The sequence below is a fragment of the Myodes glareolus genome, chromosome 6 (genome assembly GCF_982192425.1).
Source record: "Myodes glareolus chromosome 6, mMyoGla1.1, whole genome shotgun sequence".
Lineage (NCBI taxonomy): Eukaryota > Metazoa > Chordata > Mammalia > Rodentia > Cricetidae > Myodes > Myodes glareolus.
Window position 1 is genome coordinate 60,970,994 of NC_142031.1, and position 576,716 is coordinate 61,547,709.

The 576,716-nt window shown below is 42.4% G+C and overlaps 2 protein-coding genes across 5 annotated transcripts; one reads left to right on the forward strand and one right to left on the reverse strand.

Moving 5' to 3' along the window:
- Nucleotides 1-124,279: 124,279 nt before the first annotated feature.
- On the reverse strand, nucleotides 124,280-430,231 carry Nbas (NBAS subunit of NRZ tethering complex). Of its 4 annotated transcripts, none has more exons than XM_087907244.1 (52): nucleotides 430,097-430,231; nucleotides 428,094-428,148; nucleotides 426,442-426,478; nucleotides 424,945-425,022; nucleotides 424,573-424,620; nucleotides 418,556-418,599; nucleotides 404,596-404,729; nucleotides 402,193-402,326; nucleotides 401,071-401,169; nucleotides 377,617-377,755; nucleotides 370,785-370,853; nucleotides 365,399-365,527; nucleotides 359,453-359,516; nucleotides 355,422-355,615; nucleotides 353,920-354,177; nucleotides 352,617-352,742; nucleotides 350,741-350,892; nucleotides 349,914-350,054; nucleotides 349,201-349,279; nucleotides 344,186-344,290; nucleotides 343,706-343,842; nucleotides 325,847-325,930; nucleotides 321,693-321,846; nucleotides 316,715-316,900; nucleotides 315,501-315,674; nucleotides 311,487-311,620; nucleotides 307,083-307,145; nucleotides 305,172-305,294; nucleotides 294,627-294,729; nucleotides 291,199-291,428; nucleotides 286,061-286,173; nucleotides 281,980-282,093; nucleotides 274,946-275,059; nucleotides 269,056-269,213; nucleotides 268,222-268,308; nucleotides 254,662-254,829; nucleotides 249,973-250,086; nucleotides 249,588-249,672; nucleotides 239,370-239,446; nucleotides 238,896-239,033; nucleotides 226,077-226,306; nucleotides 218,617-218,727; nucleotides 208,004-208,254; nucleotides 206,483-206,817; nucleotides 178,516-178,734; nucleotides 175,511-175,713; nucleotides 173,276-173,365; nucleotides 160,617-160,812; nucleotides 144,915-145,054; nucleotides 141,475-141,613; nucleotides 135,113-135,241; nucleotides 124,280-124,677 (listed from the first exon to the last, which is right to left on the reverse strand). In XM_087907244.1, exons 1-52 carry the CDS (start codon nucleotides 430,208-430,210, stop codon nucleotides 124,402-124,404), a joined length of 7,074 nt encoding a protein of 2,357 aa, XP_087763370.1. In that variant the 5' UTR covers nucleotides 430,211-430,231; the 3' UTR covers nucleotides 124,280-124,401. The 4 variants fall into 4 exon arrangements, with proteins under 4 accessions (XP_087763370.1, XP_087763368.1, XP_087763369.1 ...); XM_087907242.1 differs by having other exon boundaries at nucleotides 141,475-141,619; XM_087907243.1 differs by having other exon boundaries at nucleotides 249,588-249,675.
- A 25,378-nt stretch (nucleotides 430,232-455,609) lies between these two features.
- On the forward strand, nucleotides 455,610-484,203 carry Ddx1 (DEAD-box helicase 1). The gene is made up of 26 exons (XM_048439726.3): nucleotides 455,610-455,714; nucleotides 458,366-458,417; nucleotides 458,693-458,756; nucleotides 459,467-459,496; nucleotides 460,472-460,568; nucleotides 462,135-462,182; nucleotides 463,548-463,631; nucleotides 463,819-463,902; nucleotides 464,426-464,502; nucleotides 465,259-465,331; nucleotides 466,547-466,623; nucleotides 466,730-466,844; nucleotides 467,546-467,684; nucleotides 469,730-469,790; nucleotides 472,211-472,309; nucleotides 473,415-473,504; nucleotides 474,249-474,437; nucleotides 475,062-475,113; nucleotides 476,631-476,777; nucleotides 478,539-478,630; nucleotides 480,506-480,578; nucleotides 480,654-480,726; nucleotides 480,804-480,846; nucleotides 482,535-482,630; nucleotides 483,048-483,168; nucleotides 483,877-484,203. Exons 1-26 carry the CDS (start codon nucleotides 455,699-455,701, stop codon nucleotides 484,005-484,007), a joined length of 2,223 nt encoding a protein of 740 aa, XP_048295683.1. The 5' UTR covers nucleotides 455,610-455,698; the 3' UTR covers nucleotides 484,008-484,203.
- Nucleotides 484,204-576,716: the final 92,513 nt, after the last annotated feature.

Genomic DNA, 576,716 nt, shown 5'->3' on the forward strand with positions numbered 1-576,716 from the left:
AAGGGATATTTGTCCCAGAGGGACAAAACACTGCCTCTGGATAAAAGGAGACGGCTGTGACGCCTAGGCTAATGGCAGTTGATAAAGATAAAAAAGGTAAATCCCATATTAGATTGAAGTGTTTAATTTTGATTGGACAGGTTAATTAGGGCAGTCACAAGGCAACTTTAGATTGTTGGACTCAATACTTGGATATTTGGACCTTCATAGTCAGCCTCCAGAGGAAGAAGTGGCCAAATAAGGAAATCGACCTTGGTGACTAGCTTTAGGAATGTAATTAATGGTTTTTAGCAAAGCAGAGGGGATGGAGAAAGGGGCAAGGCCTGCCAGAGCCCTGGTTGCTACTCCTGGGCTGGCTAAGGGTCCTTCATCATTGCTACCTGCCGTTTTCTTATTTCATGTCCTTGCTTACATTTTATCATTCCTAAGCACACAATGTAACAGGCACAGCAGCAGGGAGCTCGCTTTCTTTACCATTAAACTCTAAGCATCCGCACAGGACTTGATTGCTAGAGGGAACTGATATCCTTATGAGTCTCGGGTGTCAGGGGGAGTCAACATGGTATGCTTTGAGCCCATCACCTAGAGCCTGGTATAAAATGAAAGCTTAGAACACAGCTCCCAGATAAGGAAATGAATGTTTGTTGATCTTTCCTTGGCTCAAAGAAGGATTCATAATAAAGAATTGTTGACTTAAATATTCCTTTTGAAGGTTGCGGAGAACTCAGAAGACTAGATAAGCCTGGCCTCATTAAGCAAGCTGTACAGGGAGGAGATTTCTAATCACATTCTACTGGAGGTGTGGCCACCCATAGAACCATGGCAAATCCTTTAGCAAAATGAGTTGGACATGGTCACCTGGTTCAGACCTCTGCCTTCAGACTGGCTCACCTTCATTATCCTTACTGTATAGATAAAGCTTATCAATAGCAGAAGAAAAAATGAACTTGAATTAAGAAAGAAAGATTAAGAGAGAATATATAGGAAAAAAGCCAGAGTGATTTCAGCAAATCACTCAGGAGACAGAGAAAAAAATAACCTGAAGAATCCCTATGGTAGAACTCAAAGCAAGGTCCTTAGTGTCTAGAGGTAAGAGGTGTAGGGGGTACGGGGTGCTGACACTGCCCAAAAGATTCCGGCTTTTTATATGCCGTGTGTTCCCGTAATGACTCACAAGATGAGGTAGCTGAGGGGTAGGGAGGGAGAAGTGAGTAGAGGCAGTGAGAACGCAGACAAGGACAACGGAGGAGCCACTCAGGAAAGAATGGCACGCTGGGTGGAGGGGATGAGTCACCGTTCTGTCTCCACCCTGAGTTTTGTCCACATCAGATGAGGACTAGAGAGGGCCAGTAATTTACCAACCCGCCACACACAGAGCGAAGGAGCAGGCAGGACACAGATCTGTCTTCCAGTCCAGCTGTCACCAACTGCCTGACTGACTTTGATTGCTGCCACCCCAGCGCGTTCTGCCACACAGAGATGGGAGGTTGGGAGCATCAGGTACCTGTGATGTGCACTCCCAAGTCTAAACAGTTCACTCTTCTCTCAAGTGAGAGCTGAAGGGTTCAAGGATGACATGGCTCAAAGGGATCCTTCTTTAAAAAAGTCAGTAATTCTTTTTTCAGAAAGTCTTCTGAAACGGAACTTTTTAGCATAAAAAATAATTTCAGCTCCCAGACTCCAAGGCCCACCGGGAAGAGGCTCATCCTTGTGCAGTTTCTGCTCTTAATTAATTTAAGCAACTGTCTATTGTCTCCAGAAAAAGCATCCTCTGGGAGAGAGTGGAAATTGATCTTTTTGAAGCATACTTTTTCTCCTCTAAGGAGCACATAGGCTTGATTCAGATGGATGACACCCGGACATACATAAACTGCTAGTGTCCACTGCTGTTGGAGGGTCATCATCATGTGAGGCAGGTGACAGAGGCAAAGAAAAGAAAGGAAAGTAGAAGCAGAGCAGGAGAGTGAGCCCAGAGTCTGCTCCTGAGGGCTCGGTCCATGCTAGGGTGTGCTCTCCTCCTCCCAGAGAAAGCGCGTCAAAGTGCAGAGCCGTCCTTAACCTGTGGGCCACGGCCTTCAGAAAACACGTATTTCCAATGGTCTTAGGAAGACACCACTGAGCAGCAAAATTACAATTATGAAGTAGCAATTATGAAAATAAATTTATGGTTGGGGGTTCCTAAGACCATCGGAAATCTGTTTCCCAGTGGATTGAGAACTGCTGGTATGGGAGCTCAGAACCACAGCTTGAGACAAACAGAGGGCCTCGGCAAAACTGTACTGGACTTCAGTAACAGATCTTTGAAAGAGGGAATAAAAGAGGCGGGAGGGGAGGAGGGAGGGAAGGAGGGAAGGAGGAGGAAGGGACTGTGCAGCAGCCTTATAAGCAAAAGAAATGGTAATCCTGGGGAATCGTTTCTTCTCTGAACACGACAGGAGCCTTTCATTAAAAATAATTTTTCAAGGCTGGAGAGATGGCTCAGTGGTTAAGAGCTCTGGCTGCTTTTCCACAGGACCCAGTTTCAATTCTCTGTACCCACAAGGCAGCTCAGTAATGAAGATTCCTTTGCTGCCTCGGGAACCTGCTTTTCTTGTCTTCCATGCTGGGTCTCTAGAAACACTGCAGATCTTTGGTGCCAGATTGGGAACCACTGGGGCACAAGCCTCAAGGACTGAGAGAGTAGAATTGTCAGGCTCTCAAGCAGATGCACCAGGGCTGGACTAGTTCAGCCATACTGCACAAGTCTATTTACAACACACTCAATAGAGATAGATAGATGGTAGACAGACCTTCAGACAGATGGACAGATGGATAGGTAGAAAGACAATGAATAATACACGCATAGGTAGATAGATAAATGATAGATATAGACATGATAGATAGATAGATGGATGGATGTGTAGGTGGGTGGGTGAGTGGGTGGATAGATCGATCGATTGATATATAAATGATAAATACATGTGGATAGATAATAGATATATGATAGCTAATAGAGATAGGTAGACAGATAATAAGTGATAAATAGATGAATAGATAGATGATAGATAGATAGATAGATAGACAGACAGACAGACAGACAGACAGATACAGACAGATAGACAGCCTCTAGAGAACCCTGAGTAAAGCACTTTCCATTTGCTTTTTCGTCTTCTATTTTATCTCTGTTGCTCTAGCACTAGAAGACTGCTCATCTTATTTCTCTCCCACTCTTACCCTTTAGTAGCTAATGACTTCGTGAGCATCATGCTGTCCTTGTCCATTTATTTCCTAAAATTATTGGAGTTCAGTGATTTTTTTTTCATTTTGATTTTATTATTTCTATGAGTGTTTGCCTTCATGTATGTCTGTACACTATGTGTGTGCCTGGTACCCTAAGAGGCAGGAGAAGACTCCAAATACCCTGTAATCGTAGTGACAGGGGGTATGAGCCACTGTGTGGGTGCTAGAAATTGAACCAGGATCCCCTGAAAGATCAGCCAGTGCTCTAACTGCCGAGCAAACCCTGCAAGCCCTGAAGAGTGTTTTTCGTTGGCTACTCCTGTGCCTTCATCATAGGCCTATGCATCATTTTTCCTTGCTTCCAAAGAGAGCAGTTGGCTCTCAGAATAATGGTAGAGATTGAGCCCAGCACCCTGAGTATGTGGACAGCTGACTTCTACCCAAGCTCAGTCGGAAGTAACAGCATCTCAGCCCCATTGCAACCTAGGGCCACTTGAGCATTGTAATTACATTGGCTGAAAGAATATGGGTGGTTAAACAAATCCATCTCCCAAAACTGAATTCCAGTGTGCCATCACCAGCGCAGAGACAAGAAATGTGGGCACTCAGGACAATATGAGACCTCTGAAAATTAGTAATGCCACAGTAATGGACTTGACTTCTCCTCATTACTTATGGTGAAGGGTAAGAAAAGAATGTGAAGGCAGAATTTCTAATAAAAGGAACTAGAAATTAATATTTAGGAAATCCTCAGCCTTTTTATATATAAGTTTGTGATAAAGCATGGTTGGTAGTGATAAGTCAGTGGCTTGGAGAACTTTTGGCAAGGAGAGGCTCTCAGGTGGACCCACATTCTTCATCATGCACTCCACTGGGACATTTTCAAGTTTAAATTGAAGGGTTTGAAGAAGAGAAGAAATACAGAAGATTTTTCATGTCAGACAACACAGATCTCCTTCATCTACAGAAATACTCTCTGTTCTTCAAGATAGGAAGGATTCTCTGAGGCAACATGAAGGGCAACCTAGCCACCTTCTTTGGTATGCAGGAGGTGAGAAGACATCAGCCCCCTTGTAATAGTCTCTGCCCAAAGTCACAGACTCCAAGTTGCAACAGTCTTGGGAGCTTGAACCAAGCTAAATCCTAGGCACTGGACATTTGCCTGCCAGAGCTTTGGGAGATGAATTGCCTCAGTGGGCCTGAAAGAGAATTGTTTCCAAGACACAAAGTTTAATGCCTTTACCCTAGTAGAGTCCAGGCTGACTTAGGGCCAACCACAGCTTCCTGCTTCTTTCTCAACCATTTCTTCTTTTGGACTGAAAATGTCAGTCATACCTCTGTTTCCATCATTGCCTTTGGGAAGCACATCGCCAGTTTGGTTTCACAAACTCACAGCCAAAGAGCTATTTGGCCTCTGGATTGTGTGCTTTGAGTCTCACTCATAGCTGATGGAGGTGGTATTTAGATAAGAATTTGGATTTTAGATCTCAGAGCTGATAGAGGAACATGATGAGATTGGCAGAACTGTTGGAACATAATGAATATGTTGGGGGGGGGCAAGGAGGATATCGACTTGGGGTTGGGAGAGTATATTATTGAATAAATATTTATGTGCTCCCAATTATGTATGTTTACTTCTAATATTGAATATGTTCATATTTGAAGGTAGAGTCTTGGAAGTCAGTTAACACATGACAAAGAAGCCCTAAAATGGGACTAAGATCTTTAGAGGAAGCAACAGGAGAAACTTCATTCTCCCTAGTCTTTCATGACGACTCAGAGCTCTGAAGCCTCAGAGAGAATTCTCAAGAGAACCCAAGCATCTTAGCACCTGAATCCTAGATTTCCAGGGAACTAAATTTCTATTGTTTATAAACTACTTAGTCTCTGTTACTTTGTGATAGCAGCACAAACCTCCACAAACCATATAGCAAAGGAAAAAATTCTACTGCAAGGAACATCACTGCAGCTCCCAGATACAAATCCATGCTCCCATCATATGGATAATTACAGCAGAACTCCTGAGTGCCTACTCATTATCGTTATTTTGTTATTATTCAAATAATATATGAATGCAAGCACTTGTTAAACATTAAGACAATATTAAAAAATTACTGTAAGTCTTCTTTATAACCTCTGCTACTCCAGTCCAGGCCTCAGGGGAGAACCCACCAGCTTGAGAGTATCCATTGTGCTTTCCTGTGTTATATATAGGCACCCAGAATCAGAAAGCTTTGAGGGTTTTGTTTTTCTGTCAGTGGGAACTCACAAATGATAATGCTCTATTTTATTTTTATGCTTAATACAATTATTGTGAGATCTTCTCCTGTCAGGAAACACAGATCTTTAGTTTTAATGGATTTATAGTCTTTCGTGGTATAATTGGGCCATGTATTGCCTTACCCTGCTGATAAATATTTAGGGTTTTATCTTTCCAGTGTTTTATTCATAAGCAATACCGCAATAGAAACTTCTGTAAATGTTTCAGAATTTACATATGCAAATGTTTTCCTTGGGGCAAATAAAGAGAGCGGGATTGCTGGATTCAAAGTACATGCACATTTTAAATTCAAGTAGAAATCACAGGCGACACATAGAATCCTAGCCTTTAGGACTCTGAGGCAGAAAGATCATGAGTTCAAAGACTGTTTGAGCTATTTAAGAAGACTCTTTCTCAGAATCCAAAAGGAAAGATTTAAAGAAAGAAATTATGAACTTTCCCTCCAAAAACCCAGTTCGTATTCCCACTAACAATAAGAACGCAACTCTAACACTCTCCCGAAGACTTGACAATGTTGATACTCTTTTTTCTCATATGCTTTCTTTTTAACAATCTGATTTAATTCTCATTTTCATGATTACCAGAAGCCTTGAGCCCCACTCTTTCTTGCCTCCTTTTCTTTTATCAGAACTTCTGAATACAATTTGCAAAAGCAGAGACATTTTCTGGGTGACAGTACCGGGTGGCATCTTAGTCCCTTCATATTCATGACCTCATTGAGTCCCTCAACTTCTCGCCAAAGCATTCATTTTTACTTCCCATCTTGTAATTAGAGAAACTGAAACCCAGAAAGATGAAGTAAATCCTCAAGTCCATGGAGATCATAGGCCAATGGAAAATAAGAGTCCAGGCAGGTCTGACTCCAGTCCACTTTGGCACTCCCAGATCTTGGTGGCGTGCCTTTTCCATGCACGATGCTCCAGAAGGTCTCAAAATCATTCACACCACACCAACTCCAGGCCTGAGGGAGGATTTGGAGCAGATAATCAGCGGAGGGGCATCTGTCTCCATAACCACCAACATATAGCTCTCCAAACCCTTTCTCCTCTGCTGCACTCGGAAACACAAGGCAGATCTTTAGGGAGGCAGGGCAAGGTTTCTTTGGACACTGTCAGCCTTGACTTGAAATTTAGAACCTGACTCAAAGTTAGCGAGCAAAGCAAGATCCAGAAGATGTAGAAGCTGCCAATTGTCCAAAAGAATACTTCTGAAAGATGCCTACAGGCTGGGCATGCAAGGAAAGTTCTAGAAGGAGGAGGACTCAAGGAGGGCAGGGAACAGAATGACTCATGGGTAGGGGTATGGGAAAGAAGCACATTTTCTTGGTTAATGCTTGGTGTGGGAGGGCCCGGTCCACTGAGGGTGTCACCACCCTACGGCAGGTGGTCCCAGGTATATAAGGAAGGAGGCTTGGCAAGCCATAGGGAGCAAACCAGTAGACGTCATTCTTCCGTGCCCTCTGCTTCATTCAGTTCCTGTCTCACCTGCTTTAGATGACTGGTGGTGGTGTGGAAATGTAAGAGAAAAAGACCTTTTCTTCCATGGAGTCTACCACAGAAAGAGAACGGGCTAGCACAGAACTCCCTCCTCTTCTTTCAGGAACCATGAAGTCCTGATCCAGGACCTGGGGAAACAGGCTTGTAATCTCAGCTACTTGGGAGGTTGAGGAAGGATGCCTTGGCTATAGGGGGAGTCCAAGATCAGGCTATCAATTTTGTGAGATTCTTGAAATAAAACAAGTTAAGAAAGAGAATGAGAAGGGAGACATAACTCAGTCACGGGCATGTTCCTAGCATGCTTCAGCCGAAGTTCACGTCTCAGTACCACTACATGAATTAATTTCGGCTCCTGACCCTGCTCAGGTCTTGCATTCAAGGAAACCCACAAGGCAGAGCAAGGCGTTTCTGGAGACGCGGGCAGGATTCAGGTCTTAGTCTTCTGTGCATCGTCTCATCTCCAGCCTGTCTCCACCCCGAGCGCTCTACAGTTTACGCAATAGTTCTCTGGCCAGAGATTGGTACCATTCATCTAAAAACCTGAAAATTTTACCTCTCAAGGGGTCTTCTACTGGGAGGGGGACAAAATGACAAAATTTAAATCAAGTGGACAATTATGTGGAATTGGGGGTGAAACATATATAACAGAACACCTAAAGCAGAGACACATAGTAAATACCATAAAATCCAAAAAGCCACATAGCCCTCCTGTCTCTGATTATCTACTTGAAACGCCATAATCTTCCTTCCAGTCTGTGGGACTGTGCTTTTATCATCTTCTGACATTAAAATGATTTGTTAGATTTATTTTTTGTGTAAACAGTCAATGAATACCTCTGTCTTTCTTCTAAAGGGGTTGACTAAAACTTAGTTTTAAATAGTGGTGTTTGTAATGGTGAAACCATGGGGAATCTATGAGCAGATGCACCTGCAGTCTGTAGGACTGTTAGAACAACAGCCCTTCCAGCAACTGGGGCTGGGGCCCAGCTTTGGCTGAAATATGCACAGCGGTGTAAGCGTCTGAGATTTCCCACTTCACATGGGTCTCGTAAAGCAACCAAAGTGTGACAAATGGTTATGAAGCAAATAGCTTAGACATGCATGTGAATGGCATCAGTTATTTTCTTAGGTAGGGAGAATTCCACTGGCCTTATTAGCGGAGAAGCAAGCATGTCAATTAAACCATGAATACCTCATTATTGAAATATATACTGAAGATAGTGAAGTCTCCTTTGGCCAATCTCAAAAGATCCATAACCACCCCACTTGCCTGGCTTGAGAAAAATATGAGGATGCCAGATTGCAAGGACAGCCTGTTCCTCAACAGCTCCACATTCAGAAGCTTGCAGCTTCCTTAGGCAAAGTCAACAGAGAGACCAGGTCCTGTGAACAAATCCTAAGAACTCACTCCACAGCTCAACTTCCTTGACCTCATAGTAAACCCTCTACTCTGGCTCTAGAATCAATCCAGAATCAATGAAACAGACATCTGTAACAGCAACTGACCTTGTGTGACTACAGGCACCATGGGAGCAGGTAGATCTAAATTCTCACACAGCCCCTGACCTTTATTAGACTGCTGTCTTTTCATAAGTCACTTGCTTAAGCCTGAGATTTAGTCTCCCAGAATGATGACCAAGGGGGTAAATGCACTTATCTACAAGCACACCCACACGCACACGCACTAAATTAAAGCTTTAAAATTCAAAGAGAAATTTTGTTTCCTAATCTGAAAAATGGAACTCATCACGCGATGCTCGGAGGCCATCATAAAGATGCTGACTACCCACCTCACTGCGGTGGGGGAGGAGTACACAAGGGGAGGTAACTACGCAGGCAGCCCTCTGCCTCCAGTCATCCTAGAAATGATGGTCCAGCATCCCCACAGACGTAAGCCAGCGGGGAATTGAAAGAAATAATTGCAGGCAATTTTTCACAGACGAATCTATGCGGGCCAAAGAAGACTTAGGACTTCTGGAAATTCCCAGACTCGTGACTTCAGATCCGATCCCAGAAGTCCAGGTGGCGAGGGGTGGAGACTACTCAGTAGTCTGTGCACAGGCCAGGATCCCTAAGATAAGCATTGAGGGAATCAGAAGGATTTCCAGGAAGCTGAACTTTATAGAGTCCAATGAACCCCAGAGTTCTCTCTTTAGCCCTTTAAAAACTCACTGGCCTCTTCTGAGCGGTGAGGGGCGGAATAACCCAGTCCCTGAGTCAAAGCAAGTTCTCCTCTAGGTCAACGGTTCTCCACCTTCCTAGTGCTGTGACCCTTTAATACAGATCCTCATGTCGCGGTGACCCCCAACCATAAAATTATTTTCATTGCTACTTTATAACTGCAATTTTGCTACTATTAGAAATCATAATATAAATATCTGTTTTCCAATGGTCTTAGGTGACTTCCCCCCACCACCCCAACAAGAACTCGTTACGCACAGGTTGAGAAACACTGCATAGTCCCCGGAGATTGTGGGAGTTCACAGGGCATCCCTGGAGGCTGGTGATTCCCTGACTCCTGGCTTCTTTCCCTCTGCCTGGAGCTCTACTAAAGGTGAAGAGGTGAAGAGGTGTCTGCACTTAATGAGAAACAAATTAGCTGACAGCTCAACTCTTGTCACAGGTCACTCGGGTGGTGATGTGACTGATGAGTCTTCAAAAGGGTGATCCATCTTCTCAGTCTCAGAAGGGAAAGGCAGATCCTGAGAGAGGAGGCTGAAGCAAGGGTAGAATCAGGAAGGGATTAACCTGCACTGACCCTGTTCAAGTGGTCTCAGAAGTCCCATAGGGCTTGGAGTTCCCCCAAGGAGGAGGATGGTAATGGGCAAAGGAATTCTCTCTCTCTCTCTCTCTCTCTCTCTCTCTCTCTCTCTCTCTCTCTCTCTCTCTCCCTCCCTCCCTCTCTCTCTCTCCCTCTCCCTCTCTCTCTGTCTCCCTCCCTCCTTCCCTCCTTTCCTACCTCTACCCTGTGCTATGTGAGCATACTTGCTACCAGCCCGACTGTTCCACTGTAAAGTGTGAAACACATCTCATCTGATTCTTCCCACCATCCAACAAGGAACATACTGATATAGGTGGGAAAACAGGCTCGAAAGTGACCATGACTCTCCCTCCATCAAGTACAGCATGATTCACTTCAGAAAGGGGCACGCTCTGGTTCCCACGGGGCTTTGGAGAGTTTTAAATGTGTGCATATGGAAATGAACATACATGACCCATCCCAAACCCTGAGAAGGTAGGATAAACATCCAGAGTTTTGGAGAAGGATGCTGAGAAAATCTGACTGGAAAAACACCCAGGGTGGTCTTGCACTACTAAGTGACAGAACACTTGGCACCAGCAAGTCCAGTCTCCTGCAAACTAATCAGGCAGGCTTCAATAGTGAACCACTGGCCTGCTGGAAGTCACCCTCAGGCATCCCTTATCCCAGCTCTTGCAGTTGACAGTAGATGGAAGGCTCCAGAACACGTGGCCCAAGCCCTTTCCTTTAGCAGATGCGGTACCTACCACCCTGAAGTTACTAGTGAACTCAAGGTGATATGTATGTTTCAAAGTCGCATATCCCTGTGAGTGAGTAAAGTTGGTCAGAGGCCGAAACAGCCTAGCTGACCACATGCAGCAGGGACAGCCAGAGCTGGGGTCCACTCAGGACAGAACTTTGGTGTTCTCCGTCTGCTCAGCAGATGAATGGCTAAGTCCTGAGCAAAGGGGAAATACTCCTTCCCAAGTCTAGTTGCTCAGCGGGAGTTTCCACGCGACTCCATAACAATGCAGGCACATCTGGGATGCTATTCAGTGAGACCCACAAACTGTCTCACTTTCATGGGCTCTGCCTGGACCTAGACCCCTGTTTCCCTCCTCTGACATTGATGGAAACAATACTTGAGACAACTAGGCCATCTTTAGGCTCCAGAGTGCCTTCCACCACCGACTTCAGAGCAGTGAAAGGGAGGTGAGAAATAAAGGTGATTTGTACCGGGCTTCACGTTTCGTGGTTTGCTTTAAACACAGGCAATGTTTAATAGCACGAGCCACGTCTAAATCTTCCTGATATTTCTGGAGCTGGAGACTGCTGGAGGCTTCACATAAAAACTTAGTCCAAATTGGTTTCCTTTGTAGGAAAAGGAACGGCGGGGAAGAGGTGAACCTGGGAGGCGGTGGCCTTCCCTCCGCTCTTTTCTGACTATAAATGTATAATTGCTATCCTTGGAGGCTAGAAAATGCCAAGGGATTTGAACCAAAGAAATGACAGTGTCACTGCTGGCTGGAGATGAATGCTGGGGCAATAATGACCATAATTTAGTTGAGTTTCCATTTATTATTACACAGGTTGTTAATTGGAATAGAGAGGAGAAAATCGCTGGGAGAAACAAAATTACTCCAGGAAACTGGGAAGTGAGTGAATGGCCAGCCATGAGGTGAAAATGACCACCAGCTAAAAAGAGGGGGAGAGGGAGCAAAGTAGCCGAGCATTCAAAGCAAGCCTCGGGCTATGCACCTGTTTGAGTGCCTCCTGAAGAGGCAAGGCCCAGACTCCAAGTCCCGGGGAATTCACAACAGGTGAGGAGTTTGACTGGCTGCAAAGCCACTAGGCCCTTCCTTAGGAGAGACCCTTCCAGCCCAGGGCTAGGGGAAGCCAGATTCTCAAGGGTGCCCTGACTTCTGCACAGCAGGGGTTGAGCATAATGAAGGCTATTCTGGAATCTTCCACCACCAAGCGATAATTAAATTTGGCATAGTCCACGACTTAAATCAGAAAGTAGTCTTGAGCTTTTAAAGGCTGGCTAGTAGGTATTCCAGACTTGGAGGGCAGCAGGGTATCTGGGGCTGTGAATCAATTTCACCGCGGCAGGAGGAAGTCAGCTATGGGCAATGCATGCACAAAGAAGTCGGGCTGTTGGCTTATGAAAACAGGCAGCAGCTGCATTTCGTCTCTGGACCCACCCTAACTTGCCAACCTCTGCTTTAAAGTATAATAGCAAGCCCTCTCTCTCCGCATCCTCTATTTGCACATCTTCCATGTTGGTTTCATTACTGTTTGATCTCAGTAACATGTGAGGAAGACAGTTAGTAGGGGAGCCCCAGTCGACTTTGACAAAGAATTCAGACTGGGCTCCCGAAACCTGAGTGTCTTATCCAATACCCCACAATTTGTGGACAAGCAAAATCCAGGGCGGGATATCCTTGTGTCTTGGGCTTCTACATATCTGACAATCGGACTCTTGAGCCTGCACTCTACCTGCCAAGGGAGCTTCCTTGGACATGAGTGTCAATGTCTGACTCCAGCTTCTTACTTGGCTATCACAGGAAGCATCCTCCCAGAATTCTGTGTCCTCTGACTGAACAGCTGCACACACTGAAATCAGTTCAGATTTCTGCCATGTCCAACTCTGCTAGAAAAAAAAAAAACAAAACCTCTTCAAGATCTCCTGTTGGCCTGCAGAGACCATAGTCTCTCCTGAGTCCCAAGCCCGGCCCCAAGTCCACATTCACACCAGGATTTCTACTAGGACCCCAGGGAGATGGGAAAGACTTACAAAATCCTCAGGAACTATGGAAACCCAGGTTGTAAATCTGGCTCAGCCAGGCCCTGGTGGCCCTCTACTGGCCAGAAGAGTCTTCCCTGCTCAGCTCAGTTGGGCCATGTGGACAGTGCCCCTGGCTCTGCCCCACGCTAGGCTGCAGGACACCTGGGTTTTCAGAAGCCCTACAGTGTCTTATCTGCCTCTGTGTCCTCTCTGTAAACTTGAGCTAATCAGGCAGAAATCCCCCCTTTCCTTTCTGTCCACACAAAGTGACCGCTTCCTGCTACAGAGCACAGAAACAATGAAGGTCGGTTGACTGACCGAACAACTGAATGGAATTCTTTTAGTAGTGATTTTGGAAATATGGGGATTTTCTTATAATACATATATATTAGTTTTCTTAACTTTTGTTACAAATATCGAATAAAAGCAACTTTAACAAGGAAGGGTTTGGAAGGGCTCACGGTTTGGGGGTGCAATCTGTCATGGTGGGGAACGCAAGGCATCAAGAGCTTGAGGCAGCTGATCCCACTGTGATTGCGAATTCCTGTAGTCAGGAAGCAGAGAAATACAAATGCTCGTCTTTCTTGATGCTTTTCATATAGACTGGGACCTCAGCCCATGGGACAGTGACAATCACCTTCAGGATGGGTCTCCTCATCGCAATGAACACAATCCGCAGATCCCTCATAGAGACAGTGAAAGCCCTGTCTCCTGGGAGGTTCTAGATCTTATCGACTTGACAATCAAGATTAACCCTCACGGGAGGCTTAGACTGAGGAAAGGATAAAAGCATCGGCTATGACACAGAAATCAAACTAGTCCCCGGTGTGTGCTGACCCGGAAGAAGTAGTGTTCCTCATTATCGAGTTTCCAGATGACAGAATCAGCATGCCCTAAGACCACCTGTTCACGTGCTGACACTGCATGGGCCTGGGGAGGGGCAGTCCTTTACATGACTGAATTCCCTCCAACTGATGAAGAGCCGGTGACAGCTGACTTAACAATAAACTCCCAGCCCAGAATCCCCACAGCCAACTATTTCAGCTATGTTCAAGCCTATTGACATTGCACATTCAGAAGAATAACAGCAAGGCTCTATTAATGAGGGTTTCCATGAGTCAAAAACATAAAGGCAAACCACAGCACAGCATACTGACAAGGGGCTCCACAGAGAGAAGCATATGGAGAGGAGCAAGGTTATTTCCTAATGCAGCCAGGAAAGATAAAAAAAAAAAAACCTCAGAGTTGGATTCAGGAGGCTTGTTCTAATTCAGAGGTCGGTCAGCCATTTACTTACTAAGACTCATTTTTCTTACCTATGCAATGGGTGTGGTCATCTTTGAGATATATATTGTTTGAGATATATATCCGTCTCAGTTGGGTTACTATTCTGGGATGAAACACCATGACCGAAAATAAGTTCAGGAGGAAAGGGCTTTGCACTTCCACATCTATAGTCCACCACTGAAGGAAGTTGGGACAGGAACTCAGACAGGGCAAGAAGCTGGAGGCAGGAACTGAGGCAGAGACCATGGAGGGTGATTGTTCAGTCTTCTTTTTTATAGAACTCAGGACCACCAGCTCAGGGATAGCATCACCCACAATGAGCTGGGTCGCACCCCACTGGAATCACTAAGAAAATGTCCCACAGGCTTGCCTACAGCCCAATCTTAGGGTTCCCTCTGATGATTCTAGCCTGTGTCGAGTTGACATAAAATTAGCTAGCACTCTTGACCCCTTGTCAACTTAACACACAACACTTTTTAAGACATAACCTTTCCCCTTTATTGGTTCATCTCCATGATCTCAGATTTTAAAATGTCACAAAAAGAAAAAAATATTACAAACTTACATGTCCCATAGTTTTTACCAAGTCAAACATTTTCAACATTCAAGCTCCCTAAAATTCTAAAGTCTCAATTTAAGATCTAAAACCTCTTTTAAAAGTTCAAAGCCTCTCAAGTTTAGGCTCCTAAAAAATAAAATGTTAAACTAAGTTAAAGAGTTTCTCCCTTCAAGAGGAGAGAACCAGGGTGCAGACACAATCTGAACCATGCAAACTCCAACAGTGTAAATAACTCAGTGTCCAATGTCTGGGATTCACTCACCATCTTCTGGGCTCCCCCCAAGGGGCGTGAATCATTTTTCCCGCTCCACCCTCTGCAGCACACACTCCTTGTCTTCCGGGCTCCAGCTGGCTCCACAGCTGCTGCTGTTCCTGGCAGTCCTCCCCGGTGCCACAGTCTTCAGAAAGCTGGAGTCTTCAGCGGCAGCTGGGCTGCACTTTCACCGACTGCCTCTCCTGGGCCTCTTGCAGTGCCAAGCCTCAGCTGCTCTCCGTGACCTCTTCATGAGTTTCAAAGCAGCCTCATCTAGGTGACTCTTACACTACCAAGTTTGGCTGCCAGCAGGAGGTATAATGTTTGCCACCTCTGGAGCACAGCTTTTGTGTGCTTACCCTGAGGAAACACTTCTCAGATGACTCCATCTCAACGATGCCCGTCTCTCCTTAAACACAGCCGCTTCTTCAGCTCCAGCTGATGGGCATCCATCAAGTAAAACATAGATTTTACTTTAGTGTTTCTGGTCTCTTGTTAATCACAGCTGTCTCTTCATCACAAGCTGACTAGAGACCACAGATTCTTCTCACAAACGGGCCTGGCAGAATCTTTGCTTCCCTCTGCAGCTTCACGAGTCAGGCCTCTATCATCTGCACGACTTTCAACATTCTTATCCTCCAAGTTCCAACTGAACTCTCAACACTCGATGGCTCTTGTAGCCCAAAGTTTCAAAGCCCTGCTAGGATCCTCCCCAAATCACGGTCAGGCCTGTCACAGCAACACCCCACTATGCACGTACCAACTTGTCTTAGTTAGGGTTTCTGTTACTAGGATGAGACGCCCTGACCAAAAGCAAGCCAGGGAAGAAACGGTTTATCGGGCTTACACTTCCACACTGTAGTCCATCACTGAAGGAAGGCCGGAGAGGAACTCAAGCAGTGCAGGAACACAAAGACAGGAGCTGCTGCAGAGGCCCTGGAGGGTGCTACTTACTGGCTTGCTCCCCATGGCTTACTCAGTTCCGTGTTACAGATCCCTGGACAAGTTTTCCAGGGGTGGCCCCAACCACAATGGGCTGGACCTTCTGCCATCCATCACTGATTCAAAAAATGCCCTACAGTCTTGCCTGCCGCCCAACCTTATGGAGGCATTTTCTCTACTGAGGTTCTCTCCTCTCTGATGACTCTAGCCTGTGTCAAATGAACCTGAAATTAGCCAGCACGCTGTCTTTCACACTTTTGTCCAACCCTGCAGTCACATTTCACTGGAGGATAGTTTGTTCTCCCCCACGCAGAAACAATGCTTGAAGCATGAAGCCTTCTATTTGGAATGAAATACAAATGGATTTGCTAGCACCAAGGCAATACTCGGAAAAGGCTGACACGTAGCAATGAAATGTCATATGCTAATAGGAGCTCCCTGAGGGACAGTGTATCGAAATCAGATGTCAAAGGAAAGGGCCTATTCTGCACAATTAGCAAAGACTGATCAATTTCTAAATATTATCTTCTCCCAAAGTAAATATCAGAATCTCAATCATGTATTTTCCAAAATTCCTGGAGCATTCAAATTAGACAAATCAATCCAGGGAGTTCTAATTGACTGCCAACATTATGTTGGGCCCTGCGTTGGGAGCTAAAAATACCATATGTTACGATCCTGAGCTCATGGACCAACAAGCAGTGATTGAGAAAATAAAGCACTCCCAGTGTGTGAGAGACGCTAATGCCAAGTCTGAGCACAGCACTGAGGTAGCAGAGAGGAAGGCCATTCTTAGTCCCTTGTGCAAAATTTCCAACACCCCCTCCCCAGTGGCAAGCTGGACAAGGTGCAATCGAAATGGCCTGGAGAGATTTTACGTTGTTATCTGAAACCGTGCCCAGCTGCCTCGCTCATCCCTCTCCACTCAGAAATGCCTTTCCCAACTTGGAATACAAGGTCCTGAACCCTGCCCCCTTCCATGGCTGGGCTTCACGTCCAAGGGTTTTTCCATCCCTCCAAGATGGGGTCTCCTACACAAATTTTTATCGCTATGATAAAGATGACGACCAAACGGAGCTTGGAGAGGAAAGAGTTTATTTCATCTCACATGTCCCTGTCCCTGTCTTTCATGAAGGACAATCAGGAGAGAACTTGGGGACCTACATGGAGGCAGGAACTAATGGAGAAGCCATTGAGGGGTGCTTCCTACTGGCTTGCTCCTCCTGACTGCTATTTTTATACAACCCAAGGGTAGCACCACCCACACTGGGCAGAGACCTCCCATATCAATGGGAAAATACCCCATAGACCTTGCTACAGGACAATGTGATAGAGGCATTTTCTCTGTTGAGGCTCCCCTTTCCAGATGAGTCTAACGTGTCACGGTGAAAAATAAAACGGCAAACAAACAAAAACAAACCCAAGATGCTAGAGAAGGAAATATGAGCTATTTCTTCAAGGTCTATTCTGAGACTGACTTCATCTTGCACTGTGTCATCTGCTTTAGCTCAGGAAGGCCTCAGGGAGGCGCTCTAAGGCATGTGACATTGATATGGTTACAGAGGCCCTGCAGCTTAGAAATTACTTTGCCAGCGCAGCTCCTCTAGCAAATCACAGACATTCTGCCCCAAAGCCCAAATCTTTGCACGCTCCACAGGAGCTCACACGGCAAGCCCTACTCAGAGGGAGATGCAGGCTCAGCGACACAGAGATAGGCATGTGGTCCCAGTGGGAGTGGAGATGGGGATTGTTTCCTGATAAACTAGTAAATAAAAAATGTATATAGTTAGGGTGCCCATCATGATGAAATCATCGCCATGACCAAGTTAGTAAGCACATCCCCTGCCTCGTAGGTCACCTCTTTGTGTATGTGCTAGGACATTAAGTTATAAATTGGTAAATTTCACGTTCGCAACACTGCATCATACCCGCAATCACTATACTGTAACTGATATCCCCAAAACATATTCATCCTACAAGTGAGAGTTTGCATTTGGCCACATCTCTCCTTTTCCAACCACTCACATCTCAGCCCTTAGATAACCACAAATTCTGAAATTTATTTATCTTATTTGTGAAATTATATTGTTGGCCTTTCTCTGCCTGGCTTATTTTGCTTGGTTGAAGGTTATCTTCAAGTATCACATATACTAACAATCTCCTGAACCAAATGTAAGCTTGACTCCTCTGGGTCCACCTCTAGACCCGGGCCCCAAGCTTAATGAAGCCTATGCTACCCTACCCTAGAGGACAGCTCATCCTTGATGTCTGATCCAATTTCCCCTCCTCCATTCCGATGTTTAAATCTTGTGAACCTTCTCAGGCCCATTCAGTGAGAACACACATACCTTGTACATCACTTTTCTGTTAATAACTTCCCATGCATAATAGTCTCAAAGTCAGTGCCATTTGGACGGGTTCCAGAACCATTTTCTTTACCGTAGGCCCCCGTGTTTCTGCATCTACGTAGCTGTGCACATGTGTGCACATATAGTCACATATCAAAATAAGCAGATGCTGAGAATACAATGTCCTAGTCTAATCCAGCCACACAAGTGTCACTCCAATCTCTTCCCTTTTGCCTATCTTCTTCCTCTAGCAAAGGAAACTCCTACCTGCCACTCTTCACGGCTGAAGAGCGCTGTCCCTGTCTGCTCCCCTATTGTTGTGATGAAACAGTAACCAAAAGCAACTCGGGAGAAGAACAAGCTCATCCTGACTCAGAGGCGCATCATCTAGGGAAACCAAAGCAGGACCTTGGTGGAGACTCAAGCAGAGACCATAGAGGAATGCTGCTTACTTGCTTGCTTCCAGTCCCACATTATCTACCTGTTTTAGGGAGTCCAAGCCCACCTGCTTACATGGGTACTACCCACAGGAGCCCTCCTACATCAACTGGCAATCAAGAAAATGTCCCCACAGACAGGCCCACAGATCAGTCTAGTGAAGAGGCAATGCTTCCACTGAGACTCCCTTTTCCCAGGTATTTTCAGGTTGATAACCAAGATTAGCCATCTCTAGTACCTATTTGCTTAATACTAGTATACACATTCCCTGTGATTTACCCCTCAGAACTGCTGCAGTGAGAAGTTATTTGGCCTGTCTTCTCTAAAATCCTGGTAAAATGTTGTCCGGCAAGCTTTCTGAATTCTGCTGCTTGCTGCTTTCCCCCGCCTGCCTCAAGACATCAGGTTAGACACTGTAATACAATTAGAATATTTCCTTCCATCTCCACTGGAGCCGAGGACCCCCAGCCCTCTTTCTTGGGATTGGCACATAACGTCCTATCCTCCGGGAACAGCATGGCTCTACACTCCCTTCCTCCAGCTGCAGCAGGGGATGCCACCTGTGCTGTGGCGGGAGATGCCAGTGCCCAGCCTCACAGATCTGCAGATCTGCAGGGAGCTGCAGTGGAGATGGGGAAGGGAGAGTGGCATTTTGTTCTAAAGCTCCACTGCCATCTTCTCATCGCGTCCATACCCACGAGGCTCAGGGAACCTGTACAAAAAGACTTTCAGCAGTTCCAGGGGCTTCTTTCTGTCACATTAGCCCACACTCAACCAACACCAGTTTATTGCGGCTTCTGGCTGAACTCCTCCCACCCACAAGTGGCTGCCTGAGTGAGCACAATTTTCTTTCTCCTGACATCAGCCACTGTCTCTCCATGAAGTTTCCTCTCGTTGCTATTTCTGCAGGCTCAAAGACAGTCATGGCTTTGAACTAGTCCCAGCTCCCTCCCCTCCCCCCATTGTAAGGTACCATTCTTCCCCAGGTTTCTGTATCCTTGATGAAGCTCAGTTTGGGATATTTTTACAGCTAATGTTTATTTTAGCTCTTGAGGCTTAATTTGAATGGGCTAAAAACTCAACTGAAGTGTCTTGCTGAAATTCACATAAATCCTAAAACTTTTAAAAATACTTTTAAAATTCTCACCATAGATCTGCAAAACATCTTAACTGCTGTATCCATATAGTTATGGAATTTAAGGGGACTGTCACCTAAATCCAACACACCCTGAGCCTTCCTTTCGGCCCCTGCAATGCTTATAATGAGGATAATTTAAAGGGAGGCAGAAAGAAAAGCTCCCTTCAGAAACCACAAGAAATGTTGTGATGTGGAAATGGGAAGATATTCTATTTTTATTATATGTCCTTTCGCCAGCTTAATGCTGAAAGAGATTTTATTTCCATTGATTATACAGAAGATCATCTGGGTGAGCTCAGGCAAGGGAGGAAGTGGTTTCTCTACCTAACTTGGTACTGACTGAAGTGAAAGTGAGAAGATGGGTATTAATTAATGACCAGTAGGTCAGGAACCCCAGACCTACTCTCCAGAGACAGAAGGACTCTACCATGGCACTAGGAAGTGAGGTGGCATCAAGGTTTGCCCTGCACGTTACCGGCTCCTCTTCCCTTTGCTAACGACCACCACCAGCCTTGGTCCCAAGTCAAGCACAAATTCCTGTTCCTTACAAGATCAGACTGAGGGTAACTCAGCTCAACAGCCAGACACAATCACCAAGTGACCAGGCTGTGTCCCCATCTGACCTGCCATTGAGTTCCAATGACATGGTTCTTTCCTCATTTCAGAGACGAGCCTCCGCAAGCAAAGTATTTGGATCTGAACCGTCCCCCTGAGGAGTGGTTCAGATCTCTGGGGCTGCATGAGCTCCCATAAGAATGGGTTGTTTGAAAGTATATTTAGCCTCCTCAGATGACTCTCTCCTGCATCCTCCCACACAGGTGCGTTTTCTGTCTGTGGTTGGTCCCCTTTCTACTTCGCAGCCTGCTGCGGCACAGCTAAGGGAGGCTCTTGCCAGATGCTGTGTTGTTTAAGTCAAGTAAGCCTTATTTCTAGAGGAAATAAGGAAGAGGAGGAGAAAAGGATGGGAGAAGGAAGGGAAGAACAGGGGAAGGGACAGCAGGTAAGGAGAAGACAGAAAATGAGAGTGAAGGGGCAGTTACGGGAGGACGACTCAGGAGGGAGGGATGAAAGGAGTGCATAGCACAGGGAAAGATGGTGAGAGAATAGGGAAAGAGAAGAGAAGGGGATGGGGAAGGGACATATCGGAGGAGGGGAGAGGAGAGGAGAACAGAGGAGGGGAAGCAGAATGGAGAGGGAGATAGAAGGATGGAGAGGGTAGAAGAGAGGAAGGGAGGAAGGGAGAGAGAGATGGGAGGAAAGACTCCCAGGGGCCCTGTGCTCAGGGCTTGTTCACTCGCCCATGGTATTACTGGCAGACGGCAGAGCTTTAGAAGGTCAGGTCTAGTTAGAAGGGTTGTACTTTTGTAGGGGATCTGGGGGTCGCAACCCCTACTTCCAGCTACCATGTTGTGGGTAAATTTTCCCTGCCACATAATGTTCTGCTTCAGAGACCCAGAAGCAAATGATTCCAGCCAACAATGGACTGAACCCCCGCGCAGGAATGAACCTCCTCTCCTCCCTTCTAGATTGTTTCCCTCGGGTACTGTGTGACAGTAGCATCTGGCTAACACACAGCTCGTCAGCCTCCACTCCCTGCCCTGCTTAGAGCTCCGTTTCACAGGGAACCTCAGCCCAACACTGCTTAGGGACTGACCTGCTCGTTAAGATTCAGTTGGACAAGCAACTTTACCTTCCTCCACGAGCCTACTGCCTGGATCAGTTGCAGCTAAGTATGCAACACACTAGAAAAAGTGTGACAGAAGATAGATAGATAGATAGATAGATAGATAGATAGATAGATAGATAGATAGATAGATATAATAGGTAGATAAGGTGAGGCTATAGTACACAGAGGAGAGAATCCCCAACCCAAACACCTGGAGCTGGGGACAAACTGAGAAACTTTATGGGCAGAATCTCCAGCAGGAGAGTCGACCCTGTGCAGAGGTTTTGCAGGTAAAAAGGAAGTAACACATACCACAACTTAGAGCTTCCACCGGCCTGCCAAGAGCTCAAATTTCACCTGCTGCCAAGTTCAGCCACCTATAGAGCCTTTCCTGCAGGGCCTCTCACATACCTGGCTGCCTACACATACTGCACCTCCACCCTTTGTCATTCTTTTCTTTAGGCCTTTCCTGCTAAGTCCCTCGGGTCACCAGCAGCCAGAGATTCTCTGTTGCCAGGCTGGTGCTCAGTAGCTTCCGGCTCCAAGGCCCTGAACCCCAGAGGTGCTGTGACAAGGAAAGGAGAGAACCATTTGGAATGTGAAGGTACCAGCCTTCCTCCTCAGATGTCAGTCCCACAGTCTGTTCATCTAAAACAGCCTCTCTCTCTCTCTCTCTCTCTCTCTCTCTCTCTCTGAAGTGGCACTGGATGGCCAGTCACAGGGGTGAGGAGAACTCAGAAGAAAGAGTCTGACAGATTCATGAGAGCTTTGGGGGCTGATGGCAGGTGAAGGAGACCAGTATGCCTGCTGCGTCTATCATGGGGACTGCAGGTCAGTCACGCACCCCTGCCTTCAGCAGCTGAGCTGAGGGAACATGGTGGGGGAGGGAGGAGCGGCTTGGAAGAGAAGCTGGCAACATGGCAGCTCTGGGCAACCCAGCAGGAACCTACGGAGCTGAGGAACTGACAGAGGGCAACAGAAACAACAACAAACAAAAAACAGACCACGGTTTTGTTTATTGACAGTGTGCGTTCATTTGTGTGTCACCCATACTGTAGCTGTGGGGGTCTGCTCGTGGCTACCGCAGGCATCCGGTTTCAACCAGAGCTACACAGCCGCAGATCGAACTGGATGTGTGACTTCAGGCAAACCCTCCTGACTGGGGATTGGTAACATCATCTTTGAACTATCTGGAACTCTTAACTTCTGTCTCTCAAGCTGGCTCTGGTTTGGATTGCATTTAAACTCAGGAACTTTATCCTGGAACCATATTAAGGGACCACCATACTAGAACCCGGTCCACCTCCTCTTTCTAACGCCATCCCTCTTTCTTAGGCTTTGAAGCTGCACTTCCTCTAACCAGACTGTGTCTGCAACAGGTTCATAATCTTTTATTCAAAGCCCACAGAACTTCAAAATTGAGGTTTTCATGGCTTCAAAAGGGAATGGGGATTAGGAAGATGGCTCGTTCAGTAAGGTGCATGCCATGCAATCATGAGGAAATAATTTTGGTCTCCTGAACCCACATAACAAAGCACTTGTGGGAGACAAGAGGATCTCGTGGGTTCACTGGACAGCCAGCTTGCCCAATCAGTGGGCTCCAAAACAGACTGACCCTCCCTTAAAACACAAGGTGGATCAGATATTGAGGCTGAACCTTCACCTCCACACTCAAGTACAAACGTGCATGTACACAAAGCATACAGATGAATGTACATGTGCATGCACACAGACAAATAAATACAGAAGAGAATGTGGCTCATATAAAATACATCATGTAACATCCAACAAGGCCTTAGGGAACATTCCATAATCAAACATGTTCACATATTCCACAGCCAAGTCTGCGGATGTGAAAAAGAGGCCAGAATGGGATAAAGATGCCTCCGCTCAGATTTGAATGGTGGATTGGGACTGCTCCACAGAGTGCCGGAAGCAGAAAGTGATGAACACGGCTGCATGTCACCTCTCTGTTCAATTCACAGTGATGTGTGAGGACCACACCCGTGGCTGACAACAGGAAAAGCTGCAGAAACACCAGATATTACCAAAGCGCCCAGGACAGGGAGAGCAGAGTCAATAATGTTCATTTCTTCACTCTGAACTTATACACACTTACCCTGGAATTCTTCCCCCAAATGCCCCAGGGTGGGAATGGCATCACGCAGTGACTGTCATCTTCCACCTTCCCCTCCATGTTAATCCTTCCTCTTCCTACAAAAGAAAGGCATGACCCCCTCCCCATCTGAAATGCTCCCAGTTTGTTCCGCCTCCAGAGCACCTAACCAACTCTCCAATCACTAATGTTGCTGACCTCTGAGTCCTGGCTCTCGAACTCCCCCTCCCCATCTCATCTTGCAGAGGCCTAGGTACCAATCACAACTATGTTTCATATTTAATAGATACAGTCATTCACAGTTTGTATATTTTTTCCTAATGAATTGCGTATTAAAAATAATTGTAATAGGAATCCAATACAGAAGACAATGATAACATTAAAAGAGCCTTAATAGACAAGGAAAATTGGTTTTAATGTTTCAAATCATGTACATATTTTGATACAAGAATGCATGACAGAGTAGTTATTTAAAAAGATATTTAAATATAAAATATATCATGCTCATTTAAATTCTGAAAGGGGAGAAAAATGGAAATTTAAACTCAGTGAAAAAATTAATAATTCTGTAAAGGTGCAAATATTTAAAAAAACAACCCATTGATGGGACTAGAAGTGTGGCCTAGTTTTAGCCCCCAGGACCTCCATCATCATCATGGTAGCCATCGATTCGTGGACCACTGCACTTTATGTATTATCACTATAATAGTGATAGTGACTATGACATCCCTAAGCTTTTTATATTATGTATATTAAAATAAAGGGTGAGGCATTTGTAATTCCATGTCATTAACTGATAGTAAGCCAGAAGTGACATTTGCATGCCATTAACCATCTAGAGACCTGGTTCGTGGTCCTCCTCAACTTAGGCCATGAAACCCAATATGACGAGTTCAACAGAACCGCTGCATACGGACTGCCCATGCATGCTTCAGAGGAAAAAAACAGCATGATTACATTTGTCTACCAATTTAAAATTATTTTAGAGAATAATTTTCCTGGGTTTTACACTTTAATGGGCAAACGATCTGTTGAAATCTGAGCTAGCACAGATAATGTCAGGGCCATACTATGCATGATGTGGGTCAAAGAAGTTAAGACAGTATGTGTGCAGGGAAAAGCAGGGCAGAACTCAGGGCCCGGATTCTAGACCCCCCAGCATCTCTAAGTCACTGCGTGATGCTGACTATTCTTCCACCTGGGACTGCCATTTACTGGGGAAAAGAGAGATGTGGATGCACTGCAAAAGTAGCTTCCTTGCCCTTCACTATCCGCAGGAGCATGAATCATGGACTTCCACATGGTTTCTGGTGACCGTGTGCACCACGAACCTCAGCATGGTCTCCCTCGACAGTACAGACCACAGACATCAACAACGCCCTCTGCCTTGGCTCAGGTCACAGTCACTATCCTAACCCTTGTAGGCAGCACAGAACAAGAATATCAATATGCTGGATAGAGAAAATGTGGTACACAATGAAGTACTACACAGCAGAAAAAAATAACATTTTGAACTTTACAGACAAATGGATGGAGCTAGAAAACATAATTTTGAGTGAGGTAACCCAGACCCAGAAAGACAAATATCACATGTACTCACTCTAGGTGGTTTTTAAACATAAAGCAAGGAAAACAGCCTACAAGTCACAACCCCAAAGAACTTAGACAACGAGAGACTTACATAGATCTAATTTACATGGAAAGTAGAAAAAGACAAGATCTCCTGAGTAAATTGGGAGCATGGAGACCTTGGTGAAAGGTTAAAAGGGGAGGGGAGAGACAGGGAGGGAAGTAGAGAAAAATGTAGAGCTCAATAAAAATCAATTTAAAAAGAAAATAGCAATGAAAAAAACAATACCAACATGGCCTCTGGAGCAGTATGAACCACAGATACCAATATGGTCTCTGTGGAAACTTGGCCCACGGCTATCAACATGGCCCCAGGTGGCAGCACAAACCACGGACATTTATGTGGCCCTTAGGGGTTACATGGACCACAGACATCAATGTACCCACCAGCTGCAGCAGGTCCATAGACCCCAATGTGTCCCTCTGTGGACCACAGACCACAAATGTCAACATGACCACTGCAAGTTTGACCATGTTCCAGGGAGTACATAGGAAACCCAAATTGGGCTTGTTTTTGTTTTTTGTTTGTTTTGTCTTGTTTCTCTGGCCTGCCTGTCTTTCCCTTTCTGCAGAGTGTGACAAATGACCTTGAACTGTTATTGGTTCCACCCCCAGGTTGATCCTGTGATCCCACAGACCCAGGTCAAGATGCCTGCCATGGGGACAGACTTTGAAGCCCAGCATTTGCTTTGAGCAGCAGCTCTGCCCCTTCTGTTTCCTTCTGATCCTTCTATAAAGTTCTTTATCGTGGGCCCTGGCTTAAATGGCACCTTCATTGTCTGCTCTTTAAGCCTTTCCATCTTCCTACTGACTTTGAACGCTACGTTTCAAAACCTTTCTTTGACCTCTGTTTCCAGCATCTTCCTTTTTTTTTTTTTTTTTCAAACCCTGCCCCTGGTAAAGTCTGCCACCAGACCTGGGTCAAGGCCAATTCCACTGCTCCACCTGCAGAGGGACCTGACTGGCTGTGAACTGATGAGTGTGGACCAAGGTCAGAGTGTGCACCAATATAGACAGATCATAATTCAGACAATCACCGAGTCTTCACCTTGTATATAACTGGTGTTCAGAACATGATCTTGGCTGATGATGAGGCACAGAGGCACGAAGAAGGGCAGGAAGGAAGGAACTACAAAACATCTTGTCTGCTCTCCCAGAATTTTGCCAGACAGAAGACTTTAATGTCCCCAGAAGCAGCAAGAGCCCTACCTGGGAATGAACCGTTGTGTGGTATGCATAGGTCCGCTCCAGACACTGCCTCCCCTGGAGCCCAGGGCCCCAACAGAGCTCTCCACATGCCCTGGCCTGAGAAGACTTCACCCTTGGAGTTGGGTTTTATTTCACCATGACACATGCATCCTGGATCCCACATACAGTAGGAAGCCTGGGGTAGGATTGGTCGCTTCCTACAAGCAGACTACATGAGTCAAAGGTGCTGACCCTAAAGGGGAGAACTTGCGCTACACATGTGTTCTGAGAAGGTCTGGGGGCTGAACTGGGATGAGAGGGGAGGTGCCAGAGCAGTATAAAGAGAACCTGCTAGCAATAATGGTGAGTCTACAGGAAAGTTTGTATGAGCTAAGTGTAACAGAAAAAGATGGAGGTTCCTCTAAACAAAATTAAAAGTCCATTCGGAAGTCTGGGTCATTTAACGTATCAAACGAATACCTTGTGTAAAGTAGACTCACTCATACACCAGCTCTGACACCACCAAGCTGAGTGACCATGTATGTGTCACCTCACATTGGGACTCCAGTCCATTGTTAATAAAAGGGAGATGATCAAACCCATGCAAGCTTCCACTGAGAAAGCATAAACGGGACAGAAATGGCAAGGGTGTGCTGAGATCTTGTCCACCCACCTTGCCGTGTCTCAGTAACAACTTTGCATCTCTGTGGCAGCTCGTCACCCCATGTCTCCATGGAGCCACCTCTGAGCATCCCCACCCCATGTCTCCGTGGAGCCACCCTCTGAGCATAGTGAAACTTTCTCTTACTGAGGACAGTCCTGAGAGAGTTCTCAATCTAATGAAATCTGAGAACAATGCTGGGCTCTCTGCAGGACATCATGTTTTACTGAAACACTGGAGAACACAGGCCTGCTGAGCCCTGCTCATGCCTCCTCTGACACTGAAAGTCATTGGCCACCAGCTGAGCACACACAGGGCCAGCCAGGGCCTCTGACCCACATCGTCATGCAGAAAAGAGAAGAGGGAGATGGAAGTCCACCCAATGGTGGGGCTTCAAGTCAAGGGTACAGTTCTGGAAGCTTCTGGATGGCTTGAAACAAATGCTGTAACTTATTTGAGCCTCAGTGTTTCCAAGCTGTGAAATTGGGGAGACGGCAGCAATTGTTACCTTTGAGGTCCTGGGGGAAATCAAGAACAAGGCTTCAGTGAGAACAGAGATTACTAATGCAGGGCCACACTTCCCCAGCTCCCAGTAATCAAAACTATTATAACATCAAATGGTAAGACGGATTCTCAAAAGGATAAGAAATCAGCTGCATAATTAATGACAGGTATTTACAGGGCTCCATTATCCTATCACAACCGGAAACAAAAGTCCCAGTGTCCCCTTTACTCAGCAAACAAGGACAATGAAAAGGATCTGAGTAATCTCTTCCAAGGAGGACTAGCCCGGGACTTAAGGCAAGAGAACAAAATTCTGCCCTGGGCCATTAGGAAACAGACAAGTAATTCACTTGCTCCCCTAACGAAAAAAAAACATAAATCTTTTTCGTGTGTGCACTATGTCACAAACTTGCTCATGTGTGAAAGCGCACACAACCGTGCTGCGTTTTTACACTCACTGTTGAACTCACTGGATCAAATGTGTTGACTGAGACACACCTTGAAGCAGAGAAAGGAGCCAGGTTAAGGCTTCCTTAGTGAAGTTATGATTTTAGGCTAACTACTTTCTACTCTCTCTGACGCTCATGACTAATTTCCAAAGCTGTCATGAAGATGAAATCAACTCATGTGTATAAAATACCTAACCTGATGCTGAGCACAGAGAGTACTCAGTAATATACTTCTGGAATAGGAGCCAGTGTCTGTTAACTATGGAAGGTATAAACATTAAAATGCTACTGGGTGTCCAAAGAAATGAAGGCCATTCAGATGACACCATGAAGGTCATTTGAGGTATGGAGGTTGGAGTAGGAATTCACCCTGCACTCCAGTCCTATGTCTAACTAACAGGAAGGAAATTTCAAACAAACTACAGCTCCCAGGACTCTGATCAGAGTGCTCAGGATGTTCGTCCCATCTCTCAGCAGCTGGATTGGTGGTGACGTTCCAGTGGGACACAACGTGGGAACATTTGCTGACAACATTCCCTTTTTAATGCAACATTAAGGGCTCTGTCTTCAATTCTTTATCTGCAGTTTCATAGGGGAAGGTAACAAACCATAGAGAACAGTGCTGTGACCTCACTGAACCTGCAGAAATATACACAAGCCAGGAGGCAAGGGAAGAGAAACAAAGGCAGGGACACACCTCCAAAGCAAGATAGTGACTATCATTTTCCCTAGATGAACAGTCAGCAAAGACCCCAGGAAGCACACTCCAGACTTTAAGGGACAGCATCTCCAATAAGTTACTACCTGCTAGAATTCAAATGGGTTATCCTGATCTAGACAACATCCCATCATTCAACACTAACAAGACACATCTTTCTAGAATTTATTGCACAAAAATCAAGACATATATCTTGCCCCTGTGGTTGGGATACTCTAGCGTATCTCTAAGATGGAATGGGACTTTACTCTCGCACCTTCTGTACTCTTGGATTAGAATATTGGTTCTCAGTCTTCCTAATGCTGTTACCCCTTAATACAAATGCTCAGATTATGATGACCCCCCCACCATAAAATCAATTATTATTACTTCATAACTGTTATTTTGTTACTTTTATGAATTGTAATGCAAATTTCTATGCAGGATATCTGATATGGGACCCCCAAAGGGGTTGTGACCCACAGGTTGAGAACCAATGGACTAGAGTTATCCATCAAGCTTGAAGGTTATTTCCTCTCAGACCATCATCTACTATCCTGTGTTATCACTGAGCAGAAATGAACTCGTTCAAGCTGCACAACACAAAGTCATGAGGAGCCTGGGCTGCCAATGGGGCTATTTAGACTAGAGGTGAAGTATCTGAAAACCCCATCTCAGTATCTAACCCAGCATGATCCTCTGTTAGGCAATTATCCCCAGTTTGGCATGAAGTTGAAAAAAGTGTTTAGAAATGCTGGAACCTCCAGATGAAAGCTATAATTAATGTATCAATGGTTTTCTTCTAAAGGGCACAGAATCAAAAAGAGAAGCCAGCATATAGAGCAATTAGTGGAAATGATAGACTGTTGGGGACAATGGTTTTGCATTCTGGTTGTCAGAATTTGGACACTATCAGGTCAGAGTCTGTTGTGGTTGAAGCCCAAACTGATTAACATTCATGGTTTATGAAGGGCATCACACATGCACGCTGAACTTTGCAAATAAGGAAATGTGAAAGACAAGGTCCTGTCCCCGTGACTTTAAAATCTGAGCACGCCGAGTACTAAAGAGCAGAGGGAAAAGCTAACATGTCCCATCAAAATAGGACTGTCACAGAAGGAACGGATGTGAGGAGGGCTTCAGAAGACTGGAGGTGGAGATGAAGCCAGAAGTTCCTGCAGTGTTCTGTATTTACCACTGAACTCTGAGCCATAAGCAAGGTTTTTAGGAGACACAGCTCCCCACAAAGCAATGGCAGATATCTGGTTTTGTTGTAAACTCCACTGTCTGTCAAATACAGTATTAGTCCTTGACTTACCCTGATGTCACCCTTCTCCCACAAGACAGTCAAACTTGGGGCAAGGCCTTGTATTCTCATTCCTTAGCCCAGAGCCTCACAGAACAATGTTTCTGATGCTGTAGGAAATTGAGAACTGACTTCTCACATCTATTTGACTTGTGGGATCTGCCTTGCCTTTGGGTTTCTGGAAATACAGAGTGTCTTTCCCCTAAACATCAGTTCATCACAGCTTCCCCTGACTGCTATAGCCCTCCGCTGTGGTCCACGACCTCTACCTTCTTTTAGGGGCTCTCCATGAATAGTGTAAGTTACTGACAGACATGTGTGTGTGTGTGTCTGTGTGTGTGTGTGTGCGTGCACAAGCATTTGCCTTTAATAACTATGAGGTTGGAGAAGGAGAATTAGCTTTTTTCAGGGATAAGCCCTTTATTGGTTGTCTACTGAAGAATGGTCATCCTTGAAAGCATTTATATACAAACAACAAAAATGGATTCAGTTTGGTTTTGGATTTTTTTAGTGTGTGTATACATATTTGTGCATATATATTATATACATATAATAATAAAAATCAAAGGAAAAGATGCTCATAACTTGAGAGTGTGAGTGGGACATGGTAGGAGTTGGAGATGCTGATGTTAGCCCTTCAGCTGAATTTCTCCATAATTTACACGTTCAGGTCCAGACTCTAGGATATCACAGAATGTGAATGTGTTATAAGATGGAACCTCTAAGGAACTAGTTAAATGAGGTCTTAAAAGTAGGGCCCTAATTTAATGTGATTGGCATCCTTATAAGAGGAAGAGGGACCAGACAGCAGAAGAAAGGGGCCAGGTGGGGACTTGAAGAGAAGCTGGCCATTGACAAACAATTAGAAGGGACTGCAAAAGAAATGCCTTATTCTCAGACTTCTATCTTCCAGAACCATGAGAGAATGTACTTCTGCTACTCATTCACCCAGTCCGCGGTATTTTGTTATGGGAGCTCTAACAAAGTAATACGTAAGTTGTGACATGGAAAATCCCCATTTGGCTGTCTGCTCTCCTCTTAGCAGTTGAATGGGAGGCAGAGACATGGAAGAAAAACCGAAACAGAATGTTGTGTGTGTCCATTAGGCACATATGGTCGGTAGTTTGTGTAAGGCTGCTGTCTCCTTATTGATTTTCTGTCTGGATGCCCTATCCATTATTGAAAGTGGAGTATTGAAGTCTCCAACAAACTAAGCCCAAAGTTAGTAGAAGGAAGGAAATAATAAAGATTAGAGCAGAAATAATTGAAGTTGAAAATAGAAAGACAATAGGAAAAAAAATCAATGAAACCAAGAGTTGGTTTTCTGGAAAGATAAATTTGACAAGCCCCTCAGCTAGATTAACTAAGAACAAAAGAAGACTCAAATAAATAAAGCCAGAAGTAAAAGAAGAGAACCTACATCTGACGCCACAGGGAAAAGGGAGTCGCAAGACCATTATGAGCAATTTTATATCAACAAATTACATAAGCCAGAAGAAGTGAATAAATTCCTCACATTATATAACCTCCCTGTATTGAGTCATGGAGAGAAAATCAGAATAAGAAAGTAAAATATAAGGGCTTTGAAAATATAAGGGCCACACAAAAAGACCCAGAGCCAAGTGGGGGTCTCTCATGAAGTCTACCAACATTTAAGGAAGAATTAATATCAACCCTTTCTAAACTCTGTTAAACAATTGGAAACAGAAGAGACATTTTCCAGATATATTTCAAAGAGGCCACCATCACCAAAGCCAGAGTTTAACAGAGAACGCAGGCCAAGTCTCCAAGGAATATAGATGCCAGGCTCCTCGATTGCATTTTGTAAAATAACAATGTGCAAAAACCAAGTGTGAATGACTCCTGGCATGCAAGGATGGTACAACTGAACAACGGACGAGGGTAATACAGTGCATTCAAAGAATGAAGGATAAATGTTATGAAGCCATCTCACAGTTGCTGAAAAAAATTGACAAAACTCAAGTTCTTCCACAAGAATTTTCTAGGAAACTAGACTTAGAAGGTACTTGCTGCGGCATAATAAAGGCCATGTAAAACAACGTTAATTAGCTTGAGTGTGACAATTTCACAATGCACACATATATTAAAACATCAAGATGTATATCTTAAATATTATCATTGACATGTCTCAATGAAGCTACTAGACATGAACAAAAGTCATCTAAGAAAAGCCCAGAGTCAATACCTTATCCAAGAAAACCCGAAGTCTTCTCGCCTAAAAACAGGATCCAGGGAAGGATGCGCATGGAGGCCGGAGATCAACATCAAGTGTCTTTCTTAACCATGAGCCACCTTAGTTTTTGAGAAAAGGTCTCCCACTGAACCTGAAGCTCCCTGATTCAGCATGACAGCAAGACTTGGGGTGGATCCTCCTGGCTCTGCCTCCCCGACCAGAACTGCAGGTATGTACTGCAATGTTCAGCTTCTGGTGTGGGTGCTGAAGGTTCGAACTCAGGTCCTCATGTTTGCATAGCAAACCCTTCACCCATTGAGAAGCCCCCTTACCCCTAGAAGAAAAAAATCAATAAAAAAATAAATCAAAGAGAAATGACACAGTCTTGAGACCCAATTTAAAATCAATGAAGAAAAATACATGCTGGAAGACCAAAACAAAATAGAGAGGACGATTAATCTCCAAGTTGAGACACATATTAATAATCTCTAAAATGGCTTAAAATTGACTGGGTCCTCTTCCATATGCCAACTGTGAGGATGGGGTTGGTTCCTTAAAATCCCTGGCACTTGGCTTTTTGTTTTGCTTCATATTTGAAACATCTACTCATCTACTCTTAGCCTAACCCCCTGTGAACAGCACTGATATTGCATGTTGTCCCAGTGTGGGAAGGAATATAGCTGAGGACCACCAAGGAGTAGAAGTATTGAGTTCATGCTTCCTTCTTTCTCATCTTTGGCCCCCAAGGACTAGTGTTACACACAGACTCTTGGAACCAATAGAACTTGCCTAAATCATGTACTCCAAGTCTCAGCGATTTTATGCACACAAAAAAAGAAAACACATCCTGGTTAACACACTTGGTTAGCAAGAGCAATTAGTGAAAAGCAAAATTACAGAAGCCAGAAGGTGAGGGTGGTACATGTAGGGACTTTCCCATATCCTGGTGCTATTGACTAGGTATCTGATGGATTAACCCTTTGGTCCCATGTCAGCAGATGTTGGGGTCTATGTGCTGGGTTCTAAGGTCAGAATTGTGCCTCTAACATGGCATCAGTTGTGCTAAGGTCTCAGGGTCTACTAAGATTTGGGGGCCTGTTACATTAGTCTGTGGCCATTTGGATATGCTATGTCCATATAACAGTGGTTGTTAGTAGATACCTGTGCAATGGAATTATCAGCTGACTTGCTTTTCTAAATGGAAGACAAAGTTGTCCTGGCATCCCCACCCAGGGACCAAAGCTGAGAAAGAATGTCTTTTTCTGGCTGTTGAAAATCCCAGATACAATCTCCTTATCCACCTGAAGAGAAAATGTGAGGACACACACGTCTTCAACCTTTTCCTATCCAATTTGTCAAAATCCTTGGGTGCCACACTGGGGACTCCCTCAAATAGCTCCTGGTTGCTGTGCCCAGCAGGCAAGCTGCTTTGGAAACTGTCACATTTCCTGGAGAAGAGAGTCCTTCAGAAATGACAAAGGCCCCACATCATCGGACTCTTCTCAGAGTGATTTCCTTGTGGGCTAGCTCTTCTCAAGGAGCGGACGCTGTCTTCTACAGCTCTCAGAACACTAGGCTCACCACGGGAACCATGTGCAGGTCTCATCATGGGTTCCATGGGACTCTGAGGGGAGGGGGAGGAATGTGTGAATCTAGAAAAGACATACCAAAGATGTCAAGTGACTATTCAAACCGCTTTTCATATTTTTTTTGGGGGGGGGCGTTCAAAATAGGGTTTCTCTGTGTAACCCTAGCTGTCCTAAAAGTAGATCAGGTTAGCCTCAAACTTGCAGAGATTCACCTGCCTCTGCCTCCCGAGAGCTGGGATTAAAGGTGTGTGCCACCACCGCCCTGCTCCACTTTTCATGTTTTAAGGGACCAAAAGTCCTGGAATGCTCCTTGGTTTCATAGCTCTTCAATATCTTCAGTCACATTGAGAAAGAAAGTAACTTTTCAAAGATAGTTCCCATCTATGACAGAAGCTGCATAAGGAAAAGCTCTGATGGGGTGCAGGAAGGCAGAGCGATGTATGTGACTCTCTGTGGGAAAAGGAAGGAAAGCATTAGGATGCACAATGTCATACGTGGACATGAAGTTCTGCAGACCTTGACCCAGGCTACCCAAGAGTCTTTTAAGGGCTGCAGTGAAACCAAGTTCTTCTTATTCAGAGAAGAGTGCTCCCAAGCATCCCTTCAATAGGACGTCATGCTGCAGTCTCTAGCAGGGACTTTTCTTCATTTGTGCTTAGAAGAGCAGCCCCGGTGCCTCACGCTGCTTCCCATGCATTTCTCTGCAGTTGCTTCTGGAAATGTTTCCAGTCCATGGAAAACAAAAGGCCAGCAAGAAGAGGTCTACATAAGCGTTTCCCAGCTCCATCCTCTACCCGGCATAGCTGTTTCCTCATTTACCCACTGTTGAAGCCCCTTATCCGGTCTTGAGAACGGGCCACAGCTCTGCTCATGTGCAACGAGTCCAGCCTGGCCCCTTTCGTACCTACAATGAACTCGAGTCCGTCATAGGTTGCAGGACTTCACAGCTGCTGTCTGTGCCGCTAGAATTTGCAGAGTAATTTGAAGTGGTTGGTTCTGTGCATCTGACCACTTATTAAGATGAGTAGAATCTCATCACTCATTCACCAGCATGAGTAGAAGCATCTCATGGCTCCCCAGGGCCTCTGACTCCAGGCCCATTAGTCTTCATCAGGACAAATGTCAATCAAATTTCCTACCCATGGCTAACTGCTCACTTCTGGGAACCCTGCTCAGCTCCCATGGAAAACTCCACTCCTCTCCCATGAGGGTAGAAAGGGCAATGCTGGAGTATTTGCAATACATGCCCTTGGTCACATTGTTTCAATACGCGTTTGAAAGACTAAAATGTGAACTCAATATCCTTAGCAAGAAGGCTAAGTCCCCTTTCTCTTAACAGTTTTATACTGCCCTGGTACACTTCACAAAAGCCACACATTCGAGATCAAGCATTTCACCTTCCAGACGGAACAATAAAAGATGGCAGAGGAGCAGATAACTCACCAGTAGGTCAACAGTAAGACAGACACGGCAGGCAGAGGCTTCCGGTTTTGCAAAGTAACCCCATCTCATGTGCTCTCCTCGGGATGTCGAATTCTGTCTGCTTTCAGTCTCTTTAAAAACCTGAAGGACAGAGCTATGAGAAGCAGATATGTAATGACCAAGGGCACAATGAAAGCATTATCAAGGAGAGAGGGCATTGATTAAATCATTGTCCTTGAGTTTGTGGAGAAAATAAATATGAAAACTCAATGGACTTCCATGCAAACTAACATTTGTCTGACTTTCTTTTCCTAGTTGCTCTGCATGGCACTATAGAAGGAATAATACTTTTAAAACTACTTGCTTTGTGACTTTGGAAATATTTTCTTATAGACTTCCAAAAAGTTTTAATTTAACAGTGTATGAGAGTACTTCCAGTATTTTTATATCACCTTTAATCTTCCTTATTTATTAGGTTATTAAACTATTCACTTTGTTTTAAATGATTTTATTAAGATTAAACTTGTTTTGTTTGCTGTGACTGTATTTATTCTTCAGTTCATTTCCTGATTTCCTGTTCAAGATTTTAGCACCCTATTGGACATCATGGTGTTAGGACTTTTTGTATTATTATTATTATTATTATTATTATTATTATTATTCATTGTTGCAAACATTTATATTCATTTAGCATAGTTGTATATAAGAGTCCTTTGCCACAATATTTTAAATATTACTCTATCATTCTTCATTTGACTTTTTACCACATTTTTGTCGCACTAAGATTACTTTTAACTTTACCTAATCAAATCCATTTAATTCTCTGGGATTTCTCCAATAGACAAGGCACTCATATTTACACAATTAGGCAAATGTTTGTCCATTTCAACCCTGGTTTGGTATTTACTTTTTGTGAGGTGATAATTACATAAATATTGAAAAAGTCTTGACACACTGTGCTAAGGGAAATGATCATCTATCCCCTGATGAGGAGACACAGAGAAGAGAAAACAAAGTACAGCAGTGCTCATCTGAGAAGAAGCTCTCTTCCTGTCTGAGGATAATTTATGGGCTTGGACTTCTTAAATAAAAAGCAATTATCAACATTGATGACCATCAGGTGAGTATATAGAAAGTAATGCCACACATCCTCTTACATTAAGAAACACAACCTGTGTGTCCCTATTAGCTATGTCCTTTCCCAAAGTCACTGCAAATAACCACAGCCCTCAATTGTATTTTTATCATTTTCATACATTTTCACATTTACTGTTTAAACAGGTGCTATGATGCCTCTTTAGGCTGCATGCACACAAAGATCAGACACATAGCATTGTCATCCTCCATGGCATACCTTCTCTGTGTATGTGTGTGAGGTGGATACATGTGCATATGGTGTGTGCTGGAGGGGAATCTGTCCTTACACTTGCAGAGGCCAGAGAGAGACACTGGGTATTCTGCCCTATGACTCTATATCTTGTCCTTTAAGACAGGATCTCTCCCTAAGTCTGGAAGGCAGGTTATCAGCCAGCCAGACCCTGCAATCCTCCTGTCTCTGTTCCCAGTGCAATTTTGGGAACGTCCTCCACTACAATACAGATGATACTGGAACATCCTTTCTCTCCCAAGTGAGATAGGTAGATAGATAGATAGATAGATAGATAGATAGATAGATAGATAGATAGATAGATAGATAGATATCATAATACAGTCATTGCTAAATATATTGTAACATGTCATCTTTTCAACAAGTATTCAGGGCTGGGTTTTGGGTTTTGTTCTTGTTGTTGTTGTGTTGGTTTGTGTTGGTTTGTTTTTACATGAAACATAATGTTCTGTGTCTGCCTCCAAAATAATTTGCAAGAGTTAGTCGAAATTTCACAGGATCCTTTTGTAAAGAGACATGATGACTTTAACATTTATTTAAAATACTTTTTAAATTCAGGGGAAACATTTCAGGAACTAGAGAGAGGGCTCAGTGGTGGAAAATGCATACTTGTTGAGATCCAGCTGCCCTCACTCCACCTGACCGACAGGAGAATTTCTTTGTGGTCTGTAATTGACAAGGATGTCTGTGTACTTTCTGGCTGGTGGGTCTCCACAGAAGCAGTAGAGGTATAAAAAGGCTTTAGGTCTTGGCAAAATAAAGGTTACTGTTCTTCCACCTGAAAAGACCCTTCCATGTCTCAATCCCGGCACTCCCACCAGTGCATCCAGGCTGTTCTTGCAAAGGACCTGAGGTCTGTTCCCAACACCAACAACAGCAGGTTCACAACTGCCTGTATTGCCAGGTTCAAGAGATGTAGCACCCTCCGGCCTCCACAAGTATTCATATGTACAAGATGCCCACGAATCCGTGAAGGCACACACACATACACAGGAGCAGAATAAATGAAAAAATAAATAAGAACTTAGAAAAATCTCTTGTGAATAATGGGACCACTAACACCAATATTAAAAATCACATTATAAACTTTTAATAATAGAAATAAGAGGGTATTGGATGAGGAATAGGGAGAGCAACAGGAATTTTCAAAGAGCTCAAAAATAAACCCAAGTCCATTTGAAGGCACACACAAGATTAAAGCAGAAATTCTGAACCAATGATAAAAGCTGACCCAATCAATACTGCCTTGAAGATTGGCCGACTATTTGGTAACAGTAAACTTGGGTTCCTACCACTTTCTTAGATATGAATGAATTCAGGCAGAAAACCAAGTATCATACTACACACAGATATGATGAACTCTTCCATGAATGTATAAAACGTCAGCAGATTTCACAATGAAAGAGGCACAGTTTGTGTTTTCTGTCAGAACAGCAGGGATTTGAATGATATAAATGCTACCAGTGCCCAGTGGTGACTGAGGCTTTATAAAAAGTTGATGGCGGTCTGATAGTATCTGTCTTCATTAAAATCCAACAATTCTTTAAATCAGTAATTCTCCTTCAACAGCTTAATTTTATTGATAAACTGGAACAAGTGTCCTAAAATTTTTCTACAACAAACACATTGTGTCGTTGTTCGTAATAGCAAAAATCTGAATTAACCTAAGTATTTTTGGTATGCAAATGAATAATACTTCATGGCAAGTAACATCAATCATATTCAATTAACAGATCCCAGAGCTCACTGACCAGCCAGCTTTGACAAATCAGTATGTCCCGGTTCAATGAGAGAACTTGTCCTAAAGATAAAGTAGGTGGAAAGCAATTGGAAAAGACACACGATGTCAACCTGTGACCTCCGTAAGGACACATGTTGTGTGAGAGAGACACACAATGCAGCCTGCACACATGCACACTCTCCTAGACATGTGCATGCACACAGGAACACATACATAAAGCATATACATATGCACAAAATAAAATAAATATCAAACTCAAAAGCGTACTCAGTAAATTATAACCCACAGGAAATTACATTCTTGAGTTATGTAACAACTCCTAACCACTAACCACATGTCCTTGGGGAAGGTTGGATCAATCTGATGTGTATTAAGATCTCTGTTGATGGTATTGCTGTAATTAGCTACACTCTCTTCAGCTTATATTGATTCAAGAATGTCATTTGATTTCTGTTGAAACATTGATAACTATCTATAGAATGATGAGATTTATGATGCAATCCCCCAAATTATTATATACATATATTTACACAGACTCAATACATGCATAGAAACTTCCTGGGAGGATACAGAAAATTGAAACTCTAGATGAAAGAGTTTGTTCATAGAAATCAAGAATAGTCTGTGTTTTATATTTTCATTTTAATGAATTTATGCCAGCTGAGGTCTTTCCAACCAAATGAACATGTATCTCCCTTTAAATATAGAGGTACCTTGATAAAGAGACTTAGAAATATGTCACTGTGCCTTTAGTACACAAGGTTATTGAAAATAGAATGACATTAAACACCTATCCTCCATCAGAATGAAGACTTCTATTCTAGAAATCTCTAGTTAGACACGTGACTCTTGGAACCTAAAGCCTGTCTGTCTCTCAGCTCTTCCCCATGCCAAGAACAACCTTGAAAAGATGAGAATATTCACTTCACCTAATGATCTAATCATAAGATATTTAAAAGACTTAAAAAAAAACAGAAATCTGGGGCTGGGAATTTATTTCTGTGTTAGATCACTTGCCAAGGGTACCTGTGAAACCAGCCTTGATGTCTAACCCCCTCTTTCCCCCCCATCTCCCTCACACACACACACATGTGCACAGCATACACACACACACACACACACACACACAGAGAGAGAGAGAGAGAGAGAGAGAGAGAGAGAGAGAGAGAAACAGCACTTTTCTTAGTCACTGTGGCTCACACCTGTAACCCCAACACTTCACCTTCTGGGAGAGTATTCCCACGAGTTTGAAGCTTAGATTTTCTCAACTGATGGGAATTATGTAATCAAAGTGTCCTTCTCCTAATACTATACTATTTTGGAAGATGGTGAATGTCAGAAAATAAAGGAGGGATTGGTTTAATCTGTCTCTCCTATGATTAGAATTGAATAGGAATTCAGTACAGAATCTTCCCCTTGGGAAAGATGGGACTTAATGAGAAAAGACTGACACATGACATTAGACACCCACATATAATTCTAATGAACCCGAGGTTAATTCTTGGATTAACTCAGTCTTCTATAGATGTAAGCTTCTGTTCCATCTAGTTTTACAGTCATTCAGTTCCAAAGAAACACAGAGGCTTCTATTAATTATAAACAGTTTGGCCTATTAGCACAGGCCTATTATTAACTTGTTCTTACAACTTAAATTAACCCATAATTTTTGTCTAAGTTTAGCCATGTGGGTTGGTACTGTTTCTCAGTGAGGCATTCTCATCTTACTTCCTCTTCATCTAGCTTGTGACTGCATCTCTACCTTTCTTGTTCCCAGAATTCTCTTAGTATAGAATAGGTGGTTGCCCTACCTATACTTACTGCATAGAAACTGGTCAGTCAACGTTTTATTAAACCAATACAAGTGACAAATCTTTACAGGGTACAAGAGCATTATCCCACAACTGTTTTTCCAGTGAAGAAGCCACCTCTCTATTAGAGACAATTGCTTACTGTTGTCCAAGTTCACAACAAAGTTGTCCCAGAGACCTTGCTTCAAAGTCACTGTTCCCACACAGCAGAATGTGTCTCACTATCCATCCTGCTGCTAAGCAAAGGCTACAATTTTGCCTACAGTTGGATGTCTAGACTCCTCTCCTGTGACAGACACACACACACACACACACACACACACACACTCAAACGCTCATGTGCACTTATCCTCATACTCACACTTATACACATACACTCAGCACACACTCACACATATATGCTTGTGCACACATGTACATATGCATGCACACATGCCACACATACACAGAACAGCAGTTTTCTTAGGACAAGAGCCAGTTGTGGTGACTGTAATCCCAACATTTTACCTTCCCTTGCAGTGAAGAGTGGAGTGAGCCGCCATGGGACAAAGCTGTCAACAGTCAAGTTTGAGCTCCTTGTGTCAGAATTCACACAAGCAAGGATGAAGCTAAGCAATAGAGTTTATTGTATGCAACCAAACTGTTAAAAACATAGTGTAAATTTTATTTTTTCTCACAGTGAAGTGTTTGATCTGGTACACACGTCAACATTTACTCTGCAAAGACCCTCCTGCTCCCCCTGACTTCCATCAGCAGTTCAATTTAACAAGCTTCCTTGGTGCTAATCTCTGAATCAACCATTTGCTGAGCATAGAGAGAAAGAGACACCACCCTTTAGTTAGAGATGCTAACCCAGTTGGGAATACAGAAAGGGAACAAGTGTACTCAGCTTACTTTGTCCCGTCCGAGTAGTGGAAGCTGATGGATGTAGTGCTGGGTTACTGATGTGATTTATTTGGGAATAGAAAGACCCATTGAGGATTTACAGAGCTCTCTGATGGTTTTAAACGTTGCTCCAAAATTCTCAAGGTATACCAGAGAAGAAAAGACATTTTGGCCATACAGCCAAACATGCACAAACCCAGAGGTGGAGTGGGAATTGCTGGAACGGGTTAGAGAAGCCTCAGTAGGGATTTCTTAACACCAAATTGGATTTTATACAGCAGGCAATTGGAGCCCTGAAAGTTTCTTCCAGCGGGGAACTGACAAGGTCAGAGGTGCGGCCTCCTTGTGATGGTGGATGCGGAATTGCCCTGGCGAGAGGATTGCAGTGTATGTTATACACAACGGGTGAGTTTCAATAAACCCAGCACGGCACACGTCTTTTGAGGAGCACCTTTGTCTCCTGCTCAAAATAATAGCACTTTGTCCCACATCCGTTCATTCTCCCAGGAAAGTCAAAGAAACCCGGGGACTTGGTCTCTTTCATCTTTTCCCAGCGGCTCTCACAGATAGGGTGAGGAAAATAACACTTCTGCTGGGTGCTCACAAATACTGTCAAGCCCAGGATGTGTGAATTACAATGAAGGGGGCCTTTCATCTCTGTCAATTTCACCCACTCTCTGCCAAAAGAACGACTGTCCCTGGACCCCCTGAGTTGGCAGAACTTGGAAAGTCAGACCTGGGGTAAAGACTGCCAGATGCGACATTTCCGAACAATAGGCCTTTCATTATAAAAATAATAAAGTCTAGACTATATTTTAAAACAACATAAAAGAAGTACATTAAAAACACAGAAGTGAGGACTTTTAATCTGTGCGTGTGTGTTCCTTCTGGCCACATAAGAAAATCAGCACCAAAGGGAATACATAATTTGGGATCCTGGAAAATTTCGGCCAGAGGAAACAAGAGACAGACATGTAAACGAGCGCTTCACATGATGAGTCGGGACACACAATGCATTTTGGATGATGAGCTACCAGTATGATGTTTGAAAACTGGCAAACTGCTGACGCGTGAACGGCATCTCTCCTGTTCCTCTGTGAAATGCCATTCAGGCAGGGAGCACACAGAGGCGTTTTAGGTTATGGCCAATTTGACCTCAGAATCCCCTCCAAATCCTGGATTAGCTGGCTGTAAAACTCTGTAAAATGGCAAAGCAGCAGATTAATCTCGGAGCTTTAGTTCAGGCCATCTTTGGCTCCTCTGTGGAGAGGAGATGTGAATTTAGAACTCTACTGGGCTAAAATAAGAACCTCCCTCGGCCACTAACTAGCGGAGTGGCGTCCATAATACTTCCGTTACTTTAAGACTCAGTATCGTCCTCCGTAAAATTAAAACCCCTCATAAATGTTTGAGAAGTTAAAACGGAGCTGCAACTGTGCAGTCAGCCTTCCAATTACTCATGTTCTCCATCATCCTTGTCAATCAACCCCAGGTCCCTCAGCGATGGAGCAGAAGCCATCCCTCATCTCCGGGCCAGCTGGTGGGATCCACCGTCATGCACACACATTCCGCGGGATGCAGGATGCCCGTTGTGTTCGCTATGAACCTGAATTTCTCATGCTCCCCACTGTTAGGACCACTGAGGTGTCAAAGGCTAACTGATACAGTCAGTATCCAAAGCTCATGTAGTAACAGAGTTCTAGCTCACATATGGGATGATTCATATTGAGAGTCACCTTGGCAGGCTCTGGAACCAAGCAGGAGATACCCGCTGGCCGTATCTGTAAGGCGTGTCTGGGTTAGGCTGAGGCAGGAAGGTCTACCATCAAGAGCATCATGCCCCAGGCTGGATTCCAAGACTGTGGTACCTAAGAGGAAGACAGAAGAACATCAGCTTTCACTGCTCTCTGCTTCCTGACCACAGAGGCAGTGTGACCAACTGCCTGGAGCACATTCTGCCATGCCTGTCCTGCCACGGTGAACTGGACCCTCAGACTGTGAGCCCCAAGAGACAGGTGGGGCTCTTACCACAACAGCAAGAAAAGTTACTGATGTGCCAATCCTTTCTGGTCTCTTCAACACAGTCCCAACAGTTGTCCTGTTCTCCCCTGACCTTCTGCAGCTCCTGTCATTGTCCTCGGTATGGAACTCATTGGCCAACATTGCAGTTCTCCTGCAAGCCTTAATTCCATAAAGGGCCAGGAGCTCTTGGGAATAGAGTTGTCTCTTAGTCCCTACTTCTGAATGTAACACACAGAGTAAACCAATGCGTACTTTGAGAGTGTATTAGAATGTATTTAGTATGACTCTTTAAAGCTGTTACAATAACAAAAGGGCATTTCTTTTCCTTGGAAATATTTTATTTTGATATGGTATTTTTAATAACAGAACATCACCTCACAGCCCTAAGAATTCTGACTTAATAAGGAGGCTGGGGAGAAGAAATCCACTCCTGCCCTATGAGCCGGTCCCTCTGATCAAGAAGCTAGTCCCATCATACAACCAGCACCCTGGACAGGACCCTGACAAGCCGGTGTGGCTATCTCCTTCAGCACAGAGGACTAGCAAGGACCCTGGTATGAAGAGTATGGTCCAATTTCCTCCAGAACTCCAGAGACCTAAGGTTCTGGGTTGTTCAGTCCTGTCATCATAAGCCATCAAGGGCTCCTAGGTCCCCAGGATAACCGGTTAGGTTCAAGCTGATGACACGGGAGTGTCAGTCACCAGAACCTGATGGCTGGAGCCACAGTTGTCCCTGAACACTCTGGTGTGTCATTTCAACACTCTGCTGCTCTGCAAAAACACTGCCCTCTTTGATCAACACTTAAAACTCCCCAGAATTGCCGGGTGGTGGTGGTGCACGCCTTTAATCCCAGTACCTGGGAGGCAGAGACAGGCGGATCTCTGTGAGTTCTAGGCCAGTCTGGTCTACAAGAGCTAGTTCCAGAATAGACTCCAAAGCTACAGAGAAACCCTGTCTCAAAAAACAAAACAAAACAAAGCAAAAAAACCTCCCCAGAATTTAGGCCAGCGATGTCTTGTTTGCTCTAGTCGCCTCTTGATGTAAGCAGACATTACTAAAATTCAGTGGGTTATGAAACAATGTAGCCATTTTCTTGACACCATGGCATAAGAATTGGGGCAAAGTTCAGCTGACTTAGCCTTCTGTTTCACCCAGGAATCACTAAAACTGCAGCGTGGACTTCAACTTGGAGGAGGTTGGTCTGATGGCTTCACTGTAGTGTCTCCACATTGGTGGAGTAGCTAGAAGATTGGACTCAGCCAGACTGATACTGAAGAGTCTACCTGTGACCCATCATCATGACAGACTTCTACATATGATGGCTTAATGATCTCAGAGATCATTAAGACTCAAGAAATGGAAGTTCACAATGTCTTGGGGTCTTAAATGATATCACTTCAACACTACTTCATGGGTCATAAAACCTACCTAGACTCAGATGGTGAATTCAAACTACAATTCTTGACTGAGAGACTGTCAAAGACTACATAGCCACCTTTTATCTTCTAGATGAAGAAGCAATCAAGAGAAGATGGCTGTCTCATCACATGTACTCCTGAATTATTTATGTCTCCTGATGGTCTCCTCATACTCTACCATGGCTCCTATATCAATCAGTTATTCTCTGAGCCAAGCAAAGAGTATCTTCTTTGTGAACCCAAATAGTACAAATGTGGAATGGCCTATGGCTTACAATGAGGTCATCCTGACATTGATTTCAGATTTTTTTACTATCATGTTAACCTACCTGAATAATAGTTGGCTCTTCACCTTTCATTTTAATTTTCCCCAGTTAATTCTGGGAGTTTTAAAGGAATATTCCCAAGAGATACTTGTCCAAAGGGAGATGTTCAGTAGTATGTCTGCTCGAGTCGTTCATGCAGATATTATGCTTTAATTCATTTTATCTTTTCTGAAAATGGGTAGATGATAGATGGATGGGTGGGATGGATAAACAGGCAGATAACTCTTCTATGACATAAATATCTACATATTGACTATGATTTTAGGAGAACAGTCTAGTAAACCTAGCCAAGAGCTCTTACTCAACACAACCAGCAGTACATGGGCTTTCCTGCTACTCATAACCTTTGGCCTCCAAAAGCATTGGCCAAGAACACCATTCTGCAGATAACTGAGCACAATGGAGCTCCAGTTGGTGAGTGTTACAACATCCTTCTTTCTTACTTTGCATACTTATAGCTAGGGCTATATCATGAATCCACATCCAAAGTCATCCTCCTCTGTCTTTAGATGACAACCATCTGTTCCCTGAGTCACTGGTGTGATGCTGGCGAGATGTGTCTTATGCCCTAACTTTTCTTGGGACTTTGGCTGCTATTGCTTCTGTCTCCATGCAGAGAGTTTGTGTACGTGACAGATATTACAGGCACAACATTGTACAGAGTCAGGCATATCTGAGTTGACTCATATTTCTTCAAGTTACTAGGCATGTAAACCTCAGCAAGGTTTTTAATCTCTAAGTGTCTATTTCCACAGTCATTAAGTAAGGGTGATAGTATCAGTAAGTATGTGAACCATAAGAATTAGATTAAAAAGGACAATTTCATATTGAACTTTCTCTTTAAAATGGTTTTTAAAGAAACTAGCTCTCATGAGATGACTATGGAGTTGGTGGTTTGATAGTGGTGGTCTTGGTGGTAGTGGACATGGTATGGTGTTGGTAGTAGTAATAGTGATAATAATAGTAATAAAGTTGGTAGTTGTGATGGTAAAGGTGATGCTGGTGATAGTGGTGGTACTAGTGATGCTATTGGTGGTAGCAGTGATGGTGGTGGTGATAACGGTGGTAGGGGTAGTGGTATTATCTTATCAGTTTTTCCACCTATGACTCTCAACCATGTCATACCATGAATCTGATCATGTCCACAACTCTATATCACATAACTCCAACAGCTTCAGTTCGATTTACTCATGTAGTGCTCCACATTCTGGCCTTGAACTCCACTGTCATTCATCCAGTAACTCCTTATCATAGCAGGTGTTTGTTGAGTCACTATAATGGAGCCTGCCTGTGTCAGAACCTGAGACGACAGCGGTGAAGAAGAGAGTCTCTACCCTAATGGCTCCTATAGTTCACTTCAGGTTCAGCTGATACTACCTTCTCTGTGCCCTGCTTTGCTGGTGGAATGCCAAGCAACTGCCTGACCTCACCTCTCAGTACCTCCGGTGAGTTCCACTCTCATCCTCTACCCTGCTGCTCTTCTAACAGCCCCCTGGGAAACAGCTCACCGACTCAAACCCAGCTCCTGGAGACCAGTTTTTATGTGGCTCCATCCACATGGTGAAGGTATAGGACCCCTTACAACAGCTTGTGTCTCCATGCTTAGAAAGCTACACCAATCCTAACAACCACCATTGATTGAGCTCCTCTATGCACAGTGTATAAGCTACCTAGAGAATGGAGAAGGTGAGTAGAGAGGAATGCACACTCTGGAGACCCTTGACAGGCAAAGATCACCAACCTTCCCAAGGCCCCATCCCATCATACCCCTGGGACATAACTGGGAAAAGGCTTTCTTTCTTTAAGAGTCTCACTACCTTTGAACTGGTCTGAAGGGAATTCTTTTTCTTGTGACAGTGTTTGCTAAGTCAGCTGACACCAGGCAGTACCCATCTTCTTTTCCTCTTAATTTCCCCAGTGCCTAGCTTCATGGGCAAGGATACCCAGAGTTCATAGCTGAGTAACATACAGCAGTTACCTGTTAATGTTTTTAAAGCAAAAATTAGATTCATCCTTTTTTATCCAGGTTTGTTTGGTAGGAACAAAACATCCTCATCTATTCCACACAGAATATGTACCTCTTTCAGCATCATTTGGAAAAGTGTTCTAAAATTGAAAATTGTTGTGGGCTAAAATTGTCTGCCCTCTTCTGCATTTTCGTTCAGTCTCAGAATAATGCTGTGATGAGGACTGAACAGATGTTTGATGCAGGTAGAGTCCGCTTATACCAACATAGCGCGCAGGATCATCAAACCATTTTCATCCATTACAACAAAATCATAGCTTTTCTAAACTCGTGTAGGTAGATCCAGAGGAGGGAAGAGATTCCATTCAGAAGGTTCCGGGACTGACTGAGCAACCTGGATAAGCCATCGGCTTATCCTCTCCAAGTAGAAATCACAGGAGGAGAGCCTGAGTTTTGAGGTCAAAGGGGTCAGCATGTCATTCTTAGCTCTGGTGCATAAGCTCTGCTACCTACAAAGGATGGTTTAGCCTCCTGTCTCAGATATGTGGTTTTAACATCTGTGAGACGGAAATAAGGGGCTAGGGAAAGTAGCTGGGTATGACGGGGCACACCAGCGCTATGGGACAGACACAGACTGATCTCTAGGGCTTGCTGGCCAGTCAGTCTAGCTGAAACCATGAGCACTAGTTCAGAGTGATCTTGTCTCAAAATATAGATGGAGAGGAACGTAGGAAAATAGTAACCAGTGTGGTGGTTTGAATAGGAATGGCCCCATAGATTCATGTGTTTGAAAGCCTGGCCATAAGGAGTGGCACTATTAGGAGGTGGGGCCTTGTTGGAGGAAGTGTGTCAAGGTAAAAGTCTACGTTGAGGTATTATATGCTCAAGCTACACCCAGTGTGGAAAACGGTCTCCTTCTGCTGCCTGTGGGTCAAGATGTAGGACAATCAGCTGCTTCTTCAGCACTGTTTCTGCCTGCAAGCCATCATCATGTTCCACCATGATGGTAATTAACTAAATTTCTAAAATTGTAAGCTAGCCCCAATGAAATGTTGTTTTATAAGAACTGATGTGGTAATGGTCTCTTCACAGCAATAGGAACCCTAACTAAGATACTAAGACACCCAAAGTCTACCACTGGCCTCCATATGTGCTTACACAGTTAAGTGTACACACATACACCACACACACACACACACACACACACACACACACACACACACACCACAGGAAAAAAGAGAGAGAGAGAGTGAATACTACATGGTAAGTAATGAACAATAGCTTTCTCCTTTATTAACATAGAAATAAATATAAAAGGCTTATCAGTTAATTGATTAAATCACCAATTTTATTCTCAGCAAAACCAGTGTTAAATTAGCCTGGAAGGTCTGGGATAAACTTCATTTACTGTTACTAGGAAAACTGAGATCTCTTTTTGGGTTATTAGTCTAGTTAATACAAGCATTTAAAAGCAGACTTAGAAGAAAGACCAAGGGGCATCTTATTAGACTTTGCGAGAAAAAAAGAATGGGACTGGAAAGCTGTAAATCCTGGCCACAGTCTGGAAGAGAGAAATGGAAAAGAGGAAGAGAAAAGGTCATGCCTTCTACAATGGAGGCTATCAAGCAGCTGTGTGGAAGATGAAGGGGTACTTTGGAGAAAGCCCAGATTGCCAGGGAAAGTGTGTGGTTAGACATTTGGCTAGTATCTGAAATAAGTAGAAATAGAGAAAGAAGGGAAGGAGGAAAGATAGAAAGAAAGAAAGAAAGAAAGAAAGAAAGAAAGAAAGAAAGAAGCAAAGAAAGAGAAAGAAAGAAAAAAGAAAGGAAGGAAGGAAGGAAGGAAAAGAGGAAGGAAAGGGGAGGGAGGAAGGTCAGGAGGGATTGAGAGGGAGGGAAAGAAGGAAGGAAAGGAGATGGAAGGTTGCAGTTTTAGGACTCAGATGAGGAGAAAGTTTTTTGGTGCTACCCGCTGGAAACAGTCAGTGTCTATCCCAGCGAGCAAGGGGCTGCTGAGAAAGATAAGTACATTATCATATTAAGTGGCTAATTAGTCCTCCCCTCTCTTTAGCATGTCTTCAGGTGAAGCAGCTGTCCTGGAGGCTGGGCTTCAAATTATTGACAGGCACAGCTTGATTACTCTTAATATGAGCCAGCAGCAATACATAAGGTTTTGAGTAGGTTAGATAATCAGGGCCAGTGGCAGAATTAAGATTCTTTTGACCAGGCTTTTTGTAAAGAACCTCAACAGAGCCCAGAAACCTCCACCCTTCGGTAATTTAAATCCTAAGGAAGGACTTCCCTTGCTGCAGTTTCCTGGGACATGTCCTCTAAGGCTGCTAATCTCTGCACCGTTGCTAGCACCTAGTAAGAGGTAGTTAGGGAAGATAAATGATGTGTTCCTCGAATGTGGTGTGTGTCATCAGCCTTTCTCCTCAGCCTGCCCTTCATCCCTAACTGGTCAGACCAATGATGTTTAACCACAGCATTACAGATAAGGAAGACAGAGTGACCAGCCCAGTTCACCTCTCCAGGGCACCCGGGAAGGGAAATGGGAAATGTTCGCCGAGAATTCATCAGCTGCTCAGCCTGTGAAGCGTCAAGAAAAGACACCTTGAAAATGAGATCCCTTTATTCTCGAAGGATGCTGGACAGCTCCGTGTGACTGCCCTCTGGGCTAGAAACACTCTGTGACACCTGCAGAAAGAAAAAGCAAGGTTAGCTGGTGGGAAATGGAAAGGGCAGAGAGGATCAGCTGAGGGCAGGGTTCTCCCGTGGCATGGATAGCCCCGATTCCTCAGGCTGGACTTGCATTCAGTCATTCAGTCATTTGTTTCTGCTGAGCCCTTACTACGCCCAAAGCCGTGTGGCAGGAGATCAAAACACTGACTCTGGCTGAGTAGATTGTATTGGCATCGGAGAGACAGACACTAAGAGAGGGGAAGGTCCTTACCAGTCAACAAGTGCGCACAGGACAGTGAGAGCCGAAAGAAAGGAGCTCGGGTTCAGAAAATTCAATCTGTCAGGGGTGCATTGAAAAACTAGGGGTGAAACCTAGTTTTTCAATGTTCGACGTTTCTTTTTGATTGTCTTTCTCTGCGATGGGGAACACAACTGACCCTTTGAAGTGGAGACAATGAAGGCAAAGAACAATTCTGTGGTGGAGTCTCTGGCTTTGATGACGACAGGAGGTGGGAATGTCACGTGGGGCACAGACCCCAAGGCAGCAGTTCAGAGAATGTACTTGTTGGAGACCAGAATGGCAGGAGATGGTTCTGGGTGAAATTACAAGAACAGATCGCAAGACACACAACGAATCCTACTTTAAAAGTTTATTAAGAGAGGGAAATAAGAGGTAAGTGCTCATGCCTATCTGAAGTGTGGTGAGGGAAGAGAATGTGGAGCGTGCCCAGCTTTTAAAGGTCATCTAGTGCATGCGCACAAGGGCTCATGTGGTCAATCGAGCATAGATCACGTGACCACGCTGCACGTAGATCACGTAGGATTTGAGGACCCTGGGTAGGTATGTAAGTTGCCTGGACGCTTGATGGCACATGCGTGGCCGTGGAACCCGGAAGTGCCAGCACTTAGGGTGGCTAAGCAGTCTATGATAACACTGGGTCCTGGTCCCTTGTCATCACTCACCCATACCTGGAAAGTGTGCATGAGGCCTTGACTGAAACTGTGTGGAGACACCTAATGGTTGGGTCAACTGGACTGATCAGCCCACCCCTACCTCATGCCTCACCCCAGTTTCTGTCCCGTGTCCTTAAACAGCCCCTAGACTGTTCCATCGCATCCTGCTTTCTGGGACCCCTCTTGCTGGACGCGAGCTCTGCCCTCTATCTTTCTTTGGCTCCCTCCTGTGAGTCTATAATAGAGTACTCTCTAGAACCTTCTGTGGTTGATGAATTTTATTCTTCAAATATTCAAGGTGTCTTCTCTTGAAGCTTCAGAGGCTGAGCAGCTACAGACTCAGTGAAAGTTCTGTGTGACTGTGAGCATCCAGCACCCTGAGCCCTGAGTTAAACATCCACCCCAGAGCCAAGGAAAGCTCTGCCCTCCTGAAAGACAGCCCCCAACCTTGATGCAATGCTCTTAAGACCAGAGACTATAGTGCTATCATTTGGGTCCGTAATGTCTCGAGGTGTCCCTCTCAGCTCTGGACTTAGCAACTCCGCAGCCTAGGAAAGGTGACTCAGTGCCTCTCAGCTGCAGTTCTGGTGTTTGTAAAAGAGAAGGAAGGATACTGCGTGGGTTGACTATAACAAATAAAATATGCAGCATGGTGACGGAAACAGAGAACTTTGAACAGTGGCAGTTACCTTCATAATCAGAGAAATTGTGTAAAAGGTTATTGATTAATCATTCAATCAATAATCCCAGAAAACATAGAGTTAGCTAGAGCCTGGGATGTCAGGAATGAACTCACGACTGGCTACCACATAACAAGATATAAAGGCCCACGTGTTAGAGGCTTAGCCCCTGACTTGGTGCCATTCAATGGTGGTGGAATACAGAGGTGGGGTCCAGAAGGAGGATTTCGGGTCACTGTGAGTGTGCTCCTAAAGGAAATTGTGGGCCTGCTCCTTTGCTCTCTTTGCTTCCTGATAGAGTGAGGTGAACAGCCTGGCTCACCATGCTCTACCTGCTAAGATGGGCTTCCTGGATACAGGCTGAAATGAGTATGGCCTGCTGGTGTGCTGAGATGTCTGAAATTGTGAGTCTGGAATTTGTCTTATTATTAATTTCTTTCTGGCAACAGAACGCTGACAGATGCAGCTTGCTGACAAACACTGTTAGGTCTGCATAGAGCCTTACACATTGCAGAGCTATTGAGGGATGGAGACCTGGCTTCTCTTCTGGAGGTTTCCTTGATATGTCCATTGAACATAAGATGACCCTTAAGAACACAGAATGTTAGGAACAGAAGTGCTCCCCCTTACAAAGTTAGAAACAGAAAGACATAAATGGGACCAGGAGAATATGTCAATGACAGATCCCAGGCAGGACCAAGCCCAGGTCTTCTTTTCACACCTCAAACCCAACTTGGATGCAAAACAAAATATGAGAATTCAGGATCATAATCAGGTCCACAAAACAGCCAAGGAGATATGAGCCAATATCTTCACAGTCGGTACCAGACAAGCAAACTCACAGGTGTCTGTGAATCTACCTGGGCAGCAGGGAAGCTGATGACAAATTCCACAGCAAACCCTGCCCCCACACATATTCACCACCTCCGAACCCCAGGTCTCCTCTGTCCCTGCAAGACTGAGCTCTGCTATGTCATTACAAATGGCTTTGTAAATTCTTCATGAATATTAGATTTACCTATGCATGGAGAAATGCACCTCCCTTCTAATATATACCTGAAGGAAGTGCTTTTAAATTCCTCACTAGCCTAGGATCTGAGTTTGCACCCCTTTTGCATTCAATTCCTCATTTTGCTTCTGGGGAAACTGATACCCAAGGAGGAGAGAAGACTTATCCAGACTAGTGTTCGCAGCACTGTTTCATAACCAGGGTCATCAACTATGACAGTCACAGGCATGGTGTGCAATAAGTAATGTTGGGAGTAGGAAAGCCCACCCAGAACAGCAGGGGCTGGGCCAGGTACCGAGAGCCACACACACACAGCTCCACGGCCATTGCTGTGGGAAAACTGGCTCCGTGTCATAGGTAACTCTTCAAAGAGAGTCAGGAAATCAGGGTCTTACGTGAAATCGATGCCTTTTAGAAGGTTGGTATAGTAAGTGAATTGAGTTTGTCAAACTTTGTTCAGGCTAAGAACATAGGGAGGACCCCACCTGTGACCCCCAGGTAGAGACAGCAGAAGCACAGCACAAAATCCCTGTCTGCCGCTTTGGGTTCTGTGATCTTCCACAGGTGTGGCAGTCTCTTTCAACCCATTTGCGGAAATCTGGGAACATGGTAATAACTTGCCTTTCTCCACTGAGGACCCCCCCCCCACACACACACACACAGCACACATACATAGAGTGCACACACACAAAACACATACACAAAACACACGCACAGTTTATGTACATGAGAACCATGATAAATTTTAGGGCACTGATCTCAGCATTCATAGTCCAATCCAGTCCCTGACCAGGTAGATATTTCCAATGCAGAAACTGCGAGATGGAATTAGATCTGTCCCAGCTACAAAAACCCAAAGGAAAAGGAAGATGCTATCCTTGTACTTGTATCCCCCACACTACTGACGAAACTATTAAGGCATCTTTGAAGGGATTCTTTAAATAGAAACACAGTTAGAGGTGTCCTCACCCAAGTGTTTCCCATCCTCTGAGAGCCTGTCCCAGGCTAGGAAATCCCTCCATATAGGGCATTCAGAGGCTGACACCAGAGGTGTGTTTACACTGACAGTCACACTGAGCGAAATCCCCACACCATATCTGAAGAAGCCACAGCAGGCGAGAGGTCTTTATTTCAGAGCCCTGCGGCATTAGATGAAAGGCATTTCAAATGGTTTTCACACTCCAGCCTTATGGGGCCTTCACAGTCTTTAGGGGCTTCCCTCCTTGCCTACGAGCTTCAGGATGACGGGGGGGGGGGGGGGGGGGGGGGGGGGGGGGGGGGGGAGGGCGGTCAGTGGGATGTCAGTGGGATGCCTTAGATGCTTGAGCCCTGACAAAAAGAATGGTCCTCATTCATTCCTTATCCACAACTGTCATCAAAACGCAAATCATGCTAGAGACAAAATAGCTTTCTCCTGCATTCCTGATAAGTTCATGAAAGCATAAACCTTCTTCATTGTTCTGGAGTCCTGAGCCTACTGACTGAGCTCCCTCCAAAACCATCTAATTCAATTACCTAAACCTAGACGCAGGTAAATGTGAATGGGGAAACCTGAGGCCCTGGTCCCAGAAGCACAGTGTGACTCTAAGCTCAGATATTATTTTTCTAATGCACCACACTGTGTCTCCATTTCAACTGCCTGTCAATAAAATACCCACCTAGTCCTTGGTTTTAAAGAGCTCCAAGTTAAAAAAGGAGTACTTTCAATGCTTCCCCTAGGAGCTAATGGCATACATCTTAAAAAAAACCAAAAATTTGCCTACGATGGTTTCAGCATCCCAGGCATGATAAATTGCACACCCTTGGCAAAGTACTCAATGCATGCTCTAATTAATTAGCTGAGTGAAACACAAGGCAGATTGGACCAGAAACAAAGAACGAGACTTCAGAGTTCATGATAAAGTTTTGTGAATTAGCTTCCGAAGAAATAAATTAATTGCCACTGGTACTTTGCTCCTCCCCCTCTATTTCATTCTGCAAAGACATTACAAGCCTCTACGTTCCTCTAGGCTTTTCAGGTTGCCTCTGAAGCTCCTCTCTCTGCAGTAACGTGCTTCTTCCCTGGCTGGTAGGATTCTCCCATCTACAGACACAGTCGGCACTTCCTCCAGTATGTCCAATTCACAGACAATTAGTTCAAACTAAAAACATAATCTGCTCTGGATAATTGACTCTATATGAAGGCAGTGGTGTTTGTTTGTTTGTTTGTTTTTAAGGAAAGGCAAAAATGTCAATTTGGGCTTCACAGATTTCCATACTATAGTATTATTTCTTGGTTCAAATTGAAATTCCTCTTTACATCTGTTCGGTCATCACCATCAATTCTGATGGTGAAGGAAGAGGCAAAATAACCAACATAACACCGTACTTTATCAAAGTGCGGAATATAAATGGAAATATTCTAAAATGTTACTCAAATCCAGCAGTCAGTAAAGTGGTTGCCATGCAAACATGAGGACCTCGGCTCGATTCCTGGCACATACGTGAAAAGTTAGGTGTGGTGACATGTTTTTACTCCCAGCATTGGGTACATAGAGACAGGAGGATTCCTGGGACTCACTGGCAAGCTAGCTCCAGGTCAGTTGAGAGGCAGAATCTCAAAAAATGTAAGGTGGAGAGCTCCCAGAGAGGATCAATACCTTGGCCTCTCTTAGACAGGGTTTCTACTGCTGTGAAGAGACACCATGACCACAATAGCTCTTATTAAGGAAAACATTTAGTTGGGGCTGGCTTACGGTTTCAAGTCCATTATTGTCATGGTGAGAAGCATGACAACATACAGGTAGACATCGTGCTAGAGAAGTCACTGAGATTTCTTTATCTTGGTTCATGGGCAACAGGAAGTGAACTGTGACACTGGACATAGCTTGAGCATATGAGACCTCAAATCCTACCCTCACAGGGACCCACTTCTTCGAACAAGGCCATACCCACTCCAACAAGGTCATACCTCCTAATAGTGCCATCCCTACAGGCCAAACATTCAAACATGTAAGTCTATGGGCCATACCTGTTCAAACCACCAGAGTCTCCATATGCAAACACAATATACACTTGCACAAACATGCACATACCCACACACATACAAATATTAATTAGTATAATATCAATTTCCTATCACAGTGCAATCCAGAACTCTACAGTCTCTTATCAAAGACATAGAACTAAAATAAGGGTCAATTTATTTCTGCCAAGTAGATATGGACAAAGGTTTAGCACATTCCCCATATGTTCATAAATGTATAAATTGGCATGACTTTCTGGAAGGCTCACTGGCAGCATGCTGAAATGATTTAGCTCTCTAAGTTCTCTTCCTAAGTTGATTCCAAGAGGTTACCCAGAGACCCTGTTAGCTGTGTTTGCATCGCTCCTAAAGAATACCCAATAGACACAACCTGAGGGAGGAAAGGGTTTGTTCTGCCTGCATTTCCAGATCACAGTCCACCATTGAGGGAACTTAGGGCACAACGTGAAACAGAAACCATGAAGGAATGCTGCTTCTTGGCTAGCTTACAGGCTCCTGCTTCCCTGGCTTTCTTGTATAGCCCAAGTCTACCTGTACAGGGAGGGCACTACCCACAGGGGGCTGGGCCTTCTTCCTACATCAATTAGCAATCAAGAAAATGCTACCCAGACTGTCCAGAGGCCAATCTTACCTAGATAATTCTTCAGTTGAGAGACCCTCCTCCCACAAGTGACCTGAAGTTATCAAGATGACAATAAGTACTAATCAGGACAAAAGGCAGGGTCAGAAGGAACAGCTCCAAGGCAGAGGGAGTGCAAGATGGCAAGATGGCAGGTTACACCAGGAAGCAGAGACCACAGCCTGAGTCAGAAGCAGAGAGAACCTTCCAAGAGCGCCCCCTAAGGACCTAGCCAGAGCCCACCTCCCAAGCCCAAACAGCCTTCAAGGAGCAACCATACCTTGAGGCAACCTTCCAAACTCAAGGGAAAACAAGACCCAACAGAGACTTCTCCACCAGGGGGTTTTCTGTGTTGTTTACATAAGTAGGAAACATGGAGGAAAATGCTCGACTTAGAAAGAGAAGTTCAGATCGGTTACATTATAACCACAGAGTTAACGAAACATAAAGTTACTTAAAATGGTATTTAAAATGATAATTAGATATGGAGAATATGCTCAAATGGGAGGAGTCACAACTGGCCTTTTAAATATAAAAGCTTTTTTACCCCAATTAGTAACAGAAAAAAAAGTACAGCTCTTTCCATTCAAAGCGTATTCTAGTGAATGATTCCCACCACACACTGAATATTTTAAATGATTCTTAATTATAATGGATTTAAAAAAATAAGCCTGGTTGCTGGTTGCTAAATGGGGAAACACACTGGATGAGTTTCGTTCGTCGTTGCTAATAGTTTCAGAAAGACATATCAGTTTTAGAGGCCTCGGTTCTGGGCCAAAGTGAGAAACCAGCCTCACATTTGACAAATCTCCTTTTAAAAGAGACAAAGAAAAGTCCTGATAAAATCAGAATCATGAAAGAGTCATTTGCCTAGCCCTCCCGTCTGTGTCCTGTCCGGCCCTCACTGGCTGTTAAGGTAATGTGTGGAAAGAACACATTCCCTTCTCAGGTAATCAAAATGCTTCTTCCTCTCCATCTGCCTCATAACAAGAGTCATAATCCTCTTTTTATGACACCACCATAAAGACATCAATAGAACAAAAAACGCATTGCTCCTGGTAATAATAGTATTTGTTATGGAAATGGTAGGGGTGTTCCTACCTAGGTGCAATCCTCTTTAATTAAGTCTTGCCAAAGAATACATTTTCAAAACATCTAAATCAGATATGAAAGAGTCATAAACTTGCTGTCATGGGGAAAACCGCACCTAGGGGATTAAGCCTGGGCCCGAATCAATTTTCTTATTAAGAGCCTGGGTGGCTCAAGACATTGGTAATGGAAGCAAAGCCAAGCCTCTGGCCTTAAGTTCAAGCCTGGCAGACTGAGAGCTTTTAAGGCTTAAGAGATAGGGACGAATGTGCTGTAAGACAGTGCCCAGCTTTCCTCAGGCACCTGAGCTCTGTGATGCCCACAATTCCAAAACACTCCCTTAGGCTCCCTGTATCTATATCCATGATGTACTTGAACCACAGGCAGAGAGACAGAACAGGCATCCTGTGAGCTTATCACATAAACCAGGTTCCAAGGATACAGACACAGGAAGTTGCGACAGTGAGGACATTGGCCAAATGCAAAGGGGGAAAACATAGCTGTCTTTTCCAGTACTAGATGTTTTTAATAGTGGCTTTCAGTAAAGTGAAGAAACAGAAACAATATAAAAAGAGGGCGGGGCAAAATACAGAACCGCTGATAGTGTTGCTTCCATTATACTCTCAAAATGAGATTTCTTTTTTAATGGCCACGAAGACAGTGCCAAAGTGTTTAGAGTTGGCACGGGTTTGATGAATAGTGTGAGTGTTTGCCTCCTAACTTTTCTATATAGTCATAACTTCCTATAACGAACAGATTTAAGAGATGGCAAATGAGGAAACAATGCTCCATTGTGTTTCAAAGAGTCAGTCAGATTTCTAGAGAAAGCCTAGTAATGAATGTGGACTTAGAAAATGCTTTGGTTGCGGGCAGCTTGTGTCTGTGCTGACCTGTCAGACTGTAAAGCAACGCATCCAGCAGAGGCCGTCTACATGTGGCTATTCCCTTTGAACTGAATTATCCCCTCCCACAGGTAGGCTCTTTGAGACTCAGGAAGAGAATGAAAATTTCACTGTTCAGGAAAGAAAGCACATCGATCTCAGAGAGGACCAGGAAGTTAGGAGATTCATAAAGGCCTGCAGCACAAGGTTATACAAACACAAATAATTGCCAGGGAGACAACAGTGAGCATTTTTAAGTTGGCATCTCCTGGCCCAAATGTAGCTTAGACCAGGGCTGATAGTCTAACACCTCCTCTGCAGATGCCTGGACTTGGCATCTAGAGCACTACACCCATCCTCTGTTTTGCACAGCAGCACTCTGCCTTCACCCATGATCCCATTCCCATCCCCCCAGGGAGCATGATTCATCCAATCGGTGGTTTCTAGGCCCTGACATGGCACCTGTGCTCCCGCTTAAAAGCATGGCAAGTCTAGTTCATGGTGGGCTTTTCTGGGTCTGAGAGAAATCAGAGAGAATACTCACATCTGTTGTAAAGGAAGGATGAAGAATGATCATCTAGTTTAACTGCTCCCAGGTTGCTCCCATCCTGGAGCCAGAATGCTCCATGGGCAACACATTGCCACTTCCCTCTGGGGACATCACAGTTTGAGCTTAAGCAAAGGCAGGCTATCAAGAGGTCAGTCAACATGCAGGTTCAACTCAGTTTTCAGTTCTGCCAGCCCTGCTGCTGAATGCCTATTACTGGGGGAGATGTGAACCAGCATATATTGACCCCAGATAGGGTACTGACATCAAACCAAAGAAGGAATTCTGCAAAAGTCTAATTTAGTGAGCTTACAGAAATGTAGGTGGCATGCTACTTAAAGGAGATGGTAACCCAAAGATAGTTGTTTTACCAAGAAGGTCACTCCAGTTTGGGGGATCACTCAGGAAAGCAGCATTCTTGGAGCTCCCTGCATGACTTCCAGTCTCTTCTCTCGGGCAATTTTGACCACTTGCATCACCCACCCAAAGGAGGGAACCTGTGAATCATTTGCATTTCAGATGATCTCTGAGACCTGTAAGTTTCTATTACTTTCTGGGCCTTGTGAATTTCCTGTATTTCCTGAGTCTTAGGAGTCTCCCTCCAGGAAGCAATGTATCAATTCAGAAGAAATAGCTCCATCATTTCTGTCTTTGCTGCCTTAGCTTACACCCAACAGCTCAGCCCAGACAGAACACAGACCAGTTGCCCTTAACCCGAGCATTTCAAACCCCACATTCATTTCTATGCTTGTTTGGGACCAGCTGACAGGCTCTTTAAAGCAAAAGGCAATATTGCTTCCCCATTTACCAACTGGTCAAGACAAAGACAAATTAGGTAATTATCTGCCCCTCCTGCCGTGACTCAAGGCTACAGCTGACATCTGGACCAACCTCTGGGGCTTATAATGCCATTGTCAATGGATCTCAATGAAGCCATTCTGGGAGCTAAAGAGAAGGTGTCTACAAAATAAATTAAAAACCAGAAAGCACAGCACAACCTTTGTTGTTGCCAGATGCTAGAAGCAGTCCCAGGTTACAAGTGCCTATCCTCTGCTAGGCCCTCATGGGTTACACAGACAAATGCCACCTTGCTTCTGTAGCCTCCAGTGTTTGGGTCTGGAGGTCCCTGTGCCACCACACACAGGATGGTGCCAGAGCACTAGACACTCGTGACACCAGGAGCAGGTGTCAGGGTTGGAATTTTCCAGAAAGGTTGACATTTCAATCTTACTCCCACTTTCTGGCTCTCCTCAATGATCAGTCACATTACCTGTGATGAGATGTGATGTGTTGTTAGTAACCTGCTTAGTGTCTGCCACCATCCTAACGCAGGTGATGATAAATACGTTATCAAGAATGACAAGTGTAAGACTTGAAGCAAAACGGTGGGGGCAAAAACATCTCCTTGAGAAGGGCTCCTGGGAAACACCACAGGGAGAGTGGCAATGGCTGTGGGAAGAGAAGGGAGGAAGGGGCAACAAATGGGTGAAATTTAATCCCCAGACATCTCTGACAGCGAGGGATGAGTTAGTTCATATGTGGTGAGCAGGTATTCACTTAACATCTCCTGCCAGACACTGGCTGAGCACTTTGGGAGGGGCTGGTTATGATGTGGATTCCCCTATGCAAGCTGTGAATATGTTTTACCATCATTGGTTAATAAAGAAGCTGCTTTGGCCTGTGGCAGGGCAGAATAGAGCTAGGCGGGGAAACTAAACTGAATACTCGGAGAAAGAAAGCAGAGTCGGAGAGACACCATGTCACTGTCAAAGAAGACAGACAACCCGGAACCTTATCAGTAAACCACGAGCCTCATGGTAAAATACAAAATAATAGAAATGGGTGTATTTAAGATGTAAGAGTTAGTTAATAGGAAGCCAGAGCTAATAGGCCAAGCAGTGTTTCAATTAATAATATAGTTTCTGTGTGATCATCGGTACTCCCCGAAACCCTGAGGATGTTCCTGTTAGAGAGGTAGCTACTAAACAGGAAGTAAGAGAGGACTGTGCACAGTTCGGGTCAATCCTCACATGATGGGCTTGACTTAAACCTTCAGCCCTTGCAATCACAGACCACAATAGGTGTTTCCTGATTTACTCTCTGCAAGGGGTATTGCTACTCACATTGCACAAGAATGAATTAAAGTTGTCAGGTTGGATCACAAGCCCAAAGATGCCCTCTGATTATGGGCAACAGTCAGTATACACACTAGGATCCAGATGACACCAAAAGAAGGTATTCTCTACACCAGTCAAATATTGCCAGAATAACACAGAGAGTGTCTAGATTGTAGTTGGGTGTGGTATTTTGCATGAATAACCCCAACACTTAAGAACCTAAGATAGAAGCATGACTTCATGTTCAAAACCAGCCTGGTTTTGTGTTCAAGGCTAGCCTGGGCTAGTGAGGTGCTATCTCAAACAATCAAAATCAAGATTTTCTAAAAGGACAGGAACCCTTTATTGAATGAAAATTTGAGATGTATTGTACGAATACTAGGGTCTTGGGTATATTTTAGAATGTCTAAAATGCTTGGAAATGAATATCAAGATTTCAGATGATAATTTCTTTATTTGATAGTCATTTTTCTTAACTTACCTTATATTTATAATAAACACATAACTTTCATGAAAATAACTATATTTTTTAAAATATATTATTTTAAAAAATCAAAGGGTTCTGGAGGAGCATTCATTGCTATCTGAGCTATGGCCATCCTAAGACAATCAAAAAAGAAAATAAGCAAGACTTTGATATCTTTTAGATATTAAAAGATATAGTCAGATCATATTAGTTACATAATATATTTTAGCTTTTCTCTTAATGGAAATCCAAGATGTCATTCTTATTGTTGTTTATGTAACATGTGTCTCTGACATTGTGTGGCACACATTGCTATGATCAATCCCGGTGTGATGTCACCTATGAGAAAACACTCTCAATAACTCACTCTGCAATAATAAGTGCTTTACAAGAACATTGCAGAAACATAACCTTTAGAATTTGACAAAGATTCCAGACTAATGTTAGAGAGCGCATCACAAATAAAATCCATCCAGAGTGTCACTTGGAGTCGTGTTGTTACAACAACAAATATAAACGAGAGGCGTATGTGCCCTATGGTGTCATTCATACGATAGTACAGAGTGGAAACAATGAAATTCACAATGCTTCAGCGTATGACCGTGAACTTCTGCTGCAACATATGATGTACTTGAGATGGCCGCTATGCTTGAAACTTGGTTATGCATTTCTCTTTCACAAAGAGACAGGCTATCAAATCTGGGGACCTTCTCTGTGGAGACAAATAGCTTTCCTGATGTGTCGGCAATGTATGTATATATACAATATAAATATTTAATCTGACCCTACAAGATTAAGAGTGAGAAAGTAACTGCTTCTCTGAAGAGATCTGTGTACTCAAGAGCACTTTAAAAACCATTCCTGTCCCTATGCGATGCTTGTGGCCAATACAGTCAGTGCACACAGCAGCCACCGTATAAGCGTAGTCACATGTGCACACTTAAACTGAGATCTCCAACAATGCTTAAAAATCTTCCAGGGAAGTTTCAATGGGTTAGGAACACATTTATTTAAAGATGTAGGAATGAAATATCTTCCAATTAGTTTGCAAGAGTAACTGCCTGACACCAGGAAGATGGAAATTTACTAGACCAATTTCAACAGAGCCCAATGCATAATTGGAGGGTGGCATTGAAAAATGAGAATCATGATGGAGTAAATATAGCCACCAACGCCCTTCTTCCATTGGGATCAACATCTCTTTGTAAGAAATCTTTTAGAACCCTGGAAGCCATTAAAATTAAAAATATTTTTTTAAAACTAAACTTGGAACTTCAATACCTCACCATATCAAGTTTTAAAATTTCATAAATAATGAAGGATATTTTATCTTAATACTTACTGTACACTATTATTAGTAACTCCAGTATTATAAATGAAAGCAACATAGAAAAATAACTTTAACTGAGGCAATTTAGGGGTACTATTAATATTATATTGAAATTAAACTTGAAAGTTTTATATTTGTATTTATAAAACAATAATATATGTATTGTATCTATATTTTACAAATCATAATATACACACTTAGCATATTAATATGTGCAAATTCAGAAATTTATATAAGGGCTGAGACCGTGGCTCTGTTGGTAGCGCACTTGCCTAGCATGCAGAAAGCCCTGGGCTCAATCACCAACACCCTGAGCATGGTGGCATATTCCAGTAATGTTGTAGATCCATGCTCCTAAGTTTCCCTCTGCACTTTGAACCTTGCTATCCCTGGTCTAGAATATTCTTCTGGCACCTGCTCATGTGTCAAGCCCTCCTGTTTCCTTTCAGAAAATCCCCAAAGACTTTACCAGTGTCTCTCCAGAAATGCCTCAAACAGAAAACATCCCAATAAATATTTTTAGGTTACATTGTTATGTAATACTTTTATATCCCCAGAGAGGCTGTATTTTTGCACCTGAGGGCTTCATTCTAGAGTTTAATATAAGAAACTGACACTTATCCCAAGACTGAGGCTGAGGAACTGCTATGAAATTACAGGAGAGCTGTCAGCTCCAGTTTGCAAAGTTGATTGGCATCCAATAATCAAAATTAAACTTAGCTTCTTCAATGCCTATTTGAGCCTGCTGTTCCTAAACTGACCATTAACTACAAACCTGTTTATTAAGAGGACACGGTATTAGGCAGGAGTGGGTGCCTCCAGGTGACACTAGGAGAGAAGGGAGGTGGTGAATATGACCAAAATATATCATATGAAATTCTCAATGAGATTTTTAAAGTGTTATATTAAAATATTTTATGCTGTCTCATATTTACTACCTCTCTTACTGTTACCTATTTTTATTTATTTTTTGAGAGTATGATATATTAATACTACATTTTCATTGTCCCCACCACTTCTCCTCTTCCAACTTTTTATCTGGCCCCTCTTCAAGTCCTCAAATACATGATCATTTATTCTTTTGTGACAAATACATGTAAAGACAGACATATTACACACACCATGTGTGTGTGTGTGTGTGTGTGTGTGTGTGTGTGTGCAACCTATTACGTTCATTTAGCATTGTTCAATTGTTCATATATATTTAATTTAAAGCTGATCTCTTAGGATAACCTACAGGGGCCTTGACCCTGGAGAAGACTTACCCTCCCTCGTTCAGAAACCATAAAGTGCTTGTAACTCTCCATCTAGAGGTAGAGCCCTGAGAGAATTCTTCCGCATATGTTTGTCTGTCAACTAGTACTGTCATTTCCCGGATCTGTTTAGACAACTATATTGTTGAGATGTCCTGAGAACAGCTTCCCTGTCATATATTGAAGACACAATCTCCCAGTAGACATCCCCAATGATTAATTATGAGGAACGTATTTTTGGACATGATATAGGACTGAAATTATGTACTCATTTGAGAGCTACCTTTGATATTCACACTCAGTCTCCTGGGCCCAATATTCAGAAAAGAATGATGTAATGACTTCCCAGGAGCACTTTATACAGAGCATTGCTTATCTGTTACAGTGTCTAATAGAGTGAGGATACCATACCACAGAGAAACCATTTTTATATTATCTATGTCCCCCTATGTGTTTAGAAGTCACAGAATTTCTTCCAAACCACCAAAGCCATTGCTTGAAAAGGTTAACTCTTCAGGACCAAGGACAGAGCTCACAGGGGGTCAGAAAATGCAAGTTAGGATCCAGTTTAATTAAAATATTTCATAATTCCCTGCCTTGTGGAGTGTAGATTCGAAGACTAAGCAGCACAATATGAGGCTCTCTAAGCATCCTGAATATGAACAGAGTGGGGACACAGCACACAGGTGCAGTATCACATGGCTATGGCCATCAACCTGGTCCAGAGACTGGTCCTTTGCTGATCTTGCAAGATCTTTGGAAATTTGCCTATCATACCCAGTCATACAAGCAGACAAGCTAAGACCTGTTTGCAACATAGGATTGAAAATATTACAGATATTATGATTCTCCTTTTGCTTTGGGCTACATCTGTCCAGATTGAATTGACTTGAACAACAGGATAGCTATGACACTGGCCTCTTTCAGCACTGTGCTATAATGAGATGGTTTTGGGCACTGTTAAAAGTTAAATCAGTCAATAAATAAAATATTAAAATCACTAGAGAAGTGACCCAATGTACAAGATATCAACACTGTAAACTCTACATCAGGCAATGAACATGAATTTTGTTGAAGCCATTGACACAAGATGGGGGAGCTCTGCCTTGAACTTTACAGCTAAGCTGGGGAAGTGCTTTCTGGAAACTCCATCTGCCCTCTTACTACAGCTGTGTCATGAGATACACACTGAGAGCTGCCTCCAGTTGTGGGCACTGGAGAGACTTCTTGGAGAATCCAGAGAAGTTAGATGACCAGAGTTTTGATGTGGGATTCAGAAAGGGGGAAATGATGTGGGAAACCCTTCTGTATATGTGTTGCTTTTACTGGTTAATAAATAAAGCTACTTTCAGCCAATGTCTTAACAGAGTAAAGCCAGGCAGGAAATCTGAACAGAGATGTAGTGAGAGAATAGGTGGAGTCAGAGAGAAGTCATGTAGCATCTACAGGAAACAGACACCAGTCAGAATCTTACTGGTAAGCCACAACCATGTGGTGAGACACAGGTTAATAGAGAAGGGTTAATTTAAGATATAAGAGCAAGTTAGAAATATGCATAAGCTAATAGACTAAGCAATGTTGTAATAATACAGTTTCTGATTATTTCAGGTTTGGGTGGCCAGGAAATGAACAAGTTGTTTCCAACAACAGATTGGCATGCCAACGTGTGCCAGCTAAATCCACATAAAACTTGAGAAAGCTTGGAAAGGAATTCTAGACACAAAAAAAATCACAAAATTTAGCTGTTTTTTTTTTTCAGATGGACTGTGTTTGTTGGCAGCAAGCAGGGGCGCCATGACTCATCCTTCCTGAGTCAGTGGTAGCAGAAAAAAAAGTGTGGTTTCCAAATAGTGACTTCCTGATTTGTGCTAGTTGCAGGAACAGCTCTGGCTCTTTCAGGAGGCCAAGCACTTAAATGGGGTTTGTGAGCAGTGTGTGACAAATTGCTTAATGGTGACACAGACCCACTGCGACCTTGGAGCTGGAGCAGTGTGCAGGGCTTTCAGAGACAGCAAACACGCATCCACAGTGTTGGACTGGGTGGAGCCAATAGGCAGGACCACGGATTTGGGCCTAGCCACACCCAATTAACATTTTTTAAAAAGTGCTGCTGGTCAGAAAATAATTACAGATATGCAATAAAGACATAGACTCAGACAGAAATAAACATCTGAACAGGTCACAGTGTGGTTTTAAAATGTATGTAGGCTTATGAGAGAGAAGAAAAAGAATATAGAAATAATAAAACAAAGTCCTTAAAGAGACAGAGAACAGATAGTCATAGATTAAAGGAGTAAAGAAAAATAAGCCATATAAAGATGGAAAAAACACAGTCTGGATTATCTATATTATTGTGCTTTCTTTGAATTTTTTGGCTGTAAGTGAGATAAGTACAGAAAGACATTTCATTGTCCATGTGAGCTAAACCAATATATATGCTTTAAAGGTATTCTGACTTCAAAATTTGGGCCTAAGGATATGTTGCTTTGGAAAAGAGGTTCCACTTTTGTTTCCACAGAGAATGAAAACCTGTGGATTTCTTCCAGACTAATGTGGTTTTATGGAATAAGACCCCCTGAAAGGTCTCCATGAACCCTAAAAACACTTCACCCAACTAAAATCAGAAAGCAGTTTAGAGAGAACTATGCCCAAATTCCCTAAATGATTGTTTATAAATGTTTATTTACATTTAAAGTAGGATATGATATAGAGATGAATACTTTGTATGGATCTTGGTTTATTGATACAAACTCAAGGTTAATTTTGTTATATGTATATTTCTACATGGCCTCTCCCTGACTCCACCTACTATCTCTCTATATATCTTTTCCAGCCTGGCTATATTTTGTTAAGCCATGTACCTGCCAGAGGAGAAAGGCACAAGCTGCCAGCTGGAACCTTGCCAGTAGGCCACAACCTCATGGTGATGCACAGATTAATAAGGACGGGTTAATTTAAGATATAAGAGCTAACAAGAAATTAGCATAAGCTAATGGGCGAAGCAGTGTTGCAATAATACAGTTTCAGTGTGATTATTTTGGTTCTGGGGCAGTCGGGAAATGAACAAGCTGTCTCTGCCAACAGGGTTTCAGCAATCAATCATTCTATTGCCTATTAAATAAACCATGATGCATTGCAAGCAATCCATGCTGTTTGTCCAACATATTCTCCTCTCTCTCTCTCTCTTTCTCTCTCTCTCTCTGTTGTGTTCCACTAGACTTACCTACTTACTTGTCAACACTGTGTCCTTCAATGTGAGTTCAAACTCCATTCCCTCTAAGAACATTCTTAGATGACTATAATGGAATCATCTCTTTTCACATTTGGTCCTTCCTCCCATGACTTGTGGTGCATCTGATTAACCTTTCCCCCTCCCAGTGTGATGTGAATTACAGTAGATTGTGTAGACACTATTACTATCTTATATAGATTCTCCAAGACCCATATCCTGAGACAGTGATTCATGAGAATAAAGGTTTGAAATGCAGGCTAGAGACACCAAGGAATAATTCAGCAACATTACTTGATTCCAAAGGCACACTTTGAGAAATGATTTCCAAACACACAGTCAGAACCACCTGTATAATGTACGGTGAAGCTTAGATGTATATATCAATCCCTCAAATGTGTATCTCAATTGGTAGAGCATGATACTCTTAATCTTGGGATCATGGGTTCAAGCCCCACTTTGGGCACCAAATTTAGCACGATTAAGAAAAATGCAGAGACAGATATTGGGGTTCAACCTGAAGGTGAGAAAAGCAAAATAGTCAGTAACTGACTCTTACCTCTACCTCAGTCTGATGGTGATCCTACCTCCAGTAATCACAGAATTAGACTGTGTGTATAAACTGTCTCCTTCCATTTTATATTCCTCTCTAGTGCTGGGATTAAGGGCATGCATCACGACCACCCAGTTTCTATGTCAAGCTAGTGTGGCTACTGGGATTAAAGGTGTATGTTACCACTTCCTGGTCTGTAAGGTTGACCAGTGGGGCTGTTTTACTCTCTGATCTTCAGGCAAGTTTTATTTATTAAAATAAAAATGAAATATCATTCCGTTTGAGCCAGACATAGTGGTGCCCATCTATAATCCCAGAACTGTGGAGTATGAGGCAAAACAACTGTAAATTCAATGCAAGCATGGGTGTCAAGCAAGCCCCAATGTCTCCACATACTTCAGTAAACCTCTGATCTCACAGGTAACTGTACTTGGAGACTGGGATTTTAGAAGGTCATGGAGTTAGATGAAAATGATATGCTAATCTCAGTGAACTACTGACCACATAAGAGTAATAAAGGGACTGGCTGGTGGTGGCGCACGCCTTTAATCCCAGCACTTGGGTGGCAGAGGCAGGCAGATCTCTGTGAGTTTGAGGCTAGCCTGGTCTACAGAGCAAGTTCCAGGACAGGCTCCAAAGCGCTACAGAGAAACCCTGTCTCGAAAGAAAGAAAAAGAGTGTAATAAACTTGTGTACACATACTCGATGGAAGGGCTACATGAGGGCTGATCCAGAGAACAACTACAATCAGACAGAGTGCCCTCCTAGAACCATCCATGCCAGTGCCCTAGTTTTCCAGGCTCCAAAACCATGAGACATCACCATGTATATTGAATTCCTTAGTTCCCTGGTGCTACTCCTTATAGCAGCCCAGGCTGACAAAGGTAAGACAGCATATCATGAAAGTTGAAAGGCAGCTGGAGTGTACAGGAAGGTCAGCGGACTATGAGAGAGACACCTCAAAATTCAGACTTGGCACGGTCACAAGCTTTGGAGCCCAGATACCAATATGGGACAGAGACAAGGTGATGTGCACCATCCCACAGGACCACCCAATGAGAAAGGGAAGTAATGTTTATTGAGAGCTTACTATGTGTCATACTTTACCAGAATATTTAAAGGTTATTTTTATCATGTTATGCTTACATTCCTGCTTATCTGTATGTGCATGATATGTGTAATGGATTTGTGAGCTGCCTGGCAGGCAGGGGGCAGCAGGTCCTGAGAGCAGGCAGTCCCGGGCAGGGCCTCGGTGCAGCAGGTCTGTCCAGCAGGCAGAGGGCAGCGGGTCCTAGGAGCAGCCAGTCCCAGGCAGGGCCCGGGTACACCATGCAGCAGGTCTCCAAAGGTGGCTAGTACCCTGGGTGTCCCGGTGGCTAGCCATGTGGGCGGCGGGTGGGCAAGGAGCAGACAGATAGGCACACCGTGCAGATGGGTTTGCTGCAAGCTGCCAGGGTCCCGAAAGCAGCCAGTCCCAAGTAGGAATGGTGCACGAGACCACAGCAGGTCTCCATGTGACTGTGGCTGGCGGGAGAGAGAGACGGAGGTAAACATACCATACAAAGTAAAGTTAGACATTTATTAGATAGGTTATGGAGGGAAAGTAAAAAGGGGAGAAGGAGAGAGAGACAGACAGACAGAGAGACATAGAGAGAGAAAATAGAAAGAGGGAGAAAGGGAGAAAGGCTGCCTCTCAGAGAGATGGGACAGGAAGAGAGAAAGTGGGGGGTCTGAGGCTGCAGGCAGGAAGGGAGTGGGTATGGCTTGTCTCTTAAAGAGACAGAATATTACAATATGTGTTCAGGTGCCTGTGGAGGCCAAAAAAGGGTGTCAGATCCCCCAGAAACTGGAGTTACAAAGAGCTGTGATCGACCTGATATGGGTGTTGGGAACTGAACCTGGGTCCTCTGTAAGAACAGCAAGTACTCTTGACCATTGGGCCAACTCTTCAATCCCATGCTAGCTATTTTTAAATCAACTTTATTAAGGTATCATTTACATACAATAAAATACACATTTGAAGGACACCATCTACAAATCCAACCATCATGCCTCCCAGGAAGCCACAATCAAGAGATGAAAACAGTTCAGTCACTCCAAGATTATTCTGAAGGCAGGAGAGATAACTCTGTGAGTAAAGTGCCTGCCAATCAAGATTGGGGATCTGAGGTCAAATCCCCAGAACTTCCATGAAAGTCAGAGGTGGTGGTGCATTCCTGTAACTTGGTACTGGGAAGACCAAGGCAGGCAGATTCTTGAAGCTCATTGGCTAGACAGCCTAGCCAAACTAATGAGCTTCAGGTTCAACGAGAGACTCTGTCTGAAATAAAAGTTGATACTGGTGGACTCTCTCTCTCTCTCTCTCTCTCTCTCTCTCTCTCTCTCTCTCTTTCTCCCCCTCCCTTCCTCCTCTCTCTCTCTCTCTCTCTCTCTCTCTCTCATACACACACACACACACACACACACACATACACAAACATACACACACACACACACACACACAAATCCCTTGGACCCTTTCCTAATGAGCTCTCTTGCCTGGATCTAGGTCATCACTATCTGCTAATTATCTGTGTCTTTCCTGGAATGTCTATGAAATCACAGAAGAGACAAAATACAGTTTTCTGTGTTTGGCTTCTTGTTCTCAACATAACACCTTTATTTATATTTATTAAATTTTATTAATTTAGTGTGTGTGTGTGTGTGTGTGTGTGTGTGTGTGTGTGTGTGTGTAGATGCATGTGTGCCACACGTACCAGGTCAGAGAAGAACTTGCAGGACTCTACTCATGCTTTTCACCCTGCAGGACCAGGGGAACATACTCAGGCTTTCAGTCTTGGCAGCAAGTGCATTTACCTGCTGAGATGTCTTGCTGCTGGCCACATTGCTACATGTGTCAGAAGTCAATTTTCTTCATTGCTGAACAGCTAGCTGCATTGATTGAATGTGGAGGTGTTATCAAGAAACAATGGAAGTTACTTCCAGATAAACACATGCTAAGCAGAAAATAAATCAAATATAAGATCACTATCATAATGCACATGCATAGTTCATCAAACATGGATCTGAACAACATGGAACATTATAGGAGTTATCTATGTGACTGTGTGGCTGTTTGAGAGCTATTGTTTGTAGACACAGTATAATGCTACATGTGACCAGAACCAAAATAAAATCAAAATTTCAAGTATGGATTCTACCAACTATATATTGTTTTTGTATCATTAAAATTAAATTTAAAAATAATCTTTAAAAATTGTAAAAAATTCATTGCTGAACTATTAAAAGTTTAGGACCATTAGTTCCATAATTTGTTTATTCATTGACCTGTTCATAGACTCTGAGCATGTTCCAAGTTGCTGCTATTACTATTGAAAGCTGCTGTCATTAAATTCATTTATTTACTGTGTGTTTGCTATGTATGTGCTAATGCACACACCCATACAAATGCATAGATCAAAGAAAGACATGATGTGTTCTGATTCATCACTCTCTACCTCATTCCCTTGAGACAAGGTCTTTCACTGAACTTGGAGTAGAGACAACAGCTAGCAAGTCCTGAGTAATTTTCCCATCTTTTCCCACACCCAGAGATGTTGGGGTTACAGGTGAACATGCACAGTTATTCCTGGCATTTTTTAAATGGGTGCTAGGGATTTAAACCTGAGTGTTCATGAATTCTTACCCACTGAGCCATTGCCTCTGCCTGTACCACACATTTTTAATTTGCCTTGTTTAAGTCTATTGACTACTCAACAACAGAAAATGGTGTGGAATTTACCTCTGTATGCTGTGTTTACCGTTAATGAATAAAGAAACTGCTTTGGACCTATAGTGGGGCAGAACTTAGCTAGGTGGGAAAAACTAAACTGAATGCTAGGAGAAAGAAGGGCAGAATCAGAGAGAGTCCATGGAACCATTTGAGACAGATGCTGGGAACTTTACCTGGTAAGCCACAACCACGTGGTGATATACAGATTAATAGAAATGGGTTAAATTAATAGACAAGTTAGCCAATAAGAAGCTAGAGCTAATGGGCCAAGCAGTGATTTAATTAATACAGTTTCTATGTAATTATTTCGGTTCTTGGCAGCTGGAACAAACAAGTGGCTTTGCCTTCCCTACTACAAGAAAATTATCATTGTCATTACTTTTTGGCTACTGTGAGTTTCATAGAGGGAACTGACCTGTTTACCTTCATGTAGCAGCAAGCTGGTCATCCTATAGACACACCCTGACGCCATGTTGTTTCCTTCACACCATCTGCTCTATTCATTGACTCCCCAAAGGAGACAACGTTGAACTCAAGAAAATGTGGGGTTCCTTATAGACTTGTAGTTTTTACAGTGACCTAGTGACTAAATGGAGACATGGAACCTTAGGGAGAGGGGAATGCTGGCTTATAGATGTGCTCTCTGGGCCAAGGCAGGGAGCTATCAGTATTTACCGGAGAAGTTATTGAAAGAGAAGGACTTAGACCCACCAGTGCAGAGTACGTGATTTTGGAGGCTGTAATCAATTGCCTCCTGTCAGGCTGAAAATGTAGCCAGTTCCTAAGTAATGAACACAGATTAGAGAGCCATGTCTTTCCATCACTGTCTGAGGAGAGTTTTCGGTCTTAGCATCCAGGCACTCAGGTGTGTTTAGGATCTCACATGAAATCAACCCTAATGCTGACCAAGGCAATGCAATCAATTAAAATGTGCTAAATACCACTCCACCCGGACTCCAGGCTTCACAAACTAGAGAATCAATTCAGTGGAACAAGAAAATAAAGGAACTGTAGGGGTCGAGGTCAAATCTTTAGCGAAACTCTAAAGGGAAAAATTGGCCTGCAGAGCAAATCTTTTAGTACTTAGGATGCAGACTGTGGCTAATGTCCAGAAGCGAAGGCCATTAAAACCGCATTAGGAAGGCCATGTTTACATTTCTACAGTCCATCAGATGCCTCCTCTCATACCAAGCAGGATCCCCTTTGTATATCATGGTCTCTAGTACCTGCCAATAAGAAATGCACTTGATTTTTACTGAGCTGCAATTCTGGAAACAAGCAGAATATTCCTTGAGTTCATGACCTACCAGTAGGTAGAAAAAAAAGAAAAAACTCCATAGACACAACAGTAAGCAGAGGTGATACATTTTAGTCCTTGATTCAGCTCCTCTGACGGCCACAAGATTCTCTAATAGAGACTTGGACTGGCCCGTGAAGGCATCTGGGGGGACTTTAACCTCTTCCTCCTTACAAAGGCAGTGGATCACAAGTTTCCCCTTCTTGTAGCTCATTGCAATCTATGTTTGTTTGATGTAGTTTTCTGCACTGTGTGATGCAGGGGGATGACCAACTTTATGGAAAGTATGATGATAAGCACTTGAAGAACATGTGAACAGGTTAGAAGTGTTTCCCTTCAAGAGGAGCGGAGTTAGGAACGAGTAATACTGGACCAAGCCCGTTTTACAGTAACACAGAAATGACAAGTTATGCAAAAGGAAGGAGACTAGCAAGAGGTGAGGAAAGTCTCAATGTGTTTCCACAAAGGTAAGGTTTAAAGAAGCAGGGCGGGGAATGGGAAGAAGCAACTGGGTGGAGAATAAAATCCAGAACCTGGTGGTCTACACATGTGTAATCTAACCAAACAGCTCCATGTCACAAGCTTGTTCAGGAGAGCCCTGAGGGTGTCATTAGGGCATGATAATGTCAAAAAAGACCCAAGGATCATTAACGCCACCCAAACAAAAAGATTCTGGTTTCAAGAAATTTGAACTAGCTCACAGAGGCCTCTACATCTTGAAGAAAACACTAACCAGCTGGCCCATCGTGCATGCCTTGTAAGCTAAGGGATTACAGCAAAGATAGTGTGAGCCTCATTACCCGCCTAAAGTTGGTGATTTATTTCTGTGTTTTTAATTGGAATAGAATTACATCTCCTCACCCCTCGCTTTCTCATTCTAGCTTCTGCCAGGTACCCTCCCTGGAACCCCTCATGTCTCATGTCCCTGACTCTCAAGTTATTCATCCCTTTTTCTTTGATTGTATGTGTTACATATGTGGGTATATATATATATATATATATATATATATATATATATAACCTGCTGAGCCCATTATTGCTGTTGGTGTGTATATAACTTCAAAGCTGACAACTCTGTATCAGACAGTCAATAGGAAGCTCATCCCCGGAAGAGGCTAACTCTCCTTCTCCCAGCAGTCAATATCTGTCTGTAGGTCTTTGTCTAGGGGTGGGACTCCTTAGATTTCTTCCCTCCATGTTAGCAAGTCCATTGATGTCCTGACGCTGTTTATGCATCCATTTCTAGGAGAGATTTTTCCTCAGTCTACCTGGTATTCTGGCTCTTGCTGTCTGTCTTCCCACCCCCTCTTCTGCAATATTCCCTGAGCCATGGATGCGGGATCTGTGATGCTGATGTATCCTACAGGGGCTGTTCTCCCTATGAGTCATTGATCTCTGCATCATGTCCAGTTGTGGTTTCTTGCAAAGGTCTCCATTTGCTGCAAAGAGAAGATGTTTTGATGAGGAGTGCTAGCTATACACTGAAAGGAAAAGTGAGCCTCACAACAGTGAATTTTTAAAAAATCAACTAGAAGGAATTAAGTAACAGTCAACAAAACCAAGTGTGGCAGTTTGAATAGAATAGTGCCCGGGAACTCCTGTGTTTGAATGCTTGGCCCATAGGGAGTGGCACTACTAAAAGGTATATGGCCTTGTTGGTGGAGGTGTGACCTTGTTGGAGGAAGTGCATCACTGAAGGGCTGGCTTTGAGGTCTTATATACTCCAGCTATGCCCCATGTGGTACACAGTCTTCTTCTGCTACCTGTGGATCAAGACGTAGGACTCTCAGCTCCTTCTCCAGCACCATATCAGCCCGCATGCCTCTGTGTCTCTCACCATGACAAGACTGGAATTGAGTCAACCCCAATAAGTGATTGTATGGTCATGGTGCCCTTCACAATGATAGAAACCCTATCAAGACTATGTGCAAGATTTATTCAGTTTTCCCCATTTCATTTATAGGTGTGTTTGCACATATACCTGTACTTTAAGCATGGCATATGCAAAAATATTTTCATTTAACAAATCCATTCCTGTTTAGCTGTATCTTTTTGAACTCCATACTTTCCAGTGTTCTGCTTGGTTCCAGAGGCATAGAACAAATATCCAGTGAAGGGGCTTCTGGTGGGTAAACCCTTGGTTTCACACCAGAATTGGAGAGATTTGGTATCTCAATCTGCGTCTACCACTCTGACCCTTGGGGGGAAATACTTTTAATTCCTGAGAACATAAAGTGTCTATAACCTGGGAATATTTAACTAAAAAGTGTTAAAATACACAGTTCTTTGGTATACGGTGTTTCTGCTTCATTATTTAGACAAATTTACTTCACTGCTGGTGCTGGAGGACAAGATCAGATTGCATTAAGTGGAATAAGATGGAAGATGCTTGACATTTTACTTATAATTATTACCAACTGGACTATCAGCCTAGGGTCTCTGTGAATCACCTTTACAATGACCACAGCTATTTACCGATCTTGCAATCCTCTCATGGCTACTGAAGCACCCAGACCTCACCTTCCTTTGTTCAAGGTGATTGAAAAGCAAGTCAAGGGCAGGTAAGATGGTTCCATGAGTAAAGATGCTTCCCGTGCAATAGTGATGGTACGCCTTCCACTTCAAGAAGTCCTGCGAAGGTGGAACAAAAAATGGAGTTCACAAAGTGCAGTCCCATAAAGAGATGGTGTCTGAGTCTGCATGCATTGCTGGAAGTTACTGTCCTTCTCCCTCTGACCACCTTTTTCTATGCCATAGACTGCCCTGTTTCATTGCCCCATAAATTTCCCTGGACCTCAGGAAGGTGGCTTTGAGACCTGCGTTTGTGTCTCCATGCTTAGCTGTTGTCCTAGCTCTCTTTCTGCTGCTGTGATAAAACTTTAACCAAAAGAAACCAAAGGGGAGAATGGGTTTATTTACACTTAAACTTCCAGGTCATAAATTGAGAGATGTCAAAGCAAGAACTCAAACAAAATCTTGAAGCAGAAACCATGGAGGAACATTGCCTGTGAGGTTACTAACCCAGGTTCATGCTTAGGTAGCCTTCTTATATAACTCAGGAGCACGGGAGGTGGTGCTGCCCACAGTGGGATGGACTCTTCTAAGTCAATTAATGACCAAGACAACCACCAATGGATATTCCTACAGATCAATCCCTCAGTTGAGATGCTCTTCTCAGTTGACTTCAGGCTGTGTCAAGTTGACACTTAAACCTAACTAGGATGTTTTTCACAGAAGCAAATCTTTCAACTTTTGTAGATCTTGTAATTTCTGTGATTGGAAAATGAGCTAAGCAGAACTAGATCGCTCCCATCCCAGTGTGCTGGTAGTTTGGGAAGAAGAGCTTCTCTAGAATACATACTTTCTCTCTCTAAATTTATTGTTCACAGAGTTCCTTTCACGGAAGAACACATCTTTTCATAGTCTGAAGCTGTTGGCACCAGGGACAAGGTCTGCAGTAATGGGGACACACAATCTTCTCCTGCTCCTGTGAGCAGGTCACGTGATCAGCCTATCTAACCTTTACCCACACTGCATTTACACCATTGGGCTCCCTTTCCTTTGCTGGGTTCAATATTCTGTTATATACTAGAAGACCCTGAGGGCAGTCACGCTCGGGGCTACGATATGGAAAAGCAGACACTAGGGCTATTACACATCCTCCACGTTATCATTGTCGGGCTTTATTAACAGGAGAAGAGAAGCAATTTGTTTTCATCGCAGCGTGGCCATTCAGTACTTCCTGCTCCTTTCTTTCACAAGGCCTTTGACATTCTATCACTGGGTAGAAGAAGCTCCGGGGGGCCCTGTCTGGTCTCAGAGGTCATTGATCATCGTGTCTGCCATTATGGCTGCCCATGTCCGTCACCGTCATTAATCAGGCATCGCAGGGCAGCAGGCCCTGGCACACGTTTGTCAATGGTGCTCACTGAAGAAAACGCTTGGTAAAGTTTCTGCAAAGGATAGACTAAGGCATGCAAGATTTGTGTTTGACCACTGCTACCATGGAAAGACTTAGTTGTGGTGGGTCTCCAAAGAGAGTCTCAATGACTCAGCATGCCCTATATGAACACTCCTCAGGTTTAGACCCTTCCCTCTCCGTGTTAGATGTGAGCTGCTCTATAACTGGTCTTCACCAGCCGTCTGACCACTCTGCTGCACAAGGAAGTGGTAGAGCGTGTACAGAGAAGTCACAGGACACTGACTAGACATAGCACTCAAATGAGTCTAGATTTACAGCCTTTCTAGCCAAGACAGTAGACAGGTGAAGAAGTTGTGTGAGGACCCTAGTTCTCAGATATCACCCACAGTAATGGTGAGCAATATCCACGGATGCTGTTTAATATTGACTGTCAGCCTGATTGAATTTAGAATTGGCATGGAAACACACCTCTGAATGTGTCTATGATAGTGTTTCATAAGGGGTTTATTGAGGATGGAAAATTAACCTTGAATGTGGGCAGCACCAGCTCATGATCCTAGACTAAATAAAAAGGAGAAGGCTGGGTGACCATTAACACACATCTCTTTCTGCTTCCTGACTATAGGCGTAACGTGACTGGCCACCTCATGCATCTGACACCATGCCTTTGTCACTGTGATGGACTGTACTTCTAAACCCTGAGCCTAAGCAAACCATCCCTTTCTCAAGTCACTTCCGTCAGGTATTTTGTTACAACAATGAGAAGAATAAATAAAACCCTTCCACGTTGCCACATTAGTTTTAGGATGGCCATAACCAAATGTCTAAGCAAACGACTTCGAGAAAGGAATTTTTTATTATTGCTCAGCGCTCCAGGGACCTCAGTCCACAGTCCTAGGTTCTGTTGATTTGATGGGTGGAGTAGCGTGGCAGTGAGAATGTGTACAGATACTGTTCACTTCACAGTGAACAGGAAGTGGGGAGAAGGAAGGAACAAACCAAAAATGACCCTCAAAGGCATGGCCCTAGTGACCTACTTCCTCCAGCTGAGGAACAAGTCTTCCACATTTGATCCTGGAAGGGATGTTTCATACCCAGACTAAAACAGCTGTCCTGTATCATTAATGACCCCCAAGAATTATGAGCAGCAATAAGCCTACTGTGATCTGCCACTATGTTAGAGCACCGTTTATTAACAAGTATAAATAATGGAGTGATGTGCAGCACATGGGTTTAGAGTGGAGTCAAAGGAAAATGGAGAGACATATCCTAAGGCAATGCGTGCTGGCAGGCCAGCGTCGACATAGATAGGGCTGCTGTGACAATCGAGTACCACTCGCAATCACCTAAAGGAACTTGCCTCTTGACAAAGGATTCTCGAGAAACTCTGACCTATCCTGGGGGGCTGAGCTAGAAGAGATAGATGGGTAAGTATCCTCTGTTTGGGAGAACTGAGGGGAGCCGTAGCCAAGCTTAGAGTGGGAGCATCAAAGGCTCAGGGATGTTGGGTGCAGAGACCCCACAAGCTCTGGAAATAGGCACACGGTAAAATCAATATGCAGGGTCTCTCAGGGGAACATTTTCAGAACCATGGCAAGTTCATCCGTACCTCTAGCCCTATGGTTTGTAAGGCCAGCATCACACTTTTCAGCTTAAGAAGTGGGGCCTTGGCTACTAATAAGCCTGGGGAGGAACCGTGCCAAGAAGCGGTTGGGATACCTACTATCCTTCACGCGGCAAGCCCTCATGCATCTTGGAGACTGGAGATAGGACCCTTCCTATTCTTCCCAGGTGTGAGGTGGTGCAGCTATGATGCTGGCGTTCCTTCCTGGGACTATTGGTGCTTTCCCACACTCCTCCCCCACCCATCTGTCTGGATGCCGACCCCACAGTATGCATGCCTCACACTCTGCCTCTTTGCTCTCATTTCTCCGGTAAGAATTGCAAGGATGAGTACTTACCTGAGGTCCTGGTTACAGTGAAAAAGACAGAATTTGAACCCCAATTTTTCTTTTCTTCTTGTCCCTTTAAGACCATGTACTCTGCCAATGTGGGAGCTATCCATCAAAAAGACATGAAAAAAAAGGCAGCTTTTTGCCAGGAGAGGGGGACAAAAGGGCTCCAGACAGAATAGCATTTGAAACGTGAACACGGCCGCCCAGCAACAGCTTTTCTCTCTGCCACACACTGTGGGGCTGCCAGAGGCACCCCGGGAAAGTATTGTTTCCACACATCAGTCTCGGCGACTGAATATTTCTTCCTGCATATGACCTTTCTCCACACAGGACGCCTTTGTCACCCTCTAATGGCCTGCTCGCCGCTTTCCTCCGCCTCCTTTATTCTTTTTTGGCTGAAGAACATCTATTTTTCCACTCAGGCAATAATTTTGCTCAGTATCTAATTCATCTTCTATCTTGAAGGAAAGCCAAATTGGGGTGGGATACAATTATCTGTCGATTTCCAGGCCGCCCATATGTCCACCAGTGTGAAAGTTGGATTTTCCTCATGGGCAATTGTGGGCTTTAGTGAAATTACATTTGGGGGCAGGGGCCTGGCTTGGCATCCCTAAGAACAAGCTTGATGTAGCCTTCATCTCTCTACATTTAACTAACACACTGGTGGCCGACCAATGCTGCTGCCATGACCGAGGGTGTCCATAGGCGGTAGTGGTGAGAGACACCGGCCCCCAACATGACTCAGCCCTCTTTCTGTTGGTGTTCCTGGTGGTCCAAGTTTGGGCCAGGTGTTTCCAGGTTCTTAACCTCTTATTTAAGAATTAAACAAATTATTTCACTTGTTGCAAGGTAGCAGGGAAGCTACAGATCGGGAGACAGTGCAGTTGAAAAAGGAATCCACTATCAGGACTGACTGTAGGGCACATGAGTGTGGGTACCAGGGCCCTGGTTACTCTATGTTTATAAGGTGCAAGAGAAGGAGTTTGGTTACTAGGGACATAGTTTTGAATGGTTCTGTATTTTGACTGACAGGCTTGGGTTAGGCAAGAATTTGCTCATGGCAAATGTCCCTTCCCACAATGTATCTGATTTTAATTATATGCATGCCAAATTATGCATAGGTCTAAGATGGTAAATTGGAGTTTTCCCAAAGGGTTCACTTCGAGGTCATAATTCGCTTTATTGTGTGTGCACCCTAAACTAGCTCAGGCTGGGTTGGCCTCTGACCCTCATTCCAGATGTATTGGGATAATATCTGAGCAGGAATTGTCCAAATCTGATGGTTATTAAGGGAAAGAAAAACCGACTCCATTGTTCAGAGTGGGGTCCGCATGTAGCTTGAGGCAGGTGGGGTCCTAGATTGCCCACAGGTTGCTAGGTGAACTGTTCAAGGTCGGATGTATAAGTATTAGACATGCTGGGGAGACCCCTAGGTAGGCAAAGGATTGTTAGAAGAGGCACAGCCCAAGCCAAGAGGAGTCCTAGGCTGCAAAGCTCGTCCCTATGCTCACTGGCCTCACTGGGAAGCAAGACGGCTGCTATGACAGATGGAGAAAGTAGAGGAAGATTCAGCCTGCTCATCAGATTCTAAGATGTCCTACTAACAGAGGCCAGAGGATAGAAATCAGACAACTCAAGGCGTGAGTGGGAAACCACGTCACATTTCTTTCCATTCACCTCTAACTGAAATGTAGCTTTTCCTTTCGTTATGAAAGTAAACAGACAACCAGACTGGTATTAATAATTCTGGGATTTTTATCACCAACAGACATGTTTACGACATCCTATCATGGTTGCTGGTATATAAAAACTATTATTTATGCCCATTAGTACTTGAAGTTTATGAAAGTTATATGCACAACCACATTAGAACTTGTTTTTAAATCATTATCCGAAACCACAGATAGTGTTAGGCCATAAATTGAGGAATTATAATTTATCACCATAGTGAGTCATCATTATGTTTTGTCTTTGTAATTATATGCTTTATTTTATACACTAAGAAACACTACTTTGAGATGTCCCTAGGCTGCCTCAGACCCCCAGAGGGACCCATGCACAGTATCCTTCATGAGCTTTGTCTCTCAGGGAAGCCTGACGTTCTTTATACCCCATTTTGAACAGAAGCTAGAGAAAAGCAAAGGAAAAATGAGCAAGAAAAAAAGTAGAGAAGAGAGAGAGCGAGAGAGATCTGCAGTTTCCAAACCTTCCCCAAGAACACACAAAATAACACTAAGAGAAACCTGAGTGTGAGCCAGGGAAGCTGGAAAGAAATCCTAAAACTCTACATGACAGCAAAGGCACAGCAACACTGAAGAATGACCTCACACTGAAGGTCTGAGTGTCCTGTGTGTGGCCCAGGTATCTGTAAGACCATGTCAGTGTGGATCTGCTGAAGGCAAGGGCCAGAGGAGAAAAATACCAGGCCCCTCATATGCTCTCCCTGCTTGAAAAACGACACAGTCTGTTTCAGGTGGGGAGACCCTTGATGTCTGGCACACAACTAGTGTCCCCACAGGAAAGTGGGGGTCCCCATGGCTTCTTTTCCTGGAAATATTCAGATACCTCCACTGAAGTAAAGTAGGGATCAGTACGCTGGGTCCAGGCATTCAGTGTGCCGGGCCATTGCAGCTATTCAGGGAAACCTCTCTGTTGAAGTCACAGTAGATCTCAACAGACTTTCTTTGCACTCCTTCCCAAGCAGCCCCAGCTGACGTATCCAAGACCTGGGTTCTGTGTTTGAGCGTCATCATCTACACCCCTTCCCACTGTGGAAAAATGAAGGGGGTGCAAGTTCACTAGATACAAATTTAGAGATTCCATGCCCTGCCTACCAGCAGAACAGCAAAAGCCATAGGAAAGAGCAGGCAAGGAAAGAAAGGCATGCTCGCCCCCTCTGCTGGGAGGGGAGACTGAGTACCCTGAGCAAACTCAGGGGCCATTTAAGACACAAAACTTGAGTCCTCACCTCTGAAGGGTGACAGAACTGGAGAATTACCAGGCTGATTCTTTGGTCACTCGTTGAGGGATGATGATATTCTATTGGCTATTCCTGGTGCCAACCAAGAGATGCGGATGCTGACATCTGGACATCGGCTGACAAGTGCTGGGGGGAGGGGTGTGAGAGGATGCAGCAGAGGACCCACAAGGCTGCTCGTGAACAGCAACTACTAAAGATCACAGGCTTAGTTAAACACTGTACAGGTCACATGGCATTTCTACACTATCACTATGAGACCAGTACATTAGCTGAAGGTCACGAATGGGAACACACAGGCTCTCTTCTTGTCACCCAAGCAGTGCCATGCAAAATTGAACATGTAAGCTGCCCTGCTCTAGAAGACAGCTGCTTTTTTTTCTCTACCGCATGGCATTCCCTCCAACATCACCGCATGCTGTGGAGCAGAGTCTACGTCACAGATATATGAGTTCAGAGCCAGTATTGCCTGGTCTCAGAAACATCTCATACTAGGTTTACGATTCCACAGCCCTACTGTCTTGAAACACAGGTAATTTGGGAAGAGGAGTACTTAGTTGTCAACCTGACTGACTTTAAAATCGCCATGGATACACACCTCGGGATGTGTCTATGAGGGTGTTCCCAGAAAGGTTGAACTGAGAAGGGACAGCTCACCTTGAATGTGAGCAATGCCACCCCATGGGCTGGGGTTCTGAACTGAATGAGAAGTGAGCTGAGTACCCACAGTCACTGTTCTCTGGTTCCTTGCTGCAGAGTGATCTCACACCCCTGCCACCAGGACTCCCAGTCACAATGGGCTGTGCCCTCAGACTGTGAGCCACAGTGAAGCCTTCCTTTCCCTAAGCTGCCTTTGCCACTCCTTGTTATTCACTTTGCATTAAGCTGTGGATTTCACATCAGGTCCTGGACTCGGGGAGCCTGCCTGTCCACATTCTAATTCACCCAAGAAACTCATCTCCAGCTCACAGGCAGCCTGTTACCATGTGACTGGCTCTGCAGAATTAATTGAAAACTCCCTGCAACTTGGATAATAATTTCCCTCCCTAACGTTACACGGAGAATTAACGGGTGATAATGATTTAACAGCGTACTCCAGGCAGCAGAGAGTGGCCAAATTCTTTCTCAAAGACCCTGGCTGTTACTTTAATCTTCTCACTCCCTCCCTGTGTCGCAGCACAGTGGCTAATGACCTGCAATAAATCCAAGAAGCTGTGATTTGAAAGCCACTAAGATCCAGCTTGGAAACAAATCTATAACTTTCATTGAGAGGCGGTATCTAGGTTACCTAGGCCCAGCAAGGATCCCCCGATATTAAGGTAGTTCTTCTTTTGAGAACTGGATCTATGTACCTACTTTCTCACCCAGACTTGTGTTTCTTTCTCTTTAATCACACACACCGCTCCTTTTATCTAATCTTGCCAGGCTGCCTTGCTCTCTCAAGTCCAGTGGCTGGATTATCAAAGCTGATTGTGGCTGTGGTACTGAAGGAGAGCCAGAAACCAAGGCATGGCCAGAATGTCTTGAAGACAGATATGTACACTTGAGGCTGTGCTCAAGTCCCATGCTGAAGCTGAGGGCATCCCCTCGCTACCCGAGTTCCTGCCCTCACCCTTGATACACATATGAGCAATGCCCAATGGTCTCCCAAAAAGACTGGGGCCACTAAAACTCAACAGAAATGTTTATTGTTGCAATTCTTCATTCACTGGAAACTTCTCTGCCTATAGATGGATCTATTTGAGAAAAGCTGAGCTGGAGATGGTCTCCTTTCTTCTTGGGAGGGTATATTGACAAGCTCAGCTCTCCCTAGCTGCATCCCTGAGATGGCTCAGAGGGAGAGCTTCAGGATCCTCAGTTCCCGAAGACAAACTCTGAAAGCAGAGTTCTTTGCAGACTATGGGTCAAGCCTGACCTGACCTGAGTACACACCATTGACATTTCTCCCTTCTGCTGTGACTGTCCCTGCATCTGCAGCCAGGCTGTGGATGCTGCACCTGGCAGAGACCACCTATTGTTATTACATGGTGCAGAATGGACACACCATGCTACCTTCCCCAAATGGAGACATTCCGCTTTCCGAAGCTCATCTGCTACTGGGACTTTGGATCTTCCCTCCCCGAACACAAGTTACAAGGCTCCGTTCATGGTGTGAAGCATGCATAGCTGCCTATGGGAGAAGCCGGGGGTTGAAGAGACGAGCTTTACATACAAATGTTTATCTTTAACGGAGATCGGGATGCGCCCCGAGAAAGTGTTGTAATGATGTAGGGAGCTGAGTGCCACTGGGTGTCAGGGGCATGCCACCGACTCACGTGGCACATGCCGAAGGCTCAGTGGCAGGAAGCTGAAGGGAAACACAAGACTGGAATCTCCCTTTATAGCAGCAGGGAGCAAGAGAGAGAGCTGGAAAAGTCACTGGGGTCACACCATAGAGGACTGAAAGGCCAGGTAAGGCAAAGATGGATGGGGCAATGGGGCTGTTCCTTAAATATTAAATTCTGGAAGCCCATGCAGGTGACTGGCCAGGAGGCATGGCAGAATCTAGGCAGAGATGAAGTGGAATGGCAAGATGTGGCTCTGAACTCAGGTAGAAGATGGATGCTTTTTCTGAGACCTTACACAAAAAAAGCCAGGAGAATGAGGAAAGCTGGGATTCTGAAACATAAAACTGGTACCCACACTGCATCTCCTCAGTGCAGTGGGTCTGGCATGGGTACCATGACAGCCCTTCCTCATTTGTATTTCTCTTCTAGCATACCCAGAGAGGCTTAATTATTTAAATCTCAATTAATCCCCGCAAGGGTGCTTGCATGAGAAGTTTGTTTAATTATCTCCTTTAAACTCCCCGGTTGCACATGGCCTTGTTTGGTTTATTGATCACTCGAGCATCAAGCTTCTGGCTGGGAACTGACAGCTGGAGTGGCTGAGAAGCAATGCTTCAGAGCAAACTCTAAGGGTCACTGTGCCCCCTCTTGTATTCTCCGAGACACACAACGGTAGAGAATGGCTCGGGGGGGGGGGGGGGGGAGCCATGGAAGAGACCAGGCCTCCTTCGAGCTCTCTTGAGTGTAACTGTAACCTCGCCAGTTCTCTGCCTGCCATTAGGTTTGGCCTTTCTCCTAAGAGCAGAAGATGCAATGCCCTCGTAGCGCCTCCCTCCGGTAGTGTGCCCCCACACTGCTTTCTAATTTTGTGGTAAGACACGCGGCATGGGATGTACGATTAACAGCACCTTGCACCTTTAGGATTTTGTGCAACCGCTCGCATCGAGCTCTAAGGTCACTCCCTGTTCTTTCCTCTCCCAACTCCTCACCAATCACCTCTCGGCTATTCTGGACATTCCTAATGGATGCCACCAGGTAGCAGGAGGCCTCGCTCCGGACTCTCCCATGAGGCTAAATGTTGTCAACATCTGGTACATAAGCCAGTACTCAGTGCTTTACTATAGCTGGATAACATTCCAACTGCTAATACTCCAGTTGTATATTGGTATACGAATTGTATATGCGGGGCTGTACAGAGGAACCCTGTCTTGGAAAACAAAAACAAAGAACTGAACATTTGCTCATGTGTTCATAGTTGTGGTCAGGAGTGTCAATGAAGAGCATCTTTTGCACAGCGGTCCTCAACCTTCCTAATGCTGAGACCCTGTAGCTCAGCTCTTCATGTTGTGGTCACCCCCAACCATAAAATTATTTTTGTTGCTATGTCATAACTGTAATTTTGCTGTAGTTACAAATCTCATGTAAATACTTTTTGATACAGAGCTTTGCCGAGGGGGTCACGACCCTCGGATTGAGAACCACCATTGCCAATCATACACCATAAGAGAGTTTTCAGATAAGCACTCCATTGAATTCTAGCATAGGTTCTTTGGATTCTGACTCTAATCAGCCTTGATTTGCAAGTCTGGTGCACAATCTAATGTACAGTATCCGAGCAGTGCGAGTTTCTTTAGGTCATGAGGACGTACATTTTTTTTTTTTAAATTTTTGAAATAGTAGTTTCCAAAAACCTCTCCAGTCGGTGTGTATGCAGCTTCCTGCCATGGAAATCTCTGAATTCTCCCCCTAAGCTCATCGAGAAGAAGAACTGCACTAGATGGCCTACTTCCTCCCGGGCCCTCCATCTTGGAAAGTCATGGTAATGACATAATTCTTGCCGCACTCGGAGTGCAGAGAACTGGACTTGGGTCCTGCCCCTGCTCCATCCTAGTCTAGGTCTCTACTGAGCCTCCGCGCCCTCGTGGGCTAAAGAGATGGCTCACTTGGTAAGGTTGTTTGCCACGTAAGCCTGAGGACCCAAGTCGGGATCTCTAGCACCCACATAGAAACCAAAGAACAGAGCGCACACCTGTAATCTCAGCAGAGAAAGGAGGAACAGCAGGGTTTGCTTGCTAGCCAGTCTGTGCCAACTGGTGAATTCAGGGTTTAATTAAATACCCTGTCTCAAAATCATAAGGTAAAAATAAATTGAAAAAGGCAGCTGACACTGGCTGATGGCCTCCAGTGCAAACATATGTACATGTATTCACACACATGTGCACCACATAGGAACATCTACAACTACAACCATATAACACACACAAATAAAATAAGAGATAGAGCATAAAAATAAATAGACAGACAGACAAGGTCTAGTGCCCTATCTAATGCCTATAACCCCAACATTTAAGAGGCTAAAGCAGAAGAATCTTGGGTTCTGTGTTAACCTGGGCTACATAGTGAAATAGTGAGATCTTGTCTCTGAATGAGAAGAGGAAAGTGAGAGGGGAAGGAAGAGAGGGAGAGAATTTTTTAAATGCATATGGGAAGCCTGGATCATTTTCTTCTTTAACTCGTTAAGTATTTTGCAAAAACAAAAACAAAAAAATAACATCTAAGAATCAGCAACTCCTTGGAATTTACCCAACCCAGTTGAAAACATATGTTTCATAAAGTCCTGCCTATGCATTTGTGTCGGCTCTGTCTCAAGCTGATGCACTATGGAAGCATCTGAGGTGCCCTTCAATAGATGGGAGGTTAAATAAGTTTAGGATAGTCAAGCGAGAGAGTACTTCAGCACTAAAAAGAGATGCATTTTCAAGGCCAGAAGATACCAAAGCACTTTATATACTTGTTACTGATATTTCTCTAACAAGACTGCACTCTCCATGATCTAAGTATATGATAGTCTAGAGAAGGCCAAACCAGGGTAACATTTTTAAAAAGTGGTTGCTGAACATGGGTACAGTGAGAAAAATGAACAAGGGACATTTGGGGAACAGTGGATTCTTAGAGCAAACATACATACATACTTTGTATGGCACCGTCACAGTAGATAAATGCCATTGTCACAGCTATCAAAACCCAAATAATGCATACCACCATGAGTGAGGACCAGTGTCAAATGAGCAATAGGTGACTATCATGTGTGAATGTAGGAATCTCAAATGTAACAGATGTACCACTCAGGTGAGGATGTTGGTAGGTGCAGATGTACCTGTGAATAGGAGAGGAGGTGTGTGAGAACCATCTGCACCTGTGAATGGGAGAACAGGTGAGTGAGAACCATCTGCACCTGTGAATGGGATAATAGTTTGCAACAAGAGGGGGCCGGCTTGTTGGGGTTTCCGTCCCGCCCGGTACCCCACAGTCAGCAAATCCCAAAGAGAAATCACACACAGGACTCCATAAGGTTATAAACTGATTGGCCCATTAGGTCAGGCTACTTATTAGCTCTTATAACTTTTGTTACCCCATTATCCTTATCTATGTTAGTCATAATGGCTTGGTACCTTTTTCAGCTGTCAGCTTACATGTTGCCTCTTCGGTGGTCTGCGCAGGAGTGGACGAAGAGCTTCCTTCTTCCCAGAAGAAATACTCTGTTCTCATTGCTTCACCCCTACTTCCTGTCTGGTTTTCCTGCCTATACTGCCTGCCTGGCCAATCAGCATTTTATTAAAATATGATTGACAGAATACAGACAATTCTCTCACACCATTTCCCTCTTTTTTTTTTTAACAAAGGAAAATACCCATAGTCCATTTGTTAGGAATGTGGGCGTAGTATTTCAGGCTACTTCCTGCTGGTTGGGGGCGCTGATAATCTTATGGGGACCTAAAGAAAATTTAGAGTTATAATCAAGTTCTGACTGGAGTATCCTGTGAGTCTTGATCATCTCAGGCAGCAGTCTCGAATCTGTTCTGGATGTAGAACTCTGTCATCTGGGCCATCTGTTCCTGTCGGAGATTTCTCAGGTGGCCTCCCTTGGTCAAAGATGATTTTTCTTAACTCTGAATAAATCCAGAGCCTCTCGTTTTCTGTGGAAACAAAAGCAGAATCTCTTCTCCAAAGTAACATTTCTTTTGACTTCAGTTTTGAAGCCAAGGTATTTTCAAAATACCTATCTTGGGTTAGTTCAGCAGCATTTATAAACAAAAGTCTTTTAGCAGCTGTTGCTCCTTCCTCAGCACTCAAACAATTCAAAGAGAGCATAATAGCATACAGTATCAAGATTCTCTGTGTATTTTCCATTTTTATGCAGCTTTATTTCAACCTCTATTTCTTTTATTTTTACTTTTACTTTTTGAGACAGGTTCTCTGTATATCTTTGTCCTGGAATAACTCTGTAGACCAGGCTGTCCTTGAACTCACAGAGATCCACTTGTCTCTGCCTCCCCAGTGCTGGGAATAAAGGTGTATGCTACCACACCTTGAATTCAGAGAGATCTGTCTCTGCCTCCCAGGCATTGGGATTAAAGGCCTGTACTACCACACCTTGAGGTCACAGAGGTCAATCTACCTCTGCCCCTTGAAATCACAGAGGTCAATATGCCTCCGCCTCCCAGGCATTGGGATTAAAGGTGTGTACCACCACACCCTATTTCTCCCGTTCTTTCTTTTTTATTTTTAATGACTTTAACCATTATCCTGCATATATTTTTAACACACTGTAAACTCTTTAGAGGTTTTCTTCATCTTTAAACCTCTCTTTACTGTATCTCTCTCTCTTTTTTGACTACATGAGTCTTTAAGGAGAGGACTAAAATTGTGGCTTTTATGGCTGGAATTAGCCCATCTCTTAGCTTTCCAGCCTCATGGCAGAGGTACTGCCAGAGCCATTTTTATCGGCACAACTCTACAGTGTTTCAAGGTTTCTGCCAACAAGCAAATTGCATCATTCTGCTCACAGACCATACTCAGTCGGACTGCCTGCCTGAAACAGTCAGAGTTTGCCCTGGCAGGACGGCCCAGAAAGCTGGCATTTTAAAACAGCACAGCTTTTTTCCTGCTACGGCTGAAAACCGAAAAGCATGCGTTCAGCTTTTGATCAACACCGTAAGTGTTTCGTGGCAGGATCTCTTAATGAGCTGCAGGGTTTTGCAGCTAAAGCTGAGTCAGGAAGCCTCTCTTAGATGAGAGCATTTGCTTGCCTCTAGCAAGCAGAGCAGACCCGAGAAATTGCTGCTACCAAGAAAACATGCTTTACTCTATTCTTTCCCAAGCTTTCTCAAGCTTTCCGTGGATTCAGTTATCCACATCTGGGTGCCATATGTAGGGAGGAGTTGAGGGCAGGTCTGCTTTTCATCCTGCCCAGCTCCCACATGGCTAGCTTAGCCCCAGAAATAATAACACACAAATTGTATTCATTTAAGCACTGCCTGGCCCATTATCTCTAGAGAGTTAGTTACTGACTAACTCTCATATCTTGATATTAACCCATTTCTAATAATCTGTATAGCACCACGAGCTGGTGGCTTACGGGAAAAGATTCAGCATGTCTGACCTGGTGGCTGGCTCCATGGCATCTGCCTCATCGCCCTCTTCCCAGCATTCTGTTCTGTTTACTCCGCCTACCTAATTTTCTGTCCTATCAAGGGGCCAAGGCAGTCTCTTTATTGACCAATGAAAATAACACAATAGACAGATAACCCTCCTCCATCAATAGTTATTCAAGAACCAGCTGTACCTCTGAATGGGAGAGCAGGTGTGTGAGAACCATCTGCACCTGTGAATGGAAGAGAGGTGTGTGAGAACCATCTGCACCTGTGAATGGGGGAGCAGGTGTGGGAGAACCATCTGCACCTGTGAATGGGAGAGCAGGTGTGTGAGAACCATCTGCACCTGTGAATGGGGGAGCAGGTGTGGGAGAACCATCCGCACCTGTGAATGGGGGAGCAGGTGTGTGAGAACCATCTGTACCTATGAATGGGAGAGCAGGTGTGTGAGAACCATCTGCACCTGTGAATGGGGGAGCAGGTATGGGAGAACCATCCGCACCTGTGAATGAGAGAGCAGGTGTGTGAGAACCATCTGCACCTATGAATAAGAGAGCAGGTGTGTAAGAACCATCTGCACCTATGAATAAGAGAGCAGGTGTGTGAGAACCATCTGTACCAGAGATGAAAAACAGCAGGTGTGTGAGAAACACTACTGTCTTCTCTGAATTTTGCTGTGAAATCCAAATTTTTCTAGAATGATAAGTCTGCAACTCTGCAGAACATATAATAATTGGAACTCATGATGGCTGGAGATGCAGCTCAGTAGTAAAGAACTTACTCAGGATTTTCAAGTCCCCTGGGTTTAATCCCTCACACTGAAAGGAAAGAATGAAGAGAAAGATGAAGTTCCTCTGTGGTTTTTAAAGCCATGAGCACACACTCACAAACATTTACACATAGAAGCTCACATACACATACAATACACATATGTTCACACATATACATATATATGATCACACACATGCACACATATGCACACACATGTACAACACACACTCACACAGCAAACACTTACATTCACACCTTATAGTCATACAGTATACACACATTCACCTACATACACAGCACACACAAGCTCCCATTCACACACACTCTTTCTCATGTACATAAAAGCACAGACAGGCAGTTAACTGATTTAACCACAAGGACTTCTGTGTGGGAAGGAGCTAGAACTTTGCAAAAAATACTATTTTATAGATTGTAATATTTTCCAAGTCATATGCAAGAAATTACATAATATATTCCCAGTAAGAAATAATGTATTATTAAAAGAAAAAGTCAACTTTCTTTTCTGAAAAATGCAATACATCTTGTGTTTGAAGTAATTTAAATTCAGGTGTGCTTTGCCCATCAAGACAAGAAATTTAAGGCTCATGACACAAAAGTCTTGGTGCTCACAGGGTTCAAAGGGACAGCGAGAAGTACTCTACCCTGAGAAGATCACAGCCTAGCAGTGGAGCCAAAGAAGCTTGCTGACACTTGGCACCACTTGATGAGACTGCCAAGGCAGAGGAAGAAACCCACTTGGATGGTGCTGTGGGGATGAAATGAACAAGGCTTCACTGCAGGAAGTGCCGCAAGAGAAGGGAACTGGAACTCACTGGCGGTGGTGTGTGCTTTTAATCCCAGCACTTCGGAGGCAGCAGCAGGCAGAATTCTGAGTTCTGAGTTCAAGACCAGCCTGGTCTACAGAGAGAGTTCCAGGACATCCAGGACTACACAGAGAACCCTGTCTCAAAAAGAGAGAAGGGGAGGAAGGGCGGGAAAGAGGAAGAGAGGAAGGGAGGGAGGGAGAGAGAGAGAGAGAGAAAGAGAAAGAAAGGGAAGAAGGGAAGGAGGGAGGGTAGACAACACCATTGGCATCCATTAGCTTTGAAAGGTAAGATGGGAAAAGGAGGCAGGTCTGATCTGTCCTGTGAAGTGGCTGAGTGAGACCGTGAGTAGTTGGATGTCTCTGGACAGCCATTGAAGATTTTGAAGAAACAGGACAGTTCAGGTTGTGTTGAGCAGGCTACCAAGTGGCCATTTTTAAAATCCATTTGAATTTCATCTTACACCTGTCAGAATGGCCAAGGTCAAAAACACTGATGACAACTTATGCTGGAGAGGTTGTGGGGTAAAGGGAACATTTCTGCATCTCTGGTGGGAAGGCAAGCTGGTACAGCCCCTTTGGATGTCAGTGTGATGATTTCTCAGAAAATTAGGTAACAACTTTCCTCAAGACCCAGCAATAACACTTCTGGGTATCTATCCAAAGGATGTTCAATTGTGCCACAAGAACATGTGCTCATCTCTGTCCATAGCAGCATTGTTTGTCATAGACAGAACCTGGAAACAACTTAAATGCCCCCCGACTGAAGAGTCTATAAGGAAAATGTGGTACATTTACACAATGGAGTACTACACAGCAGAAAAAAATCACGACAGCTTGAATTTTGCAGAAAAATGGATGGAGCTAGAAAACATTATTTTGTGTGAGGTAACCCAGACACAGAAAGACAATTATCACATGTACTCACTCATAGGTGGTTTTTAAACATAAAGCAAAGAAAGCCAGTCTATAAACCACAATCCCAGAGAACTTAGACAACAATGAGGACACTAAGAGAGACTTACATAGATCTAATCTACATGGGAAGTAGATCTCCTGAGTAAATTGGGAGCATGGGGACCTTGGGGGAGGGTTGAAAGATGGAGGGGAGAGGCAGGGAGGGGAGCTGAGAAAAACATAGAGCTCAATTTAAAAAAATTAAAAATATATAAAAAATAAAAATTTGTTTGATAGAAATAATGTATTCTAAAGGTGGGCGATAATTTTCAAGTATATATATATATATATATATATATATATATATATATATATATATTCCTTTTACAAGTAATTCTTTTACTTTCGGTTTGAAGGATTTTTATCTAAAATTGTAATAGGTTAGAAAAAAATCATAGTCATATTTGGCGATGAGATCCATGTTTGCCAGAAGCAAAGACCTGTATTTTGAGATCTGCATTTTGTTTACAGCCATCTTAAATTCACAGGTAAGATATTCACCTTTGCAGGCAAGTTCCGGACCTAGGACACTAGTCTAGTGAGACCTGCAGGCACCAGGCTTTTAGAAAACATTAGCATTTTCCTTTGTTAGTCAACAATCACAGACCCTCAGTATTTACCTATCAGCTAGGGAGGTCTCCAGGCCTGAATTCCAGCAGACCTGACACCCCTTCCCTCCCGCTTGTCCATTTGCTAGATAACAGCCTCTGAGAAATAATTAACGTGGCGGCTTGATCAGAAATACTGTCTTGCCGTCATTTCTCGTGTCTCTTGCCCTTCCATTCCTCTCCCCACGCATCCCGCTGGCCGGGATACATGTTCAAACTGAAAGGCCCACCTGGGATTGTGCAAAAATCCCAGCCCTTCACCACTGCGACTGTCCCTCCCACAGATACACGGGCCTCTCTTCTCTCTGTCTTGTTCTTTTTCCTTGATCTGAATTTATCTCTACATGCATCTTGGTTTGGAGGCAAAGTTTCTGTCACTCCCCTGAATTTATACATTGAAATCCTAATGCCCAGGGTCAGTGAACTCTCAAGCCACCTCACTTATTCTCAGGCGCAGGACGATGCAGAGCAGGGAAGCTGGAGACTGACTGGTGGGTCACATACCTGCCAGTGAACCCCAGTCTTCTAGACGCTCTCTCTGTTTAGGCCACAAGAAAAGGCCCACAGACCTTAGGCTTCGATAAATAAAGAGCCCACTGTGATAACTTTAGGAGAGATGGACTTTGGGAGGAGGTGATGAGGTCATGGGGATGGAACCATCATGATGACATTAGCATCCTTAGAGGAGACCCCACAGAGTTCCCTTGTCACATTTCACCTTCCAAAAAAAAAAAAAAAGCAATACCCTGCAAAGAGGCCAGTCCGCTAGAACTCTCCCATCCTGCTTAGACTTCCCGCTTCCAGAAACATGCGGTATACATGTGTTGTTTATAAGCCCACTATGACATGGTATTTTAATGATATTAACCTGAATAATGCCTTTTAGAAGGACACAATTCACACAATGTCAACAATGAGAGGTGCCTGGAACACAGATATCCTCCCATGATGGGATCTGACTGATGTTTGTGCAGAGCAGACATGGGTGATGGATGTGGGTGTGTGATGGACTGAAAACAGTGCTGCCTGCCGAGTCCCTGTTCTGCACGGAACTTACCTCCCATTCAGTTGAAATCTCCCATCCCATGTTCACACAGGAGCCCCTGAAATCCTCTGCATCTCAGTGGCTTCTCGGTCTCCCCCTTTCCTAATAGTCTATTTAAAGCTGGAAGATGAACCTCATTTTTTTTTCCAAATGTAATTTGAGTGAATTTGCATGATACACGCAGTAACAAGTGCGCTCTGAATTATGTATGATCTCCTCTAATGGGCCGGAGCTTGTTTGGGAAGTGCGATCTTATAAACTACTGGGTTTGCTTTTTATGGCAAATTGAACGCCATTCCCCTACTCTTGCTTTACATATTCTCCTAATTAGGGGGAGATAAAATAGATTTTAGACCTGAAAAAAAGCGATTTCTTTCCGAGAACCCACATTTGTATGGGGAATTAAGCTCATTCCAGTCAGCTGCACCCTCTAATTTAGATCTGTTGTCAGCCCGAAGTACAGTCATAAAAGATTACTCCACTGGGGGCTCTTATGCAATCCACTTCTTAAGGTGACATTTTCAAGTCAAAGAGGGGACCGCTAGGTTGGCTCCCTCAGGAGGTTTGAGGAGGTGGATGAGACCCAGCTTTCCCTGAAGAGAATTTACAGTTGCTCACATCCTGTTGCTCTATTCCCAGGAAAGAAAGCAGAGATTGAAATGAATAAGAACTGCTATCACTTGCTGAACCTTGCTCAACAGCAAGCTAGGCGGGGCATCTCTGGGGCACGACCTTGGAGAGGAGGAGAACTGTTGGTGGCACTTGGTCATTTTATAATGATCCAAATTTATCCTGATGGCATGTATCTTCAGGGTTCAGTGGGAAGTTCTCTGGGAGCTCAAGGCATGGTGATAAACAAGCACACCTTCTTCATCATAGAGAAGAGAGAAGTAGTGATGGGTGGAGCGAAGGCTGTGGAGAAATGACAGAAGGGAACTGGGGAGAAAGTAAAAGTGAGGGCACCTGCCGAAGTACCATAGCCAAACAAAAGTAGAGTCCCCATGGGAGCATCATGGTCCACGTGAGGACAGGACCACAAAGGCATGATGGTCCTATGAAAGAGCAAGACCTATGGAGATGGCACGGTCCACATAAAGGCAGGTCCTATGGAAGCATCAAGGTTTATATGAGGTTAGGCCCTATACACTCAGATCTTTGCAAATGTAGATGAAGGAGGCTCTTAGCCTCACATTGGTCTAACCAAATCGCCTCTCCAGAAATGTCTCGTCATAACAGCAGCCTCCTGCCTGCTAAGGGAATTCAGTTCTCCATCCCTGAAAGGGAAATTTTCTCAGCCTCGAGGGAGCAGACTTTCTGGCTTCTACTCATTCCAACCATTTACAAGGGCCCCATCTCTGCTGCCATTAATGGGGGCACTCCCCACACACCAACTTAGGATACCCAAGAAAGGCACAGGATGTAACCAGGACCTGTAGCGGTTTGGTGTATAGTAGAGACCTAGCCTGCTCTGGGTGGAGAGGGAATTAGGGCAGAACAGGGATGGAAGAAGAAAGATAGAAAGATGGAGGGCCTGGGAAGTAAAAAATTCAATCATGGAAAATGGTATTGCTGACTCTCTCCTAGGGCAGAAAACACAGAATCTTCTAGAAGGTGAAAGAGAGTCAATGAGCCTAGGTAGGGGGAGAAGCAGGACTCACAGGCAATCCAGGTGGTTCAGGCTGGGCTTTGATACTTAGAAGGGGTTTGTGGAGCTTTTTAAACAGAAAAATAATGAAAGCAGATTTGCCGAACGGAAACAGCAATGGTTAGAATTCATGATACATTTCCCTGTGTTCCAGGACCATGCTCCTGGCTTCTGACAAGCCACCTCATTTATTCTCAGGAGCATGCTTGCAGAAGGATGAAGAAGAGGGAAGCCGACACCTTGACCACACACCTGCCAGCGAACCCCAGCATCATAGATCCGCTCTCCTTTTAGAGCCTGGGACAGAGCCTTCGGAACAAGGCTTCCGTGAATAGGTAATTAACAAGCAAGTAAGGGGGTGTTATAGCCAATATCTCGAAGATGCTCATTTCATGGCTAATTTCTTCGGCCTCAGAACGTACCACTTCTGTGCGGCTGATGAAATGGACTTGATCAAATAATAACGAGAACTTGGGTGCTGTGAGGAATAGAGAGTGGGATAATTAAGACACATTAGCCAGCCCGGCGGGAAACAAAGAAGTCAGCTCTGAGAAGTCACCTTTGTCTTGAAAGGAAAGAGAACAAGAAGGCAATCTTTGCTTTCTTTTCCCATTTGCCTCTGAGATGTCAAACTGCTTTTTTCACGTCTTAATCCTGCTCCTGATTCTTTGTTTGTTCTTGGAGGGCAGGAGGCAGGAAGGGTTTCCCACCCACTCAAGTGCCCCAGCTGGGATTTTCACACCAGAGTTTGGCAGAGCTGAAGGAGGGACGGACGGTAAAAAGCATTGAGCCACCCGTGGGGAGGCTCCAACCACAAAGACAGTGAGTCAAACTGTGCATTTCCAATTCTCCTTTCTCCTCTGAATGTCACTTCTACAGGCTTCTATCTTGAAACACACACACACAAAAAAAACCTCACATTTTTTTTTTAATTCAAGAAAGCTAGGGCAGACTGCTTCTTTTAAAGCAGCCGTTCTCAATCTTTCTAAGGCTGCAGCCCTTTAATACAGTTTCCCATGTTGTAGTGACCCCAACCATACAATTATCTCCGTGCTATTTCATACTGTAACTTTTCTACTGCTGTGAATCACAATGTAAATATCTGATATGCAGGATATCTGCTATGCAACCCCCAAAGGTTGAGAATCAGTTTTAAAGGCTTTGAGAAATAATAGAAGATGGAGACGCATAAGGAATATAAGACTACCCACCCCCAATTTTTAACCATTGTTGGCTTTTGGGTGCTGGTATTTAACCCAGGGTCCAGTCACTGTACGAGACTAAGATAGTAAATGTGATTTTGATGTGGGTTACTTCTTTAGATTTTCTGTCTTCATATTAAGATTCAGATTCTCCCCCTCTCTCCCTTCCCCCCTCTTTTTCTCCCTCTCTCTCTGCCCCCACCGTGTGTGTGTGTGTGTGTGTGTGTGTGTGTGTGTTTGTGTTTGTACACACATCAGTTTCTGTAGGTGATGGACTATATTTGACACAGATAGACACAGTAACATCTTCCCTCATACCTGATCTCTGTCCTGTGTGACTTTGATAGTAGAAAAGGAACTCTGTCCCTCTCCATGGGTACAGGCAGGTGTGACTACAGTTTAAGTTCTGAGGCTGTAACATAAGGCAGTACAACTTCCTGACTCATTTAGGGAGGCTACTCTTGGTACCCAGCCGCCATAGTGTTAGCAAGCACCAAGTAGCCATGGTTACGCAATGCTATACAGTGCTCTCACCAGCAGTGCACAGAGGGATGCCAGAGTGCAGTCAGTTTCAATCGTGAGCCCACTTCTCCTTCTTGCACGAGGGACCTCAGACTTCTAGTTATCCCAGGGAGGCTCCATATAGCATAGAGCAGAAATAAGTTCCCTTATAAACACCGGATCGCATGGACTCCTGAACACCAGTGTTGTAGTTTGGCAACACTAAACAGTCAGCTTGTAGTGAAAGAGAATAGCAAACTGGAAAACTAACTCAGATCCCAGGATCATCATCTGGCAAACTTAAATAAGACATTTAATGATTTTGGGTCTCAGACTTTTGATTTACAAATGAAATTAATATCTGCACACGGGATTTTGTTCCGAATTATATAAACTGGTGTGCAGGAGACACTGCATAAGCTTAAAGATGTTTCAAATAAAAAAGTATCATTTTTAAATTCCAGAGAAGCCTTGTGCCATCCAATCATAATTCTTCCCTGTGCCTAGGTGAGGGCGTCCCTGTCAGACCCCCAAGTGAGGCCTCTGTTGTTTTAACAGTGATATGGAAGGTAGCCAGGAGAAATCCAGGAAGAATATGAAGACGTCTGTGAAATTCAGCTTCATACTCCAACAGAAAGGGCCACTTGCAACATTAAATGGTACAATATATTCTTATTAGGGTTGAATGCGCGGCATTTCTTGAGGAATTCCTCTGGTCTTAATTGCAAGGCAGGCTTGTCCCCACCCCATGGAGAAAACTGGGAAATGTCTCCCTAGAGACATACAGAGAGTATAGCATTGAGTGAATGAGCAAGAAATGGGAACTCCTAACTCTGGGGCCATCTGAATGCGCCTGTTTCTCTGCCAAATATTTCTTTGGGTTAAAGTACATCCCTAGGGACTTCTCAGAATGGAGTAGATCTCTCCTGCCTCTCTTTCCACCTCTCCATCAATGTGTCTCTACCTGTCTTTCCTACCTCTGTCTAATCCTGTACCTCAACACATCTCTACCTGTCCCTGTCACTTGTGTCTCTGTCTTCATCTTCCCTCTTCCTGCCTCTTCCTTTTTCCCTCTGTCTCGGAACATTTTAGAGTACTCATTTGCTTTAAAACTTTACTGTGAGATATCCTGTTGCGTGCCTGTGGGATGCATTCTCTGAGCTTACATACCGCCTCTCTCTGTCCCTCTGTCTGTCTGTCTGTCTGTCTGTCTCTCTCCTGCTAAAACCCCAAAAAGATAACAAGCATTGCCCCCATCTGATAGATGAGAGGCTCTCAGTCTTACTTAGCTTGTACCAGCGAGGAGGAGAGCAGGGCAAACTAAAGTCCAGAAAATCACATGCAAAGGCTGCAAATTAGCATGCAAGATGCCCTCCTCCCCAATGCCCTGCATAGGCTTATTAGGAACTGGCTGAAGCTTCTGGCACAGACTCAGAAGTTCTCCAGGGGATGGTGACCCGTGGCTCATTATAACACTTGAATGAACACCCCTGGGTGAAGAGTTAAGACCCTTATGAGACACATGAAACATGAAGTCTTATGAAGAATCACATGCAACAGAGTGTGCACCAGAGATTCCACACTATGAAAATGATCCCCCCAAAGAAACCCATGCTAATGCAAACGAGCCAGAAAGCCCCTACTATGTGATACAAGCCCCCACTGTGTGGCATAAGCCCCACACTGCACAGCAGGTGCCATTAAACTTGCAAGTTTTCTCCCTTTCCACTCTGCTTCCTCTTTTTCTAGGAAACTGTCCCAGCTTTTCCTTTTCAACTCCTTGTTCTGATACACAAGAACCAGACATGCCGAGAGGGGCACCTACTGAACCAGCAGAGAGCCTGGCCTCCTCGATCTTGGCCCTGCTCACTTCCTGTTCATGCTGGAGCTTGGGCTGGTAGCCTCTTCATTCTGGAAGCCCAAGATGATGCTATTTGATTTCAAACCATTTTAGTTAGCTCTTTAAACCGAGTCAGCGCTCAGATTTTATAAAGTCTACCCTCATTTGTGATAGAAGCAAGCATATTTTATGAAACAGGCTATCATATTGTTGATTATAAGCAAAATGGAGTTTTGGTTTTTTTTTCACAGTAGGGACATTAGTGTAGCCAAGCAAAGAAGAGAAACAGAACCAGCGCTCAGTCTGCTAAAATATCTATCTTCCTCCAAAAAAAAAAAAAAAAGCAAGGTGTAGAGATCACCAGAAAGAATTTCAAGCCAACACCAGGGAGACCAGTCACTATTCAAACCCACCAGCGGGGCTGTGCCTACACGGTTCCTTCATCCTTTGCTAGAATGGGAAGAGGTGAGCTTGAAATACAAATTCCCGTTGACTCCGAGGTCATGGACATATTTAAAAACGGTGTTAGTCTGTGACATTTACAATCACCAAACTCATGTCAGAGAATAAATCTGGAATCACCCATAGCCCCCAAGTATGAAACCCCATTTATTTCTAGCCATGTACAGAGGGTCACCCGCTTCTCAAATGGTAATATTCAGAAAATGCCAAGTAGTGTTCGTGCTACAGGGGAGCCACCTCCCTACACCTAAGTCGTAGACACTGCAAATGTGTGGCATTCGGGGTATGCGGAGGGACAGCAGCAGGGAGGACAGAGCAGAGAGCAGTTGAGAGCAGCCAGCCTTGCCCTGCCCCGGCAGCTACCTGGGACAGACAAGTTTGGCTCTGCAGAAGGGCACAGGTGTGTGGGCTGAGCTCAGCAAATGGAATGTAACATCTGGGATGAGGTTTGTGTTGTTCTCAGCTTGAAACGTCTTCTCATTGCAGCTCCATAAGGCTCCCACATATAGCGTCAGGCATGCTTAGTTGTGGCAGCGATGAAGACACACTCTATTGAAGAGCTAAAACCGCTGTCCTTTGAGGGGCCAACAGGCAAGTATTTGAGGGAACACGTCGCTGGTCACCTACCGTGGTGGAGAGACATCTGTCAGGGCTGTTGATTGGCACCCTTCCTGGGCTAGACATCTTGCCCGGCCTTGCTAAAAAATCTCAAGTACAAGTTTATTCGCGCGGCTTGCATGCCATTCTCTGGAGGGCTATTCCCAAGGATGCCTGCGGAGAAAGCTTCTCTCCTTTCCTCTCAAGGGATGTCTCTGAGGACCATAGGGAGGGGCAATTGGAGATCCTCCTCTGGTGGGAATGAAAATCCATTGCCTAGGTCTCTCAGGACTGCATCTTTGTTCAATTTCTGAAAAATCCATGTAGCAGGCAGATGAGAACAAAGATGTTAAACTTTAGAAGAAACACTTCTCCATATTGCTAATGGATTTTATGACGAGCTGTGGAAAAATCAGTGCCTAACTATCCACCCTCCTTCACCAAGTGATTGTTGGAAATGTTTCCGTAGGAAATGAACTGAGCCATAGAGTGTTCGCTGAACCACAAAATCAGCATTTTGAAATATGCACATGATTACTTTCTGCTTTTAAAGTGTGCTTTGTCACCTCAAATAGAAGCTTCTGGAAGCATGCTGTGTTTGCTGCTATAGGTGCCTCTCATGGAACGGATCAGTTCCCACTGTCCTCTGGAGCAATCATTTCCTTTAACAATGTTGGGAAATCAAATCAGGGAAATCTGAGACGTGGTAAGCTCTCCGGTCCTCAGTGTGGTTTGGAGCTGAAGGTGACACCTCCCAGAGCTCAGGTGTCAAGTGCAGTAGCATTCAGAAGTGAGTGGGGATTAGATCTGAAAGGTTCTGGTCGCATCTGTGGATTACTCCACTGATGGATACATACTCTCAATATCATTGGGAAGTGGGGGAAAACTTTAAGAAGTAGAACTGGTTGGAGGAAGCAGATCTCTGGGAACATGTCTTAGGTTAAATAACTCTGTTCCCATTAGTTCTTGATTTTGCCATAATATTTAGCCTCATCTTGGACCCAAAGTGGCCATGGACAGCCGGGTGGTGGTGGCACACACCTTTAATCCCAGCACTTGGGAGATAGAGACAGGTGGATCTCTGTGAGTTAGAGGACAGCCTGGTCTCCAGAGTGAGCTCCAGGACAGGCTCCAAAGCTACAGAGATAACCTTTTTTTTTTTTTTTTTTTTTTTTTTAGTAAATTTTATTAAATTATAAGTTTCCATTTCCGCCCCCCCTCCCAACACCCTCCCACTCCCCCCACTCCCCCCCTCCTTCCCCTCCGTCCCCCAGGGCAGTCAGGGTTTCCTGCCCTGTGGGAAGCTCCCGCTCCCTCCCCCTCCCTCCAGGTCCAGGAAGGCGAGCGTCCAAACAGACTGGATCCCCAAAATCCAGCATATGCAGAGGAAACAGGTCCCAGTGTCATAGTCAATGGCTTTTCAGAAAGACCCCGGGCCAGCCACAGTCAGAGAATCCGGCCAAATTCCGAGAATCTGGCTAGATCACGTCCTCGTTCAGTCCCAGTCCGACTGGCCCTGGTAAATTCTCATCAGATCCGTTCCCTTGTATCAGTGGGTGATAGCATCCCTCGCAGTACTGATTTTGTCTTTCATGTTCCTCCTCCTTCCGCTCCCCCTCCGGACCTCGGGGGGCTCAATCCGTTGCTCCAATGTGGGCCTCCGACTGCATAGCCGTCCTTCGCCAGACGAAGGATCTATGGTGATAAGCAAAATATACATCAGTATGGTCATGGGCCACGGCCGATTCAGGCACCCTCTCCTCTGTCCAGAGAGCAATCTGGGGGATTTCTCCTTGGACCTGGGAACCCATATATAATCAAGTCTCCTGTAAACCCTAAAATGGCAGCTGATAAACAAGAGATAACCTTTGAAATATTTTTTCCCTTTAATTTGTTTTTCCCGTGGTATTTTGTGGCAGTACCAGAAACCTGGCTTACACAGTCCTACAAGAAGTGTTTTGAGAGCTGGACTCTGTCTGGACTTTGACTCTGAAGTCCATGGCTTTGAGTCCCTTCTGAGTCATTTTGCAGTGACTGCTAGAACTTCACAATGATCAGCTTTACTGATTTACTTGTTTTACTCTGAGATCCATATAGCTTTACTGAAAAGTCATCCATGTACAAATGAGAGCAATTATAAAGATTCTAAGAACAATGGTATAACTGTGAGCTGGGGTTCTTGACCCGGGTCATGTCCATGTCCTTGTCCTGCCCTTGAGTTGTCTATCAGAGATTTGCAAGAGTGACTCCATTTCTCTAGTCACCCTTCTCAGGACTGTCCATGCTCATGCCCCTGTCCTACATACATGTATCATAAGACAACACACATGCCATTCAGTGAGGCTGATGTCGGAAGCCTGCCCCCATTTCTTACTGCTTCTGTGAAGCAGTTCTGAGCTCTTGACACCGATGTGTATTTCCAGAACTCCTGCCTGAAAGCTGTAGCAGACCAGTGTCAAGAAGGTGGCTGTCATCCACTTACCAATCTCCTAGGCTCTGGAGAAAACACATCATTTGTTTACCAGAGGAATGATGGCCTTGCTTGGCTTGTGCTGTGGGAACTCTTTCAGCCAAGAGCCTTTAAGATACTGGCCCACTTTGGGCGTGGTCAACCACCTATAGGCTTATTGTTATTACTGTTGACTCATTGATACCCTATTAATCACAAAATTCCCTAAGCAGTGGCTGCCATGCTCTATATTCTGCAAGGGGGAATGGGGCCCTATCTGATGATGTGGTTCTAAGTTCCTGAGACTGGGTAAAGGAGGATAGCATTCTTTGGATCAGGAATCAGTCAAAGTTAGGATCCTAAACTAAGGATCAGACAGCCTGGTCCGAATCTTGGCTGCTCCCTTCCCTAGCTGTACACCCTTAGGCAACCTGTTTAGATGCCAGTGCCTTGGTTTTCCTAGTCATACAACGGAGGGACAATGTTACTGCTTTGTGGGGGTCATAAACAGTGTCTGCTGAACAAATCTTACAGTATGGTAGCTAAGGCCATCCCACATTGAACATCACTTGAACGTAAAATACCTTACATGGCTACTACGAAATCAGGTAAGAGCTATGCAATGGTGAACTTCAGGGAGCATTCTTCAGACATATGGAATATTTAAAAACAATGAAACAAAACTCTAACACATCCAACCTTTCCCTGCTGTGGTTAGAATAAGAAATATCCCTCAAAGAGCCATGTGCCTGAAACTTGGTCTCCAGTTTCAAAATCTTTAGAGGGTGCAGCCTCATGGAGGAAGTAGGTCCCTGAGGGTGGGCCTTGAGACCCACTTTCCTCTCTGCTTCCTAAGGATGGGTGCTGTGTGAGCAGCTAGCCTCCTGCTTCTGATGCCATGTCTTCCCTGCCAGCTGCCAAGTCTTCCCACTCTGGTGGACTATAGCCCTCTTCAATTGTAAGCTAAAAACAACCTCTTTCTCCCTCAGGGTGTTTTGGTCAAGAGAATTTTATGATATCAACAGGAATGTAAGTAAGACCACTAAGGATAAGTGGAAGCGGTCATAATCTTAGAACTGACTGTGGAGATGCCAGCTGATCAAGAGCAAGGACCCTACCTTACTTGGTGACAAGGTCCAACGGTTACTGGAGCACCTAGCAAAGAGTCCAGAGTTGAAGCAACAGTGAGGATCCAGGAACCCATCAGAGAAGATGACTGGGTTGGGGCAGGCTCTGCTGTCCTGGATCAGACCCAACAGGGAACCCTGCATGGAAGTTGTATCCCTATGGTTCTCAGTAGTCCTTAGGGCTAGAGGATTAGGTCATACATCAGGACTGTGAGCCCCTGTCCCAAGACCCAGTAGGGAACAGGACTCTGTGACCTCTGTCAAACAAAGACCCTACTTGCTGGGAGGAGAGCTGGTTGCCTACTTGCCATCTCTACTAGGACAGGGATGGTCTACCCCTTCCTCTCAAGGACTCTAATCCAAGCTCTCCATAGCGTTCAATGTGGAATGGGCTTTTAGGAACTTGACCAGGAAACCTTAACTGCTATCCCTAGCCTCTGAGGGCAGAGCTCGGGGAGAGGCTCACATTGTAGAAAAAATAGAACACATCTCAGACGAGTGTCCAGGCAGCAGGAAAAAATATGTGGTTTGTGGTCAGTAAGGGGCATGACTATCTTACCATTCCACCAGTAAATTAGGACCAGGAAAATCCTTTCTCCAGATTCTTGTCCAGCTCACAGATAAGACAATAGGCACTGATCTGAATAGACCGGGCAGGTTTGTCAGGTTCTGTGAATAATCCAAAGAGTCATTTTGAAAAAGAATAAAACTGGGTGAAGGTGCATGTGTATTCAGACTACGAAGCAGCAGCTGTTTAATAGGGCCCTTGATGGACCCCAATTCTGCAGAGGTAGCAAGGTGTATAGACACTTCCAAACATGCTGCCTGTGTCCTGGGCAGCAGATGAAAGAATGGAGACTCACATGGGACAGTTAGGAAGTCACTGAAGTCACCTGACCAGCTCAGTCAAACACAGTCAAAGCCTCCCTTGTTAATGAATCCTGACCACACAACAATGATTGTCAGGAGGGTCTCAGTATTGATCATGCAAGGGCAGCAACAATAGAATGCCCTACCTAGTGGAGAGCAAGCCGTGACCCAGGACACATTTATGGGCCCTGGGAATTTATAGCAGCATGAAGCAAGTCCTTTACTTGCTATGGGTTGAGGGGTGGGGTGGGTTACCTAAGCTGGAGAATGGGAGGTCTGGCCACAGTTGTGGAGAACAAGACAGATGAAGAGCTAAGTGAGGCCTTCTGGACTCAGGGTAGAGTCTATGTGACATCAGGAAGGTGGAAGTACTCAGGTTGGTGTGGCTGCTGTCATTGCTGGGGACAGACGGGAAAAGAGGACTCACTTGAACCTTGAACCCTGGGAAGAAACCCACCATGGGAGATGGCACCTATCCAACTGTCCAGGCCCCAAGCCCAGCATCTGGAAGGAAACCTTCAGGATCTAATAAGCCTTTGGTTTAAAGCCAAACCTTTATAGTTTCACAGGGGAGCAGCCGCCAAGGCCCAAACTCATTCAATTCAAAGTCTAAAGTTTGGGCCTCGTCAATGGAAGTAAGGAACAGACATAAAATAAGGAATGACAAGGAGGGTTACAAGATGTCACGTGGGTGAGGGAGCTCGCTAGCAAGTCTGAAAACCTGACTGATATCCCAGGAATACACGTGACGACAGGAGATGACCAACTCTCCTGACTCCTTTGATTTGGCCTCTCCCTTCCACTCAGGTGCTGGTGCCCTCAACAAACAGGTGTCTAAAACAAAAAACTTTAAACATGAATTAAAAAAAATAGACTCTGAGACAAGATATGTGATTGGTCTATCTAAAGCCACAGATTAGAGACCCATTTCTTTGTCTGGGTTCACAGCAACCTGACATAATGATGCTGGTGGAGAATTCACTGGAGTGTCTGGTTCCTTCCTTCACTCTAGTTTCTTGATCATAGATTATGAGCAGGTTTCTTGCCTGCATGGACCCGAGCCTCACCTGTGCCACAAAACCTTCCTGACTGGTCCCATCTCAGGCTCCTCTTTTCCCCCTGGGCCAGCAACAATGTGAAGAGGTTCTAAGAGTACATCCCAGTCACTGCTAGGGCATCCTGGGGCTTCCTGGGAGCAGATCTAATTGAGTTCAGTGCAAACAACCCAGGGCAGAGCTATAGCTATTGTCTATAAAATGAAGGTGAATCCAACTCCTTTATGGATCCTGCTCAGTGTGCAAAGCTCAAAGAGTCCTTTTGTCCTGTTGGTTCCCATTAGTGACAGCAGTCACCCCAACCTGAGACAGAACAATGGAACAGGAGCTGGAAATGTCTGGGTTCACCCTCCACCACCACTACCATTTGCTGCCTGGCCTTGAGTAGGCCAGTTTACCTCCTGGGGTCCAGGTCCCCACTGCATGGACTTTGACTATACTCAGATTGACTTCTATTGAAAGATGGGAAAATTTTCTCACTCTCTTTTTTCTTGGGAGAGTCTCAAATCTGAATCTTTCCAAGGACTAAAGAACATAGGACGTGTGCTCAGAGAGCAAGAGAGAGAGAGAGAGAGAGAGAGAGAGAGAGAGAGAGAGAGAGAGAGAGAGAATGAACCACGTAGGTTACTAATCCACTATGAGGCTGAGGAAAACCACCAGAGTTTACAGAAGCATTTCAGAAATGAAAACTGGAGAAAGATATCAAAAAGTGGGGCAAACAAAAATCAAACAAACAAACAAATCAGTCTCACCAACCCAGTTAGTTTGATGTCACTGCAAAAATCTATGAACGGTGACTTCCCAGACCCTCCCTGGGCACAGTCAGTAATGTGACGTGGATGCTAAAACTCTCTTCGGGAACATGTGGGTGACAGATGAACGCCTGCTTTGGAACGCATCAGAAAGATGGACTGGACAGGCACATACAGGAAGCGCTGACCCCTGCAGGTGATGTGGAAGAACAGCTGTCCTCTGTAGGCCCCTGTCGGGAGGACCAGGCCCCTTCAGTGGGGCAGAGAAGGCAGATTTTTTTGCCTTGCCTTTCAAACAATCCTATGCGTGAGCACTGTCACTAAAGCTAACTCTGAGAAGCAGCGCTCTGGACGTGGAGCTACTGCTGAACACTAAGGTGGCCTAGTTCCTGCCACTTTAACATCCTAGAGCTGTGGAACCCCCTACCAGGCTGTAGGCTCTGGCTGTAGGCTCTGAAACCAGCCTTTTGCTGTTGGTCACAGACCCGTGGCAGAGACATGTGGGAAGGCTCAGAGGCAAGGGCCTCCTCAACTATTTGCGCCTCTGTTGTCTTAGTTAGAGTTTATATGGCTAAGAAGAGACAATGTGAATGTGGCAACTTTTACAAAGCAAAGAATTTCGTTGGGGCTGGCTTACAGTTCAGAGGCTTAGTCCATTGTCGTCATGGTGGGAAGCGTGGCAGAGGGTAGACATGGTAACAGAGAAGTAGCTGAGAGTTCACCCAGAGAAGCAATCAGCAGGAAGAGAGAGTGATCCATTGGGCTGACTTGAGCTTCTGAAACCTCAACAGCCACCCCCTGGTGACACATTTCCTCCAACAGAGCCACGCCCGCTCCAACAAGGCCACATCTCCTGATAGTGCCGCTCCCTATGAGCGTATGGGGGCCGTTTCATCCAAACACCACATTTGTGCTCTTCTTGATCCTCATCTCTTCCGCAACCTCAGCATCCATCCCTTGACACAGAACGAAGAGAATTCATTAGAGGGAAGTTGTAAATTATAAGAAGGATGTAACTCCTAAACTCAATGAGATAATGCCCCCCACAAACACATTTTACGAACTAAAAAGTGTTGTACGTGTGTGGATCATCATCAAGACTTGAAGTGCTTGGAAATAAAAGGTTCTCGAGGCTGATAGCACTGGTTAAGGATCACAGTATTTCACTCTGGCTTTGGAAGCACAACACGGCAGCCAACCATGGCGCGCAGGGCACGGAGGTCACTCAAGCTTCCCAGTCAGTACTAATGATTCTTGTAAACCACCAAGGCTGAGCCTGAATGTCTGCTCAGAAGCAGGCATGTTTTTTATTTTGATTTATTCCAAATTTTGAAAAACGGTATACTGGCTACTCTCAGGGTCCATAGGGAATTGTTGGAATTCCCTTCCTAATTAAAGATATTAGCAGAAGAAAAGGCATTTCATTCTCAGGCTTATGGCTGGGTAGGGAAGAGGCTGCCTGGAAGAGGGGCCCTGGCATGGACCATGGTGTCACAGTGGCTAGGGCTGTCTTCCTTTTTGCGCCTCTTGAGAGTTGTGAAGACATAGGTGTTTTGAGGTCTGTCTCTTTGCTGTGACATCTAGTTCTGTTGCTTTATTTTTCTATTTAGGACTTAAGCTGGAAACATCATTTCTGAATGTCTAGGGACACAATTTCATACAAATTCATTTTGTCCACATCATTTTTTCTTCTTCTTCTTCATCATCTTCTTCTTCTTCCTCTTTCTTCTCCTCCTTTTTCTCTTTCCCCCTTCCTTCCTCCCCATCCCACCCCTGTGTGCGTGCACGCATGTGTGTGTGTGTGTGCCTATGTGTCTGAAATAGCCTCTCACTGGTCTGGATCTTGCCAAGCGGGTTAAGCCAGTTGGCTAGTGATCTCAGGACTCTCTCTGTCTCCATTTCTCCAGGGCTGGGATCCCATGCACACACCACCTTGCCTAGCCCCCAACCCTGCCCCACTACCCTCAGTCACTCGGAATCAAAGCAGGGTCAAGGCAAGCATTTTACCCACTGACTCATCTCTACAGTCCTGCTTCTACTTTCTTGTCCGATTCAGGCCAGCAAGAATTTGTCAAGCAACTACTCTGGAAAGCCAGCCCTTTGTCTCCACCGTGAACAACAGCTGAGCCTAGTCTTGTTCCACAGCGGAGCAAACATATCCTCTGACCCCCCAGAGTTACCAATGCCAAGTCCCCAAGCCCACCATTGTTTACCACTTTGGACCCTCTAGGCTGTGGCCTGGTACTCACGGCGTGATTCTGAGAGCTGGGAAGTCCAACAGCGAGAAACTACCCTATCTGGGGGATTTTGACTTTCCCGCCATATCTTCATGTGGTAGAAAGGGGTGGGGTAGGAGCTGACATGGGGCGAGAGATGAATTTCCTATGGAGCTGTCCTCTGCAGAGGGGAAGCCGGGTAAATCTATCTAGAAGCAGAAGTTCTCCCTGCATTAGAAGGCGGGTGAAGCAGGCGGCTCCTAAGTATTTCCCCAGCGCACTCACTGTAATGCTAGCGTCGGGGCATTGTGCCTTAGCTAACAGAATGTCCTTGGGCAAGTACTGAGACCCTCTGATTGTCCATATTCCATCTGTAAATGAGGATCGAAATCTTCCCGAACCCAAATTCAAATACTGGGAGGCGGGGGTGGGGGGGTGGTAAAGTATGTTAAACCCCTGCCCCTTAAAGCTTTGTTGGCACATAGTAGGGATATAAGGCACATAGTAGGGATATAACAAACCCTTCCCCTAGGTCTCTGATGAGAATTTCTCTTTTTCTCCAAGATAGTGAAGACCCATTTATAGAAAGACCAAACGGAGTGCAAAGAATTCAATCTCAAGGCAGAAAGATTCTGACTGCTATTTAGTCCAACTTCCAGGAAGTTTCCCAGATGCGTCTTCCCTCTGGCACCCCAAGCTGCCCTTCTGGTCCGACATCATGGCCTCACTTCCGGGAGGCTGGTACCGGTTCCCTGTGTGCAGAGGAGTACTGCGCACACTGCTTCAGGTCCGGGAAGTAGACCGTATCGTGTCCAGCTTGGGCTCCAGAGGGCCATACTACTTGTGTTCCAGACGCTGAGTTTTATGGTGCAATATTAACGGGGCTGTGCAATCATAGAGGCAGTAAATCTTTCTCCAGCCTCCCGCAGAAGTCATTGCCACACATGCATAAAACGGCTCGCTGAAGAGAGTTCCAGCCCGCTCCTCAGCTCCCTTTCCACCAAGTAAGCATTCCTATAAAGATGGCTCTGGCGCCCAGATGGTCTGTGGGAGGAAATCACCAGCAGCTCCTCAGCCGCCTCCCGGTGCCAAGACACACAGAAGGTCTATGTTTCACAATGGAAAGGTAAGTGCCCAGGGTAATAAAAGCACCTTTTATTTCCTTCCCTCTTTTACAGTAGTTGGTTTGAGTCTGAATCTCAGCAGATGCTTGACAGGCATTAAAGGCAATAGTTCCCCCCTCCCAAATGTTTTTGTTTCCTTGAACTGAGTTTGCTTAGGTAAGCTAAGGCTGCTCTCCACGGGAAGGCAGAAAGGTTGAGAAAGGTCATTGTGTTTCTACTGGGAACATTGGCTCTGTGGGGACCCTGGCTCATCACTTTAGAAAGCCTCTCTCTCTCTCTCTCTCTCTCTCTCTCTCTCTCTCTCTCTCTCTCTCTCTCTCTGTGTGTGTGTGTGTGTGTGTGTGTGTGTGTGTCTTTCTTTCTTTTTTCTTCCAGGTTCTTTAAAACAACAACAACAATAACAAACTATCTTTCTTCGTTTTAAGTACCAATCCCAGTCTCTACTCCCTCCACCTTTCTCCCCACCCCACCCCCATCCACTCCTCAGAGAGGGTAAGGCACACTGCGTTGAGGAAAGTCCAAGGCCCCCCTACTATATCTAGGCTGAGCAAGGTATCCATGCAAATAGAATAGGTTCCAAAAACCCAGTACAAGCAGTCGAGGTAAATCCTGGTGCCACTGCCAGTGACCCTGCAGTCTGCCCCAGCCATACAACTGTCACCCACATTCAGAAGGACTGGTTTGGTCTTATGCTATTTCCTTCCCTGTCTGGCTGGAGTTGGTGAGCTTCCATTAGCTCAGATAAGCTGTTTCAGTGGATGTCTCCAGCATGGTCTTGACCTCTTTGCTCATATTCTCACTCCTCCCACTCTTTGACTGGACTTTGGGGGTTCAGCCCAGTGCTCCTCTGTGGGTCTCTTTGTCTGTTTTCATCAATTGGTGGATGAAGGTTCTATGGTCACATTTATCAACCTGACTACAGGACAAGGTCAGTTTGGGCACCCTCTCCACTATTGCTTAGGGTCTTAGCTGGGGTCATCCTTGTGGATTCCTAGAAATTTCTCTAGTGACAGGTTTCTTGCTAGCCCCATAATGGCTCCCTCAATCAAGATATCTCTTTTCTGGTTCTCTCTCTCTGTCCTTCCCCCATCTCAACTATTCCATTCCCTCAAGTTCTCTTCCCACTTCCCCTTCTCTCTTCTTCCTCCTCTTCTGCCATCCCTTCTCCCCCAACCCCAATGCTCCCAATTTGTCAGAAGATCTTGCTTATTTCCCTTTTCCAGGTGGATCTGTATATGTTTCTCTTAGGGTTCACGTTGTTACTTACCTCCTCTAGGCTTGGACTATAGATAGTATCCACTTACAAGTTAGTACATACCATGTTCATCTTTCTTGAGTCTGGGTTACCTTACTCAGAATAGCTCTTTTTAGTTCTATCCATTTTCATGAAAATTTCAAGATGTCATTGTTCTTTTTTACCACTAAGTAGTACTCCATTGTGTAAATGTACCACATTTTCTTTATCCAGTTGAGGGGTATTTAGATTGTTTCCAGGTTCTGGCTATTACAAATAACACTGCTATGAACATAGTTGAACAAATGTCCTTGCAGTATTAGCATCCTTTGGGTATATGCCCAAGAGTGGTGTTGTTGAGTCCTGAGGTAAGTTGATTCCCAATTTTCTGAGATACCACCATACTGATTTCCAGAGTGGTTGTACAAGTTTGCATTCCCACCAGCAATGGAGGAGTGTTCCTCTTATTCCACATTCTCTCCAGCATAAGTTCTTATTGGTATTTTTGAACTTAGCCATTCTGACTAGTAAAATGGTATCTCAATCATTTTGATTTGCATTTCCCTGATGACTAAGGATGCTGAACATTTCCTTAAGTGTCTTATAGCCATTTGAGATTCTTCTGTTGAGGATTCTCTGTTTAGATGTGTACTCTATTTTTAAATTGGATTATTTAAAATTTTGACACAGACCTTGAAAGAACAATACTCAACTTCATATAAAAAACCAAAAAACCTAGGATAGCCAAAACAATACCGTTCAATAAAGGAACTTCCAGAGGCATCACCATCCCTGACATCAAGTTCTATAATAAAGCTACAGCAATGAAAACAGGCTGGTACTGGCATAAAAGTAGATAGGTTGACTAATGGAATTGAATCAAAGACCTGGATATTAATTCACATGCCTATGAACACCTGACTTTTGACAAAGAAGCTAAAATTATACAATGGAAAAAAGAAAGCATCTTCAACAAAAGGTGCTGGTATAACTGGATGTCAACATGTAGAAGAATGCAAATAAACCCATATCTATCCCCATGCACAAAACTCAAGTCCAAATGGATCAAAAACTTCAATATAAATCTGTTTACATGGAACCTGATAGAAGAGAAAGTGGGAAGTAGCCTTCAATATATGGGCACAGAAGACCACATCCTAAATATAACCCTAGTATCACAGACATTGAGAGCAGAAATAAATAAATGGGACCTCCTGAAACTAAGAAGTTTCTGTAAAGCAAAGGACACAGTCAATAAAATAAAAAGACAGCCTACTGAATGGGAAAAGATTTCACTAACCCCACATCAGACAGAGGGCTGATCTCCAAAATATATAAAGAACTCAAGAAATTAGAGAGCCACTTTTTGAAGTCTGGGAATGGAAGAGAAAGGCACAGATACCACACCCAAAGGGGCAGAGAAGATTTCTGTCCATGTAGAAAGATGTGCTTTGTTTGTTCAGCCACTGCAGTAGTATACAGGGACAGGTGACTTACATATTTACATACATCAGAATTTATTGTGCATAACTTTGAGGTTTGGTGAGGGTCTATTCTTCATAGAGAGTTGATCTGACTATATCCTCACTTAGGAGGGGATCCACAAGCTCCTTCTGCTCTCTTCCTAGATGGGTGGAATCCCATCAGGGCTTAACCTCTCATGACCTAATAACATCCCCTCAACGCCCTCAGTTCTTTTTTAAATTATTTATTCATTTATTACTGTGGGTGTGTGTAGACATAAATCATATGTAGAGTGCAGAGGACGAGCCTATGGACTTGGTTCTCCTCTTTATTTCCTGAGGGCTCCAAGAATTTCCTTTCTCACTTTACTTCCTTTTCATCTGCCATCTCTTTCTCTCTCCTCTGTTCCTTTTTCGCTTTCTTCTTCTCGGTGTTCCTTTCTGTCTCTGTCTCCCTCCAACTCTTCCTTTCTTTCTCGTTGTTTCTCCTTTTCTCTCTCCTCTTCTCCATCCTCTTCTTCCTTTTAAAAAAATTTTGTTGTCATTTTGAGATAGGGTCTCACTATGTAGCCTTTGCTGTCCTGGACTTGCTCTATAGACCAGGCTGGCCTCGAACTCACAGAAACCAGCCTGCCTCTGCCTCCCAAGTGTTGGGATTAAAGGCATGCGCCAGCATGCCCTACATTACTTCTTTCTTCTTGACTTTCTTTTCCACTTTGTCTGTCTCTCTCAGTCTCTGTGTCTTCTGTACACACAATACATACACTGAATAATTCCATGGCTTTCTTGAACCTTCTGAAACTCAGTCATGAAAACTGGGGGGAGGGATTAGGAGATCCCCAATAGTCTTATCCTGGTGTGGGAGAATTATCTGTATTCTGTCAATCATGTATTTTAATAAAACGCTGATTGGCCAGGCAGGCAGTTTAGGTGGGAAAGCCAGACAGGAAGTAGAGGTGGAGCAAAGAGACTGGGAGTATTCTGGGAAGCAGGAAGCTCCCTCCCCAGTTCTGCCCAGACCACCGGAGAGGAAAGATGTAAGCTGCCCAGCTGAGAAAGGTACTGAGCCGTGTGGCTAACGTAGATAAGGATAATGGGGTAACATAAGTTATAAGAACTAATAAGTAGCCTGACCTAATGGGCCAATCCGTTTTATAACTTATAGAGATCTCTGTGTGATTGATTTTCTCTGGGACTTGCTGGCTGTGGGGTACCAGGCGGGACAGGTACCCCAACAAGCCGGCCCTCATGTTACATTATCCTGATCTGTATCCAAGCTGGGAACTGAGCTCTTCCTTGCTGTAATCCACTGGGGGATAAAATGATACTGCAATGCTTGCTGCCAGGATGCCCAAGAGAAACAACGTAAAGGTTCATTTGGGTTCCTCTTATGTCAGTTCCAGGGTGCAGTCTGGGATGTGGTAGAGAAGGTGTGGGGTTGGACCTTGCAATGGATACTCACATCCCATCCACTGTCAAGGAGCAGAAGTGCCCCTTTTTATCCTGTGGACGATCCCAGCCTCTGCAGCGATGGCACCCACGTCTAGGGTAAGCCTTCTTTCTCATCTCAGCTAAGTCACTCTAGAAACCTCCTCACGCCCCAAGGTTTGTCTTTTCAGCAATTTCAGAGTCTCTCAAGTTGATTACCAATACTAATCATTGCTGTACTCCTTCCCACAGCCACAAACGCAGTTGTTGTTGGTTAAAGATCCATTGAGGTCCTCATCAAAAAGTGTCCCAGGATGCAACGGGGGACTGGTGCATTTACTCTGCCCACAGAACAGAGTACGGAACCACAGTGCACCTTGTGAGGAATCCTCATTCTGGACTCTCCAGAGCAGAATTCTCAAGAACACAGATATACCTGGCCTTGTACTGCTTGGCTCAGAAGTCCCTGTAGCCTCTATCATGTGTAGCATGGCCTACTCACTGAACCACGTCATCACCATCCAGAATTCCCTCCATGAGGGAACTCAGTTTGGTTCCCAGAACCCATGGACAGCCAGATGAGTAGCACATATCTACAATCCGATTGCCCCTAAAGGCAAATGAGAGGTGGTCACAGGACAATCCCCCAGCTCACTTGTGATCATACACAGGGATGATCAAGAGACCCTGTCTCAAACAAGGTAGAAGATGAGGAATCACATCTGAGGTTGTGTTCTGACCTTCACATATATACTATGGTATAAACTCTCTCTCTCTCTCTCTCTCTCTCTCTCTCTCTCTCTCTCTCCCTCCCTCCCTCCCACACACATACATACACACACGCATGCATGCACACACTAAAAAGAAAATAACGTAGGATTATCTTTTCTATCAGCACTACAGTCTGTGAATATTTCACAGGACGCTGCATTAAGTCTGGGTTTCACTTTAGACAGAAGAGCAGAGCAGCAACCATCGCTTGGAAAAGCCCAAGTGCGAGCATGCAAAGTCAGCAGGAGTTTGGGGGAGCACTGTGGAATCCTGGGATAGAGAGTGAGACCCAAAGTGGAAGTGCCCCATTTGCAGCTTTACTGCATCTGAGTGGGCATCCTGGCTGTGTCCCTTGACCCCTCCTGCCTCTGTGCCCTCAGCAGAATAAGGAAGGTGTCACACAAATCCAAGACTGAGAAAACGCCACGCAGGGCATTGGCACAGAAGATGGGAAGGACCCCTTTCATCGTCCCGAGTCCCAGCCACTCTGCATGCCTGGAACTTATGAGAACAGTGGGTTGAATAAGCTTGAGAATGTAAGACCTCGTTTGTTAACACTTTCCAAATCCATTCTCTAAGTGGAGAGCCTTGAGCGACAGAGATCCAGGTGATCTGGGAACAGCCCAACCAAAAGCCTCCACTGGACAGAAGCCCAGTGTGAACAGCGGTCACTCTTCTTAGGAAGACCTCTGGCCCTGAGACTGACAGTGTCCGCCATGGTTAACAACCAGCCAGACTCCGGGCTTGGTTAAAAAAAAAAAAAAAAAAAGCAGGGTGTTGCCATGACAACCCCTTGTAAGTGTTCCCAGAAGGAATGACAAGGCCAAGGGCTGGGCTGATATTTCCCTTCCCTTCAGCAAGTCTGAAAGCAAGAATGGTCTCAGGTAAGAGGTCTCTGAATGCCAGTAGGTCCTACCTGGGGCACACAGGCCCTGCCTGGGTTACACAGGTGGTAAGTGGCAGCTTTGGCACACTCCCTCACCTGCTCCTCTCTCTACACTATGGCCCTTCGGCAACACATCAGACCTCTTGGGAAGACTGTCTTTTGAGTACGTGCCTCCCATTGCTGCTGAAGCAAATGTACACTTGCCTGACTCCCTGTCATCATCCTAATGAGATTTCCATCACCGTGGTCATTAAGATCCAGGTCCCTCACACCTCTTCTTTTTCTTCTGGGGGAGCAGCCTTTGAAACCCCATCTAGAATCGGTCCCGGGTTCTCTGTTTGCCCGAAACAGGCAGGGAGAAAGAAATCCTTTCCTCCCTGGTTGAACTGTGAGACGAGCCTCAGGCTTCAGGGAGTTGTGTGTTGCCCATGCTGAGAAGGTCCTGTGCAGGAGGGAGCCTAACCCAGTCACAGAGAGATGCAGAGCTTGTTGGTAACCAGTGCAAAAGAGACGCGAGGTAGCATCTGCGTCTCCAACCCAGTGGTCTTGACCCATGCTCTTCTGAGGCTGGTTATCGGTTTAAAGAATAACACTTGTATGGCTAGCCCGTCTGTGGGATCCACATTTCTGACATAGTACAACCACCTAAGATAAATTGCCACACCTTCTCTCAGGGGATCTACCTTCCCTTTGTTCCTCTGGTTTGAAAGTCCCCACCTTTCAGAGGAGATTCTGAGGCAACATAAAAAATGAGCAGGGAACCATGCTTTGTGGACACCCATGGGAGGTCTGCCGTTTTCTAAACAGAAACACAGGAGGAGTGGATGGGAGGGGCAGAGTGGAGGGGGTGGGGTTTGGAGGAGAGGAGGGAAGGGAAACCAGTAGGGATGTAAAATAAATGAAAACAATAATAAAAAGAAAAAAGTAAGCTGGGAGGAATCTAAGCATGGGGGTAGTGAGATTAGGTTTCTTGAGGGATCCCTGAAACACGCACTGTGTAGCTATTCACCACCTCTGGGACTAGGGGCTGGGAACAGTGGCTCAGCCCACTGCATGGAAGCTTCCTCCTCTGTAGACTGAGAGTGCAAAACACTTTTCCTGCAGGGTCATTGTAAGAAGCAAACGAGACAACACTTTGGTGTCCAGGGAAAACAGTGGTTTGGCTAGTTGGTCGGAATAAGAAGAAGAGTCTAGCCCCCAGTCTAGCCCAGATCCTTAGAAAATGTTTGAAGAATACAATGGTGGAAGCTGGAAAGTGCACCTGCCATAGGCTTTGATCATTAAGATTCTCTTATAGAGCAGATGGAACCAAAGACTGGGCATTACCCAGGATACCACCAGGGATTGGGGCAGAAAAATCACTACTCTCTTTGGTTCTGAAAACAGGGCTGGGAGTGAAAGGCTCCTTCAGTACAATTGGATCCACAGAGTGAGGTCTTCTAGGCACCAGGGGAAACACTGGACACAGAGGCTGATGATAGAATCTATCTCCAAAGCAAAACCCTATGGAACTTTTACAAAGCCTGTAACTGGGGCCTGTTAGCGATGAAAGAAAGGAATGCCGGGAAATCAAAGCTTTGAGCAACAGGGGGTGACCTTTCGACTGCCAAAAATAACAACGAACAAACAGACAAACAAAAATCAGGTGACAGAACTCTCAGTTTGTCTAAAACATACAAAATTAGCCCCGGAAATGTACACAGCTGTGACGGCTAACACTGGCTGTCAACTTGACAGGACCTAAGAATCCCAAAGAAAAGAAGTCTTTGGACAGGCCCGTGAGGGGTTTTCTAGATTAGCTGAGGTGGGAAGACCCACTCTAAATGTGGGTTGGGTGGTACCGAATCAAGGACTGGGTCTGGGACTTAATCAAAAGTGAAAAAAGAGCACTCTCGCTGCTTCCTGACTGTGGCTGTGACATGACAGACTGGCTCCTGTCTGCTGCCATGCCTTCCTCCCTGTGGTGGTATAAACGGAAATGGCCCCCAAAAGCTCACAGGGAGTGACACTGTTAGGAGGTGTGGCCTTATAGGAGTAGGAGTTTGTTAGAGGAAGTAAGTCACTGTGTGGGTAGACTTTGAGGTCTCCGAGGCTCAAGCCAGGCAAGTGGCTCATAGTTTCTTCCTGTTGCCTGTGGATCCAGATGGAGAATACTCAGCTGACTCTCCAGGGCCAAGTCTTCCTGCATGCTGCCATGCTTCCCGCCATGACAATAATAGACTAAAACCGCTAAACTCTAAGCCAGCTCTAATTGGATGTTGGCCTTTATAGGATTTCCTGTGGTCGCGGTGTCTCTTCACAGCCATAGGAATCCTAAGATACTCGCCACGATGGACTGCATCCCTTGGAACTACAAGCCAAAATCAACTCTTCTTCCCTTGTTACTCTTATCAGGGTATTTTGTCAGCAACAGGAAAAGTAACTAAACAAATGAAAACACCTCAGTTGTGTGAGGTCATGTGGATTCTCCTCCCTCCCTTTTCTAAGTGAGGATAAGAAAACGACTCTCACATGACATGGACGGGAATGAGTTCGGGCACTGTACTTCTCCTGACAGATCTGGACATTGTACTGTCTGCTTTTGGCAAGGAGACACTGGCTATGGCATTGCTATGGTCTCTCCCTTTCTCAAAGTACATGGATGCAGAGATTCCTAGCAGGGCACATTCCTAGCAGGCCGGTTTTCTCAAGGAGCATGGAGCTGAATAAAAGGTAGGCTGTAGAGTCAGACTGACATGCATTCCAATCCTGACTTGAGGAAGTGTGGGGCAAGTTAATACACTGCTGTGCTGACTTTTTCACACACAGACGTGGATGATACTTCCTTCCTTTCCTTCTGACGGAAGACACTGTGCACAGGAAGCCAGCGAGACAGCTTAGCAGGTCATTGTACAAACCACCAAACTTGATGAACGCCTGCACACACGCAGTGTCTGAAGATATGGACCTTATGCTGTTCTGCTGCTAGAACAGTTTTCCAGCCGAGGTATAAAAGAAATGCACGCAAGCCAGGTTACTGAGTGACAGGAGAACACCTCTCACTATCTTATGGCAAAGGTAAGTTGCCAACAGCAGGACTAAGGACACGCAGAGCTGAAGGAAGTGAGACTCTTACAGAGAATGCTCAGATGGAGTTGGGGGTGGATACACACATCAAATATCCAGGGCAGATCAGCCCCTTTCCTAAGAGAGAAGCAAGCTGAGTCTGCGGAGCACAGGACCTAAGCCATTGACTCTGGCTTATACCTTAACCAGAGGACAACAAACCTTGACACGGTAGGAAGGCCTGTCCTAAGTCTCCTGGTTAGCAGCCTGAATGTCTGTCTTACTCCTAGAAGGGCAGGATTCTTACTGCTGCCTTAGTCCAGTTTGGGTGTAGAGGGAGTCATGATTCAAGTGTCCAAAGATGAGACAGGGAACAGTCAGGGTGCATCCTTAGGATTTCAATTTTCTATCTGGCCTCCCAGTATGGGCTGCGAAAGGTCAAGGCCTGGGTCCACCCTCCCCTGGCTCTCTCTTCCAGGTGTTCTTCCTTCCCAGCCTCATCCTCCCCTTTCCCTGCAAATAAACTTGAGACTTACAATGAGGAGGTGTGGTGGGGTAACAGATATAGAGAAAGCCAAGCAGAGAAGGTGTCCAAGGTCATAAATTGGCCAAATTGACTTTAGATACTTGTCTTTAGATTCTAGCCTGACTCTAGTCTAGTATGTGTTCTCAGCAACAGTATGCTGGTTGCAAGAATAGTGCCTCCCCCCAAATCAGTAGGCTAAGGATGGGTGATTCAAGTTCCCATCTGTATCTGTCTCTGTTCTCCTCAGCATTAGGATAATTCCTGCTTCCAGAACCCAGCAGCATCAAATCACACAGCTCTGACTTCTCTCCCCTGCTTAGGTTACAAAGCTTCTCATTTCTGGAATGGGCCTGGATGCCTGCAGGCAGCCAGTCAGAGCTCCGAGGAATTCATACCCCGGGAGTTCAACACCGGCTCCAGAGTGGGATGAAATTCCCATTTCACCAGCAACCATTTGGTGTGTGTGATCCTGGACTTGCAGTTGTAAGCAGGTTACACTCTAGTGCTCTCAAGTGTGCAAGGCTGCTCTCAGATTGAAGTGCTCTGGATTCATCAGAATGGAAAACCAGTCTTCCAACTCAGGTCTGCCAGTGGTGAGAAAACCCACTACACGGGTACTCAAATGAAGAAGCTTCCTTTTCTTCCTGTCAAGCTCTGGATCAGGCCTGAGTCTATTTTGCCATTGTATAAGCCATCTTCAGTTTTCAATGACTCTGAGTTATTAAGGAGAGTGACTGAATCCCCAGCTGCTGAAGCCAAACGCGCATGGAGCTTTAGCGTTTACAGTTAACTATAGAAACCCCAGCTCACTCCACAGCATAGGGCGAGCTTGCCTTTGACTGAGTTCCTGCTAGGTTTATCACAATGAGTTTTCTTTGCAAAATGGTTAAGACCTAATTTTGAAAATGGTGGATAACTTAACTCATCCTGTCCCCTCCAACGGTGCTGCTATTCAGACCCAGGGACCAAAGACAGCTGATTAAAAACCACCAACCAATGAAACCCCAATACAAAACAACCTCTCTCAATCCAAATTGGACTTCGATTGAATAAACTACAGAACTTTTCACTTCTGACATTAGATCCCTTCTTTTTCAAGCCAATCCAACACACTTTCCCCTGAGAGGCAGAGTGAACTGGGGGTGGCAGATAGCTTTGGGCAACAAAGACAACAGCCTTTTTGTGGATGGTTACTTCTGTCAACTTGGCACAACCTAGAATCACCCCGGAAGGGAAGAGAGTTGTAATGAGTGACTGTCTAGATTGGGCTAGCCTGTGATAATTGACGCAATTATACTGATTGAGATGGGAAGACCACTGTGGGCATCACTATTACCTGGGTTTAGGATCTGGAGAAGAGAAAGTGAGCTTGTGTTAGAGCTCTGAAGAGAAAGGGATCCTGATTTGTTGGGAAGTCAGACAACTCCTGAAGCTGGGGTGCATGGGGAATGGTCTTCCCTTAGGATGTGGCAATCCTGCTCTTCTGAGAATGAACCATTCCAGCTGAGCTCTACTCTGTTCCCCTAAGGGGATGTCCTAGCAGAGTTATCTGTTTCTTTTTCAGCTCTGATCAGCTCCTGTTCAAGATGTTACTTCTTCTGCTTCACTCTGCTGAAAGGAAAACCCCTGCAGGAATGTACCAATCTCCTCTGGCTCCATGCAAAGTTACTTTTCTGTTCTACATCTAAAGGAGTTTCCCAGCTGTTTCTTCTGTTTTATTTATTTATTTTTTGCCCCCCTAAGAAAACATTTCAGCAAAGGTTCTTCTTTGCTTTTCTGCTCAGCCCCCAAAAGAAAACGTCCCAACTAAGGTTCTACTACTCCAAGCCGGTGAAATAAAGTTTTCACCCAAAACTCTTTAAAGAAAGAGAATTATTTGGAAAAGAGGAGTCCAGGAGAATGGCTGCCTCTGCCAGGGTGGGAAAAGACAGCCAGTAATTGAACAGACAGAAGGGCTTTATATTAGCCTACACACACACACACACACACACACACACACACACACACACACACGACTTTTTAGGGGCAGAGATTTCCCAGGGAGGTTTTTCTGGTCAGAAATTGCTTAGTTTTCCTGCACAGGATTGGTTAGTTAGTCAGTGGCAGAAATGGCTCTGATTTCAGGGTCAAACTGTGTTTCTTTCACTGGCTCTAGTTTCAGGGCCAGGGTGGGTTTCTTTGGCTGGCCCTTTTATCCTGCAGAGCTGAGCACTAAACATGCATTCATTCTCTTTGCTCTCGACTGCAGATGAGACTAGAGGCATCAAGTCCCTGCTCTGACTTCTTCACAATGCTAGACTATCATCTGGAGTTATGGGCTGAAATAAAAACCTTTCTTACTGTCTTAGTCAGTGTTCTGTTGTTGTGAAGAGATAGCAGGACCTCGGCATCTCTTACCAAAGAAAACATTTAATTGTGGTTAGCTTGTAGTTTCAAAGGTTTAGTTCATTATCAGCATGGCAGGCAGCATGATGGCTCACAGGCAGACATCGTGCTGGAGAAGTAGCTGGGAGTTCTACATTCAGATCCACAGGCAACAAGAAGAGAGGCACTGGGCTTGGCTTGGGCTATCGAAACCTCAAAGCCTACTCCCAGTGACGCACTTCCTCCAACAAGACCACACCCCCTAATCCTACTCAAGTAGTACTACTCCCTGATGACTAAGCATTCAAATCTATGAGTGGGGGGCATTCTTATTCAGACCACCACACTCACCTAAATTGCCTTCGTCGGGGTATTTTTATGACAGCAACAGAAATGGAGCTAGGACCTCCCAGTCGCCCTTCCAAAATGGGACTGGTAGGGAGAAACTGGCCAGATTTGCAGTCTTTTTGATGACAAAGAAATCTCTTACCTCAAAGGGAGTCACTGACTTTATCCTGAATCCAAATTTGAGCAATGAATGGCTTGGGGTCACAATTCTGCTTTACCCCACATTCCATATTTCAACACGGTAGCTGTTTCATGAAGTTTTTCATAGAACAAAGAAAGTCATATACCAACAGTTTTCAAAAACATTGGTAGAAACATCAGCTCAGTGGGTTATAGCAAGGCTTCAGGAAGTCTCTGTTTCCAGGCTCCAGATGCTATAGGGTGACATTCTTAGTGGTTGGGTCATAGGAGTCTGTATACTCCAGGGCAGCTAGAGAGATGACTCAATGGTTAAGAGCACTGATTGCTCTTCTACAGGACACAGGCTCATTTCCCAGCACCCAAATGGCAGCTCACAACCATTTGTAACTCTAGTCCAAGAGGATCTAATGTCCTCTTCTGTGAAAGTCAGGCATACATGTGGTGTACAGAAATACTTGCCAACAAAACACCCATACACATAAAATGCTTTTTAAAGGGAGATTTTGGCTGACAGTCACAAGAATGTTATGTCATACACAAAGGTGAGCAATAGATGGCTACTTAAGGAACCAAAGAAAGTCCAAGATAATTTGGCTCTGGACCTGCAACATTCTGGCTCTCCACATCCACTGAAGTTTTAATCAATCAGTCTTGGAGAATGCTTAACATAATGACAGCTTTTCTTTGAGAATGAATTTTCTATTTGCTTCTGAATGGAAGCAAGTGACTAACAGGTGGCCAACATGGGATGGGAAGCCAGGGACGGAGTTCAGCTTCCCTACCTTCGGTGGCAGGGAGTCTCTGGAAGACTATCCCATAGGTTCTGACTCCATTTGTTGGTCAGAGCATGCGGTGAAGCACTCGGGGTTCAGGCATTCATGTTTCAATTACCCTTGGAGGAGTCTAGCTGGTCTAGCCTGTGGCAACCCCTGGTCCAGGTGACCTTCAAAAGTGGCTGTTAATCACTTCAAGAGTCCTTGATCTGCCCTTGGTCAGTTAAGTGATATTATAATAATAGCCGCCTACAGAGCAAGTCAGTGTGGTCAGATCACAAACATCAGCTTGGAGAAGGCTAGGCCACCAGGGAAGGCTTGCATAAAGACCTCTCAGTAATAAGTGAGACAGGGGAGTTTGTTTGGAGCGTCAGTTTGGTGTTGTTTTCATTTGAGATAGCCTGTGTGGCCCACCTGATGCTCCCCAGAAGAAAGGAACGGAAAACAGAGTCGTGTGTCACTTAAGTATTCTCCAAAAGTTCATGCAGGTTGCTCAGCAGAGGGTCTAAGATATTTCATGATGAAATGAACGTGGCACTGTAGCCAAGGCTTGCTCTTGAGCCAAACCCTGATTTTCATCATTAGTCAAACAATTTAATAAACTGAGGGAGGTACTATTACTCCTCCTTACAGAGGAGAAAACCCAGGGTTACAAACAAGTAGCCTGTTTGGAGGTCTGAGTTCACACCTAGGCTATTTTATATGAAGGTCACTTCAAAGCCACACTGGCTCATCTAGCGTCTACCCCAGGTCTCTACACTGCACATCTGGAGGCCACTGTAGCTACTTTTCTTCTGCTTCACTTTCAAAGTGCAAAGTCTCAGGTAGCTGATGAATTGCTCACCAGAAAGACACGCTATTTTACTCAACTGGCATTTATGGAGGTTATTCTGAACACTAACAGAGACCAATTCTGCAACTGTTTGCTATCTATCTAGAGTGAATTTCTTGCATTTTGGTCTTGTCCTCCCATCCATAGCAACTGCTTAAACCCTTCAAATGTGGCTTCAGACAAGCAAGGCTATTGAGTGAAAGCATAGGTTATCCCTTTCTCCTCAAGGAGTTGAGGCTTGTGACAGCCTTTCTCAAGTGCTACTACGATCTGGGGAGAGGAACTCGAAGGCCATGGGCTGGAGAGTGCACTTAGCAGCAAGTGTCCAAAGACAAGAGGAGTGTTCTGTTTACATTGCATAGCCGCTTCCAGAGAAGGAGGAGCAAGGGGCGCCAGTGGTCACACAGGCCAACAGGTGAAGAGACAACATCCTTAGAGGCTGCTGTCCTCTGGTTGGGTATCCATGGCTTAGGATGTGGCCTTCATTCTACTCCAATATGCTACAAGGCAGAGTCTTGCATGGAGCACAATTATGGTCACCCTACTGGCTTTGGCAGGATATGAAAACTGACCACGGGCAGCATCTTCAGATTGCTTGTCGTGACAAAAGATTAATAAAATGTCATCCCATTAACACATAGATTACACCTATTGATTATCAGCTAAACTCCCCTCCCAAATTATTTTGTGGTGGCAGGGGGGAGGACCGTTGAGCCAGAGTATAGTGATAGCAATGGACATGGTGTTGGTATGAATGTTCCCCCAACCCATGACCTAGGCTGGTGCTGTGAGGTTTGAATGAGACTCTCTTGAAAACCAAATCCAGGAAATTGGGCCATAGGTTTTGTTTTTGATCACACGCTTGGGCAGGAGGAGCAAGTGCCAGCACATTATGTGTGAGAGTCCTTATCCCCTTCACCGTGGGCAAATCCCTTTCTGTGACTTTCTGGACATGTGAATGTGTCAGCCTTAATATGCTTATGCTGACAATCATACTAATTGATTAGCAGCCTGTGTGTTATTCCTGATCATCAGGCTGCATCTTACAGACATATTTGAATAGCTAACAGTATCACTAATCATTACTACTTAAACCTTCTCTGTGTACTTGATGGAGCTTCACTATACACACCTGAGGCAAGATATTTGATCACATCGCATGAAGATATGTCACCGTGATTGGTTTAATAAAAAGCTGAACAGCCAATAGCTAGGCAGGAGGTATAGGTGTGACTTCTAGACAGCGAGCTCTGGGAAGAAGAAAGCAGGAGGCGCCGGCCAGATGCAGAGGAAGCAGGACACGCAGGAGGAGAGATAAAAGCCATGAGCCACATGGCAGTTCATAGATGAATAAATGAAGAAATGGGTTAAGTTATAAGAGCTAGTTAGAAACAACCCTAAGCTAAGGCCAACCTTTCATAATTAATCAGAAGTCTCCATGTCATTATTTGGGAGCTGGCTGGCAGGACAGAGAAAGACTCACTATGCATACCCTCACACAATACTCATTAACTCTGTGAGCTATATAATATAGCATTGATCTTCATATGACCCAATCAAGGCTTGGGGAGGTTGACTACTGGACCTAAGGCCACAAGAACCATCTTGAGCCTTGAACACAGGACTATTCATCCTCCAGCCTAGGACAGCTGGCCAAGCCACTGGGTACACCACAATCTCACACACAACATGCCACCATTTCCAATTTTCTGAGCTATAGCTTCAGATTCAGTTAACTGTGTTCCAACCAGAAAAGGCAAAAATAAAATAAAATACTTGACAGTAATAACAGAACATGCAAACCCATCAGTATGAGGAAGAAAGCACTTAAAGAGCGCCGCCTGCCACTTATATACGCCTTTATTCATTACTGTTAGAAATGCTGACAACAATTAACTTCTACATGTTCTGCTTCGGGGTCCAACGGTCTCTCACACCAGGAGCAGGGTCATGGGAAGTTGTGCTCACACCCACTGCCTCACTGCGCTGAGGGCAGTGCTGAAAGTTCTGAAGGCCGGGTGAGTCCCCTGCACAGCCAGAAGGAGTGACCCAGCTTCGACTTCATGGCCGGCCTCCTGCAGGTGTCTAGCCAGTTCCTCTGCATCCCAGCGTCCTTGCTGCTTGGTGGCCACAAGGTGACCAACAATACGTGGATAGAAGGGTGTGGAGACACATTTCACCAACAGCCTGGCATCCACGAGCAAGTCAAGCAGCTCCTGGTCACATTTGGAGTCATCCACCTTCAAGAAATAAGAAACCTGTGAGTGGACATTTGCAGCCTTTTCTCCCACAATTCCCTGTGCTCTCCACGAGGTGATCACATGCAGTCTGCTGGCTTTCCGCATTATGCACATCCAGCTGAAGATGACCTATGCCAAACAGTGCAGGGAGGAAGTGAGCACCTTGAAGGTCAGAGATGGGACAGACACAGCTTCCTTTTAACACAGGCAGACAATGTACCAGACCCTTGCTTGAGCCCTGACTTCCAACAATCATATATTGAACCACACATCATGTTTAATGCTGCAGAAGCAGCACTTCGAGGAGCCCCTTCCAGTTCAGCCTGGGAAGTCAGCACTTTCATGTCTCAGTTTCACACAAACGGAAATTAACATGCAAGAAATGTTTGCTTAACACTGTAGTAAGTTGTAGAGCCACACTCTGCACTCAAGTCGGTCTTGACTTTAAAGTCCAAGCGAACCTAACAACCACATGCACCATTTTCTTTGTCTTTTCATCTATGTTCTTTATCCCCAATTCTCTCTTGAATGCAGAACCACATGAAGATAAATCTTTTCAGGGTAAGAAAGCCTGTCTTCCTGCTCTGGAGAGTGAGCAGAAAGGCACCAAGGAGCAGAGGGGTGATACCGTTCTCACTGAAGCCGGTGGGAGGCACAGGTCGCATCTTACATGTCTACATATGACTCTCCATGGCTTTGTTACTTTATTTATATTTTTACTGTTTTAAATTATCATTCCTTCTTGCAAAGAACTGAGTCAATATGGATAGCATATCAGAAATCATTACTGCCCTCTGGCATCATGAGACAGTTGCATGGCTAAGGTTCTATTTGCTGTCATAGTAGGTTTTAACTGTGGTTGTATGGACCTCAAAAATGATGTGGCATTCCAAAGTCAATTAACTAAATAATTAATTAAATCAATTCTATCAAAAAACTCTACACAGTGTGCTTCTTCCTGCCTATTTGTTATGAAGAAGAGCGGGTACTGAGAAGGAAGACACTGTCTACTGGCGCAGCCTGAGAGAAGCATAGATAATACAATTTGCTGGCTCCATCAACAATGCATCAGGGTTGTTCACAGCCTGACATAAAGATCGGCTCCAGCGCCACTTTCCTGTGACCTTTTCTAAAGCTGTTAGCCAGGCTCATCCTTCCTTCCTCCAAGCCCCCTACACACCTGACACACAGCTCTTGATGCTATGCTGTGGTGACCTTTCTGCTTCCCCTACTGCAGGGGATGGTGGAGGGATGGAGGGTACAAGGGTTTTACAGTTTTTCTATTTCACTACCCAGTGCAGTTCACATCGGTTAAATAGCCAAGTGAGCTGACTTCAGTAAATGCTGTCACAGTTTTATAAACTGTACAAGTATGTGATGAAGATCTTATTTTGGCAGCAAATCGATCTCCGATCCTAGGGCATTGGATGCTGCTATCCTGGCATCTCCGTGTCCTCGGGGCTCTTTCTCTGGCTTCTCATTTCACACACTTGCTTTGAGGCAGAATCTCACACGTAACTCAGACTGGCTTAAAACTGGAATTCACAGCAACCCTCTTATCTTGGGTTCTGGAGCGCTGGGGTTACAGGTACAAACCATACTTGGTTTGTGCTTTCCAAATTCATATGCAAATACTTTTGACCTAGTAAAATATCTAGTTCATCTCTACTGGGCTTTGGGCTTTTATTGCTTGGGAATACTATACAGGAGAGGTAACTGGTGTAAGAGCCAGACTCTCCTTCCCTATGAGCTCCCACCATGGCTGATAGGGGGCCCATGTGTCTGTAAGCTCTGTGGTTTCTCTACCTCACCACATCCTGCCCAAGCCCACCCCTGCTTTTCACACTTGTCAAGCATGAATCCTCATCCCACGGAGCTCCTGCATCCCCACCACATGCACAGTTCCAGAGAAATGCTCTCAGCATCCACAGGACTCCACTATGGTAGTTGTATCCTCACATAATGATGAACACTGTGTGGGTGCCTCGTGGTGGGTCTGTGTCAGCAGCTCAGCTCTGAGTTTGCCTGTTCTTGGTTTCCTTCTAGAACAGCAGCCCCTCCAGGGTGGAGACTCCATAGCTTGTGTTTACTCCATAGCAGCCCCCATGACTGGAGCGGCTGGTCACAGGATGGTCGCACCCCAGGATTTGTGGAACAAGGATGTGAATGGATGAATCACCCACAGGCAGAGGTCTTACTGTTTCACTCCACACGGTTATCTGTGTAGACTGCAAGCACATGCCCTCTGGGTTACTTTACATGCCATTTTCCGGTTTACCCTTCAAAATAAAGGCTCTACCACAGCCTCCAGGAGACAGCCTGCATGGCAGCAGGCCCTGTCAAATGTCTGCTAGAGCTCCTGGATGAGAGGTTGAGTCTAGGCCTGCCGAGTGAGAAGTCCTAGGAAGTGTTCAAGGCCAAAGGGAGAGAGCTCCTCTGGCACAGCTGGCCCCTCTCACTGCTCGTCCGACCTGATATCCATCACACGTGCTTCTGGTGAGTGGGGCTCTGCCTTCCTGGGAGCTGTGCACAGAGCAGCAGGGGGAGAGCAGGAGGAGCAGAGGCCTGTTGGAATTGAGGTTCCTTGCTGAGATGCCCCCCACAACCAGGAAAAGGAGAGCCAGGACCAAGAGTCATGGGCAGAGAGTCAGGAAAGGCTTGGGGGATTCTGCTTTTGCCTCTCAGGATGGAGTGTGGGAAAAATGGTAGTGACTGCTTCATTTCATCTCCTCCCGTGGCCTCCTGCCTGCTCTTAGAAGCACAGAACGGCTTCAGCATAGTGTTCTGTAAGGAAAATGCTGTGGAGACAATCATTCTGTGCACATCTGGAACAAAATGCAGAGTGAAAAAGTAAACAAAAGCTGAGCATGGTGGAGTCGGTAATTCCAGCTGTTGAAAGACAGAAACACCAGAGGCTCAAGGCCAGCCTGGGCTACATAGTGAGTTTCAGGCCATACTGCAAAGCAGAAAAGGAGGAGTGGTGATGAGATGGCTCAGTGGGTGACGGCTTGCCTCCCAGATCTGACCACCTCAGTCCCATTCCTGGCTGACTCCCAAAAGTGGTACTGTGACCTCCACACTGTGCCGTGGAGCGTGGGTGCCCTCATGCACACTTATAGCAAGAGTAACGACAGAGACAGTTTTTGTCTGATCCATTCTAACTCCTTTAAAGAGAAGCGCCGGCCAGAAAGGAAATGAGCAGCCACAGCCTCAGGTCAGCGCCTCTCCGCACGCCTGTTGCCTGCTTGTCTTTCATCAGCACGCAGCAGCCAGGCTCTCCTTTCACCCCGCACTGCCCACAACACTCTAGGCACTAACCGCATCGTATTAACTTGTTAGGCCTCAGAAAGCCTTTGTCTACAATTCTAACTAACGCTTTTAATGATCTGGTGCTGCCTACTACTGAGGGCAGTTTCTGTTCCTCTGTCTTTTGCATCCTCACCACTTATTGTTCTTGAAATTAAAAAGCAAAAGGAAAGAAACATACTTTGGAAAAGAAAGCAGTCTTCCAAGCCAGTATCTTAGGAGAGCAAGACGGCGACCATACCCCCCTTCCAGGTGCTATGAACTGAGGCAATCTTTTCACAAGGGATCATATGATATAAGTCTTCTCAATAATACTAAGAATTATAGGAATGTTTTTATGGTTTCCATACTTACATTTTTTTAATGGGTACGAAATAGCCTATTGAAAAGATGTCACCGTTATTTAACTTCTGCTAAGAATTTGCAGCTGTCTTAAATGGAGACTACTGAAGCACTACAATGGATACTTTCTATGCATATATTTTCTTCTTTGCTTTTTCCATGCTATAAATCTCTAGGAGAGATAATATTGGGTTATTATGAGTTGAACTGTGTTGTGTCCCTTTCCTGAATTCCAAACTTGCTCATAGCCCAGTTTCTACCCAACGACTGCACGCAGTGAGTAGGTTTAGTTAGAGACCAGGCCTCTCAAGAGGTGATAAGGGCTAAGGGGTGAGCTGGAGGCACCAGGATGGGCTTGGCTCCACTATAATTAGTGCCTTTTTGAGAACCAAAGCTGAGGACACACAGGAAAGCCAGGAGTTCCATGCCTGACAACAGTCACCTCCCGACAGAGAGGGGGCCTCAGAAGAAAACAAGCTGGCCATGGCTCTGACTTCAGACTGCTCATCTCTGGAACTGTAAGAAAAGCCGGCTCTGCTGTTGAGGCTGTCCAACTTGGAGAACTGTTATGGCTGCCATCACACACAGCACACAGCAGGGTGAGGCCTGAACCCTTTTCTGTTATGGATACACATCTAACCTGTCTGAAGCGTGGGGCAAACATCCAGGGCACGGTAGTGATGGCAGTGTGTGGGCATGCCAATAGTAGGTATTAAATAAAACAATGTGTTAATCTGGGAGCTAGGCAATGGTATTTCATGACTTCTTTATTCTGGATTCATGTATTTACAGAATTAAATTTCCCCCACATATTTCCTATCACCACTGTTGCTGTTGTTGACAGAGGGACTGGGACCTCCACTCATTTAATAGAATTTGGGATCTCTGTATGACTTACGTGCCAACCCTGGCTTTATTATAATAGACACTTTGCCTTATTGTTTGCAATTTCTGCTTTTGCTATACTTTGATATACAAAGATTTTTATATTTTTATACTGTTGGGAAACCAGTTACTATCTTATAATTTCTTTAGTTATTTTAAAATTTAAGTTTTAACTTCTCAAAAAAGTGTTTGTGGGTAATTTTCTGACTTTTAAAATATGCTTAATATGATCTTAAGTTCTCTAGGAATCGGTTTTGTCTTTTTATACAGCCTTAGAAAATCACATATCCTTGCTATTAGCTTAACTGGTGTAGTATGGGCTTGAAGAAAACAATATTGTTCTGGTTCTCAGTTTGGCTATGATTATAATAAGCATGAGCCAAGTCAGAAGGGTTGGTTCATTTCCCACTAAACAAATGACTTAGGGTGAGAGGCAGTCCTTTGCAGCAGAGATCATTTCTAGCCCTAGGTCTGTTTCTAAATGTCTGTGTGGCCTTGCAGGAGCACTCTCTCTATTTTCCATGTACCATCAGAAAGGCACAGGGTCTGAGGCCTGACAGTAAGGAAAACTTCCATGTGCCTAGCATGTGGTGTGCAGTTCAGCTGCAGTTATAGCAGACAAATGGAAATAAAGAATTTTCTAGAAGGGGAAAGACTCACTATATTTATGAGAAGCATCTCTCTTCCATGTGTTCCTGTTGGTGATCAGTTTTGGAGGCTAAATAAAACTCTGTAGATCTTGGGAAAGAAATGTATAGCTATAGGCAGAGTATTACTGTCCTCCAACCATTAAAGTTATTTCTTTAGTTCCTTGCTCAACAATACATAATGAGACTTCTCTGAATTCAAGCCTTTGATTTTATAGATCTCCATCACACTAAGAGTAATTACAGTAAAGAGGTAAGCTGCGCTCCAGCAGCATAATGCGTACGGGGCTTCATCTTGGTGACATTAGAGATCATTACTAAGGCTTCACTGTTTACTTAGGGAGGATATTTGCCTCTTCTTCACATAACACTAACACTTCATGAGCTATTAAAAATATTAACCTACAATTGCAGAAAAAGTATACACAAGTGTGTATGCTGCGGGAGCTACTTTTGCTCCTTCAGCCAATAGCCTTTGAGATACCAGCCCACTGAGGTGTGGTAGCTTTTGCTTTAAAAATAAGTGGCGGCAGCCCTCTCTCTCTCTCTCTCTCTTGCTTGCTTCGGATTTTGCTTCTGACTGTCAGAAGCTTTTCCTGGTCGTGCAGGAGGCTGTTGTCTAGGATGGTGATCTGTAAGTTTTTTCCTTTTAAATAAATAACCCTTTTATTAATCTTAATTCCAAGTTGGTGTGGGATTGTTTTGTTTTGTGACTTACTCCATTATGTGTACTTCAAATGAAAACACACGCAAGATAATGCCTGTATCCTGTATTTGAACATGACATTCTGATTCCACTTCCTCGGCAGACCGTGAGGTCTACATCTGGCAGAACGTCTAACATGCTTTCGCCATGACATCTGGTTTATCTAACAACACGGGGAGAGGCCCTTTGAGAACTCCAGCCTGGTTGTGGCTGTGAACAGAGCAGAGTGCTCGACTTTGGGATCCAACCACTGTTGTTTCTGAATCACTCTGCCCTAGAGATATGCCATTTAAACAGAGTGATGGGTGACATCTTGGTTCATCTTTACATATGTCTTGCAAATGTCTTCACTCTTTACACAGCATTGGGCTGAGCATGTAGTACTCAGTACGTCTGTCTACAGCACAGGTCAACCAGACACTGGTGCGGCTCAAAACTGGCTGTATAGAAATCAAATAGGTTCAAAATTGAGCGAACCAGCTTTCTAGCCCAGAAGGAAGCAGTCAGGCCCTGTGACATGCTGCTACAGACTCTGTCATCAAGACAGCTGCATGAGAGGAAGAACAAACAAACAAACAAACAAAACTGATATTAGGGTCAACACCAAAGAAGGACTCTGAATCCTCTCACTCCATGTGCCCGCTATCATACTACAGCAAGACATGACAAAAAGTGAGAGACAACACCAATGGTAATCACACATGAAAGGGACTACTGGGGAGAAACTTGGGGAAACTGAGGCATTAGAGGGGACAAAGAGAGCTGGGATCCTTGGTTTCAGTGGAGTTTGCCAACCCACACAGGCTCTTCTGAGCACTTCTAAGGTTCTCCTCCAGCTCAGGCACTTGCCACAGAATGGCCTGCCAGGTTCTCATGCCTCGATGCGAAGACGGAAGGAACACACTGGCTAGACCTGTGAAGTATTGCCATGGGAAGAAGGTCCCCGTTCACTCTGAGTCACTCCCCAGGGCAAGACTAAGGTCCATGTGCACAAGGTAAAGGGTGCAAGTCTTGCTTAAGGCACTCACAATGGCACAGTGCCCAGTGCTAGGGAAGTGGTCTATCCCCTGCCGTGCTTGACCTTAGCCTGGGGGACTAAGAGGCTTACAAAGAAAATTCAGATGGGTGACTCAGTGGCTGCTCTGATTCCATCTTTTTCAGTTCTGGCATTACTACACACTTCAGGGCGATTCCACAATCTCGTTTCTTTGTAGGTACCTTACACAACATGTTTTAAAGCAGCATGGCTTAGCATGACTTTGAATGTTAGGCCTGGCTGTTCACTGGCTGTTTGACTCAGTATCTCTCCTGTGAAAACAGAGCAGCACTGCCCAGAAGCTTAGTGAATGGTGAAGGGTTGTTGAGGAGACAGGGAATGAATGTTCTTATTATCAAACTTGGAAGCAAGTGGGACTTGAGAGATGTAGGCACGTGAAAGGAAAGAGGCCCTTGGTAAGGTTAGAAACATGGTTTACTCTTTTACACTAGGGGTCTGGGGTATGTGCCGGGGGACAGAGGGACTGGGAAGCACTAGGAGGATATAGTAAGGGGTAAGATCCACTAGGCTTCTGGAATAGTAAACAGAGACAATCTCAGTTCACAAGACTAGTAAAATACATTTGCTAACTTTGTGGATTTTGACCTGAACAGACAGAACTAGAAATCAACTTCAAGCATGCCAAGGAACAGCCTTCATGGTGGGCGCTGCATTGTGAACAAGCTCTCAATCTCGCCAAGACTGATGGAGAAGTCATCCCGCACACTATCACCAAGGGTTTTGACTAGTCATCAACAATACCAACTCAGGAAAGACTGTTTGCTTCCCAGGATAGAAGCTTCTGCCTATTTGAATAAGGTCACATGCTAAAGACAAGAGGTGTGCCATTTCAGAAGCGCTTAGAGGGAGAAGTGGGTCCCGCTGTTGAAGGGAAAGCTGCAGCCAGCTCCACACCAGCACTTAAGCATCTTCCCTATAACTGCGAGCACCTATAAAGCTGTCAGCAGCTGATAATGAACAGCGAAATAATACATGCTACCAGCAAACAAGTGCAGGCGTTTCTCCTTTCATAGCTGTGCACTGTGTGGACCAATTGCTGTCAGAGGATCCCTTTGCCAGATGTTATTTTTTTAATGTCAACAGGAACTCCTATCAACAACCAATAAGGGGAAAACTAAAGTTATTGATGAACCTTAGCCCTTACTAATGGACAGAACCAAAAAGAAGCAGCAGAGGTTTCTAGTTACCACTCAACAGCCAAGGATGATATTATATAAAAACAGCAGGCCAGGAGCACACAGTATTGCCTGCTGATGCTCTTTTCTGGGGGATGTATGAGATGACTCTTTCCCAGTGTTGGAGAACAATGACATATCATGATAACTGCATATTCATTTATCCAGATCTCTTAAAATGACAAAATTGCAGAGATGAAGAGAAGATTGTTACCAAAGTTTCTGAGGCTACAGAGGGCAGAGTGAAGGCCTGTGGCAGAGACACCATGGTTCAGGACTGCATGTCTCACGGGAGACCCACCTGCCACAGATTCCACACACAGAGAAGTGGGGAATTCTGGTGAAAGGTGAAAAAAGGCCAGTAGGCCATGTCAATGCTTACATTCTTGGTCGTGATTACTGTAGTTATACCAGAGTTTACCTTGAGAAAGATGGGTGACAAGGATCGGAGACCTTATTATACACCTCCTACAACTGAATATAAGAGTATGCAGAACATGTAGCATGTCTGAGGATGCCCAGACATGTACATTTTGGTGATGTATATTTCAGGCAAACAGTAGGCTGCCCTAATATACACGCACCTTAAGGTTGACTCTTATCACCGAATTTCTAAACGCGAGTGTCTCCACATAGCGAGTGACACATTCTAGACGTGTGGGTGTGGCTTTCAGTCTCAAGCCTGATGGGCCCCGCTGGCTGGTTCGCCTTCATGGCCCCAAGGAAACTCCCCACAGCGTACAGAGCAGTTGTAAACTCCAAGTCTTAGCACGATGCGGCACCTCACAAGCTCCGAGGACCTTCTTACGGAGAAGGCCCACTAGTGCCATTTAGTTCTCATTTACTTTCCCATTTTGATAGTGTTTCCAGCGGTGGTGAGCTAGTAGTTTGGGGTCCCTGCTCTCATCACAGTCCTGATGGATACATTTGAGATAAGGAATTTTGACAATGGGAGATGGAATCCTAGCCAGGAGTGTAACAGGAGAAGGATGAAGATGGAGAGGTTAGTATAAAACATCACTTCTTATTCTCTGTGAGACCTTATAATACCTAACCAGAGACTCAGAGAATAAACAGGGACTATGACTAGTTGATGGAGGAGGATGTGATGGAGAATCAGTCTAACTGATTTTGTTCAGTTCCATCTTCCTGGGTTTACAAGAAGGAAAAAAACAGGCTCAGAAAAAACTCATTATAATTTTCAATTTTAGTGAAGATACAAGGAATATTCCTACCAGCAAGGAGACAGGAGGCTAGCAAGAGGTCAACGCCCGAGTACTTCAGTCTGGCAGCCCAAAGGTCCTGCTGGTATCAGTGACAAGGGGCAGCCATTCCAAAGTCTCTGCAGACAGTCTTATAGTACTTCAAGAATACAACCGACCAAAAGCAATGGCTCTTCAATGACTGTTGTCAAATCCAATTTATGTAACATTTGGGTATTTTGCATTAATAAAACATTTTATCAATGTCATCTTTTCTTCTATTTCTTAGCTGTCTTCTGCAGCCAGCACAGCCCTCTGTTCTAGAACTCCTTTCTCGCTGCTCCCAAGAAGACATCTTAACAGGGAAGCAGCACAGACAGTAAAATGACAGAGTCCACTTGCATCTGTGTGTGTACACGAATGTGCACACAATGCTCACATGAAACAAGGATGTCTGTAGAGAAGGCTTTGGGGAAGGATCATTTGATGAAAATTTGCTACAACACAGTCCTGAGTTATTTAACTGAAGAATGCACATCTTAAGAGGAAGAGAGAGATCGCCGTTTTCCTCAGCCATCACAACAAGACAGTCAGCCTTGTGGGAGGAATCTCCAAGCCTGACTTAAGCATGCTTGTCTTCAAGGTCAAATGCTGCTTCCACTGAGGCTCAGGTTCCAGAGGACCACAGTTCTGGACTTCAGATGTCGACAGTGTGTGCTGCTAGGAAATGTTTCTGTCTGTGAGCAGCTACCACACACACCCTGGGAGATGGAAGCCAGCCTCAAGCAGATCAAATTTTTCCAGACCCAAATCCCAAACAGCAAGGCACCCAGGCCACTGGTTCATGCTACTGAGATGCTGTTTGCTGTTTCTCTGTAAAGATATATGTTACATGTGTCTGTGTTCTCAGCAATCAACTAGAGTCTGGATCATGGGAGAGGCTCAGGAACTGCCTATGAATCCAAGCATGTACTACCTGGATAGAAGAGAGGCACCTTCTATAGTCAGAGAATACTATCTATAAAGCAGCTGGGAATTATCGTTATTGTTAATGAGGATAAATGCACTACATTTACTTTTTGAAACAAGAGCAGTAGTAAATCAACTGGGCATACCTTAGTGACAGCTGAGATTTGCTCCAGGGCCAGGGCCTGTAGACTCTCATCTCCACTCTCCAACAGAAGCTTCAGGGACGGGAGCAGCAGGGACTGGTGCAACATCAGCAGGCACAGCTCCTTCACACCCTGGAATCACAGAGGAGGTGAGTTCCACTCAGGGAAACAGTGCAACCCTGTGCTGAATCTTCTGGATGCACCTTCACACGCCTCTGTTATTGTGTGTGTGTGGTTACATATGTGTGGCTATGCTTCTGCATATATGTGTGTATATGGATGTGTTTATATTTGTGTGTGCATTGTGGATTTATATTTGTTTATATACGTATATGTGTGTTTATATTTGTTTCTATGTGTGTCTATATGTGTTGTTATATTTGTGCATATATGTATCTATGTATTTGTACTTATATTTGTGTATGTATATGTATGTGTTTTTAGGTTATGTGTATATGGATGTGTATATGTGTGTATGTGTGAGCAGAGCTGCTGTCCATGTCATTCCCTTCCTGGTAAGCTGTGGCCATCTTTCCATGTGTTCAGACAGTGTATAATATCGCGTTGAGTGACAGGATACACTCACTATCTAGTTGTACGCTTGTTATCTATTGCAGCACGGATCTAGTGCTACAATTTATTCTAATTCTCAGAGCCCTGTTTTCCCTATAAATAAAATGGAGCCAACTGTATTTGTTTTGCAGTATTTTTTGTGTACCTGAGAATTAATATAAATGCACAGTGCTAAGCACACCGCAGACTTCATAGCAGCTGTCACCACTAATGATGCCGACATCTAGTTCTTATCTACTGAGATAGAGGACATCAGCACAATGTTTTAAAAATGTGTTTAAAATTCTAATGCTAAAGTAAATGGAATTCTTGATATATTTAAGATATTCCATCATCATGAAAACTACCTGTGGTTCAAAACAATGGACAAGTGTAGACCTGGATTTCATTCTTAGTTTTTAATTCTACTTGCTAAACCTGTCACCAGAGAAAAGAAATCTGAATAAGGTAACAGAAGATAATCCTTTACAATGAAGAGACAGAAAGCACACAACTGTTTTGACCACTGGCTACTTGAAGTATGTTGACTGTAGCTATGACATAAAGAACTGAACACTAGACCCAAGGGAAACAACGGAGTGGCCCATTATACTAAAGCAAGCCTACTTTGGAAAAAGAATGAAGGGTCACAGCCCTGCATAGGGCTGTTCTGTTGTGCTACTCCACCACAGCAGAGCAGAGAACCTTCCAAACACAAACCCAGGGCACTCTCAGCATCCCTGCCCAGCATTCCAGGATGCGATGACAATGATGACCGACTGAATGAGACAGTTTCCAAACTGGTGAGATGAAGGCTTAAGTCACAAACAATCCCACACCAGTTTGGAATTATGATTAATAGAATGGTTATTTGTTTAAAGGGGAAAAATTTACAGATCACCGTCCCAGACAACAGTCCTCTGCGTGATCAGGAAAGGAGTCTAGGAGCCAGAAGCAGAACTGGAAGCCAGAGAGAGAATGGAGGACAGCCGCTGCTTTTTTAAAGAGAGAGAGAGATCACGCCCCAATGGGCTAGTATCTCAGTGGCTGTTGGCTGAAGGAGCGGAAGGAGCTCCCGCAGCACCTCCCCCTTTTGTTTAAGTAAGACAGTTCTAAACGCAATTATATCCAATACGTACAAATATCCTATTCTAACTAGCTTAAGTCTTATATAATAAATAACTTGGCCAAGTCATGAGAGGAAGGTAACTACATTTATATAGTCTTCAACCCCATCGAATCTCTGAGAAGTGAAATAATGTTACCTGAGTAATTAGGAAGTTCAATCAAACAACTTCCAGAACATGTGACAAATCACAGAGACAACTGGCTACCTGGGCAACCACCCAAAGTCACGTTTGCAGCGCTGAAGCAACTAACTTTGGCTAAGGCCTAACATAACTGACAAACCATTTTAAAAGGCAAGAAACTTTTCAAAACTATCTTACCCTGTCTTGGTAACAGGAAAATTGTGTGTATTATGTCAATCATATTTTAAATAAATGCTGATTGGCCAGGCAGGAAGTATAGGTGGGTCAACCAGACAGGAAGTAGAGGTGGGGCAAGAACAGGAGTATTCTGGGAAGAAGGAAGCCCATTAACCCCACTCCTGTCCAGACACCAAAGAAATAGGATGTGACCTGCCCAGCTGGCAAAGGTACTGAACCATGTGGCTAACATAGGTAAGAATTATGGGGTAATATAAGCTCCAAGAGCTAATAAGTAGCCTGAGCTAATGGGACAATCAGTTTTATAACTTATGGAGATCTCTGTGTGATTTTCTTTGGGGCTTGCTGGCTGTGAGGTACTGGGCGGGACAGATACCCCAACAAGCTGGCCCTCATGTTACAGTGAGCTGCCTGAAGTTGAACAGTGAGCTCCAGGGTTTCTGCTTTCATGAACTGTCACCCATTGGGGTGGGATTTTAGGAATACAGCTGTTTCAGAGTAGTTTCTGCTCTTGGAAGTGACCCCTCACTCACACTCCTGATACCCCAGTAAAACTCATTGGTTCACCCAGTTGGATGTCAGTGGTATCATTGGTCTGCTATTGACTCCCTATCTGGGTAAGTACACATTGGTTCACATCTCCCCAAGAACAGTGACAATCAATTGATGGAGGATGTCCTTTTGTATATGTGTTGCCTTTTGGTGAATAAAATTGTTTTGGCCAATAGCTTAGCACAGTAAAGCCAGGCAGGAAATCAGAACAGAGATATACAGAGAGAGTAAGAGGAGTGAGGAGACGCCATGTAGCTGCCGAAGGAGACAGATGCCACCAGAACCTTTAAGTGGTAGGCCACAACCTCATGGCAATACACAGATTAATAGAAATGGGTTAATTGAAGATGTAAGAGTTAGCTAGGAATATGCCTGAGTCATTGGCCAATTAATAAATAGTTTCTGTGTGATAATTCGGGTCTGAGCGGCTGGGAAATGAACAGTCTCCGCCTACACACAATGACAGGCACCTCCGACTGGCCGAGCTCAGCCTCTATTCTACATTCTCTATTCTAGAAGGTACTCTTCATTACCTTCTCTCCTGCAGTTCTCTATTCACCGATATGCCCCCCTTTGAGGGTGTGCAATGCTTCATCTACTCTAAAGTTACATTGTACATACCATATTGAAAATTTATAAATGAGTCTCTCTTAGCATTCATGTCTGCTGTTTATTCAAAATGCTATCACTAATTGACATAGAACCTTATTGTTTCATGTTTACACTAAACACTTTATTGACTGTAGCTCTAAATGACAATTTTTAATAAAAAGCACAGACAATTAATAGATAGTGTCAGCTTCTTTCTATTGCTGTGATAAAACCATAAGCAAAGGCGACTATGGGAATAAAGAGTTTATTTCATCCTAAAGCTTACAGTCCACCACGAAGGGGCGCCAGGAACTGAAGCAGAGACCATGGAGGAGCGCAGTCTACAGGCTTGCTCAGCCTGCTTTCTTTTACCACCCAGGACCACCTGCTCAGGAGTGGCACCCTCTCATCAATCACTAATCAAGAAAATGAAAACGCCCCACAGACTTGCCAGTAGGCAATCTGACAGGTTTTCTCACTTAAGGTTTCTCTTCCCAGATGACTCTACCTTGTGATAAAAATCTAAGCAGGGTAGATAGCATATGGCCCCTTGAAAGGGGACAGATAAGCAGGCCCAAGCTCAGGGACCAGCCTTAGCCTGGTGTTGCCAGGGAAGTCAAACCAGTCCACTGACACCCTTTTGGCCTTTATACAACGTGTAGGGACTCAGCGGGTCAGTGTCAACAGGTGTTTTGGAGCCTGAGAGGGGTGTAAGCAGGTGTGTGTTGCTCACACATGCAGAGGAGCTGTCCGCTCCCTCTGTCGTAGGTTCTGATGTAGGTTCACACCAGTGAAGGCTGTGCTGGGCATGGGGCTATTCATGGACTCCTGGTCTTCAGAGCTGCTCAAGTGAGGCTGGGTCTAGACCTGACTTCTGGCTGCAAAATCTGCCTCCATCTATCACCTCCACCCAGAGACCCAGGGATTCTGACCTGAAACACCTGCTTGCTATGTTTGCCAGGCGTTAGTACACACCATGTCATCTGGTTTGTTCCAAAACCCTTTAAAGAAGGCATTTTAGCCCTATTAATGAGAGAAGGTTGAAGAAGAAGCAGGTAAAAGGGAAATAGCTTGGATGTCATGGGAGAGTCTAAACCAAGCTCCCAGCACTGTCAAAAGTGCTCAGCTGTGAGGAAGGATGACCACTCTTGAGGTTCCCAAGCTGGGCTTAGCCAGGCTCATCTGGGTGACCTTCTTCCTTCCACACAACAGCCCGCAGCCTCTGGGACTCCTGCCCAGCGCAGACTCAGAGCTGCCCATCTAGGAGTGCCATCATCTTGTTTACGTTTCTTATCCCACACACCCTCAGCTCTTGAGGAGACTTTTATATTGCCACGGATGCAGGCTGAGAAGCACCCTCCACAGTTTGCAAAATCACGGGATGCACAACTTTGGAAAAGCAATGATTTGCTGGTAATTTTCCACGAGGAAAACCATCATGGCTGTACGGAAGCAGGTAGAAGGAGGAACAGCGTGAAATCTCTCTCTCTCTCTCTCTCTCTCTCTCTCTCACACACACACACACACACACACACACACACACATACACACACACACACACATGTGCTGTGACAAGTCATGGAGAAAAGAAAAAACTGTAACCATGAGGCTTGTAGGTGATGAAAAACAGGGACAAGGGAAGAGGTGGGGCCACCTCAGGGCCCTGTCACAAGTGCGCTCACACGTCATTAGCCGTGGGCAGAATAAAAGTAACTGAGGAGTGGGTAATCTTAGCACCATGGTGAAGAAAATTATTATGGAGCTCTGAGATTAAGCTGAGAAACTTTGAAATGTAAAATAAATTTAAGACATTTATATTTTGTAATAATTATGTTCTCTCCCTAGTAACACTTTAAATTTTTATTGAGCACATTTAACAATAAAAATAATGCTTATCATTTACTAATCTCCTGCAATCATGACATGCAAGGAACACTTTTATATGCATGCCCAACATGAGGAAGGAGGCTGAACTTAAGAAGCAATCACAGTGGCAACAGCACTCATTCAGTGACTACTTTTCTCTCCAGCAAGTTAGACAGAGACTGTCGCAACCTACTCCGAGGTGGCAATTAATCCACTCCCTTCCCACCTCAAGGAGAAGTCTGGATCTAAGAGTGGTGGCATGGTGGTTAGGAGCCCACGGGGAGCTGCAGCCCTGCCTTAGAGCTAGAGACACAGTGGTGGAGACAGAACTGCCAGGCAGTAACTCGAGAGCCTACGTAGACCTTTCCAACCAGCATTCAATTCAACAGAACAGCTATAGGTCAGTCTTGACATTTGGTCCTGATTGGTCAGAGCTCCATCTTACCTCGTATGAAGAGGGCCACGGTACACAGCTCCAAACACACACTCCTCTACACTGTTTTAGCTGCTGGTACTTTAAATATTTTATAGAATTCCTCTGTCATTCCAGTGGTTGGAAGAGTTCTTTAAACAAATAAGTCTTTAAAAATTCAACAAAAATACTTGCTCAGTCCCAAATTTGGAAAACAACATTAAATGTTCATTCATAGTAAGAGTGGTTTTCTTGAGTGATCACAATGAGGATTTACAGGCCCAGATTTATAATTTTGCTTTCAAGTTTATGTCTTACCTGGCAGAAACTCAAAACAAATGAATTCATTTAATGCCATTATCCAAATGCTTAAATTTAAGAATATGAGTTGCCCTAACAGTATACTGCTGAGTGAACACACAGCAGGCTACTATAACTAACAGAAAATACTAAAGTTTCTATGGTGCACGTATTACAAATACTCCTATGACACTTAAATCATGGGGTCAAAAGAGGTGACTGAGTCTCTGCTGTCTGCTACGGGAAGTAAGTGCTGTGGCTCTCCCATGTCCTTATAATTACACTACGAAGTATGCAAGGATCAGAGTGCTTGCTTGGTTACCAGGTACAACCGGCCTGGTTCAGACAGACAACACCTGAGTCACTGGGTCCCCTCAGAACGTCTGCCAGGATGGGCCATAAAAAGGCCTCCCAAGGGAACAGCACTGGTCTATGCCCTGGAACTCAGAGCACCAGTGAAAAGAAAACACCTTCCAGGCATCCTTGCGGTGCTGCTCTTCCTCGTGAGATTCACTACAAATTACTGGCCTTTACCAGAATTGCTTAAGCTAAGTGTTCTAGTGCAGCTACTACAACTGCCTACAACAGAGAGCGCTGAGAAGGAAAAGGACGTCCTGGGGAAGTCGCTCAAAGCATCCACTCACCTCCACAGGCAGCATTTGCTTGGTGTTGTAAAGAGAGCGGCAGATCTTCAACACCTCATCCCCTAGCTCCCGCTTGTTCTCTGCTGTGCATCTGGTCAGCATCACAGTCGCCAGTCTCACCCATGGGTTGCTGCCTGTGCTGCTCCTCACAGAGAATGTGCAAAACATTGGAGGTGATTAAAGCTCTCACAACTGTGACAAATTAAATAACAACAACAAAAATTCCTTCCACTTCTGAAATAAGGTGTTTATGGCAGCTCACACCTGGAGAGTACAGAATGTGCTCCTTTAACCTATCTCCTGGAGAAGGTGACATGGAGAAGCTGTGCAGACCTCTGTGGCATGAACAAGCAGAGGGCAGCACTGGGGCATCAGATGTCCTGAGAGCTCAGGCTCCTAAGTCATTTATAGACCCAGTCTCAAATTCTGACCCCAAGGTGGTACTGCCAATACTAGAATCTCTATTTATAACTCTCTGCTCTGGTGACTAGGACCCAGGGACCTGCAGTTAGCAAGCATTGGCAGGCCCTGAGTAGCTTTAGCAAGACCACAGAAAAGCACTTCTGAGACAGTGAAGGTGCTACGGTGAACAGAGCTGGTGCGACAGTCAGATACACCACGGTAGAACATGAGGGACTGGGAGTCACTAGTTCAAAGCCATTCTGGGCTACATAACCAGACTCTGCCTTAAACAACCACAAGCCCAAACTAAACAGTTAGGGTGAAACCCCACTCTTTAGAACACAGTCAGCACGCCATCATTGTCACAGATGATAGAGACCTGAGCCATGTTTTTTTTTCCTTTCTAAAAGCACTGGGTAAAAAACAGAAGATGATCTCCTCAGTTTGCTTCAGGAGTCCTAACGTGTCCGCCCTAGGGCTCGGGCGAGGACTTTCTCCCACATGTTCTTTTCTGCTCCTAAATTGCTCCAGGGGAACCATTTTCGGGGAAGCATCCTTCTTCCCATTCCAAGATGTGGAAGGTTTGCTGGTCTAGGGCAGAATCGCGCACTGAGTACCGAAGATCAGTACTGGAGCGGACAGGCCTGAGCAGGTCCCAGGGCCTCACGCTTCTTAACAATGAAATGCAGCCTCAGACAGACAGTGACGTGTTCAGCGGAAAGGGGCCACATGGCCAACAGCACAGGATGAGGCAGGTACTCCAAGTCTCTCTGAGTGGCAGTTGCAAGCTCAGCAGGACAGAAAGGAGAGCCCAAGGCTATGATGGGGCCAGTCCTGGTGAGAACTCCGTCTCCTTCACTCGTTAGCTATGAGCAAACTGAAGCGACTTAACTTTTGAATCTCAGTTCCTCATCTACATAACTAGGTAGAACTACCTTTGCATGTTTGTTGTGTGAATGATTGGTAATAGCAAGCTCAATACTGCGAGTGCTTAATAAATGGGAACTATTTGTTCCATATGAATTCTCAAGGCAGCACTGTAAGCTTTGTTTTAAAAAATCAGGCAACAAATTTCCTAGTGAAAATACCAGCGCTCATGCTGTAAATTAGACAGGGCCGTGATGGACTGTACGACACCGCGGAAGGAGACACTGGGCTCAGACACAGGGAAAAGTAGAGAGACACTCTAATATTTCAAAAACAATTTAAATTGCCTTAAAAGTCAAGTAATGATCTCTGTTTCTCTCACACAATATAATATATATCTTTTTAAATTTACAATTATGCTTGCGTTCTTCAGTTACCCATGAAAATACAATTCAAAAAACACTAAAAGGAAAATCCAAAAGCAGTTGCATGATGATCCAGGGTATCCATGCTACATACAGGTTCTTCTTTCTGTTGGTCATTTAGCTGCCCCTCTGCTAACAGACTGTCCACAGTATTCCGGTGCCTGCACTTAACTAATCCTTACTTAGTCAGCGGTCGTCTACTCCAGCGGAAATAGTGACAATGGCTGCTCGGACACGCCAAAGGACAGCCATAAAGTGTCCCCTTTAAGTGAAAATTGAAAAGTTATCAACTGTAGGGAAAAAACCGTATGCTGGCATTGCCAAGACCTGTCGTGAAAACAAATCTTTCACCTGTGAAACTGTCAGGAAGGAAAACAAAATTCAACCGTGCTTCTATTGTACACTGAACTGCAAGGTTACAACCACAGGGGACTAAAGAGGTGGCTTAGTGGGTGTCAGTGCCTGCCCTGCAAGCATAAGGTCCTGAAGACATGAGGTCACATCACCAGTATCCATATAAGGTACATGTCTGTAACCCCGGCTGGAGGGGGTGGGCACTGACATGGCTGTACGTGTCTGTAACACCAGAATTAGGGCCTGGAGAGAGGTGTGTACTGAGGGCCTGGATAAAGTAGTTTAAACTCAGTCTATCTCAAGCAATAGGATGGAGAGGGAGAAACAACTTAGCTTGTACTCTGGCCTTCATATTGGTGTGCATACCTATCTATGTGAATATAACACACACACACAGATATAACACAACACACATCTATTTTTAAACAAAAATTATTGGGTATAAAATTCATTCCTGGTACTGTAATTTGGTCAAAAGCCTATGCCTGGGGAGGTCACAGAACCCGGAGTATAACTTGCTAATGTTATTTTGCTAAATGACCATCCTGTCAAACTGTCTTCTACACATGTATGTGTGTATTCATTGACCTCAGTTGCCCACAACCTTGGCCAGAGAAATTTCAACACCATGAAGACTCAGAGAATACTGTGGCAGAAGTAGGCGAGGGTGTAAGAGCCAGAGAAAGTGGAGAAGGGCGTGAAATGCTGTCTCCAACAAGATCGAGCCAGCCTAAATCCCAGCACAGGTAGGGGAGAAATCTCCAGGTCCCAGCACTTACAGAGGAGCTGGTAGCAGTGGATACTCACTGGCATGGTTTTCTGTTTGTTTGTTTGTTTGTTTACTGAGGATGTGGCTACTGGTAGATTACCATGCTACAGTGGATAGTGCCATACCCATGCACATACGGGCAGCAATATCAGGACTTATTGGGCTATCAAAAAAAAAAAAAGATGGATTTGGGAAGGGGTATGTGGTGGGATATGAGATGAGATTGAGAGGAAAATGGGTGATAGTCATGATCATATTTCACTGTATACATGTATGAAATTCTTAAAAAAATTAAAAAAATAATAAAAAGAGAAAAAAATCACTGCCACAGTACATAGTAAGTGCTTAGCTAGAAAGGAGAAAAGCATTAAATCTGTGCAGAGAGGTACAGGAAAATGTATAGGAAAAGCATGGTGGAGAACAGAGTGTGGTACCGTCCACATTTTCAGAGTTCTTGGAACATAAGCTCCTCATATATATGTGTGTGCAAGTACACACAGACACACACAGGCACACACACCTCCTCTCTCTCCTTTCATTAGCTTCGCTGGCGATATTACATTTTCCAAACTGACATTCAGACAGAGGATGTCAAGTTAGTCTAAACTTATCATAATACTTACACACATTCACTTTTCATAGGCGGCCAAGCTTGCAGGAGTAAAATCAAGTGCTGAAATTCAGTCTCACTGTGACCAGATTCCAGGAGCTCCGTGAACAGAGAGTAGCGGCTTTCTTCATTCTCAATGTCAGCTATGTCTACCTGGAAGAAGCAAATACAGTTGAAGCTCGTGGCAATGCAGAGTCGGTTCCCAGAAGACTGAAGGTGACTATATGAGAAAATAACCTTGAAAATACTGGTTACAAATTTAATTAATAGCATCAAAACACAAACCAGAACAAAACTCTGCTATGGTTCAGATGTGTGTCATCTGAAAGCTCCCAGGCAGGGAGGCTGGTCCTTAGAGGAGCTTACTGGTCCCAAGGTTGCTGCCACAATGGCCTTTGAAGGGGACCACAGGACCTTACTCTTGCCTGATTTTGCATTAATGGTATGATCTCTCCCTTACCCTGCTACCCCAATCAGAAGTGGCACAGTCAAGAAGGCCCTTGCCAGAGAGGAACCAGTGTCATCACTGTGTTTTATCCTCTGTACCTGCAGTGACATAAACCTCTGTTCATTACATACTCAGAATGCCTCAGGCATTTCATTCCAGTAATGAAGAAACACCCTAATACACAAATCTTCAGAAGTTCAAATACTTACAGTGAGGTCTCAATTTTCCTTACCAAAATAAAGTCAAACAAATAGCCTTCTACAGACGAGTCAATTGCATTTAACATGTTAAAATACAGATTGCTTTTACTTTTGAAACTAGTATTTAAGTATACTTAATATCAAATGAATGTAGAATGAACAATTTGTCTAAAGTTAATTCCCAATATTCATCAGAGAACTGTTTTGTTTCCATGTGCCTAGAAAGTCCTCTAATTTGACCCAAAGACTCTACGTAAGTTCACTTGTCACATGATGCTTTTGCTACAAACCAAACTAAACCAAACACCCAATTTATGCCCATTCTGTTTCTGCATAGCCGACCAAACAGCTTCTCTTCCAATCCCGGCAGCTGTGAACACAGTGCCCATGTAGAGCCTCTGGGGGAAGTGGCAGTCATTTTACACTAAAAAGTGGTTTTGACATAAAAGTACGTCAGCTTCCCCTTATTAGTTTCTCTTCACACAGGTTCTCAGCATTTGTGTGGACAGACAATCATAACAGCAAATACATGATGGTATGTGTTCACAGGAATTCAGAAAATCACATCCTGAAAGGATAATGAGAAGGGATTTTCTTATGCATTTGTTCAATTGTCATACACTAATGCATGTTTCCAAAACATTTATTTAATGGTCAAGATGGCTCTGACGGATGATATCATCTGAAGAAGTAACACCACAGATTCTGCAATGTTGTAAGTGTACTCTGAAATTACTGGCAATTACTACAGGAAGCCCAGGTCCTACAGTGACCTACTGGATCCTCCAAAGCCCACCTTGAGCCCCAGACCATTCAGATCTGGAATAATAGCCCCAGAGTACTTCATAGGTTTTGAAATAATTTCACGGTACAGCAAGCCAGCTGACCCTGTCACAGCTCCATGAGGGGGGCACTCAGAGTGAGCAACCCCACGGAACATACAGACATGTGTCAACTGTCCTAGTGCTGGGACTCTCAAGTGACAGAGCCAAAAGCTAATCAGAGCTACATGTTCTGACAAGAGGACGGAACACTAGAAAAGCTCAACATTATTTAAATGAGGCTTCCAACTGGGAGCAGGCAATTGTCTCAGGAATAAAGAAACAGGTTGTAAAAACCCAAATTCAAGACCTGCAAGACCCAATCTGCTCACCTTCAACCATCTCCAGCCTCAAGGCCTGTTGAGGTTTCCCACCGACAATCACACGCATTCTGCCTCGGCTACCCGGAACTGCTCCTTGGCCAGGCACATTCTTCTTCCAGATACTGGTGGAAGCTTAGAGACCTGTTTTTCTCAAAGCGGTGAACATCACCCTTCTGGCAATGGCCCCGCTTACCTGACTGAAAGCACGCCCATGCTGTGCATCTTTCTGTTTCATTTTCCTTCTCAGTACTTAAAAAACATGATGTGCAATAAGCTCTTTTGGCGTGAGAGAACTGAGTGGCCTAACTTACAAATAAATGATAATTTATCATTTATAAGACAATTTAGCATAAGTAATGTTAAATCCTCATAGATTTGCCATAAAGTTTTGGTCGGTTTTGTTACTGAAGCTAAAAGACTTAACAATAATATGCTGCCAGACGAGGAACAGAGCACTGCCGGAACCGCAGACAACAGGGATCACGCGGCCCAACAGATTTCAGGGACGCCCCTTGCTCTGGACCTTGTATTCCTCACTTGGTTTCAGGTCATAAGGGTGCAGCTTGATGTCTGCATCAGGGGGAGGGGCTGGCCTCTTTGTGCTCCACAACCTAGTTTCCTGAGCAGAGGTTTTTGCTTAAAAGGAAAGCACTGAAGACCCAGCAGATGGTGCACTGCTAACATGCTCAGTAATACCATGATCAAGGAGTCTGTGATTAAATGAAGATAATTAACATCAAGCAGCTCCCCTTTTTATTATAAAGCACAGGCTCTATGTGGATTGTGTTTCTATATGTGATATATATCTCATGAAGTGATTTCTTTTAAAGTTATGTTTTAACATCTAGATTCAATTTTTTTCCAAAAACTTTAAAATCTTGTAAAATTTGAAAAGATTTCATCGAAAAGGGAAATCTAACTATAAATTAAACTTTCATGTTTTATTAGTTTTAGAATAGTTTCAATTTATGAATATTTTAATAGTATTTTGGTATAATCTCCCTGTCACGCTGACATAAGCACAAGGGTGATCTGCTGCACACAAGCTCGCCAGCCATCTCAGTATCCTAACTCCTCGAGCAAACAACCCAAGAGCCAAGCGAGCTCTTCAGTCTGAGGAGAACCATGGGCAGCATATGCTGCCAAGGACAAGAACAAAACTTCTATGAGAAACGTGAACTTTAATAAACCTGTATCTGCCACCTTCCCAACACCTTCCCAACAAGGTGTTTCTAGTAAGACAGATTGACAGTGATATGAATTGGATTCTTAACACTATGTAACATGTAAGAATTGCTTTTACATAGGAAATGGACCAATGTTCAGGAGCTACCTACTTTAGTCAAATATTTTCCAAACAGTCAGCATGTTTCATCAACATACATCAGAGTGAAAGGCAGATCAATGGATTTATTTTCTAGTTTTACAAATCTATGAGAAAAAAAAGGCTGCTGCCATGGTTTCAAATTCCACATGGAAACTAATATTTAGGATAGAACCACTTGTAAATTTGCTACAGCACTCAAGAATGGTGTGGACATCTACAAGAAGAACCCAGTGACTGGGTATCTGTTTGGGTTTTCCTCTTGTACATCAACCTCAACACTATATTTCATATGCTGGGCACAGAGAGAGAAGCTCTAGTCTGGAAGAAACAAGACTTCACAGAGACTGGATTTTAGAAAGAAGACTTAAAAGATGAAATAGAAGAAATTAAGATATGGGTAGAGTGAATCCCGCAAACCCAGGAGATTCTTACATTCCTCCTAGATTCTTGCACAACACACAATACATAATGAAATGGGAAGATACTGAAAGAAAATAAAGCACATTTAATACATTGTCAGAGGAGAACCAGAGTAATTTTGTTGATCTGGAAGGCTGTGGCACTCAGTTGGTAAAATGACTAACAACATGCATGGACAGACAACAGGCCATTACCAGCTAACACCACCCATATGTTCTGAGGAGTCTCCTTCCTGCTGGAATTTGCAATGTTGGAAGTGGGGGTGAAACACGCAGATGGGGACTGTAGAAATCCCTCGTGCTTCTGTAACTGATAGTTTTAGACAGAAAAAGATTCAAAAGCAGTGCATTCCTCTGTGGCTTATAGAGGGGAGGGGCGAGTGTTAAGTGTGAACTTTTACTCAACTATATACTCGGGGTTGAGCCTCTACTCCCAATGGTAAGGCAGAGCCGAAGTATAATAGCTCCCTTGAAATAAGGACTCGGGTTTTAAATATGTCAGCCCTAGTCCCCGGTATATTAAAAGTGAAATCAATGACCTCCCACCCAACAGCTTAGCCTCTAGCACTAGGAGGTGCAAGAAGGGCCCAAGAGTCAGAATTGTGAATTCTAAGACTATTTCCCAGCTGGACTCCCTGGCCCCACAACTGAAGCTGTGTGAGCTGTTGTTCTGCCTACAGACTGCAGCGCGGCTATTGGAAGTGCAGTGGACTGAGCACAGCTCCCTGCAGTCATGGCCAAAGCTCTAAGGAAATCCAGTGTTCATTTTGTGTATTTTAACTTTTTTTCTCTTAACATAAACGAGTAGCTAAACCCAGAGCCAGGCCCTGATGGTGGGGCTCTAGAAATAAGAGGCAAATCCCTTTTCAAGTCACTGAAAGATTAAATGAGAGAAAGCAAGGCTAGCACCACCTCTCCACAGCTCACACTGTTGGTCCCAGGGTCTACGCGGCTTTGCTTTCTCACTGAAATCATCTGCCAGAATGTTGGTTACCTGAGTCATACAGAGAAGACTTTGGCTCTGCTCTACTCAAAGGAGAGATGATGGCTAGGATCCCCACTACACACAAAGGGACATGTCAGGCTTCTAAGGAAGTTCCCATGCAAAGTCTCTCTTAGGCTGACCCCATTCCTGAGAGTAAACTCCCAGGCGTCTGACTGTATATGAAAACAGATGGGTCATGCCCTGTTCCCTGCATTGTGATATGTGTTATAGAAACAAGACTCTGGAGCTGATTTTGAAAGACACAGCCTTTGTTAAAGATAAGAAAGACTCTCTCTTCCTGACAAGCCAGCAGGATAGTGTGTCTAGTGGTTCTGACAGAAGAGAAGAGACTGTTGGGTCAGAAACAAAGACCTTTTATACTCACAGGAAAAGTGGCAGCCAGGGCACTGTGTCAGTTCCCTAAGTCCTTAGGCTCAGAAGCAGTACTTAGAAAGTGACACACACATGCAGTATGGATTGTGAAGAGCCCCACACTCAAAGACTAAGAACCTGCTATACTGAACGGCATGTGTATGTGACCTGCTCATAGAAGACAGTACCTTCCCAGGCCATGTCTATAAAATGCCAATTAAAAGAATCTTTTTTTTTAATTAAAAATTTCCACCTCCTCCCCTCCTCTCCCCCCACACCCCGTCCTTCTCCAGGCCAAAGAGCAGTCAGGGTTCCTTACCCTATGGGAAGTCCAAGGTCCTCCCCGCTCCCCGCCCAGGTCCAGGAAGGTGAGCATCCAAACAGACAAGGCTCCCACAAAGCCCGTCCACGCAGTAGAACCAAAGCCCAGCACCATTGTCCTTGGCTTCTCAGTCAGCCTCCACCGTCAGCCACATTCAGAGAGTCTGGTTTGATCACAGGCTCCATCAGTCCCATTCCAACTGGCTTTGGTGATCTCCCATTAGATCTGTCCTACTGTCTCTGTGGGTGAACGCACCCCTCGTGGTCCTGACTTCCTTGCTCATGGTCTCCCTCCTTCTGTTCCTCATTAGGACCTTGGGAGCTCAGTCCAGTGCTCCAATGTGGGTCTCTGTCTCTATCTCCATCCATCGCCAGATAAAGGTTCTATGGTAATATGCAAGATATTCATCAGTGCGGCTATAGAACAAGGCCAGTTCAGGCACCCTTTCCTCTGCTGCTCAAGGAACAAGCTGGGGACATCTCCTTGGACACCTGGGAACCCCTCTAGAGTCAAGTCTCTTGCCAACCCTAAAATGGCTCCCTTAATTAAGATATATACTTCCCTGCTCCCACATCCACCCATCCTTCATCCCAACCATCCCATTCCTTCTAGTTCCTCTGCGCATGAGTCTTGCTGAAGTGTGAGAGATCTGTAGAAAATTACTTTTCAGAAGCCTTTTGAAATTCCTGTAATTATTATGTTGGAAAAGAGTCCAAAACAATCTTTTAATGTTTTTAACTTTCCCCTGATGCATCTGCATACTTATGAATGCAGGTGTGTATGAGTATGGAGACCCAAAGTTGATGCAGAGAATCCTTCTCTATCACTTTTCCACCTTATTCTTCGTGGTAGAGTCCCAGAGACAAACCCAGAGCTTGCCCACAGGGCTAGTCTGGCGAGTTTGCTCTGGGGATACTATTTGCATCTTACACAGCTGGAAGTGCAGGTTGATGGGGTTCTCTTGCTTGGATAGCAAGTTCTTTAACTGCTGAGCTGCCTCCTCAGCACAACCAGGACTATCTTACTGCTGTCAAACTCTTTAGTAAAGAACATAAAATGCAGGTTCTTAGACACAGCTTTCTAGATCTAAGTGCTAATGAACTTGGGAAGAGCAACATTTACTCTGACATTTGAGGTAAAGACGACCTTCTTTCTTAAGTTTGGAAAGCTATGTCTCTGTATTTAGACTCATAAGCCCACATGACAGGGACTTACACTTATGCTCATATGTCAACACATGCTGTTTTAGCTCTTGTCAGTCCAGTTACATATTCCCTTTATTAAGTCCAGTCCTTTTCCTTGGGTATCTAGAAATTAGAAAACCATAAGAAAATAACGGCAATTTAGGTTTTCAAAAACTTAAGAGGCTCTGTTTGTCCCTCTCCTGGTTGAGAACAGTGCTAAGATGCCATCAGCAAACTGCTTACTTCCAGTTATGATGACTATGCTCCAGATTTTCAGTTAAAACTTGTTAGCTATGATCAAATCGTGTAGTCAGCAGAGAAAATCGAACATCATGTGACCAATGTACACTTTGTGTGTGTTTGTATATATGTGTGTGTGTACAAACAGTACAATTAAAATAATGATACATTTCTAGCAGACAGCTTTGTTCCAATGTATTTTCAGAATATATTTAGGAATATTGATCGAAGAATCAGAAAAAATAAGTAATTTTAAGCTGAAAAAAATCACCATTTTGTAAAATTGACAAGTTATCAAAGGAAAAATGAAGAAAGGATTTTCCTGAGCTCATAAAAGTTCAATTACGTGAGTATTATACAGGCTTCCAGAAGTGTGAGGACAGATGGTTAGTACGAGCATTTTGAGAATTTCTCTCCCTAAAATACGTGAAATCAAGGCACCTGAGCAATCAGGATGGGGATCTAGGCAGGAATGACAATCTCCCGCTTCCAGGATGTGGAACACTCCAAAGAAAAGCTCCCTTGAGTGCACTCTAAGTTACTGATGCAGCCTCTGACGTGACACAGAGGTCACGGATGAGCTAGTCCATTCCCCATCTCAGCCTTCCTTTCCAGTGTTAGAATTATAGGCCAGCTGCCACACCCAAGTTCTGAAGATTTGAACTCTGGCCCTCATGCTTAAGGGAAAGTATTTAACCCACTACGCTATCCCCGATGGAACTGAACTGCGCATGCTCTGTGCAGCATTTCCTCCATCCTGGCCCCAGAAGTATCTGAGAAAACTGCCAATATTTCACAAGCACCTGCATATTTAGTGACTATTTGCTACTGACACTAACTAAATATTATAAAACTGAAAGGGGCAAAACACAAATGTGACTCGAACATGAGAGTACTGTTTTTGTTTCTAAATATTGCTACTGTCTTCCATGTTGAATTAGGGGACTTTCGTCCTTTCTGTAAGTCAATTTGTCAGGTGGCTGCAGCTCCTTATCAGACAGACTCATTGTCCTTGAAGGAGAAGGACTAACATACTGTTCTCAGAGGAAGCCATTTTTTACCTTAAACTTTGTTGTACTTCTGGACGTGAACCCAGACACCTTTACCTGGGCAGTGCACCTGATTATTTATCTTCCTCCAGGCACTGATAGCAGCTCGCTGTTGCTGCAGGCTCAAATACACAAGAGCTACCACAGAACATCCAAGTACTCTATGGGTAGAACTGCTACAAACCTTTGCTACCTTCAGTAACAGTGATACTGAGTTCTGCTCCTGTGACTCCTAATAAAGAACAGGATGATAAATGCAAAGAGGCAAACTTTGTGGTTCTGTTCATAAATATAATGATGTCATACTGTGACACTCATACACAGAGCTTCAAATACAAACAAAAAATTTTTAGGCACAGTAGAAAAACAGAAGCACAAAAGGTTAACAGGGCTGAGCTCTAGGCAAAACTAGACCAGTGATGGTCCAGGGGGGAGTGTGGCCTTCTGTGTCCACTGGGCCTCGCCAGTTTCTCTGGAAATGGAATGCTGAGAAGATTTTTAAAACCCCATCTCATCACCAAGGGTTGACTAGCAGTCTCCCCTACTGATCTAAGTGACTCTTAGTCCCCGCACATGAGGAGGACGCCATAGGACTGCCACCATGCTCCACTCCATGGTACACTGCACAACTGTTACAATTAGACAAGAAAATATATCAACGGTGACTCTTCATTTTTGAGCTATCAATTTTATTACAACAAAATCAAAATTATGAAAACATTATTAATGTTTTTAAATATTAAAAGGTACTTTTTGGGGTAGATTTTCTCATTTTTAAAGAACTAAAACACAGCTGTAGATATTGAGCAGATGTCATAAATATGTGACCCTGCACTGCAAGCATGCTGAGAGAGTCTGAGTTCTGGTAACTTCTATAGCCTAAGCTGAAGTGAGAAGGTCTTTGATAAGTGGGGGCCTAACCAGGAATAAAGTAATGAGAAACTAAATATTGGCCTTGCCATAGATGTTCTAGCATAGAAAAAGGCTGACACCTTAATGTATTCATAGGCTAAAAAATAAGGCAAACCCAAGAGATGATTCCGAGACTATAGAGTATAACAGCACAGCAGAGTGCAAACAGCGCACACAAGCAGAGCATCTAACAGCGCCTTAGCCCCGAGAGTTTAGTAGTTCTTTACCACATATCTGCTTGACATATTTCAGTATTGAGATATGCAGCTTTCTTAACCAGCCTTAGCCTCCTTGTCCATGTGAGGAGTGGGACAGTAAGAACACCTGTGCCTGAGAACTATACGCTGAAACGTGTTGTGTACACAGACGTCCAGTGCATGGGAGGCTCTCAAAAGCAAAGAAACAAGTTGGAGCTTCTATGGCTTTATCAATTCGGCATGAGTATCAGTGCTCCAGAAATGATGGGCATGCTAGAAAAAAAGAAGACTTGAAGAGAAATCCCAAAGACCAGCTCTGGAAGATTTAAGCAAAAACAAATAATTTTGATGAATTAGAGCCATGGAACAAAACAAAACCATTTATGACCACACTGAAATAAATAAGCAACTGAATAAATATATTTAGGCGGACAAGTGATGGAAAAAAATTCCATCATAGCAATATTACTCTCATGCAGTACTCATCAATTCATGCTAAAATACGTACATGAAAGTACGATGAGAGAACATAATAATAATAATAACCTCAAAGTATTTAATAAACTACCTAATAATCATAAAAAAGTACTGCTTCATAGTACTTCAGACTGACACTATTAGTCATGAAACAGTCCTGATAGAATGTACCAAGAAAGACACATCACTTCTGTGGTCTCCGACTAAAAACACAAAACCTGAACACATGACAATGTCAAATTAAATGACAGTTTACAAAATAATTTCCCACTGCTTTTTACAAGTAACAAGACCATAAAAGACCAAACATATAAACCAGACTAAAAAGTTGTCACAGATTTAAGGAGATAGGAGAAGTGCAGTGTGTGACCTGGGTGGATGTGGTTCAGAAAGGGACTATAGAGGTCACTGACAGAGGAGGAGCTGGGTACCTACCAGGAAGCAGTACTAAACTCATGTGGCTATGGTTGAGCCATTATTATTTGCAGAATTGAACTGAAAAATTCACAGAAATTTATGTACAATTTACACACCTTTTTGTAAGTCTGACATCACCTCAAAACGAAAGTCCAAACCTCAGCTGCTCTGTTGTCTTCCCAATGCCCAACAGTCACACGCTCTCATTTTTTTCTTTCCCTTCAGTTCTCTGCAGTCCACATGAGCACAGAAGACAAGTATCTTTGTACAGAATGGCCGGTATGAGGAGATTACTGAAATCATGCAATTAGAAAGCTTCTGCACAGAAAGGAAATAGCAGAGTGAACAGTGAAAGTATAATAGGAGGGAGTCCTGGCTAGCTGCTCATCTGACATCTAGACTAAATCTACAGCCAAGAAACTTAAACTCCCTAAATCCAACCAAAAACTGGAAAAAAATGAATTAAATAGTTCTCAAAAGAGAAAATGCAAATTACCAATAGATATATAGAAAATGTTCAACATCCTTACTCACCAGGGAAATACAAATAAAAACCATACTGAGATTCTATTCCATCCTGGTCAAAATGGCTCAAATAATGAAAATAAATGCTAGTAAGGATGCAGTGCAAAATAAACCACTAGGCACTAGTGGTAGGAATGCAAATAGGCCAGACATCAAGGAAGTCAGCATAGAGATCTTTATAAAACTCGACACAGGGCTACCTTATGAACTGGCTACACCTCTCCTAGGTAGCTGAGAGATTCTACATCAGCACCCAACAGAGGGATCTGCATATCACAGTGATCAAGGGATGGGATTAGCTTACATGTCCATTGAGACAAATAGATAATGTAAATGTGATACACACACAATAGAGGTTTATGAAGTCATAAAGAAAAATGAAACTATATCATCTATGGGAAAACGAATAGAAATGGAGATCTATAGGTTAAACAGAATACAACAGGCCCAAAAAGGCAAACACTGTGTCTTGTTTCTCATATGTAGACCCAGAATTTCAAATTTACACAAGACATGTGGGTAGACAGAAGACTGCTGGAGAAGAGGAAAGGGGCCAGTGAGAATGGGGAGAAAGACAAGAGGCAACGGGAGGGTAAGATCAACCCTCACATTGCTGTGTGCACTGTCCTAATGAAACTCTCACTAGGGACAACAAACCCACAGAAATGACATTTTAAAAGTCACTGGATACAGTTATCCACTACACAGACAACTGACCTGACATGAGCCTGAGAGAGAGAAGGGAAGCCAGGGATCACATCTGGGGACATCTGGTAAGTTCAAGTCTATTCCTGGGACATCACCATTACCAAGGCACATTAAGCCCACAAAGACATCTTTGTGGAGGTGACCAACTGAGCCTCCCTGCGTCACTGCTGCTCCAGCATGCTACAGAAAATGCTGTTTAGAAATAGAGCAAACTGACGTCTTGATTAAAGCATACTGATAACTTGCCTGAACTCAGGGGCTAGATTCTCCTCCTGCATTGTCCAGCAAGTTAAGTAGTCCACGTCCCTTCTAGTCACAGGCAAAATTAGGAGCAACAGTAAACTGCCTCCTCCTCTGCCCACATCTGAGCATGGCATCAGGCTCTCTTCACCAATCATGTCCATCTCTACTGCAAGAGCGAAGTTCAGAAACCAGACCACTGCCTCAGGTCCTCCCCATCACAGTCAGCTCATTTCCCAAAACAGCAATCTGCTCATATACCACCATGCCATCATGTTCCACGTTCCCTGATCAGAACACATGGGGCTCCTGAAAGCCTGCCCACCCCATGTCACCTGAAGTCAATGGTGTCTAGCTATTTGCACACAATTACCTGATTCTGATGAAGTAATCAGAGAAGTGGTCTCACTGCCTTGACATATGACTACACGTGATCCTTGAGGCTTGTGTTACATGTAAACACTTATCTTGGTATCTGGACACTCTACTGACTACTGGCAATAAGAAGTCCCAACACAGCAAGGATTACCTTGTCTGAAGTGAGAACATTACAATTTTTATGCCATTTAATCTTCACAATGATTCTGCTATTCCCACTTAGAGATGAGGGAATTACTAACTTTCTCCAGCTCACAGCTAGTGGGTAGTGAAACTGGGGTTTGAATTCAAGTCTCTGTATGTGAAAAACTCATGGGCTCCAGAAGCAAGTATCTTACTTATTTCCATACCCACAGCACTTACAGTTCATAGGATATACTATTTGCCTGAGGAATGACTGATAAATATTTCTATAGTGCTTTACTGCCACAATCATTAGTCAGCAGGCACAGAGTTTCCCAACATTCCATTTGGACAGTAGTTAATACATATAGCACTGTTTGGACTTTGTGAAATAACAAAGAAATGCTTTCTGTTATCCTTCAAACTTCTGATTTCTCAGGTCTAACAAAACCCAATACATGGGAGGAGAAAAGGCTTCTGGAACATACTGCATGTCGTGCAACAGGACTGGGTGCTGAGTACGTGCATGTCCCCAGCAAATGGAGATTTGCAGCACATAGCCAAGAACACAGGCTCTGGGACTAAAGAGAACCGAGTTGAAGTTCCTCCCTCAGCCCTCACAAGCCAGTCATACAATATCAGCTAAAGGAGGGAGGATGCTAATCACTCCCTATGACAGTTCTAACGCACACATAGATCAAACTCACAGTCTCCTGCTGTGCCCGAAATAACTCCCACAGCACTGAGAGGGAGGATATCTAGACGAAGAGAACCAAAAGGGCCACACTGGGAGATTCTATAGATCTACAAGTGGTTAACATGGCTGCTCTTTTGACTTTAATCATTGTGGGGAAAAGAGATCAAAATTCTCTTTGGGAATCTCAGCTCTCCTGCTCATGTCTAGAAAATGATGCTTGCTGCCATTTGAAAGCAACAAGCTAGTCAGAAGTCATCATGAGGACAGTGTGGCAAACTAAATCACATCAACCCAGACACAGTAGGTCACGCTTAAAGGACATCTTCACCCCAGGTAAATCATTTGCCTCCAGCTAAAGAGTAGGCGGTAAAGGCAAGAACAGCACTCTGAAAGCTGGAGCTCTGTCTTGCCATTTGAGGCATGACCTTGGTCAGGTTCTTAAAAACTTAATATTCATTTATTCAACAAATATTTACAGAGGATCTTTCAGATCTCTACCCTCAAAGAATTTATATTCTAACGGAAGAAGAAAGATATGATATAACAAACAGGCAGAGAGTTAGGGAGGAAGTTTTCAGATAGTGGCAAATGACAAGAATGAAGACAGCAAGGAAACAGATTGTTCTGAACTGCGGAGTCATTTCACAAAGGTCACCCCTGAGAGACAAAACTCCAGCAACTCCTCAGTTTTGGATGCCCATATATTTTCCTACAGAACAGCTCCTGAGCAGGGAGGTAGCTCCAGGACAGCAGGACAGCACGGCTGTTAGAGGTACATTATCTCTGTGTGCATGCGTAGCTCCACACCTGTACTAGGTTAAGCAGATCAAATGTGGACTCTTAGCTTTGAAGGCATTAACTGCAACAGTAAATTATTTTCAGCAAACTCCATATGGTTTTGCATACTGAATTTCTTTAGGTCTACCTGAGAAGAGAAGTTTGTACTTTACTAATATTTGGACAATGAAGGTCAGCTGGGCCCTCACGGGAGTCTCAGCATGGACTTGCTTTTTCAAACCAGGCAGTCATGTAACTTCATAACATGAGTAAGTGTTATCTCAAACTAACTCTTTCCAGCAACGTCTTACACAGCCAAATCCAGATGTACCAAAAAGTAAAAAGGCAAAACTTAACTACATGTCCCCCTTTATATAAGAGTATGGGAAAACCTGAGGTGCTGAGGTATGGAAGCTTTCAAAGGAAACATCAGTATTTTGACCCACATTTTTCATGCGCCAGTTAACTAGAAAATTACAAAAGCTGAAAACCTCTGATAAACTGTACCAAGGGATTAATATAATAAGCCCTCCTCTCCTCCTCCCCACTCATACCATGCAGGGCTGCATTTCTGGGAAGGAAATTAAAGCCTCTCAAACTGCTGAAAACTGAGGGTCTCTGAATTTTTAATTCCATTAACTAATCATTAGAAAACTAGAAATTGCTATCTCTCTGTGAAGCAGTGAGGGCAGGCGTCACAGCCATGTTGGATCTCACAGGCACTGGCGGTTTCCCAGCAACACAGTGATTTGTGGGGCCACTACTTTGGGCACTTTGAGGATAATTAAATATTAGCACCTCTTTGATGTATACAAAGTCTGCCTAAGAGGATTACCAGCATGGCGAATGTGGCACCCACATTTTCCTTTTGTAATTGAACACGGCGGTATCATTATCTAGTCTCATCTCTAGTCTGTAGAGTGGGTCTATCAGCAGGAGAACTGAAAAGGCTCCTGAAGGAGAAAGAGGCCAAGGTGAAACAGGAATCAGGAACCACTGTTCTCCAGGTATCTGGGATGCAGGGACGGCAAGGACGGAATGACCGAGTAGGTGAGCGGACCACTGTCTACCTTAGCTCAAGGTTCTATTTTGCACACAAAGTGTGAAGGTCTCAGTAGTACAGTCCTCCACAGGGTGACAGACCTAGAGGCAGAAGGCAGACAGAGACATGCACTGCCCACAAGAGCCCAATCTCCCCAGACTTCTAGAGAAAGATAACACGGTCTTTGAAAACTGGCAACTGCAGAGATGATTTAAACCACAGACACAGTTAACACAGCAGTCCAGATGCAGCCATGTTTTTATTCTGAAACCGCTGCTTCCTTTCCCAAAGACCAAGAAGGCGCTTCAGCTACAAGGGAAAATTCCTCATCCACTTCCCTTGTGCTCTGAAAAGGCCAGGCAGACACAGAAGAGATGCAGTCACCACACTCTTCCTCAGAAAATACCCAGGACAGCTGCCCAGCAACGCCAGCGTGGGGTGTGCTTATTTCTACTAGCAAATATTTAAGGGACCTGACCATTACCTGCCAGAAGCAGCGAAACTGCTCTTATCTGAGAGGAAAGTAGACACAGGGAGAAAATAAAAATGTAAATGAGACACAGGGTAACTTTCACTTGTCACTCTGAGACTTCCAGAGAGCCTGAACATTTGCTCCTTCACAGAGCAAATACTCCTGAAATGAAGTTCATGGACCTCAAAGGATGACAGCAAACAGGTTACAGCCACAGCAACAAAGTAGAAACAGCGAATGAAAACCTGAGGAGGAGCCCCCTGGAAGGGCGATAGGTTATTTCAGTCGCTGTCCATCGAGGGAAGCCAAGGTGGGGGCTTCAAGCAGAGATCACAGAGGACCAGATCACTGACAGGCTTTCCAGCTCACTCTCCTTAGATTACAGACCTGCCTACCTAGGGGCAGTGGTGCCCACAGTGGGCTCTGGCCTCCTTGCCAATCCCTTAACTGAGCTCCCTCAGATGATTTTAGGTTGTGTCCTGTTGAAGATAAAGCTAGCTAGGACCTGTATCTTCCAGACTTTCTATGATACAGGGAGACGAACTTTAAAAAGGAAGAAAGAGAAACGAAGGAAGGAGAAAGAAAAGAAAATTCAAAGTTCAGTAAAGTTTGCAGTGATCAGACACGTTCCAGAGTGGAGGCCTGTGGGAGCCTCCAAAGGTCTGAGGAACGAAGACATTTGTCTTCCCAGCCCACAGTGGTACAGGAGAAGAAAGGTCACGTCAAAGTTCACAGGGAAGCCACCTGCCTTTCCAGGCACACAGGCATTTCTCCTGGAAAAGGTCAAAGTCCATTTAACCAACATCATCAACCGTCCTAAAGATGGGCAGTGGACATATGGACATATGTTTAATAAACACAGTCATGTTCAGCCACGTATGAAAATCAGAATAGACTTTATTACCCAGAATCCATCACTAAGCAGTTAGTACCATTAGTCTGCAGCCAGCGCAATGAACTTAATGGAAGTCTGCGTTACCCAGGTGGTTACTATTAGCAACTGAAGCTGCCCTCTACCTACCGCTGATTGAGGAAGGATGTGAATGGAGATGCAGCTTACCTGTCTCTGAGGCCACGCGGCTCTGAGAATGGCTTCTGTTCGGAAGAACACAAGGAGCTTGCTGTCCTCCTCACTCAAATGGAAAGACTGCCCCAAGATCTGGAGTGCCTGGATTCGAGGCCTCACAGGGCAGGTGTCGTCAGCACAGAAAGGCCGCAGCCACTGCAGCAAGTCCTCAGCGGACACCAGCTCCTCCCTGCAGAGCAAGACAAGATGGGAAGAGAAACTCCTGAGGCTTTTTGTGTCCCTCTTAGTAAGCAAATGCCACCACTGACTTTGTTTTCTAATTAGAAAAAAAAAAAATACGTTTTAAGTGACTTACAGCAAACCATACTGGAAGATCTAAAAACTATGTAAAATAAATGGAATTCTTAAACAGTAGCCTATTAAACTGTGCTTCATAAAGCTGACAAGACGTAACCACTAACTACTATGCTCTTAGTTTATTTCTTTGAAAATTTAACAAGTTGGAAAGCTTGTCTAATTGCTTGTACTAACAGTGTCAGGTCCCAGGCTAGTAATTTTATATACTTGATTACTAGTGGGCAACAGCTGTGTAAACAAGACATCACCACTTACATTTGCCAGGACAGACGTGGCTTCGGGGAGGTGGTAAAACCTCCCCAGGACCTGTCATGTATAGTGGTTTGACCCCACTGCCCGTGTTCTCCATCACTTCTCACTTTGACCACAATTTATGCATGTGGGTACACACTTAATATTATCTAGAAATAGAATGTGAATGCTTAGCTACTATATGGCCGTGAGGTCCAGAAGGATGCAGTGAAGGAGATGTTCTGCACACCTCTCCTCCCAACCTAGGATCGGTTTTCCTGTAACCCCGAAAGGGCCATCTCAGTGAATGCACTAACTTGCTGATGTCAGTGATAGGTGCTAAGTGTTACCCATGACAGATTCCCTTCCCGAAGGCCCTGCTTTATGCAGTGTTTGTACAATCACATCCTTACAAAGCTCTTCGTATGAATCTCCTAAACTGAGCTGCAGACCAGGTCAAATATTATGCCAAATCCTACTCTAACAAGACCAAAATAATATATTTAAAAACAAAAAAAATCCAAAAATTAGATTCAGTGTTGCCATTGAACATGTCTCTCAGCATCTACCACAGCACACTGTACAAATATTATACACAATCAGGCACATACATATACTGACAAATGTTGTCTTATGGCAACATCATTAAAAATAGAATTAAAGAAAAAGGAAATTATAAAACAAAGAGTTGGCTTAAACATTTCTAAATTTATGAATCATCTGCTAGCTTTACCAATACCTACCCTTTCTTCTTAGTACTTGTTAGAAATGAGAAAAACTGGGGGTGGGAGATAGCTCAGTCAGTAAAGTGCTTGCCAACACACATGAGGAACTGATTCAATCCTCAGAGATCACGTGGAAAAGCCAGGCCTGGAGGCAGGCACACAGACTATGGTGGAAGGGCTGGAAAGAAAGCTCAGTGGTTAAGAGCACTAGCTGGTCTTGCAGAGGATCTGAGCTTGGTTTTCAGCACCAACACCAGGCACCTTCCAGGAGGATGCCCTTGTGGCTTTTCCAGTCACTGCACACACATAGTACAAATATTATACATAGACAATCAGGCACATACATATACACACAACTAATAAAACTTAAAAACAATAAGGAGGACAGGGATTGAGGAAGGCACCTGAAAAAAACTGCTGGCCTCCACTTACACACATGTGTACACACAACTGTACACACAAGTGAAGACATACTTAAATTTGTGTATGTACACACATAGCCACATGCATGAAAACCCGTACATGAGTGGAAACATATATAGTCATGTATATGTACACACATACATGCATACACACCTGTACACAACTGAAGACATATACACCTTTGTGTATATAAACACACATATATGTATGTACACATGTACACACAAGTGAAGACATACATCTATGTGAATGTGCACACACACATGTATGCACATTGTACACAAAAGAGAAGACATAATTCTATGTGTATGTAGACATACATAGAAACTGGAAAATATTTATGCAAGAAAGAGAATGAACAGGTATTCCCTGAATACTTCCTGTGTGGAGATCTGTATCAACAAGGTCATTTTAGACCTAATTGGTTCTCAGCGCCATCATTTTCTAACAGTCTAAACAACAACCATGAATGCCATGTTCCCTCTATAGCTAAAGGTCTTGGGAAAGTATCTTGTAACCAAGAAAACATATGCAAAGCACTTTGCACAGTACATGGCACAGAGAAAGTACTTCATACCACCACCCTCGTCAAAATCATCTTCATAAGCGTTGCCGCTGTTACAGCACTATAGTTTGTGCTCGATGTCACAGACGATATTAAAATTTACATTGACTTTGTCCTCAAGGAACCAATACAATGCAAAAGAAAGATGTATGAATTGGCCTTTGTCCAAATTATTAATATGACAAAACTGAGCAATTACTTGGAGGAAGAGGTGCGGCATCTGAAAAGGATCAAGGATAAGCAAGATATGCGTAAGGGCAGACAGGAAAACGTAACTCAGGGAAAGGGCATAGGGAAAAGGCAAGGACTTTCAATTCCAAGAACATGGAAGCTCAGAGAGATTAAAGCTCCAGTGTGAAATGAACAGAGGAGCGACCTACAGAGGGACAGTTTCTCACCTCTGGGACCAAGACGATGAACACAGGCTGCAGGGACAGTTTGGCTTTCTGAAAGTGCAGCCTGAAACTTCAGGTCCTGCCTCAGGTTCCAGACACAGCATTCTTGACAGAATTCCAAGCCTTAGTTTCCTTACTTGTTAAGAGACATGAATAATGATGCCTTCCTCACAGGGTTGTTCAGAATTAAGTAGAAAACTGGTAGTATATTCAGTGTGTGTAACACACCTAGCATATGCCTAAGTACTTCAAATAATGGCAACCATTGGTATTAAAGCTTTTGGAGGCATGGAATGGGAATGATGGTACCCTTTGAAGCAGGAAAGCTTCAACACCACTTGAAAAAGATGCAGAAGTTGTGCAGTCTCAGGTGGAGGTGTTTAGATGCCTAAGTGCAAATCTGGAAGAAATGGGACACTGATATCAACTCCATAAGACTCAGAGAACATCAGGGAAAGGGGGCAGGAAGAATGAAGAGCCAGTGGGTGCAGAGGAGTGAATTATGCGATAGGCATTGCATGACTGTGGCACACCTGAAGTCACTGTAGCCGTGGATTCCTGCAGTAGACCAGAGAGGTCAGGCAATACAGCAGCCCCCAAGGTCCAAATAAGGAGCAGAAGGAGGGAGAACAAGAGCAAGGAAGTCAGGACCACGAGGGGTGGGACTATCTAATGGGAGCTCACCAAGGCCAGCTGTACTGGGAGTGATGGAGCATGTGATCAGACTGGACACTCTGAATGTGGCTGGCAATGAAGGCTGACTGAGAAGCCAAGGACAATGGCACTGGGTTTTGATTCTACTGCATGGACTGACTTTGTGGGAACCTGGTTTGTTTGGATGCTCACCTTTATAGACCTGGATGGAGGGGGGAGGACTTCGGACTTCCCACGGGGTAGGGAATCCTGACTGCTCTTAGGACTGGAGAGGGAGAGGGAGGTGAGGAGGGGGAGGGAAAAGGGAGATGGGGAGGAGGTAGAAATTTTTAATAAAAAAAATACAGCAGCCAGAGCACTAGCTAGGCCCAGTGGGCTGAGACGCTGTGCTGGGAGGCTCACACAGCAAGAGTGCATAAAGAGGGATGGAGAACATGGGGGTGGAGAGAGAGGCAAATGTGCACGCTTGACCAAACAATGGTAAAAGGAAATAGGTGAGTTTTTTCAATACTTAACATTTTTCTGTGAGTTGGAAACTTATGTGAGATGGGGGGATAAAAAGAGGTGGGGATAAAAAGCATGATGTCAGAAATGTAGAGATCCAGAAGAAGAAGGCAAATGATTCTACTTTTTGTAGTCTCTAGTGAAGGAAAGAAGGCTTAATGAGAATAATAATAAAAGGAGAAAATCATTTCAAAACACATTTACTTTATTATAAAAATAATTAGTAAAAGTTATTAAATAGCTAAAAGGAAAAGCTCTATAGTTTCACAACAACAACAACAACAAACAAACAGGCAATTACTTCTACCACACTTAAACAGCCCATCTGGCACTTTATTTAAAAACAATCAACTAACAGAGATACACAGACAGTCACATGATCAGCTGTGGCAACAGATAAGGGGTCATCTACTTTAACAACTCCTCTACTAACAAGAAAGAGCAGCAGCAGCGGCAACACAAGCCTGCTGAGTGCTTCTCTGAGGACGTGACACTCCAGGGTGGGGTGGAGTGCTCAACCACTCTTCTCTATTGGTTCTGTAGCATGAAAAGACATTTGTGCAAGTACAAAAGAATGAAGGGGATGTCAACAAAAGAGCAACTGAATCAAGACAAGATTTTTAGAATATAAAAGAAATAATGTTTTGTAAAATAGCTTAGTTAGGGTTACTATTGCTTTGATGAAACACCATGCCCAAAAACAACGTGGGGAGGAAAGGGTTTATTTGGCTTACATTTCCACATTACAGTAGATCACTGGAGGAAATCAGGATAGGAACTAAAATAGGTCAAAAACCTGGAGGCAGGAGCTGATGCAGAGGCCATGGAGAGGTGCTGCTTACGGCTTGATCTCCATGGCTTGCTCAGTCTGATTTCTTATAGAACCTCGGTCCACTAGTCCAGGGAAGGCATCATCCACATGGGCTAGGCCCTTCCACATAAATTATTAATTAAGAAAATGTCCTCCAGGCCTGCCTACAGCCCAATCTACGGAAGCATTTTCTTTTTTTAGGTTTCCTTCTCTCAGATAACTTTGAATAACATGGCTACTCAAGGTGCTGAGTGAGAATAAGTGATAATTTAGTGCATGGCCCTAATAAGATATTTATACAATCCCCTTGAAGGCTCACAGTATATCAACAAGGAGAGGTAGGAAAGAAAGGAAGAGTCAAAGACAGGGAGAAGGGCTGAAGTGCCATTTTCTGGGAATGACTTAACCAACATATCATGATCTCACAGTAACCATGGCTGCTTACAATGGGCCTGCCAGCAACAAATCATGGATCAGGGAGAGGCTCATGGGAACCTAACCTTGCCTGATGAACTACTGACTACTGATGGATTCTGCGTGAGGAGAACACATTTTCTTTTATTTACCCACTTATGACACTACTAGGATCCAATGGCTTAGTTCCAAATCCATGATCACAAAGATAGTCCTGGTTAAACTTATCAAATCGCAAAACAAAAGACATGATTCTGGGGAAATGATTTTTAGAAAGGAGGGCAGGTCAAAGGGGTAAGGTAGTGCATATGTGTGTAACAGAAATCAAAATATACTTACACATGTATTAACTAGTTAAACAACACTTTATTACACAATGTGATTCCTAACTATATACTTCTCTGCTGTGGGACAATGGTCTTGTACCCTGTAAAGATTTGTCACTTGTGGTGGCTTAATAAAACACTAATTGGCCAGTAGCCAGTCAGAAAATATATGTGGGGTGACCAGAATAGAAGAATTCTGAGAAGAAGAAAGGCTCAGCTTTTAGTTGTCACCCAGATGCAGAGGAAGCAAAATAAGAATGCCTCATTGATAAAAAGTACCAAGCCATATGGCTAAAACAGACAAGAATTATGGGTTAATTTAAGATGTAAGAGTTAGTTAATGAGAAGCCTAAGCTAATAGACCAACCAGATTATAATTAATGTAGGCCTCTGTGTGCTTCTTTGGAACTGAATGGCTACAAAACCAGGTGGGACAGAAACCTCTGCCTACACTTCTCTACATCAAAGAGGCTTCCCTCTGCAGCAGACGGAGATCTTCACAGAAAACAAGAGCTGGTCAGAATACAGAGAATAACTGATATGTGCAGCCCAAATGGACACACCTACAACATAACTCCTGCACAGCAGGAGGCAGGGAGTGAAGGATTCTAAGAGACATTGGAATAGGAAATCTGTTGTGAGGCTGAGTCTCCCAGAAGTGACAGAGAAGCTATAACCAGGATACTGTAACAATGTGGCTGCCCAAATAAGACCCGGACAATGACAATATACATACATATGCTAACATGCAACAGGGGAAGGAAAGGGGTTAAATGGGGCCCCACCTCTAGACAAAGAACTGAGAAGCCAACTATACTCAGAGATGGCTTTGACATCAGATGATACATAGATCACAGGCTGATCTCAAACAGGTCCTCTAATCCTCCAGTTTCATGAATTCATCTGTAGGGTGGGGAGAATATGCACCATGTGGTTGTTCAGAGTGACTGGAGCACATCTTCCCAAGGTCTTGCCACAGAATGAAGGTGTTCATTAGGAGAAGTGTATTTCCTTAAACTAGATGTTAACAGCATTTTGTTAATTCTAGGTTTAATACACTAGTTTAGAACATTATTTTCATCATTGGATGGATTTTTATTACATTTATCTGTCTTATGAGGGTCTGTTATAGGAAGGTAGTACCTACATGCCATGATATGCATGTGGAGGTCAGAGTACCATTGGTCAGTGCTGTCTCCCTTCCACCACATGGGTTCTAGGGATAGAACACATATGTCAGTCTTGGAGTCAAGCACGTTCACCTATTCCAGCTGTTGCATATTTCCAAAAAAAAACTTATTCTGTAAGCTATGTAATAACCTAATATTTCACATAAACTAGAAATTTAGAGTATAATCTCAAAAGATGACATTACAGATATATATCAAAATAGGGGAGAGCAGATACTATCATAATGTAAATGAAAGAGGCATGAACCTCTACCTGACTCATTTACTCTTTCCTATCTGCTATATGTGCTATTCCTTCAGAGGTTAGCAAAAGTCTAGAGCATGATTCAAAACCCTTGGGACACTAAACCCTGACGTATAGAGAAGGGATGAGTACAACACTGTGCACTGTCCCCCACAGGCTCACGCTTTTGAACATTAGCCTCCAGTTACTGGCACCACCAGTTAACTGGGAGGTTGGAGAACATTTAGGGGGCAGAGCCCCAGTGGAGAAAGGTGACTAGGGACTGGCCTTGATTTATAATCTGGTTCTGTTTCCTACCTGATCTCTGCTTTCTGATCTGTCCAGATGTGGGCAAGCAGGCTCACATTTGGGCGCCTCAGTTACAAGCTGCTCTCACAAGTGTGTTCTCTGTGCTAAGAATACATTCTCAAACCATGAGATAAAGTAAACCCTTTCTACTTTAAGTGGATTCTATCAAAAATTTTGTCATGCTAGTATAGATAACCATGTCTGGTGAGATGGTTAAGGTTCTGTTAATATTGCCTGAGTGCTGTGTGTTCATAGGATCTAAAACCAGTACAGGAGAGAGAGGAGCCCAGAAGAGGCATGTTGCAGTTAGGAAGCAACCAACACTTGTTCTAGGATAAGCAAGAATTCATGCTGGTATAGCATGGACTATGTACTGAAGATAGCCATATAGTGTTATTTCATTTGTATTTTAATAAATAAAGCTGGCCTGAAGACCAGAATGCAAAACAGCTCCACTAGTCAGCCATACAAGCCAGGCAGTCATGGTGCACACCTAATCCCAGCAGCCACACTAGTCAGCCATAGAGGTTGAGAGCTGGTGAAACATGCCTTTGATCCTAGCACTAGATAGGAATACAAAACGGGAGGAGACAGGTCTCCACTCAGGCTCAATCTGAGGATTTATAGAGGCAGGATTGCCCTTTTGTTTGTCTGAGCCTTGGTAGAGGTAAGATCTCTCTAGTGATTGGCTATTTTGCTTTTCTGATCTTTGTCTTGAACCCCAATATCTGTCTCTGGGCTTCTATCACTTGTGTTACATAGTCACACAGGTATGGTGGAACATACCTATAATCCTAGCACTTGGGAAGTACAGGCAGAAAGAACAGAAGTTAAAGGTCATTCCTGGGTAATAGTGAAGTTGTGGCAGCCTGAGACACATATAAATCCATCTCAAGAAAATAAAACAGAACACCTGAAAAATAACAGCCACACACCAAACACTTGGTAGTTACTTCACACATTCTTAATCTTCTCTGCATTATCTGTAGAAAAAAAATCGAGATAGTTTACATACATCACAAAGATAAATGTGTGTGCTGACTGATGACATGCATGAGCAGGGACTTGGACAGGTAGCTGGGGAATGGAAAACCAAACAAATAGTACCTACAATTCAAGAATACTCGCTATAAATAGAAGTTATAATATTGTCTTTCTTCTCTTGCTTTTTTTAAGACAAAGAAATTCACTGAAGCTTTTCCCAAAAATCCTTTGTTAGTCTGTCTCTGGAATACAAAGGATAATCTTGTTCTGCTTCTCTATTCCCTAAAGTCTTTTTGGAGCTTTAAAAAAATAAATACCCTGTATTCCAAAGTCCCCGAGTACATTCTTCAGTGTATCTAGCTAGATGTTCATGGGAAAAAAACATTGTCTTTAACTGCGAGATGACCTCAGGTAGACAAGATTTTAGAATTTACTTGCACAGGCCTTATGCAGTAGCAGAGAGAGCCTTGATGATGTGGGATTCCCCTCTGTATGCTGTGAATATGTTTTATTACCATTGGTTAATAAAGACACTGCTTTAGTCTAGGACAGGGCAGAATACAGAGCAAGGCAGGAAATTCAAGTAGAGATAGGGGAGAAAGAAGGCAGAGTCAGACAGACATCATGTAGCTGACGAAGGAGAAAGGTGTTGGAACCTTACCAGTAGACCACAGCCTCATGGTGATACACAGAATAATAGAAACAAGTTAATTTAAGACGTAAGAGCTAGCTAGAAATATGCCTGAGCCATCGGCCAGGTAGTGTTGTAGTTAATAAAGTTCCTGTGTGATTATTCAGGTCGGGACAGCTGGGAAATGAAAAGCAGTCTTGGTCTACACATCATCTTGACAGCTCAGGACCCAGAGCCAACCCTCCTTGAGAGAAGCTGGCTGTTGACAAGGGTTCCCTCCCAGGGTGCTGGCACTGGAACGGCAGCAATGTGTGCAATACCTAGAAGACGCTTCAGCGCACCTGCTTTCCCACCTGATGCATCTACCCTGTCCAGGCAGCATCTCAGCTAGAATACTATCACCCTCTCCTCCCAACAGACTCCGTTCAGAGACTGGGTCCCTGTTACTCACTGCATTTCCCACTCTGTCCTCTCTTGTCCTTCATTCTGTGTCCAACATGTTAATTCCCAGTCTACAGTAGTGACCAGGGTTATGTGTAAGCTTGTCTTCTCTGCAAAACTGTTAGATCCCTGGGCTTAGAAGTTACTCCTATACCATCTATAACTTTGTATGACTTAGTAGAGCAGGACACACAGTAGAGAATAAACACATATCTCTTTAGAATAAGGGATCTGAATTGGGCATTACTACAGCTATTTTCACATATCCTTACTTGAAGATCCACAAGCAAAGGAGGTTTAGAAAACTATACAAGGTAAGGGGCAGAGAAAACAGATGGTCCTGCTTGCAATACTTTCTCATATTCATTGACACAGCTGATCTTATATCCTATCAAGCCGGGGCAAAATCAAGCTCCTAAAGGCATACTGTCACAGCCTTTACATACTAACCCTGGATTTTAGAGTCAAGCAGAGCCTGGTTCTATTGCCCCTGGCAAGTGGTGAACTTTTGTATCAACTCCTGAATGCAGCAATAACATATGTAGCCAGACTAACCATCCTAAGAATTAAATTCACAAAGATAAGTGGGAAGTGTTACAAGCCAATAGAGTAGAATACATAAGTGCCCATGTATCTTTATTGAAACTATATGAAACATATGTGTACTTAAATAATAATTAGAAAGAGGCATTTTATTATTCAGTGGGGAAGCTTCCTAAACCCCTCTTTGTTATTATTTTCAATAGAAAACCTGCTAGTTGAGGAGAGGCCACACAGGATTGATGTGGGTATCAGCTGGAACAAGGACTACTCTGATGTGGGAAGTCCTTCTGTATATGTGTTGCTTTTATTGGCTAATGAATAAAAAAGCTGCTTGGGCCTATGACAGCAGAATAGAACAAGGTGGGAATTCCAAGCAGAGATAGAAGAGAAAAGAAGGATGAGCTGGGGAGATGCCATGTAGTTGCCCAGGAATCTTAGTGATAAACCACAAGCCTCATGGTAAATTATAAAATAATAGGAATAAATTAATTTAAAATGTAAGAGTTAGTTAATAAGAAGCCTAAGCTATTGTCCAAGCAGTATTGTAACTAATACAGTTTCTGTGTGGTTATTTGTGTCAAGTTGGTCGGGAAATGAACAAGCAGTCTCCATCTACACTACTGAACAAAGACTACTGAAATCTCCAAAGACTTGCACACTCGTTAAGTGGTTGCTGTAGTTTGGATGAGTATTTCCTCTCAGGCTCATGTTTGAATACTTGGTCTCCAATTGGTAGAACTGTTTGGGAAGCATTAGGAGGGGTGGCTTTGCTGGAGAAGGTGTGACACTGGGGGTGGGCTTTGAGGACCACCTCACTCCTATTCTACTTCCTGATTGTAGATAAGATCAAAGTTCCAGCTTTAGTACCAGGCCTCACTGCCTCCTTTACTACTCCCTGCCACAAGGGTCATGGACTCACCCTCTGAAACTGTAATCAAGCCCCCAAGTACACGCTTTCTTTTATAAGTTGATTTTGTCATGGTGTCTCTTTACAATAACAGAAGAGTAACTAAGACAGAAATTAGTACCAGGCACTGGAATATTACTTTAATAGGCCTGACCATGCTGTTGTTTTGGAGCCAAATGGAAGACATTGGGACTCTGAACTAGAAAAGTGATTGAGTACTTTAAGTAGAGCTTAATGGACCACCCTAGTAGGAACTTGAGAGACAGAAGTGCAAAGAACAACGTAAGTAGTGACACCCAGTTCAAGACATTTTGGAGAGGAACAATATAAGCAATAGTAATATTTTGACAAAGAATGCAGCTAAATTTTGGTCTTGTCCTAATAATCTTCCTGAGACTAAAACTGAAGTTTTTGGACTAATATTGGCAGAAGAGATTTCAAGACAACTTAGTATTGAATGTACCATGTAGCTGTTCACGATCACCCTCATATAGATCTACAATGAAAGAGAGTAAGTAGGGCAAAAGAAACATCACATGTATAGCTCAAGAAGGAAAAGGGAACCAGGAAATGTAATGTTGGAACCAAGTCTTATTTTCAAAGAGACAAGAAGTATAATGAAAGGCCTAAAGTTTAGTGGAATAAAAGGCACCTTCAGGGCAGGACTCTACCTGATCAAGCACGCACATTGTAAAAGCAAAATGCCTAAGGAATCCTTTCCTCAAGCAAGGGCAAGCTTATTCAACAAGGCTGATATAAACAAATCAAAACTTATGCAAATTTAATTCAAGGAGGGGCCAGGCTCCACCCCAAGCTGGCTGCATCAGTGCCCTGCTTCTGGCTTCAAAGTCCTGAGAGATACAGGAGTAGAGGGGTTCTGGAATCTTCTTCCACAGTTAAGGAAGGCCACTGAGACCAGGTATGTGCCATTTTGTGAGGCTGTGAAGGTAAAGCCTGGATTTTGTTAGAGACTTCAAGATGTTGTAGATGTCAGAGCCATGAGAGATCTGTCAGGGAGAGCTGCATACAGGGATTGGATCTCGCCCAAGAGAGACAAATGTGTTGCAGTCAACAATCCTGGAATGAGGGGAAGATCTAAAGAGCCATCTAATCCCTCCGACATGGGACATGGAGTTTGGAGCTTCCCATGCTTGGTTTTGGTACTGCTTTGGTCCATGAATGAAAAAAGGAAAAAAAATAAAAATAAAAGGAGGACATGACTACTTCTAAAATATGGAAAAGGTAGTTATTATAGATATAAGGAAGAAAGCAGGTAAAAAGTTCGGCTGTATATGGACAGCAGACCAAATCAGACCATGAGAGGAGAGAGACCAAAGCGGCACAATGAGAAGCGCTGGGAGCTGCCACAGGTACTGGGAGAGCCAGGGTCCGCTTTGATGTGTTACCCATTTGTCCTTGGTTTCTGCGACCTAACATTCCAATATTTCTGCACTCTGAGCCCTTTCCTCAATTTTAAAACAGTAATTAATGAACATTCTTATGCCATTGCATGTTGCAAGCAGGGAATCTGCTTTTTGATTTTACAGGAGTTTGTAGGTTGAGTCTCAGAAGACATTTTGACATTGAAACGTGTTCAAACTGTGGAAAACAATGGATACTTTAAAGCTGGACTAAATGCATTTTGCAATATGATATGGCTACAAGTCTATGGGGGCCAGGGAGTAACATGTAGTGGTTCAAATAAAAGTGCCCTCCACTGGCTCATATATTTGAATTACTGGTCCCCAGTTGGTGGACTGTTTTGAAAAGGATTAGGAGGTGTGGCCTTCCTGATGACCTATGTCACAAGCATGCCCAGTCTAGCTCACTCTCTCCCTCTACCTTGCAGATTAGATGTAAACTCCCAGCAACTACTCCAGCACCTGCCTGATCACCTGCCTGCTGCCATGCTCCTAGCCACGATGATTATGAACTAACCCTCTGAAACTGTACGCAGTAAAATGCTCACTTTGGTGTCTGTCTCTTCACAGCAATAGTAAAGTAACTAAAGCATGAGGAAAGCCATTCAGTGGAGGTGGACAAGCAGTCCTGAGCTTACCCGTTGTCCACACTGGTGTGGACTGCCCCAACAACACCTTCCAAAATCTGGAGGGGGTCACGTGGCCCAAAGAGTTCAGCACTACTGCCACTGTGATGAGAAAGAGAATAATTGAGTCAGAAGGGGTCAATCGAATCCTCAAAATTACACTTTGTATTGGCACACTCAGGGGACCCAGGTGGATTATGGTGTGGTGTGGTGTGGTGCTCCCTCACCGCTCTGTGCTCGAGGGAAGTGTTGAGGATGGAAAAGTTGGCTTCCCTTAAGGCCCTTCCCTTAAGATTTAATTCATGAACACCTTTCTACAAGAACAATTTAGCCAGATTTGTCATTCAAAAGCAACTGAACACTTAAGCATTTTAAACATTAAATATATTAATATTCTAAATCCGCCAGCTTGGGGCTTTTACAAAACAGTATTTATGCAGTAGACCCCTTTATCCACACATTTTTACATAAAGGCATTCATTGCAAAAAATCATTGGTTTGATTTGACTTTCCTGGTCTTGCTACACCATCAACACTGGGCCTTCACTGGGACTCTTCCTGGATATCCCATTGCTGGCCTCTGTTGTAGAGATCTTCAAGCCCTGGGTCCACAGGACTGACCCCCTCCCCCACATCTCTACTCCCGCCCCATGTTCCAGCAGATTACAGATGGGTTTCTATGATGAGATTCTCTTTATTTTTTTTCTCTTAAATTTTATTTTCTTTTATTTTGGGGTTGATGGGTAGGATTGGGAGGCATAATGTTAAAATGTTAAAGACACAAAGAATAAATAAAAAGAAAGTTAAAGAAAACAAAATAGAACAGTATTTACACACTGACTAGAACTCTCACAAATTCTCAAAGTACAAAGGAGGAAAAAGAAATTTTATATGTATTTCCAGAATACTTTTGGATTTAAACCACCTGCTGGACTTAGTTACCTCCAGGTCTTTGTCATTTTGTGCTTACCCCCACTAAACTTAATTGAGGTACATGTAGGGGCCTCCCCTAACAGTGTCCTTGGCCCCGACAGTGAAATAGTTGATCTTTCCATGATCCTGAGCCTTCTAACACTGAAAGTTTTAAACTCACATTGGTCAAATGTCTTCAGTGCACTGCCATTAGAAACAATCTGATCAAACAGATAAGATCCGAACCAAGTCTCTAGGAGTAGAGATGCCATAAAGGCACTCATTTTTCTAAATGTTTATTTTATAAGCTTTATCTGGTTAAGAAACTATAATTATAAACTAAAAGGTACAAAACATGGCAAATAAATATCTGTTATCATTTGGCAATGAGTGGTTCTTCTAAGTAACAGCAGAGAAATCACAACAGACTAATAGAACAAAGCGTTATTAATGTGGAATTTGTTATTTCTAAAGTGAAGTGCTGCTGCATTCCGTCTCCTCTGCATAAAATTACTAGGTAGCTCAGAGCACTAATGTGAAAACTGGATGAGGCTGGGGTAATTAAACTGATAAAGGCTCATTTGATTTCAGTTTAGCTCAGAAAACTGACATGCATTTAATCAAAAAGTTCCTCAAGAGCAATACAGAATTACAAAGAATGCTTAAAAGGAGAATAAATTAAATACAACTAAATCTCTTAGCCTAATTACATTATTCACAAAAAGCGCATGACGCCTCGTTATTCGCTTTAGCTTCACTTTTCTCCTTCCCAGCCTTCTTGTTTGCTGTGCACTAAAGGGCCTGTGTGGGGACAGGAAGCAAGAACTTCTCCACTGTCAAGCTTACACCACTCATGACAGGTAGACGATGCCCCAACACAGCCAGCGCCTAACTTCTTCCCTGGATCAGTCTACTTGAGTTCATCAAAAGATCCGCTTGGACACCATTTCTCACTGTCTCCAAGAAGGGGAATTAGAAAAGGAAGGAGATGAGTAGCCACATTGAAGCCACGGGGCAGTCTGGCTCTTGGCTACCCACTTCACATGACATTTGGCCTTTCTCTTGCCTCTCGATAATGTGTAGCGGTGAAGGAGTCCAACCAGGAATTGACTTCATGGCATGCTATATATATAATACCAAGAAGGACATATTCATGGTTCTCCATTAAGAGTTTGAATATGCTAGAAGTAATCGCTCAGGTTTGTAAAACATTTGAAAATATGATATACTTCTAAATGCATGAGGAGGGTTTAGCTCCATAAGGACTACGGGGTGGGTATTATTATTGGTGAAATACTACCTGAGGTCTTCTGTAATTGTTATTTTATAGCTTACCTCAATGCAGAAATTATTTTTGTGATTGCACTATGTACTACATCCTTGGGTGAGATGTCGATAGGACCAATGGCCACTTCTAGCAGCTGCTGAATCATCCTTAGAGGCTGGCCATCTAAACACATAGCTACAGCTTGCTCATGAAGTTTCCCTTTTTCTGAACGGGATAGATCGTAGAGGTAACTGTATTTCTGTAGTAGTTCCTGGGGGAAAAAAGCAATCAGCACTGAAATTTTAATAAGTTAAATGTGTCTACATACACAAAGTATATTTTGAAGGTCCACAAACAAAATATATTCCTATCATCAATAGCACACCAAGGGACAAAAGGGTCTTGTGAACAGAGGGTGTTGTGAATGCTACCAAGGTCCAACCTTCCACAGTTTGGAGAGACTGGAAACCAGGTTTTGAATCAGCAAGAAAAAAAATATATAGATTTCTTTTCTGAGGGATAAAAGCTTCTCTTCTATTTTATTATTCTTTCAGTTGCTTGTTCTACTCTGTTACCTGTTCTGTTCTTCTACCTTGATTTTTCCCTTCTCTTTTCTGAAGACTTCCTTCTCCACTGCTTCCTGATGCCTCCCTTCTCACTACTTCCTAGTCACTTCCTTCTCCACTGCTTCCTGATGCCTCCCTTCTCACTACTTCCTAGTCGCTTCCTTCTCCACTGCTTCCTGATGCCTCCCTTCTACTGCCCGGCCCGTCTAACTATCTTAACTAACCATCCAATTCTTAGCTTTCCAGTTACGTGAAGTCCATTATTTACAGCTTCTTTTAGCTATGATGCACACTGAAACCCACAAACTCATCTCCCAATATCAGAAGAACTTGAACTAACTCTTAGGACTCAACTTTCCTAATCATTAACCTAAATCACAGTGTATACGGCCTTCAAGAGAAACTCGTAAGTCCTAGCTGCATGACAATTCCTTGTTCCCATTTTCTATCTTCTTCAGCTCCTGCTTTATCAGGCTGGGGGCAACACTATACCCTACCTATATTAATTATCCCACTAAACTAACATCTATCACAATCCCTTACTATGTCTGTTAGAAACTCTTAATCAACAAAATTCTATTTAAACCAACACTATATAAAACCACTTCAGTTAAACAGTACAGCTTAAGAGGAAACTATCTTCATAATAATCCACTGGTAAAAATGCCCAGTGCAACAGGATATTTCCTTGAGGTAGTCACACTTTATTAAAGGCAGTGGGGATCTCCTTTCCTCACCCCCAACTCAGCTATGCCATGCCAGATACCAGAGGAAAATGGCAGTGGTAAATGTAAAGGCACAGCAGTAACAAGAGACATTTGGAAGCCAAAGCCATCAGGGCCTTGCCTATCCAAGATTTACCCATCAATAATTTGCATCCTGGTGGGCCAAATTCCTGAATTCAAGTGCTACCTGCTGCTCCTCTGACATGGCCACCAGCAAGGGATTACATAAAAATCAGGCCATTTGCAGTGTCAGGCACAGACAGAAGGGAAGCTGAACTGCACTGCTTTTACTTAATTCTGAAGCATTACAAGTGTTTTGGACAACAACTACATAATCCCTGTTATATAGATGGTATTTAATTAAATATTTCCAACAATAATCCTACAAGTATGTTTTATTAGTTCCGTCTCATCCAAAAAGTAACTGAAGATCCAAGTCACTAAACAACATGCCTAAAGACACATGGCTACTCAGGAAAAGAGCTGAGATTAGGACTTAGAAGTCACCCCATGCTGTATTGCTTCTCTTTAAATGTATCTGTAAAAATCAACATTATAAGAAATAACTGAGGAAGGCAGCCACAGCTGTAGTTTCCAGCACGTTGTGTGTGGTCACACATATTGCACAGGGCCACTAGACAACAGCACCGCTTTCCAGCTTCTTTCTGTGTAGCTTCCCTGATAACTGCTGGTTGTTTTTGTTCTGTTGGGGGGCCCGCCTCCCAATTCCCAAGTAAACACATATGGAGGCTTATTATTACTTATGACCACCTGGTCTTAGCTTGGCTTGTTTCTTGCCAGCCTTCATTTAAATTACCCCGACAACTTTTTCCCTCTGGGTCTTTCCTTTTGCCTACTTGCATACATCTCACTTTCACTCTTACTCCACGGCTGGTCCAGTGTCTGGCCCCTGAATTCCTCCTCTTCTTGTTCTATCTGCTCTTTCTTCTCTTCCAGATTTCTCCTTCTATTTATTCTCTCTGCCTGCCATCCCTGCCCATCCTCTCCTGCCTTGCTATTGGCTGTTTATCTCTTTATTAGACCATCAGGGGTTTTAGACAGGCAAAGAATCACAGCTTCACAGTGTTAAACAAATGCAGCATAAACAAAAGCAACACACCTTAAAATAATATTCTGCAACAGACAACCCTGAACAATACTTCAGTTTTTAAAACCTCCACATGAAATCTGAACATTAGCAAAATTTCAATGAATAGAATACCAATTTTTATTATGATATATTGTAGTGGCTACACTTAAATATAATCTTTTCAAGGAAAATAGAAGAGTCCTTGTGGACAAAGTGAAAGGCTGACTAGGATGTGCCAACCTCCAGGCACAAGGTAAATGCATAAGAATATAAAAGTGAAGACCCAAGGACTGCTTTTCACGTCTACAGTCCTAACAGCACACTGTTCCAGCTGGAGCTTCACTTCCCACAGAGGACGCTAAGGATAAGGCGGTGAGACCTTTTAGGGGACATGATCCAGGGAGAGGACGCTGAGGAGCACAGTGGGACTCCTGTCTCTCGTCTCTGTCTCCCTTCTTAATGATGGCGGGAGTGGTATGCACCATCACAGCTACCACAGGCCTTTCAGCAAAGAGGCCAAGTGCCCACAGACTGAAACCTTTAAAACCATGGCAGGAATAAGGTCTTTCCACTTATAAAATTCACGTGTCTCCTCCAGGAGCGAGGAGCTAACAGAGTTACAAATGTGGCTTTGAGGTGAACAGAACAGACATGGCGCCACCCCCAGCCATCCCCAGGTCTGTATTTCATACCTGCTCACTGTTCTTCAGACTGAGGATGAAGCTGTGGTTGAGGGTTTCCAGGTGGGCAAGTGATGTCTCCAGATGAGCCAAGGCATTTGCATAGGTGACCTGAGATTCGCGACCTTCCTGGGGGTCATCTTCTGAATTTCTTTTCCTTGGTTTCTCTATGAAATGCCTGACTGTCTTAATGGCCTTTCTGGTCATCTCTTCACGTGCTTCTACAGATAACTTCAAAAATGCAATAAAAAAGTCAGGAATAAAAGCCAGTATTATATTTGGTACATTCAGTTGGAGTTAAAAGTTAAATTTTAACATAAGTTAACCAGCGGTCAGCACTTCCACTGATTTGTTTTGGCCTGGATTTTCTTTCCTCCTGTGGAGGAAACAAAAATGGTGACATACTATTTCTTCTACTCAGTTGTAAAGACAGATTGGAAACCATGCCAACAGCCAGAGAAGGTTAAGAATGGAAAGGATGAAACTAGACATCACACTGACTCTCGGCCGAAGGGCAAAGACACGGAGCCATTTATAGTTAGAACTTCCAGCTCTGAGCATTTACTCACTGTCAAGTAAAAAATTAAGACCCATGGGCTGCTGGGTGAGCTGGTGCATGTCAGCAACCCAGCTCTTTCTAGGTGGAGGCAGAAGTATTTTAAGCTTGAAGCCATCACGGGCTACATAGTAAAATCTTGTCTCAAAAAAAAAAAAAAAACCAAAAACAACAACAACAAAACCTCCTAAAGCAATTGAGATGGGTTGGAAGATAGAGGGAGAAACACAGACACAGAGTCATGAAGATTTTTAACTAGAATAAGACTACAAAAGGGAAAATTCAAAATCAATCTAGTTGACAAGAATAACAGTAACTAAGTTAGAATGCATTAGTGGTCAGCATACTATACAGTTATTAAAATTAGAACTCTAAAACCAGTAGAGCAACTTTACAAAGTGCTTCCATAAAACATTAAATTTTAGAAATCAGAACAGAAAATCATCTGTACCATAATTATAGTAAAATTTAAGTTATATCTATACGCAAAACAAATTTTCCCATATATTCTACATTTTCTGTGCATATAAACATGTCTATAAAATAACTGCAGAAAAATATATCTGGCCATTTACATATATATAGTACAAACACATATTACACCTAATACTATATCTACTAATATGACAAATCATTAGTGACAAAGTGTGCAGGTTCTGAGCAGTTTTCCCGCCTGCCTTCCCGGTTGTCTACCAGTGCTGTGCTCATCCCCTCGTTCCCACATGCGGCAGGCAGCTTCTGCATTAGGCGTACAGCGTACAGGGTACAGGACACAGGGCTTATAGTTTCCTATCACAGTCATCTCATTTCAAGAATACAAAAGAAAGCCAAGCTTCCCCCTTGGCTCCTCTGAGCACCTCTAGGTGCCTGCAGACAAGTTCCGACACTGTCTCCTGTTGACCACCCAAACCCATTTTTTCTAGATCCTCAAAAGGTCTCAGTGTTTTGTATTTTTTTTTTTAAAAAAGATAGTCTTTGATAACATCTTAAATTTCCTGATTACTTCTTAAAATTAGTCAGTGATCCATTTCTGAAAGACGGAAGTAAGGTTAAAACGCAGGCACCAGTGATTACACGTCAAAGGCGATGTTCCCTAACCCAAACTCCAGGCTATCTCAGACGATTAGTTTGAATGTTGACATCTGACCTTAATTCTGATTAAAGTCACCTTGGTGGACACCATTTCCTGCTCTGAAATGCAGCTTCAAAGCATATTCGGCAGTCTCACTTCCCCCTGGGTTCTGCTAAACTGATGGCAGGAGATCCACAAGCTTCCAAAAGTGGTTCTCAACCTGTGGGTCACGACCCCTGGCAAATTTCTATGTCCAAAATTGACACTGTAATTTATATTACAGTTCATAACAGTAGCAAAATTGCAGTTATGTAATGGCAACAAAATAACCATATGGCTAGGGTCACACAGCGTGAACTATATTAAAAGGCCGCAGCAGAGGAAGGCTGAGAACCGCCTAACCAGACAGGATTAACTGTGGCATTAGCCCTTCCTCTCTGTCAGTGCGGCGCTCCTCTCTGTGGTTTAGAACACAAGACAGTGGGTTGAACAGATGGTTCAGTTGTTAAAGGTGAAGCTCAAAACCAAAAGTATAAGAAATACAAGAAACTACAAGTATGCCATATATGCTTGCTCAGCAGACCTTCCCCTCCTCCACCCTGAGCATGCAAAGTCAGCATGGGAAAGTAGAGAGGAATGAAACTTGAATCCAATGCATGAACAGAGCCCATTCAAGAGGCTGAAGCATGAGAACTGACAACTCGAGCCACCTGGCCTCCTCCCTAAGACTGTCTCAGAGAAAATACAACACGGAAACCTGGAATCCACACCATGTGCCAGCCAGAGAGTGTGTCCTGACACAGACCACACGACTTCCTTCTGGCCCCCTCTGCATCCTAGGTCTGACACTGCCACTGCGACAAAATCAAGGCTGAAAAACAGTGCTGTGGGTCTCTTCTTTCAACTCATTTATGCTTTTTGCCCCACAAACGGAACTGGAGAATTATCTGAATATGCCACTTGCCTAATAGTCCTCAGCCTGGTGTGCAGTAGAGGGAAGTCTGGAGTAAACTAGCTAGAGGATAGGAAAAGGCAGGGAGTTATGTGTGGAGGTGGGAGAAACAGCAGGGTCCTGAGCACGTAGGTCCGGGTAGATGGCTGACAGCCAAGGTCTCACTGACAGTGACAAACGCTGGGATGAAGGCACAGGTAACTGGGAGGGAGTAAAGTCAGGTAATTTATGTCTAATATGTACTACATAGTCCCAGCTGTCTGATACCTTCACAAAGACTTCTAAGCTCTAGTTCCTTCATCAACAAGATGTAAACACTGGTATCTAACACATACAGTATTAAGCAATTAACACAGTACATAACACAATCATTATAGTTCAGAGCCTACAGAAGGAGCTCAATAAATAAGCCTGAGTTTTACTCCAACAAAGGCCATCCTCCCTACCCACTAGCTTTTCATATTCCTAGTAAACTTCTCATGTAACACTCCTATACAACCCCCTTTAAAATGAACTCATCAAGTTGCATAGCATGAAACTTAGGCTAATTCCAAGATGACTCATATTCCAGACTCCAGTCACATGCAGAGTCTGTAACTCCCGGGTGTCACTGGTGCCTCGGTGGGGTATTTGCTCCTTTTTTTATGGCAAGAGAAATCTCTACTCACACTTCAACAGCAGACACATGGAGTCAATCTAGATCCAGCGGCTTCTTCAGCTCCCACTTCAGTCTACTGAAAAGCACTCTGCTCTGGAATCCATGTGCAACCCAGTTTCTTAAGTGAACAGTAACCTGGTGTCCCCAGCGTCACCAGCACTGTCTCTGCACGACACACTCGCATACAATGTGTGGCGGTTGCCCTGACTGCCGCCAACAGCTTAAACTCTGATCCTCATACTGCAGCATTATCACAAAACGCATTTTCTTTTTCCTGCTTTAAAAATTCTGGCAGTGTCAGATTCAAAATAACTATTTGAAAATAACTAAATAGCACTGTACTTAATGTGAATAAATAACCTAAGGTAATTTTTCTGAGCTATTTAGGACTGTAAGAAACAGTTCTATGCTAAAGAATGGAGGGTTTTTATCCCACCGTACATTTGACTTAACTCATGGTTTCTCCATTTGTTTTATAAGGACAAGTTCACCAGGGGATACTTCAGAGCCTGGTTAGGAACTGGAAGTTCACCACTGATCCTTTATTTAGACATTTATTTTCTTTACACTTTATTATGATCAAGGGGATAGGAATAAAGGGAAAAATGAAAATTACCATAGTAAAAAATAACAACTTCTTTACTGTACCTGGTAGTCACTCAATATCTTCATTATTAAAATTACTTTTGAGGTCCATCAACATGTCATCAATACAGTTTTAACATGATAACACAGATAATATTTTTTTACTATCCTCTGTAGTAATAACTGCTATTAAAATAATGTAGATTTTGTGAAATTAAAAAAGGTAGCTAGCAAGGACAGGTGAGATGGCTCAAGTGAGTGAGGGTGCTTGTGGTTAAGCCAGCATTCAATCCCTAGAACTCACAGAGTGGAAGGAAAGAGCTGGGGGAGGGGAAGCTGAACCCCTCAGGTAGCCCTCTGACCTCCACATACACACAGTAATAACTGTAAAAAGCTTTTAAAGGTAAATGGCTGAGTTTTTTTTAATTACTGAACAAAAATGTACTGATAATATGTTTTCAGGTTTCAAAAAAATAAGGTTAAAAGCATGAACTCGGCTCATAAAGAAAGCATGTGTGACCAGAATATGAGGAGGAGAAAGGGTTGAGGTGTCATGACATCAGCACACTTTCCCGGATCTATGTTTAGAATATGCCCGACTCTAGGATTGTCAGGTTTCACTGTCGGTGCACTGGGAGACACCATGGCTCTCCTGGAGAGTGCTGCCACAATGCTAACTTATCCCCTAGTGTGACGGATGGCATGCCCAGCAGACACCAGCATCCCTTCTACCAACTGGCCTGGTCAGCTTCCTTGCAGTTGGGATCAGCCATATTCCAGTTAATGAAATCTGACCAGACGTGACATATGCCATTTTGAAGGAAGGCAAGAAAAACACGCATGGATCATGATTATCCATTCTTTCTACCTCAGCCATAGCAGCTAAGGAGCATGCAGGACTTATGTATCACTAACACAAGATGGTAGGGCTCCCACCAGCATGGGCCCTGCATGATTCATGGTATAGGTCTCTTATTCCATTTGGACAAGGAAGGACCATGAGTCTTTGCACTGCTACTCCACTATAAACCTCAGCTGTTTCTGACAAACAACAGGTGATAATAGTAATGCCACGGGTGGTTTCGTTACCAAGTCAGACACTGTAAAATTGTATTTACATTTGGGGTGCAGCTCATATAGCATATATCCACATAGTATGTCATATACCATATAGTAGTTCTTATACCATATACCCATAGAGCATATCATATACCATTTATCCATACACCACATATCATACACCACAAATCCATATAGTGTAGCATATACCCTTTATTCATACAGTATATCATATGTCATATATTTATATGATATAACAGAGCATTTATCCATATAGCATATGGATATTAATGAATATGGAAGTCTACAGAGGCTGGAATATCAAATCAACATTAGCAGTATGTGTTGGATGTTACAGGATTCTATGGTCAAATACTATAAATAAGAAATTAGATCATCAAACTATTATCCAGATTATATATAGGAACCGAACAGAGTAGAGAAATATCACAGAAATTCAGGGCTTTAGATGGTTAAACAATTGTTATTCACACACCAGTGGTAGAAGATAATTTTGAGAAATCTACAGACAGCAAATGGCAGGTAAAATCCTAAGAAGATTAAAATGCTTCAGGGGAAGATAAACCAAGGGTGTGACACTTGCTGATTCTTTTGCAGCAATCCAACTAAGGATATGGATCACTGCGGGAACCTGATAGCGATCCAACTAAGGCGGTGCACTGCCACAGGAACCTGATAGCGATCCAACTAAGGAGGTGCACTGCCACGGGAACCTGACAGCTTGAAGGCAGCTCCCTTTAAACTGAGAGAGATTATGGACAAGAGGATACATCAAAGACCTATGGAATAGAAGAAAATGTCTCAAAACAAGTAAGCAAACCAAAGACTCTAAAGATGGCAGCTTGTGTACACGTTGCTAATAGGTATCAAGTCCACATGAATTCAGCTAAGTTTCTGACATGGCTATACCTGCCACAGCTACAACTTAGATGCTTGTGGACATCTCAAATGTTCTGAGGCTTTGACCTTGTCCCACTGTCTGAAGGAAGAGCGCACATTTTCAAGGACTCAGGCCTTTCACAGCACTACACATGGAACTGTGGAATGAGGTAGGAAGAACCCCACTGAAGTGGAAGGAGGGAGTAGGGTCACAGAGACAAAGACGGTGAGACCCAGAATGTGGGTCTAGACTAATTAAGGACTACAGCCCCACTTCAGATAGAGAAGTCTCCGAACCCCACAGGCCAGAATGTCCAACTGCCAAACAGCGTCTAATGGAGCCATCTATGTGCCGGTGGGATTGGGGCAACACTGCAGAGCTTTGACCACTGAGTTCCTGGTCCAGATCAGATTGGATGGGAAATATGACCCACTGGGAACTACCTTGGCAAGCATCACTTTCTCTGACCTCCTTCCTTGTCCTTCTAAAATCAGTTTAGAAACTCGGCTCTAGGAACTTTCCTGACCCCTGATGTCACCTCCATGCTATTCGACTCCCTCTATGTGGCTCACAAGGACAGTGTTTTTACCATTGAAACAATGCCCTTCAGGATAAAAACTGTTTATTAAGTTTGTGTCCCTCCATGGTAAAAGAACTACAGTGAAACTGCTTAGCAGCTCTGATAAACAAGCAGGAGAGAAAAGGACCTCTAAAAAGTACAGTGTAGCACCATGTCCCCTAAATACTCATGGTCCAGAATGCTCAAACGACTGCAAATTATCAAGACTGTGCAAGAAGACAAGAACTACAGAAAGAACAGCTTAAAGGATGTGACACAATGATGCAACACCATCAGGACAGTGACAGGCCAGAGGGATCAGAAGTCACACGGGAAGAGTGCAAGCATGGCCAACTGGCAATGTTCCATTTATTTATTTACCTGACAGACATTTTCCAAGACACGGTGTTCCTTTGTCTCAGGCAGGGTACTGGTAAAACACAGAATTAGATCAAGCCCTTGCCCCTGGCTATGTCACAGTCTAGTTGGAAACATGAAGTACAAGGCATTACAAAGAAGCATGGCCACTACATAACTGGGGCAGCTATAGGGAGCTACTGAGTCTTTAGAGGAGCACTCCATCTAAAGCGAAGCCAGGCACCAGCAAGTTCAGGAAGGAGCTGCTGGAGAGAGACCTTCCGAAGGAGAGGCCAAAGAGCCAGTGGGAACTCAGGCAGAAAAGAGGATCTGAAGAGGTCACCAGTCAATACCACACAGGCAGCTACAAGCACACAAGCTTGGCTGGAAAGCAGGGCACAACAAAGACATGCCAGAGAAGAGGAGGAAAGAGACGGGGTGACATCACCAGAGCCCTAAGAATCAAGCTAAAAGCACTGTTCTTAGATCTTGATTCCTGGGATACAGAGAAAGGAGCTCTAACAGAGAAGGCCACATCTAGTAGTGGGGCTTTCGGGAAGTGGCTTGATGCAAAATTCACAGGGACAGCACTGCAGGTACCTTAAGGCTGAGAAACCCCGCCGGAAAGACATGCTTTCAAAAGTGAGCCTGGCTGACTTTAATATAAAGCTGGCATTCGGAAGAAAAAAAAAGGCAGGGGGAGGGGTGCTTAAGAAAACCCAGTTGCTTCCTATGGCGGAAAACTGGGCTTGGTGTTTCCACTGCCAGCAACAGCTCTATAAAATATTAGGAAAGCCACAAGAAGAAGTTTTGTACTCAGATGTTCTCAGCACCAGTTCATTTGAAATTGAATACAATTTATTTAAGTACTATTGCATAGACAGTCTTTCTTTTCATGCTCCTATTTGTGAGCCCACCTCACTCCTTCCCTCTCTTCCTCCTTCATGTTTATGCTCAACACTGTAACACTGACCATGTGCTAGGTCCAGCCTTGACACACAGGGAAGCAAGTGCAATCTAAGACATTCTACCTTTGAACATGCGTGCTAAAGCAAAGACGAGGTACAATTAAATATTTATAAAAGGTACAGGAATATAAATGAAGTATGTGGATAGTAAAGGAGAAAAAAGTCTGCCTTAGGAAAACAGAAGTCTATAAAAAGGAGGCAAGGGCTGACCTAGGACTTGATGGGGACAAATCGCTCGGGGGAGCAATGGGAGGGGTTGACTTTTGGGTAGAGAAGCAGATTAAGAAATTAAACAAAGGCTAGTGTAAAAGATCAGGGTCTATGATCATTACTCCTGCTCTTTTACTGAGCTCTAGAACACCCTGGGGAGATAATACACTCTCAACAAAAACACTGGCTCACTATTTGAAGGAGCCTCCTGGGCACAGAAATGGATGCAAAGCAGCAGCTGGCAGCACATTAGAGGAAAATGGGGGAATTGGTTTTCAAAATATCAAAATATCCCCCAAAGTTTGATCCTCAAACAGAAATACTATTCCTATGCCAGTCTCAATCCCACACTATCCTGGAAAAGCTCTTGCTAGTATAAAGTGTGTTTGCGTGTGTGGTGCGTGCGTGTGTGTGGTGTGTGTGTGTGTGTGTGTGTGTGTGTGTGTGTGTGTGTGTGTGTGTGTTAGAAGAGAGTCAGGGAAGGCTAAGGCTGCCTCACGGGAAATGTTGAGCAATTGATACTTTCTACTCCGGCCAGTGGTCTTCAGCTAGGAAACATGTGCTCCAAACACACACCCAAAAGAAATACAGATTATAAATGAATTGATGCTGAATCTGATCTCACTCTAGCAATAAGTGATAGTAACCCAAGTACTCACAGACTAATTAAGACCAATATTAAACCCCACCCACCTCCTAAGATGTATACTTGAAATTTCAATTTATTTAACAGCAAAAATTTAGCTTACCTATGTTGCTCTTATTAAATAAATACAATAATTGTAGTATTAGCTCAATACAAAATTTTAAAAAGAAAATATTAGAGGCTGATGGTCTCAGAAATGTTTCCAAGTTAATTTTTATTGATATAATCACATCTCATACAGAAAACAGACTCAAAAATCACCATGCTGCATGGTGATGAAATCATATGAAAGTGAAAACCACAAAACTCTGAGCACAAATGACTGTCTAAATCCTGACCAGACCAAACCCTAGCATGGCTCCGAAGTTTCAGCTCATCTCTCCCATGGAGGGTCCTATGGTCTAATGACAAGCTCAAAGCTTCCAGCCGACTCACTGTTGTTCTAGCCCACACCTTGTGATAAGCTCATGTAGCCCTCACTCTCAAGAGACATTCCTTAGAAGCGTGCAGTTATAAACCCTTCCCATTTTGCACTGCAACTCTCCTAGCATCCCGCATCCTCTCAGGAAACATACTGCTTCCCTGAAACATGCAAGGAGGCAGCTCTTATCACTGGCAGTCCTTACAGGCAGCAGAAGGCTCTGATGTTGTTAGCCCTGCTTCTGAACAATTACCTCTGTCAAATAAACAAAAAGTTTGTTTCCAGTAGGCAGAGTCAGGTGGTGTAGTTGCTCCACCCTTGGCTCCCAGTATCCTCAGTACCTTCCTTCAGTCTAGAGCAGCATTTGAACTCCTCCGCCTGCTGTGTAGGCAAAATGGAACGCAATTTCCCCTGTGCCCATCCTTCTGTTCGGTATTACCAGATGGAATCTATCTTTACTTCTATTACTCACATTCCGGCTTCACTTCACTTGGACGAATTGGGGACAGTCTGAGAAGGGGCACTTATCCTGCGTGTCAAAGATGCATTTGTCCTTGTACAGTAAAAGGATAGGTAGATCCTAAATTTCCATTTGTTATACTGCATAACAGTTTCAAAGGAGAGGTCACTATTTACAATATGCTGGGACTTATGCCCTCTTTGTAGCCTGCTCTAAGCAGGATAAAATTTTTATACATCCAGCAGATGAGAGGGTAAGCAAGTCATCTTAGGATCCCTTAGGTACACAGAACACAGGGCTCAGATACATTTTGCTAATGTATTGTCCCTTGTGTTGAAATCAGCTAAGTCTGACTACAGAGACATCTATTCCTGGGCACACTGAGTATTATGCCAGGGTGGAAAGGACACTGGCAAAGTAGAAAGACACCTTGTATTGCTGAGCTTTTCCTGGCTAATTTCAGTAGTAATGGAAGTGTGTGACAGCTCTGGGGACCCAAGTATCTAAATGACTCAATGACTGACCCAGTGGCAAATGTGAGAGATGGGAGGGATTGCTTTGGGACCCAGGGAAAGTCTAGATGGGATGCATGGAGCTGAAGAAAGAAGGAAAGGAAGCCTGGACTTCAATGACATGTGTAAAACACCTGAAGGATAGCTTAAGCTAACTCCTAGGCATGTTTTGTTACTCAGCCACTTGCCAATTAGTTGCATCAGCAGCTTCAAATATTTTGTTCAATATCCAGAACAAGAAAGACTGTATATCAAAATTCAATTAGAGTACACATATATTCAGAAACACATGCATATATTAAAAGTAAATAGAACTTTGATGAAGCATAGAACCCCTGAGATGAGATGCAATATGATAACTCTTGTTCTAATCCAGTCTGTGCTCTGTTTGTTGTTTTGTCTTCAATGCTAACTACAATGACTTAACCTAATTACCAGACCTGCCGATGCTTTATAATGCATAATTTTAAAATACGTGTAACTGGGCTCTTGTGGCAGAATAACTTATAGGAGCCAGCAAACATGGGGCTACAAAGGAGACAGCAGTCACTTCAGCTGCCTTTAACAGGCTTGATTAATCACTTTCTGCTCTGCCCTAGCCAAACACCTCATCGCTCTGTGTGCTGCTCCCAAATGCTACATGTGGTTTTAGCACAGGACTAGCTGTAGGCCACAAGAGCAGGACCAAACTGAGTCTCCATGTTACAGTATGTTAGGCACTAATCTTAAATTTCACACCACACCACACACAGACACACACACACACACACATGATAAAGCAGCACAACTGTAGGTAAACATTAACTCTGCATTACTAGAACAAGTCAGATATTCAGACAAAACACAGATACCTCTGTCACATCCGTGTATGATTTAAAATCATTACCACAGCTGTGCTCTTTTGCCTTAACTGTCAATTACTTATATAATAAAAATGAATCCAAACCACAGAGGCCATTTTCTTTGCCCTTAGCCTTGCACAGTAAGCACAGAAACAGGGTTGCTCTTCAGCAAACTGCATCATTATCCAGTAATTGCTCAGCCATCTTTTCATGAGTGACTTATCAGAACCAAGGGATCTGGTAAACGCTAAACCAAAAGGCAAGGCGTTTTGGCGTGATTGTTTTGTGAATAAGTGGCTGTCCTTTGCTATAGATTTTTGTTTTGCTGTAGCTAACTCCCTTTCTGTTGCTGACTTGGGAATTAATTCCCTAGTTCAGAACAGTTTCCCACTGCCAGGCCTTGTTCCTCTCCCTTAGGTAAGTGCAGAGATCTGCCTTCCTGCATTTATCTTTATCACAGCAGGCATTTGGGTTCAGGCATAGAGCATCCCTTAAGATATTCACAGATATCCAAGGACATAGAATTATTACCTGCCCAAGCTGCTGTTCTGGTTTTACCCCCACTTAAAAGATTCCTAACTCCATATGCTTACTTTCACCTCAGGTACAGATAATTTTGGTTCAGGACTCTCAAGGACAGCAAAAGAGATAATTAACTGTAACCCACAACACCCATGATCAGGATGGTTGATAACAGCACAGCCCAGAACCGATAATTTAGAGGCCTGGTCTCTTCTTCTCTTATAGCAGTAAGTCTAATTCTAGACCTAGGTCTGTAGAAACTGCAGTATCTGGTGTACGTGTTATCTGATCAAGAGCCATCAGCGTACCCCTGATTGTTTATGTAGGTTAGTTGTTTACTTGATAGCCTGTATGTATACTGGGAGAAAAGAAGTGGCACACTGATTTAAATGACTGTGCCCTATTCCTAACTTTACTAGAAATAAACCTTTTAGCTCTTTCTAACCACCTAAAAATGTACTACAGCACACTAACCTTCCCTTCTAGAATTCCCTGATGATTTAATTCCTTTCTTAACTAGCTATCTCCATTAAGGAGTTTACCTGTTTACCAGATCTCTCTCTCTGTCTCTCTGTCTCTCTGTCTCTGTCTCTGTCTCTCTCTCTCTCTCTGTGTGTGTGTGTGTGTGAAAATCATTATCTGATTTCCTATGGGGCAAAAGAATTCCGGCCATGGAACATGCTGGGGCTGGAGATTTGCTGGTTTTAAGGGTTTATATGACTGGGAACATTTCTAACAGGTAGGACAATGAAGAACGATGTAGAACAAAAGAGAAGAAGGAAGAATAAGGATTGAGAGAAGAATAAAGGAACATGGACAGAAAACTCCCACTGTGAGTAGATTTCTTACCCTAAGATCTTTAGTCTCGGATTTTTAGTCCCCTTTAGCTATTTGTGTCGTCTTTAGTTGAACCGTTACACCTTCCTACTTATTTTTACTGATCACTTTCGTCAGTGCCTTACACTAATACATTCGTCTGGTTTTCAAGAGTTTGAAGACCATCTTTAAGTCAATGGATGGAGCCCAATGAGTGTTAGAAATGAGGCAACGAGAAGCTGCAAACAGTAACATGCTTTCTATTGTTGCTGTACACACACAAGGAAACTCAAAAGCATTCCCTCACACTGTCCAGAGAACTTCCCCACACGCACGCGAGTGAAGCTTACTGCACCATTTAAAACCGTCTAATCAGGCGCTGCCTTTTTAGAGCTGAACTGAAAGGGCAATGTTTTAACTTCACAGGAAGAGGAATAAAGAGGTGAATCACCAAACACCTTACTGTAATAAGATGTTTACACCTTTTACACACACTCTTTTATATAGCCTCACAATAGTTGCTCATGTTTGTCCCTCTTGTCCCTCCCTCCCTCTCTCTCTCTCTCTCTCTCTCACACTCACACACACACACACACACACACACACACAGGCGTGTGAACGCACTCCGTGTCTCTATAAGTGCCCCTGAGCCACGTGGAACCGACTCAGAGCTAACATTGGTAGGTAAGCTCCGGCAATCCAGACTTAAGGTAATGAGCACCTGGCACCCAGGGACACGGGATGACCGAGGGTATGGGAGGATGCACAGTGGGGACTTCCTGCTTGTTACATGCATGTATGTGTGTGCCTGCTCACACTATATCTCTTTGAACACAAGTTAGAAAGCAACATCACTCATTCACCGATGGGGTAGAGTATCCTAGGACTATTAGCAGCACAAAGTCTTATGATGAGGCTAAGATGACAGACTACAGCAGACAGACAGGAGGCTCCATTACAGCAAATACTACTGAGATAACTAACCAAGTCGTTGGCCTCATCTCTGAGTCACATGAGCTGGTAATGTTTCCATCAGCTAAAGGGTCGTTTTTATCAGATGTATACTTGTGTCTAAAAATCATTCTCAAATTGATGTGTATTCACACTGTAGAGATGAGGCCCCTTATGTACAAGGGAGAATGTTACCTCAGCAGAGAAAGTTTGCCATTTGGACCTGGATGAGACTTAAGGTCAGCTTCTGACAGGACCATACTATTGTGTATCTCAGCAACTCAGTTCACCAGACTGAGGGGCTACAATGTTAAGTATGAAACTTCCTATGCATTCCTGGGTCCATGTAAATTTTAATAGATTTGCTCTATACTCATGACAATGTATAAAACCCATGCATTGATCCCTCAGGCTTTTCCACATAAATATGGCATGTAGAACCCATCAGGGGAACTGGACATGAAATGGCCTCACTGTGGTTAAGGAGCTTTGCTGAGTGAGTCAGCTAACAGTGTTGACAAGACAATACAAATTTCCTAAAGGGCAGTTTCTAGAAATACAACATAAGGGCATATAAACAGGCACATGGCTGTACCACAGTAACAACCACAGCCGAGCCACTCCCGAATTGTCCCATCAAATTCTGTGATGGCCTTCACAGTGGGGTGTCTTGGTTTCCAGATTGGTGCTGTATGTTCCCTTCTTCAGTCAGCACAGAGTCACTCCCGAGGTGAAAGTCCAGCAATCTACCTTAAAACTCAGGTCTAGTCAATCACTCCCATGATGAAGTCCAAACCTTTAAGTCAGCCTCCTCCTCTGCTCTCTAGCGTACAGCCCTCTGACTCCACTATATGGTATCTATCCGTAGTCAGCTGAAAGTCCTCGGTTATTTCTTCCTACATTTGTCTGGAATACACCCTCTTCAAGTCGTCCTGCTGTGGGGCCCATGGCAGGCACAGCACGCACACAGACTCAGGAGCAATACCTCTTCTACAATGGCGCCCTTCCTGGATTGTCTCAGGCCCGACTAACTCAAGTATTAACTGCTTATACTTTCTTCATCCACTTAACACCTTTACCTACGAGTGCTCCCCACGACCGCCAAACAAGTAAGAACAAGTGGCACCCCAAGAGCTGAAGTTCTGAGGGTTCTTGCTCATAACCTGGCAAAGAGCTGCAATTATCTGGAAGGACAAAACAGGACTTTTATCACAAATTCCTTCGCTGCCCAGGCTGGGGGATATATTCATAAACAGCAAACAGGAGATAAATCTGGATGTAAGTCTGCAAGGCAGCAAATGGCAGAAGGGAGGCTGCAGGATGAGCAGAGTGGAGCAGAGAGAGGCAGGCCACTGGAGAGTCAGGGGTGCGGACTGATGAGGCCTGCCAAGGAGAGGCACAACTTGGGAGGGCGTTATTTCCAGACCTCCTGTCCCCCATTGCTCCTTTTTATCTTAAATATGTTTTAATATTGGCTGTGTATTATTCTGAGATTTATTTACTCCTCTGTCCTTTCAAGGATTTATACCACCATACATTTAAAGCCTTTAAGCTTCATGGGAAGGGGGCTGCAGCTCTTTCCTGCCTTATTAATAAAGACAACTCCAAGCATGCATTCCTCCAGAACCTCTCCAGGGGTAGGGGGCATAGCCATTCGTGATATATGGTGCACACGATTGCTGACCAATTTCCCATTTCTTACTCAATTATCACCATAGTCAATTTGAAATGATTTCCCAAGCAAAAGCAGAGAATGAGTTCAGCTTTCTAGCTGGGCAAGGAATTATGATCACTCCAGATGCACCTCTATAGCCAAATCGGCAAGCAAAGGAAGAATGCAATGTAAGGCTTTGAGGCAGGCGTGGGTCTGCGTCCTGGCCTGTCACATCTACCAGTTAGCTAACTGCTCTGGGTCTCTTTCTTGCCTGGTAAGGTTAGAGATGGGCATGTGTGTCCACTTCTCCTTTAAGCTCTAGGACCACAACTGGTGTAGATCAGGCTCTATGCAGCTGCACTTGGCTGTCTTCTACGGAAAGTTTGCAATACTCAGAAGGAATGGAATACACTTTGAAGAAGGCAAGAGCAGCATGTCACAAACAGGCCACCTGTCTGGCAACAAGAATCCTTCCTATTGTGACTACAGGTGAGAGGGTATACCTTAAAAGTCCATCATCCAGAAGCAGACCTAGGAAGAAGTTGGCTTCTGCTGCTACCTGCTATAACATCTCCCACATAGAGGCCAAGAAATTCTGTTAAAAACATCAGTTTAGATCAAAGCCTTCAGTGGCTTCTCCTTCATTCAAACTTCTATTCAAGCTGGTAACCATTTTATCCCTCTTTGACCTCACCTGCCCCCATTACTCTTCTCTTTCATTCTACATCAATACACTGGCCTCCATTTTCCTCAAATAATCCCAGCATGCTCCCTGCTAAAGAACCGACAGCATACCCATCTTCTCTGTGCTCAGCAAATCCTGTACTGTGGCCTTACTTCACCAGTCTTTGCTTGGATAGCTCACACTGAGGTCTTCTTTGAACATCTTACTTGACAGCGCAGCCCTGTTGCCTTGCAGCCTGAATCTCTCCTTAGTTTATTTCTCACTTGTATCCATGATTATTTCACATGTCTGAATGTAATCATTTTATATTGTAGTTTAGTTCCTATCTCCCACTAGAGTATATTCCTAATGCTAGAGATGTTTGCCTATTCTGTTCAGTGACATATGCCAAGCATTGAGACTGATTACTGATGTGTAGGGGATATAATCTACTAGTGCATTAAAAATTATCTAAATTTGAAGCTTAAAATCCATATTCCACAGGAGCTTCTATGAGGCATAAATCTGGAAATGGCTCAGATTTAACTTCCATCTACCTACATGACTGGTATAGAGAAAAAAACCTGACCCCATGCCTAGTCACATGGTTGCTGCCATCCTGCTCTCTAGTCATGGGGTTTCTTCAGTAAGCTGCTCAAACATGGCAGCTAGGTTCCCCAATGTGTGTAACATAAACAGAAGCTCAGACTCCGTATAGCCTGGGTTTTAACATCCTTCTCATCTTGCTGGCTGTCACTTTCACTCTATTTATTTGAGGAACATCAGCAAGTCCTACCCACTTTCTAAAAGTGGAAATTACACAGTGGCTTAAATCCTAGTGAGTGATAAGCAGAGGCTCATCTTGGAAACTCCCACACAGCGATCCTCATTGACTCACTGTTCAGAACTAGGAACAGAACTCCAAGGTCGCAGGATATTGCCTACCATACACAAAGCCTGGGAGTCAAGTCACAGTATTGTTGAAAAGTTATTTATTGAATGGATGAACTAAGCAATAATATACACTTGAAGAAAGGAAAGACTAGCCAAATGGAAAACCAGACCGACTTCTCCAAGAACCTACATACAATGACAATGATGACAACTGATGTGGGTGTCCTTCTGTATATGTGTTACTTTCATTGGTTAATGAATAAAACTACCTTGGCCTATGGCAGGGCAGAATATAGTCAGGTTGGAAGGGATATATATATAGAGAGTAGGTAGAGTCAGGGAGATGCCATGTAGCTGTCAAAGGAGATAGACGCTGAAGGAACCAGAACCATATTGGTAGGCGACAGCCTCATGGTAATACATAGGTTAACAGAAATGGGTTAATTTAAGATGTAAGAGCTAGCTAGAACGATACCTAAGCCATCGACCAAACAATGTTGTAATTAATACAGTTTTGTGTGCTTATTCAGGTCTGGGCAGCCAGGATATGAATGAACAGTCTCCATCTATGCAAATGGTGCCAGCGTGGAGCAAGTACATAAACATAAAACCTAAGAGAGCTTGGGAAGGAATTCTAGACACAAAAGAACAGAAGGAACCTTAAGAACCCTAACGGTCTGAGCAGTCAGGAAATGAAGGAGCAGTCTCTGCCAATAGACGATGAGGATAATGATGACTTTACGCAAATGGAAAAAGGATAAACCAGACAAAACCAACTACGGAAGAACAGGTAACCTTTTCTAGGAAAGCTTTCCACTCTCCAGTCTTAGCAAGTGTCTTTTTCCTCAGGGCTGTCTGCATTTATTTAAGATTTAATTCTGGGCCAGCAAGACACTGATGGATGAAGGCGCTCACCACCAAGTCCAACTAACTTAGTCTGAAGATAAAACACAGAGAATGGAGAAAAAACCAAGAACAACCAAGTTGTCATATGATCTATACACATTCATTATGGCATGAAGCACATACAACTTCATACTCACACAGACACATACACACGTATGTATTATTACATATATACCTCTTATTATATCACCTTAACAATTATATTCTCCATTCCTCAAGAATTCCTGCTCCTATCTATTCGGTGGTGTTGACAGTCATACTGGGAAAGAATTCTAGTTCAGATTTGTTTTTCTCTTTATATCTCCTAAGTTGATAGTTGTCTGCATTTCTGTCTAGATAGAATATCCTTATTGAGCTAAATTCTTACCTTCAATAACAGAAGACAGTTTGTTGTACAAAAGCAGAAACACTCATCAAGAATGGAGCAACAATATTTAGGACTATAATACAGAAACTAGACGAAGGTCAGGTTAGAACGGGATACTTCTGAAATAGTTTTTACTGGGACTGTGCTTCCACTGAATCATACTTCATTTGCTACTCATGCACAAGAAACCAAGAGTGGCTTGAAGGCAAGGGGCATGGCGAATATTGCAAAGAATGGCAATGAAGAGGTCCTCCAACTGAATTTCCTGAAAGTATTTAGAATGATACTTTCATTAAGATATCAGGGGAGACAAATAAAACCAGAGGTCAATGGGCAAAGGAAATTACTTAGAGATTAACAAAAGACCACAAATTAGCACTTAGCAGATTTAGAGCCCTGGAAACCACTTTACCACACTCCACATCTGAGTTTAGGGTTAATATAAGGGAGCAGCCATCAGCATGCAATCTTCTATGTACAAATGGCCAACTTTAGAACTTAGTGGTTTTAAGGTAATTTATATTTCTATAAATGGAATTATGACTATCAGAAGATTTCTAAGTAATATATAACATTCTAGACTATCTGGCTTGAAATTTAAAAAAAATATCTCAAACTATGTTTATTTACTAAGAAAACAAATGTATGAAAGCATATTTGAACTTTGGAAATCTTTTAAGGTTTTTATCATTTTGGTCTCAATTTGAATACTTTTACAAGTTTTCCTGGGCCTATAAATTCTAGAAAACCCTTATTTTATGTAGAGCCAGGGGAAAGTGAAATCATGTACACATACTTACCCCTCCAATGTCCCTATCCTTGATCACTGGAACCAAGAGTTACAAGAATGCATGGGCACCAAGAGGGGAGACCATCCTGAGTCAGTGTAAGCATTCCAGGCCTCACCATGGAAACTCCCCCGCCTTTGAACAGAGAGAACATGCATAGCAGAAAAGCAGGGAGGGACAGTGGTTCCTGTCTCTGAAGGTGGAAAAAGACTGTGAGTCAATGAATGACAGCAGCCCCCAGACATTAGAGCAGACAAAGAGGGATTACCATAGAGCCTCCAGAAAGCACTGACATTTTCCCTATGTCTTGATTTTAGCCCAGTGAAACTATAGCCTTACATCAAAACTATATTGCTATAGACAATTTAAGTCAACAAATATCTTTTCAGAGGGACAGAAAATGAAGTGGACCAAGAATGCGATTAGATTTGGAATACAATGATGGAGACTCGTGGGGGCTGATTTTCTACTCTAGTGAAGACCTGTCACAGTGAGGAAGAGGAGGCACTATTTCTATGTTACAGAAGAAACAAACTCCACAGGTAGATGTGGACTCCATATACGGAGAGCAGTGACACATCCAAACAATGAATAGACTGCCTCTAAAATTGTAGGCTCCTTAGAAGGGAAAAGTTCCTTATCTGGTGAAGTCCTCTAACAGTGGAGGAGATAAAGACAGAATTGGAATTCTGGCTTAGCTACAAACTTACTCTCACATTGAAATTATCTAACCTCTGACCTTGGGCTGACTTTGCAAAGGCGATTATAACACTTGTGGTGTTTACTGATGATAAGGGAAAAGGTTAGGTCAGTCCTGGAATACAGTAAGTGGGCAATAAACTGCAGCCATCACTGTCCTCACACAAGACAGATGAGTTCTAAGGCCTTAGTTAGGGTCAGTGTGACACTCCTTTGAGAAGGAGTGGGAAGCAGCTTTCTCTTTCTTCAGTTTCTTCTTTGGCCTATAAACCAGGAACTTTCCATTATGAGTCTAAAGAAAGCAAATGCTGCTCTACACTTTCCTCTCTCACTTCTCGTCTACACCTAGCCCTGCCCTACCCCAGGGGTCTCCTGGCTGTTGTGACAGAGTGCTCTCTATTACTTGTGTCCTTCACTGGCAGTCACATATGGTTCAGGGTCACACAGGTTCAAGAGTACATCTAACATGTTCATGTGGATACTGACCATTTGAAAGGACCTTGTGTCTCGGTGAACTTAAAATGTGTTATCATTTCCATCCCCCAGTGCTTTGGCACTTCTGGGTTCCAGGGCCGTGCACGCACCATCAAGCGCTCTTACACAGTCACAACTTACATAGTCACCCAGGGCCCTGAAGCCCGACATGACCTATATGCAGCATGGTCACGTGATCTGCACACGACACAGCTATATAAGCCCCTATGTGCAAAGCTGGACAAACCTGCTCCATGCTCTCTTCCTGCACCAACTTCCTCAGGCCTGTTCACGTCTCTTTCTCAATAAACTCTTAAGTGAGTACTGTGGTATGTCTTATAATCCGTTCTTGGTAATTTCATTGGTTCCGCGTCTCTCGTGGACTGCTGTCCTCTCTCAGGCCATTGGAGTGGTCCTATCTGGTCCTCAATTCCTGTACCAATGGGCCTCACATTGATTTGACCGAGCCCTCGACCCTCGCATTATCCCAAAGATGTTTGTAGTTAATTGCCATTGGGTCCTCACCTTTCTTACATTCTTAGCTATGGGAAATAAACTCTCAAAACTATCAGTTCAAACCCCCCTCACCCCCCGGGATGTCATTTAGAGACCCTGAAACCTCAAAGCTTAATGCCTTACAGATTCCCAAGCTTACCCACCTCTGTACTAAGAAATGGCCCAAACACCCTTTAGACAATAACCTACAGTGACTACCTAATGGCACCTACGATCCCGAATATTCTGAGGGAGCTCTCGAACTTTTGTCAGCACACAGGCAGATGGAAAGAGTTTCCTTATATCCACGGCTTTGTCTGTCTAAGCTCAAAGCCCTCTGTACTTGCAAGCTGTTCATCTGCTCACATGTTCCTGGCCATGCCATCTAAGCCGGAGGAACACCCTGCTTCCGCTCTGGACCCTGTTAACAAACCTCCACCTTTCCAACCTCAGCAGACAGCTACTTCTACTTCTCCAGTTCTCTCTCTCCCCTCATGAATTGCTCCATCAGCCCCTCTGGATCCTTCCTCCTCTCCAAGGCCATGCCGCAGCAGCCGGCCAACTCTAGTACCCACTTTTACCCCTCCTCTCACGTGCTTGCATGATGCTAAGTAACCCTGTCCTGACCAACCAAGCTGACCACACTTCTCCCATTGCAAGGGGTAGTCAGTGTGGATGGGCTGGTCAAGGTACACGTTCCTCTCTCAGAACTCTCTCACATAGAACAAATCCTGGGTTCTCATACGCCTAATTCTACTTCTTTCATTAAACAATTCCAATACATTATCCAATCTTATATTCTCACCTTTCATGATATTTTTATGGTCCTAACTAATCACCTACTTCCTGAGGAGCGCAGGGGAGTTTGGATGCAGGTCAAAGTACATGCAGATGAGGTTCACCAGACTAATGCAGCCTACCCCACAGACCCCAGGGCAGAGGTGTCCCAAAGCGGGACCCACACTGGGATTATAACACCCCAGGTGTTATTTTAGCTAGAGACCAGTTTATGACTTGCCTCTTGGCAGGTCTCCATAAAGCTACCCTCAAACCAGTAAGCTATAATAGATTAGATGTTGTTCAGGATACAAACGAAAATCCTTCTGCTTTCTTAGAATGCCGCACAAAGGTTCCCTTGCAGTATACTAAATTAGATCCAGAGACCACAGAGGGCAAACAGCTCCTCAGAATACATTTCTTTTCCCAGAGCTTCCCTGATATTATGTCTAAACTTAAGAGTTTGGAAAAAGGCCCCTTGACCCCATAGGCAGAAATCCTAGAGCTAGCTTTTAAGGTGTGCCATGGAGGGCATGATAAGAACTGTAGACAGAAATGTCAAATGCTGGCCACGGCCATCTGACCAGTTGAGGCGACTGACTGTCCTGCCTGTGCCACTTGCTTGCCCACTTGCTTGCCCCTTGGGGCACAAAGGCTACCAGGCCTGTGTTTCAAATGTGGTAAAACTGGGCATTGGGCTCGGACGTGTCCTAATCTTCATATTGGTCCCACGAGACTGTGTCCAAAGTGTCATAGGGAAGGGCATTGGGCAATCAATTGTCCTTGTGCACAGTGTTACATGGACACATCAGACACAGATGACTCCCAAACAGACCTTCTAGGTTTGGCCATGGACGATTGAGGCTGCCTGGGCTCCCTTGACACAACCACAACTGTCATCTGTAATAGGAGCCATAGGTGAATATCACGGTATCAGGACGGTCCATCTCCTTTCTCATGGACACTGGAGCCACTTACTCGGTACTAAGGGAGTTTTGGAGGCCTAACTCTCCTTCTAGTTTTCCTATTGTCGGCCTTACCTACCTCATCAGATTCCACCACTCAATTGTATTTTTAGGGGTATTCCTCTCACTCATTCAGTTTTAGTCATGCCAACCTGTCCTGTCCCTCTTATGGGAAAAGATTTTTGGTTAAAGTGGTAGCATCTATTTCATTTGCTCCTTCCATTCATCTGACCCCAGGCTTGTCAGCAGCTCCTCTCCTCTTCCTCCTAGCCTCCTAGCTCCAATATGTCATTTCCTTTGCCAGCCTCTCAGGTGAACCCCCTAGTCTGGGACACCCAAAACCTCTCTATTGCTAAACACCATCACCCCATTGTGATTTAATTATAGGATCCTACCAGGTACATTACCCAAGCTCAGTACCTTTTCTCACTCCAGAGCCCTAGGGGACTTAAGCCTATCATCTCTGACCTTCTAAGAAAAAAGCTACCTTGTCCCACCCCGTCTCCTTTTAATACCCTTATTCTTGCTGTTAAAAAACCTAATGGAACCTATCGCCTGGTTCAAGACCTCTGGCTCATTAATTCTGTAGTGGTCCCTTTTTATCCTGTAGTGCCTAACCCTTACACACTTCTTTCCACTATCCCTCTAGGCTGTATCTCCAATGTCATACTTAAATTTCCAGTTAACTATTCAGCTGTTGCTACAGAGAACATCATTAAACACAGAGCTGGAGGTGCACAGACTGCCAGAAGCCAAGGTAGTGAGAAACAATAACAGTCGGGGGATATTCACACCCCCCAGATTCAAAAGGGAGACTCACAAAAAAGATTTTAATATAACATGTTTATCATTGACTACAGCAGTGTCTCCTGGACGTTAAGGTAATACCATGATGCAAAAAGAAACAAGTGCCTTAAGGTTTGCTTCAGGTAAAATATCAAAAGGTCTAATAATTCTCTTTTCTTCCCATTCCCACCCATCAACTACCCGTAACCCCCCCCCCCCAATTTTTATAATAAACAAAAGGGTAAAATGTCATCATTTCTATCACCTAGCACTTTGGCAAAATGTCTAGTCACCCCAAGTGCTGGCACTTTCAGGCTCCAGGGCTGCACCATCAAGTGCTCAGTCAACTCACATAACCACCCAGGGCCCTCAAGCCCTATGTGACCTATGTGCAGTATGGTCACATGATCTATGTAAGGGGCAGCTACATAAGCCCCTGTGTGCATGCATTAGGCAGCCTTTAAAAGATAAACACGCCTGCTCCATGCTCTCTTCTTGAACCAACTTTTTCAGGCCTGCACACATGTCTTTCTCTCAATTACCTCTTAAAGTGGGTTCTGTTGTGTGTTTCGTGATCCGTCCTCACTCGCAAATTCCCCTTAACATCTTACACTGGCCACATGTTGGGATGATAAAACAAAGGACAACGTCACTTATGTTACATTTCAAACTCCCAAGATATCTAGATCTACTGTAACACTAACAAGGATTTTCCTCTCTGGGGCCTGTGAATAGAAATAAGGTAGCCCTTTCTATGAGCATGTGTGAGCTGCAGACCTGCCTGTGTGTCTGGCAGGGTTGGGTCAAGATCTAGATAGTTCAAGATGAACAGGGTTGAAAGGAGAAGTAAGTCACATTCCCCTTTCTAGTTCCTACCAATAACAATGCTGAAATTTCTACTAAACTATTTTTATATATTTATGGTCCTGCACTCATGTGGTGTACATAAATTCATGTGGCTACAAAATATGCATAAAAATAATAAACGAGTCTTAAAAATTTGAACCTATCTTTCGTGCAAACACCAAACAGGACTGTGAGAGTTATTCTGGCTAGAGATGATAACTTTTAGTGAAGTCCCTAAAGTATCAGGGGTCCCAGAACAATGTCAAAGTGTTATGTGTAAACTATAAGGAATTCTTAATTACTTCAAAGAGTGTTAAAAGTAAAAATTGTTTTTATAATGAAAGTAATGTATTATTTACCCATTTCCAGCGTGTTGACGTCATACTTGAAATGTAAATGCAATTGTGGGTGAAGCTGTGAGGACTTACATAAAAGTCACTTCAGGGCACTGACATTCCACGTAAGAATATTCCAGATGACAGAACAGAAGTAGTTAAGTTTATTAAGTAACAATCACTATGTCTATCTGTCAATATTCCACATGCAGAAGTGAGATCTGTGCACGTCACTATGTAGACAAGTGTCATCAGGACACTGAATCTGTGCAATCATGTGAACCGGGAGCTGACACAGCCTGAGCTTTGTGAGCAACTTTTTTTTTTCCTTCAAAAAGCAGCTGACAAATATCTGGTACATACTTTCTTCAATGATAGTTTTAAAAAAATGAAACAAAGGAATCTTACGTCTCCCACTTTTAGCTTGACAGTATCTGATGAAAGCCTGGTGCTCATGATACCAGACGTAACTTCTTGACACTGAACAACGCAATGTCTCAATATTTAAGTGATCTTTATCGTCTAGTGCACCAATACTTTCAAATGTCTAATGTAATCACATTTTTATTTTAGATTTCTTACTGCAGCTAGTATTTAGAACATTTCATGTTTGAGTAGAGTATCAAAATACACCTTAAAGTAGTGGCTACAACACCATGCTCTTTCCTAACCACATGTCTGTGTACACTGACTTTTCTTTACGACTGCAGTCAGAACAACAGTCTAAATGTAGAAACAGGCACAGAGTTCAAGCCAGCTGCCTGGGACGGCCCTTCCTAGTTGTCCAGCTGCTGCTGCCTGTGAGGCTCTGAGCTCCCTGCTTCCAGCTGTGGGGAGCTGTGGCCCAGGCTTCAGTGTCTTTTGCTGATATAGTCACCATTCGAGTCATTCCTGCTTTTGTAAGTGACCTCTCACCCATAAATGACCCTTCACTGCCACTCCTGTAACTGCCCACTACCCACACTTCTGTAAGAACCCCTAATAAACAAATTGGTTTACCAAGTCAGGCTTTGGTGACAGCCAAACCTACTATTGCTGGTTCCCTTTCTGGGGTGAGGAGACACGTGCTCACGTCTCCCTGGGAATAGTGTTAGTACCCTCATATGTCTGTACCTGAGACAAAAGTGTTTCCAGTTGCAGTTAACAAGGTAGGGTCACTCCAACCAACTCAGCAATTCAGGCTGCAGCAGAAACACATCTTATCCTTTCCCCTCTGCATATCTGTCATCTCAAATGCTGGACAAGTGTAGCCACTACATATGACATAATGCTATTTGGTAAACCAGAGTGTCTGAGAATTCTGCTAATGCAAATGTTAACTAAACAACCGTTGGGACAACTAGGGAAAGAGATCATTGGCATGTTCACTGTGGATTCAGCCCATGATGCAGACGTCAGGAAATTCCTGTCTGAATCTTAGTATCCGAACAATTGCTGACTGTCTTGCTAGGCACTCTGGAAAAAGCTTACGTATTCTTTCTAAAGATTTCGCTCTGAATTAACTGTGGGCACACTCCTGAAAACTGCGCACTGTGGATGAGTAGCACACACTCACTGTACACTTGCAGCATCGTGCACAAGCTGTGGGAACATCTGGTGTTTTGAAAATTTCAACAAATTCAGTTGTATTCCATCTTCCAAATGTGTCCTCTAACATGTGGGGCTTATGTCTCATATCACACACTTTCTCTCTTTCCTCGCTCCCTTGCTTTCTCTCTCCCCCCTCCCTCCCTCCATGTCTCAGTGTTGCACAGTTTTGAATACCCACTTTATCTAAATGCCGTAAATATCAGCTCTAATCAGAAAATAAAAAGCCGGGGCTGGAGAGATGGCTCAGTGGTTAAGAGCATTGCCTGCTCTTCCAAAGGTCCTGAGTTCAATTCCCAGCAACCACATGGTGGCTCACAACCATCTGTAATGAGGTCTAGTGCTCTCTTCTGGCCTGCATATATACACACAGACAGAATATTGTACACATAATAAATAAATAAATATTTAAAAAAATAAATAAATAAAATAAAAAGCCAAACAATTAACAAAATGGGGAGAGGTTTTAAACCTACACTAAAGATACAGATTGTAAGGCAATTATTTTACGTTTATAATATTCCTGGCGCACTAGGAAGCTCACTTTGGAGAACAGTCCATGAGAAAGCAATGCTGCACTTGGATTACTCCACCTGAGTTAAGGCAACAACACAGTAATTGATCGAATCTTCCCTGAGTAAGCCATGTGTTTTTTTCCTCAAAAAATTACACACACAAACAACTGTGTCACACACTTTCCAATAGTTCACAGAATCTTGAAAGCCTATGATTAAGGTTGGTTTAGGGAGCGTACGGTATATTTTTAAATCTTGAAGACCAAGATGACATAGTCAGAAGCTAAAACTCCAAGTGAAATCTAGATGTCACTCAAGTTGCCACAAGAATAAATTCCAGAATAAGAAGGTTCAGGGCCACTCCCACTTGGCTCACACCACAGCTGAAGAAGGTCCAGGGCCACTACGTGGACAGACCACCACAGGCATGCCCCCACTTACCACACACCAGAGTGGACCACTGCTGGCTTCACATAAACTACTTAAAACATCCTGCAGCCTAAGGGTGGCCAGGAGCCTATGCTGAAGGAACGGTCTTCTGGCCAAGTCCTTGTCAACTCCTTCAGCAGTGCTGAGGTTTCAGCTTAAGAGCCATATTTTGACTTCAGGCTCCTAGGTGGACTGGTCCCTTTCCACATGTTACACACTCCTTACTTCTCATTTAAACTTAGCTCTGTTATGGCCATGGCCCATGGCAGGCAGCTCTGGGATGCCCTCTGGTCCATGGACTCCTTAGTTGCTAGGCGGGCTCTAGGACCTGAGGCTCCACTGACCTGTTGTTATGAATTCCTAGAAGTAGGAAGTATAATGGCTGCGAAAGGACATCCGTAGCTTCCTTCAGTCCAAACTGCGGCTCCTTTCTACCAGCTTTACTTTGCCTTTAAAATCAGGTGACAATAGCTATGGTGGTTTGAATAGGCATGGCTACCACAGACTCGAGGGTTTGAATTTTGGGCCTATAGGAAGTAGAAGTAGCACTATTAGGAGGTATGGCCTTGTTGGTGGAAGTACGTCACTGTGGGGGTACTCAAGCTATACCCAGTGTGTGTCTCAGTTCACTTCCTGTGGCCTTAGTTCCTGTCTCCAGTACAATGTCTGCGTGCACCCCATGACCCTCCATGGTGATAATGGATTGAAACTGAATGTTTTCCTTTAATAAGAGCTGCTGTGGTCATGGGGTCTCTTCACAGCAAAGACACCTTCTTCAACCTTAGCCTCCTCTGGAAGAGGCAAAAGTCTAACGGATTCTCACAGCTGGTGGATGACATGCCAGGCTCATGTGGCCCCAGTTCAAACTCTTCTTAGACTCATCTTGCTAGCTTTCCGCTAAAATTACCCTTATTTCCTTCTGAAAATGAGGATTATCCCCATTTCAAAGCAGTGGCTGAAAAACCCAAAATCAGGTTATTCAAATTAGCTGGATTAGATTAATCAAAAATGAAAAGGTTCTTGGTTACCCACAACCTGGAATCTGGTGAATGACTAACACCCGGAATCCACTGTGTCAAGCACCAGATGAATGCTTTGCAACTATCCTACGGGACCGTTGTAACAGCAGCATAACACTAACTTCAGCAAATCATTTCAGGAGAGGAAAAAGGTAGTGCAGGTGTAGAGAAGAGAAGGTAAACAGTGATGGTGAAGAGGCACAATGCAGGGCCCAAGCAGTAACTTTTGATGAGGTTGGGAGAGCAGATCTCAGAATGGGGTCGAAGGGCTTAGATACCAACACAGAGCACCAGCAACGACGGCATGCACTCCCAGAGACACCCAATCACCATGTCCCACTCTGCATCATTCATATTCATGGAGAAGATCCTAAGGGCTTGGCCAAAGTCCAGAAAGGTGTCAGACTAGGTTCTCAGTAAAATGACATTAAGGATGGCTCCCTCACACTTCACAATTTAAAAAAAGAAAAAGAAGGATGTTGCTATGATAATTATGACACACCCAAAAGAACTATAACAGTTCAAAATATACAAGTAAATCACTGCTTTTTGTTGTTTCTTTATATGTAATTGGAGAACGTGATTTCGCAATTAAGCTCAGTAAAAAAGAGAAGTCAAATGTATTTTTTTCTACTTCAAGGAAGAAAATAAAACCCAATCTAAGGAATGTAAGCACAAGTTTCTTTTTTCCCAAAGTACTCTCAATTTGCCTTCAAATACTTTTTCAGTTACCTTGGACACAGCTTCTGGAGAAAACGTAATTGCATCCACAATAGAGATGAGGTCATCTGGACACAGACGATCAAAGTACTTCAGGCAGACATCATAGGCATGCAGCCACTCCGGGGATGACTGCGGGGCCTGCTTGATGAGCTGAGGATCTCCGGTCCAGAACAACTTCTGCAACCAGACGGTATACAGAGAGCTGGGGGAAAGCATCCGCCCATCCTTCTCAGGGATTCTGGGAGCAAGTTTGGAAATAGATAGGATGTTCTGACTTGTGAGCACCGGTTCCAGTGCTCCCGGCGCATCCCCACTTTCATCTGTCAACTTCTTATAATTAAGACCTATCGGGGAGAAGAGAATGGGAGAAAGTGGCTGACTTGAGTGGAAACACGCACATACCTCAAACACACAGAGCCCCTTGGACGTCTAAATGAAAAGACGGCAATTTACATGGTGAGCCTTAGGCTTTCAAGAGAAGATCAGATACTAATTCTAGCCCCAGTCTGGACCTACACTGTGCAATCCCACATCACTCAACTTACACAACTCTCGGTGTCCTTCTCTGTACTGTTGCCTTGCCTATAGCTCATGCCCCCGCTGCACCTACGCTGTCTCCCATAAGCAGTCACCAGTCTGCCCATTTGTCACCGGCTACTTAAGACAGCTCTCAGAACAACTGACAACCTAAAGGACATTCTCACAGCTGCCATGGAAAGAAGGTGCATATAAACCAAAGTAACACATAAAGTATAGAACACTGCAGAGATTTAAGGTAGGTGACGCCTTTCATTTCCCAGCTATAAGCACATGGACATCACTCCACCCACTTCTAAAATGCATCAAGGTGCAAGGCTTCCTCTTTACACGTCCCGCAAATATATTTTATTTTGTGTATATATATATATATAATTTACATATTTAAGATTGTACAGAAATATATGTTTAAGACTTTATTTCTTTTATGTGTATGTGTGAGTACCTGCATCCATGTCTGTGTACAACATGTGTAGGTAGCCATGGAGGTCGGAAGAGGGTGTTGGAGCTCTTGGAGCTGAGGTTGTATAGGAAATTGTAAAAGTGCCTAACGAGCATGCTGGGAACCAACCTAGGACTTCAGTAAGAAAGAGCAGCAAGTGCTCTAAATTGCTGACCTACCCTTTCTGCCCTACAAACGCCATGAATATTTTAAATAAATGGGTTCCACTAAAGTGAGATTCTGCCAAACTGTCTAAGACTAGTAGCCCAATCATGTCATTTTAAAATAGCAAATATGACAAAAGAAGGTTGTCCACAGCAGATCCACCTGAAATCACTAGGAAATTTCAGGAGACATCTGTCTTTTCCTGATGCAGAATGGTCTCACTGCAGGGCAAAGGAGCTGGAAGATGCTAGCTAATGTCAATCTCCTCCACAGACCTGTGGATTCACTGTCAGTGACAATTTACAAACACAGCTGGATACGAGCGGAAGATTAATCTCTAGGTTTCATTTAGGAGGGAGGGGCCAGAAGGAACATACGTGTCCTACCTGACGCAACGACTTTAAATTTCTTCAGTAGGCGAATGTGGGTTTCTGGCTTAATAGAAGCTGTCTCAAAGTCCGCGCAGCCACAGGTTTCCAGGAGAGTGAAGTAATACAGCAGCCTTTCATGATCGAGGCCTGCGATGGTGGGGTAGATATACTTGACCATGTGCTTATGAAAGGACTCAGGATCTGTCTTCAAAGTGTCAAAGAGATGAAGGGTTTGGGCTCGCTTTTCAATTTCTCCTGTGGACAAACTGAAATCAAGAATCAAACAGTCTCTGTTATCATGTTGTTCCCTTAATAAACATGATAATAAACCCTGGAGGAAAGGCTAATTTTGTGTGTGTGTGTGTGTGTGTGTGTGTGTGTGTGTGTGTGTATGATGTGGGAGGAGCCCACACAGATGCCTGACACAGTGAGCACACGGAAGTCAAAGGACAACTTCTAGGAGTTGGTTTTCCTTCCACTACGGGTCCTGGGAAGCAATTCAGGCCACAACCTGAGCAATCTTGTTGGCCCAGAGATAAGTCTTTTCTTATTAGCCACAAGACCTATGCAGTGAGTATAAAGTGAAACAAACAAGAAGTAGAGGTCTGCCATTCTACTATGTGACCTTTCTCACATGTCACCACAGGCAGAACCATGGCAGCCCTGAGAAACAGGCATTCCGAAAGTTCCAGGACTGTCTATTCTTGCCAGCTAGGTCATAAAACAAGACAGGACATTTATTCTAAATAATTTACGATCTCCACACATATGTGCAGAAGTACACACAAAATAAGCAATAAATAAAAATGCAAATTTAAAATGTAAGAATAAACTAGCAAGGGGAAGAATAAAATTTCAACATTTGGCATGTCTTACATTTAAAAGTATTGAATTAATAATATTCAATAAACATCAACTTCATGCCATGTTCAAGTAAGATAAAAACAGGGAAGAGATAATTATGCTTTCAATACTATCTATAGAACTGCTTCTTGAATAAAAAATTCATCTTAATATTTTCATACTAATTTCAGTGTCTTTTTATACTAACTCAAATTCTAACATAAACTTTAATAAGAGTTATTTAAGGTTAATCTGTTGAGGTAAAGGAAAGATCAGGATATTTGTTTGCTGAACAAGTTGTCTAGATTTTATTTAAGTGGAGATAGAAGAAGACTTCATTTGGCCTCCTGTTTTCCCCTAGACAGTCAACTCGGGTCTCTGAAAATCTCAGGGTCCTGGAATGTGTGTGACTCCTTAGGGCATTCCACCACACTACTAGAAAGAGTGGTTTCAATACTTGGGGGATACTGTACTTAGTCATATAGTAAAATGACAAACAAGTTTCTTCATAATTTGAAAAAATAAGGTCTGAGAATGATGAAGTAGGAAAGAAAACTGAAAACTGCATAACCCCATTAAGACGACCCACACTGTATAACCCCACTAAGATGGCCCACACTGCGTAACCCCACTAAGACGACCCACACATTGTGTAGCCCCACTAAGACAACTCACACACTGTGTAACCCCACTAAGACAACCCGTACACTGTGTAACCCCACTAAGACAACCTACACACTATGTAACCCCACTAGGATGGCCCACACTGTATAACTCCACTAAAATGACCCACACACTGCATAACCCCACTAAGATGACCCACACACTGTGCAACCCCACTAAGACGACCCACACACTGTGTAACCTCACTAAGAGGAGCCACACACTGTGTAACCCCACTAAGATGACCCACATACTGTGTAACCTCACTAAGATGACCCACACACTGCGTAACCCCAGTAAGACAACCCACACACTGTGTAAGCTCACTAAGACAACCCACACACTGTGTAACCTCACTAAGACGACCCACACACTGTGTAACCTCACTAAGACGACCCACACACTGTGTAACCTCACTAAGAGGAGCCACACACTGCGTAACCCCACTAAGACGATCCACACACTGTATAGCCTCACTAAGATGAGTCACCCAGATGAAAAGAGAGAAGGTGACGGCTGTGGAGAAGAAGAAAGAGCTTTCTACTCACTATGTCGACTCCTATGCTAGTAACTTGCAGCGGATTAATTATCACCACACAGAAAAGAAACTGTCATCCTGACCCACTTGGCCTCAGAGTATATTTGCTCGTTACCTCACAGAGAGACTGTGTGTCATGAAGGCCAAGCACCCATACTAACACTGTCTTACAAACAGGAATCCATCTTTAACAGTTCTCCCTTCTAGAAACAATATCCAAAGAGTCATCCTGTCACACTTCACTCCTAATAGCCCAATAAACAGTGTTCGGAGTAAAGCAGTCTACAGCATGGACAAGGGCTCCATAGCAGCTTATTTAGCTTCATCCTTCTCTACATGACTGTCTCCTCATCCACTCACTCCCATTCTGAGCTGACAATTCAGTCTGTCTCATATACAGTTTCACCTAATTATCTTGTCAAGACAGATCCTGGAATACCTGTTAAGATCTTCTGTAGATGCCAGTAACCAATAGTCCATTTTAATAACTTCAGAGAAAAAAAAAACTGTTATCTTCTCTTTGGAACAAGAAATTAATCTTTGCTTAGAAAACAATTCCAAAGGACCCAACTCAAAAAAGCCAACAAAATACTATGAAACCATTGTATGCTTTTCTCTAATCTAACTAATGATTATCTTTAATAATGGTTTAGGTGCTTTTTTCCCGCACTGAAGTTTAGCTATGAGCAGCTTATACTCGGAGTGCTGCCTACTTATCTTTCAGGGCTAACTACTTGAAGGCGTTGGCATTGGTTGTACTTAATGTACAAGGAGTAGAATTATTATGAATAATCCTATGATTAAGATACTCTGTATGCTTTCGAGTTGTCAATAACTCAAAACTGATTCAAAACATCATGCACTGAAGGGACTTTCATTTGTACAAGAAAATGAATTTATTTAAATACACTTTACTTTATTTAATCTGAGACTGAGAAACAATACAATTCCATTAGCTGACTAAAAGGAATAGAGATAAGAGAAGAAGGAGGAACGAGCAAGGAGGAGACAAAGGAAGGCTCCTGGGAGAGTTAGAGAGAGCACAGAGAGGGGATGGGGGCAGGGTGACATGAAACTTAAAGGCAACTCAACAATACTTTAGGTCTACAACACCTCTTGGCCTTGATAACTCTCCACAGAAGGTCTTGTTTCTATTCTCTGAAAGAAGCCAAAACTCAAACAAAAGTGATCTAACTGGAAGGAAGTAGGAGCTGGTCCCAAGGTAGACCTTCCAGAGATAGCTCTCACTGTTAATACTCTACAATGTGTCCATCTGAGAATTTTGTTCGGCACAATTGAGACACAGCGATGGGGCATTCCCACAGAGACTAATCTCCACAGAACGAGGATCCATGAATTCCAATGGGTGACTCCAATGGACAGGTGGCTTTAGCATTGGTTATTGTGAAATGACACACCTACCCTCTGAATTACAACCACGCTGGAGAAGGGGGGCAAACTGAGGTATCTAGCATGAGAAGACTTCAAGTTAAGGCATGGGTAAGTTGACGGTAACTCTTCTAGATTTCCTAGGTAGACAGTTGCTGAAAGAACTGATGGTGAGTATCTGAGATTCTATTTTTTCTAACAATGGTATTCAGTGAGTTCCTTTATCAAATATTTTATTATATAAATACAATGGCAATACTGAGACCCATAAGTAAGTTTTGTATGCTTCCTAAGGAGACAATTTGACGATAAAAGGTCAATTTTGACAAGTTTATACAACTTCATACTATTTGCATCTTTAACAATATTCCAGTAATACCATAGCACAGATACAGTAACAGACACTATCTAAAAACAGTCATCTTGTCCTATAGCGTCACTATCCTCATGGCAATGGCTGATATCCACACTGACTTGAAGAGTAATTGCTCAGATGGACTGTAGGGGTCATAGGATATTTTGGGCAAATGTAGACTATTTTCAAAATCAACAGTGATAGATGCTTTTGAAAACACTCCTATGTGAAAGATACTCTGCACAGATCTCTAATTTCATACCCGTCTCAAAAAACCAAAAAAGTTTCTAATTTCATGGCATTTTTGAAAAATTGCAAAAAAAAATGTAAGTATATTTTGCAGGGAGGAAAATGTACTTGGAGGGCTCAAAGAATTTTATCAGGAACATTTTAAATGAGGGGAGTGTTGGGGTCTGGCCAGGCTTGCATTAGGGGAGTCACAGCACCCAGGCACAGAACAGACACTGACCCAAATAGACTGTTTTGATTATATCTACTTCAGGAACTTGTTGGCTATGTGTGAAAAGGGAACTTTAAAAATCACATCACATTCATGCTCAACCCTAAACAGGACATCCATATTACCTTCTCCAAAACCCAAAAAACACTGTGAAGAAGGGGGCAGAAAGACTGAATTCCTTGCTACTGCATGTGACATAGTCATTGCAACCACAGACAAATCCAGCAGGGGCTACCTGCACAAAACACGCATGGCACAAAGACAAGGAAGAAGGGAAGGTACCGGCTATGAAGAAGAACTGCAGGAATGGTGGAGGAGAAAGGGCAATGGGGGGAGAACAAGAATACATACCTGGTACACATATGCAAACGCGCCAAAGATTTAAGCTTTAAAAAAATCACAATACAGAGATGAGTATTGCAGAATGCTTCTACCCTGGCAATGGTAGAAATTAGTTTTTGTTCCTCTTGAAGCTAGCAGATTTATTTTTATGCACAGCACAAAACACAGCCCTGGTAAACTTCTCTAGGGCCTTGAGGTGAACCCAGACCAATTTTAAAGACCTGTGACTTGGGTATCCACATACAACACAGCACCTCAGGTGCAGGCTTGTGCTGGCTCTGCATTTCTGCTTGTTTGGTTTCCAATGATCTGGCATACCACATAATAAACTAAGTTACTTTAAATCTTGAGAACCTCATATGAACGTAATTGTTTCTTTTTCATCTACTAGCCACTCTGGCACTAACTTCTCTTCTGCACAGGGGCCTTCTAGAGTGAGGCTGGAAGACCAGGTCAGTATTCAGGATTGTTCCAATGTGGCAGCTCAGGCACAAAGTCTCCCTGTGTGAGCAACAGCAACCCTCTGGCATAATTCTGTTATGTGATGTTTTACTCTTTTGGCTTTTGGAGGCCTGCCACCCAGCTCCCATATAAATCACACATGAAGGCTTATTCTTAGTTATAAATACCCAGGCTTAGCCTGGCCTGTTTCTTACCAGCTTTTATTAAATTATCCTGACTACCCTTTACCTCTGGGCTTTTCTTTCTCTATTTCTACATACCTTTCTTTACTTCTTTCTGTATGGCTTGTTGTGTAGCTGGGTGGCTGGCCCTGGTGTCCTCCTCTCCTTTTTCTCTTGCTCCTCTTCTTCCTTATTTCTCCTTCTATTTCCTTTGTTTTTCTCTTCTCTGCCTGCCACCTCCGCCTATCATTGCTCCTGCCTCACTATTGATTGTTCATCTCACTATTAGGACCATCAGGTGTTAGACAGGCACAGTAACACAGTTTCACAGAGTTAAACAAATGCAGTGTAAACAAAAGTCACACACCTGAAAACAATATTCCCCAACATAATTCTGCATCTGTTGTTTCCTTCAGAACTAAGCAGCTGTATTCTTTAGTCTATTCAGCTCCCCAAAGGGACAGCTTTTTCTTCCAGATCTCTACCTGAGATGGAAGGAAACTTTCCCAAAATGACATCGACTAAAAAACAGTGCAGTTGCTCAAAGTCCTTAAGAACAGTGGCCCTTGCCTGTGTGTGCAAAAGGGATAGTACCTAACTCACCAACAAGAAGACATTCTTGTTGATTGTGCTGTGAATCAACCAAGAAAAAGCATGTGGGTCATCACCCCGAGGGCTAGAGAGATTGAGAGCAAAGCACAGTAAGTTTAGTAAGAAGACAAAGATGGAGAATAAGTCTGACATGCTGATGTCTGTCCCCACCTTCCTTAGGTCTTCTTGGATCACCACGGTCTGCTATGGGGCCTTCCTTTAGCTATGGAACATCAAGAACTCACACTTGCCTCACAGTCCCCTTGAGATGGAAAGAATGCTCTCCCTGCATCACTCTTCAAAGGCGGACATCTCTTTACAAACGCAAGAGCCTTCCCCACACTGTACTGAGTTCTCCATTATGCACTGCACCTGATATTTTGGATGGAGTGGGGGGAGAGACAGCTCCTTATCAGAGTATGAGCTCCACAAGTTTCTAACTTGTCTAGTAACTAAAACTGTTTAGTGTACAAAGTCACAAAAATATTAACATTTAATGAATAAATATAGTACTAATTCATCAGCTAGAAATAATCTCTGGTATGGAAAAATTATACCTTGTCTAAAGTTTGAAGCTGAAAAATAAGAATTAACAAGAGCAAAGATAACAGGAATGGTGACAATAGCAAACAAAGAACCACTGGGTTACACAGGCCTCGCAGTTCTGGCTTTAAATTTCACAACCTTGCAGGTAAGGACAGCGACACCCCCTCACTGAGAAGGCAGTGACTTGGAGGATGAAGATACACACTCAAGGCTAGCAGTAGGTGGCTCTGGGCAGTAGCTCTGCAACTTGAAAGATGATCCTTTTCAAGTCCCATGCCCTTGCTACTGGGGCCCACATTAACAGAGTTATTGTCATCTACAGGGTCCTCTAACCTGACTAGAGCACCCCCAGGTAAAGCATTACTATGTCTGCAATAAGTAACTCATCGGTTTGGAAGGTGAAGGTAGGGCATGCCACAGCAGAATCAAGAGGCCAAGAGAACCAGTGTCTGCCAGGTGGGAGGGACTCTATGTACTTGCAACCAAGCAAAAGCAGCATTTTGTTTAAAACTAGTAATAGGAATAAAGAGGGCAATAGGGAAGAAGGAGCTCGAGAACTCAAGTGTACCTGGGTGCACAGGAGGATCAGCTTCCAAATATAGGGACCATAAGCTAAGGAGCAGATTAGGTTTTTAGCACTTAATCACTTAAGTTGGATTATTCTCTGTTATGGTTGAGGAAAACAGGCTCCAGAGGAGGGGATCATCTAGTTTAAAGACACATACACACAGCACTCAGAGGAAGAGGTCCAGCCATCTGGTCTGGGGGATGACACCCTCTGCATAACACTGCCATACCTGCACCTATCTGTAGGTGGTGCTGCAGGTTAAAATGAGGCAGAAGAAGGAAAAGGACCAGTGGAAAAATGAACTTCATGGGTGGACTAGGGAAACTTTAGGGAACAGTAAAGCAATACCCTACAGCCAAGGACAGCATTTCTGTTGTTCTACTGGTTAACCGCCCAACGGCACTGGCTTAACTAAGTGTTGGGCAACTTTAACAGTGTTTACAAGGCTGATTTCTAATAACCAGTTAGTGTGTTTGATGAAGTCGTCAGGCCAAGTGCTGCCCTTCTAAGCAAGAAAGAGACCCAAAAGAACTTGGTAAATCAATATTAAGTGCACTGCCACTCACACGTAATGATGCCAGGAGGTAGCGATTTCCTGCTTTGTAATTGCTGTGCATCTGCATAATCACACTGCTCTCAGGTATAATGATATGCCAGGAGCAGCATTGCCTGCTCCTCAATTGCCTGATAATTTGTGACATATTCAGAGACCAAGGACTCATCCTGTTTGCACAGACAACATCCCTTGTGTACCAGTCAATGAAAGAGAAAAAGATATATAATAAAAATGCCATGGTATATTTTTAAACACCACACATATCACAGAAAATATTTATTTAACCATATTACTGTGCCTAAGAATTGGTGGATTCAGCTGGGCAGTGGTGGTGCCTGCCTTTAATCCCACCACTCGGGAAGCAGAGTCAGGAAGATTTTTGTCCTGGTCTACAAGAGCTATTCTTGGACAGGCTCCAAAGCTACAGAGAAATCCTGTCTCAAAAAACAAAACAGAACAATCCCCTCCCCCCGCCCAAAAAAAAACCCTAGAAAAGGAATTGGTGAATTCAGAACAATGTTTACTACCCATAGCACCATCATCAGGGAAGAATTCGATAAATGCTCAAATGTAGACATTAACATTTCAATGATTACTAGAAATTAAACATGCTTAGGTTATAAAGAACTTTGGTCTTCTCCAGGATTTGACCCCTTCAGATCGCTCCATTCCTGGAATACTCTAGACATGACTTCCTGACAGTAAGACCCTGTCTTCACGGGTCTTTAAACCTTTTGTCAGATGCTAATTCTCTCCCAGAGCGTGCAGAAGGTCTCACTGTCTGTCCATGTTAGTTAGGTTTCTATTGCTGTGATGAAAAACTATGACTAAAAAGACCTTGGGAGAGGAAAGGGTTTGTTTCAACTCACAGTTCTACATAATAGTTCATCATCAAAAGCATCAGGAACTCAAGCATCTGGAAGCAGGAGCTGATGCAGAGGCCATGGAGGGGGGGATGCTTGCTGACTTGCTCCTCATGGCTTGCTCAGACTGCTTTCTTATAGAACCAACCCCAGGGACAACACTACCTCCAACAAATTGGGCCTTCCCTTCTTGATCACTAGTTAAGAAAATAAGAAAATACCCTACAAGCAGATCTATGGTTTCCTCCTTTCAGATAACTGCAGCTTGTGTTAACATATAAACTAACCACGACACTGTCTCAGGTCTCCCTCGCTTTCTCATATGAGTTCCTGTCAAGAGTACTGCACACAGGCTATCCACATGCTCAGAGCTCTCAGGTCAGTCCTGTGCTCAGTCTCTTGACATCCAGCTCTCCCTGTGGCAACTGCAACTTTCCCCTGCCCTCTCCAGATACAATTCACTCCTCCGAGCTGCTTTACCTTAGTAGAGCTCCCTTACTCACTCGGGGGTGCTGCCATATAACAGGTGAACGCACAAACTTTCCCTCACTGTTCCTGTGTTTACTTCATCCTTGCTTACCCATATGCTAAGTACACTATTTTGCCTTTCAAGTGTTTCTAGAACTTATTCTTGCCTCTCCTATACTTTCAAAGCCCTACTCAAAGCTGGGGTAACCTGTCCTGCATGCTATTCCTTCAACAGTTCCCTACCTTACCATAATCTTTCTCCCACACACTAACCAAAGAGATCTTATTAAAGTGAAACTTTGGTCAGTTACTTTCACCTTCAATTTCACTCAAATGTTTAAATATCCTATGGTTTTTAGGGAGATGTCAAGGGTCCTTTTGAGGGCCTGAAAAAAATGTGTACTTAAGAGAGCATTTACCATCTATAATATCAATACAGTACACTTTGATAAATGCTTAAAATGTAGATGTAAATATTTCAGTGACTAATATAATTTCAAGATGCCAAATCATGAGCACAGCATGGTCTAGTTCCTACACCTCACCCACGTGCACTTCCCACGTCTGTCCTATCACACTGCCTCTCTGCCAGGCCATCTGACTCATCATGCTCCTAACTTAAGGACCCCGGTGTTTACTAAATCATCTGTACCCAAAATGGCTCTCTCCCCCTTGTAGTATAGTTAAGCCTGACTCAATATTGAGATTTCAGCTTACAATATTTCATTTTGAATTGCTATAACAAAATGCCCAGATTAGACCATTTCAAGATACAAAAGTTTATTCAGATCACAGATCTATAAGATCAAGTCCTTCATGCTAGCTGGCAGAGTCCTAAGTCTGACAGAGCACTGCAGGGGGAAGGAAAGGCAGCAACACATGTCTACACCATCTTATATAGTCACCATACTGAATGGGGACACTCTACTGTGATAACTTAATACAATCCCAGTCACCTTCCCAAGGCTGATCTAAAGAGCACAGCAGGATTATTGCTCCTTTACTGTCCCCCAGTGGGATTAAATTTCAACAAGGAAAGACTTGGAGGCTATAAAAACCATACCCAAATCACAGCACAGCTCAAATATTATGCTCTCAGGAAAGCCTTCCCTAAGTATTCTACTTTCCTAACTGAATTTTCTACACAGAGCATAAAAATTTTATTTTCATACTTGCTTAAGTCATTACTCAAATTGTCTTCTAACTTCCACTGTAGACTCCAAGATGCCGAGATACCCACCCTTGTCTCCCACTACTAAAGTACCATATCACTCCCAGCCTGGCTAGCTCAGTCGGTAGAGCATGGGATTCTTAATCCCAGGGTCGTGGGATCAAGCCCCACCTTGGGTGCCAGATGTAGCTAGGCATATTCTCTATCCTGCTGGTTCCCCCGGACTGGTTTCTTCCTGCCCAATTATTCCTGGAGCTGCTTATGAAATAACCACTCTAATGCTCATTATTAATTACAATGTCTTAGGTTTCTTATAGGCTAGCTCTATTAAATTAACCCATTTCTATTAATCTGTGTATTGCCACAAGGCTGGAGCTTACCGGTGTGGCAGGGTTACTCCTTTAGCAGTTACATGATGTCCCCCTGACTCCTCCTACTCTCTATCTTTGTTCAGATATTCAGCCTGGCTTTATTATGCTAAGCCACTGAACAAAACAGCTTTATTTATCAATAAAACCCACACATATACAGAAGGACATCCCACATCAACATCCTAGTCTACAGCTAAGAAGAACACTGAAATTACTCTTGTTTTAAACAAGAGTCTGAAGAGACAGGCATGGACATCAATGTGCATGTCAACTATACTTACCCACTATCACTGAACAGGAACTCCAAATGGGTCATGAAGACTTCCCACTGTGAGATGCCATACCGCTGTGCCAGTGAAAGGGCGATGTTGTAGACATTTTCCTCAAGGGTCCTTCAGGAGTGTCCGCCAGGCACAGAGAGGGGAAAGAGAAAAATCAGATGATCCTAATCAGCAAAGACAATTCTCTTTAGGACACAGAGCCATGTCAGAGAGGACTGTATATTTTGTATTCATAGCTCTTGAGAATGCAGTAAAAGGGCTTCCCAGCTCCCACTCACAGGGCTGCAAGGCAGGTTAGCAGGAACCTATTTGCCAGTGGCTCCCTGTCAAAACGTAATTATGACCCCAGGAGTCACCTGACCATGTGAGGAAACATTCCGTTTGCCACAAATAAGATGGGATTTGTAGTCATAAACCAGGTATGATACTGAATATTCTGCCAAGCATGGTATGTTCTTCCCCAAGACAGGATTCCCCAGTCAAATGGCAATAGTGTTGAGGAATAAATAGTAAGAATTCTGATTCAAACTCTATAGTCACAGAGACATTTAAAAGCATAGAAGTATGCTGTGGGAAAATGCTCTTGTACAGGGCAAAGATTTGTCACTCATATTGGCTTAATAAAATACTGATTGATCAGTAGCTAGGCAAGAAGTATAGGTGGGGAAACCAGACTAGGAGAGTTCTGGGTAAAAGAAAGGCAGAGATATAGTCACCAGCCAGATGAAGAAAAGGCAAGATGAGAATGCCTTGCTGAGACAAGGTACCAAGCCAAGTTGCTAAACGTAGATAAGAATTGTGGATTAATTTAAAATGTAAGAGCTAGTTAATAATAAGCCTGAGCTAACAGGACAAACAGATTATAATTAATATAAGCCTCTGTGTATTTCTTTGGGATTGAACAGCCACAGGACCAGGCAGGACAGAAACTTCTGTCTACAAATGGTGCCCAAATATTTGGCAAGAATTTCTACATAAAGCCTAATAAAGCTTTTTTTTTTCTTAAAAAAAAAAGGGATTCTAGACAGATAAGAACAGAGTCAAGTGAAGCTTCTTGTTAACTGTCTTTTTTCCAGTAGCCTCTATTTGCTGGCCTCAAGCATAGGCACAGCTCCTTTAAGAGAGGCCTCCTGAATCAGTGTTAGGGACCAAAACCTCATAGCTATTTTAAGAGGCTCTGCCACCAAACACTTCAATGGTGTTTATGAGCTGCCCACATCAGGGTTCTTGGTGGTGGCATGGACCTAAAACTCCACAGAGTTGTGGCAATAAATATGGCCCTGCCAGTACATCTGCCATGAAGCTAGACTCACAAAAAGCTAAGGAATGGACTAGAGCCTGCCAGCAGAATTGCAGTTTTAATCCTAGCCATACCACTTAGCAGATTAAAGACTCATGAGGTCAGAAAAGAAAGAGATATTCAGTAAAGACAGATTCAGAGGAAAAGAACAAATCTCTACACAGTTTACAATTTTTTAAAAAAAAAATACATAGGCTTGGGAGAGAAAAGAAAATGGATAGAAGAAAGTCCCTAAAAAAGAAAAAAATAGAGTAGTCAGGTGTACTACTGACTACTAAAAGCACATTAAAAGCACATGCTTTTAATCCCAACAGTCAGGAGGCAGAGGCAGGCAGATCTCTGTGAGTTTGAGGTCTACGGAGTGAGTTCTAGGTCAGTCAAAGATAGATAAACCATGTCTCAAAAGACAAAAACTAAAAAATAAAATAAACAGAGTTTTTAAAAAGCCACATAAATATGAAAAACACACAGAGAACCTGGATACTGTATGTTATTAGATTGTCTTTGACTGGTGAGGAAGGGGCAACAGCTGCTAAAACATGCTGCTGAATTTATTCAACCTACATATTTTGAAAATGCCTTGACTTCAAAATTTAAGTCAAAAGATATGTTACTTTGGAGAGGAGGTTTTGCTCCCCACCACACACTGGAAATGAGAGGTTGTGGATATATTCTGGGTTAAGAAAAATAAGATTTGATCGAGGAAAACCGATGAAAATTTTCCAATAGGAACGGACTGCCTAGATTATCCAATGTTTCAGAGCACCTCTGTCGCAGTTTCCTCTGTGTTCTGCATCCAGCACATCTTTAAAACTGTTGGCTGAGATGATCCAGCCTCACAGAATACTCTAGTCAGGACTTGACCATAATTCTAAATTTTCTTTGGTTCCTATAAGATGATCAGCACCCTCAATCAACAGGAAGTAACCTAGAAAACTATGTCCACATTTCTGAAAAAAAATGGATTATGAATGTTTGTCTTTGTTAAGTGTGTTGGTTACAAGTTGTTATAGATAATGGTCAGAAAACAAAAGCGAAACAAAGTAAATTAGATTCAGGGTTTTGCTCTGAAAAGAAGAAAGGGCAAAATTCTATGGGATAATTGTGGGAACAGACACAGATGTGAGCTTGTTCCACCTTGACTAGAGGTCAGAGTGTTTGAGCTTATTTTTTTCTTTCAAAGTTGTTGGTAACAGGTGTAGCTACAAAACAAGATATCCCGACCTAGGGTGTGGTGACTTGGTGTTTTGGACATTAAGATGGCCCATAAAGGTGGATCCTTTCTGCAATGACCAAAGGTCAGAGAATTCAAGCATGCTTCTGCTCCTTCATTTAAATTAGGAGGTTGAAGCCAGGCAGTGGTGGCGCACACCTTTAATCTCAGCACTTGGGAGGCAGAGGCAGGTGGATCTCTGTGAGTTCGAGGTCAGCCTGGTCTACAAGAGCTAGTTCCAGGACAGGCTCCAAAACTACAGAGAAACCCTGGCTCAAAAAACAAAAACAAAATAAAAAATAAATAAGGAAGGAAGTCAAAAAGTAAATAGATAGATAGATAAATAAATAAATAGGAGGATGACATAGGGAGGGGCTGCCTACAGGATACTTGCTCTAGAGTGCGTTCACAACATATTCTTGGGCAAAACATCAAAAGCTTTACTCAGAAAACAATGGCTTGATGTCTCAAGTATTGAAGTAAAAAACTGTTCTGGTTATCCTTTGTGTCATGTTAAAGCAGTTTTTTTGTTTTTTTTTTGCCTTCTTCCCCCCTTTTATATTGGGGTATAAAAACATATGAAAATTAAACATGGGTGAATTCAGTATTCAGTATACCCTGAGTTGCCCTCCCAGTACTACACTGTGTTTCTCTTTTTTTTTTCTTTTTTTTTCCTTTAATATCTTTTTTTTTGTAATTTTATTAAATTATAAAAAGTTTCCATTTACGCCCCTCCTCCCAACGCCCTCCCACTCCCCCCCTCCCTCTCCTCCTCCCTCTTTGTCCCCTAACTGTGTTTCTCTTTTATCTCTGCTCCTTTTGCTTAACAATTCTAATCCTCATGTTCCTACCCTCGAACATATGAGTTTTGCTGAAGCTGGTCTTCGACAGATAATGCTCTTGTACACTGTAAAGATTTGTCACTTGTATTGGTTTAAGAAACACTGATTGGCTAGTAGCCAAGCAGGAAGGCTAGGTAGGGAAATCAGACTAGGAAAATGCTGGGAAGATGAAAGGCAGAGAGAGATGCAGTCACCATCCAGAAGCAGAGGAAGCAAGATGAGAATGTCTTACTGAGACAAGGTTCCAAGCCATGTGGCTAAACATCGATAAGAATTATTATTTAACTTGAAAGAGCTATTTAGAAATAATGTTTCCTGCATTGTCAGGAATTATGTTGTTTCAGTTATAAAAACAAGAAAGATGTTTTTGGCACACACAGTTGCAGTTGAATAGGAAATGAGACATGAAATAGCAATTGTTTTTTTTTTTAAATTCTAAAATATTGTGAGAATTGGGAGTAAGAGTAAACCATTTGACCTGTAGAATGAAGAACAAACCAAGATTACCTAAGCACAAGCGTCAATAGGTCAGTCTGAGAGACTTTGATAAATGGAGTAAGTAGATCACACTCAAGAAAAGTGCACAGTCCTCAAGTCTAAGGGACCTATAACTTTCTCTGAAGTCAACGAAGATCTGGTGGGAGTTTAAGCTAGGAAATGGCCTCACATTGGAAAGGGATGTAAAGAGTGCAAAAAAATGGTTCAGAGTAGTAACATGAAAGACACGGCAGGGATCCTGCTTCCTATGGTAGAGAAACAGAAGATGGAACTCTTGAATGAAAGGTTCTTGGAGCAACCACAGAAGCAACAAGGAAATCTGTTCCTGTGAACACAGCTAGGATTACATCTCTAGCTAATCGAGCCACAGCATTGAGAGTTTCTTTAGCCAGGAGTTGGCAAACGCTTTCTGGAAAGGGCCCCTGGTAAGTATATTGGCTTTGCTGCTGCACAGTGTCTGTGCCCACCTTCTTTTGTATTCTTTTGGGATTCTTGCTTGTTTTTCTATAAACCTTCAAAAGTCTTTTCTTTTCACAGACTACAGAAGAGAACTATTTAGTGCTGCAAAAGTGTGTTAACCCATGGAGTATGTTACTGTTAGTTGAACATTTTTCTAATTAAACACAGCACCTATGTGATGAATCGAGAAACCACTAGGGAACAATCCTAATGTACCCTCCCTACTATAGGAACCTAGCAGAGATACATGTTGGATATAGATTAGCATCTGTGTGTGTGTGTGTGTGTGTGTGTGTGTGTGTGTGTGTGTGTGTGTGCACGTGTGCGCATGTGTGTGTGTGTATTTGTGTAAAGGGATGAGGGTAGAGTCATACACAGTACACACCAGAAGATCTGAGGACAATCTCAGTGGTGAGTCTCCAGTTGCCTACTACCTTTTGAGTCAAGGTCTCTCACTGGCCTAGGTCTTTGCCACACAGCTAAGGGTAGCTGGTCCCCAAGCTCTCTGAGAGATGTCTATCTTTACCTGTCTTTTCACCATCCCTGGGATTGTAAGAAAATGTCACAATGTCTGGCTTTTTACATAGATTCTGGGGAATCAAATTTAGATTCCCACAAGGCAAGCAGTTTACCAGCTGAGCTAGCACTCCAACCCTGCACTGGTGTCTTTATCACTTCGTGATGAAGAGAAGGAATGAAATTATGTTATACCCTCTTCAAAGTTGCCTGTCTTTCCAAAGACATGCAGTCAATGTAAGACCCAAGGAGCAAACACTAACTTACAAACAACAAGGGGTAGGAAGAAGTATGGCCACACTGTGCATAATTGGAGATAGAATGGCAAAAATCAGGAGAAACTATTGCTTAATACTGCCCTAAACACTAGAATCTCCACCAACTTAGAAATGGCAAAGCTCAAACTCCACTGAAACTCTGAAACTATGAGGCATTTTAAACAAACCATCCAAGGACAGCAGTACATCTTTCTAAGCTACAGAATATAAAAGAATCTATTATATATTTATCAAAAGCATACATTTATCCTTGAGGACATACTTCAAATAGCATAAGCTAGCTGCATACTTAGAAAAAAATTCCAGCAAAATATAACTAATAATCTAAGACACTCTCTATCTCATAATATTGTATTCTGCATAACCATTTTCTCCTAAGAAACCATCAACATGCCAGTAAGATTACAAATGGCCAAAAGAAAAGCACACTGGGTCTAGAAGGAAACCCAGGCTCAAGTCCTGGCTGTGTGACCTTGAACAACTCCTTACAAACCTGTTTCTGAGATTCTTCTTCTAGATGCAAGGAAGTTGGACTATGCACTAACTTAAGATACTGTCAAGTCAGATATTAATTGACTCTAAAGCTGATCTTTCAGGAGAAATGATTAAGAGGAAGTCACTTCTTAATTGAGACTGGCACAGGCTTTCTCCACTCTTTCCTTCAGCTCTCTCACACACTGCCTGGAGGAAGATCCAGACCTCAGACCTCACAGAAAATCCAGATGCCTCCAAGAGCAAAGAGGTCCAGGATAATATAGTTACCAGAGATACTTCTTTGTCACTTTGTAAGGACTTAAAGGATCATATTGAACAATATCATAGCATTACCACCATCAAAATAATTTTTGGTATTTCAAAGGAATTTCTCAGGAGACACAAATAACTATCCCATCAGCAAACACACAATCCAACCAAAGTCTCAAGACTACAATACTCACCTGCATGGCCCATTAGAGCTTCCTTGAGAGTGGAAACAATGTACAAGAAGGCATACCATGTTGTGGTAGAGATGTGAAAGACCCAAATTAAGGTCAAACTTCCAGAATTATCACCCATGTAAACTTATGCCACTGGCCATTCCCAAGCAGCAACTTTTTTTTTAAATTTAATAAATGCAGATAAGAATACTTTGATATCACAGGGCTGTCTATAGGATGGAAAACTTCAGATGAAGCCTGTAGAGCATCATACATAACACTTTGGGTGTGTTCCACAGTGAGTATGTGATGGTTGTGTGGAGGAGTTAAAATCAGTTTCTACTATTAATCACATGGATGGCCATCTTCTCACATCTTCAGGACAGTCACTATTACTCACTGGATCTAATCTATTAAAACACAGCAAGCCAGCAAAAAACACAAGAAAATAATTCCATTCCTCCATTCCTGAAGAGGCACTTTTGCAACTGGGCTTAACAACTTAAGCCCACCTTCTCAAACAGGACCTCCTCTTCACTCACAAAGGCAAATGGCAGTTTTTCTCTGCTCTGTGAGGAGACTGAGCTGAAATGGCTTGTTTTTCTAGAAAATGGGATGTAGGCACCTGTCCCTACAACACTTGATTTTCTAAACTGAGCGCAACTGTAACTATCTTAGTTAAGATTTCTATTGCTGTGACCATCGCAACTCTTATAAAAGAAAACATCTAATTAGGGTGACTTACAGTTACAGAGGTTTACCCCATTATCATCATGGTGAGACACGGTGGTGTGCAAGCTAACATGGTGCTGGAGAAGTAGCTGAGCGTCCTATATCTTGACTCAGAGGCAACAGGAAGTGATCTGAGATACTGTGTATGGCTTGAGCACATATGAGACCTCAAAGCCCGCCTGACACACTTCCTCCAGCAAGGCTACACCCACTTAAAAAAGCTACACTTTCTCACAATGCCACTCCCTTTGGGGGCTATTCTCTTTCAAACCACCACAGTATCTATAAACACACTAAAGGATATCAATTCAAAGTAATCTGAGATGAGAGATTCTCAGCCACGATTAAGAGGCCACCTCATTTTTAAAGTCCCATCACAGACACCATCCTTCTTTACCAAGGCATTGCCCAGGTCCCCAGAACTGACATAATTTTGGAACTAGGTTACCAAGACTGAGATGCTTAACAGCAAACAACAATGAAACCCCAACACAATTCATAGCTACTAACGAAATTAATAGGCTCACAAGTCTGTGTCTGCTTATGATAGACTTCTCTAGCTTAAGACTACTTAGTCTATCTGCTATCTATTCCTCACAGGACTGGGAAAGTTGGAGAAAAGTTCCTAACAACTATGCGTGCTAATTCATGAATTCAACTTCTGCATTGTGAAACCACCCCTCAGGAGACAAGGTAAGTGCTTACTCTGCAAGGCCCAGGATGGTTTCTCTTTTGTATTGGTCATCAGCAGTAAACCGTTGCACATCCACACCCTTCCGCAGGCCCTGAAGGAGCTGAGCCTGGGTGAAATCCAGGAGACGCTCGTTGTAGTAGTGGAGCTGCTTGGTCAGTGACACGAGGTCCTCAGGCCAGGCCTCATGTCCATGTCGAGCCACATGCCTGGTAACCATCTTGATTAACATTTTAGGGTCAACCTGTGAAAGTTGAAGAAAAATGTATTTTATACATTTTGGGGCATACATATATGAACAGGTATGTAAAAAGAGTATAAGACAGCTCCTGGAAATCCAAATGGTACTTCCTACTGCTGGGTATATTAGTCAGAGTCTCCTAAAAGCCAACTTCAGAGGTGACACTTAATGCAACTCAAAGAAAGGACACAGAAGCGAAGCTTTCTGGATTCCTGCTTCGATCTTTTTTCCATCTTAAAAACTTTCTGAACAACTTAAGAATTAATATTTTCAGCTTTTCAACTATCATAAACCTATATCACATTTTTCTTCTAACTTGCTGAACACTTTTAATAATTCACCCTGGGAAGACATTCTCATCCTCCCATTGCCTCTGTATACACCCTAAATACTCTCAGTAAGAAAGGTACAGACTAATAACCTCACTATAGAAGGTAGACAGCAAAGGAGAGGAATATTCTCTCCAGGGAACAGGTGAAGAAAACAAAAATAAAAACTTACTCATGCTTGCAAAAGTCAAAGAAACTTCTAGATACAAAGAAAGGGTGCAATAGTCCATGGATTTGACTATTGACTCTGATTTGTGGCTCAAAAGGACATGGGGCCTATGGTTCTTGGTAGCATCTCAAAAAGCAATATTATTATTCAAATAGAATAAAACTGTAAATACAACAGATAGAAGAACAGGTAAATTAGTGATTAAGTGGCTATACTTATTGATTGAAGTGTGTGTGTTTGTGTGTGTGTGTATGTGTGTGTGTGTGTGTGTGTGTGTGTGTGTGTGTGTGTGTGGAAAGTCGATAAAGCAAAACAAAGAGACTCAGTCATGATTCTGGAAACACAAATACCATCAAACTATGACACTAACTCACTTTATCTGATTGTTAGGAGACAAACTACATATTTTATAATAAGTAAGTTTAGGAAGAAAAAAAACACACACACAGTCTTTGTTTCTCAGAACTCCATTCTTAATGATGGGAAGCTGTCAGCATTTTAACAAGAAAACCCATTATTCTGAGCTACACTGGAGATTTGTCAGTGTTGAGTCTATTCAACCAAACCTGGCCTGACGGTGGCTCTCTTCATCCTATTATGGAACAGTCTGGAGGCACAGATAAAAACCAATTAGAGAAATATTGGATTCTAACAAGTGGACTTCAATAAAAGTGAACCTAACTGTATTTTATTTTTTTTTCCCTAAATCTCTCTATATATTAGGTCCTGATCTCAAAAATCATGACATTAAATTCTACCACATGAAGCCACGGGGCCATATTAATTCTTTTAAGATACATTTTTAAAGAGATACAATGGTTCTGTTCTATTCCTTAACTCTTATCTCCGACACCATTTTCGTCTTAAGGTATTCAATACCAGTGGTTATTTTGCTGAACATTGTTTGGTTAGTTACTTCATGGTCAGATACATTGTTTCGTAGTCAGTTAAATTGCTTAATAAATTATCTCAAATATCTCCAACATTTAAAAACAAATCAGTGGCCTCCACAATTGAAGTTTACCTGGAATTAAAAACCTTTGTTCATGTGTTCTTTTACAAAAAATGGAGGATACACTAAGTACCAAACAATGTACTATGAGAATGTGCTCTGCTACTCTAGAGATGCAACCTACTGAGAGAGACAAGGAAGCAAGCATTAGTAAGATGGCAAACACAATGAGCTTAGGGTGCTACAGGGAAACAGAACACGACAGAAACGTCTTCTTGGAAGAGCTAATAGCTATGCTAACATCAGGGACTAGCACCAGAAAGGCCCCAAGAAATATAAAGATATATTCCAGCAAAGGTTACATATGAACATTCTAGTGTCTAGAATTATCAATAAAAACTGACTGACTGAATGAATAATAAATAAATAGTTAGATAACTGGAAGCAAGGATAAAACAGCTTTAGAAGCCTAAGAGAAAATATACAAACCAAGATGGCATAAAGGAGGGGGGAAAAAAAAGCAATGTAAAGCTTGCTGAAAGATATTTTAAAAACCTTACGGCAACTGTTATTACATAATTTATGCTTCCCTTTTCTTCTCACTATATCATAATTTCTGGAGGAGAGAGTCCATGAGCATGTCATAAATCCATCTTTTCTAGAACACAACAGAATCTTCTACAAAAACAGGGTGCTTGGTAAAGTGTTCTGAGTTTGAAGTCAGTAGTTAGAGTTTACATTCTTGTTTCCCACCTGGTAGAGGGGTAATTCAGAGTTCATCTCCTCTGGTTCTTCACTAAGACTGTTAGTCAACACCCTCTTTGGTTTGTTGGAAAACACAAATAAGGTTTTTTTTTTTAATTTTTATGAGTTCTTTGAGAATTTTGTACACTTCAATTATATTTATCTTCCCTTCCCTAAGACTTTCCAAATCTAATCCCCTTTTATTCCCACCCAAATTAGCATGTTCTGTGCTAATTCATGCCGCCCAAATAGTCATGAATGTGCGGTTTCTACTAGAGCACTGTCGACTTTATTTCTTAGAGAATATGGACCCTTCCTTCCTCCGCAGCTAACAACTACCAAAAGCTCCCTGGCTGGGGTGGAACCTCATGGCCAATTCCACTCTCTATGCTGGAAACGGGTCTGGTTTGGGCTTCTCTGGGTCATGTGCACTCTGACATCACCATGGTGAGTTCCTCTTTATAGTCATCCACTGCCTCTAACTCTTAACACTCCCCGCCTTTTTCACTGATCCCTGAGTCTTTGGAAGACAGGGTACAGAATACATGATTCTTGGGGGCTGACTCTTTGTCTCAGTCTCTGTACTTGGGACTGTTGTGGTCTCTGTGCTGACTGTCATCTATGGCAAACAGAAGCTTACTTAACAAACCACTCCTTTCTCTCTACTGTTTATGAAAACAAGTTACACCCATAGCTTACTTTCAAGGAGTTAAAAAGTAGAAATTGACTAGAGGTACTCGTAAGCAGTTCACAGGAGGATCTGAATAGATGCTCAGTGCAGAGTCAGAGGCTAATGGTCTGGGGAATGCTATGGAGGGAGGAATTGATCTCCTTTCTTGATTCTCCTGGAGCTCAGTTTCTACAAGGGGGGCAGGGTGAGCTTTACCAGATGATCACCTTCCTAAGATTAAATTCCTATGAGTGCACACAAATTCAATCATTAAAATAAGATAAATCCTCGCAAATCCCTCCAGGTGTGGAAACGAGGGTACATCTCTACTGCATGCTTCCACTAAGTATTCAGAACCGATTTCTTTGTAAAGACACATTTTCAGACCAACAGATGATAGGTAATAGAGTCCCACAAGCTGGAACAGCTTAATCTCGTCTCCTTTACTGCAAAACTAGTCCTGTGTGAATAGTTCTTATTTCACAACTTTGTACATCAAATTTATTCACATTACCTATGAAGTGTTTAAGAACAAAATCCCAATACTGAAGTGTTCAGAATGGAAGGTTGAGACTTCATACACCTGTGCTGAATGAGCCTCAGCTAACAGAACAACCCAGAGGACAGGTGTCTCCTAAGGTCATTTCTGTATTAAGGTGGGCAGGGACCTAAGAACTCATATGAGACTGCTAGGCAGGTAGCAGAGTATGCAAGGGCCTGACTCCCAAGCACAATGCCTTCTAGAGGCATCCTTTTATACATGAAATTCAGGGAAGGTATTCTCCTAAAGCTTTAAGACCAGTGCATACACATTCCCCATGACACATAAATGAGACTAGTCACTGCAGTCCTTTCATCAATGAAAGATTTTCTCAGTGCCGTTCTACAGTACAGGGAGAGCTGTTTTCACGCCTATGTGTATAACTGAGTGTGGGAAGGTTGAGAGTAGTTACACTTCCCAACCAGTCTTTCCTGCTCAAACAATAACAGCACTTTATGCTTGGCTCCCTGAGTACACCTCTTTAGGGAATTATGCCTTAATAGGAAGGTGAACAGGGTGTTCTATTAATTGCTTGATGGCAGGTTCAGCATGACAAGTTTATGAATTATCATAATATCTGTTACAATTGACATGTTATTGTTCAATATTTCAAATGACTGTGGAAAACATGAGACAAAGAGACAAGTTTTCACAAAAACATTCTAAAAAAAAAAAGTAAAATTCCTTCTGCAGGAGAAATAACTGAATTGGCCTCAAAGGCCTTGATTCCTGGCATTTCTTCCTCATCAAGTCATACGGTTTTTAAACTTGAAGTGATTTCTTCAATACAGTCCTCGTAAAGATCACACGCAGCAAGCAGGATGAGTGCTGGAAACTCACCTGTTGTGTGGATTACTTACCTACTGAACCATTATCTCCTCTCTTCCTAAAGGGACTTAGCTGGTTATTATTACTTCTAAAACTCAACTTAAATTTTAGTGGAAATTTCCCCAAGCGATCATGACTTTTTTCAAAATATTCCAAAGTAATTTTTGATTCACTCCAATACTTCATTTGATACACACATTCAGTCATTTCTCCAAATACAAACATTTGAAACTTTGAAAAGTGTTTTCACAAGAACTTCACATCAAACAACAAGGGGTGGGGTAGGAGCCGGGTGGCAGGCAAGCTGCTTCTATCCTCTGTGCCGGCTTTGTACTTCAGGGACCTGCAGCTGCAGTCCTATAGCCGGGAAGAAAACGCAAACCACAAGGCCTCCCACATACTGTCTCTATGCTACTAAGTCACGTCTGTGAGTGCTCTACAACCAGCTTTACACCTAACTTGACTTGGGAATTCTTGCTGTTTAGAGTATTCCCTAACATCCATTTTTCTTGTCTTTCAACCACATCCTGTTCTCCCAGAAGCTTGAAGACATGACTCCCAAATTTGGAAGTTTCAGCCTTTAAGAAGACTAAAAGATATCGTGGGTAGCTCTGAAATCTTCCATACTCAATGTTCAAGTGATAATGCAAAATATCACACAGAATAGAAAAAACCTACCAGCATAAAAAGGCACCAAAGCCTCTAAAAAGGAAAATATGAAGAGTCATTCTATTTACCTCCGAAGCAGTAAAAAATCTTCAAGGGGTGAATAAAATATATCTTTATAGAATATAATCAGGGTCTAATGACACCAAGGTATACACAAATATTTACAAAAATGTCTGTTCACTGATACTACTGAAGCAGCAAAAAAGGTGTAAGTCTATGGTGCTTGACAGTCTTCATTTCTTGGTAATACTGCTTGTGATATTGTAAGTGGTATGGGATCCCCATTAGGGCTGTTATTTTGAGATAGTGTTCTACTTAGTAATTTCTATTAGTATCTTACACACACACACACACACACACACACACACACACACACACTTTAGAAATCGTTTTTCATGAAATTTGCTTCTCTAGCCTATAAAGCTAAAGGACACGCCTCTGTGTTTAACTGATATTGGCTCAGAACGTTACAAATGACAGCAAGACCGTACTTCAAACACATTTACCACAACCACAAAGGTCAGATGAGAGTGAAAAGCAAGGCACAGCACAATCTATCGGAAATAAACTTCTCTTAAACGTGAATTTCCAGTCTGCAGCTGGACAGGTATGAGATGGAAACAGAATTTACTGAATACCAACTTCTGTAGCTGAATGTTTTGCCTACATGTGGATTATGTAGTAAAAGAGATCAAATTAGGACAAACGTTAGAAGAGGAAGTAATTCTCTATTACTCACTTATCAATTATTGTATAAAACTGAAGAGAACTATTGGTGAGAGGCTGCTCCAAATGTCACCTAAATATCCTGGTGAGTCCCAGCTGCTGCGGGCTGGCTCACCACTTCATAGCGCACAGGCAGGATCCTATCATCTACCGGAGGCAGTCTCCGCACATGGAGCCACAGGGAGTCGAGAGCATGGAAAGACTGGGGAACCAGAACCAGCTGCACTGACAGTGAGGGAAAGGCAAGCTTCACCGGGTATTCTTATGTGGAGAACAAAGTAAAACCACTTTGATCTCACTTTCCAGGATGACTCATCAGGACTTTGTCATATTCAATTCTAAGCTCAGCAGTGCTGTCTGATGCAGGGGAAGCCGCTGAAGAGTCAAAGAATGGGTCATTAGTCTTCGGAACACTCCTGTGTACGCTAAGCCTCCAGCACACCCAACTGCCTCCCCTTCCTCCAATCTGGGCAGGTCAGGCCTCACATTTGCTCATCTGAAGCTCCTAGTGTCCTAATGTCCCACTGCACAGCAGTGGACAAGAGTTCTGAATTTATGTACATACCAATTAGCAGTCACTGGGAATGCATAGGGAATTAGATCCTGAAGATACAGGAAGAAATAGGATTTCTGTCCTCAAGTACAGTCAATGAGTTGAGAGGAGACACATTGACATCACCAATAGTATCCTGAAAGAACCTTTTTACCCTGAGCACACAAGCAAGGAATAAAAAGATGAGAGAAAGTGGCCCATGCCTATGGAGGAGGCAGGAAGGGATTCAGAGAAGGTACCTTGGCTCAGATTCATTTGTCCACAGTGGGGAATAGATAGCTGGGCAGAAAGGATTATATCCACATATCGACACAGGAACACACAAGATTTTAGTTCTGAGAAATATAATATCAGAAAAGCTAGAATACAATCTCTGAAAGAGGCAATGTTGGGAACCGGGCCTGAGGGATAGGAAAGAGAGGCCGTTCACTGGGGATTTATCTGTCGTGCACAGGAGCTTAGAATTCCTATTACAGACACAGCAGCACATGAAAATATCCCGCTGGGAAATTCCATTAGACTTGTATGCCAGAAAGATCACTCAGGTCCAAGAAAAGTGACACTCCTTCTTTTGCAAAATAGCCAGAGTGGCAGCATGCCCACGTAATGAGCAGAAAGCCATGACAGGATGCCGCCTATCCTGGAGGAACCTTGAGCAGGGCAGTGCAGTCCTCGGAACTGTTTTCTGCACAGCTGTCCCCTGCACAATGGAGCTGCTCAAAGGGCCCAATGGAGGACAGGAGTGAAGGCATTTTAAAGCAGACATGTGGCTGCGTGGTACACTTTATATTTCTACTGTGCACAGGCAGCTCCGAAGAACAAGGCGCTCTGCTGACTGTTGTTACAACCCTTCCTAACAGCCCCTGGGACAACTAGGAAGGCTTTTTATATAATTTTTTTAACATACTTTTACATAAAAAGGCAACTCTTTTATGCTTTGAATTCTATAGAGTAAAAATTTAAGACCAACTCACATACCCTGAGATAAAACACTACAGGATTTATGGCTGAACAATGACACTTCTGTGACTTTGGTGTTGCAGCTTCCTGCCCAGAAAGCTCTTCTGATCACTGGCTGCAAAGTGATGCTAATAGTTTTGTCTTTACTCAATGATAACTGTTACCAACTGCCACCTTTCTTGACCCTTCTCAGTACTACACACACACCTCTACTCCCCATTACTTACCTTTACACTTTGCTCTTGATAGTATATGGGAGTCTGAACATGTATTTGAACACGTGGCCCACCAATGGTGGAAGTACATCACTGGGGCCGGCTTTGAGTTTTAGCCACATTCCACTTCTAGTTCACTCTCTGCTTTATGCTTATGTGGAAGATGTGGTCTCTTAGTTTCCTGCTCAGGCCTTCCTGCTGCTGTGCCTGCCCTGCCACTATAGACACTCTCTGGAATCCTAAGCCAAAACAAACTTTTACATAAGTTGCTTTAGGTCATAGTCTTTTATTGAAGCAGCAAACAGTGACTAACACAGACCTGATTCCCCAGAAGAACGTAACTCCTAAGTGGGGGTGCTTTATAAACTGTGCTCACTGCTGCTCCCTCCAGAACACTGCAGCACATGTGAGACTGAGAACACACGGCTCCAGCGTCCAAGGTATACTATAGAAGTATGAGTTTTCAGCCGTCTTCCCAAGAAACATTTATTATTACCCCTTCATATTCCAGGGTCTGCTCTAAGCACTGGGAAGTCTACTATACACAATAAACCGTGCCTTCAAATACCCCATTATCTAATGATAACTTCTCTAAAACATAGTATGCACACCATGAAGAGGCAGACACGGGCTAAGTATGTAACAATGCCCGCACAGACAGGGAGTACTCCAGGAAGGTGCTCCAGTGTGTAAGCAATGCCCACACAGACAGGGAGTACTCCAGGAAGGTGCTCCAGTAAGACAGTAAGCAATTCTGAGGAAGGACCAAGTGAAGGCCAGATGGGAAAGTTTTCTGCACACTCAGTCACATCTCTCAGGGATTATGTATACTTAGAACTTGAAGCTTTCAGTATAGGCGGAGCAGAGCAAAGACAACTTTAACCAGAATTTTCCTCCAAAGAATGCTTTAGAGATTTTTCTGAAAGTGAAACAGAAGGGGTTAAGATGCGGCTCCAGGGCCAGGTCTCTGGCTGTCTCAGAGCTGTTACGTGGAGTATATACTGAATCTCTCTTTGATCCACCTGTCTCTAGCATTCAGTACTCTGATCCATACACCATGCAACTATCTTTTTAAAAAGTTTTACTTTCATATTTTCACAAGTTCACAAGTGTGTGCTTTGCATACCAACCCCTCTTCCCTCCCTACCAACTATGTCAACACTTTCCCCTCCTCAAAATCTTACATGTATTGAGTTTTGTTTTGTGACCCAAGGTTAAGCAGTGCCATTTGTGTGACAGTGGGTTTGGAGTTTCTGGTGGAAGCATGGAGGGCTCAGCAGCATGCACACGACTAAAGACAGTGACTCTCTTCCAGACTCTACTGATAAAACAACCGTCCAGAGGTGCAAGGTTAGGGCTGCAAGACGCTCTCTCCCTTTCCTGACTATTGATGGAGCTAGTCTTTTGTGCGCCTGGCACAGGTAACAGCTGCTGATGAGAATTAAAGGCTACAGAAGCTGTACTGGGTCTAGGGAATGGCGTTTCATAGTCCAGCACACAGTCTTCCAGCTCCTGCATACTGCAGCTCACATAGCATGCTCTCTCTTCTTCCTGTCTAATGATTTTTTAATTTGTATATATGGATCTAAATATACAGGGGAATGCAAATGACGATAGGTGCCTGCAGATGCCAGAAGATGTTGGATCCCGGGAGCTGGAGTTACAGGTGCTGGCAACCAAATCCAGGTCCTCTGCAAAAGCAGGATACACTCTTAATCCCTGGCCATCTTTGCAACCACCTTGTGTATCCCTTAACAGATGGGGAGAACACTTGTAGATCAATGAGATCAGGAATCTTCCTTTTACATCTTGGAAAGGCCAGAGTAAGAGGTGTTATAGGTAGTTAGTGATAAATGTGCTGAGGGCTTTGGAATTTTTTTGAATTCAAGGAAAATACAGTGGAATGCATTGCATATGGTGGAATGCTGATATATAGATGGCTATAATGGTTAATTTTCATTGTCATCTTGATTGAATGTGAAAGCTTAAGTTCTCAGGACATTAGTAAACCACCTCTGAGCATATCTGTGCTTCCAGTAGGCATTAAGTGAGAGGCCTGCCCTGAATGTGGATGTGCCAAAGGTTAGAGGTCCGAGTTGAATAAAGTGGGGGAAAGAGGGAATCCTGTAGCAGGAGGACCAGAGTCTCGTTTCTCTGCTTCCCTGCGGTCTGGAGGAGGACAGCTTCTGCTACACACTCCTGACACACACTCCTGCCTATTCTGATTGTTTCATACTCTAAACAATGGAATCCATGGACTAAGATCTAAAACTGGAAGCTAAGAGATGCCTTTAGCCTCGGGAAGACAGCTGGAATGTGGGACTTCAAATAATGTTGGACCTATCAAGCCAATGGAGAGAGACTCTTGGTGCTGGACAGGATGCAGTCGACATTATACTGTAGATATGACCTCTTTGCGGGTCAAGGATGGAAAGCTGTGATCTAAGGAGATGTGTTTGGGTGTCACATTAATAAAAAATGGACTTGTACCCTGAAGGCTAGGAGAGAAGATGGGGAACAGGAGAAACCCATAATCCTCTCTGCAACCTCCCCCAACCGCTACTACCATCAGGATGTGGGATGCCTCCTTCCAGCAATGAGGTCAACCAAATATGAACTCAACCCTTGGAAATTACAAACAACAGCAGCAGAAATCTTCCCTCTTCTAAAAATGTTTCTCTTGGGTGACTGCAGCCATGACCAAAAGCTGATGAACACAATGACTGAGTGAAATGGGAGTGAGGTCCCTTTCATAGCACCTGCGCTGCATGCCAATGATATCAACAACACAGTCAAGCATGCTTCAAGAGTCAACTCACCTTCTGGGAAAATAGTCACGTTTACAACAAGGTACAATGCATTTGGCAAAGTAAAGCATCACTGTGCTTCAACAAATTGGTGTCTTAAAGCAAATTACTTGTTCCTTTTGTGTATAATAAAGTACTAATGAAAATAAACAAAAAATAAACTCACTACAAATCTGCACTTAGTCCCCACTTAATCTCTATGATAAGACACCTGCTCTGGTTTGAATGAGAATGGCCCCCAGAGGTTCCCATGTTTGGATGCTTGTCCCCCAGCTGGTGGAACTGTTTGGGAAGGAGTGGCAGGAGTGACACTCTTGTGGAGGTGTGCCACTCGGGATGGGCTTTGGGCTTTCAAAAGATGCATGTCATTCTCAGTGCCTGCTGCTTGCAGTTTGAAATGTGTCCTCTCAGCTGCTCCTTCCTTCATGCCTTAACTCTGCCATCAGGATTCCAGTCCTTTGGGACCAGATGCCCAATTAAATGCTTTCTTTTCTAAGTTGCCTTAGTCATGGAATTCTGTCACAGCAGTACCTCACTAAAGAACCTTGAGTGAGGAAAACTTGGTGTTGGCATATACATTCAAAGAATCTGGTTCATCACAGGAGGGAGAAAGCATGCTAGAACTGCTCCGTGCACGGAAGTAGTGGCTTGCAGTGTGGTTTGTTCACATCTTGAAAGATCAGAAAATATGAACCTTGGAACAAAAGGAGAAGTAGACATTGCCTCCAGGCCTCGACTAGCTAGCCATTTCTGCTACATAGGTCAGTTCCAAAGATTCCATAGCCTTCAGAATCAGTGTCATTGGCTGGAAGCAAAGTGTCAGACCTGTCAGGGTATGTGCTATTGAGGTCATTATATGTCTTACATATAACTACGTCATTCACTCAGTTTATACCATGACCCATTGATACACATTTATTTCAATTTTTTTATAGTGTTGAGCATTGAAACCAGGGGCTTGAACATGCTTTATACTATTGCTACATCCTGGATGTCACTTCTTATTTCATACAGAAATATCTGAGACTTTAAAACAAAATGACTAGAGTAACTTTATGTGAAATTAGCAGCTATAACTGTAGAAAATAGCAGTGACAACCAAGAAAAAGGTACACAGTCCCTAAATGAATACCTCCCACTTAGTGGGGTAAGAACACAATGCTTGCTTAGCCAAACACTACTAAGGTGTTAAAACAGACCAAGGAACAATGCACACCCAACAGTGGCCAGGTCCTAGGAAGATAACCCTGTACCGTGACGGACTGGTACACCCACTCGTCTTTAAAATAAAAACTGAAGGATGAGAGCAGTTGCTCTCACATGTAGAAGGCCACATGCTAAGGGACTAGAGTATTTAGAATGGTTATGACAGCTAAAATTTTGTTACACCCATGAAATTTCAAATTATTTCTTCATAATCTGCCTTGGCCAGAGGAGGAGAATCTTGCTTCAGCAGACATTAGGTGAGTACACATTATGGCTGTGAAAGTCTGATCTATTTAACTATGCATTGAAGTTCTCTTAAAATGATCCAAATCAAATAATAGATCATTTCCTAATGCTGGTCATTACATGTGCTTCACACAAGTAAACTGGAGGATTTTCCCAGTAGTGACGGCCACATTTTTGGTCGACAACAGGAGTATAGCTAGTCCTATCACTCAGAACTTAGCAATAAGGAGCATCTGAAGCTTGTGGCAAACGTAGACAGGATTATATTTGTACACTTGTTGCCTCCTCACCTTGAGATCACAAAGAAAGGTGCAGTATCATTCATGGGATCACACCGCTCGCTGTGATGGTGACTGCTAGCTTACAACCACAGAGTCTAGAATCATTTGGGAGGTGGGCTTCTGGACATCCCTAAGGGGGTTACCTTGACTGTGTCACCTGAGATGGGAAGACTCAGCACCACCGATCACATTTCCCCGGGCAATGATCCTGGACTTATAAACAAAGGGGACTAAACAGCATGTATCTAGCAACTTTGGGCTGAATGTGAGCAGCTGCTTCAAGCTCCTGCTGCCCACTTGTACCATGAAGACATGCACCTTGAGCTGTGAACTAAAGATCAACCTTCTATCCTGTAACATGTGTCAGTATTTATCACAAGAACAGGAAAAGAAACGAAGGTGTCTACTATGCTAATTTAGATTCAGTCTCCTTGGGAGATGGGAAGTAAAAAACCACTTCTGCCTTTTAGTCTCTCCTAAGAGCTTGGTGAAATCACCTTTGAAGAAAGTGAGAGAGGATAAAGATTTACCATCAGTATTAGGCAATCACCTCTTTATGCTATCTAGAAGCAGCTATGCCTCATAGAAAAGGGTAGGGCTGTTTGCGAGAAACCATTGCATACAAAAGCTTATTCTGACTATTTCAGAAAGGCTATAATTCAATTCACTAGTAGAGTAGAAACCATAAGGACTCACCCTGTAAAGAGGATGGCACTTGTCCCTGAAACATGGAGCCAATCGGGCATAGATCTGTAGGCTGTAGTAGTATGCTGCCAGCTGGAGAGACAATGCCGAGTGAGCCTGCTTCTCAAAACACCTGTTAGCATCTAACACCTAGGAAGAAGTGATGGAGAATCAACTCAGAAGTCAGCATGCACTGATTACCCTAAGATTATAATACAAACTTCCTATCCCATCAGTTTGAGTCCATCATAACAGGCGGTATGAAAGTTCAGAAAAAAAGTAGACCTCACTATATAAAAGCAGATTGAAAGACAAACTGAACATTAAATTAGCATTAATTTAATGCTACATACAGTTTGGTCTCTGGATACTGACTGAGCTCTGGTACCTAGGCATTAACAGGAAAGGAGGGCACATACCATACACAGTTTAACTGACAATGATTTTGTTTTGTTTTTAACTTCTCAGTTGGTAAGGTAAGCTTACCTGTGGTAAGGCAAGAAGATAAGCAAGAGCCAGTGTCATGTCATGCGGCAAAGCATCACTTGCTAGCTGCAAAAGAACTGAATGTAGAGGAGATAAACACAAAAACTGTATTACTCAGGGTGGAATTTGCTATTGTTATTTTGCTAAAAAGCCATGCTGTAAATTCCTACTGAATATTTATGTTCATACGCATGGACCTGCGCTGTTCTCTGCTGCAGTCAGCGAACAGATGCTCACCTGGTACAATGCTGAGAATGAGCCATGAGTGCTCAGTGCCAAAGAAAACATCTACAGCATCACCCCCACCTGGCGGGTGCAGGGATCATGGAGGAAGAGGAGGCAGAGAGGAGAGGGGAGGAGTCCTGGGAAACACTGCCTTCTGCAGCTGAGAGCAACTGGGGAGGGGAAATTGCTCTTCTTTGAGAATGTGGCCACCAGGAGGACTTCCCATGACTACAGCGGTAATACTAATTGGACTTAATGGAATACAGAAGAAAAACAAAGAGGGGGGCATGGAACTGGAAGGGAGGCCTGCGTGGAAAACTGGAGGAAAATAGGTGGTAAATATGGTTACTGTATATAGGTATGATATTCTTGAGAATTAAAAAAAACTTTAAAATTACCTTACATTGCTTTAGAATCCACATGGCACTTAGTCAAAAGTGTCATGCTTTCAGCCTTGTATGATTTCAATGAAAAAACAGCTTAAGACAATTTACCTGCTCATGAAACTTTACTTGGCACTGATTTAAAACAGATCACATCAAACTATGTTAAATTATGACTAACTATGTTCACCTCTCTGTAACTGGGATAATCTACAGTGTGTGTTACTAACACTTGAGGTATCTCTCTCAGAGCAGGTCTTGTAAAGTTCAAGCACAAAGACAGCCATGATGGGTCCTCACAACTCAGCCTTTTCAAAGACTAGGATCTTGCTGTAAAACCCTCTGTATCCAGAACAGCTAACTGTGGTGATTACATGAATACCATAAGACCAGAACAGTGGAGCAGCTTAATAAGGGGCAGCAGAGATGGTTCAATAGTTAAGAGCACTGGCTGTTCTTCCACAGAACCCAGTTTCAGTTCCCAAAACCTACATGATAACTCACAATTACCCAAAACACCAGTTCCATGGGATCCAAGGCCCTCTTCTAGCCTCTGTGAGCACAAGACACATATATGGTACACAGACATACATGCACTAATGCAAAACAGCCATACACATAAAATAAAATTTAAAAATTAAAAAAAAACACATAGCTTTGTAATTTAGGAAAAATCCCTGTATTATGAACAAAACGATGGCGATTTTCTCCTTTACAAGAACAACACTCCTGCTCATTGTTCACAAAAAGAAAACCAGCATTTGCTCTACTCATGCACTAAAGTTCTCTAACCATTAATAGTTTTTCCACAAGAATTATTATAAGCAACAACCTGCCAATGTCATAACTTTAAGAGACCAGTACATTGCCAATCAGTTCTGGGTTTACACATGATTTATTTTGATAAGGATGCATTTATTTATTTGTGGCCTTATTCAAATTCCTTGTAATCATGTATGCTCACAGTGTGAATTCACTGTTTAAAAGGCATATAATAGTCTCAAATGCCATCATAGAGATATCTGCACCTCATGTTTATTCCTGCATTATCCACTATAGCAATGAACTGGAATTAACCTAGATGTCCATCAACAGATGAATGGGGAAAGTTTTATACATGTGTGTGTATGTATACCAAATTATATATAGATATATATCAAATTGATGGCTGAATAGCATTTTATCAATGAAATCACAAAATATATAGGAAAATAGACAGACTTAGAATGTATAATATTAAGCACAGTTAGACAATCTTAGGAAAATCTACATGTTTTCTTTCATTTGCAAAATTATTTGTAAAATAACATATGCACACATATACATATGTAGCAGACAGGCTAGTTGGTAGGAGAGAAGGATGAGCAGGGTGCAGCAACGAGCGTGAGCTCTAAGGGAAGATGCGCAGTTACTCTGGCTAGCTCTCACTGCTATGAATTTCTCACCTCTTGTGCTGGGGAAGTACATACAAATACACTCCACAGTGCAAGTGAAAAGGCCCATGTGCTGCTCGGCCGCTCATGGAGAACGGCTACTGTAACTGGATAGAAGCTCACAAAATTGTAGTTTTTGAACCTTGCTAATTTCACTGTGTATGTGTATGTTTGCTTGAAAATTCTCAGTAGAGAATTTTTAAAACACATCTTAAAATGAAAGAGAACACTGTATGAACAGCCCAAAGGAAACTGAATTTGATTCTGGAAATACATTACAGGATTCCAAAAGGAAACTTGCCTTACACAGACAAATATTTAAGTTATTAATGTAATCTGAGCTTAGCTGATGGCAGGAAGAAGGAGCAAGAACCCACAAGTGTCTAAGGTTGCCACTTCAAGTTCAAATTTTCCTGTGATGATTCATAGGAGAAAACACCATGCTTTCTCTTGTCTGCCTCTTTTCAGAGTGTTCCATTTCTGTAAAGAAAAGATGCATCCCTAATGTTTCTCCAGGCCTTAGGAACCATGTTCAGACCTCCAAAGAAATCATAAATTCTAAAGACATTTTCAGTCAAAAGATTTCCCTTTCAAAACCTACTTTCAAACTCATCCCTTCACTCAGTATTAAGGGAAATCTTCTCTAAGCAGACATTCTCAAAGACAAAAAGCAAATTCCTTGTCATTCAGGAATGAATGGATTAGGGCAAGAGCAAGTCTCTAAACAAATAATTTTAAAGTTCAACATAAAAAGCCTAAATCCGATTTTACAAACAATTATAGAAGCAAAACATAAGCCCAAGATGACGACTGTGTCCCTGAAGACTTCAAGCCTGGGCATGAACTACAACACAGCTTTATGTTTTACACACCTGAAAATAACAGAAATATGCAAAACTTAGGTTGCAGAAGATTCTGGACTACTTAAGAAAACTCTAATTGCACATTACAGAAACCCCACACACAATGGTCAGCAATGGACTTCATTTCCCAGGTAGCTCTCTGGCGGGGAGCTGCAGTTCTGACCAATGTCTATCTCACATTGTCTACAATTCAGTGGAGTCTACCTGTTCTCTGGAAACCTTCTTTTAAAGAAATTCCATTTCACACACTGAGAATTATTCCCTATTAATTTTATTTCTTGAAGTCTTCAAATGTGACCTTTAATTGAAAACTGACTAGTTTATTTCCAATTCTACTCCCATTTTCTTCAGATTATCTCACTCCTTTACCTAAATCCACTCATCTCTTCCCAGGCATCCCTCAGGTGCGTCTGCCTCACGGGTTGTGGCTTTGCTCCAGCTAGCAAGCACAGGACCTTGCTTTCCAGAGCTGTGGGTAGAGTCAAGCTCAGTCCCACCTGGGAAATTAAGTCCCATTACTGACAATCTTGTCATCACATCTTTATTGGAGGAGCAACTCAACTTCTCCTTGATTTACCATGCAGCTCCTGGTTTCCAAAAACCAAAGCACCACTAAGGGATTAAAGTTTGTTTCCACAGGGGATGTAACTAGGCATATGCTTACAATGTGGAAGATGCTCCAAAGCAAACAAACAAGGCAACGTAAGAGGAATGCTGGCAGTTAGAATAAACAGCCTCCAACAAACAATTTAGAAATGGGAAAGTCTTCATCCGCATTAGAAATTCCAGAAAATTTATTCTTAAAAAAGTTATGCTATGTTCCAAACTGTTAATAACATCTCTGAACTTAAGTAATATACATACACAGTTTATACCAAATAACAATAGAACAAGGAATGGGCAATTCTCATTCACTATGAGCACTAACAAAAACATTACTGGAAGCTTTTTCTAAGGGTCATCATTGCCCTTGCTGTGAAAGCCACCACTGTGGACACAAATATTTGCTACAACACAACACCACCCACACAGACGCCAGATGCACAACTATACCAATTACACTATCTTCTATCTTTATATTGCTTTGACATTATGGAATCCATGCTAATCCCAGAGGGGCCATCCTCCCAGAGCTCGCTGATGCTGGAGATGGTGAGTAGGCTGTGAGCCTAGATTTGAAATCTAAAACAAACCCAGAGTCAAAACTCTGCACCAGTTTCTCTGAGTTGGTTGTTATATACTGTCCCACAATTATCAATCTTAATCACTCCAGGGCCTGGTCTAGGCAACTAGAATCTAAACTGATAACCTTGGTTTATTCATTCTACCCAAAGTTAACCTTGCACATGCTCCCCTCTCCTCTTATGAGAACATCAATAAGGACCTTTACACATGCCTTCCATGACCCCTCTAGCCACTGCTGCCTACCACCCCCCTTCATGACAATTATTTTCATACCTATGTGTCTGCACACTTAAGGAAACCTAAAATCCCTGCTGTAGCCTGGAATAAGTAGGGCAAAAATCTAAAACTACACAGTGAAACTCAGACAAATGATAGAGCAGGAGGAGCACCATCTCTAGAATTAGACAGCACCGGAAAAATGACCAGGTCCTCCTGATCTGAGCTGCAGCACAGGGCATGTTTCAGACTCCAGGAGGCTCTGCTGTACATGGCGAAGGACACCGTCACCAGCAGCACACTCTGGGAGCAGCCAGTAACTGCAGACACGAAATGCTACAAAGCATTTCAGACTCTCAACTACAGGGGATAAGCAGACAGTAAAAGCCTCATGTCTTCTAAGTTCAGGCTTATAAACAAGTTACAAAAAGTCCTTTTGGCTTTCAAAGCATCTTGGATTTGGGGTCTGAGAATATTGGCCTCTTAAGCAAAGAGTAAGTGAAGCAAGGCAGGGAAAAGTGCAGAGCAGTCTCTAGCAGGCAGGAGCCCACTTCCTCTATCACTTGACTGGCTTCAAGTGCTGTTTTTCAGTTAGGACTTGTTTAAGTCTTTCCTATAATAGGTAAGTACCACAGCTAAAAAAGGTAATTACTTCCATTTTATATAAATCACAATTCTTAATAAATTAGTAACTGCATTTAAGCAGGAAGACCGATTTCACTCTGAAGGAACTGTACACGCTAACAGCCGCCCCTGATTAACGGGGTGTGTCAGCCCGCAGCTGCTTGCTGTTGCCTACCATTCCTATGCAGCACTCCACAGCAGTTGCACCAGTTGCCCCTCATCTTCTCTGTGGAAGATGGCAGGGCTTTCCATGCACTGCAGAGTCCCAGTAAGTCCTTCCTTTCCTCTGTGCCATCAGACAACACACACGCCATGATGGCTGGGGGGAAATATCCTTCCTTTGGCAACTAGCCATGCTAACACCTCAACTGCGTTCCTTCCTTTTCATTGTTCATCTTGAATGAGTGGCCCAGTGCATGGTATTCACTGCCTTCATGTTCACTTCCTGAGTTCTGCATCCCCGCATCCCAACTGATAAGAGACCACAGGCTGTGAAACCTAATTTTCTTCCTTTTCCTTTACATTTTTCAGCTCTCACTGTGGCACTGCACACGGATGGATGATTCTGTCTGCGGGCTCCAACAGCATGACTTTTCCTCCCCCTGTTCCCAAAGGTCCTCTCCTCTACCTCTTCTCCCCTGGATGGTGGATGAGGCTGTTGTCATATCTTTATCTTAGTCCTACTTTACAGTTTATTCTGTGGATAACCCCCCACAATCTTGAGGTCAATGGACACTCTGGTCTATTTCCCTTCTCCTTCAACCCATCTCAGAAGACCTGACATTGCTAAATATCTGTTGATGACGGCACAAACGTTCTGCCCCAACTCCATCCTCTTCACACAATGTCTTCAGCATTTCTGAAACCTTTCACTCATCCCTGTAAACCAGACTTAAAATTCAAGAGACATCTAGGACCCCAGTCTCTTTGCTCCCTGTTCTGCAGGAAGTAACCAAAACTCCTGACAGATCACCTCCAATGGGCTTTCACACACACTTTTCATTTCATGCTGCAATTTCCGGATTCAAGTTTTTGTCCTTTAAAAGAATGACTCTTAACAGCCTTCCAACTCTCTACCTGGCACCTTCAGTGCCTCTCTCTCAGATCCTCTTCACATAGTAGGACTACTGAAGTTAGCACCTTCAGTCCTCCTCCTTCCGCGTTCTCTGCACACAGTAGGACCTACTGTAGGTCAGTGTAACTGCCCCTCTCCAGATCAGAAAAATAAACCTTTTCCAGATCTACCCACTGTTTAAACAATTAAAGTTAAAATTTCTTATCTGGGCTGAGTGTGTGGTGACTTTTATTTGTGGTTTCAATGTCACTCTCACATACACCAGATAAATCAACCTGACATTCACAGGTGGCCTGTGCTCATGGCGTTCCTGTATGTAACAAGAGGCACTGACAAAACTGCCCATCATTTTTAAAATATCTGCTCTGAGGGATACATATGGAACTGATACTTTGAATGAATTAGTTTCTCCCACCACACACACACACACACACACACACACACACACACACACACAAAACCCTCTGAATAATGCCATCTCAAACCTTATGAACATAGGCCCAAATTTAAAAAGCAGTTATGAGTATAGACAGGAAACAGGAAAGCCAAGCAAAACAGTTACATCAGTACAAACCAGTTGTTGATATCCCATGCTATTACAAGCAATGGACCAGCCCCATCTGTTAGCCAGTGTGTGTTTCTAGGGGTCACAGGACAAATTATTACAGGGAGCATCAGGGATGGAAGGACACAAACTATAATTTTCATGGCTGTTAGTAAATGGCCATAAGTGGCCTGTGTCTCTCACGTCTCCACTTAAGCTCTCTGCAGCACCACTGCTAGGACGGCTTCAGAGCTGGGCCAGCTCACTCACACTTGAACATCCTGACCACCGTACTACGCTTTTAACATCTATTTCAACAAATAGACAAAACAAGGGGAACATGTCCAAAATTCTGTGCATAGAGCAAGCCTTCACTCATAAGATGACCTCCTGAAATTAACCCTAATAAAAGGCCCTGGAGATTTCCATTCCTTTCTGGGGAATCATGATTTTAAGGACTGACCACACCAACCATTGCTAAAGTCTCTGTGGCTGAGTTCTCCTTATCAAACCATTCTATAAAAGAAAATCCAAAATAAAGGTTGAACAACATACCAGGAAGACAAGGTAGGACAGAACAAGAAAGTGTAGCGTGCACCGGAAGGGAAAGGCACCCCCATCCCTGCACACTGGCTTGCATTTCTCAATAAACATGAAGAACTGCAACACTGCCAACAAAATCAAAATGGTCGCAAAGGCTGCCTATGGCTGAGACTCTGAGAGCTGTGTCTGAGAGTTAAAACAGCTAATGAGTGGTGTACAAGGTCAAAACGTACAGGGTGTAGCCTATATGGAGGATATGTCAAATGCTATGCTGGTCAGAATCTGCCAGACCGAAGAACTAAAGTGCAGGAACGCACCACATTTAAACACTGTGAGAGGTCTGACATTTTCTTATCAAATGAAACAAATGTATAATCTCTAATCCAGCATTAAAACCTGCTTAACTGAAACAAAAATATAGCTACAAGACATTTGCATCAGGGAGTCCATAGCAGCTCTTGGTGAGAGCCTTCGGTTTGAATCTGCTGTGTCCTTTCACAACAAAATAAACAAACTGTTTCATAGTCATATAACAAATCAATACTCAACAGCAATAAACAAAGACAATGTACTAAACGGCATGGCAAGAACAGATTTCAAAACCTCTGGAATTAAGTTTTACATAAGGAGTTTGCACACCGAATGATTCCACTGCATGCATTCTACAACTGTCAAAAACGTGTGTGCAGTGGGCAAGTCAGACATGGATGCACTCTATGAGGGTGGGACGTGTGTTGCCTAGGAAAAGAGGACAGCAACACTATGTTTCTGGACGGGGCAGAGCGTCACAAAACATGTGTAGCTCCCGGCTGGACTATTTTTCTGTTCACCATTTATAATCCTTATCTGTTGGAAAAACAGTAAATATTAACCCTAACTCAAAACTAACAATATTATGTGGAGGAGGAAAGAGTCAAGTCTTTCAATACGTGAAAAAAATAACTTGGATTTGGTATAGAAGGGTGAAGAAATAAAACCACAGTATGTATAGTAAAAGATAAATTGCCAACTTTAGATGAAGGTCTATGGGTATACTCAATGTAGAATTTTTTCAATTTTATTATGAATAGTAAATGTTTTAATAAAGTTTTGGAGAAAAAAGCCTTCCCTTACAAATAAATATGCAAATGTTCAATCTTGCTGCTGTTCACCTATTCTTCAGAGAAGCTCCCTTCTAGAACAGCTTTCCAGATCTGGTCCCCAGCACTCAGCCAGCTAGGCTCACAATCACCCAGGTGCTTTCTACTAGAATCACAGGTGTCTAGGGACCAACCCCTCACAAGCCCAATCACAACACAGCTGCTAGTATCACATAACATTTTTCTTCAACATAAGATCGCAACTCTTTATTCTCTTCCACCCTAGCTTGGTGCCTCTCCTAACAGTCCAGCCATTAAAGTACATTGACGGGAGGACTGGAAGGGGAGGGAATCATGCCTTATACCTGGCACCAAAACTTTCTTACAGCTCTCATTGGGAATCAGGTGCTGCTACAAAGGGCCAGGCAAGCCCCACATAAAGGAGACATAGCAGTCTCAGAATCAACAGTGGACCCTTCTCAGAGAAGAGAATAAACACAAGGGGTTTCACGAGAACCACAAAATTTCATGGCTAAAGAAAATCAATCAAGGGAACTTTACATCACAATTTGAAATATGTGTATTTTAAAAAGAACTGCTCTACTTTTTAGCAGTGTATTTGAGTTTAATTTGCAATAGTAGCCTGCAACCCTTGGAGGCAATGCATTTTCCAAACAAGTTAAACATCGAAAATCAGATAATCTGTTCCAAACTTCTACAATGCTTTCCACGGTGAATTCCATTCCAGAACTAAATACTCAGAACAAAGCCATCCTTATTATTGATTTATTGATTAGTCAGTAAACCAAATAAATAATTATTTTTTTCAGTTGGTTTGCATAAAAACCTTTCCATCAATTTTATTAAAAGAGTCTAAAAATTCAAATCATCCAGGGAAGTTTAACGTGTGTTATAATCCACATCAGAAGTCATCAAGAATCACATTCCTATCATGATTTTAAATTTAATTAAATTTAGTTTCTATGATTTCTCATTTCTGCTGGATTTCTGGCCATTATCACATGTTATAAAACTATTGCGCATAGTTTCTCTATGTGTTAGCGTTGTTGAAAGATACCATATTTGCTAGTTCACTAAAAATAAATCCAAATAAAAGAGGTTATTATTAAAACCATCTCTATACCAAATGTTCACAGCAAATTAAGGGTATGTACAAAATATCCTTTCTTAGCCCTAAAATGTTTTTCAAGCAGTAATATTGGATATTAAAAAAATATCAGGACATACATATAAAGCCCTGTACCCTGATATCCTACTGATCCCACAAATAGCTTACAAACATGCATTCAGATCAACCAAGAGCACAGTATTCATCCACTGACCTGAAAGTCATGGTACCCACACCTCCCCCTTCACCATCACATGGACAAGTACTTTGCATGGCCCAAACAGACCATCCTGCAGCTGCTGGCAGGACTGCTGATAGATGCAGCAAGTGGGAGTTGACAGAAACAATGCAGGTGGCTTCCTGTCCTGACAGGAAAAAAGTCCAGAGGACGGGAGCAAGCACTGACTCAGAAGCTGTCCACACACACACACACACACACACACACACACACACACACACACACAGTGTAATTTAAAAAATACTCTTTTAAAAATGCTTAGAAACTCCAAAGGAAATATCAAACTAAAAAGAGAAGTGGAAAAAAGACAAATAAGCTGTATTTAGTAAACTTGCACATTTTTTCTTTTCCAAAGCATCCTCCCTGCAAACATGTCACTACATAGAAAACTTTGTAGAACAACACTAGCTCTACATTCAAAGAACAGAAACAAACACTGAGCAGAGCACACCATTCACTATGTCAATTAGCATCCTAAAGACAGAAACTGTAGGATATTCAATCTTTTAAATGTGTATCCATAAAACAGTAAGAACTCAATAAATACTTTCGACAAAGGGATATGCCATTAGGCAATTGAGAATGACTGAAAATGATTTCTTTCTGAACTGCCCACCCAGTCATGCTCACCACTCTTCTGCTAGGATCTGTGCCCTGCTGAGTGGTCACGGCCTGCCTTACCTTCCGTGGTTGGAAACACTTCTGTTTTGGTCTCTGCCAACTTTCCAGCTCTCAGCAACACTTCAGCGAAGCTCTCGACAGGGACCTGCTGATAGGTGGCAGGGGTCACTTCAGAGGACACAACAGCAGAAGTTTCACTTAGAAAACATGATTGCAGGAATTCATGATGCTTGGTAAGCTGGATAACTATTTCTCACTAATGCACATTGTTTTATTTAACAGTTGGGCAGATTTTCAATTTGTAAAATATTATGATCTATATGAAACAAATCCGAGAACCAATGACCACCATGGCAAGAGCCAAGCCCAGGATGTTGTTCATGACAATTTTAGTTTCTTCTTGTTCATGGCAGTTAAATCCTCTTCTTAAGCACACTGTCCTTACCTCAGTGACAAAGGGATTAGTGATGACCGACTCATAAAAAGGATGGCATCCTTGTTGCTCTAGGTTGTCGTTGGCTACAGTTCCCATTCGATATGCTCCACCAAACTCCTGCCCCTAGGAAAAACAATGTGAAGAAAGTTCAATTAAAAGAGAGATCAAGGAGCTGGGCAGTGGTGGTGCAAGCCTTTAATCCCAGCACTCAGGAGGCAGAGGTAGGTGGATCTCTGTTGGTGCGGGAGAATTATCTGTATTCTGTCAATCATTTATTTTAATAAAACGCTGATTGGCCAGGCAGGAAGTATAGGCGGGTCAACCAGACAGGAAGTAGAGGCGGAGTAATGAGAATAGGATAAGGCTAGGGAGGAAAAAGGTTCCTCAGCCACTCCTGTGCAGACCATTAAAGAGGCAGCATGTAACCTGCCCTGCTGAGAAAGGTACGGAGCCATATACTAACATAGATAAGGATAATGGGGTAACATAAGTTATAAGAGTTAACAAGAAGCCTGACCTAATGGGCCAATCAGTTTATAACCTTATGGAGTCCTGTGTGTGATTTTCTTTGCGGTTTGCCGGTTATGGGGTACCGGGCGGGACGGAAACCCCAACAAGCTGGCCCCCTCATGTTACACTCTGTGAGTTCGAGGCTAGCCTGGTCTACAAGAGCTAGTTCCAGGACAGTCTCTAAAAGCTACAAAAAAAAACCCTGTCTCAAAAAACCAAAAAAGATGGGCGGGGGGACCAAGGACAGGCAGAAAGGAAGAGAAAGGTGGGAAGTTGGGGTGCTGCTTTCAGGAGAAAGCAATCAGTGGGTTTTGTACAATTAAGGCAGCGTGACAGAGATGCCCAGCAGAGGACCTAAGGTCAGCAGCTGCAGCCACCCTGATGCCTCCTGACCTCCTTGGCCATGTGGACACCAATGACTCAGAAGTCCTGGAGAACAGTGGCATTAAAATAACCACTCTAAGATCCCACCCTGTGTTGCTCTTCTGGCAAACTGCCAGTGGCTCTGAGTAAGGCAAGCAGTCAAGACATTGAGTGTTAACACCAAAGGTGGCGTCTCTTGCCAACCATGCAGATTTGGTTATATACATGCTATCACGGGCCCATGACCCTCCACTGAAACGGTCCCCTCAAGGAGGTCTGACTGTGTCTCTAGGCCCGGCTCAGGTCCACATGCTAAAGTCTTAGCAAATCACAGCACAGTCTGACTGTGCCCCTTTCCCCAGCTGGACTCCTCCACTATCATTCCCCATCCAAACATCCTTTGGTTTGTTTTCATCAGACCTGATTAGCAAGCATCTATTGCCCAGTTACACTATAGTTACACTATACTCTCTGCTCTCCTCAAATAGATGCACAAACTCCTCATGGGGAAAGTTAAGTCAAACATATTCTTACACAGATTATGGCAGACTTCCTGATAGGCACAGTCCAGGTAACAAAGAAGCTGCTATTGTTTTAAAAAATGTGTTACATTAATAACAGTGTTGAACACTTTTAACACATAAGCCTTCAAATAAAAAGTAAAAAAGAAACTCCACCAGGTAAAAGAAAGAAAACTATGACAATCATAACCCAGTGTGACACATGAAGAGACAGGTCTGTCGCAAGGGCAAGGCCAGCACCTCAGTAAGTGGAACCTCCTTTACCAACTGTGCATACCTCTGCCCCTACAGTTCCTCTTTCCTGAATAAACCCACAGAGACCATCAGGGCGTACTCAGAACACTTACCCAACAGCCACTTCCACTCCTTCATAATCGTTTCAAATGACTGGCATCTCCCACCAGCTAGCTCGGGATCTGTCTTTGCTTCCACCCTTGAGTGTTGCCCTTCCACACAGCAGTTACATGCACTCATTAAGGAAAAGTGCAACACACAGACACACTATCCAGACTCTCCAAAGCTTTCCGTCTGGTGTAGACAAGGTCAACAGTCACATCATAGTCTGCAAGAGGCTTTAAGCGCTGACCTCCTCAATAACGGCCACTCTCTGCTGTATGTCCACACCAGCGCTGTGGATCTGCTCAATCACATTTCTCTCTGACATGATTACTTTCTGAAAAGCCTAACATTACTCTAACCAAAACTTTACTCTCTCACAAAAGTCATTATTCACTTGGCCCGCTCATGCTTCCTTTGTTGGGCATTCTCCCTCGTTTTCCTCGGAAGTAACTGCTACAGTACATATTAATTACACAGATGCTATCATTATGCATACTGTATGGTCCACTCCCCCATCTTCCACATGTCCACTTTTTAGTTCAGGTTCTCTCTCAAGCTTTCAACCAGGAAAGGAAACGTCCTAATTATTGTCTTTTTGAGCATGGTTTATTTCAATTACTACGGTCCTTGCTGGTTCTGTCACTCTTTCTGAAAACACTTTGTTTTCAGCTTTGTTCCTTATAACTGGGCAAACTTCATTTAGAGTACAAACCATATTTCCTTATTTACCTGTTCCTCTGTTGACAGGTACTAGGCTGAGTCCATAATTGGGCAATGTGAATGATGTCACAGAAACACAAACAAGCAGACTGTCACAGTGGACCATATGGGTGCTGTCTTAAATTTTAGAAACCTCTGTACCAATTTCCATATTGGCTGTGATTTATATTCCCACCAGCAGGAGTAAGGTTCTTTCTTCCCCATGTTCTTGCCAGTATCTGTTATTCTTTGGCAGTAGCCATTCTGGTTTGAATTGTATACTATATGTAGTTTTGATTTGCATTCATCTAATAGATAAAAATGTTGAACATTTTTTCATGTACTCATTATCCAGCTGTATTTGCTAGAAATGTCTGTGCACTGTCCACTCCTCAATTTGATCAAAATATTGTTCTTTTTAAAAATACCATGAGCGGATGTCCCAGGCAGCTCGCGGAGCAGCTGCAAGTGGCAGCGCCATGTGGTGGGGGGGGGGGGGGTCAAAAGTAGCTGGGATGGGCGTGGTTAGTTCTTAAAGTGTCCCAATGGAATAACAGTCACTTTATTTAAATGTTAGAGATGCTTATTATTCCAGAAATTCTCTGTCAGACGACTGCCTATTTGGTAAGGACTTCTCCATCTGGTGAGCAGTTTTATCAGAACGCTCATCCTTTCTTGGCTCTGCATTAGTTTTCAGGTTGATAGAGTCCCAGAGTCCCAAGTGTCCACTCTGGCCCTTACCTCCTGTCCTATTCTCTTCCAGTAGCCTTGAGGTTTAGGGTCCCTGAATTTCACAGAGAGACAGGGATGTAGTTTCACTCTTGTATATGTAGACATTCAGTTTTCCCAGCACCTCGTGTTGAAGATGCCAATCCCCCCCCACACACACTATATCACTTTACTATAATAATTAAGAATCAGGTGACTTTAGGGGCATGGTCTTATTTCTAAATTTTCTACCCTAGTCCTCTGGGTGGTAGGCTGTGTATCTGTTTGGGGGCACTAGCATGCTGTTTTTATTATCAAATCTCTACACTATATGTATATGTCAAGTACTGCAATGAATCTCAAGCTATTCATTAGCTCAAGACTGCTTTGGATATTTGAGGTCTTTATGTTCCCATGTGAATTTCAGGATTTTTTTTTTAAGTTTCTGAAGAATTTCACTGGCTGAATCTGTACAGTACTTTTAATAGCATAGACATTTGAAAAATATTCTGTGTATCCAGGAACCTGGAAACCTTTCCATCTTTGACTATACTCCGTTTCCTTCATCAGTTCTTTGTAGTTTTCACCGGAGAGATCCTTAAGTTTACACCTGCATGTGTCTGTTTTGAGTGGTATTGTGAATGAGACTGTCTTCCAGAGTTATTTCAGTGAGCTGAATTCTCCCTTAATCCCTACTGTGTCTCCTGCTACTTTGCTGAGAGTGCTTACAAGATCTTCAAGGCTTCTGGTTGGTTCTGGTTGAAACTTTTAACTGTAGCGTCATCATCTGAAAACAAGGATAATTTGTCACTTCCCTGCTTTGTATAAATTCTTTTTATTTCTCTCCCTTGCCTTATGCACTTGGCTAAGATAGGGAGTGGAAATAGAAAACAACACTGTCTCATACTGATTTTTGGAAGTCTGCTTTCTTTTTTTCCCATTCAAGATAATAGTGACCACAAGTCCACCATATTGGACGGATAAGTAGCTGGGTGAGGAAAGGGTGGATGAAGAGTGACAGTCCATAGCGTCCGGGATGCACTGGTACTGCACCACGTTTCTTTATCCTCTATTTTCTAGTACAGTACAAATAACTGCAGTGTGGCAAAGAAGAGAAGGCAGCAAATGAAACACAGATTTAAGACACCACCAAAGCAGCCTCAACTGTTCAACTGTTAGCCTTGCCTGTAACTCTGGTGCAGAAGCAGGAGTCTGCAAAGTTGTCCCAAAGAAGACACTGCCTGTCCTCAACTACCAGTTCAAAGAAATACAATAGAAGCAACTGAGTACTAAGAGTCCCTTTCTTATTTCATCTCCCTGGATTTTAATCCTGATATATAAAACAGGTGTCACTCAAGTGAATCTCAGTTTCTCTGGAAGGAATGCATGGAAGAAAATGACATTCTGTGAAATAGATTGCTCCTCCCTTACCCAGTGTGAGGACCAGATTTCTTAAGCCATTTGACAACCACAGATTTATTGTGACAACAACTGGACAGCAGCCCTGGTGAACTGGTGCCAATCGTAAAACCAATTTTTATGAAGATGCCCTGCTTACTTGGAGAGGCCGCAGGTATGCTAAAGACTTCTTCCACCACTGCCCATCACTGACGGCCTGCAACACAGCCTTGGTGGTTGTCGTGGTGTTGGACAAGACTTTCATGGTGGTTGCAGTAGTCCAGTGTAGCAGGTCAGCAGAACTGCTGCCCAAAGCACTTCCATCATCCTGCAGTGAGAAAAGACAAATGTAAAATGGTCATTGGTAGACAGAGCAGAGATAGAGACTGCCGATGGCAATCAGACTCATTAGAGCCCAACACAAACAAACGTAAAGTCCATCTTTGTCAGTAACTAAACAAACGAGAAAGAAATGCTAATAGTGCATCATTCCCCACTCAACTGTTTACAAAAGAAAACAGAAAGAACCTCAGGCTTTAAGTCAACACTCCCTTTCAGAAGACCTGCCAAGATGAGATGGGCTCGATTATTACCAATCTAACAGCCAATGCATTTTAAGTGATTTTTAAATTACAAAGAAAATCAGTTAAGTAATCAATGCTTCTATAGCCCTGACAAAAGTACAAGACTCCAACAATCTGCTTTCAATACAAAAGGAATTGCTTTTCCTCCAAACAAGTAGATGATTAATATTATTTAAAAAATGGAACCTCCTGCCAATTTTGAGGCATTCAACAAAAATGTTACCTATCCTTTTAAAAACTGAAACAAGAAGAAAAATCACACACACATTAAGTCTTTTAAGCAAAAATAACAAAGACTGCATCTGTTCTTATTCAAAATTATTCTGTAAAAGTAGACTTTTAGGTTAATGACTACTTACAGATTTTCTTAAGTTATTCCAGTAAGAGTTAAAAACTAATTTGTAATCCTCTGATTCAAATAAGTGTCTTGGCCTTCTTGATACTAATAGTAGATAGCCTAGGTTTGTCATTTAATTCTGGGTCATACCATTCACTGAAGTAATAAAAAATAATAGATCATAAAATCACTCAAAAGTTCTCAGGATACTCTCTCACAGGGAGCACTCAGACAGGAGCAGGCTCTAGTTGTACCTGACAGAGGTATCGGGAGCAGAACTAAGGACAGGGCATCCCCGTTCTTGCCCTGGAACCTGTGGGACTACTATGCAGCAATGAAACTTTGCGGATGATTGAGGACACCACCCTGGAAGCAGAAAGATTAAACCAAAATGGCACACTTGACCAGTATAATGACTTGAGCCCACAAAGCAGAAAACCTGCTATAGTTAGGGTCAAAGAGCTTGTAAGGGAGTGAAAGACTCCCGTGGGCGTCTTCCCTCGGGAGAGACCCCATGCCCAAAGATCAGTCGAAAACACGCAGCCGGATGCAAATAGCAAGAGGTTTATTTTTTTAACCATTTTTTTAACCATTCTTCTATTGAGGGGCACCTCGGCTGTTTCCAGGTTCTGGCTATTACAAATAGCGCTGCTATGAACATAGTTGAACAAACGCTTTTGTAGTATGTTCGGGAATCTCTAGGGTATATTCCCAAGAGTGGAATTGCTGGGTCCTGAGGGAGGTTGACTCCCAGTTTCCTGAGAAACCGCCATACTGATTTCCACAGTGGCTGCACAAGTTGGCATTCCCACCAACAATGGATGAGTGTTCCCCTCACCCCACATCCTCTCCAGCATAGGCTATTGTTGGTGTTTTTGACTTTAGCTATTCTGACAGGTGTAAGATGGTATCTCAAAGTGGTTTTGATTTGCATTTCCCTGATCGCTAAGGAGGTTGAGCATGACCTTAAGTGTCTTCTGGCCATTCGAAGTTCATCTGTTGTGAATTCTCTGTTCAGTTCAGTACCCCATTTTTTAATTGGGTTAATTAGAGTTTTAGTGTCTAGTTTCTTGAGTTCTTTGTATATTTTGGAGATCAGACCTTTGTCTGATGAGGGGTTGGTGAAGATTTTCTCCCAGTCAGAAGGCAGCCTTTTTGTCTTACTGACAGTGTCCTTTGCTTTACAGAAGCTTCTCAGTTTCAGTAGATCCCATTTATTCATTGTTTCTCTTATTGTCTGTGCTACTGGGGTCCTACTTAGGAAGAGGCCTCCTGTGCCTATATCTTGTAGACTCCTTCCCACTTTCTCTTGTATCAGGTTCAAAGTGGACGGATTTATGTTGATGTCTTTAATCCATTTGGACCTGATTTTTGTGCATGGTGATAGGTATGGATCTACTTTCATCCTTCTACAGGTTGACATCCAGTTATGCCAGCACCATTTGTTAAAGATGCTTTCCTTCTTCCATTGTATACCTTTAGCTCCCTTGTCAAAAATTAGGTGCTCATAGGTTTGTGGGTTAATATCCGGGTCTTCTATTCGATTCCAGAGGTCAACTTCTCTGTTCTTATACCAATACCAAGCCGTTTTCAATACTGTAGCTCTGTAATAGAGTTTGAAGTCAGGGATGGTAATGCCTCCTGAAGTTCCTTTATTGTATAAGATTGTTTTGGCTATCCTGGGTTTTTTGTTTTTCCATATAAACTTGATTATTGTTCTCTCAAGTTCTGTGAAGAAGTTTGATGAGATTTTGATGGGGATTGCATTGAATCTATAGATTGCTTTTGGTAGAATTGCCATTTTTACTATGTTGATTCTCCCAATCCAAGAGCAGGGGAGGTCTTTCCATTTTCTGGTATCCTCCTCAATTTCTTTCTTCAAAGACTTAAAGTTCTTGTCAAATAGGTCTTTCACTTCCTTGGTTAAAGTTACCCCAAGATATTTTATGCTATTTGCGGCTATCATGAAAGGTGATGTTTCTCTGATTTCCCTCTCAGCTTCTTTATCCTTTGTGTATAGGAGGGCTACCGATTTTTTGGAGTTGATCTTGTATCCTGCCACACTACTAAAGGTGTTTATCAGCTGTAAGAGTTCTTTGGTAGAGTTTTTGGGGTCACTTATGTACACTATCATATCGTCAGCAAATAACGAAAGTTTAACTTCATCCTTTCCAATTCGAATCCCCTTGATCTCCTTATGTTGTCTTATTGCTATTGCTAGAACTTCAAGCACTATATTGAAGAGGTATGGAGAGAGTGGACAGCCTTGTCGTGTTCCTGATTTTAGTGGAAAGGCTTTGAGTTTCTCTCCATTCAATTTGATGTTAGCTGTCGGCTTGCTGTATATTGCTTTTATTATATTTAGGTATGATCCTTGTATCCCCAGTCTCTCCAACACCTTTATCATAAATGGGTGTTGAATTTTGTCAAATGCTTTTTCAGCATCCAATGAAATGATCATATGGTTTTTTTCTTTCAGTTTATTTATATAATGGATTACATTGATAGATTTGCGTATGTTGAACCATCCCTGCATCTCTGGGATGAAGCCTACTTGATCATAATGGATAATTTTTCTAATGTGTTCTTGGATTCGGTTTGCCAGTATTTTATTGAGAATTTTCGCGTCGATGTTCATGAGTGAGATTGGCCTGTAATTCTCTTTCTTGGTTGTGTCTTTGTGTGGTTTTGGTATTAGGGTAACTGTAGCTTCATAAAAGGAGTTTGGCAATGACTCTTCTGTTTCTATATTATGGAATACATTAAGGAGTATAGGTATTAGCTCTTCCTGGAAGTTCTGGTAGAATTCTGCATTGAAACCATCTGGTCCTGGGCTTTTTTTGGTAGGGAGATTTTTGATAACAGCTGGGTGAGGGGTTTTTATAGGAGAGCAAAAAGCGATGTTTACAGAAGCAAGATGCAGGGTGGTAAATTCTTAACCTAAATAACAATGAGGGGACTACTCAGCGGTTTACTGTTCCTCTTATCCTGCCCCCCCCTTTCCTGGCTGGTGACCAGATGTCTGATTGCACAGCCCCTGACTCTCGACGAGCCCCGCTTTATACGTGACTCAGGCCTCGCAATCCTCTCTTTGTTTCTATGACCAATCCATAAATCTCCTGTCTTGCAGCCAGATAAGGCTGTCCTTGCTCTAACCTCAGGTATCTTTGCTCAGCATTCCGGAGGCCCTGAATTCCGGAGGCCCTTAATTAAGCCTGTTATTTGCTCAGCATTCCGGAGGTCCTGAGCTAGTTATCTGTGAACCTTTGCAAAACGGTATAACTGTGGTTAAAACGAGGGGTCCTTCAGGAGAAGCTGGGTGGGGTGCATGTGAAAGATCTAAAACAGAAAGAGACTCAACCCACAGCTTTTGCTCTTCAAAATGAAGGCTGAGAGCCATGATCCAAAGAATCAGAGTATATTCCAGAAACTTGAGCACAACTGTCAGGTGATAACCAGGAAGGGAATGTGGACCTCAGTTCACAAACACAAGGAATGAAATCTGGCCAACAACATGATGAAGGACAGAAATTAGATTCTTCACCAGAGCTGCAAAATTCCTATCTTATGGGAATCCTAAAATAATTAACTATTTTCTAAAAGCTGTGAGTTTATGGCGAGAGCAAAGGAACAGATCATGCTAGGAAATTTAAATGTGCATTTTATTATTTCTAAAGGGAAACTAAAAAGAAGTCTTTAAGCTACACTAACCAAAGCCCAGAATTTGCCTACATCCCCACTGCTGGAGACTGCTTCTCCTAAAATGCACTGTGCATGTTTTACTGCACTTTTGACATTAGAATATATACACCCATGAACTCAATGCAACATTGCAGACTAAAGCTAAATCATGAAAACAGAAAAAACAGATACTATGGCAGTAGAAAAACATGCTATATTGCTTGTACATTATAAGATAATCACACAAAATATAACTGAGGTTTATGTAGCAATAAATACAGCGCTTCTCTAGGCTTAGTTGGGGCAAGTACTGTGGCATCACTGTCTTACCTGTATTTGGATCTCTCTACAAACTGTACTGGTGTTGCCAGTTTAAAGCTAAAGAATGCACTTCTTACACTCACTTGTAACTGGTGCTGCATACATGACCCACTTTCTTCACATTTCACCTACATACATACTACTAGAAAGTTATTTTAGAGGCTGATGTTTTGCCATTTCTATGATTTTTCTACTGGCAAGAAATATATAGACATACGACTAACAAATTGTATATATACAACTATAAAACTGTACTAGTGAACCCTGTTGCCACAGTAAGAAAGGAGGTTAAATGACAACCATGAACTTCCAAGATGCTGACTTCCATCTTCGTGGAGTCGGCAAAGCCTGGAAACTCATCTTTTGGCTTCCTTCCCCAGGAAGGAAGCTCAGAAACACTGTCCTGCAACAAGAAGTAACTGCTACCAACACCTATAACTTTTAGTCATTAAGCAACTTTCTAAATCATTTTTAAAAAATCACCTTCCACCTATACAGTGAGAAGGCTTTCTGGGATCTATAACTGAACTTGACTTATAAAAAAAATAAGAAGAACAACCTGTGAATAGAGTAGCCGGGAGATAAGAAACACTGTCTTCATTCAACATTGGAGATAAAGATAAAAAAGTAAAAGTAGGCTAAAAAGCCATTTACAAGCCAGTATCTTCAGGAAAGCTTTCCAAATAGTCCAGTGTGCAGGGCAGACATGGTTAGCCACCATCACCACCGTCAGAGTACCAGCGGGAAACTGGGTAGAAACACACCCAGAGCTGTCTGTGACCTCCAACACCACACAGCTCTGGCCTACGGGACTACAGCACACAACATGTGGTTGTTACAAATGGAGAAGTGCTGTTAAAAAAAAAAAAACAGCATGCTGTGGTTTTGTGTGTGTGTGTGTGTCTGTGTGTGTTTAATTTTTTTAACTATGTATACATGTCGGTGCCTGTGCAGGAGTATATGCACAAAGTGCAGGTACCCATGGAAGCCAGAGGAGGGTGCTGGGCACTTTGGAGCTGGGATTGCAGGTTGTGAACTGCCAGACTAAGTGTTGTGACTGAAATCTGGTTCTCTACAAGAGTAGCAAGTATTTTTAGGTGCTGAGTCAACTCTCTAGCACCCTCCATTGGTTATAAACACAAGAGAAGAGGAAAATAAAGACCAAGGTGCATGTTCTCGACCTCAATTAGGAATTGAGCAGAATTAGGTGGAATGCACAGACACACTAGGAACCTAGAGCAATGCATCTACTTATTAAATCCCCATGTAGAGGCCTACCAGTCAAACCTTCAGAGAAGTTAAGGCAGAAAACCAAAACTGGCCAACTGTTGCAACAGAAAGTCTCCTTTACACAATGCTTTATTTAATACACTGTGAAAACACTAAAAGGGACCTAATACACCCATAGCTGTTTCACTGGGGCATGATTGGGACACAGCGGTAACAGCAACATTTGGGAGGCAGAAGCTACTCTAAGCTATATAGTAATTCATAGCCTACTGCACACAGGGCAAGCTTACTCAGTTGGAAGTCGTACATATTTTGGGTTCACAGGCATTACTGAACATGCAAACAATGGTATTTCTAGGCCTCTGTGAATTATCATTCCATTTTCTTACTGGTGTCCTAGGATAAAAGTTAATTTGATTAGACATGTTTGCTACTTTTATATCTAACTGAGAAGTCTTTGCCTACTCTAACATCACAAAGTATTCTTCGTAATTTATCTTAACATGTAAGACTGTTTTTGATTTAAGTGGCATGATTACTACCCTCCCATCACTCGTGGCATTATATGCTTAGTTAATGTAGTATTTCCAGAATACACTGGAATGATTTTTCATTTACTAAAGAGGAAGCTGTTCAAGAGTAAGGCCACTGCTCATTCATTATTACAGGGTATGTGAGAATCTACACAGGTTGCAGCTATAGAAAACTGTATGAAGTTGGGTTTACTGTACCATTTAAATGTTTGAGATACATTTTCAAGATGTGTCTAGAATAAACACTACTTAAACTGAACTTAACACCACATTTTAAATTCCTGTTCATCTTGAGAATTTTCTTAATTGAGAAAGTCTATCAAATGATTTGAATGTCATCGGCTAATCTGAGGATAGAACTAAAACTATAAACATTTCTAATAAACACAACCCTCAGGTAGAATGTGACCACCATGGAGGTAAATAAAAGGGACTGAAAGATATCACAATATGAAAGTAATAAAACAACTATGTTGCTTCATAAGATGAATCTAAATTTTATTTCTGTTTCTAAGGATGGATGGGCTAATTCAAGACAAGAATTTAAGATATATGAAATATAAAAGACTATTTCCAAAGACAAATGAAACTTACATGTTAATAACTGTATGTCATAAAGCATTTCCTGTAATGTTTCCTCTGGGGAACACTTACAATAAGAGAGTGAGGCTGGTCAGATGACAATGGTAATTGTCACCCAGCTTGATGACCTGGGCCCAACCCTCAGGACCCATGTGATAAAGGCAGAGAATTGGAGTCCCACATGCTGGTCTTTGACCCCCAAATATTCATCATGGTACATAAGTTTGTATTCACAAAATTAAAGTAATAAAAAAATGAAGTTAAAATCCAGCTGGACCACTGGTTAGCATATAAGCCAGACATAGTTCACCAAGTTCAAAGTATGACTGCAACTGTTAATGAGTGAAAACATTCTCTTTCAGTATCATGAAAAGGAGGATGGGCAAACTTCACCAGCAAGGTGGTCTACCACAATCATAGTGCAGCCAGAGTCATTACTGAGAAAAGGCATTTTCATTCACCTTCATATACTAAGAATAATAGAAAAGAGGGAGCTAAGCATTTAGTCCTGAAATGACACCTGTCATATTCATAGTGGCACACTGCTAATTACTTTAGACTATATAACAGCAGAAATAGTTTAGAACCCAAAATCACAGCAACAATTGCCAGCATAAAATTTAACATGAAATTTCATAAATATTAAGCATGCTCCACAGTTTGAAGGTTACTAAATAGTAATAGCTACCTTTCAAACAAAAACAAAAACACCATTACCGAAATGATTCCTGAGAACAGAATTACTTTATGCATCAAAAGGCTCCCAGTCTGCTGCTATCAAGACTTAAGGAGTTGCTCCTCTAAGGTCAGTTAATGAAGACTAATTTCAGAGAAACCAGTCGACCTCAGTTAAACAAAGTTCATAGTATGTGTGGGCTACTTAAGGAATATAAACAACTCAGGCAGGGCTTAGCCAGTGACCCTTCTCCAAAATATCCTTAAATAATACAGAACACTTTTCTTCAAGTAACAACTGCAGCACTTTCTTCCCAGTTTGGAGTCTTAAGACTGCAACCCTCATTATTGCTAAAGATGCTCAGAGGTCAGCCTAGATTGTCTAGTAGAGCACTGTCTCCAAATAGAACAGTACAAAAACATCCTAACTGCAAAGAAATACCAGTAATGTGTGTGCATATATAATATAGCTTTAGTAACAAAAAATCCCCATGAGCCAAGAGAGCGACACAGAAGCTTTGTACACATTTATGAAAAGCATGGAAGGACAGGCTATGTATCGTGGAGGAATCACAGGCTGATCCCAGAACACGAGAGGTTAATGGTAGAGGATCAGAAGGTCTAGGACATTCAGGAAACAAAGCACCCTTGAGTAACATATACAGCTTAAAATGTTTCTAGCTAGGCAGTGACTCATGGGCTACACAGACAAAAAGGAGAGAAAAGAACTTTAATGCAATTGATAAAAGATTGTAGGCTAAACAATTTACTAAAAGAGGCAAAATATGTAAGATACAAGGTGCATCTATGTACCACTTATTAAAAGGTAACAGATGCTACTATTTTATCATAAATGGTTCATATCTAATTTTTTACTTGTAAGAAATAAAATTTCTCAGAAATCTATTAATAGAGAACAAGTGATTACATAACATAAAAGAAAACTAACGAAATATAGTTTCCAGGTAATTTTTAAATAAGATGCAAGTTATTTTATAAATTTATCCAATTGCATGTGTATACTTCCACACAACTATATTTATATTAAAGTGCTTTTTAACTATTCATTGACCAATAAATTTAAGGAGAAACTCTTAGAAAAAAAAAGCCTAGGAGTAAATCTTCACAACACTGAGTCAGATACAGATTTCTTAGATACATGAAAGGCATAATCGATAAAAGAAAATGCTATAAGAAGACCTTAGACAACATGACAAACATCAGGACTTTGCAAGAAACCAGCACGAAAATAAAATTTCTATCACACATGGACTGAAAAAGACTTACAAACCACAAATCTGAAATGAATCTAGATAAACTACTTTTATCTAGAATCCAGAATATTAATTGAAATTTTATTCACAGCTTAGTCTCAAGACAAGAAACAAAGTTGGAAAATACAACAAGAAATATGTGAATAGCCCTTTCAACATGGCAATTAGCATATGAAAATGTGCTCACAGCTATCAACTGCATAGGATACAATTATGTCCTCCGTATATCAAATGCATAATAAGGTAGCACACATATAAAATAAAAATCCAGAGGAAAAACACAGAAACTAAATATAAAAATGTTGGGGTGGTCTGGATATTAACTGGCACACCAAAGGGTTAGGTACTAAAGTTTTGGTCTTAGTACAGGATACAGAGGCTCCTGACTGAAACTGACCAGAATGTAGCCTCCCTGAGGTCTAGTTTTCATAGTAAGTGCCATGCAAGTTTCCAAAGAAGGGAAGCAACAGTCCTACCTAGTTACAACACCAGTGAACCACAACAACAACAAGTGTGGCACCACCCTAAGGGCCCACCCCATAGTGGCAAACATACCTCGGTGGTAACTAACAGATTTCTATCTGAACTGAAGATCCACTTAACAAGGAGCAATTCATGCCTGGTACTGGAAACCTAACCAACTGCCCAGTGTAGTGCAGTAGATCTTAGAGGAGAACCTACAACCACCGCTTTTCTTATCCAGTATACTCCCCAACTGTATCCTAAGAAATATTTGTCCTCACACTGTCAGTTAACTGTATCTTCATCTTCCATCAAGGGAAGGTCACTTTGCAACGTACGGAAACCATTACATAAAACCACAGCTGATTCAAATGCAGGCTAGAGCCCAGTCCAATGGATACATCTACAAAACATTTCCACACCTAAGGCCCAAGAGATATTGAAGAAGATGGGGCAGAAAGACTGCAATCAGTCTTTTTAGATCAGAAAGACTGATCTAAAGGATGAAAAAATTTGCTGCAAGATTATGTCTCCTAGTGATGTCGAGGCAACAAGCATTAAGACTCACCAACATGACTGACTGCCTAAAGGTGAGATGAACAAGACAACACCAATAGACATGATAAAGCAGACAAAGGAAAGACCACAAGGCCTCACCCTGCACAACTGAATGCTGAGTGGAAGACATAGTCTCTCCCAAGGAAGAGCACACCAACTGGTTATCCACTACCAAACAGTCAGCCCCAAAATCACGCATGTAAGTAACATTATACCAACCAACCAGGTTGTATTTGGGAATACATATGAATACAGTAGTGTGTGTGTGTGTGTGTGTGTGTGTGTGTGTGTGTGTGTGTGTGTGTATCACAATTAATAAAAACCCAGAGACAGAAATTGGGCTTCAATTTGAAGGTCAGATAAGTAAAACAGCCAGCTACTGGCTCTTACCTCTACATCAGCACAAAATGGCGATCCTGCCTCCTGGAATCTCAGAATGAGACTGAGTGAGAGCTGTCTCCTCCCATCTTATATTTCTCTCTAGGACTGCAATAATTAAGGGCGTGAAACGCTACCATCATTTTCTATGGCAAACTAGTGTGGCTACTGGAATTAAAGGTATGTGTCATCACTGCCTGGTCTGGAAGGCTGATCAGTGTGGCTGTTTTACTCTCTGAACTTCAGGCAAGCTTTATTTATTAAAATAAAAGGGCAATATTACTATATATATATATATATATGCATATAACAACAACTGATAAAAAAAGGAAATAATTTAATTTTATGATAATTTTTAAAAATAAGTGTCATTAAGAAAAGTTTGTATTATTCAGATGAGAGATCCTGAGACACAACTAGACCAAGGGCTTTGCCTTCCTCATCATTTGACGGCACAACTGGACTGGTGAGACCACCAGAGATGAGACCTGCTAAGAGGAAGCGTATCAGTAAGGATATGGTTCTGGTAGCTGTAGCCTCACCCAGGCCTCCTCCTTGGTCTGTCCCTAGCTTCTCTGAGCCCCTTTCCTCCACCATAGATTCCTATAAAGTGTGCTGCCTCACAGGCCTCATCCCAGAAGAAACAAAACCAAATGCCCAAAGCTCGAAACTTCTGAAAACATACGTCAATGCTTTTCTTTCTTTTCAGCTATTTTTAATCAGCCATTTTATCACAACTACGACAAGCCAAGACAAATATGCAGCCACTTTGGACATTAGCACATTTGGATACCAAGAACACAGCATATAGCAGTCTATTCCAGGGCATCTATGAGAGAAATAAAAACGCTTCCATACTAACACTTGAATATCAATGTTGAGAGAGGCTTCATCCACAGTAAGTAAGAGGTGGAAACCATCCAAGGGCTCATCGCTAAACCAATGGAGAAACAAAGTACTGGTCATGGTATTGAAACTAACTGCCATATGCTTGCTTTTATTCAACTATTTCTAAATAGTCCTTCTATAAATTGAAAGCAGCAATATGCTAAGAACATGCTTGTTCCCTAAATTCTAAATATTTCAAACATATAAAGTATAACATCAAATGCTCATAAACAATTCTTCCCATAGTGAAACATTTTTTTAATGGAAACCTAGTATACAACCCATTTCGATCTTTAATTAGATTTATCTAGAGAAAAATCGCACCAGCTAAGTGATACTAGCTAAGCAAAACACTAATATACTCAAAATGGCATAAAACTGTTCAATCTAAAAAGCCTAATAACCAACATCAATAAGAACTGGATCTGTACTCTTGTAATTATTCATAGAGTTTGCATTTTGTTCTATTATAAATAATTTTTGCACACAGGAACAACCACAGCATCTAACACGTAGGTACAGTCCACTCTATTCACATGGATGTTACTAAAGAACACTATCATTTTTCCTGAATATATAATAAAAATAATTTTCACAATGAAGTAATGGAAGTATTAAGTATGAGGCAGGTTATATATGAAATCTGCCTTCATTTATGAGTTATAATTTAATATGGTTATTACCTCTACTGTTAATGTGCAATGCATGGCAGCTTAAAACTAAATACTACATTATACTGTGATAATAGTAGCTATAGTATTCTGAAATGTGCTTCATTCATCAAAGTTATATGAGGGTTTGGACTAGTACTTCATGAAATCTAGATCTATTACAAGTGGCTAAAAGAGGAAACAGGAAGACAGAAAAGCTTTTAAGGAAAAAATAATCACTTTGGGAGGACGCCTTTCCTGTCTAAGTAGACACAGAGGACCGTTATGGCTGGCTTCATTGCCAACAACAGTCTACCGGAGCAGTGTGTGCACACTTGTGGCAACACAGCATCACTTAATTCAAAGAAGTCACTATGAGGCCAGGCTGACACTTTCTAATTCATCTTAATCCCAGAAACCAGGAAACCCCACAGTCACAAAAGGCTTTCAATCTGTCTTAAAGGAGGATGGGGATTCAGAACAAGCCCGGGGAGCTGCACTCAGCAGAGAAATGGTCTGATTCTACAGGAAACAGAAAAATGAAAACCCTCCCATGCTGATCAAACCATGGCAAGACCTGAGGAGCCACCACGTTAGACTTTATATTCTTTATTTACCTCCTCATTTCTGATAGTCACAGACTAAGCACAAAGCAGTGGATATTGCCAACTGAGCTCTAGCAAACACTAGGCATCCACTGACCACACACGGGGAAGAAGGTGTAAAGACATAACATCATCTTTACTGGCCAAACACAATACCGCATCTACTGTAAAGTGATATAACAGAAAAATGTGAAGAACAGAAAAATGTTTCATAAGTATATGGAACACGGTGGAAAAAACTGTGAGAGGAGTCCAGAAAAGTAATAGAAAGAAAATATTTTAGAAGAAAGGGCTCAAATTCGGAGCACAAACAAGAAGGGTAGGAAGGGAAGATGTGTGACAGAACCTACGCAGAGAATGATGATGGGTCTGCCATGCCTCACACAGTATTAAAAGCACCAACAGGAGATGGCTACGGAGACCACAGAATGGATGTTCCTAGACAAGTCAGGTGGGCGGATATGGAGAATCAACAGAGTCAAGTCTTCAATAATCAACAGAGTTAAGTCTTCAACTGGACCCAAGAGATGACTTCTACTATACACACAGTTGAGTGGCCACTGGCTCCAATTCGAGCTGCTTTGACTCTGAAGGAAACACAGCTTCTAGAAACAGCACACCAGGTGACTACTCATCTGCACGAGGATGAGTTTCTAGAGCTCAGCAGGACCACGAGGGTCTCTGAGAGCAGACAGCAGGGCAGAAGCTAAACTGGGAGAGCTGTAGGAAATTGGATACATGCTATTTCTTCATCTCCATAGGGGGTTTTGGTAGCTTTCATTGTTAAGTTGTGAGCAGGACACTTTTGACTCATTTTCAGTGTGAATGTTGCCTTTCACACAACACACACAACTGAGAAATAGTACAATAGTCTTTCACACACTGAGAAATAATACACGCACACACCTGCCCACTCTCATTGCATTCCTTCAAACACACTCCTTACACACTTTTTGGCGTACCTCTTGAAGAACTTTACCAGCTAAGGGTGAGACACTAATATTTTCTCCTTCTGGATGGATCTGGAAATTCACTCTTTGATAAAGAATCTGAAACAAAAAACATTGCATTTTTGTTTTAGTTTCCTTCTTTTCACATTGTAGACTTGAAATTTAAGAAGTAATAGGTTCTTTCTCAAGGAGTGGGGGTGCTATTTGATAATCTACAGTTTTGAGCAACAAACTGTTGCCCAAACAAGCAAAACAAATCAGAAGTTTGGGAAGAGTTGCACAAGAAAGGGACAGTTCCAGGAATGGGAATGGTCTGTGAGAAGCCTGCCGCTGATGGATGTCTATGGCATGAAATGGAAGGTTCACTGTGCCCTCCCTCTGCCAGCTGTTTCTCATAGAGAAGGGTCTTCACCCAACTTAGTATGATTTTAGGGAATTTAGCATCTCTCCAAGGCCAATTTCCACTTTTGATTTCTCAAGGACACCAGAAGGAATATATAACAGTTGCTTTAACTAAAAGGTTTAACTAAGCACGGTTTCAGACACAGTTCACGAGATCGTTTCCCATCTATTTTATTCTACATTTCCTTCATTTTTCAATTATTTATTTCCTAACTTACTTGTAGTTTTACTCAAACCTCTTACACCCTTTCTTCCTTACTATAATAAAGCCAACAACACTTTAATATCCTCAGGTTTTCAAATTCCTTTTGGGTGACAACTGTGATTTTTCTAGAACATCCGTATACTACAAAAACAAACAACAATGACCCCATGCCTCACATACATATACTCAACAAAATAAATCTCACATACGTCTGATTTAGTGTATTTGTGATCACTTACCTCTGTTTGAAGAGAGCTGCTAGCTGCCAAAAGCAGTTCAATGTTGCTGGGAGGACAATGTGTCAAAGCAAAAGCCATGAGCTCCTGACGAGTGGCCAGGTCCTGGAAGCCTTCTGATTGGCCCAACTGGCTGCAAACAGCCCAACTTTCAGAATATCCTGAAAAATTAGCAAAGAGGAAAAAAAGAAGAAAACGTGATTTGCAGCAAGGAAGAGTAATGTGAGCAAAGGCGAGGGGTCCAGCAGAGTCCTAACTTGGGCTTGTGGTACAAAGGCAACAAAGCAGTCATTAACAACGCAATGTACATGAATATCAAAGCTAGAAAAAAAAAGATTTGACTGATTCATTATCCACAAAATTCAGGGCTACTCGAGACAAGAGTTTTAGACAGAACTCTTTAAATTTCAGAAGTGATAAATAAATGCAAATTATTCACGGAACTTAATGTTCAATAGAAAGGTGGATTCTGAATTCAAAATACCAAGAGTTTGACATTGCAAAACTACTTGGCATTTCCGTGAACTGGAAAAAGCTCCAGTACTACACCTTCCATTACCACTACAAAGAAACAATAATAGCAACCCTTTTTCTCTAGAGTTGCTGAAAGGACTAAAGCACATTTGTACTCGAAAGTACAACAGAATTTGCAGACTGTTATAAAGAGAATTAAAGCAGGTACTCACATAGAAACACCCACTTCATAGAAGACAGACATGTAAGGTCGGGGCCAAATGGAACTAGCAAAAGTCCCAGTAAATGTTTTTCTACAATAATCTCACATTTCGAATTCCTCAAATGCACTTATTCTCATTTGAAGGTACTCCGGGCTGACTGAAGATTTTGCTCTAAGGATTAAAGGCATCCACCCAGGAACATGTCTCTAAATATGTACACTAAAAAATAATTCTGGAATTAACCCTATAGAAATAAAATTAATATGAAGAGTTCTAAAAGTAATTTTGGATACAATAACATTTGCATAGAAAAGAATGACTCTGAATTTCATGTAGCAACATTTAACAACTAACTGTAAAGAATGCAGGTTTTCATGCCATCTTTTTTTGTTTGTTTGCTTGTTTGTTTTTGTTTTTGGTTTGGTTTGGTTTGGTTTTGGTTTTTCAAAACAGGGTTTATCTGTGTAACCCTGGCTGTCCCTGAACTCATTCTGTAGACCAGGCTGGCCTTGAACTCACAGAAATCTGCCTGCCTCTGTCCCCTTTAATCTGCTGGGATTAAAGGTGTGCTCTGCCACTTCCCAGCATTGAAAATTCTTTCCAATGATAAGGTTAGGATGTTCTGTATTGACTTCCAGAGTATAAAACTATTTGTATATTTCTTGTCAAAGATCATGTTCTTGACCAGAACTTTACCCAGACTCCCAAGAGCTGTGTTTTAGGCCAGGTCTCATTCTGGCCCTCACAGCTCAGGTTTCCGAAACTCTTGAAGGCTGAGTATGATCCACATCCTTAACAGCAAATCAAACATTGTCACCTTCTGCCCGCTCCCCTGGACAGCCTTCAAAGACCTTCCTAAAACAACTCAGAAATGCTTCCTCTCCGCGAACCTCTCTTCTTTTCATTTTCCATCAAATAACCAACTTCAGTCAGTTCATAAGATGTAACGCCCATCTGTCCATGATGTGTGAGGAACTGGGTCTACTTTCTCTCACACAGGAATCCTAAACAGCCTTCCTGACAGTTACCAGGCACTAAGAGGCGCAGTACAGACACAGGGCTGGAGATCACTAGACGCAAGGAACCCAGAGTGAATCCCCAACAACAAATAAGTGCAGGAATGCTGAGTGAGCAGTGTGGGACTTACCACAGTATAGCATGCTGCACTCACTGCCCTACTGAAGTACAAAAGTTTTCCCATGGAAGGTTCATGATAGAGGGTACTGTGCTTTCTTCCAGTGAGGAATGTATGCTTTGGATGAGAAATTATTCCTCAATAAAGTCTCAGTATTCTTTCGCGACAGAAACTTTAAATTCAATTTAGAAAATATTTAGGCCAAACACCTTCCCAACTGAACAGGTCACAGTGTGTGGTTTTTTGTTTTTTGTTTTTTTTACATTAAGATATAGAAATACTGACTTTCTAGCAAATTGTAGCTATGCTTTCAAATTTTATTTTGTATAATATAAAAAATAGCATTAAAATGTTTCAAGTACTATTGTCCCTAAAATGATGAGCATATTCTAGACAGGGAATGTAAAGTAAACAAAATCAAAAATAATCTACTATATCTGAGCCCATTAAAATATTGATATTAATCTATAAATACACAGCATACATGCTTGCTGTTTATAAAATAATTTCTGTAGGACCCAGCCAATGCAAGCTCAATAAAAGCCCAAGTCTCAGTAGTTTACCCTAAGACAATACATGATTCCAAGAAAGACAATAACTGAGACTACCCAGGTACCACCAAGGAACAGGAAATTCCTAAGATTCAAACCATTGTAGATGGGAATCACCTGCCAGCACCCACCCATTGCTTTTCCCCAGGACACACATAGACAAATGTAAGCCAATCAGTGATGTAGGATTTCCCCTCTGCATTCTGTGAATATGTTTTATTTCCATTGGTATTAAAAATCTGTTTTGGCCAATGGCTTAGCAGAGAAAGCCAGGCGGAAAATCTGAACAGAGACACATAAAGTAGGCAGAGTCAAGGAGACATAATATAGCTGCCAAAGGAGAAAGACACCAGCTGTCAGCCAGAATCTTGCTGGTAAACAACAGCCTCATGGTAATTCACAGATTAAGAAAAATGGGTGAGCCGGGCGGTGGTGGCACACGCCTTGCCTTTAATCCCAGCACTCGGGAGGCAGAGACAGGCGGATCTTTGTGAGTTCGAGACCAGCCTGGTCTACAAGAGCTAGTTCCAGGACAGGCTCCAAAGCCACAGAGAAACCCTGTCTCGAAAAAAACAAAAAAGCAAAAAAAAAGAAAAAGAAAAAGAGAAAGAAAAATCAGTGAATTTAAGATGTAAGAGTTTATGTCTGGTTATTCGGGTTTGAGCAGCTGGGAGACAAACAAGCAGTCTCTACCTATACAATGGTACACAACATGGGCCAACTACATCCACATAAAACCTGAGAGAGCTTGGAAGAAAATTCTAGACACACACACACACACACACACACACACAAAGCATAGTTAAGCACAGCTTCATAGTAATAGCAATTTCTCAGGTGGGCTCGGTTTTCTAGAAGCAAATAGAGGCACAATTACTATAAGAGAAGGCTTCCTGACTCAGCAGTAGCAGCAAAAACTGTGCAGCTCCTTTAAGAAGGTTTCCTGGTTCATGCTAGTTACATGAACAGCTCTGGCTCTTTCAGGAGGCTGAGCACTTAAATGAGGTTTGAGGGCAGCGTGCTGCAAGTTAGTGGCAGCATGGGCCAACTGCAACCTAAAGTTGAGGTGGTGAGGATGGTTCCCACCTAGTAGTCCCAGAGGTAACCACAACGGTACCATATTGAAAGGCTGAAAGAGGTGGAGCCAGCATCCAGGGTCACTGAGACTAGCTGCTTACAATTTTAAAAGCACTCCTGACCTGAAAATGATTACAGATACTTTAAAAAGACAGATTCAAACAGAAATAAATCTCTGAACAGGTCACAGTGTGTTTTTAAAAAACGTACATAGGCTTGAGAGAAGAAAATCAGTACAGACAGTTATAAAAATAGTTTTTAAAAATAAAACAAAGTCTTTAAAAAACACAGTACAGACAGTCATAGATTAAAGGAGTAAAGAAAAACACGCCACGTAAGATGGAAAATACACAGAGATTCTGGATTATGTATATTATTGTGTTTTTTTTTAATTTTTGACTGTGAATGAGCTAAGTACAGAGAGACATTTCATTGTACAGGCTGCTAAGCTAAACCAACATATATATTTTAAAGGTATCTTGACTTCAAAATTTGGGTCTAAGGATATGTTACTTTGGAAAAAAGATTCTGCTTTTGGTTCCACAAAGTATAGAAAGCTGAGGATTCCTTTCCAGGCAATATGGTTTGATCAAACAAGACCCCCTGAAGCGATGGCCCAGATGGTCCAACATCCATGACAGCTTCAGGAATGTTGGCTGAGATGGACCTACCACACAAGATACCCCATGAAAGACCTGATTAACAGCACCCCCAATCAGCAGGAAGTAGTATAGAGAACAATGTGCAATTATTTATAAATGTTTGTTTACATTTAAAGGGGGATATGATATAGAGATGAATATTTTGGATTGGTATGGACTTTGATTTATTGATACAAATTTAAGGTCAATTTTGCTATATGTATTTTCTGCTCTTGATTAAGGTATTGTGCTTATACAGATCATTCAAAAATGTAATGTATAATTAAGAATTACAGACTAATAAATAGTCATCTATAATAGTCAAGCTTGTAGTCATGTTAGTTAAGTTTTCTAGACATACAGAGATATATTTCAGATGGATAGGTATCCCTCAAACCTTTCAAAGACTAACAGAATATGGCATTTAAAATATTTTAAGAACTTAGGACTTTTCATGACAATGAGACTTATCTGCTTCTGGCAGCACCAATCTACTTCAAGAGGATGACAGGCATCGAACAGGCTCCTTATTGAGCTGTTTAGCCATTTTGGGCAAGAAACTGCTCTTGCCTAGAATGCTTGATGTTATGTTGTATGAACTGGACATGCAGAAAAATGACTGCTGAACTTGCCTAAAAGTGAGACGGTCCTTTAGGGTTCCTGCTTCATAAAAGAGTCTGCCAGACATTCTGCATGATACAGAAGAAGTGACTAACAAACTGCCAATAGAGGTAAAATTGTCTTTCAAATTTCCTGATTCATGGAAAAGTCTGCCAGATACTATGGGCCTGTAGGCTGAAGATGAATGCCCCATTGTTACAGAAGAATTTTGGGTGACTGTCCAAACAGTTAGATGTCTCTGTAAATTCTAGAGTTTTGGAAGTTGTTTACAATGTACTTCCTGTTAACTTAGGTAATATTATATCCTTCTGGGGTCTTTGATGGAGTTGAAGAATAGATATAGTTTTCTTTAGTTATAATAAAAGATAAAGTTTATATAAATATTAGAACTGTAATTCTTGCTTGATACCCATTTTATATATGTAATGTTACTATGTTAAAGTTAAGACCTTCCTTTTTTAGACAGAAAAGAAGAGATGATGTATACTGTGAATATGTTTTATTATCATTGGTTATTAAAGAAGCTGTTTTGACCAATGGCTTAGCAGAGCAAAGCCAGATGGGAAACTCAAACAGAAATATAAATATATAGAGAGGAGAGATATAAAGATAAAGTAGGCAGAGTCAAGGAGACACCAAATAGTCACTGAAGAAGAAAGATTCCATCCACCAGCCAAACCCTTAAAGGTAGGCTACAGCCTCATGGCAATACACAGATTAATACAAACGGGTTCATTTAAGATGTAAGAGTTAGCTAAAAATTACCTAAGCTATTGGCCAAACAGTGTTGTAATTAATACAGTTTCTGTGTGATTATTTGGGTCTGGGCAGCCAGGAAACAAACAAGCAGCCTCCATCTACAAATCAGGGATCCTGAACCGCAGAAATCCTTCACCACTATCCTTGCTATTACAAAACCCAACCCCAACTGAGTTTGGGGCTCTCTGATCACTTCCAGTATGCTGAAGACTTGGAGAGCCTGAGTTTGCAAACTTACATAAGAATAAAGGTTCTTTGCTATTACATATAGGACTTGGTCTCATAGTTGATTTTGGGGAAGACACCATGATCTGGGCATAACAAAATCAAACAAACATGTGCCTGGCTTACCAATCAGGCTGACAAATTTCAGAAGAACCCATTTCCATTATTTATCATGCAGAAAGGATGCGAGCAAAGCTATCTACTCACCTGCGGCCATCAGATCCTGACAGTACATACTGGCTGCTTTGTAGTCCTGGACATGTAGGGCTTGTTCTACTAACAGGATCAGAACCTGGCCACGTCTTTCTTCTGAGTCTTCCCCTGTAAACAGATGCAGACGACATGATGATTAGATCAGCCTCAACTGATCGAGTTCAGTAACAGTGTGTATCAAATGCACAAGCAAAAAGGATTAAATTGATTTTTAGTGATTGGAGGATAAAGGTTATTATAGTTTTTACCTTCTTATCTACTTATTGTGCACTGAAGTCTTCCTCAGTCTCTGAAGCCAACTCTCTCTCTCTCTCTCAGACACACACACGCACGCGCATACACACACACACACACACACACAAAGGATAGACTACAGTCCTACAAAGGACTTGATCTTTCCTTTACTAAGGAAAATGTCTATATTCCAAAAACAGGTTATTAAATGAGTCCTTACGACCTCAGGTCAATCACCAGGACCCACATGATGGAGGAAACTAGCTCACCCAAGCTGTATTTGACATCTGCTCTCATGCCACACACAATAAATAAAATGTAAAACTCAAACAAAGACTGTCCAAAATTGATGGAGAACTGCTGACTTGTCTCTAAACCAGACAATCACCACCAATCAAATCTTTGAACAATCTGTGAGCATTTCTAAACCATAACTCTGTGCTTGCCCTCCACACTTCAGTCTCAGTAAAGTCCTCACCAACAAGGTAAGCCAGAATCCCCACTATGGATATACTATAGTGCCTCATCTCATATGTTCATTTCTCCTCTGCTAATATTTGACCATTCTGGACTCTTAAAAAAGAAATATATCCTGTTTGGTTCAGAGAGAGGAATCCTCTCTTACTCTTGATGGGTGTTCTTGGTAATCTCACTCACACACACACACACACACACACACACACACATGAAAGAGAGAGAGAGAGAGATTCACATGTACACACACACAACACACTGACCCATGCGAAAACACACACACACAAAGAACACACTAGTATTTGTATTTCTGTCTGTCATTAAGAAGCCAATAGCAGGAGAAAACTCCAGCACCTTGACTGCTTGAACGGAAAGCAGTAAAATGCGACAGAGCTACAATAGAACCATTCAGTTAAAAATTGCCAAGGAAATTGAGACTATTGGGATTCTCAAAAATCAGAAAATGCTAAACAAAGTTTTATGCCCAACTACTATAGTTACTACCTCAGAATTGTGTGTGGCCTTCATGGTATTCTGTGACTTAATGAATACAGGGTTACTGAACAAAGTATTAAAAAAAGAAAAACACATTCCTTGTGTTTCAATAAATTGGTACAACAGTAAGACTGAATTGGTACTGCAACATACTATTTGAAGATGTCTGAATGCACAGGACCCTACACACAATTAGCTATTGTGGTACAACACATATCCATCAGAGTTTAAAGATTTCAATTCCCTACTGAGCTGTGTATGGTCTCCAGTGTTTAAGATGGCTTCTGTAGAAACAGACATGTCTGGAAGCCCTACAAGACCTGAGAGCTGTTACTAGAACACAGTCAGTCTGGGCATCAGAACACTGACCGCTCATCATTCTGAGTGCACAGCACCCTCTCAGAGCACTTTCTTCAAGACTGTTTAGTCATGAGAACCACTGTGTTCACTATGAACTTGACATCTTAATTCTTCTTTACTTTGTGCTCAGTGGACACCCATTTCCTATCTCGCACCTACCTGAATTTGCTGATATAAACTTTGAAGAACTGTGGAACAGTGCAGACCCAGACTTTTAATAAGAAGACCTCTTTTTCAGCGTTGAACATTTAATGTCAGAAGGGACCCAGCACTCAATGATTACAGGGACTACACTGGAGGGATTTGTTTTGAATTCATCTTTATAAAAATGTATGATACATTCCTTGTATTTGAAAAGAATGCCTGAGACATAAACATCTGAGGAGAAAGTGCTCAGAAAATGAAAAACTTTAGCTGAGACCATCAGAGACCACTACCTATCCAGTAATACTCACAAGGACTTAGAGGGTGGGTTTTTGTTAAAAGCACTGACTCTTTCCTGGGCCCGCAAACGTCCAGAAAGAGCCTAAAAGCTTGATAAACGCTGGCCTCTCTGTCTCCACTGCATTCATTTCTTTCACTCGAAGTCATTTTGTCCTTCAGTCACCTCAGATTCCAGAAACAAGGGTCTAATGGATAAACAGCTGGATGGAGAAGGTTCCATCCCCAAGCAACTGTGACTGTGGCACTGAAACAAGGCCTGGATCAGTCATAAGATAATGACCAACAGGCCAGAGCCCGACTCCACTCCCTTCCCTGTAGAATGTAGGCGCTCTGGATGTTTCCCTGGAAGACTGAAGGAGCATCATTAGTCCTCTTTATAGCATCAGTTTAGCTACAGTGAATAAAATGCTTTTCCAACTTTTCACCTTTACTCCTTTTGGTTTGGGGACAGGTGGCCAGACCTAGTATGTGGATATCCTCAGAGCTGAGCCTCCATTCTAGGGCTCTACTTATCAAGGCCAGGAAACAGAGCTTCTAGTGAGCCTCTAAGTAGGAGGTTTCCACTTCAATATATATATACATATATAAGTATATATTTGCTTGTTTTCTTAAACACCTTAAAAGTTTTCCTTTTAGTCTACAGGACTCTGAACCAATCCAAGTTTGATTCTACCTGATTCATAAGGTTATCTGCTGAAATAAACTGATTATAATTTTAAGGCATCTCCATTTAGCTTTTAACAAGCCCATAAAGTTTCCTACTACAAAGTCCTCAGTGTAGCAAACCGAAATCTAAATAAATAGTCTGGAATAGTCTCCCTCAACATTTTAGCCAATATTAAGACCTTTTTAAAACAGCATGCACATATCTCAGCAATGCATGCATAAGTATGTCAAGAATGGCAAGGAAATTATTTCTAATATATTAATGAAATGCTTCTATTGTTTTAAAAATCATATGTTCAATTCAACTGAGTATACACTGCTACTATAATGATAACCAGGAAGTTAGCATGGTCCAAGCCAAGGTAATTATAAAAACCTAGATTATAAATTTCATTTAATAAAAAAGTGTTATGCCACTTATAAATGTCAAAGGCACTGTTATAATGTAACTTCACCACCACCACCCCCCAAACTAGGTAAGCCACATGACATTTTTGCCTTAGCTGTCCTTAAAAGGTAGCAGCATGAAAGAAAGCATAGATCAACAAGTAATGACACAATAGTTCACTTTAAATACAATATAAACTAACTCACTCAAACTTACATCCATATGGGTAATAACACACTCTATTTTTTACTTAGAAAAGGAAAAACAATCTTCCCTCTAATTTAATAATTCTGGAGAATACTTCCTGTGAAAAGGCAACTTAACTAAAAGAAAACGTATGGAAGGTGAACAACAGGAGGCGCCCCAGCAAGAAACAAACCACAGGGCAGCCTCTTGAACACAACACACCCACAGACACAAAGAAAGAGCCTCCCTCACCTTCCTCTTGAAGGAAGCCTGCCCAGACATTCTCTGTTAAACTGTCATACACTCCTTGACTTCTCAATTTTCAGAGACTTACTCGTGACTAACCATATATACACACAAGGAAATGCACATACTATGTTTAATGTAAACACATTCCCTACCTAACACTCTTGAAATGCTTGCACTTGTGCACAATATGTACAATAGTGAAAGAGTCAAGTGCATTTTTTCTCATGTGTCCTGACTAGGCTCTAAACACTAAACTCATTATTGAAGACAATGTGCAAGCCCCTAGCAGCTAAGTGAAAAGGTTAATCCTGGATAATCTTAGGAGGCAGATAGAGACACAGGAAAAAGATTCACAGATGAAAGGGATAGGATGGGTGAGGTTGAAAGGCTCCTATGCAGAGCAGTCTTAGGCCGTACCTGTGGAACCAGACTAGGTCCTAATCTTCTCACCCAGCCATGGGAATTTCTGACTCAACCAACCCACCTAATGGTAGCAGAAGCAAATCTTGTACAGCTGTCTCTCATGCTATATTTGCTTTACTTCTCTGGTAGAAGCAGCAGTAATAAAAAAAGGGATTTCACCTATTACTTCTCTTTTTATAGATGTTTTTAAATGGACAGGGTCTCAATATGCAGTATAAACTGAGCTCCAAAATGCAACCTTGCTGTCTCAGCCTCCCCAGGAAATATGTATATCTACATGTGTCAATACCTTTACACATTATTTTCTCTTATCTAAGATCAATAAACCTCATATCTGATGATTTCTGCACAAAGAGTCATACATTTATAAAAGTGTTATGAAGGAGATGAAACACACAGAGGCCACTGATAGTCATCACACAACATCAGAAAGAGTATACACAGAGATAACAGCAGAAGGTAGAAAGGCAACTGCCTGGCTAAAAAACAAACTGTGATTTCTCTAATCCTATGTCTTCACTTTCAAAATGAGATTCACCTCTCTGCCTATAAAGCACACAGTAACAAGGATCAGAGATAAATTTTAAAGAATTTTAAAAAAATTAAAATTAAAAAAAATTAAAAGAAGCTGTATGAAATATTAAAGAATAAAATTGAAATCATCATTGTTGATAAATTTTATGTGAAGAATGGCCAAATAGCAATCATGAAGTCCAAAGTTATTTAGTTGAAAGTTAAAAGTTGATCAGGTAATCCAAAACTCAATATGGTTAAGAGCAGTCCTAGAAAATGTTCTTAAGCAAGTATATTCTCAGAGACAAGAGCCAGGAGTGTGGGGGCTCATGAAAGGTGATAAAAGAAACCATTCATGGCTGTGGTGCTTGCTCATGTGTGTCATTCTGACCTCGAGAGGCTAAAGATTAGATGAGAGGCATAACAAGACTATTCCTTCCATGGCTTGTCTGAAGAACATTAATAGTTCCACAACAAACAGCTCTGAGTACTGAAATACAACATAAAATATGTCTCCTAATAGCTATATGCTCCCTTCAAGTAAGGGGCTGAACTCCCCTCCCCCAACAATGAGTCTTGGTTATTTATGACTCTCCTGTTCCCATAGTTTATTTCTGCAAGTTTTGAGTAACATGAAGGAATTGAGCACTGCCCCATGCTTTGTACTCAAGACAAGAGTCATGGCTGTATCCACAGTACTATAAGACACGTCTAAGTAAGCTGGTCTCCAGTCACTCTGCACCATTTCGGTTATCAGTCCCACTGTCACAATACACAGGGCTTGTGTTCGTGTATCCATTAGTTACTTAGTGGGGTCCTAAAGTGCAAAAATGAAAATGGTTGCCATTTGGGTATGCCAGAAACAAAATGAAGCCATAAAGGGCAAGCTTTAAGGAAAAGGTGAAAGGTTTGGATTTATTGAGCATAGTAAGAACGAGTCATCAGCCTGTGAAGCTGAAAAAGGGAAACGTCACTGTAGTTCTAAAATCACACTTCAAAATGTAAAAGCTGCGGTCACTGGGGAGGGGCTGGGTTAAGGCAGAAAAGACACTAAATCTGTACCTGATAGCAACTCTTGTGTAAACGCACAAGGCTCACAAGATCAATTTGTTGAACAAACTTTCTACTTTAGTCTTATGTTTCAATGAGACTGCTCCAAGTTGGAATATCATACAACAGACAGCATGTTAACATTTGGGAAGTGAAGTGTGGCCAATCTGAGATGATCTGAAGTTTTAGACTAAATTAGCTGCAATAAGGAAAATAGGTCCAAGTACCATGCATCTCCACACGCTTCTACAGTATCCTTAGGAGGAATGCTCTCCTCATACAACCGTTTGAAGGTTGCCAGGTCCATTCATTATATGTGACATTCAAAGCAAGACATTATCCTAACAGGTGCAGAGGTGACGCAAGGACATCTGAAAGAGCTGGGCCCTTATGAAATCCATCCTTCATGTTCGAAGAGCTTTGCTATGCATGCACTCAGTTGGTTCTCTTATTACTAGACTCTGGGTAAACAAAAGGGACAGCTTTCCTGTTTCCTAGAGGTGCGCGCTCTGGACAAATAAAGCTTGCAAACTTATAGCACGCAGGCGCGCATGCACACATGCACACATGCACACACACACACACACACACACACACACACACTCAGGATCAAACCATTTTTCTGAGTCTACATTCAATTTTCTCCCAGGGGGCCCAATATGCCTCACAGAGGAGCCAGGTCCCAAGACCTTTCCGAGTGGGTAGCAGATGTCACCGTTGTGCCCCAAGCTGAGACGTGATACATGTTTATTAGATGTAAAGAACTTAATAAGAGTTCTACTTATTAGGACTTCAAAATATTAACCTATGCGTCTACTAAATATATTGAATTTTTAAAGACTAAAAATAAAAACAAATTTTCTTTACTTTTGAGTCTGTTTCATGTTTGTCTGGTATGACAAACTCAAACCACTATTATGGAACAAAATACTCAACAATTATTCTTATAGAAATATATATATATATACATATATGTATATATATACACACACATGTATAAGTATATATGTGAATATATATTTCAAAAAATATAAAACTAGCACTAAAATATTCTGGCAGGTAGGAGAACTGTAGTTAATGGAGCATAAAATGCAGAGTCAGAGATTTTCCTAAAAGTCAGGCTCTTACTTCATCCTAGTAGGCAGCACGCTTAACTTCTGTAACTTCTGAATTTCTATTATAAAATGGGAAGCTAACCACCACTGTAAAAATTTCTCAGAAAACTGAATGAGGTAAAATGTACGATAACTTTTCCAAATAGTAAGTGCACAAAATCTTCTGACGAGCAGTCTCCTTTGAAAGGTAACAAGGACTTGTGCTGACTACAGCTGTACACCCTGATTAAGCCCTTTTCACTCAAGGCCATCTGATTTCCCCAAAACTTCAGTACAAACACACACTTTTATAAAGGGCCAAGATTCCTAGAAAATATTGTTCCTTGCTTAAAAAAGAAAACAAAAAGTTCTTCTGAGCAACTGAGCAAATCCTGATGCTCATATAGACTGATGTGATAAATGGGACAGGAGTTTAGCACTCAGAGACTTACCTGCAACCCTCAGCAACTCAGCAAGACCTAGCAGCTTGGCTGACTGTTTGTAGCATGTGGGGGACTGCAAAACACACTCCTTGATGAGGCTGATCCGATCAGAACACAGGCGCACTAAAAACAGACAAGGAAGAACTTCATGAACACACAAAGCGGTGCCACAAATGTTTAAGCATAAGGAAACCAAAAAATAATTACTGATCTCAGAGTGGCTGCAGTGACATACCCCTGTAATTCAACAGTGCTGAGGCTAAGGCAGGATGATCAAATATACTTTAGTGTGTATGCGTACACACACACGGAGAGAGAGAGAGAGAGAGAGAGAGAGAGAGAGAGAGAGACAGGGGTCACACACAAGTTGCTCTGATTGCCTGGTTGTGCAGAAATCCTTCTGCCTGCCTCCCGAGTAACGGGTTTTGGGTTTACAGGCAAGGACAACTAAGTTTGGCTAAGGAAACCTCACCCCAGGATGGAGGATACCAAGTTCCACATCTCCTATGGCTAAACCCAGTCCTCTCACTTAAACTAGCACTCAGGAAAATGAAATGCCTAATCAACAAATTCACATCAAAGAGCAAAGAATATTTAAAGGGAAAATGTCAAAGGACATCAAGAGAGCTCCAAGGGTAAGTAGTTCTTACTCAGAGTAGCAATGGCAAAGAAGATGGTACTGCCTAGGCAGCTGACTTGCAGTAACCATGACAACTGCATCAGCAGCTAACATAAAGTGGAGATGAATTGTGTCTCCAGAACTGACTTATGTATAGCAACCATACAACTCCCACCCTAATAAACAGGTTATTTTAACAAAGGGAAGAAACTGGGGTACAGAGAGCTTAAGATACTTTAACAAAGACCACCAAAAAGAAGTGGGTCCTGAATTCAACCCAAGTCTCTAAATTTTGCCTCTGGCTTTCATCCTTATTCCAAAATCCCTAGTAAATCCTTATATAGCCTGCTCTTTGGAAATATCTCATATGTAGTTGGCTGAGAGGGACATAAACCTTAGGGAAATGAAGATATTGTGGTTTTTCATTGGAATTAATCTGTTACGTTCTACATTTTTATTGCAATTGAATTTGGAACTTACAGAAAGGTTGCAAGTTGCAAAAATATCTACATTGTAATACTGTATTAATTGGATTCACCAGCTCATAATTCCTTCTAATCTTATACATATATACACAATCATACACGCATACACTCACTCCTGTCTTCCTCTATATGCATATTCGCATACAGAGACAAATAGTTTTGTTAACAATTTGAGGAAAAATTGCAAAGCACATGTCCTTTATACCTCAGTGTTCCAGTATGCACATCCTGAAGCGCAGGATGTTTGCAGATGAACAGGTGTATCCACCCCAGTTTTACAGCCCAAATGTCCACCTTGCTAACCTTGCTAACCTCATGCTATAACTTCTTTGGACAGTGAACGAGAGTGGAAATGCTATATGCCATGTGTGAGTAAAGGCCACATCACTGGATTTCCCGCAGATGTTCCCTTGCATGGGAACGCTGTCTCAAGGCATGCAGAGCTGGTCACAGTGGGCAGCTCCAGTCACGCAACCCAGCCTGTGAGCTGCTGGCAATTTCCATTTGCCATTATAACACAGTGCAGTCAAGGTTTTAAAGTCCTGTATCCAAGGTCTCTATAACTTGATTTTTAATGTGTGGGCTTTCTGCTCAGTATCTGCTGCCATTTGACATGTTTTCCTCCAGATCCAATAACACAATGACTATGAAACAGCTACTTTTCTACATTCTAATAGATGTCTAAAGCAAAGCCTGTTATGGACGTAATACTTCTACACACAAAAACAAGGCTGGGCCTTATATGCCATATGCCTTATGTGCTTCTAATGGAAGTTCTAGCTTTAGGGGGCTGACTTCCCTACTATTATCATCCTCCTCCTAACCACAACCAAGGTAGGAAACTATAGTACTAGCTCCTCATAACCCATTTTCCCATTCAATGAAACACTTGTTTTATCTATTCATCCTGAGCAATGGTTACTAATACTAGATAAATATATTAAATTGGACAGCAAGAGTCTAAGTGATTGCAATTAGCACATACAAGTCAACTCTTTTTATCTCCTCTCTGAACTTCTGGTACAACAACAGTTCCTTTTACTGACCATCTTAAGGTAACTAAACCCCAGCATTACAGTAGAGACTCCTTCACTCAGAAACTTCCCGGAAGGTGCAGCCTTTGCAGACTTGGTTGTGTATCGTCAAAGTCACATCTAACTGACCACCACAAGAGTTCAGAACTCACTTAGCATTCTAAAGGATCACAGCATGCAGAAGAGTTTTTATACATCACTCAGCTCAAGTTATTTAAGTAGCAAAAATACATACACAGATGAATGTGCACACACACACACACTTACACACAAATATACCAATGCTGTAATATTTATCCTAATGAAAGATAAAGAAAAGAATGACTATGTTTTAGAATCTTCCTTTGTTGAAATTAACAAATATATTATGAGGGTAAAATAGTTAATAATTAAACATTTTAGAATGAGCTGAAATGATTTTTAGCAACTTTAATTAATTTAAATAATTCATAATATTTAAAAAGTTTTGAGTTCAAAAGTTGTATTAAGGGTGCATCCGAATAGACTGTCTATGACCTAACAATCTAATCATCGCCTTCTATATATAATATATTCAGGGTGCTACTTACACTTGCATAATAATTAGGTCCAGCAATGATACTCAGACTATAATAATAGTCTGTATCTTCCAGCACAGAAGCTTTACATGATAAGCAAAACTTTGAGTAAAACGACAATGAAAATCCATATAAAATTTAACTGTGGCACTGCAACTGGCTCTCCTCAGTCCCAGTTATTGCTGACACTGCAGGGGACAAAGGAACGCAGCCACTAGCACCTGGAGGAACTGAGGCTTGTGATCCTATGTTACTCTTTTAAATGAGAGAGGACAACTATGGTGGAAACTTACAAAAAAATAAAAAAAGACGAAATGAACTGCTGTGGGATAATGCTCATGTACACTGTAAAGATGTGTCACTAATATTAGTTTAATACAAGAGTAGCCAGGCAGGAAGTAGAATCAGAAAAACCAAACTAAGAGAATTCTGGGAAGAGGAAAGAAAGTCAGTCCACCCAGATGCAGAGGAAACAAAATGAGAATGCCTTACTGACAAAAGATACCAAGCCATGTGGCTAAACATAGACAAAAATAATGGGTCATAAGAGTTAGTTAGCAATAAGCCTGAGCAATAGGCCAACCAGTTTATAATATAAGCCTCTGCGTGTTTCTTTGGGATTGAATGCCTGTGGGACTGGGTAGAAGACAGCAACTTTGTGCTACAATGAACTGTTATATTTCCCCATCACTAGTTCCAGTCAGTTCTAGAGTTAGGAATGGTAGACTACAGCAGTCAGCCAAGTACACTTCTCCCTAGGCAACCACCTTTATATTCAGGGGCATAGAGTTTTGGATTTGGAGAATCTATGGTCAGCTATGATCAGCTATGGCCAGGAATGTTGCAACGCACCATCCTTACACTTTAGGACAAGCACTTAGGACAAGTTGTGTGACATCTGTCCAGACAACTCCAACATACTTGTTAAACTTAGACAAAAGAACCTGAGCAAAATGAAAATATCATTGGCAATTAAGTTCTAAGAAAGAATTGTCTCCCATTACTTTTAAATCAAGATTGGGAGGTGGTTACCTAGTTAATAATCTATGAAAGTAAATACAGAAATAAGCTATATGCCAAAACTGAAGTAAATCTACAACTCTCATTCATAAAAATAAGAAGTATCTATGTTTGCTTTGATCCAATGGCCTCATTGTTCAGTTGCTCTGTTACTACTATTACATCTTTATAGGTTATAAACAAGATTTTTTTTAATTCACTGCAAAATGTTTTAACTTGAGACTTCATTGCAAAAATTAAAAAGGAAAGATAATTAATACTGTATATTAATAATGTATTCAGATTATCAAAGTTACTTTCATTGAAAAATAAAAAGGAACATTACTTAATTGGTGCAAAATAAATTAGCAATGCAATACCAAGCAAAAGACGCACCTTGCAAAGGCAGGATCTTTACCCCAAATTCTTCAAGATACCCCAGAGCTTCGATGAGGTCTAGTTCCTCTTGAATGGCAGCCGGCCTGTCTGTTATGAGCTGCAAGCAGCACCTAAAACAAATCACATAGATTTTGAAAAGCAGCGGCATAAATTCACCCAGTTACTTTTCTATATTGAGCAAGAAGTGCTCCAACACATATTTCTCTAATAGCTGCCAGACTGCTAAAAGGTTGCCCATTCTTTCCACATTGATTCAGTATAGGACCTGAAAGTTCTAGATGGAACAATAAGACAACAGAAGGAGATCAAGGAGATACAAACTGCAAAGAAAGAAATCAAAGAAATTTTTTTAAAAAATTAAAAATCATAATTAGCAGATGATATGATCGTATAAATAAGTGACCCCAAAAAATTCTACCGGGGAACTCCTAAAGCTGATAAACACCTTCAGTGATGTGGCTAGACACAAAATTAACTCCCACACACAAAAAAATCAGTAGCCCTCCTAAACACAAACAACAAACATGCTGAAAAAGAAATTGGGGAAACAATAGCCACAAATACATAAAATATCTTGGAGTAACTCTAACCAAGCAAGTGAAAGACTTGCTCCAAAACTGTATGCCTTTTTCTTTTCTTTCTTTTTTTTTTTTTTGGCTTTTCAACATAGAGTTTCTCTGTATAACAGTCCTGGCTGTACTGGAATTAGGTCTGTAGACCAGGCTGGTCTCAAATTCACAGAGATCTGCCTGCCTCTGCCTCCCAAGTGCTGGGAGTAAAGGCATGCGCTACCACCATTCGGCCAGCTTCCTTCCTTTTAAGAAAGAAATTGAAGACGTTATCAAACAATGGAAAGATCCCCCACACTCATGGACTGGTAGGATTGCGACAGTAGAAATGGCCATCCTACCTAAAGCAATCTAAAGATTCAATGTAATCCCCAAAACAATTCCATAAAAATTCCAATGGAGTTCTTTATAGACCTTGAAAGAATGATATTCAACTTTATATGGGAAAACGAAGAATCCAGAATAGCTAAAACAGTCATATACAATGAAAGAACTTCTAACAGAACAGAAGAATCAGTTGGTAATACAGCACTGACGAAAGAGAGAAAGTGATTAGAAATCAACAGGTGACTGACACTTGCTTTCTTCGCTTCAAGACAGCACCTTTCTGTGTGGAGCTGGATGACCTGACCTTCTCACTTAATATCTGGTCAAATAGAATACTTCCAACATTTTTCTTTTTTAATTCATAAAATAGTTCACTTTTAAGAAGTTTTCTCTAATGAATAAACTTATTTTGGAAAGGTACCTGTGTAAGACCATTTAGCCGTCAAGGGCTATTATACGCTGACAGCGACAGCACAATTGAAGGAACTGAGGCACCAGGAGGGCACTGCAGTCAGTCAATGGCAAGTATGTTAGGCTGCATTTTCTCAACTGAAGTTCCCTTTGCTCCAGTGACTCTAGCTTCAGGCAAACTGACATAAAACTTCCAGCACACATATCTTTTGCTTCCTCAAGGAATAATAAATTCCTAATAAATAGGAATGGAAGAGATATTTCCTGTAGTCCATACCACTGTAAACACAGATGCCTTAGGGCTCACAGGCCACAAGTAGTCCAGCATATCATACAATGGGATAAAAATCAAAGTGTGGGATAAGAAGGGATACAGTGAAGGCACAGTGCAGCAAGAGGATTTTATAATCACCCAGAAACACCTGCCTAGCAGCTTTAGGTCAAACACAAGTTGGAATTTCAAAGGCTATTCTATTTGATATTTCCAGCATTTGAAATAAAAATAGGATCCCTAGAGAGAAAGAAAAAGGCTTACTAACTACTTTAAAGGACTCTGTCAAGTTCAGTAACAGTTTGAAGAAGGAGAGGGGGAGCATGATTCTGACATAAGTTACCACTAGGGAATAGGGTTGTTTTTCACCTTTGCTAGAGGTGAAGCAACTACCAGTCATTTAAGGGAAAAATGAGTCCAGACAGCTATCGCAGTTAAGACCAGGTTCAATGAGTTTGAGGATAAATGGAAAGCATCAAAGTATATGAGAATTTTATGACAATTAGTATTTCAAAGAATGCCATAAAAAAAAAACAAGGCTGGTGAGATGGCCCTGAAATTAGGAGCCCTTGCTGATCTTGAGGACAATTGAAGCTCACTTCCCAGTACGCAGGCAGCTCACAACTGTTCAAAACTCCAGACCTAAGGGATCTGACAACAACTTCTGGCCCCCACATGCATCCACACACATATGCTCATACATAAAGTCTTTAAAAAGGAGAAAGCATGAGAAATTACACCTAGAAAACAGGGCAATGAAGTCAAACTAAGAAAGACAAGCCCAAATATCCTCGTGTTATAGAAAGGGTTCTGTATGGAGTGTTCATGTGTGCACATTGATGCACAGAAGTACATCAGCTGGTGTCTCAGCTGTTCGCTACCTCAGAAACCTTAAGACAGGTTTTCTCATTGGTTCAGAAACTAACTAATAGAGCTAGACGGCCGACCAGCCAACTCTAGAGGTCTGCCTGTGTCCAGTCACATACTCAACCCCGCATGAGGTATACACGTCACTGCACACTACTTTTATATGTGTACTAGGGATCCCATACTCCCCAATACCTTTTATGAAAAAAAAGTCCCCAAGAATCAACAACAAAAAGATGAACACCACCACCAACAACAAATGATTAAATTTAGGGCTAGTAACAGGTTTCAAAACAAGTTCAAGTGGAAGTGCATACTATGCTTAGAGAACGGGTACTTCAGCATATAATGTGCAATGGAAAATAAATGGGAACCACTTGGCAACACAAAGGAAGTTTCATAAGTGTTCATCTGGTGCCTACCAACTACTCTACGCTGTTCACATAACAGCAACAGTTCTGACCACTTAGAAACCACTTAAGATCACAATAGTGAAAAGGAGGGGGCTGGGGGATGGCTCACTGGGTGAGAGTGCATGCAGCACAGGCATGAGAATTTGATTCCCAGCACACACGTGAAAAGCTATGTATTACTACATGACACAATGTCCCCAGTATTGAAGGAGGAAGGCACTAGACGACTTCAGCATTAACTTCACTGGGGTCTGCTGGCTGTTGTCTGGATTGCCAAAAACTGATGAGCTCTAAGGTCAGGAAAAGATGCTCCCTTGAGGGATCATGGTGGAGATCGATAGAGAAGAACAGCATCTTTTGGCCGCATGTGCACATAGGCACCGCACCTTCACAAGCACACACACGCAGTCACAACAGCTCTCTCAAGTCTGCTTTCAAAAGAAGCCAATGTCAGAAGACTGTGGGCTGGCTGGGCCTGGGCTGACATACAGGCATCTGGATCCAGAAGACATCTTAACTTCAGCTTTACTGTCACTCCAACAATGAAAAGAGGAGAGCTACAACCAGCTAAATTCAGGAACAAGTGTAGTGAAATCATTTAACACAATGCTGTAAAGTGCATGGCAATGCTTCAGTTCACATACTAGCATAATAAAACATAAAAAAGTCATAACAAGAAACGTACAATGTCTCCATTTTATAAAATTGTATGTGTACTTGCAAAGTAAGTAATATTCAAATGAGCAAAATAAGAAATGGACAATTAACCATTTAAAAAAAAGTCAAGAACTTCTTACAGAATATTAGCTAGTTAGTTTGAATCGGGACATAGAACTGGAAGATTGAGTCACCAGATGCTGAGAGGTTCTTAGCCTTCTTCAGATCAAGAAACTAAACTTCAGATGATACAGCAAATGCTCAAGTCAGAAATATTGCCAACTGCCCTCACAAAAGAAAGCAAGTTTCATAATGTGTTTCTAGAACGGGAGAGAGAAGAGCTCAGTATGGTCTAAAAGTTAGAACTCCAAGAAAACAGCAGAATGGGACTTCCACGGTGTGCCCTAAAAGATGTTGACGAGAGGTAGACTGATGGTCAGATGGCAGAGGAGTGCCAGGAGAAACATAACTAAGCCACTGTTTATGCAGAGTGAAACATGCAGTTATTGCCTTGGTTTGGACATGAGATTGTGCGTGTCTGTCCCTCTAGGGTTTATGACTTGGCGGCTTGTTCCCCAGGAAAGCACTATCTAAACCAGCAGTTCTCAACTTGTGGGAGTCAAAGGATAATTTCATGTTGAAGGGTCAGATACCTTACATGTCAGATATACATTACAATTCATAACAGTAAAAAATTATAGTTATGAAGTAGCAATAAAAATAGTTTTATGGTTGGGAGTCACCACAACATGATGAACTGTATTAAAGGCTCACTGTATTAGGAAGGGTGAGAAACACTGATCTAAACAGAACATGACCATTAAAAGCCAGAGCCTCGGAGTCTTAAAAAAGGATACTTTATGCTGGCTTCCTGTCTTACTATAGAGTACCTTCCTCCACCATGACCTCCTATCTCAACTTCTTATACAGTTTGAGAGTAAAAGCTCAGGATTTTTCATAACAATAGAATAGGGGACTAATACAAAAGGCTTTCCTGAAGCATTTAAGGTTCAGAGGTAACATAAATTTGGGGGTAAGTTTTACTGAATTCTGAGTTTTACAAAAAACTACTTTATAAATATTAATTTCAATTCATAAAATCTTCCCTCAAGATGGATAAGACTCTTTAAGACTATTAAATTCAGAAGTCAAGTATACCTGTTTCTCATGTCAACTAATAGGAAAGGACTAAATGATAGGCCAAGGAAGGAACTGAATTTAAAATCTAGAAATTTCTACCCAGAGATGACGTTGGAGCAGATGCTATGCAAAAGAGATAAACATTACCTACAAAGCTCAAATATCAGAGGAACAGCATACCATACAATGGGATAAAAATCAAAAGTGTGGGATAGGAAGGGATACAGTGAAGGCACAGTGCAGCAAGAGGATTTTATAATCACCCAGAAACACCTATAAACAGAGGTTTATAGATAATGAATAAAATGACTCAGTCAAAAGAATGTTGATGGAGGATGAAGAAGAATTCAGGCATTTCATAAGGCCGCGTTCCTATAGTAAAGCAGTACACAATAGTAACCCTTGCAGTGTACATAACCTGCCTCTGAGATGACCTGCATTTGACGTGCACACAGTGCTCCCAGAACACGGACTTCCTACCTGGCCAAGTCCATGCAGCTGTCAGTGAGGTTGGTGGAAGAGTTGAAGTATTCTCTGCTGGCAGCCAACACCAAGTCAATACTCCTCCCGTACTCGACCCTGAACTGGGGCCGTCCCTTATGGGCCGCACCGGCTGGAAGATCAGCGGAAGAAGCACTGCAGTGCATCATCTGCCCGGCGAGGTGGATATTCTCCAGGCGATTGGAGCACAGAAGGCTTTCGGTAAATATCTGGGAAAAAGAAAACTCCACAGTTATTGATAAAGAAGGGAGGCTCAGCTAGCGGAATGAAGGCTCTGATATCTAAAGGATTCCAAATCAAAACTGTATCTATCCTATAATTAACTGGGGTTTGTATGACATAGTGTATGTAGTAAGAAAATGTGTAGTAAGTGTATGTATTAAGCACACACTGCCTACATTAAAGAGCCACCTTATTGTTCTATGAATTCCAAATCAGTAAAAAAAAAAAAAAAAGAAAAATAGCTTTCAGAATAAATTTCAGAGAACGAAACAGGTAAATCATGCCATCTAAGGCATTACAATAAAGACTTAAGTATGTAAAGTTTATTCATTAGAAAATGGAATTGAAGCAGGGTATGATGGCACACAGCCATAATCCCAGCACTTGAAAGATTCAGGGAAGATAACTGAGCCCTAGGCCATCCTAGATTATATAGATTGCCTATAAAAAAAAAGTAAATAGGCAATCAATAAAACCCACTGGTCAACTACTACAGGCAGTGCGCTACTCAAACTGGACTCATTCTGCCGACTGTAACAGAGTGTGAATCTGACACACATAATATGTCATTTCTGATAACACAGGCGTTCACATTCTCTGTCGCTGTGCAGCAGGATTAAACCAACGCCTGTGCGTGATAGGCAAGTACTGACCCACTAAGCTGCACCCCAACCTCATCTGAACTCACCCTTATGAATGAGTTAGACTGTAAATGTAAACTTACACATAAATATTAAAATGATAGCATGGAGCAAGGAGATTTTTTTCTAACTTGGATATTAAAATGTATTTCAATAAAATAAGAAACACTGACAGGAGGAATCTTACAGAGAATTTATTATACTAATGGCACTGAATATATTAAAAGGAGTTGAGATTACTTATGCCAGAAAAGTAATAAACAATGTAACTCCCAAGCCTATTATTGACAATGTGATATCCTTTCCCTGCCATTCCTGGGTGGATAAGGACAGTGAAGAAACTGACCAGATAAGAAAACCTAATGGGGAACAGGGGTTCCCTCCAGCTTGCCCTATATTACCTAATCATTGTTCTTAGACGAGCCTTTATTTTGATGTCTGGGGCAGAAAACTCACTTAACATAATAAAAGTAGAAGTCTGGTGAGAGCACATTTGACTTGGTGGCCCTCCTCACCAGTTTCTGGCAGGTGAAACCGAGCGAGCACAAGCCAAATGAACTTCCAAAGGTTTGTTCATGACAGTCATAGAGCAGTGGTCTCAATCTGTGGGTTGTGACGCTTTGGAAGTCTAATGACCCTTTCACAGGGGTCACTAAAGAACATTAGAAAATACAGATATTTGTACTACAATTCATAACAGTAGCAAAATTACAGTTATGAAGTAGCAACAAAAATAACTTTATGGTTGGAGGTCTCCACAATGTGAGGCACTCTTGCAAAAGGTCACAGAGATAGGAATATTGGAAGGCACTTTACTCAGCCTACAATGACAATCTGGACGTCATTCTAGAGGCAGAATGTCAGCCTTTGTCTACCATGGTCAAAGTTAAGCCACTGGGCTCTCAAATTATTTTCCAAGGACAACAAAACTTAACAGCCAAATTTAGCAAATAAAGAATTTGTCAAAAGGTGTGAATTAAAATGTTAGCTTTGAAAAGTCTATATTACTGTCTTCTAGAGCTTTTTAAAAATTTATAAATGCTTTCTAATGTTCTTTCTGCAGAAAGATATTCAATCAAATATGTGATAGTAAAATGCCTTACCTAGGACCACAAGGCCAAAGCCAAAAGAACCCATCTTATCTGTAAACGGCTCCATTTTAAAGGAAAGCTACAGTGGAGGCAAGTTCTATGAGATCATAGCAAGCATAGTCAGCCTAGTCATGACAATTTACCAGGAGTTTTCAAAGTAAGAAAAAAGACTATATTCGAGGTAGAGGGAACATTATACACACAGACACAGGAAGGGTAGATGTACATCCTACTTGAGGGAGTTCTTTCAATATACTGTAAAGCAGTGCAGAGAGGAACCAAGGAAAGAGTGGCCTAGGAAGCTTGGGCCACTGTGGCTTTTCAAGCTACAAGTATAGGTACCTATAGAGTGATTTAGAACAAGCAACAGATTGTATGAAGGAGACCATCAGGTCTGTAAAACAAATGTAAAGCAAAAGAAGCTATGAGCATAGGAAAAGAAGTAGAAGTCTGTCATATTATTTTAAGATGTGTTACATTTTTTATGCTATGGAACACTTAATGATTCAAAGATATGTTGCATTCTTTTACATTGCATTTGTTTACCTCTCTGAAGCTGTGTTACACTGCCTGTCTAAAACATCTGACGGTCTAATAAAGAGCTGAATGGCCAATAGCAAGGCAGGAGAAAGGATAACCAGGGTTGGTAAGCAGAGAGAATAAACAGGAGATAAACAAAGTCTGAGAGAAGAGAAGGAAGGACCAAGGGAACAAGAGAAAGGTGACTCCAGGGGCCAGCCACCTAGCCACCCAGCCACCAAACCAGTCATGGAGTAAGAGTTAAAGTAAGATACACAGAAGTAAGGAAAGGAAGAAGCACAGAGGTAAAAGGTAGCTGTGATAAGATCAGAAAAGCTGGCTAGAAACAAGCCAAGCTAAGGCCAAGCATTCATAAGAAATAATAAACCTCTGTTTGTAATTTATTCGGGAGCTGGGTGGTAGGCCCCCAAAAGAGGTAAAGAGCTAAGAATACAATAGAAGTCTGCCATAATTTAGCAGAGCTAAGGAATGCCGGACAGATTTAGACTCATCTAAGGATACATTAAACACAGTGACTTTTTTTGTTTGGAATTTTATCTTGGGGTGGGGGGAGCATGTGGGGGGGAGAAGAAAGGGAAGGAGGGAAGGAGAGAGCTAGGAACGGAACAAAGACCTTGCACAAGCTAGCATGCACCCTACCAGCAAACCACTTTCCCTATCATCAAGTTTTAGTGACCACCAAAGCCTGTAGGGAGAAATTTCTGTGATATTCAGGGTTTCAAAAGACTAATCTGCTAAATAGATGGCATTGCAATAAACAAGGGGAAGGCAGAAGGGGGATATGATAAGGCTTCACTCTATAGCACTAGTTGATCAATCATCAATCACATTATATACAGTGCCTCTTGCAGTCTCTCCCTGTGGCAAACACAATCAAAATTTCTAAATAAAAAAACAGTTACAGCAGCATTACCTCATAGCAGGCACTGGCATCGAGGCATGTGTACACATGCTGCTGCATGGTCAGCATGTCCTGCAGCAGCACTCTCCACTGAGACTCACCAACAGGAGGCTGCCTGGGGAAGAAAGAAAGGACACGTGAAACCAGACTCCAAAGGCCCAGGTACTACTAGTCCAGGCACACCAACGCTCCAACAAACAATAGGGCTAAATTCATTTGAATTTATAGGAAAAGGTAAACAGAGTTCGAATATGGAGAGAAATTCCACAGCAAAATAAAGCAGAAAAACCAGAGACAAGGACGAGTTTCAAATCCAGCCTCATCAAATGGTGCTAATATGGCTGGATGTTGACATGTAGAGAATGCAAATAGGTCCTTATCTATCCCATGCATGAAACTCAAGTCCAAATGGATCAAAGACCTCAATATAAATCCAGCCACACTGAACCTCAGTGAAGAGAAAGTGAGAAGTAGCCTTGAACACATGGGTACAGGACACCCCTTCCTTAATATAACACCAGTAGCACAGACACTGAGAGCAACAATTAATAAATGGGACCTTCTAAAACTGAGATGCTTCTGTAAGGCAAAGGGCACAGTCAATAAGACAGAATGGAAAAAGATCTTCACTCACCCTACTGATTTCTAAAATATATAAAGAATTCAAGAAACTAGACATCAAAAGACCAAATAATCCAATCGAAAAATGGGGTAAAGATCTAAACATAGAATTCCCAACAGAAGAATTACAAATGATCAAAAGACACTTAAGAAATTGCTCAACCTCCTTAGCCATCAGGGAAATAAAAATCAAAATGATTCTAAGACACCATTTTACACCTGTCAGAATGACTAAGATTAAAAAACATGGATGACAACTTATGCAGGAGAGGATGTGGGGTAAAGGGAACACTATCCATTGTTGATGGGAGTGCAAACTTGTATAGCCACTTTGGATTTTGGTGATTTTTCAGAAAATTGGGAATCGATCTACTGAAGATCCAGCAATACCATTCTTGGACATACACCCAAAAGATGCACACTCATACCACAAGGACATTTGCTCAACTGTGTTCACAGCGCCATTATTCATAATAGCCAGAACCTGGAAACAACCTAGATCCCCCTCAACTGAAGAATGGATAAAGAAAATGTGGTACATTTAAACAATGGCGTAGTACACAGCGATAAAAAAACAATGACATCTTGAAATTTCCATGCAAATGGATGGAACTAGAAAAACACATCCCGAGTGAGGTAACCGAGACCCAGAAAAGACAAACATGGTATGTACTCACTCAAAAGTGGATATTAGATGTAAAGCAAAGGATAACCAGTCTATAGTCCACGATTCCAGAGAAAACTAGGTAACAAGGAGAACATGGATCCCCTGGGAAGCAGAATTCAACAAGATCTGAAAAACTTGGGAATGTGGGTGAAAGAGGAGAGGGAAAAGGGGAGAGGAGAGGAGAACATGAGGGATCTGGATGGTTGATATGGGGGGAAGAACAGAGAGGGAGGGAGCCATTATGTGGTTAGCAAGAAACCTGGCACTAGGGAAACTGTCAGGAACCCACAAGAATGACCCCAGCTAAAACCCTAAGCAATAGAGAAGAGGGTGCACGAATTGGCCTTGCCCTGTAGTCAGATTGATGAATATCTTAATTGTCATCAAAGAAACTTCATCCAGCAACTGATGGAAGCAGATATAGAAATCCACAGCTAAGCACTGGACCAAGCTTCCAGAGACCAGTCCAAGATAAGAAGGAGTGATAACAGAGCAAAGGGGTCACACCCATAATGGGGATACCCAGAGAAACATTTGACCTGAGCTAGTGAGAGCTCACTGACTCTGGACTTACAGCAGGGGAACCAGCCTAGGACCAAACTAGGTCCACTGAATGTGGGTGACAGTGGTGTGGCTTGGGCAGTCTGTGAGGCTACTGTCAGTGGGACCAGGATATATCCCTAGTGCTTGAACTGGCGTTTTAGAACCCATTCTTTTTGGTGGGATACTTTGCTCAGCCTAGCTGGGGGAAGGGCCTCAGTCCTGCCTCAAAGTGATGTGTCAGACTTTGTTGACTCCACTGGGGAAGTCTTACCCTTTGTGAGGAGTGGACGGAGGGCTGAGGTGGGGAGAGTAGAAGGAGAGGAGGGAGTGGGAACTCGGAAAGGTATGTAAAATGAGAAAAGATTGTTTTAAAAAAATAAATTTAATTATTAAAAAAAGACATAGGAGGCAACCACAGACTGCTCTTAGCACAGGTCTTGGACACAAGAACCACCCACTGCTAGCATTATAGCTGAAGGCTTTGCTCTATATCAGTGACTTTCAACCTTCCTAATATTGTGACCCTTTAATACAGTTCCTCACATCATGGTGACCCCAACCATAAAACTATTTTTGTTGCTACTTCATAACTAGAAGTTCACTACTGTTATGAGTTGTAATATAAATATCTGAAATGTAATCTCCCCCCAAAGAAGGCATGACCCACAGGGTGAGAACCACTGCTTTAAATGGAGTACCAGGCAGCAGTTCACAAGCAATAAACAGAGACCTTCAGGAGTTACCTTCTTAGGTGACAGCCCAGGGACAAGCTGCCAGAACCTCAGAGTGGTTGCAGGTATTGCCAACTGCCTTAGGAATAAACTTCAAGCTCCAAAAAAAGACAGTCTCTTTTGCCACAATTCCTGAGACATAATTTTCAAGATCCCCTCAAAAGAGAGGTCAGTAACATGCTCACAAAAGACCAAAGCATTCAGCTCCTACCCAGACAGTGTCTGGTTATAACTATTCCCCACAGTTGAGGAGACTGCACTCATGCTCAGCCCTGGTCCCTTAGGCTTGACAGAATCTTAACTGACATTGCATAGCAGCTGCAGACAGTCAACACTTCCATTAGCCACATATTCATTAAGAAGAGGGCTGAGTGGGCAAACAATCTACCACAGGAGAGAAATGCCTTTACCCATCCCTAGGCCAATCTTAATACTTCTGTCTGTACCCTGCTATCTCCATACTCATCAGCTAATATTCACTGTTCTGGAATTACAAAGAACCAGGGAATAAGAGAATATCTGATTCAAACATCCCTTGCCGCAGTGTTCAGCAATAGAAAATAATAACTGTGCATCAACAATCCCTCCACAAATAATCTGCAAATAGATGATTAATAAACAAACAGGTCAGTGTGGGCCTTCCAATCATCCTGCACAGCCCTCATCTGCAGCCACACGCCTCCTGATTAGGGGAGCTAACAGCTGTTATGTTTCCACCCCATAAGAGTCTCTTCCTCCACAGAGGCCAAGAACAGTGGGGCTCACTGACCATCTCCTGACAGTCCACCTTTGCTGAACTGCCAACTAACACTCTAAAACCTCCAAAATGTTTTCCATCAATTTTACCAAGACAAATTCAACATAGATTTTGTTAGACTTTCTGACAGAGACTAAGAATGACCCCATTTGACTTCCATTTTCTGCCTCTTCTTGCATGATTTATGCACTTTATAGACCAAGTTTACTCTGGTCTATAACCAGTCAAATTCTACTTAGTATTCTTATCTCAGCAAAACAGTTGTGCTATGGGGTTCATCAAAGCCACGCAAAACCAAATGGACCTTCCTTCACTGTGATGAACACAGCCGGGTTGTGCCTGGTGAATGGCTGCCACACCCCATCCTCTCATTCTCAGCTATTCACTATCATCGCTACCTCATGCTTTTCTTCTTTTACTATCAGACAGTTCCCATGAGCTCCAATTTTCCGGATTCCAGGAAGGGTTTTTAACACACATCGGTATTCTCTTCCACCTTTTGGGGCCCTCCCAGCTTTGAGAGGTGCAAGCTTACACCTCTATTTTATTCTCCCCCTCCCTTTTTTCCCCAGTTTCCTTTTGAAGCAACAGGTTAAAGAAAGGACACTAGCTGTATGACCCATTGTAATTTCGCCTTTTTACATGCAAGTTCCTCAGGGTATCCATCCAGGCCTCAGTCCCACGTCTTATGCAAAACAGCCAACTTGTAATGACTTTAAGAGCACAGAAGGTGACATAGCATCCCACACCATATGAGAAGATTCATACCTGACGTTCCTGTAGACGATCCACCCTCAGACAGTGCAGCTGTCTATCACCCACAGCAAGAAAATGACTGCTCTTTCCACACTTATCTTTGGCTTCGTTGATTCCTGCAACCTACATAAGTGCTGTGGAAACTATCTCCATAGACATATACTTCCCTCCTTAAAGAGCTTCAACAACAAACCAGTTTCGCTTGGTGAACCCAAGAATTTACTGGGGTTACTTAGAGGAGCACAGACGACCCCAAAGCAAACATACACTGAAAAGTATCAATGTGATACTTTGGGGAAAGTATCAAGCTTTGCAAAATGCAAAATTGCAAAAATGAGAAGTAAGACTCTTCCATTAACCTTCCACAGTATAAATACTCTAGTGCCTCCCCAGACTAGGAGTGCACATGAAATCAGGGCAGAATGACAGACAGCTGATGCAAAGTGCAGAAAGAAACGTCCTCAGGTAATGACCAAATGACCCTCCTCTTCCCTCCTTCTAGGGGAGAACATCAACAGTCAACAAGCAAAGAATCACAGATGTTCCGAAGAAGATGGCTCTTATGCTCAGAGCAGAGCATCTACAACACGTACAGCAGCAATTTATCAACCCGAGCAAGGTCACACGGCAAGAAGGCTTTGCAATCCCATGACTACAACCACTTGAAGTCTGCTTTCAAAGTTGCAGGCTTTCCTGCAGCAGGGAAGGGGGTTTGCTGGCAGTTTCACCCACAGTCATAAATCTGTGTTACGAATGCACAATAGTGCTGGATTAAACAGTCCTGACTCAAAGCCCAACTCACAGAATCACCAAGAATGGGTGAGACTGAGTCTAGGCAGCTGCAGATACTGAAGAAGTCTGTGTGCTCCTAACACACGAATGAGCTGGATTTCTTGTATGGAGTGCAATGTTTTCATCTGGCTTCTAGGCTCCCTCCTCTGGGATTTTTAGGATTAAAGTACAATATATAAAAAGGTATCTAGGTTTCTGATCCAGTATTTGAGAAATGTGAATGAATGGATGGATCTTAGGTTTTAAAGACATTTTGTTTTAAGTTCTGAACATAATTGAGGTTATAAAACAGAAGGGAACGTTCTGTAGTGTCTTTCAGTTCATCTTACTTGAATGTATCTGAGCTTGGAATCACTATGTTTACCTCTAATTACGAAGTTCTAGACAATAACAGAACTCAATATTTGAAAAAGTAGATGTTTGTGTTTGTCAAGTACAAAACAGATGTTTCTTTTACATGAATCTTTTTCTCATCTCAATATATTGCCCTTTAAAATCATGACCACTACCAGATGCTATGGTATGTATCTGGCAGTCCAGCATTCAAGAGGTTGAGTCAGGGGGATCATAATTTCAAGGCAGTTTGACCTACAAAGCGAGATGCTATGTCAAAAACAACAATAACCATCATTCCTAATTGTTCTAAGCTTAAATGAAGAAGATAGATCCTAAGTGTATAATAATTAAACGTTAGCACATCTGCTTTTGAGACTGGCTATCACTATGTTGCACAGGCTGGCTCCACATGCTTGGTTTTGAGCATCTTTCTGCCCCAGGTTTCCAAGTAGCTGAGATAACAATGGTCCTGGTCACCAGGCCTAAAATGTCAACAAGCACACGCCTCACTATCAGTGCCATTTTCTACTTACTACCTGAAATAAACAATTCTTCTTGCTCCATGTGCAACAAGGCATGTGAAGACATAGTACTTCTCTGGCACTGGCTGGCACACACACACACACACACACACACACACACACACACACAGAAAACACACTGTTGCTTCTGCAAGTTTCCTATGACAACCTATAAAGTATATTCAGTATTTTCATCTTGCTGATTGAACTTTTTTGATGGGCTTCAAAGAATTGCAGGACTCCTTTAAGATTTGACTTGAATGCAGAGGAGTAACAAAATGTTTGAAGTCACTGTCCAAGTTATTAGCTCAACAAAGTCAGACCTTGGTCTTGTCAGGCTGAACACACATCTCACAGCCCAGCTGTTCCTCTGGAAGCCATCAACACGAGGGCAGATGGTATAAATGTTCCCTCACACATGGCTAACCATAAGTGGAGATTCTAATTAAAATAAATAACACATCATTTACAATGCCCTTTTTCAGAATGCATCCTGTAAATAAAAATCAAAAGTGAGATTTGAAGAAAGCAGAATTTAGCAACCCAACAAGATGTCTGAATACAAAGTATTAGTTACAAATCAGTAATGGAGATAGATTTTCCTCCAACCCAAGTATAAACAGTACCATATTCAAGATGGTAAAACCTGGACTCAGACGAGCGTGATGGGCTCTGCCATCATTTATGATGTCCAGAAGACTGTTTTAGAGGCACTGGAAGCTTGAGCACACTCACGTGTTGAGACTGATATCAAGCTGACAACTTTCAAAGTGAGACCATGTTCTCCAAAATATTCACAGTAAGCAGACTGCCGCACGTAGAAATTAACGCTGGGCACATGCGAAGCACATACACAGCTCAGAGGCTGGAGCAAGGCTTTCCAGCTGTGGAGGTGCAGATCCTAGCAAAAGCAGCATCGCCCGAGGTGCACTGAGCCCTTGTAAAGTTGTCATAAGACTACAACAATCACTCAGTCAGCGATTACCTGTGCCATAGTGTGTATCTCTAGCTTAAAAACTAGAAGAAAACCTAAGGCACAAATACATGTTTAATAAAGACAGCACAGTGCTGCAAGAGAGGGAGACAGTGATGACAGAAAGATGCAAGATGTGAGACGTTACCAGGACAGAGTCTGACTCTGCTCAGAGGAGCTGAAAACAAGCACTATCTTATCATTATTGGAATTTCATTTCTTCTTTTATCCGGCTCAACTGTATCTCTAACCTTTCACTATTTAATCCTGCTGCCAGCAAGCTTGTTCCCTGTTGACTACGATTTATTATTCCCTTCCAGACATCTTTACATTTTCACACCTTCCCCATGTGACAGATTCAGAAGGTAACGTCCTCATACACATGTGGGGACCACCCCAAAAGCTCTGACTGACTCAGAATCCCCTTGTTACACCAGCCTCTCCAGCTACTGCCTGACAACCAGTGAGAATTCACAGGTCCTTCCCACTGTGAACCCAGCAGAACTATTAGAATGGGCCAAATGCTTGCCTGCTGGTTTATGGGCCATTAGGATGCCAAACAGTTGGACAAACCTTTGAAAGTCTTTTGCTTTTGAAAATTTTTCTACAAGGTAAATTTTCTATTTTCTCCCTCATATTTAACTGGACAGTTTGGAGAGGTTAAGGAGATACAATATTTCTTGCTTTTATACAGGCTGTCAAAAAAATTGCCAAAATCTATAACAAAATATCCATTAAACAATGTGAATGAAAAATTCATTTATTCATGATTAAGAAATGTGAATATTAACAAAATAATCAAAAAATAATGTGAATAAAAATTTATAAATAAATGCATAATTAAGAAAAGTATGACTAAATATGAGGGAGATGCAATTGTTAACTAAGAAATTCAGTTTGCTAGCTCTCTTATAACTTTTGAATCTCCAAAAAGGAACAGCAAAACTCAAAGCTCCATCAGAATAAATGTACTTTAAATGATAACAACACAGAAAGAGCAAAAAAAAAAATCACAAAACACAAATACTTTACTTTAAAAATTGCTATCATGCTGGGTTGTGGTGGCACAGGCAGGTGAATCTCCATGAGTTCGAGGTCAACATAGTCTACAAAGCAAATTCCAGGACAGCCAATGCTATACAGAGAGAAACACTGATTAGGAAAAAAACTGTTATCATTACTATCTTTTATTCACCTATTCATTTGAAAATACGAGTATCAACAATTCATTAGAAACTTTGTTATGCAACAAGAATAAAAATTAAATTATATAGTCAACAATACATAAGTGAATTCAGCAAGATTGTAAGACTAAAGATCAATATATGAGAGAACAATTGATCAGTTCTGATGGTGAATACCTGTGATCTTAGTACTCAGAAGGTGGGACATAAGAATTAAAAGAATCATGAGACCAGTATGAGCTACACAGCGAGACTCCAACTCACAAGTGAACACACACACGTGTACACACATTTAAACACACACAAACACAGATTGCATATCTATATATTAAGAATGAACTATGTCAAATGAATTTAATACAAATTACCACCTAACATAGCTAGGAATCAATTTCACACAGTAATTACAAGACTTGCATACTCAAACTATAAAACAATAAACAGAACAGAAAGGCATCCATTCTGTGCCCATGGACTAAAAGCCTGAAAAGGGCTTAGCACAGCACCACTTCCCAGCTGGGGACAGACCTGACACCACTATCACCACCCCAAATGAAGGTGGGTGTGCTAGCACACACCTGTAAACTCAGGGGTCAGGAGGCTAACGCAGGAGAATATAGTGGGATTGAGCCCAGCCTGAGCTACACATTGAGGTCTGGGTTAGGTAGCAAGATTCTTTCTCGAAATAGAAAGAAAATCACAAGTAATATTTGAAAAGTTGATTCTAAACTTTATATTAGAAATGCAAAGACCCTATAACATATAAACAAAACAAATGTAAAAAAGGTAAAGCCGAAAGGCGAATATTACCTAATTTCAAAATTTATAATACATCTAAGATATCTAACACAGTGTGCTATTTGAAAATAAATAAATAGGTAGAAGAAACACAATAAAAATGTCAAAACCCAGCCTGACCTGTGTGGAAAACTGATTTTCAATAAGGTTACAAAGGCAATTCAGTAGAGAAAGGCTAGAGTTTTTTACAAATAGTGTGAGACTAGCCAGACAGTACGAAAATTTTGACCCATAGCTGGAAAAATAATCAAAAACTGTGAAAACAAATAATGAATTTAATTTGTGTGAATTCGAAAGTTGGGCTAAAACAGATAAAAATAAACCTCATGACAAATTCTTCCTGTAAAACTAATACAACCACAACCACAGAGCAGAGATTGGCTCTGAAGTTAGGTAAAGAAGAAAGACTATGGATGTTCAGATATCTAGGAGATCAGAAAAACGCGAGTTCAGTGCTCAGTCACAACCAGAACATTCCACCACTCCTTCTGAGGCTCGAAGAATATTCTAGATGAGAGAAGAGAAAGAATGTAAATGGGAAGAATAGAGGCAGCTGCAAAATGCTATCTTTGAAGCATGGCATGGCCACTGCAGTCAGTCTCAGCACTGTGGGCGCTTACACAAGACTGAGCATGACACATGAGCCCAGGAGGGGCTCTGGCTCCTGAGCCCCTGGTGAAGTGCTGGGTTCCGGAGAAGAGTCTACTGGTCCCTTCAGGTGTGTACCTAGAGCCAGTCCTGGGTTTAGAGATGAATAAGGGAGATGAAGCCGGCCAGGGATGAGAGGACAGATAACAGAGACTGTGGAATGCTAAGAGGATAGGGTGAGAGTATGCAGAATGCACTGTAGATGTGTATGACTTCATCAAATAATAATTCTCACCAATGAAAAACAGTTTTTAAAGCGTGCTCATCAGAAACTATAGGTAGGAAAATGGAAAGGGCAAGGTGCACATGGGAGACTCCCTGAATGCCTTAAAGGCAAAATGGGTCCCAAACAGTGAGGAAACTCCTTAGATTCAGTAAGAAGAAAGCAGCTGAGTGTTGGAGGATGGACAGAAAAGATACACAGACGAAAAAGACCAGAACTATGCTTCCAGCTGTCACCCAAAGAGATGCAAGCACACACCCACTTAGGAGAGAAACATACAGAAATGCACCTGAGTTGATGAGGGTACAAGCAACAAACCCAATCCCTAAAGTCTGGTTTCAAACTAAATGGAATGAATACTGAAAAGACTATTTAGCAGGGTTTTTGTTTTGTTTTGTTCCCAGAATATAATCCTGCAGTCTATCTTTATGTATTTATTCAAAAAATGCATATGGTCCTTTGAAAACATAAGTATCTATAAAAGCTGTGTTTATAAACATCAAAACTCAAAACAACCCCAATGTCCACTAACAGGTGAGCAAACACAGGATGTGAAAAAACCCAACACATGGATTTCTATTGTGCAAATAAAACTATAATCTTTTAAATCATGGTACAAGGCAGATAAATCAAAGCAATTATGCTAAATCAATGTAAATCAAATAACAAAATAATGTCTGGCTCAGTTACACAAGAGTCTAAGAAACTGAAAATAACATTTAAAGGGATATACAATAGATTGGCAGCAGCCCATGAGCAGCCTGGCGTGTAGGAGGAAAGGGACTATGGAGAAAGAAGAGGAAACTTGTAAGGGTTACTATCTCTTTTGGCCATTATCCTGGATGGAGTGATGGTGTAGACCTTGAGAATGTGCATATATCAAAACTTATCAAATTATAAACCTTATAGTTGTAGTATGTCATTGACCAACTATATAACTTATCAGAGTTTTCAATAAAGAAAACATCAATATCTAAAAGCATCTATCAAGTGAGTTTGTCATTTACTTCCGTCCAATGTGTCTGGTCAGACGAACCATCAGGCTGCGTGCCTCTTCTGAGCTGGACTGCATGTTCTTAACAAATGAAACTGGCTTCTCCAGTCCATGCTTTTTCAAAAGTTCTGACACACTATAAGTAAAAGAAGAAATATTGAACATTGTCCAAACAAAGAGACAAAGTTTTTAAGCATTTAAATTACATTTAGACATTTGGTAGAAAAATAAAAGGCATCACATATACATATGATCCAGTAATACATATTGCATTAATTCTTACCAAAAATAAAACACATAATTATATATCAAGCTGCTTATTTCTCATCGGCTTTTACTAGACTATGTTTAGAATAAATGGTCTATTCTTTAAAACATGAAATATCTAACTGGAAACCTTTCTGGCAAGCTGCCTCCACTCTAAAAGCATGCACAGTAACAAGGCAAATGTGTGGCTTTGGTACTAGGCTTCAACGCTTGTCAGCACACAGCACTATGGTGTATGGAGCACTCTGTTCCCTTAAGTGTAACTTAAAATATTTTTACACTACCATCTATAGTTTGAGTGAATAAAATGAGTAGATGGTCTCCAAATAATGACCCTTTTCTATATATACACTCGTACTAAAATGGTATCATCAGCAATTGTACATTAAAAAGATAGTTAGTTGTTATTATTTTGTTCCTTCCTTCTTCCCTCCTTCCCTTTTCCCCTTCCTTCCTTCCTTCCTTTCTTCCTTCCTTCCTTCCTTCCTTCCTTCCTTCCTTCCTTCCTTCCTTCCTTCCTTCCTTTCTTCCTTCCTTTCAATACAAGGTCTCACATACCCCAGGCTGAGCATTAACTCATCTATCCGAGGATGATCTTGAACTTCTGATCCTCCTACTTCCACCTCCTAGTGCCAGGATAACCAGCACAGACCACGGCATATACGTTTTATGGAGCTAGGGATCAAACCCAGAGCTTTGTGCGTGCTGGGCCAGCACTCTATCAGCTGAGCTACATTCCCAGATCCTAGTTTATTCAATTTTCATTTATAGAATAATATTTAAGAATTGTTTTATATATATGTATAAGTGTGTACATACATACATACATATAAGCATACATAAAAATGAATGCTGGTAAATAACACCAAACTCCCTACAGGGCTAATTAAGACTATTCCGTCTCAAAGAAAGAAAAACTTCATTATAAAAGTAAGAATATCCCACCAAAAATGCATCAAAGTTCCACACAGTTTGGTATTATCCCAACATCACTCAAACACGCTATTGTGCTCCAAGTCTTACGAGTGTAATAAACACTGTTTACTGACTGATGCAATTGTTGCTGTATAAATTAACATTTCTGTGTGCCTAGACAGTATGAGGGACATTAATTTCTTAATCTAATAGAACTTTCATCATCTCATGAATTAATTATTATATATAAGAAAGACTTAAGTTTAAAGGTCATCTAGCTAGTGAGAAAAAAATGCTTGGACTTGAATACACGCTTATCTGGCATGGCATCTCATACCTATTATTCCAACACAGGAAGGCTGAGGCAGGAGGATGACTGAGTTTGAAGCTAGCCTGAGCTACATGGCAAAATGCTTTTTAATAAACAAACAAACAAAAGCAGCACACAACTGTAATAACAGCACAGGAGCAGTAGGGGAAGGAGGACCATCCATGGACAGCAAAACTGCATAGGGCAGGAGAAAGACTGGGCTGAGGAGCACAAGCAGCTGTGTGTGCACACGCTCAGGCTCCTCCCCCAGCACTCTGCTACCGTAAGACAGTACTTGCATCATTGAGAAAACATTTAAGAGAGTCACGGGACTAAGCGTTCAAACTGGGCATGAATAACAGGCCATAGCTGCATTGCCGGATACACACCTTAATAAGCATAGAACAAAAAAAACTTATCTTTTTTATTCACCTGAGAATTTTTTCCAGTTGGTCTACCATGTCATGAAGAGCTGTGGTCACGTTCGTCGTATGGCTAAAAAACATAAAATTTATGTTTAGAAGTGGGTTTTTAATAAAATATAAAACAACTACATGAGTTTAAAAAAAAAGCAAGCTTCTCTTACATGGAACAATATTACACTGTCCAAGTAAAATCTGAGGCTTATTTCCTATGTACCATCCAAAGACCCCCAAGGTCCTACACTATTTCCTTGAAGTGCCAATAGCATAATATGACTGTCAGGCCTATCTCTGGTCACACCCAGAAGCATACAGTGAAATTATTTGTACCTATTTCACCAAATTGAATCAATAAGATGAAAATCAGTGGAATCAAACATCACTCTCTGTTAGAGATTAATAAGATGTGAGCAACTAATTTCTAAGGAACTTTTGAGTTGATTCTGCTTCAAGGTAAAAAAGAATTATGAAGAGTTCTTGACTAAGTGTAGGTATACGTGTGTGTGTGTGTGTGTGTGTGTGTGTGTGTGTGTGTGTGTACAACAATAAAGAACAAGAGGTCAATAATTTGAGAGGGAATAGGGGGACACAGGAGAAGTTAAAGTTGGAGAGGAAGGGATAGAAATGATATAAACACAGTACTAATATATAAAATTTGCACAAAAAAAAACTGTTTTAAAAATAGAGTCACAGTTGGTCTTAGTCAAAAGGCTAACCAGCAGTGGAGAATGGGCAAAGAGTAAAAACATTGTGTGCCATGGAAAAAGACGCTAGGAAGCATGGCCAACACGCTGGCCTTCTGCTATGCCTATCAAGTACTGCAACCTCCCAAAGCAGTGCCACGAGGACTAATACTCAGGGGGTACACTTAGACTCTCAGGTGTGCTTTAACCATTTCCTCTCCTGAAGAGAATCACATCAACTTCAGTGGTAAGGAACCAGGGCAAGTTCACCCATTAGAAGAGCATCCTTATCAGGGAAAAACTATAAAGGGAGACACTGGAGAAGAATTTTTATGGCCATCAGCATCAAAGAGACCACAGATTAATAAAACTATATCCGCAAAGCCACATAAAGGTGGCACAACACACACATGTGAGTTGTCATGCGGCGCAGGGCTCAGCTGCAGTCAGAGGTTCTCTCTACATGGGCCCCGGCCATTCTCCACTAATAGCCACTGACTGGACCCTCACAGGTACTTTAGAATCATGTACCTACTGAATTTCTAGACAGAGTTCTTGAGACAGCTGGGAAATGGGGAGAAGGGTGTCCACCTATGCTCTTAGGACAGCTGGGTAACAGGGAGGAGGGTGTCAACCTATGCTCCCAGAACAGCTGGAGAACAGGAAGGAGGGTGTCAATCTATGCTCTTGGGACAGCTTAGGAATGGGGAGGAGGGTGCCCACCTATGCTCTCAGGACAGCTGGGAATGGGAAGCAGGGTGTCCACCTATGCTCTCAGGATAGCTGGGAAGAGGGAGGAGGGTGTCCATCTATACTCTCAGGACAGCTGGGGAATGGGGACGCAACTGGGACTAGAACTAGAACTCTGAGTTTTGTTTTTAATGAACAAGAAACAGTTTGTTGACCTTAAGAAACCAAAATAAATATTGAAATTCAAAAGCTGGATTAGAAGATAAAATTGAAAAATATCAGATCAATTCATAAAAGGTCAAAATGTGAGAAAAAGAATAAAAAAAGATGCAAACAAATACATGAACAAATAAGATCTACAATTAAATACCAAATCCTGCAGACCTAACCTTTGAATAACAAGACTTGGAGGCAGTAGAGAGGGGAGTACAAATAAACTCATCAAAGAAAAAAAACAGAACTATTTAGGAATGCATTACTGAGCCTTATCCTCCCAGGTCAGAAGAAGAATAATACAGGCCAATGAACAGCACATTGAGGCAGAATTCACAGCAAAAATACAATCTCGGGATATTTGAGAACACTAAGGAAGACGACAAGATACTAGTACACAAAGGGAAAAGCCTAATTCAGAATGGCATCAGATTTCTCTGCAGCATGGACAGGACAAAAGCAAGACCTTGAGAGACCACAGGAAATAAAAGATCAATTGAGAATTCCATGGAAAGTCAAAATACATTAGTGTAGAGGTATAATTATGACATTACCGTGTTTGATGAGGAGCTATTTGAGACTGGACATCATTAAAATAAGAAGCTATATCACAAAGAAAGGCGAAAGGCAGTAAATAACACAGAGGCGAGGCCAAGTCCCCAGGTAAGAGCACAGCTGATGGGTTACACCAAAGAAAGACAAAGGAAACATCCAATGAAGAGGGATTCAGAAGTGGGGAGGACCAAGGAAAAAAGGGAGCTGAGAGATTATCAAGTTCTTCTGACCACTTCATGGTTCTGTCAGGAGCCCAAGGGAAAAAAAGAAGAAAAAGAAAGAAAGCAGGAATCAGGCAGCCCAGGGGAAAGAGAAAGCTAAAGAGGAGAAAAGTCTTACCTTGTTGTGACAAGGTTTACACTACCACGATGATGGTGGAAACACTAGAGTGGGAGCAAGACTATCCGATAACAACCACCACATCACTTACAGATCAACTATGACATTAAAAGTCTACGACTATAAAAAAAGAGTCCTAGCTGGTTTTCTGCTTTTGTGTGTGTGTGTGTGTGTGTGTGTGTGTGTGTGTGTGTGTGTGTGTGTGTGTGATGTTTTCTGTTTTTAAGGGAACACAGTGAACAGAGCAGTGCGGGGAAGAGAGGGCTTATCTGGTTTATAGGAAACTGCTAGTCATCAAGAGGGGCCGCACAGGACTTCAAGTCACGAATCTGGAGGCAAAAATTAAGAGAAACCACAGAGGATGCTACTTACTGGAGCTTCCACTGCTTAATCAGCGATCTTCCTTACACAGCCAGACCCACCACCTATGGATGACACCACCCAGGCTGGGCCCTTCGATTACAACCAACAATCAAGAAAGTGTCCCACAGGCATCCCTGCTGGCCAATCTAAGGGAGACAGTGTCTTAAATGGGATTCCCTCTTTTCGGGGTGACCAAAACTAACCAGCACAGAAGGCAAGCAAAGAGAAAACAAAGAAATTTTCTTGAAACTTTTTGCTTTTTAAGCTAGACAGGGTGATAACCAATGACTAGGAGTCATCACCTAGATCAAGACTTTACAATAGTGTGGCTGCTTTGGGGTCAATCATGTGTCTGACACCTATACCCCGTAAGGAAGATAAATAAACACATTAGTTCAAGAGACTGAACTCAGAATTGTCCTTTGTTAAGTCGATCAAACCCTGTGTAGGGAAAGCACTTATTTGCATCTCTGCAGAAAAAGCTCTCATAGCACGTACATTAGTTGTAAGTCAAGTTCAGTCCAAAGAACTGGTGGGACTTGGGTCAAACCGTGTGAACGAGAGTCTTCTTCCTAGGGAGGCTGTGGCACGGAGCGTGCCTTGGGTTCCCACACAAGGAGGGTAACTATTAATGACGCTACCATGAAAGCTGGGTGAACATGATGGTGGACAACCTGTTACTCTGTGAAGACAAAAAGACAAACTTCACCTTTGAAGTTTGAATATGAAAAGGCCAGATTCTGGATAATACTCTGCTACTATATAAAAATTTTCTTCCTTTCCTTGTACCCAAGTCTATGGGAACCAGTGTTTCAGGGTGGGCTGAAAACATGGCGACTGCTAGCATCCATCTAACACAAGCAAACAATTCCCTGACATGAGAAGAGGGGTAGAAAATCAAGGGACAGACTGACTGTACAGCAAGGAAGCCTTTCTGTCTAAATAGTTAACGTCACAGAAGACACTGAAGACAGAGGTTGAGCACTTTGGCTGAAGTACCAGAGGCGTGCGGACAAGGAGGCTGACTGGCAGTGAGCATCACATGGGATGCTTAGGAACGGCAAGAAACAGTCAGGGAATGACAGCTACATGACATCCCGGGAGAGAACTACTAAATATGAATGAAGAAGAAAGAATTCACAAAATAAATACCATTAGTCCATAAATAGTTAAAGCTCAATTAATGAACTGCTGTAGACTTTTAGAGAATTCTTGTCACAGAGCTGCTGTTTCTTGCTTCCAGTGTGTGATGACCATGGTTAAGGGAATGATCGTAGAAATTACAATTACAGTAAACACCCATTTAGTAACAAAAGAATGAAAGCTACCTCCAGACACCAAGCTGACAGACAGTTTTCATGTCTTCTCCATGTGGTTCAGGGCTGAGGTAGACTCAGGGCCACATGAATACTGAGCGTGCACTCCACCTCTGAGCTACCCCCCCCCCCCCCAGGCTCTTTTTTCCTCATAGTTTCAAAGTTTTCTGTTGATGAGCACTTAGAAAAGTGGTCCCTTTGTTTTAAACACTAGAATAAGAAGACTCAATGAGATTTGCCTCCTTGGCTTCTTACCCACATCCCCTCTGTGGAAGGCATTCTAAGATGTCATAGCAGAGAGAGAGCTGGTCACTCCGTTCACAGTTATAGATGCACTCGAGTGCTATGGCCATCAGCTGGTCCTGGTCAGGAATAAATTTTTGCTGCAGCTAGAGAAAATAAAGCATGTTGTACTCAATGTCGGTTTCTCCCAGCACCACTGTCAATAGAATATTAAACAGTGCCATTAATCAGCCAAAGAAACAACTCTTGATTTTTCTGTAGCTTACAGACTTTTGAGGTATTTAATAATTCTAAATGAATTCACATTTTAATTACAGAATCAGCTAGAAAAAAATCATTTGTAACCCACAAGCTTCATCTGCTAAAATCAGACTCTTCAATTTATGAACCATTTCAAATAAAGTAGATGCAAGAAACAAATGACACAGTGAATTATAATGACAGCAACATTAAAAATAACATTTCTACCCCGAAAGCCAAACTCTGTGTGTTTCAATTACAAAACATGAAATCCCTGAAGTAATGTTACAGACATTAGAGCCTATTGTTTTCCACACTGCACTGCCTTGCTACTGAGTTGACCAACGGCAATGCGGTGGCATAACCAGAGAGCACACTCTACTTCTGAAGTACAAAGATGGCCACTTCAGGCCTCTGTCCACATAGAATATTTCTTTCTCACAGCAAAGCAAGGATTCCTATTCTCAGAGTATTTTATGAAATACAGAAAATAACCAAACAGTGCCTTATTTTCTCATCTCTAAGGCCAAGGTATTACCAGCACCATCCTATGAGGGAACGGGAAGGAATAAAGACTTTAAAATACATAGAGAGTTTATGTTACTCCACCACAGATTTCATTTCATCTCTTGATCACATGTAATAGTAGAATGTGGCCACTACACAAGAATGAAACCAAAAAGAAATTTTACATGTTCAGTATACACAAAATTTTTCTTCACACATTTTGATCCAGGCATGGCTGAATTTATTTGATTAATACAACGGATGCAAAATCTGCAGTACAGACACCACAATATGCTTCTCCATTAGACATAGGGCTGACGATTTCTCCTTGTCTTAGCCATATTTTACCTAGGATATGTTCTCAAGGATTCATTCTGCCCAAGTTTAAAGTCTACCAGGAACACAGGTTTATTTCCACTTGTCACAGAATTCAACAGGACACCCCCAGATGCTGAGGTTCCTGGTGTGTGTCCTGTGCATGTGGGTTTTAGTGGGCACCATTTCACTACTTGGAGAAAGATCCTTTTGTTCTCTGTATCCTTGACTATGATATTTTCTCCTCAAACCAGTGTGCATTTCTTTCTTAAAACAAGCCGTTGTATAAATAATTCACAGCACTCTAAAGACCCTATCAATTCTTGCCTGTAAGGACTCCCTACATGATGTTTCAACCTACGTGGCCTAAGAGATACTTCTTCTTGCTCTCATCATTCCTTCCTTGATATCCTTGTGGTCAGCATGAAAGCATCATTTCTTCCTTCTCAAACCAAAAGAAGAACATCTGTACAGAAATCCTAAGAAGTGGGTCCTCCCACCATTAGCACTAGGTTATCAGCTGAGCTATGTGGCAGCAATAAAAACTAGGAGAATTAGAATTTTTTAAAAAATTAAGTCTTAAACTATACACTATGGACAACTAGAAAACACATAATTGATAAAATGAGATATCTGGAGAACAACAGAGAACCAAGTAATAGAAGAGTCATGAAATAACAGGATATAAAACTAATATAGAAACTCAAGTTTTTATAAACCCAAATAGTAGTCATGGAAAAGAAGTTAGAGAAACAGAAACATTACATTAAAAACTTGAAAATTAATTTACTAACAAATGGATATCATCTGTAGAAGAAACATTATTAAACTTGTTTAAAACATATATATCATGAATATATGGGTGGGTGGGTAGGTGGGTAGGTGGGTGGTGTGTGTGTGTGTGTGTGTGTGTGTATGCAGTCATGACACACAGGGTGTCTGTCCCCAAGAGCTATGGACTCCAGTGTAAGTCATGGAAACCTGCTATCCAGCTGTTGGTCTCCTAAAACAGATTGGGCTATTGCCACTGTCCCTGGCTGTCTTGGACACAGATCATGGAAGAACCAAGCTAGTCCTGACCTGGAAGTTTCCTCCCTGATGACTACCTCTTATACTAGCTGAAAGTGTTATGTAAGCTGCTGAGAGAGAGGAGCAATCAGTAGTCCCACCCAGCTGTAAAGTCCACAAAACCACATAATGATTCCCCAGCAAGATTTGTGTTAACGAGATGCCTTGTTAAGCATAAGACCAATCGATGGAAGGGGAATTCATGTCTGGTACTGTAAATACACCTTATTCTAAATACAAAATCAAATAGAATAATACAACCTATTCTTGGAAAGGGGGTTTAACTTTATAAACAAATGAATCTATCAGTCTCCATAAAATAACTTAAAAATTAACAAAAATTAGTCAAAATGTAAATAAGTTATGTTGTGACAATTAGATAAGCTGATATTAAGATTCAGATAGGAAACTGTCCAATACAACTTTGACAAAACAGTGGGGAACAAAGAAAACTGAAAAGAAATATTATACTCATCAACTCCTGGAACATCTCATGCAATCTCTAATCACCAGAGAACTAGTGTCATAATAAACAGGTCACCAGAATATTGGGGACATTCTGGAATTAGATGTACATGCAAATGAAAATTTAAGTTTATAACAAGAGTGACACCTCAGGTCACTAAGGTAAAGACATGCATTTTGATAAATTCTGCTAGGATAAATACGTAGCTATTTGAGACAGCATTAAGTTATATTTATAACTCATACTATACAAAAGTACAAACTACATAGATGAGGGGTCTCAATAAAAAAATAAAATTATAAAAGTACTCAAAGAAAACAAAATTCTACTAAAAGTTTTAAGTGGAAAAACCATCTTCAATGTGACTCAAAACACAAAGGCTGATGAATCTGACGACACAGAAATTGAACATAAGAATTTCACATGGCAGTAAATGAGAAAAGACATAACACTAGAGACAGGTACACAGAGAAATCACGGATTCCAGAGTCGCTAAAGGAGTAGGCCCACAAAACACACAGCTACTTATCAAATAAATGAGGAGGGCGGGAACCATCTATACACAAAGGAATTAACCCACGAGCTGAGAGGCCCAAAAAGAGCCTTGGAGAGGTCAAGAGTTAAGTTCCCTGCCAATAGCCTCACATCATGGAGAGAAATAAGGATGAAGAGGCAGACTGGAAGCCAAGTCCTATCCAAGTCACTCTAGAGAGCCAGAGCTAGCTAGTCTACAACCACAAGCCACTGGGACATTTCCATAGATTAATGACATGGTAAAATCAGAGCTGCAGGAAGGTAACACCGAAAAACACGGAGACTGTCCTGGAAAGAAGGAGCCTAATATCCCTGCTACCTGTCTAATGTTCATGTATTTCAAGAAAGGCAAATGGCTACATGTTTTATTCAAAAGCACCTGCTAAATTTCCAGGTAAAAACAACAAAAAGCTGACTATATACAAAGGATTTACAAGATCCCATATGGAAGACCTATCAGAAGCAAGATTGCAGGAAGAATTTAAAGTCAATTCTTCATTCCTCATAAAATATTCATTGTCACCCCGTTCTGCATCGCATGTGGTATTCTGCAGCCAGCAGTGCCCACCAGGGCTCACCCCAAATATAAAACCAGCCACTAAGTAGAAGCTGATTTTAAGGGGATGAAAAGAGATAGGAGGATGTCTGTGAGTTCAAGGCCAACCTGGTCTACAAGAGCTAGTTCCAGGACAGGCTCCAAAGCTAAAAAGAAACCCTGTCTCGAAAAACAAAAAACAAAAAAAACAAACAAACAAACAAACAAAAACCACTTTTTTTCTACTTACTGGAATCTCTTTACAAGGCCCAATTATAAAAAACTTATACGTAAACCTAACACTACAGACTAATGAAAAAGAAAATGAAAAGACTCTGAAGAAATTAGAGTTGCTACTTACATCAGGCTTAGAATGCTGAAATATCTTCAAGGGAAATTTCAAGTCTTCTTTAGCTAAAGTTACTAGGTATTCTTTCAATAGCTCATTGGCCGCACCAGGAGACTGTTTCTCACAGCGGTGAAGAAAGGGAACCATCCATTGGTAAGCACTGGTCACATAATTGTCCTCAGAACACTGTAAGGATAATTAACCACAGAAAGCAAGCGATAAATTAAAAACTGTACAATACTAGATAACCAGTCTAATATCAAACAGTGAAAGCCCCATACTTCCTGAAGCACTGCAGATCCCTTCTCACTTCTAACCTAATCACAAGCAGAAGAATGTGTACCTTCCTCTGGGGCCAGTTGGATACAGAGGCTATAACTGTGCATACCATCTACGCAGACTGGAACTGGCCTAGGGTCCCACAGGCCTAGTGCCAGCTCTGGGAAACATATATGTTGTGGCTACTGCACAGCCATGAGGTTCTCCATAGCAGAGAAAGAGTCTACCCAGAGAAAGAATAAAAAGAACATGTGAAAGAAGGAAAGAGAGAGACAGCTGAGGCCAGTGAAGAGTTGAAGGAAGAAAGCACAGATGCTGAGACAGATGGGCAGACGGGCCCAAGAACGGAGCTGCTTGAGAGCAGAATCCCACTTGTAAAAGCCTCAAGTCTTCCCCATCCTCGTTTTTCTTTTTCATTGCTTCCCCTTTATGACATGGGTCATTGTATCCATCATCTCTATAAGAATACCATCACTTGTCACAACATTCCAGGACATAAACCCACAACTCTTTTCAATATTCTTGTCTGTTTTTGAGGAGACTCTATCTACACAGCCCTGGCTGGAACTCTCTATATAGACCAAGCTGGCCTCAGACTCATAGAGATCTACCTGTCTCTGCCTCTGAAGTGCTGGAAGGAAAGGCATGTGCCACTACGCCCAGCACAATTCCACCACTCGTAAGAAGGGTCTGATATAATCCAATCAAATCTCACCAGATGGCTGCTAAGGAACAGAAAGGGAAGATACGGGAGATGGAAATGAGGGAGTGCAGACAGAGGCAGCAAAGGACAGTAAAGGAAAGCAAGGTATGAAGCTAGCCAGCATTGTGTTCCTGCTGGAATGTGCCCACACGTTTCCTTACTGGGCTCTTACATTTCCTATTTGGCTTGTGCCACACACAGCAATAGAAGCTCAGGGATGCTCAGAAGGGCAGAGGGCACCTACACGTTCCATCAGCAATCTGAGTTTTTCAAAGTCTTTCTTCTGCTGCAGGTCTTTCAGAGTGAGGGTGAAGTCACACCCAGCTTCATAAACCAGTGTTTCCAGGGTAACCAAATCATCACAGAGAGCCAGCAAGCCAGGAATATGGCGCTCCACTCCAAGGCGTATAAGTGACAAGGAACAGTCAACCTAAAAGTGAAAAGTGACAGTAAGCTCCTGACTAAGGCAAAGTGGAAACTTCCAGCATAGAATTGTGCATGTAATCATTTCTATAAAATTTCATAGTCAGAATGTATCTCACTACAAAAGGACTGGAGTCCTTTATCAAACATATCAGCATCAAACTGTTTCAAATATATCAATCAGCAAGATGGACTGACAATACAGACATGAAGGGAAAGAGGCATCTTAACTCTTACATCAGAGTAACAAAAGGAGAGGGAATGTGGCATAAATAGCAGTGACAGAGCCAGATTAATTGTACTTTCACTACAGCACTATGCTTCCTAAATGAAGTTTTGCTCAGCAGGCTTTCCTGTTCCATGCCAAGCCATCTGCAGTCACCCAATAAATATTTATTTCTTAGCTAAAACAAAGAACAACATTTCCTTTATTTGAGCAGTAGACTGACATTTATCTCCTATTCCCTCATCCCAATTATAAACGAGCATCCTCCAATTGATGGGAAATCATCAGTTGTAGATCACACTAACGTTCCTCTCCCATTCCTACTCTAAAATACATGAAGGGCCTACAAGGAGCTTGGTGTGGGAAGTTCTGTTTTTGTGTTGCTTTTATTGGCTAATGAATAAATCTGTCTTGGCTAGTGGCTTAGCAGAATACAGCTAGACAAGAAAACTAAACTGAATGATGGAAGAAAGAAAGCAGAGTCAGTGAGAGCCATGTAGCACTGTCAGGGACAGACACCTCTGCTGGAGCCCACCAAAACTTTGCCAGTAGGCCATGAACTTGGGATGCACAGATTAGGACGTAAGAGTTAGCCAGAAATATGTTTAACCAATTGGCCAAACAGTATTGCAAATAATAGAGTTTCTGTGTGATTATTTCGGGTCTGAGCAGCCGAGAATAAATAAGCTGCCTCCCCTAACAGGAGCTAATGTCAATCTAGGTGTCAGAGATACAAGAAGAAGTCTCTGCTCCCAAGACTGAGAATATAGCAGTTGACACCTGACTGAAAGATTCCACTGAGGCATGTGCTATGTGACTTCCCGAGAAAGACATAACAAACATCCGTTCACCCCAGACAGGGCACTGATGACAGAGCAGGGAAAGATTCCGCCATGTCAAGATTAATGACCCAGTGATTTCAACCAGGGACTCTTTCAGAAAAATGGATAACTCAGAGCAACTACACACAGGAGTCTCCTCCTCTTCCAGGAACTATTTCTTGCTTATGCATCTAGGGAAGAACTGGGCCTGAGGAGCAAACTTCTCACATCAGCAAGGAAAGGTTAGTGAGCCCACCCTATTAGGAGCTCGTGTAGGGGATCATAAGTGCTCTTGTTTTCGGGTGGCACTAACCATGCCAGACCCAAAGGACAGCGTCCACAGGGTTTACACTGAGAGGAATACTCAGTATGGAGGGCAGGATAAACTAATGTGAATAACAAATCAAAGATGAACTGAAAGCAGAAGGAGCATTCAGGAGCACTGCAGCTCTAGGTGATGAGGAGTCCTGGCAGAAGTGCACTGCTCACTCACTTCTTAGTGAATTCTCTTGCCCACACTGAGGAAATATTTGCTGAACACTCCCCCCATAGGCTGGACAAAAAGACAGGGGCAGTGTGACAACAGACATATAAGGGCATGAACACAGCAGATCATTAGAAGACAGAATTTGGGTAGAACAGATAAAAAAAACATTGTTGTAGGACAAAGCAGGAAGTATAGGTAGGACAACCAGGAAGGAAGTAGAGGCGGGGTGACCAGGCAGGAAACAGAAGCAGGGCACTAAGAACAGGAGAATTCTGGGAAGAGGAAACAGTCAGCCTGCAGCCGTCACCCAGATAGAGAGGAAGCAAGATGAGAATGCCTCACTGAAAAAGTTACCAAGCCACATGGCTGGCACAGACAAGAATTTTGGGCAAATATAAGTTATAAGAGTTAATAAGAAGTCTGAGCTTCTTATGATTACTGTAGACCTCTGAGTATTTCTTTGGGGCTGAACAGCTGCAGGACCAGAAACCTTGGTCAACAGAGCATGGGTAAGAAGGATGATGGCCTGGCTTCTCCTCCCAATGGGAAGTTGAGGGTGCTGAGAACTCAAGAACACTCAAGAGAAGTAAGTAAAGTCTGTACTGCATGTGTGCTGCTGAGGAGTGTAGCCCATGCAGTACCTCAGTGCAAGACCCCCAAATGAAGGTCCAAATGAAAAAAACAAAACAAAACAAAACAAAATCAATAATGAAAGAAATTTCCATGCCTACAATGGACACTTGGGAACATAAATCATGGAGCAACATTTGATAAGAAGCCCTGAATGGGCCATATGTGTAGACAAGATTAGTGTCAACAGTAGCACCCTGGGGAATAGTGATAAGGGGCAAGCCAACAAACATGCTAAAATGAATGGCTGTGACAAGAACAAGAAATTTGAGCTAGATCACAGAAGTCCAGGAGGAAATTTCTGCAAAGAAAAGAAAACAGCAGCAACAGAAAGGATGTAAAGTTAGGATAAGAGAGGGCCGCTGGCTTCGCTAACACAACTTGCAGACAGATGCGGCACAGGCAGACTGGAGAGAAGAGGAGGGCTGAGTCCAGAAGCAGACGGACTAATTCTGGGCCAGCTATAAGGGAAACAAGAAACACAGCAGAGGCCTGGAAGTAGAGAGCTTTACATTCTGCATGTGTAGAACTGAAGGTGAGGAACAGCAGACCTAGGGAAGGGGGAGTTAAAGGTGTACGTGGAAGTACACGGGCGTGCGGGTGTAGAATCCAGAGCACAGGGGAAGAAACGGTGGCTGTGAACTCAAGGAGAGAGGCTTCTTCCTCTGGGAAAAGCCAGGAAAGGTTCTGATGGAAGGAAGTTCTCAGTCTCCCAAATGAGCTACAGAACAAATTACTTTCTGAGAGTGGGGAAGAAAACAATGGCATAAGAGGAGGAACAGCGAAGGAATGAGAAAACGCCCATGGAAAGCAACAAAAAAGAGCAGCCATATCCCCAAAAACCACTGGATTGGCAGACAGGTGAAGAAGGGAAAGGAAGGCGTGATGCCATGGAAAGACTGGAACAAAGAAGTCAAAGGGAGAGAGTGTGAGGGGCAAGGCTCCAGCAAAAGCAGGACCACCGACACTTAATAATGACTGAAGCAAACGAGTCACATCTGAATGTACACTTCTATCTTCAAAACAATTAAAAACAACCTCAGAAGAATTTGCAGAAACCTGATACACAGCACACAAAAACTACATGAGGAACAGTTGGAAGACAGCACATGAGCCATTTGTTGTCTTCCCCAATGTTTACAAGAGTACACGGGTTTAAAGTCAAGCTATCAAAGGCGGACAGAAAAGCAGGCACCAGTGAAGCAAACAGGAATGTTCCGCATGCTGAGCCTTCAAAGGGGGAAGTCACCACCATAAACACTTCCTACACCAACAAACAAGTTTTGCTGAAGGCAAATATAGGAACTAAGCAGAAAGAAGTTCCACATCAATTAAACCTCTAAAAATGAAAAATGTAAAATCCATGTCAGATATCACTTTGATTGCATCACATTGGCATGAAATGTCAGTATTTCACATGAAGTCAAAAAAAAAAAATAAGAGCCATTATGAGAGTTTTTAATAATGAAAGACAGGACAGGACATAAGCCAACTAAATATAAGAAAGGTACCCAACGGCCTTGCTTCATCATTGCCCCTGGTCTCCTCAAGGGAAGCCATGATGTCTTGGGGTGCCTAGTACGACCTCTGACAGAGCAGCTTCAGATTCATCATAAAACTGGGCAGAAACCAATGTCCACACAGCTGCTGAGACTCCTGCCCCACCAAGGAAGAGAGTAAGTCTGCATGACACCATGAGGCCCCTGAGCTGCCCCACCAAGGAAGGGAGTAAGGCTGCACTGCCGGTGACACCGTGCACTTCAGACACGGGTCCCAGGGGCCCCCGAGCTGAATCTCACCAAAAAGCGTCCTCCATGAAGACTACCTGTCATAGCAGCAGGAGGAACTGTGCAGGCTTCCAAAAGAAGGAAGCAACCAACAGTCCTACGGAGCCCTAACACCCATGAACCACAAGGACTAGCAGGGCTCAGCAGTGGCACGCACTCTGGATGTAACCAAGAGCTCTCTAACTTGCATCAAGAACTGAGCAACAAGAGGAAAATCATACCTAGTATCAGAAACCCAGCCAAGTACTAGGGACTCACGAGGTCAGAGACCTTGGAAGAGAACCTACAGCTGCCATTTACTAAACCAGCACCATCCCTAACAACAACCATTTGTCCGTAGACCCACAGGTAAGTGTAGTCATCACCCTCATCAAGGACTTCTCTTAGCAACAGGCAGAGACCACTACAGAAGACCACAGCCAATAGAAACACAGAGTTGTGAGGTCAGGCCTAAACCGAAGGAAAACAGAAGGCACACAAGAACAGAGTTCCTGAAAGGCACACTCACAATCCCCTGTGGTGGTACACTGTAACTGGGGACAAAGCAAATATTTTTTAAGTTGATACAATCTGATCAATTAAGGTGTAATGCATCTATTAAAATACATAGAAAAAAATCAAGCATAGTATGCAGTTATTTTGCATTCCTGTTTTAAAGAAAGATTTTGAACAACATTTCTTGTATTCATTTGTTTTGTAAGAATCTAAAAGTTACAAAGACTTCTGGGCAAAGGACAAACGGACAGAAGCACTAAGAACTGCTCCTTTCAGCGCTCTGAATCACACCTGAGGTTTCTGGTCATGTGCACTATGTGGACTGAATGAGCAGCAGTGCTCTCTCGCCTCACCTGGCCGGCATGGTGCTCTATCTCCTCTGCTCTGCTCCGGTACCAGTCCACTGCCTTCTCCACCGTCAGCTGGGGCATCCTATACTGCAGTAGCTCAGGCTGTTCAGCATACAGGAACTCACTGTCATCCTGGAGGCCAGGCTCCACCACCGTTCTGCAAAGCACGGCAGGAACAATTAATAACTGTCGGGAGTGCTGCAGAAAAGGACAGAGACAGGGATAAGAAGAGAGTGGCTTACAGAGATGGGGGTGTCTGTGTCTCACATGTATGTGCTCACTTGCAGGTTAATGGGACATTTGAGGAAATTTAACATTTTCTAACTGATTTTCCTGACTTCAAAATTCAGAACAAAAAATAAAACAGGTTGCCGCAGCTCAACCAGACAGGAACTGACAGAAACTAAAGAGCTTTACTGAACGCACCCCACTGGTGCTTCTGTTGGCCACCAAATCAAAGCTCCTCAGCAGGCCAAGAGTCATCAAAGCAGGAACTGTCCCCGAAAGATTCCAGTTGGAACTGGAATTCAGAAATCTTGTTTCCAGTTTTCAGGGAAATAAGAAATGCACCTCGTCTATGCTGATAAGTGCGCTTTACCAGGCCCCAGCAACACAGCACTGTGTGGCTCTTGCATAGCACAGGCCTCCTGACAGCGCACCCTATCCACTGAGGATCAGACATCTTCAGGGAACCCATACAAGGATCACAAATTACAAGGGGAACAGTGGATGACTGCTTTCTACACTAAAGATTAACAAAGGAATGAAAAGTAAGCCCCTCAGGTGACTTGCTGCAAGAGCGCAGGGGCTGCTGGCTGTGAGTACTCAACAGCTGAGAGCTTGGGGCTCTAAAAAAATCCAGAGAACAAGTCCATCAGCGAAGGCTGGGAAACCTGTGCACATCGCTTTAAAACGTCCTGCACTCCTTTCATTCTTCAAAATCATGGGGGTAATACCATGCAAAATGCTGTGAGAAGTTAGAAGTCAGCACAAACCAGTCTCTTGATTTTATTTATAACTGCTATTTGTTGTCATTGTTGAGATTGTTAAAGTCACCCTAATATTGAGGCAGTTTATCCACACACGTAAGGCCACTCACTGTGCGTGAAACACATGTTGCAAGAAAGTTCCATCTGCAGGAGAGTCCTTTCCTTAACCCCTCTGCTGGTGTGACTACCACTCTTCCCAGAGATTCCTGTCCAGTGCTGCACACAGTGCCACACTGGCCATCCTGGGCTCTGTGAACTCTGCCTCATTTCAGCAAGAACAGCCAGCGGCAACTCCGAGTTCCTGGGACACTATTTCAACTCTCCTGGGTCAGCCCCTCACATCCTTAGATAGTGACTGCAGCACTCACAGGAAGCCACTTGCCTTTTATTCTAGCCACAGAAGCTAGGGCTCTTCTCATCTTTTCTGGATGCTCTTTTTCAGCTGTCCTTGCTAAAACATTCTGCTCTATAAAACATTAAACACCGGCGCTCCCAGCTCTCTACTCTTCTCAGGGAGCATCTTCCCTCCCATTCTCTCTCTCTGGACTCCCCTTCAACACCATCACATCCAGATTCAAGGTCATTCTGACTTTGATTTCCTTTCATGAAATGAGATCATTCTCTTTAAATGAACATATTCTTGATATTTTAGAACCTTAGGAAACTCTTTAAAGAACACTTCAATCTGAAAATTCGAAGCCTTCAAATTCTAATTATTGACTTGATTATTTATTGGACAGAGGCAGCTTGTTGGTTCCTGGCTGCTCAGCCCCAAAATACTCACACAGAAACCATATTATTTGCAATACTGTTTGGGGAACACAAACATTACCTCCCCTTTTCTGTTTAAAGAAAAAAGAAAGGATTTAACTTTAACATAGTAAAATTACATATAACAAAACAGGTATCAAGCAAGAATTAGAGTTACAATATTTGCCTCTGTATGTTGTGAATACCATTGGTGAATAAAGAAACTGTCTTGGCCTGTTGATAGGCAGAAATTAGGTAGGCAGGGAAAGCTAAATTGAATGCTTGGAGAAAAGAGAAAGAATGAGGGAGAAGCCATGAAGCCCTGCAAGAGACAGACACCAGACGGAGCTTGGAACTTAACCCGGTAAGCCACAGCCTCGTGACAATACACAGATTAACAGAAATGAGTTATATTAATATGTAAGAGTTAGCCAATAAGAAGCTAGAACTAATGGGCCAAGCAATGTTTTAAATAATATAGTTTCTGTGTGGTTATTTGAGGGCTGAGCAGTCAGGAACTAACTAGCGGCCTCCTCCAACAATTATTCTTGAATTTTTCTCCTCAGTCACCTATGTCATCTTTTTAATACCTATAACTTGAATAGTAGACTTCTTTCATTAAATATTTGATATTCTATTCTAGCTCTGCATATTTATTCTAATGAATAAGGTAACGCCTTGAGTATATCGGAGACTCCTATGTAATTTCTGTATACTATGCTGTTTTTAAATGCCCCTAAGTAAGCTCTCTTACTTTCTGGTACTATTTTATACAGTCCTGTGGTATTTAGAAATAGGTTGTTTGTAGATTTTGTTCTTTTTCTTTGACAGCATCACATGCACCTCTACTGCAGTCTGCTCACTGTCCCCTTCTCTCTCAGTCCTTCCCCTCAGTCCCACTGCACAAGTCCTTTCCCACACTCATCCTTTTTATTTTGTGACCAACCAAGTGAACAACAGCCATCTGTATGGCCATGGGGTAGAATTATCCACTGGAGAATGGTGGCTATGGATTTTTATTTATGTAATTCTATTATTTTAATTATATAAACTATAGCAACTTATCTTCTGGGTGACATTAACTGTAATTTTTGAAATTTTCTTCTTCTGCATAATGTCTCCTTTGTATTGTTGTTCCATTTTCTATATTTTTTCATCCTCTCTCTGTTCCATCAAGAAGAATCTACCCTCGGATGTCCAGAAAGCTCTATGGATATGACAGGACCTGTTCATTTGTTAGCTTCACTGTGTCATGGTTGTGCACAAACTTTTGAGGACCACACCTCAGGATCTAAGGGCCTCTTTTCTGAGGCCACTTTGTTTCTCCAGAAAAGAACTCTACAAACTTCTACATGAGGAATCCCCTGCCTCTGGGTGATGTAGGTGGGCCTTCTGTCTATGTGTTATTTTCATTGGTTAATAAAGAAACTGCCTTGGCCCTTTGATAGGACAGAAAATTAGGTAGGCGGAGTAAACAGAACAGAATGCTGGGAAGAGGGCAATGAGGCAGACACCATGGAGCCAGTCACCAGGTCAGACATGCTGAATCTTTCCCGGTAAGCCACCACCTCGTGGTGCTACACAGATTATTAGAAATGGGTTAATCAAGATGTGAGAGTTAGCCGGTAACTAACTCTCTAGAGATAATGGGCCAGGCAGTGTTTAAATGAATACAATTTGTGTGTTGTTATTTCTGAGGCTAAGCTAGGCGTGCGGGAGCTGTGTGGGACGAAAAGTGGGCCTGTCGGCAGCTCCTCACTACATCTGGGGGATGAAGGGGTATGAAAATGTGTAAATTTTCTAGAAGTCTGGATCTTCAGAGATTCACTTCACCATCTCTTCTCCAGATGCCCAGACTGACATCCAGGAACATGGAGGATTGGTAACTAACAAGCAGTCTGCAGGCTGGAAGGATAAAGCTCTTTTCTCATGAAGAGAAATTAAAGGAGGACAAATGAAGGGTTCTTTCCTGTTTCTGATGAGTGGAGACAACAGGGACTAAGTGTGCCTCCTACTGACTCTCCTCCCCACACCTCACTATATGCACACACACCGCCTTGTGTAGCATTTGGCATCTCCATTCTGAGGCTTCCCTAAAAACAGTCTTAGAAAAATGAGAACTAAAATTTAACCGAGAATAAAATTGTATATACACCAGGACAAAAACTATGCAAATGTATCAGCTCATTTGGTAGATTGGAAGTCAATATGTTAAAGGGAAGAGTAGTAATAAAGATCATTTATCAACATTTGCTACATTCTCATTAATTTTTTTACTATATCCCAAGTCATGGTGTTTTTTAAAAACTCCTCTAAAATACTCTAACAGAACACCACGGGTCACAAAAGTTTGTCACAGAGTCACGTGTGAGTCCATGCCACAAAGAACAATGATGCCTTGTGCTAGTTCATACTGGCCTGCATTCCAGTTCCTCACACCAATCTTCAGCTCGGTGTTTATGCTCAGCCCAAGGAATGATCTTCAAGGAGTCACCATTCCAACTAAAATTAAAAAAAAAAAGCACAGCTTTTAAAATACAGACTACCTACCTTCATATATGACTGGGAATACAGAGAAGAAATTGCCATGAGGATTTCTGGTCACACTATTCTAAGTGGCGCACGATACAGAGCATACAATGTATAACTAAGCTAGCACACTGCCCTCTTTTTTTGTTCATCCTTTAGCTATTTAAAAGGAAGATTCCAAAAAAGTGAATACAGTGATGAGTTAAAGGATGACAGGAGTACACAGTCACTTGTGTGTCTAAAAAACAATCAAGATCCTGCACTGTGAAGTGTCATTTCAACCCAGAGTCTTCTGTACACACCAGTAGCCTGTCCGATGCTATTTCACTGAGATTCCAGCAACTGTGGAAATGGTCTGTCTGTGTTGTCCTAGTCCAGTGGCTCACAATCTCCACAGGCATATATTAACCACTGGAAATCAGGCAATTGACTCTCAGAAAGTTAATTATAATTTTATGTATTATTATTAATGTCAATTTAAATAGCCACATATGATCAGATGCTGTCACCAATCTGGAACCCATGTAAAGCTAGAAGGAGAGAACCCACTTCAAGCAAATGTCCTCTGATCTCTAAACGCATAATAGCATGTTTTTAAAAGAATCAGCTTAAAGAAAAATGGAAGAGAACAAACATGTTAACACAGACAGCAATTTGCTATAAATAACAGTCACAGAAAACAGAAACAGGGACGGGCTTTAACAATATCTGCAGAGTCCCCTTTCATTCTAACAGCCACAGATCCATGTAAAAGATAGAAACATGCTCAATTAAGAATAAAGACAAAACTTAAATAGAAAAAAAAACCTTGAATTTGCCATGCTTGTGCAGTTAGTAAACTATTTCAGACTGTCAACTGTGGCATCTTCCTAAAATGGACCACTACCCTGGAGAAAGGGACACCTGCTCCTATGCTGGGAAACATGCTCTATACATGAAACACTCCATATACACAGGGAAACGGCGCTGGTAAAGAGATTGGGCTCCATGTGCAAAGGAAAAGGAAGGCACCAGAGGGTCCTGCAGTGGAGGCAGAGCTGAGGAGGTTAGGGATGGAGCAGCAATGGCTCACCATGCCACCAGATACTGCAGGAATAAATCAGGCAAAGACTAGGTCCCCCAATATTAAATAAGTTGATCGGGTGTTCTACTAAAAGTACCACTTTTCAACCAAAACATGATAGACTAGACTACTAAACCAGGTGCCAAAGACACACTGTGAACATATTTACACTCAGATTTTTAAATAACGGAATCAGTCAGATGCTGACACAGGGCAAAAGTCACAGTATTATCCATGTGACACCAAATAGATTATTTTATTCCCATTCATGTCAGAAATATTTTATTGCAAACTGCTGAGATGAAAAGTGAGAAAGATAACATTTGAATGGAGATGATGATGATGCCCACTCTGCCAGCTGAACAACAAATTAGTGCAATGAATCGAGAAGCAGAAAAACACATCTCGGCAGCTATTATAACTTTTCAAATCAAAGCAGACACGCTTCCTTAAGCTACACAAAATGTTTTCAAAAAGAATTTCAGAAAAACATGTTACAAGCTGATATTTTTATTTTCTACAGAGGATATATGAAACCCAAAAGTCCTTTCTACAATGGTAGGTAAAGACAGGGCCCTGGGCCAGGCAGTCTGAATGTGCAATACACTTTAGAAAAAAAAGACACTTTATGGGTATTTGTTGAATGAAATGAGTAAGAAACCCATTAAAACAGTACAAATAATTCTGCTCAGAGGCCCACAGTGAAAGGGAGACCCAGAGAGCCCTGATAGTAATAGTGTGTTTTATTTTATTACCAGAGCACAGCAAGCTCCCTCCTTATCGTGTCAGCAATGACCAGAACACTCTTCAGTATTTCCTTATCTCTTATTTTGGCCCAAACAGTACATGGTGCTTTTAAGCTGCAATACCTTCATTCATTCTACCCACCTAAGAAAAGCCGGCCATAATATTTCCTTCACCTTTCAGTGATAGAATCAGTGAATTACTAGTCTTAGAAAAGAATTTTTACCAAACATGACTTACTTTCAGATCTGATCATCAATGCTTAAACAATGAAAAACAACAAAAGCCAAGCATGGGATATGTCAAAACTAACAGTGAACACATGATACATTCCTGGTCATCTCAGGCTACACAGCGAGACTCTGTCTCAAAAAAAGGAAATGGGCCAAAGAAAAACAAGCAAAACTTCTTTTTATTGTTTGGTTTTCTTGCAGCTGTTACTACAAATTATTTTATAGTCCCTTTTAGAAGATCATAGTTCAGTACAGGCTCAAAGAGAATAGTACATTCTTAATGTGACCTCAAATAATAGCATGTAAGAGTAGAAAGGGTCTTTTCCCAAAACAAAATCAAGACACCTCAGGACAGACTTGAGGATTGGTCTCACTTGTCAACTGGAGTAACGGGGAACAGGCTTCTCGGGATGATTGGGATTATCTTTATTTGATTAATTGAGGTGAAAGATCCACCTACTGCAGGTGGCACCAATCCCTGGGATGGGACACTAAGTCTTAAGAAAGAGGAAATAAACTGAAATAAGCGTCCATTAATCACATTCTGCTTCTGATTGTGGATTCAACATGGCCAGTCACTTCAAGCTCCAGCCGCCCCAACTCCTCAGCCATGATGGGTTGTACCTAAGAATCAAGAGCAAAATAAGCCATTTCCCCCTTAGGTTGCTTTGATCCAAGTGTTTTATCACAGCAATTCAAAAAAGTAACTAACACAGGGTTTTTATTTGTTTTATCTACTGCTACATCCTTAGCAACTAAAACAGCGTCTGGCATTTAGCAGACTCTAAAAAATATGTGTTTGCTGAGTTAAGTAATTAACAGAATAACAAAGAATTTGAAAAAGGTTCTCATGAATAATATAAAAAGTGAGAACTATAATATGGCAACAGAAGCAAATACTCTATTCACAATAACAGTTATGCCTACACAGTACAAACCAGAATGAGATAAGGAATGGCCTCCTAATCTTACTATTACACCGATGGAAGGCAAAGCTATACGTCTGCTTCAGGATGCTTAGGAACACAAGTGTTTAGAGCATTTGTATTTAACTGTAAAAACAGATGGGCATGTCACATGGGGAGGGGAGGACAACAGAGTCATCTCTAATACTCACTGCCACAGTTCAGATGTAAAACTCCCCCATAGACTCATGCATTGGTACACTTGGTCCCCAGGTGATGACAACTGTTTGGGGAAAATGTGGAACTCTTTAGGAGGTAGGGCCTGCTGGAAAAAAGTGGTTGACTGATTTGTCTTTTCCTGTCTGAATCTCTGTCTCCCAACTCCTCCCCTTCTTCTTCCTGAACGCCATTGTGTAAGGCCAGCTACTACACATTCACCCCTTCCCACCATAATGGAATGCATCCCACTCATAAGCCAGAATAAACCTCCCTCTGCACAGGGTTTCTAGTCAATCTTCCATCACATTCATAAGCAAAGCAACACACTAACTATTCTTCACAATTCAAAACAACTTAATCATTCACAAGATAAACAGAATGTCAGAATGTTTAAGGAAATTTAGAGGAAAACCTTTTCATTAATTGTGTTTACTTTTAAAATACTAATCATGTAAGTCCATCGCCAATGTGAAATTACAGTTCAGAAAACACTAGAAATCCTATTATTGCTACCCAGAACTGTAGAAATCTCAGCTAAACAGGAAGCCTTTAAACCAAGCTCTGGGAACACAAAGCTGCAAATACAAATGCCTTCTTTGTTCATCTTTCTCTTCTTCTACACACTCCACTTGAATTCAGAATTTAAATGCAACATCCCCAGTTTAAAAAAAAAAACATAGTAGATTAAAGTTTTCTCTTTACAAAGCAGTGGCTGCTTTTGTTTGACTTTAGGATTCTTTAAATTTGAGCCCTGTTCATATATTTTTCTGAATAATTAACTGTGCTGGTTTCATTTGAAGGTAGCATTTATCTGTCAGCAGGAAAGGAATGAATATAATAAGTCCTATTATAGTCAACAATCCTCTCACCAAATAGTTCTTCCACTAAATATAAATGTTTTATTTCAAGCAAACTGTACGAAGAGCAGACTTCCAAAAATTCTTTGTACATGTTCTATGCCTTAGACCCAAAGGCTGGGTAGACAACTTATTGCTACTAATTGCCACCTTGTATGCATTGCTTTTAAGATATAGACTTCTATTTATTTTTATCTTTTAACAAAGAAGAGAATGTTCTGACAAAGTCTCTAAAATAAGGATAATTTGGACTACACATATAACTGCACTGGGTTATCATCACTAAACACGCCAAGGTGATCATGGACTTAATGGGAAGCCCATCACAAAGCCTTTACCATTTACAGCACCAAGACCAAAAAAGACCTACCCAAAGGCATCATTCTGAGTTCAGACATATAAGATTAAACTAGTACAAACATTCTCAAATGGCACCCAGCACATAGTAAATGTTTAGTACTAACCATTATATTATTTCTAACAACAGCAATAAAGTTATTCCTAAGTAGTAAATATAAGATAAATATAATTTTAGTTAACATTGCAAGATGTATTGAATGGTAAGCTATACTAATTATACTATACTAATAATTACCCAAAATACTGGTCTTCCTGCCAAATGCAAGTATAAAAATGAGAAGGAAATTATTGAATATCTCACAGTACTAGTTTGAAAGAACCATTACACAAAGTCCAATTAGATTCCCACTACAGAACTTTCCAGAAAAGTCAGTTATGTAATTAAGACTGTTCTATATAAGATGATTAATGTCAACAAGAAATTGGTAAAGACATCACTAGAATGAAATTGGTATCTTCTACCATTACTACCTACAGCATAATGAAAAGCTGGCTCACGAGTACTGAGACCAGAGTGAAATAATTTGGTTTGCCATAAGGGAAGTTACAAGGAAAAAATGAAAAGACAGCATCCACAAACCTAGGTGCAATGCTTTGAAAATTTTTGTTTGGTTTTGTTTGGTTTGGTTTGCTTTTTCGAGACAGGAATTCTCTGTAGCTTTGGAGCCTGTCCTAGAACTAGCTCTTGTAGACCAGTCTGGCCTTGAACTCACAGAGATCTGCTGCCTCTGGCTCCCAAGTGCTGGGATTAAAGATGTGTGTCACCACTGCCCAGCTGGTGCAATCTTTTTTAACTTTGTCAAAAATAGGCCAAACTGGAAAATGCTGAAATGTCTCAAAAATAAATCATTCATGGAATAAGCCTTACAATAAGTTAGCATTACAGAAATAAGAAAGATATAAACATGTTCTTTATTTATTTTGCAACACTCATATTTGTAATATTGCATTTTATTAGACTTCTTGATATGATCACAAATATCCAAGACAACAAGGTTTATTTGGGTCTGTGGTTTCAGCGGTTTCACACTGACTCCAAACACTTTGGGCCTGAGATGAGGCACAGCCTCAGATGAAGAGGGCAGGATGGAAGCAGGACTGCCAATTTACAAAAGCCAAGAGAGGAATAACACGATGGGCCAAGACCAAAACACCTTCCTCCAACAAGGTACCACCTACAGCTCTACTGAGTCCCAAAAGTCTATTCAGATTGCAACCATTAACACATTCAACCATTGATGTGGGAGGTCCTTCTGTCTATGTACTGTTTTTATTGGTTAAAGAATAAAGAAACTGGCTTGGCCTGATAGGGCAGAGTAGAGATAGGCAGGGAAAACTAAACTGAATGCTGGGAGAAGGAAGGCAGAGTCAGGGAGAAGCTATGTAGCCCCCACTGGAGACAGAAGCCAAATGGAACTTTATCCGGCAAGCCACAGCCACATGACAATACACAGATTAATGAAGATGGATTAATTGAAGATATGAATTAGCCAGAAATACGCTTAAGCTATTGGCTAAACAGTATTGCAAATAATATAGTGTCTGTGTGGTTATTTCAGGGCTCAGCAGCTGGGAACAAACAAGTGGCCTCCTACAACAAACCATTTCAGCTCAGCTCCCACAGGATACAGTCATTCCAGGAAAGCCCTTCTACACAGCTAGCAGGGCTTTACTAGTCTCCTGGAGTGACTCAGTCCAATCAAGCTAACATCATTACATGTCACATGCATCAAAAAGAAATAGGAGACCAACTCAAAATTGCTGAAGAATTTTCATGTAAACTAGTCAACTATATTCAAGGCTGTCAAAAAGTCATTAGGGGAGGGAGAATACCTATTAAAGGTGCTGGTGTTGGAGAGCTAAAATGTAAGGACTCATGATGAGGACTAGTCTCATCAAAAAGCCCCTGCTACCAAATAAAAAAGAATCAAATAGAAAAACCCAATAAACCTTGCTTCCTAACCTCTATGGCCTAGGTTAATACAAAACTGTTGGAGAAAATAATGAAGTCTTTACTCCACATTACTTAATACCAACCAGACCCTGACCAATCTTATTTGGCCTATTAACTACACCAAGGAAACCACTGCCAGAATAAAGATATAAATAGATGACACCTGAATTATCAGTTGCAAACCTGAAACATTCCAAAAGACTCAGCAAGTGCACAGGTGGGCATCACTAACTGGGACCCTATATGTGTTTAAAGTGCTCACGGATTTGAAATAGTATGGGGCAGGTAATAATGTTTCTATATCCTATTCATCATATAACCAAAATTCAGCACAAATAATATAATGCCTAAAGAACACCACATACCATAGGAAGAGTAATTTCTTCATTGTTACCTTCAAAACCTCTGCATGTGAGCTATTTCATTTGAATACTCAGCTTTCAAACAAGGATACAATAAAATACAAAACTGCTCATAGGAGTTCGTTACCTAAGATGTATACGACTACTCCAATGTTTGAAGGATCCTCCAATGACAAAAGAAGTGGGGAGAAGAGGGGAAGGTGGGAGGGAAGGAGAGAGGGTAGAAATACTGTGATACAGGATAAGGACAGGAAAGTTAAGAGGACTTTGGAAGAGAAAAGAGGCCTCAACCCAGAGTTTAGGTGAAATTTCTTGGAGATGAGAGTTGAGAATTTTACACATATTCCAAAAAGATGTCCTATGTAGAGATAATATTCCTTTTTATACAAATATCTACAGTTGCTAGGAATATTAAAATAAAGGCAATGCCTGTGTATGTATCCTGTAGTTTTAACCTTACTCATTTGTCAGTTGTGAACCTGTACCTGCCCGAGAATCTCACAAGATCAAAAAGAGTTCACTGTCAAAACACATCTTTACTCCCTTGAAATCTACTACAGAAAGGACTCATTTGAGTCGTGATTACTGGCTTTGTCTTTTTAGTCTATATTTCTTCCCACTACACATCAGATACTAACCTAGGGACTCCAGTACATCCATGTAAATTCCTAGGGCTGACAAAAGGGTAAAGATCAGGCTGAGCATGCATGAGAACCTGAGATCCTCAGCCCCCATGTGAAAAATTGGATAGATGGCTCATGCCCTGTGACCACAGCACTAGGGAGAGAGCGGGAATAGACAGGAAGATCCTGAAAACGCACTGGCCAGCTAGTGCCACTGAAACAGCAAGTTCCAAGTTCACTGATGGACCAGATCTCAAAAAATTATCAGGAAAAGCAGAAAAGAACACCATAGATGAACTCTGTCTCCATACCTGTTCAAGGGTAAGCACCCTCATGTACATACACATCTCAAATAAATAGTAAGCACGCTAGTGATGAAATTTGAAAGGCACCAAATTCAGGATGGTGATCCAGCCCTGTAGTATTCCCAGACATGCATGACACTCTCTAAGTTCAATTCTCAGCAACACCCAAAAGTAAAAAATAAAGGTCCAAAATATATAAGGCAACTCTTAAGATACTAAAGTACAACTTGTCCTGAAAAGTCCACACCCATCTCATTCATGAGTTTTTACTACACACCCTCACCTCTCCTAAGTGACTGCATCTACATCAGAATCATTTCTAGAAAATGCCAACTATCTCAGTGTGATCTCTTCAATAACACTGTGACTTCTGCCTCTGTGACCTCAGCCTCTCTGTGACTTCAGCCTCACTGTGACCTCAGCCTCTCTGTGACCTCAGCCTCACTGTGACCTCAGCCTCACACAGCCTCACTGTGACCTCAGCCTCACTGTGACCTCAGCCTCTCTGTGACCACAGCCTCACTGTGATCTCAGCTTCTCTGTGATCTCAGCCTCTCTGTGACCTCAGCCTCTCTGTGATCTCAGCTTTACACTGTGACCCCCAGCCTCACATTGTGACCTCAGCCTCACTGTGACTTCGGCCTCACTGTGACCTCAGCCTCACTGTGACCTCAGCCTCTCTGTGACCTCAGCTTTACACTGTGACCTCAGCCTCTCTGTGACCTCAGCCTCACACAGCCTCACTGTGACCTCAGCCTCACTGTGACCTCAGTCTTTCTGTGATCCCAGTCTCACTGTGACTTCAGCCTCATTGTGACCTCAGCCTCTCTGTGACCTCAGCCTCACTGTGACCTCAGCCTCTCTGTGACCTCAGCCCCACTGTGATCTCAGCCTCACTGTGAGCACCATCATCATCCCTTGAACACCATAAAAGTATTTGGAACTGGGGTAACCCAGCTAGCCAGCTCAGTCCCAAGAACAAGTCCAAACTTCTAAACTCTCACCTAGAAAGCTCTGCATTTTCAGTAAAACACAGCACCATCTCCCCACATCAGCACCAGGTCATGAACCCAGCAATATGTAGTAAGCTTCTTCCAGTTTTTGTGAACAGCATCCAAAATTGCAACATTAAATAAAATGGGTACACACTGAAGCAAGACTCTTTTTCCTTTTTTATTACTGTCTGCATTATCCCTGCAGGTCAGAAGAGGGCATCATATCTTATTATAGATGGATATGAACAACCATGTGGTTGCTGGGAATTGAACTCAGGACCTCTGGAAGAGAAGACAGTGCTCATAACCTCTGAGCCATCTCTCCAGTTCGAATCAAGACATCTTAATGAATGTTTTACTACCAAATATGACTGATTGCTGACAGCATTTTTCTTATTACAAACACAATATTTAAGCAGACTTGTTTGTATCAGAAAGTTGGAGAATGTGTATCCCTGGGTCATTTATATGTTAATTAAATAATATAGTAGGATAAAGACAAACTGCTGCTACTGACAAATATATACATATCAATGAAATCTTGACTAGAGAAGACATTGTGTGATAAAGAGAATTATAGGAACTACTTCCCTGAGGCTATTCAGACACTGAGAATAAGATATACTCTGTTTAAAGTTTATAGGTTCTAAAACCATTGGTAAGGTCACTCAAGTTTATAAGAAAATGAATACAAAGAGGAAACTTTTATCCCCATGAAAAGTCTAATTTTCTTGCAATCAATAACACTTGGTCTATTAACTCCATTTTTAGGCTAAGACATCATCTTGAAAACCAACAAGCAAGATGTGTCTGGGGTACCCTGTCATACAACCTCAGTTTCAAGCAAAAACAGAAGCGTCATACTAAGTCACATTAAGACTCTTTGCCAAAGTTCCATCCATTGTAGAACAGTAACATAACAAAAATTAATTGTCAATTCCAATTTCGAAGCATGCTTCATGACCGTCCCTGAAAGGTTTGATGGTAATCCCTTTTCTGCTTATTTTTGGAGTAGGCCATGAAAATTTTATGTGCAAAATGAGACTATAAACTGCAAACAAATATTCTAACTTCAATCTTGAAATGTTTCAATAAGAAAAATAAATTAGTTATTACGCTCTTAAGTTTTTAAGTAACCACCAGCATCCCAGACAACTAACATCAACAACACTGACATAACGCCAATGCTGCAATTTTTACTTTGAAGTATTAGTTTCTATCTTCTTAATCAGAGAAATTGCCTAAACCCATTTGTCCCTTTAAATAATAAGAAGACAAGGAAGAATCCAACCTACACCTCAAGTATCCACCATAACAAAAGATGTGCAAGGCAACTATCCCTCCAGCCAGACCCGCAAGCAGGCAGTGAAGGGAACCAGGTGTGCTCTTAGACAGCCACGAGTTCTTGGATTCAGAAACAGCCAGTGCAGTCCATTTAAGAGTTCTCCTCTCTCGTTACAGCTGCCTCAATGGTCTCTAAGACATTAAGACAAACCCAATACACGGGCTCACAATAATTCAGGGACAATCTATGCAAATGGGAACTAAATTAGTAAATAACTGATCAACTTTACATTTTTAAAAGAAACAGTATTTCTTGCAATATTTTGTTACAACAATGAAAATATAGTGAAGAAGACTACTTTTGAAAATTTCAAGACAAAAACTTTATTAGTAAAAACACTAGGCTACATAAAACATAAGTAAACAAAGATCTCGTATTTCTTTGTTGAAAAAAAAATACAGTTTTTCCTTCGTTATAACCCAGGCTAGCCTCAAACTCATGGCACGTGTTTTCTATTCCTCGGGCTGCCAAGAGCTGTAATTGCCAAGAGCAATTAGAAACATGAGCCAATACACCTGCCTGGCTGCTGATTCATTTCCAACTAAGAAGCTAATTGGGGACATCATTAGCACCTTGTGAAGAAATAATATAATATTGTTGAATATATGAATAGTCTCTGATTAAATATTTTTCCAACTATCCCTTTTCTACTCAGACTTTCCAGAGTCACACACTCGATTTTCAATACTTAGATCCAAACATTATCTTCTCCAAGAAGGCTTTTCCTGGTCCTGCTTTCAATGGAATGCAGTCTCTCCTATCTCTAAACATATCTGCATTCCTAATGTGAAACAATCATTGAAACTTTTATTAAACTGCATTATTTATGTACGTAGGTGTATGTATTGGGGCAGACACCTGCCATGGCTCAAGTGTGAGGCTCAAAGGACAACACGCAGGAGTCGGTTCTCTCATTCCACCATGTTGGCCATAAGGCTTAGTAACAAAGGCCTTTTACCCACTGAGCAAGTTGCTTCACTCCATCCTCTCATTTTATACAGTTGACCAGATACCTATCTCTACACATATCTCTCCAGTCTTCCCTACTAGATTATAATTTATGTGGTGAAAGAGAACATATTGCACTCATATTTGTATCTACCTATTGAAGTTAATATAATACCTATACATAAAACAAAAACACTAGCTAAAATTTCTACTAAAATAAAACAAACACTTGTGTGACTCATGTCTCCTATAAGCTGTCTTTTGAAAGGAAATAAAATCATTTTAAAAGATCTTAATTTTAAATCAGTTCACATATACTCATGTCTAGTTATAAATTTCAATGAAAAAAGATTAAAACTAGAAAGAAAGAAAGAAAGAAAGAAAGAAAGAAAGAGAGAGAGAGAGAGAGAGAGAGAGAGAGAAAAGAAATATCTGCTTTACAAGATACCATTAATATGTTCTTTATAGCAAATGACCTTCCAGAATGTTTATAAAACTTTAAAATTAAATCTACAGGAACCATCTGTGGAAAGTTCCCCTGTTGATTCTCAAGGAAGATGAGAACAATACTGCTACACCTTCTGAACAGAAACTGCCCAGAGATGACACTGACATCATTGAAAATATTCCAGTTGTCGCCTTTCAGAGAAATTCAGGGTACTACTAATGACTCAGTGACATAGGGTGTGGAGATGATTTGGAGTCAGAGATGGCGGCACACGCCTAGAATCCTAACACTCAGGGGGCTAAGACAGAAGGAACACTGTGAGCTGAGGCTAGCCTGAGCTACATAGTTAATTCATATCATCTTTGACTCAATTCTCCCCACCAAAAATTACATTAACGATATAAAATATGAGGTAAATCAATTTGACATAATCAAATTGCTCATTTAGTTATTTTTACATTTAGACTTAATAATATGGCATATAAGTCATTGGGGAACTAAACTAACATAGTAATCAGAAACATGGAACTAGAACATTAATATCACAAAGCCAGGGGGGAAAATGAGGATGTCTGCAATTCAATGACCTTTCGCAGTCCTTCTGCATAGGGCAGGACACTTTTCAGAGTCAAATCTTCAACTGCAAGTGATGTCATTAAATGTCCACAGTTAGAGACACGCACACTGCAGAGCTGCCATAGTCAGTTTCCTGAGTCCTAAGAACATGCTGCTGACATTCGAACCCATTAATAAAATTGCAACACTTACACGATAAATACTTTGCAATAATAGCACAAAATAAATATCCAGTCTTTTCTTGTGATTATTCAGGAGTATATCATAATGAATATTTTTATTAACTGGCAACTCTGTCAAAGGATTTCGCAGCTGACAGATACTGAAGTGTAGTGCTCACTTTCCTGTATTACTGGTACAGGAAGGGACCTGGAGAGACGGTGACTCAGTGGTTAAGAGAACCTGCTGCTCTTGCAGCAGACCTGTGTTCGGTTCCCAGTACCATCTTGGCAGCTCACAACCATCCAATTCTAGGGGTACAATGCCTTCTTCTGGCCTCCATGGGCACAAGGCATGCAGGTGGTATGTATATATACATGCCAGCAAAACACTTGCACACACAAAAAAAGTTAAAAATAAATAAATTTTTTTAAAATTCAAGCAAATCAAGTCTATATGCAAATGCAGTAATATGAGACAGGTTCTTCAAACAGAAAAGGGATATTAGTGAAACACTAGATAAATGAACCTGTAGCTACTTCATTGTACTGTATAACAAGTTGGCTATAATGGTTGCAAAGATAAATATTCCCAATAAACTGATGCACTAGCAAACAAGTTAGAGATGGCCTATTTCATTTTGCCAATGCACAATTTTCTCCGTGGGATGCTTCTGGCATGTCCAGCCTTTTGACAGTGAGACAAAATGGTATCATCTGCAAAGTCCATACTAGCAAACTGCACTTTCTATGATACCTTCCATCAAAAGAACCACACAATGTTTTAAGCATATGCCAGCTAGATGAACAAAAACAGCACCAGTCCCCACGTACATGCATATTCTTCAATGGCAACCAGCTTCCTCTTTCAGTAAGTACATCGGATGCCATGTCAAACACACCTGGGATTTCAAGTTCCCATCAGGTTTCTGTGACTTCCTTCTTCCACATCCCTAGAACTCAGAACCAGCAGCATCCCGATGCTGGCTTCTGAATGGAAGCTTGTTCTCAGTTCTCATCAGCACTATGCTTTAGTCTTATGTGTGATTACCAGGCCATATGTTATCAAACCATACAAAGTTTTATCAGCTGCTTACTTTCCGTCAGTGTGACAAATGCCACCAACCTCATTTCTCTAACATGCATAGCAGTTTCTACAGTTTCTTTGAATGATATGCACAGAGATTTTTAGTAATGCATGTGTCACCATATGGCAGAAATGATAACTCGATTTCTTATTTTGAAAAATGTGCTTTATATGTATAAATCAGATGGGACTTCAGACTAACAGAACACAGGAATTCTCCATTTTCCTTCTGATGTTTCTGAAAATATACACTTACTCCAAGAAGACGTCTAAGCCAGTAAGGATACACAGAGTCTAGGGCTAACCTTAGTAGGAAGCTCTGTTGATAACTGCCAACAGCACGCACTCCGGACACTGCTGGTGGCTTCTGCCTGCATGTGCGTTGGTTAGTTTTGTCAGTGTGATGGCTAGAGTCAGCTGAGAAGAAGGAACCTCAACTGAGAAAACATGCCATCAGCTTGCTCTGTAGGTAAGCCTGTGGACATCTTTGTTGGGAACTGACGTAGAAGGGCTCAGCGCACAGGGCACCACCATCAGTGGACAAGCGGTCCTTAACTGTATAAGAAGGCAGGCTGAGCAGTCACATGAAAAGCTAGACAGCAGAGCCCCTCATGCCTTTTGTCTCAGGTCTTGCCTCCAGGTTCCTGCTATGGCTTCCCTGGATGATGGAATATAAACTTTAAAATGAAATAAACCCTTTTCTCACCAAACTTCTTTTATTAGTGCTTTACTACAACAATAAAAATGCTAACGAAGATATCAGAGTCATTCTTTCATTTATTCTCACAACAGGAAGACCTAATTGCTATAATCACCTCATTTTCCTTTTCGTTTCCTTTTTATTTTTTTTTTTGTTTGTTTGGTTGGTTGGTTTTTCGAGACAGGGTTTCTCTGTGTCCTAGCTGTCCTTGAACTAGCTCTTGTAAACTCGGCTGCCCTAGAATTCACAGAGATCCACCTGCCTCTGCCTCCCAAGTGCTGGGATTAAAAGTTTGTGCCGCCACCACCACCCAGCTAATTTCTATTTTAAAAACACACACTTTACATTTTGCACTTTGTTGAAGTACCAGTAATAAACTAAACCTAGATACTAAGTCCTAGGCAGCTGAGAGCCAGCACCCTCACCCTTAGCTGCATACCTTCCACACACAACCAAGTCATCCCAACTACCTTTCACCAGCGAGACATCTACATTTCCTCCACTTCCCAAGCTGGGTCTAAGTTTCAGTTTCTTAAACAAAGAGCTATTAATCAACAACAACCCTGACAACAGAGAGAGAGAGGAAGTACAAGGCCTGAGTCAGCCCCACAGCATCTCAAGACAATGACCAAATAAGGGCAGTTCCTGCAACACCCCCCCCCCCGCTCCAAAACTTAACCAAGTATGTGCAGAGATATAAAAAAAAAAAAAACTCGGTCTATCAAAAATGCACTAATATAATGGCTGCCTATCTAATTAATTATGTTTGAGATGACCTACTGTTCCAGCTATGCTTAAAAGGACCTGCGTGCCTTTGTTGCAGTTGCCATTTTGTACAGCTGGTTGACCCCACATACTGGTAAATAAACGCTCTTTGTTTTTACAATATATTTGGGGTCTTCTTCAGTGTTTTCTCGGACCCCTACAATCAGGTTTTCGTCATCATTCTGAAAAGATTTTATAGGACAGAAAAAGGTGATAAAACAAAGAAATCTAGATTGAAATAAAGAAAATTCTTTCTTAAATGTGCTCTACATACTAAAAATTATGAAAAATAAAAACTCTTTACATAATGAGTCTCTCTACTAAGTAAACAAGAATCCTAACAAAGAGATGTGCTCAAGAGCTTGAGAAGCAGCCTGGAATACAAACGTAAATGACTTGCAAACTGATCTGGAGTAGGTAGGGATGCGAACCCGAAGTGAGTAAAATTGGTAGCTAATGAAATGATGCATCACATGTGACAGAGAAACGTGATTTCAAAGCTTTGCACCACTTGGTCACATTTCATCAATGTCAAGTACACCTGGTGACTTAAAAATAACTATATAAAACAAAAATAGGCTGCTTTCTGGCCACAGAAATGATAAAAGTGTATCAATCAAAACCGACTAGGTGGGGGGGTGGGACTAGAGAGATAGCTCAGTAGTTTAGAGTGCTCACTGCTCTCCCATAAGACCTTGGTTCAGATTCTAGCACCCTGTCAGGAGGCTCACAATGGCCTGTAATTCCAGCTCCAGGGGATCAGACACATCTGGCCAACAGAGACAATTGTGCTCCTGTCCCTATGCACACACACACCCATAAATGATTGAAATGAAAAATAATTCTTTACAAAAACACTGGCTAATCAGCGCCAGTCTGGCCCGACCAGCAAGTGCAGTGTGTACTCCGGAGGTAAACTCTGGGCTTGGGTGCTACGAAAGCACATGGTAAGGTACAGTGACTTCAGCACTTCTCTTGAGTCCTTCCAGTTACCCAACCTAAAGAAGACTGGGAGAGGAGGGAGAGAAACAGGCATCCTTCCAGACTCATGAGACAGACAAACAGATGCTACCTACAAGCAAGGGCCAGACTGCAGAACTGGCAAGCACACTGTTAATGGTACTCTAAACCCTTCAAATGAAGCTGCTTACAACTTTATTAGGACACTTTCTGAAAAAGAAAAGCATATATTCAACTTGTCCAAATAAAATCCCAGATTAAGGAAGTACCCACTGCCTGATCCACTCTGGTTGCAAGACAAAACATGAAGATCAGCATAAGAAGCCGAACATCACTAGAGGTTCTGCTCTGATCAGAAAACACCAGCCCAGGAGCCCAAGAAGGAAAAGCCAGGCGGACACAGAAAATGAACTCAGCAAAGTCTCAGAAACAGACACAACGTAATCAATTCTGATTTGTACACTACTTTGTTCTGTACTGTTTTCATCCCCCACCACCTTGCCTTTCTAAGGCTGACTCTCCCAAGGGATCTGGTTAGAATGGGAACGGGGTCCCTTGTATCAGCTGTCAGTGCTGAGGTTGATTCAACTGCTGTAAGTGCATTTCTTTCCAGCGTCCCACTGCCATTCTGCATGGAGTTAGGGCTGCCTGTGTCACCTGCTCCTGCTGCTCTCCCTTTATCCACTTTGTTCTCTTCTACTTTTCCTGTTGCTCTAACATTATTCCTAGTCAACCTAACTGATTCCCTTTTCATTCCTACAATCCTTAACTAATAAATCAGTATAAGTAGATTCTCTAGGCTTCTTCATTCTCTAACAATTACTAGAGTTGAAGGGGCAATTATTTTGAATTAGCTACTAGTACATTTAATATTGAGTATATCACTTAAGGCTGCTTTTGCAGTTTGGGGAGCCTAATCTTTGGAGATTATATCCAGTATTATGAAAACACTGAGTCAAGGTTTAGCTACTGAGAAAAAGGAAAATGTCACACGTAGAACCGACACAGCAAACATACTAGTCCCACTTTAACTCCATACATCCTTCACCTAAAATAACAGCTGATTTCAAAAATTCCAACCAATGATCTAATCCAAAATGCAGAGACCCAAAGAAACATGAAAGAACACAGGCACTAGGACTCCTTGCAAATTGATCAACACTATACTAACAGATTACCAGAGTTAAACTAAATCCCAAACAAAGAATTCAAAAGTATGATTGCAAGACAACTCAATGAACTCAAATAAGCAAGGAATTTTTGACTGAATTCAAAAAGAATACAATAAGCAGGTGAATGAAATAAGCAATTCAGAATAAGACATAAATGAGGAATTCAATAAAGAGATGGAATTGCATTTTCAGTGGGTTAAAACAAGAATAGACCATTCAGGTCAATGGATCCTGGATAAAACACTCACATGGAGCTTCCTCCTGCCTCCTAAGGACACCAGTAGCCTCTTATTTCAATGGAAGGACTGAATTTCCACAGCTGCCCTGTGTCATTTAAAGAAGAGCTAGTGTGTGGATGTGTCATGCTGGCCTAGGACCCCAACACTCTGAAGTCTCAGAGGCAGGAAGTCACTGCATGCTGGAGGCTGTCCTGCTCTGCATGTTAAGTCCCAAGCCAGTGAGAGCTTCTCAGTGAGACTCTTAATTCAAAAACAAAAGTACAAATAAAGTAAATAAAAAGATATTGAGGTCTCCAGGAGAGAATGAGTGGTAACAGTGAGGCTTGATGTTTATACTGGCTGAGAATCTAGATGCCTGCTGTGACCATTTATGAACAGCCTTGTGAAATAAAGAGCATTAGTCCAGCTAATCACATTATAAATTCACCTTTCTGTCTCTAGAATTTCAATGAGAGACAAGGCTGTGGAGCGGCGCAGGATGCAGACACTGCAGGGTCACTAATCTTATCAGAACTTCAGTTCAATTTCTGAAAGAGATAACTAATTCAAGCAGGCATTGTCAGCCTAAGCAGTTTTTAGGCAGAAAACAAGTCCATGTGAAGGGGATTCTATTTGATAAATACATTTTTGTTCATTTTAACTAAGTTTTAAAAGATCATTTTTTGAAACATAAGGTGTCTAGCACGAAACACACACACGCACAATCATAATTGATCAAAGAGTAGCATACCAAGCCTCAGGCAACAAGACTGCGTATTCATGTGGAGAAGTGGTTTCTGGGAAGTTGGAGAGGATGGCAAGGCGATGAGGGAGCAGATCGGAGCCATGGTATGTCAGCAGGATCTCCAGGGCTTGGACATTACTCTCCTGGATGGAAGGTAAGGCACAAGTGTCTACTAGGAACTTTAGAAAGACTGATTTTTATGGCAATATTCAAAACTTAAAACTAAATTTTGCATACAGTTCTGATGTTATTTTGAAACACCCTTTGTTTTTCCTTATTTACATCTTTCTTAATGTAACAGTATAAAATTATTTATTTTAAAACTCTAATGGTAGCATTTTTAAAACATACCCCATTTTCTGTACAGTTGTTAATATTACAATGGAAAAGCAGAGTGTAAAAGTATATGCATGAATAACATTAACTACATAGCTCGAAGATTTAGTGTTAATAACCATAATTACTCTATTTACAAAAAGTAATTACCCGAGCATACGTTCTTGCTGAGAGAACAATATTCTGACTTCTGAACTTCTTAAAAAATTCAGCATCATATCTCTGCTCAGATGCATGAGGCGCCCCTAGGATTTCCTGAGGAAAACAATGACAATAAATAGGCTTCTAAATATGGGTGACAAGAAAATATTACAATCCATTATGCCGCTGCCTGCCAAAATAAATATTGCCCAAATTAGTTTATTTCAACTACTAACTGTTAACTTAAGTACTTTACCATTTTAAGGACTATATTAATTTGTAAGTGCTATTAACACTTCAGATCTATAAGTAAATGAAATAGTGAAAATTAAATTGGTTTCTGTAGGACAACCAAAAATCACCTGAAAACAGCAGATAAGCAACAGTTACTATGGCTACTGTTGTGGGTACCAGCCATCTCTACATGAGAATGCCATGATTTTACTACTGCTACAGCAAGTGGTGTTAATATAAGTGAGGCTTTCTTTCACTCAGCAAACACAAATGAAATAAGAGTCCACCATGCCCTAGGGTCACTGCGAGAAAGAAGCACTAGAGATACAGCAAATAGCTCACAAACAAATTCATAGGAAATGAGCCAAATGTATCTTTTTTTTAGACAGGGTCTCTCTGTAGCTTTGGAGAGCCTGTCCCGGAACTAGCTCTTATATACCAGGCTGGCCTCAAACTCACGATATCTGCTTGCCTCTGACTCCTGAGTGCTGGGATTAAAGGCTGAGCCCGGCTGAACCAAGGGTATCTTTTACAGCATTTGCCCAGCACCAGAGAACTCTGAACACGAACTGCATATCAGATGATATAAGAAAACTGGGGTTGATTTTGTTATAAGTAACAATGCCATTGTTGTTTCTCAAAGTCCATATTAGTTACAGATATAGACACAAGGATAAAAATGATAAGGTTTATGGGAGATTGTGGGAAAAAAGGCCGATGTAGGAAGCAAAACATAAAGGCTGTGAGACTGACAGAAGGAGCCCTCTGGGTCCATCACACTATCCTCTACACCATTCTTCCAGTTTGAGTTTTTTATAAAGGAATGCTAAAAACATTCTAACAAACTTACAATGAAATGTTCAAATTGAAAGTGGGCACTGCTTGTATAGCTTTTCTTTCCTAGTTGTTTACAAACTTTTATAATCTTTCTAAACTGCCAACGTGTTCCTCAGTCACCATCCTTAGGTGAAAACATCCTTTAAAACTGGTTCTACTTGATGGACACTCAGTTTCCAACCTACCGAAACTGCAGCTCTGCCTGCATCTCCACCAGTATGACTCTCCTTCCTTCAGCAGTGGCCAAAGCAAACATCTCTGAATCTTTGATGTCTCAAACTCCATCCACGCTCTAGACCCCATCTCAACTCTTTCTCTGATCATATAGGTATGCCTTTTTTCTTCCACTCAATAAACTCCTCCTCATCCCTCTACTGGTCATTGCCATTAATGTCCAAACAATGTCCCTTCCTCCCTCTGCTATAAAACACCATGCAAGCACACAGTCTCAAGGATATGCCATCTTCGATCATGCCCTAGGCCTTTATCCAAACTCCAAATATCAACATAAGCTTCCCATCAGTGGGATCTGCTTATGCTTCTGACCTATTTGGACAAGTCATAACTTCTCAGTTTTCATGTCCTCAATAAAAAGGATAGCAATGATGGCCACAAAGGACTGCTAAAAAATTACCAGATTGTTGGGACTAAGCACATGGGACAATGGCTGATGAACTGTGAAGGTAATTTCACGGGTGTTTCTGAACAAACATTTACAAGGTCTACAGTGCGTCAGATACCATGCTCTGGCCTTAGTGAAAATAAGAAGATCAAACTCAGAATTCTACCTTCCTGTCTCTTATAAATCTGCCTTCACTTGTTAAGGACTAGCTGATAGTGACTTCCTCATAGAGGCGCTCTGAGCATCTCCAGGAGAGCTCAGTATGCTTCTCTCCTCTGCTGCACCAATTCTTCACACCGTGACCTTCACTAAATGTCCAGGAAAACTGCGGCTCATATGTCTCCCTATGTCCAATAACGGCATCATAGCTAGCATGTAGGAAGCACCTAGGTAAAATGTGAATGAACTCACTTTATTCTTATTTACATGGAATTAAAAAATTAGCCATACCCGATGATGAAAATGCAAAGCCTGTCTCTAGCACTATGTAACTGACAAACATGACAGCCAAACATTCTCATTACACAGTATTACTAGGCAAGTTTGTCCAAGACATCTACTTCTAAAAGGTTAATTTCCAAAAAAGAGTGGTTTCAAAAGGACTTCAAAGGTCACTATCATAATATAATAACAATACACTTACTATTGTCATACAGAGATCAGCATACAGTAGCCAATGAATAATGAACATAGTGCCTGAAGTTCTAGCAATAGCAATAAGAAAACACAAGGAGATCAAGGGGATTCAAATTGGAAAGGAAGAAGTCAAACTTTCATTATTTGCAGATGTTATGATAGTGTACATAAGCGACCCCAAAAACTCTACCAAAGAACTCCTACAGCTGATAAACACCTTCAGTGATGTGGCAGCATACAAGATCAACTCAAAAAAAATCAGTAGCCCTCCTATATACAAAGGATAAAGAAGTAGAGAGGGAAATCAGAGAAACTTCACCTTCCTCGATAGCCACCAATAACATAAAGTATCCTGGGGTGACAGTAATCAAGAAAATGAAAGATTTATTTGACAAGAACTTTAAGGCTTTGAAGGAAGAAATTGAAGAGGACACCAGAAAATGGAAGGATCTCCCATGCTCTTGGATTAGTAGGACCAACATAGTAAAAATGGCAATTCTACCAAAGACAATCTATAGATTCGATGCAATCCCCACCAAAATCCCAACAAAAATCTTCACAGACCTTGAGAGAAAAATAATTAACATTATATGGAAAAACAAAAAACCCATAGTCACACTGATGAATATCTCGAATATAACCATAGAACATTTGTCTGGCGATGGAGATAGAGACAGAGACCCACATCAGAGCATTGGACTGAGCTCCCAAAGTTCAGATGAAGAGCAGGAGGGAGAAGATGAGCAAGGAAGTCAGGACCACGAGGGGTTGGTCCACCCACTGAGACAGTGTTCCCGATCTAATGGGAGCTCACCAAGGCCAGCTGGACAGGGACTGAATGTGCATGTGATCAAACCGGACTCTGAAAGTGGCTGACAATGGAGGTTGACTGATAAGCCATTGATAATGGCACCAGGACTTGTTTCTACTGCATGCACTCACTTTTTGAGACCCTAGTCTATTTGGATGCACACCTTCCTAGGCCTGGATGGAGTGGGGAGGGCCTTGGACTTCCCACAGGGCAGGGTACCCTGTCCACTCTTAAGACTGGAGGGGAGAAGGGGGAGTGGGGGAGCAGGAAGGGAATGGGAGGAGGGGAGGAAGTGGAAAGTTTTGAATGGGAAAATAAAAATACAAAACAAAATAAAATAAAAATTAAAAAAAGAAAATTATGTGCATAGTCAAACTCAACATTACAAGGACCTTTTCTAAGATTTTATCATTCAATAAAATGCAAGTGATTATGAAAATAATGAAACATACTGTACAGACATAGGCAGTTTCCAATATGTTTATTCTTAATATTACCTCAAAATGTCCCAGAACTGGACTGAAAAGGAAATGCTCTAAAGGAAAATGACCAGCCAACAACCAAGCCAGCGGCAGCCAATGAACTCACCAGGAGCTCCTCACAGCTCTCTCATTAAATTATACCCTCATTGTGAGCAGCCACAGGAAGAACTAGTTTTTTAGTGTTTTCTTCTCCTCCTCCTCTTTCTCCTCCTCTAACTTTTCTTCCACCTCCTCCTCCTTCTTTGGTCTCACTACATAGCTCTGGCTGTCCTGACACCCACCACCTACTATGTAGACCAGGCTAGCCTCAGGCTCACAGGGATTCATCTGCCTCTATCTGCCGAGTGCTCAGCCCATGCCCACCATGCCCAGCATTTTTTTTAATGCTCGGTGAGAGTGACAAGGATCTAATTTCATCTTCTCCATGTGATCTCCAGTCTGCCAGCAGCAGTTTTTCTTTCACTGTTTTGTTGGATAACGTTAAAGGGGTTGGGGAATCCAAGGCTTGAGTTTGCATGAATGATCAGAAATGTTAAATACCATCAGCACTCTTAGGCCAAGGGCATGGCCACAGAAGAGAGCCTCAGCACACTGCTCAGCAGAGGGCAGTTGCCCCAGTTGGGAAAAGAAGAAACCCGAGCAAATTTAATAAGATGATCACATGAAACACATACACACAAACTAAACTGTTCCTAGCCATTGAAAGTGGTCATTTCCACCTATTATTTTTGTTGACATTTGGTCTTCTGAAATAAAGTCTCATTCTACAGCCCAGGCTGCTTTCAAACTCAAGACAATTTCCCTGACTCCACTTCCAAAAATTTGCCACCATGACAAGCATGGCTACCGGATATCCAGCTAATACTTCCATGCTTAACATGGGACTGGTACAACACAATGTCAAAATGCCCAACATGGGATATATGTGCTCGTGTTCCCAAAGAACAAAGAATTATATTGCTATTAAATTCAAGAGTGGCTCTAATAAAGATCAAAGACCAATCAACTAAACTCAGTTCACTAGCAAGTCATTAAAATGGGCGAGAATGTTCATTCTCTAAGTATTGACACTCAGTATGCCCTGAAACGCAATACTAGAATCAAGTCTGTGCCATTACCAGGAAATAAACAATTAGTAAATTAAAAAGGATTTTAAATCTAGAAAGCAGATGTGCACAGAAATAGATAAAGCCTTTTTATCCTGTAGTCTAACAAAACAACTTTTAACCTTTTATAATTTCTATTTTTTGTCAAAAGCAATCTAATAGAGAATTTGATTTTTCAATAAATTAATTTTCCCATATACATAACCTCGGAGACCAAAGTATCAGACCCTAGGGCAGCAATGGCACGTGTCAGAGACGATGACGAGCACAACTGGTGGGCTAAACTCACTCCTCACCTCATATGTTGCAAGTCGATCTAAGAAGGTTAATAACTTCAGTCTACAACGGCACAGTTCCTTTTGTTCCAGGGTCAACCTGTGTGAAAGAATTCGATTGAGCTGCTCACATTTACAGACACATGCTTCTCTAAGAAGAAAAACAGCAAGAAAATAGCCCTTGTTCCCTTGTTCCTGTCAACAGCTCGTAAAACTGTTGGTCCACCCACTGATAAAGTGCCCAATCTAATGGGAGCTCACCAAATCCAGCTGGACTGGGTCTGATTGAGCATGTGATCAAATCGAACTCTCTGAATGTGGCTGACAATGGGAGCTGACTGGCAAGCCATTGATAAAGGCACAGGGACTTTTTTCTACTGCATGTACTGACTTTTTGGGACCCTAGTCTATTTGGATGCAAAGCTTCCTAGTCCTGGATGTAGGGGGGAGGCCCTTGGACTTCCCACAGGGCAGGATTCCCTGCCCTCTCTTAAGGAGGGAGGGGGAGGGAGGGGGGCAAGTGGGGGAGCGGGAGGGCGGTGGGAGGAGGCGAGGAAGTGTAAATTTTTGAATGAAAAAAATAATAAAATAATAAAAGAAAAGAAAAAAGAAAAAAAATTGTATGCAAAATCCTGAGGGCTAAACAAGTCGCTGCAGTAGCTTACTGAGTCCCACAGCAGAGAGCAGGGAAACCGCCAGGGGTTTCCTCCAGTGAGCAGTAATAAGTGACTCACGTTGAAAAGTTCACTAATTTGAGGAGCTCGCGTCTCTTCCTGAGCTCTTTCTGCCGTTTGCTCTTGGCAGACTCTTGGTCAGGTGGAGTGAGCTCCTCATAGGCGATGCTCTCGATGTCTACATCACCCGGTAACGTGAATCTGCAAAGAGAAGAGAACTCAGCTGATTTCTATTAGCGTAGTTTGATTCTTCCATGTAATGAAAAGTTACTCTCTCCTATATATATTCAACTAAGTTAATTTCCACCAAAATAGAAAAGATCGCTTTTTAAATTTCTGCCAAACAGCATGATTCATTCACTATATCCACGGGATAAGTAATAAGGGTAAGCAATGATGGCAGACCTCTCAAAGAAAAAAGGGTATCTACCTAGGGAAACGTAAAGAGTCGAATCGAGGCTGAGCAAAGTATGCATCCAAAGAGAATAGGATCCCAAAAAGCCAGAACAAGCAGTAGTGACAAATCCCAGTGCCACTGTCATTGGCCCCTCAGTCTGCCTCAACTGTCAACCACATTCAGAGGGACCAGTTTGATCCCATGCTCGTTCGTTCCCAGCCCAGCTGGAGTTGGTAAACACTAAAAGTATTTAGTAGGACCCCACAGGCTGATATGTGATGCCACAAGCCCCAGCACTTAATGAGTATGTATGGAGCGTGATGTGCCCTCAGCACCAAACCACCACCGGCAAATATATGTAACCGAAAGGAAAGCAAGCCCTGATCAATTGTAACAGCTTTAACAGTGTGGCTTTACATCTACCTGGCCCAATGCCTCAGCTGACTTCTCCACATCAACTCTGCAGTGAGCATAAATCTACAAAACTAACCTGCCATCGTCCGCCCCCTTCCCTATTGCCACAAGAGCCTCCAGGTCGGTGCCTTTCAAGCCATACTGTAGCAGCTCCTTGGCAGCATCCACATTTTCAGGAACCCTCTCCAAACACTCATGGAGAACCCAGGACCGCTTCTTTATTTTGCTCTACATACAAAGAAAAATACATAGGCATTTAAGAACAGATGCATCATATAAAACCAGATGACTGCTATCTGGAATTAAAGGTAATAACTAGATAATTATAGATAGTAACTATACATTTTGTATTAGGGTTACTAAAGAACTTGGTCCTAGGTAGCTCCTTGAGGTCGATCTAAAAGCCACGAACTCAGTTCACTATTGGTGAACGCAACTGAATATGGGAAGTGTGATTCCAAGCAGCATTTAGGATTTTCAGTTTGTTTGTTTAAACTTTTTCATACAATATACTCATCATATTGTTTCTCTATCCCCAACTCCTTCCAGATGCTCCAGACTCCCCTACCAACACAGCTCCGTGTCTTTCTCTCTGTGTTTGTCTCTCCTAAGGTGAATGGGACCCAATAAAATAAAGTACCAAAATGTAAACACTATGTGATAAACAAAAAAGCGTAGTCCTTTATGTATTGAACAACTACTGCTGGGTGTGGCCTGCCCTGGAGTGTCGTTGATACACTTAGACCTGTGTGGGACTTGTGCATAGTGTCACATGTCTGCGAGTTCACACATGAATCAGACCTGCTGTTTGGAAGAACCTTAGTTCCTTAGTCTTCCACCTCCTTACAGCCTTTTCTCCTCCTCCTCTTCTACACAGATATGTAAGTGTGAGCCCAAGCCGAGCATGGTGACAGCTGGGGGTCGCCGGCAGAGAACAGCTCTGGGGTCAGTGGGAGTCACAAAGGAGTAGAGCTGGGTTAGAAGAAAAGGCTGGAAGGTGTGGAGAAAAGAACTGCGGGTGGGTGGTGGCCCTGGGTCCACACCAAGAAAAGTTGCCCCGGCATCATTCTGTTCAACTCCAATGAGCCACAGTGAAACACAAAAGCTCTCTTCCCCTTTCCTAGAAGTCTAAAAAAAGATCTTTTGTAGCTGCCTCTAGATAGGGCTCTGGTAGTACAGACGAGAATATAAAGTAGAGGGGTAAAATAAGGTGTTTTCCAGAGTGAGAAACATGCTTAGCTTCAAATAGAACTACGGGAGCACCATGTACCATGGTTACATCTTAATTTGACTGTGAGATGTATCACACAGGGTCAAGCTAACCCAAATCATAAGCTGTTCCTTGGAAAGTTTTTCTTGCCAATCCTGGCCACTGTCTCTACTAACTTGCCAACTCTGACGTATATCCTGCTTCTGGGACATGTACTGTTTGCTAGGACTTAAACTTTCTGAAGACCACCTCAGCTCACTGGCACTCAAGTAGGAGACGGCCAGCTTCTCTCTCCATCTCAAACCATTAGAGATCAGTGTGGTTCAAAACAATCCTAGGACATCTTTCCATGCAATCTGTCCTGACTATTCTCCTAAAGGAAGCCTCTTGGTGTGAAGGTATTCCTTCAAGTTCTGTTCACCTCTTTATCATTAATCTCTGGTTAGCAGAAATGCAAATCTCATCATTGAGACTCTCCTAATGGTTCTTAAGTAGGTCCTGACCAATGTCAGTTGAAGAGAAATTCAATAATGGAAATAATCACAGAGATGACTGGTTTATTGGAGAGTGTACATTCAACGTCTTTAGCATCAAAGTCCTGCTGCAGAAGAAAGATGTTCTGACAATTTTTCCAAGGTAGCACTTATTTACATATACAAAAATTAGCAGTGTGAAACACTCTATAAACAAAAGAATCCATAAATATTAATTTCATCAAGTTACCACAAATATTGACACATACCAAGTAATTCTGAATTGAAGCAATGTTGACAGCTGACTTCCTCCACTGCCTCTGATAGACAAGGTCGGTATCCAGGCCGTACGTGTGAGCCAAAGACAAGGCTTCTTCATACTCTTCACTTTCAATCTTTGTCAAAGAAACAGACATGAATTACCCATGAGGCTGTTCTGGTTAGAGGAAGGATCAAGACAATCACCTGACCTATGCGACAAGTTATAAATACACATGCAATGTTACCAGAAGCACATAGAATTCTAAGAAGCAGGTAAGTCTCCTGACTTCTTTTTGCACTTCAACAAATATGATACAAAGTTTTTGCTTATACAGTCAAATGGGGACAAAACTGAGACCAGCGCAGGCAGTAGTCTGGTTCAGGTCAACACTCATTCAAATGATTGCCAGAGCACAGCGAGTCATTCTGAGAGGTGGTGTTGGCCACATAGGCTTCCAGGGCAGCTGCTGAATGCTTCCCTCACCATCTGTGATCTTAGTAGAGAGCTGTACCTAATGACAGGTAAGAGGGACAACTGAAAACACAGAGGTAGCAAAAATCTCAGGCTAGAACCAATGATGACTCAGTGGGTAAAGGTGCTTCACACCAAGTCTGACAACCTAAGTTTAATCACAAGAACCCGCATGGTGGAAGGAGAGAACTGAATCCTGCACGTTGTCCTCTGACCTTCAAATACGCACCATGGAACTACTCAAACACACACACATACACACACACATACACACACGCTAAATAAATTAAATAAATAAATGAAATGAAAAAAATTTAGGCCATAAAGTAGATAACTAAACAGAGTGAATTGTTTTCTTGATTGTTTTACGTGTGTGTGTGTGTGTGTGTGTGTGTGTGTGACGCATGCTTGCAGGCCAAAACAAGGTAAATATCTTCTTCAGCTGCTTTCTACCTTACGCACTAAGGCAAGGTCTCTCACTTGAACTCAGAGCTCACCGATTCAACTATTCTAGCTAACTGGCTTTGGGGATTCCAGCTTCACCTCAGGAGCACTGAGGTTCCATGCAGACTGCATGCCCACCAGGCATTAAGCTGAATGCTGGCATGTGAACTCTGACCTCATGCTTAGTCCCCTGGGCTGTCTTCCAGCCCCTGAGTTCCGTATCCACTGCTTTGATTCTGATTACTCAGTTAGAAAGAAGGCATCGTTCTAAAAGCTTACAGAACTGGTATTTCTGACATGTCAGAGAGACGACATGCACATGCCCTTCTTGAATTTCTTTTCTTATTGAAATAGCTCTGTAATAAACACGAGCAAGGAGCAGCAGGATGGCTCACCTTTCTCTGATAAAGCTCCTCTGGAGTTGTGGAGCGCAGACTCACAAGGCGGTAGTTCTTAGTAATAGCTCGCGGCCGTTTCCTTGGAGGTGCAAACCTCTCCATCTCTGTCACTAAGTAAAGACCTTGTTTGATGTAACCAAAATAGCGAGCCTTGGCAGACATGTCATGATCAGAGTCAGAATCCTCTTCTCCTTCATCTTCTTCCCCAGCCCTCATCTCCACACGAGATCGTTTGGGGGCAAGTTTAATTTCACACTAAATTGAAAAGAGAGATGTAAAATTAATTATAAGAAACAAAAGACAGATTTTTAAAAGGCGATGAAAAAACTTAATTTAATTATACTCTGGTTTGATTCATTATGTGTCATTCACAACCAATCCAAAGGAAACAAAGAAAATCAAAGGCCTAAAATATACACATTCATATGGTTTCCAAATCTTTAAAGCTGAAAACCACTTTAAAAACAGGACATTAATATAAATATCTGCAATTAGTTCACAGAAATAAAAAGTTGGAAATGTGAGTTTCTTCAACTTTTACTATGTCTGTGCTTGCCATAGAAAAACAAGAAGACAATTTAGAAAATGGCATGAAGGTATTTATTTTGGTTGCCAGGAATAATCTTCAGATGTCCCTGCCCACCAGCTTCACAAATGCTGAGGGTGAAGGACTGGCTGCTAGGACAATTCCACTGAGACCTCACAGAACTGGGTTGGTGTTGAAACCATGGTTTTCTGTAAGGAAGATCTTTGACTGGATGATAAACTTCAGCCCTAAGAATGCCTTTCACTGTGCCCACAGAAGTAAAGCTGCAGAAGGCTGCACCCCTGAAAGAATTAAATAAGAACTCTAAATGAGCAAATGCAGCTATAAAGAAACGGCCTTGCTAAACAATGGTGGCGCATGCCTTTAATCCCAGCACTCAGAAGGCAGAAGCAGGCAGACCTCTGTGAGTTTGAGGCCAGCCTGGTCTATAAGAGCTAGTTCCAGGACAGGCTCCAAAACTACAGAGAAACTCTGTGTCGAAAAAAAACAAAAAGAAAACGAGAGAGAGAGAGGAGAGAGAGAGAAGGAGAGAGGGAGAAAGAGAGCAAGAGCCTCTACTTTCAACTTTTTCACAATAATAACATTTTTCTGAAAGGAAAAAAACTTTAGGTTACCATACTTTGAGGAAATAATAATATAAACATTAATTAGTTCCTAACCAGGAAGTAATGATAGCATTCTACATTTTCAAATGATTCATCCCAGAGAAAAAGAAAAATCTATCATGTCCAGCAAAGATGAAATGTTTTAAAGGAAACAAAATTGCTATAAATGTTCTTTATTCTCTTAGTAATGCAATGCATTTGATTCATGGTGATGTGGTTTATCACATTAGATTCAATATTTTATTTCAATAACAGCCTTCTATTCCGACAGAGAACTGTATCACACACAAATAAAAAGCCAAATAGTCAGTTTAGTGCCCATGGACTCTCAAAGAGAGAAAGCTCACCTCCAAACTTAAGAAACCCCCATCGTGGGTAGCAGTGACTTGTGGGGACGGCTCAAACCATTCACAAGATTTTCCCAGTAAATTCTTCAAGGTTTTCGCTGATGAGACAGTTAATGCACCAGAGCACCGAGCCAAGGTTACTGCACCGTCTGCCCACCAATTGACATCAATCAATGGGTAAAAGGACTCTTTATCTAGAGGGAAAGAAACTGTGAGTACATCTGCAAAAGTGGTTTAAGTACAAAACATTTAACATAATATTTTAAACTCCAAGCTATTCATATTTGGGGGACTTCAAAGATGCCTTAAAAAAAAGGAAGAAAAAAAAAATAAACCTGAAACCACCCTTCAAATTCTTACCCAGGTAAAGATAGAAAAGGTACAGTAATTCATTCAAGAAATGCCTAAGTGGCAACGACCAGGCAAAGTTATAAAGCTATAAAAGAAAGCAAAGTAAGGTCATTCTCTTCAAAACAATGATACACAGTTGTCAACTGGAGTTTAGTGCTGGAACTCTTCCTTAACATCTGTAAGACCCTGGGTTGGAAACCAAGGCGGGGGAGGGTGGACATGACACAGGACAGCACACAATTCATCAAAGACATAATTATCTACTCAAGAGAGAGAGATGCAACCATTTTCAGCATAGTAAATTGAGAAGTGAATGTATATAAATCACATTCATTCAGAAGTGAATGTATATAAATCATTGTGTGTATACACAATGTTATAAAAGATCTTTTAAAGTGTATTCCTATCACTGTCAGGGACATTTAAAAATCAAAAATGTATAATATTTTAAAAAATAACAGCTTCCAGGGACGATATGCTCCTAAACATTTAACTAACAGAGAAAAAAATTAATAAAGAATTCTGATAATAAAATGAATTATGGTTTACCAAACTAAGGGATTTAAAAGGAAATGTCATGATATTTTGTTATGATTTCATAGCACATTTTTAATGGTGATTATTCCACAATGGATATAATATTGCTTAATGATGATGCCTATAAGACTAAGTCATAAAATTTAAAGCATGCTTAAACTCAAAAAGAGAAGACATTTAAAGCATACTTAAACTCAAAAAGAAAAGATGTTTAAACTAGTTAGTCAGACTGAAAACAACTCATTAATTTAAAAAAAAGGCAACCCTAACACATTTCTTCAGATGGAAGCCTCAGATAGTTTGTTTAAATTAGGAGTTTCGAGAATCATGCTTGCATCTGGGGCTTATGTTCCAAGCAGATGGAATAAAAAAAAAAATACTACATTCAGGTATCAATAAAAAAGAAAAATAAATAAACGATCATGACTTCAAATGCAGGAACTCTGGGAAATGATGAAACAACAAAACATAAACTCATGTGCCAGAGGGGGAAGAAGACACAAATGACGACAGAGACAGCCTAGTCAATCAAAGCACAGCAGAATAAAGGAAAGGCATGAGGGCAGCTACAGTCCCAAAGAATCTTGAACTGAAAACCAACCAACTCCATTACATATTGCATTCAAGATGCTAAAGCTAGCACACAAACAATACGAAAAGTTACAAGAATAAAAACTTCACTCTCAAAGGCAAAAAACAGAACTCCTGTCCAACCTCTCAGCAGAAGAAAGCAGAATGGAACAAAGAGATGTGTGAAGCCCTGAAAATAAATAGCTGCCAGCTGTGACTACTATATCCAATGAAGTTATCTTTTTAAAAAAATCAATAGAGAAAAGAAGGCATTTCAAAGTAAGTTTCAACTGAAAAAATTCCTAACTACCTAGCCAGCTCTGCAGAAGGTACTTAATGGACGCCTACACATAAGGGCAGCTTTAATCATAAGAGCATAGGAAAGAGTAAATTCCATGAGAGGAACAGAAGAACAAAAGAAAAAGAATCAGACATGTCCAACTCAGGAAATCACTAAAATGAACAAAGGGAGAAAGAAAAAGCCAACAATAATCGGACCAATCAGGTGAATAACACACAAAATCACACAAATCAGCACATCACTACTAATAACAAGAACAGAGATACAGGCAGAACAGATGGTTCAACGGTTAAGAGCACAGGCTGCTCTTCCAAAGGATCCAGGTTCAATTCTCAGCACTCACATGGCAGCTCACAACTGTCTGTAACTTCAGTTCTGAGAGATCTGACACCTTCACACAGACATATATGCAGGCAGAACACTAATTTACATACAACAAAAATAAATAAATCATTCTTAAAAAGACTAAAGATAAATGGCCATAACTTATCAATTATAAACTCAGTTGCTGGTTGGACTAAGAGCCAAGATATATTATTTGGTCGTCTACAAAACACATCTCATGTAAAAGGCTGAAAGTACTATAATCCAAAACAAGCAAGAGGAACTATATCCACATCTGATAAAGAAGACATCGAGTCCAAATTAGTCAAAGAAATTTTTAAGATACTACTGTATATTAATAATGGAAACAATCTATGCAGAATATGCAAAAGTTGTAAATACATGAACTGAACATTAGTGAACACAACTTCATAGATAAAACTTTTGGGGAATAAACAGATGAGACAGGTCCAGATTCAAAAATATGCGGATTTTAATACCTCACTAAATCAACAGACAGATCACCCACATGCACCCCTTCAAAAACAATTAAGACATAAACTTCAGAGTCAAACTTCACCATATCAAATAGATTGAACAGACATCTAGATACATTCCACCTAACAACTCTGGAATATGCATTCTTCTCAATAGCCCATGGAGCTCTTTCTAAAATAGATTATGTATTAGATTATAAAACAAATCTTATCAAAAACCAAAACAAGAAATATAATCATCTCCAGCTGACCTGATCTAGTGGGAGCTCATGGACTCCGGACTGACAGCTGGGAATCTGCATGAAACTGAACTAGGCCCTCTGCATGTGGGTGACAGTTGTGTGGCTTGGTCTGTTTGTGGGACTTCTAGCATAGGAACCAGATGGTGCATGAACTGGCTTTTTGGAGCCCATTCCCTATGATGATATAGCTTGCTCAGCCTTGAAACAGGGGATAGGAGTTTGGTCCTGCCTCAACTTGAAATGCCAGGCTTTGTTGACTCCCCATGGGAGGCCTTACCATCTCTGAGGAGTGGGTGGGGGGTGGAGAGACAGTGAAGGGGGAATAAAAGGAGAGGACGGAGGGTGAACTGTGGTTGGAATGTAAAACAAATAAAAATAAAATAAAATAAAAAAGAAGAGAAAAATAATGAAGTTTAAAACTTTTAAAATAAAACCATCTCTTGCATCTTATTAGATCATGGTATAGTAAGGTAGATTTCAACAGCTGGGAAACCAAAGAAACTACAAAATCCACAGACTGAGCATTCTTGAAGGATAAACACACCACTAAAGAAATCAGGAAGGAAATTTTTTAAATTCCTAGAATTACATAAAAATAAAGGCACAACTTAGAATCTTTGGGATCCAGCAAAGGTGTTTTTTATTAAAATGAAAGTTTATAGTTATAAGTTTTTGCATTTGCACTCAGAGTGATCTCAGATAAACAAGAGGGGATGTTGTTAAAGTCTCAAGAAAAAGAACAGCAGCAAACACCTCCTATCACGCCAGAATTAACCTGATACCAAATCACAGTAAGGATGGACAAAAGAGAAAACTATAAACTTAAGTTCTTAATAAAGTACTTGAAAACTAAATTCAATAGCCCATGAAGAAGATCATATATCTAGAGCAAAAAAGTCAAAGGAGCTCTCATTTCTTTTGTTTCAATCTACTATTTAAGAATTATTTTCACTTAATAGTACATCTTGCTCACTTTACAAAACAAATTATTTCAAATATAATAGTGTATAAAAATTTAGAGAGAAAAACCTATAAACCTAGCAAACAAAGAAAAACTAAACCAAAAAAAACCCACATGCCTTGCTACAATTCTGTGGTAATTCCAAGGTGACGAAGGAGATTCTAGAGGTTTTTTATATCTACCGAATACTTAAGTAATAAGAGAGGACATGTAAAGCTGTTGCAGACATATTTCTTACACCCACTCACCTTTTATTTTCTTCCTCTTCTCTGGAGATGACCTCCAATCAGGATTAAGCTCATTGTGCCCCGGCTAAATAAAAAAAAAATTGTGCTGAATTTATTTTAAGTCAAACATGTAAAATAAATATATAAAATAAAATTTAAAACTACAAGAAGCTCCCCAAGACCCAGGAAATTTTTACAATTGAAAAAAAAATGTGGAAATGAAGTTTGCCCGTGCTCTCTATTCTAATCCAAGCCTTCCTCGGTATAGCAGTGTGGGGAAACAAATGTCACTGCCCTTAGTGCTCACAGGCAGGAACTGTGCCTCATTATGCACACAAGGTAAATCATGAAAGCTAGCCACACTGCTGGTTTATTCTATGTGCATGTCCCCACACTAGGACCATGTCATCTATGCAGATGACATGCCAAGGACAGCAGCACCTAGGTGCTCACAAGTCACAAGGAAGCACATCCCAGGTCACCTGCTCTTAGAACTCCATGGACACAGTCTAAGGAACAGCCTTGTTTCCCTTCGTTTGTAACTGTTGGAGCTCAGGACATTAACACCACACCCCAAGGTACATCACCTTACAAAGGTGACTTCGAACTGACAAACACCTAAAGCAATGTGTCTCTGACCTTCTCCTGCCCTATGACAGCCCCTTATTCTCCCCAAAAGGGAGTCACAGGAACCAGAAATCCTCTTCCACAAGGAGGTCAGAAAATTAGGGCTCCTACTCCAAAGAGAGCCATGCACCCTACAAGGTTCTTCACTTGTAAAGACTCTCTTGCCACTGAGTCTAACCACACACATCTGTGGTGGAAGGTGCTGACAGAAAGGCCACAGAGGATGACAGAGAGTCCCTGCAGGCCTTGCCCATGGCCCATTACTACTAGATTACAACCTTTGTGTCCAATCACATTTCTGCATGGCTGTCCTGGGAGTTATCAATCGTCACCCTTATTCTGCTCCCACAGTTTCTGGCACCTAGTGTTTGTCAGCAGAGAAACTGACTTGCTCTAAGACCTCAGAATGAGGTGGATGAGATGATCCTGGAACTACTAACAAAAACCAATAAAAGAGAGAGAGAGAGAGAGAGAGAGAGAGAGAGAGAGAGAGAGAGAGAGAGAGAAATGGGATCTGCTTTCCAGAATCTGCCTACAGAACCTGTTAGAGAACAGAAAAACCAGTATTTTTCTTTCCTTCCAAACACAGCTCATTTTCCCTCCCTTGCAAGAGAAAGTCATTGATTAACAAAATGTGCTGTGCCTTTCTCTTAGGGACTGATCTTTTGTTATCCAGGTCTGTGTGACCTATGTAACCACACCAGGGAGGTGAAGAATCCACCTTTCTGCCCCACTATACTCTCTCTGCTTTTGTGTCTGTTAACAGCAAATACACAGCCCTTTGCAGTACAGCAGTGGTCAAACAGATGGTCTTCTAAGAACATGGTCATGTTTTGTTTATACATCAGCTTAATTGCCAGAAGGAACTAAAACAATGTTTTCTTAGATCTAAGGATTTTATTTCCTGATTTTTTTTAACCACTAGAATCAGTCTCAGTCTCTCACAGAAAGGAACAATATTTCAAGTGTATATTCACTGTGCAAATATTTATTAGTGTTTAATATGCAAAGCCCATGGAAGAGCTTCGAGTGAGATGTGCGTAGTGCTGACTCACAAGAGTCCACAGTTTAGTGAAGTTGGGAAAACAGCTGAGGGCTCTAACAAGATTAATCACACAAGTTCCCATCTTCCCACTTGTCCTTCATGGATTCAACATTTAACAAAATTAGCCTAACACCTACTCTGTATCAAAGAGAAATACAATTAAAATGGAAAAGATAAGCTTCTATCTCACTTTCTACACCTACACAGATGTACAGGCTGGAAAGTAATAAAACTTCAGAGAAAAATTAAGACCAAAACCAAGATGTAAAGATATAAACATAACATATGGGAAATGTATGAAACGAAAATTATTGAAACAACTTGACTCTCTTTTAGACATGAACAAATTTAGTACAGAGATTTCCAGCCAGATGGATTTTTCACACTGACAATGAAAGCCAAAGTATTTAATCAACTCAAAACTGGATACAAAGTAAATTAGAGTAGGCAGTCCCATAACTATCTCTAATCATTAGTCTTCACAGAGAAAATACTCAATCACACAAAGTATATTATAAAAACTAATAAAGCGGCAAATTGCATGAAGAAAGTCCCAAATGAGCTGAATCCACAATTTTGGTAAAGAACTGTAAAGAAGTACAGGGCAGTAGTAACAATGTTTTCTTCTCAGACAACAATTATAACCTGGCTATATTACATTCTGCCATATAATTGAATATCAATTCATTCATTGGGCTATCCATTGTTTTCCAAACATAGCCAAGAAGGAGGCAAAGTTCTGCCCTGCCTGCTGGACCAGGCTCACTTGATGACTGCCAGAGGAATGAGAAAAGCCCAACTGTCCGAGTATTTGTCAGAACCGGAGAGTCCTCTTTAAAGGAAGTCCAGCGACTTTGCATACACATGCTCATATATCCAGTAAATGACAGTATTATGCCCTCCCTGGTGGCTACTGCATTTGCACATATTCGGTGTCTGAATATGAACTGCACATCAGTGCATGTCACCCAGACAGGCTGCGAGGTGAAATCTCTCTCTTGAGTACATTGTCTCATACGCTAGTACTTCATTTGCTCAAACACACATCTGTACTTTTAAATGGAAACACTGCTAGTCAATATTCTGACAAAAGGATGGAATCTTGATTTCACCATATAGTGATAGCATATTAATTTCTTTTTGCACTTTTTTACATCTATTAAAATGGGAACTTTTGCTAAACTGATTTGCTATAAGACCAATTGCTCTGTAAAAACCCAAGCAGCAATGCGTAAATTTAGTTCCAAGAATACTACTCCCCAACACTACAGTACAAACCTCTCTTCCTGAGCTTTTCTTTTCAATATTAAAATGTTACTTTAATTTTTTTCTCTATAACTGTCCTGGCAAGACTATGACTATCTTAAGAGACCAGACTAGCACCTACTGTTTTTTTACCACAAAGCTCAGCAGATTTAGCATTATGGTTTTATAACCATGGTTATAGAAAAAAGCTATTCCATTTTATGGAACAGTTACAGCTAATCCTTATGTTCACTATAGTGCACCAGGTTTTAATACCACATAAGCTAAAGTCCCAATGCAAAATACACAAGCTAGTGTCACCACTTCCCAGGACACAGGTGAGACTCTGACAAAGTCAGTTGTCCAAACAACAGAAAAGTTACCACCTTCACCTTTCCTAAGTCATCAATGCCACGAGTCCTCAGAGTCCTGCAACAAAGCTAAGAGTTTACCAAAAAGGGACTTCTTCAATTATTTATTCTGCTCCCTGTGTTCACTAACTAGTACTTCAAGAATGAAGCCCATCTGAAGGGCACTGGTGAAACCAGTGTTCAATCTGCAAGGTGCAAGGAAATAGAACTTGTCTCTGAGCTGTCTAAGTTAACCAAGTAACGAACTGATGTAAAGCAGTGAACCAGGAAGAGTGATCAGGGATTTCTGAACCTGACACACTTGAATCCGACCTTTGAAATAACAGAATGCTCCTAAAGGAAGAGCATGAAGACAATGTGAACGTGGGAGTATGCTGAGTGTCCTGGCATTCACTGTTCTAATAATGAGTTCCATCATTTTCTTAAATATGTGTTTTCTTACAAGAACAGGCATCAAGGTCAGAGAGACAGAACCAGATGTTAACCCAACTGCTTACTTGGTGCATAAACTAGAACAAAACAAATGTTCATCACATAACATTCAGTGAATTCTGTAAATGCTACAGAGCACTGTGCCCAGGCCCTTCATGCTTCCCAGTTCTCCAGAGACAAGCGCACTAAGAATCCCGCATGTCTGAAGAGCTGAAGCTCACAGGAGCGTCTGTGATAGAATGATGCTCTAGAGCACACAGTCAAAAGGACCGCACAGGAGCACGTAGATGAGTACAGGAGCAAAGTGTATGCTGACCACTAAGACGACAGGAAAGCAGAGAGCTTTGTACTTTGACAGCAGGATTCTAATATAAATAAATAAATAAATAATTTCATTGTTTCCAAATTTGAACCAAAATTTCTTTTTAAGCTAAAGCCAACAGCAGCCTCAGAGGTGAGATAATGTAAACTCTCACAGAGTAAGGAGAGTAAGGAGGCCTGTGATTAGCACAGACTGGAGAACTGAGGATGGTGTGCGGAGTACTCAGTTGAAGCCACAGGAGTGAATATCTAACAGATGGGCGTGGCAGCAGCCCCCAACCCTGCTGCCATACAGATGCTCGGGGCAGCTGTGTCTAAAGACTCACTAAGTTGATACAAACTTCTACAAGTTATCTCTTCTATATACATCTCCATTTTGGAAAATTCGTATTTCCTGCTCCATTATTTTACTTAACTACATATTTAAAGTTACAAAAATAAATCACTTACATATTCCCAGATTTAAAGGTTTTTAAGCAAATTTTTAATTTTAACAGTTTAATAGTTTCACTATTAAACCTTAAGGAAGATCTGGGAGGAGTTGGAGGAGGGAAAATTATAACCAGAAGATATTAAATGAAAAAAAACGATTTTCAATTTCTAAAAAGAAAATAATAAATAATATTGAAGAGTAATTAATCATAATAGGGTTCGCTCGCAACTAGCGATAAGCACATACCATAAGGAGCAAGAGGCCAAGAAGGTCCTTCAGAATCTCAGCAAACATCACAAACCCACTAATCGGGTCAACCCCTAGTGGTTGAATCTCAAACTGTATGTTGGAGATTCTAGATAGAACATTAAGAGAGCTTCAAGAGCTGGTCAATATTTCTATTAAGTGAAAGAATATAATGTAAGGAGACAAAGCTGAGGTACCCTCACTGTCCAAAATGTCACCATTTAAAAAGATATTTCCCAAATATGGGGCGCTCATGAGCCTCCCAAATGAAAGAAGCCGAGCTTTACTACCACATATAGAGAGCCAGGGAAAACACGCTCATTTGGGGGATTCTCTGAATAATTCAAAGTAGAAACTTTGTATTTGGCTTTCAGAAAACAGAAACAACAGGATATAAATGTCAATTGACAAAGCTCTACTCCAAGCACCAGCCAGTTCACAGCAACCTAGTGGAGAATATGTCTAAGGCACACAGCTAATGCACTCAGCCCTGTAAGGGGCAATCTCTACTGAGCTATGGTTTCATAGCATGTACACAGTACACTTCCATACATGCAGTAAAAAAAAAAAAATTTATACACATAAAATAAAATAAATACATATAAAACAAATTTTAAAGAATAATAATCTCTACTGTCATAATACAGGGCTCCCCATAAGTACATCTGACTTTTCCCTTTATTATATTATAACTTTAATTTATATTTCCATTATTAATATAAATTAAAATAGTTGAATCTAGCTGATACTAAAGAACAAACTCAACTAATTCTTAAAATTTGCTATCTCAAGAAACTATTAAAAATGCCCATCTTTCTCCATGTCAGTTCTACTGCCAGAAGGCAACTGCCCTCAGACCTAAGTGAGTACACAGCAGGGGCTACAGGACTTAGAAAGAAAAGTTACCCTTTAGCATTCAAGTATCTAAATACTTGTTAAAACCTGGTTTAGTGGAATTTTACAATCTCCACTCTATGTTTGCTGAGCATTAAGGAGGAAAACACAGAATTCAGTCGAACTCTTGGTATGTAGAGTGTGCCATGTTCCAAGTTAGAACTAATGCAGAGAACCATTCAGTTCACGAGTTGTCCTTATCAGGTTATACGGTAATTAGACTTAAGACTAAGATGGGTTTGGAAAATGGGGATAAATAATAGCTGTGTGGTTCAGAAAAACATCAACCAAACGAAATTACCATTACTATTTTCAGACCTCACCCTCGAGAGTGACCCTAACGGATGACACACCTGCTCATCTTGACTCCAGACACCTTGTTGCTTCAGGGACGGAACGGCCCAGATGCTCAGCTTCCCTGAGAAATGAATCGCTGCAAGGAGGCTCCCGTCTGGAGAAAGGCTCATCTTGAAGATTCCATCCTGTACAGGAACAGTGTGGTGAGAGCAGAAGACGTACGGACAGAAAGAGAGTTCAGAATTAAAACAGCACTTGGCAAGACTGCATGTTACAAGCCATTAGGAGCAGCTGAGAATTCTACCAATCTCACATCAATCAAGTACCGAGATTTCCCAATAACTTTTATAGCTGCACTTTAATAGATTATTAATTCTTTGAAATGTACACCCACACTTGGGAGTAATGGTTAAGGGGTATGTGTTTTTTTTTTTTTCAAGGTGAAAAAAATTGTTTCTAAAATTGGGGCTGGGATGGTGGTACAATTCTGTGACTACAACAAGAACCAGTGTGTCACTAAAAGGGGACTATATGACTTCAATAAATCTGTTTCACACAGTCATTAAACTATACGTTGAATTGATAAAATTTCATGTACCTCTCACTTACATTAAAGGACTAGCTCAAATGTCCATTGTATCTTTTCTTAACTAAACGCACTAATTAAAGGCTTCTGCTACTGGCATCAATATTTAAAGTAGGACTTGTACCTTTTCTCAATACTGTAATAAAACTTCAATCTTCCTTGAGACGAGGGATCTCTGTGATGCCAATAGAGTGCTATATTAATATTAGTTTAAACTCCTCACTTTCTTCAGTTGCTTATCACCTCTATGAAACAACTAAAAATCAGTGGTTTCCATTACCTACACCTTTCAATTGCATAAGTGATATTAAAATAAAAGTATTGAACTCTACTGAAAGCATTCAAAATGTTCTAAATTTCTACATATTCTGAAAGAAAAATGTCAAATCAATAAAACAATTTTCTAAGTGATTCTCCTCTAACATGCCACAAATACTTACTGAATATGACATACTGAGCAATAAATACTGCATGTCAGGTTCTGTTTTTGCACTGTGCTATCAGCAGTAAACAAAATAAACACAAATCCCTGACCTTGGGAAGCTTGCCAGATGTTAAGGATGCAACCCTTGCCTGGCATCCACAAGACCCTTAATTTGACCTCAAGTAGTTTTGGGGCTTTTTTAAGTTTATATATTTTAGTCTAGTGTAATTTAGAATAAAGAATATAAAAGAAGGGAGGGAGGGAGGGAGGGAGGGAAGGACAGAGGGAGGAAGGAGAAAGGGAAGGAAGGAGGATGGAAGAGATCTTTCAAACTGAGACAGCCATCCTCAATAGCCTGATTAACAACCTGAGACAAAAAAAAAAACCAAAAGTATGAGGAATAGACAACTTGAGAAAAAAAAAAAACTCCAAGCCAATTCCACTCATAAATATGAATAAATCTAGTTATTATTACTATTACAGTCTTAAGACATATATATCACAAACAGAAGCTTATTATTTAGATCCATATGGCATTTAGGCACACTAAACATTAATGTTTAAATGAATGAACGTGGAGGGCTAGAGGAATGGCTCAGTGGGGAATGGTGCTGTCCACACAAGCATGAAGACTGAGTCTGAACCCCAGAACCCACCTATTAGAGAGACATGGTAGAACTCATCTGCTATCCCAGGCCTCCTGCAGCAAGATCTGGGTCCAGCTAGTCTGGCATATACAGTAGGGAATAACAAAAGAGATTGCCTCCTCCCTCCCTCCCTCCCTTCTTCCCTCCCTCTCTCTCTCTCCCTGCGTCCCTCCCTCTCTCCATCTGTATCTCCCTCCCTCTCTTTCTCTCTCTCTCCCTCCCTCCCTCTCTCCCTCTCCCTCCCTCCCTCTCTCCCTCTCCCTCCCTCCCTCTCTCCCTCTGTCCCTTCTTCCCTCCCTCTTGTTTTCTTAGAGATAGGGTTTCTCTGTGTAACAGCACGGGCTGTCCTGGAACTCGCTTTGTAGACCAGGCTGGCCTCAAACTCACAGAGATCTGTCTTCCTCTGTCTCCCAAGTGCTGGGATTAAATATGTGCAGCACCATTGCCAGGCTGAGATCCTCTCTTAAAAAACTGCAGAGACAAGAACTGACACCCACTGTTGTCCTCTGACCTCTACACATGAACATGGAATGAGCACAGGCACAGTCACACACAGAAACATGTACACATACATGTGCTCACACATGTCATGCACACGTACCAACAAAAAGTATTAAAATTCAGATTAATTATTGGTAACACTGTGGACATGAAGGAATTAAGAAAGCATAACAACCACCACCACACAAGAACTGAGTGTCTATAAGATGACAGTCGCTGATTTAAAGTCTGACAAGTGAATACAGAAAAGAATGAACTAAATAATAGCCATACAGTTACATAAAAAAGGGCAGATCACTTTAAAATCTCATAGCTAAAAGAAGAAAGGTTTTGTTTACTTTTTTCATTTTTGAGACAGATGGGGCTTGAACACCTAACAATCCTCCTACCTCAGAATACATCTTAAAAGATAATACAACTGCTATCAAACTTAAGTGCTAAAGTAGATCATTCTTGTAGAATCCATGGAGTTGGAGGCCTTGACTCCTCTTGAGTACAACATGCCTTCCTTTCTATTCCTTCACAGCCAGAGGTGGTAGAAAATAACAGCTTTCAAAGCCCTTCCAAGAGCAAACCTGAACATCATGTCTGGTTAAGTGTACTGGACATGTCACTCGTCTAGAGGCTTCAACTTCTTCATCAAGAAAACAGACATTACCATGCCAGTCACAGAGCTTGCTGTGACGGCATGTGAAATCATCTGCTAGTTAGACTGTACACACAACAGGAAGAAATCCTTAGGTCCCCCTGCGCACCAACAGCTCTGAAATAACAGCACTAAAAATCTACAGGCCATGAATAGAAATGTCTAGGTACAAACAAGATGACACATACAGCATTCAAATATTTTCTGGAAAGCCCTGGGTTCAGAATACTAAATTCAAACGCCCAGACAAGTTAAAGATTTGGGGACAGTGTGTCAAAATGCAGATTCAAATTACAATGAAATTAACTGCTTCCTTCTCTCTGTTTTGCTCAGAGGATCATGACAGAATGAAAAAGGGTGAGAGTCATCTGATGAAAATAACCAATAGCACGGGCCAAAACAGCCCACAGCTTAAGTTCCTAGGTGATAATGACCATAAAGAGAAACAGTCTCTATACACTAATCATACAGACCCACACCTCCCACTAAATCAAATCAATTGACACTCAGTTCTAACATGAGCCAGAGATGACACAAAGAAGAATCAAAAATATCAATCCCCTAGATAGGTCTTATTCCAAATACTGTTATAATTATATTTTCCTAAATACAAAGATGCAGAAATGATAACAAGGAAAGTCAAAACTAAGTGCCCAAGAAGTCTACCTACTGCCACTTCACATGCCTGTACACATCCCACCCAAGACCGGAAGACTGATCCTTCCGTGTCTGGGAACTTCCTCACCTCGAGATTCAAACCAAGACACCCCAAGAGCTGGATGCTTCTTCCTCTGCTGCACTTCAGATGGGAATAGTGTGTGCTCTGCTCTGCCCTGCTCTGCCCTGCCCGATTCTGCCCCACTTCAGGGTCTACCCCATCACACTGTGGGCTTTGAGGAGATGCTTGCACTAAACAACCTTTAGTTCTCAATGCTAGCATTATGCCTGTCTTAAAGTACACACCTACAGACTGAAAAACAGGAATCCTAAAACTCCACACTCTCTAGCACACACAGTCAACAGCACTTAATTAACAACAGCAAAAAAAAAAAAAACCCTAGTTAAAGGTAAAGAGTAAGGTCTTAGAAATCATAGAGAATACAAAGGGGAGTCAGGGAGAAAGGGAAGTGGCATCCTCAACAGTAGCATGGTGCTGCAGACACAGGGAACACAGCACATTAGGACAAACAAACTTCAAGACAGAAGCCAAGTCATTTAGTCTTACATATGTTTCTTCATCTGCAAAATGAAGACAGCTCCAGGAAAAAAGAAAAGAGGATGCCAACTAGAATACAGTGTAATTACACAGAGGATTAAAGATGAAAGAGACTGTAGACACAGGGCACGGTTACCGCTCAACTCTACAGACAGGATGTCCACTCTATCCAAAGTACATGATTGTGCTGAAGTCAATGGCAAAGAAATAATTCAAACTTAAAATATCCCGGATTCTAAAGTAGCAACAGAAGTCTCATTACACTCATCCTGATAATTTAGTAAAGAAATTAAGGAAACAGAAAAACAAGGCCATTTTACTTTTGCCAAGGCAAAAGTATGATTTGCTGTCCCCCGCAAATGGAGTAAGAGTCATGTAAGAGTCATGCTAGGACAGACAATGTGCCCACCTCCCTCAAAGGCAGCTGCTGTGTGGCCACCTCTATTCAAGGGCACTGTCAAGGGCTGTGCCCAGCAGCCACACCTCTCTTACCAACACAGTTCATCATGACTCTTCCACTGAGTCATCACCAGCCTCCCATCTGAGAATGAACTTCTGAATTTTATCAGAGAGAGAGAGAGAGAGAGAGAGAGAGAGAGAGAGAGATTTCTTGCCAGAATAAAATCTTCATACAATTTTGGAAGAAATCTGGAAAGATATATGGTTTCTAAGCAGAATGATTTGTTCAGACTATACTTTCATCCTTCAAGAGGACTGGACATATTCTGTTATTTTTTTAATTAATACATACTAAAAATATACAAATTTTCCATAAATGGCTCTAGAAACTCCTATTGTTGCACACACCAGGTGAAGGTCTAGATCATTCAAGGCTTATGATAGTCCCCTTGATTGTCCTCTTGATCAGACAAAGAAGCAGACAGGTGAGTGACAAGCACACCTCCAAGTGTGTCTGCCAGGCTGTTCCAGACATGACTAGGTCATGAGGGTTCCAACTATTAAATGGTCTAACGTACTGATAGATTCAACCTTAGAACCAAGCATTGGGAATAGGTGGAACTGGTGAAGGTGAGGTATGCACTCCTACCCAGATACCCCACTGATTTTGTTGGAGCAGGCTCTGCCAGTGGGGCCTGGCTGGAGGAAGCAGGGTTCTAGGCAAGGGACCACAGGGGCTGCATGCCACACCTCCTTCTGATACTGCTCCACTTTGCCCCTTCTCCACCCGAGATGAGCTGCTCTGCCTGTTTCCAGCTGCCCTGCAGGAACAGTCCTGCTCCGCCAGCCTCTCTGAACCTGATGGAATCAAACGTCTGAAACCGTGAGCATGTCCGGCCTCTCATGCGCCAGATATCTGGTGACAGTGACAAAGGCCTGACCAGCCAAGCATCGCTCAACTTGGACCTTAAAGGCACTCCACTAAAAGTGCCTGAGAAACAAATTTAGGCAAATTTACATTACCTGTTCTTGTCCCTGACGAGTGTAAAAGTTGACACTTAACAGCTTTAATAATCCCAGTGTCTTCGGCACCTACAAAATTAAGATACATCATATAAAGAAATCTTAATGGAATGTTTTTTTCATTATCTAAAACCCTTTTATCATGGAATGAAAAGCAGACATTAAGTATTTTTTAAAATAGTTAAAAAAAATCATTAGTGGGTCGAGGATGCGCCTCAGTGAAGACAATGAACACCGCGTGATTGAGACAGCTGACCACAAGTACAGCAATAGAGAGTTGAGTGTGGTTACAGTGTGCTTATCAAGGGCCAAGTAGCCCAGGATTAAACTGACGTTTAAAAAAATTAGCAGCCTTTAATCCCAGCACTCAAGAGGCAGAGGCAGGTGGATTTCTGGGAGTTTGAGAACAGCCTGATCTTCAAAGCAAGTTCCAAGCCAGGTAAGGCTACACGGTGAGGAAAATCAAAGAATGCCAAAGATTCTGACAGTATTCTGATGGGGTGAGGGAGTCTACTAAGTGGGAAGGTCTAAGAAAGTCAAAATCAAATGCTTTCTTCAGTAGGCAAATAACAAGTCTAACACGGCACACGCAAATTCAAATCATAGCATATTCTTGGCTGAGACTAAGTTCGACATTTATCTTACTATCACTGTGAAAAAATTCAAAAGTTCCCATAGAAACTTCATTCATTTGGAACTGAATCTATTCTTCCAACATACAAGGGGGAAAAAATAACATTTAGAAACCAGTATTTAAAACAAGAAAAGTGATAACTATAATTTTTGGAATGAAAAAGGTGTTATTGAGAATGTAGAACATTTGGAACCACCATGCTCTGATTTGGGAATTATCAAATAGTACAGCCACTCTGGGAAAGTTTAGTAGATCCTCAAAACTGAAACAAAATTAAAACATGACTGACTGATTTTTTCCTAGGTCTACACTATCACTAAGCTGTCGACTTTAAAACAACTGATATTTTACTATATGAATTTCACTCCAATATTGTAATAAGTAAAATGGAAGCTAAGTATGGTGGCTCACACCTATAATACTAAGGAGGCTACCACAAGACTATCATGATTGTGAGGCTATCCTAGGCTACACATAAGCATCAGGCCATCCGAAGCTAAGTAGGACACCCTGTCTCAAAAGCTCAAAACAAAACAAGGAAAAGGAACTAGAGAAACGGCTCACTAGTTAAGAGTGCTCGATGCTGTTACAAATGACCCAGGCTCAGTTCCCTGCACCCACATAGTACCTATCTAAGTGATATAACAAGTAATTATCACTTGCAACTCCAGTTCCAGGGGTTGCAACGTCCTCTTCCAGCCCCCACAGGCACTGTACATACTCACATACTGTGCATGTAAACCCACATAGAAAAACATACATACCTATACATAAATACATCTAAATGCAAAAGTGCTTACTATGCAGGTAAGGTTAACAATTATGCTACAAGAGCTTCCGAATCACTGAAGATCAGTGATGGCTTATCTACAAACCTCTCAATATTTCCTCCAAAAACAACAGAGTACACAAAGATATATAAATGAGAACCATACAATCAGTTTAACTTGAAAACAGATGATGATGGTGAAAATGCTAACTTTCAAAATAATTGTATATAAAGAGGGAAAAATTATTCAGTACCAGTTTGTCACATCCATTGCTCCTACTCGGTGATGAACAAAGCAGATGGGAAAAGTACTGCAGGGCCCAAGAAGGACAACCGAGGAAAGATAGCAAAGAAGTCAAGGGTCCATCTAAGTCCAATCCAGAACTATCAGGTCTATTTGCTGCCCAAAAACACTGGAAGAGTATCCATGACATCAAGACATGGGCTATTGGGAAAGGACAGGAGTATCCTGAGAAGGAGCAATCTGACAGGCACACGGTTTCTGAGGAAGAACAATGCAAAGGGGAAGAAGTATCTTTTGACAATAGAGGTGGACGGATAGAAGAAGCAAAGAAGGAAATGCAGTGTGCTGCAAGACAAGAGAGAAGCCCTGTTTCTGGAGCCCATGGCCCTTCCCACCAACATTGACAGAGCACCCGAGGGTCATTCTACCGACCACACAGGGAAGCACTAACCCTGGAATCCTGGAAAATATTCTAGTATCATTACAATGAACAAGAGGAAGACTCAGAAATATCTCATAGAAATTGAAAGAGAAACACAATGATCAACAAGTTCTATGAAGTTAAAAAGAAAAGGAAATCAGAAGACAAACATTCACATATGTAAACAAGGGTAGACTGTGCTACGGAAAACAACTAAGAAATATAAGGAAACAAAATTATTGCTTTAAGTAAAACAATGTGTTTCGACAAGAATTTAAGGATATAGGAAACTTTAAATTGCCTTAAGTTAAAAACTCAATAACTAAAAAGAAATTTGACAAAAAAATTTTAAAGGAAGGAGAATAATGAAATATTAATGGCAAAGAGTATTAGCACATCTGCAAGTTCAGAGTCTGGGAGAAAGAGACAGGATGAAGGGAGATGTGAGACCTCATGCTCAGGCTGCCCTACACACTCAGACACTGGGAACAGAAGGGAAACAAGCAGGAGGGAAAAGGCACAGGAAAAGGTGCTTGGCAGCAGCAGCAAAAGAAGACCCACACACAGGACAGAGCTGAGCAGACAGGAGAATCTCAGGGGAAGTATTTGGATTGCACCCCTCTTTTCAGAGAAAGGATTTTTTAAGGAAACAATATGCTCAAAGTGCCTGTACTATTTCCACAGGATGGTAAGTATTGGAAAAAGTACATCAATAACAAAACTTCAAGACGTTCATTCATTCCCACACTTCTTTATACAAAGTTCAATCTTAAACAGACAACAATAATTACCATGCATATTGTCATAAGAGTTTATCAACTGCCTTCAAAGAGATTGCTTCATGGGGTCCTGACAAAAGCCTCATCACACAAGTGGCAAGAAAAGGTGGAGGGGGGACTGGAATTTCAGCCTTCTAACTCCAGAGCCTACACCTATTCTCTTCCTCAGCTTCTCAATTCTAACTGGGCACTGCTATCCTTTATTGTACACATTTGTAGAGATAGCTATATAAGTTTTTTTTATTCCTATTACTTAGAGCAATAATTCAATGTTGAACAGTGATTAAGTAAAGCCATGTAGGACACTAGCATTCATCTGGAAATGTTGATCAATGCACATATTGAATTTTGTATAGTCGTTTTAGAGCCTGCCAGCAGCCTGTGGGAGAGGGCGCTCACTAAGCACAGCAGCCACCTCCTGATGAAAGGGACAACCGCTATAACCGCCAATGATTCTGAGGTGGGAAGGCTATGAAGAAGGACTGCAAGGTTAGCTGCACAACACACTTGAAAGCTACTAATGGGATCAAAATACATTTGCAGCATTTCAAGAAGTCAATCATACAGCAGGGCATTCACTCGGCAATTCAATGTTTTTCCTAACTCATTTTGTCAGTGGACAAGCAATTTTCTCTTAAGAGAAGTCAATATCAAAGCCCCTTGGGCTTGAGACAGGAAGACTACACACAGCAGAGCACTTTACAATACAGAACTCAAAAGGAAGCCTAGCAAAAACACACAAACCCAAAGGAGTCCAGGGGAAAGGGCTGCTGCTGTGTGACAGCACCCGGAAAACTCCCCTCTGCGGGGCCACTTTCTATATATGCCCTCAATGCTTCTGGATCAAAAGACTCATGGCGCTCACATGGTCTTTTCTTGTATTCTCCACACTCATCTATTTCTTTCCTTTTCTCACTTTTTTTTATTAAAAATTCCCACCTCCTCCCCTCCTCCCATTTCCCTCCCACTCCCCCCCACTCCCTCTTCCCCCTCCCTCTCTAGTCCTAAGAGCAGTCAGGGTTCCTTGCCCTATGGGAAGTCCAAGGCCCTCGCCCCTCCATCCAGGTCTAGGAAGGTGAGCATCCAAACAGACTAGGCTCTCACAAAGCCAGTTCATGCAGTAGAATCAAAACCCAGTGCCATTATCATTGGCTTCTCAGTCAGCCCTCATTGTCAGCCACATTCAGAGTCCAGTTTGATCACATGCTCATTCAGTCCCAGTCCAGCTGGCCTTGGTGAGCTCCCATTAGATCAGTCACATCGTCTCAGTGGGTGGACGCACCCCTTGCAGTCCTTTTCTCACTTTTGATGTAGAGAAATTTCAAGCTCCAGAAAAGACAATGTGATCGTATGATGAAGCCCCAGATTTGCGCTGACCAGGCATTTACATTTTGCTACATCAGTTTGCTTTTCATACATGCAAAAGCTTTTTATATTGTAACCGAACCATCTGAAACTGTAATCATTATACTTGTTTTACGCAGATTTGAAGGATAAGATTTTTTTCCAAGATCTGTTTGATTTTTGTCACATAAAACTAAAAGTTACAAAAGTCAGTGAAAAACACAGCTAATAAGTTCCTACACCATGAAGCAATGTATCCATTTCTTCAATCAATTCCCACCTCAATCTTTTCGGGGCAGATAAGATTAACAGTCAGACACACAGATAATCTGAGAGGAGATGCGATAAGGAACCAGGGAATCCAATCCAAGCTATGTTTTCCTGTCTTCCATCATTAAGCTCTATTCGGCCTAACACTCCAGGGCTGAGAAAAGGGGCTGCTGACATAAACTGCCTCCTCTCTGAGCACTGAAGAGAAAATGGCCAAGCAGGAAAGCGGGAAGATGGATCATAAATGGAAGAAGAAAAAAAAAAACAGCACTTCATAATGTGAGCTGCAAATATCAGCTGATTTAAGGTTCGGTGCCACAAAAAAAAAAAAAAAACAGTAGGTTGGTATCATTTTGAATTACTTTGTTGGATTAAATCACAACTATTTATTTCAATGCAGGTCAAGTCTAACAATAACAATAAAGACTACTGTAGCTGCTAAAGATTTCTTTTTCAGAAGCTCATCCTTCAGAATCTTTTCCAACACCGAGCCATTCACTGTTTTGGAAGATTACATTTAAATCAATATATTTTAAGAAAAATAACAAGACAAATACAATCCCTTATGAAATGAGCATATCCCCTTATATTGTTCTTTAGCTTCCCTGTTTCGTTCCTCACTTTAAAAACATAAAACTCTCATGTATGACAGGCATACACTACGTACAGGGCTCATAACCTCGACCAAGTGTTACTCTCATACAATTTACCCGAAACACCAAGACACACATAAGTAGAGTATGACCAGCGTGGTAGACACGGTTAGCATTGACCAGCACCTAACTGATTTCATATTTCTAGACACATAGACACATAAACACAATCTTCTTTGGAGCTAGGAAGGGTCATGTGGTTAGTTTGATAAATGAGCAAAATTGGTGTCACTTTTTGGGATAAGTCTGAGAAACGTTCCACCTTTAATTCCTCTCTGACCTTCCTAAAGCCAGCAGTGGAGACAGTGGGACCTCAAGAAGTCATCGTCCACAGATTCTCTAATCTTCAGGTACAACAAGCTACCTAGAAAAGACATAGCAGCAACAGCAGGCTTGGCCAGGAATTTTGATGTGACAAGCCAATTTAGGTCTTCCAATATGTTTGTGTGACTGTATGATTTTTTTCACACTCAGTCTAACCTACACTAATGCTACAGACTAACAGGGTGCTATACTTGGGATCTGGAAAGCACCTATGGGTCCAAGTGTTAAAGGCTGGCTGGTTGCCAGCATCAGTGCTATTGGGAGGTGGTGTTCCCTCTAGGAAGGGGTGTTGTAGAAGGACAGCGGGAAGGCACACCACCCTAGAGAGACACGGGGACCCTGGTAGACATTCACATCAAGGTCATGCTTTCTCTGACTCTGCTTCTCCCTGCCTCTCAGAGAGGCCATGAAGTGAGCACTCTCACATCATGTGACCCCATCATGAGCTACAATGCCACAAGAGAACCAAGCCACCATCAGCTGAAGTCTATGAAACTGCAGGTCAAGATAAACTTATTTGGTCAAAGGTAAAAGGCTAACATAAGGAGTATGTGGCACAAAATAGAGGTCTAGTAAGTGATAAAGAATGAATACGGAGCTATAAGGGCATTTTCTATAGACATGGAAGGATGTATACCAAGGTAGTTAAGAAAGTGAACTGGGAACTTCTGTGAACTGGCATGCTAGTCTCACTTGCTGGTTAGGTGGTCCAGGGCACTTTCTTGTTAAATGGCATGGGCTAACCCAACTGAAGGCACACTTAGGTGAGCTAGCATGGGATAAAAGCACTCTGAACAGTTATCAACGCAAAAACAGCATGCTAAATGTTAACGACTAAGTGCGAAAATAAAAGTAATAAGACAACAGAGAGGCTATGCTGTTTTCTCTTTTTTATACTTTTGTATATTATTTGTGGGTATGCACGTATATATGTGTGCACACAGGGTGTGCGAGCCAGTGTACAAGAAAATAACTGCAATCATTCTCACATTTTGCCTCTGAATGGACTCAGGCTGCTAAGTTTGCAAGGCAAACACAGTTACCTGCTGAGTCGCCTCATCTGACCTGTATTGTTTTTCTATTATCTGAAAATATCATTACTAAAAGGAAAGGAAAGTTAAATTTAATACACTTTACTATATTTGATATATAGTAATAACAAATAATATTTTAGTTATATTATTAATATTATTCTGGATATAATATACATTGTTATTAATATATTTTAAGAATATTTTAGTTAGAGCTAATAAGCAAGTGAGAATAATAAAACACTAAAGTCACACGACCATTAATCTCCCTTTTTGAGGCAAACTTTGCTGGTTATATCTTTCACAGATTTTCTTGCCTAACACCAATTAGGAAATACTCTAGATAATTGCACTACCACATACCTCAGTGACCCTGTCTCCACTGCTAGTGACTTGTTTATAATACGGTGAGCCTGAGAGGACTCTCCACGCAGAAAGGCCACAGCTAGAAGCTTTGGAAATGCCCAGTTCAGTACTTTCACATCCACCAACCAGTAAAAGTCTGGAAATGACAAGAACAGAATTAGTAAATTACAAATATGAACAAAATAACAAGAAAGCAGTGCAGAATTAGCCCCCTGAACATAGAAAGCTAAAATTGTTGTCATTATGCCTTGACGATGACTATTTTAGAAAAGAAACCTAATGGTTTTTCAATTTGAACTTCACCTTCACTGATAGAGAAGCAAAGGGTAAGCATCTAGCACCTAAATGCATCCAGAAATTTAGAAATAAAGGGAAATGTCCAGAATTTGCAATGCAGCTCACAGACACTGGCTTTATCAAACCTGACAAGCACTGGCAGGAACCGGACACACACTCAGTGACGCCAACACCATACCCAATGCAGTGTGGCACAACTGCAGCCTTAGAAAGACATGGCAGCAGCGGGGTGTGCTCCATGGAAAGAACACACGGCAGTAACTGCTCAGAGGTAAGAGCAGGAGAGCAGCGCGGTACTGGTGATTCACCTCTGTCTGCCATACTCCATCAGCAAAGGACAGGCCAGTTACTAAGAGGGCAAATAGCCTACCAAACATTAGACATCAAAGATACACTATGCAGTCACAGCAAAACTGAGCTGGTCAATAGTAAAAGCCAAGCCGCCACTTCCGCCAATTAAATCAGGGTCGGCACATCTGGCAGAATCCTGCATAGTAGCAGGATAGTGATCCTTACAATCACTTATTTTGGGGGCGGGTGAACCAAGGTAGAGCCAGGAAGGTGATCAGTGGGTAAAGCACTTGCCATGCAAGCCTGATGTCCTGAGTTGGAACCCCAGACCCAGGCAAAGGTGGAAGAGAACTGACTCCACAGAGTTGTCCCCTGACCTCCACATGTATATATGTATGCACATGTACAAATAATAATTGCTGAACAAACAACGATAAAAACTAAAGGTGAAGTTTTGATACACAAATAAGAAAACACCCATTGTTAATGTCTTATCTATCGTCAATGACAAGAAACAACAGAAATAACAAGAAAAAGAATCCATGCATTTCTTAATGGTTAAATTAATAACTATAAGAATGAAAAGAATTTTCACGCTTTAAAGAGAGCCCGCGACCAAAGAGAGTGGTTCCCTGGACCTCTGCTCACATGCTGGACCTCTCCATCTACCACTGTCTCAAGTGACAGGACACTGTGTCAAACTCTGCCACACCAAAACCAACAAATCCTCGCCACCACAAAGCCCCCATCTGGTGAAGAAGAGAGTGTGCTTTCACCACACAGGCCACTTTGTTCTCGGCTATGTTCAAGGGAAACCTACAACTTGAAACATTTTGGTTTTTGTCTGTCTGTTTGTTTTTAGTAAGGATAACGCCATATTTTATAAGGTCTGACATAACATTAGATCTGACATAACAAAGGACTGAATTATAGAACCATATTAACTTACACTTTTTTTGAGATACTTTACTATAAAGCCAGTGCTGACCTCTAGTTCCCAATCCTCCTGCACTGCCTCACAAATACTGGGACTGCAGATATGTACTACAATTAAGTTTATAACAGAGTAATATAAACTTATAAATATCAATAGCTTGACATCACATGATGACCACTTATGTTTCACCTTTGAGACTAGTACAGGTATATACAAGGATTGTCAAACAGAACTACTCTACTGTAAATATGACACCTGAAACCCTAGGAAAAGCATATAGATCCACCGGAAAAGTAAAAACAGACAAGATAGCCTGACAAAACTGGGAGCATGGAGTGGGGGGAGGTGGAACGGGGGGAAGAAAGGAGGGGGAAAGAGGAGGGGTGAGAACTTGAGGGAATGGGATAGTCAAGAAGGAGGAAGGACAGAGATGAGAGCAAGGAAAGAGATATCTTGACTGAGAGAGCCATTATAGGGTTAGCAAGAAACCTGGCTCTAGAGAAATTCCCAGGAATCCACAAGGATGACCTCAGCAAAGACCCTAAGCAATAGACGAGAGGGGGCCCAATCTTGACTTGCCCTGTAGTCAGACTGATGAATATCTTAAATATCACCACAGAATCTTCAGCCAGCCACTGATGGAAACAGAGGCAGAGACCTGCATCAGAGCACTGGACTGAGCTCCCAATGTCCAGCTGAAGAGTGGGAGGAATGAGAATATGAGCAACGAGGTCAAGGTCATGACAGGGACACCCACTGAAACAGTCTACCTGAGCTAATGGGAGCTCTCAAACTGCAGCCAGACTGCGAAGGAACAAGCATAGGACCAAACTAGTCCTTCTGATTGTGGTCGACAGTTGCATGGCTGGGCAGACTGAGGGACCACTGGCAGTGGCACCAGGATTTTATCCCTACTGCATGTACTGACTTTTTGGGAACCTATTCTCTTTGGATGGGTACCTTGCTCAGTCTAGATATAGTAGGGAGGGCCTTGGACCTTCCTCAAAGCAATGTGCCTTACCTTCTCTGAGGAGTGGATAGGGGTTGGGTAGGAGGGTATGTGAAAGAAATGGGAGTAGGGGAGGGAGTGGGAACTTGGATTGGTATGTATAATGAAAAAAAAAGATAGTTTTCTTTTTAAAAAAATAAATAAAGGAAAAAATAAAAATTAAAAATGTATCAGCAACCTAGCTTCTGCACTAGCAACAAAGAGATATAGACTGCCAATCAACTGCCTCCACATAGAAATTATCTTGGCTTTCCAGATGGATCCATGAAATCACAAGGATCCCAAGAGTGGAAGGAGCAAGCAGAAGTGTCTGGCTCAGAGTGAAGTAATGTGGGACAGACTTAACTGGGTCAGGGCAGCTTTGCATGTAGGCAGGTTAACAAGCCAGGAATCTGGAGAGTCTAGAAAATCCAGAAAACCCTCCATAATGGCCCTACTGGCACCTTGAGCAGCCCACTAATGTTCATTTCAACCTCTGACCTCCTGGAGCCAAAATGAGTGCAGCTCTACCACCACTTCATGATGGTATGGTAGAGCTGTCCTAGTAAACTACAGCACCCCATGCTTCATCGCCAGACTCCAGGTCCACACGGTGCTTCTCAGCCCCCAGCTGCTTCCTAACTTGTTTCTGAACTGAGCCAATAATAATGCAGAAAGAAAGAGGGAGGGAGGGAAGAAGGGAGGGAGGGGGAAGGGAGGTCAAAGAGCTTAAAAACTGAGTAATAATCCTCCAGTGTCCCACCTTATCCCCGCTCAAAAACCTATGACGTCAGGTAAGTACCTCACTGAGAGGAACACAACTGTAGCCTTTGCTCACGTCCTTTCCCCTGCTCTTTTTCCAGGCAGTACTAACTAGTTCACATCAGAAAATGAAGAGCGAACAATCTAAGAGAGTGGCTGGAAGCTTACTGGACTATTTCTACTTCAGGCAGACACTCAGAGCTAAAATACAATTTCGCTTGTTCCCCAAGGTCACTGGGTCTCCAGTCACAGTGACAGCCCTGTACCTGTCCAGAGCATTGGCTCTGTGCAGATCACTGCTGAAGTAAATATTCCCTTAAAAGTTTATTTATAGATAAACTATCATTACCCTCATAAATCTAACTACCAATTTGGGAAAAAGTACAGATGAAAAAATTGAAAATACTTTGAATGATAATACAAAGCTGTGATCAACAAAATCTAAGTAGTGAGACTACAGAAAATAAAAGGAACAATTTCTTCAAGACACATGCCAACTTATACACACACGTCAACCCAAATCATTATGTTAATTTTGACATCACTTTATTGATTCACAAGGTTCACAATACTGACTGAGCGCTAACCTGCAAGAGATTATGAAAATGGAAATAAAAGCAGGCCACTGCTTGGCTGAGTAAATAAATATTCCTCCATGTGCCTGCAGCATTAGAGGAGGTTTGTAGGACAACAGACATGCTGAGAAGCAACATTGCACTGGGAAAGCCATGCTAATGGAAAAAAGTCAGCCAATGGCAAGGAGTGGAAAGGAGTCTCAGGCCCAAAACGATATACTCAGTAAATATCTGCCAATGGCTTGCAAATGGAAAGCTCCTCCCTCCTCAAACAGCACAGAGCACACAGAGGTACTAGGGTGAGCCATCTCCACAATGACAGTTTTCACTCATGCTAGATTTCAACAGTAACAGAGGAGTATTTAAGGCAGGAAGGGGGTCGGGGCAGTGGGGATAGTGGGAGGTGGCGGTCCCACGCTGATTAAACAGAGTACAGGATAATGTGAACACAAGGGTATGGTAAAGAAGTTCACCAACAAAACCTGTTCAAAACACCTATTAGAAAAGTGATACACTTGAAGGAAGAAAGCAAGACAGCAAATTCTCTGTTGAACTATCAACATGCAAATGACACAAACTCTTCTTAAATTAATACACAAAGTGCAGGCACTTTCAAAGGAAACACTAGCAGAATTGTTCACAGCACTGAACACACTGGATTACATGGGAGAGGGGAGTGCCAACTCAATACACATGGGACAGTCCATCCTGCCAAGGTGGGTTTGGTGCATCTCAACTTGAGAGCATTTCTCTGCTTTTGTGTCATTAAGACATCCAACCAACCAAGAGTGGTGATGCATTCCTGGAATAGCAATATTCGGGAGGCTAAGACAAGAAAATGGCAAGTTTGAGGCCAGGCTGGCCTACACAGCAAATTCTAGGACAGCTTGAGCTATACATACTGAGGAAAAACAAACATTTATGTATATATGCATATATGTGCATATGTATGTAACATATATATGTGTGTGCAAATGAAGATTCTACTTAAAATTTAAAACTTGCATTTACAGATTAAAAATCGTAAATGGGGGAAGTTTATAACATATAAAGCTAAAAGTACATCTGTATAAAAGATTTTAAAAGATCTGCCACCAATTCAAAGGAATAATGGACAAAGAATAAGTAATAATGGACAATGGAAGAACATAAAAGAAATCCAAAGACCAAATGTGTAGATTTATACCAATCCCCCTCAAAGGCTTAGCAAGTCTTACAAACTGGTGAGATTACATTTACAGTGCAAATGTTTACCAATGTGAGAAAATTTATGGACATAAAAACTACAATCATTATTAGTGTGGCTGTGGTTACAATGCAAAATGGAAATATTTTTTAAATATAATGAACGGTCACACGCTAAAATCATGAAAGCTAGGCTGGCTCTGAGGTTTAGAGCACTGGTTGCTTTTCCTGAAGACCCTGGCTCAATTCCCAGCACCCACATGGCAGTTCACAGCTCCAGTCCAAAAGGATCCAACACCCTCTGCTGGCCTCCGTGGGTGCTGTATGTACGTGGTACATAGGCATAGGTACAGGGAAGACACATCCATACACATTAAATAAAGTCATGAAAGTTTTCTCTTGGAGGGTTAAATATAAGGAAGAAGCAGCAACTTAATAGCTATAGCCTGAACATTCTCTGACTTAACACTAAAATTGCTATTAAATTTTTATAGAAATTAAGTCTACAAACAGGTAATATGGTAGGAAATAATTTGTAGACTAATGCCCTTTTCTGCTTCGTTAAGTTCCTCCACCAAGAATACTCAGATGCAGGGCATAGGCAGAAGGGGTCAGGCTGAGGTTTACATCAAAGTCATACTTAATATTGTCATATATATGACAACCATATTATCATATAAATATATTTATGTAACTGAATTATATAAAGATAAAGGTTAAATATTTAATTATAAACAAAACTCTAAAGCACATAATTCACAAGGCTGTTTTTTTCTTTACCTTGCTTTAAGTAAATTTATTTTTGTTTCTTTTTTTGTTTTTTACTGTTTGAGAATTTCATATACAAATATAATGTTTTAAGCAAATACACTCTCACTCCTCTCCAACTCCTCCCATACCCTCATCACTTTTCCCTCCCAAATTGATGAGCTTTTTATTTAACCCACTGGGTAAGCATGGTACTGTCAGCATGTACAGGGTGTAAGGCTACCCACTGGAAAACTGGCAGCCTACCATGGGCCATTTCCAAATTAAACTGACTCTTCCTCCCCCAGCAGCCCTCAGTGCCAACAGCCCTTCAGCTATAAGTAGGATGTTATGAGACCCTCCCTCATCCAGTCCAGAACTGTGGCTTTCTTGGTCTTATGCATAGAGTCACAGCTGCTGTAACAAATTCCTATCTCATACTGCTATTCAGTGAGCCAAGAAACCGTGCTGAGTGGGTCAGAAGCCCTAGGAGAGAACTCTGATACTATTCAGCTAAATGGACACTGAGCTAAGCTAAGTGTGACCTAAAGAGTTATCTTTACACCCACATGTTAGTGCAGCTCTGTCTTCATCAGAGAAGCTGATAATAAATACAGAGATTCACAGAGGCTCAAAAGGCAGAAAATAAGAAGCTATAGAGTGTCCGGCCTTAGTTGGAACATCTACATTATATGGCTCTCCCCAAGACTCAGGGGTCATCATCAGAAAGGAAGCAGAAAGAATGTAAGAGCCGGGAGTCATGAAGGAATGCCACAAGCAGTGCTTTCCGCGCCACAGCACTCATCAACAAAACTACTTTTCCTTCACAAAAGCAAGATGGAGAGAGAAAGGCTCTTTCTTAATAATCTTCAATATGAAATCATGTAGGTATTAGCAGAAACTATCATGGTTTTGGGACTCAAGGCATGAAGCTCAAAGACCTTTGCACAAATGTATGTAATCTGTAGACATGGCATTCTCATTAATTTTGTATATGAAGTACTCAGGAAGTGATTGAAGGGCTCTCAGACAAGGCCATTTCTAACTCTCCTGACAACAATGAGTACCTGAACTCTCCCATTTCACAGTCAATGTGTATCAAGTGCACAGCCTGCTTAGCAGACTTGCATTCTGTTACGTACATTCCTTGCTTCTCTTACACAGAAATGAGCAGGACCCAATCCACTGTAGATGAAGTTATTAGTAGCCATTAGTAACCACTAGCTACTGTTGCACAGAACCTTGGCAGCCACCTTAGAGCTAGCTACAAAACTGCATCAGAGGGACAAGGGCATGAAGGAAGACGTCAGGGAGGGCTTCACAGGGACACAGCCTTTGAAAAGTTCCCAGACAGACAAGTGGGTTAAGTAACAGCACTCAGGCCAAGGGAACGTGCTGCACAGTACAGCTAGGCTGTAACGGTGCACAGAGAACTGTAGGAAATGCAGTGAGGGTCTGCAATCTCTAAAGAACAAGTGAGGAAACAGGGGAGGAAGCACCCTTAGTCTCACAAATATTTAATCATGATCTCTTCCTTGGGCACTTAGCACAATGCACTGCAACAGTTAATCAAATCATAATTCTATCACTGAGCTGGAGACATTTGGGTGGTGTCCACTTCATCATTGTATCCTTTACACCATTTACCCAGTGTGCTTCACTCTAGAAACATCTATCTAGGCAGTCTGTTCGAAGAACTGGAGCTGCACAAAGATAAGACACAGTCTTCGTCCTTGGCTTAACCTCTCTATGCTGCAGCTCTCCCACTTGAAAAATGAAGAGTTTAACCCATAACAGATGAAGGCAGTTCCAGCTCTGATGCTCCAACTCTCAAAGTCAGGGAAAGAACACAGGTTCCAGAAAAAAAGTAAATGAATAAAGTAACTGGTGAAGAAACTCATACACACACAACATACACACACATACACACACACACACACACACACACACACACACACACAGAGGGAGGGGTAAGGAGCTGAATTAACTTGAGCTTAAATAAAGCAAGGGGGCAGAGAACAGGGTTAGCAACAGAGAAGCAGGCACAGCTGCCGGAGAAAAGGACAGACAAACGATGCAAATCCTTCAGTACCAAGACTTTATGTAATGCTGATGAAGAGTCACACTGAAAAAGCTTTCAAGAATTAGAAATGGCTTATTAGGGGTATCAATTCTAGAAATGTTGGAAGAATCTGCCATCTAGTGGTGTGAAATCCCTACTGGCCCACAAAAAAAAAAAAAAGAAAAAAGAAAAAAGAACCAACAGTTCCAGGTGTTGTATATTGTATACAATGACCAGAATGCCTAATGCACACAAAAAATGAAACAAGAAGAAAAAAGAGAAACTCATGGCCCAAAATTTTAAAATACTTAAAGAACTGGGGGAGCTCAATGATGAAGTACTTGTCTACCAGACAGAAGGTATGGGGCTGCATCTCAGCACCATTTAAAAAAAAAAAAAAAAAAAGACCAGACTTGTCTAAAGAAAGGGCTCAAGAAATGTATAACATCATATTTCATATATGTGTACACACACACACATGAATCCATTGTTCCTCTCAAACAAAACTATGTAAAATTCCTATAAAATAAGTCAAGGTAAGTCTTGCAGTTCTTCATTCACTCCCAAGAATAAACAGGCAGCATTCAGAGTATAGGAAGATATTCAGTTTTGTCGAGTTGACTTCTCTGGGAAGGAGGGAAGGAGGAAGTGAAGGAAGGAGGGAAGGAGAGAGGAAGAAAGGGGGAATTAAAAAGTGGATCTTACATTTACATAAGAAAATATACTCAAGGGGCTGGAGAGATGGCTCAGTGGTTAAGAGCATTGCCTGTTCTTCCAAAGGTCCTGAGTTCAATTCCCAGCAACCACATGGTGGCTCACAACCATCTGTAATGAGGTGTGGTGCCCTCTTCTGGTCTTCAGGCATACACACAGACGGAATATTGTATACATAATAAATAAATAAATATTTAAAAAAAAGAAAATATACTCAAAGCACAAAAAAATATTCCTCAAGATTAGTAAAATCCAGGCATTAAAAAAATACCAAGTTAAATCAAAACACTCAAAAAAAAACAAAAGACAAGAATGAAAGATGGAAGGGAGGAAGGGAAGGAGGGAGGAAGGGAGGGAAGGAGGGAAGAACAGAGGGAGGGAGGGAGGGAGGGAGGTAGGAAGGGAGGGAGGGAGGAAGAAAGGGAAAAAATCATGAGATCTAAAGCAACAACCATGCAGCGGAAGCAGCATCAGCCCCATGAAGCTGAACTCTAACACAAGAACCAACACAGTCTACCAAGAAATCTGAAGAGGAGCAATGACAAGGGAGGGGCCCCAAACTGATTCCCATTTTTGATTTCAATAATAGGCCAAGGTCAAGCCACAACTGCCAAAAACTTACCACTATTACCATATATTACCAATCATACACTATTCCTCACCACCAAGATAAAGAGGTTAACAAGTTGTAGCCTACTTAGCTGGGATCTATCTGGAGACCGCTAATGACCAAACTCTGCCAGTATAGTGAATTACATATTCAAAATATTTTGATTAAGGGAAAAAGCAAACAGAAACCCACCCGGGATAACCAAATCAGCACACATAAAGCATAACTCTTCAGCATTCAGCACTCCACTATTTGAAAGTGTTCCCTACTTCCCGAACGACTATGTGTGTCCTCTTCCACCTTCAAAGCCTCCTAGAAGAGCATGGCCCTGACTACTGTGTGTTAAGGGACAGATTTGACATAACGAATCTTCAGCATTGCAAGTCACCCTTAGCTGATGATTATTCACTTCAAAACAAGCTGATGGGCCCTTGGACTACCAGGAGTCCCTGTTCCTGTGCGAAGGAGATCCATCCAGAGGGATGAGTGTGGACCCCCCAGAAGGTCACTGGAAGGTAGTGCAGGGCACCTCCAGCTCCTGCTTCAGGGGCTCCTTTGTTCCACACGAATCTGCCCCTGCCCAAGTCCGCCCTTTTGTCTGAGAGGTTCTTGGACCACCAGGAATTCCTGTTCCTGTACTGAGGAGATTCATCCAGAGGGCACTCCTTTCCATCTGCGGGGTCCTTATATCCACCAGCACACCGGCTCCAGTGCCAAGGGACCCTAAGAGAGGCCAGACCAAGAAAATTCCCCAAGTACATAGTCAGTCACAACAAAGATTAGACCAAGAAGCCAGAACTCTCCTGGCTGCATTTGAAGGAAGAGATGGGCAGGCACCAATGCAAGAATTCCTCCTACAACCTGAAAGACAACATCACATCTCCAGAATCCAGGGATCATGCAACAAGAAGACTTGAACACACTATTCCAGAAGAAGTACAAGAAATCAACTTTAAACATAACATTATGAAAATAATAGAGGACCTTAAACAGGAGATGAAAAACTCCTTTAAAGAAATGGAGAAGACAAACAAGAAGGTAGAAGAAATGAATAAATCTCTAAAAGACACCCAAGAAAAGCAAGAAAAAGCAATCAAACGAGTAATAGAAACAGTTCAAGACTTGAAAAATTAAATGGAGGTAATGAAAAAAATACAAACCGAGGGACGACTGGATATAGAAAATCTGGGTAAACAAACAGGAACTACAGAGACAAGTATAACCAACAGAATACAGGAGATAGAAAAAAGAATCTCAGACGCTGAAGATACTATAGAGAAAATAAACCCATTGATTAAAGAAAACAACAAATCAAACAAATTCTTAACATAAAACAACCAGGAAATCTGGGACACCCTAAAAAGACCAAACCGAAGAATAATAGGGGAAGAAGAAGGAGAAGAATTACAGCTCAAGGCCCAGAAAATATATTCAACAAAATTATAGAAGAAAATTTCCCAACCTAAAGAAGGATATACCTACGAAGGTACAAGAAGCATACAGAACACAAAATAGACTGGATCAAAAAAAAATCCCCTCATCATATAATAATCAAAAAACAAAACATACAGAATAAAGAAAGAATATTAAGAACTGCAAGGGAAAAACGTAGAGTAACATATAAAGGTTAACCTATCAGAATTACACCTGACTTCTCTATGGAAACCATGAAAGCCAGAAGGTCTTGGATAGATGTGCTGCAGATAATAAGAGACAATGGATGCAAGCCCAGACAATTGTACCCAGCCAAGTTTGCATTCACCATTGATGGAGAAAACAAGATATTCCAGGACAAAAACAGATTTAAACAATGCGTAGCCACAAATTCAGCCATACAGAAAGCACTAGAAGGAAAACCACAAACCAAGGAAGCCAACAACACCCATAATAACACAGGCATCTGACAATCCTCCACTAGCACAACTCAAAGAAGGTAAACACACAAACACTACCTCCAAAAAAAAAAACTGGAGTTAACAATCACTGATCATTAATACCACTTAATATCAATGGACTCAATTCACCTATAAAAAGACACAGGTTAAGAGAATGGATATGAAAACAGGATCCAACATTTAGCTGCCTACAAGAAACACACCTCAAACACAAAGACAGACACTACCTCAGAGTAAAGGGTTGGGAAAAGGTTTTCCAATCAACTGGACCTAAGAAACAAGCAGGTATGGTTATACTAGTATCTAACAAAATTGATTTCAAACTAAAGTCAATCAGAAGAGATGGAGAAGGACACTTTATACTCATAACAGGAACAGTTCATCAGGATGAAGTCTCAGTTCTGAATATCTACACCCCTAATATAAAAGCACTAACATATGAAAAAAAATTACTAGAACTCAAAGCATACAACAAACCCCACACACTAATAGTAGGAGATTTCAACACTCCTCTCTCACCAATGGACAGGTCAACCAGACAGAAACTTAACAGAGAAATAAGAGAACTAACAGATGTAATGAACCAAATGGACTTAACAGACATCTATAGAACATTCCACCCAAACAGAAAAGAATATACCTTCTTCTCAGCATCTCATCGAACCTTCTCAAAAACTGATCATATAATCGGTAACAAAGCAAACTTCCACAGATACAAAAAAAAAAATGTAGTAACCACGTGTGTACTATCAGATCACCATGGAATAAAGTTACAACTCAACAACAATTCTACCCCCAGAAAGCCTAAAAACTCATGGAAACTGAACAGTCAACTACTGGACCACCCCTGGGTCAAAGAAGAAATAAAGAAAGAAATTAAAGTCTTCTTGAATTCAACGAAAATAAAGACACATCATACTCAAACCTGTGGAACACAATGAAAGCAGAGCTAAGAGGAAAGTTCATAGCACTAAGAGCCCACATAGAGAAAAACAGAGAAAGCTCACATTAGAGACTTAACAGCACAGCTGAAAACTCCAGAAAAAAAAGAGAAGCAGACTCACCCAGGAGGAGTAGAAGATTGGAAATAATCAAACTGAGGGCTGAAATCAACAAAATAGAAACACAGAAAACAATCCAAAGAATCAATGAAACAAAAAGCTGGTTCTTGGAGAAAATCAACAAGATTGACAAACCCCTAGCCAAACTAATCAAACAGCAGAGAGAGAACACGCAAATTAACAAGATCAGAAATGAGAAGGGGGACACAACCACAGACACTGAGGAAATTCAGAGAATCATTAGATCTTACTACAAAAGCCTGTATGCCACAAAATTGGAAAATGTGAAAGAAATGGACATTTTTTAGATAAGTACCATATACCAAAATTAAATCAAGACCAGGTGAACAATTTAAATAGACCTATAACTCGCGGGGAATTAGAAGCTGTCATCAAAAACCTCCCTACCAAAAAAAGCCCTGGACCAGATGATTTTAATGTAGAATTCCACCAGAACTTCCAAGAAGAGTTAATACCTATACTCCTTAAAGTGTTTCACAAAATAGAAACAGAAGAGACATTGCCAAACTCCTTTTATGAAGCTACAGTCACCCTGATACCAAAACCACACAAAGACTCAACCAAGAAAGAGAATTACAGACCAATCTCACTCACGAACATTCTCAATAAACGCAAAAATTCTCAATAAAATACTGGCAAACCAAATCCAAGAACATATCCAAAAAATTATACATTAGGATCAAGTAGGCTTCATCCCAGATGCAGGGCTGGTTCAACATACGAAAATCAATCAATGTAATCCATCATATAAATAAACTGAAAAAAAAATATGATCATTTCAATAGATGCTGAAAAAGCATTTGACAAAATTCAACACCCCTTTATATAAAGGTCTTAGAGAGATTAGAGATACAAGGTTCATACCTAAATATAATAAAAGCAATATACGGCTGCCGACAGCTAACATTAAATTAAATGGAGAGAAACTCAAAGCCATCCCACTAAAATCAGGAACAAGACAAGGCTGTCCACTCTCTCCATACCTCTTCAATATAGTGCTTGAAGTTCTAGCAATAACAATAAGAAAACATAAGGACATCAAGGGGATCTGAATTGGAAAGGAAGAAGTCAAACTTTCGTTATTTGCAGATGATAGAACAGTGTACTTAAGTGACCCAAAAAACTCTACCAAAGAACTCCTACAGCTGATAAACACCTTTAGTAATGTGGCAGCATACAAGATTAACTCCAAAAAGTCAGTATCCCTCCTATGTACCAAGAACAAAGAAATAGAGAAGGAAATCAGAGAAATATCACCTTTCACTATAGCCACGAATAGCATGAAGTATCTTGGGGTAACTCTAACCAAGACAGTGAAAGATCTATTTGACAAGAACTTTATGTCTTTGAAGAAAGAATTTGAAGATACCAGAAAATGGAAGGATCTCCCATGCTCTTGGATTGGTAGGATCAACATAGTAAAAATGGCAATTCTACCAAAGACAATCTATAGATTCAATGCAATCCCCACCAAAATCCCAACAAAATTCTTCACAGACCTTAAGAGAACAATAATCAACTTTAAATGGAAAAACAAAAAAACCCAGGATAGCCAAAACAATCCTATACAATAAAAGTACTTCTGGGGGCATTACCATCGCTGACTTCAAACTCTATTACAGAGCTACAGTAATGAAAACTGCTTGGTATTGGCATAAAAACAGAGATGTTGAGCAATGTAATCGAATCGAAGACCTGGATATTAATCCACAAACCTATGAACACCTGATTTTCTACAAAGGAGCTAAAAATTATACAAAAGAAGAAAGAAAGCATCTTTAACAAACGGTGCTGGCATAAGCAAATGTCAACCTGTAGAAGAATGAAAATAGATCCGTATCTATCACCATGCACAAAACTCAAGTCCAAATGGATTAAAAACCTCAATATAAATGGGACTACGCTGAACCTGACAGAAGAGAAAGTGGGAAGAAGACTGCAACACATGGGCACAGGAGAACACTTCCTACATATAACCCCAGTAGAACAGACAATAACAGTAACAATGAATAAATGGGACCTCCTGAAACTGAGAAGCTTCTGTAAAGCAAAGGATACTGTCATTAAGACAAAAAGGCATCCCACTGAATGGGAGATCTTCACCAACCCCGCATCAGACAAAGGTCTGATCTCCAAAATACACCAAAAAAAAAAAAAAAAAAAAATCAAGAAACTAGACATTAAAATTCTGAATAACCCAATTAAAAAATGGAGTACTAAACTGAACAGAGAATTCTCAACAGAAGAAGTTCAAATGGCCAAAAGATACTTAAGATCATGCTCAACCTCCTTAGCGATCAGGGAAATGCAAACCGGACTGAGCCCCCCGAGGTCCAAATGAGGAGCAGAAGGAGGAAGAACATGAAAAACGAAATCAGTACTGCGAGGGATGCTATCACCCACTGATACAAGGAAATGGATCTAATGAGAGTTTACCAAGGCCAGTTGGACTGGGACTGAACGAGGACGTGATCTAACCAGATTCTCGGAATTTGGCCGGATTCTCTGAATGTGGCTGGCCCGAAGTCTTTCTGAAAAGCCATTGACTATGATATTGGGACCTGTTTCCTCTGCATATTCTAGATTTTGGGGATCCAGTCTGTTTGGATACTCACCTTCCTGGACCTGGAGGGAGGGGGGAGGAACTTGAACTTCCCACAGGGCAGGAAACCCTGACTGCCCTAAGGGACGAAGAGGGAGGAGGAGAGGGAGTGGGGGGAGTGGGAGGGTGTTGGGAAGAGGGGCGGAAATGGAAACTTTTATAATTTAATAAAATTTACTTTCAAAAAAAAACAAAAAAAAACTTACATTTTAAAAAAAAAAAACAAAACAACTTTGAGATACCATCTTACACCTGTCAGAATGGCTAAAATCAAAAACACCAATGATAGCCTATGCTGGAGAGGATGTGGAGTAAGGGGGACACTCATCCATTGTTGGTAGGAATGCAAACTTGTGCAACCACTTTGGAAATCAGTGTGGCGGTTTCTCAGGAAACTGGGAGTCAACCTACCTCAGGATCCCACAATTCCACTCTTGGGAATATACCCAAGAGATGCCCAATCATACTACAAAAACATTTGTTCAACTATGTTCAGAGCAGCACTATTTGTAATAGCCAGAACCTGGAAACAACCTAAGTGCCCCTCAATGGAAGAATGGATAAAGAAGGTGTGGCACATATACACTTTAGAGTTTTACTCAGCAGTAAAAAACAATGACATCTTGAATTTTTCATGTAAATGGATGGAAACAGAAAACACTTTACTGAGTGAGACAACCCAGACCCAAAAAGATGAATATGGTATGTACTCACTAATTAGTGGATTCTAGCCATAAACAAAGGACATTGAGCATATAGTTCGTGATCCTAGAGAACCTAAAGAATAAGGTGAACCTAAAGAAAAACATGTATTTATCCTTCTGGATATTGGAAGTAGACAAGATCGCAGGGCAAAAGTTGGGAGCACGGCGGGTGGGTGTGGGGTGGGAAAAGGGGTGATGGGTAGAGAGAAGGGAGAAGGGAAAGATTGGGGAGAGTTTGGGGGAATGGGATGGTTGAGATGGAGGAAGGATGGATATGGGAAAAGGGAAGAAGATATTTTAATTAATGGAGCCATTTTAGGGTTGGCAAGAGACTTGGCTCTAGAGGGGTTCCCAGGTGTCCAAGGGGATATCCCTAGCTAGGTCCTTGGGCAGCAGAGAAGAGGGTGCCTGAACTGGCCTTGTCCCATAGACACACTGATGAATATCTTGCATATCACCATAGAACCTTCATCTGGTGATGGATGGAGATAGAGACAGAAACCCACACTGGAGCACTGGACTGAGCTCCCAAGGTCCAGATGAAGAGCAGGAGGGAGAAGATGAGCAAGGAAGTCAGGACTGCGAGGGGTTGGTCTAACCACCGAGACAGTGTGCCTGATCTAATGGGAGCTCACCAAGGCCAGCTGGACTGGGACTGGATGAGCATGTGATCAGATCGGACTCTCTGAATGTGGCTGACAATGATGGCTGACTGAGAAGCCAATGATAATCGCACTGGGCTTTGATTCTACTACATGTACTGGCTTTTTGGGAGCCTAGTCTGGATGCTCACCTTCCTAGACCTGGATGGAGGGGGGAGGGCCTTGGACTTACCACAGGGCAGGGCACCCTGACTTCTCTTAGGACTGGAGAGGGAAGGGGAGGGAAATGGTGGAAGTGGGAGGGAAATGGGAGGAGGGGAGGAGGTGAATTAGAAAAAATAAAGAAAAAGAAAAAATAAAATAAAAAAAAAGACAAGCTGATGTCCTATCTATTGTCCTCTGTAAATGTTGTGTCAACATTCACTTCAAGAACAGTATATTTTCAATCACCCAAAGGCTTGAGCTCTCCCTCCGCACAGCTCTGACTTGCACTACTCAGCAGTCAGGCACTTCCCATGGACTGTATGAAGCACGAGTGTTAAAGATAAGATGTTCACATGAAAAGTAAAGGTCTCTTTTTCTTTCTAATTTATTCCATTATTTATAAGGAATAGTGCTATGGCTTGGATATGGTTTGATTGGAACCCAAGGCTCTGGCTCCATGGGCTAAAATTTGATCTCCATTGTGAAGTACTAAGAGAGTAAACAAAATTAACCTAACTATAGTGCTAAGAGATGGGAACTTTCATGATACGAGGAATAGATAAAACAACTCGGGGGAACCTCCACTTGGGAAATCTCCAAACCTAGTGGTAGAGAAATCAGACGGTGGGTGGCTGGGAGCTTTCTTCCCTCTTCCTCTCTCTATCCTGCCCCCAACTCCCCTTCTCTCTCTCTCTCCTGCCCTCTTTCCATGTGATAATCTGAAAGGTCACAGGATTTCAACATGAAGTTTATCTACCAGATTCTACCAGATAATGCCTACTGACCTTAGACCTTTAAGGAAGGAAGGAAAGAAGGAAGGGAGGGAGGGAGGGAGGGAGGGAGGGAGGGGAGGGGAGGGGAGGGGAGGGGAGGGGAAGGGGAGGGGAGGGGAGGGGAAGGGAAGGGAGGGGAGGGGAGAGGAGAGGGAGAAAGAAAGAAAAGGAAAAAGAAAAGCACACCTCCGGTATTTCCTGACAGCAAGTACAAATGGACTAATAAAAACAGCTTATTTCAGTATGACATACATCCTGAAAATTCATGATATAGCCGGGCGGTGGTGGTGCACGCCTGTAGTCCCAGCACTTGAGAGGCAGTGGCAGGCAGATCTCTGTGAGTTCGAGGCCAGCCTGGTCTACAAGAGCTATTTCCAGGACAGGCTCCAAAGCTACAGAGAAACCTTGTCTCGAAAAACAAAAAAACAAACAAAAAAAATTCATGAAATAGAGGATCTAAAGTCTAAAGAGGTCAATACTACTGAACAGTAATTTTGTAGTTAACAACACCTGATAGAAATTCAAAGTTGAATAGAACAAATTTTGCTTACATGTATTTACAATTCAATTAAATTAAGAATAAAAGCAAAAACAAAGACTATACCCTGTTTAAAGTAGTCGGTGTCATTTAAAATGTATATTAAACACCTTTAAAAAAAAAAAAAGGAGAATAGTGGCACCCAGGGTAGATGGAGAAGGGGAGCAGGGATGAGAAACTCTAATTGTTTAAGGAGGATGAAGTGTACTTCTTGAGTTGACCTAGATATGGAGGGGAAATAAACAACATGACCATAGAGTGTATTCCCAAGATGTCAAATTAATTTCTGTTTTATGTTACCCAATTTCTCTTCTTGAACAAAGCTTGCAGCCCCAGACAACACAGTGAATTTCATAAAAACCATGATTTCATATGTTATCAATTCATTCCAACTCTACTAAGGCTGATTTATTGTGCACTTATAAAACCCTCGCAGATGATGAATGTCACATGTTCATATTACTACAGAAAGAGAAAACAAACAAAACTGTGATAAATATTTCACTTTCTTTCATTTAAAAAAAGACCACACAATGAAAATATAAACCACAAGGCAAATGTTTTATCATTCCCAGTGGGATATTTACATTCATCCCTGCTTGACAGCAATTCTCCACCAGAAACATCAATGCCATCCATCTCTGAGCCAACTGCTCTCAGGAGTTACATATGACTGTAGAAGCAAGGAGAACACTCCTTCAGTTAGGGAATGTACCTAACTTTCTAAAACTCATTAAACAGACCACTACCACTAAGCTAGGTGCTTAGATTTTTGGATCATGGTATTACAGGCATGCACCACCATTTCTGGGTTGGTAATTAACAAGAATTTTTAACTAACCAGACAGTTAGTTAAACCAGACATGTTTTAAAAAGAACATATGTCACCATAATTGGCCTACAATTATGAGTTCTACATGATTTGGCACTCAGCATTATGTCTTGACCTCAGGTCATTAATCTACTTGTCAACTCACGCCTTTCAAACCGGCCTTCTTGCTCTTCCTAGACAACACCAAGGACATTACCAAGTCAGAGCTATTCTGTCTGCATGGAACCCTCAGGTCCTAGAAATCCAAAAGCAACAACGCTAACCTTCTTGCTGGTCTTTGGGGAGGTGTCATTTTTTTCAATGGAAGTAACATAGACACATTTTTGTTGGGTTTATTATTATTATAAAGCAGAGGGCAGTTTGGAGGAGCCAGTTATCTCCTTCCACCATGTGAGAGAACTCCAGTCATCAGGTTTCATGACAAGATTTTGGCCTGCCCACACATCTCACCAGCTAGACACTCTAACCTGCCATCTGTTCTTTACCCCCATCTCTGATAACCTTTTCCAGGAGAACTTATCAGCTCTTCCCACCCTGTATGTCCTTTACTTGTCACCCATGGTCCCCTCTACTGTAGGTTACAGAAGGTCTACAGAGGGTACAGAGGGTAGATATCAACGTGCACTGGGAAGAAGAGAAATGTACTAGTGCGATACTATGAGCAGTCTGGTCACACCCACAGCCAGCACATTCTAGCCACAACAGGATTCACTCACAGACTATAATAGGAGCAGCAAAGCACTGTGCAGACCTGCAGAGTGGGTAAGAAAAACAAATACCACTGTCCATAAAGACAAGTCAATATACAACCGGTGAAATTGGAAATAAAAAAGTAGGAATGTGAGCATTTTACTTCAATCTTAAAAACAAAGAATCATCTAGTACCTAAAAGTGTCTACTAAAGTACCTAATAAAATAAGCCCTATGATAAGCATTTCATAGTGAGTAAGCGTGAGTAGTCAATTAGCATACAAAGAGCTGTTCAACATCATTAGTAGACAAGGAAATGCAAATTAAAATCAGAACGGAATATTTTTTGTTATTGGGTTTTTCAGAGCTGAGGATGAATACCAGGACCATACACATATACCTCTGCGCTGCACCTTTTCCATTCCAGAGGTAATTCTTTCATGATAGGTATTCAATCTGATATTAACCCCATCACCAAGAGTACAAATTACCAAAGTTACTTTCATGGCTCTCCACAAACTGATGGTAAGGTGTATTGCTGAAGACAACACCTATATAACTCATCAAAGATGGAGCTGGTGCCTACCTAGAGCCTTCACCCTTTGGATTAATGTTTTTGGTACTGGCAGGGACTCAACATACTACAAAAGAGGAAGGTAAACATCAACCCAGCTACAAAGCCCTTGCTTTCCAAGAGTGGCTACCTGCAAGATACACTGGTGCAATAGTGGCACAAAGCATGTGGGAGTAACCAGCTAAGATCTGATTGATTTAAGGCCCACTACATGTGATAGAACCCATGCACAACACTGCCCAGGGTGGTCAAGAATCTGAGACTGGATAATGGAAAGAACCTAGGGAAAACCTAAATACTACTGTTCTACTGAAAGGACAGAGCAATAAAATGACTCCTAATGACAACCTGCTCTACTCATAGATCAGTGCCTTACTCAGTCATCATCAGAGAAGCTTCGTTCTGCAGCAGATGGAACAAAACCAGAGACCCAGAACCAAACAATGAAGAGAGTGAGAAACCTTAGAATACTCAGACCTACATGTGATGTGTCCATCAAATCCCTCCTGTCAAGGGTTCAGGGAACCTTTTGAAAAAGGAGGCAGAAAGAGTCTAAGAGCCAGAGGGGATGGAGAAAGCCAAGAAAACAAGGCCCTATAAATAACAGAATAGATGCACATATGAACTCACAGAGACTGAGGCAGCATGCACAGGGCCTGCACAGGTCTGCACCAGACGGCATCCTAGGGCTGAAAGGAGAAGTAACTAACACACACACACACACACACACACACACACACACACACACACCTAAACAGGGATTTATCTCTATCTTGCAAATAAAGAATGAGTTTCCTCTCAGGAAGTCTCACTGGAGAAACAAACCGCTCCAAAGGGGAGGCTGAATGCTCAGTAGCAAATGGTCAACACAAAATAAACTCAATGGCATCTTTGGAGATTCTTTGTCTCAGAGTGTTAAGTCAGGACGTTTTTTACTTTAAACCTCACAAGTCCTTTGCTTATATAGTCTGTCTTTTGGTTTTGTGTTTTTATGGGATTCCCATGTGTACAAACATGTGTCTCTGCATCTAAATGCATTTCTTGTGCTTTCTCTTTGGCTCTTTTTCTTATTTGGTTGTTTTGTTCTATTTCGATTTGGTTGTCTTTGTTTTATTTACTGTATAGCATTTTATTTTATTACTATTCCTTAGATGCCTCCCTGTTTTCTAATGAAGAGACAGAAAGGGTATGAATTGAGATGGGAAAAGAGATGGCGAGGGAATTGGGAGGAATGGGAGAAGGGGAAAATATCAGAACATATTTGTATGAAAAAGAATCTATTTTCAATACATGGGAAAAATACAGCAACAACTGATGTAGGATTCCCCTCTGCATACTGTGAATACTGCTGGTGAATAAAGAAACTTCCTTGACCTGTTGAGAGGGCAAAACTTAGATGGGCAGGGAAAGCCAAACTGAATGTTGGGAGAAAGGAGGTGGAGTCAGAGAGAAGCCATGTAGCCCCACCAGACACAGATGCTGGGAACTTTACCCTGTAAGTCACAGCCTCATGGAGATATACAGATTAATAGAAATGGATTAAATTAAGATATAAGAGTTAGTCAATAAGAAGCTAGAGCAAAGTAGCCAAATAGTATTGCAAATAATACAGTTTCTGTGTGATTATTTCTGGGCTGACAGCTGGGAACAAACAAGTAGGCCTCCTTATTACAGACAACAAAAAGAAATGAGAAAAAAACAGAAAGGTTCATATGCTGATGGTAAATTGGTACAACTACTGTGAAGAATGGTGGCATTATCTGATGAACTTGGAGATATTCCTTCCCAATAGGCCAGCCAGTCAAATCTTGGCTCTGCATCCTGCAGCTACTCATGCACACATGTGCCAAAGTAATATGCAATGTTTGTTAGCACACTACAACTTTGCAACTTTAAAAATATCCTGAAAAAAATCAAATTTTCATCTACAGGAGAATGAAGAAACATGATACACAGTCGAGATAAAATGAAATTCCCTACTAGTGTTAATAAGTGAACTAGAGCAATATAAATCAAACATCAAGTCAGAGAGCAAGACTGCTGTATCTTCTATGTGATTCCATGGATATGAAATGAAAACAAGACAACTAAATTTGAGGAAATGATAACACTGTGAGGAAGGAGAGGGAATAAGATTTACAACTAACGGTACTGTTTCCTCTCTGACAAGCCAACGGGATCATGAACGTGAGTGTGTGTGTGTGTGTCCCTGTGTCTGTGTGTGTGCCTGTGTCTGTGTGTCGGTGTGTCTGTGTGTGTGCCTGCTTCTGTGTGTCTATGTGTGTGCATCTATGTGTATGTGCCTGTGTTTGCCTGTGTGCCTGTGTGTGCATGTCTATGTGCCTGTGTCTGTGTGTGTGTGCATCTATGTGTATGTGCCTGTGTTTGCCTGTGTGTCTGTGTGTGCATGTCTATGTGCCTGTGTCTGTGTGTGTGTGCATCTATGTGTATGTGCCTGTGTTTGCCTGTGTGTCTGTGTGTGCATGTCTATGTGCCTGTGTCTGTGTGTGTGTGTGCATCTATGTGTATGTGTCTGTGTTTGACTGTGTGTCTGTATGCCTGTGTCTGTGTGTGTGAATCTAACTATGTGTGCATGTGTCTGTGTGTTTGTATCTATGTGTGTGTGCCTGTGTCTGTGTGTGTGCATCTATGTATGTGTGCATGTGTTTGTGTCTGTATCTGTATATCTGTGTGTATGCCTGTGTCTGTGTGTGTGAATCTAACTATGTGTGCATGTGTCTGTGTGTTTGTATCTATGTGTGTGTGCCTGTGTCTGTGTGTGTGCATCTATGTATGTGTGCCTATGTTTGTGTCTGTATCTGTATATCTGTGTGTATACCTGTGTCTGTGTGTGTGCATCTAAGTATGTGTGCATGTGTGTGTTTGTATCTATGTATGTGTGCCTGTGTCTGTGTGTGTGCATCTATGTGTGCATGCGTGTATCTGTGTGTTTGTGACTATGTGTGTGTGCCTATGTCTATGTGTCTGTGTGTATCTCTAGTGTGTGTATGTGTCTGAGTGTCCGTGACCAGGCGTATGCAAGCTCTTCTGCCTCCTAAAAATTTTATAAAATCCTGAACAAAAAGCTATAGACTTACCTATGCCTGGCATACAAAGCTTGTACACATTCTTAGTCTGAGATTCAAGCACAATGACAGAACATTTAAGACTCACTAATACACAGAAATCAAACTAAAAATTTAGATCTCATGTTTTGTTCATCTGACTCAAAATCTGATACTCATTCCATTTAGAGAACCAGACAGGTAACTTGGCCAACTAACAAAACACATGTCAATTTCAGTCTCCAGTTACAAAGAGGAAACGTCACCAAAGTAGAAACATTCATGGTTTCAAGTAAACTCCAGTGGGGATGGTGGGTAAACAATGAAGCAAAGTAACTGTGAAGAAGAGGGCAGAGGTACTGAGAGATACAATGCAAGCAACAAGTTAGCCTGACTCTGTAAGTGGACAGGTGATGTCCACTGAGACCTTTTCATAGGAAGGCATTGCAGACACGGTCCTTCCTCAGTCCTTCAAATAGTGCTGAGACAGGTCTTACATACAAAAAAGAGAGAGAAGGTCTAGAAGGCTAATAGGACTGGACAAACTTCTCAATGAAATTTCCAGTATCTTGTCTGGCTCAGAGGCAGAAGGACCAGAATATAAATACAATGTTATAGATACTAAATGCAATTATACACAGGAGTACAGACTGAAGACACCAAGATTTATGTATGTACCTAATAGTCCAGTAAGTAAGAGAACAGATGGCTGCTTTGCTTACCTATGACCAGGGTGGTAAACAGCGGTATTTATTCCATGTGGATAATGACCACTAAAGCTGAAACTGTGACTCTCTTGGTAGCTCTGATTTGTTCCAACACTAAGATAAAGAAAGCAAAACAGAAAAAGTAACATTAAAGCACCATGGACACCAGTAGATACTAAAGCAGTTAGTCTTTGGGGACAGACAACACCAGCCATTGTTGAGGACATAAAACAACCAGACACACTACAGTGGGGAGATGACTGATAAAATCATATTGTTTAAAAGTCTGAAAGTTTCCTATAAAAATAAACTACATGACCCTATGACCCAGCAATACCATTGGAAGATAATGGCCCAGAGAGAATAAAAATGGTTATCCATAAAGACTTATGCAAGAATGGCCATCATACAATCTGTGCCATGATCCAATGGTCAAGAATGGTCCAGTTTGCCACAGTCCCAAGCTGAAAAGTCTATCTACAAAAGAATGAATAAACAAACCATGAGATATCTGTGTATATAAATGTAAATATATTTGTATAATTCATGAAAGATAAATCATTGGTTAAAAGGTAATAAAATATACAAAAATATATGAATTTCAAAATATGTTGAATGAATGAGATTTCTGCAAAATATTGTATTTTATATATATATTATATGATTCCATTGATGTGAACTGTCTCAATGGGCAAAGCTAATTTATGATTAAAAATAAAGTCTTTGAAAATAGTAGTTGTAATGGGTAGATATGGAAGAGGGAGGGAGGAGGGAGCTCTCTAGTATGGTGACAATGTTCTATTTCTTGACAGAGGTCTGAATGGTACAAATCAGTACACTAATCAAACTCACAGAGAGCTACAATTAAGATCTGTGCAGCCCACTGTCTGCAGAGTATATCTCTGAAAAAACTATGAGCAAATAATGAACTCTTAATAATATGCATTCTCAAGCACTTGACGCTTCCAATGCACTATGAAATACAAGAAATAAATGTATGAGTATTAACTATACAAGTCTTTCGGAGTGCCTAATGTATTTGCAATTTTTCATAGTTTGACAAAAAGAAATATCAATATCAGACACTGGCTCAGAAGAATAAACATCACATCAAAATGATTCCCAATGCATTTTTACCTGACAAGGTAACTTCTAAGTTCTCCTCGGTAATTGATAACCAAGAGCTCTGCAGACCACTGTGCACTTGCTTTGTATTCTAAAAATACCAACCCAGCAACGGCATAGCTCAAGTCACCCAGAAAGACAGATGCCTGAAAAAGGAAATTAAGTTATTATAGAGGTAGCAGAAAAATAGCACACAACTAGACAATATCCCAGACATTGGCTGTGAAACCAAGTTTAGACCACAGCAGGCTCCTTGAATGCTCAGCCAAATAAGCACATTCCTATTTAAATTCCCTGTAAAATCAAGAGGGGGGGAAATGCAGGAGATGCCACCATTTAGCCTCTTCCCAGACATAAGCTCTCAAATATTAATCTCCACTTCAACAATCTATGCTAAAAAGACTTTGAGCACTTTCCATGTGCCTACTCAACAATTCAAAGGGGAGGATACAACACACTCAATGTCAGCCTTTCAATCAAGCAACTATCTAACCATGCTGATGGAGGTCTGAAAGTCTAAGCACATTTGGAGGCATTCATAACAGTATCTACTTAGAACGTGATCAGAATGCCCCATCTTGGCAAGACTATTTTAGGCTAAAGCAACTAAAAATCAATGGACAGGCAAGGCCCTCTATTCTTCCCTTACTTAAAAATGAGGCACAAATTTCTTTTGGTAATAGTGTCCCTCCAGAGTAGGCAGAGGAAAAAGAAGCACACCTAAATAAGCCTGTAAGTCTTTTAAAGATCAGTTAGTCCTTCGTGTATCTCCACATCATTTCCCACAGCGCAGCAACCCTAGCAGCCCACACTCCATTGCCCTTGTATAGCCACATCTCCACACTTTACAGGACATAAGCTCCTGGCTCAAACTGTTTCTTTAGGTTTTCACTTTTCTATCAAGCCCCATGCATTCAGAAATATAGGTACCAATAAACATTTTATTATGCTAATCTGTCTCTTTTAAAAATTAATTTGCAGGCCCACAGAAATTAATTCAAGAAAATGGAGAAAAAAAGTTTTGTTCCAACATTTCAAAGAGTTCTTCATGATCTATAACTGCTCAACAAACACCCATAGAGGCCTAATCCAAACATAGAGTCTACAAATAAGAATATCAAAGCACTTGCCAAATTTCACACTTAGTACCAAAGCAAAAAATGCAAACACCTCACAACATTTCACAATGATTACATGCTAAAATGATCATGTGCTGGATGTACTGTAATTAAATAAAACACAGCCTCCATAAATTTCACACATCCCCATGACAACCACTTGAAAATGTGTTCATTGCACATGGGCAGTGCTCATTACAGTCCCACTGAACAGCACTTGCCTGTTAAATGATAATTTGAACCTTAGTTAGGTTTTGTGGAACTTCTATAATCTGAGCTCTGTTCCTTCTTTCCATGTTTCTACTTGTTATTTCTTAGGAAAAGCATTCCCTGAATCATTGGCTCTCAGCATTATCTTCCTAAGGCAGTCCGTTGCTTTTTCTCTACTCTCCCTTTTAATTCCTATCCTTTTTAAGGTAACAAAGTCCAGCTGCTCTAGAAGTTGACTCAGTTGCAACAACTCACGGGTTTCTTTGCTCACAATAGCCTATCAACAATCCATACCATGATAAAAGAGAAACTGAGATGTCCTAAGTGAAATGATGAGGGCCAAAGATGGAGGAAGCAAAGCATGAACCAACACACTGTTCATGCTCAAACTGTGACTTCAACCCCATCAGGACCAACCACCAAGCATGCAATAGTCAGCTAGTCAATTCATAAACAAGGACTGCTTCTTCATACAGATCCTAAGCTTCCCTGCTTCACATTATCCCATCCCTATTTCTATAGCAATGTACAGCCACTAAAACAGTGCTTTCCTTCTCCTAAAGCTACCACACAGCCCTTCACTCTGAGTCCAGGAGACAGGTTTCTAACTAGAGCCTTGTTCCTGAAAGACAGGAGAAATTTTCCCTGGACCTGATCCTTTGCTAGTCTCTACCTCATTGACTGAAAAAACCCTTTTAAGTTCAGACATCCCCTAATCTTAAGAGTTTAATCATTTCTGAGCCGGGTTGTGGTGGCGCATGCTGTTAATCCCAGCACTCAGAAGGTAGAGGCAGGCAGAGTTCCATGACAGGCTCCAAAGCTACAGAGAAACCCTGTCTTGAAAAACAAAGAGTTTAATCATTTCTGTTCATTTCTTGTTGTAAAATGGCTTATAGCTACAAAGTTCATTAACAAATACAAAAATTAAAAATTACATAAGTATAATTATCTAACTAGATGCTAAATATTTTAAGATCATAGCTTATTATTCTCATTTATACTTGTATTTTGCCTCTCTTCACACTCATCCACTGCAACTTATACAGAGAAGACACACAGGGCGGGGTGATTTAAGATGTACACACACCGGGGAAATGACGAAGAGCTCACTTCCCATGAGGTCAAACACCCTTACGGTCCCGGTACTTTCAGCATAAGCCAGGAGTGTGCAGTCATAACTCCATGCTACCCGTCTCCACTGGGGCTTTGGGTCCTTTGGAACTAGAGCAAAAAGAAAAGAAGCATTTTAAACAATATATAATAAAGAGAAAAAATAGTTTAAATTACTGTAGCTAGCATAAATTATCAGTAAGTACCTCATCTCCTAAAATGACCTAATGCTCAGTCAAAACAATAGTTCCCAGAAACCTACTTCAAGGCACAAACCATGGCAAACTTTGGCTCCATTACTTCATAAGCAAAGCAGTTTAATGATTCCAGACCTCTGATAATTGCTGAACATGCCCTAGACTAGTAAGGGCTCAAGAATAAGCTACTCCAAATACTGATGAAATTGAGAGTAAACAAAAGCCCAGAGCATAAGTTATTAAACTGTGTTGCTGTATGGGGTGGCAAAAAAAAAAGTGAGAATGATAAAAATATTTTGGGCACACAATGACCAAAAATTGAATCAAAATCAAACACATAAGAAATCTGGAGTGTCCCTGGCAGTATTCACTCATACTGTACTCCCTAACTCTACTGCAGGTTCTGAGCACACGCACCTTGGACATGTACAACATGTCAGACCATGCAACACCATGGAAGACAGCCTGAAATCCTTACTAGGACTCAAAAATGACAGCATACAATGAACTAGTCTCTTTACTATACACACAAAATTGTCTGCTCTTATAGAAAAACATTTTTACAGAAAATAAAGACTTCTAATACTTTCCTATTATTTCTCAGCATGTATCAAATATTTGGACTGTACTGTGTTTGAATGTTTGGTTTTAAAATTGCTAGTTAAGGACAGCTTGAGAAACTGTTCAAAGAATTTTGGTTTAGAATTATGGCACAATTTTAAACGGTATTAAACATACTTCTGTCATTTGGTACTATGTATTTTTGCAAAGCATAGTCTCAGCATTGATGACTACAAAATAAAAGTGTTAGCCAAACTCTGCAAAACACTAAAGATGTTTGATATTGTGCAGTATCACATAAGCAAGTACATCTATCTCATTAGTATGAAGGATTGTTTTCCTCTTTAATAAAAGATTTTACTTTTATACATATATATATATACCAAAAATATCTGTAAATACATTTTGTATGGTTTATTTTCAATAAATATTTAATTTGTAGATCTAGTTTCTATATCTAGATATCTGGAGACAATAAATTTCACAAACAAACTGGAGTCATAAGTAGAAAAAATTTAAGCAGCATTAGCCTAGAGTTGGTAAAATCAGTAATTATTCCAAGCCACTGAGTTCAGCTCCTCTAAAAATCCACAACATTAAAAGTACCACCAAGGGTTTTTAAGTAAAAGCAGTGTATATTGTCAGAAAATACAATCTAAGAAATAAATATGAAAATAAATTATATATACATATATATATATTAAAGCAGATAAATTAAGAGCTATTCCTAATCATAAAGTTTTAAAATTTTGAAATAAATTATATATACATATATGTGTGTGTATATATATATATATTAAGGCAGATAAATTAAGAGCTATTCCTAATCATAAAGTTTTAAAATTTTGATAATAAATATCTTAACAGTCCTAATAAAAACCATATGCAAATTGATTTTAAAATTACAAATAAATCTTCCATATGACTCTGAAGTCTCATTTCTGATTTATTTTCAAAGCAAACGAGATCTATGAGATAACTATGCTCCCATGTTGTTACTTCATTATTTACAACAGACAAGGAACAGAAAGTGTATTTATCAACTGATGACAGATAAGTAAAATATGATATATACGTGTGTTTAATGGAATACTTTTCAGCCATAAAAAGAATACAGTCCCATCATTTGCATCAACATGGAGGAACTGGCGATCTTTATGTTAAATGAGATGAGGCAGTCACAGACAGTACTGTACAATCTATTTCATACATGAAATCTTAAAAAGCTGATCTCACAAAATCTGAGCGCACAAAGGTGGTTCCAGAGGGAGGACAGTGGGGAGGGTGAGATGCAGACATGCTGATTGATGGATACTAAGTTACAAAGGGCATGCGGCCTCTGATTCGTCCCTGCAGCCAGGTCTCATCTCCTCTTGCTCTGACTCTTACGATAGCCTTGGACCAACTCTTGGCACGTGTGTCTCTCCTCTCTTCCCTCCTTGGCATTTTCCAAAGGTAACTTTTCAAATAGGAAGATATACAGATCACATCTTACTGTTGCCCTAAAATCCCTGATGGTTCTGCTTCCAACAACACAAGTACTGACTTCTCAATATACACAGACGATCCTTCACAAAAGACCCCATCACAGTGTTCTAGCTTCCCCTCCATCACGTACCCACTGATACCCCTAACACCAACCTCACCACCTGGGAAATAAACAAACCTGTGCCCTCCACACACTTTACTACCTCTGCTAGATGGTCCCTTTCCAGCTGCATCTCTCCTTCCTTGACTCTTCAAAGCAGACAGTGGTCTCTGTGCACCAAATATGCCGAGCGCAAACTCTTCTAAAGTATTTATCACATCGTATCATGTTGCTTACATAATTGAATGTCCCATGGATCTCTGATGTCCTTAAAATTGGAGAAAGTGTTCTATTTGGCGTTACCATCTCAGGACTTCCCTCCTTTGTTAAACATATCTGTACTCGCCCGAACAGACACTCTCAAGCATCTGTCCATGAGCTCATTCTAAATACCATCTTGCTGACAAAGCAGCCACTCCATCCTTCATCCTACATAGTTTCCGTACACATATTTGGTCACACAACACAAAATGACTAGAGCATAACCTAACAAGCAGGTGAGGCTGGCGTCGGAGGAGCTGAAGCAGGAAACCTGCCAAAAAGTGCATTCTAGAGGAGCATACGCAATAGACTGAGACCTGGCTAAAGAAATCAACCAATTATGAAGTGGGACACTATCAACACAATATATTGAAGAAAACTAAATGGATCCTATGGTTTAAATGAAGAGAAAGCAAAAATGATGTAAGCTACAAATATTAGAAACAACAAAAGCAGTATCAGTACAGATTCCAGTGGACAGCAAAGTGATAATAGAAAACATAAAATAGAGAATGTCATCAACTACTTCATAGCTATGAATTGTATGAAAAATTTCATGCAAAAGTCAAAATTTTAAAGGTTTTTAACATCTGTTTTTAAAAACTGAATCAAATCCTGTTTATAAAAAAGTCAACTTTTTTCATAAATTCTATTAGACATTTAAGGAAAAAAAAATCAAATCAGATTCCGTGCAAACTTTTCAGAAAATAAAAAAGCAACAACCGCCACTCCAATTTTGAGACCATCACTAAAAAGTATAAAATCAGGACGTGAAAACAAGTACATACCTATATCCCTCATGAATATAGGTGCAATATTTTGATGACTGTATCTGCATAAAGGTCTAATAATGATCTTAATCTAAAAGTAATCAAATATGATACTGAGTCGCTTGCTACTCAGAGATCAATTTTATCAGAATGCTTAGGGTTCTCTTGATAATAAGAATATCTGTGTCCAAATACCTACATCTAGCATAAAAACTGGGTTGAAAAGGCAACTTGGGAAAGTCCGTCTAAAACGTCAGCCTAAAAAAGAGTCTATGCACAGCAACAAGAAGTAACACAGATTTCCTTACAGTTCACTTGTGTAAAACATAATGTGCTACAGTATTAGAGAAAAACTCCTGAATATTAGATGATTTTTAATGTCTATTTTTGTTCATCCTTGGTTGCTACAAAGAATGTATACTATGTTTCCAATAATAAAAAAATTCACTAAAAATACAAAAAAAAAAAGAGAAAGAGGGAGAGCAAAGGGATCTTGATAACCTGAGACATTGGACTCACACTTTAAAAACTGAGTAGTTTGTTTCAAAGTCTGGGCATTTCAAATAGTTTATGTTCCTGTATTTTTCATGTCAAGACACATATTTAAAGAAACCGTGCTTGTGCAGCATCTAACAGTAAGCTGAGGAGGCTTCAGAAAGTAAGAGGCAACCAGGAGCCATCAGCCTGCCCAGCCTGCATCAGTAGACCAATGGGCTCGCTCAGTGTTCCTGTAGTCGGCAAGAGGACAAAAAGTCAGCACCACAGCTCTTCAAAGGTCTAATTCCATCTGCCATTTTTAAGGCAGAAGAAGAAGACTGAATTGCCATCAATGGTCTGGTGAACAGAGTCAAACAACTTCCAGCCCATATTTCAATCATTCTCAAATGGCCTATCTTTTATAAAACAATAATTGAAAAATATCAAAGTGGAACCAAATAGCTCCTATTTCAGTTTGCAGACTTTGCAATATGCAGTCTCAAAAATGCATTAACGACAATCTGGCCCCTCTTCTCCAGGCACACACATGAAATATCATTTGGCATATGGGAGCGATTCCCATAAAGATGAGTCCAATAATAAGCAAATGATCATTGCCTCGCATTATAGGAAATGGAGAGAAGCTATTAATGCAGCATTAAGATCATAAATTCCGACATTCAGAAGCCCACAAAATAAACCATTAGTTCTTACCACATTATCTCATCTAGGCTGCCACATTAACTGTACGCACTAAAAAACTCTAACAAATACACTATGTACAAAATACAGAACAGTTGAAGCTTCCTTGTTAACTTGTGGCATTTTAGTTTACATGCTGGCTAAGAGCAGGTGCCTAATGCAAACACTCAAAGGGGTCCTCCCTGTGTGTCAGGATCACTTCAACACTGAGTGAGCATGCTCAGAAGAAGCCTGTCTCAGACTTCCTAAGTCTTCCACCAGCAAGAAAACTGCACTGGCAAATAGGCAATTGAACAGCTCACATGACTCTTCTGTAGACTTCTTGACCCTTATGCAGACCTGACCTAATCTAGCAACTATCAACGAGAGAAGTGCATGAAGTAAATTCAGGTTATACCTGTGCAAGGTCCTAATGTGGTTTGTATACACACTGTATAAACAGAAATATTCTCCACAAACTCGTGTTCTTGAACATTTGGCCCCCAGACGATGGTACTATTGGAAAATCTGTAGAGGTTTTGTAAGTGGAGTCATCTAAAGGAAGTGTATCAGTGAAGGGTGGGCCCTGAGCTTTTACAACCCCACCTTGCCTTTCCTCTCCTCTCTCTGCTTCCTGACTATTTAGCCAATGGAACGAGTGGTCACCTCCACAACGAACTGTAAAACCTGAGCCAGCTAGAAAAATGCTTTCTTCCTAAAGTTCTTTTGGTCAAATATTCTTATCATAGCAATTAAATAAGGAACACATAATCTCGGTTGGAAAAGAAAAATCAGGGCAAGGGTTGCTACAGGCAGACGAGTAACAGAGAGTCACAGACTGGTGAGGAGAGGAGCACAGAGGAAAGGTCTGCAGAAGGAGCTACACTTGACCTCACAAGGGCAGGATAATGAACCAATGCACTGTAAAAGCAGCAGCTGTGTGGCAGAAGGAACTGTATCAAGGGAAGATACACAGTGGGACTGAGAAAACTGAACACAACTGTTCACTACAACACAGGACACCTGGCCAAAAAAAAAAAAAACTGCCACAAGATGGTGTGCTGGCTCAATTTAACATCAACAATTCAAACTAAAAGTAAACCTTAATTATGAAAATTCTTCCATGAGATCAGGCTGTAGGCAAGCCTGTAAAGTATTTTCTTAATTAGTAATCAAAGAGGGAGGGCCCAACCCATTGTAGGTGGTGCCATTCCTGGGCACGTAGTTGTGAGTCTATAATAAAGCAGCTTGAGCATGCCGTGGGGGGACCAGTAAGCAACACCTCTCTATGACCTCTACATCAGCTCCTGACTCCAGGCTCCTGGTCTGTTAGAGTTCCTGTCCTGACTTCCTTTGATAATGAACAATGATATGGAAATGTAAACCTAATAAACACATTCCACCCTACACTGCTTTGGTCATAGAGTTATCACAGCAATAGAATCCCTAAGATAGATGGGTAGGCTAAGAATGACCTTGACTAATAAAATAAAAACCATACTCCACAGTTAGAATCAATAGTATAATCATAGTACCTGGTAGTTACTGTTTAGCACTTCCCAAGTAGCAATCATGCACCACTGAGTAAAGTTTATACATGTTAATTCAAAATTTCTCTGTCATTTAAAAATTATGTGCATATTACAGATTGTAGCACAAATAATGAAAACCCAGAGACAGATATTGGGGTTCAAGCTGAAGATGAGAAAAGCAAAGTCACTAGAGAGCTCTTCTTACCTCTATGAAATCTTCACTGAAAAAGACAGTGAGTTCCTGTCTTGTCTCACCTTATATTCTTCTCTAGTGCTGGGATTAAAGGCATGCACCACCATTTGTCCAACCTCTATGGCTAACTACTGTGGCTGCTGGGACTAAAGGTGTGTGCCGCCACTGCATGACCTGTATGGCTGACTAGTGCAGCTAACTTTGCACTCTGATCTTCAGGCAAACATTATTTGCTATATCATAAACAAAATATCACTATATTTCCCCTCTTTTGTCTAATATAAAAAAGGTTATAACTAATATAAGAAAACTATATACAATAAGTACAATAACTATATACAACATATACAGGCAATAAGTACATCAACAATGTCTAGTCCATTTGCATTTGACAAATTCAAAGAAAATACTCCATTATCTATCCCATCTTGGTGAGTCCAAGTCTTGTACCTAACTTATTTTCTGTCATAACGTGCATTACTATGTTTTGATATCTCTCAATCTTATACACTTTACACACTTCTTTAGCAAATTTCTTTTCTGAGTCTTATAAACAAGGAAAACTATAACTATCTAGTCTTTAACTTCCTCAGAGACCCAAGAAGGAGACAATATTAACTGAATAAACAGGAAGTGAAAGCAACATCCAAAAAAATGTGAGAAATTATCAAAACAACTGGCTGCCTGGAGAGTCATCCAAATTTCCTCCACACCCATTTTCAGTTTAAAGGCCTAGAATATTTCACAGACTTTTCTATGAAGTGGAATTTTTAAAAGACTGCACCGCCTTATCATGACAAGGTTTGGCAGTCACTCTCTGTTATGTCCTGCTTGACCAATTAGGACAGCATACTGTCAGCAGTCAAGGCAGGGGCATTATCTTGCCCAGTGGCTTACTTTTGTCACAAAGAAAGTAAACTCCATGGAGTTTCTTCAGTGCCCATCATCTTCTCTGAAATAGACTGGTCCTGCCAGGAGCAGACATGTCTCATTGTCATAAAAAAAGGAACCTATGTTATTAAAACGTCTTGAATGCCATATTCTGTAGATCTCTGAAGTATTTGAAAATGACCTGTCTATCTAAAATATATTTGTTTGACCTCGAAAACACACCTAATATGACTACAAGTTTAGATGTAATAGGTGACTAATTACCAACCTGCATTTCCATATTATCCTAAACAGTTGATAATAGTAGCTTTCAAGAACTAGAAATTTACATTATATTATGAAATGAGCTGTAAAGATACAATATCTTGAACCAGATTAGAAACATATGAACAGTATGTTCTAACAAAATTAATCTTAAAGTTTTATCAATATACAAAATTTGTATACAATATATAAAAATTTAAACCAATGTAAAATATTTAAAACCAGTAGCTGCTTTTTTAAAAGTAGATTCAATAATCTACCTTTTAATCTTGTCATATCCATATCTTCCCTTTTTTCTTTTCAAAACAAGAACTTTGAATCTACTCTCGTTTGGCCAACTGTCCTCCTAACCATAACCAATAACAACTTGTAACCAACCCCCCTAAACAATAGCAAATACGCATAACTCATTGAATGACCAAAAACCATCCACCCCACCTCTTGGGAATGTGGGCATCATATTCTTAAATTTACTTCCTGCTGTCTGGGGGCAACTGTATCATTAGGGGGATCCTGTAAAGAAAAATTTGGGTTAATTGTCAAGTCCTGAGAGAGGTAGCTTAATCACTTGTTGTCCAGTCTCTGTGTAATGGGAAAGTGCAGGGGGTTTGTCTCAAGTTCTGTTTAGAGTAGTCTGTGAGGCTGGTTCATCTCAGCTAGCCACCTCAAAAATGTTCTGAGCGGTTTGTAGCCGAAAGTCGATCTTTAGGTGATTTTTTTTTAAGCTCAGTGGTGCTATCATAGTCCTGAAGAGTTGTCTTTGTGGGGCACCATCCTCCTTTGGAGACTTGAAAGATCAGTGTTAAGCATGCTTATGGTTTACTGCAGAAAATCAAACCCAAAGTCATGTACAGGAAGGTAGATAAAACCTTTTTCTACAATTAGTTAGTACTCTATATGACCACTGGGGTTGGAGAGATCACTCAGGGGTTAAGAACACTGCCTACTTTTACAAAGGTCCTGAGCTTAATTCCCAGCAACCACATGGTGGCCCACAATCACCTGTAACGAGATCTGGTGCCCTCTTGGGGAAGAGATGTGGTGAATCATCCTTACCAACTTAGACCATGAAACCCAATATGGACAAATTCAACAGAACCACCATATATGGGCTGCCCATGCATGCTAAAGCATTGCCAAGGCACAAATTTCATTCATTTTTATTCATATGACCATTAATGCCAGGACAAAAAGTTTCATTTTACATATATATACAATTATATATTATATTATATATGTATATATAATCATAAATTTTGATATAATATATATATATATCTTAAGAAAAGCTGTTAAAGAGTCACTATAAAGCCAAAGAAGAATGAGATTAGTGGCAATAAAATAGTTCTTAAATATTTATTTTTCTTTTGTCCCATATAAGGCAGCCCTACTGACATGAGACAGGGATTTTTGATTTTACTTTAATAAGCATGCTTGGGTTTAGAGAAGGAGAGAGCCACACTCCAAAACCAAAGCCAGCATTCACTTTTTAATTTTAATTGGACTGGTACAACAAAAAGATCATTTGCATTACATGTCTGTAGAGAATAGCAGAAAGAAACATTTGGTAAGATTTATGAAACGTTATCCTATTGGAAATGTGATATATTAATAGGGCAATTTACTCTTTTTCTTGGGACATTGGTGTTTGGATGATTTGTCCTTTACTTTCAGATGTCTTATTTGTCAAGTGGTCTTTGGATTTCTTAGCTGAATGACTTAATTCTCCTGAAAAGACAAAAACAAAACCCTTCCCCAACCCTAATTTTGGGGAGGTTCTCTTTTGGCATGTTATTTCTGATCAAATGAAAAACATTTGTTAGTTTTATAGGTTAGATTAGATTAAATAGCCACACGGCTTAATTAACTATTATCTCTTCTAATTAATGTCTCTCTTGTTTAAATCTAACCTTTATCAATTTTAATGGTAATCATGGCCTTTCTTCTCCTGTGGAAACAAAAACGAAAACCTTTCCCCAACATAACATATGTCCTGGTTTCCATTCTGAGGTCAACACATCTTTAAGTATACTGTCTGCTTTAATTCCATAGTTTTCTGTATTATCCAATGTATCTCTGTAGCTGTCATTCCTTTCACACTAGCACTTAGAAAATTCAAAGTTAATAAGGCATTATGAAATCTATATGGGGGTCTTTATCATTTCTTTCTGTTTATTCAACATATCCTCTAGAGTTTGATTTGATCTTTCTATAACTGCCTGTCCTGTAGGATTGTGTGATATACCTGTAATAAGCTTTATATCATAATAAAGAAAACACTATTTCATTTTCTTAGCAACATATACTGGAGCATTGTCTGTCTTTATTTGTGCAGGTATGCCCATGATGGCCATAACTTCTAGCAAATATATTATTACCTAATCAGCCTTTTCCAAACTCAGAGCAGTTGCCAATTAAAAACCTGAATAGGTAGTAATGGTAATGGTGTACATATTTTAGTTTTCTGAATTCTACAAAATGGAACACATCCATCTGCCAGATTTCAATCCTTTGAGTACCTGTGGGTTACATCCTGCATACAGAGAGTGGTGTTTGATTGTATAAAGAACAAGTAGGACATTGCCTTACAAGTTCCTTGACTTGTTGCCACATAATGGAAAGTCATTTTTTAAAATTGGAATGATGTTTTTTTGAGGCCTTCGGCACATTTCCAATCAATAATTCATCAATTTTTACATTACCTTGTGCTAGAGTACCTGGCAGACACATATGGGATCAAATTTGTGTTATGTATATGGGATGATTCCTACTCCTGATTGTATCTCACAACTGAATAAATAATAAAGTCAGTTCCTTATCATCTGGTATAAATTCAGTGGTTTCAATATGCAAAACAACTCTTTCTGCATACTGTGAATTGGTAACTATGTTTAAAGATTCCTTAAAATCCCTTAGTACTATGAGAATAGCATATCATTCTGACTTTTGGACAGAAGTATAAGGGCTTTGATTCACTTTACTTAAATTTTTTGATTTGTAACCTGCCTTTCCTGATTTTATTTGCATCAGAATAGAATGTAAGGGCTACAGTTATTGATGTTTTCCATAGAATGCAAGGAAGGATGCAGTTAGTTCTCTTTATAAGTTGAATTCTCTTACTTTTGGAATATTTTCTGTTAATTTCTCCCAAAAAAATTCAGCAGAAATTATAGTACCTTTTAATAATGATAAAATTGGCTGGGCAGGCTGATGGTTCCTGGTTGCCTCTTACTTTCTGAAGCCTCCTCAGCTTACTGTTAGAAGCTGTGCAAGCACGGTTTCTTTAAATATGTGTCTTGACATGAAAAATATCAGGAACATAAACTATTTGAAATGCCCAGACTTTGAAACAAACTATTCAGTTTTTAAAGTGTGAGTCCAATGTCTCAGGTTATCAAGATCCCTTTGCTCTCCCTCTTTCTCTTGTTTTTTTTTTTTTTTTTGTATTTTTAGTGAATTTTTTTATTATTGGAAACATAGTATACAGGTTTGTCTGTCAACCATTTAAAAGGTAGGACTATTGGTACCTTTGGAATATCAGCAGCTGTTGTACCCTGTTCTTATATAACCTCAATGGTCAGTGACTATTCTTTATAATACCTTCTAATATTTCTCCCAGAAACATGTTAATTTATGGTTTCTTTCTAAGACTGGGGAGATGTTAATATGAGTATTGTAACAAATCACGTCCCCACAAATTCATTGCTATGTTAGCCACATGTGGCTTTAATTTTTCTCTCTGTCCTTCCGGGTCTATGCATTTGACCAAACTTGTGCTCTGTTTTACCTGAGATAAAGTTTCAGTCTCTAAAAGCTGAATACTTACCTCCTGAAGAGGCCAATTTGGATGCCAAGATTTTGGTGAAATTATTGCTACATCACACCTATGTCGACCAGACAATGATGTCATTTATTTGCATTTTTAATACTGGACTTTGACCATTTATAGAAGTTTGCCAAAATCCTCGCTTTATGGTTTACCCTGAATTTTTTGTTGTCTCTTCTTTAGCCGTTCTATTATCCAGAGCAGTATGGTTTCTTAAAATAGGCATTAGGCTCTTCAATTAATCTGGGAAGGAGTTTCTTCTACAGTGGCAGTAAATGGCTAAACTGGATTTGGCATAGAGGCCTGCAAGAGACCCCACACACACACACAGAGTTTCCTGATGGCAAAGTGTTACCCTGAAAAATCTCTTGCTGATCTACACTCCAATGCTGCCTTTGCTATACCTTCTGCGTAATCCAGAAGGAAAGGGCATTTTGTTTTGATTAGAATAAACTTTGTTTCTAAGAATGCCTTGTTTACAATCACTTTTAATGTGACCTTGTTTGCCACAATTATAACACTTGACATTTTTATTTTACCTTAAAGCTCTGGAAATCACCTTTCCTATCCATGCATCATCGTGGTCATGAGATTCAATATTGATTGTATCTTGGATTCATTTTTCTAAGGGTGCTGATCTTGACTTTAAAGGCCTAATTATCCTTCTGCATTGAGAATTAACATTTTCAAAAGCAAAGATTCAACTATTATTTGTCTAGGTTCTGAATTTTTTATCATTCTATTTATTCCTGAAGTCAATCTTTGTAAGAAATCCATAAAGGTTTCCTTTGGGCCCTGTATAACTTTAGTAAATGACTCAGTTTTCTTTCCTACTTCTCCAATTCTGTCCCAAGCATTCAAAGCTGCTGTACAGCATAAAGACAGGAGGTGGTCAACATATAAAGATTGCCTTTCTACAGTAGCATAATTTCCTTCTCCAAGAAGTTAATCTTGGGAGATTTCCATACGTCTAGCTTTACTCCATTATTCCATTGTCTTAGCCTCTTCTCTGAACCAGGTACTCCATTGTAATTGTGGATCAGACTCTAGAACATCTTTAACCAAGTCTATCCAGTCTTTAGGAATACTTCTATTACAAGCCGACCATGAGTTTAACATTTGCTTCACAAAAGGTGAATGCATGCCATATGAGACTATTACTTCCTTGAATCGCCTTAAATCCAACATTTCCAAAGGAGTCCATTTAACTCTTGCACAGCCTTGAGTATATCTATCATTTGGCAGATGTTCCTGTAAGGTTACTAGATTGTTTAAAAACCTTATGCTGTTTGTCTCTAACCTTATAGTGTAATGCTGAAATTGATTCTCCATTAAATTCCTATGTCTAGATTTAAATATCTGTGATTTATTTTATTAAGTTTTTCTAAGGCCTGTATCTTGGCAGTCAAACCAAACAACTTTTTAAGAGATAAACCAAGAAATTATCAAAACAACAAGGATTATCAAAATGATAATTAACAGTACATCAATCCCAGTTGAGTATCCCTTCATTCAGTTGTTCCATTTTTAAATTATGAATTACATAATCATATAGAGACTAGATTTTTCTCTATTGTAATTGTGTTCCCCATTTTTTTAACATGGGAAAAAAACTGTCCTGTTTAACTAATTCCTCCCTTAAGAATTCCCAATTGTTTCACCAAATATGATGAATAAGTGAGACTTATTGCTACTGAGTAGAACAGCAAAAGTCTGATTAGATTTCAAGGCAGCTACCTAATTTGGCAGCAGCGCAAGAAGGGGGTTCAGGAAAGTCCACCAGGAGAAAGCAAAGGAAAAACAAGGCAGTAGAGCTGTGACTTCAGCAACATGTAGCTCTAGCCTATGCCGGTGGCTACAAAGCTACAGACAAATGGCATTTTTTGTGAATTCGTACCCCAAACGTTGGGCATCAGATGTAGCATGACGAATAAAAACCCAGAGACAGATATTGGGGTTCAAGATGAAGATCAGAAGAGCAAAGTAGCCAAGCCTTTAGAGAGCTCTTACCTCTATGAAATCTTCAGGCTGAAAAAGACAAGTTCCTATCTTATCCTGCCTTATATTCCTCTCTAGTGCTGGGATTAAAGGTGTGCACCACCACTGCCCAGCCTCTATGGCTAACTAGTGTAGCTGCTGGAATTAAAGATGTTTGCAACCACTGCCTGAACTGTATGGCTTACTGGTGTGGCTAGCTTTGAACTCTGATCTTCAGAAACTTTGTTAGATCATAAATAAAATATCACTAGAACAGAAAACACAAATTAGGTCAGAATGTGTTAGCTTTCTGTCAATAAAACAAAATATCTAATATTGAACTAAGAAGAATTAGTAAGAAAGATCAAATCCCGAACTTTTGTATTGTTTTTATCTGAACAACTTTAAAATTATAACTAAGTATTTATCCCTGTACTAATTCCAAAACAAAAGACTACAGTATTTACAAATATTCTTTCAAAAAAAATGGACCTGAATATTGTAAAACACAATTTAAGTTCAAAGTCCTAAAAAGTATATATGTTAAATCAAAACATTTAAAGACTAAAGAATAATTATAATTTTTTAAATAAGTTTAATGAAGTCATAAAAAGATCTTACTAGTAAATACTTTGGGAATATCTATCAAACTTTACAGAAACATTGTAAACCATTACAAAATTAAAATTTTCATATTTCAATATTTTGGAAACTCTTACCTTGACATTTCCCAATAATTGATGTAAAATCATCTTTTGCAGACCTACCAATGAAAAATAAAAACAATAGTTTTACCATAATAAAACTGATATGTAAGTCTATGAAACACTGAGATCTAGACAACACCTGTACATAACAGTAGGTAATGCCTTCTGTCACAAAGACAGGTGGTTTAGTGTCTCAAACTGAATTCTTTCATTAGCAATCTTCTCGTTACAGATATGGGGCTAGAGCAGGAACACTGATATAGCAGAAGTGGGCTTAAGCATGATCTTATGATACAGTAGGAGCCTGTACCACCGGCTCAAAAGATGTGATTCAATAAATCTAGGATGGGACCCAAGTAGGATTATAGACTAAAGCTCCACACACTGATATCAGTTAAGAACCACTGATCTGTAGCATATTATAAAGTCTGATCACAAATTAATAATTTAACAAATCACATAACCTAAATAGGCTATAATACATAAAGCAGTAGCCTGTTTACAATCTATAATCCTGAAATATAGAACACAGTAGCATAATTAGTACAAACTATGTTCAAAACAAAAACTGGTGAACTTGTAAGAACATAATTTAAAAATAATTACCTAAAACTTTAATATCTATAGAACTTGAACAACCAATTTCACTTCTATGAAGTTATTTTCAGGAAATAATTACAGATTTATATAGTTATCAAAGAAACTAATGTAATCCAATTTATAAAGAAGAAAAACATATCAAGTATGAGAGATTAATTAAATTTTGCTGTGCACATCCAATGAAATATTATTCAATTACTATACCTGACATGGAACAATTTCATAAAAAATTAATTTCAAGGGTTACCCAGGAAAAAAGTGATATAAATTTTAAAGTGTAAATTAAATTTATAAATCACAAGAGTAATTCACAAGTTGGCATCAAGTAGAATAAACAATATCATCCACTAATGATACACACACACACATATCACAGACAGAAGAACAAGTTTCAAACAACATATGTCAAAATTTTAATAGTAAACAAGTTAGATAGTCAAAAAGGTAATACTAATTCTTTCCATTTAACTATATCTTCTATTATTTCTAAAGGGACCACTAAGCGCTGCTTTTTAAATAATTTACAAAACTTTTCATATTTTAGCTATTTTTCAAATACTGTTAGCTATGACTACAGACATAAATACAGAAATAAATATCCAAGATACACACTGCTTAGCTCCCAAGTGGGACGAGGCAGAGAGAACTGCCTCTGAAATGAAGCTGATCTGATTCCAACTCCATCTCAGGGACTGAGACAAAGAATGAACATAACCTTCCCTCCAGACAATGGGATGACAGCGCCTCACACAGATCAGAGAAAACTGAAGGAGGCGTCGGTGAATGCGCATCACATCCATCCTACATGTGACAGCAAACAAGTGGGAAGAGGAAAGCGGGATGCACATAACGGTTTTGCTAAAACCATCATAATTTATTCACTTCCAAAGAGTAAACTGTGGTGGGGATATTTACACATTTTCTTTAGTTTCTTCCTGTCTTTGTTGGGGTCTTTCACAGCTTCTAACTAGTTCCCATATTAGCAGCAGCCCACAACCATATGGAATTATTACTTCACTATTTGAATAAAGTAAACATCTATTAACCACTCAAAAACTGTAGCTGCTGTCAAAATGCAAATTAAAGAGGAATTTACACATTGTTATTTTATCCAAAGTCAGTCCCTAGCACAAGCAAGTTAAGGACAGCATAGTAAGTTAGTGACAGGATTTAACACAATAACGCTGGAAAACAACAACCCGAATACTTTTGCAGAAAGCAGGGCTAGCTCTCAAAAACTAAACTGCTTCGGTGTTTCTTGTCTCTTTTCTCAGGAACCATTTCATCTTCACAACTACTGCTGATGGCAATTAATGACCTAGGACACTGGCATCAACTCCCACAGTTGACACTAATCAAGAAATAATCATTAAACACCTGCACGGTGTTGCTACAGCTACCACTGCGCAGGTCTCACATTGTATATTGTTGTGGTTTAAACAGGAATGCCCTCCATAGGCCCATGTGCCTTACCACTTAGTCCCCAGCGGAGGGCTGTTTGGGAAAGTTGTGGAACCTTTAGGAGGTGGACATTTGCTGAAGGAAGTGAAGGTTTTGGAGCCCAGCCCTCCTTCCTGTCCTCTCCGTGTCTCCTGATCACTCACGCCATATGCCCAGCCTGCCTCAGGCTTCTGCCATCACGCTTTCCCCGCTCCAACAGACTACATCTCCCAGAAACAAGAATGAACTCTTTGATCCTAAGCTGGTTTGGTTAGGTATTTTGTCTCAGCAATGTTTGAAATAATTAAGCCACTTGTGTTCATCACTGTTGTGGATAGAAAACACACAGAAGAGAAAGAGAAAGTGACTTTAAAATTCAAAAACAGCCCAACATGGTGGCACACACCTGTAATCCCAGCACTGAGAAGGCAGAGGCAGAGGATTAAAACTTCTAGGCCAGCTGGGGTCACACAGAAAGATCCCAACTCAAAGAAAAGCTGCAGGACAATTGCTACATACACTTTACTTGGTTATTCCTCATTTACTAGAAAACACTTCCTTTTAGGTCACTGCAAAGTCCAGACCTGTGCTTATATCCATTCAACACAAAAGCAGCTAAATAGCAAGTCTGAGCAAAGCTGCTCCCCATAATCCCCTCTTAGCATCTGTTCCTCTCTTGCACTGGCATTGTTCATCACATGGAGACTAGAAATTCCTATTATGTTCATGGAAATGGAACAAGTGGAGGTCAAGTGACCTTTTTTGAGGGGAAGGAATTGAACTTGGGGCTTTGCCCCAGGTAGACAAGAGCTCTATCATTGTGCTACATCCCCACCCTTATATTTGTGGGAATATATCATACTGAGGGAGACGATCCCTAACTATAAAGAAAACACAACAAAATCAGAGCTGCAGGCCCCAGGCCTCATTCACAATGCATTCCTTGTAAATGGCACATGCTGGAGCTGTAGAAAACAGAGGTGCTAATCAGAATGAGGGGGACACCCAGCATCTATACCAAAGCACAGCATGGCTGAAATATAAATGGAAACTGCACTTTCGCTTCCTGGCCACTCAGTCCTGAATAATCACACAAAAACTTTTTTTGGCCAACAGCTCAGGCTAGCTAGCTCTCACATCTTAAATTAACCAATTTCTATTATTTTATATTTTACCACAGATTTGTAGCTTGTTACCTCACATCTTGTTTCTTGGGTGGCTACATGGTGTCTGCCTGACTCCGCCTCCTTTCTTCCTGCATTCAGTTTAGTTTTCTCCACTAGCTATATTCTGTCCTGTCATAGGCCAAAGCAACTTCTTTATTAACTAATAGTAATAAAACATATTCATAGCATACAGAGGGGAATCGCACATCAGAAAAACCTGAAGCTACAAAAATGGATCCTAAATTATTACATATATCATTTATCCTTCATTTCCAAAGCAGAGAAAAGTCTACCCAACATCTCAGACCTACGAGAATGTCATGAGTTAACAGGAGTACTTAACACCCAGCACCGGCATCAGCTTAATAGAAGTAACCCTAAGTGTGCTCAATGTTACAGGTGTTTGGTGCAAGGAGCTCCCCACACATAGTGTGCTCTCAAAGGCTTCCTGGTGGAGCTCATCTCACACCAAAATTTGTGTGTATTACAAAGCTTTTGCAAATTATCCTTTCTTCTAAATTTTCATTAGCAAGTTCCATGGATCTTTGGTCAAGCTCTCCCTCTCAGACTCAAATATCTTGATCGCACTTATATGCCCTGATTCTTATATCAAAAATCACTTCATCCATCTTCTCTTTTCAAGGGAAAAGTGAATGTTGTATTCTGACTGCTGTTTATAATTAAGGTAGATACTAAAAGCTTGGTTCTCAAAACACTTCACAGAACTGCAACAAACGGAATAGGAGACTCTAGCCGTCCCTACTAGTGGTATAAATTCAAACACTGCCAAGGGGATGCTTAACAACATGCTTAAAAACAACACAGAGGGATCTATATAGCCATATCAGGTTACATTGCTGAGCAAGGGAAGATTGTCATCACTGCCATTACTTCCTTGGTGGCTTGAGGGGAATCAGAGAGCCTCCCCACTTGAAGCGAGTACCTGACAGGGAAAGACTTTTCTACTCCTCCAAAAAGCTGCGGGAATCCAGTTCTGCTTGGATACACAGGAAGAAAAAACCTTAAACCGCAGAAAATGAACACTAACACAAAGCAACTGAATGGGCACTAGTGCTATTTTAGTGAGAGCAGTGGGGCAGCAGAAAACATGTCCATTGGTATCTAAGTATTTATATGTGTGGTGTGCATGTCCGTATGTATCCACACCCACATATGTGTAGGTGGACAAGTGCGCAAAGGGAGGCCCAAAATTGACAACAGGTGTCTTCCGTATCAGTCTCTAACCTATATGCTGCCACAGGGTCTCGTGTTCAAACCAGAGCTAACACTCTCAGCTCCTGTGGCTAGCTGCATTGTTGTGGGGATCCCATTTCCACCTACCACAGGAACTGGGATTACAGGTAGGACACTATGCCCACCCATCTTTTACATAGGTTCTATGAATCCAAACTTCACTCCTCTAGATAGCATAGCAAGTTGTTTATCTGCTCAACCATCACCCAAGCCCTCCACTTACATCTGACAACCAATAGATAGGCTTTGCTAGTAAAAGAGGGACCCTCAATATTAGAAATGGCAAATATTTAGTGGGTTGATGCAAATTCCAAAACAAATCAACTACTCCTGAGTTTGCAACTCAGGCCAGCTTAAAAAGTACTTTTTTTAATGTACATATGTGTGTGTGTGTGTGTGTGTGTGTGTGTGTGTGTGTGTGTGTGTGAGTTCAAGTGTACTGTGTGCACACAGGTACACCTGAAGGACAGAAGAAGGCATTAGAGGCCCTGGAACTGAAGCCATGGGCAGTTGTGAGCCACTGTGCAGGTACTGGGAACAGAACCCAGGTCCCTGCAAAAGCAATAAGCAGTTTTAACCACTGAGCCATCTCTCCAACCCCTAGAGGTATATTTTAGATAAAAACATAGTATCATTGAATGTACTCAGTGGACACCACACAGACCTCCAGTAATCACCTTGGTCATTCAGTCTTATATTCACACACTTATGCCATTATTGCAAAGCTGCCCTGCTGGGGAATATTATTTTAAGGTGTGTGACCTTTGTTTATGCCTCATTTGTTTAACTCTGTAAAGCTGTGGTTCCTTGCCTGTATAAAACACTTGATGGTCTAATAAAGACATGAACGGCCAATAGTAAGGCAGGAGCAAGGATAGGTAGGTCTGTCAGGCAGAGAATAAATAGAAGGAGAAAACTGGGAGAAGAGAGGATGAGCAATAAGAGAACAAGGTGAGGAGGACATCAGGGGCCAACTACCCAGCCATCCAGTCAGCACGGAATGAGGGAAAATAAGATATACCAACGTAAGAAAAGGAAAAAGCCCCAAGGCAAAAGATAGATGGGATAACTTAATTTAAGGAAATGGCAAAAAGTAAAAATAAAAAAAAAAACAAGCCAAGCTAAGACTGGGCATTCATAACTAAAATAAGCCTCCGTTTGTGATTTATCTGGGAGCTGGGTGGTAGGCACCTCAAAAAGCAAAGGAGTTAAATATCACACAACATTGTCTTGCTTTGTTTCACATCTTGAGACATCTTGCATTGGTCTAATTAACTATTTCATCAGTAACTAGTCCAACAACAGCTACTTCCAGGCTTCTAGAATATTATCTTCATGTAGCAAGAAAACATCATTTGTCGGGAGCCAGCAGGAAGTACAGAGACGAGCACACCACACTAAGAGAACATCGTTTATAAGTCAATCTTTGATACTTCACAAAAGTGACTTGAGAGTAAAATCCCTTAAAATATCACCTATGAAAAGATTAAAACCTTAGTTCTTATGTATAAGGAATGAGGCTTTTTCTCCTCAAAAGAAATCTTCCATACAGCCTACATTGGCAATTACCTGATCTCCACACACTGGTCCTGGACAGCTGCCAGAAGCTTGCCATTGCTTCATAGGGGAAAAGAGAAAGAAATTCTGCTGTGAGTACTGGAGTCTTTACTTTGATGAGATTATTTTACAGTAAGTTTTTTAAAGTTTTGCTGTCATTATCTACCTTCTGACTTGACAACTGAATGAATATACCAGTACAAAATCAGAGAAATGATCAATACAGCTTAAATTAATATGTTCAAGCAACAATGACCATATGGAAGAAAGGGAATTTAATACAAATCAAGAATGAAAGCCACAAGGACCCCAAAAATCCATGTCTGAGTCGAGATTTAGGGGAAATGCAGACAGAAGTTTGAAGTGAATTTTACAGATACTTACTTTGCAAGAACCAAATGCCAGTTTATCTGCTTATTTACCAAGCGAACCAGTCCCTCGGGAAGCAAAAACGGAGCAGGACTGAAAGCACAACATAAAAGCTAGCTTAAGACTGAGTCATGAAAATCATATGTAAAGGACGAAAAATTAAAAGAGAGGGTTTTATATTAAAAACTTGAATATTAGTAAACCTAAATCCAAAAAATACTAAATTTTTATAATTTTTACAGATCTTATTTATTATATATACAGTAATCTGCCTGCAGGTCAGAAGAGGGCATAAAATCTCATAATAGATGGTTGTGAGCCACCATGTGGTTGCTGGGAATTGAACTCAGGACCTTTGGAAGAGCAAGCAGTGCTCTTAAGGGCTGAGCCATCTCTCCAGTCCAAAACCTGCTAATATTATATATGAAACTTCATGAGGAGTAGGAGATAAACACCAATGGCATGCTTACAGTCCACACAACTACCAAAACAGCAAATTTCCTCAACCATCTCTACCCTATTGCACCCTACATCCTCAAAAATCAAAACTAACAAAAACAAACACATCACACACACACACACACACACACACACACACACACTTGAGTGTGCACACACACACACACACACACACACAGACACAAAATGAAATAAAAAAACACTGAGCAAATAGTTCTACAAGTGATCAAAGGTCTCTATTTTAGGACTATCTTATCTTTAGAACTGTTAAGTTTAAGGTTTGGAGAAAGCAACATGAAATTAATATCTCTACTTTTAAAAATCACTACAAACATTGCTAAATGCAGAATTATATCATTTTATCAGATTAATTATTTCCTTGTCCTTGTTGAACATGAAAAATCATCATCATAGTTGACCATAACAACATGCAAAGAATTAAGAAAAAAAAAGCACAAGAGGTAAAATCTGAAGACCGACCACACAGCAAGGCAGCTCCTGACCACAGAGTTGAAGCAACAACAAGAACAAAAGTGCTCCTTAGCATACACAAGACACACTGTCCAGCATAGGGGCCTGTCCTACGCAGTGGAGGATGCTCTTCAGAGGAACAGAAGTAAGCAGGGTATGATCACTACGGACTAAAGGAACAATGAGTGGACTAAGACGTCACCAGCTCACACCAAATTCTGTGAAATGTCTATTAAAAACAAGGTTTGCCATGGGAGGCATGTCCCTTTCTGAGTGATTACAGAGGAGGGTTGGATGGGGTGAGGGGTGAAGGCAGGGGAGGCCGTGGTTGGGATGTAAAATAATTTAATTAATAAAAAATAGAAAAAAACTTGAGCTTTTCAAACACACCATTAAGAAAATGAAAAGGCAACAACAAATTGAAATACACTTCCAAAGCCTGAATTTCCATATAGATACATACATACATACATACATACATACATACATAGATTGTCTGAACATCAACATCTCCACCTTAATCTGATATTCAAAACATTAAATCACAAAAGGTGACAATCTTTGTAAGAACTGAAGGCTCACCTGTACCAGATGTACTGACGCAAAAATAACAGGCGATCTGTAATAAAAAGAAGCAGTCATTTGCAAACAACTTGTAAAATGAGACCAACCTAATATACACTATAACTTTTATAAGACCATATATTTGCTTATATTAAAGTCCACGTGTACGTTACTCAAACATTGAAATATTTCCCAACTACAAATTTTAAAAATGGTTTTTTGAGATGCTAAATTTAATCTAAGAAACCTTATTCAAATCATTACTAGGAATCACAGTAGATTGCTCTTTAAAACAAATATATTTGTATGAAGTATAAAATCTAAATCTAGATAGTAATTAGAACTTTGCAACAACTTTATAAGTAATACCTGGAGAAGTCTGTGATAAACAAAATTTCAAACACAGGTTTAAGACTGCTTTATATCATCTGTGTGGTGTGTGTGTGTGTGTGTGTGTGTGTGTGTGTGTGTTTGAGGGACACAGAGAAACACACACACACTCCTGTACACACAGTTAGGTATAGAGTGAGGGAGAAAAGTCTGAAGAAGAACATCATATTTAGGTTGTAAAATGAAGAAACTTTTATTATTTAATGTAGTTACTTAAACTTTCAATTTTTTTCTAAATTATTTTAATCAGTTATATGTCTTCTAAATTAAATCAAAACTTCATTTGTGATAATGAAAACTGAATATACCACAACTTTAGTTATTCATAAGTTTTCAATTTTTTTGAACTGATTCTTCTCTTCATAAGGAACTCACACCCAACATAAGGATAGCCTAAAAGGTCAGAAAGACAGACAGGTAGTCACATTCCCAAAGAACGATGTGAACAAATCTCCACATCTAAAAACATTAAAGGGGAGTTAGAAAAATGCTCGGTGGTTAAGACCTGGGTTTGATTCCCAGCACAGGCACAGTGGCGCACAACAATCTATAACTTCAGCTCCAGCAGACTCTACATCTCTTCAGACCTCCATGGGTTCCTGCACACACATGGTATACACCACACACACACACACACACACACACACACAAACACACACAGGGACACCCACATACATTAATACATACATATAATATGAAATAAATAAATATAAGACAGCACCTACCTTATCAGTCTGCTGGAAGAATTATATTAATCTGTTAATAAAGTCCTCATAGCTCAAAAGGCTGGTGCTCAATTATTTTTCAGACTCTTGTTGGTTTATATGTAAAGTCTATCATTGGCTAAATGAATGCTCAATTTAATCACATTTGTAATTTAAGTATTTTTTACATTCTATCTGAACCTCTGTGTAAACATGTGCAATGGTGTCTCACACTGGGCTCATCACCTCCTGGTACAACACGGGGAACGGCTAAACCTAGGCTACAGTTTAGTTCTAAGCAGAGTTAGAGATAGGTAAGACTGAAAACCTACATACATACGTACACACACACACACACACACACACACACACACACATACATACATGCATCTGTAGAAATAATTACATATAAGATTAAAGGCAGACAATATGTATGCTAACGACCTTCATCAGGTTTTATATCAGAAGTCTAAAAGAAACTTTTTAAATCACTAGGCTGTCTAGAATTGCACAGTTGTGAAATGAGAAAAAACTGTCCACTAACTATGCAATACATAAAACACAAGTCATATTTACCTCTGATGGCTTTTGTGATGATGAATGATGCCCCATGCTTTCGGTTGCCTCTAAGCTACAATTTAAAAAAATTTAAAAATGTTTTAAACTTACTTTTTTTTAATTTTACAATACTTACAACATATTAATTTTAACTTCTTTATTTCTATCCAGAGAATTGATTACTATCAGTATTTTAAAACTTCTTCCAGACTGAAAAAAACATCATCTAGACTGTGTGCAGTGGCTTAAGAGTGAAATTGACAGTTATAGGTACACGTCAGAAAGAACACAAAAATGAGGTTAGAAACTGTTTTCAAATCAAAACACCAATAAAAAGACAAAAAAAAAGCAGGGGCAGGGCTGAGGTGTATTTAAGTGGTAGGAAACTTGCCTATGATGTGTTGGGCTAAACAAAGATCAGGTTTTACCATTCAAGACTATATTTGTTGACAAGTCAGTACAGTTGACTTAGATAGACCACAGAAACCTAAAACAAATTTTACTTGGAGGAAAAGTAGTTATCTGTTGTGTATCCATGGAGACAATGTTATTAACAAAACACAGATATAACTACTACATTAAAAAATTTTACTCCATAATTATAAACTGAATGCTGTAAGATAAAGAATAACAGTATTTCCTATGGTGAGTACTATATGAAAGTATAGTAAGTACTATATTAAATTACTACCAAGAATAAAATGAATAAAAGCATTAGCAAGTGCAGGTACATTATTCCCTAAGAAACCCACTCAACAAACAGGAAGAAGTCATCAGGAGACAATTTGGCACCGTGGAAGTATAGAAAAGTGAATCAGATGCAGAGCCTAGAGGTCAATAGCTGTGTGGAGTAGATATGGAAATCTGTAATAAAGAGAGACGTGAGAGGGCAAAGTACAGTGAGGATTCCGTACAAGGTGACGCTGTGCTGTTTTTAAATCAATGTATAATGTTAAGCACGCTGAGACATTATTACAGACGTTGTCAGAAGTGTCACGTGTCTTTATCCAACTAAAAGGCAGCACGGAACAGCCTCTTAATTTCATAATCTACAAAATGTCCACATTATTCAGGAGAAGCAAGAATTAATAAAAGCAATATATGGAGATCTCTGCCCATACAAGACATAATTTAAAACAAGTGGAAGAAACACTCAAAAAAGACAGCAATGGAACACAGTGGGTTGGATTCAGGAATCTCTACTAAAAGTCCTTCGTGGTCATGCTGCTTCCCCAGGACCTAATACACTGGCATGTCATGCCCTCTGTATGATATGTCAAATAAATGGTCCTGGGGCTCCTGTTCTTCACCCTATGATTAGAAGGCTGTCCCTAGGAAACTAGTAACTCCGGGGTCCAGAAGTTAGCAAACACCGTACTTCGTCTCCTGCAGACCTGGAGAACGACCACAGCTTCTTTCTTTTCATTCCCTTCGCATTTTGCTCAAACGGTCACTTAAGGCTTGGTAAGGAAAACGGTCACTGGTCGGTTTTCTCTCCTCCACAGTGGAAGTTCCATGAAGACAACTCATCTCTGGGACCCGGGTGTACAGGCAGGCAGGCAGATCACACACATACACACACACACACACACACACACACACACACACGTACACGCCTATTACTGAGATGTCAAGAAGACCGTGTGCACACACAGACAGACAAACCACACACGTACAAGCCTCTTACTGAGATGATGAGAAGACCGTAGGGGTCCTGCAAAATTCTCCCGCCACAGAGAACAAGAAAGCAAGCCAAGTACGGATGTGGAAAGGACTCCCTCCCTCTAAGGCAGGCGAGTGACACCGACCACCCGAGTGGGTGACAGACTGCCTGAGGACCGACAGCCGAACTCTGACTCCACAGACACCCCTCAGCGAGCCCCAGACCCAGCAGCCCCGCCGTTGCCAGGCGACAGCACAGCTGCCATCCCCGCTCCGCTGGGCTGCGTGGCACCGCGACGTGGCTCCACACGCCACGCGCCCGCGTCACGCCGACCGCCTTCAAGGAGGGTCCGGTTCACCTGCACTTCTGTCTCGGGTGGCCACTCGGTGTTGACCAGCAAGTCATAGAGGATCGTCTCCTCCTCGTCTGCAGAGCCGGGACTCGAAGCCGGCACTGACTCGGAGGCCGCCATGTTGGCCCGGAACAGAGTGGCGGAGGGAGGGGCCCTACGGTAGCTGACGCGGGTCAAACTTCCTGGGACGCGGCCGCTGCTGATTGGAAGAGAGTGGAGTGAATTAATTGGCTGCTGAAAGGGCATACTATGGGTTGAAAAATGACGGTGTCATGTGTAAGGTAGATCTTGGACTCTGTCCGTTCTGTGCTCATTTGTGCCTAAAATGACTCAAGTTCCTGAACCTTTCTTACCCAGTCAGTTTCTACAAAAGACTAGGTACAAGTACCTCCAGAAATGCTGGTGTTCATTTAAGTACCCATCCCCTAACACAGAAAGTGTTCGGCCAGAGGGTTTTAAATATACCAAGGGGTTATTCAGATCTACAGAATAAACTAACGGTTGGGTATCACACGGATGGTGTTTTTAGGCTCCTAAAACACCCAGTGAGGGCAAGAGGGTCTGATGTAGACTTCCTATGACAGGTAGAGCTTGTCAGCTATGTAACCGAAGATGTCCTAGAAATCACTGTACAACATGGATTAGCCTTAGGTAGACTCAGTCCTCCCCAGGACTCAGAGTACAGATATGTGCCATCGTGAGCAGCCATGGACCTTCGACTATAAACAAAAATTGGATCCACTGGAGAAGGTTGGGAAAGAATATTTAAGTTAGAAGCGACTGCAGCACATAAAGACATAGATAGAAAAATTGAGTTGCAGTGACAGACAGGGTGACTAGAGAGAGGCCAAGCTGGGAAATAGGGTAGAGAACATAAAAATACGACAGCTTGAGGATTCCCTAGAGGGGATACCTACCTCATTTGTTCATTTACTTATTCCTGAACAAATGTCTCTCTGTGGAAGGCCGTTTACTGAAAACAGAACCAACTGTGACCTGAATGACCACATGGGCTGCGTTAAGAAGAAGCACAATTTCCCAAAATACCTTTCAGAAATGATACTGTACAATAACCATCTCTGCACATTAGGCAATGATATAATTAAAAGACACAACTGGAGCGTTCTAATAGTTCCCATTTCTCTCCAAGTTAAATTAACTCAAAGCCATATATCTTTTGCCTGCACCTTTTATTCTCACAGCTGAACTTCTATTGCACACACACACTCACACACACACACACACACACACACACACACACACCCCATTTAGTTAGACTCTTACCGTGTCTGAGACACTAAACGCACATAAACAACAGGCACTTTGACAGGGATGTTCCCCTATGCACAGAGGTTCTACCTGATATATGATGGCTTTCTCATATCCTTCCAGTTTCTGTTTAAATGCCACCTTCCTTCTTACCTCTACCCTGCCTGCCTGTAGTAGGAGGACCTTTTGTTTGTTCCTGGCCATCCACACTTAAAATAACCACACAGAAACTCTGTTATTTGCAATGCTGTTTGGCCAATAGCTTAAGCATATATCTAGCTTACTCTTATATCTTAAATTAACCCATTTCTATTCATTTGTGCATTACCACGTGGCTGTGGCTTACCAACAAAGTTCCAGCATGTCTCTCCCCAGCAGTGGCTGCATGGCATCTCCCTGTCTCCCCCTTCTTTATTCATTAACCAATAAAAACAACACATATACAGAAGGACCTCCCACACCACCTGCCTGTATCTAAATTTGCAAACACCTCACCACTACTTCAGCTTCCCAGCCTTCTCCAAACCTGCTCAGTTATTTAGTGTTCTTTTTTTCATAACACATATCATCATTGGATAGGCTATGTGATGTGTAATGTATTGTATCTGTGCACTCTCTGTCCTCAACCTCCAAAATGTAAGTTCCAACCTGGCAGAGCGTGCCATCATCTTGTATAATAAATTCAATACATAGCAGCACTGTGTTCCCAGCATTTATAACAATACCAAGCACAGAGCAAGGGACAAAATTTATATTGCTGTTGCGTAAAAGAAGAATTTCCAACTTTTTTTTAAACAAACTCCTACTACATGGCACCAGAAAGCTTAGAACTCTTACTGTCAAGCAAACCTCTTGCATCTATCTTCTGTAGAGTTCCCACTACACAGGGATTTTTGAATGACTTATGTTTACACACTCAGAGTATTTTTTTGCAGCTTCTGGGTCTTTTCATCAAGTTCCCAACTGCAAACCCCAGCATTCTTTCTATCTATTCTACATAGCATAACAAGTTACATAAGTGCAAAGAGCATGCCTCACCCAGCACACCAGAGAATACAGAGATCTGAATACTGGGCAGGGGAGATGGTAGAGTTCCCACTGGAGTTATACAGTACCTCAAAAGAGCACCCACTTTCAACGGCATACCAACTTTCCTTGTACAACCTCTCCCCTGTCTTTCCTTTGACAGATATTGAAATGACTTTCTGCTTCTTCCATTTTCTTTGTCACATCTACCTGATCATACAGCTGCAATGAACAAAGGATGTGTCCTTGGACTTGAGAGTTAAACCTCCGTTCACAGAGGGAAACTACAAACTTACTAAACTCCATGACCACAATAGAGCAAAACGGAACCAGTGTTTAAGCAAGGAACAGTGGCTCACGTCTGTAATCCTAGCACTTGGGAGATTGAGACAGGAGGATCCTCCTGAGTTCAAAACCAGCCTGAGCTGCATAGTGAGCCTTTAAACAAACAAGCAAGCACAGTTCTTGAGATCCATATGTTCTTTTCTTCATAGGGCAGCACATGATAGAGATTTGTATCGCAAAGGATAACTCAATACTGTAGGTAAAGCATTCCAACAGTTGATGAAGTAAATGAAAAGTTGACCAGGCGTGCTATGCCAGCATATAGAATTATATTGTTATCAGCCTGCTCTTTTGAAGAAAAATAAAATGTGGTATGTAAGAGTTTGGTTGCTGAGCGCTACTATAGCCATCTAATCAACATCATCCTGCAGTTGAAATTCTATCTTCTATGGTCTGCGTACGGCTTCCCTCCAAATTCACATGTTAAACATTCTGAACTGGTGGGTAATGAAGTAAGGTTCAGGAAAGATGACTAAGGTGGCTGGAAAGATGCTCAGAGCAGGTGAAGGGTTGCTGCACAAGTTTAAGGACCTGTCCCAGCACAAACACATAACACAAAGCTAGGAATGGCTGCACAGAAGTCAGGGACAGGAAGATCGCTGGGTCTTACTGGCTACTACCTAGGTCCAGTTTCACAGAAATAATGTTTTAATAGGCAGAGGGCGATAGAATAGGACTCGCAGCTTGCCCCTCTGCCTCCGTGTGTGTGCATGCACACACAGACACAGACACACACACAGACACACACACACACACATCGTATACACACAAAATAATTTAGCGATCTTCTTCTATCCCTTCTACCATGTAAGGACACAGGAAGAAAGTGCTGTATATGTGAAGTAGAGTTCCAAACAGATGTACCCTAATCTTGAACTCAGCCTCAAGGACTGTCAGCAATGAATTTCTTTTGTTTAGAATAGGTTCATTTAGATATTTTATTGTAGCAACCTAAGAGAATACGGATATGCCTATAATTCAGAGACACTTTAAGTCACGAATAAATCATTTTTAAAAGAAAGATTATTGCAGATACTAAACATGAGTTGTAACTCTGTGAAGAACATAAGGAAATAAAATGAATAAAAACTGAGACAGAAACGCAATAGGAGTCGCCCTCGCGGTTGAGTATGCCTGCTCCTGCCCCCTCCGTGTTGAAAGATATATAAGAGGAAACTGAAGCTCTCCATCACTGTGGTCCAGTCGAGGGCCTATATTGATGACTCAAATTCCTAAGAGAAGATGTTGGGGCGAATTCATCTGAAGAGCAATGATCTGATGCTTATATAAGCTTTTGATGGGGAGGAGCAGAAAGGAACTGGGAATAGTAATATTTTCTCATCTTTTTCGACCCTTACCACACATCAAATACATCTCAAATTAACTAAAATGTGATTAGAATTGACTTTGCTGATGGTCATACACATTTATACCTTACCATCAGGCAGGAAATGCTTAATGATGTCGCAGAAGACGCAATTTGTGTCTCTTAATTCTTCCGTGTAGAGCTATCATTAAGCGATAGACTCATTTCTCATGAGCTCAGCTTTTTAGTCCCTGTCCGCAAAGAGGCCCATTAAACTAAAAAGCTATCAATGATTCAGTAGTTAACCCTTTTCTGCTTCTGCACATTAGAGACCAAAGAAATTGGTTAGTTTTTGGAGTTCCTTCCATTTCAAATTTGGAACTGTGTAACCGTTTTGAATTAAGGCATGGAAATCCTACCCCTCATAGATGCCATACATTCCTACCTGATTGCATAGAGTCATTCAAGAAATTCTTTTTTCTCTTCGAGGCAAACCCTCCATAAATATCCTAAGACTGCTATAATATCTCTTGGCCAGCAAAATAATACAAAGTTCAGGCATAGCTTGAGCCAAGAAGAAATCCCCAGCCCCCTACATGAATTTTGTTTACTGTAATCCACTATACTTTGAATCAGGTCATTTCTTCCTCTATTTCTGTCACTCTAAAATTAAATGAGATGTCCCTGGGGAAGAGATCCTCCCACAGCCCCAAGCAATGGCAGTCACCATGTGCTGTTCAATGAACTTCCAAGCTGACTGACTGCTTTTATTGGCTATTGATAGATGTTATGTGTGCTTTAAATTGTTCTCTCATCTGTATAGTCTCTCCGGGAATGGACAGACTGGCACTTGGGAAGACAAACTGAAGCTTGGAAATCCATTCACAGACCTGGAAAGCAAGGCAGACAGAATTCCAAGATCACAACAGAGCAAAATCCACACATGGCTCCACAGGTTTGACTCCTGTGACTTTTTTCCCCCACAAGATGGCACATCCCAGAGAACGCTTGGCAACAATGACAAAGCTGCACTCACGTGGTGAAGAGGTGAAATGCCCTGCTGTGGATGACCAGATGGAAATGGAAACAATAGACAAATAAATAGTGCAAATAAAACATATGGGTAAATTAACAGTTGTTGACTTAGGATTTAGAATCGCTTTTTAAAATTCTGTTTCAGAATGACATCATACTTTGATGTGTTTCAGAATATAAAATGAGTTAGTGGACACCATACATGCATTTGCAATTGCGTGTGGCTTTGGGAGGATCTGTTCTCCCCAGCAATATCCCATTTAATTTCAGACTGACAAAAATAGAGGAAGAAATCATCTGCATGAAAGTACAGTCGATTAGAGTAAACAAAATTCATATAGGGTACTGGGGATTTCTTCATATGCATGGAATATTAATGGTAAAATCTTGGTATGAGTACAAGAGTCCATCATAAAATTCTTTCAAGTTTGTTACATATGAAAATGCTGCAAAGAGGTAAATCTTGAACACTAGAAGTAGGGGAAGATGGTCTCTTTGAGATCAAGAGAATGCTGCAGGCACTAAATAACTTCATACCTAATGAGAAAAGAAACAGTCTTATGTTTGTTACAGATGAGGAAAAGTAATGTGCAGCTCCAAAAACATGGGGTGGAATACAGGAAATAAAGAAAATGTATTGATTTGAGCAGGGTGTGACTGGACACACTAAGATAAAGAGGAATAGGGCCCAGGCCTAGAAGTATCAGAGAGAGAGAGAGAGGGAGGGAGAGAGAGAGTGGCCCCAGCATCTGCCCAGAAGTGTCAGAGATGGGTGGTGGCCATGGCGACCTGGAAGCATTGACAGTAGGAGTCAAAGACCCCTGCACACCAAGAGGAATGATCACCAGAGAGTTACCCCGTCTGCATCTGGAGGAGCCATCAATGGAGCCTCAGCCACCTCCTGCACCAGTTGGAGGAAGAGATGGGTAGACAACAGTGCAAGAACACACTCAACAACATAAAGAGCAATGCCACACCACCAGAAACCAGTGATTCTAAAATAGCAAGACCCGAGCATACCAAAGTAGATGAAGCAGAAGAAAATGACCTTAAAAATAACTTTATGAAGATGATTGAGACTCTTAAAGAGGAAATGAACATTTTCCCTAATTAACTAGAAGAAAAGACAAATAAAAACTTAGAAGAAATCAACAAACCCCTTAAAGAAAGCCAAGAAAAAGCAATCAAATGGGTGAAGGAAATGGTTCAAGACTTAAAAACTGAAATAGAGGTAATAAAGAAAACACAAACTGAGGGAATTCTGGAAATGGAAAAGCTAAGTAAATGATCAGGAACTTCAGGGGCAAGCATAAGCAAAAGAATACAAGAAATGAAAGAGAGACTCTCAAGTGTTGAAGATGCCATAGAGGAAATAGATTCATCAGTCAAAGAAAATGTTAAAGCAACCAAATTCTCAACACAAAATGTCCAGGAAATCTGGGACACCATAGAAAGACCGAATTGAAGAATAATAGGGTTCGAAGAAGGAGAAGTCCAGCTCAAAGGCACAAAAAATTTATTCAACAAAATTATAGAAGAAAACTTTCCCAACCTAAAAAAGGCTATACCTTTGATAGGTACCACTTACTTAAATTAAGTCAAGACCAGATAAACAATTTAAATAAACCTATAACTCCAAAGAAAATAGAAACAGGTGTTAAAAGTCTCCCAAACAAACAAAAAAAAGTTCAGGACCTGTTGTCGTCAGCCCAGAATTCTACCAGGACTTCAAAGAAGAGATAATACTCCTTTTAAATTATTACGAACAATAGAAACAGAAATAACATGGCCAAACTCTTTTTACGAGGCTACAGTTACCCTAATGCCCAAACCACACAAAGATGCAACTACAGACCAATCTTCCACGTGAACATTGATGCAAAAATACTCAATAAAATACTCGCAAACCGAATTCAAGAACACATATAAAAAAAAATCCACCCTAACCAAATAGGCTTCATCCCAGAGATTGAGCATTGGCTCTAAATATGGAAATCTGTCAATGTAATCCTCCATATAAACAAACTGAAAGGGAAAAAAAACACATGATCATCTCATTAGATGCCGAAGAAGCCTTTGACAGAATCTAATACTCTTTCATGATAAAAAGTCTTTTAGAGATCGGGGATACAAGGAACATATCTAAACATATTAAAACCAATTTACAACAAGCTGACAGCAAACATCAAATTAAATGGAGATAAACACAAAATGATTCCACTAAAATCAGGAATAAGGCAAGGCTGTCCACTCTCTCTGTATATCTTCAACATAGTTCTCGAGATTCTGGCTAGAGTAGTAAGACAACAAAAGGAGATCAAAGGGATACAAATTGGAAGGGTAGAAGTTAAGCTATCACTTTTCACAGATAATATGATAATAAACATAGTGACCCCAAAAAGCCTACCCAAGAACTCCTACAACTAATAAACACCTTCAGTAATGTGGCAGGATGCAAGATTAACTAAAAAAAAAAAAAAAAAGTAGTAGTCCTCCTAAATACAAATGATCAATGGGCCGAGAAAGAAATCAGAGAAACACTATTCTTTACAATAGCCATCAATAACATAAAATAACTTTGTTGGTAACCCTAACCAAACATGTATGTCAAGAACTTTAATTCTCTAAAGAAAGAAATTGAAGAAGACATCCGAAAATGGAAAGATTTCCCATGCTCTTGGATAGGTAAGATCAACATAATAAAAATGACAATCTTACTAAAAGCAATGTACAGAGTCAATGTAATTCCCATCAAAATCTCAATACAATTCTTCACAGATGTTGAGAGAACATTACTCAACTGTTGGGAACTGTGAACCCCTAGACCCTGAATGTCATGTAAATAATTTGTTATGCTTGCAGCTGCTCTGAGCAAAACAATTTGTTTTCTTATGTTTGCAGCTGCTCTGAGCAGGGGAGTGGGTTCTGGTGGGTTTAACTGGAGTGTGGTTATTAGTCAAGAGCCCTATATAAGCTGCCCTGGGACACAATAAAGGAAACATTCTTGGGGAATTTAAGGATGACCCATGTCTCTGTCTCCGTGTGTATCAATCTCCAGGCCCTTGTCCAGCTCGTGTATGGTCCTGTAGTGCAGGCAGTACACTACAGGTGTAGTACCATCGTACACATAGTACAGGTGCTACAGGACCATAGTACACATAGTAGCACAGATGCTATACTCAACTTCAGATGGAAAAACAAAAAACCCAGAATAGCTAAAAAAAAAAAAATCCTGTACAATAAACGAACTTCCAGAGATATCACCATCCCTGACCTCAAGTTCTATTATAGAGCTATAGTAATAAAAAGAGCATGGTATTGATGTAAAAACAGACATGTGGATGAATGGAATCAAATTGAAGACCCTGACATTTATCCATGCACATATGAACACCTAACACCTTTTTGACAAACAAGCCAAAAAGGAACGTTGGAAAAAGGAGAACATCTTTAACAAATGGTGCTGACATAACTGGATGTCAACATGTAGAAGATTGCAAGTAGATCCACACCTATCATCCTGTACAAAACTCAAGTCCAAGTGAATCAAGGACCTCAACATAAAGTCAGTTACATTGAACCTAATAGAAAAGAAAACGGAAAGTATTCTTGAATGCACTGGCACAAGAGACCACTTCCTAAAGAGAACCCCAGTAGCACACAATTAATTGAGAGCAACAATTAATAAGTGGAGTCTCTTGAAACTGAAAAGCTTCAAAAATACTGAGCACATCTTATTTTGGAGAGGATGTGGGGGTTAGAGAACACTCCTCCACACCTAGTACAGCCATTCTGGAAATCAGTATGGTGGTTTCTTAAAAAATTGGGAATCAATCTACCTCAAGACCCAGTGATATCACTCTTGGGCATATACCCAAAGAATGCTCAGTCATACCACAAGGTCACTTACTCAACAATATTCATAACAACATTATTCTCAATAGCCAGAACCTGGAAACATCCTAGATGCCCCTCAACTGAAGAATGGATAAAGAAATGGAGTATATTTGCACAACGGACTGTTACTCAGCTGTAAAAAACAATGATATCATGCAATTTTCAGGCAAATGAATAGAACTAGAAAAATACTCTGAATGAGGTAAACCAGACTCAGAAAGACAAACACAACGTGTACTCACTCATAAGTGGATAGAAGATATAAAACAAAGCAAAAAATAACCCATCTACAATCCACAGGCCCAGAGAAGCTAGAACCTTCTTTCTGTAATTGATGGAACCAGATGCAAAAATACACAACCAAGCACCAGGCCAAACTCTGGGAATCCAGTCAAAGGGAGGAGGGAATACATGAACAAGTGAGAGCAAGATCATGATGGATAAATCTACAGAGACAGCTGAGCCAAGATTGTGGAAACTCATGAACTCTTGACAGACAGCTGTGATGCCTCCATGGTCTGAACTAGGTCCTTCGTATGTGGGAGTCAGTTGTGGAACTTGGGCAGTCTGAGGGGCCCCTGGCAGTAAGCCTAGAATCTATCCCTGGTGCAGGAGCTAGCTTGTTGGAACCCATTTCCAGGCATAATGCAGAGGGTAGGGGCTTGGTCCTGCCCCAAATGAAGGTACCAAACTGTGTTGACTCCTATGAGAGACCTTACCTGTTGGGAGAAGTGAATGGGAGGTAGGCTAAGTTGGGGAAGCGGTGGGGGCAGAAGGAGTGGTGAGAGGGAGATTGGTTGAAATGTAAAATGAATTTTAAAATAAATAGATATTTTTAAAAAATAAAGAGGGATAAAGTAAAACTTCTCTTGGAATTTTGGTGGAAATCGCAAAATAATCTTTAAGTTTACAATTTCAAAACCAAACAAACAAATCTATCCAAAATCAAAATAAACAAACAAAAAAGTAACACACACACATGCACACAAGCATGTGTGTATCAAAACAAAAAGTCAACAATACACAGAGTTAAAAAAATAAACCAATACACAGAGTTCATTTTCTTTTGGTCAGCTACTCCTGGGCATGGAAACTGCCTTGGGGTGTGACTCATAACTACTGACACTTCATTGAAGAAAACTGATTTTCCCTTTGCCAAATAGATTCTTGGAAGAGGTTGTAGGGAGCCACCTGGAGGCACAGGTGGTCCTGCAGTTTGGAGGTATACAAGTCCATACCTGGCTTAGCCAAGTGGGGCTGAGCACCCTTGCCTGCACATGCACAGACCAGCAAATGGCATCAACCAATCAGCATTCAAGCCTCTCCACCATTTAAAAGCAGCTGCCTCTGGGCTCTACTTCCTCTCTCTAAGCTTTCTCTTGTCCCTGCTCTCTCTTCCCTTCCCCCAATTTTCCTCAACCGAGTGCTCCGAATAAAGACGTGATAGAGAAGGAATTCTCGTTTTTAGTGGCGTTCATTCCTGCTGGTCAGGAAGCGCGCCGCAACTGGTGCTGAAAGCCCGGGAAGGAGCTGAAATCAGACACTGGACTCAGAGAGCCGAGAATTTCAGAACTCTGCCACGTGGAGCGGTGAGTGACGTCAGTTAAATCCTCCAGAAAGGGGAGGAAAAAGAATGGAAAAAGTATAGGCCTAAAAAGAAAAGAAAATAGAAAGAATCAAAGTTAAGGTATCTGAAAGAAGGTACAAAAAGCAACGGGGAAGAAAAAACCCCTTAAGTTCAGTGCAGGAGGAGTGTGAAAAAAACAGCAGCAAAAAAAAGTGAGGTAACTAAAGGCGGGACTATGAGGACGATGGGGTATGGGAGACCGCGGCTTCCGCCCCCTCTCCGTCCACCTGCGTACTCGCTGATAGAGACTCGGGGCAGCAGTCTCGTAGGGAGGCGGGCTTGATCATGTTTGACGACTGCCTTTCCTGTTCTTAAAGAGCCACAGAGCTTTTGGAGGTGATTTTTGCCTAATTTTGATAAGAGAGCTCAGTCTCTGACTCTCACGTACAGAAAACTTTAATTTTTGACTGAGAAAGACAGGCTGCTTGATGGTGCGGAGAGTGCTGGCAGCTGCCGGCCCGCCTTTGAGCGGTGATGCCTGATTAGGGACACGGAAGTGGGCCAGGCACGGTGGCCAACACCTGTAGTCCCAGCTTCTCAGGAGGGAGACGCAGAACTGCACCGGAGAGTGCTAACTCATTCGGGAGGCGTGGCCATGTTAACCAGATGATGGCAGGGAGTTTGCTGGAGTCCGCAGAGGCATACGAAAATCCAGGTCGCTATGGCGATGTAGGCGGGCTAAAGTCCGAATGACATCAGAGGCTATGTGTCCCGGCCTTCTGGCGGGGCTGTGGTTTTCGGAGGACTTTTTCTGCACCTGAGCAAAACTTGCCCTGACTGAGGCGGAAGCTGCGGGGTGAGCAGCGGCGCCGTAGAAGGCAGAGAGGAGCTGAGCTCTGAGCACCGGCTCTGCGAAAAAACCGCGTTTCCATAGCAACGTGGGCGGGCACATTTAGGGTGCACAGATCACAGGATAAACCGGCGCGAGCCCGCGCATGGCCAGGGGCAGGGCCATGTCTTTGTTTGGGCCATGCGGTGCGCGCCACAATGGGCCGTGCCTCAGAGGCGGAGCTGTCGCAGCTGCCGCCGCCGTCCACTGCTACTGCCGCCGCTCACAGCCACGGCCGCCAAAAATTCAGTCAGATAAAAACATTTGCCATCAAAAAATTCAGTCAGATAAAAACATTTGTTGCCAAAAAATTCAGTCAGATAAAAACATTTATCCCCCAAAATTCACATCGTCCCTTCTTCAGCAGGAAGCAGCTAGATTCGACTGTCGACGCCCATTTTCCCTCAAAGAACTGGTCGTAATTATCATAATAAAAGCACGTCAACCTGGTTACCTATATCCTAGGTAACAAAGGCGGACCTATTGCCTCAGGCAACAGGTGGGACAAGCAATGCTACCTAGAGGTTTTTTCATCTGAATAGAGGCCTGGAGAGATGGCTCAGAGGTTAAGAGCACTGCCTGCTCTTCCTGAGGTTGCAAGTTCAATTCCCAGTGACAACTGTTTGGTTTTAGACAAAAGAGGGGGACTAGCAGTGACAGTTTCCCCCAGAGAAAGGATTTCTCTTGCATTCTTTACACTTAATTTTTAATTCAAAATTTTGCTGGAAAAACAGCAACAGACAGAGACGCTCTGTTTGAAAACAATTCCGTCTAATTCTAAGGCCTGCTTTAATGGCACAGGCAAACAAGATTTGCTCTTTGGAGCAGAGACATGCAGGTCTCTAAGTTCAAAACCAGCCTACTTCCAGTACTGATTGTGCTGAATTTTTACACTGAGATTTCTAATACTCTTAAATGTTAATTTGGGTGGAGAGTTTTGTTTATGTTTTTCTAGGAATGCTGACATACATCTGGGTGCCAACAAGACTGACCAGAGAAATGAAGGATGCTGCAAGGGAAGATTCATGCGGAGACAGCAGAGATGACCATCTGGGCGGTGTCAAGAGCAACTGTTTCACACCATCAACTTGAGCAGCACCCTGTGCAACCTCTTATCTCTTAACAATTTTCTGACTGACTCTATTTTGCCTTTTCCTTCCTTAGGAATGGGTGGGAGCAGAGATATTCTTGGCATGCTGTGTCTAGGTGGAAGTGCTGTATGTCTTTGATTGGTGTGCTACCTGCTAGCCCAATGTGAGGAGGGACAAGGTCTTTGTGGCACAGGCCTTGGCAGCCTTGGAATGTGTATCCTCACCCCAGGTTTGGCTCTCAGCTTCAAAAGAGCTCATAGGCAATTAACCATGCATAGCCTTAGCACCCTCTAGGTACCAGATAGTCCCACAGGCACAGAGGAAGATATGCATTGGCGGAGGGTGTGTCTTGTTTTTCTTTTCTTTAATCGGTCCACACATCATGAGGTGGGGACCAGATTGGAAAATAGTTTTGCCTTATTGCTCTTATTAACAATAGTAGGGGGAGATGTAGGGAGCCACCTGGAGGCACAGGTGGTCCTGCAGTTTGGAGGTATACAAGTCCATACCTGGCTTAGCCAAGTGGGGCTGAGCACCCTTGCCTGCACTTGCGCAGACCAGCAAATGGCATCAACCAATCAGCATTCAAGCCTCTCCACCGTTTAAAAGCAGCTGCCTCTGGGCTCTACTTCCTCTCTCTAAGCTTTCTCTTGTCCCTGCTCTCTCTTCCCTTCCCCCAATTTTCCTCAACCGAGTGCTCCGAATAAAGACGTGATAGAGAAGGAATTCTCGTTTTTAGTGGCGTTCATTCCTGCTGGTCAGGAAGCGCGCCGCAAGAGGTCTCTCTCTGTCTCTCTCTGTCTCTCTCTGTCTCTCTCTCTCTCATAGGGCTTCTACAGTGCTGGGAATTAAGTCCCAGGACTTCACACACATTCATTCATTTTTAAAACTCTGATTTTGTTTCTGTATTTTAGCGTGTCCTCTGGGTATCTGGGGAAGTCTTTTAAAATTCGTCTGTCAGCTTGCCTGAGAAAAAGCTCACTAAACCTAGCAGAGGAAAACAATTGGCTTCTCCTTAGCTTTACCTCAGAGAGCCAGGCAGCTCACAGATGCACTAACCAAACAAAGCAACAGTGGCTTCTAAAGGAAATAGTTGACAGAGTCCAAAAGGAGTGAATTTGTTTGCCAACATGCCCCAAATACCTCTGGAGTTACCCAGAAGTATGTGGTAGAGAATTTTACTAGTGACATGGCATCTCATGTCTTCAACAGGGAACAGGATCAATGAAATTACAGTGCTTACCATCAAAGTGGCTTCCACTTACGTCTACAGATGTGGGGATACCTAGGGAGACTCAAAGAGCACCAGCAACTCAGAAATTTAAGGGGAAATTTTAAAAAGGAGATACATTTCTTTGTAGGTAGTGACTTTTTTTTAAGACAAGGTCCTACTGTGTAGCCTGGCTTGCCTGGAACTCACTATATATACAAGGCTGGCCTGGAACTTGCAGGAAACTGCCTGACTCTGCCTCCCACATGTTGGGATTAAAGGAATATGCCACATCTAGCCAAGAATGTCTTTTTAATCTCTGCACTCTCAACTTGAAAGTATGCCTTAGATAAATTTGTATTGCAAGCCTGATTTATTCATAGCTTTCTTGAGTCCAGCAAGTGAGAAGTTAGCACAACCATATGGCCATTTCTAGATTCTTATGCTTCTGAACCAATAGACAAAGAAGGGATTAACTGTGCTAGCTAGGGTGACTTTTTTTCTAATTACCAGGAAGACATTGGATTACTGTTCTGAAAAGGAGAGCTCTTGGAATAAAGATCACTCCCTTGAAATTGAGCTGACCTTAATAATTGTCTTAATTAATAGCATTTGGGGAACTGATGCTGCTTGAATTCTAAAGTTCAGTTGTAAAGGCCACATGGTGTGTATGCTTTAACATCTACCTTTGGAACCCAAACTCTACGGGGTCTGGGCCAAATGTAATGCTTCTACCAACCTCAGCCCCAACCAGGAACTCACGAACATGAACAAACCCAAGTGATGTAAGTGACTGAGTCTTCTCTTGAGTCTAGCCTAGCCTTGGAGTCTTTCAGTGGAGCTTCTAGGCACTGAAGAATAAAGTTGATACATCCAGACTGTACTGTGACTGGCTTCTTCACCCGCAGAACTCATGAACAAAATAAGCCATGCTGGTGATTTATTATGCAGCCATAGTAACTGGAACATTGTCACTCAGAGCTACACTGGAATCAGCCTTTGCAAATTCCCATTCTTATTACTGTAGCAAGGGGAAGAGGTAACGTGGATTTCTATATTTAGGATTATTCCTGCTATATATTCTGAAGCATCTGTGACCATCCTATTTGTTACATGGCCCCTTTTTTGATACAGTAAGTTGTCTTATTTTAACCAGATAGGTAATCACAAACTAAGTTAACGTACACCCATGCAATCAGTGTCACAGGTGCACAGGAGGCGCTGCAGGTGAGGACTCTGGGAAGGAGAAAGCAAGCCACAGTTCCCAGGTATGGATATAAAATGGCTCTCTTCCGCAAGTGATAGGAAAGAGAGATGTGAGCAGCCTCTGGGATGCTGGGATTTAGAATGTCTGCCAGGTGCACACTCTGTTCTTAAGTACTCAAAGCCTCCAGACCATGTTCTCCTGGTCAGACCCCAAGTGCAGCACCATTTTCCCCAGAGCCAGCAGCATCACTCACAGGGCCTGATGAGCCTGCAAGATGGCGGGCTGAGGAGACAGGCCACAGGCATGAAGGAAAGAGAACTGCAATTCTGCTTGCCTGCCAGTCAGCATCAAGCCATAAAAAATGGCCTGGCCAGGCTTCCTTATAATGAGATCGACAGTTAGTGAGATCTCTTTTTTTTTCTGCTTTACAGGCCCTCTGCAGCTCTTCCCGGCTGCCCCTTTGTCTCCCTCCCTCCATATATCTGCAGTGAAGGACTTTATGGCCACTGCTTCAGGGGATACTGAGTTATAGATCTCTGGATTTATGTGTATTTGCCAGCCCCCCTCTGGTCCCTGTACCATAAGGTGAATGCCGGGGCAGGGAGAATGATGTTCCCTTCTAATAGATCCAGGCCAGTTTCTGACAGCTTATTTTGACAAAAGCATAAAATTCAATGATGGTTGCTTAGCTCAGAAGCTGGAGAAAATACAGTGATAAAAAAAAAAGACAAAAAAGAAGAAGAAAGAGAAGGTTTACATTCGACCCTCCCCTTTTCCAAATTGTTCTGAGTCAGGTAAATTGTTAAAAACATGGGAAGGTAAAGCAACAAATTTAATGAGAATGGATGGTTTAAAAGCAGCAGGATTTATTCCAGAGGATATTGTGCGTCAGTGTCTTTCCAGAATGGAAGAGTTACTGCTTGCAAGTGAATGCAACACAGAGACTGTTACAGAAGTGAGGGTATGTGACAGCCCATGGAAGATGGCCTAGAAGGATCTTTTATTTGACAATTATAGCAACTTTTTGTATAGTCCCCTTCCACACTACACAAATCTTTGGGCATCTAAGAGATTGCCGACGTTGTTGGCGGAGGCTTTTAGTTTGCTCCCGGACACCCAGACCCAAAATAACCACACAGAAACCATATTATTTGCAATACTGTTTGGCCCATTGTTTAATCATATTTTTAGCTAGTCCTTATATCCTAAACTAACCCATCTCCTTTAATCTGTGCATTGCACATGTCTGTGGCTTATCGGCAAAGTCCCATCGCATCTGTTCCCAGCAGTGGCTATATGACTTCTCTCTGACTCTGCCTTCTTTCTCCCAGAATTCATTTTAGTTTAGTTTTCCCTGCCTAGCTCTGTTCTGCCCTGCTATAGGCCCAAAGCAGTTTCTTTGTTAACCAATGGTAATCACAGCTCTAGAAGTGACCACACGTGACTGTGATGGTTTTGCCAACAAAGATACCACTCAGTTTTGTTCTCTGGGGTGACTTGCTTTAATGGCAAAGGCAAGGAAAGGTACCAACAGACATAGCATTACATGATAAGAGCCCAGTTACAGCTGAAGAATAGGGGCCTTCAGCAAACTAACAACATAGTCACGTGACTGAGTGATCCTTTAAAGTTGATCTCCAGCTACGGTCAGACCATAAGATGGATGGTTTCAATCCCTTCCAGTGACAGTCACTAAAAGAAGGATCAAAGCAGAACTGCCCAACCAAGCTGCCCCTGGTCCACAGAGACTGAGCAATGATAAACACATATTGTGTTAAGTGACTGTACGCAGAGGCGACTTGTTTTGTAGCAATACATAACTTAGTGGAGGTCCACAGGATAAAATCATTTGGTTTCATGGAACAGAGACCCCACTGTTAAGAGAGGCACTTATTCTCTCACATAAGAAATATGTCATTATAATTTTGGGTTGACTTGGTGTTCAATGATATCTGTGACTCAGACTATGTCTCTTCTATTGTAGGGAATACTCCATGCAGGGCTCCCCTTGCTTGGTGCAATATGACTACTATATCCCATTTTTAGCCCACAAGGAGAAAGAAGCATGTAATACCTTACAAAGGTATTTCTCCGAGGTCCATATGACACTGCTGTTTATACATCACTTACTAGAACCAGTGACTATATCCATGTCTAGTGACTGGAAGTAGCTGACTGAAAAGCAGTCTTCATCATGGGTAGCTTTGTGAATAGACAGAAGTCCAAATTATAAGGGAAATGAGAAGTGAACACTGGAGTAACAGAATTTCAGCAAAGTGCTATCTTATCTGAATCAGAATGACAATTCCAAGAAAATATAATGGAAAGATATAATAGACATATTTTATATGCTCAATGAGTTACGCATGTTAATTTTATTATAAATTTCTGCAGACTCTTTGACATTGATTACCCTGAAGGGACAGAATGTATTTCTGTTCCTGCTACAAGAGTAAAGGTTGATTGTACGACCAGTAGAATGTAGACAGAAGTTTCTGTCCTACTTGGTCCTGCAGCTGTTCAGTACCAAAGAAACACACAGAGGCTTATATTAATTATAAACTGTTTGGCCTCTTAGCTTAGGCTTATTATTAACTAGTTCTTACAACTTAAATAACCCAATAATTCTTGTCTATGTTTATCCAAGTGGCTTGGTACCTTTTCTCAGTAAGGCATTCGCATCTTTCTTCCTCTGCTTCTGACTGATGACTGTCTACCTTTAGCCTTCCCAGAATTCTCTTAGTCTGGTCACCCTGCCTATACTTCCTGCCTGACTTTTGGCCAATCAGCATTTTATTAAACTAATACGAGTGTTAAATCTTTACCATGCACAAGAGCATTCTCCCACAGCAATAGACTTTGTCTGAAGTGACACTGTGTAGGTTCAAGAGTTAAGCAGTTTGTATTAGAGGAACACATATTGGTGGAACCCAGTTAGCGAGTAGTAAGTCTGTCATCTCTGGTATTAATCCTGCTGTGAGAAGACCCAGACTGATCACATGCATGGAACAAAGGCTATGAAACAGAAGGCTGAGGTACCATCAACAGAAACGGTTCTCGCATATCTCCCAACCTACTCTATACAATCTAAATGCAACAGTATGAAGGATCCTAGGACTATCACATAGACGAGAACTACCCAGTCGAAGCTTTGCCCCAATTTTGGCCTACATAATTATGAGCTAAGAAACTGGCTGTTATATTACGCCACTAAGGTTTTTTAAAATATTTATTTATTTTGTATACAATATTCTGTCTGGCCTGCAGGCCAGAAGAGGGCACCAGACCCCATTACAGATGGTTGTGAGCCACCATGTGGTTGCTGGGAATTGAACTCAGGACCTTTGGAAGAGCAGGCAATGCTCTTAACCTCTGAGTCATCTCTCCAGCCCCGCCACTAAGTTTTAGGTGATTGTTACACTGTTTTGAAACCAAGAACAAGAAAGGAAGGCTATTCTTGTTGCATACATAGGAAAATATACGGTGCCGCGAGACAATCTGGTGTGTGCAATGGGTTCTTAGTTTGATAGGCTAGAAAATAAAATTTATGGAAGACAGTGATGGGTAATAAGTCATCAGGAGTCTAGAAGTGGAAGATCTGGTGTGTGCCATTCTCACAAACATAGACTCAAGAGCCTCATCTATCAAAATGTGTCATGAAGGAGAGATGGCTGAGGGAAGGTCAAGATTCAATATGAACAGCAAGGACTCCCTAAGTTCTTTTTATTAACTCATGGATCTGAGGGCAATTTTCATGGGCAGTGTTTAAGAGGGAGAAGATTGTTGTTATCTTGTGGGATGACAGATGAGTTTGTATCAGGTCCTATGAGTAGGGACTGGGAGAACAAGTATGGAAGACATACTCTACTGGGTTTGTTTTAGTTTAAAACAGTATCTTCCCTTGCTGTTTCATTCTTGGTTAAATCTTAAGGAACTTGGCAGCTTTTTTTCCTCTTCCAAGAAGAACCTGAGACTAGGAACTAGGCAGCAAGTTAATAACTTATAAAAGGAAGCATCAAACCGCCAGCTTGTTTTATAGTTCTTCAGCTGGGTTCAGTCACAGCTCTCACAAGGTGTCGCACACTTCCTTTTTTGCTTGCTTGCTTGGTTTTTTTTTGTTTTTCCATTCGGTTGTGAAAAAAGGACCAAACATTTAAGGATCATTTTAATGGTACATTCACAACTCAAGCCACATATCAGCTCCTCTTGGATCCACAATAGATTGCTTTGACAAGTGCGCTGGCCCATGCATATTCACGTGGAGACCAGAGGTGGACGTCAGTTGTCTTGCTCTCTCTCTCTCTCTCTCTCTCTCTCTCTCTCTCTGCCTCATCTTTTAAGATAAGGTCTCTCACTGAACCTAGAGATTGATGATTTGGCTGCTGAACGGCACCTGTAGAAGCTAACTCTCTCCATCTCCTAGTGCTAAGGTTATAGACACACACCACCATGCCTGGCACACAAGTGGGTGTAGAGTATGCAAACATGGGTCCTCATGCTGGCACAGCAAGCATTTTTACCTAAAGAACCATCTTCCCAACCCTCTCTTGAATTTTTTTTCAATAGATTGATTATATAGCTTCAAAATGATGAGTTTTCTTAGTATGTCTGGTAGCTGACAAAAGAAAAGTTTAAATGGTTTAAGTAGTGGAGAGATTTTTCAAACCACAAGGCATCTCGAGAGGTTTTTGAGATGTCTTATCTTGTAAACGTATTTATTGCCAAGTCTGACGACCTGAGTTCAATTCTCTGGACCTACTTAATGGAAAGAAAGAACCAATCCTGCAAAGTCTCCTCTGATCTACACACACAGGTCATGGTATGCCTTCCCATAATAAGTGCATAAATAAGTGTTTTAAAAATGAATAATTACAATAAAAAGAGATTTTTCAAAGTAGACATACCTGTACTGGTAACTAAACTCATCATCATCATCAAGAATCTAGTCTTCTTTTATTATGTGCTGCAACAGCCTTATTGACAATCTTTATTATTTTATCTTTTTCTGTATCATGTCAATGTTTCAAGAGGAAAAAAAAGTTCTGATCAGATTGTCATCTTTTGTGAAGTGTTCATAGAAGGCCCAGTGTGGAACTACATTTACCTGTCTAAGCAGAACTGGGTCTCAAGACTCTGATGATTCAAAGGAGTCTGAGAAAATGTTTTTGCGTGTTTGTTTGTTTGTTTTGTCTGTTTGCTTTCTTAGTTGTTTTATTTGTTATTGTTGTTTTCCTTTCCAATCTCTATAGCAAAGATAGAGAAATTGCGAGAGGAGAACACTATCACAGTTTGACTATAACCCCACCAAATTTAGGCATCGTTATGTGATACTACTAAAGGACAAGACTCTCAAAAGGTGAATATAGTCTTCCCTCATGAATGTGATTAAAGCTTTCCAAAAGAGGCTTCATGCAGCACTGGGTTCCTGCCCTTTCATCTTCTGTCGTGTAAGGATAAACCCAACGTTCCAGCGCTTCAGAGGGTGAGTATTCAAAGGCCATCTCTCAAGTTGAGATTTATTCCTCGCCAATGGACAAACATACCAACATCTAAATCTTGGATTTATTTTTCAGCCTAAAGAACTGTGAGGATCAAGCTTTTGTTTCTTAACTAATGGAAAATCTCTTTATTAATTAAACCATTTAATTTTTTCTCTTTTGGTAGCTGCTCAACATATTTTTAAAACCTAATCATTTTGGAAGCTGTATTTTGTTATTACTATATAAATGAACTAACGTAGGCTTTTACACATAAAACCATTTTTCTTGGTTTGTGGTGGCCAATCTAAGGTGCTTTGTGAAGTCCAATCTCTATGCACTATCCTGGGTATTTTAAGGTCATTTTCCTTAGGCTTGCTTGCCTTTGCAAAAACCATCTGTTCTGTAGTGGAGCATAGCTTACTCAACAAATACCTAATGTGGTCTGTTTGATATGGATGATGTAGTAAGATTCTGTATCATGATTAATTACATAAACTGCGCGTTTATTATGAGGCCACAGAAATAAATGCTGGGGACAAAACTACATTTGGAGCTTGGATAGTTCAGGGTAATGTCTTCCCTGTGTACCTGCCACTTGGAATCAACCGTGGTACCTGTCTTTTGCTAACTGAATTTGTGGGATCAAGAGTTTCTAGAAATCTCCTTCTGTGGACACACTTAATCAGAATTTTCTTCATAAGACTGTTTTTTTTTCTGGTCTCTGGTCCTTTGTTTGCCTGGAACATCTCTACCTGGCTTTCTCAAATCCACCAACTAAAGAAACCACACACACTGAATTCTTATTTGCATTCTTGAAGGCAATGCAACACACACACACACACACACACACACACACACACACACACACTCACACATTTATAACTAGAGCAGTATATTACAGGAGCTCATATAAAATATGTCAATTACCTTAAGATATAATCTATGTGTTTTTCTTTCTTTTCTTAAATTAGAACATATATGATTGTGTGTGTGCATGCATATGTGGAGTACATATGTGGAGGTCTGAGGAAACCATTATGAAGCCCATTCTCTCCGCCTACTTGATTTTTCTGCTGGGTCATCTCACTGACCCTCTGGGGTTCATTTCTTTCCCTGACCTAAATGAAATCCTTGGCCTACTTCTAAAGCTTTTCTGGTCATTTTCAGCTAATTGGAGTTTTGGTTATTTTAATCATAATCACAACCACAGCTTTGTTTCTGTAATTAAGCTATCTCTCTGAAAGAAAATGAGGACGTGACCACTCCTGGGTATAGTTGAGAAGAAGAGTTTTATTGTAGAGATGAGTGAGAGAATAGTCAGAGGCATCTGGAAGAGTCCAGAATGAACATGGCTAGCAGAATAGATGAGGTCATGGACATGGGGAAGGGGAAACAGGGGCAAAAGAAGGGACCAAGAGAGGGAGAAGAACCCAGAGAATGAGGACAAAGAGAGGAGAAAAAAACCACAGTGTGTGGCCAAATGATTGGGTTATATAGGAATCTCAAACTGGTTGAAGGGAAGGGAAGCTCAGGGAATGAAGAGGTAGGGGGTTGAGGTGAGAAGTTCTGAGAGAAGTCAGGATTCTGTAACAAGTATGTGGATGCTGGGTAAACTTGGCTGCCAATGTCTGCTTTGAGATGCTAATAGGCACCTCAGCTAATTGTCCTGAGTTTCTTTAGGACCTAACACTGTGAAGTCTGGTACCCTGGTTAAGAGTGATTACTTTAACAAGGCATAGCTATTCCGCTCCTAGCTTGGCCTATGCCAAGCCTGCAGTGCAAGGGAGAGGGCATTTGTTCTCCTCTGTTCTCCACTCTCAGATTAAATCTCTGGCTTAGGCCTTTATGGCTGTGAAGAGAGATCACAACCACAACACTTCTCATAAAGGGAAACATTTAACTGGGGCTGGCTTATAGTTCAGAGGTTTAGTTCATGATCATTATGGCAGGAAGCATGGTGGCATAAAGCATGGTGTTGGAGGGGTGGCTGAGAGTTCTACATCTGGATCTGTAGGCAGCAGGAAGAGACAGTGAGCCACTTGGCCTGGGTTGAGTTTCTGAAACCCCAAAGCTCCTCCCACCCCCTGATCAGTGGCACATTTCCTCCAATAAGGCCACACCTTCTCCAACAAGAACAGACCACCTAATAGCACCAGTCCCTGAGCCATGGGGCCATTTTCACTCAAACCACCACAGTCTTGTTTCTGACACATAAGTAAAGATAGGATCTAAGTTCCTCTTAGCAATGCCCTGATTCAGTCATGCATAAGGCGCATAGAATACAATCACTCTGAAGAGACACAGGTGTCCCTGTCTTTGGAAATAAGATCATTGGAATAAAGCACCCCAAGAACTTGCAATCTACCCTCGAATCTCATGCTGGGAAAAGGAGAAAAATGATGAAGCCCTGGTGCCTACAGAGAAAGAACTCGTATCCCAGCAACAGATTTCAATCAGTCCTGAAGGCCCATCAGTCTACCAAAGACTGGAGCTGAGACAATGATGATGGGCAGGACCACACCTTGACATGACTTGCCTGGTTCTACACAGTTCTTGCCTTCTATTTAAACCTATACTTCATGGCAGGATGCCAAAGATGGCCGTGAAGGGAACATCTCCAGACTACATTTCTGTTCCTCCCAATGTGTCCATATTGAACAGATACCTTTTTTCTTCTTTTCACTGTTACTTGTGTGATTGCTTGGCTTGTAAGACTACTGGCGGATGCTAGCTTGCGAGGGATGTCAAAACCCAAGCTCCTCGACTCTAACAGCTTTGGTAACAAAGGCGTATTCTTTCTCTCAAAGGGCATAACTTGGCAACTCTCCTACTGCTGTCCCGAGGGTGATGTCCCTGCTCCCGCTGGATGGTGTGGGAACAATCTGGGTCCTCGAGGGTTTATCTGATGATCTACTCAGCCGCCGTGCGGAATTCATTTTAAATGCATTTGCTTTGAAGTTCACTTCTCATGGGTTCAATTGGCCTTTGCTGGGAAAAGTCATGTTTCTTCCACAGTTATTGAAAATGCACTGTGTTCTCCCAGCAGCCTTCTCTTCTCTTCTGTCCATCTATAAGACTCAAACTCTCGAGATTAAAGGTTTTCTGAATGGAACCCTGGGAAATACTTTTTTCTTTGAGAGAGAAAACACAACAGGACATCAACAGCTCCTTTTTTTTTTTTTTTTTTTTTTTTAGAAAAATGCTTCACTTGCTGTTCTGTGGCTGTGATAAAACGCCATGACCAAATACAATTTAAGGAAGAGAGAGTATATTTGGCTTGTCATTCCAGATAGCTAAGAGTCCATCACAGAGGGGTAGAGGCATGGCAGCAGGTGGCAGGCATGACAGCAGGAACAGGAAGTCAAGAGCTAGCATCTTGAACTGCAAGCACAAAGCAGAGGAAAAACTGCAAGCGGCATGAGGTTTATAGTTTCAAAAGCCTGTCCTCCAACAACGTTGTAGCACACAAACATCTCTTAGGCAGTGCCACCAGCCGGGACCACATGTTCCACGACACACACTGGTGGAGACGTTCCTCGTCCATATCACCTCTTCTCTTAATACTTCCACGGTTCTTTAGTGTGCTAAAGGCACAAATACCAAGTTTCAGATTCTACTTTGGCCTGTGGCACAGTAGGCGACCTGGTACTTCTCTTGGGTCCATGGTCATATTTGGTGTATGCTCACAACTGTTGCATTACTTAACTCTCAGGAGTAACATTTCTACAATGTATGTAAAGATTACAAATTATGTGAGTGGTGGCCTCTGGGAGTGTGAAGTTACAGGCCCGAATGGATTCTCCATTGCCTTTGGAGCTTCAGGTGAATTCTGTTCCATATACTAGTGATAATTAGAACAGCACATCCATTATTATCATGTATTATTTACTCTTCTAAGAGCTTTGGGTCAGGTTCCAAAGAAATCCAGGACAAATGGCTAAGTGTGTGCCTATTGTCATAAATCAAAGGGCTTGATAGCCTGTGGGCTCAGTACCTGTGGCTCCTCTCTGCTCTTCTCACTCCTGCCCCCTACCCTAAACCTCTTCAGCCCAGGGGTTTTACTCCCCCCCCCAGCTTCAGATTCCTATAACACCTACCATTTCAGCCATGCACTCTCTTGGTTCTTCTTCCTCTCTTGGTTATCTTGTCCTCTTTTGCCTTCTTGGTCTTCTTGGTTCCCTTGGCTCTCTCTTGGTCCCCTCTTCTGCCCCTCTCTCTCCTCTTCTCTTATTCTCCCTGACTCTCTCCTCTCATGGCCCAGTTCAGTCTGCTGGCCGTCCATGTTCAGTCCACTATTCTTTCTCTCTGCTCTGAACTTTATCTTTCAAACTATCTACCATGATACAGCCATTCATGTTAGCATTCATCTCTATTTTACAGATGAATAAAATGGAGCTCAGAGATGTTGTATGATTTTAAGATTACAAAGCTAGCCAGTGGTAGGGCTAGAATTCAGGCCCAGGATGTCCAGCTCTCAAATCTGTGCTTCTAGTAATAAGTTGACTAAAGGTTTCCTGTATCTCCCCGATTTCTGGGACAGAAAGCACGAAATAGTCTCCAGAGATAGTCAGATTCCCACGCTACAATTTAGCAGTAGTTCTGTGGCATTACATAAACTATTAACTTTTTCAGAATCTTGGATGAATATTTAAAGATTCTAACACACATAGTTTGGGGAGGAGCCATCATTCCTTTACTGACTCATCTCTCTGAAAAGAAAGGGGACTTAAAATAGCTTGGAAGTCAAGCCTAAAATTATCAATACTACGTTAAACACGATTGAAGGAAGTAAAAGAAACTACTAGTTTTTCAATAAAAATATTTAATAGGTCCGACGGGTGACAACATTCGCTAGTCCTGGTTGAATGGGAAATGAATTCAATGTTTTCCCAAGTCATTCACAAACGGTTTGACCTGGTTATCCTTGTGAAATTGAGGTCAGAGGGCACAGTTTTGCTGTCAGGGTATACTAGTTTCTTGTTTGAGAATCGTGGCTTCTGTATCAAGGAAGAATTATCTCAATAGCACACGACTTCCTCTGGGTACAATCGTAACTCTAAAGGTGGCTGATAATGACTAGACATGGTTATTGGGGAAACCAAAGTCCATCAGCCCTGGATGAGCAGACCTGCAGGTCTTTTCTTTCTCGGAACCTTTGTCCTGGGTCTGCGTCCGCGCCCGGAGGCAGAAAAACCATAGACCGGAAACGCGCACCGCCGCTAGTCGGCGTGTCTGCAGGGAGTGAGGGAGGGAACGACCGAGCGAGCGGCGGAGGAGTGAGCAAAGATGGCGGCCTTCTCCGGTGCGTGGTGGGAAGCTGAGGGGTTGCGAGCGGCTCGTCTCGGTCCACCGGGAGTTGTTGGGGACTTCTGTTGCGGCGGTGGGGTGGCTGGGGACCGGAGGGATGCTGCCCTCCGGGAACTCGCGCTGTTGGGCAGAGGCGGCCGGTGCAGGCCGGGCTTTTTCCCGCGGGCGCTGCTCGGGAATCTTCGCCAAGCCGCCTTTTCTTCCCCTATTCTGTCGTGGGCCTTGCCGCCACCTGCCAAATCCCGACCATGTTGTCTGCGCTCGCGGAGCCCGGCCTCAAGCCTCTTTGACGTGGCAGTGACCGAGAACCTTTTTCTGCCCCGCGACACATCTGGTCCTGGTCAGGCCACGAAGCAAGTAGCGTGGGGAAGGGACATTTTGAGGGAAAAGGATGATTGTCCTGTTGGGGGGGTCCCCTCTCCACACACAAGCCTTTCCATGAGTAAAACTATCAAGAATTAATCTAATCGTCATTTGCTAAACGGCACACTGTGAAGGTTAATGTTCAGTGTCAAAGCTAAAGCAAATTTTGTTTTTTCCTCATGAACACACTAACTATATTAACTTTTTAGAATTAGTTACTTGTTTTGTGATAGCAAACAGGATTTGGGATGGGGTATTGAACTTTCCAGTTGATGTTTCTCACTTTCTCAGTCAACCTTTCTTTATACACCCACAGTTTTGCAAAGTTCCAACCAGCCTTGAATATACTAAATATGATCCATATATGTGTGTGTATATACATGTGTGTATGTATGTGTGTGTGTGTGTATGTGTGTATGCTTATGTATAGTGATGAGTTTGGCATGCTATCTTTTCATGTTGTTAACCTATTTAAATGACATTTTACTATCATTTGCTTTTTCCATTTTCTTCTGTAAGAATATCAGGAAATCCAAATCTCAGGCTACAGGGGAAACATTTTATTTCTGTTAAAGTCACGTCTTCCAAGAGGAATCCTCTCACTTTAACGCAGTTTTAGACCCGAAATCTGCCAGGAAGTTGTGGGTCGTTGTTTTATAGGCACACATCTTTGGGAGAAATGCTCAAATTTCAGACAAAAGTAAAATGAAAGAATTTGAACACTTACCTGCTTCCTTTAAAAGGTTAACTGTTGCACTTTTTTAAAGATAAGGTTTCTGTAGAAAATATGCCCAGCACATGATTAGGATCTGGGGGGAAATGTCTAAAATTTGCTAAAAACAATCCATGGTTGCTGCTTGTATCAGTCTTGCAAGCAACTCGAGCTTGCAGTTTTCCAAGTGTAGTATAATTAAGGTGATCACTTTCTTTTTAATTTATATTTTTGTGGTAGGAGTTGAACATGGATGTTCCCCAGTGGAGGTCAGGTCAACTTTCTGGAGATGATCCTCTACCATGTGGGAGCAGGGACTTGAACTTGGGCCTTCAGAACAAGTGCCTTAAGCCACTGAGCCTGGCCCATTGCTTCCCCTTTTTTCCCAGTAGTTTGCATTCTAGGAGTCAGAATAGGAATAGACTCTGGGGCATAGTTTATTAGACCAGTCTAGTTGGTCATCTTTTGGACTTCATTAGTTTATCTGTGGAAGGGAAGGTTAAGTAATCTACATACTATAATTGATTTCACTTGAGGAAGGATAAAATGACAGAACACTCAGGAACTGCCCACTTTATCCATTTATGGCTGGCCTTAGTGCAGAATTATGTAAACAGACATTTGACATAGGAGGTCTTCACCTGACAGCGCCCGTTGTCCTGGTTTCCTGTACTCCCTGCCATCAGTTAATCAGGATTTGTCTTTTTTTATGTTAAAAGTACAAACACTTCTCAAACTCAGAGAAAGGAATTCCTTCTTGAAGCAGCATCTTTACTGTGAAAACACCTCACACTCCTTGTGCTGTGCAGTGTATTGGGGGCTGAGAGGCTGTGTACACTTAAGAAGGACCCCAGTGTCAAGCTTGAGTAGAGTGAGATTCTGAAGCACGTGACCAAAAGTTACTCCTGTATTTGGGAGTTTCTGATTTACTTAAACTTTTAAAGTTTTTTTTTTTAAATTTAAATATAGTATTTGTATGTAGTTAAAAGGTACAGTGTGAAGTTTTCGTCCTTGAATATGCTTCATAATATAATAGTTAACTCAATAAATAGCATGATAGTTACCTTAAACTTGTCAAATCCATAGTAAGGACATTAAAAAGCCCCTTCTAGTCTGAGGCACACAGTACCTGATGAACAGAATTTTGGCTATGGCTGCCTTGGAATGTGGGCTGTTTGTTTTTCTTAGCTCACCCAGTGAAACTGGGGGTGCAGGGCTAGGAGCCTGTCAAATTTTTCACTCCTTCACTAAGAGCTACCACGTGCTAATGGCACCATGCCAGCAATATCACAGTAACATTTTCCTATACCCCCACAAAAGCAGGTACGACAAGTCCCATTTTCTGCAGAGAAAACAGATTTATAGTTTTTTTCCCAAGGTCCTGTTCTAGTAAATGAGACCTTGGATTGAACTCAAATCTGTCTCCAAAACTCAACACTAAGCAATACCATACAAAGGTTCAATATAAGAATATGAACCAAATTTCGAAGCCTTTCCCCAGTTCTTAATCACCTTTAAGAAAAGATGGCTTATTAATAGGTTTGATTATTAAAATGACTTTTTGCTTTCAGAGATGGGTGTTATGCCTGAGATTGCACAAGCTGTGGAAGAAATGGATTGGCTGTAAGTATATAAAACTTAAATGTGTTTGTGTCAGAAATCTAATGTGAATAGTAGTTTTTGTCAACTTTATTTCTACCTAGCTTGAGTAAGTGAAATTCAGTTCATGGTGATTCTTTGCATCATAAATGTTTCCTTTGAACTTTTAATTCTAGCTGGAAAAAAAATGATTGGATTGCCACGTACAGTTTCTTTTAGGTTGATTTAGCATGACTTAATTAGCCTGAATAATTCTCTATTCTTAACTAACTACAGTTCTTCAAATGTGATTCTTTTAGTCTACCAACTGATATCCAGGCAGAATCTATCCCATTGATCCTAGGAGGAGGAGATGTACTTATGGTAGGTTTACATTTAATAAGGTGGTTGGTGGTATGGGGCACACATGTTCTGGAGCTGTGTGTGACCCTGTTTAAGAAATCTCAGAAGCTTGAGTCTGGAATTGTTTTACCAAATTAATTTTATTCACTAACTAGCATTTCTAACACTGTGGTCATCATGTTCTATAGAAGTGGGGAGGATAGGCTTGGAGTGACTTTTCAGTTTTTATTGAAGGTAATGGTGGGTGGGAGCATAAAATGTATAGCTGGAATGGTGGCATCACTTGCGATAACAATAGGAAATATACATTTAATCAGATTGGATTCTTTTTCAAGTTAAATAATTTATGCATTTGCTGGCAGTGGGCAGTATGGAAAGCTGCCAGGTAGGTGTAGGTTAGAATTATGGTTTTGTGAGTATCAGTTGTCTAGCAGTTTGTAGTATAGATCTATGTGGTTAGATACTCTTAGAATAATCTACTAATTAGGTTAAAATGACATGGGCCTCTGTTGGGTGGTAGTAATGGGAAAGGAAAGAAAAGGGCAGATTTTTAATGAATTGGGAGAAGTGACCTGATTGACAAGAATCAAAATTGACTGAGACAGAGTAATCTTGACGCACTAGAAATAAAGTTAGCTGGTCAAGTATTGCAAGGTTTCTACATGGTATTATGCTAAGTTTAATCTCTTTTAATTCACAATTTAAACTACAATTTTCCCCCACTTATTCAGGCAGCAGAAACAGGAAGTGGAAAGACTGGTGTAAGTAATACTTTTACATTTAATTAAAACATGTATTTAAAAGTATGTTTGAACAGTATATATTTGTGTGTTTGAACAGCTTATATTTTGAAATATTTAATTCAAACATCACCCTCTAATATGTAAGAAATGATAGTTTGTTATTGATTTAATTATAGTTACTATCACTGAGATGAAACACCATGACCAAAAGCAGCTTGGGGAGAAAAGGGTTTATTTGGCTTACATATTCTAAATCCCAGTCCATTGCAGGAACACAAACCTGGCAGAATCCTGGAGATAGGAGCTGAATCAGAGGTCACAGAGTATTGCTTACTGACTTGCTCCCCATGGCTTGCTCAGACTGCTTTTTTATAGCACCCAGGACCACCAGCCCAAGGGTGGCACTACCCATAATGGTCTGGACCCTCCCATCTCATAATTAAGAAAATGCCCCATGGGTCTGCCTACAGCCCGATCTATGGAGGCAATGTCTGAGCTGAGATTCCCTCCCCTCAATGACTGTAGCTCATTTCAGTTGATGTAAAACTAGCCAGCACAACCAGTCAGAGTACTGTTTTTCTTGTTGACAAGTTATGAAGCTTTGTAAAGGGTATGGATTTAAGTATGTCATTTAAAGCAGTCTTACAGAAAGAGGCACAGACTCTGTATGTTTACAGGCATTTCAGAATTTCAATGCTCTTAAAAAGATTGCACCTAGAAAGTGTGTCTGTTGTCCTAGACTAGAGAAGCAGTCTGAGTAGATGGCATCTTCCCGCTTTGCTTTACGTTCATTCTGAAGTTCCTCAGTGTATGTTCCAGGGCATCAGCTGACTTCTGTCTGTCAACTCTTGATTATCTGATTGGTATTTAGGTTTGGGTAAATGAAATAGCAGTCCTCTGGGTAATTTCTAATGTGCATACATAGTGTTGGCCGTTATACTGACTACTCTCCTCAGTAGCCGACTGCTAACATAGAAACTGTTTCTCTGACAGGCTTTTAGTATTCCAGTTATCCAGATAGTGTATGAGACCCTGAAAGACCAACAGGAAGGAAAGAAAGGGAAAACTACTATTAAAACCGGTGCTTCAGGTAACTATTATATTGATACTTTCTTTTTTGAAAATTAGTCATTCTCTTGTTTGCTGGTTTGAGGTTGGGGTATGCATTTTATTGATGTGTACACAGTACAGCATTGCAGTGTTGTGTCCTGGAAACAAGGATAAAAGTGACATTTATGACCTAATTAGCAAATAGTCCATTCTTTTGAGAACACACTGGCATTTGGAATTTACCTTTACTTGTTTTCGTGTTTTTCTTAACCATATATAACTGTGTATGTCTATGAGTAAGGATGAATATTGTGCAAAGTGGTATTTGTCTTCCTTACACAGAGGCTGATCATCTTACTGGGTGTTGATCCTGTCTGTTATGAATAATCTCACCTTCATTTCCTTACCTTTAAGTTACGATCTTTTTCCTTCCAGGGTTTCTAAATTTCATTCTTCATCTCTGCTTCTGTTATGTTTTAACAAATGCATTATATATTTTTGAAGTAACTTGTTTTATGATACAAAACAGAATTATGAAAAATAGCAAGTTTGAGTGAACTTGGAATATCAACTTTTCTTTTTGATATGAAAGTAATAATGTCATAGAGGATGAATTAATTTAGTAAATGAATTGTGAGAGAGAAAAATGAATGTAATTACACTGTTGGCTATTTTAAAATAGTTTCAGAACTTTTAACAGCCATACGCCATCATTTGTGAGAGATGATGCTAGACAAGAATTTTTCTGAGATGGCTAGACAGAAATAGGGTGGGTCTAAAATCATCTCTGATGAGGAAACACAAACCTAGATTTATAAACATGAAGGATAAGGGAGACGATGACAGCCGATGACTAAAGAAATGTGGGAAGAAAATGGTTGCCCTGGGGAACAAGGCCTAGAAAGGCTTACAAATAATGTGTAGGATCTCTTACCTTTAGGACTTGCTAATGGTTAGGATGAGCTGATAAGGGAGGGAGAGCCCTAAGGAAGATAGGTCTCCAGCATTCATAGTATATAAACTTCATAGACAACTCTTGCTCAGAAAGACAGATAGACAGACATGATCCAGAAAGGATTTCTACCATGAACAGGAAAATGAGCTAAAATGCATGTAGAGTCTCCTTAATTACTGTAATTTTTTATTATTCATGGGCCTACAAGATATTTTAGAAAAGGAAAAATACCAATTGTATAAAAACAGGAAGAAAAATAAAAGTGTGACTTGAGAATTTCGTATTGAATTAAAATAAAGGATTGGCTGATGAGATCATTTATTTCCTCTATGTTCAAGGTTGAGTTATAAGATACGTAAATTTCACTTTATCAGTGACAGAGATCAGTGTGCTGTACCCAGAGTGCACTGAAACAAGGGAAGACTGGATTGCAGTCCCGAATGGGCCAGTGGTTTTCATCGATATCTTTTGATTTTCAGGGTTAGTTTGTCTTTAATAAAAACAGCTGCAAATATATGTGAAAATTACAAATGATGTACAAGACCATGTTGAATCAAAGGCCTTGGTGTATAAGATACAAACTATCTTCTGTTTTCATAGAGCTATGTAGCATATGGTTATGACTCACTTTTCTTATATTAATTTGTTTAGTGCTCAACAAATGGCAGATGAACCCATATGACAGAGGATCTGCTTTTGGTAAGTGGATAAATTCTGCCTACTCATTGATAATTCAGAAACTTAAAAAAAACATGAAAATACCAAAAAATTATGAAAAAGTATTGTGCATGATTTAATTTCCAGAGATTAGAATATAGTCACTAAATATAAATAGTATAGTGCTGAACTAGACAGTAGAATATGATGGAAATAAATCCTAGTGTAAATGACAGTGTAATGTACACAAAAAATGGAGTATTGTGTTTCAATGGGGAAAGGGAAATTTATATGATAAAAGACACTGGCAACGTTGATGATCCATCTGAAACAACCAAAAACTGGCTTCTATATATCTTAACTAGAAATAGATTTCACATTATATATATATGTGTTTTAAATTATATATATGTGTGTCTGTGTGTTTGTACATACACATAAAAATGTGTGTAGACATATGTGTGCATGTACATTTCAGCATGTATCATTTAGTAGAAGAGAAACTTTTCTAATGCAAATAGAAGACTTAGAAATTATAAAATAATGTTTGTATTTATTGTTTTATTATTTTAATTGACACATTAATTGTGTAAACTATTAGGGTTTATTGGGATTCCATTTGTACAGACCTTGTGTTCTAATTACAAGCATCCATCTACCTTTTTCCTCTTGATTCCCTTCTTGAACTCTTGATTTTCCTTCCTCTCTAACTCCCAAGTGCTGGGATTGTCGGCAGCTCACTAGAACCCCTGTTACACAGGTTTCTAATATTATCACATGAATAAGAACTTAAAATTTTTGAAAAATTAGGTAATTGAAAAATGAAAAAATTGGTATTTTACAAGTTTGTTCTTTACCAGGTACTGAACATGACTTGGAAACATGAATGTGGCAAAAGATACATTTTTTTTCCAGTATAGACAAAGACTAAATTTTTATTTAATAAGCATCTGTTTGACTCTGGTATGTAATGTAAATCCTCATTTCTTAGAGTCCCCAGTACTACCCAGTAACACACTCTGTTCTTTTGTATGCTTCTTACTAAATAGTCAAGAGCAGCAATTTGTGATGAATGGTCCCATGTTATTCCTTAGCAGTCTTGTTCTCCCACCACTGAAGAAGGATGAACACGCTTGTTGGCCTTGAGGCTGTTATTCAGGCAGAATACTCTAGGGGTTATGCTCATCTTCCTGGACTCGGGTGAATTCCTGTCCTAACAGTGACAGTATAGAAGCCCAGGAGATGTAGGGATAAAGGGGAAGCACTGCTGTCATCTAGGAATCTAAAGTCTGGAACACTCTGACAAGTAAAGCTCTTATTGATGAGACTGAGTAGTTATTTTATTTCATGAAGAACGGTTTGTGTGGCCTGTAGTGATGTACATGTCTATGTTTTCCCCACATCTAGCTATTGGGTCAGATGGCCTGTGTTGTCAGAGCAGAGAGGTGAAGGAGTGGCATGGGTGCAGAGCAACCAGAGGACTGCTGAAAGGTATTTGACCAGCATTCGTGACTGCTTAAGGGTTGAACTGTCAGTGTGAATTTTCCATAGGCACTTTTGAGATCTGACAATCTTCATGGTACAGAAAGACCCACATGCAAATGTAACTCAGAAGCAGTTGGTAAATGGGTCATGTGTATGCAATTTGTGTTAATCTCATGGAATTTTACCCTTACAGGGAAACACTACTATGAGGTATCCTGTCATGACCAAGGCCTGTGCAGAGTTGGGTGGTCTACCATGCAGGCCTCCTTAGACCTAGGTAAGTGTTTCTGTAATAACTGAGCTGTTTTATATTTATACATTTTTAACATCTTATTATTTTGGGAGACAGACTAATGGGCTTCATTGTATTAGGACTTAATTTTATGAACACAAAAAATATTTATCTGTACTTCACTCGGATCCAGAAAAGACTTGAAGTAAGTTACTGCTTGCTTCCTGTTAGTATCCCATCCCTTGTTCTGACAATATGGAATAAAAGAGACTAAAAATGAATGAAGATCAGGCTAAAATAAGCATGCTTGAAACACACACTACTGCAAAGACACTTCAGATTATTGTGAGTTCGTTTAGTGACCAAAGCCAGGAGTGAGGTGGTGTCACTTGTGTCTGTGGTGTTGCATATTCTGCATTGGCTGAAAATGCTCCAGATGATGCAGGGCTCCGAAACCCAGGGAGACTTGTCTGGATTCTCAGACTGCAAGGACAAAATCACTTCTTTCACAGGGCTTTTAGTTCTCCTGGTGGGCTCAGACCTCTAGTAAACTACTTTTAAAATCTAGGTACTGACAAGTTTGGATTTGGCTTCGGTGGAACAGGAAAGAAATCTCATAATAAACAGTTTGATAATTATGGAGAGGTAAGTTCTGATGCTGTTTATTGAAACAGCATTTGTAAGTCTTGCATTCTTGATCACTTAAGACATGATTGAGATAGTTCAGGTGTGGACTTGAGAAAGAAATTTATATATTTAAGACTAAATAAGTAGATAGGGCATAAAATTTTATTAGGAGCCAGATGGTGGTAGTGCATGCCTTTAACCTGAGCACTTGGGAAGCAGAGACAGGTGGATCTCTGTGAGTTCAAGGCCAGCCTGATCTACAGAGCGAGTTTCAGAACAGCCAAGGCTGTTACACAGAGAAACCCTGTCTTGAAGAAACCAATATATATATATATACGTCAGTACAGTCAGTACAGGAAATGTCCGTTTACATCTTATTTTTTGGTTTTGATTATGAAGACTTTAAATATAGTTCTCTGAGTCTTAGTCCATGGCAGTAATCTTTAATATCTATCATGTTGATTCTGAGAAGTATGTCAGATATATCTACTATTAGATATGATGTGTGCTCTGACAAGTTTTTAGTGGTTTATTTTTTTTTTTAAGACAAAATCTTATTCTGTAACCTAGGAGCCTGGTGATCCTTCTGCCTCATCCTTTCCAATACTGGCATTACAGGAGTATCCCCACCTGTGATAGTCGTTTTGATACCTCAATACCATTTAGAGAAAGTCTTTGGAGACACCACCATTTGTTTTTGATGCTGCTGCCTGTGCTTTGTTAACCTCATTTCAGAGCTTTCTGTTAATGACGTTTCACTTTCTATGTTTTCAGGAATTTACTATGCACGATACCATTGGGTGCTACTTAGATATTGATAAAGGGCATGTGAAGTTCTCTAAGAATGGTAAGAATATTTGATTCTTGTTTCTGACTTCTCTTACTCTGTTCTTCAATCCTCTGCCCTATTCACCTACCTTTTATTCCAGTGGGTATTTGTTCTATTGAGTATTTGCTGTGTGCCAGGTGCACAAGAAAGTGATGAAACCACAGCAGAAGGTGGAACAAATGAAGGTTAGCTCTGTGGTGCCTTCACAGTGATGAGGAGAGGCAGACAGCCATTGTTTACAAATAAAACAGTAGGTGGTAGTGAGTGGGAAGGAGAGGAAGAGCAAGGCAAGGGAGTCAGTTGCTGTGTGGGAATATGTGCTTTTCCAGAGGGTGCTCAGAGAAGACTCTACTGATGAGAAGACATTTAAAAGGAAGTCATGGAGTGGGGAAGGTTTGTGTAGAGAACTGAAGAGCATTTCAGGCAGAGAGAAGGGCAAAGGTCAGGTTCTAGGTGTAAGTGTCCACACTGCCTTAGCAACAGTGAGGAGGTCCAGGTGTCAGGGCCTGAGCTGGAGGGGGACTGAAGTGCTAGCTCAGAGAGATAGAGTAAGTGAGAAACCCTGGGGTTCTGAGCAGCATGGGCCAGCTGTGTCGAAAACAGATGAGGAGGTGGGAAGTGGACATAAATAATAGTAAAGATCCAAGGCCTAGTTTCCTGTGGCTAAAAGCTGGCTAACAGAGGAGACTCTAGCAGAGAGGAAGAGAAGGAGAGAACGGGATGCATGAACTCTAGCTACTCAAGGGAGAAGTTGGTTTGTGCCCAGTACTGCTGAAGGTATTGTCAAGAGAGACAAGAGTGAGTTTACCTCAGGATTTGGTACTTGGTAGCTAATTTGGTAGGGAAAGGAGGTGGGTAATCATGAGTCAGACATGTAGACAATGGGATGAGCAGAAGGAAGAGTGTCCTAAAAAATGGAAATCAGGGATTTTACTTCATAAGTGAGAAGAAAAATACAAGTGAAATGGAAGGCGCTGTGGATCCAAGGGAGGATTTTGTGTCTACTGCAGAGTATGTGAGCTATGAAGTCTCTAGAGGCAGAGGTCTTGTAGACAGGAAGAGGGGACAGTTAGTGAAGTCGAACGCTGAGCAGGTTGGCTCTGGGCAGCCCACCTATATCCATAGGTTCCAGAATGCATGAGAAAGCGAGGCAGGTTGGTAGATTTTAGTGTGTATGTGGAAATTCTTTTTCATTTTAATTTCTCTGGTTTTGTTTGTTTGCTTGTTTTAAAGGAAAAGACCTTGGTCTGGCATTTGAAATACCAGCACATATAAAAAATCAAGCGCTCTTCCCCGCCTGTGTTTTGAAGGTAATTGGAAGTTTTGCTGTGATCTAAACTGTTTGATTTTTATTATATTTTACTGGGTAGTTTGCCATTATGTTAAACCTTTTTTACCCCTTTTATTCACTGCCAGAATGCTGAATTGAAATTTAACTTTGGTGAAGAAGAATTTAAGTTTCCACCAAAAGATGGTTTTGTTGCTATTTCCAAGGCCCCTGATAGTTATATTGTCAAGTCGCAGCACACAGGTACTTATTGCACCGGAGAGGGTGAGGGTTTTAGAGAACCCCAATGGGAAGGGCTTCTTTTAGCAAGTCTTATTTGTCTCCTGCTCTGGTTTAATCAACCCCTTTGATTAACAGATTAGTAAACTTCAGTTTCAAAACACAATTGATGAGCTACCTATTTTGTGTCTGTTAAGGCTTTAGGCTATCTCAGTCTTAATGGCAGTGGTGTGCTTGGCTTCTGTGCTTGTGAAGTGCCATAGCAGCCTGCTGAGTGCTTTCCACAGATTGTTTCACACAGCTCTCTGAGGTAGCCTTTACATTTTACAGAGGGCCTGAGGAATAAGGATTTGAAGTCATTTGCCCAAAGTCTCAGAGCAGATAAGTGCTAGAACTGAATTCAGATCCAAGCAGTCTTGACTTGAAAGCTTGCATCATTTTCTGTATGATTGCCCTTCACCCACTTAAAGTACATTTCCTGCCTTGTCACAAGGAAATGGGTTATTTTTAATAACAGCGTCGATCAATTGTACTCCGCCCAACTAGACTTTAAAAAAAACTCACAAGTTATTTTAGGAATTTTAGCTTTATTTTGTTGGATTGTCTCCTATATTTTACAATTATTACTTAAAGTTTGATAACTGAAACATTAACGCTCATGTTTTTTAACGGACGTATTTTCAGGTGTGTTTTATGTAACCTGTGGTCTTTTCTGTTCTCCTAAGGTAATGCACAGGTTTCACAAACAAAATTTCTCCCTAACGCTCCAAAAGCTCTCATTGTGGAACCCTCCCGGGAGTTAGCAGAGCAAACCCTGAACAACGTCAAGCAATTTAAGAAGTATATTGATAACCCTAAGTTACGGTAAGCCTTCCTTTTGAGTTCAAATGCTTATTGTCTTTGTTTCAAGTGTTCTGGAAGAGGAAAGTTAAACAAAAGGAGGCATCGGTATACATCATTAAACACTATAACTTTGTAGTAGCAGTGTTTCCACTGAGACTGTCTTCCTTTGGGCAGAGGCTGATTTTATTCAGTGTTAAATTAATTTCATCTCTTCGCTGCTTAAAAAATGTGTGGTTCAGTGTAGGTTGTCACTAGCCTAACCTGAGAGAGACTGTAAGACTTGCAGAGTGGTCTTCTCCATCTCAAGTTTTCTGGGGAGGGAGACTTTCTTTGTTCCTTTATTCCTTTTGTGAGATAGAATCTTGCTATCTAATCATGCTGACCTCAAACTCACCATCCTTCTGCCTTTTAAGTACTAAGATTACATGTGTGAGCCACCACATTCAGCTCAGAATCCTTTTTAATTTGTGAAAAGCCAAATCCTGTAAGTAAACTACTTTGTGAATTTCACGCTTAACATTTTTTTTACTTTGTTTTTAACTTTTTCTTAAATTTTTTTTTCTTGGAGCAATTTGGGTGATAAAGCTCATGTTCAGAAATGTACATTTAGGTGGTTTTTGATATATTCACAATGTTTTGTGATTATAGCTACTCTCTTTAATTCCAGAAACTTAGAGGTTCTGGTATTAATAGTGGCCTTACTTACAAGTTAAGCAAACTGATTTAGTTATGATTTATATTAGGCAAAATAATCTTTAATTTTATTGAATATGACACATTACTCATTTGACAGGTATTAAGAACCCTGTGTTGTAAAGTCTATGTCTGAGATCTAGACTGGGCTCCAGTAGTGAAAGTTGCCCCCACCTTCACAGAGCTCATTGTGGGATTGTGGGATAGTATGGAGGGAGAGAAATACGAAAACTGTGGGAAGCGTTTTGAGCGTGTGGAAAAGGAAGCTCCTAAGGAGTTGATAACAGAGCGCCTGCTCAGTGTAAGAGTCTTGACCTTCAGAGGAGTAGTTTTGGAAGCAGGTAAAATGCCTTTGTGGTTTGATTTGCTGCTGTCATTATTTATAAAATTAATGTGCGTAGACAAAGTCCGCAAGGGGAGGTGGATGATAGGAAACAGTTCACTGGGGAGGATGGTGAATTTATGGGTTATGGATTACTTATTTGGTATTTAATACAAATAAGCCTTTGCCTTACTTTGAAGCCCTAATGACTATTTGAAACTACTCTACCTATCCTACACAGTGAGTCTGACTTAGCCAGGACTACATAATTAGACCCAGTTTCAAAACGGGGGGAGGAGGGACCGAGGTGGCTAGAGACATGGCTCAGTGGTAAAGAGCACCGGGCAACCCATCAAGAGGGTTTCCAGCACCCACATGGTGGGTCACAACCATCTCCAGTTTCAGCACATCTGACACACCCTTCCATAGACAGCTGACATGTATGTGGTACACATATATGCGTGTTGGCAAGACTTTCATACATATAAAATATTTTTGTTTGTTTGTTTATTTGTTTTTTCAAGACAGGTTTTCTCTGTGTAGCTCTGACTGTCCTGGACCTCAGTCTGTAAACCAGGCTGGTCCCAAACTCAGAGTTCTGTCTGCCTCTGCCTCTCAAATGCTGGAATTAAAGACGTGCACCACCACCACTCAGCTTATAAATCTTTTTTAATGAGAAATTTTCTGTCTCTTAACAAGCTATGAGTAATAATACTAAATACAAGTCTTACCTTCTAGTTTCTGATTATCCTTCCTGAAGGCAACCTCTTTTTTATCCTGACTCCTATTCTATATACTACAGACAAGTGTGTTTTAAAAGGTGGAAATCTGGTTTTGAAGAGCTTCCGTGGGGTAGGCTGTGTAGATGAGGACTGACTAACTCACTGTAAACTCTCAGTTGCCCCAGAGCCATTTCTGGCTTTGGGGGTGAAGTGCTCAGCTTCCATGTTCCTGTACTCACGTTAGTACAGTGACCTATACCTGAAAAGAATGTGTAGAGCAAAGTGTAGGACAGACTTTAATCTCTCCCGTGTTCTGTTGTTCACTTCAGGGAACTGCTCATAATTGGGGGCGTGGCAGCTCGGGATCAGCTCTCAGTTTTGGATAACGGGGTAAGTTATACTTTTCACTTGGGAATAAATTCTGTTTTTTCCAAGAAAAATCAACTGAGGCTTAAATGAGCACAAGACCAAATGCTGGAAGACACCTTGTGGGCACACCTACTTTTTACCCAGAAGTTAGAGGGCAGTGGTCCTTTTTAAATTCCCCATCCAAAATTCCACCATGCTGTTTGTTTACGCTTTCTTTCCCTGGGAATTTCTTTCTAGACTGTCTGAGTAAAAGTCACTGTTTAGTTTGTTTATTTATTTGTTTGTTTGTTTGTTTTTGAGACAGGGTTTCTCTGTGTAACAGCCCTGACTATCCTGGCCTCAAATTCAAAGAGATCTGTCTGCCTCTGCCTCCCAAGTGCTGGGATCAAAGGCATGCGCCATCACCGCCTAATGTATTTATTATTTATTTAACTAAAAAAAAAGCCCCAATGCTAAATATAACCAATATAAGTATGGAGATGAGTAGATTATGGAGATACAATGTCAAAGTTTCTACAAGCCTTGAAATGATGAAGAATACCGAGACAGCCTCTGAGCTCAGACACACATGAAGGAAGTCTTACAGACTGCTTAGATGTGCCAATGTGTAGGACAAAGTCAAGATTCTCTGGTACCTATTATTTGGGACTTTATAAAATTCTATATTTATGTTTATGAAATGAACATCTTACAGATGTCTCTTTTATTTCCTTTCCTTAATATCTAATTGTGAAATCTAGACCATCTCCAGTTCCTTTCAGTTCCATCCTGCCAAACTAAATTTGATGTTGAATGAATTGTAAATTTGGCTTGACAATATATTAAGAGCAAGGCATCATAATGATGTACTTGCTATTGCTATTTTAAAGTGGATATGTTTCTCTACTATGTTCTTAGTGTGATTTTTATTTGTTTATTTTTTTAGTGGTTAAAACATAAATTTAATAGTTTCATTGGCCCTTGTTTTTCAAACCCAAGTCAGTTTTCCTTGACTTGTACTGGGCTTTTCACCTTGTGTTTTCCAGCTGTGGAATTTTGATCTGTTTCCGTCAGTCATGTTTCATAGTTTGTGGCTTTTACTGCAGTAGAGTGTTTGCTATGCAAGCATGAGGATCTGAGTTCGATCCCCAACCCCAGCATAAAAGCCAGGTGTAAGGCTGGGAATGAATCTCAGTTGGCAGAGAGCTCTTCTAGCATGCATGAAGCCCTGGGTTCAATACCCACCACTGCATAAGTCATGCATGGAGGCACACACCTGTCATCCCAGCACTTGGGAGGTGGAGGGAAAGCATCTTGGACAAAGTCAGACATGGTGGCCTGAATGTATAATCCCTGTGCTAGAAAAATAACCACGGGAAGATCCCTAGAGCCTGTTGCCATAGCCTACTCAGTAAGAGACCCCATCTCAAAAAATAAGATGGAAGACACCTGATGTCAGCCTCCGACCTACAGTGCATGTGCACACACATAGACATACACACATTCAGGATACTCACTGAAGCCAGTGGCAAAGGAAAGGCAATATCATTCCATTGTTGGCAAAATTCAGTTCTGTTCTTAAAGAAGGTGCTTTGCTCTCTTTGTTTCCCTTCCCACATTTTCCACTGTTGTCTCCACCTGTGGAAGTGAGAAGAAAGTGTTCTTTCTTTTGGAACTAAGTTATGGGATGGTTTTGAGCTGCTCTTTGGACAATGGGAACCAAACCCAGTACTCGGCAAATGCAATAAGTGCTCTTAACCTAAGCCACCTCTCCAGCCTCACAGACCTCTTACTAGATTCAGTTTGAATCTTAGTGTGGGCACTTACTAGTGGTAGATCCAGTACTGTGTCTGTAGTAATGGGTCCACACTATAATTTCCTCCTTTAATTGTGTCACAGGGATAGAACCTGGAAGAAATTTAGCATTGTGTCTATTCACTCTGAGTACTTGACAGACTAATCACAGTTGCTTACTCTTTATTATAACGAAATATAGTGAGCACTCAGCACACACCAGACATTCAGTGCTCTGTGGGCCTTCTCTTAATTATCAAGACTATCTTGTAAGATAAAGATATTCCCCTGTTCAAAATGGGAAAATTGATAATGGATGACATCATTCATGGCTTCACAGTGGGATAATGGTGGAGCTGGTATTGAAGTTCTTGTTTAATTTTAGAATTCATGTAAATTCATATGTTTCTTCTTGTAAAATGCAAATTTTATGTATTAGATTATGTTTAAAAGTTAAAGATGTCCAAAATCAGTTGCCAAAGTCATCATATTAACTTCAGATGAAGCACAGATGATGTATGTGTAGCGTTATTTTTTCGTAGTGACCTTAAATATCCTTTGCATTCACTCTCACTGTCTCAGTACTCTGTATGCTTTGTTGTAAGTGGAAACGGACACTTAATCATTAATTTTTCAGTTTGCCTTGGGTGTTGCTTTTGGCTTTTCAGGTTGATATTGTCGTCGGTACTCCAGGAAGATTAGATGATTTGGTGTCAACTGGAAAACTCAACTTGTCTCAAGTTAGATTCTTGGTTCTGGATGAAGCAGTATGTTGAAATATGTTCATGTTTTCTTTAGAATATGCTTACGCTTTTTCATATAAGATTTATAAAATGAAAAAAATACAATTCAGCCATGATCCTACTACCTAAATAACACAGTTAAACACATTTTCATACACTACATATTGATATATATACAGTTGGCTTTTTATATATGCATATTAAATCAAGCTTGAATAAAAATATTAGAAAAAATCCCATTTATATTGAACATATGTAGATTTATAATTTTGCATAACTAATGCAGTGTGACAACTATTTACATTGCACACAGGTATGAGAAATCTAAGCGTGCTTTCAAGTAGATGGAGAATATACATAGCTTTACACCAAGACCTTGAGCAGCTGAATTTCAGCATCTGGTCGGGGTTCTGGCATTGACCTACTGTAGGTCATTAAAATTCGACTTTGGGGAGTTTTGCAAACATTTATAAAATAAAAAAAAATTACGTCACAAACATTCACATCACTATTTGTAATTACTCTTTGAAGGCTATTTAATGTTCTGTTATATGGATATATCATGGCATGTTTATGTATTATCTGACTAGTTACATAGTTTGCTCTTTTATTCCTAATAACTGCATACTTTTTTATACAACAAATTATTTACATAGGTAGTTTGCCTTTTTTTATTCCTGATGACTTCTTGTGCATACATTATTTCTTATACAACAAATTATTTATGTCAGAGATGCAAAATGTGGACCATCTGGAAGAACATAAATGTGTTTGAGGCTTTGAAATACTCCTCCAAATTATTCTCAAGATGGTTGGGTTACTTTCCCATCATTGAAACTTTCTCAGTTTTCAAAATTAAAGTCATTATCTTAAAGACATGTGTTATAAACTCTTGTATTATCAAATATTGGAGTATGGTTTGGGTTTATTTATTATACCTTTCTCATATTATAGTCACAAGGAACCTAAAGTTGAACTTATAACTTGTCTTTAAGTATTCAGTGGATCCTAATTATTTTGTAAATACAGGGATATGTATGTTTATGTGTTTGTTTGTTTTTTTACCTTGCATTTTAAATTTTAAAATTAAAAGATCTTAATACTGATTCGAAACTCTTTTCTTCTGCAGGATGGGCTTCTCTCACAAGGTTATTCTGACTTCATTAACAGGATGCACAGTCAGATTCCTCAGATTACTTCTGATGGGAAAAGACTCCAGGTATCAGGTGGCCAGTGCCTCTCCAGCTATGTGTAGCCAGCGGTACCACTGCTGGAGGAACTAAGAATTTTGAATAAGTTCACTGTATAAAACACTTTCTTTGTCATCATCTAGTTAACGTGTAGTACACATGCATACACAAATGATAGTCTTAAAAGCTGCTTTTAGAAATAAAGGTGATTTCTTAGTCATCACTAATAACCCTCAGACATTCTCAGTGCTGCTTCCTGTGCAACGCGGAAGTAGGTTCAACTATCGACAGTCACTCATCTTTGTCGTGTTTGTTTCTGAAAACATTGCCCTTCCTTTCTTCATCCTTCCTTAGGAAATGGTTTGAGAAGGGAGAGATATTTTAGAGAACGGGACAAATAATAACTTGTGAACTCTGACTTTTAAAATAAACAAACCAAAAAACTTCCTAGAGGGAGAGATAGCATGCTTTGTGTTTGACAGTGAGGGTACTGAGGATACTGATGACATGCCGGTGTCACATCGTTAATAGTTACTACATGGAGTTGGGTATTGGATTTGTCTTGGCCAACAGCCTGCCAGTGTCACACTGTTATTCTTTAATGCATGGAGTCAGGTACTGGATGTGTATTTTAAATCCTCTGGTTACTATACTTTGTTCTCATATTCATTTTTAGTGTGATTCTCAATACTAAAGAAATAAATTTAAAAAATGAGTGTAATCTAATGCCGATTGTTATAGAGTTGATCTAAACCCATATTCTTCTGTCTTAGGTGATTGTTTGCTCTGCTACTTTGCATTCTTTCGATGTAAAGAAACTATCTGAGAAGATAATGCATTTTCCCACGTGGGTTGATTTGAAAGGGGAAGATTCTGTTCCAGATACTGTGCACCATGTTGTCGTCCCTGTAAATCCGAAAACTGACAAGCTCTGGGAAAGGCTGGGGAAGAACCACATTCGAGTAAGTGCTGTGCAGTGGACATTGGTGTGGTGAGCGAGTCTCCTGGGCTCTCAGTGGTGCTGAAAGCACTGAGCTTTTGTACCAAAGCCTCGTATAAGCTGTGTCTTGACTGTGAAAGCTTGGGTGTGTAAAAGGCGCCAAATAAATGGCAAATTTCATCTTTAACTTTTCTCTTTGTGATTAGCTTCTTTGATAAGATTTTTGTAAAAAAGATTACCTATGTCAAATTTCAGGTACAGAAACTTCCATTTTAGTAGCATTTCAATAGGAGCTGCCTTGTGTTATTTTGATGTGCCTTGTTCTCATAAAAGTCAGTTTCACTTGCCTATCTTGTCCTTTTCCCCGCTTTTGCTACATTTATTTTTATATAATAAAGATGTGTGTGTTTCAGCTATTATATATAATAGCTTGAAAGCCACATTTTTATTTTTGTTACATTTATACTTAATTTCCTTAGTTAATGAAGAAATTTTCTGAACTGAAAAATGGTTTTGTGTACAGATTATAAAGACGTGCTTGAAATTCAGTCCAAAGACAGATAAATTTTTTCCTTCAAATAGAATGGCACCTGCTCTTAATCACTCTTTAATATCCACATCCCTTTCTATCTTTCCCTTCCAACAGACTGATGATGTACACGCAAAAGATAACACAAGACCTGGTGCTAACAGTCCAGGTGAGCTGAAAAATTAGCAGGGTGTGTTAGAGATCTGGGAAATAACTTGTTTGCTCTGTTGAGTTTCTGCTCCGACTGGTCTCCCAAAAGATGTGAGATACGACTTACAAAGGTAGAATGGAAAAATAAGAGCAATAAGAATTATTGAGAAATGGGGCACGCTAAATCCATTTAGCTTAGGGAGGAATGTTAATCAGTGAACTTAGATATTGGTTGTATGATCTAAATCATAAGTCTTGGATTATAGATTATAGAAAACCAATAAATTTGTCGCAACAGATTTATATTTACATTGAAATTCTAGAAAAATGAAAAAGAGGGATGGTAGGGGGAAATGCCTTTAGCTATAATTATGAAAGACAGTCTGGCTTGATTGTTTTTGTGATCATTGTGACTTTTTTGGTATGTGATTCGAGACATTAAACACATTTATATTGTTCAATCTTACACTTCATATTCTCAAACAAGAAACTCTACCCAGTGATCAGTTCTGAAAAGTGTTAACATAAGTCTGAACTCAGTGAATAAGTCTGAACTCATAGCCTATGAGACAGTTTGTTTCGTGTCTATAATGTTCCGAGAATTTATGAAGGTACAGTAGGGTATAAGATGCTAAGACCTAAGGGAAGGACCTTAGACTCATCAGACTGCATGTCTGACACCAGATGTCTTGAGTGGATCCTTAGAAGAGGTCAGAGCTGTTTTGCTTCTTAGTTGAGTTCACTGAGAGGTTTGTGACATATATTGAAACATGAATTGACTGAAATCTTGATTGGAGTTTCTTTTAATTCAGTTTTATGTGTAAGTCCAGATTAACATTATCTATACTCACTTATCTTCCCCATGAGAGAAAAGTAGAGAAAGTACTAGTTAAGCACATACTGTTAACCCATGGATAGAGAACGCACTTCCCAAATACCCGTTTTACTGTATTGCCCTGCAGCTGGAGAGACCAGAGAGCATTTAGAAACAGGTTGGGCATCAGCAGAGAGGTAACATGATAGCACCACTTCCCATGGCTAAAACTTCTAGCCAGTTTCTCATTCTGTGGACTGCTGTTAGGCTGGTTAGATTTATTAATTTCCTTAAGTCTTAAGATAATCCAATAATCATGTCTTGAACATGAAGGGAAGTTAATGCAAGACCAATTATAACTAATGCCTGAGAGGAAAGTAACAAGTTTTGGTGTGTGTGGCTTTTGTGCTATTCTGTTTGCACATTTGTGTTTTTAAAGGTTGTGGTGTGTGTGTGTGTGTGTGTGTGAGAGAGAGAGAAAGAGATAGATAAAAGGTTACATTAGAGAGAGAGAGAGAAAGCTAAAAGTAGGTTACATTGACCTTGACAGAAACAAAAGTAAATGAATAATGAATTAACTCAGTATTTCACTCCCATACTCTGCCTTATCTATAGTACAGCAGAGATTTTTAGGAGAGTTAAGTATGTCTGACTGATAGTGTGTGCTCATGATAGCTTCATATTGACATTCTGTTGCTTGTTCTGTTACTATGGTAATCAAGAGATGTGGTCTGAAGCTATTAAAATACTTAAGGGGGAGTATGCTGTCCGAGCAATCAAGGAACACAAGATGGATCAAGCAATTATCTTCTGTAGAACTAAAATTGACTGTGATAACTTGGAGCAGTACTTTATGCAACAAGGAGGAGGTAAATTATTTTCTCACTTATATCCTCATTTCATAGACTGTTGAGCTCACATTGAGAAAGCCAGGGTGCATGCAGAGTTGAAAGCAGTGAATGCACATTGTAACTTAGCAGTGTCTATCAGTACATTTTCATGGATGAGCCCTGGGGTAAATAGTGAGAACTTTTCCACACTGCTGCAGTCTTCATTAGAGTAAACCTGAATCACAGAATTCTAAGGCTGTAGGTCTAGGTTACTGATTAATACTAACATTTAAAGAATAATGACTAATATAGAATGTGTATTTTCTAAACTGGTAAATAGGAGAAAGAAGAATGAGGGGGATACCTTAAATAAGGCTAAAGGAAGAAAGAAGCTAGGCCTTGTGGCACACACCTGTAATCCCAGCACTTGGGAGGCAGAGGCTGGAGGATCATGAAGTCACTAAGTCAGCCTGAGCTGCATAATGAGATAGTATCTCAGAAACCCAAAGAACTGGAGATAAGAGAACTCAATGGTAGGACTTGCCTGGTTATGAGTAAGGCTCTGAGTTCCATCTCTAGTCCTGGAGGAAAAAATACATATTAGAAATCACAGAATAAGATCAGTATTATAAAAATCCTGAATATATTTAATTCATATATATTTAATATATATTGCATATTCAGTAATTCAGTGGACTAAAGTCTTATGCTAAGGTCACATTGAGTATATGCTAAGGTCACATTGAGTATTAATCTAGACAAACATTAGGCATAAGTTGTTACAAAGAACATACCAAAAACTCAAGGAAATTGTTAAAAATCATTTGCTGACATGAAAGATACACATTCTATTATGTTAGTCATGACACTTTAATTTTAATAAACACATATAAACACATAATCTAAAGGGCTAGTAAGGGATGAAGTAGACTAGACCTAAAACAAAAATATTAGTAGAAATAAATGGTCGCTAATGTAGTGAAAATATAATAATCCAAACCTTGCAAATAAATAAAACATCCCACACCAAAATTACCTGTACCCAAAGTCTATACAGGTCAGTGAATTTCTACACAGGTAGAAGACATTAGAATGGACATAGTTTTATGTTTTTGTGTTTAAATATGTAAATCAGTATGGAAATATTCCTAAATCAGAATTGAAATGTCAAGTTCACCAAGGCTGTGGAGCATACTTGAGTATTCTCTTTTGTTGCTGAGAATATTAAGCAGTAAAGCTGCTTTGGTCAGAGGGTCTTACAGTCTTTTATAAAGTTGGACAGTAAGCTGTGTGTGGTAGGGCATAAATCCAACTTCTTGGAAAGTTGAGATGAGAATTTGATGGAATTCTCTTACAAACAAATCAATGTTAATGTTTCCTGGAGTTTTGTGTGTGTTAGGGGAGGGGAGGTATGTATATTCCTATGGGGTGTGCACATGCCTGTGGAGGACAAAGGGATCTTTTTTGATTACTTTCCATCCTTTTGCTCTCCCCCTGGACCTGGACCTAATGGATTCAGCTAGGCTTGCTAGCCAGCGAGTTCCAACAGTCCACCTGTCCATCCCCACTCTCAGTGCTGGGGTTAAAGATGCCGACACTGCCCATGCTTACATTTACCAATTAAGCTGCCTCCCAACCTTTCGTGCAATTTATTTTAATGCATTTTGTCTGTGACAGAAAATCTGTTGCTTTCATTTGTGCCAAACTTGGGTATATAGATCTTTATAGACAGGTGCTATTAGTCTGTAGTCATCTGCATAATACTTTTCAAGGTCAGTTGTTCAATATGCTTTTCATTAGGACCTGATAAAAAAGGACACCAGTTCTCATGTGTATGTCTTCACGGTGACAGAAAGCCTCATGAGAGAAAGCAGAACTTGGAAAGATTTAAGGTATGGGGCCTGGTTGCCTGCATTTCCTTATTATTTAAAGGGGCTGATTATAGTGTTCCTTATGTCACTTAATATCATTGCAACTCTTCTCATTCTAGAAACTGAACTCTTTTTTCATAATTTTTTGTAATTATTTATTTATTGATTTATTAAGAATTTCCACCTCCTCCCCGCCTCTCTTTTCCCTCCCCCTCCCCACTTCCCCCTACCTCTCTAGTCCTAATAGCAGTCAGGGTTCCCTGCCCTGTGGGAAGTCCAATGTCCTCCCTGCTCCATCCAGGTCTAGGAAGGTGAGCATCCAAACAAACCAGGCTCCCACACAGTCAGTCCATGCAGTAGAATCAAAACCCAGTGCCATTGTCCTTGGCTTCTCAGTCAGCCTCCACCATCAGCCACATTCAGAGAGTCCGGTTTGATCACATGCTCCATCACTCCCAGTCCAGCTGGCCTTGGTGAGCTCCCATTAGATCAGTCCCACCATCTCAGTGGGTGGACGCACCCCTCGTGGTCCTGACTTCCTTGCTCATGTTCGAGACTGAACTCTTTTACCCATACATCTTCATTGTAGCAGAAATTAGTCATCTTTATTATTATTAAAAAATTTCCGCCTCCTGCCTACCTCCCATTTCCCTCCCCCTCCCCCCAGAAATTAGTCATCTTTGACACTCAGATAAAACATGTCATGTTCCCCATCAGGTAGGAGACAGCACTGTAGTTAGTACCTGGTCCACTGCTCCTGAATGGTGTGCTCAGTAAACTGTTCTTGCTTTTCTCACATAGGTACTTCGTAGAAGTATGGCATAGGTAAACCATGTCTGTGAAAGTGTTTTAGAGAGTGCGTGAATACTTAGAGAGAATTCACTTTGTTATTAAATGAAGTGTCATTAGAGTTTAGTAGTGTTTTACTGTCATTTGAGGTGCACCTTTCCAGGTGCTTCTGCATACTAATGGCTTTCAGAGCTCCTGGTGTGTTTAGTAGGCCTCAGCTCTTTAGATAAACATCAGCAATTTCTTCCCACTGACATTCCAGTTCACTAGAGCAGATTTTTTTTTTTCTAAGACCTGTGGTATGGAAAAATGTGAGACATACTGGGCTTAGATTGGTTCATGCTTCCATACTGTATATCACTGGTGTTCCCTGACTTCATTACACAAGTACACTGCCATTTGGGGATTATACTAGACCAAAAATCACTGTGCTCCTCTCACCTCCAAATCTGAAGTTTCCTCTGCACAAAGGCATCCAAAGGCTAGTTTGTATGTCTTTTGTAAGCACTAGGGGCTCATTCCCTGCTACTTCTTTGGGATTTGTCTGTTACAAAACAGTGTGACTTTGGGGTAAAATATCTGGTAGTGTGGATTTGGTTTTGGTTTTGAGATGTTCTTTTGAATGTGTATAGGTGTTTTCCCTGCACCACATGTATGCAGTGCTCACAGAAGTCAGAAGAGGGTGTTGGGTCCTCTAGAATTGACTCTACAGATTGTTGTCAGTGCTGTGTAGGCACTGGGAATGGATCACCAGAAATCAGTCAGTGCACTTAACCACTGAGCCATCTCTCCAGCCCCTAGATTTAGTTTGAGTAAGGACAACACTAAGTTTCTGTGTTATGTTCTATTATATAGTTTTGAGTTTCCAGACATATTTCTAAAGTTAAAGCCAGGTTTAATAACACTGCTGTAAAGAAAATAAGGCTGAAGCCAGCCATTTATACTGTGTTTCTCCAGATAATAGAGGAAAACGCCAACACTTGGTCCAGTAAATTATGTCTAAAAAACTAATCTGAAAGTAGCATTTAGCTCTGTTAGTGGAAAGATTGTTTTTATGTCTTGTGTGTTCACTGACAGACTCCTTTTTTTTTTTCTTGGTTCTTTTAGAAAGGAGACGTAAGATTCTTGATTTGCACAGATGTAGCTGCTAGAGGCATTGACATCCACGGTGTTCCTTATGGTAAGAAGAGACTTACTGCCCTACACTCTAACCTTACAAACCATGGCAGCTGTTAACCATTGCCTTTATTTGCAGTTATAAACGTCACCCTGCCTGATGAAAAACAGAACTATGTGCACCGAATTGGCAGAGTAGGGCGAGCTGAAAGGTACTGCCCAGGTTCTTCCCCCATTGAGTTCCCGTGTTTCAGAACTGAGGTCTAATACAGGCTTTGAAATCTTTCAGGATGGGCCTGGCCATTTCCCTGGTGGCAACAGAGAAAGAAAAGGTAATCTTTCCCGTGCTCTCTTAGAGTCATTGTGAGTTGTGGTTTGATTGGGAAGGAAAAGCAATTTGCTTTTCCCACTGAAACTGGAATCAGTCACAAATGGAAGTGAGTGAACATTTTTTTATTATTATTTAAAAATTTTTAATTTTACATACTAGCCCCAGTTTCCTCCCTCTCCTCCTCCCACCCTCCCCCACTTTCCTCCGTTCCACCCCACATTCACTCCTCAGAGGAGCTAAGTGTCCCCCGTTCTCCCCCCCACGCCCCTGTATCAAGGCTGAGCCAAGGTATCCCACTATAGGAAATTGATTTCAAAAAGCCAGTTCATGTACCCAGGATAAGTTCTGGTCCCACAGCCGGTCCCGCACCCCCTCCCCCCTGCCTTCAAGTCACATAACTGTCACCCACATTCAGAGGACTTAGTTCAGTCTCTCATGCAGGATCCCCAGCTGTTAGTCCAGAGCGCTCACTAGCTCGGGCCAGCTGTCCCTCTGGTTTTCCCAATTATGATCTTGTTGCCCCCTCCCCCCTTTGCTAATATTATCCCTTTTCTCTCTTCAGTTGAACTCCAGGAGCTCAGCTCAGTGCTTGGCTATGGATCACTGCAACTGCTTCCATTAGTTACTGATTATAGAGGAAGGCCAGTTCAGGCACCCTCTCTACTATTGCTAGGAGTGTCTTAATTGGGGTCATCCTTGTGAATTCCTGAGAACTTCCCTAGCACCTAGTTTCCCCCTAATCCTGTAATGTCTTCCTCTATCAAGATATCTCTTTAATTGCTCCCCCTCTCTGTCTTTCCCTCAACTTGACCATCTCGTCCTCATGTTCCCATCCCTCATCCCCTCCCTTCTACTATTTGCCTTTCCTGGGGCTCTCCGTGTGTGTCCCTTTTAAGGTCCTCTTTTGCCTAGTTTCTCTGGAGTTGAAGACTGTAGCCTGGTTATCCTTTGCTTTACATCTAATTTCCTCTTACGAGTGAGTGTATTTGTAGGTCTGGTTTACCTCAGTAAGTGAACATTTTATGGCATTTCTTTCCTCTGCATGGATTGAATAGATAAATAATAGCATATGATTTATAGTAAAAGGGCAATATATGAATATTCCTAATAGCCTTAATATAGTTTTCAGCAAAAACTCTCTAAACATTGTAGTATAGGACACTTTGGGGGTGACACAAGCTCTTTATATATGTAATGAAGGATTTGTAGAAAAACTTTTATAAGACCTCATACATCTTTTTTTTAATTCATGTGCACACGTCCCATAATACTTTACTGTTCTTGCCTATAACAGTCTTTAAAATATTAATTTTGATGTAACCTTCTCCAGTATTTATCCCCTTCCTACCCATACCCACCTTTTTGTGGTCCAGGCTGGCCTCAGACAGTCCTACCTGCCATGGCCCGAGTGCTGGTTTGCAGCATGCTCCACCATACCTAGCTGCCCACACCCCTTGGACCTCAGGTTAAGATGTCAGTTTACTGTTTGATCACTTTCTTTCTGTAGCTCACACCCTTTTTTATTATTTTCAGAATAACTTAGATCTAGTCAATGAGCATGAAACACATAATCCTATTTTTTTAGTGTTTTAAGGAAATAAAAAGTTTAAAAAAACAAATTTAGAGCAAATTATTTAGTTTCTCTCTGTCTCTATGCGTGTTGATATTTTTTTTCTCCCTTTACTGTAGGTTTGGTATCATGTATGCAGCAACCGTGGGAAAGGATGCTATAACACGAGGCTCAAGGAAGATGGTGGCTGTACCATCTGGTACAATGAAATGCAGGTGAGACCTTGATAAACAGAGTGCATTCATCTAGAAAAATTACATCTCGGGGCTGGAGAGGTGGCTCAGTGGGTGAGTGCATTGGCTGATGACTGATGCTCTTCCCAGCACCCACACGACAGCTCACAACTGTCTGTAACTCCAGTTCCAGGGGATCTGATAGCTTCACACCAGTGCACATAAAATAAAGTTAAATAAATTATTAAAAAAGAAAAGAAAAATTGCATCTCTACTTTATACTTGTCAGTGGTGAGATAGCAGTAATGCCAATAATGCTGTTTGTGAGTTGTGATTTAGAGATCTCGCTTCCGTTTGTCCAAGCATCAGGCTTGCCTAATTTTAATTAGTACCGCTACAGTGAAACTATTAAAGTGAAATTTTTATTTGAAATATTTTCATTTTCTCATTCTTTCTTAGCTACTTTCCGAGATAGAAGAACACCTGAACTGCACCATTTCCCAGGTTGAGCCAGATATAAAGGTTCCAGTGGATGAATTTGATGGGAAAGTTACATACGGTCAAAAGAGGGCTGCTGGCGGTAAGCTTTCAGATGTGTCAGTGTATTGTCCCGCCTGCCTTCCTTTCCACTCTGCACCCGCTGTTTTGTAGCCCAGACTGGCCTGAAACTCAAGATCCTCCTGCCTCAGCCTTCTGAATGCTGAGATTATTGGCCTATACTAACACACCTAGCTAAATTTGCCTCTTTGAATGTCAGTTTATGAAGACAATGATTTTGTTCTATTATGCTAATAGTATATTATTAGCATATTAATTATTTTCTACTAATTATTCTCCAGTGCTTTATTATTATTACTTGGCTTGCAGCATTTTATTATGTGATCTGTATGTGAATGAGGGACAGCAATTTAGCTGATTGTCTTGAAGTATTCATATCAAGAGTACTTGTTTTTTTAATGAAGTATTAGAAAATGAGTATTGTAAGTGGCAACCTTGTTTAATGTTCTCTTTGCCCAGAATATTTCTGATTCAGGGTAAACTAATGGTTTGCAAACCAAGGGAATGGTGGGTATGGCTATCGAGGCAACTATTATATTAGTGAAGCTTGAATACTAATTCATATTGAAGTTCTTGACTTAAAAAGTTAAAGCTAAATGTACTGCAGGTAACTCTCCCAGAAGTCTAATCCTGGAAACAGTGTTTGAAGTGATAGAATTAAGCTAAGTCTTCCTGACAAGTCTTCAGGCGTGTCATTTACATTGCTTTATGATTTGTGTGTGTGGTACAGGTGGAAACTATAAAGGCCACGTGGATATCCTGGCACCTACTGTTCAGGAGTTGGCTGCCCTTGAAAAGGAAGCACAGACATCTTTCCTGCACCTTGGCTACCTTCCCAACCAGCTGTTCAGAACCTTCTGATTCCATGTAGATGGAATAGGGTCTCAGTAAAAAAGTCTCTAGTCTTACCTCTAACATGGTGGTGCTGCTTCCAAGCAGCAGTATTTATGGTAACTGAGCTATGATGGCTAACTCTTGCATGTCAAGAAACACAAATCTTAGGAATTCTTCATAAAATGGCAGCCTAATGAAAATAAATTTGACAACTATATTTTAATGAAGGTTTGTGTCTTCTTTTAAAGTTACATTCTTTTTTCTTTTAAGAATACTATGGGCTTGTGAAATATATTTTATGGATACATGAATGTGACCCAGGACTCATATGAAACCCAGATCAAATATCCTTTAAGTAGAATTTTTTACAGGAGCAATGCTAGGTTCATGTGATTTTTTCAGATACTTAAGGCTTTCTGGGTACATGAAGCTGAGGAGAGTTGCAACATGAAAGAAAAGCCAAGGATCTCAAGGTAGAAGGACTTTTTGACTAACTGGGAAGCCAGGGGGTTGCTTAGGACTTGTGTGTGGTTTGGTAATGTGGATTGATAACTAGTGTCAGTGAAGGTGTCTCTGGATTTTTTTTTTCAAGAACCTTTCTTTGCAGATGATGCAAGGAATAACAAAACAACTTTGCTGTTCTTCTGTGTTCTAAAATCAGTTAATTTCTGTCCCTTGATTATACCTCAAGGAGAAAATTAAATACATACTATTGAATTGGTCTTTTGTGCCTTTGGACTTTTAGTTGATGAAGTAGTTTCAGGGAGTTGAGTTATTCTCATCCTAGGAATTCCCTAAGAGCATGGGTTTTTTTTTTTTTTCTTTTCAGACCTTCTAGCAATGAAATCCTACAACAATATCTTGAGTGAAATCCAGTGTAGAAACAGATTAGTGAGAAAGCCATCACTGATGCGTCAGTTCCCGAGCTCTGTGCCAAATGATTTGAGGATGCAAGTCTTTAGCTTCTAGACGAGTTTCTTTAGAGATGTCCTGTAACTCATGTCACTTCTTATGACTGGATGACGGCAGCTTTTGCATACTCAGCAGTTTAACCACTTTAGAAATGAATGTTTCAATACATCATAACAAAACAGGACTGAAGTTCAGGTTGGCTAAATGCTAAGAGCCAGAAAGACCCTACCTGATCCTCCTGTTACAGCCTTGCTTTATAGCGGTAAGACCTGAGCTTAACAAAGCTTTGGTTGATAGAGCTGCAAACAGAACTCAAATTTCTTGGTTTCATTGTTTGCTCTCCGAGCCACTTTTGAAAATGATACTGACATTCCCTGACAGCTAAGAGCAGTGCTGAGTTGAGCTGGGTGGCAGCTGAGGGTTGCTTAGCTTTGTCTGCTGTTCAAATTGCTGTCTTACTTCAGGCTATTGCAGGAGAAAGCTTCAGGTAAATGGACCCAACGGGATGGAGGGGGTTGTGGGGTGCTCTTTGGAGGCCTGACCTGACCTCTTCACTGGTGCATTGCCCTGGCTCCCTCTTAGATGCTGTCTCCTTGTGCTTTGTCGGTGGTGAGCCTGTTGTCATTCTTTAAGTCTGGTGCTCACTGATGACCGAGCCTGAAAGATGCTACTGCATCTTTTTTCATAGTAGGAATAGCTCCTGAGTCTTAATACGATTCCTCCACAGAATCTCAGCAGTGGGGTGTGAAGGAAAGGAATCTGTGTCACTTCTGGGCCTCCTCTTTGTGTCCCTCCTCTCACTCAGGCTGGACTTGGAGGCAGTTCTAGTGAGCCAGTAGATAAATCATTAGTTCAGTGTAACAGTTGAGAAATGGCAGAGACCTAATAAGGGACCTGGCAGGCCCTGGAAAAGAGCTGCCCATTCTCTGTGAATTGTCTGTTAAATAACTGGATCTTATCTGAGCCACCGTATGATCAGATCTTGGTCACAGAACTTTGGCCTTTGCCTCATAGAACACTAGAAGCCTTTGAAAGGCTAGAACATGTTAAATATTAACTCATAAATGGTAGTGTTTCTGACTCAACTTTTTTGTTGTCCCTTGTTTATTAAATTCTACGGGAACTGAGATGCTACTCACAGATCTAGGGTCAATCATCTCTACAGCTTTCTCCACTTCAGCACCCAGTGGGTATAGCCCTCTCAACCACTGTCTTCAGGCTTTGATTGTGAGGGCCTCTCCTGCTTGGTGACTGAATGGTTCTGTGCTTGGGGGGTTGGGGAATGTTTCCAGTCTTATTAAACTTGTAACAACCCACTGAAGCAGTGCAATGATTATGTCACAGTGCACCCCGGTGTTGATGAGCACCAACGGGAACTGAAAAGCATGTGGACTTCATGTAGGTCTGGATGGAATCTGGCTTGAACACATATTTTCAGTACAGTAGAGGGCACGGGCACTAGCTTCTATAAGCTGTGGTTCCTTCATGAAAATAATTGCATTATTCAGTAGTCTGTTAAGCATTCAGCAAAGTTCAGTAGATGAGAGGCACTCATACCCTATTTCTCAGTGTTCACATTGTTTTCAATGTCCTTGTGTTACAGTACCACAGTGTGCAGCTTCTGTTTCAGAATGCTTTCCTAAACATGGAATTTAAGAATATGAACATTATGGATATCTTTCAAGGCTGCCAGTGCCAAATTACTTTCTGAAAGGGTTGTGCTGTTTGGCATTGACATTAACAACACAAAGAATCCTATGCAATACATTTTATGAGCGAAAATAGAACTCATTGCCTCTAAGCCTTTGCTTTCCTGTTGCCTGTTTAGAGTGTGTAGATCAATGCCAGTAAGAGGAAGACAGGAGACTTTCCCGTTTGTCCCCTTAGCCCTGACCCTCCGTCCCTGTGGCTTCTACCACCGCCGTGTTGAATTATAATATAAATTAAGATCTAGGCTTGCACTTGGCTTTCTTTTTAACCCCACCCCGCCACACACACATCACCCTTCCCAAAGTAGAACTGTGTGGCAATGACTCAGAACTGCCCCAGACTTAAAGAAAAGAATTGGTTCCTGACCAATCCAAGGGGGGCAGAGCCATTTACTCACTTTCTGAATTAGACAGTATGTGCCCCATTGCCGTCTGAGTGAGAGGTGTGGAATGAAGACAATGTGGGGAAACATACAAGGGAGCCCAGGGTAAACTCTTCCATCCCTCTCGTCTTTGGACTCTAGACACAGGCGTTTTCTACAGTACTGCCAGGCACGCTCAAGTGATCTTTTGTGAGGGCAGGGAGGAGTCTGTCAGAGCAAAACCAAAACGGTGCAGGATGAAGAGGGAAGAATACTATTTTTCTAATCCAAAGAAATTGCGGAGGATCCCTTTCAAGGAAGGAAGAGGTAGGGGGCCATGGGGTTCCTTTAGGGGAGGAGGAGATGGGTTTTACAGGGTTCCTCTGGGGATGGAGATTGAGCATTGTAGAGGGTTTTTTTAAGGGAATGAAAAGCTGGGGGGTTACAGGAGGTTTCCTTGGGTGGGGATTTAGTTGCTTTTTTTCTGATAGTACACTTCTGGTTAAACTATTGGGGAAATCTGGAACGTTTTGGAATCTAGGAGACCTGCATTTGATCGCAGTAATAGTTACAGACTTCTCAGATGCTTAGTCTGTCAGCCCAAGGGCGGGACGCACAATGTCTGCATTTTAACCAGTCTGGATTGCAGAGGGGCCATGAACGACTGGAGAAGCACTTGAAGAAGTAGCTCCCAGAGCTTTTGTTCTCACAGCATGGCGACTCATGCCATGGCATGGCAGCTGATTGTGCCTTCTGTGACATGCCAGCGTCTGGACCTCACCTCCAGGAACTTGACTTCAGCTGCTCGGGACTGGAGCCTGGATGTCCCAAGCTGCTGTACATGGAGTCTGATTCCTCCTCCACACACCTTAGCTGCCATATCTGTGTGTGTGTGTGCGTGTGTGTGTTTGCAGGGTCTTGAGGAGAATCTGGGCTGGAAACCCTGATAGAACAGGAGAGAGATCACTCTAATTGACTGTTGCATGTTCATCATGGTGATGTCTGGCCTGAGCTTGGCTTTCTTTCCCACATTGTGAATCCCTGGAGACCCTCACATGCTTGCTACTTCGTGTTAACAACCAACTATGTCGGTATGATTTGGGTATAAAGGGGAAAGTCCTTTCTGCATTTGGGCAAAGTACTGTAGTAGGAGAGGCTGGCTCGGATCCTGTACTGTGAGGAATTATTACTGCAAGGGGAGCGAGCAAGAAAGCTCTGGAGAAGCCATTTAAGGTTCATAAAAAGACGTGCTTAGCAGCAGTCAGACTTAGGAAGGACTGGCTAAAGAATTCTTAAACGTGCTGGCTCAAGCCTGCAGTCCCAGACTAGAGTTTGAGATATTTTGTTCGGCGCTTAAAATGCAGGCAGTGTGGAGAGATTGGATCCTCTCTGTACAGTTACATACTATTCACTGAGCATACTAGTATTAGTGCTGTAGGCTGTGATAACAAATCTTGTAATGCGTGCCCATCCATAAACTGCTGCTCATTTTCCCACTGCTATTGGCTCACAACCCAGCAACAAGAAAACACTGCAAAATAAAACAGATGTGACAACGGAGACCAGAGTCAGGTTTTGTGGGTTTGTGGCTTGTTTCCCAGTTATGTGCACTAGGTGGCACTAGTGTCACACCATGAATACCCACAAAGGCCTGAACACATGTGCTGGTGTATTTTTACCACTTGGGGTCACTTAAGGATCACCTGACTTCCCTTTTTTTCCCATCTAAGCAAATTCACAGATTCAAAGGAATTATTTCCCCATTACATTTGTCAGAGGCTGTGGTCTTTTTTTACCCTAGATCTCGAAGGCCAAGAAATGTGTATTGGGATTTTTTTTTTCCCCATGAATTGGCCCCACATGGTTAGTGCCTGGGTGGTTCCTCCTGTCACAGGATGGTGAACCACCATCCCAGCCTTCTCCAGGGCCCACCATTGGAGACTTCTCTATATACAGAACTTCATACGTGTTAGGATCGTGCTTAGGCTAATTGCTGTGCTCATTAACATCTCCAGAACCTGGAGTGCTTTTTCTCAGTCGTTTCCTTTGACCCTGCCTCTCTCTGAAAGGTCTGCTCCGAATGAAGAGAGGTGGGTATCATGTTAACTAATTGCCGACTCCCACCAGACTTCCTGCCTACAGCTGATCTAGAAGTTTGTGGACTTGCCTGCCTGTGGGTGGGTGTGGGTGAGAACAAGGGCAGGATGCATGGACTCACCCAGCACAATGAACCTAGTCACTTCACATGGTAGCTCACGAGTACTCATTTGAAAAAATGAAAATGTTGGTTATCCCAAGTGATGCTCTTCCAGAATCTCGCTCCTCAGCAAATGACGTCTATTTTCTGTTTTTATTTTATTTGATGCATATTCATGTTTTGTGTACCTAGTACCTGTGGAGGTCATAAGATGGTGTTGTATCCCCTGAAACTGAAGTTACAGATGATTGTGAGCCAAAATATAGGTACTGGAAACCAAACCCAGGTCTTTGCAATAGCAACAAATGCTTTTAAGTCCTGAGCCATCCCATCAGCTCCCATCCTTCTGCTATCAATGAATACTATCTTGGGTGCTGGAAGCAGGAGACTTGTTGTTCACTGTGGTACTTTGAATGTAATTGACCCACATAAGCTCATAGGGTTGGCACTATAGGGAATTATAACCTTGTTTCTGTTTTTTGTTGTTGTGGTGGTGGCGATGGTGGTGATAGTGGTGGTGGGTTTTGTTTGTTGGTCGGTTTTGTTTTTTTGAGACAGGGTTTCTTTGTGTAGCTTTGGAGCCTGGCCTGGAATTTGCTCACTTTGTAGACCAGGCTGGCCTCAAACTCATAGAGATCCGCCTGCCTCTGCCTCTCGAGTGTGCTGTGGGACAATGCTCTTCTACAGTGTAAAGATTTATCACTCATATTGGTTTAATAAAAAACTGATTGGCCAGTAGCCAGGCAGAAATAGTATAGACAGGGCAACCAGACTAGGAGAATTCTGGGATGAGGAAAGGCAGAGAGACACAGTTGCAAGATGAGAATGCCTTATTGAGAGAAGGTATCAGGCCACATGGCTAAACAGACAAGAATTATGGGTTAATTTAAGTTATAAGAGATAATTGATAATAAGCCAAGCAGTTTATAATTAATACAAGCCTCTCTGTGTTTTTGGGGAACTGAATGGCTGGGGGACCGGCAAGACAGAAACTTCTGTCTACACAAGTGCTGGGATTAAAGACATACACCACCACAGCCCAGCAAGGTGTGGCCTTGTTGAAGGAAATGTGTCACTCACTGTGGATGCAGGATTAGAGGTTTCTTTGGCTTAAGCTTTACTCATTTTGACAATTCACTTCCTGTTGCCTTCCAATCAAGATGTAGTGGGCGCCATACCTGCCTGCATGCCAATGTGTTTCCCGCCATGGTGATAATAGACTGAACTCTGGAAACGTAAGCCGCCACCTCAGATGTGTTTCCTTTATAAGTGTTGGTGTGATCACAGTGTCTCTTCACACTAATAGAAACCCTAACTAAGACACTATCTCAGTAGCGTCCTCTGCTTGACCTATTAATCAGTGTCAAAACCATTCAAGAACCCGAGGTAGGACTCTCTTGTGTTACTTGGCTCCCAACTCAGATGGGCACTTAAAGTCCATTATAATCTATTTCTCAGCACTCCTTTCATCCTCTCACTTCATACCAATCCTGTGCTCTTTCCAGCCCCCTCCATATGTAAAAACAACAGGGCCACATTTATTGGTCTAGACTGAACTGGCATCATTCTAAGTGCCCGTCTTCGTTCAGTCGTTCAGTCCTGATGACCCAGGAGCTGAGTTATCATCACTGCCCTTCTGCAGATGAAGCTTAAACACCAGCAGGGTAGTGATTAGTTTAGAGATTGCATGGCTGGGAAGTAATGGGGCTGTCTCTATTCTTGTGCTGTTGCCGGCTGAGAGATCTTCCCACTTTCTTGACGATCAGGGACCTGAGTCATCCTTTCCACCCCGTTGAGAGGCTGTGGAAACTATGCTCTGGAATGCCACCCAGAAGCCAGAGAGTTGGTATTCTGACTCATGGAAGAACCAGTGCTATCTTTTTTGAAGATTAGAAACCTGAGGCTCAATGGAGGTTAAGCTGGATCTTATGTGTTGAGTTGGTCAAGCCCTCGAAGGTGGGTTTTCCTGCTGTGCTGTGGGCCTCTGGGAACACCTCAGCACATCCCTTTGTCACCTCTACACACTCTAACTTAGCTCTACATGCTCTACAGCTGTCATGCCCCCTCCCTATTCCAGTGGATCAAGGTACCCTCTAGGGAAAGGCGGCTGGGCTACACCCCTTCTTCCCTCTCTACTATGTTCAGAGTGGGTACAGGCAGGACATTATCTCTCCTATCATGAGGAGTTTTCCAACTGACAGAAATATTCTGCTGAGGTATTAGAAACCTCCAACAAGAAAACAAGAGTTTTCACTCTGAGCAGGAAACAATATCCCATAGTCCAATAACCCCAGCAGGATGGGAGAATAGACAACTTTTCAGTAGGAAATATAGCTCTCTAGCTTTCTCAAGAAAAGAAAAACCTTTGACCAAAATCTGAGCATGATTTTGAGCATATGGGCCCCAAGTTCCAGTTAGCTCTGGCTGAGATTTCACCGGTTCGAAGGACCGACACTCGCAAAGAAATATGTGAATTCATCATGGCTATTTTTGCAGCACTGGAGTTGGCAAAGTGCCAAGTCAAGAACTTTCTGCCTTAGCAGCTCTCGGTTATTTGAGGCTGGATGACTCACTCGGTGTAACATCCTCTTGTTTTCCTCCTTTTCCTCCCCTGGGCCCCTCCCACCTCAGAGGGCTGGCAGGGCCAAGAAGGCTTCTGAAACCTCTTGTCAGTATTTAATACTGCTGTGTTGGGAACCACTCTTACTGCTTCTTCTCTGTCCCCTACCAGGCAGCTCACCTCCAAATTCTGTGTGCTCCAAGCCTTTTCGTTCCTTCTCTTACCATAATGTATGGTTCCTATACTTTACCTGCTTAGACTGTGTCTCTTGCTGCAGAAGGATGTTACAGCAGGCCTAATGTCAGAATCCTTGGGACAGAGGGCAGAGTCTGGCCCCGCAAAGGCTGTTGGGAAGCACCTGTTAAACTGGAAAAAGGCAGGGAGGAGAGAGGAGTAGACAGTGTAAGCGACCAGACACTCCTCTGAGGACTTATCTAGTCTAGTTAGAATGAGAAATTAGAACTTCTTAGTTGTTATTTTAGATGGAAGATCTTGGAAATTAGGTTGATCCTTCTGAGTGGCTTGGTTGTGTTTTCCAGAATGGAGCAGTGTCTATCTATGCAAACCAGAACCATCCAGTTACACTAGGGGGAATCTTTCTCGCACACTGCCCCTTTTTCTCCGCCCCTGCAGCAGGCTTCACTGTGTGGCAGGCTGGGTCTTGGTGTTTTCAATTCATTTGTTTATGTTTATGTTCATTTACTAGTTTATTTACTTTGGTTTTTTTTTTTTTTGAGTCAGTTTCCTTATGTAGCCCTACCTATCCTGAAACTCATTCTGTAGACCAGGCTGGCCTCAAACTCAGGATCTGCCTGCCTTTTCCTCCCGAGTGTTGGGATTAAAGGCAAGTGCTGGCATTAAAGGTATGTGTCACCATTGTTTTGAATTTCTTATCCCTCTGTCAAGCAGGAATAGTTATTGTCCTTTAAGGAAACGATGAATTAAAGTAACAAGGTAACAATTCAAGAATACTAGCTGGATACTTCAATGTGTGACTTTCAACAAGAACAGGAAAGGTTTAATTACATTAACAGACTAAGCTGACAAGACCCAATCTTTAGAGGACACAGCAACATCAGAATATACATCCCTCGAATGCGTGTGGATCATCCCCCAGGGTGAGCTACTCCACAAAGCCTCAGTCTACTTACAAGGATGAAAGCCATACAAAGTACATCCACCAAACACACCAGACTGAACTCAGAAGTCAATAACAGAAAGCTCTGAGCTCATAACACAAGGAACAAAAGGCTGCTATGCCAAGGAAGAAATTATGAAGGGAATTAGAAACTGCTCTGACAAAGGGGAAAGTGGAAAAGGCAAAGACAGATATGGGAGGTAACCAAGCTGTGTTTAGAGAGAATTCTGTAGCAATGAATCACCCTATTAAAAGGGAAAGAGGGAACCTGAGGAGATGGCTCAGGCCTTAAGAGGACTTGCTGTTCTTGCAGAGGACCTGAGGTGGGTTCCCAGCACCTAGGTGATGGCTCACAATCACTTGTAACTCTAGTTCCAGGGGATCTGATGCCCCTTCCGCCTCTGAGGACAGTAGACAGCACATGGCACAAATACACATGTAGAGTCTCTCTCTCTCTCTCTCTCTCTCTCTCTCTCTCTCTCTCTCTCTCTCTCTCCCCTCTCTCTCTCTTCTCTCTCTCTCTCTCTCCTCCTTCCCTCCCTCCCTCCCTCCCTCCCTCTCTCTCTCTCTCTCAAAACACACACACAATTTTGTTTAATTAAAAAAAAAAGAATCTTAAATTCCCATCTTAAGGAACCGGGGTGAAAGAAAGTAGAAAATAAATCCCAAAGCAAGCAGATGGAAGGAAATAATAAAGATCAGAGCAGATGTTAATAAACAGCAAACGGAAACAACAGAAGAAAATCAATGGCACCAAAGATTCGTGTTTCAGCAAGATCAACAAAGCTGGAAAGGCTTTGTCTAGAAAGAGATGAGGTCCTTTTCCCAAGGTGACTCTGACAGGGAATGTCAGAAATAAGACAAAGTTAGTGTCCAGGTTCAGACATGGCACTGTCTCCGCACTCTGCCTGTAAGTGCCCAAGGACCAGGGGCTCCTGTCACTCATTTGCACATCCCTAGTGGTTTTACTCTCTGCCTGGCACACAAGAAAGGCTCCGGAAATGTTTGCTGAACTAAAATGAAAAGCGCACTCCTCCCCATCCTTAGCTACCATCTGTGTACAATGATAAATTATGCTTCCCATGCAGATCGAGCTGAATCGCACAATTTCTGATGAGAGAAGCTGGAAGCAGCAAACTGCTAGTCCTTAAAAATAAACCCTTCGCCTTCAGAGATTTGGCCCAGAAATGAACCGGGCTATAGCTGAAGCCCTGACACCTGCAGAGAAACTTGATCACCTTGACCTGGCCTTGGGTACCAGGCAGGGAAGCTCGTCTGACCTGTCCCCATTCTGTGCTCCCAGAGAAATGGATACTGCCCACAGCCAGGACTGGCCCCTCCTCAGGTGGAACCAATTCAAGGGATCTCTCAAACCCAGGCACTTTTCCCCAGAGTCATAGGTTAGGAACAGGATTCAAGATTTCAGGTCCATGTAGTAGGACCTAGATTTCTGCCATTTCCTAAGGACTAAAAATGTGTGCAGTATCGGCTTTCATGCACCCAGGTGTGTATATTCTTCTGGCTCACCCCAGCGGACTGTGCAGTGGGATGCATGTGACCACTTGCCAGGACTAGAGTGGCATGCGACCAGTTCCAGGACCAGCGGAGATGACAGTCTTCATAGATGTCTTCTTCTCTGCCTAATTGGAGCTCTGAGGGGCGCAGAGTGCAGGCTGAGGCTTGTGGAAGTATCCCCGAGCTCAACTCACTGTGTGAGGGCAAGGAGTCCAGGGATTAGGATTTCCTTGTCCTCTGGGCACTGCCCCACCTCCTTGGGCTACTCTGGGCCTCCAAACCTTCCAGGTTCCCACGAAGAATATGTATGTGGGGCAGGCAGACACCATGCACATCCATGTGTGGTTCTCCTGGATCTTAAATGCAAGGCTTCTTTGCTCCCTTTTCTCAATTAAAGGTGACTCCTCTGGAAGCCTCAGATGTGGAACTGACCCTAAGTTGAAAAGATCTTTTTAGGGCAAGAGCTTTGTTCTTACGAATTTTCTGCCTCACCAACCATGGGGAATGTGAGACTCGGGTGGGGGTTGGGGGGGGGAGTCTGTTTAAGAAGTTGGTCATTCATTTCAAGAGCCGGGGGCTGTTCTGCAGAAGCAGAGCCTCCCCATTCTCTGGGCCTTTTGATCCACTGGGGCTGTGGACAGGAAGGGGCCAGGCAATGGATCTGATCCCCACAGCCTTCCCACCTGCCGTCAAAGGAGGTTGTTATGGCATGGGAAAAAGGGCCTTTCATTTATTTTTTTTTCAAATGGGAGCTTTAATTCCATTTTAGAATTTGTGATCTCAAATTTCCATACCAAAAAATTAGTAAAATTGATGATGATGACGATGATGCACCTTTTGCCCCAGAGAAAGTGATGAACAGTGCTTGTATCTGACCAGCTGAGAAACGGCTGTGCCTCCCAGAGGGTGCCACCTCAAGGCCTAGCCCGTGTCCATTGCTCAAACTGTCACACATGGAGTTAGTTCATCTTATGACGAGAATGAAAAGAAGCGACAATAACCCATGAACACCGGTGTGAGTTGTGAATGCATCAGTTATTGCGCGGTTCAGCCGCATACCACAGTGTTGCCAACCGTAGCTCAGTACAAAGGGCCTATTGTATGTCCTCTTGAAAAAGGCGTAGAGGCCACAGGTAGTGTGGGGCTGATAAAGTGGAGCCCCTGTTGTCAGTTATCCCATTCATCTGGCTTTCTGCTTTGCACTTAGCTCAAGCTCAACGCCTTCCTCAAGGAAGCTCCTCCAGGGCTGAGGGAGACGGCTCAGTGGGCAAAGTGCTTCCTATGCAGGTGAGGACATGGGTTCAGATCCCCAACATCCAGGTAAAAAGCTGGTCTTGAGGAGCACACACCATGGCTCCATAAACCCATCACCAGGGTGGCAGAAACAGGAGGATCCTTGTAATTCTCTGGCCTGCCAGTCTAGCAGAATCTAAGAGTTCCAGGTTCTGTGAGAGACTCCATTTCAAAGATGGAGAGTGAGTGATTGTGAAGACACCTGGCATTGGCCTCTGGCCTCTACACATACACATGTCCACAGTAATGTGTACCTGCATACGAGAACACACATGAACACACATACCCAGCTACAACTCTGCAACTGGAGCTCTAGCAGTCACCTCTGAATTACAGAAGAAAGCAAAACAAAGACTGAGTCTCTTAGACATTGTGTCCCTGTAGAGCAGTGGTTCTCAACCTGTGGATCGGACACCCCTTTCACAGGGATCACCTATCAGATATATTGCAGATCTGATATTTATTTTACAATATAACGGTAGCAAAATCACAGTTATGAAGTAGCAATGAAATAATTTTATGGTTGAGGTGACCACAACATGAAGAATTGTATTAAAGGGTCGCAGTGTCAGGAAGGCTGAGAACCACTGGTCTAGAGAATTTCCCCAGACTAGTATAAGAACTTCTATCTGCCCAATATTCAGGAGGCAGAGGCAGGTGGATCTCTGTGAGTTCAAAGGCATCTTGATCTATATTGTGAGTTTCGGGCTAGCCAGGGATACACAGTGAGACCTTGTCTCAAGAAAAAATAAAATAAAAAAATCAAAACAAACAAAAAGACCTGCTTCTATCTGTGCTTCATTCACCAGTATGTGGCACCACTTCTCTGCCAGGGAGTCTGAAGGAACCCCGATAGGGGTGATCATAGAAGGGACCTAACGCAGGTGACGGCCATGGCACTTGGTTTCTCTGCGTTCCTGGCTCTGCTGTGCTCTGGGTGGCTTATTCATATTTATTTGGTGGCCAATCCCAGGCTTGTGGCCCCTGGATCCAGCAGAAGAAGCAAAGCTGCTTTTGAACAAGACCCAGGATACAGTATGACAATGTGAACAGCTAGCTTTTAGACCCCGTGGTGACCTGGCACTTAGACAGGGGATTTGGTAATGTTTGGCCAGACCGGAACATATGCCCATCCCACCTGGAGCGTCCGCTGGAAACCGAGTCTCGCTCACAGTGGGATTTGGAAAGCAGTGATTGGAAAAGCAGAAGGCGCGACGATGACAGGTAAGGTACATCTCCGCAGGTGTGGAAGGGTTGCTGTGGAGACCTCGACAATTATGAGAAGGTTGTACGATAACTTGATCACACATAATTGATTGGCAAGCAAGCTCTGAGCACGGGTTTCTCGGGCTGCAAAGCTTGCATTCTTTTGCCCACCACCACTGCCTACCAGCATCCTGTCTTGGGTCCCACTCAGTTAATTGGCTTGGTGCTGGCAGCTCCTGCCTGGGTTCAGCTGACGTTATTGGTAGGGCAACCACAGGTCACTCACTCCTGGCATGATAGAGATGTTCAATACATCACTTTTGAATGAATAAATAATGATTCTTGCCTTGATCTGTGCTGGAAGCTGTGGAGTTGAAAAATGACAAGTTTATCATGATCTGTGTGTCCTCTAGAAGGTTACGAAAGAGATGGGAAAATAAAGCTTGTCCCCGAGCAATGGCTGCCGCTGAACGCTCTGCACTGTCAGCAATGACTCTTGGCCTTTCTGAAGTTCACCCCTTTTACTAATTCTTTGATAATTTCATGCATGGATACAATGTATCTTGATCCTATGAGCCCCATCCTCCCCCTTGAAGTCCTCTCAAACCCCTCACCGCACCCTCACCTCGACTTCAGGGCCTCATTTCTCAGCCCACTGAGTCCGATCCGTGCTGTCCGTATGTGCACAGGTGTAAGACCCATGGGAGCACAGGCCACTTCCCCCGAAACAAAGGAAGTCTCCCTATGCCAGGAGCTCTCAACTTCCCAAACTCCTCAGCTGGGGATGGGGCTTCATGAGTCTTTTCCCTTTCCTTGCTAGAATGGCTTGATTTTATTCAATGGGAGTACATCAGAGCAATGGCTGTGTCGTACCCAGCAAACATTGTTTCACCATAGTCCTTGCCAAACAATCTTAGTGTCCCCTCTCCTATACTGTTTCCTGAGCTTGCTCTCTCTCTCTCTCTCTCTCTCTCTCTCTCTCTCTCTCTCTCTCTCTCTCTCTATCTCTATCTCTCTCTGCCTGTCTCATAGATATTCTTCTTAGGGTTCAGCACTCCCAAGTTACCAAGTTATTCTCTTTCATTTTTTAAAAAAGATCTACTTATTCTAAAAATATATGTGTATACCGGCTAATTTTATGTCGACATGATACAAGCGAGAGTCATTGGAAAAGAGAGAGCATCAATTGAGGAAATGACTCCATAAGATCAAACTGTAGGCAAACCCGTAGGGCGTTTTCTTAATTACTGATTGATGGGGAAAGACCCAGCCCACTATGGGTGGTGTCATGTCTGAGCTGGCGGTCCTGGGTTTTATAAGAAAACATACCAAGCAAGCCGTGGGGAGCAAGCCAGTAAGCAGCACCCCTCTATGGCCTCTGCATCAGCTCCTGCCCTGTGACTGTGTTCCTGCCCTGACTTCTTTCACTTATGGACAGTGATACGAAAGTGTAAAAAAAAAAAAATCCCTTTCTTCTCCATCTTCTTCCTTTTGGTCATGATGTCTCATCACAGCAATAGTAACCCTAACTAGGACACAGAAATTGGTACCAGGATAGTATGGTGCCGCTGTCACAGACTTGGTCATGTTATTTTGGGAAGGATTGTGGAAGAGCTTTGGGCTAGGAAACCTATTAAGTGTTGAGAGCTTGGCGAACCCTTCTGTGGGAGCTTGGGAGATAAGAATGTCGAGAGCAGGGCAGACCGTGGAGGCCTGGCCTGTGAGGTTTCAGAGGGAAGCAAAGACTCCCTGGCCATTTGAGCTCATACTCTGTGGTTCTGGTTAGCCGGCGCTGAAAAATTGACTGTGATTAGCAAGAGACCAACATCATTGAGGTGAAGTCTTCTTGGAAGTGTGCCCTAAGGCGCAGAAGCTGTGTTTCAGAGGTAGCCACGGTTTTACCGAACTTGGCAGCCTAAGAGTCACCCAGGTGGTACTGGTTTTGAAGGTGTGAGGGAGTTATGGAGAACAGCTGAGACTTAGCGCTGTGTGTTTGGGCTGGAGTCCCTGAAGAGAGCCCAGGATGCAGTCTACTCACAGCAAAAGACCCCAGCATTTTGAAGATGCCATGGGAGGGTGACAAGGAATGGCAGCAACTGTGGAGTGGAGCCAGCCAGAGCCCAGAAGACAAGCTGTGTGTGTTGCAGAGGGCGGAACTGGAGAAGTGACCCAAGCCCTTTGCAGGAACCCAGAAGATGGTGAATGAATCCCAGGTATTGGCTATTGAGTTATTTACATTGTTAGAGTATGGTTTTGCCTTTCTCAGATTGTGACTGTTCCCTGGTTCTTCCCTCTGGAAATAAAAAAGTATTTAACTCAATTTTGACTTTAACAGGAGCCCACAGTTGAGAAATTTTAAACTTTTAAGAGAGTTTGGATTTTTAAAGAGAATGGATGTTTTCAAAGAACTAATTTTTAATGTGTTTAAATTTGTGAAGACTGTGGGGCATTTACTTTATATCATAACTTGTACAAGACTTTGGACTCACCAAGATAAGATAGGATAGAGGAGTATTTTCTCTGAATTTGTCAAATACACATGGACTAGACATTGTTGAGGTATTTATTGCCTGTATATTGTATATAGTTATTGTGCTTACTGTATATAGTTTTTCTTATATTAGTTATAGCTTCATTTTTTATTTAGGGAAAATATAGTGATACTTTATTTGTGTTTTAATAAATGAAGCTTGCTTAAAGATCGGAAGGGTGAAGCTAAGCCACTAGAGGTCAGGCAGTGGTGACACACACTCTTAATCCCAGGATTTAGGAGACAGAGACAGATGGATCTCTGTGAGCTCAAGGCTACTCTGGGCTACACAATATCAATGCAAAAACCAATCTAGGTGGTGGTGACTCACACCTTTAATCCCAGCACTACAGGGAATATGAAATGGGAAGAGAGAGAGACTTAGTTTGAGGTCACCTTGGTAGAGGTAAGTTCTCTAGTGGCTTGGCTGCTTTGCTTTTCTGGTTTTTGGGTTGAACCCCAATATCTGTCTCTGGGTTTTTATTATTCATGTTACAAAACTATAATGAACTATGATCTGTTCATTCAAGAGAAATTCTGACCCTTGTAACAACCTTCTTGGTTGCGCTAAGTGAAATAAGCCAGACACAAAAAGTCAAATACGAAGGGATTCCACATATATGCTGTGCCTACAGCTACCCAACTTCCACTGGTAGAAACTAGGATAGAGATTATTAGGGATAGGGAGAGGGAAGTTTATTCTTGGAAGATAAGAAGTTTAGAGACAGAGAACAGAGATTACTGGACGGTACTACAGATGGATCTAGAGCTTCCGGCCTACCCATTTTTAAAGTGGCTAAAATGACTTTTTAAAAAACAATAAAAAAGGAATGAAAGTGCCAGCCCAACTCCCAGAGAACCCTCATAAAGAGTGCTCTATGACAACAGCGATGGTTGTAGATATCTGCGACTTTATTAAAAGCCATCGAGTTGTCCCTTGGTGAGGGTGAACTACAGGACATGTGTACTGCCACTCAGCAAAGCTGTCATGGAAACGGGCCTTCTGCATGGGGCACTGGGTGCACATGGGGCATGCAGGGGGCACACCACACCCTCCTGGGCTTTGGCAATATCTTTGGAATTACATTCCTATAGTCCCCCTGGTCTGACAATCCCTACAGAATGACCATGCAGGAGAACATCCCAGGGAACATCCCAGGGCTCAGGCCCAGTAGAGAAGTAGGAAGACAACTACTATGGCCTGCAGCATGTGTGGAACCATACTGCAGGAAAGAGTGAGTCTAGGTTTCTGTGGAAGAGAGGTGGTGACCTTAACCCACAGGGCCTGGTGACGCTGAAGTTGGGTTGACCAAGGTCTTATCTTCCCCAGTGAAACAAAATGATTCTCTCTCTCTCTCTCTCTCTCTCTCTCTCTCTCTCTCTCTCTCTCTCTCTCTCTCCACCTTGTACCAGACTTTTCCTTTTAGGCCACCAACCAGCTCCCAAATCTTGACATGTAGACTTCTTACTAGTTATGGTAGGTATGAATATCCAGCCTGGCTTAGGCTCATTCCTGGCTAGCTCTTTTAACTTAAATTAACCTGTTTCTCTTCATCTACCTTTTGCCTCAGGATTTTTTATTCTTCTTTCCTTTTGTGTATCTTACTTTCACTGCTTCTCATGTCTTACTGGATGCTGACTGGCTTCTGCCCCTGGCGTGTCCCTTGTTCTCTCCTCCCTTTCTTTCTCTCATTCCTTCCTGAGTCTAGATTTCTCCTCCTATTTATTCTTTATGCCCGTCAATGCCACCTGTTCTTCTCTTGCCTAGCTAGTGGCTATTCAGCTTTTTATTTGACCAATCAGGTGCCTTAGGCAGGCAAAGTGAAACAAATGCAACTTATCTTTTCATAATTAAACAGACACAGCATAAACAAACATGTGTAGTATGTGGGGCTGGCTTGTTGGGGTATCTGTCCCGCCCAGTACCCCACAGCAGGCAGGCCCCAAAGAGAAATTACACACAGGACTCCATAAGGTTGTAAACTGATTGGCCCATTAGGTCAGGCTTCTTGTTAACTCTTATAACTTATATTAACCCATTATTCTCATCTATGTTAGCCATAATGGCTCCGTACCTTTCTCAGCTGGGCAAGTTACATGCTGCCTCTTCGGTGGTCTGCGCAGGAGTGGCCGAGGGAGTTTCTTCCTCCCTAGCCTTATCCTATTCTCATTGCCCCGCCTCTACTTCCTGTCTGGTTGACCCACCTATACTTCCTGCCTGGCCAATCAGCGTTTTATTAAAATACATGATTGACAGAATACAAACAATTCTCCCACACCAAACATGTTACATCTTTGCCAGTTTAAATAATATTCCACAACAACCCCCCCACATGCCATGTCTGTCTCTACCCTCTGTCTCTTCCCACCTCTACCCTCCCAGCCTGGGAAGCCCCATCACATGTCCTCAGTCCTTAGGCCTGAGTGTTGTGATCTCAGAGCTGACAGGTCATGAATCTCTTGGAGAAGGGCCTGGCAGACAGAGCAGAGCCACCCAGCTCGGTTCACTTAGCTTCCTGTTGCTCCTCCTATACCCCACTTCCTGTGGCAGTGTTGGGAATGGCGTCCAGAGCCTCGCACATGGCCTCCAGAAGTGCTTGACCACTGAGCTACATTTGCCTTCCTCCGATTTCATTCTGAAGAAACACACACCCTTTCTCTGGCCCCAGCACTGAGATTCATTCAACATGAAGTATTGCCTATGAAAGTTCAGGGGAACAGTTTTTTGAAGAGCATTGAGAACATGGAGAAGGAGGTTTTATGGGGAAATCAGCTGAGGAGGGATAAGTGGTTGGAGGGAGGGGGGACTGTCTTTGCAATCATCTCATTGTGTGCCAGGCCCTGCAGCTCTGGCTGCCCCTGCCTTCTAGACACAGCTATGGTCCTTCTGCCCTGGGAAGTGCACGCTGCACCTCAGGCCGAACTCACGGGGCTGCTGCTTCCATCTCCTCACCTAGCCGACCCAAACACTGTCTTTTTCACGCGACCGACACCAAGCTTCAGCTGAGACTCCAGCGAGCCCAGGGACCAGCACAGGATGCTCTGCTAGCTCAGAGACAGGATACTAGGACCAGGGACCCCTGAGAGGAGACCAGAGCCAGGAAACTTGTCTTCCTGCTACAGGAACAGCCCAGTGACCTGGAAAGGTGTGGGACATGATGTTCATACTTTTATAGTGACATCACCCTTGGTGGGGGCCACACCCTGGACAAAACAACTGCACAGATCGAATGGGACTCAGAGATACTCAAGCAGCTGACATGCTTCTGCATGGGGGCAGGCATACTCAGAGTAGGAGCTTAAGGGTTTCCCCAGTGGGGTTCTCAGAGCACCATAGAATGTCAATGTTATAGGGCGGAAAGAACCTGGTCTTCTGCCCCACACAGCAGCTGTCCCAGAGCAGGCAGCAGCGTGCAGGCTTTTAGGGCTGGATTTTCACACAGTGCAGGCCTGATTCCATAGGTGGGCCAATGCTCACACTAGCAATTCCTGTTCTCTCTGCTCCTCACTCTCTGCTCCCTCAGACCAGAGAGTCCCCCAGCACTCCACGAAGCCCTTCAATAACCCCTCTTCCGGGGTTTCTCTTTCCCACATCAAACCACCAGTGGCCCTTTGAATTCTGCCTCTTTAATGTGACTTCCAAGCCCCCTCTTAGGTCAAAAGGATCAAAGATAGAACCCATACCCAACCCAGTGCACCAACTAGGAGGTGTGGAATAAAGTAGGGTCTTCACATGCTCAGACATGAACACCTCACTTCTATTAATACAGTCGTCAAGGATGGGAGGCTGAGGTCTTAACGGCTGTCCAACACCAGGGGAAGCTAAACCTCAGTCCCTCTTTCCAGTGTGTTGGCTTCAAGCTTACAAAGAATGTTGGTCATGGCTGAGAGTTCAATACCAAGTTAAGAGGATGCACCCAAGATCTTCCCCCCAAAAAAGGTTCTAGAAATGGGGAAAGGAGGTACAGCCTCTTTGGAGTGGCCATGTTGATAAGACATCTCAGGGCCACAAAGATGATGGTAATGTAGTAAAGATCAGGCACATTCTATGGGGAAAATATGGTAAAACCATGGAAGCCATAAGAAGTTAAAAGTCTTGGATGGGATTCACTGAGACAGCTACAGAATATAGCAAGTATAAAGCCAGGCAAAAGGGTGTCTTGGGCTGAGTGACTGGAGGGGTCCATGGTGGAACCATTTCACGAAGCACCACTTACCTTGCCCAGAAGCAGGAGAGATAAACTTGTGTTTACAGATCTGCCCAGTAAGACAACATTTTAGAATCACATTACTGTGACTGAAGGGAGGAAATAAAATCATATGAAAGGCAAGGAAAAAATATGATGATGTTCCCCCAATTTCTGATCTTACAAGGTAACATCCTATCTTCCCTAAGATCATCAGCAGTTTGTAGCCCCTGATCGGTGGGACATACTATGTTGAGAGTCTCACCTAGCAGCCAGAAGTGAGGTCAGGATTGAGGCTCTATGTGTTCTATGGGCTTCCTGGTTACACACACACCTTACAGCCCAGATCACCTTATTCCTATGTAAGCCAGGAATTATCCGTTTTCTCTCCCACTCACTCTCCTTGCTCTTACTTGCTTCCCCCTCCCACTTCCCTCCTCCCTCCATCTCCTTATTTCTTTCTCCTTCTCCTTCCTCCTCCTCCATAATTTACCTCTGTTTCTCCTAGCTCAGTAACACCTTCATTCTGCCACCTGCTCACCTACCAAGCACTGCCGCTTTATCTACCCACCCGCTTGTCAAGGCAGAAGACAGGGTGGTCTTTTATCCCCTTACTCATCTCTGCATGAGATCTCACCTGTAATCAGAGAAAGCTGGAACAGACCCAGAAGGACCAGGATGACACCTCTCAGGGGGGTCTTCAGACAACAAAAGGCAGGCTCAGGTTTTGACATACCTTGGGCAATGAAGGACAGAACAGGGTCTTCTATTTAAGACTGATGGATACTCATTTGGGAGAGGAGATCACAGCAAATGCCTCTTATTTTTGTGAGATGGGAGTGTAATGGTCTGCCCTGTCCCTTTAAGAGACAAGTCCCACCCACACCCTCCCCCATTGGCCAAGGCAAGTGGATCTTCCTTCAGCTTCCAGCCTGAGCTCCTTCTTTTCTGTCTCTCTCCCTAAGAGGTAGCTTCTCCTTTCCCCTCCACTCCCCTCCCCTCCCCTCCTTTTCCTCTCTCTCTCTCTCTCTCTCTCTCTCTCTCTCTCTCTCTCACCCCCTCATCCCCCTTCTGCCTCACTCTCACCTTTCCCCTTCCCTTCCATAACCCACTAAATAAATATCCAACCTCACTCTGCATGGCATGCCTATCTAGCTCTGTCTCTCACCCACTGAAGTTCCTCGTGGGACTGGCTGCCCCGCTGCTGACCCACCAAGGTCTCTCACCCACTGTGCAGCTCCCTGCCTGGGACCCACCACCCTTCATGGCCCGCTGCACTCCTTGGGGAATCTTATCTAAACCATTACATTGGTGCTCTATGACTCAGCCAGGTTCTCTCCATGTCCCCTCCTGCCTGCATGTGGGCCAGCTGAGGTCATGTTTGTGGAACTCTGGGCTCAGGAACTGGGTTTCTTTACAGCAGCCCCATGTTCTATCTGCCTGAATGCCGACCTCTATGCACACCAGCATCTTTGGTGGTGAGTTTTCCCCTTCCAGTCAGCTTAACCGTATTCCCCCCAACCACAGCCTTCATGGCTATGGTTGAGCCCTTTGCTGACATTCATCTATGGTTGCTTCCCATAGCTAAAAAAATGTGATAAGACTACCCAGGATAGTCTACCCATGCTAGCACTGCACATGCTGAGCAGTGCATTCGCTTTGGGGCCCGGGATCCCTCAGATTTTTCCTTTTTTTTTTCTTTTCTTTTAGTTTGGACTGCTTGCAAGTGGTTCTTGCTGTGAGAGACCGTCCAGGATAGCCTCTAACCTCTGGCTTCCAAGTCGCCTGGACTCGGAGCCAGTCCAGCTTCATTAACACTCGTTCTATAAAGAGAAGACATTCTTCTACAGGTCTTGTGGTGTTCATTTGCTGTTTTCGCAGGTTTTCACATTTTCAGCTGAACTATCAGCTACCTACCTCTAAATGCTCTACCAGTGTTCTGTCAGCTCTACTTTTCCTCAAACTATCCCTGCCACTGCTACCACTGGTCCTGCAGAAACCAACAAGATTAGTCAGATCCACAGGACAGTTGTTTTCAATTCTAGCCTTTGCTCCCCACCACCGCTTATGGCAAAGTGGTTCGGTGACAGGGTGGATCACACTTCTAGGTCTCTTTTGTTATTATGCTTAAAACTCCCATGACTCAGAAAATGTGGCTTCTCCATACAACATGTGACTGCCGCCATTTTGACTGAGGTCAGGTAACCTTACCACCATCTTAACTGAGGGCTACATCAGGTAACCAAGTCCCGCCATCTTTACTGGGATATACCCTACCTGGTTTCCTGGTTTAGAATTGTGTCTATATTCCTCTTGCTGACTCTGTTCCATGTGTGTTTTGTGCAGTGGCATGCCTTTGATAGGGTCCACCAAAAGCATTCATTTCACCCAATTCCTGTTCACAGTGTGTGTGTGTGCATACATGTAACTTAAGTGTACCCATGTTTACTATTAAATGTTATAATTGTCTGTTCATTGTATCTAATTTCAGACTATAAAAGCAATAGGTCTCATGTTTTAAATTGGTATGTACTTTTAAGTCTCTTACAAAAGTACTGTATATGTAATCCAACTCTGCTTTAAAATATATCAAGCTGTTCTCTGCTATTGTCAGTTCTGCCATTAATCTTCTATTGGAAGTAGTTTTTTTCTTCTTTCTGTCTTTTACAAGTATAAATCCTACCTGTTAAGTTAAGAGCCAGTACAGTCAAGCTTGGACCTAATTCTACAGGCAGATTCTATACTGTAGTTATAACTTATCTAAACCCGGTAAACAGCCCTCAACTACTCAGAGATCTGGGGAATATGGCATTTAAATATTTAATTATTACAAGACTTCTCATAACAGAAACATGTTGGCTCCTAGCAGCAGCACTCTACTTCCCCCAAAGAAGACAGAAGACAAATGGGCACAGAACAATGTCTATCCGCAATTCACGTCAACTGTCAAGCACTGACCACTGGGAAAAACTGCCTTTTGTCTAAACTGAAGATGTCCAGACAGTGGACAGAATCACTGGAATTGACAGCCTAGATGTTCAGGTCAAGGTAGGCTTGACTTCTTACAGATCTTTTAGCTCACAGGATCTTCTGGAGCCTAGCAAACCCTGTGCTAAACAGCAAAAGGCAAATACGACTCTCAGAGACTATGGAGGACCCTAAGGAATAGCTTTAGGTGCCAACCAAATAAGTCCTCTGTCATTTTTTAATCAATAACTCAAGTAAAATTTTATTCTTCTCAAAGATCTCTGATGCAATTTGACAGTTTAAAAGGACAACCTCACCAAACAAATTTCAGCAAAATACAAATACAAGTTATTAGGTGTGTACCTGTAAGTTATAAAGGTGTGAGGACAAGTGCACACTGTCAAATTTCTCTCTCACGCTGACTTTCATAGTCTTAAAATACTTTTCATTGTACAAAAACATCTCTCACAGTCATTCTGATATAAATATACTAAAACTTATGTTTTCACAACCCCAAAAAATTCTTGTGAGTTTTAGGGAGCCAAATTAAAGGATCCACCTTAAACAGGTCAGATACACCCCTCTCAATTTCCTGGTCCTAAAATTTTTTTTCCCTTAAACTTAACTTTGTCCTCTGTTCTGTCAATACCTTAAATGGTGTTAGATACACCAGACATTTCTATACCACAAACACCAGAAAGGAACAAAGAGACCAGCTACCCCAGGATGTGACCAGCACCCAGCTTTCTCAGGATCCCCCCAAGACAACACCCACAAATAAGCAGGAAGCAGTCTTGAGAATCTGCCGCCCCAATTCCTTTAACCTGTTGTGCCTAACCTCCCTCCTTTTTATTATAAAAAAAGAAATGGGAATGCATTGGTCTGTCCTGTCCCTTTAAGAGACAAGTCCCACCCACTCTCTCCCCTGTCCACTGAGGCAAGCAGATCTTCCTTCTGCTTCCATCCTGAGCTCTCCTCCTTTCTGTCTCTCTCCTGAAGAGGTATCTTCTTCTCTCCTCTTCCCCCTCCTCTCTCTCACGGTTTTTCTTTCTTTCTCTTTCTCTCTCTTTCTCTCCTTGTCCCCCTTCTCCCTCCCTCTCCCCTTACTCCCTCCCTTCCATAGCCCACTAAATAAATATTCAACCTCACTCTGCATGGCATGCCTATCTGTCTCTGTCTCTTACCCACTGCAGTTCCTCGTGGGACTGGCTGACCCACCGAGGTCTCTCACCCGCTGTGTGACTCCCTGCCTGGGACCTGCTGCCCCTCGTGGCCTGCTGCCCCTCAGGGATCTGCACCATTTTATTTTTACCATTATAGGGAGGGCACACATTCTGGTGCTCATCAGATTGGGAAGAGGTATCCTAGGCTCTCTCTCCTGAGACTGTAGCTCTGGTCAGGTAGATTATGTTGTTTGTAACACTTTCTTTGCCAATTCCATTAGGCCTTCATATGTTGTAAGTTGCACCATGTTGGGCTGCCATATGTTGAGAGCCACCTTTTTGGGGTGACTTCTGCTGCCATCCTTGAATGGCGGATATGCACCTTCCATGGTAGGGCCATGATGATTAGAAATGTTAGGTAGGAGGAACAGATATAATAAGGAATCACAGAGACATAGGATAGTATTGGGAAGGCAACTCAGAAAATACTGAATGCTGAATTCTTAGTTATGAGTTCACTGGTGTTTAATTTTCCATACATTTTTATGCCCCAATACAAAAGGGAGAAGAAGGAAAAAGAAGGCAAAGACTCTTTAACTTGACATAAAGGACAACTAGAACAGTTACTTGCCCCAATACTTGATACATCATGTCATTACTTATTGAAAAAAGCATTCTGTTGTTTAGGCAGTAAACCTACCCTATACCAAGTACCCTGAAGGTCAAACTTCCTAGTTCAAAAGAAGGAATAGAAGTATGCTTGAATTCTCTGACCTTTGGTCAGGGTGGAGTGGATCTACTTGTATGGGCCATCTTAATGTCTAAAACACCAAATAACTACACCCTAGGTCAGGGTGTATAGCCACAGTTGTCAACAACTTTGAATAGGCTAAAACACCTTCAGACAAGGTGGAAATAGGCTCACATTTTGGGGCTTCCACATTTGTATTCTTCCTTCCTTTTTTAAAAACCAGCTAATTTCCCAGGTAGTACCCCTGCCAGCTCTATGGTCTTCCTTGCGAAAGTTCTCCACACCCGTAATTTCTAACTTCATTCTGACATCCCTCTGAGTTTCCCAGCTTGTCTTGATCTCCAATTCTCAAGAGATTCTTTGGCCTCAGCTCCCAAGTGTTGGGACAGCAGGCTCACCACCACGCTCAGGTAAGGTCCTAGCCATCACTGACCTGGGTGATGACTAAAGGCAATGACAAAGGCTCTCACAGGGTACGCTAGTGCTTGGGCACAGAGCATCTCTACAGGCAGCCTGTGCTTGGCAGAGAATCATCTAGGTCCCTTTCTACCCTACCCTTCCTGGACCAACCTCCCTGCCTCTCTACTCTGGGCACAGACAGTTAAGATGCAGAGCAGAAGAAACAGTTGGAACCTCAGTTCCCCAACCGCTTGCTTTCCCTATACCCTACCTATTATAATGGCCTGCTCTGTCCCTTTAAGAGACAAGCCACACCCACCTTCCCCCATCCTCTGAGGCAAGCTGATCTGCAGCTTCTATCCTGAGTCCCTTCTCTTTTCTGTCTCTCTCCTGAAAAGGCAACTTCTGTCTCGCTCCTTTCTCCCCACTTCTCCCTTTCCCCCTCTCTCTGTCTCTCTCTGTCTCTCTCTGCTCTTCCTCCTTCTTCCCTTACTCCCTCTCCCCTTCCCTTCCATAACCAACTAAATAAATATCCAAAGTCACTCTGCATGATGTGTCTATCCATGTCTCTGTCTCTTGCCCGCTGCGTGGCTCCCTGCCAGGGACCAGCTGCCTTCGGAGACCTGCGGCATGGTCTCGTGGTGTGCCCATCTGTCTGTCTCTCCTCATGGGACTCGCTGCTCCTCGTGGCCCAATGCAGCCACTTGGGAACTTCACCATCCCTGCCTGGGACTGGCTGCTCTCGGAACTGGCTACAGCCACTTGACCTGCAGCATTTCTGCCACTGCAGCCACTTGGAGAACTGCAGCATTTTACTTAATCCATTACATACACCTACCTCCCCAGTTTCTCATCCTCGTGTGACTGCTGTTGTTCTCAGTAGTGAGAACCCTGGGTTCCATCAGGAAAGAAAGTCCCCTTCTACCTTCTTTTTGGTGACTAGTGTGAGCCTAACACCCAGCTTGATCTTGAGGAATGAGCCCTAGTGATAGGGTCAGTTTTCCCCCAAGTAAATAACAACAAAATTTATAGGAATTTTTATGAGTGTTTTGCCTAAACCAGGGGCTCTGGACCCATTATCTATCTTTATTGCCCCCAAATCTCTTCAAGGAGGCTGTTCTGCCCTCAGTTTACAAATAAGGAAATGGAAGGCTCAGAGAATTTACACAAAGGGTAAGGGGTGAATGATGGGCCTGGGATTGTACCGTGACTCCACTGGCTCCGAGCGCTCTTGCTTTTCAACTCATTGCCCTCCTTTCATGGAAAGAAGGTGTCCCTTCTCCATGCTCTGCCATTTCTGCTGGTCCAGGGCAGGCCTAGCCTGCCACCCAGTGCTCTCAGACCATGCCAGCCACACCATTCAAGGCTGGTCATAAGGGCTTCATGAGGTGGGGGTGGAGTGGACACGCTAATGTGTTCAGCCTTCAGGCTGGAGATCAAACAGCCAGCAGGATGAGATGTAAATCACCCTCAGAGACAAACAGTTCCAAATGACCAGCAAATACAGATTCCCATGGACACCCTACACCACATTCTGTGCCTCCCTGCTGTCCCACAAGTGGGGGCTGAGCACACCCTGGGAACCTATCTACCCAGGGCCTTCACAGGCCTACTCTTCCCACTTAAGTGTCTTTCTCAGGCAAAGCTCAGTTTGGGATCTCTATGGAACCCGACATGGGCATGCAGTTTGCAAAATGGTGTGGGATTCGCTGGACACGGGGGAAGAATGTGCAAGGCTCTTGCTCGTCAGTAATAAAGGGGTGGCCCTAATGACTTTGTTCAGTGGTGCGCTGAACCGCCCATGCGTGACACATGACAGAAAATGCGAGCTCTGTCTCTGTTCTAGCTCATCACAAAATATTTTGTATTTTTCCACATTACCTATTTAAAATGAAGAATCTTTGGCATTATCTCCATCCTTAGAGGAATTACAGAGATTTCATGCTAAGCTGCAATTTGGAAAGCTCTCTCTGACCCACAAGGGGCTCCTTTGCCTATTTCCTGAGTTACATTGACTCTAAGACAGGTCATTGCCTAAGACTGTTAATAACCTCTAAGTGGGTTTGTTTCCCACCAGTACCATCATTGGCAACTATACCTTATACTTTGAGCCCCTAGCTGTCTGGGGACCCTGGGGGAATGGACAGTTTTGCATATATGCTTTGTAGAGATAAAACACATCCTTGGAAAGAAAGAGCACCTTCATAGCCAATGACCGTTCAAGGCCTGTCCTGGGTTCTTCTGCCAACATTGGTAGAAAATAGTGCTGGGAGAAGCCCTTCCCTAGGTCACTGGTGACATATCAGTGGTTGCACTTTGGTCAGGAGCTGCAGGCTCCTTTGGCTCCAGCGCTGAGGTTTCATTGCAGATAAGCCCTGGGCCCCTCCCCGCACCAACCTCCCCCATGGACTTCACACCTCCTATTACTGCCCCAGCAGTGGGAACCACTACTGAAGCTGAAGCTCAGCTCTGTGGGAACCAGGGTTACTAACGTTGCCCTCAGGGAGGCCTCCTCTTCACCCCCGAGGCCTGCTTCTCATCTCCCAGCACTGCAGGCTGTAACCCTGTGTCCTCTGAAAGCTGAGGAGAGAGGAATGTCACATGAAAGGTGCCCGAGGAGGCCTGGCTAGCATCAGGCCACCAAATGGCAGGTGCCAGGTGGTTAGCATTAATAGAGAGGCTGTGGGGGGCAAGGGCTTGACTCTAGAGGTTTGGCTTCAGGCGCTACTGCTAGCTGGCTGCCACACTTCAGCTCTTCCCCGATGGATCTACCATTTCCCCCTTTTCCCTGCCTCACAAGAATGATGTGACTTCAATTCCTAAGTCACCTGTCCTCAAAATACCTTGCTGACCTCAATCCTTTCTGGACTGCCTATTTACAGCCTCGAAACTACCTTGCTTAGCGTCGGGGCTTCAATCCTTTCTCCCCTTCTCCAGCTTCACTGAGATGACTACTATTTTAATGCTCTCACTAGCTAATTCTTCTCAAACTTCCCACACCTAGTGGCCAGAGAGGAGGAGAGGGTGCCAGAGTGGAACTCACCAACTTGGCCAGATGTCATGGGTGATAGCTCCTAACCAGGCTGGATCTAGTGTTCCTCTGTGCTCCATGGTCAACCTTCGCTAGGTGGAATGGGAGCCTGGGAGGAAGACTTGAGTCAGAAATAGACAGACATGGCAGGAAGGGCAAGGCCTGGGCATCGACAAGGTTTACCATACACATGAGTATCCATGTCCCAGGAATGAGTGGAATCCTTCATGCTTCATTCGTCGTGAAGTTTGCTTATAGCGTGTGGTCTACTTTGGGAACTTTTCTGACATTTTTCAAAATCTGTAGTAGGAAAACTGATCAGACAACAGCCAGAGAACTGTCTGGGGCTGTCTACTCCCCTCTTCTTGGGAGTTCTCTGTCCACTTCTTTCCCATTTCTACAGAATGAGACCAACTCTATAGACTGTCTTTAACATTCTTTGTGACTCATATTTCCTTGATGTCTCTGACTGTGTCCCAGTGGGACTGTCCCCATGACCTACGTTCTGACCATTCTGAGATAGTCTCATAATGAAATGAGACATTCAAACCCAATATGTAGCCACACCAGCAGAGGTAGGAGGGCAAGTGACATGATTGGGGCAGGATGAAGAGGGACTTCACAGAGAGAGTGTGCATCAGTGCTGGGCCTTGATGGGTTCAGAAAGAGGGCTACTCCTTCTTCTGTTGCACACATGAAGAAGGAAGTGCAGAGAAGGGACTGTCCAGAGCACAGCGTCAACCCACAGATGTCCCCAGGAGTCAGGCTGGAAGAATGGGGGTTATGAGCAATAATTAAGCACATTCAATTTCATGTTTTGGGAAGTCACGATGGCTCCCAAGGATGACTTTATAGCAAGATAGAGATGGCCAAGGAAGGGGGATGGATGTAGCCTTCCATGTGAAACATACTGAAGGAAGGATTTGGGGAGCCCAGCAGGGTGAAATCCCTGGGCTTTAGTGATGTGGTGTTTAGGGTGTCTTGCTGAAGCAATTGGGATGGTGAGGATTGAGAACTGACACCTTCACTCTGTCCAAGCTCCCCAGGCTGTCTCTTAACCTGACTCTTCTAAGAGCTTATCCGTCCCCGAATACTACTAGTGTAAATGCCTTCTTTCTCACTGATGGATGCACTGCCACACACCTGTAACCCCAGCATTTGGGAGACTGAAGCAAAGGATCATGACTCTGAAATATCATATACTATGCTATGTATCAAGACCTGTTATCTCAAAACAAACAAACAAAGAAAGATGCCAAATAATTCTCAGTCATTCTCATGGTTTGCCTCGGAACTGGGAAATGAGAATTTTGAGAGGAAGAAAAAAAAATGCTTTTCAAATTGCTGTTCAGACAATCTATTGATTTTTTTTGTTGTTTGTTGTTATTTAATTAATTTTACCTATTTACTTGAGACAGTGTCTCTAGTCCAGCCTTCCCTGAAACTCTTCATGTAGCTAAGGATGATCTCAAACTTCTACTCCTCCCCCTGTACCTGCTGAATCATGGGATTACAAGTATGGGCAAACATGCCTGGTTTGTGCAGTGCTGAGGAACAGATGGGGGACTTTGTGCATGCTAGACAGACGTTCCACTGACTAAGCAGAAGATTCCTCCAGCTGACTTTGAGGCGCACCGTCCCCCATGATGGCATGTTGAAGGTTCCCACTGGGGGCTATCCTAGAAGTGTGAATCCCCAAGCAACAGCTACATTATCGTCTCTATTTCCCCAGAATGCAGCTCAGGTCCTGTATGGCCTATGGCTGGTGTTTGTTGGATGAATGAGCTGGCCTTCAAACCAACACTGACAATTCCCTCTTGAATGCTGAAGTGTGGTGCAGCCCTCTGATGACTGGGGTTGGCTGGATGGTCCTATTACCATTCTGTCCAAACCCTACTCAAGCCTTCTTAAATCTCATCCCCTGCCTATTAGGTTAGAAGGTTTTGTTCCACTCTGGCAGCCTCACGTGCCCCACAATTTTAGATGTGAACTTCTAGAGGTTTCTACCTTTCCATTTTTAAGTTAAAGAAAAGTGAAAAATAATTACTTTTGTTTTTTTCCTTCTTCTTTTTTTAATAAGAAAGGAAATGTTAGCAATAGGAAGGTCTTCAAAAGGCCACTTCTCAAACTCAAGATTTACTTGAAAGCACAGAGCCGTTAGCTGCAGGGCAGGCTTGGTATGTTTCTGATTACACCAGTGACCCTCACCCTCCAAGCCCTTTGTAGATGGGCCTTTCTTCTAGACAACCTACTGATGAGCAAATGATCTAACAGATTTCACACCACATAAATTTAAGCCTAATAAATGGCTTCAAATTCAGAACTCCTCATTCTGTGCTAAGAGAAGTAGATCCTTTACAAAAGCAATTGTGTAGATAATTAATAAACCCCTATACAGTACTGGGAAAAGGGGAATTCTGTTCCACATCTCATGTCTCCAAACAAGCTCCAACCAAATGACTAACTTTGGGAAATCTTGATTTACTTGGGGGCTTCCTGTTGAGGTCACAGTGAGAGAGATCTGGTCACAGATATCCCCTGTCCTGTATAATTCTATAGTCACTAGTCATATGTAAAATTTACTTTAGTGATAAGTGAATTTATCATTTTTGTTTTTTAATAACCTATTTATTTTTTACTTTATATGCATTGTTGTTCTGACTGCATGTATGTCTGTGTGACAGTGTTGGATCTCCTGGAACTTAATTACAGTTCTGAGCTGCCTTGTAGCTGGAACTTGAACCCACATTCTCTGGAAGAGTAGCCAGTGCTCCTAACCACTGAGCCATCTCTCCAGCCCCCAACATTTTTATTCTTTACCTCCATTTCAAGGGCTCAGTAGCCACACATTGCCAGAAATGATTCAGTTACAATGTAACACAAAACATTTCTATCACACACAAAGTTCATGGAATAGGTATTTTTTTCATTGGTTATTTGGGAATCTCATATCATGAAGGGATATGCCCCACCTCCCCCATGACCCCACCAAAAAAAAAAATCAAAAAAACAAACAAAACAAGTCCATTTTGTGTTGTCCAACACGAATGGTACAAGTCTCTTATGCAGAACCTCTCAAGGTACACAAGGTTTCTGTTGTGTCCTCACTGTCAGTAGCGATATCTCCCCCTTGGTCTGAGTTATTACATCCACCTTATTAAGCATGATGAAGTGAAGTTCATAACAAAAATATAGATGAAAATGAAATCCTATTGTCAATGGGAAAGAAGGGCACTTAATTTTAAATCTGCTGATGAGCTCTGGTTTCTCTCAACTCCATGCTATTTTGGGTGTTATATTTACAGCTTTGAGGAAGAACAATCTTCATTATCCAAGGCCAGAAAAGAGAATCTGCTTTCTCATCCTCATGAGATAATTGCTCTGTCTGAATTAACCAGGTAATTACTCTGGCTATCAGTGACGTGGACATGTGAGAGGTTATAAAGGGCAGTAAAGTAAGCCTGGAACTCTCTAACCTCCATAGTCTCCTGGACAGGTGGCCAGAGGAGGAGCAAGGGATTGGTAGCCACATGGCTGGCTTTTAGCAGGGCAGCCTTCTCTTAGGGGCTGACTCTCTAGCCTTGGTTTATTAGGAGGGGGAACTGTTCAGTACCAAGGCAAAAATGTGTGGGATCAAAACAGCCCTAGGAGACAATCCTCAATCTAATGAGTGTGTGTGTGTGTGTGTGTGTGTGTGTGTGTGTGTGTGAGAGAGAGAGAGAGAGAGAGAGAGAGAGAGAGAGAGAGAGAGAGAGAGAGAGAGATGTATGCACACAACACACACTCACTTAAGCAAGTGGAGGCCAAAGGCTGATGTTGGGTGTCTTCCACCTTATTTTTTGAGTCAGGATTTCTCACTGAGCTCAGAGTTTACCTGTTGGCTAGACTAGGTAGTCAGGGCACCCTGGGACCTGCCTGTGTGAGAGTCCCTTCTCTGGCACTATGCTTACAGACACATACTAAAATTGCCGTTTACATGGTTCTGGGGATCCAAGATGGGGTTCAGGTCCTTGTGATGCATAGTGAGCCATCTTCTTACCATTAAGAATGGTACCATTACCATTACCAGCTGAGCCACCTTCCCAGCTCTAAGTCACTGCAAAGGCTGATCTTTTAACTTTTACAGTTAGAAATGGACTTGGCCCCATCAGACAAAGGGTTTCCTAATCATGAGAAAGGGGTTCAGGTGTTGGATAGCTTAGAAGAATGACAAATATCTATTGGCTTTCCTACATAGGTAATGGAAGCACTTAGATAATTCCATTCCAGGCATTCATTATAAATTCTATATCATACTATACATGTAACTCCCCCCCCCTTGGTTGTAGATGTTATTAACAGCATCTCTGGCATTTTCTGTGAGAGCTGCTTCTTCCCTGGTAAACTGAGTGTTGGAAGCACAGTTAGTTTGTATCTTTTATTTAGGAACTTAAATTTCTTTCTCTTCAAACTTGTCTTAGGTGAGTACCAATTTATATGTCATTTTCTTAATCTACTAATGTTTGCTAAACTCTCTTATTTTGTTTTGTTGTTGTTCGCCTTTGTGGTAGAGGAGAAGCTGTTCAGTGCTGTGCCAAAAATGCACGGGATTGAGGCAACTCTGGGAGGCAGGATCTGAGATCTAAATGACTTGTGCATAGGGGAGGGGAGATGTTGGTATCTGGGTGGGGACAAACATGCACTATGCAAGTGAAGGTGTACTTATTGTATTGCTACATTTGATTCTCTTTTGTCCATCCTCTAGTGGGTTTTACACTCTCCTGGTTTTCGCGGTCTTTCATATCTGAATATGGGACTTCCATAAGTCTGTAAAGCTGGTACAACAATGATAGATTCCCCTCTTTTTTTTTTTTTTTTTTTTTTTTTTTGCCTGTTTGAGAATGTCTTTAGTTTTCCTTCATTTCTGAAGGATATCTTGACTGGGTATAATTGGCATAGTTCATTTTAGAACTTGGAATGCATCCTATTCCCCCATGGCATGTATGTTTTCTGCTGAGAATTATGCTCTTACTCCAATGACTGCAGATTTAAATAAGGCTTGGCAATCCCTTTTCCAATTCTTAGCACTCTCTCTTTGCCTTCTACTTCTGATAACTTGACTATTATAAGCCACGATGAAGATCTTTTCTGGTCAGATCTAGTTGGAGCCTTATACCCATGCTGTTCCTTGGTGTCTTTTATCTTTACCAAGGCTAGGACAATCTTTTAGCTATGACTTAATCAAAAGGATATTCTAGAATTTGTTTCTTTCCTCAGGTGGTATTTGTACATTTAGAGGTATTTCAAATGCTTCTTTTAGCTATATATGGCTGATTTCAAGTCTGAAATTTCTCTCTTCTACTTGAGCTAGCCAGGCCTTCAGTTGCATTCTGGGTTGGACATGTTGAGATCATCAGATCTTTTTCAACCCCCTGTGTCTGTGCCAACTTTCTCATGGATCACGTGTTGTTTTCCTGGCTCTGTTGAAGTTTGTGTTTTCCCTAATCCCACTGTCCCCTTTCGGTTATTCTGAATTCTTTGTGGGTATTTTGCTATCCTGGAGGTCTGTTGCTGAAGAGTTACCGTGTTGTCCGTAGGTGTCACGTTACTTTGTTTTCCTCTTTTTCTTGTGGCCTCCATTGAGATTTGCACAGCTGGTGAATGAATCATCTCCACCACTTTCAGAGGTGGTAATTGCTGTGCTCCATCCTCAACCTATCTAAAGTAATGGTTCAGAAAGGCTGTGTTGACTTTGCTTCCAACTGGACCCCATAACATGAGTCTTCCCATAGCTCCCCCTGCTGTAATCCATGGGCTTGGGTGCAATGAAAAGAGATCTTTTCTCTCAATGAGCCGCATGCAGAATGAATACTCTAGTGTTTAGCGGCCCAGGTAAGTGTGGCTTAAACTGGCTGGGTACACTGGGTGGCTGGTGGCTGGTAATATTCAAACCCATGCTTCAGCTGAGGTCTGAGAGCTGAGAGGCAGGCGAGGCAACTCTTTCTTTAGAGCAAAGCTATGGTGTAAACTCAAAGCTCCCCTAACCGGCTCCCATCTGTCCTTTGTTGACAGAGGTTTCTGTCCTGCCAGGTTCCCGCAGTCATTAAATATAAACTGATTGACCCATTAGCTCAGGCTTAATTCTTATAACTTAAATTAGCCCATAATTCTTGTCTGAGCTAGCCACATGCCTCAGTACCTTATTTGGCGAGGCAGTCACATCTTTCTTCCTCTGCTGCTGGGTCATGACTGCAGATTGAGCTTTCCTTTCCCAGAATTCTCATTGCCCCACCTCTACTTCCTGCCTGGATACCGGCCAATCAGCGTTTTATTAAAATATAATTGACAGGGTACAAACCATTGTCCCACAGCAGTCCTTCATATTGCAAGACTCATGCCAGGGACCATGGTGAGGTTTCAGGTGCTCACAATTCTGGGCTTGTCATATTCACCATTTGCCCTTCAGTGAGTGGCTTCCCCAGTTGGGGAACGGGGATTGCAGCTTCCAGTCCACTTTTTTTCTCTCTATGCAACTGCTAACCCCAAGTCGATGGGGTTACAACTATCATTCTCTTGCTAGGCTCTATAACCACTCTAACTGTGGTTAAGAGTTACTGTGCTCATAACTAACCAGATTTGTCGATCTGGTTCTTAATAGAAGAGGAGGCAGAGTCAGGCCTCCATGTGATGTTCTTGCCCTCTCTGGCATCTCAACCCTGCTGCAAACAAACACAGAACTAGTGATCCATTCCTCCCTGATATTCCCCCATACTCTCCCTTTCAGGAAGAGTGCCACCACCAATTGGGTTAAACATCCTAGATCTGTCCTCCTGGCCTCTCTTCCCACAGCTAATCATTGACAAGCTCTATAGAGTGTACATCCCAAGATGCTCTCTGACTCTCTTATCTCCGAATCCACCCATACCTTGGTCCAAGCTACAGTCATCACTCCCCAGAGTGTCTGCCGTGACTTCTCCCAGTATAACATCGCTGTGGAGGCCATGGTGCTTCCTCAAGTTAGGTCCCTAACTTCATTCTTGCTTCTGATTTTTTAATACCTTCCGTGGACCCTATGAGAAAATCAAGGTTCCTTTATTGAATTGAAAACCTCCTTCTCAGTCTCTGGGTTTCTCATCACGCCTGTCTTTGTCCCCTTGCACATCTATTCTCTATCACCTTTTGATCTTCCAAAGCCCCATGCTGCCGTTTCTCATAAACCCTCTGCTGTTGGTTCTTCTTTAATCGCACCTCACTCCCTGGCTAGTTAACTTCACTCACTTTCCCCAGCACAGCAAAGAGTGACTTCCTCAAGGGAATGTTCATGAGCCTCACATCAACCACTCCCGGGCTTGGGTACTCAGAACGCCAAGGGCCTGCTTCCTTTTGTTTGTAGGATAAATGGATAAGCATCCACCTTGGCACCTAAACTGTGGGCTTTATGTTGAGAAGGCTCATACCTCTGTGCTCACTGAAGATCTCTAGTCTGCCTCACAGTGTGTACAAACCACTGAATGAATACTAGAGCTACACTATGGAGTACACAGGACCTGGTTGTTGTTGTTGTTTTTTTTAATTGTATTTATGATTTACCTTTGGCATGTGTGTGTGAACACGTACACCACAGTGTGTGTGGAGATCAGAGAACAGCCCTGTGAAGTTGGTTCTCTCCTCCCACCTGTACGCTGCTTCTGAGGATCAAACTCGGGTGTCAGGCTTGCACTATGGGGCACTGGATGCTTTTACATGCTGAGCCACCTCGCTGGACCCAGACCTGGTTTTAAATCTCGGTTTTATCGTTTTCTGACTTGTGTGAACTTTGGCATATCATTTGTTCCCTCAGAGATCCAGTTCTTAATTTGTAGGAGAACCGAACAACTCTCTCCTAGGGGCTTATAGAAATGGATGAAGTAATTTTAGTGGAGCTCCTAAAGCAGCCAGCATCTGGCACATAATTGGCAATTGGGAAATGGTTATTGCCATTACCAAAATGCCCCTCCTATTTGAGAGTTACATCCATAATGTGTTCCCAGAGTGGTTAAAAGATAATGAACAAAATGTGTGCAGTAGGTTGCATAAACCACCTCTACCAAATATGCTAATAAGAAAAAAATATACAGGCCTTTACTATACCCACAAGGGGAAACATGATAGGAACATCCCAAAAATAATTGTCTCAATTTGATAGAATTTTTAATTACTTGAATTTTTCCTTCCTTCCTTCCTTTTTCCTTTCCTTCCTCCCTTCATTCTTTTCTTTCTTTCTTCCTACTTTTTAAAACCTCTTTCAAACTCTATACAAGGGAAGTCACTGTTACAATGTAAGAAAATGTAAATTCCATTTTTCTAAAAAGAAAACTAGGAGCGATCCTATTACTAAGATGATGAAAAGAAGAAACAAAATTCAAACAGAAAAGAAAACGGAGCAAGAGCAGACAGCGCTGGCTGGCGGGCTCCGAGGGGTCTGCCTTTGTGAGAAGTGACCGAGTCTCATTTCCTCACAAACCTTGCTGGAACTTTCAGCAGTGGAACCATTTCTGCTTCAGGACAGCCCTCTCCCTTAGGTATCATCCGCATCTGTTGCATAGATGAGGAAACCGAGGCACAGACAGTAACCTACCCAACCTTGGGAGTGAAGAATCAAATCCAGAGAACAGCATGGGCTGTGAGCATCCCACCAAGGGGTAGCTCCGGATTTGCTCCAGAGGCGCCCTGGAAGAGACTGAAGTGCTTAACCAGGAGAAGCTGTTGCCTTGAGGGACTTCTAAAGCACGTGACTGCTGGAGAATGGTTTTTGTTTGTTTGTTTTTTAAAATGGGCAGCAAGTAAGGAATGGGTATAAAACCAGGAAAGGGTACACATAAATAAATGTTTCCATCTCACACTGCAAAAAGATGCTACAGAAGGGAAAAAAGAAAAGGAAAATGCTTGTCCCAGGGACACAGGACTACATTAGCTGGAATATCATCACTCCTTTCCCAGCAGTGTGGTGACTTAGTGTTTAGACGCCCTGCTCTGCTAAGCTGCCTTCCAGGGAGTAGTTGCATCTTTACAAGATCTATGAAGATTGTTTAGACATTACCCATGCCCCACTAACACGCACACACACACACACACATACACACATGCACGCACGCACTTCCCCCTTCATGTGTATCTCCAGTCACACCTATTGACGCCGCTGAAATTCACAGTGAATCCTATACTAGGTTCAGTATATGTGTCTCCAAATGTGTCAGTTGCCTGGAGATAAGTTTCTGAGCCTTCTTGGTGGATAAGATGGGGAAAGGTCACCTGGTTCACCCCTTCACCCGCTTGCCCTCCGTCAACCTAAACTGTCCCCGCCCCTCCCCGCAGCAGATGGAATGTGGCTCTGCTTGTAGGGACCTCCAGGGAAGAAGTCTCTGGCCTCTCCTTGGGAAGCCCTCATCAACCCTTATTCAGAATGTTTAGGACCCGTGGGAGAGCTCCCGAGGAGACTAGCTTATCAAGGTGGGATTTATTTATTTACTGTCCAAATCATTTCACATCAGATTAGCTTGTTGCTCTCTGCGCTCACCAACTGAGACCCGAAGTGACAGATTATCCCGTTGCTTATTTAGCCAACCATAAACAGGACTTGAAAGAAGCGACTTTGCCACACATAACTCCTCTTTTGAGAATCTGACATGCATCAAGTTGATTGAAAACTTCTGCCCATTATCTTGAAGACACTCCCCTCCCGTTCCTGTTCCCAAAGGGAGCGACTGACCTTGGGAAACTCACTCGTTTTCTGCCATTGAGAATGGAAGAAAAGCATGGATATAAGCCAGAAAGTCGCCTCTACCCCAAATGGCCTGGGCAGTTGCAAGTTCCTTTCCCACCTCCATGGGCCTAGAGATCAGGAAAGGGCTCACTGGACTCTGCAGTCCTCGCTCTACGCAGTTTGACCAAACCCTCAACTGTTCCCAACTGACTTTGTGTCTACAACTTGACTGCAATAGAACAGTCATAATGGATAGCCATAATGTAATATCTTTTGTTTTGTTAAGACAGGGTTTCTCTGGGTAGCCTAGGCTATCCTGGAACTAGCTCTGTAAACCAGACTGACCCTAAACTCAGAGATCTACCTGCTTCTGCCTCCAGAGTGGTGGGACTAAAGTGTGTACTACCATCACCTGGCTCGGAATTGCAATATCTTAATAAATGGTGTGATCTCTGTGATGTACAGAAAAGAAAAGCGTGTTTCTCTTTTCTTCATTGCACCCTCCAGTCCTCCCCACCGTCACCAAATGAAGGAGTAGATAAAAGGTGGCTGACTTGTCCTAAGCCAAAACTGGAATGGGTGTGGGAATCTTAGAAAATGTGTCCTTTCATTAATCATCATCCCAGGGCGATGGAGAGGTGGCTCCACAGGTACAGTGCTCGCTACGGAAGCATAAGGACAAGAGTTTGGACCCCCAGCACCCACATGCAATGATAGGTGGGCAGAGCAGCCTGCCTATAATCTCAGCACCTGGAGTGTAGAATCTAGGTTAAACCGAGAGACCCGATCTCGATAGATATATTTACTGTCCAAATCATTTCACATCAGATTAGCTTGTTGCTCTCTGCACTCACCAACTGAGACCTGAAGTGACAGATTATCCCGTTGCTTATTTAGCCAACCATAAACAGGACTTGAAAGAAGCGACTTTGCCACACATAACTCATCTTTTGAGAATCTGACATGCATCAAGTTGATTGGAAACTTCTGCTCAATCAATAGATATATAAGGTTGGGAGAGATGGAGAAGGCACCAGATGTCAAGCCCTGGCCTCTACACACATGTACACACACACTCTAATACACACTTGTTCCCGCCTACATGGGCACTCACCCATGTGCCCCCACACTACACACATGCCCCCCCCAAAAAAACCCATCATAGCCTCGCATGCTTTTAATTACAGGTAAGGGCATAAAGGCTGAGATGGGCTCTCAGTGTTGCTCAAACCTACTGATGAAGAAGTCGCAGTTGGTGTCAAGCCACCTTTGTTGGTCTCAGGAGCTGTTTGTGCTGTTTGTATTGCCTTGACTAGATCTTCAGTGCAGAGAAAATGACCAGTGACTGAGATTACATGCAGTAACCACAGTCCTGCCAGGTGTGTGTGTGTGTGTGTGTGTGTGTGTGTGTGTGTGTGTGTACTGAACTGACATACATAGAATCAAAGGCTTGAAGAGAAACGCTAGGTTGGACTATACAGAAAGGAATGACCCAGCTGATAACAATAAGATTTTTGTGACAGTGAAATCAAAATCAGAGTAGGCATGAAGGGACGGCTGTTTTCCTTGTATCGATTCTTGGGGTGCTCTGCTCATAGAATGTGAGGTCACCCATACAGAGTCAGGCAGCAGGCATCGCATACTGTTTTCAAGAGCCAGAAAACGCTATGGGAATGAAGGAACTTTTCCTCTTGGAGAGAAAGAAGCCCTACTGCTTGAGGAGAAATGAGCTGTCCCTCCCCACTCTCACTCCAGGTGACTTGAGGATGTGAGAAGCCCCGCGTTTTGGGGGACCCCAAGCTCACGTGCTGTGTGGCGTTTCTAGAGAAGGACCACGTAACAATTTTTTGAGATCTTCTTGGGGCTCTGGAAGTGCACACAATTTCCTATAGAGCCGCAGCCCAGTGGGGAGATGGCAAGAAGGGAGACTATTCATTTCATGGTCCAAAGAACCAGCTTTCAAATCCCAAGCACCCATATTTCATATGAATTTCAGTCCCTCGGTCTTTACACTTGTCTGCAAGATGAAGAGAATATGCCCAACATTGAGGCAGAGCTATGAAAACTAGAGTTTTATAAGAAAAAAAAATATTTTGGTTCCTTGATTTTCTCCCAAGTGCAAAAGGATTGGCCACCAATATTTTTTAAATAGAAAGTTGGCCTGTACCCCTGAATTTCCACTCCTAGGTATATATTACCCAAAACCACAAAGACAGGTGTTCAAAAACACTATGTAAGAATGTCCATAGAGGGCAGGAGAGGGAACTGGGATTGGTATGTAAAATGAGAAAAGATTGTTTGAAAACATAAATAAATAAAGATAAAAAAGTCCATTACAGCACCATTTGCAATATCCAAAGTGAAAGAAACAATCCAGACCCTCATCAAGTCGATGAATATATAGCAAAATGCGATCTAACCACATAATGGAATACTACTTAACCGTAACAAAGGATGAAGTGTGGATACATGCTGTAACATGGATGAAGTGGAAATCACTTAGTGACTCTTGAAGGCACAAAGGATCCCATAGGTTTGGAATAGCTACACCCACAGAACAGGGACCAGGTGAGAGATTGCCAGAGGCTTAGAGGGGAGAGGAGAGGATGGGAGCGAGTGTTTCCACTGGGGTCGTGGAAACATTCTGAAGCAGTGATGAACATACACTGCAAATGTACACTTGAAAACGATTGAAACCATTATTTTATATCACACCTATTTGACAGCAAAAAATACACGGAAAATTACAGTCATGAAGATTCCATGATGCTGCGTGAGCAGAGCCCTCCCTCTCCTTGGACACAAAGCTGTGTGGGGATGTGTTTCCTCACACGGGCTCTGAGCAGTGACCTGGGCTCCTGAGGCCCAGCACACACACAGCCTGTGTATGCCCCTGACTACCTGTAAGGTCTCCACAGTGCTAGACAAAGACCCTTTCTTTCTCAGTGGGCAGGGGCACAGTGGATGCATAAACACGGGCAGGAAGGCAGGCCGCTTGAAAGCTTCCAAAAGGCTCTTTCTGACAAGTGAAAAATGTTGGTGACTCGAAGTCACAGGGCCAGGCTTTTAACAACCCTGCGCATATTTATTTAACCCAGTAAATACGTTTATTAGCAAGGCCGCCTTTGTAGAGCAGGTAATGGATTTCCCATATGGTTCTGCTTTGCAGGCCGGGCCACGACGGCTCACACCTAGCTCCCCTCCCGCCTCTGAGGTTAAGACCTTGGTGTGTTACCACTTCACTGCCTTGGCCCCCGTGTGTGTGTAATTACAGTCTTTCCCAGAGAGGAGGAAATCCCCGGGCCTCGGCCTTAACTAGCCCCGGCATTGCGCTACCAAAGGGCACGTCTCAGAGGGGGGAAGAGAGAGCTAATAAAGCCTTCACGTTATTAACTTTTTCCTTCTGAAAAGAATCCTGAAAAATACCATCGCCCCACATTAAAGGCCGTGTGTGAGAGCCGCCACCGCCTAATGAGTTGCTCGGACCCTGGGCCACATGCAAGAGCTTTGGAGGCCCCTTTTAACTAACCTTGATGTTGTGCCAGCCCTGAGGGTCTGGGCAAGGCATGAGGGAGGTTGTACCCACCCCCACTTCAGGGTTAAGGTTTGCACCTGATAGAGGGGACCTGGACCAGGCTGGCAGGACACTGCCTAGAATGACATAAAAATAGGTAGATAGTCACAAAGGACATACAGAGACAGGTGTGTCAAGCACCAAGATGATGATGATTATTATTATTATTATTTATTTTGGTGGGTGATGAGCCTTAGCTGGAGTCTTGGGCCCCACAGCTGAGGTGTGACCAGAAATACAGAAAATGTATCCTCCAGGTCCTACCCAACTCCCAAACATTCTCCCCATAGGCCGATGGGAGCATCTCTAACTAAGGATGTTAAGGATGTGTTGATGTTTTAAGAAAGGCTGTAATTTTCTCCACGGGCATTCTGGAAGTCCAGTGGTTACAATTATATGAGGTGGGACATTAGACAGACACCCACTCACCCATGAGAAAGGACACCCAGGTTTTGCACTGAGGGGAGGTCTTAGGGGTTTCCTGGCCCTGGGTTGGGCCTCTTTGCTTATGCTCTCAGGGTTAGAGAGTAGTGCCTAGCTCCCTGGGGGTTACCACAAGGAGACCCAGGGAAGAGCAAGACTCAGAAAGCAACTTCTCTTGAGCTCTCTCTCCAACCCTGAGCAGGAAGGGACCAAGGGCCAAGTTCCAAGTTTGGCAGAGGTGTTCTTTCCAGTTCAAAGACCTGGTTTCCTGGTGCAGCAATGAGTGTCTTCCCCCGTCTTTCTCCATTGTTGGATGATGATATAACAACCATGAAGCAAACCAGAGAGACCTCACTAGTCCTGCCTTCTGCAAACTCATGGTTCGTCTCCAGTCATCCGTGCAGGCGAAGCTTACATGTCTTCTGGTCCTCTCATCATTTCATGCCAAACCCGCGCCTTCTCCGGAGGTCCCTATTCTAGAACTGTGTGTCCAGTTGTGCATGCCGGGCACCGGTGGTTCCTGGGCGGAGGTGAGAGAGTGTGACGAGACCTGGAAGTGAACCAAGCTCCCACTCGTGGAAGGGCTGGAAGTGAGTACGGTACGAGGAGCAGGGCCAGACTCAGGGAAGATGGGATAACTGTGTCCAGTTCATCTTTGCTGTTGCTACAACGCGTTGGCATGCCTTGTCTCATTTGGCTCTCATTGTGGGGATGGACAGGCAGTGTGAACCCAAGCCACATGTGGATAAAATGAACCCCCTGCTGAAAAGGTCTATGTAATCACCAATGCCAGGCATGGCAGAGGCAGGGCTAAGTCTGGGGTTGTCACGGACTTGTTGGTTAGTGGCTTTGTCACTAGATGCCAGACATTTGTCCAGACGCTAATAGATTCACACTCTACTCTTCAGGCTTTACCCAATCACATGTGTCTATATACCCCTGGTGGGAGCTGCTTTTGGCTTCCTCCGTAGATAACCGTTGTTCTCAAAAGCTGAATCTGCTAGCTGGCTGTTTGTAGTCAAGATACTTACCTCGTTTGTTCATTCATGCATTCATTCATTCAGCCAGTCATTCAGCAAGTATTGATTGAGTGACTATATGCTGCAGTGAGCAAAACACACGAAGAGCCCTACTATGTCACGTGCTCACAGCAGCATGTGGCTTAGTGTGGTCCTCCACAGTGGGTTGTCATCCACCTGTTCAGTATCCCAAGACTTTGGAGAGAAAGCCATGCTGTCTCTTTTTTCCAGAGAGCAGAATAGGAAGTCCGTGCCCACCTCTGAGCAGCTGCAGCCCTTGGAGCAGGCAAGGAAAGCATGGGAAAACTTCCTGTTGAACCCTGAGCTTGCATTTCCTGGGTCCGGCCTGGCTGGGTGTTGTCACGCTTGGGCTGGTGACAATGGACTCCACAGCTAAGTGCTTCCGATGGCAGGGGTTTGTCTAGGTGAATGATTTTCCCGTGGCACACCGTGTGTTGTTTATTTACAGGGTAGCTGAAGGATGTGCCAGTTGCTCCGCTCAAACAAGAGGGTGGGGTGGGTTCCAGAGTCATATTCATCATTTGGCCAAAGTTCATGCGCACCTCTTTGGACAGTGCCAGGAACATGGTAGGCAGTAAGAAAAATGTGGTACCTAACTTTATGTTTGTTACTATGGGGCGGGGTGGGGGCAGGGTGGAGCTGGCTCGGATTCCAAGCCTGGAAGGAACACGTCTTTGCTTGCAAAAGACCCACAGGTCTGCCAAAGCCAGCGCCGTCATATTTTCCAGGAGGTACTTTACTTGTAAGAGAAAGGATATAAAAGCTTGGTGGTCGTGGTCTGAACTTTCTCCCACTCCCTGCAGAAACTCCAGCCTTCATTAGGTACAACAACCCCTGCCTCCTCCTGGAAGTCTTTTTAAATGTTGCAGGAGAAGAACCAGGCAGGCAGTGGAGGCTTCCAGGTTTCTGGTCTCCAAGGCAGCAGCTGTGTGTGGATTTGTCTATCAAAGGCTGCGTATTGGGACCCTTGAAGTTGTAGAGAGGAAATGAATTTGTGGGTATCAAGGGACCCAAAAAAGACATACAACGTGTTCTTAGAAACAAGCTTAAAAAGGGGGCGGGAAAAAAAAAAAACCAAACCTGCCAAAGTCTAATGTTAAGAACGACTCTTCTCCCAAAAAGTTTGCTCTTGCCAAGATCTGAGCACTTTAGAAGTACGAGAAGAGGTAACTTTTGGGGATCACTAACGGGCTTGGGTTTCAGCTTTCAGGTGATCTTGGGGAGAGGGGCTGCAGCCTCATGTTACCTCATGGAAGTCAACGAGGAGCCTGCACAACTTGCGAAACGCAGTGACAGTGACGGAGGTGGGTGTTTGCGTCCTCCCTGCCGGAAATGGAACCCAGGGCCTGGGTCACTCAAGGAAAGGGCTCTGCCCCTGAGCTACACCCCAGCAAGACGTCTGTTTGCAAGCAGCGAATCCTGGTCGGGGTATGCTCGAAAGCTGGTGTGAATTACTCATAGGGAGAAGGGAGGAGGCCGCTCCTGGGACTAGGGAACAAACCCAACTGTGACAGTTAAGAGTCGAATAGGATGGAGGAATGATAAGAGGAAGAGGCGGTTGGAGAAATGGGGGTGGGGGGAGGCAGTGTCCCCACGGGAGATGGTCTGGTGTTGGGGATCTTATCTGGATCAGGGAAAATAATAACATGTGGTGTTTTAGAAGCCCAAGGGCCACGCCCACTGTCCATCTGCTGTGGTAAGCAGAGCAGCATCTTCCGCTGACCACAAAGATGGCGGTGCTTGTGAGCAGTGGGCGGATGCTGCATTCTCCACACGACAACAGAAGTCAGCGCAGCCAGCTGAATGAGGCTGGCTCTGTACTAGCTCTTCTGTGCTGTCTGGAGTCAGCCAGCCTCAGGGGTCCCTCAGGGGCCCTCCCTCCTCCTTGGAAACTGTCTGTCTTCTGACGAGCCAGCAAGTCCTGCTTTTTTTTTTTTTTTTTTTTTGGTACTGGAAAAGCTCTGTTCTTGTCCACCACAGGCGGCTCAGAGCTTTCAGCAGAGGATTACTTAGAATAACAAGTTAATGACTGTCCTTGGGTTAGCTTGGCTTGCTGGGGAAAGCAGGCATGCCCGGGGTTCATTTTAGTGGAGTCTGATCAGGGTGGAAGCAAATTCCAACCCAGGGGGAAAAAAAGAAAAAAAAAAAGAATGTTTTATTCTGTCCGAGCAGCATTAGAGGCACCGTGTGGAAGCTGTGCCTCATTTAACAAGGTAAAGGCCGCGGGGAGGTCTCCTCATGGAGCTGTGTCACAGACCTACCTCAGCATGGAAGGACCTGGCGCCTGCTGTGTTGTGGGGGTCACATGATCTGCCTTGCCATAGGAAGCAGCTGGGAGTATAAATGAGAACAAGGAAAGGGAGATGAAGGTGGTATGGGGGAGGGGAAAGTGGGGGCAGGAGGGGCAAAGGAGACAGAACGGGGTGCCGGCTCTCCTTGGTCCCATCCAGACCATCAGCAACCCTTGGTGTTGAAGCTGTCTGCGCTCACTCATGAATTCACCCCATAAACGCTGGCGCCCCAGAGCCCACAGAGGGCATCAAATGGCACAAAGTCTCTTGGCAGATGTGAACCTTGGAACCTTTTCTGACTCTCAAGGATGTCAGTTGCTATGATGTGTGTGTGTGTGTGTGTGTGTGTGTTCATATGTGTATGGATGCATGTGGAATCAGTGGTCTTGCAGAATGATGTATGCCCATGTGTATGAGGCCAGTGGACAACTTCAAACATTCTCAGAGACACGGCCCATCTCTTTCCTTTTTTCTTTTTTTTAATCAATTTTAAGCAAAATTATGATTATTTATGTGCATAGATGCATGTGGGGAAGTGAGAGGACAACACCATATAGGAGCTGGTTCTCTCTTTCTACCGCGTGGGTCCTGGGAGTTGAACTCACATCATCAGGTCTGGAGGCAAGCACCTTTGCCCACTGTGCCACCTCACCAACCCTCCTACCACATCACTTTGTGAGACAGGCTCTCGTTGGTCATTCATTAGGACAGACTGCCTGACTGCCAAGCTTCAGGGATTCACCTGTCTCTGCCTCCCAGGTGATTGCAGGAACTTACCACCCCTCCTGTCATTGATGCGTGTACTCGCAGGTTGAACTGGAGCAGCCAACTCAGCTCCTTACGTGTTCAAGGCAAGCACCTTATTGATTGAGCCATCTCTCCAGTCCCATTTTTGTCCTTTTGAGGGATCAGTTTTAGAACTAGCTTTGTGGGGGTATCATTAATATAACACACACACACACACACACACACACACACACACACACACACACACACTACAAAATGAGTTTGGACAGAACAAGCACCCATGCTACTACAGCCTCGGCACTGCAGTAAAGACATCTGAACTTTACTTAAATTCCTTCATTCCTTTTTGTTTGTCTTCATGTCTGAAGAACACTTACCAGAGATCCACCTCAGAAAAAAGTTGTAAAAGTTGACATGGCAATGTATACCTGTCATTTTGAGACTCGAAAGGCTGAGGCAGGAGGATTTTGAGTTCAAGGCAAATCCAGGACCGGTTCGGCTACATTAGGAGATCCTGTCTTAAAACACCCAAAGTGAAACTCTCCAGCATGCTAAGTATTCCATACCGTATTGTTAAGTAGAAATGCACGCTGTGCAGTGGGACTGGAGACGTTATTTAGGTGGCATGGTTTAAATCTCATTAAATACTTCCTGCTTTTTGCTTCTGAATCCAGGAAAGCCACCATGGTCCTCTTTGTGCTTGTGTGTGTGACTTTCTTTGTTTGATTTTTGTTTTGTTTTATTTTTGAGACAGGGGTCTCATGTAACCCAGGCCAGCCTCAAGCTGGATACTTGGTCGAAGACGCCCTTGAACTTCTGATCCACCTGCCTCCGCTTCCCAGGTGCTGGGATAACAGGTGTATGCCACCATGCCTAATTTACTGCAATGATGTGAATCAACCCAGACCTTTGCTAACGCGGGACAAGCCTGCGGCATTGACAATTGCTTTAGACCCTCTCAGCTGTGGAGTCACACTGTCGCCCTTCGGTGACTGGCTTATCTCATGCCTTCCTGTTTCATCCGTGCTTCTGCCTATTTTAGGATTCCCTTTATTTTTCTGTCTGAATAATCTCTGTTTGTGTCTGTATGCTGCATTTTCTCTGACTGTGCACTCAATAATGGAAATTTAGGTTGTTTCCACTTCTGTGTTACTGTGAACAGTATCTCAACGAACATGGATGTGTATATATCTCTTCGGGATCCTGATGTCAATTATTTTGGCTCGAGACCAAGAAGCAGCTTTAATTTGTAAATAGCTTCTACGCTGTTCTCCACAGCTGCTGTGCCATTTTGCATTCCTCACGAGAGCGTGCAAGAGTTCCTGTCGCACCACACATCTTCTTCAATACCTGCTTTTGTGTGTGTGTGTGTGTGCGTGTGTGTGTGTGTGTGTGTTTTAACCTATGAAAGTAATGGTCTGAGACATTAAAATTCGGTGATAGAGAAGGTGCATGAGCTCAACCTGCCTGACCCTTGCTTCAGTTCTCTTCATAAAGAGGAGATATGGAGCCAGGAGGGAGCTGAGGGGGCCGGCTGAAGGCAAGGCTGGACCTCTCAGGCGCAGTCAGAAGTGTGGCCTGGAAGGCCCTGCTGGGGAGATTGCCAGGGATGTAGCAGGAAGTGGGGATTTCCAATCCCCATTGGAAAGGAAGAGTTTAACTCAAGGGTGGACTAGGTCAGTCCCCTGGGTCCTGAACTTCCTCTGTGACCTTGCAGGAGCCCCTGGCTCTGCAACCAGAAGTTCCTGAGGGAGGAAAGTCAGGAATTGTCTGCCAGGAGTTGTGTACAGGAAGTGAAAAGACACAGGTAGAATTGCCGAGCATGTAAACATATGACACTATGCTTTCCTTGATCAACTTGGGCTGCCCCCGCCCCCCCCCCCCGGAAGCCTTGGCCTTCAGTCTCTCTCTCTCTCTCTTTCTCTCTCTCTTTCTCTCTGACAGGGTCTCTCTATTGTGTAACTGACTGTCCTAGAACTTGGTATGTAGACCATGCTGGCCTCCAACTCACAGTGATCCACCTGCCTCTGCTTTTTGACTGCTGGGATTAAACTTGTGTGCCACCATTTGGGGCCTCAGACTTCAGCTTTTACAATGGTCCACTAACTGGGAGATGCTCCATACTAATTCCTTTCTGGGTCAGCCAAGAACTACACTTAGGGAAGGCCCCACTGTTCATCTCATCCTTCAGTAGAAGGCCGCTTCAGCGGATGGCCCATAGACATTGGGGAGCATTTAGTATAACTGCCCCTTCTGCCCTCACCCACATTCTCCTGTTGCTTTGTGCTTGCCCATCCTCTCCTACAGCAGTTTCTTACCTGCAGTTTCTCGGGTAGAACAGAGGCCACCAGCAGCTGCTGAGCAAATTTATACTTTCAGGTCTGGTAACCATGGTGAGTGATCTGTAAGCCCTCCCCACTTCACCCCGCGCACGCAGCTCTCATGTGTCCTGAGAGATGGCATCAGTTCTTTTTCTTGGGAAAAATCTTGTTACCCAGCCTCCTCTTGCACCTCCATGTGACTAATCTTTGTTAGCGATGCTTTTCCTACAATCTTGCTGCTGGAAGAGTCTGAGAAGTGGGAAACATTCTGTGGAGGACAATGCAGAGATCTTGTGCCAAGGAAGTGCCTTCTCATACCAAAGAGAGGAAGATTAGCTGAACGGAGATCTGTCAAAGACTTCGGAGCCAGAAAGAGTATAGGAAAATAAGTAAATGGTATATTTCCTTTCTAGTTCTCATCAATGTCACCTTGTGCTAGGAGGCAGATTCTTATGCTCTCCCTCTGAGCTGATTTGTACAAGTAGAGCTTGTTCTTGGGGGGGTCTCTGTGCTGGGGAGGTTGGGGGAAACAATGGGTTGGCTTTCTCCGACCTGTAGCTGCTTTGCCAGAGTCTGTGACCTGCAGCAGGCTCAGTCATGTCTAAGGCTCTGAAAGAAATTGTTAGAACCACTACCAGGTGTTCGTCAATTTTGATCTCTGGGTCAACAGAACAAGCCAAAGAGACATGGGTTCAAGTTCTCTGTCTCCTGGGTGAGTCCTGAGGTGAACTCCATCCTTCCCCGAGTCTCCCTGTCATTATTACAGTATGGACAGAATAATGCCCACCCTGCGGAGAGCAAAGGAGATCTTGTATATATAACGCTGGTGGAAAGTGCTACTTAACATCAATCCCCATACCAAAGTGACAGCTGGAGGCAGGGAAAAAACCCATACACACATCTAAGAAAATTCCTTTAGGATAAAAAAAAAGAGAGAGAGAGAGAGAGAAAGAGCAGAGACAGGAGCATTGGAGAGGAAGAAAGGAATTAGTGCTGTCAACGGCGGGTCAGTTTGTCTTAAAACCTTTCAAATTGTGGAAAGGGCTGAGAAATGTATTTCCTGGGGCGGGAGGTAGTGTGCCGAGTGTGCCGAGGGGGTTGTGCACTTCTGGGATTGCCTGTGCAGGCAACTGCTCAGCATGAGGAGCATTCCAGAGGGGTGGGCAGAGGCTAGGGCAGCCTGAGAGAAAGGTGAGCCAGTGGCCACTGAGCAGGCAGAGTGAGGCCAAGGGAAGGAGTGACAGGAAGCACAGAGGCACAGACACAGGCTGCAACGTGGGTGAGCTCTGGGCCTTGACGCTAAGTGAGAGAAGCCAGAGGCACCTAGAACACAGAGTGAGGGATCCCCTTGATAGGAAATTCTGGATTAGGGGAATCCAGGGCAGAAAGTAGATTAGTGCTTGTCCCAGCATGCGAATGGGAAGGAGTTCTAATGAATGCAGACTCTCTGGGGATGGCAAGGTGGGAAACTTCCCACAATTTGCTGCAGAGTTGGCTGTGTACATCTGCAGATGTAGGAACTCATTGTATAGGACCAAATGATGTGTGAATCTTGTCTCAACAGACACAACTTCATACATTTGCTGGAGCAGTTGTATGACTCTATAGATAAGCTAAAACTTACTTAATATAATTGGCACGTGAATCATATTCTACCAAAGTCATTTCACACATACACACACACACACGAGAGAGAGAGAGAAAGAAAGAGAGAGAGAGCGAGAGAGCAAGAGAGAGAGAGGGGAAGGGGGGGCAAGAGAGCCTTTATGCAAAAGCAGTTTGGAGAAAGAGCCCATAGAAATTCCCCTAGTGATGTATATATATCATGGAGTAAAGACAGAACTCCAGAAAGCAATATAACCTGCTTCATTTTTGCTGCCACTTGGGGCCAGGAAAATGTAATGCAACCTGCCAAGATCTCTTGTGTATAAACTCCACGCGTATCCCACAAACTCCACCAACACCCGTAGTTATCTTTACTTTGGTGCATTTAAGGTCCTTGGGAATATAAGACTACTAAGGGGAGAACATGTTCTGATTCTAGCTTGGTTCTTACTTTAAGTTGAGGGATCTCCTGAGACATAGGATTCTCACTGTAAGGCCAGAAACAACCTCTAGACCCAGACCTAGGTTTCTCTTATTAAACTCTCCTGTGGATGGTCCTTAGGGCTGAGGTCAGCCAGTGATGAAGCTGGGTGCTTAGGACTGAGGTCAGCCAATGATGGAGCTGGATTTTAGGGCTAAGGTTAGCCAATGATGGAACTGGGTCCTCAGGGCTGAGGTCAGCCAATGATGGAGCTGGGTCCTCAGGGCTGAGGTCAGCCAATGATGGAGCTGGGTCCTCAGGGCTGAGGTCAGCCAATGATGGAGCTGGGTCCTCAGGGCTGAGGTCAGCCAATGATGGAGCTGGGTCCTCAGGGCTGAGGTCAGCCACTGATGGAGTTAGAATAAAAAGTTTCTGCCTGAGCAGGAGAACAAGGTGAGGTCATTGTGAGCATGACAGGGAGCCAAGGCTTACTTTAGTTTTAAATGCATAGGATGTGAAGTTCAGAGGAAGGAGATTTCACAAAGACAGCTGGAATGAATTTAAGTTTGGAGTCAAATCTTTTGACTCTCAGCCCAATGTTTTATCCATACTGTGTTGGGAGCCCCTTGAGTGTGAATAGGAATAGACAGGAAGATAGGGACTACTGGGTATGCCCTAGAGATGGAAGGGCCCACAGGAAAGTACAGAAGCAGGGAGCTCTCACTTGGGGGATGTGTAGCCTATAGGAGATAAAGGGAAAATCTCTGGTTAGGAAATAGGTAGGAGGGGGCATGAGAAGCAAGCAAAGGAGTGCTGAGGTCCTCATAAATCTTCAATGATGGTCCATGTTTTGGGATAAGAGGAGAGTAGATGCTGAGAAGAACAGAACAGTTTTTGACAATACTTCTAGACAGTTCTTCTTGGCTTTTCCCAAGTCTTAGGAGAGGACCACTTTGGTGGTCATAAAGTTAGGTTGGCTTAGACTTGGGTTTTGACCTTACTTTTGTCTCTGACTCCTTCAGATGTCTTCGGCAATCTCTCAGATGCATTATGCATCAAATAGAAAGAAGAATCAAACCATCTTTCTAGGTCATAAGGATTCTGTGAGTTTCTACTCAAGAATCTGTGCACCATTGTATCATACCTAGGAATTTGTGCACCATTTTATCATTCTTTGATAACACTCTGCTGAGTGTCCACTGTTCTCCTGCTGCAGAACAGACACACAGGCTGGCATCACAAGGAATGAATGCCTCTGTGCCCAGGCTCTACTCCCACTCCAAATGGTCTTTCCCAATGTTGTTTCAAAATTCATAGAACTGTGCAGTTATTTTAATGAAATTTTTATTGACAGAATAATCTAATAAATTTCTCTAAAACAAAAACTGAAATACACACACACACACACACACACACACACACACACACACACCCCTAATAACAAGATTAAGAAAGGAAGAAGGCAGGAAACAAAACTTCTCAGTCTCGCATTAAGTGTACACACAAACAAAGAATTCACTCAGCATAGTATACAAGATCAATGGCAAACACCCGGCACAAAAAATATGTTGGAGATGGACCTGTAAGCTATCATGAGGCCGGAAATAGATGTACATCACATTGCAGAATATATATTCACCACATATTGGCCAAGTGGCAACTTTCCTGAGTTCATGAGTTGGATATCATCATTGACTAAAATTAAACTGATGTTCATAACTTTGTTTTGTTTGCCCATATGTTTTTGAGACAGGTTCTCATTCAACAAAGATTGGCTCAACTTTCAACATATCCGAGACTGGTATTGAACTCCCAATCCTTCTACAAACATTAGGCTTACAAGGTATGAGCCACTACATCTTGTGTTGCTTAGACTTGTTGTTTAAATATGCCCCCCCTCGTGTGTATGTGTGTGTGTGTGTGTGTGTGTGTGTGCACTTTTGCATTCTTTTATATGCATGGGTATGTGTGCAGGTAGAAGAGGCCAGATGTTGATATTGAATGCCTTCCTGTATTGTTCTCCACCTATTTTTTTGAGATATTCTCTCACCGAATCTGGAATGGGCAATATAGCTGGCTGGAGAGCTCTGAGGATCCACCTGTCTCTACCTCCCCCATCCTTGGATGTCAATGATGTGCTGCTACACCTGGCTGTTTACATGGTTGCTGGGGATTGAAACTCAGGTGTGTCTGTTTGCGTGCTAAGTCAGCCCTTTACTAACTTAGCTGTCCTCCTTCCCCTCCTCACTCCTATGTTCATAATGGAAGAGGTCTAAGTTTATGTATCATCAAGTCTGTGTAATCATCAGAGCTACCACTCTTCCCATGCCAACTCCATGTTCTCAAAACTAGAGAAGTGAATGTGCTGGAGGTCACTGGGCCAGAAATAGGCGGGGCCTAAATAGAACCCCAGCCTGCACAAGTCCCAACTCCAACCCTCATCCCAAAGCTGCCCAGGGCAGGGTGCTGGGGTTACCATTTGCCCATGGTCTGATTTTGTTCTGAGATGGCTGTTTCCCAGGCATCTGAGTTTACTGAAATGTTCTAAGAGTTATGGGGAGAAATGAAGCTTTGAACTTGCCTAATATAACACGGGCTGGTTCTCAGGATCATAAACATGTTTCAGAACCTAATTAAAGAGCCCTATGAAAAGAGCAAGGGCAGGACTGAGACATGACGGTCGGTCTAAAAACTCCCTGTGAGCCAGGACGGGAGCTTTGCTGTTCCCAGATGAGGGAGGACTGGCCCTCTCTGGGGGCAGAGAGTTAAGAGCTTTGCAGAGAAGAAAAGGCTCTTTTACAGTCCTGGCTGGGGACCTGGGCCGAACTGGGGAGGGAATGTAGGAGGCGTAATTGGGGCTTGTAAAACATTTCCAGACAAAATCACTTAATGTGTTTGGAGAGTAAAAAGCAACAGTCCGCATAATCCTTCCATTTGGACAGTTTGCTAGAAAGTCACTGGAGTTGGATGGAAGACGTAGAAAGATGGTCAGGGAGAGGTTCACACGGATGGATTCTCTGGACATTGCCTACTCTGGGCACAGGATTCTTGACTTTGAATCTCCGTGCTATCTCTTGCAATGTGTGACCTTGAATAAGCGATTTATCCTGCTTAACCTCAGTTTCCTTGTATGGAAAATAGGGATGAAACTATGTTCATGTTGAGCTGGGGAGATAGCTCAGATAATAAGGAACTTGTCTTGCGAGCATGAGGACCTAAACTCAACACTCCAATTCCATGTTTAAAAAACATACTTGGGTGTGGTAGTGTATCGTTGTAATCCCAGCATTACAGGTTGGGAGTGGGGAGCACAAGCAGAAGGATCGGTGGGATTTCATGGCCAGTCAGCCTGGTTGACTTGGTAACTTCAAGGTCAGTAAGAGAGCCGTGTCTGAGGTGGTCCTCTTTCCTCCACATTTGCATGCATACGTGTGCATGTGCACACCCACACACGTGAGCATATGTGCTCACACAGTAGTACCTCCTTCTTCTTCGTGGGGTGTTGGGAGAGTTAAGTACTCTGTCTGGTGCAAGGAAGGGCTCAAGTAGATGCTCCCTTCTTCAGTTCTGCACTTTGGACATGGGCTAGTTCCAGGGAAGGTCAATGGTGCCTTTCCTCTGGACTAGGTCATCCTGCGGAGCATTTCCATACCCCCTCCAAAAGTCTTCATGGATTCTTTCTCTACTCTATTCTGTTTCTCTGCTTTTCTCTCTATTTTTCTTGGCTTCCCTTCTTCCAGGAGTAGTTACCCCAGTCCATTCCAACAGCCCCTTTACTAATAAGCTTTTTGGACCAGTTCCTTTCTTCCTCTCCAAATCCTGGTAATGCTCCATTTCTTTTAAGAGAAAGTTCAAACTTACGGGTTCCTCTAGACATTCTAGAATTCTAGGTTAGATTTTCTGGGCCACATCCAACCCTGTGCTTGTCATACAAGGCAAACAAGGCTTCCAATTTCCCTTCCTTCTAGACAAAAGGTGAGTGTTTGCATAACATTTGCAAAAAGTGAGTCCCTGCTCCTGGTGCTCAGCTGAACACAGAGCTGCTAGCTGTGGCCAAGGAATCATGGGCTGAGGTGAGCACCGCCCCTCTCTGAACAATGGGGATGTGGTATACATCAGATCTTCACTAACTTTTCCAGAGAGTATATTCAGTGCTACATAGTCCACATGGCCTGGCTACGGTGTCTGAGCTCTGTAGTCGGCATGTGAAAGTAATCAAAGATAATGTGCAATTTCAATGCGCACAGCTGTGTTGCAATAAAGTTTTATTTAAAGATTACGTTGGGCTCCTAGGCTATAGTTTATAGACCCCCTATTCCAGACCAAGCTGGCCAATGATACTTAACATAGTGCTGGAAATATTCTCTAATATTCATGCTGTCCAGCATGGTAGCCACTAGTCAGTTACATGTGTCTAGGGAACAACTCCATACATATAACAGATACTATATTGGATATGCAGTTCTGGATAGTGGCTGTTCCATTAGCAGAATTCTGGAGGAAGACAATGTTGAAAGTCACACTGAACCTGCTGCTTAAATCTTGATATTCTAAGTAACTGGGGCTTGTACCACCTCATCACCATTCCCAACTTTCTGTATCCACAGACACATCACATAGCTACTGCAGTATGTGTATATTCCACCCATGCTGGGAGGTTGAGAATGACCCTGAGGGTCCTCACTACTACTGAAGTCTTCATCAGTTCCATGTTCTTCCCCTACTGGAGACCACTAGTCAGAGAAACTGAGAGCAGGTAGGACTTTTCCTTATCAGTTATGAAAACCAAGACTTGGTTCCTAAGAAGCCTGAGGCATAGAAGGGACTGGATCGTTTTAGGTGAGTCTGTAAATTCTGGATAGTTCTTGAAAAGGGAACAATGGGCCCGGACTTCCTTCAGTAACCCAAAGGTTGTACTTTATAAAGTGTCTTCTTGACAAAGGCATCATATCCTTTCTTTCAGTTTCTAGTCTGTCCAAAGACCAAAAGTAGCGCTGCCATGGCTTCTCCTTGAGCTGCTGTATGATACTCCTCTGTGAGGTACTGAGCTGCCAGATCGCTCTCTTCCCAGCTTGCTGTCTTTGCCATCCCTTGGCACTCCTTTCTGCCTCAGTATTAGCACCCTGTTCCCAACAGGAGCAACAAGAAATGCATAGAAGGATGGGCCTGGATAGCACCTTGTTCAGACGAGTAAAGAATCCAAAAAGGGTCCAAATAGCAAATGGGAATTCTTTCATGTGGTGGTTCAAATTATAAAATTCTCTTATTGCCTTAAAGTTAACTGACCTGAAAATTTTATCTGTGCTTGTAAATAAGAAATAAGTCTACTAACAATGGAAGGAATTTCTGCACAAACCTCAAATAAACAGCAAGATGAGACATGGGCAAAGCGAAGTCAATCACACGTATGTACTTTTTAAATTTTCATAATTGAAGAATATTGTGATTAAACATATTTTGTATGCTATATGAGGAAAAGAATGATAAAAATTATGCCCATAAAATATTTGTAAAGGTGGTTTTGAAAGGAGCAAAAGGCTAGAAGTGATTGGAATGGGATAAAAGAGAAAGAGCAATTACTAAGTTACAGGGGGTTGTAGCCATCAGGAAGGATAATTATGATCACTGTTCAGATTATAATCTTAGGCCAAAAGTGCTCATGATAGAGGTCTAGAAATGGGATTCAAATTGCAGAGGTTGCAGTACATCTTGTGACTGAGTTTATAAAAAAAAAATTGACCCTGTATGAATGAAGACTAGAAGTATAAAGGTGAAAAAGATAATAACAAGTAAGAAGGAGGCAGAAAGAGATCATATCTGTTTTATTTCCTGTGATTGTTGATCAGTAAACCAAAAGAGATGCTGCTTTTATTGTTTCCCCCATCCTTGCTGAATTATTTTGAGCTTAAATATGTCAGACATAATTAGGGCTTACTAAAGTAAACGGAAAGACAAAAAAATGAAGAGAGAATAATACAACAAACAAACATTTATCTACTACATATCAGATCTGAGTGTTTCAATACAGGTTTGGTTCGCATACTAAAAATTATAGTGCTATAGACAAAACTGAAGCCCCTTGGGTTAAAAAAAGTAGAGATTTATTTGTTTAATAACGTAATCATTTTTCCTTTAGCATCTATTTATATTAATAACTTTCAGAAAGACAAAGGATCTGAGCTTTAACTGAGTGTGGTTTCTCAGCTCAGCTCATGGCTCTGAATGTGCTGTATCTCTCAGTGCAGACATTGGGGGAGTGTCTTAAGTTCTCTGATTTCCTTAGGTCTTAAATGGGGCAGAAGAGACTCAGTGAATCTCAGAAGATAACCAGATAAAGCAATGGTGTCATAGAGGCCAGTAGAAGAATCCCAGGGGAAGAATGGGAGTTAGAGTCACAGCCCAGGAGAGATAGTGCTTGTTCCCTGTGCTAATCACTTACTGCTGTAAGAAAGCACTTACCAAGAGCAACAGCTCCACAGGGAATTTATCACAGAGGGGAAGCCTCACCAGTTGGAACCTGGGGTGCTGTTCCTATTGCATCTGTAGTCAGGAAGCGGAGAGAGATGGATGCAGGTGCTCAGCTCACCTTCTTCTTTTTCTCTTGAGTCTTGGACTTTATCCCACAGAACAGTGCAAATCACACTCAGCGGTGCAAATCACACTCAGCGGTGCAAATCACACTCAGCGTGGGTCTTCCGCCCCCTTCCCCCCCCCCCCCGCTGTTAAACCTATCCAAGAAATGGCTTATGGGCATGCCTCAGAGGCTTTTCCCTTAGGTGGTTCTAGATCCTGTCAAGTTGACAGTCCTCCTCTCCTGTCACAGCCTCTCATCTCAGAGCGCAGAGGAGGGAAGAAGTCACCACTGAGAGCCAAAGTCTTGACTTATCGGTGGTGACGTTTCCAAGCTTGTCCACCTGTATGTGTCCAACATCAAAGCTCTTTCCCCATGTCCTCTGGTCTTTATACTTGCTCCACAAATTCTCATGGTTCAGGACACTCCCACCCTCACAACCCTCCTGTGGTTGTCTGTGTCCTTCCTATGTCCCCCAACCAGACAGATGATTCCCTGAGTTATGCTCCCCCCGCATAGCTAATCTGGAGGAAGCCTTCATCAGGGACTATCCAATCACAAGTGGAAAAGATGGGAGGAGGGAAAGGCCTCTGACAGGCATGATCTCCAGATTGCTCACAGAAGGAAACATGCAGAAAGGAGAATGCTTTGAAGTATTTCATCTGAAAATAACCCTAGGATGCTTCACTAGAGCCTGGTCAGAGAAGGGAAGAAGGCAGGTATTAAGTTCCTTGCAGAGAACATCAGTATGTCCTTGGGGTCAGGGCCGTGCCCCCTCCTAGCTACATTGGTAACCTTCTGTCTTCTCTCTGTGTTCGCTCTACTGTATCCTTCCTGAGGCTGAAGTGGGGGATGGCTGTTTATGCAGGAACTGATAACTGTCCCAGAAAAGAGTCACCTGTTCTCCATGACACAGTGATCTCTCTCATTTCAGAACTTGGGTACTGACCCTCAGAGTTTTACCTAAGGGAAAGTTCTGGCTGTTCTCTGCAGCAGGAAAGTCTCCCCTTATTTTGTGGCTTGTCTGAATGCTGGAGCCTGACCTCTGCCCAGAGATGTGATGGAGGTTACAGCCGTCCTACAAACTCACTGTGGTGCCTTCCAAATTTCCCGTGTGAGGGGGACGTCTCAGCTCGCCACCCCCCCACACCTACTCCCACCTCCCATTCATCACTTTGTCCTGCTTCCCTCCCACTCAGTTCCTTGTCGGCTTGTAGCTGTGTTACCCACCAATTCCAGCTCTCTCCATCACTCATGTTTCCTTCCACAAGAAAAAAAAGTGCAGGTGCATCATACCAGGCTAACAGTTTAGAGCTGGGCTGCCGGGCACTCACTCCAACCAAGCTCTTCTGCTTATCAGATGTGTGTGGTTCTAAGCAATTTACTTTGGTCCTTCTATTAATCCGGGCTTCTCACCTATAAAATGGAGTTTATGATAATACCTACTATGGAGTGAATTTTGGTGTCCTTCCACATGCATATATTTAGACCTAATCCCCTAGACGGTAGCAAAAGGAGGTGTGATCTCCATGAACTCAACAGATAGTGAGGGTTCTGTTCTTTGAAATGGGGCTGGAGACTTCTGCCCAATGAAGACACATAGGAAGTACCCTTAAGACAAGGCCTTTGGGCTTTTGCAAGTTTCAGGCCAGTCTGGATTATAGAATAAGACCCTGTCTCAAATACAAAATAGCAAAAACAAACCAGAGAAAAGCTGAAAGGAAGCTGAGTAAAATTCTAAGATGGCCTGCCAAATTCCTGTTCCCAAGGCATACAAAGCCCTGGACTAGGAGCAGAACAAATTTGAATCTGGGCAAGTTACAAGGCACAGTTGAAGGGAGACTATCGGGGCAGGGCCAAGTATCTTTGCAAGTTCTAAAATTAGGATATAATGGTCATAGAAGGAAAAAGCAGAGATCTGATTGATGTGTGACAGAAGACAGTCAGAAAGCAATGTGACATTGGCGAGGTGGCAGGTGGGGAGACTATGTGGATGCAAACGATTTACAGGAATGGAGCCCAGTCTCTGGGCAGCATTAGTAAAGAAATGAAGATTTCGGAGCAGAAGGAGGGAGAACATGAGCAAGGAAGTCAGGATCACGAGGGGTGTGTCCACCCACTGAGACGGTGGAACTGATCTAATGGGAGCTCACCAAGGCCAGATGGACTGGGAGTGATGGAGCATGTGATTAAAATGGACACTCTGAACGTGGCTGGCAATGAAGGCTGACTGAGAAGCCAAGGACAATGGCATTGGGTTTTTATTCTACTGCATGGACTGACTTTGTGGGAACCTGCCTGGTTTGTTTGGATGCTCACCTTTATAAACCTGGATGGAGGGGGGAGGACCTTGGACTTCCCACGGGGCAGGGAACCCTGACTGCTCTTAGGACTAGAGACGGAGGGGGAGGTGGGGAGGGGGAGAGAAAAGGGAGGCGGGGAGGAGGTGGAAATTTTTAATAATAAATAAATTAATTAAAAACAAAGAAATGAAGATTTCGGCTCTACACCCAAAGAACAGAGTTGCGAGTTGAAAGTGAATTCCTAGCTGTAGGAGACCGTGCAAGGTGAAACAGGTAAGGCCTTGAAGGAGCCCAGTTATGCTGTGTCTGGATTCCCATCTAAAGACATACGAGAAAGAGAGAGAGAGAGAGAGAGAGAGAGAATAAGGGAGGACAACCGATCATATCACATCAACAGTCAAGAGTAGAGAATAAGTGACTGCCTGCCTGCTCGCTCACATGCTAGCTTATGCCCAGCTCAATTTTTCCATCCTTACACATATTCCACTCTTGGTTCCTAAAGTCTGATTTTTTTCATGCCGTAATGCATAAGACACATAGTTTATCTCTAAGTACTCCCACATAGTCCATAACAGTCCCAAGACTGTTAAGAATCCACAGGCTTAAGACAAACTCTTAACTTTGAAGCCCTATGAAAGGAAAGCAAACAAGTTACCTCTGTCAGATATTGAATGGCACAAAACAAACGTTCTCATTCTGTGAGGGAGGGGTGGGAGCATAGCAAGGAAGGATAAGACCAGAGGAAGACCAAACCTCAGCTGGCAAATCAGCTAATCCTGCAGCTGCATGTCCAGCATATAGAGCTTTGGGATAGAACGATCTGAGAGTCAATGACTTTGGAAAACTTCATCCTTCAGACTGTCACACACACTAGACTTTCCCTTGAGCCCTTTCCTTCCATGTCTGTTTATTCTTTTCCCATCTAAAGATAGTCTTCAAATGTAGGGCCCACTTAGATTGATAGTCTAGACCCTTGTTCAAGTACGTTTACAATAGCGGAGTCCAGGCATTAAGATGTAAGTGTATCTTTTTTTCCCCCTGTACTGGAGACTGAACCTACTGCTTTGCATACAGCAAGCAACCCCTCTACTGATGAGCTGTAGCCCCAACCTCTATGTTTCTGAGATAGTCTCATCATGTACTGCCTGGGTTTGAAGCTGGCTTGGAACTTAAGACCCACCTCCTTCAGCCTCCTCAGTGTTGGAAATAAAATAACTATATAGAGATAGGCTCCCATTATCACTTGTTTTCTAGTTAAGAGAAAACTGCAGAGTGAATAGGCCAATATAGGTTTTTTTTTCAAATTTATGTTCAATAAATTTCCCACTGTTTCATCCATTCTTCCTGATCATCTCACGATGTTTAGTGCAATATTGAGTAGAGACTAGTGCTGAATAAACACTCATAAATTAATTGAAATTCCAAATTAGTCAAGAGTGAACTTGTACTATGCTCAGAAAAGGGCTCCACATTGAAAGAAGAATGATCACTTCTGCAAGTTCTTTAGTCTGTCTAAAAAGGCACGAGTTGATGAATATTTCCGTTCTTGATTAAGATGATTAAGGGTCCTTATGAAGCGAGAGTCTGGAAGCTTTCTAAGAAGATGCTTCCTCAAAGGGATTAGAAATGAAGAAACAGAAAAATGCAACTTTCTCTTGCCTAGTGTAGTTACAGACTCACTGGGTTTGAATCCAGCCCTATCACTTGTCAGTCAAATGGGCCTAGAAAGTTATTTAAGCTCTTTTGGTGGGCAAATACAATAATATGTTTATCTCATGTCCTAAAAGACAAAAAGATGACAGTTGCAAAAATGTCATCTCTGTGGTAAAGGCTCTTCCAATGATTTTGTACGTACAAATCATTTATACCTCTTAACTATCTATGAGGGAGATAATATTGTTGATCTGATTTTATAGAAAGTGAGACACGTAGTGGTGAGATCAAAGGTACCAAGTGATGTATTATATTCAAGGTTTAAACTTAGGATGTGTACCTCCAGACACTACCTTCTTAACCTTTGTATTCTATTAATTATATTGCTTAGGGATTCCTTAAGGGAATAGAGACACTGTAAGTCATGGAGAATAAGAACTTAAAAGGAATTAGGGTTTCTGTAGCTGTCCACACTAAATACTGTCTATGCAGACCGCTTAAGGCATTGCACTTGATCTTAGCAGGGCCAGAAAGAATAGTGTGCCATTTCGACTCATCAAGCATACCAGAAACAGCCCTCCCTGTTGTCATCAAGGACCACCTCATGACTCTTCCAGAAGGAACCCCATCATTAGTCTAAAGACTCACATAGGCTGTGGGTTAACGATGCTCCTTTCTCTCTGTGTGACACACGCATGTGCGGACTTGTGCTTGTGGCTGTGCTGTCCTGGTTGTTATCAGGTATCTTCCTCTATCAGTCTCTACCTTATTTTGAAAGACAGGGTAGATCATTAAACCTGTAGCTCACTGATTGGCTGGATTGGCTGCCAGTAAACCCTAGGAATCTTCCTGTCTCCACCTCTTAGAACTTGGATTATAGATGTGTTGATGTTACCTCTGCCCGCCTTTTTTGTGTGGCTACCAAGTATCCAAACTCAGGTTCTCATAATTGCAAAGCAAACACTTTAACCACCAAGCCATCTTCCAGCCTGGGGTAAGCTTTTTCTTCACTCTACAGGCGAGGGGAGGGATGGTCACAGGTAAGAAGGTTGAAAATCGTAAACTGCCTCAGTCATGGAATTTTTTCATAGCAACGGAAAGAAACTAACCCAGGCATTTTCTCAGAAGCACTTACCTTGTTTCAAAGTAGTTGGGTGATTTACCCCAAACCCCTGCTGGCGCAGAAGATAAAACCGGGTTTTTAACCCTGGCCGGTCCAAACTCAAAGCCCCTACTCTCTCTCTTCCACCTAAAGGGCCTCGAGAATGGACTGGCATTTTGAACTTCAGAGCCTTTAAATATTGTTTCCAGCTTCGAAAGTCTATGAAGATGCTGGAGACGATGAGGTTGGGCAGTTTAAAAAAATGTTTTCAAATATTTAACTGAGTGTCTTCGGAGCCGTGAGGAGGCTGAGTGGTTTCTTTAGAAGCGAAGCCATGCTACAGGACTGACTCATTATAGCTTTTCCTCTTGAGGCTTTTCAATCCCAAATTCAAAGCAAAATGCTAACAATAAACTGACTTTCCAGAAATCAATCGCGATCGTCCTTTCTGTTGCTTTAATTGAGCCACTTTGCAATTACTCGGTATTTTTGGCAATGGCCATGTCTTACTTCTCTCACAGGACAATTCTGATTCTTCTTTGGAGGGTAAAAAAAAATTTAAAAAGGTTTTCAACAGGTGCTTTTAGCCCAGATCACATTGAGCCAAGAAGGAAACAGCTTGTGATTTAGCCGAGCTCTCTGCAGCAAATGGGGGGTGGGTGGGTGGGGGATCTGTCCTTGGGTGAAGACCCACCTTCTGGGCACCACGAGAAAATGCCGGAAATACACACCTGGTGAATCCAGCAGGATCTGGCTTTGTCTCTTTCTGCTCTTCATTTCTTGGATATTGTTTTGCTTGTCTGTGCAGTTCAGCATTCAAGTGTGAGTAGGTTGGCTTTATTTTTTGTTTTTATTTTTGTTTTTTTGTCTCTGACGAAAAAATACCCATTGAAACAGAATCTTTGCCTTTAGACATATGGAACCTTGGAGTGCTGTGGTCTCGAGTCCTGAGATGACACCCATTCGTTTCACAAATGCGTGTTTACTGCATTTGGGGTCCCAGATTCTTATCTGCTCTCTAGCCCACTTGAACACATGTTTTGATCATAGGCCTCCCACCCCAGTCACTTGTCACACAGATCCCATAACTGCAGAATGTCACCGGAAGTCAACAGCTCATGGAGAAGTCTTGATAGAGGCCTCCTTTGGGCCAGCTCTTGCTCCATTTGACCCTTCAAACTGGCACACGAGAAGTATATCATCCCTGTGAAGACAAGCAAGTAGAGGCTGGGAGTAGCAGAAGTGCCTGCCCAGGTCACAGAGCCACCAGGTGGTGACACTCCTCTAGTAGACAGGCCTGTTTCTCGTCCTCTGGGCTCTGCTCTATATGGCAGAGATGGACCTGCTCAAATTTCCTAGCTTCCTGTCTTTGAAGGTCAATGCTTTGTCAAATAGCTGTTTGTGGATCAGATATTCACTGTGATCCCCTAACCCCCACCTACCCTACCATCCCACCTCTCCCACCCCTACCCCCACCCCCACTGAAGGATGGAGGATACTGCCTTTGCAGAAACCTAATAGAATGTGTTTGGGTAAAGCCAGAGGTAGAATGGGCGCTCTCCTATCTCTGCCTCCTGCCTGGCTGATGGCCCATGCACTCCAGGGGCCATGGTTCCCACGAAGCTCTAGTAGAAGGTGACATGATGAGAGGAGAAACAGAATCCCTTAACAAAACACCCAGGAATGTCACCAAGAGCTGGCCCTTCTTAGCAGGAAGAAGATGGGTTTTGTTTGCTTGGTTTTGAGATAGGAGCTTACTGTAGCCCAGATTCTCCTAGATGTTAATTGTATGGCTCAGATAGGCCTGAAACTCATAGTAATCCTCCTGCTTCAGAATTCTAAGTGCTGGGACATGAGTCACCGCCACACCTTGCTATAAAAATGACTCTGTAAAGGTACTGGTCCTGACAGAAGGCTGACTTTCTTTTTCATTTTTGGTTTCCTATTCACCATGGAAACCATTTGATGCTCGGAGGATACAGCCTTGCAAGTCCACTGCAGACAGCATGGCTGAGAGACAGAGACAAAACAAGGCTAGGAATGTGGGAGGACGATTAGGAGAAGACTTCTTGCAGGAGAACAAATGGGTCAAAGAGGACCTGGGAGGAGGGCGATTCTGGAAAATGTTGCTGAGGTTGCCCGAGTATCATCCGCTGTGCTGTATTCCTGGCATGACAGCTGCCTTCTCCGTCTCTACCCTGCGCCCTCTGGGTGTGTGCTGCCCTGAGCTGACAGGGAAAGGTGCTCTGAGACAGTCTCTGACAAAGAAGCCTTGACTGTTGACAGGCAAGATTTTCTGAAGCAGCTTCCATAGCAACCAGAGGCAACGGGAGAAGCAGCTCAAAGACCCTGGTTGCTAAGCAAAGGATGGCTGCTTGGGAGGTGGCACCTGCCCTGAGGGGAATGAGGAGGCTGAGAGTGTTGCCTATTGTTCCCCCTTCATGAATGAAGAGGGGACCTTGAGGCCCTAGGTCTGCACCCTGCCTCTTTTCACTTTGCATAACCCTGGCTCTGTCTCCTGCCGGACGGCTACTTCATTAAACACTTTTTTCTAGACCCATTTCACACTGGTCTCAAGCGGTCACCTCCTTTCCTTGCCTTGGAGCAAGGGGTGAACATCCCTTAGGCTCAGTCGTCCTGGAGGAGAACGAAATATGGCAGTGAGCTCAGAGATATTGGGGTTGGGGGCAGGGAGGAGTATGCAGGCTTCAGGGCAAGCATGCATCCTTTCCGGACAGATTCCACAGTGGGGGGAGAGCCTTGCTTCAGGGGTCCGTGGGTACCCAGAGCCAGACTCAGGGCAGGGCTCTAGTCCCTGGGGACTAAGATGCTCTTTGTGATCGATAGACCGTGTCTTTATTGAGCAGTCCCAGAACAGTTGAAATCTGAAAAGGCCATACTGTGGTGGCATAGACAGACATTCCTTCCAGATGTTGATAAGTCCAGGAGGTGGCATTCAGGGGCCCAACCAAAGGGCCATCGAAGAGTATTCATTCAGAGGTAACAGTTTCAGGAACTTTTCCTCCATCCCTTGGCTCCCCCCACCCTACCTTGTTCTTGATGAGGCAGGTAGTGGATAGCCTTGGACAGATGGTGAAGCTGTTCTTGGGAGATTCCTAAACTACCTGCCCTGCTTTTCCTTTTACCCCCTCATTCTTTCCTAGCATGGCCTGTGCAAGAAGAATGCTGAGAAGGTGCCAGGAAGGAGAGGCCGGAAGAGACAGTCACCTCACTCGTGAGAGAGATTGCTTCCATGGGCCTGACTCCCGTTGGTGAGAACTGTGTCTGACCCCTCCTGCATCTTGGCGCCTCTAACAAGGAAAGACTTGGGAAATGGTGATGAGCAGGAGAGGGAACAGATAAAGCAGCTTGGGGTAGACTGAAGTGCAGGAGCCACAGCTGGGGTCCAGTGGGAACAACAGCTGGAACTCCAAACATGCTGACTTTCCCTCTAGGTCCATGGCAGGGAAGGTTAAATGCTGGATCCAAGGAACGGGGATTCAATGCTCGCAATACTCTATTCTGCTTAAAATCAGAGACAGCCCCAAGTCATGAGGAATTGCCAGGCCACAAGTAGGTCCCAGAAAACTGCAGCCACCAAGAGATACTTTGTGCAGGGCACTTCGGAGGTGAACTCATATCTGCCCTTCCAGCCCACGTGGTCCGTTCTTCACTAGCCCTGCTGATGGAGCAGAAAAAGCTTTTGTCCCTTTGGCCATCTTGCAGAGCTGGGCAGCATGGGAGTACCTCAGGCCTCTCTCATGGGCGGGCTCACCCCTCCACCACTGCACACACTACTTTCATTTGCTCTAAGAAAAAAAAAAAAAAAGACCAAACCGCTGGGAGTGAATTTAGTGGTTGTGAAATTTAAAGAGGCAAGTGCAGAGCTGGGAGGCATTTCCTTAAGCACAAAGTAATGAAGTGTCCCGCCGGCCCGCCCAGCAGTGCACATGGTTAACATTAGCAGCAGAGGGAAAGTCCTTCCCCGGTCCCCAAGGAGGGGCCCTTCCCCAGGGAGGCCCTCACAGAAGCAGAAGAGGCCTTTCACAGATACTGTCCCTCAGTGAGAAGTCAGTGCCTCTGCTTGTTGGTCTGTCTGTCATTCAGCTTTGAGGAATCCATGTGCTGTAGAGACCCCGCTGTAGGTGAAGAGGTTCACAAGGCAAGACAGCAGCACATCAGTGAGTAAAAGGTGGGCCTGTGTTTGGAGCGAACGGGATTTTTGCAGTTCTGGAAAGGACATACAACCAAGTAGCACTCTCCTAAACACAGCACCGAGGAACACTTCCTAGGAAGGGGCCACAGACTTCTGAGAAGCGGAGGCTCTCAAGAATATTCAGACCAGGTACATGCGGGAGGAGCTAAGAGGCATTTGTTGAATGTAGGAGTAAAGCAGGAAGCTAAGCAGAAGACCCTTCCCCATGAGATATGGGATCCCATCCCAGACAGCCCTCAGGCCATGCTTAGGACTTTGCCTTACAGAAGACAAAGGCATTGACAACTTCTCCTTTTCCTTCTGTTAGCTAGAAGAGAACCTTTGACTTTGACGGCCTTGTGTATGGGGCTCCCTTGTTGGTCACTCCCCCAGGAGCCTGAGCTTGGAGGGTCCCTCTCTTTGTTCTTGAACATCACCTGAACTTCCTAGTGCCCTTATACGGCCACTCACTCATGAGCAGTCGGACTCCGTGGGGGAGCAGTCCCTAGCCCAGCGCCCTTTCGCTGCGGGGTGCTACCAGAACATCTGCTCGGGCCAAAGAGCAAGACCTCTCGTTTCCACCTGTCAGTCTTCTCTCTGTTGCTTCTCTTTAAAATAATAATTGTTGTTTTTCAAGGGAGACGCTATGGCCCGTGGAGCTGCGGAAATGTTGGCAGGCCTGAGTCATTAGTGCTGGGCCCTCATGCCCCTGTGTCCCCGGAGGCCTTAGCCCATCAGCCACAGGTGGTGACAACCCCAGGCCTGGTGTTCCAATCTCTTGGCCTGCAGAATTGTGTGTGTGTGTGTGTGTGTGTGTGTGTGTGTGTGTGTGTGTGTGTATGTGTGTGTGTGTGTGTTTTTCAGGCCTTTGGTTTTAGAAAAGAGAGACAACATCTGGCACCCATCATGCATTGGAGATCCTCCTGACATCAGGACCCACAGGTTGTTCAAGCCATAGCTAGGTGTGGAAAACCCCTTGCTCGCTATTCTACTCAGTTATTCCTGACTGTAGTGGCTTCAGCCATGAGCCATGGTAAATCCTGGGTCTACCAGACACACCCTCCACATCCTTTCGTCCTCCCTCTCTTTCCAATGTGTGTGTATGCGTGTGTGCACGTGTGTATGTATGCATGTACTCGTGTGTGTGTTCATGTTCTTGTGGGTACATGCACGTCCTTGCAGCTTGCACAGTTAGCTGCACATACATGGATGTGGAAGCTAGAGACCAATGTTGAGTGTCTTCCTCAACTGCTCTTCATCTTCTGTTTTGAGACAGGGTCTCTCACGGAACCTGGAGTTCACAGATGCAGGTAGGCTGCCTAGCCTGTAAGATTCCAACATCTGCCGCTCTGCCTCCCTGGTGGGGATTACCAACATGTGATGATGCCCATGGCTCGGCATCCAAACTCGGGTCGTCATCACTGCACAAGAACTTTACGGATGGAGCCATCTCCCCGACCCACCCTTCCCTGTTTTCTTTCCCCACTTGAATCAGGGTCTCCCTCTGCTGTCTGGTCTGACTGGTCTTCCTGCCTTAGCCTCCCAAAGGTAGCAATTACATTGTGAGTTACCACACTAGCTCTAGATGGATCCATGTGAAATAAACCAATTTCTCTTGGCAGGGGTAGGGGCCAAAAGCATTCATGACCAGGCCTGAGGGTCACTCAGTTTGCCTGAGAGAGCTGGACTCTACTGGATAGCTCAGAATAACGCATATCTCCTAAAGCTGCTGTGGTCACACCATGCCCACCCCTTCCCAGACCTGCAGTCTTTACTTCAGCTGTCACCGTTACGCTGCCATTACTCCACCCTTGCTAACTGCTTTCCTCTTCCTCTGGAACTTTCAACATCCCTGCCACTTGCCCCCTTGTCAGGTCTGGTACTATTGCTAGCTCTGTTGTTGCCATGGGAACAACACCATCCTCCTAACACTGCTATTTGTCCACATGCTAATATCACTTCCTCACTGGCAAATGTATCCCCTGACCCTGCTCATACCTAGGGAAGTGTCATACCTTAACTGGACAATTTGAATTATCTGGGACCTGTCAACTTAGCACGTACGAACCAAAGAAGAGTATATGTTGTTTGTAAGGCTTGGCCTCATCTGGCTAAGAACCCAGTTCCATTCTACTATGGGGGACAGGAGATGGAGAGGAACCCTTGGATTCTTAGTGGGCTGTTCTCTCTGTAATCAGTCACTAGAAAGCCTGGAACTCTCTAGGAAAACCAAAGGTCCAGTTCTCACTTTAGCAAAGTGATGTTAGTTTCGTTGATGTGGAATCTCCCTCTGTATGCTTGAATTAATGAATAAAGAATTCATCAATGAATAAAGAAACTGCCTTGGCCTGTTGATAGGGCAGAACTTAGGAAGGGGCAGGGGACTAAATGACATGCTGGGAGAAAGAAGGCAGAGTCAGGGAGATGCCATGGAGCTGCCAGGACTAGACATGCTGAATCAATAAGATACTAGAGCTAATGGGCCAAGTAGTGATTTAATAATACAATTTCTGTATGATTATTTCAGAACTAAGCTAGCCGGGCAGCTGGAACGAACAAGCAGGCCTTTCTCCTACACTGAGTCACATAATAATTTCCTGTTTCAGGCAGCAAAATGTGTTCAGACACAGGAAGACGTTTCCTAGAGCCACTCAGTGAGTGACCACTAAAGCCCAAGTGTCCACGCCCCTAAACGAGGTCTTGCTTGGGGCAGTGACTGTAATCCATCAGACTTACCACATAGGGTCACTTCTCTCCGGGTCTAGGAGGCCATGTGGGGAAGGACAATCTTGCCTCTCTGAGGTCCTAGAAAAGGACCTTAAATAGCCAGAACTAGTCTCCTCATTTTGTTTTCCTGGCTAGTGACTATTTTAACTAAAGAAGTGGTCGTGTGATGAAATTCTGGCAAATGAAAAGTAAAGGAGCCCTGTTAGGGCTTTGGAAAAGGCTCTGAAATGTGTCTTCACCTTTGGAAGGGGACATGAGAAAGGGACAGGCTTGCTTCTGGTCTTTTGAAATTGTTGCCTTAGGTTGTGATCTTTGGGTCTACTGTGACTATCTTGTGACCGTGAGGAGGAAAGCTCTGGAAATAAAAATCTTGTTGAGACCAGCAAGAAGGGACCCGGGTTTTCAGTGATGCCCTTAAACTGCTGGACTGGCCCACTCCATCCTCCCTCTGGCTTATTAGTGAGGTAAATTTATTTCTATGTTAAAATAACTTTGGGTTTTGTGGTTTTTTTTTTTAATTATTTAAGCTGTCTTTAGCTGAGTCTTTTCCTCAAAGCTGAGAACAATCAAAATGATTCAATTGTAGAGAATCTATTTATCCTGGGTCTTTGGCCAGGTTATTCCCACCATCAACAACAAAACAAACAAAAAACAACAGATTATTTCCTTATCCATCCGGTGAACTTGTCCCTAAAAACCAGCACAATTGTTGCTTCCTTTGGAACCCTCCCCTGAAAGTCATTGTGTAAAAAGTGATCATTTTCGCCTGTACGCACTCACAGCTCCAGGTCTATTTCTATCTGGTTTGTGTTACTGGAACCTTTGGGGAGCTTCACCTAGGGTGCCACATGTTGCTAGGAAAGCTGGGTTCCATCTTTGACTCTTCGTTTCATTGATAAAAAAAAAAAATTAAGAGCAAACTCAGAAGGAAGCACCAGAACAACTCCATTAAACTTGAAAAGAAAAATCCTAGGGCAGGCAAGCTGTAAGTATCAGTGTCTGCCCAGGAAAGAAGATAGAAGAGAGGAAGAGAGAAAACCATGCTATTTATAAACAGTTCCATGGCAGATAAAGACTGAGAGGACAGAAATGAGAATGTGCAGGAAAACACACTCAGGCTCTGACCTGTCTCTGAAAGAAAAAGGGAGAGAAGAAAAAGGAATAGTTCAATTTCCTGGGCTAGAAAACAAAAGGTAGGGATTAACATAGCTGTATGGGCTGCGGTTCCTGTAGAGGCTGCATCCCAGGGTAGGGTTTCTGGGAAGGGAAACTACATTTTCTTAATTAAGGGATAATTATTCCTCCCATTCTTTAGCATGATGGAAAGGTGAATCAGCCTTCCTGAGGTGTGATCACTTTGCTAGGTGATTGACTGGTCTAGCTTGATGAACTTTTCATGTCTTGGTATCTAGAATATTCAGTCTTCCCCCACGACTAGAGGTAGAACTTAGATTCTACTTTTTAACCAAGAGGAAGTGACTTTGCTGCAATAGTCCTTAACCAGTCACCAGATCCCTCCACATTTTCATATGGTGATTTAGATCCTATGAAGAGGCAAAAGTTGGTGTTTACATTTCTAAGGTCACCAGGGAAACAGGAGGTAAGGTTCAAAGGCCCAAAGGCTGCAGTAAAACATTGCTCAAGATGGTTCGGTACTCTGTCTCTCCTCTTATCCTCGTTGGATCTTGAGAGCTGGTGAAGAATCTTACTCACCTCTTTCTGTAGTTGTTAGCATAGAAACTTGTATTGGATTGAATTGAATCAAGTGGCTCAAGGATGAGAGGTTCAGTGATTATAGAGCAAGAAACAACACTGGACAGAGCTTTGTTGATAAATAAAGTCACTGACATTACTTCCTTTTTAATGGGCTATGTTCACTTAAGCAGTTACCTAGCCATTGATGTTGGTATTAACGGAGTTAAAGAAAACAGATGTTTTCTGATCTTTCTCCCTCTCTCCTGGTTGGTTGGTTGCTTTTTCTTCCTTTTTCTTCTCCTTCTCCTCCTCCTCCTTCTTCTTCAACATGACACAAGCTAGAGTTATCTGAGAAGAGAGCACCAAAGCTAAGAAAATGGCTCCATACATGATTGGCTTGTAGCAAGCCTGCGGGACATTTTTTGAATTAGTGATCAATGCCACAAGATTCAGTCTACAGTGGGTAGTACCACCCCAGGCAGGTGGTCCTAGGAAGTGTAAGAACTGAGAAGTCAAAAGGAACACGCCAGTAAGTAATGCTTTTCCATGGCTTCTGCAGCAGTTTCTTTCTCCAGGTTCCTGCCCTTAGGTTTCTGCCCCTAGGTTCCTGCCCTTAGGTTCCTGCCCCTAGGTTCCTGCCTTGAGTTTTTCCCTGACTTCCCTGGATGATGGACTACAAGCTGTAAGATAAAACAAACCCTTTTCCCCCAAGTTGCTTGTGGTCATGGTGTTTTATCACAGTAATAAAAGCCCTGATTAAGACATCTTCCAAAATAACAGTTTTAGCAACAAGATCAAATTCTCTCCTATATACAATGGTTATCTCTCACTTCCCGTAAAGGTACAATATACCTGGATGGGGACTCCATAGACATTCCCAAGAAGACATGATGGAAGCCCAGCTTTCATTGGCTCTTGGGTCACTTTTTCCACTATACTTCAGTCTCCCTTAATATGGGGATGATCATTCTGTCCAAACTGCCCCAAATTGCCTTGAGACCCTGGGAAACCAAGGGTAGAAAAAAAATCTATCTTATTATGTGGTGTGTATCTTTGTAGGACTCTTACCGCCCACTTAAATGACTGTGCTCCGTGTCTGCTTTTGGGAACCATGTAGTCCCATTGTGACATCTTGGGCATTTGTCATTCCCTTGCTGAATGTGAGGGGCAGCCTGCCATCCCGGGGTCAGTCAATTCTCAGAGATAGAAAGTGATTCAAGTAGCTGAGTGTAACGGCCCCCGTCTGCAGCCCAGGAGGCTGAGGTGGGAGGAAGATGTGAGTTTGAAGCTGGGAAGGGTTAGAGAGCAGGATGGGCTACTGAGTGAGACAGCACTGGTAAGAAACTCTTTTCTGTGAGACCTTGACGCATCACTCTCTTCTAGCCTTGGGATGCTGGCTGTGAAGCCGGTCCTGTCAGAGACTGGACACCCTGCGTGCCTTGTGCAAAGCAGTTAACAATCCCAGACACCTTGAGTATGGCAATGGGCACACATATCAGATTTTCCAAGCCATTTTTTTTTTCCTGCCAGGGGTCAGATGCTGTGCCTGGGACTCACTTCCCTGGGACGTTTAATTCATAGAGGCCTTCAAGGCTCATGTTTGCGACTTTCATTTCTATCTGGAAGATGCTGACAGCAGCTGCCCTTTCCAAAGTCTACCAGGGGCTCTTTATTCATGGATGCCCAAAGGTTCATACTGAACTGGGGCTCTGGGAAGCTCTGATCTGGTGCTCATGGGATGGAAGAGGCAAGGGAGAAGGCAGGCAATGGCTGCTAGTCTTTGGTTGTGGCCAACTTCACCATGGCAGAAAGGAAGGTCTTAGTTGTAGGGGTGATGAGGATACAGGTATGTGGTCCTGTAGTCTTAATCCTCTTTTGCTCCTGGGGCGGGGCCACCCTTGTTCGCAAAGGCCTGAAGCTGACTCCTCATCTTCTCCTGGGTCTCTGCTGTCATCATCAGCCCTGAGGTGATTACAGTAGGGCTCTGCTGGGCCTCTGGAATCCCCAGTTCAACTGCAAAGTATCTGCTGCCTCTCTAAGTGGCTTTTCCAGCTTACCAAGGTTCCCTATCTTAGTTAGGGTTTCTATTGCTTTGACAAAATACCATGACCACAAGTAACTTTGGGAGAGATAAACTTAGTTTATCTTACAGCATGTAGTCCATCATTCAGGGAAGTTATAGCAAGAACTTAGGGCTGAACCTGTAGGTAGGAACTGGTGCAGAGTAGTGCTGCTGATTGGCTTGATCCTCATTGCTTGTTCATTCTATTTTCTTATATATCCCAGGACAACCTACCCAGTCCACAGTCAGGTGGGCCCTCCCACATCAATCATTAACCAGGACAATACCCTACAGACTTGCCATGCCTATAAGCTAATCCTATGGAGGCATTTTCTCAATTAAGAGTTCCTCTTCCCGGTGTGTGTAGGTTTGTGTCAAACTGACAAAAACCAGCGTAGACCCTCTCCGGTTGCCAGGCTTGAGGTGGTTCTGGTTCCCTAACTTGCTCTTATGGAGCCCAGTCAGACTCTGAGAGGTGACCGAGGTCCCCCTTTTGGAGTGGGTATCAGAGGCGAGCTCCAGGCTCAGCTCCGTTTTGGAGAGCATCCTTGGAGGGGAATAAACACACTCTAAAGAAAACAAAACACTTCCAAAAGGGAATTTCCTGCTGGAACTTCCTGGCCATTCCCAAGTCTGTGACCATGGAAACACCGGGCTGTTGGGGGGGGGGGCTGTCAAATGACAGTCATAGTCATCACGACCCCTTTCTGGACAGGGATGACAGAGTTATCCCTGTTATCAGAGTAGATGACCTGAAATGGGCAAGTCCACTCCTGTCACGGTAACTGATGCTTCTGCCTTTCCTGCCAAGAGGAGGAATTAACTGCCCAGCGACTCATCTTAGCTGAAGGCTGCATTTTTCTGAGTGGAAGAAATGGTGGACTCCTGTTGTGTAAGCTGTAAATAGAAGTTCAAGGCTGTCTTAAATCCTCCCTTCCTTGTCAAATGCCTTGGTGACCAAGCCCTGTGGCTCCACCTCCTTCTTTCCAACTCTCTGTTAGATCTCTTTATCATTGACCTCCATCACCGCCTGTTCATTATTGTCTTGGTGTTCCCAACAACCTTAATGAACTTCACGACCTTGCTTCCTTTTACTGTGCCCTCCACACAGACACCAAGGAGATGGGACCATGCCTCGAAACTGCCATGAGCGGCCATCACCTTCCAGGTAAAGGAGGCTACTGTCTGCATTTCAGCTCCCCTTTCCCACCCATTCCTCACATCCCCAAAATGGACAGCCCTCTCCATGCACATTGTGTCCCAGAATAGACCTTCCCTGTAGTCACTTAACTGGATTTCTCTACTAATATTGCTTTGCAAAGAACAAGAACGAAACAGCTTAGACAGCAGAAACACATAGCGTTGCAGTGCCGCAGACTACAAGTCCAAGGTCAGGATGTGAGAAGAGACTTCATCTTCTTAAAGGCTTTGGGGTTGAACTGTCTCAGGTCCCTATCTTAACTTCTGGTGACGGTTGGCAGATTTTGGTTCCTCGTCTGTAGGAGAATGGCTCTGGGCATTGCACGCACCATCTCCTGTATGTACACATGCTCTCACACTTCATCAAAAACATCAGCTCTGTTTCATTAGGATCCATCCTAATGACCCCTTTTGATCTGGATTCTCTCCATAAAGACCCTATCTCCTAATAAGCCCGTATTCTGAAGTCTTGGAGGTAGGGGAAAAGGACATAACTAACCCATAATACTTTCTATTTAGATTTCTCGAGATGAAGGCTTAGTGGGTGGAGGTGCCTACTGCTAAGCCTGGTGACATAAATCTAGTCCTCTACACCCTCATGGTAGAAGGAGAACTGACTCCTCTAAATTGTCTACTGACTTCCGCATATACTCTGTGGCTTGAATGGACTAACCTCCCTCCCCTCCACTAAATAAATTAAAATAAAATTTAAAATACCGAAAAATCCAGCAAATTTTTCTGACCTCTTCCCTGTCCCCGATGCCCTAGGAAGACAAGGCTGCTTCTGCTTTTGTCTGTTCTGGATCCTTTTGAAAGACCACAGAGGCCCCAAAGCTGGGCTATCGACTGACGTCATATCCATTTTCCTTATTAGACTGAGTTCCTTCACAACCAGGAGACGGCTGTTTGCATCCTCAGCCCCTGGAACAATGCCAAATACACCACAGGTGCTTAGCAGTTGTTGGAGCCTCGAATTCTCGAATGTATGAAGCTCTTAGTGACGAAGTGAATTGACCAATGTTAATCTCACCTGATTTCCTTTATGGCCCCAGTTGGTTTCCATGGTGACTGACTGGTCTCTGATCCCCCAACATTCCCAATTTGGATGAAGCAATCTGTGTAAATACAAGACTGACAGTGTCCTTCCCCGGAGTGAATATGTGTGCTCGGTGTTTGCTTGCATGATAAATGAATGACAATATAAACAAACTTTATACACACCCACAGGCACGAACATGCACAGAACTGGCTTCCGTGAATGTGGAGGGCCATTTTCCCACCGGCTCTTTGTCAGCTAGAGAAATAAGGAACCCAGTGATATGATCCAATCTGAGTCTGAGGACCTGTGAACTAGTGGAAAAAAATTGGGGATCAGGAATTGATCTGCCATCTGAAGGCAAGAGAAGATAGGTGTCCCGCCTCAAAAATCTTTTTCCTGCATGATTCACCTACCAAGAACCTCAGAGAATTGGATAGTGTCCACCCACGTCGGTGAGGGCTTGCCATCTTTATTCTGTTTGACAATGCAAATGCTAGACTCCTCTGTGTTCCTAGACACAAATGTTTCTTCTGTTACCAGCCATCCTTAGCCCAGTCACATTGCCACATCAGAAAATGCAATGCCATTAAAAGCCAAAATGTTTGTCAACAGGGGCTATGTTAAAAAATACTTGATAATTGACTAATCAGAGCTTATCAATTGAATAGAACATCCTCCCAAACAATTTCTAGCAATTAATGAGGAACATGACAACGGTGTTTTCTTCATCTTGATATTAGGAATCAGAATTGAATGTACAATGTGTCAGGCACAACCTCAAAAATGGCCTCCCATGACCTTTAACCTGGTGTTACTCCTAAGATTACAGAATATAGTGGTCTGTGGTCCAAAAGTGAGGCAACCTCCACCGATTCAGGTGATGGTACTCTTGGACCCCAGTTGGCAGCATACTTTGAGAAAGTTGGGTTGTGTAACCTTTCTAAAGTGGAGCCTTGCAGGGGAAGTGAGTTCTTAGGAGAGTGGGATACAAGGTTTGATGAGCTGGCTCTTCTTTCTGTTCACTCTCTGCTTCCTGCCTTGATATGACCGACTATCTGAGGCTCCTGCTACCATGCCTTCCCTGCCATAATGGATTGCATTTTGTTTTGAACCATGAGCCAAAAAAATAAATGCTTCCTTCCTCAGGTTGTTGCTTGTCAATGCCATAATGAGGAAAGTACCTAATGCATACAATAAAAAAGAGATTGTCCACACGGTGGAATCTAAACATTCTCTCTTAGCTAGCCACTGAGTCAAAGAAATGCAGGACACAAAGACAACTTGACTCAGCCTTGCTGGCTTGAAGGAAGAGGAACTCTGAGGTAGAGAAGCTTCTAGAGAAACTGGCAAGGAAACAGAGACAACTGGTCTTACAGCTTCCAGAAACAGAACAAAATTCAGCCAACAGCCCCTTGTTAGCCTGGAAGGACATTTCCCTGACCTCTGGAAAAGCCCAGATGTCTGCCATCTTTATTTTAGCCTGTAGATTTTAGACAGACAAGCTAGGTGACCCCTCCTGGACTTGGACCTGACCAAACGATGAGATAATAAAGGGGCATTGCTTTAAGTCCCTCAATACTTGGGGAAGTTATTCTGAGGCAACAGAAAGGCAAAGGATGGAAAGGCTTAAAAATTGAAAACAAGAAGAAAATGCTAACATGTTAACAGTGATTGCCTTTGGTCTCTGTTCTGTCTGGGTTCTTTAGTGTGTCTTCTCTACTCTTAGAATAAGCAATATATATATATATATATATATATATATATATATATATATATATATATAGCCTCCTCTTTCTTTTTTATTAAGATCTAGATTTCTTCAAGCCTGGCTACTCAATCGTGTTGACTAGCTCAATAGATATTTTCATGTACAAATGCAGCTTTCCAAGCTAACCAGGGTTTATATCTCGACCTTGGATTCTGACAGGTACCTCCAAAAATGAGGAGCACTATGCCCAGGTTGTGGGTATGGGAGCAGAGTTCCCATGTGCCTTGGTGACTCCATCAGAGATCCCCACACCTAATCCACAAGAGTCTCCTGACTGTTCTCACACCAGTGTGCTATCTGCCAAGCCTTGGGTCTCTCATTCTTGATTACACAATCTCCTTTTCCAGCCTCCAGAAGGTTTCTTCCTTCAAGCCTTATGAGATCCCATCTGAGTGACCTTCCAGGAATCCTCCCCATGTTTCTATTTTTTTTTTCTATTCCTTGGTTCACGGGGTAGAAGCCACCAAATGTTTCTCTTTAACTTCAGATTGTGCTCCACAGCGTTCCCGATGTCACTATGTCCAACATGGAGATGGGAGGGTTTAGCTGTGTCCTCCACATGCCTAAATGTTCGGGTATCTATAGAGTTATGGACTGGCCAGCTGTGCGAAGCAAGGCCCGGATGCCCTGAGAGACCCTGTGCATTCTTGCAGAGACTGACTACCACTCCCTGACTCACCATAACTCTAGGCCTGTGTTTACAAGAGATTTTTAAACAATTCTCATGCTGTCGACAACCCCCTGCAAAAAGGCAGCTGCACGGCCCCTCCTTCCTGAGCTGACAACCCCTGTTTAGAGAGGGACATCCGGGTTTTTCATTTCCCTCTCGCCCCTTTAAAGTGCCATTTGCAAACACCGTACAGCTTCTCCCAGCTCCGAGCCAAAGCAGGCCTTTTATCATAAGAGGTCCTGCAAGAACCATTTGGAGAGTCTACTTCCTGTCCAGAGAGGAAGTGGCTAGGTCTTGACCTCAGACATACTCTCATTTCCAATCATTTTCCAGCCTGGAATGCAGTGATTCAGTTTCCATTTATAAAGTGAAATTAGGGCCCGGTTAAATGCTCTGCATGGGGGGTGTGGGGGCGGGGGGGGGGGTTGGTGAGCGTGGGGACGGGAAGGAGGAAGTGAGAAGCTTCTTGCAAACAATCCTCTCCTGTTTAGCTTGGAGCTGGCTCGGTAGGGGAAGGATTTCCTTATGTTCAAGGTGTTAGAAGCTTCTTTCAGGAAGGGCTCCGTTGCATTCTTTTCTGCAGTTAGACAAATAAAAATGCTGCCAATGCCACGTGACTCAGGAGAGGCTCGGCTATAATAGACTCCGGTGTTTCTACAGCTCTTTAGGCTTTCCAAAGAGCTGTCACACACAGTATCTCAGCAGATCCTCGAAACACCTGGGGTGGGGGGAGCAGGCTAGGTATTATTGTCCTTGCTTAACTTGCTCGGGGAAAGAAGCGTGTTCGAGCATCTGGGAAAGCTGTCTTTCTTTTCTTTAATTCCCCACCCCATCCGACCACTCCATTCCCCGCCCCCATCCGACCCCTCCACCCCACGCCCACCCTGAGTCAAGGAGACAGTGGTGATAACCTAGAGAGAGTCAGAAGACCAGGATTATGGTCTTTGGAAGAGCAGAGTCTCCCTGTGTGACTCCCTGGACCTCAGCTTATTGGCCTGCAGCACAGGACCACAGGACAGGGTCTTTGGGAATATGTAGATGACATTAGCGAAAAGGGACAATGGGGCTGTTTGAAAATGGTCATTTTCTAGCATAAATTCTTGGTCCTAGAAGACTGTCTCCATGGAAACCTGGAGGAGTTATTAGAGACCTGGGCAATAGGCCATAGGGACCTACTCATTCCTGAGACTCAGGACCAAGGGGCCCATTGTCAAATGTACCTGTCTCAGAACTTGACGCAAGCTAGAGTCACCTAAGAAGAAGGAATGTCAGTTGAGGAATTGCCTCATCAGATTGGACTGTGGACACATCTGGGGGCATTTCTTGATTAATCATTAATGTTGGAGGATCCTGCCCACTATAGGTGATGCCACCCTGAGCAGTTGGTCCTGGATTGTTTAAAGAACGCAAAGTGGGGAGACCATGGGGCATAAGAAGTAAGCAGCATCCCTCTGTGTTCTCAGCTTCCGTTCTTGCTCCGACTTTCCTTCCTGAAGGACTGCAGCATAGAAGCCAAACTAACCCTTTCCCTCCCAACTTGCTTTTGGTCATGGCGTTTTATCACAGCAATAGAAAGCAAACTAAGACAGTTGGGGGCACAGAAGGGCTGGCTAACAGGACGCAGAGCTTTCAAATCGCAGGTCAGAGACGACCTTGCACTCTCAATAGGCAGTGAGTGGGGGCAGATGGGAGGACGTGGAGACGCGTGGTACTGTGTATTAATACTAAGCAGGTAGCTTGGGTGTATGGCTGGCCGTGCAAAGAGGCCACCAAGGAGGGCTATCCTGGAAGAGATGGACCTGAAAGATGGGAAGAAGGGATTTGGGAAGGGTGGGTCCCCAGGCTCCCATGGTGTGGAGCAGCTTTGTGGAGCAGTGATGGGTTCAGATGGGGGGAGCTGGGTTGGTGTGCTCCCTCCCCAGCCCTGCTGAAGTGAAGACACTGCACTCCTCCAGTGTGCATTGACTCCAGCAGAAGGCTAGCTAGCATCCTATAGAGCTCTTGATGTCACTGATGCCATCGTGACAAGGTCCAGCGCAGCAGAAGCGCAGGTGTATCCATTGTCCCTGGCATGGTGCCCAGGGCATTCCAGAGAAGCAGAAGGGATGGATGCGTAGTTAGGTTGTTTCCTTTTTAAGGAGATTATCTGCGCACATTTCCATCCAGCACCTATGGAATTTTGGCGAAGGGCCGTTGTTCTGGGCTCTCATCTCATGTTTATTATCTGCTGACCTCAGGAGCAATTATTAGCCAGTCGTCAAGGGCTCTCACATTTACTTCCTATATCTGTAGGAAAGACTCCCAGCAGGCATTTCCTCAGCTCCGTGGGGACCAAGAGACAATGGACAGATTCTAGGACTTCACACGGTCCAGCAGAAGTAGCAAAAGCCTAAGTCGTGCAGGGCCACTGACATGGTAGCTGCACACAGGGGACGTATGTGGTCCTCACAGACACGGGCTTAGGGAGGCACGCTGGGGGGAGTAGGTTCTGAGCAGTTTCCATGAGTATCAGGCTACAGGAGGCTTCTAGGACAGGAAAAGCGTTGCCGTCTGGTGCTGCAGCATACACGATTTCTATTCTCAGTAAAGAAGTTAGCGTACAAGAGAACATACTCACATACTCATGTAACAGAAAATGACGTTTGTGGTGCCACGAAAGGACAGGGCATGGGGACACTTAAGATCTTGTATTTCTTTCCTAGGGACAAGATGGCGTCCTGGGATTCCCACTTCTGAAGTCTGTGGCAGATGCATAGGAGGGAAGAGTGTTGAGACAGGAAGCCCAGTACAAGTGTGGGGTAAATATTAAGGGGTGATACGTGGCAGTGGGGGCCCAGGTTTGGTTCCCAGTCCCTATATGGAGGCTCACAACTATCTATAACTCCAGTTCCAGGGGATCGTAAGCCTGTCTCTGATCGCCATAGTTACCAGACACACACATGATACAACAGACATATGTCCAAGTAAAATACTCACATAACATAAAATAATCAAACAAAATTGCTTCTAAAAGTGGATCACTCCTGAGCTATGACATCCAGAGTTGACATCTGACACCCCCACACATCAAGCACACACGCATACACACACACACACACACACACACACACACACACACACACACTGTAACAACAATAGAAAATGTCCCAATCTGTTAGAGAGGGCCAGAACACTTTCTAAAGTCATGAAAACCCTCAAGGACAGATGTGTTCCATTTTAGACACCCAACCCACCAAAAAAAAAATCCCTAAGAAATAAACATCTCCACTTCTCTGTGACTATTTGTGCTACTGGATGCCTAACCAGGAAGATCCTGCAAGGATCCACAGAGGCTCTGAGCTGTCGTGAGTCACCCGTGCCTGTGCGTGGGCTTGGGTGTATTCACTAGACCTCTAAATATATACATGTATTTCTTTCTCACTGGGACATCTGGCTGGTAGACTGGATTCATTCTCAACACTGTTAGGTATTGGCAACTTGTTCTCCAAAGCGGTTCCATGCATTTGCAGCATTCTAATTGAGTTCTCCTCGCTCTGCGTCTTCACCAACACTTGATGTTATCAGAGCTTTCAATTCTTGCCAGATGCATAGATGTGAAACGGGATACGGTTGTGTTTCCTGTTTAGGAAATGCCATTTGAGAGCCTGAGGGGAAGGCTCATGGGTACAGTGCTTGTTGGGTCAGGGTGACGCTCTGCATGCGAATCTCCCAAGCTCACAGAAAGCTGCATGTAGTGGCGCATGTCTGTAATGTCAGTGTTCCTGTGGTGAGGCTGGAGGCTGAGGCAGGAGAATCCCTGGGAGCTCACGCTCGCTAGCCTGGCATAAGCAGTGATGAACAACAAAGATAAACAAGGTAAAAGGAGAGGACTGACACCCAATGCTGTTCTTTGATCCCCACACATGTACCATGGCGTGCGTGGCCTCCACATATGTGTGTTGTACACATTATACACGCACACACATGCCATTTGATTGAGTCCCTCTTCTGTGCCACCCATGCCACGCCTTTCAGTTGTGGATGGTGCCACTCACTCACCAAGCTCACGCACTCACGAGGCAAAGGCAGCAAACAGAACAAACCAAACCAAAAACCTTAACTAATTTAAAATGAATAAATAGTAAAATCACATGCTTTCACAAATTATTTCATAATATCCTAAAAGGGGAATTTACTGTTTATTTGTGTATAGATGGGGTCTCACTGTGTGACCCTAGATGCCCTTGACCTCACTTTGTAGACCAGGCTGGCCTTAAACTCACAGAGATCCACTCTGCCTCTACTTTCCAAATGGAGGGATTAAAGGTAGGTGCCACCATGTTCAACTCAAAATTATACTTTCTATTGGACAATTGTCTTCCTAGTTGGTTCACTTGATTAACAAAATATTGAATGACTGAATGGGTTATCTTGGGCCTCCTCAAAGGGCAGCCTGCAATGACCTATTGATGGCTGTCCATATGTAACACCCCTTCCTGAAAAAAAAAACTGTTTTCCATGAGAGAATGATGGTTCCTAGTGTGTGGTCTTGTTGAAAATCCAGGGGCAAGCTTATAGGTGAACATCAACTGTCTTTCCTGATGCCACGATATAGCAGGGAATGGTCTGGCCATATCTCCCAGGACGTTGAGTCTGGGTTGCTCTTGAGTGAGCAGGTAAAGGTGATCAAGAGTAGCTTACAGATCCTGCTTGGCAATGTTGAATGGGCCAGGCAAGGACACGTTGCTGTGTGTCCCGTGTCCCACTTCTGGTCCTGGGCACTCTTCTGCTTCCTTCCCCAGCCGCTATCCTTATGAGATGCTCCTGGCATCTTTCTGACCAAATTCCTTTGGTTTAACTTATGTAGAGTTTCAGTGACTCATAGTGGGAGCTCTCACTGACATACAAGGATTGGGTATGCTCCTGCTCATAGGATGAGAACCTCAAGTGTGTAGCACATGCATAAGCCAAAGTCTCACCCAGGTAGGCACAGGAATATGACCTTGGATCTCTCTATTCCTGTATTCACCACTGACCCTGTGTATGTACGTGCAGGCATGTATGTGTGTGTGTGTGTGTGTGTGTGTGTGTGTGTGCGCGCGTGTGCGTGCATGCATGCATGTGTGTATGTGTTTTCTGAAAGTTGTCTAGGCTCCCTTAAGGCTTCTAAGCCATGCCCTTTGACCTATATTTTACTAATCCTGGACCCTAATTCTTGCTGCCAACTCACGGAATCTTCACTGCCTTCCTTCTTTGTTGGCCTCACCAAGCCTGGATGCCCATTCTGCCAGGTTACCCTGTTACCACCCAAGGCATCAGGAGATGGCTGTGAATTTCCACTCAGCACAGTTATGTTTATGCCCTGTCCCTCTGGCCCCATGCTCCTCCTGGGCACACTGGCTTCCAGTGCGTTTATCAGGGCCTGTGTATGTTTTTCTTGTGTGGGATTTGAAATGATTTCTTTAAACAAGGTCTACACTGGGATTGATTTTCGCTCTTTATTTAGAGTGGTTTGTTTTGTAATATGGTTCTTCTAACCATCTAAATTGTGGGAACTGAGGAGAAAAAAGAGAGAGAGGGGATTTTCTGACTCCATATAAATATCAATTACTTTATCTGCCTTTGAAGACTTCCATGTCTTTTCCTTGAAAGAGCTGGAGCCAAATTCTTTGGGGGTCCTTTTCTTGTCAGAACTGTTATGAATAGAACGATAGTCGCCCTGAGACTTGCATGCAGGGCTGGGAATGAGAGACAAGCTGGGCTTTCTGCAGCACGATTTTTCTTTGAAAGCACAGCCATATCCATTCATCGGAACTTCACAACCTCGCATTCCTTTTAATTTGATCTTCACAGGAGCCACAAAAGGTAAAGACGTAGACAAAACCACTCCAGGCCATAGAGGAGGTTTTGGTTTACCAGTCAGCTTGGTCTGAGACTCGCTGAGTAGCTCCATCATTTCTCAGTATGTTTAATAACTATTTCTGCCTGCCTACTGTGTGTCAGGTTCGAAGCTGGAAGCCACAGTGAGATGAACGGTTGAGCTTTTCCCGTGCACTCATGGAACCACCCTGCCTCTCATAAATTCTTCTTTCTGTTCTGCTTACACTTGAAGGCCTCCCACGATGGGGACTTAACCTCCGTGATGATGGCAGGTCATTTCACAGAGGACGACTCCCACTGCTAACATCCTTCTCTATGCAGGGCTAACCTCATCTAATTTCTCTACACAGGGCTAACCTCATCTAGGGCTTATCGTTATGCTACCCAGCATGTTCTTATTCTCTAAGACTTATACAGCGGAGTTCCCACCCCCACCCTCTTGTCTCTGCTAGAAGAGATCTCTGCTATATGTTGGGACATGATGTTTGGAATGAGCTCCAGCATAGTGTTCACTTACCTTTCGGGTCCCTTATCACATGGATGGCCTGCCTAGCCCATCCTTTGTTCTGTGTCTGACAACTTAATCAACAGGGCATTTCATTAACTTTCCTGCTGGCCTACATGGGGCCCATGCTGACAAAAAGCCGCTTTAATTCCCTCCACCCTTTCCCCCTACCTCTTAGCTGGGCAGGGGACTGAGGCTCATGTCCAGAACTGTTCCGTTGAATTTTCTCAGGTCAGGGCCTGTGGACCCTGACTTCAGGGTCACGCAAGGTTGTATCTCTCCTAAATATGCATCACCCTCATATTCGACCAGACTGACACTCACTTCTCTGTCCAAGTATCAGAATTCTTGTAGAAGCTGAGCCCAGGAGAGAGCCCTGACTAGATTTCTGTGATTCATCACAAAGTGATTTGTGCGGCCATGCTATTTTCCCGCATGTCCCTAAGGAGAGCATGACTTATTTTGTCAAATGTTTAACTTTAGTATGCATTCATCTCTTCTACTAAATTTTCCTGATACCCAAATCCAGGGGGCCCAAGAAGAAAGAAATACAATTTAAAAGTAACTTATTGCGTGATTGTTCCCAGGGTACAACTCTCTCCTTGCTTTCTTTCCAGGTAGTTGCCAAACATCTGTTTACTTACTCACCTGTTTCAAATAGGGTGCGACTGACATTTTCTGGACCATGATTGCGTGAGAACAGGGAACAGGAGGGTCATGGAAAGATGGAGAAAAGTGAGTCATGGCCAGAAGTTGTAGCAGGCCAAAGCTACAAGGTCAGTGCTTACTGATATTGCTTCCTACCCTATCTGTGATATTCTCTCCCTCTCTCCCTTTCTTTTTTATATATGTGTGTATGTGTGTACAGGTTCATGTATGTGAGTGCACGTGTATGTATGTGTACATGCAAATGCAGGTCAGAGGACAACCGTGGCTATCATTCTTCTCAGTGTGTGTCCACCTTGGGTTTGTTTGATTGCTGTTTTAGACAGTTTATCTCTGACCTTGATCTCACCAGGTAGTTTGGGCTGTCTGGCCAGTGAGCCCCAGGGATCCATCTACATCTGTCTCACTTGTCCTTCCTTCCTTCCCTTCTTCCTTTTCCTCTTCTTTTCTTTTTATAGCTTGGATTCTGGGGGATAAACTACAAATCTTGCTTGTAAGATAAGCACTTGACTGACTGAGCCTTCTCCCAAGCCTTTCCTTTCTCTGTATTGTAGAAGTTTTCCAAAACAACAATTGTGTAAGGCCAGACAGGTTGTGGAACTGACAGGCTTAGTATCTGGTTTGTAGATGCAGCATTAACCCCTTGTGGAGAGGGCAACCTCTTGCTTCACTTTTCAGACTCCTTCTGGATCACTATTTCGGGTTAGGTGGGCCTTCTGCCTTCTGCCTCTCCTGGCAGGACACTGAAGCTGACTCTGGAGCACGCAGGGAATCTGTTTCACTTTGTCCCCAGGGAAAGATCTGAGACTTGTGAGTCAGCGATGAAAGTTTGGCTCAGGGGCAAATGTTTTAAGGTTGCCAAAACCTCTGCCACACCATGCTTGGTGTGGAAAACAAAGCATTCCCATTGGCTCTGATATTTCTACACTCAGCTCCTCAACACTGTTCTTAGAGCAGCTTTTGATATCAAGCAAGTCCACCCTGTGGAAGGTTCCTCCTTCTGAACTTGGTTGACTGTTTATTTTTGGATTGAACAAGAAAGTTAGAATTTCCTAAAGCCACCGACTCAGATACTTCTTTTCAATAAAATCTTGCAGAATTTATGAAGAGAAGAAGGCTTAGGCAGTGCTCTCAAGGGAAGGACTTGACAGCCTATTGCATCTGCCTCTCTCAGGTTACTGACAGGCAATCCTGGGTTAAAAGAAGAGCGAGCCATTTAGTGAAGGTCACCATGTTTTCATTCCTGCGTGTTCATTCTCAGGAACATTCCACGTGTGGCATTTTGTAGGAAATGAAGCAACCGCAAGAAAACCGCATGGTGTTTTATGATACGCAACCTCAAGTTAAAATTTCAAGAAGCCCCAAAGTTATGTACAGACTTTCAAAGCACTTGTAAAAAAAAAATCCCACCTCCATCATCAATCGCAGAGCTGAATTAAAGAACAGCCATTATGGAATCCTAGTGAGGACAAGAAGAGTCAACACTCCGTGACTAAGAACAAAGCCAGAGAAACTTCCTGAGGTGTCCCAGCGACCATCAGTGTGCCCTTGGGTCATCCCTGTGAAGTTGTTGTATCTGATGGAGCTGCAGTTCAGTGTGAGTATAGTGCTGGGATCAGCTAGGCTGGGGTTCCATTCCCTGCTTCTCCCTCTCTCTGGGTTGGTTGTGTATATTACATGTTGTATGTACAATCCTCACACATAGTCAATGCTCAGCCAGATGGTTATACTACTACCTTAATACAGAGTTTCTATACCCCACCCCAGTTGTCACGGGTGCTGTCCTGTGCATCACAGGATTCTTGACCTGTGCATACCAGATGACATAGTTATACATCCCCGGAATGGTTAGCTTTATTTGTCAACTTAATACAACTGAGAATGACCTGGACAGAGAGATTGCCTATACTAAGCTGATGGGTGGGCATGTCTATGGGGAATTATCTTAATAAAGCTGATTGATATGGGAAGACCTACCTCACAGTGGGGAGCAACATTCCCTAGGAAAGGGGTCCTGAGGACAAGTACCATCATTCACGCATTCATTCTCTCTCAGCTCTTGACTATGGGTGTGCTAGCTGTTTGAAGTTTCTGCCACGTTGGCTTCCCTGCTATAGTGGACTGTAACCTGGAATAATGAACTGAAATGAACCCTTTCTCCCTGAGTTGCTTTTGTCGGGATGTGTTACCATAGCAATAGAAAGTTAAACTGGAACACTGTTCCAACTTACACGATAACAAGGTAGCCCCAGACAAAACCAGCATTTCTCTGGATCCATAATTCCCACCCCCAGTGTCTTACGTAGGGTTTCTGTTACAGGGAAGGGACACCAGGACCACAGCAACTCCTATAAAGAAAAACATTTCATTGGCTCTGGCTTACAGTTTCAGAGGTTTAGCCTGTTATCGTCATGGTGGGAAACATAGCGGGAAGCAAGGTGGCATGCAGGCAGACATGAAGCTGCAGAAGCAGCTGGGAGTTCTCCATTCGGATCAGCAGGAAGCAAGAAGAGAATGCCACACTGGGCCTGGCTTGATCATCTGAGACCTCAAAGTCCACACTCAGTGACTACTTCCTCTAAGAACACTATACTTTCTCCAACAAAGTCACACCTCCTAATTGCGCCACTGCCCGTGTGCCCATGGGACCATTCTTATTCAAATCACACGCCTACCTAGCACTAGTAGAAATCCTGCCCTAGGATCACTCAGAATTCCTAAGACAATGACCAGCATTATAATGCAGTGGAAGAAAATGGATTTTGAACTAGACTGATGTGAATTTCGATGTAGGCTATCAGTCACTACCATGCTTGCTATGTTTTGCCATCTGTAGGATGGATACAGTATCAGTTCTCCCTGACAATAGCTGCCAGAGGAAGTGGTGTGTTCTAACCACGTCTGACTGAGAGATGACACTCATCTCTGCTCATGCTCTTTGCTTCCCATTGTCACACACAGGCGTGAAATCCCACACCCCGCTGGCACAGCATGGGGGGTGTCACGGTGTCTATGTCTGAAGAGTGTCTAATTGGAAACCAAATCTAAAATATCTTGAATCTTAATGCTCGGTTCTAGTTATTGAATATTGTTGTCACCATTTAAAAATGAGAGTTTCTACCTGGTGACTGCATGTTTAATTATACCTTTAATGCTATTAGCTACGTAGATAATCTCTTTGCTGTGTGATTCTTCACCCACTTCACAAACTACTGTTCCACCTGAGTTAACGTTAATCCTCATTCAAGCCAGGTCATGCCTTGCCTGTTTTTGAGGGGAAATAAATCCCACAGAGGGGAAGCAAGGTCATTAAAGCTACACTACAAGTCAGTGGCTGGCTTGGTATGGAGCCCAGTGCTTGGTTCCTAAGACACTCTCTGACTCCAGATGTTATTGCAATTGGTGGTGGCTGTGGTGATGTATATGGGATAACGGTGGTGGTGGTAGTGGTGGTGGTGGTAATTAATGGGGGATTTTCCTCTGTATGCTGTGATTACCACTAATAAATAAAGAAACTGCTTCAGACCTAAAGCAGGGCAGAATTTAGCTAGGCGCAGAAAACTAAACTAAATTCTAGGAGGAAGAATGCGGAGTGAAGGGAAGCCATGTAGCCCTCCACCCCAACCCCGCCATTCACAGACACCGGAATTATTCCTGGTAAGCCACAGCCTAATGGTGATACACAGATTACTAAAAATGGGTTAAATTAAGATATAAGAGTTAGCTGATAAGAACTTAGAGCTAATAGGCCAAGCTGTGGTTTAATTAATACAATTTCTGTGTGTTTATTTCGGGGCTGAGCAACCAGGACTCAACGAGCAGCCTCTTTACAACAAATTGGCACCCACGTGGCCAACTAAAATCCACATAAAACCTGGGAAAATTTAAAAAGGAATCCTAGACACAAAAGAACAGAGTTAAGCATGGTTTGGTAGCAGCATTTTCTTGGGTGGATTCTGTTTGCTAGAAGCAAGTAGAGGCACAGCTCCCTTAAGAGAGGTTTGCCTGATTCAGAGGTAGCAGGAAAAAAAAAATGTGCCGCTTTGAAATGCTTGCTTTCTGGGCCGTGCTGTCAGTGCGAACTCCGACTCTTTCTGAGCAAATAGCTCAGCCATGCTAGACTGGGCGGGGCAAGCAGGCAATGCTGTATTTGTCCTAGTAATGCCACAGCTTAAGTTTTTAAGAAGCGCTTAGCATTTTAAGAAGTGCTCCTGGGCAGTAAAGAATTACAGACACTCAATAGGACAGATTCAGACATAAAAGACCTCTAAATGGGTCACAGTGTTGGAAAAATGTACATAGGCTTGGGAGAGAGAAGAAAAAGAGTATAGAGAGTTATAAAAAGGATCAAATGGCTTTAAAAAAAAAAGTAAAGTCTTTAAAGAGACAGAGTACAGAGTCATAAATTAAAAGAAGTAAAAAGGAATAAATCATATAAAGATGGAATATACACAGAGCGTCTAGACTATGTATACTATTGTGTTTTCTTTTATTTTTTTGACTGTGGAGAGACATTTGATACTGGGGACTGCTAAGTCAAGCCAACATATATACTTTAAAGGAATCTTGATTTAAAAATATGGGTCTAAAGACATATTGCTTTGGAAAAGAGGTTCTTCTTTGTTCCCACAGAAGATGAGAACCTGTGGATTCATTCCAGACTAATGCAGTTTGATGCACCGAGACCCCCTGAAAGGCTGCTGTGAATACCCCTAAAAAATACTTCACCCAACACAAAGCAAGAAGCAGTCTGGAGAGAACTATTCCCAAACTCCCTAAATGATTTTTTTATAAATATTTGCTTACATTTAAAGAAGGCTATGCCTCAGAGATTTGCATTGGTATGGATTTTGGGTTTTTGATACAAATTTAAGGTCCAGTTTGTTATACTGTGTATATGTATTTATGATTTGATTAAGGTATTGTGTTTTTCCAGCTCATTTAAAATGTAATATATAATTAAGAAATGTAGATTAATAGATAATCATATATAATAACCAAGCTTGTAGTCATGTTAGTTAGATTTTCTAGATGTACAGAGATATATTTCAGATGAATAGGCATTCTTCAAATCTTTCAAAGACTACAGAATATGGCATTTATATGTTTAAGAACTTAGGACTTATCATGACAATGAGACACATCTGCTCCTGGCAGCACCAATTACTTCAAGAGGAAGATGGGCATTGAGGGGGCTCCTTATGGAGTTTGTTAGCCATTTGGGCAAAAAAACTGCTCTTGCCTGTACTGCTTCATGAACTGGGCATGCAGGACCCACAGAGAAATGACTGCTGAACTTGCCTAAAGGTGAGACAATCCTTTGGGGTTCCTGCTTCATTAAAGAGTCTGCTAGACATTCTGCAGGGTACAGAAGAAAGTGACTAAGAAATTGCCAATATAGGCTGAAATGTCTTTGAAATTTCCTGCTTCATGGAAAAGTCTGCTGAATACTATGGGCCTGTAGGCTGAAGATGGATGCCCCAATGGTACAGAAGAAATGGATGACTGTCCAGACAGCAAGATGTCTCTGTCAATTCTAGAGTTTTGGAAGTTGCTGACAATGCACTTCCTGTTTACTTAGGTAATATTATATCCTTTCGTAGTCTTTGATGGAGTTGAAGAATAGATAGAAAGTAGATATAAATATTATAACTGTAATTCTTGCTTGATAACTGTTTTGTTATATGTAATTTTGCTGTTAAAGTTAAAACCTTCCTTCTATTTACATAGAAAAGGGGAGGTGATATGGGATTCCCCTCTGTATACTGTGATTACCATTAATGAATAAAGAAACTGCTTCGGATCTGTAGTAGGGCAGAACTTAGTGAAGTGGGGAAAACTAAACTGAATACTGGGAGGAAGAATGCGGAGTGAAGGGAAGCCATGTAGCCCCCACCAGACACAGACACCAGAACTTTTCCCAGTAAGTCACAGTCTTGTGGTGATACACAGGTTAGTAAAAATGGGTTAAATTAAGATATAAGAGTTAGCCAATAAGAAGTTAGAGCTAATAGGCCAAGCAGTGATTTAATTAATACAGTTTCTGTGTGGTTATATCAGGTCTGGCTGCCTTCTTACAACAGGTGGTGGTGATGGTGATGATGGTGGTGATGGTGGTGATGATGGTGGTGATGGTGGTGGTGGTGGTGGTGGTGGTTGTGGTAATAGAGTATTGGAAAGGGACAGAGAGGGAGTTGACATAGTAGTTAAAGCTTCTATATCCAAGACTCACTGAATGGGTGGTTCAAAGAGCAGAAATTCTTATCTGGAATCATCGAGTCTCCAAGAGGATCTGGAAGTCCACGATCCAGATGTGAACAGAATGACTCCCATGGGCCTCCTCTCCCAGCTTGTAGAGTGTACCTTTTGTTGTGTCTCACAGAATCTTTGCTCTGAACATGTTTGGGTCGAAATGTTTACTTTTTATAAGCACATCTGTTGTAGTGGGTTGGGCAGGAATTCCTTTAAAGGTGCTGTCTCCACAGGCAGTCACATTCTGAGGTCCAGAGCAGACAGGGTTAGGAATTTATACGTATTTCCTAAAAGGAAGGGGAGACACTGAGGGTAACCTTAGGGGAACACAGAGCTAAAGAGGGAGAATGCTGAATAGGAAGGAAAGTGAACCCCTAACTTAGGGGTTGTGTTCTAAAGCCCCATTTCGGTAGGAAAACTTCCTCCAAACCCAACACAAATAAGTTCTTTCCCCACACTAGGTACAGAGGTGGGAACTGTCATCGCTTGGGCTTGCCCACTCACCCCAGCTCCGCCTGCACCTGCCCCATCACACAGACCTGCCTATGCACACCAATCCCCATCCATACCTGTCCCATTGCATGGGCCTGACCATGGACACTATCCCTCATCTATGCCTGCCTCATCACAGGGGCCTGCCTGTGCACACTATCCCCCATCTAGGCCTCCCCATCACACAGACCTGCCCATGCACACCAGTTCCCATCTACCTATGTCCTACCCTCTTTCCTTCGCCTGGGCAAAGTCTCACATTGTGAAGACAGAAAGAGCATGGTCATCCCTATTTACCATCATCGTGAAAGGGAAAGAAAGTGGCGTCTATATGCCTGCATCTTCCACCTGCCCCTGGATCTTACATGTCACCTGGGCAGGGGACTTTACGACTCTGGAGAGGAAGCATGGCTGATAAACTTTAAGAGGTCTCAGAGCTGCAACCAGTGGTCGTCTGTCCTCTGCTGAGACCCCTCACTAAGCCCCTTTGCCCTAAGAACCCCAACCTGCTCAGTTTGTTCCCTTTGCCCCCCTGCCTCAGTCTGGCCAAGGGACTATCCACAGAAACCTAATTCTGCTGCAGCTGAAGTTTGCCACTGACATGTCAGCCTAGACCAGTTGCCTAGATCCCCATGGGTCAGAGTCTCAGAAAGCAGGGAGTCCGAAGTCTGGACTTGTTGCCAGGGTGCTGGGGTCTTTCAGATAACAGTGAGGAACCTCTAGAAGATGCTGGCAGATAATTCTCTGAATAGGAGGCTCAGGCTGGCAGGAACAGGTTGTGGAGGGGAGAGCTAGGAACAGAGAGGGGGCCTGGAGTTTGGAGACTCAGAGAGGTGGGAAAGGTAGTGGAAAGTGGCCTCCAGGACAAGGTACAGTGAAGCTGATGCTCAAGACCATGGGTACCAAATCTCATGCTGTGACGGAGGCTGGAAGTCTTAACTTAGCCTCTGTTAGCATCGCGGCATCCTTCGTTTTATGGATACAGACACATCATTTTAGACTCATTCTAACATCCCACGGACTTCCTGACCATTTTCTTTGAGAGAGCAAGGACTGGAGAAGAGGTCTCACACCTAGAGTCCTGCTCAAAGCCAGTGACAAAATGGGACCAAACCTTAGAGGTCTATAAACCACCTCCTGCTCCTCTTGGCCAACTTATTACTAGTTGAGTCCCTTTGATAAATCCTGGATGCCGAGGATCTGGGAGTTTGAGAAGTTCATTCTTTGGATCTCATGTGTGCAGTGAAATGCAGGGGATGCTGTCTTCATCTGAAATGACTCCCTGTGATGGTTACCTCTCTTAGTGTGAAGTCAATACAACCTTTAACCACTGGGGAAGAACCTTAATGAGGATTGCCTACATCAAGATTGTCTTGATGAAGCTGATTGATGTGAGAAGACCCAGCCACTCTGGGGGACATCATCCCCTAGGCAGGGGGTCCCTGATCTTATAAGAATGGAGAAACTGAGCTGAGCATAGCAAGCAAGCAAGCATGAACGGGTTTGTCTCTCTCTGCTCTTGACTGTGGATGCGATGTGACCAGCTGCTGCAGGATGATCTGCATAACCTGGAGTTATAAACAGGAGCAAACCCTGTTCTCCCCTAAGTTGCTTTTTGTCAAGAGTATTTTATCATGGCAACATAAGAAAGGAGGATATTCAGGTCCGTCGGCGCTGCTTTAATAAAGAGGAATGTTGTGGCTGGCATGCAGCAACAGGGATCAGTCTCTTAGACTATGAATTGGAAACCAATGGCTGTCACAATTAACATCAAATGAAGACAGAGTGTACCAGTGAAGGTTCATGTGCTGAGCATGAAGGTCTTGTCTTCGAGTCTTAAAACCCCGGGCATAGAGGGCAGGGGGAGAGGGTGGAAGGGGAGAAGGGAGGAAAGAAGGGGAGTAGGGAAAATAT

Excerpts from the sequence above, each read along its gene's own strand:
- Nbas (XM_087907241.1), bottom strand. The coding sequence starts at position 430,210 with ATGGCGGCCTCCGAGTCAGTGCCGGCTTCGAGTCCCGGCTCTGCAGAC. Across the intron at positions 418,600-424,572 it reads GACCAGTGTGTGGAGATCAG|GTCTGCAAAAGATGATTTTA; the intron begins GTAATTGCCAAT and ends TTTCATTGGTAG. Across the intron at positions 239,447-249,587 it reads AGTGTTTCCAACCACGGAAG|TTCTTTTGCAGCTAGCAAGT; the intron begins GTAAGGCAGGCC and ends CTCTACATTCAG.
- Ddx1 (XM_048439726.3), top strand. Across the intron at positions 465,332-466,546 it reads TGTGAAGTTCTCTAAGAATG|GAAAAGACCTTGGTCTGGCA; the intron begins GTAAGAATATTT and ends CTTGTTTTAAAG. Across the intron at positions 467,685-469,729 it reads ATTGATAACCCTAAGTTACG|GGAACTGCTCATAATTGGGG; the intron begins GTAAGCCTTCCT and ends TGTTCACTTCAG.